This window comes from Lepisma saccharinum, chromosome 12, assembly GCF_977018435.1.
Source record: "Lepisma saccharinum chromosome 12, izLepSacc3.1, whole genome shotgun sequence".
In the NCBI taxonomy this organism is placed as follows: domain Eukaryota; kingdom Metazoa; phylum Arthropoda; class Insecta; order Zygentoma; family Lepismatidae; genus Lepisma; species Lepisma saccharinum.
This window is the reverse complement of record NC_139240.1, coordinates 47,361,526-47,938,241: the sequence shown is the minus strand read 5'-3', so window position 1 is coordinate 47,938,241 and position 576,716 is coordinate 47,361,526. Positions and strand designations below refer to the sequence as shown.

Here is a 576,716-nt window from a genome sequence, read left to right as displayed (position 1 = left end):
TGCATTGTGCGAAAACTGTCAACTTTGCATTATAAGCAGAAAATTAAACCAGTTTGTCCTAGAAATACATTTTAAGAATAGCCCAAAATAGCATGGGTAACAGAAAATTAAGAAAACTTTCTGATGCATAAAAGTACTGACTAGTGCTGAATGAATCAATTACTGTAAAATATTATTCTCTGATTCAAGTAATTTAACTGTATCTTTTGTGTGTAAAATATAATTGTTAGTTGAACTGATAAGTACAAATATTAACTTTATACGCCTTTATGCACTCTAAATAACATAACTTTGATATATAAATTAGTAACAATTTGTTAAAATTAAGTTAAAGTGTAGAATTGTTTTCTTAAATAAATATAAAGTAGTAAAAATACTAAACAAATAATTCCTTCTTTTCCTATTTAAAGGATGCCAAGCAGTGTAAACCAGTTGTTAGTGGCTAAATAACATAAAATTTGAAGGCAGTAACAATATTTTAAAAAAATACTGTTTTTTACCTAACTTTGTGAATTAAATACTAGTACATTTTGTCAAATTATAAATAAAATATAACTATTTCTTTGATATTTGTACTAAAGTGAAGAAAATGTTACTAAAACTTGGCTAGTACAGCAAATCTGAGACTTTTAGCTTTATTTGTCCGTAACTGGATATAATTGTAACTTGTTAATCTCGCCAAACACAATTTTTACCTCAATTTTGGAAGCTAGCTGAACTTTAGCGTTTCGAATTACATATAGTGAAGGCCTCTATAGTGGAAAAATACACCCAGTCTGTAAAAATTTGGAAATATTGTCTCCTTCTCTGTCGAACCAGACCAAGAGTGTTCTCAGGTGTTTCAATATATTTCTTAACATAACTAACTTTTTAAAAATGCAGGTAGGTTAGTTTGTATAGCGCTAGGCTTTTAACCTATCTGTCCAGGGTTCAAGTCCCTGGCAGGGTTGTTACAATTTTTAAATTTTGTCATCGGATCTTGTGCAACAGTAAGTCGTGAGTAAGCTTTTAAGTTTCTCAAATATCAGCATATTTAGTTAACAGTACAGCATAACCAGTATTATTATAATAGAAAAGTTCTGGTGGTAGAACCTACACCTACTGTAATATCTCTGTGGTATTAACTTACATGCAGCCCATATCTTTTGGGACTGTTTCTCCCCCGTTACATTTCCTCGCCATTTACCCTTAGCGTCGCGATTAGCCTCAGAAGCAAAAAAAAGCGAAATCTTATATTTGTTCTTTTTATATCTCTGAAACCACCTATACGATAGACCTACATTTAGTGAATTTTGCCGTCTTTCTGTTTGATCTGTTAAATAAGCCAGTCAATAAAAATATACTTACATAGAAAAATCCTGATATAGTTGGATTCTCAAAAATATGTACAATCAGTGTTCTTGATACATTTAGCACCTGAGATAGTATAAATCAAAATCTAGTTAGTGTTGGCATGTGTGCTTCTGGTTCATGTAGTTACTTGAAAAAGCAAATATTGGTTGTGTAAAAAATAGCCTCCTTGTGAAACAATGAAAAATTAACATTATATCCTCATAGCATTAGTTGCAACTGCTTCTTGCAGATTAACAAAGCTCTGGCGTGTGGTCCTACGTCACCTATAATCCTTTGTAAGGTTCGTGTTGTCCTATAAATTGTCGATATACATAGTAAGTGCCTAGTTACAGCCTAAGCTTTAAGTTTCAATCTGAGGATTTCAGTGTTCAGATAGTGATTGTAGCCTCGTATAATAAACCAAATAGAAATAACCCAAGTGTTGATGCACCCAAAGAAGCCAGTAATACTTCAAAAATACCTTGAAAAAGGCTATAAAGCTAAATAATTCTTCTAGAATAGTAAAAAAGTTTGGAAAGTGGACCTAGGCCCCTAAGCCGTCTGTTAACTTCGTATTGTAATTATATTGTTAAATTGTTATATGTAAGGGGAAAAACAATATTAGTAAGCGTCCAAATATGGACCCTCGGTAAAGGGGTTTCAGACCTCATAGACACATCATAATTTTCGTTACATTAAAAAATTGCCCTCGTATAAAAGCAAATAGTTGAAATGTTAAACATTTCGTGTACTTTATCCAGTAAGCCTTAGCTAGAAATACAATAAATGCGTTACAGACATAAAAATTAAGCAAGCTTTGATATTCTAGTGGCACATAATAAGTATAAAATATCCTTTAAAATACTCAGACAAATAGTTGTGGTTGTCTGAGATCAAAATTTTCAAGTCCTCTCTCCTGCATAAATAGGCTCTAGAATTCACTAAGCCTCAAAATAATATTGGGTACATAAAATAAAAAGCAGATGGAGAGTGGTGCTGATCGCATCATCTCCAAACAGCAAAAACAAAAGTATATGTATGGAGCTCTACCTGATATATTTAGAAAACTTTACCTAGTATAAAAGTAACAAAATACTCAGCAAACTCTAAAATAAACAAACTTTCCTACGTAGCAGGCGTAACCTGACCTAAATAAATACATATAGAAATACAGAACCAAAAATAGCATAGTGGAAATCAGTAAACACTAATAATAATAATAATAATAATAATAATAATAATAATATATATTCTGTGGCTTACATTTTAGCTAAAAGTACTTTTTCTTTAGTGTTTTCGAAAAAATTTAAATAAATACTAAACTCTAAGTTAAAAATTTGTAAATGTATATATAATACAAAACAAAATAAATAAAAATTAATACATACCCTGCAAAAAATCAGTAAAAAAGTTGAAAACATCTCTTTGTGCATCCAAAATATAATAACAAATCCTTCCTGACTGGATTAAATTGTGTTATTTGAGTAATATTGGGCTAAACTTTTGAAATAAACAAATAGAAGTTGAGAACACACACTTAGTGTGTCGAAAATGTAACTACAGGTCTTTCCTGAACAGATTGAATTGTGTTATTTTGGTAATAATAAGCCTAGACTTGTGAAATAAACAGATAGCAGTTGAGAACTAAAAGTCTTTCCTGAACAGATTGAATTGTATTATTTTGGTAATAATAAGCCTAATAAACAGATAGAAGTTGAAAAAACACACTTTGTGTGTCGAAAATATAACTAAAAGTCTTTCCTGAATAGTATAAATAGTGTTATTTTGGTAAAAATAAGCCTAAACTTGTGAAATAAACAGATAGAAGTTGAAAAAACACACTTTGTGTGTCGAAAATATATCTAAAAGTCTTTCCTGAATAGTATAAATAGTGTTATTTTGGTAAAAATAGGTATAAAATTGTAAAATATTAATTTAAAGTTGAAAAAAATGTCTTTGTGAATCCAAAATTTAATAAAAAAATGTTGCTTGAATAGTACAAATAGTGTTATTTTGGTAAAAATTAACATAAAGTTGTAAAATAATAAGTTAAAAGTTGAAAAATGTCTTTGCGAGTCCAAAATTTAATAAAAAATGTTGCCTGAATAGTACAAATAGTGTTATTTTGGTAAAAAATTAACATAAAATTGTAAAATAATAAGTTAAACGTTGAAGAAATGTCTTTGTGAGTCCAAAATTTAATAAAAAATGTTGCCTGATTAGTACAAATAGTGTTGTTTTGGTAAAAAAATTAATATAAAGTTGTAAAATAATAAGTTAAAAGTTGAAAAAATGTCTTTGTGAGTCCAAAATTTAATAAAAAATGTTGCCTGATTAGTATAAATAGTGTTATTTTTGTAAAAATAAGGATAAGCTGTGAAAATGTTTGACATAAAGTCAAAGTTTGGTAAAAAATAAACTCAAAATTAAGTTAAATAGCACACAGTAACATACATTTACTACCTAAATCAATAATCAAAGGGTCCTAGGTTCGTTACCCCGTGATAAAAGCAAATGGTGAAAACTGTAGGCCCCGTCCCTAATAGCTCTCCCTTCTTCATAGTAAAAATAAAAAAAAACCTGCGCTAAAGCGTCCTGTGCCTTGGAGGCAAACCTGAACGGAATATTAATTGACAGCGGAAACCGCATAGCTTCAGAGATTTGACCATTGCTGTGCATTCCAGACATCCTTTGTTGTCTGGTTGAATCCCTCCCCTGCCTTACTACAGTATTGCATAGCTTTCCCCTGTTCTTGCGTACTGGTTAACCTTGAAAAAACCGGTTCTGAAAATCTACCGACGCGTTCTCTGATTGGTGAATCAGGTTCCTTCTTTGTCCTGACGTTGTGACGTCATTTGACCTTGACCGCACATCTCCCAAATTCCTTTCTCGTCTACCCTCAGCGCGGAGCGCGGAGTTCACCGTCTTCTGTCTAGCGTGTTGCACCACCGTGTTTCATAATATAATGCAATTATTACATAGTACTAATTAATAATATTACATATCGCGGGTTCGAGTACCAGAACCGTCCCCAATCGTAATTGGCCCTGAACCTACACCCATTACCACCGTTCATAGCGGTTCATAAACCATAGAAAACTTATTTTCAATACTATAAACATTAATTATTAACATTTTATACATTACATACTTTGCAGTAATGAATATAAAAACATATGCATAGCGTTTAGTACCTCTAATTACCTTCTATATACATATTTTTCATAAAATAAATAAATATATATTCATAAAAAGTTATAAACATGCAAATACATAAATGTAAAGTACTCTAAGTACATGCAAATGGATTCTAAGTACGCGCAAATAAGTTCTAAGTACGTGCAAATTAGTTATAAGTACGTGCAAATAAAAGACCACCCACGAAGAAAACATCCACTGGCGCAGATGGATACTACTGTGCTCTCTACAGAGGCGAACCGTACACCCACGATCCCTCCAAACCCCTAGATTTTCGCCTTACCCCAGTACATCAATCAAGCTCGTAAACATCTTACATCTCTTGTCCTGGGTTATGCATAACAGCTCGGAGCAAAGCTTCAAGTTCCTTCTCTATCACCCAGCATCTGAGAGGAGCAGAGGCGGTTTCCCTGACATCAAGTGATTGATAGAGTAGTATCTATATCGTATAAAGTTTCTGCAGTGTTGCCAACCTTCGTTCCATGTTACCAGCACGCTTGCAAAAATCACCAATTATAATGAGAAAAGGATCATGGGCAGGGAGACGATGTCAAAAAGAAAGAGGAAATGAGAAACTTTTTAAAGCATTCTCCAATCTACTCCACGGTAATACCGGAAATTATAAAACAGTGAAATTTATTAATAAATTAGATACTGCGAGTTTTGAAAATATGAGTCATAGATGGCGCTCTATACTCTTTTCATTCTAAAGTTAAACACCTGATAGTTTCTGTTAAGGAATTACAGAGTAAGCGAAGAGAAGGTATTAGTAGTGTAAAATACAATATAACCAGTGCCAGAAAGTATGAACCCCCCTCATGCAGATTTGCCTACACTTAAAACTAGCTCAACATGCCCATATGAGCTTTTTGCTCAAGTGTGGAACCCCGTCTAATCCAAGATTTTTGTAAAAATGCCCTCGGGAAGTTCCTGAGAAAGTATGACCCCCCTCAGATTGATTTGCCTACACTTATAAAAGGCACTTCTGTGAGATTGTTGTCCATAAACCTGTCAAAAATATGCCCCTCTTGATATTTTTTTTGGCCACACCTAAAACTACGCCAACGTATTAACACACACACACACACACACACATACACACACAAACACACACATTGACCTTGACCTTGACCATGACCTTGACCCTGACCTTGACCTTGACCACACCCACCTACATACACACCCACACCCACCCACACCCACCCACATACACCCACACCCACCCACATACACCCACATACACCCACACCCACCCACACACACACCCACACCCACACACACCCACACACACACACATATATTTACTTCCGGTCCACCTGTGGCCTATTTCTGCTTTATTTCTGTTGCATTATGTCTTGCAACAAATTATTACCCAATATTATGCATTAGACACGTGTTGTTTTCTGATTGGTTGCTTATGACATAATGTGATGACGTGTTAAATTCTGATTGGCTTATTGTTTCAGATGTTTTCAATGCGGTCCGTGCTTAGGGTATATAAAGAGATTTTGCATTGCATATCAGCCAGTATTGAAAAAGTTGTTGAAGAGTACAGATGTGTTGTTGCAGTGCTGCTCATATTTTTTAAACACAAAAATATTGCAGATTTGTATAAATTGAATTACAAATCTATTTGATTTAATATACAGAATTTTTGACAACCTGTCATAGGTTTATTAAGTATAGAGTTTTGATTTGAACCCCAAGAAATTTTATATAAATACCAAAGCCAAAAAATATTAACACACATACACACACACACACACACTAAATATACAAAACACACTGCTGAACCCAACTGATATTTTTTTATTAAGCATAGAATTTTGATTTGAACCCCAAGAAATTTTATATAATAAACAACAACGAAAATGCCAAATCAAAAATATTGTAATCAATGCAAAAAGAATATATCTAGCCCCAGTTGGGCTAAGCATCAAAGGAATTGTAATCCAGACAAATGCAGAACTCCCACAAAAATTTGCCCTAAATGCCATAGAAAATATAATCTGCAATACTTCACATATACACATAAAAATACTTGCTCTGCACAGTTATCAACATTGCCCCCACAACCATCTACATCTGGTCTGAAAAGGAAGCATGAAACACCTGTTAATGCTTCACCGGCAAAGCAGCCACGCTATGAACCCATCCATAGCAGTTTTAAAGGCCAATTAAGGGATTATCGGTTTGTATCAGAGCCAAGATGTGGTATTAAGAATTTTTTGAACAGTATAAATCCAGATGTGCAGGCAATTCTAAATGCACAAAATGGGTCTTATAAGCTGTCCCTAAAATTGTTTGCACAATATAAGAAGCCAAATGGCACAAAATTTACACAGCCCCACATAACAGAAACTGTACCGGTATATTCAAATGCAAATTCAGACAAAATAATAAGCAGTTTGATAGATCAATTAAATATTAAACACTCTGAATTTGCAGCAAAAGAGTCTGGATGGAGCCTATGCGGATCTTCACACAAGTTATATGTTAATATTTCTGAATTCAACCCATTACAAGGTTCCACTTACGTGCCATTACCTGCCAATATCAAAAACAAAACAGCTGTGGTTAATATAAAAAATAATGACCAGAAATGCTTTTTGTGGTGTATTTTAGCTGCTTTGTATCCAGTTTCAAGGAATCCTGAGAGAATAACTTATTATAAACAACATGAGAATGATTTTGATGAGGCAATGGAGGGTTTAGAATATCCAATGTCTGTCCAGAATATTGACAAATTTGAAAAAAAGGCCAGGAATATCAATGGAAAACAATTATCTATTAATATATTTATTTGTTCCACTGGCCGTGACAATTGCTTGATAGATCCTCTCAGAATCAGTACACTTGATGATGAATCTGCTATTCCGATTGATCTGCTCTTAATTAAAGGAGATGGCACAAATCATTACACTCTGATACATAATCTTGAAGCTTTAGTCAGAACACAACTAGACAAATCCAATACAATATTCAAGTTGTGCAGAAGATGTTTGTCTGTATTTGATGGTCAAAAAATAATAAATGGGGTTCGGGAAGTGAATGCAGAAATTGCTAAAAACAAGTTAATTGAGCATCTGAAATACTGTGGCAATTATAAACCTGTTCATATGGTGATGCCTAATCCAAGTGAAAAAGCAAAATTCAAAAAGTTTCAAGACTTGTTGGAACACCCAGCATATATTGTCTGTGATTTTGAATCAAACCTCAAACCTCTTGCATTCTGCAATCCAGATCCTGAAGAATCTTCAATTACACCATACCAGCTACATGAACCTTCCAGTTTTTATTATGTGGTTGTACAGGATGGTGTTGTTAGTGAAGAAAATTTATACATGGGAGCAGATGCCATCAAAGAATTTGCACATAGAATAGAAAATGAGTGCCATGACATAGCATCTAATGTTCTATTAAAATCAAAACCCATGTTGCCTTTAACAGAGAAACAGATTGAAGATTTCAACAATTCAGAAAAATGCCCGGTATGTGATTCTGAATTTTCAGATATAAATATCAAGGTGAAACACCATTCTCATACAGATGGTAAATTCTTAATGGCCCTGTGTAATAGCTGTAATATTAAGATCAAGAGACCAAAATTTATCCCTATATTTTGCCATGGAGCATCCAATTATGATTTCCATCATCTGATCAGGTACGAGGGGTTTGAGAAGCATAATTTAAATATTTTAGCTGAAAATGATGAAAAATATATTGCCATTAACAAAATAATTAAAGTTAATGGTGTTCCTATTCACATAAGATTTCTTGATTCTTACAGAATTTTATCGGCTAGCCTGGCTACACTGGCCACTCAATTATCTGATGATCAATTCAAAATCACATGTGCTTTGTTTCCAAATCAGGACCTGAAATTAATTAGGCGGAAGGGTGTATATCCATATGATTATGTTACAGATTTTTCTAAATTTGATGAGTGTTCTCTGCCACCACAACAAGAGTTTTACAGCAAAATCAGAGCATCTGGAATCACTGATGATGATTATCACCATGCCCAATTGATGTGGAACAATTTAAAATGCAAGACATTTGGTGATTATCACAAGGCTTATTTAAAACTTGATGTGACCCTCTTAGCTGATATACTGCAGGCATTCAGAAAATCTTCCATGCAAAATTATGAACTAGATCCAATATATTTTTACAGTGCCCCGGGCCTAGCATGGTCTGCAATGTTTTTAAACACTAAAAAGCAATTGGATCTGATCCAAGATCAAGATATGTATCTGTTTATGGAACAATGTATAAGAGGAGGCATGGTGCAATGTTCTCAGAAATATGCCAGAGCAAATAACAAATATATTCCTGATTATGATCCAGCACTGCCATCAAATTATATACTGTATGTAGATGCAAGCAGCCTGTATGGTTATGCCATGATGGATAAACTGCCATATTCAGGGCTTGAATGGGTTGAAGATTTCAATATTGAGAATCTTAATGATTTTGATGACAGTAACTATGCCCTCTTCTTAGAGGTTGATCTGACAATTCCAGATAATTTACACAACAAATTTTCTGATCTGCCCCCAATTCCCGAGGTTCAGTGCTCACCTGGCTCTAAACAGAAGAAGCTCATGATGACACTGGAGCCAAAACAGGGTTATGTTATATATTACAAAAACCTCCAGTTCCTGATGCATCATGGTGTTTAAGTGACCAAAGTTGGAAAAGTTTTGAGGTTAAGGCACTTAAAATGGTTGAAGCCATATATTAATACAAATACAGAGCTTCGAACATCTGCAATGAGCCAATTTGATAAGGCCTTGTTTAAATTGATGGTCAATTCTGTATATGGCAAAACTATTGAAAATGTCAGAAAACATACCGATGTTAAAATAATTACTGACCCCAGCCTGAGCAAAAAATTGGTTGCAAAGCCTAATTTCAATTATAGAAGAATTTATGATGAAAATATGGCACTTTTCAACATGAGAAAAACAAAAATTAAGTTTGATAAACCTATTTATGTAGGGGCTGTAATATTGGAATTGGCCAAATTACACATGTTAAAATTGTATTATGATGTGTTGAAACCTTTTTATGGTGATTGTGTAAAATTGATGTACATGGATACAGATAGTTTTGTTCTTGATATTAAAACAGAAGATGTTTATAAAGATATGGCACAGCCTGCATTGCTTGAATATTTTGATACCAGTGAACATACAGAGATTCAACAACACAACAAAAAAGTGCCTGGCAAGTTAAAAGATGAGACACTTGGTGATGTTATTGTGGCATTTGCTGGGTTAAGGGCCAAGATGTACAGTTTTGAAACATGTAGTGGCGCTGTTGCCAAAAAGCCAAGGGCATTGGCAGAGTAACTGTTGAAAAAGAGCTCCAATTTGAAGATTATAAAAATTGTCTCAAATCATGTGGCACAATCAAAACATCAGAATCCAGAATTCAGAGTGTGGATCACTTATTGACTAGCAATATTGTAAGAAAAGTGGCTCTGGACCCACATGATGATAAGAGATGCATTTTATCATGTGGCATACATACTCTACCATGGGGGCATTGTGATTTGAAAAATGGCAATCAATGCCCAAACACAGAGCATGATTTGAAATAAATAAACATGCCTATGAACTTATTTGGGTTTAAAAAACAAGGTATTATGGACCTGCCGACACCACAACCCTCTTCTGATATGATATCTAAACTGAGTGGTTTCTTAATTATTCATCTGAACAGCATACTTACAGATGTTGATGATGAAACGGGCAAAACATTGTACATATTTAACAATAATTTAAATCATTACCAATTACCTGTAGGTGGGCAATTACAATTTATTACAACCCCTGAGGGCAATGTCAAGATTTCAATAGGGAGAAATATTTATAGAATTAAGCATTCAAACATGATATCTGGCACTGTTTATACTGTTTCTGCTGGTGACTGCTTATATATTGAGGTCCCGGGATCATATGACAAGCTTATACCCTTTTTTATAGAATTAAGAATCAGATACTCTATAATAAATAACCACTAAAACAAAAATGCCTAATGATATATTTGGCCATACAAGGCATGAAGATCACAGTGATGAGATTCTGATGCTTGATGTCAGAGTCAAGAAATTAAGAAGTGATTTACAAGCTTTACAAACCACACTCAATGCCAGTCTTCAATTAGAAATTACAAATTTACAATCACAATGCATGGACCCTCTTCTTAAAATTGATTCTGAACTCAAATTGTTGCTTCAAAAATATACTGATCTGGCAACATTAGATAATTTTCAAAGTTTAGAAGAAGCTGTAGCAGCTCTTCAAGCCAAATTTAAGACCCAGGCCACCAATTCTGAGCAATTGAAACAACAATTGGAAGAGCAAATAAATAATGTCCAGGCACAGCTCCAAACAATTGTCAAAAGCATAAAATCACAAGACGATTTTGATCTAGTGATTTCCACTCTAAAAGAACAGATTCAATCACTCCAAATACCTAATCTGGATCCTCTGCACAATGCCATAGCCGAGGTTAAAGAAAAAATTGAGACACTTGAAAATTTTATGAACAATTTGCCATCTTCTGATGCTTTGAGTGCAATAACTCGGAGTGTAGCAAATATTAAGCTGCAACTTGAAACATATGAAGATTTTGGAAAAATTCAAAGTACCATAACCCATCTTGAAGGTACAATAGCAGCAGTGCAAAGTGATTTCGCAAATGTACAAGAAACTCTAGAATCTCGCCTGCCCGGTATTGTAGATACTCTTGTTAGTGTCCAGCACCAAATCACAAAGCTTGAAAACCTCAACACTAAATCTGAACTATCTCATTTTCATCATTTGATTGATGATATTCAAACAAAACTTGAAATTTTACAACAATCCACACCCACTCAGGCAGATATAGCCCTGCTCCAAAATGCTATGCAAAATGTGGCTGATGCTTCTGAATTAAACAATGTAAAATTGGCACTTGAATCTTTGCAAAATACTGTAACAAATCTGCCTACATCACAGGAACTTAAAAATATAAAGAGGGCAGTGAATCGCATATTGAAATCAGAAGATATCAAGAATATCCAGACAGAGATCAAACAACTCACTCAGACAGTGGCCACTCTACCAACCAATCAACATATTAATGAACTGCATGCCCTGTTTGAGGATATCAGAAGACAGGTCCATGGTCTTACTGCTCAAAATTCAAAATTGGCAGCTATTGAAAATTTGCAACAAATTGTAGCTAACATCAAGCAACAGCTAGGAACCATGGAATCCAATCAAGCAAATGCTCTGTCTGTTTTTGCCACCCAGCTTCAAGAGATTGTGCAACAATACAAGAAACTTATTGTGGACATAAAAATCAAGCCAGGCCATGATGATGTTGTTAGGACCATCAATGAGCATCTTGAATCTGTAACAAGCAGATTGCTTACAGCAGAAAAAGAAATAACAGGCATAATCGAAAATCCAAAACATACAGTAATTCTTGAATTGTACAGCATCCCCAACAAAGAATATGATTCACCATTTACACCAGGTGGCAAAATATATATGCTGTCCCCTGCACAATTTTATTACCAGTTTTTTGTTGGGGGCACATTGAGACCAATCAAGATCAAATATTGGCTTCAACCACAGGCACACCACTACCCCACCTTATCAATAACAAATGCTGACAACAAACCAAAAATCACCAGTGTAGAGTTAGAGGATTTTACAGACCCCAATACATTAGAAACAGCCTATGCTGAAGATGATGGCTCTCTGGAATTTAAAATACAAATAGGGGACAAATTATATTTAGAAAATCCTGTAGTATGAGCTGCTGAACACTCCATAGTTGCAATATTCTTGTTTTCATATTATGTCTAGAGAAATTATTGTTGATGAACTACACAGACAAGCCAGACATAATTTTAAGAGACTGCCAGTATTCACAAAAGGCATAGATGATTTATGGCAAGGGGACTTGATTGAAATGGCAAGTGGACAGTTGAAAAACTTAGACAAAATCAACAAGGGCTACAAGTATCTACTCACTGTAATAGACACATTTTCAAAATTTGCCTGGGCTGTGCCACTCAAATCCAAGACTGGAAAATGTGTTACAGAAGCCTTCAGGACAATCATCAATCAGAGTGGAAGATCACCGCGCTATTTGCAAACAGATAATGGCAAAGAATTTTATAATTCTGTGTTCCAACAATTTATTAAAAGCCAGTCAATACAACATTATTCGAGTTACAGTGATCTCAAAGCCTCAATTGTAGAGAGATTCAACAAAACCCTAAAAAATCTTATGTATAAACAATTTACACTTCAAGGTAATTTTGAGGTAAGGTTGATAATTTTTTATTGGCACCCAACTGGTTAGACTGGAAAAACAGGCACTTGTATGTCTTCTCTAAGAGCTTGGAACAATTAAAATATCAGCAGCTGATGAAGCTATATGATGGATTGGATATTGCCACTTTTGAACCAGATGTTAAGCCACTCCATGAATGTCTCGATAATTCTGTTGTTGTGTTTGATGACATTATATTGGATAATCAAAACAAGGTTAGAAATTTTTTTACACAGGGGCGGCACAAAAACATTGATTGTTTCTACCTGGCACAGACTTTTTCTAAAATTCCGAAGCAGCTGATCCGAGACAACAGCAATTTTATATGTGTGTTTCATCAAGATCATACCAACCTCAAACACATACATGATGAATATGTAGGTGGGGACTTGAGCTACAATAATTTTTCCAAGTTTTGCAGTAGGTGCTGGAACCAGGACAGTTATGGGTTTGTCACAATTGATATGACAAGAAACCCCAATAGTGGCAAATACAGAAATAAAATCAACAATTTTCTAGACATTGAAACATATATAAATAACCATGAAAAGGCCAATCATTGATGATCTTAAAATAAGAGATTATCTTGTAAAAAGATTTAAGGGATGGAAATCACAGAACCGAGGAATTTATGAACAACACAATCAAACAGAACAGCCTATCATTGATGCTATTAGTGAATTAGGTAAAAATATCAAAACTGTTACAGAGCAAAATCAAAATTTGATCACAGAGCTTGTACCTGTAGCTGCAAGGAACATATTAGATTATCCAATCACCCCACTTTCCAGTATTCATACACCTAGTCCTGTTGCTCCTCGAAGAATTGAAGCTACACAGGATCCTATTGAATTGGGTCTTCTTGCTCAAAAATATTTAAGCACACCTAAAGACAACAAAGATGAGGTATTTGGCTTATATGCTGACACAGAGCGTGATGGTAGCATCATACATAGAATTGGCAATTTCAGAGTAACATTTATGGGAGATGATATAATTGTTTATTCAGAATCTCATCTTGGACAAAGAGGTGGTTTTGTTAAATATCCCGGCACACCTGGGTTGTGGGAACTGATGACTAGGAAAAGGCCTGGCAGCTATACAGATCAAGATTATGAATATTACAAAGAAATATTAATAAAATCAGATGCTCTATACCAGAACAATGATCCCACACAAAAAAGAGTCAAGTCTAGCAGTGGAGCAAAATACAACAATTTAATCAAGCTCATATGGTCACAGATCAAGACTGGCAGTGGAATCAAACAATACAACACCCTGCCTAAAGAATTTGTGTGGGTTGATGATGTCAGGAAACTTGTAGATAGGTTATTGGTGATAGCTGGGGAGGAAAATGCTGGGAACCACAATTTTTACAATGAAAAGGTTGGAATTATGGACATGATAAGCACCAAATTATCTAATTTTATAGTGAATGACACTAAGGGGATTGGATATCTCATAAAAATTATTAATACTCTACCACCTAAATTTTGGAATATTTCTGAGGGTCGGGGCCTGGTTAATGACATTATAAACAAGCTGCCATTTGAACTACATATTCCAGGCTATCAGTATTGTGGTCCAGGCACAAAATTGGACCATAGATTAAACAGAGGGGATCCTGGTGTTAACCCCCTAGATGCTGCTTGTAGAGACCATGACATAGCATACAACACACATTCTGATCTTGACAAGAGACATGTTGCAGACAAGAAATTAGAAGAGGCTGCATTTGGTAGATTTGTAAGCAAAGATGCTTCTTTAAGTGAAAAAATAGCAGCATTGGGAACCACCATAGCTATGAGCACCAAAAAAAAACTGGGGTGGGGGTTGTGAATATGTATATAATAAACCTACAATGAAGGCCAAGGGTGTTATGTATCAAATACCTTATGCAGGTCTCAAATCTCTTGGGCCTATTGATAGCTTTTTGACCAAAAAGCAGCGCAAGAAAAAAAATTCTTGTATTGCAAAGGGACATGGTATGAAATTGTTGCTTAGTACCCCCCAATTAAAAAATTACAGCAATCAAGAAAAAAATCACATGTGGGGGGTTTCATATTTACTATCCCTGCCATCTTAGCAGCACTTGGGGCTGTTGGGAGCTTGGCTGGGGGATCAGCTGCCATAGCAAAAACAGTAATAGATGCCAAGAAAAATAAGGCAGAATTAGATGAGCAGAGGCGCCATAACCTGGCCATGGAGAAACAGGGCAAACGTGTTAAGAGAGCCATGAATAAGTTTAAAAAAAACAAGTGCCGCTTACAAACCAAGATATTGAAGCTTTAATCAAGCCACTGGGCATCAAAAATTTTAGAGGTGTGTACATGTCTGATTCTTTACCGGAACAACCACTCAACAAAGAGTGTGGCATTGTTAATTTGGATAAGTACAAAAATCAGGGCACTCACTGGATCTGTTATCTTAAATATTTAAAAAATGAGGCATTTGTGTTTGATTCATTTGGAGGTGTTCCTCCTGAAAATTTAATAAAATATCTAAATTCAGCTAATCTTTATTACAATAATGCCCGTGTTCAAAATTTCAAAGATGTTAATTGCGGACATTTGTGTTTATCTGTTCTTAGATATATGTCTCAAATAAATAAACCATCAATTGAAAATTTTCAAAAGGCCCTGTGGTATTTAAAACATCATGGGGGTATTCCATCTCACCAGCCAAAATTCAATATTGAAACTCAAATTACATGATGACATAGTGTATCCCAAAACAATAGCTCTCAGATCATTTTATTGCATGTACTTGATCCCTAATATTACACACCACAACAATACAATTGCAGTAGGGGATCAAAAAATTGTCATCACTCCAGGGCAGTATAATCTGTCCACTCTAAATGCTCAATTACCCAGAGGTGTAGTGTTAAGTCAAAATTCTGTCACTCACAGAGTAGAGATTGTATCTGCTACAGAAACAGTGGATCTGGGTACTATAGGAGAGCTGTTAGGCTTTGAGAACAACACAAAACTTCAACCGGCCATCAAACACACTGCTATTAATATACCTAAATTCTTAGCCATAGAGACTCTAAATATTCACTGTAATGTGGCTGAGGGTATGATCACCAAATCAAATGGTATAGGCACTCACAAACAAACTGGCATCATTGCAACATTCAAACCTAATTCTGAATTTATGGAGCCAATCATCTACACTCCATCCCCAACATTATATTTTCCTGTGTGCCATAATAGAATAGATAATATTGAATTGATGGTCACTAATGAAAAAGAAGAACTAGTTGATTTTGCTGGAGCCACAACAACTGCAATCATAGAGATTAATATTTAAATAAAAATACATACAAAAAAATGGAAAATATTGAGAGTTATGAGCTACAATCATTCCCCCCAAACAGGAGGACATTTGCAAATTTAAATCAACCCAACACAGAAATTGAGGTTGATCTTGATGTAGGGGATGGCTTTATACACCCCCACAGAGCAGATCTATACATCAAATTTGATGTTGTAAAGCTCGATGGAACAGATTATCCGGCAAATTCAAATATAAGATTGGTGGACAATTTTGTGCCACATCTGTTCTCTGAAATTGAGATCAGAAAGCATGGTGTTGTTATAAACAGAGTGGATTATCCCGGCATTACCTCCACAGCTTTGGCCACTCTAAAATTATCCAAAACCGAGGCTTCTTACTACAAAATAGGTGGATTTGAGGCTGGTGATAAAATATTAACCAAGAGCCACACAGTGCTGTTCCCTATGCGCCTGTTGCCAGGATTCTTCTCAGATTACAAAGATATTATGTGGAAGGGTGGTTTAAGAATCACATTTAGAAGAGCTGCCAATGATAATAATGCTTTGATGAGGTACAGCACATTAAACTCTACAGGGGAAGCTATGCCCAATACCCTACCTGATGAAGGCAAATGCATTATTCAGACTATGGAGCTAAGAATCCCAGTTGTTGAATATGAAGCCAGTTATGCTCTTAAATACAAAGCAGATATAATAAAAAATCCACAGATTCCTTTACAATTTTATACATATCAATGTGTACAGAAGCCCGCAACTGGTACTTATTATGAGTTTGATGCTACAAATTCATTCTCCAGTATACAATATGACATGCCGGATTTTGTGGTGGTATTGTTTCAGAATGGAAGACACAATAATCAGGAAAAAAATTCAAGTAGATTTGATAACTGCAACATCAAGAACATATATCTTAAAAATGGCAGAAATGAGGTATTTCCTAGAGAAAATTATAATTTAGACATTTCCAAGGATGATTTCTTAAATTATATGAAGCATTTACAGCATACAAAAGGGTCACTACTGGCAATACTGATATGTATTACACACCAGATGAATTTAAAGCACAGAGACCCATGTTTGTAATCAACACTTCAAAAAGAAAACAAGTTGTTGTGAATGACAGGACAAACATTAAAATTATCTGTGAATTCCATGAGGCATTACCTGATGACACTATATGTAGTGTTATTCTCATAGGTGAAAAATCATATGTTTATGATGTAAGAAATGAGAGAGTCACAGAACAATTCTAGAAAAACTATATTATCTTAATACTAGATATACAAGTTGAGCCTGGTGCCCAATTGAACTTAAACCGGTAGTAAATATGTGTGTGTGTGTGTGTGTGGGTGTGTGTGTGTGTGTGTGTGTGTGTGTGTGTGTGTGGGTGTGTGTGGGTGTGTGTGTGTGTGTGTGTGTGTGTGTGTGTGTGTGGGTGTGTGTGTGTGTGTGTTAATACGTTTGCGTAGTTTTAGGTGTGGGCAAAAAAAATATCAAAAGGGGCATATTTTTGACAGGTTTATGGACAACAATCTCACAGAAGTGCCTTTTATAAGTGTAGGCAAATCAATCTGAGGGGGGTCATACTTTCTCAGGAAATTCCCGAGGGCATTTTTACAAAAATCTTGGATTAGACGGGGTTCCACACTTGAGCAAAAAGCTCATATGGGCATGTTGAGCAAGTTTTAAGTGTAGGCAAATCTGCATGAGGGGGGCTCATACTTTCTGGCACTGGTTATATTGTATTTTACACTACTGGTATTAATGAAAACTGTAAGAAAGCCTGTTTAACAAAGCCTACTAACATCAGCAAGACGTTTGGACAATCAAAATTGGTAACAGTTTCATGCATCGGAGACACATTTAAATCGGATATTTTGTCTTTCTTGTGGTTTGTACTTACCAATTATGTATTGCGGAACATAGTGGAAGGTGCCAATATGCGTTTTGCACGAAAACAAACACTTTTTCTGCTAAAATAAACCATTTTCCTTAATGCTACGGAAAGCACGTCACGGTGCGATATCGCTTGCTTTGCCAATTGTAACGCTTCTTTTGTTTTCGAATATCAATGTTTCCAACTCTATTGTGCATGAAAGTTGTAAAAAACCGGGGATCAAAAACCATGCACGGGTAGCCCCACAAACCATTGACGTTAGCCCCAAAAACCATCCACGGGTAGCCCCACAAACCATTGACGTTAGCCCCAAAAACCATCCACGGGTAGCCGCACAAACCATTGACGTTAGCCCCAAAAACCATCCACGGGTAGCCCCACGAACCATTCACACGAGGTTAGGTTAGGCCTGTTAGGTTAGGTTCCATTAGCACCCATTTCACCCCTAAATTCATCGAAAAACCATTTTCCTTTCTCGAAAAAAAAACGCGCGTTTCTCGAATAAAAAAAAACTCGCGTTTCTAGAAAAAAATCGCGCGTTTGGAAACCCTGATTCCACTAGCGAGATCGCGTGACTTCCGACGCTAGAGCCATCTGCAGGTACATCTTGGAAACAACGGCATGATGTTGTCGATTTTCACAAAATGCGCAATATTATTACATGAAAAGTGATTATTTATTGTTCTGCTGCATTGTAGGATGAAGTTTTAGGAAGAATATATATCGACGGAGGTTGTAAACCTTGGACAAACTCATTTCCGTAAGTAGTTTCTTGTGTAAAATTGAAGAAATGTGTCTCCGATGCATGAAACTGTTACCTCAAAATTTTGTCTCAATAACTTGCATAGCTGTTAGTATATTCCTACTACAAAATGCAGAATGTTTATAAACCTGCATTCTCATACTATCACAAGTTAATAGTGTCGTTTATTGGTATTACATAACATTTTTATAACTAATAGTAGAGGAAACGAACGAAAAAAAAGCCTAACCCAGAAATAATTGCAACATAATTTATTTTGGCCAGATTGTGCTTAATAGTATAGTGAACAATAGGGGCGCCGACTTGTCAAAATTATTGGGGGGGGCTTTGATAACTGAAATAAATTAATGAATGACTCACATAAAAATTACGTCTTCTTATAGCAGTTTTTAAGCAGCTACTATATTCCGCATGCAAATGAAATGTAACATGAAAAACGTTTAAAAAATGTTTCAAAGTCTTTTTATGTATTTTGTGTCTGCTCATTTGTTTTTTAGATAACAATTAACATTTTTATTGAAAAGTATGTATTTACATTAAGAGACCAACCTAATAGTTATACCGGCCTCGGTAGCCGAGCGTATTGGGTGGTCGACTCAACTCGCTTTGATCCAGAGATCTCGGGTTTGAGTCCCGGCGAGTAGATGGGTGTGTTTTAATGTCCGCAACAGACATGTGATGGGTTGCAATAACCCATAAAATAACGAATATTTAACAGTTTTATTTAATTATTTACATAAATGCTAACACAAATCGCAGGAAAATAGTTTTACTTTTTTGTTCTTGCTACAATATTTTACTTTTTAAATTGAATTTTACAATAATAAAAAAAAATAGCATGTACACTGAGATATAAAGTGACATACACAACAAAAACATATGAACATGATTTAAAAATATAGCAAAAGTTGCTCTACGCACTGGTTTATTTTCTTATGAACTCATTAACGACCGGTCTCAGGTCCAAATTATCAAGCACAGTTTGATGTATGTGGAGTACCGCTAAGCTGCTTAGTCTCTTCTGCTCCATTGTAGATCTCAAATATGTCTTTATTCGGCTGTGGCTGTCGTCACTGGCACAGTGCGGAGGAGCATCATGAATCTTGCAACTTCAGGCAGAAGCTCTTGGAGGGTGCTGTCTTCCAAAAGAAACTTCCTTATGTCACGCATGGCAGTTAGAACCACTTTCTTCTGGTTGGCGATATCACCAAGCATGGACATGTGTAAGGAGAGCCTATCGGCATCCAAATATTGGCGAAAGAATTCTCGCGTTTGCTGAAAGTTTGTTGTGCAACTGTTCACAGATGAGATGCATTCTTTCTCTACGGCTGTTACTTATTGTAGTCCTGTAGATTCATGTCCTTGTTTAACACATGATTTTGCTGTGTCACACACATCAGTTTATATTGATTTATAATACTATTTTGGAGTGTAGAACTTGTGATGTTTGGCAGCATCAGGATTTTCAAGTCTCTTAGGGACGTGACATTGCCGGGGCAATTCTGACTCATCAACGAGGCTCGGTTTGCCCTCTGCGCATTTCAGCCAGAACTGCTCAAAACACATTCGCTTTTCTTGATGTCAGTCAAGTATTTTAGTTTTGATTCCACTTCTGTAGCACCAATGCGTGGAGACTGAATCTTACAGTTTACCTCTTCTATTGGACCCATCACATGGCAGTAGAGGGAGAGAAAGAAAAATGTCTTGAAGTGAAGCATTGTCTCCAGGTATCCAGCACATTTTGATGCTGCGTCAGAAGAATCTTCTTCAGAAAATTTCTCAAGAAAACTGAGAAGGTTTTCATAGTTCCTTAAGATCTGTTGCATACTGGCGGTTCTCAACGTCCACCGACGAGGGCAAGGTGGTCCCAGTCCAGTATGGCCAGCCTTCTCATTCACATCAATAATATTCCTAAATATTTGCATTCTTTTAGGGGATTCCCCGACTGTCTTTAACAAGTCGTTGGGTAAATTCATTATGTCTCTGATTAATATATGTATAATAGTAAATAATAATTATATACTTAGTATATAGTAATAAGTCATGTGTTTTGCTGCTCCGGTCCTAGCCCTCCCAAAGTTGACAGTTTAGCGGTCTCAGCCCCCCAAAGTTGATGGTCTAGAACATTTCAAATGTGTATTTAAAGTTAAGTTCATGTGGCACAATTCAGAGTAAACTTTACAAGAGAAGAAAAATAATACATTAGATCTTCTTAAGCAAAATTATTAGGGGGGCTCTGCCCCCACATCATTAACATTGGGAGGCTCGAGCCCCCCTAAGCCCCATGGAGTCGGCGCCTATGGTGAACAATATATTAGAAATCCGCCATCCAAATGTTTGGGGAAAAGTCGCCATCTTGGAAAATGGCGGCAAAAATTCAACTTAAAAATTAAATAAAATTGATATCTCGAAAACGGTGCATTGTACATAAAAAGTAAAGATGACAAAAATGAAAGAACAGAAAATTTGCTAAATGATGTTTTTTTTTGTTTGATAGAGCTGCCATAAATAAATCTTAATTGATTTAGAAACATTCAAGTATTTTCTTTAATTTTTAGAATTGGCGCAAAAGTTTGTTTCTGACACAAAGAACAGCAAATATATAAGAAACTATGTAATTTATGCCCTGAAGTCACTGAACCAAATTCATAGCCTATGATTTCCTCTAGAGATTGGTTTTTGTTTCGTTCTATGGACGGCACAAAATAAGTCCGTCTGTGGTACGTCCTGCTGCAAATAAACGAAAAAGGCGATCATCCAGGAAAACCAGCGATTTCTTTACTTCCAGAAATGCATTCAATTTACATTGCACTGTATTTGTGGGCAATCATCGAGGTAAAACACACAAACATCATTACATTTGATCAACCAAAGCAGAGTGTATTGGGAAGTGGGGTTTACATCTTCAATCAGTTACGCAAATGTTCTCCTTTTCCTGCATCAGGGGCAACACCTGTGCTACAAGTGCAAGTCTGTATGTAGAGGAAATTATCAAATTTAACATGTTATCACCAGGTATCTACGAAACATTCTGCAGTGGAATCTAAGGCAAAGTGACCGATTTAGAACCGTATTTTACCATATTAATTCAATGTATTGACAGTGGCGGTGATTAGGAGTTAGGGGGCATGGGGAGCAGTTTCCCTCTCCCGCTGTACACACTTTTTGTCCTCGCACTATGGTCTCTATCAGTGGATTTGACCTAAAATCATCTGCCCGAATTCCATTTTCAATACGATTCTTTCTAATTGCAGTCAGTAGAAAGTAAACTATCCTTGTCCCTCCCCCCACCCCCTGATCAGTTAAGACACCTAATCGCCGCTACTGTAAAAGGTAAAGTGTTTCCCTGTGCTTACACCACGCCATGAAGGCGTATAGGGGGTGTGGGGGTAACGCCCCACACTTTCTTGATCCGGTCATGAGTGGGGGTGATCAGCATCACGCCCCTGACCGCCTTTATCCCCCCAGGTTTTTCCCCAGGTACCCATGTTATTCGACACTGGGTGGGCGCCGGGGCCGCTTCCAACGTTAGAATAGTTCCCGGATTTGAACCGGCCGGGGATCGAACCCGGGACCTTTAGCATGGTAGTCAGACGCGTTACCGACTGAGCCACCGCTACTGTGTGCATACATTTCTAAACAACGAAAACAACATGTAAATAACAAACGCCACGTGAACGAAACACTGGAGAAGACAATGTATTACGTTCTCACCAATATCATAATCGCGCTACGACGCCAGGGGTCCCTGATTCGAATCCCGGCCTGGCCATGGCTGTTTGTGAGTGTCCATATCATCACTCGTTCCCATCTTCGCAAATTAGCCAAAAGTGGCACAAAAAGCGAAGTAAAATAAAGCAAATCAATCAACCAATATCATATGAAATGGAACATGTAAATTTTGAGAGACACATGACTCTGCATTCAACTCCATATCTCCTCAACCCTTGAATCTAAAGGCACGAAAATAAAACCAATCTCTAGAGGAAATCATAGGCTATGAATTTTGTTCAGTGACTTTAGGGCATAAATTACATTGTTTCTTATATATTTGCTGTTATTTGTGTCAGAAACAAACTTTTGCGCTAATTCTAAAAATTAAAGAAAATACTTGAATCTTTCTAAATCAATTAAGATTTATGGCAGCTCTATCAAACAAAAACCATAATTTAGCAACTTTTCTGTTCTTTCATTTTGGTTATCTTTACTTTTTATGTACAATGCACCGTTTTCGAGATATTAATTTTATTTAATTTTTAAGTTGAATTTTTGCCGCCATTTTCCAAGATGGCGACTTTTCCGCAAACATTTGGATGGTGGATTTTTAATATATTGTTCACTACACCATTGCGCACAATCTGGCACAAAAGACATTTGTGTTGGAATTATTTCCGGGTGAAACCGTATATTTCCTCTACTATAGGTAACAGCTTGCCTAACTATTGCCTATTTTGGTGGAGCAGGAGAAGGTTTTATAAGTCATTGCCTTGACTCATTCTCACCCACAGGTCGGTAGGTGCCGTGGCTTGCCATGAGTTGATAGCTTCCTGGAGAATGATGCCTACTCGAGAAAGGCTTTTAAAGTAAAGCTCATTTTTTCCCTCAGTGCAATGTTTGTACAACCGTAATGTTCCACAATAACCCGAATAGCTTCTCTTTTATATATTGCCTACTTAAATTTTTATTTCTATTCTATAAGACTTTTAAGTTTTGTATTTGAACAAGCATACATTAACACATTTCTTCATGAACAACGGAACAAAATCACAATTAGGCGACCTGAGGTTACTAATCGCATTTCACCCTACATCTTCCATTATAAATGCATCAAATGTGGGAATGCACTGCAGACCACGTCACATAAACCGAATCGTATAAAAAGCTCATCAATACAAACTCGATGCATTTCGTTTCCAGCATCTTTGCAGAGTAATTAATACGTAAAAGTATTAATAAAAAGTTAGCCCTCATGAACAGGAAATGCCGAAAAGGACAGTGAAGTTAAAATTAATTTTCTGCACAGAGACTGGTCGGATAGGTACAGTGGCGTCTCCACAAAGTGTGCAATGGGGCTCTAGCACACCCTTCTGCCTACTCAAATAGCGTATATGAGAAATTTTCATCATTTACAGTAATGAAGGAACCATACTATCACTGAATGTTAAAGAGTAAGAGAGAGAGAGAGAGAGAGAGAGAGAGAGAGAGAAGCTGCAGAGGAACAAAATAAAAATAAGGAAAGAATGAAATAAAGAAGAGAAATAGAAAAAAATATAGAAAACAGAGATAGAAAGAGGTGAAAGAGATGGAGAGATGAAGAAATAGAGGAAAAGGAAAAGGAAATGATGAGATAAACACATGGGATGAGAGAATGGGCAGAAGGTGCGAGATGGAAAGAGAATCTTATCATCTCAATATATTACATCCAACCGAATGAAATTCTCTTGGGTTGCTACTGGTCGCCTGGCCGGTTCGATTGGCAATTTTCTTTTCTTTTGTTCCAATCATAAGATGCTCCCCATTCTATCTTCTCCAGAATTTCATGACTACTTCCCCTTGGGGTACATATTACATACTACAGGGTGGCCCAAAAGTCCCGCACCATAGACTGAATTACAATATTTGTTCAATGTTTTGACCACGATTGACAAAACACAACTGTATTCGATCACCCGTCGCTCGCAGGATGTGAGTTACCAAGTCTGGGAAATAGCACAGCAATCACAAGCAATTCTTTCACAAAGATGCCGTTTGTCCCTGATGCTAACAGTGATGTGCGCTACTGGTTCTCGATCCGGGTGTCCCTCACGCCCTACCCTGTAGGAGTAGCCTTTGCGTCCACGTGACAGAATTACTTCTACCCTCTCTTCAGTAGTCGGCATGGTCCATCTGCAAGAAGAAATCGCAAACATTTCACATTTATCGTCGTAGGCCTATGGTGCGGGACTTTTTGGCCACCCTGTTTATATAACAATGGTATACCATGAGGTTTTCCTAAGGGAATGGAGAAGGTTGCTGATACAATACGTTTCTCCCGCTTGCTTTCTTTTCCTTTCACTACTTCCTCGTTGCACTTTTAACAGTAAAAATAAGCAACATTAAGGGCACCAGTGTCATAAATCGGAGACACATTAAAATCGCATATTTTGTGTTTCGCAAGGTTTGTATTTACCAATTGTGTATTGCGGAACATAGTTCAAGGTGCCATTATGCTTTTTACACGAAAACAAACGCAATTTTTCACATTCTGAGTGCTTTTGTTTTATTCCTTTCTTCGCTTCCGGAAAACACAATATGGCGGGCACATCTTGACTCACGTTGTGGGTTTGTAGTGTTTCAACCTTATTCACCGAAAAACCTACTATCGTGTTCGTCACCGGTGGAAATTATATATTATGCACGGGTAGCTGACGGATAGCCCCACGAACCATACACGGATAGCCCCACGAACCATACGCGGATAGCCCCACGAACCATTCACGGATAGCCCCACTAACCATTATGCACGGTAGTTGACCGATAGCCCCACGAACCATTTCCGATAAGGTTAGGTTAGGTTTGGTTACGTTAGGCAAGCATAGTAAAAAAAGGGGGGGTTGAAACACTGACAGGGGCTTACGTCATCAAACGTACGCAGCATCCGGTTGTCGTAGGGCAAGCAAATGAAAGCAATGGCAATTGTGCGTCGGTGAGATATTTCTCTTGAGTTGGTTTGAGTTGATGTTTTAAGTCCACTTTATGCAAAGTAAGGCTAATCGGGACTGGACCTACAGTTTAAAGTGGGATCCGAACCACTTGTGCCTCCACCGGGTATCGAACCCGGGACCCCTCGATTACAAGGCAATGACGCAACCACTGCGCCATGGGGGAGGCCCGATATTTCTCTTGAAAAATACATGAAAGAAAATACCTCGACGAACGTTGTAAACCTTGGAGAAACTCATTTCCGTAAGTAGTTTCCTGTGTTAAATTGAAGAAATGTGTCTCCGACGTATGAAACTGTTACCACATTAAGTAAACACAAGCACTGAATTATCTGTCATATCATATCGATGAAGTTTGGATATTAGTTATAAAAAAAAGGGTGTAAACATCTGTGAGCACCCTGTATATCCACTGAATCGTATCTTTACAGCTTAGATTTGGATGTCACAGTTCGTACCCTAAAAATTATCTCCTGCCTAGGAAAATCTTCATGCTGGGGGTTGGCAACACTCGCTCCGGGAAGGATGAGAGATTTGATTGTCAAGAAGCTGAAAAGCCGGTGATTATATGCAGTCACAAAAATCGCTAGGCCTCGTTAAGTTTGCGCGGGGACCTTTCATGAAGTGTGGTTCGGAATCAGCAAAGCTCATACAGAGATGGCGTTGAGATCGCCGAAGGGAGTTTTCGACGCTCTAGAAACTGAAATCACATGATCAGCTTTAAGAATGTATCTGGAAGATCTCCAGCCATATCTGGAGCTAGGATGGCCTGGTATTATGATGCAGATGTGCGCTAACTACGCGCATTGTTTCAAGTCCCCAACCGGCTCTGCTTTGGAAAATCAGGCTAAAAATGCGCGGTAAGAATGGAATCGGTATCCATGTCAGTGAACTCCATCTGTGATCGGTGTGATGCACTCACTGCTGAGCTTTCCCCGCGTCGCTTAGTAACAGATGTGCAACGTGGCGGAGTGGTTAGCACAGCGCGCTACGATGCCAGAGGTCTGCGTTCGAATCCCGGGCTGAACACGGGTGTTCTCTGTGAGCGTCACTTCATCAATTTCATCATATAATAACTCATCTTCATCGTCGCGATTAGCCAAAAGTGGCAGAAAAGCGAACTAAAATAAACCAAATCAAACAGTCAATCAATATTTGCTTTTATTGATGGATTTGCTTTATTTTACTTCGCTTTTTGTGCAACGTTTGGCTAATTTGCGAAGATGGGGATGATGAATGGGTACTCACAAACATCCATGCCCAGGCCGGGATTCGTACCCGAAACCCCTGGCGTCGTAGCGCGATGTGCTAATTACTCCGCCACGGGGGGAGGCTCAACCAATCAATAAAAGTATTTGTTTAAGTACAATGTTTGTCCCCATTCCATCGTTGTTATACGTTGTTTATTCTCTGTCCATTACAGTACATTTAAGGAATTTGCTGTTAATACCAAATTCATGGTTATTTGGGGGGGGTGGAGGTATAGAGGCTCTACATATTCTTGATCTCGGTCATAGTTGGGATGACGTGATCAGCATCACGCCCGGCCTCCTTTACCCACCATGGTTTCCCCCAGGTACCCATTTAGGAGGCTAGATGGGCTTCAGAGCCGCGCAGAAACAGGGAAATGACTGGAAAACTTCCTGGTCCAGATCTCCTGCGCCGAGACTCGAACCGGGTCTTCCACGCGGTAGCCAGATGCTCTACCAACTGAGCTACCTCGGTTTTTGTACTTATGGAGTTTTGTTAAGGTATACTCATTAAAATGCAACAGAAAGAATCAAACTCTTATATTCAAAATACTTCAAATTTCATCCAAATCGGACTGTTCATTCATGAGATACGGCAATTTACAGTGTTTCAAGTTATTCGATATGCACATTTGAGAAATCAGTTTAACAATACTTTTGAGTGTCATGCTCAACAATAACTGAACCTCAGAGAATAATCCGAACGGAACCAACAATTCAGCTTAGTGGAAGACTTTTGTCAAATCGACAATGGGGTTACCAAGATACCAAGTGCATCTGCACCGGATACAAAGCCCATTTCCGGATTCTAGAAGTTTCTCACCAGTAATAAAAATGGGAACCTATATCCTGAAGTACTCGCTATGTGTGTTGCCTAACTCAACAGCGAGGAGAGAACTTCAACAGCAAGTTCTTCCATAAGAAGTTCTGAGTTATTGAGTTCAATTATGGCTTGTAAAGAATAATGTCGAGTTAATTACTGCCTTGGAAAGAATAATCCTGAATGTTCCTGAATAATCCTGCCTTCACAATATTACGTCCAGTGAATTATTGCCTTGAAAAGAAAACGTCCAGCGAATTACTGCGTTGGAAAGTTAACGTCCAATGAATTACTGCCTTGAAAATAAATCGTCGAGCGGATTACTGCCTTGAAAAGAAAACGTCGAGTGAATTACTGCCTTGAAAAGAAAATGTTGAATGAATTACCGCCTTGAAAAGAAAACGTCGAATGAATTAAATTCTTTATAAGAAAACGTCGAGTGAATTACTGCCTTGAAAAGAAAACGTTGAATGAATACCGCCTTGAAAAAAAAACGTCGAGTGAATTACTGTCTTGAAAAGAAACGTCGAGTGAATTACTGCCTTCAAAAGAAAACGTAGAGTGAAATAATGCATTGAAAAGAAAACGTTGAGTGAATTATTGCCTTGAAATGAAAATGTCGAGGGAATTACTGTCTTGAAAAGAAAACGTCGAGTGAATTACTGTCTTGAAAAAAAAACGTCGAGTGAATTACTGTCTTGAAAAGAAACGTCGAGTGAATTACTGCCTTGAAAATGAAACGTCGAGTGAATTACTGCCTTGAAAAGAAACGCCGAGTGAAATACTGCCTTGAAAATGAAACGTCGAGTGATTAACTGCCTTGAAAATAAATCGTCGAGTGGATTACTGGCTTGCAAATATAACGCCTGGTGAATTACTGTTTTGACAAACATAATATCGAGTGAAGCACTGCATTAATGAAAATACAAGTCGAGTGAATTACTGCCTTGAAAGTATAAATAATGTCGAGTGAATTTGTGCTCTGAAAATGTAACGTCAAGTGAATTATTACTTTGTGCAGCAATAGTCTGCAAGTGGTTCGTATCCAACTTATCCATGTGGTCTTCTGTTTGCGAAACCAAACTCCAACAAATACACAGTGGTCATTTGGATCACTGCCTTTGTGAGATAGAAGAAAAAAAATATAGTTGAGTTCAGTGGCTGACTTCGAATGAAAAGTGGTCCACATATCCTAGCTGTGCAAATATTTACTTCTCAGTGCAATCAGCCACGAGATATATATATATGAGGGACGTTAAAAGTCCACATTGTTGCAGAATGGTGCCAAAACAGCAAAATAAATTGAAGCACTTACAAAAACAGTACTGCCTCAAAGGCACTAGTAACGTCAAAGATTATATTTTCCTGTGTGTGATTTTTTTTCCGTGCCAGAACTCCATTACCATATATATCCTCTCCCAACCCATGCTAAAAGATTCGATTTCCACGCCCCTTCAAAGCGAAAGAGATAAAAATGAGAGAGAAAAAAAAACATCCATTACGTTATCCTGGAGCTGTTTCAAAGCGCGTTCAACGAAACCTTTCAACTCTCCGGCTTTGAAAGATGGCTTATTCGATTTATCCTCGGTTCACATACCCAATCAAATTGGCACAATATTGTTTTAGGACGGGATTCTTATTGACTTTCATTTCAGGGTTCATATCCGATCGATTTTCGCTTTGGGCTTCACGGGTACGTGAACAGAGCACGAACCTCACTTATAAAAAAAACATTTAGTTAATGTTTTCAAGACGTCGGTCAATTCTAAAGATTTTTCTATTGAGCCGCAGAAAAAGTAACATTGTTCACTCTTGGAAAGTACATACGTTAAACGTTTTTCAGTACTTTCCTACCTATGCGGTGTTGAATTCAGCCACCTTCCCCCGGAGAAATGTAATAAGTAGGGAAGGGATTTTAAGGTGGAAAATTATGGTCGGGAAAGGGAAAAAAAGGCACAGAAAATATTTTGAAAAATGTGCTGATAAAATGTCTTTATTCAATGTTCTCTCTTTCTGCGCCTTCTGTATATAATGCGCGCGGACCGCACAGAGAACTGTGGTTCTGCCGAATAGGTTTTGTTAAGTTTGTGTTTTCTTTCGCGGGTTTTGCTACATTACCTTGGGAACTATTGGAGCTGCAATGCTTGTATTTTATAGCTCTCGTTCTGTTCTACAAAATAAAACTATGGGATTTTAATAATCTATTTTTCTGTCCAATTTTTTAACAAAACATGAAAGAAAAGGAAGGGTAAAAGTTCTGAAGCATCAAAGAGAGGGAAAAAACGGGATAAATGTGAAAGATGCTGCACCTTAAAATCCGTTCCCTAGTCATAAGCAAAAAATTATAATGCCAATAAAAACAATACTAATATTTTAAAATTGCTTCTTATCTCTAATACGTAGTTAAATTAAGCGTAAATTTCTATATGGCTGGACAAGACTATTCCTCAGCAAACTGTTGACTGACTAACCGTTAAAATAGCTGTAAGAAGTTGAAATTTGTTACAACAATAGAAGCTTGTCCATTGTTGAGTTTCAAAATGTAATTTAATTATACTGGGCGTTTTAGTGGAAAGCCCGCTAATTAATTAGCTGTAGCATTCGACATTATAACATTACAATAACGCTCCCGTGTGCAAATTAGAGGAAAACTGTGGGAGCATGACTTACCATCACATCAAATGCTGAAAGTGACCTCCATTCTCTTCAAGACACATTCTTGCACGTTCCTGATATACGCCTCGGAGGGCCGCCCTGCGTCAATATTGTTTATTTCAGCCGTGATGTTTGCCTGGAGATCCTGAATAGTTTTTGGATGTTTGTGATGGTAAGTCATTCTCCCACAGTTTTCCCCTAATTTCCACACAGTAGCGTTATTGAAATGTTATTATGTCAAATGCTATAGTTATTTAAAAAGCGGGACTTCCTATTGAAACACCCGGTATATTACTCGTTAGCAGTTATCAAAACGGACGTTAATTTAAATTCATTCACTTTTTGGACTTTAAATTATAAAGAGGACTGAAATAGTGTTTATTATTACGGAAAAGGCCTGAAAAAGTACGTTTTACGTTAATTAAAGTGATTGATACTTTAATTAAAGTGATTGAGACGTTAATTAAAGTGATTGAGACGTTAATTAAAGTGATTGATACGTTAATTAAAGTGATTGAAAAAAAACAAAGTGAACATGTTTGCCAAATTTCGTTGTTAATGTCAGAATGCTGTGATAGGTTATTGAAATTTTCGGAGGGACTTTTCATTTTCCGGGAAACCTCCAGATTTCATCACTGTTCCCATGCTATGTGGCTTCTGCAAGAACACTTTTAGAAATATATAAACGACTTTTAGTTTTCTTCTTCACATTTGATAAACCCATAAAATTAACTGAAAATTAAACTCATGCTCAACAGTCCACTAAGGGCAAAAGCTGCCAGAGCAGCTTTCTCATTGGGTGACGCGTGGTCAGCGCATCGAGTCCCTTCGCCGCAGTTTTCGGGCTTTCGAGACCTGAGCCGATACTTCTTGTTTTGAAGTATCTCCCGAAATGTCCTCGCGAAGCTTGGTGAACGCCGAAAGTTTGAGGGCTCGCACCGGAAATCGAACCTGGGACCTCTCCGGCCCAAGAGGGGAGCACTTGGAAACTCCCACATCCGGAGTCCAATATGTAGCAGTAAAACATACACCTGGATCTACAGCTTCAATGATTACTGAAACTGCTAGAGTGGAATTTCACAAGGAGGAATGGGTAATCGCAGGGGCGGCTTAAGGGCCGGGCGACTGCCTGGAGCGTGACCCACGAGGGGGCGCCAAACCGGGGCGAAACCCGGTCTGTACATGAGTGTCCTTTGTGAGTGTCCCGTCATCGAATTCATAATTTATTCTATTCGTCGCGATTAGCCAAAAGTGGCAAGAAAGCGATGCTAATTAACAAAAATCAATGAAAGATTCAGCTGTTTCATTTGTTTTTGATTGATTGAGTTGGTGTTTTAAATCCACTTTATGCACAGTAAGGCTAATTGGGACTGGACCTACAGTTTAAAGTGGGATCCGAACCACTATGTGCCTCCACCGGGTATCGAACTCGGGACCCCTTGATTACAAAGCGACGGCGCTACCACTGCGCCATCGGGGAGGCCCTAGTTGTTTCATTTGGAACAGCCATACTGTTATCACCAGAGCCACAGGCATCATGGCAAAAGGACACATAGGGTACGAAATTTTGTGTTCATTTCTCTTGGAATACCGAGACACATCGCGGAGGTGTTCACCAATCCGGAGGGCGACCCTCACCCTCTGAACACTTGTGAGGGTGAGGGAGGTCCGTGAGGGTGAGGGAGGTTGATTTAAAATGAACAGATCTGTTCTCTGCTTCTCCCTGAACTGCGTGTGGCAACACTGCTTTTTGCACTTGGAAACTCCCACATCCGGAGACGAGAAATCTGCGATATATGATGGTGCGAGTGTTCTCCGCAGTGTTACCCTGCCTACGCGGGCATCATATGTGACAAGGTGTATAGTAAAGGCTGTCCCAACAAGGACGCTGGATTTGAATTGCGCCATTCTAGTCATGTTGCTGTTTGAGGATGGAAATGCCACGACAGTGAATGAAAATGGTTGTGGCCTTATTCGAATGGTGTGCATGTTGAACACTTGTTGTTCCAGCAGGATGACACTACCTACCACACCTCCCACGAGACGATTGTCTTGCTGCAAGACAAATTTCCGGACCGAGTCCTTTCGCGTGACGGCGACCAGAACTGGCCAACGAGGTCTTGCGACCTGACACCCTGGGACTTCTTCCGTTGGGGGTAAGTCAAATCGTAGGTTTATGAAAAAATCCTCTAACCGTACCAGAACTTATGGAGGAAACTTAACTTGTCATCGGCCAAATCGAGGAGCAAGTCTGTGTCAGTGGAAAAGTCATCACTCAGTAATTTCATCGATCGAGTGACTACATGCAGAGCAAGTCGTGTGGCACATTGTTTTTCAGACTTAACTGGCAACATGTACCCTTTGTAATGATGTAGCAATACGTGCCATTTCATATTTTTTTCACGGATTTCTTGTTGGAACACCCTTTATACTGAGAACTCGAATCGCCATAATAATGGACCAACATACACCGCTCAGACGCAGTAGGATCGTGGCTAAGATTTCTCTCCATCTCCCCAAACAAGAAATTCCATCTCGGACATGCATATGCAACGAATTCTCCGAGCGAGAGACAAGGAAACCGCAGCATCCCTTCGGACTCTGGACCCAGAAAAGTAATTACCTGCATAGCCCCGGCCGGAAGCGCCTCTGCCGGGCAACAAAATTCTCTCGCGCGGGAGGAAATTAGTACCCATCATGTGGGCACGATCGATCTTGGAAAGGTCCTCCTCTTAAATTTAATGTAGCAAGAGACGGAGAAAATTTGTATCTGCTTTTTTTTTTGGAACGGTCGGTCGGAAGTAAAGTTAGGAAACTTTAACGCGACATACCGCTTTACAATTAGGCATCGTTAGCACGGCGGGTTTAGGTTTCGGACACTTCAGGATGCTCTGGGCAATGTGAAACTCTTCCACAAGATGGAGACAAGTTTATGTCTTCTTACACTAGGCGTTAGTCCCATGATACATACTCATTTGTTCTTGCGAAGAAATAACTTCCAACCTCCAGGCCCAAATATGTCGACCCTTGCTCAACAGGCTCATTTCCCCCTTAATATATGCTTCAAGTTTCCCCATTCGTGAACTTAGACGTTCTTCCTCTGTGACAGAGGGTTGGTTCCTGTTATCTACTCTTTCTGAATGACTGGCGTCGTACATGAGTGCTCGCCATATTGTAGGTCAGGCACTATGCTCGCGGCTTAGAATACACTCATGCGCAGAAATTAAGGATCTTGGCATGTCAGACACAGCTATCTAACGTGCACCAATATGGTTAACATATGTGAGATACAACTGACAACAATAAGAAACCCACAATCATGGCGGAAAGGTACTGTAAAAATGTAAAAAAAAAAGCAAATGTAGAGCCATATGGTGATAGGTACGTCGTCTCACAAATCTGAAAGGGGATTCCGTTTCCCTTCATAATCTCTGGATGAGGACAAGGAGAGGGATTTTGCCCTGGAATGCGTTGCCTGAGCATATTGGGTTCAGATCGGGGGAACTCGCCAGCCAATCCATGCACCGGTCTGATTCTAGAGACTCATTGACAATGTCCACTCCGTGGGCACTTGCATTATCGTTTATAAACAGGAAAGCAAGTCCCATTACACCCTGATTAGACGGACGTGTTGTTAGATAATCACATCCCGGTATAATGACCGAACCACTAGCAAGGACGTGGAGAAGTGTACGACAGCCCATCATAAAGCCAGCCCACACAAGGATCTCAGCACATCCGAAATTATCAAGTTCAATGATGTTCTCCTGGTCATATGGACTTCCACGTAACCATCATATGTACCCCATGCTGTCGCCATGAGGCAGAAAGCAATGACGTCCGTCTTATCTGGCTGGAGCGGCAAGTGCGTTGCTTACATGCGCCTTACTACGGCATCTGTTGACATTATTGAATACCAGATGCAGTAGCATGCATGGAATACTCGAAAATTTCGCATACCATACGACATACTGCGTGCGCTCTTGTGACGTGATCACCACCTTTGTTACCATGCACATTAGCGCCGCCATGTGGCTGAAGTCTGTAAACCTTCACTCACTCGCAACTAACATCTTTTCTGCTTATATTACAACAAGCTGCTCGGAGATGCGTACATTAACCTCTTGTGTATAAAGGTTTACTTTTCTGACATCTCAAACGAATCACTCAGTATATCGCCAGCTTAATACTATTTTGTTGTATGTCCAGTCCATCTGCACTGACTTTCCAGGAGAGTTTATGGATTATATATACAGTCCAAGACTTTCACAAAATATTGATAATTCACACCAGTCGCTTTAAAACGCTTTGCATTAACCTGTAAGGAACACAATAACATCATCAACTCATCTCTGACGAAAAGTGGAGATACGACAAATTAGTATTCAGCCGGCGATATGCTAACAGCATCAAACCTGTCCTGCCTAACCTACTCACGTATGCATCTAATAGCAGAAATACAAATGTGAATAGGTTAGATTTAGTGCTGTTAGCGTAGATTGCACAGCAGACAATAAATGCGTAACGTCATAAGTCAGTATAATTAGAAGTTGCTAAAGCTTTCGCTAGCTGCTCGTACAAGCTAGCCACACTAATTAAAATTTGAATACAGTCAAATTCGCCATATAGGATTACATGCGCATTGTTTATGCTGTTCAACTCCACGTCATAATTATCATAGGCGTGCGCAGACCCTCTGATTAGGGGGCAAAAGCCTTGATGAAAGTTCAGTCAGGAAAGAAAAAATCTCATTTTATACCACTCTTTTAGTTTTATTGCATTCATGGGCATATCTGCGTGTGTGTGTGTATAACATATTATTTAAATACATTACATAATCAATTCATCTGCCCCATAACAAAACAAATGCAAAAATGATATAAATTGTCTCTGAAATGTGCGCGCTCCTTTTCCTCCAAACCAAACTGTTATAACAGCAACTGTCGGAAGTACTTAGTTGTTCTTACTTGTCCCTCTGGTACTTCACAATGCATTACAGAAAAGAGACAAATTGCGAGCCAGGCGAGCAAGAAAATCTTTCGATCCAAATTTATATAAATTCAAAACAGTATTGATTTAATAGCGCGCAAAAAAAATCATGGGATGCTATGGCATTCTCGTTTAGTTTACAATTTTTCTCATTCAGATCGTTCAGCGTAGAGGGACAACTCTCGTAGCCACCTAGCTACTACTGCTCTGAACGTGACAAGACTGCAAGAAAATTTTACCAAATGAATTTTTGTTTGTATAAAATTTGAAGTCGAGGCGGCAATTGCCCCTCTGTGCCCCCCTGAAGGTGCTCCTGGCTGTCTGGAAGAAATAATGCAACAAAGATGTGAAAACTAATTTCATCTTCAGTATTATTTTGTCCTGCTACTCTTAGATTCTGCTAGTTGCATTATTTTACTTCAATGTTTGCCCTCCTAGAATTGATTTACGTCCAAGGTTGGGAAAGGCAATGCCCCCCTGCCCCCTGTAGTTATCCCACTGAATCCCCTTCCCCAGTAGTTGCTTCGAAGTTTCATCGGCTTGAAAATACTTCATTTTCTTTAACAGTATAATATCGTTTAAACAACAATAAGATTCCTCTACACTAAATTTCTAAGTGAAAGTATAATAATATAGGAGCATGGAACGTCTGGAAAGGGGGAAGGAAGGATGGCCACATCTCCCCCTTCGAAAACAAATGTCAACCTATTTTACACATATAATTTGATTTGAGTCATAGTAATTTACATTAATTATTTTGTGATAATTTCAAATTCAAGTGGTGTTTTCTTGAGGGAACGACACTATTATCGGGGTAATATGTCCCATGGAAAAATACCTTGTTTGTCCCTTCTTGGAAAAAACTTTTCGAACGTCCGTGATTAGGGGGCCAACTACCCACCTTGCTCCCCGTGCGCACGGCTATGATAATTATGAAAACATGCATGGATAACAGACACTGTGTAAACATAATCTAAACAGTGCACAGGATGGATGAAAGATGGTTGTCAAAAGAGCAGCTAACTTACGGAAAGAAAAAAACAGATGGCAGCACAGCTACATTGAAAACATCTAGTAAAGATAGTGAACGGTAATGAACTTTAATTCATTGGAAGTGAAAATAATTATTGCATCATATTCATTATACTCAATGTGAATAACAGATGAAAATAAGATAACCGTGACGGGATCAATAATCAGTAAATTGCAAGTTAACATGCACCAAATTAATACTTTCTATAGTATGTACTGTGATGTGAACAAGTCTCGAAAATTCATTGATGTACTTCTGAACTCCTGAGCTGCGTTATGATTTGTTTCACACGTTTAGTAGGGTGGAATTACTAAAGAAATTATCTTTGAAGGTGTTGTTCATCTACTTCAGGGCAACTTATAGCCAGAATGCTAGTACCTTACGTCTTGGGCAAACTAGATATCTAAGGAACAATAATAGAGACTACGCAAGGGGAGCACTATCACCCCAAATGTTCAGGTTTATAAAAATATACACGTCAAGATATTATTGTTAACCTCCTGAATCTGAGAGAGTAAAGTAACAAAATTGTTATGATTTTGCAAATGTAACTATTATTTATCAAAATAGTCCTGAATGATATTTTTATAGGGTTGAAAATTTTTAATTCTGTCCCCCCACCCCCTCCTCCAAGTTAAGCTCCAAGTTAGATTCTGTTCCCCAAAGTTAGGTCCCAAGCTACACCTATAGGGTGAGTCGGGGTAATTTGGGGCAATTTTCACAGATTTTTTTTTTTAAAAAAAATGAAATACCTTTGAGACCGATAGCTAATAGTAACATTTCTCAGTTCTATTTATACATTGGAATGTCAGAGAGTACAGTCTGACTGTTTTTTCCTTGAAAGGTTCCATAGTAAATGTTCTGTACACTGTTCTATACCCTGTCCCAAATTACCCCAGGGTTGGGGGAATTTGAGGCACTTCTCATTTTTGTACTTTTCACCTATGTAGTTCAGTCCCTGCACAAAATTACCCCATCTTGAGGGTATTGTAGGCAAAAAGACAGTAAAAGACATCAATTCATATTATTCAATGTCATTTATGTGCTTACAGCGAGACAATAAAAAATATTTACGTAACAAGGGTTTTCTTCCATGAGATTTGATGACAAAGAAAGGAAATTATTAAGAAGTGTGTCATAACCTAACCTATGAAATAATAATTTCAGAGTTTTAACAACATTGTGGTGTAAACAGCTTACAAACTAGACATCAAACATATTCTTAAATGCTAGAAAAGGATGTTACGCCTACTAGCTATTCATGAACTGATAAACGTATAGGTACTAAGCCATATGAAAAAGAATTTGATTGATTGATTTGGTGTTTTAAGTCCACTTTACGCACAGTAAGGCTAATCGGGACTGGACCTACAGTTTAAAGTGGGATCCGAACCACTATATGCCTCCACGGGGTATCGAGCCCGGGAACCCTATATGGAAAAGGAATGTGGCATAATTTACAGATCTATTTTTCTAACTTTAGAAAATCAAATTAAGCACAAGAGTTCATGTTTTCTCCCAGCGGCTTCCACTTTACACTGCCCCAAATTACCCCAGTTTTTAACTTCTCTTCACTGCAAAAAATGTAATGGGCCTAGCACAGGGAAACAAACACTATCTAGAAGGTTAACCCTCAAATGCAAAAAGGGTGTAAGTTAAACTGTTCTGGGTGTTGTCTGTATGGTTGTGAGCACAGTTAAACAGTGACCCTCGAAACTGCACTGTCCAGTTTTACCTGAAAAACATTTTTTTTAGGTACGATGGGTTAGCCTAGAAAATAGTTTACAAGTGAGGGTCTTCAAAATATTAGAACCAACAAACTGTAAAAATTTCATTACATTCTGCAAAGTAGGTTTTGTATAATTCAAACCTTTTTAAAAATGCCCCAAATTACCCCACTGTCCCAAATTACCCCGACTCACTCTATCTATGAAAGTTACAAAAAAGCAAGAAAATATAGTGATAAAAAGATAATGAGGCGCTAAAATATTACCTAGAGACAGTGTTAAAGTTCCATGCTCAGAAATCTAAAATAATTGGTTGAACATTGTCATCTCCTCCCAACATGGACGATAAGGTGTACACATCTGGGTTGCAACGATTCCACTGAAAAGTGAATGGGTTTCTAACAACCTAGAAGTGTCCGTGACTGTACAATGTCACTCGGAATGAAAATAAATTGGATTACCGCATCCCAGTGACCAGTAACCTAGTTCCAAAGTTTTGGCGCCCTTCCCTTGCAAAGTATAAGCCTTAACGTCCAGATATAGCTTATGAGGGCACTGTGTTTGGCATGGGACAGCCCTGGGTATTGGTTACATGAAAGTTCTCTTATGAGAAAAGTGAAATACTGACCGTAGAGCAGACGGAATGGATATGCCAAAATGGAATCCTTGCATATTAATACAAAAGCATCGATATCGATTTTGGCCACCCGCCACGTGGTCTTCGATAAACTATGGCGACATAGTTCCAGCATGACAATACGCTTCCTCATCCTCAGCACAAAGTTTTGGTTCCCGCGCGATTTTCTTGATAATGGCAATGCTGAGATTTCTCACCATTTTTCGCAAATAAGATCTAGAGTTTTTATTCCAGTCGTAGTCGTGCTGAAATTGTAAAACACGTGTAACTGCTACTAAGATGAAGAGCTGTTGTCTGGAGATTTCGACAGACATCGTCACTGTTTGCTAACGCTATTAAACACGTGAGTTCGGGAGAAGATTCTGAACTTCCTAAACTCTCATGACCAGTTGAGTTCGGGAAAAGATTCCGAGCAAGCTTATGTCATTCTCATGACCAGTTGTATTCTGGAAAAGAATGCGAACGAGATTACATCACTGCCATAACCAGGCGAGTTCTAGAGAAGATTCCAATGACGTTTGTATCACATTTATTACCAGGTGAGTTCTAGAGAATATTTCGAGCAAGTATACATCACTGTCATGACCAGGTGAGTTCTAGAGAAGATTCCAATAAAGTTTATATCACTTTTATTACCAGGTGAGTTCTAGAGAATATTTCGAGCAAGTATACATCACTGTCATGACCAGGTGAGTTCTAGAGAAGATTCCAATGAAGTTTATATCACTTTTATTACCAGGTGAGTTCTAGATAATATTTCGATCAAGTATACATCACTGTCATGACCAGGTGAGTTCTAGAGAAGATTCCAATGAAGTTTCTATCACTTTTATTACCAGGTGAGTTCTAGATAATATTTCGGGCAAGTATACATCACTGTCATGACCAGGCGAGTTCTAGACAAGGTTCCAATGAAGTTTATATCACTTTTATGACCAAGCGAGTTCTAGAGAATATTTTGAGCAAGTATACATCACTGTCATGACCAGACGAGTTCTAGAGAAGATTCCAATGAAGTTTATATCATTTTTAATACTAGGTGAGTTCCAGATAATATTTCGAGCAAGTATACATCACTGTCATGACCAGGCGAGTTCTAGAGAAGATTCCAATAAAGTTTATATCACTTTTATTACCAGGTGAGTTCTAGAGAATATTTCGAGCAAGTATACATCACTGTCATGACCAGGTGAGTTCTAGAGAAGATTCCAATGAAGTTTATATCACTTTCATTACCAGGTGAGTTCTAGATAATATTTCGATCAAGTGTACATCACTGTCATGACCAGGTGAGTTCTAGAGAAGATTCCAATGAAGTTTCTATCACTTTTATTACCAGGTGAGTTCTAGATAATATTTCGGGCAAGTATACATCACTGTCATGACCAGGCGAGTTCTAGACAAGGTTCCAATGAAGTTTATATCACTTTTATGACCAAGCGAGTTCTAGAGAATATTTTGAGCAAGTATACATCACTGTCATGACCAGGCGAGTTCTAGAGAAGATTCCAATGAAGTTTATATCACTTTTATTACCAGGTGAGTTCTAGAGAATATTTCGAGCAAGTATACATCACTGTCATGACCAGACGAGTTCTAGAGAAGATTCCAATGAAGTTTATATCATTTTTAATACTAGGTGAGTTCCAGATAATATTTCGAGCAAGTATACATCACTGTCATGACCAGGCGAGTTCTAGAGAAGATTCCAATAAAGTTTATATCACTTTTATTACCAGGTGAGTTCTAGAGAATATTTCGAGCAAGTATACATCACTGTCATGACCGGGCGAGTTCTAGAGAAGATTCCAATGAAGTTTATATCACTTTTATTACCAGGTGAGTTCTAGAGAATATTTCGAGCAAGTATACATCACTGTCATGACCAGGTGAGTTCTAGAGAAGATTGCAATGAAGTTTATATCACTTTTATTACCATGTTGAGTTCTAGATAATATTTCGGGCAAGTATACATCACTGTCATGACCAGGCGAGTTCTAGACAAGATTCCAATGAAGTTTATATCACTTTTATGACCAGGCGAGTTCTAGAGAAGATTCCGATGAAGTTTATATCACTTTTATTACCAGGTGAGTTCTAGAGAATATTTTGAGCAAGTATACATCACTGTCATGACCAGGCGAGTTCTAGAGAAGATTCCAATAAAGTTTATATCACTTTTATTACCAGGTGAGTTCTAGAGAATATTTCGAGCAAGTATACATCACTGTCATGACCAGGTGAGTTCTAGAGAAGATTCCAATGAAGTTTATATCACTTTCATTACCAGGTGAGTTCTAGATAATATTTCGATCAAGTGTACATCACTGTCATGACCAGGTGAGTTCTAGAGAAGATTCCAATGAAGTTTCTATCACTTTTATTACCAGGTGAGTTCTAGATAATATTTCGGGCAAGTATACATCACTGTCATGACCAGGCGAGTTCTAGACAAGGTTCCAATGAAGTTTATATCACTTTTATGACCAAGCGAGTTCTAGAGAATATTTTGAGCAAGTATACATCACTGTCATGACCAGACGAGTTCTAGAGAAGATTCCAATGAAGTTTATATCATTTTTAATACTAGGTGAGTTCTAGATAATATTTCGATCAAGTATACATCACTGTCATGACCAGGTGAGTTCTAGAGAAGATTCCAATGAAGTTTCTATCACTTTTATTACCAGGTGAGTTCTAGATAATATTTCGGGCAAGTATACATCACTGTCATGACCAGGCGAGTTCTAGACAAGGTTCCAATGAAGTTTATATCACTTTTATGACCAAGCGAGTTCTAGATAATATTTCGATCAAGTATACATCACTGTCATGACCAGGTGAGTTCTAGAGAAGATTCCAATGAAGTTTCTATCACTTTTATTACCAGGTGAGTTCTAGATAATATTTCGGGCAAGTATACATCACTGTCATGACCAGGCGAGTTCTAGACAAGGTTCCAATGAAGTTTATATCACTTTTATGACCAAGCGAGTTCTAGAGAATATTTTGAGCAAGTATACATCACTGTCATGACCAGGCGAGTTCTAGAGAAGATTCCAATGAAGTTTATATCACTTTTATTACCAGGTGAGTTCTAGAGAATATTTCGAGCAAGTATACATCACTGTCATGACCAGACGAGTTCTAGAGAAGATTCCAATGAAGTTTATATCATTTTTAATACTAGGTGAGTTCCAGATAATATTTCGAGCAAGTATACATCACTGTCATGACCAGGCGAGTTCTAGAGAAGATTCCAATAAAGTTTATATCACTTTTATTACCAGGTGAGTTCTAGAGAATATTTCGAGCAAGTATACATCACTGTCATGACCGGGCGAGTTCTAGAGAAGATTCCAATGAAGTTTATATCACTTTTATTACCAGGTGAGTTCTAGAGAATATTTCGAGCAAGTATACATCACTGTCATGACCAGGTGAGTTCTAGAGAAGATTGCAATGAAGTTTATATCACTTTTATTACCATGTTGAGTTCTAGATAATATTTCGGGCAAGTATACATCACTGTCATGACCAGGCGAGTTCTAGACAAGATTCCAATGAAGTTTATATCACTTTTATGACCAGGCGAGTTCTAGAGAAGATTCCGATGAAGTTTATATCACTTTTATTACCAGGTGAGTTCTAGAGAATATTTTGAGCAAGTATACATCACTGTCATGACCAGGCGAGTTCTAGAGAAGATTCCAATGAAGTTTATATCACTTTTATTACCAGGTGAGTTCTAGAGAATATTTCGAGCAAGTATACATCACTGTCATGACCGGGCGAGTTCTAGAGAAGATTCCAATGAAGTTTATATCACTTTTATTACCAGGTGAGTTCTAGAGAATATTTCGAGCAAGTATACATCACTGTCATGACCAGGTGAGTTCTAGAGAAGATTCCAATGAAGTTTATATCACTTTTATTACCAGGTGAGTTCTAGATAATATTTCGATCAAGTATACATCACTGTCATGACCAGGTGAGATTTAGCGAAGATTCCGAGCAACTGTCATGATCAGGTGAGTTCTAGAGAAGATTCCAATAGCATATGACACACTCGTCACAAGGTATGTTTTCATAGGATTCCGAGCTTCAGAGATATTTTATCACTTTCGTGATCAGGTGAGTTGCATTTAAGGTTTTGAACGAGTTCACGTGTAATTGGTTTGATTTTTGTAATTAGGCGTCGCTTTTCTGCCACATTTGGCTAATCGCGACGGTGAGGGTGAATGATGATAGTAGTATAAAAGTATATACAACCAGGACCGGAAAGGAAGAGCCCTCCTCAAGCAGCTTTGGCTATACTTAAAACTTGCTCAACATGCCCATATGAGTTTTTTGCTCTAGTGTGGAACTCTGCCTAACCCAAGGATTTTGGAAAAATGCCCCTTCGGGAATTTTTCAGAAAAGAAGAGCTCTTCTCATGCAGATTTGCTACACTTAAAACTTGCTCAACATGTTCATATGAGTTTTTCGCTCTAGTGTAGCACCCTGCCTAACCCAAGAGTTTTGTAAAAATGCTCTTCGGAAAATATCAACCCCCCTCAAGCAGATTTGTCCATATTTACAAAAATTGCATCAGCCAGATTTTTGTCTATAAACTTGTTAAAAATTGATATTGTTTTGGATTTACTTCAAATTAAGCCAAAAACCCACACACACATACATATTTATACCCACACATACCCCCCCCCCCTTCTCCCACCCTTTTCCTCCCCCTCCTCCTCTCACATACATACATATATACCTACACATACACACATGCAATGCAAGAGCTCTTGCATCATGCTGTGCAACAAATTATTATCCAATATTATGATGCAAGAGCTATTGCATCATGCTGTGCAACAAATTATTATCCAATGCAACAAATTATTAACCATGTATTGTTTTCTAATTGCTTAATTATAACATAATATGATGATGTGTTATATTCTGATTGGTTTATTGTTTCAGAATTTTTAATCTGTGCTTGGGGTATATAAAGAGATTTTGCATTGCATCAGCCAGTATTGTGAGAGTGGCTGAGGAGAGCAGATGTGTTTTTACAGTGCTTCTCATACTTACAGGCCTGTTTGGTTTAATTTCTTATTATTCAATTTCAGATATATTGAACAATATTTTGCCTGACATCCAGCTTGTTTTGTTGCAATCTATTCATATTTAGGGTCAAGCTTATATTTCTCCCAGCCTGTTATACAAAAATCAATACATAGCAAGGCTATTCTAGATACGCATGTCTGTACAGGTATTTGCGGACGGTCAGTGTGAATCAATATTTATTCTTTTTTTCCACTTGTGGGCCATTGGTCTTACAACCTGTCATAAGATAGGCATAGAGTTTTGATTTAAAACCCAAAAAATTATATAATAAAACCGAGGATAAAAATTAATAATAATATTAATAATATTAATATTAAGTATATATACTAAATATACAAATCACACAGCTGAACCTAACTGTTAAGCATAAAGTTTTGAATTGAAGCCCAGATAATCTTATATAATAAACAACAAGAAAAATGCCAAAACAAAAATATTGTGACCAATGCAATAAAAATATATTTAGCTCTAATTGGGCCAGACACCAAAAGATTTGTAACCCAGACAAATGCAGAACTCCCACAAAAATTTGCCCTAAATGCCATAAAAAATATAGCATGCAATACTTCACATATACACATAAAGATACTTGCTCTGCACAGTTATCAACATTGCCCTCACAACCATCTACATCTGGTCTGAAAAGGAAGCATGAAGCACCTGTTAATGCTGGACCAGCAAAGCAGCCACGCTATGCACCTATCCATAGCAGTTTTAATGCCCAACTTAGGGATTATCGCTTTGTATCAGAGCCAAGATGTGGTATTGAGAATTTTTTGAACAATATAAATCCTGATGTGCAGGCAATTCTAAATGCACAAAATGGCTCTTATAAGCTGTCCCTCAAATTGTTTGTACAATATAAGAAGCCAAATGGCACAAAATTTACACAGCCCCACATAACAGAAACTGTACCGGTATATTCAAATGCAAATTCAGACAAAATAATAAGCAGGTTGATAGATCAATTGAATATTAAACACTCTGAATTTGCAGCAAAAGAATCAGGATGGAGCCTATGCGGTTCATCACACAAATTATATGTTAATATTTCTGAATTCAGCTCATTACAAGGATCTACATATGTACCATTACCTGCCAATATCAAAAACAAAACAGCCGTGGTTAATATAAAAAATAATGACCAGAAATGCTTTTTGTGGTGTATTTTAGCTGCTTTGTATCCAGTTTCAAGCCATCCTGAGAGAATAACTTATTACAAACAACATGAGCACGATTTTGACGATGCAATGGAGGGTTTAGAATATCCAATGTCTGTTCAGAATATTGATAAATTTGAAAAAAAGGCCAGGGATATCAATGGCAAACAATTATCTATTAATGTATTTACTTGTTCCACTGGCCGTGGCAATTGCTTAATAGAACCTCTCAGAATCAGTACATTTGATGATGATTCTGCTGTTCCGATTGATCTGCTCTTAATTGAAGGGGATGGCACATATCATTATACTCTGATACACAGTCTTGAAGCTTTAGTGAGAACACAACTAGACAAATCCAATACAATATTCAAGTTGTGCAGAAGATGTTTATCTGTATTTGATGGTAGAAAAATGGTGAATGGTGTTTGTGAAGAGAATGCAGACATTGCTAAAAACAAGTTACTTGAGCATCTGAAATACTGTGGCAACCATAAACCTGTTCATATGGTGATGCCCAATCCAAGTGAAAATTGCAAATTCAAAAAGTTTGAGGCCTTGTTGGAACACCCAGCATATATTGTCTGTGATTTTGAATCAAACCTCAAACCTCTTGCATTCTGCAATCCAGATCCTGAAGAATCTTCAATTACACCATACCAGCTACATGAACCTTCCAGCTTTTGTTATATAGTTATACGGGATGGTGTAGCTAGTGAGCCACACTTATACATGGGACCAGATGCCATCAAAATATTTGCACATAGAATAGAAAATGAGTGCCGTGACATAGCATCTAATATTTTATTAAAATCAAAGCATATGTTGCCTTTAACAGAGAAACAGATTGAAGATTTCAACAATGCAGAAAAATGCCCGGTATGTGATTCTGAATTTTCAGATACAAATATCAAGGTGAAACACCATTCTCATACAGATGGTAAATTCTTAATGGCCCTGTGTAATAGCTGCAATATTAAGATCAAGAGACCAAAATTTGTCCCCATATTTTGCCATGGAGCATCCAATTATGATTTCCATCATCTGATCAGATACGAGGGGTTTGACAAGCAGAATTTAAATATTTTAGCTGAAAATGATGAAAAATATATTGCCATTAGCAAGATAATTAAAGTTAATGGTGTTCCTATTCACATAAGATTTCTTGATTCTTACAGAATTTTATCTGCTAGCCTGGCTACACTGGCAAATCAATTATCTGATGATCAATTCAAAATCACACGTGCCTTGTTTCCAAATCAGGACCTGAAATTAATTAGGCGGAAGGGTGTATATCCATATGACTATGTTACAGATTTTTCTAAATTTGATGAGTGTTCTTTGCCACCACAACAAGAGTTTTACAGCAAAATCAGAGGATCTGGAATCACTGATGAAGATTATCACCATGCTCAGTTGATGTGGAACAATTTAAATTGCCAGACATTTGGTGATTATCACATGGCATATTTAAAACTTGATGTCACCCTCTTAGCTGATATATTGCAGGCATTCAGAAAATCTTCCATGCAAAATTATAAGCTGGATCCAATATATTTTTTCAGTGCCCCAGGTCTAGCATGGTCTGCAACGTTTTTGAATACTAACATGCATTTGGATCTGATCCACGATCAAGATAAGTATCTGTTTATGGAGAAATGTATAAGAGGAGGGATGGTGCAATGTTCCCAGAGATATGCCAGAGCAAATAACAAATATATGCCTGATTATGATCCAGCACGGCCATAAAATTATATAGTGTATGTAGATGCAAACAGCCTCTATGGTCACGCCATGATGGATAAACTGCCATATGCAGGGCTTGAATGGGTTGAAGATTTCAATATTGAAGATCTTAAGGATTTTGATGACAGTGACTATGGCCTCATCTTAGAGGTTGATCTGACAATTCCAGATAATTTACACAACAAATTATCTGATCTGGCCCCAATTCCTGAGGTTCAGTGCTCACCTGGCTCTAAACAGAAGAAGCTCATGATGACACTGGAGCCAAAACAGGCTTATGTCATATATTACAAAAACCTCCAGTTCCTGATGAAACATGGTGTTCAAGTGACCAAAATTGGAAAAGTTTTGAGGTTCAGGCACTCAGAATGGTTGAAACCATACATTGATACAAACACAGAGCTTCGAACATCTGCAAAGAGCCAATTTGATAAGGGCTTGTTTAAATTAATGGTTAATTCTGTGTATGGCAAAACTATTGAAAATGTCAGAAAACATACCGATGTTAAAATAATTACTGACCCCAGCCTGAGCAAAAAATTGGTTGCAAAGCCTAATTTCAATTATAGAAGAATTTATGATGAGCACATGGCACTTTTCAACATGAAGAAAACAAAGATTAAGTTTGATAAACCTATTTATGTAGGGGCTGAGATATTGGATTTGTCCAAATTACACATGTTAACATTGTATTATGATGTGTTGAAACCTTTTTATGGTGATCGTGTAAAATTGATGTACATGGACACGGATAGTTTTATTCTTGATATTCAAACAGAAGATGTTTATCAAGATATGTTACAGCCTGAATTGTTTAAATATTTTGATACCAGTGAACATACAAAGATTCAACACCACCACAACAAAAAGGTGCCTGGCAAGTTAAAAGATGAGACACTTGGTGATGTTATTGTGAAATTTGCTGGGTTAAGTGCCAAGATGTACACTTTTGAAACATGTAGTGGCGCTGTTGCCAAAAAGGCCAAGGGTATTGGCAAAGTAACTGTTGAAAAAGAGCTTGTATTTGAAGATTATAAAAATTGCCTCAAATCCCAGAATTTAATCAAAACATCAGAATCCAGAATTCAGAGTGTGGATCACTTATTGACTTCAAATATTGTAAGAAAAGTGGCTCTGGACCCACATGATGATAAGAGATGCATTTTATCATGTGGCATACATACTTTACCTTGGGGGCATTGTGATTTGAAAAATGGGAATCAATGCCCAATTGCAGAGCATGATTTGAAATAAATAAACATGCCTATGAACTTATTTGGGTTCAAGAAACAGGCTATTATGGAGCTGCCAACACCACAACCCTCTTCTGATATGCTGTCTAAACTGAGTGGCTTGTTAATTATTCATCTGAACAGCATACTTACAGATGTTGATGATGAAACAGGCAAAATATTGTACATATTTAACAATAATTTAAATCATTACCAATTACCTGTAGGTGGGCAATTGCAATTTATTACAACCCCTGAGGGTGATGTCAAGATTTCAATAGGGAGAAATATTTATAGAATTAAGCACTCAAACATGATTTCTGGCACTGTTTATACTGTTTCTGCTGGTGACTGCTTATATATTGAGGTCCCTGGATCATATGACAAGCTTATACCCTTTTTTATAGAATTAAGAATCAGATACTCTATAATAAATAACCACTAAAACAAAAATGCCTAATGATATATTTGGCCATACAAGGCATGAAGATCACAGTGATGAGATTCTTATGCTTGATGTCAGAGTCAAGAAATTAAGAAGTGATTTGCAAGCTTTACAAACCACACTCAATGCCAGTCTTCAATTAGAAATTACAAATTTACAATCACAATGCATGGACCCTCTTCTTAAAATTGATTCTGAACTCAAATTGTTGCTTCAGAAATATACTGATTTGGCAACATTAGATAATTTTCAAAGTTTAGAAGAAGCTGTAGCAGCTCTTCAAGCCAAATTTAAGACCCAGGCCACCAATTCTGAGCAATTGAAACAACAATTGGAAGAGCAAATAAATAATGTCCAGGCACAGCTCCAAACAATTGTCAAAAGCATAAAATCACAAGAAGATTTTGATCTAGTCATTTCCACTCTAAAAGAACAGATTCAATCACTCCAGATACCTAATCTGGATCCTCTGCACAATGCCATAGCCGAGGTTAAAGAAAAAATTGAGACACTTGAAAATTTTATGAACAACTTGCCATCTTCTGATGCTTTGAATGCAATAACTCGGAGTGTAGCAAATATTAAGCTGCAACTTGAAACATATGAAGATTTTGGAAAAATTCAAAGTACCATAACCCATCTTGAAGGTACAATAGCAGCAGTGCAAAATGATTTGGCAAATGTACTAGAATCCCGCCTGCCTGGTATTGTAGACACACTTGTTAGTGTCCAGCAACAAATCACAAAGCTTGAAAACCTCAACACTGAATCTGAGCTATCTCATTTTCATCACTTGATCGATGATATCCAAACAAAACTTGAAATTTTACAACAATCCACACCCTCTCAGGCAGATATAGCCCTGCTCCAAAATGCTATGCAAAATGTGGCTGATGCTTCTGAATTAAACAATGTAAAATTGGCACTTGAATCTTTGCAAAATACAGTATCAAATCTTCCCACATCACAGGAACTTAAAAATATTAAGAGGGCAGTGAATCGCATATTGAAATCAGAAGATATCAAGAATATCCAGGCAGAGATCAAACAACTCACTCAGACAGTGGCCACTCTACCAACTAATCAACATATTAATGAATTGCATGCCCTGTTTGAGGATATCAGAAGACAGGTCCATGATCTTACTGCTCAAAATTCAAAATTGGCAGTTATTGAAAATTTGCAACAAATTGTAGCTAATATCAAGCAACAGCTAGGGACCATGGAATCCAATCAAGCAAATGCTCTGTCTGTTTTTGCCACCCAGCTTCAAGAGATTGTGCAACAATTCAAGAAACTTATTGTGGACATAAAAATCAAGCCAGGCCATGATGATGTTGTTAGGACCATCAATGAGCATCTTGAATCTGTAACAAGTAGATTGCTTACAGCAGAAAAGGAAATAACTGGCCTAATCGAGAATCCAAAACATACAGTAATTCTTGAATTGTACAGCATCCCCAACAAAGAATATGATTCTCCATTTACACCAGGTGGCAAAATATATATGCTGTCCCCTGCACAATTTTATTACCAGTTTTTTGTTGGGGGCACATTGAGACCAATCAAGATCAAATATTGGCTTCAACCACAGGCACACCACTACCCCACCTTATCAATAACAAATGCTGATAACAAACCAAAAATCACCAGTGTAGAGTTAGAGGATTTTACAGATCCCAATACATTAGAAACAGCATATGTTGAAGATGATGGCTCTCTGGAATTTAAAATACAAATAGGAGACAAATTATATTTAGAAAATCCTGCAGTCTCAGCTGCTGAACACCCCATAGTTGCAATATTTTTGTTTACATATTATGTCTAGAAAAATTATTGTTGATGAATTACACAGACAGGCCAGACATAATTTTAAGAGACTCCCAGTAGTCACAAAAGGCATAGATGATTTATGGCAAAGCGACTTGATTGAAATGGCAAGTGGAAAGTTGAAAAACTTAGACAAAATCAACAAGGGCTACAAGTATCTACTCACTATCATAGATACATTTTCAAAATTTGCCTGGGCTGTGCCACTCAAATCCAAAACTGGAAAATGTGTTACAGAAGCCATCAGGACAATCATCAATCAGAGTGGAAGATCACCACGCTATTTGCAAACAGATAATGGCAAAGAATTTTATAATTCTGTGTTCCAACAATTTATTAAAAGCCAGGCAATACAACATTACTCGAGTTACAGTGATCTCAAGGCCTCAATTGTAGAGAGATTCAACAGAACTCTAAAAAATCTTATGTATAAACAATTTACACTTCAAGGTAATTATAAATGGGTTAATATTCTTCCAGAACTTCTACATAAATATAACAACTCGGTCCATTCCACAATCAACATGAAACCCTCTGAAGTAAATTCATCTGATGAGCAAAAATTGATCAGGACTGTTTATTATCCTAGATACCAGCCAACAACAAGAAAGGCCAAATACAGGGTGGGTGATCAAGTAAGAATCAGCAAATATAAGCACTTATTCAAAAGAGGCTTTACAAGAAACTGGAGCACCGAATTATTTACAGTGGTTCAAGTTAAACCCGGGACCCTTAACACATATATAATAAAGGATCACCGAGGAGAAATTCTCAAAGGCAGGTTCTATGAACAAGAGCTCAGCAAAACTAAACAGCCTGACACATATCTCATAGAAAAAATTATCCGCAGAAAAGGCAACAAGTTATTTGTCAAATGGCTAGGACTTCCAGAACACAGCTGGATCGATGCAGACAAAATAATAATATGAGCACCTGGGATGTTATAAAAAGGCTGCCAGAACCTGAACAACAAAATAAGAGAAGTGGAAAATTGCTGCCTGAAAATATTAGGTGTCTTATTGTTGGGCCATCTGCTTGTGGTAAAACTACACTAATGGTTGATAATTTTTTATTGGCACCCAACTGGTTAGACTGGAAAAACAGGCACTTGTATATCTTCTCTAAGAGCTTGGAACAATTAAAATATCAGCAGCTGATGAAGCTATATGATGGACTGGATATTGCCACTTTTGAACCAGATGTTAAGCCACTCCATGAATGTCTCGATAATTCTGTTGTTGTGTTTGATGACATTATATTGGATAATCAAAACAAGGTTAGAAATTTCTTTACACAGGGCCGACACAAAAACATTGATTGCTTCTACCTGGCACAGACTTTTTCTAAAATTCCGAAGCAGCTGATCCGAGACAACAGCAATTTTATATGTGTGTTTCATCAAGATCATACCAACCTCAAACACATACATGATGAATATGTAGGTGGGGACTTGAGCTACAATGATTTTTCCAAGTTTTGCAGTAGGTGCTGGAACCAGGACAGTTATGGGTTTGTCACAATTGATATGACAAGAACACCCAATAGTGGCAAATATAGAAATAAAATCAACAATTTTCTAGACATTGAAACATATATAAATAACCATGAAAAGGCCAATCATTGATGATCTTAAATTAAGAGATTATCTTGTAAAAAGATTTAAGGGATGGAAATCAGAGAACCGAGGAATCTATGAACAACACAAGCAAACAGAACAGCCTATCATTGATGCTATTAGTGAATTAGGTAAAAATATCAAAACTGTTACAGAGCAAAATCAAAATTTGATCACAGAGCTTGTACCTGTAGCTGCTAGGAACATATTAGATTATCCAATCACCCCACTTTCTAGTATTCATACACCTAGTCCTGTTGCTCCTCGAAGAATTGAAGCTACTCAGGATCCTATTGAATTGGGTCCTCTTGCTCAAAAATATTTAAGCACACCTAAAGACAACAAAGATGAGGTCTTTGGCCTATATGCTGACACAGAGCTTGATGGTAGCATCATACATAGAATTGGCAATTTCAGAGTAACATTTATGGGAGATGATATAATTGTTTATTCAGAATCTCATCTTGGACAAAGAGGTGGTTTTGTTAAATATCCCGGCACACCTGGGTTGTGGGAACTGATGACTAGGAAAAGGCCTGGCAGCTATACAGATCAAGATTATGAACATTACAAAGAAATATTAATAAAATCAGATGCTCTATACCAGAACAATGATCCCACACAAAAAAGAGTCAAGTCTAGCAGTGGGGCAAAATACAACAATTTAATCAAGCCCATATGGTCACAGATCAAGACTGGCAGTGGAATCAAACAATACAACACCCTGCCTAAAGAATTTGTGTGGGTTGATGATGTCAGGAAACTTGTAGATAGGTTATTGGTGATAGCTGGGGAGGAAAATGCTGGGAACCACAATTTTTACAATGAAAAGGTTGGAATTATGGACATGATAAGCACCAAATTATCTAATTTTATAGTGAATGACACTAAGGGGATTGGATATCTCATAAAAATTATTAATACTCTACCCCCTAAATTTTGGAATATTTCTGAGGGTCGGGGGTTGGTTAATGACATTATAAACAAGCTGCCATTTGAACTACACATTCCAGGCTATCAGTATTGTGGTCCAGGCACAAAACTGGATCATAGATTAAACAGAGGTGATCCTGGTGTAAATCCCCTAGATGCTGCTTGTAGAGACCATGACATAGCATACAACACACATTCTGATCTTGACAAGAGACATGTTGCAGACAAGAAATTAGAAGAGGCTGCATTTGGTAGATTTGTAAGCAAAGATGCTTCTTTGAGTGAAAAAATAGCAGCATTGGGAACCACCATAGCTATGAGCACCAAACAAAAACTGGGGTGGGGGCTGTGAATATGTATATAATAAACCTACAATGAAGGCCAAGGGTGTTATGTATCAAATACCTTATGCAGGTCTTAAATCTCTTAAAACTATTGATAGTCTTTTGACCAAAAAGCAGCGCAAGAAAAAAAATTCTTGTATTGCAAAGGGACATGGTATGAAATTGTTGCTTAGTACCCCCCAATTAAAAAAATTACAGCAATCAAGAAAAAAATCACATGTGGGGGGATTCATATTTACTATCCCTGCCATCTTAGCAGCTCTCGGGGCTGTTGGGAGCTTGGCTGGGGGATCAGCTGCCATAGCAAAAACAGTAATAGATGCCAAGAAAAATAAGGCAGAATTAGATGAGCAGAGGCGCCATAACCTGGCCATGGAGAAAAAAGGCAAAGGTGTTAAGAGAGCCATGAATAAGTTTAAAAAAAACAAGAGCCGCTTACAAACCAAGATATTGAAGCTTTAATCAAGCCACTGGGCATCAAAAATTTTAGAGGTGTGTACATGTCTGATTCTTTGCCAGAACAACCACTCAACAAAGAGTGTGGCATTGTTAATTTGGATAAGTACAAAAATCAGGGCACTCACTGGATTTGTTATCTTAAATATTTAAACAATGAGGCATTTGTGTTTGATTCATTTGGAGGTGTTCCACCTGAAAATTTAATAAAATATCTGAATTCAGCTAATCTTTATTACAATAATGCCCGTGTTCAAAATTTCAAAGATGTTAATTGCGGACATTTGTGTTTATCAGTTCTTAGATATATGTCTCAAATAAATAAACCATCAATTGAAGATTTTCAAAAAGCCTTGTGGTATCTGAAACATCATGGGGGTATTCCATCTCACCAGCCAAAATTCAATATTGAAACTCAAATTGCATGATGACATAGTGTATCCCAAAACAATAGCTCTCAGAGCATTTTATGGCATGTACTTGATCCCTAATATTACACACCACAACAACAAAATTGCAGTTGGTGATCAAAAAATTGTCATCACTCCAGGGCAGTATAATCTGTCCACTCTAAATGCTCAATTACCCAGAGGTGTAGTGTTAAGTCAAAATTCTGTCACTCACAGAGTAGAGATTGTATCTGCTACAGAAACAGTGAATCTGGGTACTATAGGAGAGCTGTTAGGCTTTGAGAACAACACAAAACTTGAAGCAGGCATCAAACACACTGCTATGAATATACCCAAATTCTTAGCCATAGAGACTCTGAATATTCACTGTAATGTGGCCGAGGGTATGATCACCAAATCAAATGGCATAGGCACTCACAAACAAACCGGCATCATTGCAACATTCAAACCTAATTCCGAATTCATGGAGCCAATCATCTACAATCCATCCCCAACATTATATTTTCCTGTGTGTCATAATAGAATAGATTACATTGAATTGATGGTCACTAATGAAAAAGAAGAATTAGTTGATTTTGCTGGAGCCACAACAACTGCTATCATAGAGATTAACATTTAAATAAAAATACATACAATGGAAAATATTGAGAGTTATGAGCTACAATCATTCCCCCCAAACAGGAGGACATTTGCAAATTTAAATCAACCTAACACAGAAATTGAGGTTGATCTTGATGTAGGGGATGGATTTATACACCCCCACAGAGCAGATCTATACATCAAATTTGATGTTGTAAAGCTCGATGGAACAGATTATCCGGCAAATTCAAATATAAGATTGGTGGACAATTTTGTGCCGCATCTGTTCTCTGAAATTGAGATCAGAAAGCATGGTGTTGTTATAAACAGAGTAGATTATCCCGGCATTAACTCCACAGCTTTGGCCACTCTAAAATTATCCAAAACCGAGGCTTCTTACTACAAAATAGGCGGATTTGAGGCTGGTGATAAGATATTATCTAAGAACCACACAGTGCTGTTCCCTATGCGCCTGTTGCCACGATTCTTCTCAGATTACAAAGATATTATGTGGAAGGGTGGTTTAAGAATTACATTTAGAAGAGCTGCCAATGATAATAATGCTTTGATGAGGTACAGTACATTAAACTCTACAGGAGAAGCTCTGCCTAATACCCTACCTGATGCAGGCAGATGCATTATTCAGACTATGGAGTTAAGAATCCCTGTTGTTGAATATGAGGCCAGTTATGCTCTTAAATACAAAGCAGATATAGTAAAAAATCCACAGATTCTTCTGCAATTTTATACATATCAATGCGTACAGAAGCCCGCAACTGGTACTTATTATGAGTTTGATGCTACAAATTCATTCTCCAGTATACAATATGACATGCCTGATTTTGTAGTGGTACTGTTTCAGACTGGAAGACACAACAATCAGGAAAAAAATTCAAGTAGATTTGATAACTGCAACATCAAGAACATATATCTTAAAAATGGCAGAAATGAGGTCTTTCCTAGAGAAAATTACAATTTAGACATGTCCAAGAATGATTTCCTTAAATTATATGAGGCATTTACATCCTTCAAAAGAGTCACTACTGGCAATACTGACATGTATTACACACCAGATGAATTCAAAGCACAGAGACCCATGTTTGTAATCAACACTTCAAAAAGAAAACAAGTTGTGGTGAATGACAGGACAAACATTAAAATTATCTGTGAATTCCATGAGGCATTACCTGATGACACCATATGTAGTGTTATTCTCATAGGTGAAAAATCATATGTTTATGATGCAAGAAATGAGAGAGTCACGGAGCAATTCTAGAGGCCCGATTCAAACACAGAGGCCCTTTGGATATAAAACAACACTTTACCGTCAGAAAATATATTACCTACCCATTTTATAGCACCTCTGCTCGTGGCAGAAAAGCTTTTATATATATTACCTACCCAAATAACACAGCACATCTGCCAAAAAGCCTAAATAAAGAAATATTGCAATTATTCTGTTGCGACAAGACCAAACCAGTTTGCATGACAATCCGAGAAGGCAATACTAGGAATTTCCTCAATATGATAGATGGTTCCTGAAAAGAGCATAGTGTAGATAAGAATTTCTCTTTGAGTTCCATGACAAATGACATGTAATTTCCCTCGGAAAAGGCACAGTGTAGGTAATAGCAACAGATATAATCTCCCAGGCATTTACTAATGATGATGAATAATATGTTATTCCCCATCTGAAAAGACACAATATAGATTATATCTGCTGGCAAACAACTCCCCGGCATACAATAATTTATTGTTGGCCGAAACATGGGACTGATCAAAATATTATAAAAACATGGAAGCATGTTTGTTCGCTCCTTTCCCATTGTATTGGTCGGGCAATTGTTTATGCACAACTCGGGAAGCAAAAATCAATACATAACAAGGTTATGGCTAGACTAGAGGGGCTCTGCATATAGATAAAAAAATTGAACCTGGTATCCAATTGAACTTAAACCTGAAGTAAATATGTATAGGTGGGTATGGATACAAGTTTATAGACAAAAATCTGGCTGATGCAATTTTTGTAAATATGGACAAATCTGCTTGAGGGGGGTTGATACTTTCCGAAGAGCATTTTTACAAAACTCTTGGGTTAGGCAGGGTGCTACACTAGAGCAAAAAACTCATATGGACATGTTGAGCAAGTTTTAAGTGTAGCAAATCTGCATGAGAAGAGCTCTTCTTTTCTGAAAAATTTCCGAAGGGGCATTTTTCCAAAATCCTTGGGTTAGGCAGAGTTCCACACTAGAGCAAAAAACTCATATGGGCATGTTGAGCAAGTTTTAAGTATAGCCAAAGCTGCTTGAGGAGGGCTCTTCCTTTCCGGTCCTGGTTGTACAGTCAATACCACTACTGATGATGTAATGGAATTCATGAAGGGGGCACTCACAAAGAACACCCATGCCGGAATTCAAAACACGCTGTGCTAACCACTCCGTCACGCCCGGTGTGTCACTTCAGAGGATTCAACAACATACGTCACTGTCATGACATGTCAACTTTTACAGAAGATACCGATATTACATCACTTCTATGGAGAGGTGAGTTTTTTAGGAGATTCCAAAAGAGTTTACGTCACTTTCATGACCAGGTGAGTTCTAGAGAAGATTCCGAGCCTCCGAGAGATTATGTCACTTTCGTGACCAGATGAGTTCAGAAGATTCCAAGCGAGCCTTCGACAACTAACATAACTATTACAAGCGACATCTGGGCAGCTAACCATCCAAGTTCAAGTTCTTTCCTAAACTCACCTGGTCATGAGAGTGGCGTAAGCCTACCGAAGCTCGGTCATTTTACCCAGAATTCACCTTACCTGGCCATGAGACTGACGGAAGGTCAGAACCTTTACCAGAACTCACCTCGTCAACATTATTCGTTAACAGGAAACCTTCACGTTGTAAGCCGCTACGGTTATCTCTCAGTCCAATATCGTTGCCAACTCAGCGCAAATTTAGGGATGGTGATTGGCACGGTAATCAATTGGTCCAATTGAAATGAACGAAGAGCAGGGCGGAACACCAACAACTCAACTGCAATCATCCTGCGCATGGACCATTCTACATAATCATGACGTCATCCAATGCCAGCACACATGTCACGCTATGGTTAGCCACATACAGACCTCGATAAGGCAAATTAACCTCCTCCTTGCCTCCTGAGAGGTTCTTAATATGGTATGACTAGGTGAAGGGAGGTGCATAAGCGAATATTTACGATACGAATGCAGATGGTGCACTCAGTGTACAGTCAGAAGCAAAACTGGATGCACACAAAATAAACAATGTGTGTTATTGACGGGTACGGCAAGTCTGCTTATTAAGCGTCCCCAGTCTACAAGCAGAGATCAGAGATTCTTTTATGGCTACTAATAAACTTATAAATCAATATTGATCGTAACTGCACAAAGATGTTAATAGGTACTGTAGGTGTGGACGGGAAGATGTGTACCGCAATAATCATGAATCAATACAACATATTTTCTTCTGATGAAGCGCCAACTTCCGTGGCGTAGTGGTTAGTATACAGCGCGCTACGAAGCCAGCGGCTCCGGGTTCGAACCGGCCGGAGTGTTCTTTGTAAGTGTCCCATCATATCACCACTTATCCTCACCGTCGCGATTATCCAAAAGTCGCAGTCAAGTTACGCCAAATAAAAATAAAATCAAATTAAAGTGACGTGAACTCGTTCGGAACCTTATTTGTTCGGAACCCGCCTGGTCATGTAAGTGATATAATATCTCTGAAGCTCGGAATTCTCTGCAAAACTTGCCTGGTGCTATTGGAATCTTCTCTAGAACTCACCTGGTCATGACAGTGATGTAATATAGATAGGGATCTCCTATAGAACTCACCTGGTCATGACAGTGATGTAAACTTGCTCAGCACCTTCTCTAAAACTCACCTGGTCATGACAGTAATGTAATATACTCTATGTGATCAAAAGTATCCGGACACACCACGAAACGTGTGTTTATCATATAAGGCGACACAGTACTGCCATCTACCGCATGGAACACATAGTCAGCGAACTCAGTAGTCTGCAGACAGTGTGAGACAGCAGTATGGGATTGTCTGAGGAACTCACAGACTTTCAACGTGATCAGTTGGTTGGGTGCCACTTGTGTAGGAAGTCTGTGTGTGAGATTTCCACCCTCCTAAACATCCTTCTGTCCACTGTTTCCGATGTTATAGTGAAGGGATGTGTACAACCCAAAAGCGTGCAGGCCAACCTCCCATGTTGACCTCCAGAGACCATCGAGTGTTGAAGAGGGTCGTACAGCATTATCGTCAATCATCCATCGCCACCATCACACAGGAATTCCGAACTGCTTCAGGATCTACTCCGAGCACCATTGCTGTTTGGCGCAAGGTGCGGCAACTTGGTTTCCATGGCCGAGCAGCTGCCCATAAGTCAAACATCACACAGACAAATGCCAAACGCCGCCTCGTGTGGTGCAAGGAGCGTCGAAACTGGACCATAGAACAGTGGGAAACCGTTGTGTGTAGTGATGAATCACAGTACACAATGTGGCGATCCGATGGTAGGGTGTGTGTGTGGCAAATGCCTGGTGAACGACATCTACCAGACTGTATAGTGCCGACAGTGAAATTCGGAGGTGGCGGGGTTACAGTGTGGTCATGTTTCTCCTGGAGGGGCTTGGTCCCCTTGTTGCTGTACATGGCAATGTCACGGCACAAGCTTATGTTGACATTTTAACAGCTTTCATGATGCCTACAATCGAAGACCAGTTCGGGGATGACCATTGTGTCTTTCAACACGACCGAGCACCCGTCCATACTGCTGGGATTATGGGGGAGTGGTTTGACGACAACAACCTCCCACTAATGGACTGGCCTGCGCAGAGTCCTGATTTGGATCCCATAGAACATCTCTGGGATGTTTTGAAATACCGACTTCGTGCTAGACCGCACCGATCCAAATCAATACCTCTTCTCATTTTGGCGCTCTGCGAGGAATGGGCTGCCATTCCTCAGGAAAACTTCCGGCACCTGATTGAAAGTATGCCTGTGAGAGTGAACGCTATCATCAAGGCTAAGGGTGGGCCAACACTGTATTGACTGCCAGTGTTCTCGATGGAGGGTTGCCCAAACTTGTACTTTATTTTCAGGTGGGTGTCCGGATACTTTTGATCACATAGAGTAGATAGGGATCTCCTATAGAACTCACCTGGTCATGACAGTGATGTAAACTTGCTCAGCATCTTCTCTGAAACTCACCTGGTCATGACAGTGATGTAATGTAGATAGGGATCTCCTATAGAACTCACCTGGTCATGACAGTGATGTAAACTCGCTCAGGATCTTCTCTGAAACTCACCTGGTCATGACAGTGATGTAATGTAGATAGGATCTCCTATAGAACTCACCTGGTCATGACAGTGATGTAAACTTGCTCAGCATCTTCTCTAAAACTCACCTGGTCATGACAGTAATGTAATATAGCTCATGACAATAATGTAATATAGATCGGCAGCTTCTCTACAACTCACTTGATCATGACAGCGATGTAAACTCGCTCAGGATCTTCTCTCAAACTCACCTCGTCATGGTAGTGATGTAATATAGCTCGGGATCTTCTCTGGAACTCACCTGGTCAAGAAAGTGATGCAAACCCGATCGGAATCCTCTCCAGAACTCGCCTCCTCATGAGAGTTTCGGAAGTTAAGAAAGTGTATCATCAATACGTATATAAAAAGTGTGTGCATTATATATTTTTCTTATTTTACGTCTTTCATCTTCCTCTCCGCCTAATCGCGACGACGTGGATGAATGGATTCCTTACGTGTGTGCACATTCAGTTACATTACTGTAACAAATTGGGGCACAATTCACAGGCTACATTCCAACAGAGGTTAACGACGATCACGTGGTTGTCTTGTGGTTCCCCACATTCACTCGTATATTCCGACTTAGGATAACTTCCTAGTTCATTGGTTTCTATTGTAAAACTGTCATATTTCGAGTAGAAACCTTTTGGATTACAGGGTATAACATTATAGTGAACTGTTTCCCTTGATGTACAGTTACCGGCAAAAAACGGGACACTTAGATCCTGAAATTCTGGCTTCTCTGTAAGGCGTTATATGTGTAACACATAAAACGCCTTGCAGGGAAGCGAGCATTTCAGGATCTAGGTATCCCATTTTTATTGCTGGTGAGTGTACATATCGACGCCTTGATTACGATGCGACAGCTTTAGGCTAACCCAGGATGAGTGATAAATTGACAAATCAGATGAGAGCACAAACATTGATTGATTGATTATTTTGCCTCTTTTGGTTAATCGCGACGATGATAAATTGTAATAAGATGAAACTAATGAGAGTAAAATCACCAACACACATGGACGGGACACAACACATGTTTCAGAGTTATAATGGTTGCGCGTGCAGACGCCAGAGCATTGTTAGTCTACAAAAACGAAGCAGGGTGATGGAATTATTCCCAATTCAGGTTTTCCCAATTCAGGAACTATGGAAATTCCAAAACAGTACCATCTCAGGAACTGGTCTTTACCATTTGGATATTTCAATGAAATGTCTTCCCAGCTCAGGAAGTCCTGCTAATTGCCTCGGGGAGGATGAATTGGCGTTTGAAACATTTGTCATTACGAACACTTATGCAACTGCTAACCTAACCTAACCCACAAACAAAAGGTTTGCAATAAACTAACAGTACTGTATATTAGCGGAAAGAAGAAACTCCCCATAAAGCTCAAAAATCAGTTCCTACCTCTCCCCTTCCCTCCAGAGACAGCGGTTCCTGAGTTGGGGGCATTCCACTTCAAACATTCCACGTTAAAGTACCAATTCCTGAATTGGGAACGATACACTTCAAACCTTCGACGTTAAAAAAAAACAGATCCTGAATTGGGAACATTCCACTTCAAACATTCCACGTAAAAATATCAGTTCCTGAATTGGAAACATTCCACTTCAAACATTCCACGTTAAAATATCAGTTCCTGAATTGAGAACATTCCACTTCAAACATTCCACGTTAAAATATCAGTTCCTGAAGTGAGAACATTCCACTTCAAACATTCCACGTTAAAATATCAGTTCCTGAATTGGGAACATTCCACTTCAAACATTCCACATTAATATATCAGTTCCTGAATTGAGAACCTTCCACTTCAAACATTCCACGTTAAAATATCAGTTCCTGAATTGGGAACATTCCACTTCAAATATTCCACGATAAAATTTCAGTTCCTGAATTGAGAACATTCCACTTCAAACATTCCACGTTAAAATATCAGTTCCTGAATTGGGAACATTCCACTTCAAACATTCCACGTTAAAAAAATCAGTTCCTGAATTGGGAACATTCCACTTCAAACCTTTCACGTTAAAATATCAGTTCCTGAATTGGAAACATTCCACTTCAAACATTCCACGTTAAAATATCAGTTCCTGAATTGAGAACATTCCACTTCAAACATTCCACGTTAAAATATCAGTCTCTGAATTGAGAACATTCCACTTCAAACATTCCACGTAAAAATATCAGTTCCTGCATTGGGAACATTCCACTTCAAACATTCCACGTTAAAATATCAGTTCCTGAATTGAGAACATTCCACTTCAAACATTCCACGTTAAAATATCAGTTCCTGAATTGAGAACATTCCACTTCAAACATTCCACGTTAAAATATCAGTTCCTGAATTGGGAACATTCCACTTCAAACATTCCACGTTAAAAATACCTGTTCCTAAATTGGGAACATTCCACTTCAAACATTCCACGTTAAAATATCAGTTCCTGAATTGGGAACTTTCGTCATAGTTCCTGAATTGGGGGACATCACCCGATCATGAGGCATTCACTGGATTTTCTCCAGGGAGGTGAAAGCAAGGCATTTTCTCCAATAAGGGGAGGCAAACGAGGTATATTCCCCCCATAATAGTGTTATCCATTAAAAAAAAATCCTTCAGTTTGAAGTTATGTTCCTGCAACGCCATTATAATAACTGACGTAAATTCACTTACACGCGCAAAACATATACTTTCGACGTTTATTTTCCAGGGGGGGAGGCCGTGCCCACCTCCCGGGCCCTCTGGACGCTCATGTCTATGGTATTCTATATGGAAGAGAGGTTGACGTTTGGATGCCATCTTCTTACACATAATGACACATCCACGAGGATTCGAACCTGGAACCTCTATCTTCGGAACGTTTCTCTCTACCCACTCCGCCGCAGAAGTAGTTTTCTTATTAAACACTAGAATGGAAAGCGGCACGTACTTTGTAACACGTGCGCAATATTCAGGATTTTTTTTTAAAACGAACATTTCGTTTCAGCTTTTTCGTGGGGGGAAGAAAGGGGCGGAAAGTACTTTTCCCCTCTCCTTCCCGAATATGCATTCTCCCGTTACCCCTGACCCGGTATTTAATTCAGCAACCCCCTGCCTTTTAAATTGCTACCCTAACGAGTCAACTAATAGCCTGTGCGAGAGGAGAGGGCGTTAGAGTAACTATATTATTTAGCTTGCACGGCTTGATTGAAATGTAACAAACTGCAGCCCCCGCCCCTCTCTCTCCATTTTGGGAGCCCCGATTGACTGCTGCCAACACCCTCCCCCACGCCCCGAACTCCCCAATTACGAAGCAATTTCTTCCGCGCCGTGGAGGATATTAAAACACATGATTGCTTAGCGCGTGGCGCAATTCGTTCCAAGTTCAAAGTTCTCTGCACAGAAAAACGACCGAGTTAGCTAGTAACCTTTTCGTTTGGCTTCAGATCCGTCGTGACAGTGATTTTTCTGTGTCCAGTGATACGGTTTCAGTTCCGAATCAAATCACAGTGATTTTTCTGTGTCCCGTGATGAGGTTTCAGTTCCGAATCAAATCACAGTGATTTTTCTGTGTCCAGTGATGCAATTACAGTTCCGGGTTAAAACATGGTGATTTTTTAGGTTGTGAACCTTTAATTACCAGGCTGATCTCAGGTATTTTTCGGAGGTAATGTGATCAGTACTACACTTCGGTGGCCAGGCGACCTACAGTATACCACTGGCGTACGCAGAGGGAGCTGATGGGGCTACAGCCCTTCCCGAAATGTTGAGAAAATCAAAATTTTCAAATGAAAACAGTAAAGAACTCGATGAAAACCAAAGCGTAAATACAGCCCCGCCCGAAATAAGACCTGATTATATTTTTTTGTCTTTGAACAACCTTCAAGACGAAGGTTAAAAAATGTTATTATGAAATATTTTAGAGCGTCCCCCTCCCCCCGTAGAACGCAGCTATCCATCTTTACAATTCGAGCCCCCCTCCGAAAACAAATCCTATGAACGCCTGTGGCGTATACCCCGTGAAAAGTTTGGGACTACCGCTATTATAATCTAGGGTATACGTTTCATGTTCTCTAATCTGGTCATATTATCATGTAAAATTACCTAAATGTTAATATTGCAAACTTTTTATGTGTGCACGGTTAAACGTGTCCCTTCTTCAAACCTAATAATTTAAATTTAATAATGATTTTAGAGCAATAAAAAGTTATGGAATAGATTTTTCTACTTCTCCGATACTTCCTTAAGAAAACAACTCACGCAAGGTAAAAAAGAAACGCACGTAATTGCCTGGAATTTTCAGCAAACGTCTTGGACAATAATTATCAGAATATGTCCGGAAGGCATTTTACCTAGCAACCAACAATAGAGAGGTTGGAAACAATGCCAGAACTCGCCAGCTCATAATAACATTGCCTCGATATATCAGAGAAACAATTTAAGAAGAGTTATAAAAAAGATAAAATTTCCCAGATAAGCGGAAGGAAGGAGAAATGAGCAGAGAATTAAAAGAAATCACTCAAGACATTAAAAAAAAGGGGGAAGTAAATAATGAACGAGATAGAGAAAAGGTGAAGGAAAATTAACGAAGATTATACTAAATATTGTACTATTTCAATACATTCCTGGATGAGGCAGACAGCAACTGAATACAGAAAAAGCGAAAATATAAAGTTGAAACTATAGCAGGGTGTATGCAAAAATATCAAATTAAAAATTCTTGACTTTTTCATGACCTTTTTTCTCGTTTTTCTTAACCTTGATTTATTCGACCCATACTTAGATAAAGTTGGAAATTAGCAATCAAGAAAATAAATATTCTTCATTTAATGAAAAACCGCTACCAAAAGGCCAGTTAAGATGAAAACTGAAGCTGTATTTAACAAGAGAAGCAGACTTGATTTATTTATTAATATACTAGCTGATAGCCCGGCGTTTCCCGGGTATTTATTTATCCCAATCTTCTATTAGCCAGGAAAATAATGAATTCTAACTATAGTGTAAAATGTAACTAATTTTATTTCATCGTGAATGTCACCAATTAGCTTAGACACTCCGAAAACACTAATCTAGGTCATTTGTGGCATTTTATTTTTCACCCCCTCTCACCCCCCTTCAAATAGGTGATGAACTTGAAGTTGAACCGCATTGGGAGTGTCACGAAAACTATGGATTCCATTCGCATCACAGCCTGAATGTTAGACAACCCGAGAAACACTATCGTTGTGCGGGATTGCATAGAGTCACGGATGTCTGTTTGTGCGGAATTTAATATCGGTCGTTTTGGGTTATTTTTACATGTCACCCCTTCCCACCCCACCCCTAGGGGTGTCTTACCCCCAAAATATGCTTTCCAGATTGCAAGTGATACGTGCACCAAGTTTGATTGAAATTGCTCCAGGCGTTCGAGAGTTATGCCGGAACAAACAAACATACACACCCACACACGTACATCCATTTTTATATAGAGAGAGATATAAAAATTAATGCCTCCATTATTATACCCTTACTGCATTTGGGAGACTAGCGAAGCTCTGGCGTCTGGACTCGCAGCCAGTATAATCTGTAGGGCTCGTGTTGTCGTCCCTATATGTTTGTGGTTCATCCATTTTAACACCATTCATCCTCAGCTTCATGATTATCCAAAAGGGGCAGAAAAGTGAAGTAAACTAAATCGAGCAATGAATCATTGTGATAGCAAGAATTCTTAAGCGCAAATGTAATTTCTTGACCTCTTGACCTAGTTGTTGATTTCTTTTCGTTGATTGGTAGACGTTCATTATACGATTGACAGCTATAGCCCACTGGAGTAAAACAATTTTCGATTCCTGTTATGAAGCTTGCTGATTGGATGAACCAGCATGCTTGTTTGTTTAAAAAAAAACACAATAAAAACTCATTAATGAATTCAGAATGCAGACCCACCGTGGACCTTTGGGTATGACGACTGGAAAGAGATCCAGGGTTCGATTCCCACGGTGGTTGATATCAGGAGATATTCCACTGACGCCCCTCCATAAGTGGACCTAGGGTTCAATCAGTCTCTCTTCGATGAGCCCCTGCGAGCGACCTTGCGCTGGGGTGGGAGGCGGTTACGCATATCTATTATGGCAAAACCGATAATGTGTGAAGAATACTTCACACATTGCAGAGTTGTTAGCACAGCGCCAGGGGTCCCGGGTTCGAATCCTGGCCTGGGCATGGGTGTTCTTTACAAGTGTCCCTTCATCAATTTCATCATTCATCTTCATCTTCGCAATTAGCAAAAATGGTAGAAAAACGAAGTGAAATAATCCAAGTCCATCAATCCATCAACCATCTATCGTATTGGCTAATACTTCATTGTGTTTCTTTTTTCTTTATATTCGCATTTGTCCCTCGCGACGATGAAGATGATTGATGATGAAACACGATGATCTTGTCAGGAGTCGCTGCACTTCTTAAACAAACGTATAGGCCTTTGTTTACATAATCCGAGACAATTCCATAACATGTGGCCATGGACTGGTACCTTGAAACTGTATCTAGTTAACCGTCATAATTGGCAATATATTGACGAGAGCTTCTGGTATTGACAGTGGGCTCGGACGAACGTTTCTGCGACATTGACCGATGGCGACCATTACTTGACATCAATCAACTGTGACATGTCGGACTTGACTATGACAACACTTGCAGTTGAATCAATAAGGCGCACATGGTATTAACTGGGCTTCCATTTTTGTGAATTGCATCGTGCATTTCTTAAACTACATTAGCAGTGGATAGCATATTAACCAGGGTTGCTACAATGAAATTCCCGGACATTTCTAGGATTTCCAGTCCAAAAATGAAACTTTTCAAGACATGTTTATTATCGTCAATGTTTTTGCTTTCGATCCTTGTGTTTTTCAATTAAATAATAAGAAAATAAATAAGCAAAATATTTAGCACTGATGTGCAACCAGCGTACGTTTAATTCCTCATACCCCGCATCAGTTTTTCAAAAGCAAATTTCGTTCTACATGCATAAAACATGTGCGTATTCGAAAAACAAGATGTCATAACTAATACAACATAAAATCACAAATTTCTCGGTTATAATGCATCATCGCGAGACAAAAACTTCATATGAGACACAATATTCATAAACCATGCAAAAAAATTTCACTTTCTAGGGGATTTCCTACACAAGAAAAAAATGTTCGTACTTATAAACCGCCACCTATAACAAGTCCTTTATGTTACAGGGATAAGGGAATGGAACAAACTGCCTGCACCATTGACTAACATTATTTGCCATCAAAGTTTTAAGAAACAACCAAAGAACTTACTATTGTCCCAACAACTACATTAACCTTCATATGTTAACAATTGCACCTGCACTTACACATCACACAATGCATACCTAACACCCCCCCCCCGCCCCCGCACACACACAATGAACTACTGAAGACTTATTACTTATCTTTTATACTTATCAATTCAATGTATCATTTTATTATTGTATAATCTTTATATTATCTTTATTGTATTATCATGATCAATGTGTTTTTTTTGTTTTTATTCATTTAGTGTATCTTTGACAAGGGTTGGTTGTAAAAACGGCCCACGAGGTCAAAAGACGACTACTTAAATAAATACCATTCTATTCTATTATATTCTCTATAAACGTAGAAACATAACAAATCCTGCCTATATACCTAGAAAATGTATGTAACATACAATTAATATACCTAGAAAATGTATGTAACATACAATTAATATACCTAGAAAATGTATGTAACATACAATTAATATACCTAGAAAATGTATGTAACATACCATTAATATACTTAGAAAATGTATGTAACATACAATTAATATACTTAGAAAATGTATGTAACATACAATTAATATACCTAGAAAATGTATGTAACATACAATTAATATATATAGAAAATATTTGTAATAAAAACAGAGTTATTGTGTTATTTAACTATTGAGACCTGCTATCGATGCTAGTAACTGGAAAGATGCAGTGGCGTGCGTAACGGGGTAATTTGTCTAAAGGGCGGGGGCATGAGATTTATTTTTGAGTAGTCAGTGCTAACATCCTTTCACGTACATGATGTTCTTGTATTAGGAATATCTGGATCAATGTGGGGTTATAACGTCCCAGCACCACCACCACTCCCCAGCATGCCGCCATGCTTCAGCATTGTTCACAGACTTTTTGCTGGACAACGTCCAATTCCATGCTTTCACAGAAACTTCAACTGAACAATTGCACTCAATCTAAATTGCGTTTATTAACAAATGTCAATAATCATTAGTGCAACAATGTGAATCTCTAAAATAGATAGGCAAGAAAGCACTACTATGTAGGAAAATTTACTTTAGAATGTGCGAGAGAGAGAGAGAGTGTGTGCACGTGCTCGCTATAAACGGAGGTGGTAGTTGTATTGTGAACGGAAATAGTCATTTCAAATGCTATGAAAGTATTAGCTATAGTTTAATAGGAACCTAACCTTCATTCAATTAACACTGCAATCCAGAAAAAGTATAAAGTAAGAACAACTCCCAGACACAGTAGAACCTCAAACCAATAAAACATAAAAAAATATACCAATTATAGTTACTTATCTTCTGGTTAGAAACGAATAATTACAATAGCCACATAAAAACAATGCCGAACAAAATTAGGTACAATTTAATATTCTGCTCTGCTAAACGCTAAATAACTCTTTCATTATTAATCGGCGCATGAAATGAGAGCACAAATAGTTCAAATTATCAACAACTGATTCAATATGTCAAAAAGAATTCAAGTAAAACGTTTAGCAGAATATTTAGATGTTCAAGAGAAAAAAAACAGGAGAATTGACGACTTGTACAGTCACGGACTCTTCCGGGTTGTTGCAATCACATTGACGTTCAATGGGATCATCACAATCCGTGACTGTACGTTGGGTTAAAGAATGCATGGGTCAGTAAGTGATAAGTGAGTTGTTTATAAATGTTAAGGGAACACTTAACCAGTGTTCTGGATCCAAACATACTGAAGAAGCAGCAGAAAAATCGTACATGCGGGAACAATGAGGAAATGATATTTCTTCCTTTAATCAAAATACATTAAAGATTGGTTGATTTGGTTAAATTTACTTAGTTTTCCTGCCACTTTTGGCTAATCACGAAGATGAAGATGATGAAAGTTCAATCACAAACACTTATGAACGGGACACAAGCCCCACAGAGGATCATAATGACCGAGAGTCCAACCGCCAGAGACTGCAGGATGTACTAGTGGGAGAGAGGTTGAATGTCTTCGAAAGGAACATGCTGACAATGATTTATCACAATAGTTTCAATGTTGTATTATGTTGAGTTATGATGACTTAATAATATGAATTTATGAACGTGCATGTCTTACAATGTGACTTAATGAACGTACATGGCCAAAAAGAAACAACTATCAACAGTGGCAGCGAATAGGGGGGCAGTTGCCCCCCACTTTTCGCCACTTTTGCCCCCGCACTATGCTAAATCATATCTACAAACGGAAATATACTGTCTTTGCCCCCCCCTCAGTTTTAGCACCTTGCCTTCCGGTCTTGGAATCCAATCACCGCCACTGACTATCAAATAAAAAAAATTGTAAAAAGTCATGTACAATGCATAAGTGATGAATACAGAAATTCATATTTGCACAGGTGCGAATTACTCACTTTAGTAAACAATAAGTATTTCATAAAATATAAAAAACCGTTTACTTACGTTATGTGAGTATGTTCCGTTTGTAAAAGCAACGTTTCGGGGTTCTACTGCTCCCTTCTTCAGGCTTCTACCTTATTCCTTCTTCAACGTAAATTGACGCGGCATGTAGCAATAATACGTGCTGAAGAAGGGCGCAGTAGACCCCCGAAACGTTGCTTTTACAAACGGAACATACCCACATAACGTAAGTAAACTTTTTTTATATATATATATTTAATGAAATACTTAATGAATACAGAAATGATAATATTGAAATCTAGTTTTATGTCGATAAATTTGTAGGTTTTAATCATTTTAGAATAATGCATTTGGACCTAAAGAGATGAAGAAGAATGTGCGAAAGAATTGGTTCCTTAAGTTCAAAAGCAACGAAGATAGAATGTTTAGGAGAAGCTTTGGACATATAATAAGATAAACAGGTAAATGGACTTTAAGGCTTGAATAACTGAAGATAAAATAATGGACATGTTCAGAGTACAAAACAAAATAATTGGTGAGGTATGGCTCGATTCATTACGTTGTACAGTGACGGACACTTCTGGGTTGTAACGATACCATTAGCTTTCAATGAGATTGTTTCAACCCAGCAGTGTCCATGACTGTACAATGCAGGGGAGAAAATGTTCACACTGATACGACAGAATTCACGAATGGATCTTTGCCATAAAGAGATTGAGGATAAAAACCTTAGGATAATATCTGGACGTAAAACAAGATAAAGGTGGATAAGATGTATAGCTTGGCTCATTATGCCAAATAAATAGAAATAAAATGCAGAGCAGAATATGTGAACCACAAAAAGGAATATGTCAAATAACACTGTGCGACAATGAAAATTGCCGCAGAACAAAAACATGTGATTCCTATGGAGTTCAGTGCCCTGATGACGATAGTGAAAACAGTTTCTCGCCATCACTTAAACTTTTCTCTGGAAATGCAATTTTATCCGCGCACGACTGCATGTTATTGTTGTCGCACCATCCATCTATGCCATTTGTCGTACCACAGCTGTGGAGGGAATCTAGAGACCACATAACAGATTGCTACTTTTCCTTAACGAAAGTAACTGGAATCTCAAGTAAATCAAAACACACAAAGACTGGTTACACAAAATATTGCTTTTTCTAGTGTCACTGGGACAGTAGGGCAAGGAAAGACCATTATGTAGTGAAACAGTGGCCTTCGAGAGAAAGCTTCATTCCGGGTAAAATAAATGTGTCGCATGAACCCCTTGTTGACAAAGACAGTATGCTCTTACCACCACTCCATCTGAAATTGGGCTTCATGAATAATTTTGTGAAACAATGGACAAAGATGCCAGGGGTTTTCAATTTTGACTGTCCAAGTTTCCTGCGATTAGTACTGCAAAATTTAAAGAAGGTATTTTCATTGGGCCTCAGATTTGTGACTTGATGAAAGACATGACCTTTGAAGAGTTGCTGACAGATGCTGAGAAGGCTTGCCTTCAAAGATGTTTGCAACAATTTTTTGAGTATCCTCAGGTCTGACAATTACAGGGACCTAACGGAACACATGCTGGACTGTTACAAGGCTATGGGGTGCAACATGTCTTTGAAAGTACATTTCCTGCATTCTCATTTCGATTTTTCCCGCCTAATCTCGGAGATGTGTGATGAACATGGTGAGCAATTTCACCAAGATATCGCTGCCATGGAAAGACGATATAAAGGAAGATGGTCACCAAACCTTTTGGCAGATTACTGCTGGACACTCCTATAAGAAGTTTCACCATCCGCCCAAAACCGGAAAGTTTCCAGGACACGTTTCTAACTTGTAAGCACATTTCAAGCTTTTTGCAGCTTTCTCATACCTTTTTTTATGTTTTGTAATACAAACAATTAATTTTGTTACATGATCTGTAGTTTATCCAGCTACAGGTTCCTCCTGTACTGTAATGGAGTAGTTTCCAAGTGTCGCGAAAGTTCCTACTTTGTTTTTCATGAATTACAATATATTGTTAAATATATGAAATATAGGCTCAGTGGTACATGTGCGTATCTATTCCAGAAAAAATGGTACGTGATGGAACATTTCTGATGTCATTTTCGTAATCAGCGTATTTGATTTAGTAAAGAACACCTTCTTTCATCTCGCGGCAAGATACAAAGTTCAAATTTGTTGCACTGTGTAATTAGAGATAAAATGCTAAGGAGAATATGTGAACCATATAAAGATATATGTCAAATAATTGGATATAAAATGCTGAGAAGAATATGTGAACCACAAAATGAAATATGTCAAATAATTAGAGATAAAATGCTGAGGAGAATAATTGAACCATATAAAGAAATATATCAAATAATTGGAGATAAAATGCTGAGAAGAATATGTGAACTACGAAAAGAAATATGTCAAATAATTAGAGATAAAATGCTAAGAAGAATATGTGAACCATAAAAACAAATATGTCAAATAATTAGAGATAAAATGCTGAGGAGAATATGTGAACCACAAAAGAAATATGTCAAATAATTAGAGATAAAATGCTGAGGAGAATATGTCATCCACAAAATGAAATATGCCAAATAATTTGAGATAAAAATGCTGAGGGGAATATGTGGAACAAGTAGACGTATAGCTTGCTTCTTTACATTAAAAGAACAATATATGTTTTCATGCTATTGTATTACAAGGACTTACTTATATCTGTCCGGTATGGTGAATTCTTCGGCGGCCACTGCATCCGGAGACCTGCAGTCCGATTGGTCCAAAAGTTCGACTCTGGAATTCTGATTCCGCACGATGGAGTGACCACGATTCTGGGGTTTCTTCTTCTCCTTTCCCCGGAGGCTGATGAGGGTCCGGGATTTGGAACCGGCCCCGGTCGCCGAGTTGGAAGACGGCCCGTTTCCGACCTCCGGTCCCATCCCGGAGTCGTCGCCGATGAGATTCGAACTCTGTACCTCGCTCATTCCATGTCCCCGTGTGGCGCGCAACAGGTGCGGTTTAACTCATCGGTGGGAGAGGAGCGGGGGTTTCTCTCTAAAGCTCAAGGCAAGGGATGTTATTGATCTCTTCTTGGGATGCCGTTTCCCTCGTCGCTCTCCGGCACTTTCCCGACCGCTCGTGAGGAGGCGCTCTCGGTACGATCCGCACGTCACGACAGCCGAGTACGATGTGCACCAGGCGCAAGATCATCCGGATGACTCGTGGAAGAAATCCTGCGCCGTGGAGTCGAGTCTGGTCCAGCACAGCATCCGATCGGCTTGTCACACACGTCGGGACGTGGAGACGGTAGTGCGGATATTCAATTTCTTGTTTCCCCCCCTCATCTTGTCGATGCTTTTGTTTCGGTGTCCATCTGAGCATCCAAAAGTGAGATCGTGACAAGTTTTAACTATCATAGGAACTGATACAGCTAGGGAATAAAATTTGCGGAATCATCTAAATCCTCACAACTCGCGGGGGGCCAGGTTCGAGTCTCAGGATAAGCGATCTTAGGTAGGGGTTTTTAAATCGATATCCCTGCATTAGCGACTCTGGAGCTCCCCCAGCTTCTCATCGCTGAATTCTCTGGGGCGACTCTCGAGAATGTGCGGAGCCCTACATCCAAGAACATATTCTGAGAGGGGTTCATACTCTCTAAGTTCAAAATTCAATGAAGAAAATACTTGTTTATGTGACGTTGATTTATTTCCGCAGAACTTACACAGAGATATGGAGGATACTGTCATTACATAACATTAACAGTGTTCGTTACATGCACGGAAAGTGTGCTTTTTAAAAATATAATAAACTTGAGATCAATGAAAAACAACTATTTTTGATCGACTGAATTAGGGTATTTTACGTTGCTTTCTGTCATTCTTGGCTAATCGCGACGATGGGAATGAATGGTGATAAGATGGATGAATGGACTACGCTGAACCGATAACGATTTATCGGAATCGGTTGGATTTTATTTACCAATATTGGCCGATATATTTTCAGGATTTTTTTCTCGTTCGCGGGGACCGCAAGAATGCCATGCGACACTTTCACGAAGTCTAAGTATCCTGAAAGCTATGCCAAATTCTAAGTTTCCATTGATTTTGTACTATGGGAAAAAAACCACAGTTTGTGATTGCACGAAAGTGGCAAAAAAGGTGGGCGCAGCTGCCTCCCCCCCCAATAATCTCCGACACTGGTGCGATTCAAATTGGTATAGGTTCAGTCCTAGAAGAGACAAATTGGTATAGGTTCAGTCCTAGAAGAGACAAATTGGTATAGGTTCAGTCCTAGAAGAGACAAATTGGTATAGGTTCAGTCCTAGAAGAGACAAATTGGTATAGGTTCAGTCCTAGAAGAGACAAATTGGTATAGGTTCAGTCCTAGAAGAGACAAATTGGTATAGGTTCAGTCCTAGAAGAGACAAATTGGTATAGGTTCAGTCCTAGAAGAGACAAATTGGTATAGGTTCAGTCCTAGAAGAGACAAATTGGTATAGGTTCAGTCCTAGAAGAGACAAATTGGTATAGGTTCAGTCCTAAAAGAGACAAATTGGTATAGGTTCAGTCCTAGAAGAGACAAATTGGTATAGGTTCAGTCCTAGAAGAGGCAAATTGGTATAGGTTCAGTCCTAGAAGAGACAAATTGGTATAGGTTCAGTCCTAGAAGAGACAAATTGGTATAGGTTCAGTCCTAGAAGAGACAAATTGGTATAGATTCAGTTCTAGAAGAGACAAATTGGTATAGGTTCAGTCCTAGAAGAGACAAATTGGTATAGGTTCAGTCCTAGAAGAGACAAATTGGTATAGGTTCAGTCCTAGAAGAGACAAATTGGTATAGGTTCAGTCCTAGAAGAGACAAATTGGTATAGGTTCAGTCCTAGAAGAGACAAATTGGTATAGGTTCAGTCCTAGAAGAGACAAATTGGTATAGGTTCAGTCCTAGAAGAGACAAATTGGTATAGGTTCAGTCCTAGAAGAGACAATCACCAAACACGGTTCTTTACGAGGATAATTATGGCTGCAAACCCAGACGACAGAGCCTCGTTGGCGCACCCCTTAATTTTCTTCACCTCCTACAGCACCCCCTATCCAAAACCTATATTTTACCGAAAACATTACCTCTTACAGTGTCATATTATGCCATGTCGTTGTGATATCGAGAGCCGAATGTTAGGTACTGAAGTGAGACTGCTGTTATTATTTACAACATTTTCCTGTGGTGTTGGATGTCTATGAAGATCAGTTCCCCTTGTCTTTATTTCCTCAGAATTGTTTCTTCTTGTAGTCTGTGTTTTTCGATAAATGTGTGTAGCTCCGTGTCAGTTGTTTTTGCACTGTTGATACACTGTTTTGTTGTCCCCCTACCTGTTCTTTCTCTTTTCTTAAGTGGCATTGGGGGAGAAAAAATCAGTTGCTTCCGAGTATCATCAGGTAGTCCTCGGGCAATTATTTAACGCGAGCAAGTTGTATCGTGACGGTTGTTTCCTTGCTAATTCGTTCTATTTGTTCTAGCAAATGTACCATTTCAGACTTTTTCAACAACTGGTACGAAGATGCCAAAAATTCGCGAAGAAATGTTGTGGTTAGTTGTTGGGAAGAGTGCTGCCCCAAGGGATTTTAACTAAGAAGTTGATATGCACTTAGCGTTTTGGCCTTACATCCCAGCATCTAGCCAGATGGAAGGGAGGCTATGTATAACAAACGCAACAGAACATTTTCAGGAAAGTGAAGGAGTGCAAAGAAATTGAATTGATAATTACATGAAAGTGACTACATAATTTCGTATTTATTGTGTTATTTTCTTTTTCAATTTGCAGAACCTTAGGTTGCCTTTCTCTTACCCAACGAACACAAACTGAACACTCAGCAGTTGTTGTCACCTATACAACGCATTTGACATTCTACCTCAATTGGTTATGCCTTGTAATAAAGGAATTCCGGGTTCGATAAACGGTGGAGGCACATAGTGGTTCTGACCTCACTTTAAACTGTAGGTTCACTACCTCAATTGGCTAAAATCAGGCAAAAATGAAGAAAGTTGATTTAGGGACTAAAACATCCATTCATATTTGAGGACCGAAAGTGGTAAAGGTTGTAAGTGCCAAAAGCGAAAGTGTTGGGAAATCGCATCGTTCAGCACATCAGCCCGTACGAACGTTCGCACTAGTGCCTTTTTACACGCCCTTTGAACTACTTAGAGGGCTACCAGCCAATTTTCACGTTTACCACATTATCAAGCATGGCACATTTCACAGTTTAACGTGGAAAACTGTGTTTAAATTCTTGTGGCACTTACAGCGTTTACCAATTTTAGTCTTCACTTCATGTTTTCTTTATTTTCAACGTCGCACCCCCTAAATTTCATTCCGTACCCCGTCAGCACCCCCACATGATTAATCCTGGCGCCGCCGCTGATCGGATTGTACAGTCAACGGCAGAGATAATGGTAGGCAAATTGTCCACGGCTACTTTCATTACTTTTTCATTTTACATCCTGTGTTGGTTTAAGGAATGAAACCATGTTGGTTCGAAGCACGTATTGCCCTCTGCTTATTGAAGTCTTTATTTCAATACAGACAGACTGAAAATGGTGGTGGACAATTCGCCTACCGTTTCTTTTGCCGTTGGGTGTACTACGTTCGATTGGTTTCTCTTATTTTACTTCGCTTTCCTGCCACTTCTGGCTAATAGCGAAGATGAGGATGAGTGATGATATGATGAAATTGGTAAAGGGACAATCCCGAAGAATAACCGTATCCAGGCTTGGATTCGGACTCGGGAGGACTGGCTGCTAACCACTCCGCCACGGATATCGACTGGGGTGTACTACTTGGAACTGATGCTGATGCAGCGAAAGTCACCACTTACACTTCAAGATGGTTATATACAGTAAAACCTGTCTATCCAGGAACATGATGGTTCCAAGCCAAATTTTCCGTTTTAACAGTTTCCCTTCTTATACAGGGTTGACTTTAAATACAGTATAGAGCGCTGTAGGAAATAATGGAAAGACAGATTTACATTTCGCATTACTTATAATGTAGAGTACTAATGCATCTACGTACATGAATAAAAATGCGATACAGTCGCAATGAGCATAGCAGAGATTACAATTATGTAACTACACAACATGTTGGTACACTTTTTACAGTATTGTAAGAACGTACAGTACGTACTTATGTATCTTTTCGAACCCGGGACCCCTGGCGTCGTAGCGCGATGTCCATAGAGGGAAAGAGAAAGATGGAATAAGAGAGGTGAAGAAAGATTGAGATAAAAGTGAAGAAGAAAAGAAAGAAACAAAGAGAGATAACAAGAAAAATAGAAAGATGACGAAAGAACAGAGGAGAAATAGGCAAACAAAGGTGGAGAAAGAGGGTAAGAGATGAAAGACAGAAACGGAATCGTACCAGCTGTGAGTATTGTAGCGCATTCTTTCATATCGACAATGTTACCGATAAGCGAGTGGCAACAGAGTATTAACACTTACAGTATTGCATTGTTTTCTTGCGACCGAAAAATATAAAGGAAGAAATTTCCGTCTTACTGAGAATAAAAACATCTCGTTGGTCTTTAAATGGTGTTCCGTTTCTCATTTTCAGGTATAAAATCGGTCCGTTCTGGGGACTTCCCCCCATATTTACAGGTTTCCTTCTTATAGAGGTTCCGGGATATGCAGTTTTTACTGTATAAAGAACCTATAAATTCCCTCAACGGTCACACAGTCGCTTTGTAAAATATCGACATGGCGTTCAATGAACTTTCGTATAGCGGATAAGAAGTGAACCTATACGCATTCAAGGCACGGCTTGTTTGCAGGCACTTGGTCCAATTGGATAATTCAAGGTTAAGTTCGTACGCACTCTTAAGGGTCTTCATGTCATGTTACTACACGCCATTCGGTACCAGCTGGGGACAATAAACATGCTTCTTCCGAAACGTCTCCTACCGTGGGGGAAATGCTTGTTCCTCGGGTATCAACTATGATCTATTTAAGGGGACGGTTTAACAAGTTGGTTTAGTAAACATTTTGCACTATTTGGAGTATCTAAAGGGCAAGACGGCAGATTTTATAAATTTTATACCTCCTGGTCAGAGTAATGCAATACGAACCCTGAGAAACCGAAGATAGATTGATTTGGTGTTTTAAGTCAACTTTATGCAGAGTAAGGCTAGTCGGGACTGGACCTACAGTTTAAAGTGGGCTCCGAACCACTATGTGCCTCCATCAGGTATCGAACCCGGGACCCCTTGATTACAAGGCGACGACGCTACCACTGCGCCATCGGGAAGGCCCTCTGAGTAAGAAAAGAACATTTCACTTTTTCTTTATATTCACTTTATGCACAGAAAAGCTAATCAGGACTGGACCTGCGGATTAGAATGGGCTCCGAACCACTATGTTCTTCCACATTGTATCGAACCCGAGACCTCTTGATTACAAGGCGGCGACGTTACGACGGGGAGACCTCAAACTCAGGAATGTATCATTGTGCTTGTCCTATAATTTAATTTATCGATTCATCATTCATCGTAGCCATTAACCCAAAAATGTAGACGAGTGACGAAAAATAAACGAAACGTGGGACCTCTCCGATCATGTAGTGGCAAAGGTCCCTGGGTTCGATACCCGGAAGAGGCACACAGTGGTTCGAATCCCACTTTAAACTATATTCGCGATTAAAATTACCACCTGAGCGCTAGTGTCGCTTCCAATATGGCCGCTCTATGTAGGATAAATCTTTGTTTACATTCAGTTGTAGTACGTAATAGCAGCGTGTTGTTATTGCTGGTATGGAAGAGACGTTTAAAATACGCGATATTTTTAAATATTGCGAATGCGATGTGAATTCCAGGAACTGTAACGAAGGTGAAGCTGATCTGAGAGCGATTCATTTAATTATGATAGGCAAAAATAACACGGAAAACGCAGACGAAACTAATGTATACGCACTGGTTCTTCAAAGCAGTGCTGTATCAGCTGCACCTCGGTTGTAACTGCTAACTGGGACTCTCAGAAATGATTTGAAAATAAAGCAATTCACCTGTATTGCAAATCTTGGGCAGGAGAAAAATGTAAACATATCGTTGCAGTTTTTTCCCCAAAGAGGCAGGCTGGTTTAATAACAACACAGGATAATAATAATAACAACAATTTCATTGAGGCTATTTTCAGTCTTCACTGGAAATTGACTTACTGAATGAAACAGCAACATTAGCATTTCAATTTTCTTTTTCTGACTTAACATTATCACAATTAATCATTAATTAATTCTCAAACACAGCGAAGTGTCCTACTTGGAGTGGTTCCTGAAAATCTCACCAGATGGCATATCGGATAAGTTTAATCGCGAATAGGCTCAGTCGCGATCACCTATCTGTGCATCAAGTGGACTTAAAACTTAAAAATAACAGAAACAGCAAGGAAATATGAAAGAAGGAAAAGAAAGATGTAAGGAGAGAATGAACGTGGGAAAGAAAGAAGGAAATAAAGAACGAGAAAAAGACAAAGAAATAAGTAAAGAAAGACAGACAGAGGAAACGGGAGAAAACAAGAAATAAGGTGAAAAAGAACTTGGAAATGAAAGAGAGTCAAAGAAAGAAGTAAGGAGAAAAGAACAAGTAGAGAGTGAAAGGAAAAGAAAGATAGTGAAAGGAAGAAGTAAGGAGAAAAGAAAAAGGAAAAGAAGAAGTGAAAGATAGAAGTAAGGTTCAAAGAAATTGAAAAAGAAATAGAATGAAAAGAAGGAGAAAAGAACAAAAAAGAGATTGAAAGAAAGATGTAATTCGAAAAGAACAAGGAAAAGAAAGAAGTAAGAAGAAAAAGGACAAAAACGAATCAAAGAAAGACCGAGAAAAAGAACGTGGAAAAGATAGAGTAAAAGAAAGAAGTAAGGATAAAAGAGCAAGGAAATGAAAGTGAAAGAGAGAAGTAAGGAGAAAAGAACATGGAGAAGATAGTGAAAGAAAGAAGTAAGGAGAAAAAGAACTAGAATAAGAATGAGGCAAAAACAGAGAAAAATAAATAAGTAGGGAAAGAAAGAACGCGGAAAAGTGATAGAGAAAGAAAGACATAAGGAGAAAAGAATGACAGAGAAAGAAAAATGAGTATGGAGAGAAAGAACTAAGAAAAGAAAGAGGGAGATTGAAAAATAATGGAAAGGAACAGGGAGAAAGAAAGAATAAATCAAAGGGAGAAATAACGAAAATATAGAAGTGCGAGAAAGAAAGCCGTAAGGATAAAATAAGAAGGAAAAGAAAGAGGTGGAAAGAAATAAGTAAAGATGGAACGAGGAAAGAAAGAGACAGTGAGGAGAGAAAGAAAACTTCTACTTAAAATTACAATTCAATTACATCGACATCGATATTTTTCGATATTTGATATCCAAATGGTATCGAATTCCGATCTTACACAGTCCTTAGCACAGATTCCACCACGAAAATCTTTAGGATGATGGGGAAATACACAAGAAAAACAGGTACAAATTATTTTGAGGAGGGACTCATTGCTGCTACATCTCCACAGAAATTAATTCCCTTTTCGTACAATTGTTTGCGTCGAATTCCAGAAAGCATGCGTCTTCTTTATTGCAGGCAATTTTGCTCTAGCTCAGGCCCCTAAGACGCACCATTGAGTGCAGACCGCGAAGGCAATTCCCGTTCCTTTTTTTTATTATTATTATTCAGCTGCATCCAAAGTGCAGTCTCGGGGTTCGTACACGGTTTCGGCTGATACTGGCAAAGATTAACTGGACCACCCGGGCAGGTTATTTGTCTTCTGGGTTCCCCTGGGAGCAATTTGTATCGTCTCTCACTTTCCCTCCACCCCTCTCCTTCATGCCAGTTGATGTTTTCCAAGGTAGCCGATAAACCACTTCGTCTAGATACTGAGCTGTTTTAGCTAGGACTGGCTGTAAAAAACTGCCTGTGTATGGTTACTTTTTCCTGCAAGGATTTACAACAGTTGTTTGTCTGAAATTTTCTATCTGGGGGATGTAAGTCGGTGATTTATCTACACACCAAGGACGTATGTAGAGGGGGTCCGGACCCTCCTCGAAAGATTTATCAAGTACTTAAATTAAATAATGAAAAATATATTCGGTTATAGTTTGTTGTATAATTTCCTCTGAACTTAATGAAAGACAAGGATTATATTGGGATCATTCGGCTTTGAAGACCGTATTTAGGAGGGTCCAGGGGTCCGGACCCCGCGAAAAGACTTACCAAGTACTAAAATTAAGCAATGAAAATATTAGAATCTGTTGCATAATCATGGTCATTAAATTCCTCTGAACATTTTAGAAGTCAAGGATTATATTGGGAGTCATACGACTTTGAATGACATTGCAGAGAAGATTCATGTACACTACTACTAAAAATAATGCATAAAATATTAATCAGAAACTTACTTTTCTCCAACTACATGTAATATCATTTTTGTTTTTCGATAAATATTCAATTATTCATCTATTTGACATTCATTTCATTGCCAGGACTAACCGATCTTAACTAGGGGTAAGCTACGAATATGCACTGATATATCTATTCTTCTAGAGTTTTTTTTAGCTATTCGTGTAATAATAATATACGTGTTGTAATTAGTATTAATTTGATTTAATATAATTATTTTAATTTACATTATTATTATTATTCCGGAGATACTTGGTTCGGACCCACCCCGAAACATATTTCTAGATACGCGCCTGCTACCCAAAAACTTCCTCTACACCCTTCAAAATTTTCCACAAAGGCCCAACTCATGCCTTTTTTGATTAAACTTACCCTTGAACCCGTTGATTTGATTTATTTTAATACGTCGCTTCCCTGCCACTTTTGGCTAATTGCGAAGATGTATGATTATGATGAAATGCATGAAGGGACACTCACAAATAACACCCATGCCCAGGTCGGGATTCGATCCCGGAACCCCTGACGCCGTAGCGCGATGTGTTAACTAACCACTGCGCCTCAGAGGTCGGCTTACACCCACGCCGGAAATTTTTGTACGTGGGGTCAGGCTATTCCTAAAACTTGACTAGTTGAAATAATAACAATTATAAACTCATAGAAATAGACCAATTTTATTTAAAATTATATCGTTATCAGTGGCGGCGATTAGGGGGAGCAGTTGCCCCCCACCCAACTTTTTGCAACTCTTGCTCCCACACTATGCTATACCTTATATAACAAGGGACAGTAAACTGTCCTTGCCCCCCCCCCCCAGTTTTAGAACCTAATCGCCGCCACTGATCGTTGTCATTGTCATTAGATCCTTGGGAAGACTGTACTACACTTTGTCCCAGCTAACTGTGGAGCAAGCGAACGAAAACAAGTCTCTGCGCAAGTAGTGACGCGAGACAGCTCCAGCAATGAACACGTGAGAGGGAATAGGATTGCGTGGAGGGGGAAAAGCGACTGCCGTTACCAGCCCTCGCAGCACCGTGTACTGCTTCGATCTGCTCACTCGATTCCCTCCTCCCCCTATCTGCCGCTATGCGCGGTCTTGCTCCAAAGATACCAGGGACAGAGTATACTCGATCCAACAGATTGAGTGGATATCCAAACCATCGGTTTTTCATTATATTTTTTTACATTTTTGCATAGTTATTCTATTTTGTTGTTATCTTTTACACACGAAAGTTAAGGGAAAATTTTATTCATAGTGTTTACGGTGTATGACCTCTCACAAAACGTTAATTTTTGTAATTTTGAAAACTGCGGAATCAATTTTGGATTAATCGCAGAATATGAAAACATAACTTTGTTCCTGTAAAGGTAAAGTTCGCCATGCATATAGCACCATGCCATCAAGGCACATTTATGGGATCTGGGGGTAGGGTCATTTTGAAGATGGTCTGATGAGCACCACGCTCCGGCCGCCTTTACAACTCAACAAGCGAACGAGTGAAGTAAACGAGTGCCGCATGTTGTGGGTACTGCACACATTGTCCCGGGAAACTTTGAAGCGAGACGACGAAAACAAATGAAGTCGTGAGTGCAGCCGTTTTAAGCAGCGGCACTGGTTTGCTCCGCCAACTCGCTTTCTTCCCTTCCGCGGCCTTGGTCCAAAGATTCCAAAGGCAGCGTGTGGGTGACGTCACTTCTGACAATACTATATTTGAAGCCTACTTTTCGGACACAGCCTTTCTGTAACATTTTTGCTGGCATAAATGCTATGTAGATGCTTCCAAAAATCTTATAGGAGACAGTACTTTACATGGAAGCATTACATGTAACATTTATGTTAGCGTTTGGGATTACAATGTATAATATATACAGCACGAAAGGCACACCGAGTTACGCGGTGAGAGCACGGCGTTCACAATTGAAACAACTAAAATATTCTTCCATACGTGTACTGTTACGCTATAATGTGTGTATTTAAGCAGTGCCATTCATATGTGGCCAATACCTTTTCAGAGGGAACGTTATTCCTCTCGGTTGAATAGTTATCGGCTTGTAAAAATGTGAAGTGGTGCATTATTTACATCTCACTCGGCCGCCATTACACTCGTGATCTAGAGCTCGCTTCTGATTGGTTATGCCATGAAACATGCTACGGAAATAGGGCGGATCCTATCCTTGAGAAATGCCATAAGATTTTTCACTTTACACGGTAGCATTTGTGGTCGTGGCATGAATGTAAGGAAAATGATTTCGTCTAAAGCGGGCCTTACACTCAAGTTCCATAAAACTGAATTTTTGAGTGTCTTTGAACTAGGCGCGGCAACCGTTTATTTACGATCTGAAGTCCCGCCATCAACCATACTGAATGATTCACGGTTGGCTAAACACGAAAGCGCGATTCTGAGAATAGAAGATGCAGAACTGACGACAATACAGCAGATGAAGCGTTCCTAAGCACCTCCAACCGTTGTCCTGTATGCAGCACTCGCCTTGTGTGTGTGTGCGTGTCTTGGAGCAGCAGTGCGCAACGTCGCCTAACGATTTTACCTGTCAGTTTCAACACGCTATTATACTCCGTTTGAAAGCCACAAGTCTCTCCGGTATGAATGGGTGTGGATTTTTTTCACTATTTGCCACCTTTTGCGGCAAGACACGAGACGGATGTTCAACGGGTGATTCCTCTCCTCTCTGGACTTGGATCAGACACTTCCAGTTCGCTACCGAGGACTTTATGCCCTGAGTGAATCGTTTACCTCTCCTTCCTTTTGTGTTGGTAGGAATAGGAGAACAGTGATCTGACTGAGCCTTTTGTTAACCATATTTATTAGTCTCTTACACAGTATATGTGAGAAAGACAGCTTTAGATTTAACGGCAGACATGTATATGGAAATATACAAGGGTTGGATAAAAAGTAATGGCAACACTGCTGTCCCGTGAAAGGGGTGAGTCACAGCGCCACAAGCGTTTCGTGGCTGATAAAGGAATGTCAGACGAGGAAGCATAGTGAGTGGGAGCGATTGTATGTTATTCAGTCAAAAACAGCAGTGCTCTGAAGCAGAGGACGAGAGTGCAAGCGCCCTAACAATATGTTTAGGCAAGAAGAACAACGTCTCTCAGGCAGACGGTCAACGCAGCCTACTTCTGCACCTTCTTGCAACACCACCTTCGTCTCGCATTAAGAAGGAAGCGACGGCACGGTGTCCCATCATTCTGCTTGACAATGCAAGGTGTCACACTGCGAACAATGTGACGGCGCTCCTGCATAACTGGTAGTGGGAGGTACTGGAACATCCGCCGTATTCACCGGTATGAGACCGTGTGATTACGACCGTTTTGTCAAAATGAAGGAACCACTGGGCGGGAAGCACTACGACACGCGCGAAGCCATCATACGTGCTATAGGGTGGTCAATGCGGGACATCGACAGAGATGGACGCGCTGACGGTGTACGACGTCTTCCATACGTGTGACAGAAGGTCGTAGAGACGAGGAGCGATTACTTTGAAGGAATGTAACACGTACTCCTCTGCCAATACAGTCAAGTACCAATTATACCAGTGTTGCCATTACTTTTTATCCAACCCTTGTATTTCGAGAGCGGTCCGAGTGCCTCATATGTAATACAGTAAAACCTGTCTATCCCGGAACATGATGGTTCCGAGCAAAATTTTCCGTCTTAAGTTTTCCTTCTTATACAGGGTTGACTTTAAATACAGTTTAGAGCGCTGTAGGAAATAATGGAAAGACAGATTTACATTTCGCATTACTTATAATGTAGAGTACTAATGCATGTACGTACATGAATAAAAATGCGATACAGTCGCAATAAGCATAGCAGAGTTTACAATTATGTAACTACACAACATGTTGGTACACTTTTTACAGTATTGTAAGAACGTACAGTACGTACTTATGTATCTTTTCGAACCCGGTACCCCTGGCATCGTAGCGAGATGTGCATAGAGGGAAAGAGAAAGAGGGGTGAAGAAAAAAGAAAGAAACAAAGAGAGATAACAAGAAAAATAGAAAGATGAAGAAAGAACAGAGGAGAAATAGACAAAGAAAGGTGGAGAAAGAGGGTAAGAGATGAAAGAAAGAAACGGAATCGTAACAGCTGTGAGTATTGTAGCGCATTCTTTCATATCGACAATGTTACCGATAAGCGAGTGGCAACAGAGGCGTGTTCCACTTACAGTATTGCATTGTTTTCTTGCGAGCGAATGAAATAAAGGAAGAAATTTCCGTCTTACTGAGAATAAAAACATCTCGTTGGTCTTTAAATGGTGTTCCGTTTCCGCGTTAAGGAGGTTTCCGCCTTAAGCAGGTCATTTTCAGGTATAAAATCGGTACGTTCTGGGGACTTTCTTTTCCCGTATTTACAGGTTTCCTTCTTATAGAGGTTCCGGGATGTGCAGTTTTTACTGTAATAACAACAACTATAATTAATAGCTTAAGACTGCTAATATACTTATTAATCATAATATTAAAACAGGTCAATTAATAATTATTCCGGCGATTATTATTACATGAAGAGGTAGAGATGACGTAAGCAGGGGAATTTATAAAATTTCGGCCCCTAGGCTTTCCTTTGTTTTCTTTAGAATTTACAAAGGATGCTTTTCTTTTTTCACTTTTCATTCATAAGCGCCAATTGACTATGCATTTCGTCACACAACACTAATACGCACCAAAGGAAAGAAACCGACACTACATTACGGTAGCCACACTGGCCACGAACTGAGAAATAAGGATGATTACAACCATCAATATTCCTCCACGTGACTTTCAATTGTTGTCATTCAAAATGTTTACATTCGTTTGTTTGAGGAACAATTGTTTATATTCGAGCAGTGTTACGCGACCTCACGCTGCTTCCTTTGCCATACAGACTTGCACTCCGGTTAAAATACAATATTGAAAATTGGGTTATGACGCTAGAAACTTCTCCCTTGTACCTTTTTTCATGAAACAAGCAAGTAAAAGGACTTGTCATGTCTTATTTTGCTAGTATCTCGATATTGAGGAATCATTGTCACTTTTGCCCCTTCAGCGTCTCATTTTTTGCGGTCCCTTGATTATAGTCTAAGATAGCCTAGTGGCAAATTCCCCCTAGATATAAGAATAGTTCGTATTCATTATCTAGCTTATGTCTAGTTAACATCACTAAAATTTATGTAAACACGGTTGTCCTACTAAATAAATTAATGTAAAAATATTAAATACAAGAGTTGGATAAAAAGTAATGGCAACACTGCTGTCCCGTGAAAGGGGTGAGTCACAGCGCCACAAGCGTTTCGTGGCTGATAAAGGAATGTCAGACGATGAAGTATGGTGAGTGGGAGCGGTTGTATGTTATTCAGTCAAAAACAGCAGTGCTCTGAAGCAGAGGACGAGAGTGCAAGCGCTCTAACAATATGTTTAGGCAAGAAGAACAACGTCTCTCAGGCAGACGGTCAACGCAGCCTACTTCTGCACCTTCTTGCAACACCACCTTCGTCTCGCATTAAGAAGGAAGCGACGGCACGTTCTGGCACGATGTCCCATCATCCTGCTTGACAATGCAAGGTCACTGCGAACACTGTGACGGCACTCCTGCATAGCTGGTAGTGGGAGGTACTGGAACATCCGCCGTATTCACCGGTATGAGACCGTGTGATTACGACCGTTTTGTCAAAATGAAGGAACCACTGGGCGGGAAGCACTACGACACGCACGAAGCCATCATACGTGCTATAGGGTGGTCACTGCGGGACATCGACAGAGATGGACGCGCTGACGGTGTACGACGCCTTCCATACGTGTGACAGAAGGTCGTAGAGATGAGGAGCGATTACTATCAAGGAATGTAACACGTGCTGCTCTGCCAATACAGTCAAGTACCAATTATACCAGTGTTGCCATTACTTTTTATCCAACCCTTGTAGATTACTTAATGAATACAAAAAAGGTTGTTAGGTCCATCTGATGTTATCTTATTTCGCTTTTTGAGCCACTTTTGGCTAATTTGCGAATATGGGGATGGGTGATGATATGAAGAAATTGATGAATGGACACTCACAAACATCCATGCCCAGGCGGGATTCGAACCCGGGACCCCTGGCGTCGTAGCGCGATGTACGTCCATCTGATGAAAAGCCCTTGAACACTTAGGAATCTGAATCGTTTCCGTGACTTCCTCCCTGCGGAATGCAAGCTAAGACTCATCCAAGCATTAATCTACCCATTGTTCGACTATTGTGATAATGTCTACGGCCCTCAACTCTCGCAAAAGCTCAGTAAAAAAATACAAATGGAGCAAAATGCTTGCTTCCGATACATTTTTCAAGCAAAAAGATCCGATCATATTCTTCCATTCTTAAATAATAATCAGGTTCTTACCATGGCAAACAGAAGGAAGTTGCATTATTCTGTTTTATACGCCGCATACTGACAGAAGGCAAACCGCAGTACCTGTTTGAGAAGATGCGTTCCCGTAGGGAAATCCATCAGTATGTTACCCGTAAGCAGAACAACTTCGATTTATCTCATCACTCTACCACGGCCTACAAATCATCTTTCTTCTTTTTCGGCTCCCAAAGCATGGAATGCATTGCCTGCACATATCGCTAGTGTAAACAACCCATTATATTTCAAAGGTAAAATAAAAGATCTGCTGTTAATGGAACAATGGCAGAGTCGGGACACATACTGAAGGTATCAAGTCACTCACTATAAGGAATTGTATTATTATTACTATTGTCTTTTGTATTTCTAGTTACACTTTTTTTTTGTTTTGTATGCAACTAATTCCTATGTATTTTTTTTCTTTCTTCATTTTTTATTTTTTATTATTATTATTATTTATTTTATTTTTATTTTTTTTACGTTTAGCTTACTGGTCCATAAGTTTATAATCATCTCATATGTATTCTCATATTGACAAGGGTTAGGTGGCAGAGCAGCCCTTGGCTGAACCTCTCCCGCTGAATAAAGAAAATTTATTATTTATTATTATTATTATTATTATTCCCAATTAAGGAAAGATGTTAAAAAGGAATATTCTAATTTAAAGGAGCATTACTACTCCTCCTTAGAAAACAATGTTAATGGTGACAAGAATGCTTTTTGGTTTCACTTTAATAGAAAGAAGAGAGAAAATACTATCACTGAAATTATTTATGATAATGATGTACTGTTCAATGAATATGATATTGCTAATGCTTTTAGTGAGCTTTTTCACAAATCTTTCTCAAAAAGAAGTCATGTAAATTTTAAAAATATTAATCTTCATTCATACATTCATACACCAACTTAATTGATGTACCTGTTATCTTGGAAAAGGATGTAAGTGATACAATTAACAAACTAAAAGACAGGTCTTCAATAGGTCCTGATGGCATACCTAATTTTATTTTGAAAGCAAACAATGATGTTTTTGTACCATTGTTAACTAAAATTTACAACATGTCACTTACTTCTGGAATATTTCCAGATATCTGGAAAAATGTGTTTATTGTACCTGTAACTGAAAACAAAGATGGAAAAGCCAATGATATTAATAATTATAGACCAATTACTATATTAAATTCCATGGCAAAGGTTTTTGAACACATAATTGCTGAATATTTGTCTTTTTCGTTTAAACAATATATTGATGGAAATCAGCATGGATTTTTTAGAAAAAGGTCTAATATTACAAATTTATTAGTTTTAATAGACTCTCTTAAATCTAACATTAGGAAGCAATCCCAGACCGATATTTTATTTATTGACTTGGCTAAAGCCTTTGATAGTGTCAGCCATCAGCTATTAATTTACAAACTCGACCAAATGGGATTATCACCACGATTTCTGAAATGGTTTTCCAACTTTTTAGTAAATAGAAGTTTCTCTGTTAAGATTGGTGAAACAACTTCTTCTAAAAAAAAAAAAAGAAATACTTTGTGGAGTGCCTCAAGGGTCGCCACTTGGCCCAATTCTGTTCGCTGCTTTTATCAATGATGTTACATTATGTTTTAAATCTAGCACATGTTTACTATATGCAGATGATATAAAAATTTTTAAGAGTATTTTAACAAATAATGATGTCGCTCAACTTCAGGCTGATCTCGATAGAATGACATATTGGTGCAAGATTAATGAAACGGAAATTAACTTGAAAAAGTGTAAAGTTTTAAGATGTACTAAGAAAGTTCATTATATAGTCTCCAACTATTTTATTTATGAAAATAAAATCCAAGTGTGCGACAGTCATAAAGACTTAGGAATAGTAATAGACTCCTCTCTCATATTTGATGAGCACATTTCAGAAATTTGCAAAAGAGCAAAGAGAATGCTTGGTTATATATTTTTCTCATGGAAAGTTTTTAAAAAGGAAGATACTTAAATATTCCTGTATAAAACGATAGTTCGTCCTATTCTTGAATATGCAAATGAATTATGGTTTCTGACTGCAACCAGTCACCTTCAAAAAGTTGAATCAGTTCAAAAACTTTTTATCAGGTTATTATGCACAAAGTTTAAAAAAAATTACTATGACCAACATTACTCTGAATGGTTATCACAGTTGAATATGTTTTCCTTAGAAGAAAGAAGAAAAATGAAAAGGATAAATTTTGTAGAGAAGATATTAAATTTCCAAGTTGACAGTGAATACTTTTTGAATAATATAGCTTATAAAATTCCCAGATATTCCCATAGGTATATCTCAATTCTCACATGCCTAAACAAGGCAAGAGGTTTAGTAGCTGATCTTGTTGAAACCTACAATTTGAATTTATGTTGATGTATAGGATTGTAGGATCCACCGTTTTATTTTATAATAATGTATTCAATTTTTTAATTTTGTATAACATAGTGGTTGTTTAATCGTTATCATCACTTCAATAAATATGATTATTATTATTATTATTAGAACAATACACAGTTAATTGCACAATATTATATAACAATAAACAATTATTAGTATCAGAGATATAATAGATCTCGTTGAAAACTGTAACTTGAAGTGTAAATATGCTAACTTGTTATGTTATGTTATTCTACAGCTTATGTATTTTATTCGTGTAACTTTGTACTTTTGTATTTGACTTAGTGCTGTATTAGGTTTCATACTGTGCTCAACACTTAAAAAATAAACGATTATTATTTACAAATTGTCACGACAAAACTGTACAAACGGATTAATCTATAGATATATAGATTGATATATCTATAGATATACTCCTTATATTTATGTAAGTTCTGCAAAAATAAAGCAACTCCATATTATACAACATTAAACAAGTATTTTGCATAATTAACTTTGGACTTGTTAAGTCTTTCGGTGCGGTACGGACCCTCCTCTACTATTGGAATAAAATTGGAATAAAAATTATGGATACTCGAGTACAGTATCCAGTACACCTCATCTACATAAACAAATACATCAAAATTTAGCTTATTCAATTCTGTGTTAATCTATGGTAACTTTTTTTTCGAGTATGCCAACAAGTTTCTATCGTCGTGAAAATAAAGTATCGATTTTTTTGTGTTTTCCAAACGATCACTCTTTGAAATTCTATAAATAAAAAAATGTGTGATCCAATCGTGATGAAATTTAGATACGGTGCAGGTGAAAGGTTTTTAACACAATTCTTAATTTTAAGATTATTTTTTTAATTGGCCAAAAAACGATATCAATTTTGTGAAACAACTTTTTCTTAGTGTTGGATAGTCCTACAATCTTTGTCTATCGAAGCTCTTTGCAGTTAGTTTTATAAACCCATTACCACTGTAAACTCACATTGCGAAACCAATTTTATACATATTAATATTCAACGAAGTAGCGATGTGTGTTGCAAGTGGCAATACGGCACGCGCTGTCGCTACTAGATTCAACAGAGATCTACGTTGAACTGTGGAACATGCAGGCTGTCACTACGTGTTAGGTAGTGACAGCGCGTGCAGTGTTGCCACATTCAACGCACTTCTGCATGAGAAAAGGGACCATAATTCTGTATTGTCATACGTTTCTGTGTTACTGATGATTAGCCCCATTGCAATGCACAGAGATTGTTGACAGATATGGAGAGGGAGGAGTAGAAAAATATGTAATGAAGATAGAGGAAGTAATAGGGAAATATAGAATACAGAGAGCATATATAAAAATAAAAATGGAAAAAATCTGAAGAGAAAGAGTAGCAGGAAGAGGTTAAGTACCAAGAAAGAGGGAAAATGTATGAAAGGAGTGAGAGAGTACATTTATGCCTGCCCATTTTAATTTATCAATATATCCCAATCGGTGCCCGAAGTGAGTTTTGCAAAGTACTCATCTCCCCAGCTGCCTCATTGTCACCATGTCAAACCATACAAGCATCCCCCCAACTAACCCCAAGGCTAGACCAAACATCCCTCAGCTAACATTTGCACTTCAAGCTCCATGATCACTAAAGGCCGAATCACACGGAACTGGATATCAAGTTAGTTGGCGCTGAACTGGCTATCTGGTTTTGAGGAATAGGCATGTTCTAATTGCTACTGGCTTTCCTCGACTGAATTCTGTGGAACAGCCAATCAGAGCAAAGTTTGTGAAGGAGAGTTTTTTGTCTGTGGTTTCAGAGTGTTGGCTGTTTTTCTTTCTCGATAAAAAAAAGTAAACTAATGGCGTGGAGTGCATTCATGTTCAGTTCATTCATGTTTAGGTATTTACGCAAAGCGATGAGATGTGTACGTGAAATACGATTAGCCGAAAACGAAAATCCTTATTATTACAAGTAATGATTAAATGTTTGATTTTTTTAATGAGTGTTGCGAATCTCATGTATGAATATGCATACCAGAGTTCATACTTTTTCGAGCCAATCTCTAGTTCAAACTTTTCTTTTTAATTTTTAATAAAAGCACAAAGCAGTAATTCTCCTAAACAGTGGCGCAACCACAGGGGGGGCAGGAGGGGCATTGCGCCCCAACCTTGGACGGAAATGAGTTATGGGGGGCAAGCGGGCGCAAACATTGACGGCCAAGTGTACCTTCCGGGGGCAATTTTCGCCAAAACTTCAAACTTTACATAAATAAAAATACTTTTCGTACGATTTTCTTGTTCGCTTCGCTCGCAGTGACTTTAGTCTTATCAAGTTCAGAACCATAACTTGGGGATGGTGGGAGTCGGCCCTGGGCACCGAACGATCTAAATGAAAATTAGTTGTAAAATTGATTGATTGATTTACGCACAGAAAGGCTAATCGGGACTGGACCTACAGTTTAAGTAGATCCGAACCATTGTGCCATGTGCCTCCACCGGGTATTGAACTCGGGACACCTTGATCACAAGGCGACGATGTTACCACTACACCATAGGAGAGGCACAAAAGTTGTAAGAGAGAGAATGAATTGGCATCCCGTGAAATTATTTGCACCCTATTAAATCAACATTGATTTCAGCCTGCAAAAAAGTTGGATCCAAAAATGTTATTGCTCGCTTCGCTCACAATGTTTCATTGTTATCTGTAATGCATTGTAATTCACGTCGCTCCATGTTGCATATGGGTGAAACATATATCGTGCATCATAGTTATAGCCTACATGTTAATGTAAAAAATAATAATATTTGGAATGCAATTATCAAGCATTTTCTGTCTTTCAAAAATAGTTTGTGTTCTTGTTTTCTATTATTAATGTGAAATTGAACGTGTTGAAAAAATAATTCAAATCGTTTGTTCGAACACAAAAGCTATAGCACCAACTTCTATCCCCATTATGCATAATTTATGATGGTAATAATGGCTTTGATACAAGTACTACTACCACTACTACTAATAATAATGTTGGTCCCGGGGACGAATCCCGGCTTGGGCATGGATGTTTGTGAGTGTCCATTCATCAATTTCGTCATATCATCACTCATCCCCATCGTCGCAAATTATACAAAAGTGGCATAAAAGCGAAGTAAAATATAGCAGATCAATAATAACAATAATAATGTTATAATAATAACATTATTATTATTGTTATGAAAATAATAATAATAATTATTATTATTATTATTATTATTGGTACGTTTATCCTGGTACTTGCCCCCCCCCCAGACAAAAATTTGTGGTTGCGCCTCTGCTCCTAAAACATTCTTCAAATTTCTCGTTCATCTGTACAGATTGTCTGCTCTGCGCAATGTCTTATGGGAACAAACGTCTATCGACAAGTACTTTAACAAGCATCGTGTGAGGCGAAAACTAGCAAATGGGTAGCCAGTCCAACGTACGCCAATTGGGCATTCCTACTAGAAATCCAGTTCCATGTGATTCGGGCTTTAACAGACAATTTCACATTCACATTCAGCCATTGCTACTTAGAATGTAGAAATCCATATTCGACTGAAGACAGTCAATTACTTTTGTAATGATACTGTAAAAATATAATGCAGCAAGTGTATAAAAATACTTAACAGCACCTTTCATGACTTCCCACTATCCGCTACTTCTACTTCGTGGAACCAATTCAACAACTGTGTGTGTAACAGCCAGCGATGTGCGTCTACGCGTAAACAACGATAGCCTACATTCTACACGTAGACTATTTTATACACATAGATTAGGTAATCTATGTAAACAACATGGCGAAAGGTGATAACTTAACAAAGAGCGCTGTGGAATTAAATGAAAACTATACTGCGTATCAGTTGCTGATGTGTGAACAGAACTTTTCATACTCTTTCTTCCAAATTCGAACAATTTATCATCTAGGAAGAAACCTAATATAGGAAATATTCTAGTGTTTTATGGGGAAAAGACCACTCTTGCCTCACGACTGCCATCTGTTGTTGTTTTTTTGCATACTATTTATCTTCTTCCATAGTTGATAGAAGAGAAGAGAAATTTTGTTGTAAATAGGATTCTTTTCATTTCGTTAGGAACCAATACAGTTGGAAATGTCACTTTCCTTTCATGAAACCCTTGAAAATTAATTTTAATGTACTTTAGATTGTCTACGTAGTCTATGTAAACTACAACCCAATGTAATCTACGCGTAGATTACGTGTAGACAAATCATGTAAACGTAAACTTATAGTCTACGGCACATCACTGGTAACAGCACACTAATTTATTAACAAATCATGCCTGCACAATTTGATTTGGGACTGTTCTGTAAAAGACTGAGATTTTGATTTTCTGACATCTTCCTTTTGATGCCAACACTGCTCTATCTTAATCTTCCTACATGTTCACCATTCTTTTATTTTACACTGCTTTTCTGCTCCTTGTGCTAATTACAATGATGGGGTTCAGACTGGAAACATCTATAGGGTGTTTTTTACACTTTCATCTGTAGCTCTTTTTGTACTCAATATTTCACAATTTCAATTACAGCGTCCTTTAACTAAATGCGCAATCCTTCAAACTGCCTTTTGCCTGGTCTCAAAAATTATATTTTTCCTTTTATGCAAATGACAACAAAACCTCACGGGAGACAAAAATTGGGTGCCATGTTTTGTGTAACTAGTTTTCACTATTTAAAAAAAAAAATCAGGATGTTAATTCAATTCTCAAAGACATACTACAGAAAGAACGAAAATACAAATAAAAAAGTTAAAAACAGCCTTGTACTTACCATTAGGGGCTTCTTTGTCGTCTTCAACAGCTGGCAGCATTACAACACACATACACTGTAGAATAAACACGTAGTATAGATTTGCATGCACACGAGAAATTAGTTTTTACACCTGATGTAATTTCTTTCATAACATTTGTTTGTGATGTGTCTGAAACATCATAAAGAATAAATAAATAAGTCATGAAATGTATTATATGGTTGAAACAGGGGCGGCCGCTCATAAGGACGATACGGACGCCGCACTGCCGTGTGTAACCACAGTGAACAAACCTTACATTAACATTTATGTATTAGCTATTACATTGTCTGAATTGCAAATATTCCATTGCTTATAGATCGTTGGTTAGTCGGTTCTGTATTCATTCTTCCGTGACAATTGCGAAGTTTGCTCGCCACCGTGCGGGAGAATACGGAACTTGGAGAGAAATGTGGCGGGGCGCCGTCCTCCCACTTTACGAAACGTAGAGCATACTCAGGCGCGGCCGCGAGGGGTAAGAGGCGAGGGAACTGGAGGAATAACACGCGCGGGATCTGCGCCTGGGAGGACGGAGGGTTTGTCGTCCGAAACCCACCCCCTAGGCGAAACTGGCCCTCTCTCCGGAGAACGGTAAACAATGATGAGTTGCCAGAAGCAATGAAGTTAACAGAAGATAGAAAATTACCAACCGTTGAAAAAAATCATTCTGTATTCCATAATCTTATTCACTTACGACATAAAACTAGAGCAATAAATAACGCAATTTCCAACGAAGAAAGAAAATATCGGTAACGGAAAAAGTACAGACTCTTGCTTGATTTTTGTTATTTACCGTCGCTTTCTACTACTTTTCGGTAATCACGACGATGAGGATGAGCGATGATATAATGAAATTGATGGAGGGGCACTCACAAAGAACACACATACCCATGCCGGGGTTCGAACCCAGGAGTCCTGGCTTTGTAATGCGTTATGCTAGCCACGGAAGTCGGCCATAGATTCTTGTTACTCGCGAAATTATCGCATATATGCGTTGTATATTTTCTGAGTTTAGTGGAAAGTACATTTGGATTACAATGATGTGGAGTACATCATGTAGATTTGATTCCATGTTTCGATTAGCACGTTTGAAAAAAATCCTGATAATGTGACAAAATTGTCCAATTTCTTTTCAAGCCAGTTGTTAAATAAATTAGAAACTCGTCATCTAAACTCACCAAGAGCCGCTACAAGAACCTGTGAACTACAAATTTCTGAAAATTTGGCAAAATTGTATGGCAACCCCGAAGCAATAAAATGACCGAATCGGAAGACGATCGTTGACACTTGTTGTTTCTTAGTTTTCCATGGAAAAGTGAAGCTTTTTCGATAGTTGTGTGCTGTACTTGTGCATTTTTGACGATGAACAGTGCGGAGAAATTGTTGGTGCGAAGTGTTTCTACCAGAAGTCTGGATGGAAAATAAACATAAAAAAACCTAAGCCGAATTTGATTCTAGAACAAGTGTGCAAGAAGGGAGGTCGTGAGTTCACTAGCAAATTTCGCGTTGAACAGAAGAATGAATTTAATTTAGAAGCATGTCTGAAGAAGATTTCTGGTAAGTTTGAAGTTTTTACTGTAGAGCTTCTGGTAACGCAGATATCACCTTTCCAGTGAGATATTTATTTTGGTGTCCTATTTCACATATCAATTAGTCACGTTGGACAGGAAACTTTTTGTGTAACTTTTTTACTATAAATTTTCACGATCAATGCACGTAAATATTCGTCATTGTGCGTGCTTATCAAGTTGTGTAAAAATTAATATCCCTTCTGAATTTTCGCCTCTGTTAAGTTAAAAAATGCTACGACCTGTTAGAAAATTATATTTCTTCTTCCATCTTCTTCGCATTACTGTTAAATAACTATTAATTTATTATACGAGTATGTGCAAACGTGCAGAATATGATATTCTGTAAACACGAACATATATATCAATTTCTTATCACGTTGGCTGTTATACGAAATTCATGATTTAAACTCACATTACAAGTAGAGCAAATTTGTGAGCTTTCGCCCCTCCACTTTGGTTCAGATGACATTTTTATGGACAATTAGTTGTATATTTACTGAACGGAACTTTTTTAAAAATGCTACTATTATACATTACATAAATTATCTTCCTAAGAGAAGTGGCAACAACTTTATTTCTTGAAAAACAAAAAGCAAGCTTGGAACTTATGGAAACAATATACCCGTAAACATACTTAGAAAGTATTTTGTGATGTATGCGAGTTATTCAGAGGAAAAAGTATACTGATATCGTAAATGGCATAATAGCTGAGTGTATTATTAATCCCAAGAGATTCTACTTGTTATTAAATTCATAAAGCAGAACATTTGTTGACCTAAGGAAATTTATATAACTCTGGCACCATTGTTGAAGAAAGCACAAGTTTTTAAAGTTTTTTAAGAAGACTTTCCTTACAGGCAATTTGTGATCTGTCCTTACTTCACTGTCACTATAGCACTCCTGCCCTGGCGGAATTCCTACAATTTTCCTTCGCAAAGTTGCCAAATGAACACCGCCTCCTCCCCTTTCTCTATCACAAAACATATATTTATTAGTGGGTGTAAAAATAATAACCCGTGGCTCTACAACCCATAAGGGCCTTGGCCTATCTCCCAACTGCCAGTTTCCCTCCCACAATCCTACCTACAGATGTGGATATCTTCGACCAGTAATGGGGTGACGTGGGGTCAGAACGTCGAACTCTCAGCCATTGTAGAAGATTTCCTAGACCGGTTTACGCTACTCACTCTTAGCTCCCCAATTACCTCACGATAGTGGGTTGCCACCAGACCTTCACACAGTCTGAAAACCCATGCCATCCTGCAGTCGGAGCGCAAAGCACAGCGCCTCCGACCGCAGGGCCACGTCCATAAATTATTCATGAGCTTTTTTTAAATACCCATTTACTACAAGCAGACACAAAATGTTTGAATAAATTAATCATTGGCAAAATTAGAACTGGGTTCCCACATGAACTCTAAATGTATTTTATCTAAGTTTTCCAGAATCCTCATTTTCCCCCACCGTACTCAATACCTAGTACATTACTATTTTAAATTTATTTTAGAATGACCCTCACAAATTTCCACCCGTCTAGGTAATTGTCAGTACTGGGACAGATAAATTGGTAATTATTATTGGTATTGGTCAGTATAGGCTTATGTTTATGATTAATATTAACAATATGCTACATTTATAAATAGTCTCTTTTGGAATATTCAGTCATCTTTCTGAACATGAACATATAATCTATGTCATGCTTACAATTATCAGCAAAAAATGTAGGCTCAACTAGGACTCGAACCCAGGTCTCTGGCATATCGTGACATTCCTCTACCATTGACCTACAGAGCCAACCTGGCTTCGTATGGTAGAGCAATGGCACGGTATGCCAAAAACCCAGGTTTGAATCCTGGTCGAGCCTGCAATTTTCACTGAAAATTCTATGTATTACATCTCCTGTGTATGTCTAATTTAAGGAATTCATATGTCATGGTTTTGTAAAGTAAATATCTAAATACACAGTTCCTTTTAAAAGGCAAAACTCGATGTAATCTCTTTGTAGTATACATAAATTAAGGAGATCAATGGACCATTTATGTTCTTCGAGGAACATTGGCTATTCTATATTGGATCTGTAAATATATCGATTCACTCACTCACTCTCTAGCCTTCTTAAACCCGAAGGTTTATGGCTGCAGCAACACAGGCCTTCCATGTCTCCCTATCCTGAGCAAGATCTATATACTCTTTTCCATCCCTACCAATTTCCTTTAGGTCCATCTCAACATTATCCCTCAATCTTCGTCCTGGTCTTCCTACTGGTCTCTTACCATCAGGTTTCCCAACAAGAATCCTGTACACTCTTCATTCCTCTCCCATTCGTGCCACATGGCCTGCTCACCTGTCTTCTTGATTTAATCATTCTAATAATATCTGGACATGAATACAAATTATGTAGTTCTAAATTATGTAACCTTCTCCACTCACCTGTCCCCTCATCCCTTTTAGGTCCAAATATTTTCCTAAGGATCTTATTTTCAAATACTCTCAATTTATGTTCCTCTTTCAATGTAAGGGACCAAGTTTTGCATCCATATAATATTACAGGCAAAATTACTGTTTTGTATATTTTAACTTTTAGTTTCTTAGATATTAAACGAGATAACAAAAGTTTATGAAGAGAAAAGTAACATGCATTTCCTGAATTAAGCCTACTTTTTATTCCTTCTTTAATGTCTTTTTAATTTGTTAATATTACTCCTAAGTATTTGAATTTGGAAACTGGTTCAAACGAGTTGTTATCAATAATTAGATTTTGATTATTACTTACCTTGGTTTCGGCCTGTAAACATATATTTAGTCCAGTGGCGTGGTGTGACTTTTTCAAAAGTGTAAACGGCTATCAGTACGACAATTATGCCTGCTAGACGTTATCAACCCCCCCCCCCCCTCTCCGGTAAAGAAAATATGTCTTCGAACTAGATATTTGTTCATTTTGTTCTTGTTTTGCAATCAGCGCAGTGATTTAGCCACAAACACTCCTAGAAAGAACCACCACTCATGAGACAGTTACCACGAAAACCAATGAATAGTGGTAGACCCTTGTCAATTCTTCATCTGCAATGAGGTGCGAAGGGGAAGAAGAAGAACCACACTTTTCTCGGGTCGTTTGTGTGGTGAGCACTAAGCAGACGACAGAATTCTGCTCCTTTGTGGAAGGGAAGACCAGCTGTATGTACTACTGTTGTCAACTTAGTATTTTGGAGCCAGGTTTGTCCAGATCACGAATTACACCAAGGAACTATATTTTCGTCTATTACTTAACTGGTCTCAGTTGTAGTTGAATCCAACCTTGGCTCTGCAGTCTACCTCTAGTTGCTTCACAGAAATGGTATTCCTATATTAGGAGGGATTTAGCTCTTTTTTTGTCAATCCGATGTGACAACACTGGCTGATCCGGTAGGTCTGAACGGCAACAGGGCCCCTTAACAGGCATATGAATAACCCCATAGCACACACTATGCCCCAAAGTCCTTCCCCGCTCTTTCCTTGCATTGGCGCCCTCGTATCCCTTGTTGCCTCTTCAGGGTAGCGGAACAGCCTCCCTCTTCGCTTCTGTTGGCTGCAGAAAAAATGTCCTAGGCAATATCTACTCGACGGCCACGGTGTTCATTAACGTATTTAACAATGTAGTCATTTTATTGGAACAACTTTTTAATTCTTTACATTTTGCTGTTACCTGTGGTAACACCGGCTACATGCTCTTTAGCTTATTTGAAAAAATATTTTATCATTATTCTTAATTGCATTTACATCTGCATATGCTAACAGCTGAGTCACACTGTTTAATTTTAGTCCTTCGTTACTTTCTTTTAGCTTCCTAACAGCATATTCTAAGGCAAAATTAAAGAGCAATGGAGACAGTGGCGGTGATTAGGGTTGCAGTTGCCCCCCTACTATTTGCCACTTTTGCCCCTGCACTATGCTAAACCTTATCTACAAGGGAAAGAAAACTGCCTTTGTCCCCCCCCCCCCCAGTTTTGCCACCTTGCCCCTCTAGTTTTGGAACCCAATTGCCGCCACTGAATGGAGATAATGCATCTCCTTGTTTTAACTCATCATGAGTTGTAAATTTGTCAGAAATATTAATATCCACACAAATTTTACTTTGTTTCACTGGTGCATACTTTTATCATATTAATAATGTATTCCAAACTCGACTAATTTATCTCTTTTGACTGAATCATACGCTTTTTTAAAATCAATGAATAGGTGATGGGACCTTTTGATTATATTCCCACTTTTTTTCAAGTGTCTGTCAATATATCGATTGTTATTGTAAAATAGTTTCTCTTGTAGTCTTCGGTTGTTACAAGCATAAAAAACAGTTTTTTGTTGTGACATTTCAGAACACACGCTTCCATCATGAGACATTTTTTTTCTACAATGCAATGTACATAGAAGAAAAAATTGGCATTGTAAATATTATATCAGTAGTTTATCGCTATTGGTAAAAATTCACTTTCTTATACAATAGCGAAACTAATTCAAGAATAAAATGACATTTTTGTGCACATGGTTACAGTTTTTTGTGGAAGCTTTCAAACAGTATTACAGTGCACAAAATAAGTTTCAAACACAAGGTTACAAATGGACACAATATCAATTAATCTGTATTGCAAAATAAAACACTATAGCAGCTTGCAAACCAAGTTATTGAGGTTGTACCCAAGTAATCACCAACGTTGGGCCAACATCAGTTTTTGCGTGGGAAAGGTTGACTTTACGTTGGGCCAATGGTGGTTTCCAAAGTTTGCCTAACCATGGAAAAGTGAGTCAAAATAATTTTAAAACCACTTTTTCATGCTAAGACAACTTTCAGGAGTATGCTGAAAATTCTAGTGTGTGAAATAAGTGACATGTAACAGTGTTTCTTTTCGTATATTTCAGTCACAGCACATACTGGAAATATAATATATTTTTATTTTAAATGAAAGTAGAAGCTATTTTTAAACTGCAGTCACTCACCAGGCCTTTGTAGCCGCCATGGATGAAAGATGTGTTGGGAATTGCTTATTGGTTTGGTTTGATTTGGTATTTTAAGTCCACTTCGTGTACAGTAAGGCTAATCGGGACTGGACCTATAGTTTATAATGGGATCCGAACCACTATATACCTCCCCGGGACCCCTTGAGGATTGTTTATTGTTTGTCTCTTTAGCTGTAGTAGATCAAGAACATTCTTACAGGTATTGTGAAGGTGGTTAAGCAATGTTATGTGCAGAATAAATTCCATGAAAAGTGAAAAACTAAGCCAACTCTAGAAGGTTTCTGTGCTACCACTTGAAGGTATGGTGCCTTAAAAAGAATGATACCATGTGACTGAGAAAGGGCTGTGTATTTTTTTTATTTTCATAAATAACTTGTACTATTGTTTACATTTGGCCTCACAATAAATTATGTATATATCAGAACACAAACCTATTCATTCTTTAATTTTCAGTACGTTGGCCCAACATAAAAACATGCATTGGCCCAAGGTTGGAATCACGGCCAAAATTACCATTGTCCAACGGTATGTTTTTACGTTGGGCCAACCACTTTCAGTACGGTTGGGCCAACCACTTTTGGTTACTTGGGTAGTTAATAGTACAAATTTGTTGTAATCATTATCAGCAGGCAAGAGCATATTCTAGTCTTTCAAATATGCTTCATTCGGACTCATTGGTCAATATAGATGATTTTACCTGATTTTTTAATATTCACCGAGATTTCTAGGTTATCCTGGTGTGGGAAGCCACTTACTATTAGCAGACGAGAGCCTCTCCTGGATGTATATACTGTTTCAGGAATCTCTGGAGTAAGCGAAAGAAAGCAAGTCTCTGCGCAAGTAGTGACTCGAGAGGGCTCAACCAATGAACAAGTGTGAGGGAACGGGAGTGCATAGAGAGGGGAAAAGCAAGTTACCAGCCTTTGCAGCAGCATGTACTGCTTTGCTCCACCCACTTGTTGTCTCCCCCTTCTCTGTCGTTAGTTCCCGGTATAGCCTCTCTAGACGAGCACTTTCCAAGTGTGCGCTTTGCAAACTTTGCATGAAGTACAAAAAAAAGCTCAAGAACTAATTGCCGTAGATAGATAAAACTCTTTTTTTTTTTTTTTTTTTTTGAATAACAGGGTTTTTAGGTGAAATTTATACCTCCCAAAAACGAAAGATGAAGGAAGAAGAACAAAATCAAAATTTTACAAAACATTTGTTGTAAGGCACGTTCCAGTGACCACCACAATGGGCCAAAATGAATATAAAATGTAGTATGTAGCAGTAGTACATTTCTACAACCATGGAAAGTTGCTCTTAAAATAGGCTGATACGTCTTGGGAAAAATAATTAAAATGTATAAGAGTGGCAGTGTTTTCAGCTTATTAAAAAAAAAAAAATCTGCAATTTCACTTTAACTTTTGTTCTATGGATCCTGCATGGACCAAATCTGAAGGGAAGTACAACAAAAGGCCACTCTTTCAAGACATGTAAAGCCAATTCCCCAAATAATTAAAAAAAAAAAAACCTTTCTGAAAGTCGAAAGGTTTGGCAAATTTTGAAAACTGGACATATTACATGTAAAAATATAATATATCAACAAGGAGCGGTGACTGGAGAGTTTGTAGCCCATTTTGTAAGATCTATCCCATAATACTGTGAGGGAAAAGCAAGACATTTTCAAATTGTGCTTGTAAATAATATTAGCAATTGATATATTGTTTTGTAAATATATTTGAAATATATAACTTTAGATTGACATTCATTTTCCAGGGATGCTGCCCCACTTGTCCTCCTCTTGGACGTCCATGATGATATGTCTTCTGTATGACACATACAGTGTAAACATTCAGACACACGTTGCAGTCTTATTGAACTATGTAGTGAAATACAAAATAAAATCATCCTGCCCTTAAAAACACAATTTTTGAACATTTTCGATGTAACCAATGGAGGTACATAGTACAGTATACCTTCTGTCTGCCACAAGACAAAACGGGAAGAGAACAGCAACTGTGTCATCTTTAAAATTCCTTCTGCCGCACTATCCCCAACAACGAACTGTAAAATTTCTTCTTGAACATTGCGCCTCTTACTAACAGTTTTCGAAAAAGCTTGAAATGGTACGTTTACGTGAAACAAATACATAGAACATATTAAGAAGAAAACTACCCTTCATGTTACAACTCGCATTAAATAATTTCCCAAGCACGACCTGGTGATACCTTAAAAGCCGCTGAAATTTTTGCTCCAGTGTAAGGAAGAACAAGTAGGCGGAAAACAAAATGTTTATCAACAATGCAAAAAGGAAAAACATAACTCACAAAAGCTATAGGCAATTATCAAAAACCACGAACAGACCACTTGAAGAAACAAAAGAAAAAAATCATAACAACAATATTGACGAAAGAAAAAAATGGCCACTGATCTTTACAGAGGCTGCTGCCAGTACAGAAAAGTATCGGCACCTCTTTCAGTGCTTGCCTGTTGTATACAATAAAAACGGTCTTACTTCAGTACCTATCATTCGGCGCTCAATATGACGACATAACATAATATTACATATTAATGTTAGTGTTTTCAGTTGAACGTAGGGGGTGCGGAAGAAAATTAAGGGGCATGCAAGCAACCCCTGGCACTGCCCCTCGTGCCATAGCTTTGTATGTATGGAAATGAACAAAACAAGCAGAACTGAAATATCATGTGTAGTTTTAAAGAAATGGCACGTTAATTACTGCCACCTGGAGGTGATAAAAAACTATCACTTGTCCACAATGTAAAGCTGATCCACGTTTTTCAGCAAGTTCCAAACAGTAGCAATTTTCTCCTCCTTGACGCAATTTCTGCTACAACTTGCACATTTCAGAAATGAAAAATTTCTCTGAAAGCATAAGTACGGTATTTCAACTCTACCATGCCAGACATAAGTTTGAGTCCTAGTCGAGCCTGAATTTTTCGCTTGAATTCCTATGTTGCTAGGAATTTTGTTTATAAACATTCTTACACCCCCTATACGCCTTCATGGCATGGTGCTAAGCACAGGGGAACACTTTACTTTACTTTACTTTTTTAAACATTCTTATATTTATTCATTCAAACAGAAATTGATTCCCCTTGTAATTCCTATTGAAACCAAAGCCCAAAAATTCATATGTAATTCAAATTTTTGCACCTTTAATTTGGATATTTCAAAGGCAGCTATCCAGAGACAGCCATAGGGAAGAGAAAGTTTCTGTTTGCTGGTATGAAGCCTCCACACTCTCCTCAATGAGGTCCGATTGCCTACCCCTTTGTGTACTGGTGTTCATCCTTGAATCTCCACTTGCCAATAATTTCTGAAAATCTTATCAGCCCTCAGTTGTAAGTTGTGACTAGTCAAATTGTTGAAGTGTGACATGTTCAATCTGAAGCAAACATTCGTGATGACTTGTTTCAGGCAAAAAATAAAATTGAAGATTTTGTTAACCACATAAAAATAAACAAACAAAAAGCAATCAAAAATCATGAACTTTACTAAAGTGAGAACATGTTCTTACATGTGTATGTGATTTTGTATGTTAATACAGCGCACTTACTTAAATGTCTTTTCCATTTATGGGTAGCTTAATTACTATTGTGAGAGGAATTGTTTTTGTCTTGCACTACAGGTCGACAAAATATGGAAATTTTTACAGTAAGTTCCACAGCACGTTACGGGACACGAGACAGTTAGTCTCCTGGGGGAAGCGTAACAACTTTTCTCCCGAGATTTCGGCCTGAGGGGCCAGCAACCATCGTGAGGAAATTGGGGAGCTATGAATGAGTAGTGTAACAACGAATGGTCGGAGTGATGCTGGCAGTCGTTTGGTAGGCACTGGCTCTTATGGTCTGTTACACCAGGGGTTACATTATTATTATTATTATTATTACAGTACAGTAGTTTCGTTTTGTTGATTTTATTTAATAATGCATGTTTTTGTTAATTCGAATTCTTTCGGTCGCCTTGAAGTTCGAATTAAAATGAGTCCATGTAAAAAAAAAAAAAAAAAACAACCATTGAAACAAATACGACTACCGCAAACTATTATTTTTACTGACACAGAAGGAAAAGTTCCACATGTCTCAATAACAAGTCTTTATTAAACTTACACTTATTTTTATCCTTTTCATTTCAAAACATTTTATTACCAAACCATGGATACCAAATAAACAATTATTTCATTGAAAATTTTCATAAAAATATACACACACACATTAATGAAAGCAGGTGTATAGCCTCCACACATTTGTAATTTTCTTTATGAGGCTCTATGTCATATGTGCGTGTTTTAGTAAAAGTACACTTAATTTTTTATCTTAAATGCTTCGTTTAATACAAGATGACTAGTTTCCTCTACTACTTAACAACTACAAATTACAGGTGCAAAAAAAGATAAAGTAATACAATAACAAACAAAAAATAACAATACAGTATTTACTTTAGTGCACTGTACTCAACAACCAGTGTACAGTGCTAAAAAAACACTACCTACTAATGCTAAAAATATTGCCCACACAAACTACTCAACAAAAACATCCCTCCAACGTCACACACACAATAACAAACATAACATTAAATACACAGTTGCAGTTGTCAATGAAAAAAATTGCCGATTTCCTATTTGGTTCTATTTCAAGAAATCAATGGGGGGGAAGGAAGGTATATTTGTCAGGCCTGATAATACGGTCAGTAAAATTCTTGTATTCCTTTGTTGGGCAATAATGAATTCAAGGTGACAGTGTTAAGTCTGTATAAACATGTATACAAAATAGTTTCTATTATTGTAAAAACCCGGGACAATATTTTCGAAGAAAGCTGGACTCCAGTTCCACAATAATTATTCCAATGTGAAAACTGTAATTGTTCAACATTAACTTTGGCTATTTACCAGGTTTGTGTGTAAGAACATGAGAAAGGCAGCTTTGATAATTTTTAATTTACTCTCAGACTAATAATTATTTAGACCTAAAATTTGAGCAAATGAGTCTCTTTTCACTGGGAATTGGACTCTTTGTTAGTGTCAAATACTTTTTAATTACTGTGGTTGCACAGATACAGAGGCTCTCTAACCACATGCTTAAACATAAAGGATATTAAGCTGAACGATACTGTCAAATTTTCAGTGTGTAAAAGCCATGAAGGTAGGTAGCTTTCTTTCAATGCTATGAAAATTAGTTGCAAAGTAACACATTGTATACTCAATGTGCGTCCCTCTAGGGATCCAAATTTACCCTAATCCGAACCCAGTATGACACTTCTGTATCAGATAATTAATTATTCATTATCTGATTCCAATATGGATCGATAAGAACCGTGTCCACCCACCCCTAGTTCATTACATTCACAAATCTCAATCAAAAGCTATCCACCCTTAATTCCTGTCTGCAGAGATTGAACAACCAGCTACAACATAAACACTGCAGTAGAATAGCATTCCTGATGAGTATGGTTTTATTAGCTGAATATGTACAAAACTGACAAAAAGAGCATCATTTAGCAACACTTACTTCCTCTTTTAGCAAAGATCAGTTAATCAGGACTGGGCCTACAGTTGAAACTGGGATTGAAACTACTGAAATTAGGGATGAGACCATACCAATGTATCGGCATCGGAAATACTAGCAGATACTTTTCCAGAGTCTGAATGCCTCATACGGTCTGCAAAAATACCACGTGACACTTTCGTGGGGCCTAAATGTCCCTAAAAATTATGCAAAATGCATAATTGTTATTATACACTGCATTTCAAAATGATGTGAACAATTTCAACTCGTTATATATTTTAATCATAAATTGTCAAAATAAGATACAATTTCACACATATGTAATGTAACTATCCAAGTTTAAGTGCCGATGGTTATCGCGAAGTTAACTCTCAAATGCTCAATGTTAGCACCCTTCATTACTCCGCACACGTCGATACAGTGATCTAACTCCATCCAGACACGTATCACCCTGGTTTGCACTGCAGCGCTAATGCAATAAGAGTTCTTTGCTGGTGGATCTTTGTGAAATAGTGTACAAAACTGACGTTGCACACTCACGACTGATCTATTCTCGCAAAATGATTTCTCACCACTGGAAGCCATTTTACAACTGGTCAGCCTGGAACCTGGCAGCAGAATTTATAATTACTGGGATCGTTCCAAAATAAACTTAAGGATGTGTTCGAATGTATTTCACGGGATATTCGATCGGTGATAATGTTGTATTGCTCACAGAATGTGTTTCTATCGTTCAAATCATTTTGAAACAAGCTGTATTTGTAACAATATTGCAGGAAGATAATGGCATTTGAGATTAAATTATTATCTCATGTGAAATGATTAATATTTTAAAGCAAAACAGCTCGATTGCTACAAAATAGTTTCAATAGAAACCTTACATATTAATTGAATTGTTACAATTTTCAAGTACTGGTATCGATGGACAATAGTAAGAATAATGCCTGTGGTCTCAGCCCAGCCCTAATAGAAATTTATTTCCATCGGGAATTGAACACAGACTGCAAATAAGGGAATTTGGACAAAGAATAAATTGAACAGACAGCTCCATTTCCAAAACATTTTCACTGTTCCTTGAAGAAACCACAATACAAAAAGGCTTCCACTACCACCTCACCAATGCTGCGTCTGCCTCCACACACATACTGAAAACATAAATTTGTGTTTGTTAGTTGTATTGTTAAATATATGTGCATAGAATAAATTTATATAGAATTTACTGGTGCAATACCGACAATACATTAAGAAACAACATTAGAAAAACTATTCACATCACCACACCTCCATTATTCTACTGTGACCTCAAAGTTCTATTGCTTTTGCATGATACTACATTAACGTACAAACACTACAGGGTGGGAAATAACCTTTTGCTAGGGGTCCACAGTAAAAAGTAACAACAATTAAGAAATTATGGTAATACCAAATGTTTACTACGACAATTGAGGTTACAAAAACAAAATTAAAAGTTAGTTCACGGCAAAGCACCTTGCTTCAAGGCAAATGCTACCCAAGCAAGACCTTCTTCGGCGAAGTGGCTTTGACTTCTTCAGCAGTTCTGAATGGCCAGGTGCATCACCGGACCTGAATGCAGCAGAGCACTTTGGGGCTATTCTGAGTCCTCGATGATAGTGGAACATGGACCGGACCGCTATTCCCGGGCAACACTCCTTGCACATCTGGAACAAGACCTCCGTGACATGGAATGGAATACGGACTTGTTTGCGAATCTTCTGAGCTCCTACCCTGATCGTCTTCGTGCTGTGAGAGAAGCAAACTGCGGACATACTAACTTAATTTTGTTTTTGTAACCACAATTGTCGTAGTAAACATTTGGTATTACCATAATTTCTTAATTGTTCTTACTTTTTACTGTGGACCCCTAGCAAAAGGTTATTTCCCACCCTGTACATTAAAATAAGGCACGTACAAGTTGTGAAATGTGCACTCCAGATTAGAAAAAAAGTCTACAAAAATTGTATAGGTTATCTTTAGCAAATCAAATATTCAATGTACGTATGAAAGAATTAACCACCATGCTATTAAATTATCCAACACCACCAAAAGACGGAAAGGCTAATGACTAATTCCACATGTTATTTTTGTTCTGACAAAAATAATCTAATTAATATGTTTCTACACAGTGGAGGGGGTAGAAATTTTTTGTTGCTTTGTGCAATCCTTGATTTGTACATTTCATGAATAATAATAATAATAATGGAAGTTAAGTAAGAGAACTCAGAGTAAAAATTGCTATGATCTTTACTGAAATAAAAAATAATAATTCTGCAACTATGCTGAAATATTTTTACATATCCAGTACAGTCTCAAAAATTCAATGTGGGAGGGATAGATGCTACCTTGAGTTTCGAAAAATTTAGACTGCATGAAATAGCCTACAGAAAATTGGAAGTAGTGAAAGAATATACAATGTAACAAAAAACTGCAGAATATGGGAAAAAAGGAATATTATGAACATTGTACATACATTGCTCAGTACAGTAGTAACAATGATGTTAGGTAAAAATACGTACTTTAACAACACTGAACATACACTTTAATCTTCCATGACTGGTATACCTCTCTTACCAGATTTAATTAAGAGATCATTTATTATTGGAGGGGATTATATTAAGACTATGAATTCTGCTCATGATTGGTAACATGCCTGTCATACCACATGCCGTTTCTTCAAAACTACACATGATATTTCAGTTCTGCCTTTTTTGTGAATCACGAAACAACATATACATTGTTACTACTATTAACAAACTGAATTTAAAAATCTTAATTTTTCCCTGCACACCATTGTGAGACAGAATTTATAAATGGGCTATCACTCTTCAACCATCAATTTTTGATAATATATTTTACTTTTATGTGTAATAATGGAAACAAAAGAACTTGATTACAACGTACGACGATTAGAGGACCAGCAGGAAACGTCCAATTTTCAAAATTTCCAGAAAACTATGGTTTTATGAAGTGTTCCATGTTTTCAGTTGTTCATTTTCTCCAAAACTGGGGAACAGTCCTCAAAAAGTACATTTTTATCATGCTTTTCTGAAAATTTCGTCCATCCAGCATCAATGAAGCTGACACTATAATCAATTTTCTAGATATTTTTCCATGAGTTGGCAACGCTGCTTTGCTTATATATTCTTTACATTTTCCACTGGTGGTCACAGGCGTGTGTCATTTCTTCTTCTTCTTCCTTTAACTTTCATTATTGGGAGGTACAAAATATAACTTTCACCTCCGCAAAGAGCCCTGTCATTCCGAAAGAAAACAAAACCGATATAATCTCTTTTTAAAAATCAGTTCTCGAGCTACTACTTTTTTTGGGGAGAGAGTGGTGGCAAATTTGAAAAGCACATGCTTGAGAAGTCCCGTCCAGAGAGGATAACATGTGGGAAAGGATCTTGTGCTCTAAAGGTTAAAGAAGTAGCAAGGTGTCTTTTATTTCAGGAACCATTGTTTCCATTCACAAACCCAAATGTCTGAGCACTTTCCAGACAAAAACTTGATTTTTTTTGTTTCTCTGATTATATGGAACATCGTACTATTGAGAGACTACTGTAATTCTCTTAGGACTAAATTGAAATTTGGACAATGATAAAACTTTGAAGTCAGAAATGACATTATAGCATTATATCCGAAACTTTTCCTGAATTTTCAGATTCTTTATCACTCTATGCCTAATATCTGTGGGATTAAATAATAAAAATGGATTTTTTGTTCAAATAAGGAAAGTCGCAATTAACCTCTTAACTGGGTATGACGTAATACTCCGTTCTGGATCTACTGATTTATAATGGGCATGACGGGATACTACGTTCTCATGTTCTTACTGCTGATATCTGTTGTGTATGATGAGATACTTCGTAAAATTACTTTCTTCTTTGTTTCACCAGATGGCTCTGACTTCCAGACTGTTATAACACCATTAAGCCTTGTTTCCATGATTATGAAAAACTAAATAAGCTGACCAAGGCAGTAATTTATTTTATTGAAAATATAAACTAAAACGTAACGTTTCAACCTTCTAGCAAGGTCTTCATCAGACTCTGTATCAAGTACAAAAGTAACAAGATACACAAAAAGGGCATTATATATACACAAACATTACCTTCTCCAGACTATTAGAAAGGCAAAACATAATTACTTTCATATAGAATGTGAAGAGATATTCATATAGAATATCTCAAGAAAGCAGAGCAGTTAAGAACAGTGAACAAGTAGTAGACCTCATAAAAGGACTTAAGTTAAATGAGATGAAGACGACAATGTTTAGCTTAGACGTGAAAAGTATGTTCCCGAGCATCAAGAGGGGACACGTTTTGGACATTATTAAAAAGAGAATGGGACAAGAAATTATAGGAGAATGGGATAGTGAAAGGGTAGTGAAGGTGCTGGAAACCATTTGGAATAACTGTTACAGTATAATGGGAGATAAAATAATGTTAATGAGTGAAGGACTAAATATAGGTTCTAGCCTAAGCCCAGCATTGGCTGAATTGGTTATGAATGAATGGGAAAAGAAAGTGATAGAAAAAGGAGGTGACAAAATAATTCTGTTTTGCAGATATGTGGACGATTGTTTTGGCATATGGAAGGGAACGAAGAGGCAGCTCGACATTTTTGCCAAAGAAATACAAGATGAAGAAAGAGGGATATTATTGGAACTTGAAATAGAAGAAGAAGACAAATTAAGCTACCTAGATATATTGATGCAAAGGAAGAGAGGACAAGAAATTGAAACCACTTGGCATCAGAAGAAGTGTGCAGCAGGGGTATTCTGCCACAAAAGAAGTGATGTAAGTGAGGTGACAAAAAGAAATTTTATAAAGAATATGGAGGACAGAATCAAGAAAATATGCATGAAAGAATGTGAAAAAGAAGGAAAAATAAATAGCCTATGGAAACAGCTGGAAAAGAATGGCTATGAGAAGCAGGATAGACTGGACATAAACAGAAGAAGTAAGAAAACGGGCAGGGGAGAATTGGAAGAGAAAGAAAAAGAGGAGAGAAGGTTTGGAATAAGGAGTATGGGGAAGACCACAGAAAAGATATGCAAAGTGCTTACGAAAACGGGAATTAAAACTTACAGGAAGGGAGGAAGAAGCATCTTAGGAATAGCGAAGAATGCAAGCAAGAAAAAGGAGAACAGAGAAGAGGAAGAGGAAGGGATTATCTACGAAGTGAAATGTACAGAATGTCAGTGTGTGTACATAGGAGAAATGAAAAAAAAGGCTGAAAGACAGGTTGAAACAACATAGGGATGATGTACGACTTAAGAGAGAGAGAAATGCAATATTTAAACACACGAGAGAAACAGGATATGACATAGAGTGGGATGAGGCTAAGCAGATAGGAAGGGAGAAGAGAATGCTAGTGAGAAAATGGAAGGAAGCCAAGGAAATAGAAGAAAGGTGAAGAAGACATAATGAACTGGAATGGGGGACTGAAGTTAAACAAAGAATGGAAGAAGGTGTTAGAAAGAGTGGAAAGGACAAGAGAGAAAGAGGAGAGGAGAAGGGAGAAAAATGAAGGAAAAAGAACGTGAGATATTCTATATGAATATCTCTTCACATTCTATATGAAAGTAATTATGTTTTGCCTTTTAGGTGAGAGTACAGTTGGAAAGTGAAAGCCACCTGCTAGAAAGTTCCTAACAACTTTCTAATAGTCTGGAGAAAGTAATGTTTGTGTATATATAATGCCCTTTTTGTGTATCTTGTTACTTTTGTACTTGATACAGAGTCTGATGAAGACCTTGCTAGAAGGTTGAAACGTTACGTTTTAGTTTATATTTTCAATAAAATAAATTACTGCCTTGGTCAGCTTATTTAGTTTTCCAGACTGTTGTAACCGTTAGAGTTAGCGGGAAGCAACGAACACAGCCCGACGTTCAGTTCTATCGCGTATGCAATAATGGCTCAGGCAAATCGGAAGCGACGGTGTGTTTTTCCTGCTGAGGAAATCCGAGATATATTGGATTGTGATGACGAATCGGAAGAGTTTTCGGGTGAATCTAGTAATGATGGCTGGTGCAGTTCAGATAACGATTATTCCAGCAGTGAGGCGCATCCTGAAAGTGGGACAGACAATGAAGAAGAGGAAGAATTGGAACCTGCATCAAAGAGTTTCGTAAGTAACGGAGGAGTTAGACCAAAGTTTCCATTTGTTGCAGTAAGTGGTTTGCATGCTCAATTTGATGATGAAAAAGACGTTGTAGAGTACTTTGACACATTTATAGGCAGTGATATGTGTCAGTTGATTGCCGAGCAAACAAATACGTATACGAGTCAGTTTTTGTTGGCGCATCCCAACTTGAAGACTCGGTCTCGAGCAAGAGACTGGGTTGATACAAATAAAGACGAAATAAGAACTCTGATTGGTTTGTTGCTATTGCAAGGAATTGTTCACAAACCAGAGAATGGCATGTATTTTTCTAAACATGTTTCTATTATTACACCATATTTTCTAGAAATTATAAGTGAAAAGAGATTTCATTTGCTTCTGAAGTTCCTCCATTTTGCTGATAATTCTAAATTTGATCCCCTTATGACAACAAAAAGCTGTACAAGATTCATCCTATTCTTGACCATGTAAAGACAAAATTTTCATCTGTATACACTCCTGAACAAAACATATGTGTCGATGAATCGCTTCTTCTCTGGAAAGGGCGACTGGGATGGAAGCAATACATCCCTTCAAAAAGAAGTCGCTTTGGAATGAAAGTGTACAAGCTCTGTGAAAGCAACTCAGGATATGTGTGGAATTTCGTAGTGTACACTGGAAAGGACACTGATTATGGACAAAGACATCCTGGTGAACAAACTTCTTCACGAATTGTGTTGGAACTTGCCAATAACTTGCTTGACAAGGGATATTGCCTGTACCTGGACAACTGGTACACCAGTCCCAAACTAATTGACACATTATGTGCTCGAAACACTGATGTTGTTGGGACAATGACAACCAATAGAAAGGAGTTCCCTCTGTCAGTGAGGAGTGCCAGATTGAAAAAAGGAGAAACAGAGGCAGCATTTCGAGGTAAACAGATGATCATGAAATGGAAAGACAAGCGGGATGTTACATTGGTCAGCACATTTCATGATGACAGCATGGAAAATGTAACATCAAGAAAAGGAATTGTACAGAAACCATCTGTTGTACTTGATTATAACAAAAACATGGGAGGTGTAGATAAAAATGATGGTCAAATTGGCATCTACACAATGACTAGAGAGCGTTTGAAGAAATATTATCAGAAGATGTTCCGCTATTTACTTGATCTTGTGTGCCTGAATGCCTTTATATTATACAAGAAAAATGGTGGACAATTGTGTAGACTTGATTTTCTCATGGTATTAGCTGAAAACTTATCCTCATCTGGTGGGGTACAGAAGTCTGCCAGCAGGGGCCGTCCGTCTAGAAGTCCAGCACCAAGTCGACTCATGCGACGATGTTTTCCAGACACGCTGCCTGCAACTTCTAAAAAGTACCCTACAAGAAGATGTGTTGTATGTTGGAGCAATGGAAAAAGAAAGGAAACATCGTATTGGTGCCCTGACTGTGAAAAAGCTCTGTGCGTTGTGCCATGTTTTCGTGCATATCACACTGACAAAAGTTTAAAACTATGAACTATTTTAGGTGTAACTATTGTATTTGAAAGCATTGTAATTGTAAACATTGTAGTTGTAAACATTGTAACTTTATAATTGCAAAAAAAATATATTTGTGAACATTTCATTTGAAATCTCGACATTGTAAAAACATAGATGATTTTAAACCGAACTAAATATAAACATTCCTTTTGTAACCATTGCAATTGTAAACATTGTAATTGTAATCATTGTAGTTGTAAATCTCGCATATTGTAAAAAGTACAAGGACCAATAAAAGAATAAACAATACCTAAATGGTATGCCATGGAGCACAGAAATATTAACTAAAATATTGGTTTACGAAATTCATCAATTTATCAACAAAAATTCCCAGGGCAGATTGGGCTTTCGACAAGGAAATTACCCAGTTAAGAGGTTAAAATATAAGGTTGGACCGATATGAAATTTTAGCCGATACTGATAAAGTACTGATATGAAATTTACCAATACCGATAAAGTACCGATATAAAATTTACCAATACCGATAGCCAATATTCCATGAGTACAATTATTGGTAATTTTACCGATAAACTGATGCACCAATATGCCTGTATCGGCCGATACTAATTGAGTACTGATAAATTTGTCCCATCCCTAAAACATATAACAAGCCCACATTTACTTACGGTAAGCCATCATTATGATGCTTTAGCATGATCTTCCACTTTCTTCTCTGTAATTCTTGATCTGTACAATCCACAAATAATAATTATATGACACATATGTAATAAGGCACTGCTGATGCTTGTAGAAGGATATGTGTTCCAACACATTTCAATAATACCAAGGATTGCTAATCTGAAAAGATAACGAACAGCTTATTGAAAATGTAGTTTTAGGTCTTTGAGTTAATACATCACAAGCAAAAGAACAAAGACTGTGATTTCTAAGGCTTGTCTACACATTGAATTCTACATTTGATACTTTGCAAACCCCGATATGAAATTTTGACCGAAACCAATAAAGTACAGATACAAAAATTTGTTGATACCGATAACCAATATTCAACTGATGCAACCATTTCAAATGGTCCTTGAAGAAGCTGAAAGGTTTTTGACCTCCTTAATAAATGTGTGTTTCCAGGTGACTGCAATGCAAAAGAAGTTACTCGTATAAACATTTAATTTCTTTAAAATGTACGGCACGGAGATTATCCATAAAAATTATAACAAAATCGAGGAATCTTGCATTAAATTATGACATTTATAGATTTCAATTTTAATTTTCAGTTTTCAAATTCCCTTTATTGAAGGGGCGAGGTTCAGCCTGCGGCTGTTCTGAGACCTAACACCAGTGGATATATATAGTACACCCAACGGGGAAAGAAACAATAGGCGTATTGTCCACCACCATTTTAATTCGGTCTGAATTACACAATGTGATAACAATGAATTGAAATAATGACGTCAATAAGCAGAGAACAATGCCTGCTTTCGAACCAACATAGTTTAATTCCCTTAAAACAACACAGGATGTAGAATAAAAAAAGTTATGAAAATAGTGGTGGACAATTTGCCTACCATTATCTTTGCCGTTGACTGTACATACTAAATATGTACTACACACTAAATGTTTGTACAAATAACAAACAAAAAAAAAAGAGAAAAACATAAAGAAGACACAAACAGAACAAATACAAAAGTGAGAGTAAAGCCTCGTTTACACACTCAAAAAAAAGGGAAAAGATTGAAAACAAGTACACAAAGGATACACAAATTAATAGACACAATTGTGCTTGGTGTCATACAGTTAAGACTAATACAAATGAAGATTATATAACAACGTATATAAATATTCTTAATACATGAGAAAGGACAAAATATGGTCAAGGGTTGTCAACATGTAAGGGGGAAAGTAAAGAAGCAAAATCATGTTGGCCGCTAAAATTCAAGTATTATTCCCAGTTTTCAAGGCGAACTTTCCACATATTCAAGGCTACAAGCAGATGTTTTCTCTATTTTAACCTCTCACCACCCACACGCATACACAAACACATTACAGTATGAATATAAAGGGTCTGTGTGATTCCAATTCAATGTCATTTTTATCTAAAATATTTAATTTGAGGTGCGGAGTTTACGTTTGCAACTTCACATACTCAGGTTCGAAATATATCAATCTACAAACAGAAGTCACATGCACACAATTGTAAATTATATAATAATTTCAAAATGAAATTTAGCTAATCAACTTCACGGTATTTTGCAATAATTTTCCATCTGTCAGATAGATTGTTCTGCAAAGGACACTAACAAGTTAAATGGATTGAGAGAATTATATTTTACTTTCCACGCAGCTTTATTTTCCTTCCTCAATAAAAAGTAAAAGCTAAGCTGTTGATTAATAAAAGTTGTAATTTTTCACGTCTACAGAGAAAATTTCATGCAGAATTCACACACAATTCCCAGAGCCAAAAATGCACGCACAATTCCCGGTGAATAGCCACCCTGAAAATGAGAATACTTGTTTTTAGGAAGTTGGTTCACTAGTGAGAGCTACTACGAGGGTCACTCTGAAAGTTTTGTGAATCAATAAGCTAACGCAACATGCTGCTGGTATTTCTATATTTAGATTGGCATTTCAATAGCAAACTCATCTATCGATTGTTTGCAGAATTTAAGAGAGGCAGGGACTCCCTTGAAGATGAAGATCGTTCAGGGCAGCCTGCAACAGCCACAACAGATGAAAATGTGGCGACAGTTGAACAAATGTTGAGAGAAGATCAACGATGTACATACCATGTACATACCGTATTTATGCGTGTATAATACGCACCCTCGTTTTGGATGGGGAAACGCAACAAAAAAATATATCTCGTATATAATGCGTAGTACAATTCAGGTCCCAGAAATGACTTTCTTGGTGTCGAATTAACATTTACGTATTTCATTTAAAATTAATCAGTAGATCATAAAAACGAGCTTTTCCTTGCTTTTGTAGCTGCTGCATTCACCACGCGACCTTGAACTTCCAGATGTTAGGCTTTTCATAGGAGAGGAGGGAGCAAAGTTATCAACCACCTGTTCAAAGTCGCAGTGCGTGATGCTTACAATAGATGGACGGCATCAAGGCAGCATGAACTCTCACCAAGCGGGAGGGTGAAATGTGCGTCGCTGCCGATTGTTTGTGAATGGGTTTGTGAGGCATGTAACTCCATCACCCTGGAAATGGTGATCAAAAGTTTTAAGGTAACGGGAATATCGAACAAGATGGATGGAAGTGAGGACATTTCAGACAGCTTGTATTAGTAACCGGGAGTGAATGACGAAATTAAGTGTAAACGTTAAGCTGCAATAGTGCAGTAAATATACAGTAGTTATATATATTTGGTAAGTGTTGACGTAATTATTTTACCTTCATATTTGTTACAGTCAACTCTCGATACAGCGACCTTTCACAGTTCCCCAGAAAAAGGCAGTTATTTAGAAGGGGTCGTTATTGGAATTTGCACCAATAATGATTATCGGGAGATAATCGGGCAAAATGAATGTTGTATTTAATACGGGTCTACTGGAGCATTGTCTGTTACAAGATAAACTGGTAAGATAAGATCTCTCGGAAGATCTTACCTTTCTAGGCACTAAAAAAGTGGAGCTGTAAATGTTGTTCTGGTTCGGCTGTGTAAAATACATCGTAAAAAAGTCACATTTTCCTTTCTTCAGCCAACTTCTAATTCACCCCCTCCCCTATTCCAGGGAGCAGTCCATACTGTAAGCCAGCCTGGAAACATGCAACTTGAGATCTGTTTGCACCCAATGCGTATTCTAAGACACATTGAACAGTGTCGCACTCGATAATCATTTTGGTTTGGAATTGGATTTCACTAAAGTAAAACTATATTTAGTCCCGATTAGCCCAAAAGCATAAAATGAACTCAAAACAAGCTTTATGAAACCTGCGCATTTTCAGATATCAAAATGGGAGATCGTTATTTACTCGCACGTTAATCGAGGTTAATCGGCGTCAGCTTATACATTGAGCACTTTTTTTAAAATCTTTCTCAGCTTACACATTGAGAACCCCCCTCCCCATGAATGGTTCTGAAGATAAGCGGCGATTATATTGTGTGCATTTCCTTGCTCTGAGTGTTCAGGAAGTTTATCCTTGTGTCAGATGCAAAATAAAATTTACACTTTTGTTTATCAGAAGGTGCAGAACATGAAGTTGTTTTAACTCTTGTTTTTCTTTCTGAAGATCGAATTTCTTTATCGTCAAATCAAAACAGCTTTGCGAGATTCAAAACAATGACTTTTGCCTCCGCGCTGGATGAGTCATTGCTGTTATCGGCAAGCGCAACTTCGCAGACGCTAGACAAAACAGTGGCGCCAGTTGCAGCCTAAAAACAATGTGACGGGCTGGAAGTTCGAGCAACAGGTGGTCGAAGGGAAAATCCTCCTTATTTCAAAGATAAGGCAACTGTCGACGGCGGAACTTTTATCAGCTATGTGAAGAAGAAAGAAATGACCCTTTCCTTATGTTTTACCTTGCAACAGACAATAATACGGGCAATATTTCAATAGCATTATAAAAAAAAAAAAAAAAAAAGGACCTGAATTCTGCAATTATTACATTGCCGTGCAGACCAGTGGTGGAGAATAAGCTGGGAAGTTGGTTTTTTTTTTTTTTTTTTTTTTTTTTTCAAGAATGCATCAAGAATTGGTTGCCCATTTTAGAAGTCAAAGGAAAGGAAAAGCGGTCCACTTCCACCCTCGCCTGTAATCAGCCTGTGTGCACACACGAGCAAGAAAACAATCGGCATCCTCCCCCTTTAAACGTTTGCTGAGAAGAAAAGAGGGAGAAGTCACTCGGTCAACAGAACACTTTTGGCAAATATTAGGACATCGGCACAGTTATGAAAATGTATGAAGTGGTCAACGAGAGTTATGATGCACGTAAGATTGAAGTGAACTTTTGCGGAAACCTGGATGAAAATGCATTAAGAGGGTTGACGATCTTTAGTTGGCCTATGTGACTTTGATTATCTCTAACAGTTTCGCTTCTTTACAAAGTGTTACAGGGAACAACAAACACATTTTAAATAAAAGCGGTTACCGGAAGTAGTCCGCTACAAAGTCGATTTAAAATAACATCCAAGCAAATTTGATCTCTTCTCGCGTATCCAAGAGCAAACGAAATCACAATGGCAAAACAAGCCTGGTATGTTGGGTAGCAACCGTCGGCTCCAGGGTAACATTGGTGCGCTTGGGAGAGGGGAGGGCAGAGGTCAAGTGCTATCAGATATCACTGAAGCTTGGTCTGGTGTTTATTTTTAGATCAGATCCACTTGCGAGCAGTAGTGTGCTTGTGAAGGGAATGAGTGTGAATAAAATGAGTGCAAAAAACGTGTATTTTTCGCCCGATCTCTGTTCAGGACAGTTTCTAAGGCGAAAGCAATTTTTGTGAAAGTTATTTTTCCCGCGAAAAATACCACTTGATACGCCTCTCGTGTGACGGGAGGCACGTGCTTGAATGCCACCAGAATGGTGCTGCTTTTCTCGATGTAACAAAACTTTTCAATACTAAGTGAAAACTCATGGAAAACGGCCATTTCGCTTTTAAAAGTTATTTTTTTAAATTATTATTGCTAAAGAAAGACAATCTGTAGATATATACATGTTATACGCAGTGACATAGTGAAAAAAAAAAATGCATGATTTCATTTTGGCTGTAACGAATTATTCCGTGCATAATACGCACCACAGTTTTGCGCATTATACACGCGTAAATACGGTATATGCAGATTCAGACAAGCCTAAATATTGGATCGGCAGCAGTTAGACAGATCCTGGATGAAAAACTTCATGTTAGGAAGATTTGCAGTTGCTGGATCCTCCACAACCTAACAAATGAGCATAAAAGGACATGAGTGGATTGGTACCAGGAAATGTTGGACAAATTCAGTGGAGGAAGATCAAAAAACATTTTTAACATCATAACAGGTGACAAAAGCTGGATATACCAATATGATCCTGAAACGAAGTGGCAGTCATCAGTCTGGGTCTTCCCTGGGTAGGATCCTCCAACAAAAGTGAAGAGATCAAGAAGTGTTGGCAAAAAGATGATCTGTTCTTTTTTCTCTGCTAGTGGGCACATTGTGACAGTTCCACTTGAAGAACAAAAAACAGTCACTGCCAGATGGTACACGACAAAATGTCTGCCCAAAGTGTCCGATGCATTGAGGAGGAACCATCCAAAGACAGGCCTGCACGGAATCATGCTGCATCATGACAATGCCTCTGCTCACACCGCAAGGGAGACAACAGATTTTCTGCTGCACCCTGTGGCCAAGTTGTTAGCAAGAAGCACATCGCGCTGCGACGGCAAGGGTCCTGGGTTCGAATCTCGCTAGAGCTTGGTTGTTTGTGAATGTCCATTCATCAATTTCATCATTTCATCACTCATCCCCTTCGCAAATTTGCCAAGAGGCACAAAACGGGAAGTAAAATAAACTAAATCAATAAATCAACAGATCTGGCCCCATGTGATTTTTTTCTTTTTCCTTAAGTGAAAGAAAACATTCGTGGTCGTCGATTTGACTCACCTGAAGCTGCATATGAACAGTGTCTTTGTAGCATGATGCATGGCGTTCAGCATTCAAAAAGTGGTTTGAACGGATGACATGTTGTATAGTGTATGGTGGAGAGTACTTTGAGAAGATGTAATGGAAAGAATATATTTTTTCATTTTAAGACTTCCATTCTCAAAACTTTCAGAGTGAACCTCGTATTTGTGAGTGATGGATCAGTAAAATAATCTGTAATTTTACCGATAAACTGATGTGCCTATATCGGCCGATACCGATATAGATACCGTTCGCCAAAAGTGGCATACAAAGTGAAGTATAATAAACCACATCAATCAATGAATTATCTTCATCCACTGAAAGTAAGGCTATTTATGTACTTCCTTCCATAAAATAGTAATAATAATTCCAAGTTATTTATGAAAAAGTATTTCCTCGGAGTTTAAGTACACTTTTTGCTCAGATATACTAATAAGGATTTGACCTACAGTTTACAGTGGGAACCCAACATCATGACTGAAGCAACACGGTGGATTCTATGAACCCTTGGAGCCTTCAAACTAGCTTCTTCGGAATTTGTAGCATTCACCCTGTCATTTTGAGAGTCGAAAACCTCCTCTACGGTAAACAAAATTCTTCTCTGCACATTTCACGTCGAATGTTCCATTTATTGCCCTCTGATGCTTTAACTCAGCTGTGAAAAAAGTGACCTGCATCTGCTCGTGTACTGCACGTGGAGTCTCAGTCACATGACTGATACGCTGTTGCTGTACTTTGCAACTTCAATGTGGAGACAATGGGAATGCAGAGGGACAAGGTGGCGTAGAGTAGGTGTGTGGCAACACCGTGCGGTGAATGTATTGTTGCAGCAGGTGGGCACGTTCCGTGGAGTTCAAAGCCAGCCGGTCATTAATGTAGCTAGCGTGTCGACTATACATGGCTGTCTCTGCCTGAGTCCGTCATTTGCTATTTCAGTGTCAGAGAAATGACACCACCTTCCGACGGTCTTGAAAATTTCACCTAATGACATCTCTACATTTACAGCTTTCATAATTACACCATTCCATCATGAAAGCTCCACACATACGTTCTATCACTTCTGTAGCTCAACTAGCAATGACTCATATGTTCAATCTCGCCAGGGGAAGCTTTTGACTTTGGATACTAGGTGTGCAGTATTTATGGTAAGATTGGATACAGTATTTTTGTAAGGCAAAACCTATTAGTTGAACACTGGATCAACTGAATAATAGTTAAAAAGTATTGGCAATTCCGAGCAAAAAAAATCAAAAGCACACTCACATACTCACATCTACAGCAACTTACCTCAATGGTACAGAAAAGGGCACTGACCACAGTAAGTATGGCAGTGTGTGGAAATACCACACATAAAATTGATAATGTAGAGATCTACTGCATGCTATACCAATAAAATTGGAAACAAATAATGGCAGAAGCAAGAGTTGTGAACTTGTTCCCATATCTACTGCATCCTCTTTCTTAAGTTTTTTCTTCATTTGAGACTTGGCTGAAGTGAAACTGGCATAACTTCGAAGGTAACTGAAAGTAAAGACGCAAGCGTTAGTGATGTCACATACATGTATAGTTGTGAAAATGTGTATGTCTATGTATTGCACCAAAAATTACAACATATCTCATTCAGGAATGCCAGCTATAACAATAAAATTATCAGTAATTTTACCAGTACAACATATACGAGGGGCATACAATATGTTCATGCCCTGACACACTTCTGATTTTGTCTGATGGAGCATACCGTATTTACTCATGTATAATGCACACTTTCTTCCAAAATTTTGGCTCCCAAAAACTGTGGTGCATATTATGCATGCAATAATTCGGACAGCCAACATGAAACCGTACAAGGTCATTCCACTTGCATGGATTTTTCATGATTACGGAAGCCTATCATGTTATCGTTGTAAAGCTTAAATCCTGTAGTTTCTGAATATGGCAACAGTATTCCATTCAAGATAATGACACTAATGTGAAATGCGGTTGAAATAACTTCATCACAAAATGAAGGAACATTCTGATATTTATCGTAGTTTGGATGGAAGAAAAGTTTTTTTTTAGAAAAAGTAAAAAGGAATGAGTAAAACCTGATATAAAAGTCTGAAGGCGAAGGCAATTTTGAACGAACTTTCACTTTGTAATGTAATGTTCTAAGACACCAAGAAATGCAGCGCTGTTCTGGTGGAATTTGAGCATGCACCTCCCGTCACATGGGATGCGTATCAGCCGTATTTGTTGGGCAAGAAATAATAGAAAATAACTTCCTGAGCACTGCAAATCCATAACATAATTTTGATCTTGCTGTCTAATATTACAGAATAAATAACGCGGTTAAAGGGTGAAAGCTTTGGGATGTTAACACAGTGGAGGGAGAGGGGGAGGTGGTGTGGGTTGGTAACTCATGGCATACACAAGTGATATTCATCTCCTCTTGGTCCACATAGGAACAAGTGATTCATTGAACAGGTATGATGTCATTCACTCTTGATCAGCATAACAATAGCTTTACGACTTACAACTAAGAAAAGCCATTTCTTGAAACTGGATTATATTGCGCATTATATACGAGATATAATTGTTGGCATTTTTCCCTATCAAAACAGGGTGCGCATTATACATGCACGCACAATATACACCCGTAAATACGGTATTCTGTAGTATTACTCATGTATCTTTTTGTTGTATGTGTTGAAAGTTTCAAGCATGTATCTAATAAACTATTGTGTTAGAGGTGTAACCAGGTGAGGTTATATTGGAAAATGGAGCCTTCAGAGTTACGAGCTGTGATCAAGTATCTACGCTTCAAAGGTCTATCACCTCAAGAAGTCCACAATGATATGGAGCAGACATTGGAGGATAAAGCACTTTCATATTCCACGGTAAAGAAGAGGCATAGGGAATTCAGCTGCGGTCGTGAGTCATATGAAGATGAACAATGTACCGGAAAAACTTCAACAGCCATTACGCAGGAAACTATCGTTCATGTGCAACAACTAATCAACACTGATAGGAAATTCACCAGTAGGACACTTGCTGACATTGTTGGCATATCAAACAGTAGCATTCATACCATCTTAACCGGCTACTTGGGGACTGAAAAAAGTAAGTTGTCCTTGGGTGCCTTGTACATGGACAGATGCTCAAAAACACAGCAGGTGTAGCCACAGCAGCTATCCAATCCTGTGGCTTCAAAAGCTTGCAATATCCACCATATTTTCTGGATATGGTCCCGATGGACTACTACCTGTTTTCTAAACTAAGGGAAGAGGTGTGTGCTAAGAAATTTCACAATGGTTCTTATGCCATGGATGCTGTGGAGGGGTGGTTACAGGAGCAGGACAGAGCATTTCATTCAACTGCAATTGCAGAGTTAGAAAAATTATGGTGTAAGTCTCTGACTCGGAGGGGACTGCGTTACGTACCCAATAGGGCCAAGTAATGTAAATAGTTTGCCAAAGAAGAATAGAGATGGCAGCACCAGGCGTGCAAGGTTAAGAATTGGCATAATATATGTGAATAATTTTATAAATAAGAACAAAGCAAATTGGAAAGATGAAAAACAATAGAATATATTATAAGAAGACAAAGAATAAATATGAAAGAAGTAAATTAATATATATATTTTATAAATCAAATCAGTGATCACATGTAAGTTAATATGAAAATTAAGGAAGTCAAAGCACTGATACAAGTTTGTGTCTTTGAACAGATATTGCATCTGTATGATTAATTTACCATTCCTATAGGGGAAATTTTGTTTACATCAGTGGCGAGTGCATTCTGATCGACGCCCCACAGCACTTTTTGGTTGCGCGGTTTAACCGTAGCACCTACTTGGATGCACATGTCAATCGGCTGCACCAAGTATACACTCTGTTGTACCTAGTTAGTGGTGGCACGTTCCAATTGCAGCCCCAAGGGAGGATATTAGTATTATTCCCAAAGCTTGGAGGAAAAAGTTGGAAAACGATAAAGGAATTGAAATCCAGAGGGAAGTCCAGATCCAGAGCATCCATTAAGAGGGAAGTCCAGATCCAGACCGTCCATTGAGAAGGAAGTCCAGATCCAGACCGTCCATTGAGAAGGAAGTTCCGATCCAGACCGCCCACTGAGAAGGAAGTCCCGATCCAGATCTGCCCATTACGAAGGAAGAATATTGAGATGAAAATTGACTGTAAACGAGAAAATGATAGAAGAATGTAGCTTATCATGTAAATATTTTTACTCCATGTATCCTGTTTTTAAATAATATATTCGTTTAAACGTCTCCATTGGAAGGCATCCTGTCTGGTTTCGTTGTCTACAAAGAACCCTACCCTGTAGATAAGCTAGTTGAGCTGTAAGATTAAGGTTTATGTACCTTTGCACCAAATGAAGGTAGCATAAATAAATGGCGACCAACTTTTGGGGCTAGAGAATTAGGAACCAGACAGCGAAGAGAGAAAGAATAATTGAAAATGGAGGAAAAGGATAAAGATGGTAATGAGAATGGAGAAGCTACAATGAAGGAAGACGGAGAAAAAAGGGAAACTTTCATTTGTTGCAGAGAGGAAGGAAACAAAGAAGAAATTATTGTTTGTACCACATGTAAGGAAATGAGACACTGGATGTGCGAAGGAATAAGAAAGGAAAAATATATATCAATAAGCGAAAGGGAAGAAGGATACGTATGTAAGAACTGCAAGAAAGAAAAGTTGAAAGAAAAACAAAAGAAGACAGAAGAAATAAACTTAATAGAATTGTTTCAAAAGATGTCAATGCAAATGGAAGTTAATGCACAGAGAATGGAAGAAAATAGCAGAAGATTAGAAGAGAAATTTGAAGAGAAGTTTGAAGAGAACAACAGAGAAGTGAAAGAAAAGCTAGAAGAAAATAACAGAGAAGTAAAAGAAAAGTTTTAAGAAAATAACAAGGAAGTGAAAGAAAGGCTCGATGAAAATAGTAGAAAATTAGAAGCAGTAAGAAATGAAAGCAAGAAAATGTACGAGAAAATAACCGAGACATGTGAAGAAAATAGAAGATCATTGGAAAAGAAGATAGCAGAAACAACACTGCTAATTGAAAACAAAAGCATGTATATAAATAGGACGATCGAGGAAGAAGTTTCAAAACTTAGAGAGGAGAATATACACAGAACCAACAGTATGGAAAGAAAAATGGTTGAAAATAAATCGCAAATAGAAGCAGTATCTTCTAGAGTAGATGAAAATGAAAGCAAGATAGAGGAAGCAAAGGTCCTAATGGAAGAGAGAAGCTGGGAAACAAGCAATACAATGGAAAAGGAAGTTCTAAAACTGAGAGAAGTAAGCACGCGGGAACTGCAAGAAGTTCAAGAAAAAACTAGCAGTATGGAGAAGGACATTGCGGAAAATCAAAATAAAATTAATGCAGCAGATAAGAAAGGAAAGGAATTAGACAGAAAATTAAATGGGGCAGTGTCAAAGATAGAGAAGACAGAAAAGAAAGTAGAAGAAGTGGAAAGAAAGTTAGGAAAGCTATTCATCAAAGAAGGAAACATAAATCCTAGGTTTCAAGAAAGTGAAGAAACGAAGGTTAAGAAAGAGCTGAGAGAAGAGTTCAAGCGATGAATCGACGACGGAGGAAGAAGAGAAGCATAAGAGATATAGAATAGCGGGAGGTCACAAGAAAAGGAAATGGAAGAATAGCGAAGATGGAAGTAATAATGAAAGGCTCTTAGACATATTGGAAAATGAATTCCCGAGAGACGAGAACTATAGGACAAGGATACCTAGGCCACAAGAATTGCAGCATCTTCCAAAATTCAATGGGAATATATCTGATAAATGTCCCAGAAAGTTTTTAAGGGAACTAACAACAAATGTCAGACTTATGAGGATCCCCAAAGGAATGATTTTGAACGTCATAGAGACATGTTTTGAACAGTCGGCAGCAGGATGGTATAAACTAAATGAGCACAAATTTAGAAATTTTAAGGAGTTCAGCCGAAAATTCCTGAATTACTACTGCAGTGAAGACATAAAGGAAAGGCAGCTAGAAGCATTAAAAAGAAGATATGTAGATTGGTCAAAAGTCAACAGCCTGGAAGAACATACATGGGAGACTCTTAGAAGCTTCAAAAACCTAAAGGAAGGATGCAGTGAAGAGGAGCTGGTTAAACAAGTTGTCTAAACATTGCCATTAAGAATACAGAGAGCTATAGCAGCGGTTAAGATAAAAGCAGTTGACGATTTGATTGAATATCTAAGAACCGAAGATGTGCTAACAAAAACTCAGAATTCCTGGAATGATAAGGTAGGAAGATTCTATGGAAAGAGGCAACATTCAGAAGAAGAAGGGCGCTCAAAACCAAAGTTCCGGAGACAGGAATTTGATGTAAGAAGAATAGAAGTTAGAAACCAGAGACCAAGTGCAGAAAGAAGAGACGTAGGAAGAAACAATTGAAGATATGAAAGAAACATAGACTCGGTGGAAGAAAGAGAGAGAAACAATGATAGATATCGAGGAAATTGGAGAAACTTGAGAGGCCGAAATAATTTCCGAAGATACGGAAGAGGAGGAAATCAGCGATGGAGGAACATATATGAACAAAACGAAAGAGAATACCGAGTAAGTGTGCCCAATGAAGAAATGGAAAGAAGAAATGCACTTTCGGATGTAGAAAAAGACGAAGCCATAGAATTAGCCAGAAATTATTGTAATAACGGAAGAAGATTACAAGACATTTTAAAAAAACATTGTTAATTTGCTGAAGACATCTGAGAACTAATTTTCAATAATAAATTCCAACTCTTAAGCAATTTGTGCGATCATTTGTTGGTGTTTGGTTGTAAAACAGTTGCTTTGTGAGATAGCTACAGCAGAAGCAGGGAGGGCATTTTTATTGGAATCACTGCTCCAATGAATATGTCATGATGAATCAATTAATAACACAGGCACAGTAGCGGCGAAAGTGAGTGAAGAGAATTCAATGTAACCAGGGGCAGCCTAGGATTCTGTCAAAGAGTCCAATTTCGGCACAAAATCTTGATTTACGATTTTTCACGTAAATGTATAGCCAATACATAGACACATGTTTGCGACTGTTGGCCATATTTCGACCTGCTAGTGTTGCCATATACAAAGATGTCCCAAAAATGGCACTTTTCACTCAACCCATAAAACTGCCAGTCAAAAATTCATCAAATGTTGCACATGACCAATATTGGTTGTAAATAACAGACTGGCATGGCATCAGTCATCAAATGTCTGATTATGACCCTTTCATAATTTCTTACATATTTTTCTTACTCAGAAGTTCATTTCTGGAAACATTTGAATGGTGCTTTCCGTCAGTTATTAATTTATATAATTTTCTGTATGGAGTGAACTGATAATTTTAAGCATTGAAAAATATCTCGATGGATGAGGCTTTATAATGCAGAAAATCCGGTGTAAATCTCTCTTACGATTTTCATGATATACCACATTTCCAAAGTTTGGGTTGTGCGACTTTTGAAACATTCTGTATAAGATGCTGAGCATCACGGTATTCAAAACATCGCTACATTATTTGAGAAAGCAGGAAATGGGGTGTTGGGGGACAAAGGGTAAGAAATTGTTATGGACTCTATGGAATGCTCACAACGTTGATAAAAAAAAATAATATGCTAACTTACCCTGTACTGCAATTTGAACTTAGAATCATCAAAATATTGTACATATAACAGCAAAAGATCACAGTCGCCAGGCTGAAATTTTTAAGCGCCATGGCGACCGGGATTTTTCGAGTCCTGATGCTTAGAATTCCTTCTAAAGCATTCTCATGAAACTTCGTGTGATTTCATCATTGTCTAGTTAGACTCATGTAGGGACAAAAGTATTGAGAATATCTAGGCAACAGAGAAAGCACACTTCATGAAAATTTGAAATTAACTTTGTTGCAAGTATTTGAGAAGCAAAAATAGACTCCTTTGCACAGGAATAAACTTAATACTCGAATAACTACATAAATGTTCTATTTGAAGTTTTTTTTTAATAAGTGTAGTTTTTAAATAAAACTTAGGGTTTTATTCACCATTTTAACACCGAAGTGCCATTTTATATTCCACTTTTGATCCCAAAATGTACCTAATTTTTGCACCAAAAATCTTCATATTTTATTCACCATAAATACGTGGCTCTATAAATCAAAAGTCAATTTTTTTATATAATAACAGTTTTGCAGTTCGTAGGCTGACTCATAGATGGCGTTACTAGAATTAAATCCATGTGATTTTTACTTAGTACTAACCTTCAAAAGATACGTGTATAAATTTCACAGCTGCCGGATAATTAGTTCGTGAGATATAGCATTGTGAGTGAAGCAGCATTTGTTATTGTGAAAAAATGGATAAAAAAGAATTTCGTGTGTTAATAAAGCATTGCTTTTTGGCGAAAAAAAATACTGTTCAAGCCAAGGCTTGGCTTGATAAACATTATTCGGACTCTGCACCAGGAAAATCAACCGTTGAGAAGTGGTTTGCTAAATTTAAACGAGGCGAGATGAGCATCGAAGACGATGCATGCAGTGGACGCCCCAAAGAGGCTGTTACCGACGAAAACATCAAAAAAGTCCATAAAATAATTTTAAATGATCGCAAAGTGAAGTTGATCGAGATAGCTGAGATTATTACATAGCGTTGTTGGAGCGTTTAAAGGATGAAATCACGAAAAAACGGCCCCATTTGAAGAAGAAAAAAGTGCTGTTTCATCAAGACAATGCACCGTGTCACAAATCAATGAAAACGATGGCAAAATTATATGAATTAGACTACGAATTGCTTCCCCATTCACCATATTCTCCAGATCTAGCCCCCAGTGACTTTTTCCTGTTTGCAGACCTTAAAAGAATGCTAGCTGGAAAGAAATTTAGCACTGATGAAGAGGTAATTGCCGAAACTGAGGCCTATTTTGAGGCTAAAGAGAAATCGTACTATAAAAATGGCAATGAAAAATTGTATGACCACTATAATCGTTGTATCGCCCTCAAAGGCAACTATGTTGAATAATAAAATCGAATTTTGTCAAAAAAATATTTTTTACTATGTTAGCCTACGAACTTTTCAGCCCAACTGTTACTGATGCAAACAAAGTGAAGGAAAACTTTCAATTTTACGTAATTTCTAGGGTAATTAAACACTGCGAAAAAATGTTATGTTGCATTTTTGCAGCCCTTGCACAATACAAATTCCGGTGATATTGGTGCAAAAATTCAAACTGATAGAGTTCCATATGGGCTACCATGACACAAACTAAATGAACAGCATGATAAAAAACACATTACCAATCTGTCCAAGGTTTCGGCTCCATCTCGGAGTCTTCACCAGTGCTGGTCAAGACACTGGGAGAGCCTGATGATGACTCTGAGACAGAGCCGAAAACTGGGAAACACTGGTAATGTATTATTTATCATGCTGTTCATTTTTTCATTTTGTGATGCACTGAAATGTCCTTGTCTATATGTAGCGTAAGAAGTTTTTACTGTCGCATGGTATAGTATCGATTTAGCCCTAGAACAAACAATAAGAAAAGGATGATAAAGATACTCACATAAACCACGATTCGAAAAACAGCAAAAGTATAAGAGCATGGAGAGAAAGAAGTGCAATGTGGAAGTAACTGTTGACGAATATTTCCTCAGGAAGAAACCTCCAGTTGACCGTCCACTGGAAAAGGAAGACTCTTCCCAAGTTAAAGGCACGGACTACATAACCAACTGGGTTCACCAGTAAGAATGGCACAGCCAAGACAACCTGCAAAAAAAGAAATCACAGTATAACAAACACACTGAATAATTATCAATACATACATATTTACTAAATTCCATCCAGAATCCAAATTACAGAACACACATGCAGAATCCTTTTAAAATTACTGTCGCTGAAGTGATGTTTTTCTGTATCTAATTACTATTGATAATGTAAAAAATGTACTTCAAAAAAAAAAAAATAAACAACACAAATGATTTATGTTTAAATTCATAGCACAAACACAGATCAAATTCTTCCCCTAAACACAAATATATATGCCGTATTTACGTATGCTTAATGCACATTCTGTTTCTTGATGGGGGAGAGTGACAAACAATTATATCTTGTATATAATGAGCAGTGCAATCTAGGTTTAAGAAATGCCTCTCTTAGTTGTAGGTCATAAAGCTATTGCTATACCGATTCAGAGTGAATGGCATCATATGTATTCAATGTTCTGCCTGTTGCTATGTGGACCAAGAGAATTGATTGATTTAGTTTATTTTACTTCGCGTTTTGTGCCTCTTGGCTAATTTGTGAAGATGAGGATGAGTGATGAAATTGATGAATGGACATTCACAAACAATCAAGCCCGAGTAGGATTTGAACTCGGCGACCTTTGGCGTCGCATTGCAGCCAGATGTGCTAACCACTCGGCCACAGGGTCCGGCCAAGGGGACTAAGAGAAGAATATTGTCTTGTATATACAATGTATCACCAAACCATGTCACCTACACACTCTCCCTCCACTGTGTGGTCTACCAAAGCTTCCACTTTTGTTACCACTTTGTTTATTCTGTAGTAGAAGAAAGCGAGATCAAAACTATGGTATGGATTTGCAGCGCACAGGAAGTTATTTTCTATTATTTCTTGCCTAACACATACAGTTGATACACATCCCGTGTGATGGGAGGTGCATGCTCAAATTCTGCCAGAAGGGCATAACACCGCTTTTCTCAGTGTCGCAAAATGTTCCGTTACAAAGTGATTAATCATGGGAAATGGCCATTTCATTTTGATTGTACTTTTTTTAAAATTATTTCTGAAGAAATCCAACCTGCAAATTTGTATTTGCGCCTGTTGACATACATGTTATACATACTGAAAACATGCGTAGTTTTAATGTTGGCTGTCCGAATTATTCCGTGCATAATATGCACCACAGTTTTTAGGTGCAAAAATTTTGGGAAAAAGTGTGTACGTATTATACACGAGTCAATACGGTAATCATTCCAAGTAACTTTTAATGAAAAAAAAAATTTACTTATCAATTTCAGGGACTCGCTGTCCCTTTTCACAGACGGCTGCTAGTTGGTAATTCTAATAAACTTCATAATAGTTGAAGTACAACAAAGTACATGACCAATTTTGCCATAGCCGTGCTTCTTGATTTATGACTGGTTCAGCAGATGTCAACTCTAAGTGTACTGAAAATTCTTTTGATATTTGCCTATTTAGATTTTACAGTGAATTTTAAGTGTCTACCTAATAACTACATGTATAACCTGTAATATCTAGCACCTTATCTCGTTCCCCAAACATAAGATGACATCTAGACATTGTTGCAGTATTCATCCATCATCATTAGACCTTGATTTCTCCCAAATACAATAACATGAAAAAATGTTAATTGTTGCAACAAAAAAAAATGTTTATACAGGGTGAACAGAAACTATAGGGACTAACTTCAGGAGGTGACAGGAAAAGGAACAAAAAAGTTCATATCAACATATGTCCGGAAACGCATATTTGCCAAGTTAGATGGCACTGAAGAACAACTTCATCCTCTCATAACAACACTCACAGTGTGCTTTGTGTTGTAGATTGTGTGATTAGAGCTATGTTGAAGCACCATTGTCCGTTATTCATACCAGGAACAAGCCGAGATGGTCTTCGTATGTGGTCAAGTAGATGGAAACGGTCGAGAGGCTGCATGGATTTATCGAGCCACCATCACTGGGGTCTTTCATACAGGCGAACATGGAGGGTTGCTGCGGCAAGTGCGTACACCACATCTGGAGGAACATGTGACACACGATATTGAGAACAACTTCCAGGCCAGTGGCCCGCCAGCATGGTGTAAGCCAAGCGACGGTGTTGTGTATCCTACATGAAAACCGCTACTATGCCTATCACCTGCAACGTGTGCAGGGATTATCATCAGCGGACTTTCCTCCAAGGGAACGGTCTTGTCGCTGGTTTTTGCAACAGGCCACCACCATTTTGGGATTTCTGTCGTCAGTCCTCTTCACCGATGAAGCGACCTTTGGTAGAGATGGCATCGTCAATCTACACAATCGTCATCTGTGGGCTACAGCTAATCCTCGGGCAATGGTTGAATTGGATTATTGGCGACAACCTACTTGGACCATTTGTTCTTCCACAATGCCTTAACGGACAGACGTATCTGGAATTCCTGCAGAACACTCTGCCTTTATTGCTTCAGAATGTGCCTTTGGCAATACGACAGGTAATGTGGCTGATGCATGATGGAGCGCCAGCCCACTTTCGCATTATTCTTCGTCAACACCTCAACATCATCTTCCCCAGAAGATGGATCGGATGAGGAGGCCCTGTGGCATGGACCGCTCTATCGCCGGACTAAAAACCCCTTCATTTTCACTTGTGGGGGCATCTGAAAAGTCTTGTGTATGATGAGCCAGTTCCTGATGTGCAGGCCCTTGAAGAGCGTGTCAGTGTAGCCTGTGACGCTATTCGGGTACAGGCTGGAACATTCGAATGAGTGAGGCAATCCATAATGCGACACGTGGACGCTTGCACTGGAACCCATGGAGGACACTTTGAACGCCTGTTGTAACATGGAAGAAAGTCATGCCATGTAATGTGTACCGGTACTAATTGCTTTATTGCAGGCTCACCGTCCATTTCCGGACATATGTTGATATGAACTTTTTTGTTCCTTTACCTGTCAGGAATCACCTCCTTAAGTTTGTCCCTATAGTTTCTATTCACCCTGTATATGTGTAGTGACATATTTTTGATCCATTCAAAATTGCAAAATAACATGAATTTGGCATAAAATATGGATTGTGGTCTTTTTCATGAATTTCAACACATTTTGTGACTTAAAAAAAAAGTATGTCAAAAATGTAACATTCTTTATTTTGCAAACATTTACCCCCCCTTAAAAATAAGGTGCATGTTAATGATTTTTCACCTCCTATCTGAACGTTTTGCATCACTGAGCAAAGTAGTGGGGTGGTTCTGACAGATTGAGGGACACCAAATGTTAGACGGAAGCTGTAACATTAGCATATGTCACACAATAAACTTTTTACATCATTGAGAAAAGTGGCATGGTTATGGCAGGGACAGACTGGTCAACCACTGTCACACATTAGCCATAACATCAGCATTTGGAAATAATGGAAATGGAATAACTTCTGCAATCATTTGAACGGTATGAAGCTATTATGGGTAGGCATAGGCCATGTGACTGACAATTTAAGCTTTAGCAGAGGGAGCCTCGCACATATTGAAAGCCTCTGTGGCACATATTCAAGCACGCTCTTCTCAAACTTGCCATGAAGTAGAAAAAATAAATCATAGTTTGAGAACTAAATGTCGCAGAGAGATGAAATCAAGTTTTGTTTTCAGTCTTAAAGACACCGCTTTTAGCAGAAGTAAAATATATGCATTACGCCTCCCAATAATTAGTTTTAAAATAAGAAAATTGGAACTTTAAAAAACAAGTCATATGGCAGGCCCCTGTGCCCTCCCCCCTACTTCTTGACTAAAAAAAAATAACAATGTATAAGAGAGGCAATGTTGCCAGCTTATGGAACAATATCCAGAATTTCGCCTGTAGCGTCGGCCCCATGGATGGACCAAATTTGGAGGGAAGCATGACAAAAGATCACTCTTTGTAGATATGTAATGTCCATGCTCCAACTTCGAAAAAAAAAAGGAAAAAAAATGGAAATTAAGGTACTTGGAAATTTTGCGTAATTTCAGAAAATTTCGAACTTTGGGCTCTTGTCCCTGCATCCTCTCTGGTCCCTTAATCGTCATATGTTGCTTAAAGTGTTGCTTTTTACCCATTGCTACATGTAAAAATTAAAGTTTTCAAAATAATGCAGTGGTTGAAGAGTTATAGCCCTTTTTCTAAAATGTATCCTGTAGTAATAAAAGGGAAACAAAATATTTTTTTTAAATGCTGTTTGTTAATAATATTAACAATGGGTATATTGTCTTGTAATTAGAGTATCTTCAGTACATTAGAGGTATACTAATGATTAATGAACCAAGAGACAGAACTGAAATATTGGGTGTAGTTTTCAAGAAATGGCATGTTAATTGCTGTCTTGCGATGCTGGTACACATGTGTACCACTTAGCAGCTAAAGGTTTAATGGAAGCATAATTTATGTATATCTGGCAGAAAAGCATGAGGTAAGCTATCCCTGTGCATGTGTACACATGCCATAGTTGGGATGATGTGATCAGTATCATGCCCGGCCACCTATACCACCCAGGGTTAACATTGATAGAAGGCTGGGTGGACCTCAGAGCCATGCAGAAAATGACTGGAAAATGTCCTGCCCTGGGGCTCAAACCCAGGTCTTCCGTGTAGTAACCAGATGCTCTACCAACTGAGCTACTGTGACCAGAAAAACATGAAAAAGAAGAAGAAAAAGCAATACTCTGGGGAAAGAAAAATGTTTAAAAATATAGCACCAATTTTGAAAAAAAAAACACCAAAAAAATCAAGGTTACTACTTACCATACACTAGTCCCTGTCCTGACAACATGTACGGTATTGCTTGTAAAGTGTTTCATACATGTACGTTTGTAACATGTTGATATATTAAAATATGTAAGAGTCTTGTAGTGAAAGCATCAACCTGTATCAATATATCACACATATCTTAACCTTTAGTCACCCGAGCCTCTTTCGCATGTAACCCCCTTGCTGCCCGAGCCGAATTTCAGCAAAATGCAGTTTTATAAAAATGACTGTAGATCGGACGCTAATTGCCGTAGACAGACAAATGATATATTGTTTTACTCAGAATGAACCATAGATTCGGACTATATAAAATTTATGCACATTCGGAGTATATATGGAGGGAGGGGGAGGAAACTGAAAATTCCAAAATTTTTGAAGAAATGAGTGGGGGTTTCGGCCCCCACCCCGACAAAAAGTACAAGACATTGTAACAATACACATGGAAATAATCGCTGGAGTGTTAGGAACAAGAAAATAATTGCACTATTATCATACAAGCAATAGAACACAACTTTTACCCCCAAAACGACATGTCTGTATGCCACTGAGCCATTCAGCAAAATGCGCAGTTACCTTGAAACAACTGTAGGTCCGAAGCTAATTGCCCTACATGGACGAGTCAAGTACCGTTATACGCGGAATGAAACATAGATTCGGACTATATACAATTTATGCACATTGAGTGTATATATTGATGCGGGGGGAGGGGAGGAACTGGAAAATTACAAAATTTCTGAAGAAAAATGCTCCTTCCCCTCTCAGCCCCTGAACAACAAAGTACAGGACATTGTCAAAATACACATGGAAATGATCGCGGCATGTCTGGAACAAGAAAATAATTGCACTATCATCATATGCAGCAATAGAACACGACTTGTACCCCGAAACGACATGTCCATGCGGCACTGACTCAGTTTCAAAAGCCGCTGCCATTGTCCTGCCATTTCCCCTCCTTTTTATGGAAGAACAAGACGTGCAAGGGTCTTTACGGTGGAGAATATGTGTTAACAAAAATGTAAAAGAAGAAAATCACAAATCCAGCCAAAAATAGCGACATTATAATGTAAAAACTACGAGCATGCCAGAGGATCTCGATCGAGATGCAAAAGGTTAATCAAATGCTAATCACAAATCTTGCTTAATTAACTCCTCGAGGCAGTATAACGTGTAGGTATGCATTCGATGCATGGTTAGCATACAAATGCTGTTAGACGTCAACTGTTGCCAGTAGATAAACTGCTTCAACCAGTTGACTGTAAAAGGGCTGAACTATATGTTCATCTAAAAGGAAAGAAAAACGGTTTGTTCCATGATGTTTATATTAGTTAAACATGAACAATGAATGACTTGTAGTGTGTGGTAAATGGTCGCAGAAGAAACAAAATCATCTTTGGAGACAGTACTCAGGGTGGCTACAATTTTGTAACAATAAAATTCCCTGACTTTTCCAGGTTTTCCAGACCAAGTCTGGGGCAGTTCATGTATTTAAACGTGTGTGTAAGAAGGTCACTACATTATCACTTCACACGTGGTGCAGTGGCTGACTTACAGGGGTGTCACGAAATGTTCCAATATTTCAAATGAAATGACACTAATTCCTTGGAATCATGTTTTAAATCCTGGCTTGAGAGGTTAATCAAATTCCCAGGAATATACTGGATTTCACCTCATAATCATCACACATTCTATGCCAATTTTTTTTTTTTTTTGCAAAACAGTAGGGTGTGACCATTACGATATTTTTTTTTTTTTAAAAAAAATGCCATTATTACCAGTACTTACTACTAAACTGTCCTTGATGCAAGATTAGGATACATGGAACACTTGTGAATATATATTAAAATTGGAAAGTCTAAATCGATACACACCATTTCTTCGTGACAGTTTATGGAACATTTTTCTGGTCTGAAAAAAGTTCACATTAGCTGTTAATAATTTGTGCATTACAGTTGAAATATTATGATTGAGAAAATTTACTACAGTGTTGCAAAGTAGACTTATAAAATTTAATCTTCTGTGCTTGAAGATTTTAAATATTAGAAGAGTTTTGAATACCTAAGAATCTCATTAATATGATAAAAGTATGCAACAGTGAAACAGGAAGTAAGATTTGTGTAGGTCTTACTGTGTCTGACAAATTTACAATTCATAATGGGTTAAAACAAGGAGATGCGATATCTCCATTGCTCTTTAATTTTGCCTTAGAATATGCTGTTAGGAAGGTAAAAGAAACTAACGAAGGACTAAAATTAAACTCAGTTGTTAGCATATGCAGATGATGTAGGCTTACTAGGGAATGATGTAAATACAATCAAGAATAATGCTTAAGTATTTTTCAAAGCAGCTAAAGAGGTAGGTTTGAGTTAGCACAGAGATAACTAAATATATTCTTACAGGCTGAAACCAAGTGTTAGGTAATAATCAAAATCTAATTATTGATAACAACTTAATATCACTTACTTCATCATTTATCCTATCATCGCAATTAATCAACGAGGTAGAAAAGCAATGTAAAATAACTGAAATAGAAAGAAAGATTACCTGCACAGCTGCACATATTGCAAGCTGCAATGCAGTGCCCTTGTAGCCTAGGGAGGTGAGATACACAAGAAGCAAGGCAGGAGCAAACAGGAGAATGTTCATCTTTATTGAGACTGCCACACTGAGAGAAAAGAAAGACAATAGTTTTCAAAATCACAGTCACCAAAGTACTGAAACATTGATTCATCCAAACATGACAGAACTGTGCATATTTCAGATAACAAAATTTAGGATAATGCCGAATATACTGAATTAAGCATGTACTGTACGTTAAAACTACTTTGATTTTCGTGATGTAAAATAGTTTGTGTATTTATGAAATTTACTACAAATCACAAACACGTGCTGTTGGGATATCGTTCAGTCAAGTTCTAGAAAAAATTCTACAGTTTCACCTCACACAGCATTGTAAAAGAACAAAATGCTGGAAAAAATTTTGGCTGGTATTGGTAAATTAATCCCAACCAATACTTTCCGATACTGACACCACTGGTATCAGCTGATACCGATACATCAGCATCTGTATCAGCTCAGCCCTAAACACAATTCATTGGCTCTTGAAAAACATATGTGCTGTAAATTGGAACATTGAGCAAATTAAAGAATTTCAGCTACTGAAGGAACAAAAGATTAGCAGAGATGTGAATAAACTAGGGATGGCTAAATCTGGATAAAATTTTCCCCAAATATTGGATAATTTTCTATCCGGATTTCAAATATCCAGATATTGGATATTCTGATATACAGATATCCAAATATGTGCATTATCCAGACACTTTTATAGTCTATCCGTTTCACGGGCTACCTATATATTCTTTTATTGCTAATTTTCATATTTCACTGTACAGATTTTCAACAAATCCTGCATCAAATCTGTTCTATCTGGATATCCATACCATCTGGATATTAGGATTATCCAGTTATCCAAATTCTGCAGATATTCAGATATGCAGATTATCCGTTGCATCCAAAATGGTTATTGGATAATATGAAATCCAGATATTCATTATCAGTACTTTTGTGGCCATCCCTAAAATAAGCACCACACTCTCAGAAAAAAAAAATATATGCAGCTTATGAGAAAATATGCACAGAATTGTCAAAAAAATAAAAATAAAATAAAATAAACACACCTGTACATTAAGCTTCCAAGATTCCACCTGTTGTCAAGAAACAAATTGATAGCAGCGTAGAGGAAGAGCATGGCTACTGGGTCATTGAACATCCTTAGTATAAAGATGGAGTGCACGCGGTATGATGTGCAGCACAGAAAAATCAAGACATAAGGCGGAATCTGGAAAAAAGACAGAATAACAATTAATAAACAACAACCAAAAAAACAGGGCATTCCAGCATTATATGTGTGACATTTAAGGTTCTAGACATGAGATTGGATTGCAAATATTCATAATGAAGGGATTTCATGGAATTATGAAGTCTGCTAACAATTGAAAAAAAAAAAAAAAAAAACATTGACTATGATGACATAGGCTGAATGCATGAAAGGAGATTAGCAAAAGTGCATTACGTGTGTGACATTTTAAAAATGTAGCAAATTTTGACTTAATTTATCAGTGAAGCACAAAGGCTGCACATACGAGTAACATACCGGGATATTGGTGAAATGTGTAAATTATATTCATTCACAAACCATGATGCAATTAAAAACAATAATAATTTACATATTAATTCATTTATTTACATGGAGTAGGACCACTTTTCGTGGAATGGACTTGTACAATCTGCTGGTAATTTTCCTAAAGTATTGCAAAAGTCAATATTTAATAGTATGTTCACTACATATTTTTTCAATTATTCAACATGAGGAGCCAGCTCGGTGGCAGAGTGCATTAAGTGGTCAACTTTAAGTTTTTCACTGAATTTCTTATGTTCTAGTCCATGCCTAGACATTGCTGTTCTTTGTTGATTTGGCTAATTTTACTTCGCTTTTCTGCCACTTTTGGCTAATCGTGAAGACTGGGTGATGCTATAGTGAAATTGATGAAGGGACACACTCAAAGAATATCCAGGGTGGGAATCAAACATGGGACCCCTGGCATTATAGTGTGCTGTGCTAACCACTCCACCACGGAGGTTGGCTGGGTTTCTTTGTGTCCGTACGTCAATTTTATCTAATCATCACTCATCCACATCATCACAAATAGATAACGCTGGCAAAAAAAAAAAGCTTTAAATAACAAAAACACAAATACAGCATAAGAAAAATTAAAGAACTTAACTGAATCACATACAGTAGAACACCAACTACACATTACTGGATTTTACATTTTTCTCAGTTTCAAGTTCAGATTGGTCCCTTGAAAAACGTAAAATCGAGATTCCACTGTAAATGGATAATATTTGTAGCAGACCACTAACCAAAAATTAAATATGTAGCAATGTGAAATGATTTCAGGTGCCAATAAAGTACTGGAAAATTATAAATATAAATAAATATTAAAATTATAAATATTGAAATACTAGAATGATTGATTTCATTTATACCTAAATATGAATGTGTAATCCATACAGTGATGAATTTAGCCTTAAAAAAAATTTATTTCTCAAAACTTATTTTGCAATGACAACAAAATTACACAAATTATGCCCTTATATTCAGAACTAGCCCGTTCAGAAAAAAATTAAAAAATTTCCATGAAATTCCATCTTTGAAAATAGGCCTACTAAGAAATATTCTACACTCTTAAAACTGCAGTGATCGCATGGAAAAATACTCTTTTATTGATCGCGTGGATCACACAGCATATTGTTACATTTTACCCATTATTCATCAAAATTTCTCTGTTTATAGCAAGAATGTCCATTTTGAAGTATTCAGTTTCACTTAACGCTTAACTGGTATCATCTCATAATGTAACGTAACTGGTATCATGGTGTCCAACAGACACCTAATATAATTCATTACGTGAAACTTTATTTTCACTGATTTTAAATAATTTATTTGTTTCATGTCCTTCTTACGTATATTTCAAAGTACTTGAAAGAAGAAACAGTTCAAAATAAATGAGGAGAAGAAATGTAACGGGTGGGCTAAGTCAGTTGGCTACTCAAACAAGCATCTCATAACTGCTAGTGACAACTGAGTTATGGGACACCCTGTATAATACAAATTCGAAGACTATTCATATAAAATGCAGCATTTTTAATATATATGTATATACAGCGTGAGCACAAAAACACTCCCTGGTTTCAAGATGTCATAAAATTAATAGTTACTTGAATATTTTGATAAAATTGATATCCAAAGCTCAGTTAACTCAAAATATTTCAATACCTTTCTTTTCAGAATTGCTAGTTGTGAATGTAGAAGGCAGTAACATCGAAAATGACATTCACTCCGCAGCAAAGAAGCTGGTGCGTGTTAGAATGTGCCAAAACAAGCAGTGTTGTGAGAGTGCAGCGTGCATTTAAACGGAAGTTTAATGTTGATCCACCTACACACAAATCCATTCTGCAGTGGCATAAAACATTTGTTGAGAGAGGATGCATTTGTGATCAAAGAAAAGAACATTCTGGCCGACCGTCCATCTCTGAGGAAATTGTGGAGCGTGTGCGAGAAGCCTTTGTACGCAGTCCCAGAAAATCAACACGTCAAGCCAGCAGCCATTGCAGGTGACACAAACTACCGTAAGCAAGATTTTACGGAAGCGTTTGCGTTTTTACCCGTACCAGCTGCAATTGGTTCAAAAGTTATATCCACAAGACAAGGTAAAGCGACGTGAGTTTTGCGAGACTATCCACACTTTAATGGAGGACGATGAAACCTTTCTGACAAAGATCATTTTTAGTGATGAGGCGACCTTCCACTTGAGTGGAAAAGTGAACAGGGATAATGTTAGGATCTGGGGAAGCGAGCATCCGCATGCCACTCTTGATGTGGAACGTGACTCACCCAAGGTGGATGTTTTTTGTGCAGTGTCAGAGCGTCGAGTGTAAGGTCCGTTCTTCTTTGAGGGGCCAATGATCACAGGTGAAAGCTACTTAACAATGCTACGTGACTGGTTAATTCCTCAACTTGCTGCAGAGAGAGGTGACTACATTTTACAACAAGATGGAGCGCCCCCACACTGGCATCAATCTGTACGCAGCTTTCTGAATGACAATCTCCCACACCGTTGGATAGGACGAGCTGGACCCAATGATCAAAATCTATGCAAGTGGCCCCCACGATCACCAGACATGACAGTTTGTGACTTTTTCCTTTGGGGGTTCGTGAAGGACCAGGTCTATGTACCTCCACTACCCACAACCTTGAATCATGTTCAGGAATGCATCAGTACAGCTGTCAACTTCATCACACCGGATACGCTTGAGAAGGTGTGGTTGGAGCTGGATTATCGTCTCGATGTTTCCCGCGTAACAGGTGGCACGCACATTGAGCATTTGTAATTCCAATGAACACCACAAAAACTTTATGAGTTTTTACAACTACCGTGAACATTTCTGTAGAATACTACTTTTGGTATTAAAGTTATACCCTTTCAAAACCAGGGAGTGTTTTTGTGCTCACGCTCTATAATCCTGTCTATTATATATTTTTTTAAATTTTATTTTTATGATTAATTTTTATAGCGTACACAATTTAAAATAAAATTCAAAATTACGAAAGAACATAAGTTTATAAACTAACATTTGGAGTTAAAATGCTTTTCTTTTTTGGAGCGCACAGTTTTTCCTATTAGGAAGGAATATTAATAACTGTTTTCTTTTCATGCTAACATGTAGTGAAAATTATCGTTTGTATTAACATACAATATATACTTATATCACAAGAATCTGCGAAGAATAGAAAACTGTTTTTAACAAATGCAGGTACAATTTTAATCACTTATTTTCACAAAACAATCCTGACAGATTTTTCTGGTTCATGTCAGGCAGATTGGCCTGCTATGCTTCTGGCAAGGGCATTTTGTTCTTTTAAGTTTTGGATCACAATAAGTGCAGGTTTTTCTAACATCAAAGAATTCAGAAACATCATGTGGCATGGAACGCCATGTTTACCCAAAATAATCACAGCGAACACAAAAATGCGAACACAAGGTTTACTGGTAAAAGTTCCGTAACTGGTATCATACGTTTCCGAGACGGACCAACAACTTTGCCACAATAAAACTCAAGGTCAGATAACAATACATGTGAGAGATTTTCACTGCAAGTAGAAAACAATCAAACTCAAAAGTACAGGGGGAAAGAGGGATGGGTGCGAGAAAAAGACAAAATGTTTCTCAGACGTATCATACCAGTAGAGGGTTAACAAAAAATCATAAGTTATTTCACCCAACACATTACAGTAGGGAGGAAAATTCTAACTCTAGTGTATTACATTTGCATATGATGAAACCAAACAAAAATACATTTCTTAGAATTTTGCTTTTGTTGGGTCCCCCCCAATTTCAAAAATAGGTTTTTTGTGGTATCTATATTTATAACAGATTCTAGAAACACATACTTGTAGAAATACTATGTACCCGAAAACAGTCCCACCAATGGTTGTGTTGATCACTAATGGGTACCCTTGACCCTCTGTACCCCCTGGAGAAAGTGAAATATTTTGAATGGTTTATGAAGATTTTGTTGTTTATGAACGTTTTCAGTTGATTTTAGCAGAAATGTCTTATTGTGAAGTAAAGTATGTCTGTTACCTTAGCATGTTAATTTACCGTGTAGCCCGGTTTCGTGCAAGTGAATATAGCACCCAAAACGACTTTCCACAACAGCAGCTATAATTTTATGTAGTTAGGTTAGGTACTGATAGTTACTTTCGACATGTTCTTTCACCATTTTAGTGTGCATGCAAACAGTTTTACTAACAAAAAGCAGCGAAAATACTCTGAAATTGCAAGTTTTAACTTACATGGGCCATTCTTTGTGATCAAATATCTCCGTTATTTGTGCTTTCCTAAAGCTGGAACCACTTTTATTATATTACGTAAAACATTGAAATCTGTCAATTAAAAATAAATTGACAAAATTCTCGAGGGGGTACAGTGGGTAAACGGCCCCCACTAATGTGCTCCACTGAAATATGAGCTCTAATAAAAACTCAACAATGGATATATTTAAAATAACGGCTGCACGAACATAGTTCCTGGACTGTTCCAGGAAGGTTTATTGGGATCCAAGTTCAAAGGGTTGTCAAACAGCAGTAACATGTGAAAAAATATGAGTGGATCACAATACAAATATGAGCAAAACGTACCTTTTTACTCCTACCGTATATACGAAACACAAGGAATAGCACTATTAAGTACAATCCAGCAAATATGTACTGAGCAAGATGAATATTCTGACCATGGCCCGTCAGGTAATAGAGCGCCATGAAAAAGTACACAAATCCAGCCGGGTAGACTAGTGGTCCGGTATCACCTTTCAGCTTGGTGTAATCCCATGTTCCATTTACGACTCCTTCAACTTCCTGCATATAAGCAACCCAGTCAATCTCTGTATCTGAAAAGTTAAGAAAAATTCCTCAGAAAAAGGTAACATTTCTATACATAACTACAGAAATATATATCTGAGGTGTGGAGGATCTTTAAACATTATTAATTGTGTCAGAAAAAAAAAATCTTTCCTGGATCTAGACTATGGGAAATGATTTCGTGATTTTTCAAGATACCATAATGCTTCGAAAATCAGAAATCAGGAAAAGGTTAATTGCACAAGTATTACAAACTTAGGTCTAGTACTTTCATGGCAAAAATCCTAAATCAGTTGTGTCATGCATGCAGAAGTTGAGAATTCCAGAGGAGCCAGGATATCAGAAAAATCATGAACAATTTCTTTCCCACACACAACTGGTAGACACATACTTCCAATCTATATTGAAACATTGTTTACCAGGGCATAAATACATGATTTGTCACTACTTAATGTAAGTTATCTGTAATTTTCATTTTGAGTAAGATTTCTATGATTTTCCTGTGCTTTTAATACATTAATCTTTATAAAAGTAGCAATTACGAACTACTCTGGGACTTTAATTAAAAACACATGTTACAAATTATATTCTGTTCTTTACCATTTTAAAATGTTATAAATCAAAATTGTTGCACAATAAATTCAATTTATGAGTCACTCATTTTGACAACTACAAACTTTCACGGTCGAAAATGAGAAATTGATTGTTGTAACCATCGCATGATACATCTGTCCATCCTCAAATTTTACCCGCTCCATGTTTTTATGGCATTCCGTGCCATTGCTCTACCACTGAGTTACCGAGCCGGCCTGGCTTCACCTGATTTTTCACTTCCGCTGTTTTACCTGTGTGGAATCGTCTCTGCCAGTACTACTGCAACGGGATCTTTTTCGCTGAAAGTTCTACGTAGTACATCTATTGTGTGTGCTTAATTTAATGAAGTAACATCTCTATGCTGGGAAAAAAGAGACAACGTAGACGTCTACTGTATTTCAAAGACAACAGATCCCGTTGCAGTAGCACTTGCAGAGATGATTCCACACAGGTAAAACAGCGGAAGCGAAAAATCAGGCGAAGCCAAGCCAGCTCGGTAACTCAGTGGTAGAGCAATGGCACGGAATACCCGAGACCCGGGTTTGAGTCCTGGTCGAGCCTACACTACTACGTAAATAATTACATGTTTTAAGTGAAGGTTTTATCTCATTCAGACTGCTTTATGACCGCTACTCTGTCCTTCATTTTTTATTTTGGTAGCGACTTAAATGCAATATATCAGGTTAATTGATTGATATTCAGTAAATAACTTCCACCACAATTCATTGCACCATATTTCGGGCTCCACACATGCAATATAACTTTCATTACTGCTGGAGATCTCAATATAGTGCAAAATAAGACTAGTAAAATAATAAATATATGTATTCAATGGTTATATGAAAATTAACTTGTACTTATAAAACTCAAACCATACATTTTTTCTTAAATAAAATTGGTGAAAATATAAATAAAAAGCTATCCGTCAAATAATCATCTTGATGCCAAACTTACATGGAATGTTCATACCAAACAACTATTGTGTAATATTCCTACTCCGTAAACTGATATCGTGTGTTAGTGAGAGCCAGATTATTGATGCAAACTATGCTGTCTTTCATTCGGTAAGGGTTCCGATTGTTTTATGATTTCTCCTATCACAAAGACTAGTTGTCGTAGAATTTTGGAAATCATTGTCACACGAAATTTGAACCTTCCTTAAAGTAATGAGCACTGTTTGGACTGGAAAAAGTTATTTATGTTGCAAAAAACAACTTGAAAATCACCTTACGCACTTCTCATGGATAGGATATTTTCCGTCGACAAGCGACAGTAAATATCGTAGAAGCGTGGGAATGAAAGTAGAAGTAAATCGGAACCTTAGTAGAATGCATTTAGGGACTTTATTTTAATGCTAAGGGAACCAAACCTAACCTGCCTAACCTAGCCACGAAAGCATATATTGAACAAAACCTTAAGTAATGGCTAGAACTCCGCAGTATGTGTTAACAGACGTACATCAAAATCGAACCATGTAAATTTTGCATTCGTAGCATGATGAAATTGCAATAAAACAAAAGGAACTTGGGTCGAAAAGATATCTGTTCACAGAACGTAAGAGAATACATAATTATAATACTAGAAGAAGACATGATCTTGACTGTGAATTTCTTAGCCTATGCAAATCCCAACATAGCTATACAGGTATGAAATCGTATAACAAACTACCTCAGGATATAAGGTCACTGACACTAAATAGTTTTCGTAAATGCATAACGAAATGGCTAATAAATAATTGTATTTATAGCATGGAAGAATTTGAAGAGACAGTTTGTAATACAACTTTACTCACTGTACAATTTATATTGTTAAGCTATGGTGTAAATTTATTTTGTAATAACAATGTATGCTATACTTCATTATATTTGTATGACACTGTCTATTGCAACTTGAGGTTGCTTAATGACAATAAAGCATTCTATTCTATTCTAAACATGTCAAATGCTCTGTTCGCATGGGTAAAGATTGTGTGTGTGTGTGTGTGTGTGTGTGGTCTTTGCCAAAGTGATTCAAGGTATGATTATCATGATCGTATCAGGAATGTGTTATTTTTACCTTTTTCGAAGTCCTACAGAAACCATGAAAAGTGTGTACAGTGGTGAAATGTAAATATTCTCGCTATGAGAAGTTTTGGTACCAGTTTCATAGATCGGAGACACATTAAAATCGGATATTTTGTGTTTCGCATGGTTCGTACTTATCAATTGTATATTGCGGAACATAGTTCAAGGTGCCATTATGCTTTTTACATGAAAACAAACACTTTTTCTACTAAAATAACGCATTTTTCTAAGTGCTACCGAACACATGTAACGGTGCGATATCACTTCTTTTGTTTTCGAATATCAGTGTTTCCAACCTTCTTCACCGAAAAATACCTACTATCGTGTTCGTTACGTGTGCAAATTGTACATTATGCACGACTAGCTGACGGATAGCCCCACGAACCATTCCGATAAGGTTAGGTTATGCAAGCATAGTTAAAAAAAAGGGGGGGTTCGAAACACTTGACATGATTTTCCGGTCAAATAGATACCACAATGAAAGAAAATACCTCGACTAACGTTGGAAACCTTAGAGAAACTCATTTCTGTAAGTAGTTACTTCTGTAAAAATGAAGTAAGAAATGTGTCTCCAATGTATAAAATTTCATGCACTTTTCCTAACACATGCGCACCTCTTTGCCGGATTTCTCCCCAACATACACTGTGTACTGTGAAGCATTCAGTTAGTGCAAGGGAGAATTACTGAAGTATATTGTCTGCTTTCAATGTTATGTTGGTTTTTCTTTCTGTGAGAAATACTTTGGGAGAAGGCGGCACAATTGAAGGTGACGAGAGTGTTCTCCGATTTATTTACTAGAGAATATATTAACCAAATAAGTTTTCCGGATGAAGTATCAGAGGTTCTGATGTCCCGGTCACTGTTTGAAATTTGGATATTACGTGTGTAAGGTGTAATATATTGCTTTTCATAATGGCGATATTTCTCCGAAAAGAAGTGAGGAAGCCCATGTTTTGTGGAATGTAGCCACTAAGTTGCACGGTCTACAGTGTTGCCACACAGTGTGTCTTCCTTAAAAGGTGCCTGCAATTGGGATCAGACCACAGAATAGAATTTTTCCGGCTTGCAGGACAGCTGTACGATCCGTTAAAAAAATGCGATGAGCAGAATGACAGTGACAGTGATAGCGACAACCAGGAAGGAGAGGGACATGTTGAGTGTGGCAACACTGTATCCACCGTTGGATTGTAAACATTACAGACTTTGAAGATAAGCTTAGTGTTATTTGAAGTATGTTTGTCAAACCTAACCTAACTTAACCTAACCTTACGTGAATGGTTCGTGCAGACTTTGAAGGTAAGCTTAGTGGTTTTTTTTTTTAACTATGTTTGCCAAACGTAACCTAACCTAACGTTATGTGAACTTTTCGGTTATATCTCAAGTTACAGACGTGACCGGGAAATCCTAATGTCAGATTCGTGTTCAGGGGGCCTCATGTAGATAGTGTACAAAATTTCAAAGAAATCGCGGAACACTCCCGTCATCTTCAATTAAGCCTAGAACACTACCGTACGTAAAATTTATGTATGCTTCGCGCTCAATTCCCTCCCCTACCTCCCACATCGAACCAACCTACTCCTCCTCCTATGGTATTCCTCTATCATTCTGTCAGGTGCGTGGCAGCACTGTGGTAAGGAGGGCAGAAGCAGTGAACGTCTTTAGTTTGTGCGTTATGTGGGACTCTGTACGTCAATAATAGGTAGTGATAGTAACAGAAGAAAAATCTTGCACGTAATTTTGACGTGCATGTAGTAATAACGCCATTTGTATTCACATAAGATTTGCGTGAATTTGTCTATAATATCTCATTTTTCTATAATATGGTCAACATCGCAGCGATCAATGGATACATTTTTCACACTCACAACTTCTACAACAATCAGGGCAACTCAAAAAAGAGACCATTCTCACGAATTCAGTTCATGCTTCACCTCCATGAGAACTTGACCAAGATCTGGCAGGAGCAAAGGCTAATAAATCCGGGACTGTCACAGGAGTTAAAGTCAATTTTGAAGGTACTGGGGAAGGAAGAGACAAGTACAGTAGCAGCCACATTACAAGGGAACCGAAAGTATTGCAGTTTCTGCAACTACAAGAAAAGGAGGATGACAACTATGTACTGCTCCTGTGGGAAGCCAATTTGTGGAACACTACCGTACGTAAAATTTACGTATGCTTTGCTCTCAAATTTCTCCCCTACCTCCCACCTCGCACCCCTCTGCCTAGCAGTGCCTCAAGTTGTCTGTCAGACATAAGGCAGCACTGTGGTAAGGAGGGTGCAAGCGCTGATCGTCTTGATTTCGTTTGTTATGTACGTCAATTTTACGTAGCTGTGTAAAACTAGAAGTATCTTCCACGTAATTTTGACATTTGTAAATTCGATTTGGATACTTAGATTTTGAAAACAAAAGTTTAGAAGCATGCACTATTTTCTTGCAAGACTAAAATTACATTTGTTCCTTATTTACAGCGTTATGAATATTATTATTGTTTGCTTTTCATTGTTCGAACTTTTCGCCTTCATTCTTAATGTACGAACGGGCTTGTCACGCAAGACCTTCTCTTAAAATATTCTATGTTTAATAAAACCATGCTTATACATTTTAAAATGAAGAATAACATTCCAATATAAGGAAAAATGGTACTACTTTACCATACCGGAGACACCTATCAATGATTTATTTTGCAATTTTTTATATTGCTAATGTACTATTCTGCATTGCGGAACATTTCTTTAGGTGAAATAATGAATTTCTAACGAAAATAATGTATATTTCTTACATTAACGAGTACTTACTGTTGTTCCTTATTTCCCACAAACCATCCACGGGTAGCTCCAAAAATTCACGATAGCCCCACGAACCATCACGGGGACGAGGTATGCCTACTAGGTTAGGTTAGGCCTGTTAGGTTAGGTTCCATTAGCACTCCTTTCGTTCAATTTAGCATATACGGACAATACGAGAGCGTATTGTGCTCTCGTTCAGAAAGCAAATGGCGGCAGCAGCAATAGCGCGTCGGAAATAGATTACCGCAGAAAACCACATGCATTCGCATTAAAATGGATCAAAACTACATTCCCGAACATCACAAACGCTACCGAAAATGATTTGCGCAAGTACTTTCTCCTGTAAATTTGAAGAAATCCGTCTCCGGTATAGTAAAGTGTTACCGGAAAAATAAACAAAATAATGTTCACAATGAATAGAAATTTGGGCATGAGTTTACAATACCGAACCACTCTCCAATTTCTATAAAATTTCGCCTACTTACTAATTTCGGTGTCCTGATGACGTAACTGTAGTTCATATTTGGCGGTCGCTTGTTAAAATTGTACATTTACGTCTAGAAATTGTAAAATAACCTTGCGATTTACCACGCTGATTGTCCCTACACAGCAATTCGGAACCATCTTTCTTTCGCAATTCGTTAATGGTCTTCCTTTATGCACAACAATCTTGCTGACGTAAGACGAGGAATGCCTACGAGGTTAGGTTAGGCCTGTTAGGTTAGGTTCCATTAGCATAAATACAAAGAAAAATTAATATTTTAGCTACGAGAACTATACCTTGTCTTGCCTGTTGATTTCTTCACGTTGGGAAAATGGCGTCTTCCGTGGAGCTATTGTTCTCATGGCAGGGTTACGTTACGTTAAGAAAACATAGTTTATTTCGTTTTTTTCTCGATTTCCATACTTGACCGCCAATTATTAAATGCAGATTCGTGTTTAGGAGTTCACAATTAATGAGTAGGTGACATTTCATAGAAATTGGAGAGTGGTCCGGTATTGTAAACTCGTTCCGAAATTTGTTTTCATGATGTAGAGATTGTGGTAACACTTTACTATACCTGAGACAGATTTACCAGGTGTCTCAGGTATAGTAAAGTAGTACCGAGATTGTTTTAAAAATAGATTTCATCATGTACGTAAAATTTACGTAGCGGTAGTTATACTGTAATATTGGAACACGGTAGTGTTCTAGGGTTAAGCCCGTTGAAAAATAGTGCAAGGAACCCAGTAAATGTCAAAATGGAATTACGCACTATGAAGAACGTCACATAAAAAAATATGTATTCTTCGGTTTATTTCCACTTCTGAATATTACTAAAAAGAAAGATGTTACATGTTCATGAAACACGGAAAACTGAGAATTAATAACACGTAGCACTTACACTTTACACGTTCGATAACAAGAATGCTAACAAATACTTCTGCTATGAAGAGTACACTGGCTGCAATCCATATTAAACTTGGATCAAATATTATCCTCGAAATATATTCTCGTGTCAAGAACTTATCTCGGTAATTAATAAGCAATTTGTATATTTTTCGTGCACGAGATACTTGTACACGTTTCGCGGTTGAAGCCATTTTATCATTTAAAAAATATATGTACTAAGTAAGTCAAAATAATTCTCGTAGATTTTACTAGAATTTGCAGTGGTACAATTTCAAAATGTTGTCAGTCAAAATAGAAAAAATCGAATAATTTATTTAAGATGAAACGTTAATTAAATCAATCAATAAATCGTGCAATACAGTAATCGAATTGGATTGCTTTGATGGACGCCTCCAGCCTCAATCAACATGGTAGCCATGTTGAGGAGTAGCAAGTTGAGATGAGGTACATCAGTCTAAATCATACTTGTGGTCAACATCACGAATGGGATTAAGCGCGAAAGTGAAATTTTCGCGGTTAATCCGTTTCGCTCTTATTCCTTCGCTCTCGTTTTGTTCGCTCTAATTCCTTTCACGCTTAATCCGTTTCGCGGTTCTTCCTTTCGCACTTATTCAATTTTCGTTTCACGATTAATCCGATATTCGCTTATTCCGGTGCCAAATTTTGATTTCTCGCTTAATCCGTTTCGCACTTTTTCCTGTGTTCAATTTTGGTTTCGGAATTAATCCGTTTCGCTGTAATTCCTTTCGCGCTTAAACTTTTGTGGTTATTCCGCCACCCCTCTCTTTGGGCATAGAATATGCTTTGGGTCGTACATTAATAGATCTCCTGATACTTCTGTACATTGGCGTATATAGCGGGGGTCACAGGGGCACGTGTCCTCAAAACATGCTCAAAAGCCATGGCTAAGTATTTTGAAAGAAAGATGACATTCTTAAGTATCCTACAGACAGATGAAAGAAATAGTTTGAACAACGTGTAAAATAAAATCCTTCAATTATCATTTCCAAACTGTCAAAGAATAGGAAGAAAAAGTTCAGCACTATTAGGCTAATCGATACTGAATCTATTTGACAATGAAATGTGTCACCACTGAAAATCGAATCCGGGACATCTTTACTACAAGTCGATAATGTTTACATACAAATAAAGTTAATACACACTAGCCAAAGCAATGGTGGCGATACCAGTTTTGTGACACCAGCTCTCCAGTATGAATAAGGGAGCCCTATATAAATCGAGATTCATAACTTTTCCCTGAAGTTTCCAGTACACTATATGTTTTACAGATAAGAAAATAACGAAAGTTTCAACACCACCATTGATATGCAAGAAAAATCGAATAAGCGAAGTAACAATAATAATATTTTAACATGTTACCTAAGTAAGGTAGACTTTTTTGTACTTCACTAAAACATCATATCAGAGTCTGCCTCGGACCTTATTTGCTATGAATGAATAGAGTATGTTGTACCACTCTCTGCATAGTACTGGCACAGACAAATAAGTACTTCTTTGTTTGTGGTACTGGTTACGTTAGGGTGACCAGATATTTGTTGACCAAAAAGAGTATACTCTATAGGTTGAAGGTGCGCATGAATTTTGCTCTTTCACGGGATCCGCAAAAATTCCGCGCGACTTCTTGACAGTCTAATTATCCTGGAAATTATGCAAAATTAAAACTTTCTTTTTATTTTACACAAAAAACTATATTTTGTGACTACATAATATCTATTGTGATATTCTGATGCAATTCTTGAATATTCTAAAGCAAATTTCTTGGTATGTTGATGCATATAATTGTAGGAGAGTATTTACATACCAATATTGATCAATATTTGGAACAAATTTTAATGATTGCAATTCTCAAGTATCGGGTATCGGTATCGGTGGGAATCGGTAAGAGTATCGGCATCGGTATCGGTTCAAAGTGGTATCGGCTCAGCCCTAATCATTATCATTAAATTCCAATGAATTTGAAATATGTTTTGCTTGTTGATGGAATATGAAAATGACACTTGAAATTGTTCATAGGAAATTCTTGAGTCAAGGAGTTAATACTTCAGTTTGTTGACATCTTGACGTTTTCCGTTCTGTGGATTTTAAGGTATTTTTAAGCGTAAAATAATGAATGAAATTAAATAGCAAGGAAAAGAGTATATTTGGGGATTTTTGAAAATTGAAAAGAGTATAGAGTATATGAACCTCTAAAATAGTATAATACTCTTAAAAAGAGTATGTCTGGTCACCCTAGTTACGTAGATAGTTTTGCAAAATATTATGTGCATTGTTGTAATTGTATTAGACCCTATTATCATTTTATTGCTCATAAACAATTGTTTGACACTCGATAAACAAATAGGGACCCTTTAAGTAATGAATGATTTCTTCGAATACTGAGCAATTTCCATATTAAGTTTGAGAGGGGAATTTTGAATATTCTTTTCATTAAGGAACCTTTGTTTCATAATGACAAGTGGTACGAAATCATTGACGTACTCATTGTAATGTTTTCTCATAAATTATTTTTTTTATTTAAAAAATAATCAGTCGTAAAAATCCATTTGCCGAACTGTTTGTCATCCCCGTACTGCCGGTTCTGCGGGGTTGTTATCGCTACCACTGAACAGAAGCCTACAAAACCTCGTCTTCTTTTTCAAATAAGATTTCTTCTCTAACTGATGTTGATTCTGCCAGTCCATCATAGAGCGCACGTAGTTACCACTTTGGCCGCAGATGTCTCTTTCCTCTGCTGCTGTACGTTTGAGCCCTCTGACGTGAATTTTGAAAACTTCGTACCCAAACCGTGCTGATTGGTTTGAAAGGTACTTATTTCATTGCATCTTTCATATACATTTTCTAAGTAGTTTTTTGCATCCTGAATTCCAAATCAGTTTTAGTTTATTTCACATCATATTCTTATTATTTTTTTTAATAAATTGGTGATACAAGTTTGATAGACAAATTCAGATTCGCTTATGATGCCACTAGTATGTGGAATCGACAGCTTCCTCGCTGATTTCAAATCTAATTTCCGATTTTCCAAACCAGATTTTGGAAGTATTGTGAATGCTGATCACAGAAATGACATCCATTTTTTCCATCAAGTCAGAGGATTTTTTACAATTTTTCAATAAAGACAGTGTTTGCTTTCTCTTGGTATGCAAGGCTTAACATTAAGAGGCCATGGTGCGGAGCCAAATATGGCAAAGAGTGGGGGCAACTGCCTCCACATACCTCTAATCGCCACCACTGGGTCTTGTAATTTTATTAACTTTACGTGGTTTTGCTCCGAATTTAGGTTAATTGTGACGACGACGATGATTACATGGAACTGATTAATACAAACTGTATAGTGTATAGTGTGGGAACAGCCACACGTGTGACTGGACTCGAACTTGGAACCGCCGGTGTTGAGATCGGGAGCCCAGCACTAAACGCCCTCGACCACTGACTCAGTAAGTAACAGCGCGGTAGATTAGCAACGTAAGCTCTGATTTCTCGTCAGTACAAGACCTTCGATCACTGCGCATGCGCAAGCATAATCCATTCATTCACTTCAAAATCACTCACTTAATAATAGATTATTATTCATGTAATTCGATATAGCTCTGAATTACCAGAAATATATTTCGTTCTGTAATCATCGCACAGCTTTTATTTTAAACATTTTGTAAAAAAAAAAAGATTATGAGATATTTGGTAAATATAACGTACGTAACCAAAGTCAAAACAATTTTTATACCAATTTATCACGTGAAAGGTGGATTAAATTTTCACAATTTTGTGTTTATCCATAGTTCAAAATTATAAAATTTATAATGCAAAAATCAATATTTTTGTTTCTATCTACGCAGAGCCATCTTTTGAGGAAGTAATGGAACTACACATTTTATTGAGATATTAAGGCAGTTAATATATTGCTGTTTTGTGAATAAAGTTTGATGTGATGTATAAACGGATTTCATATTTATAAACAGCATGACGAAATTATTCAGACAACAACCATCTGCGAGACAACCAAATAGTGCAGGGGTGCCCGCCCATAACTCCCAAGGCCAATGGCGTATCCCCCCCAAATCATGTCATGCCTTCCCTGCCATGTGTCTCCCTCAAATCATGTCATTCGTTCCCCCTCGTCCCCTCAAACTATATCATAATGGATGTCAATCACGAGCAAGCTAAACGACTGCAGCGAATTCAAAATGCCTGCATTCGTTTCGTTTTCGATCTAAAATATTCAGAGCATTTGACACCGTACTTTGCGAAGGCCGAGTGGCTTAAATTAAGCGATAAACGTAATTTTCATAAGTTAATTTTACTTTACAAAATCCTCCAATTAAAAGACCCGCAATATCTCTATAACCGATTTCAACATCTTTCCGACTTTCACAGCCGCAACACCAGATCGCGCGAAAGGTCTTTTCTCTCCATTGCACTTCACAAATCCAACTTTTATGCAAATTCTTTTACTGTTACCTCAGCAGGCCTTTGGAACAAGTTGCCACCTGAAATTCATGTCTCTTCCTCAATTGTGACGTTCAAAAAATTGTTAAAGTTACACATATTATACAATGAAAATTAAATGTTTGATTTCCCTAATAATATGGCGGGTGCAGAGAATGATAGAAGGACGTAAGGCACAAAAATGATTTAACGTAATAGTTAAGATGAATTATCGTCGTGTACACCGTTTTGGACTGTGTTTAAGTATGTGTAATGTTGGACTGTGCTTAAGTAAGTGTAGTGTTATGTATTTGCCTGTACGTGTGTAAGGGCAAAAATATGTGTGTGTGAGTGTGTGTGCCCATATCTATAGGTTAGATTACCTTTCTTATATGTAATTTTTCTTTCTTTGTATTTTTTATTTCTCTGAGTAGTGCAGGTTGGGGAGTTCTGCAACCGAAAATGGGGCTCGGTGGGGCTCGCCTTAATGGATTTCTCTCGTAAGGCATGAGCCCCATTTTCTGGCAGTGTTGCCAGCTCCTTACTCGAAAAAATCACCAAGGTTTTTTTTGGGTCTAACCTAGCCTAAAGCAAGGAGCTGGCAATCTTGCTTGAGGCTCGCCTTAATGGTTTGCTCTTGTAAGGCATAAGCTCTATTTTCTTGCAGTGTTGCCAATATTTTACTCGAAAAAATCACCAAGGTTTTTTTTGGGTCTAACCTAGCCTAAAGCAAGGAGCTGGCAACCTTGCTTGAGGCTTGCCTTACAGTGCATAAAGCAAGGAGCTGGCAACCTTGCTTGAGGCTTGCCTTACAGTGCATAAAGCAAGAAGCTGGCAACCTTGCTTGAGGCTTGCTTTACAGTGCATAAAGCAAAGTTGCCAACCTACTGGTACTTTTGCCATAGCCTTTTACAAAAAAAAGAGAGGAGAGAGAGAGGGAAGAGTTAAACAACCGACAGCTGCCAACACCCACCTACAGCCTTTTTTTTTTCTTGGTCTAACCTAGCCTAAAGCAAGGAGCTGGCAACCTTACTTAAGACTTGCCTTACAGTGCATAAAGCAAGGTTGCCAACCTACTGGTATTTTTGCCATAACCTTTTACAAAAAAGAGAGAGAAGAGAGAGAGGGAAGAGTTAAACAACCGACAGCTGCCAACACTCACCTACAGCTTTTTTTTTCTTGGTCTAACCTAGCCTCAAGCAAGGAGCTGGCAACTTTGCTTGAGGCTTGCCTTACAGTGCATAAAGCAATTTTTGCCAACCTACACACACTAAACAAGGAGAGCCGGCAACAAACACGCACTGTCGTAAAAGAGAGAGAGATGGGTGGATGGTAATATAGTATGTGTGTGCGTGTGTGCGTATAATATGTAGCATTATTAACTAGAGTGTGTTGGCAATTTACTTACAACTAAAAAAAAATAGAGATGCCAACTTTGCTGTAAGATGAAAAGAGAGAGAGAGAGAGATTTATGGCTGGCAACAGTGGTGAGCGATGTCCTCTTATTGTAAATTTTTTCCAAGTCCCAAAAAAAAAAGAGAGAGGCCAATGTTTATATATTGTGACTTTTGTAAACCTCTCTCGGGGGAACAATGTGCCACACACGCGCGCGCGCGTATGTATTGTGACGCAAACAAACAAACAAAATAATAATTGTTGTTTTTTAGGATACCTGGCCCCTATAACCTCGCCAGGGTGCGTGGTGCCCAGCCAAAAAAGTAAAAGTTTTCTAATGGCTGCGGTTATCTACAACCGCACCTCTGTAGAGTTTCACGTGTTTTTTTTTCTCAAACTTCCATGAAACTCTACAGAGGACCTCCGTAATGCATGCAACGTGTACTAACGACTCTAGTGTTATTTGATGTTGTGATATTTTTGGATATAGAGTTTTATTGTGAGATATAGATAAAAATAATTATGTTTATTATAATATTTTCTTGGTGAAGATGGAGAATATGTGTGTGTTACAAATAAAATTGCATGCTTTTTTTTCTAGTGTGTGTATGTGTTTTTGATGTTTCGACAGCATCTGAAACGATAAAAAAAGAAATTTTATTGTTAATTTTCACGTGTAAAAACAACAACAAATTTTGTGCAAATTTTCTGATTGTCTCGTGCTATAGTGCAAAAAAAGATATTGTAACTGATAACTAATGAAATTGACATTTGTAACTGATCTGAACTAGTGAAATTCGTATTGTGCTATTGTAACTGATTGTGCTAGTACAAAAAATTTCTTATTTGTGCAAGAAAAGATGTTAAAAACTTGTTAAAACTGCTCTGTGACCCTCTCGTTCTTCACGTCGTAGGCGAAGGACTTCTCTGCAATCAGGATGACACTGCATAGGGTATCCTCGGGCAAGGCATCGTGGAACTCGCAGACGACCTTTATGTTGGTTCGATCGTTGACCACAACCTTCTTTCTCTTAGATGTGTTGATGACGGTCATGGGTCTCCGTGCTTTGAACTCGCTGGGCGTGTAGTACATGTCCACGCTTCCCTCGGTCACGCGTTTGTAAGCCGAGAACGCTTCGTAAAGTTTGAGGTAATCGTTTTTGGTCACGTCGAGGTTGTAATTCTCGCGCGGGAACACTTCGTTCCTACCGTTCTTCAGATAAACGTTCTTGATCTTGCAGTCGTCGAACTTGCTGGAATCTTTTTCCTGATTCTTGTCCCTCCCGGTCTGAAAAAGCACTACGACGAAATCTGGCATGTCGAACTGTATGTTGTTGAACTGCGTCGTCACGTCGAATTCCATGTGACTTCCCGACGCCATTTTCTGTACGCACTGGTAACCGTGAAAGTGAATCGGCACCTGCGGACTTTTCAAGATCTCCGCTTTGTACTTGAGGGCGTAATTCGTTTCGTATTCCACCACAGGCATTCTCAATTCCATGCTCCGGATGACGCATTTTGCTGCTTCGGGTAAAGTGTTGGCTATCGGCGTGGTGCCGTCCGGACCCAAAGTAGCGTATCGCATCAGTGCGTCGTTGTCGTTGGCCGCTCTTCGAAACGTGACCCTCAGTCCTCCCTTCCACATGATCTCCTTGTAGTCGGAGAAGAAACCAGGCAGCAGACGCATGGGAAAGAGCACCGTGTGACTTCTCGTCGATATTTTGGTCCCGGCTTCGAATCCCCCGGCCTGGTAGTACGCTGCGTCCGTTTTGGATAATTTCAACGTTCCCACTGCCGTCGACGTGATGCCTGGATAATCTATTCTGTCGATGACGGTGTTGTGTTTCCTCACCTCCACCTGCGAGAACAGGTGAGGCACGAAGTTGTCCACGAGTATCAAGTTTGCTGCTGCGGGAAACGCGTCTTCGCTTTCTTTCTTCACCACGTCGAATTGAAGGTAGAGGTCTGCTCTGTGAGGATGAATGAACCCGTCGCCTACGTCCACGTCGTATTCGATCTCCCTGTTCGCCTCGTTGAGATTGGCGAACGTGCGACGGTTGGGAGGGAAAGATTGCAATTCGTAACTTTCGATTTGCTCCATTTTACATGTATGGTTATTTATTATACGTTGATCTCCACGATGGCCGTCGTAGTGGCACCTGCGAAATCCACCACGTCTCCTTTCTCGTTCGTCACCACCAACTCTATGTCGTCTATGCGGTTGCGACATACTGGAAAATAGATCGGCGAAGAGGGCGTGTAGATGATCGGTTCCATGAACTCGGAACTTGGTTTGAAAGTGGCTATGATTCCCGTCTGCTTGTGACTTCCTAACAATCCGTCCGAAGATTTCGTGATCATACCTTCGGCCACGTTACAGTGTACGTTCAGAGTCTCTATGGCCAAGAATTTAGGAATGTTGGTTGCTACGTGCTTGATGCCAGCTTCGAGTTTGGTGTCGTTCTCGAAACCTAAAAGTTCTCCCATGGTGCCCAGGTCCACGGTCTCCGTCGCGGATAGGATTTCCACTCTGTGCGTGACCGAATTTTGAGAAAGGTATGTGCCTTTGGGTAATTGAGCTTGCAAAGTGGAAAGATTGTATTGTCCTGGCGTGACGACGATGTGTTCGCTTCCGACGCTAATTTTGTTGTTGTGCTGCGTGACGTTAGGTATGAGGTACATGCTGTAGAATGCACGCAGAGCCACGGATTTAGGATAGACGATGTCGTCGTGCAGCGTGAGTTTCAAGATTGAAGATTCGCTCGTGAGATGGAACACGCCCATCCTAGTGATGCTGTTTAAGGTTCCACAATGCTTTCTGGAAATCCTCGATCGTAGGGTTATTTATTTTAGAGAGAAACGCGAGCACGGAGAGGCAGAGATGACCGCAGTTCACGTCTCCGAAATTTTGAATGCGTTCGTCGTTGTAGTATATAGAGGTTTTGTTCGTTTTCAGATAATGAATTAAATTTGTAGGTGGAACACCTCCGAAAGAATCGAAAACGAATGCTTTATCATCATTTTTGTGGTAACATATCCAATGCGTGCCTGGATTTTTTTGATTGTCCAAGTTGACTACTCCGCATTCTCTTCTTTTAACGCTTGAAGGTAACGAGTCGGACATGAAAACTCCTCTGAAGTGCTTGATTTGTAACGGTTCGATCAGAGATTCAATGTCTCGGTTGGTGAGTGCTGTTGTTTCTTTTTTTTAAACTTCTTCATCACGCCCTTCCCCCCTTTCTTCTCCATGGCCAGGTTGTGACGTTTCTGTTCTTCCAACTCGGCCTTGTTCTTCTTCGAGTCGATGACGGTTTTCGCGATGGCGGCACTTCCGCCGGCCAAACTTCCAACAGCCCCCAATGCTGCCAGGATGGCCGGGATGCTGAATATGAAACCTCCGATCTTTTGCTGTTTCCGCGAACGCTGCAATCTTTTCAATTGAGGTGTGCTGAGCAGCAATTTCATTCCGTGTCCTTTGCTCAAGCAAGAACGTTTCTTCTCACGTTGTTTCTTGGTGAGTAACCCATCGAGGGCACCTAGATTTTTTAGATTCGAATATGGTATCTGGTATACGACACCCTTGGGCTTCATGTTGATGCTTTATGTGTTATTTTCACGGTATGTTATTTATATATATATTCTGAGATTTTTTCTTGTGTAGTTTTTTTACGGTATGTTATTTATATACCCCACCCCAATTTTTGTTTTGTGTTCATGGCGATGGTGGTACCCAGTGCGGCAACCCGTTCACCCAACGATGCGTCTCTGCTCACAAACCTTTCGAAAGCTGCATGTTCCAATTTTTTGTCTGCTTCGTGACGTGCGTCCAGATCCGTCTGCGTGGTGTTGTAGGCGATGTCGTGATCTTTGCATGCCGCGTCCAACGGATTCACACCCTTGTCTCCTCTCTTCAATCTTTTCTCGAGTTTGGTACCCGGTCCGCAGTACTGGTAGCCAGGTAAATGCATCTCAAAAGGTAACTTGTTGATGATGTCGTTCACGAGTCCCTTTCCTTCGGCCACGTTCCAGAATCTCGGAGGCAGCGTGTTGATGATTTTGATCAGGTAACCTATGCCCTTGTCGTCGTTCACGATGAAGTTGGAAAGTTTCGTGCTGATCATGTCCACGATGCCAACCTTCTCGTTGTAGAAATTACGGTTGCCTGCATTCTCTTCGCCGGCTATCACCAACAATCGGTCCACGAGTTTCCTAACGTCGTCCACCCAAACGAATTCTTTGGGTAACGTGTTGTAGCGTTTGACGCCGCTGCCTGTTTTGACCTGGTTCCAAATCGGTTTGATGAGATTCCTGTACTTCTCGCCGCTGCTCGATTTCACCCTATTCTGCGAGGCGTCGTTGTTCTGGTACAAGGCATCCGTCATGATCAGAATTTCCTTGTAACTTTGGTAATCTTCCCACAGTCCCACCGTACCCGGATACCTGTTCCAACTATCCTTGTCGCCTAAATTGACTTTAATGTCGTTGCCTTCGAAGGTCACCTTTGATTTCCCAATCTTCCACACCACACCGCCGCCTTCGTTGGTTTCCATGCTGGGATACAATCCGAACACTTCATCCTTGTCGAATTTCCCCGTACTCAGGTAGTCTCGTGCCAAAGGCCCCAACTCGATTTTATCCGAAGACGACGTGCTACCAATGGCTCGACGTCGTGCCGGTGCATCCTTCAGTTCGAACGGCGTCGAAGGAATGCTCGAAATGGGCGTGGGTACGGCGTAACTTTTAGCTGCGAGCTGTACGAGTTCGTTGATCAAATTTTTATTTTGTTCCGTGACACTTTTAATTTCTTTACCTAGACCGCTGATGGCATCGATCACAGGTTGATCCTGACGTTTCTTCTCTTCGTAGAATCCGCGATTCTCGGATTTCCAACCTTTGAAGCGTTTCGCGAGGTAATCGCGAAGCTTGAGATTTTCGTCTTCGATTTTTCGTTTCGTCATGACGTTATTTATACACGTCGTTTCTCACAACGTTGCAACGTTTAGAAAGTCGTTGATTTTGTTTCTGTATTTTCCGTCGTTGGGTTTCCTCGTCATGTCGATCGTTGCGAATCCGAAATCGTCACCGTTCCAGCAAGTAGAGCAGCAGCGTTCCGAAAATTGATTGTAGTTCATGTCTCCGCCTACGTAGTCATCGTACGCGTGCTTGAGGTTGGTGTGATCTTGACGAAACAAACATATGAAATTAGCGTTGTCGCGTACTAACTGTTTTGGAATTTTGGAAAACGTTTGAGCAAGGTAGAAGCAATCCATTCCTTTGTGACGACCTTGCGTGAAAAAGTTGCGAATTTCATTTTGATTTTCCAGGATGGCGTCGTCGAACACAACGACTGAATTTTCACGACAATCGTCAAGTGGTTTTATTTCCGAGGCGAACGTTGCAATATCCAGACCATCGTACAGTTTCATCAGTTGCTGGTATTTGGATTGCTCCAAACTTTTCGAGAACACGTACAGGTGCCTGTTCTTCCAATCTAGCCAATTCGGTGCGAGGAGAAAATTGTCCACGAGCAGTGTCGTTTTCCCACACCCCGAAGGACCTACGATCAGACAGCGGATGCTGTAGGGAAGCAACTCACCGTTCTTTTTTTTTTCTCGTTTGACTTTCCGGATCCGGTAGACGCTTCACCACGTTCCACGTACTTACAAGATCACTTCGTTCGCGTCGATCCAACTCTTTTCCGGAAGTCCCAGCCATTTGACAAACAGTTTGTCACCTTTCCTACGCAATACTTTCTCGATGAGGTACGTGTCGGGGTGTTTCGTTTTAGAGAGTTCCTCTTCGTAAAATCTTCCTTTCAAAATCTCGCCGCTACTATCTTTTATTATATACGTGTGTCGGTTTCCGGGTAGAACTCGAACCACCGTAAAGAGTTCCGTGCTCCAATTTTTTGTGAATCCCTTCTCGAAGGCGCGTTTGAATTTGCTGATCCTCACCTGGTCTCCAATTTTGTATTTAGCTTTTTTTGTCGTGGGTGTGTACTTTGGACAGTAAACGGTAGAAATTAAACGCTGCTCGTCAGATTTCGTAACGTCAGCTGGCTTCATGCCTATCGTTCTGTGTACCGTATCATTATAGGTGTCGACGAGTTCCGGTAGGATGTCGACCCATTTGTAATTTCCCCGAAGCGTGAATCGTTTCCACATGTGTGTTTTCAAGGTTCGATTGAATCTTTCCACGATGCCGGCTTTGATGTGACTGAAGGTCGAATAATGTCGAATGTCATGTTTTTGAATAAACTTTTGGAATACGGCGTTGTAAAATTCTTTACCGTTGTCCGTTTGCAGAAACCGTGGTCGTCTGCCGCCGCTTTCGCGAAAAATTAATTTAAATGCTTCCGTGACGCATGTTCCCGTTTTCGCCTTCAAAGGTAGAGCCCATGCGAATTTCGAAAACGTGTCTATGACGGTGAGGAGGTACTTGTTGCCCTTGTTTAATTTATGTACGTTTTTCAAATTGCCGCTACTCATCTCCACGAGGTCGCTTTGCCAGAGGTCGTCGATGCCCTTGGTTACCACAGCCAAACGTTCGTAGTTACGGCGTGCAGGTTTATGTAATTCTTCGACGATGGCTTGCCTAGACATTTTTTTAGAGATTACGTTTCAAGAGAAGCACAAGCGTGATGGGATTCAAAGAGGGTGGCACTTCGCTCGTGTTTTGAATGATCAGCTTATCGCCGGCACTCACGTCGAAAACGGTAAGATCTTCGTCTTCGTGTATTTCATATATGTTGCGCGTTTCGTTCCAACGTGCCAGAGGAATGTTTCCCGCTTTCTGGACACCACGATTCGATATTAAGGTCATGGTGGGAACGCTAGCTTTTCTGCCGTGAGACCAGTACGAAAATTCGTTTATCTGAATTGTGCCATCGAGGAGAAACTTGTAGTACGGATGATAAGGATGCAACATGTACAGTTTGTTACCTTCGACGAACGTGGAGATTCTCTGTTGATTGGGAACGCTGTTGATTTCGATGGCTTGCAGAGAATGCAGTTTAGCGAATTTAGTGTCGACGCCGAGCAGATTACTGTGAACTTGTCCGAGTTTATTTTCGATGGGCAGCAAATGCTCGACTATGGTATCCGTTACGGCAGAAAACGACGGTTTGATTTTCACTTCCACGTTCAACTGCTTGTAGTTTTCGTTGAGTTCTTGCAACTTGGCACCGAAAGAGGCCAGCGTCGATTCCTGCGTGGATTCCAACACTCCAACTTGATCTCTGATGTTGACGACAATGTTCTGAAGGTTCTCGACTTGATTCAATTTCGAGCTCTTCTCGGTAAGATCGTTCACGATGCTTCGCATCTCTGTAAACTGCGTGTGAAGGTCGGCTACGCTCTGCGAAGTGGGCAGCGTCGACACCAGCGAACTAATTTCGTCTCGAATCTGTTCCATGTTCGCCGTTTCCGTTTCCAGTCGTTTCAGCATTCGAGATATGTTCCTTTTCAAAGCGTGCAATTCTTTGGAGGTGGGGAGATTGGCCACCCTACTCTCGAGATCGCTCAATGAACTTTTGATGTCGCTCGATTCGGATAGTGCCGTCACCGCCGTTTTCAATTTTTCCAAATCTTCGCTCGAAGGCACGCTCATCCGTAACGATTCCAAGTCACCCTGTATGTTGTCCAGTACGTGATGAAAATGAGCGAGATTCGTTTCGACGTTCAAATTTTCTAAATATTCGATCTTCTGCTGAACCGTGCTCAACGTGTCTTGAATGCTCGTCAACGCTCTCGCTTCAGCGTGAATATTTTTAATTTCTTCGTTGATCAATTCCAAGGACGCCTGAAGCGTAGCGATGGTGGTTTGAATGTGTTCGAAATCTTGATAGGCCTCCAATTGAATTTTTATGTTCGCGACGCTTTTACCGATGACCTGCAGTTCGTCCGACGATGGTAGGTTCGTCATGGTATCTTCCAAAGTCTGTAACTTGGATTTAATTTCTTCCAACGTGCCGGTGAATTCTTCTTGTAATTTGGAAACGACGACGTGCAAGCGTTCTACATCAATATCGTTCACCACGGTTTGAAGTTCGGAGAAATTCTTTTCGATTGCGGAAGTTCGTTCTTCGATTTCGAGTTTCAATTTTTCCAAATCTTCATTTTTCGATTGAAATTGCTGTAATTTGGCCAAATCATTTTGAAGCGAATCCACGCTCAACTGTATATTTTGAACGTTGTCGTAAGAAGGTACATCGTCATAATTTTTTATCAGCGCCTTCAGTTCGGAATCGATTTTCAGAATGGGGTCGAGACATTGCGTTTGGAGCGTAGCGATTTCGGACTCTAAACTTTTGTTTAAGGTCTCCTGCAAAGCGATCAAATCGGTCCTCAACTTCTTAACTCGAATGTCCAACATGAGAATCTCTTCTGCGTGGTCTACACGCTTGGTGTTGCCGAAAATGTCGTTAGGCATTTTTGGTTAACGGTTATTTATAATAGGATAGACGATTCGTAATTCTACGAAGAGAGGAATAAGTTTGTCGTAATCTCCGAGGAGTTCCATGTAAAGATAATCTCCTGCAGACACATCGTACGTAATGTTAGAAAGCATTTTGTCGTGCTTGATTCGAAAAATGTTCTTGCCGGTAGATATTTTGATTTCGCCTATCTTCTCCGGATTCACGGTGATCCGAAGTTTCCCGTCGATCGGAATTTCGTAGAAATGTAAATTGTTATTAAAAACATAAAACATCTTGCCGACGTCTTCATCCAATTTCGTCCAAATGCTGTTGAGGTGAATGATCAACAGACCGTTGAGTTTAGGTAACACGGAAGGTAAGACTTCATGATCTGGTATGGTTTCCATAATGATCTGTTTTTTGAAACCGAACAAATTCATAGGCATGCTGGTTATTTAAGAATACGGTCAAAGTTTTTTTTGTAATGACAGTCAAAGTGTTTTTTTTGTTTTGTTTTGTTTTTATGAATCTTCTGTTGAAGATGGACATATGTTGCAGGTTTTGCTTTCTGCTAAGCGATAGTGCCCCCACGGCAATGTGTGAATACCACACTCGAGGACGCACCTCTTATCGTCGTTGGGATCCAGCGCAATTTTTCTAACTTTATTTGTGGTCAACACATGGTCGACGCTCTGGATGCGCTGTTCTGCTCTTAGAACCGACGACCTGGTCTTGAGGCAATCGACGAAGTCCTCGAATGTGAGATGCTCCCGAACCACCTGTCTGCCGACACCCTTGGCCTTCTTGGTAACGCTGCCCTCGGCTTTGATGGCATAGGCCTTGGCGCGAGGACCTGCAAACTCGAGAATTACATCACCGTCCTTCTCGTCTTTGAGTTTGCCAGGCACCTTCTTGTTGCGGGGCAGGATACCGTACTTGTTTTGCTGGGCATAGCCCGAGGTGTCGAAAAGGTTAACCAAAGATGAAACTGTGGCTATATCCCCGTACGCGTCGTCCGTGCGAACGTGGTACACCAAGCTGTCCGTGTCCGTGTAGAGTAGGCTAATATTGTCGTTATAGTGCTGGCGTAGTTTCCCATAATATATTTGAAACATGTGCAGCTTGCTCAGGTCTAATACTGAGGCGCCAACATAAATTGGCTTGTTGAGCTTCACCTCGCTCTTCCTCATATGCACCAGAGCAAGCTATTCGTTATAAATGGTCCTCGATTTGAATAACGGGTTTGCTACGAGCCTGCGACATTGTGCTTTGTTTGATATTAGCCTCACATCTACACGATTCCGTATATTCTCCATGGTTTTCCCGAACACCGCATTGTTCATAAGCTTGAAGAAATCCTTATCAAGCTCGGACGTGGCTGCGGTGCGGTGTTTGGTGTTGACTTCAATATATGGACGCAACCACGGAGAATGCTCGAACTTGAGGATGCGGTGAACTGCGTGGACCACGACCCCTCGCTGCATCAACCACCGGAGATTCTGGTAGTGCAGGACGTAACGCTCTTTGGGCTCGAAGTCCATGACGAGCTTCTTCTGGTTGGAATCGGGTGGACACTTGAACTCGGGTGCAGGGGGAAGATCGCTGAACAAATCCTGCAGCTTCTCGGAGAATTGCAGATCAACCTCGGCAAAGAACCCATGTTCTGAATCGTCGAAGTTTTCGATGTCGAAGTTGGAGGGGTCAGCCCACTCGAAGCCTCTAAAGGGGAGTGGCTGCATCATGGAGTATCCGTAGAGGTTATTGACGTCCGTGTACATGATGTAGCTGGACGGTTGTGAGGGGTCGTAGCCGGTGGCCATGTGGTGATTGTTGGCGTGCGAGTGTCGCTGCGACACCTGGACCATTCCACCCCGCACGGCACGTTCCACAAACAGCACCATGTCCACGTCCGAAAGAAGCTCCAGCTCGATCTTCGTCACCAGAAACATGGCTGACCACGCCAGTCCGGGGAGACTGTAGAAGTAGGCAGGGTCCAGCTGGTAGATCTTCATTGCGGTCGCACGGAACGTCTGGAACACGTCGGCGAGGAGCGTCACATCAAGTCTGAGGTAGGCGTCGTGGTAGTCCCCGAGAGTTCGACAGCCCAGCTCGCGCCACATGGACTGGGCGTGGTGATATTCCTCGTCGGTGATGTTCGAGCCTCGCAGCTTGCTATAGAAGTTTGCTCGAGGAGGTAGCGACGTCTCTGTGAACTTGGAAGGGTCTGTGATGTATTCGTAGGGATAGACCCCCTTACGCTTGAAGAGGCTGGCGTCCAAGTTCGGAAAGTTTCCGGAGGTAATGAGCATTTGCTCGTCGCTAAGCTTCCCTGCGAGAGCATCGAGGCTGGCCGGGAGGAACCTCAGGGAGTCGAGGAAGCGAAGCTCGACGGTAGAGTGTGATCCTGAGATTCGCACCCACTTGCTCAAGCTAATGTAACGCTCCTCGTTCTGCGCCAGGACGTTGATTCGCATGTCGTCGTACCCAAGATGCTTGACGAGGTGGTGGAAGTCGTATCCCGAGCCATTATGAAAAAACACAGGGATGAAGTGCGGGTCCCGAGCCATGAGGTTGCATCCGTTGCACCATGGACCAACATACCTACCGTTAAAGTGATCGTGGTGTTGGACTTTACGGTTGTTGGCGGTGTACTCCTTGACGCAGACAGGGCAAGCGATGGCCTCGTCGTGTCTACGTTGATCGTCGGGAGACAGTGGGAGCATAGACTTGGGGGCCAACAGTACCTTCCCTATCTCGTTGGCCTCGACAACCATCCTCTCGAGGAAGTGTTTGGCTGCGTCGGGGCCACGGTACACGTAGGGCTCGGGGGCGATGTGCTGGTCACGTCGCACCACAACGTATGCGAAACTGGATGCCTCGTGGAGTTGGTAAGGGGTGGTGGAGGAAACTTCGGGATCGGGATCGCAAGTGGACAGGGGTTTGAGGAAGGCCTCGAAATCCGCGATGATGATAGCGGGGTGCTCCACCATGGCACCGTGCATGCGGAAACGCTCCACGGCACCAGGTTCGGGCAAGACTGCCACACCCGGCTCGTTGTTACTACAGTAGAACTTGTGGCGAGCGAGCTTCTCGACAGCGATGTTGGGACCTCTGATGTGCTGATAATCCTGCTGTTCTCGATTGTCAAAAGTTGACAAGCACCTGCAACAAACTTCTATGCTACCATGATGCTTGCTTTTTTGGCTCGACGCCAACCGGGAGAGAGAACGGATAAGGGTGTAGTGGTGATGGGTCTCGTTCTTGATAAGTAGGAGATGGATTTCTCGAGCATCATTGTTGTCTACGTCGCTCACGCGAATAGGGTACACTGCATTTTTGTCAGTGAGACCGTAAACGTTGATAGCCAACCGCGCACGAGCCTCGAACTTTTGAATGTCCGGGACCTCTACGGGATAGTCGATCCCAACCATCGCATCTTCCAGCTCTGACTCGTAGGGTAGGTAGTGGTTAACTCGGTGTGGTTGGTTTTTCCGGTTGACAGGGTGTAATGCTGCCAGAACACACCATACGAAGCACTTGGCGTCACTGTTCTGAATGTTCAGGACGGCGTTCTTTACCGCAATAGTAGGTGGTAAGGGGACGTAGCTGGAGGCGGAGAGAGGCACGAACTTACAAAGTTTGACGCACAGTTCGTGAGGCTCGCCACACAGCGAACCCCCCGAGCCTTTAGCTTGATGTTCTTCTTGTTTTGCCACCAGCTCCTCTGCAAACTGGTTGTAGATGACCTCGAGGTTGTCGACATCCGCCAGATGCAGCGTCTTCGCCTTGGTGTTGTGGCAGAAGCTGTAAATTTCATCAGACGGCTTCTTGTACTGGCAACGTAGCGATGCGTAGAATTTGGTGGAGTGCGTTGCAAGCGCATCACCGAGGATGGAAATGATTTTGGCTTGCACGTTCTCCAAAAAGCTACGCACGTCGCATGAGCCCTCCGAAGTGAGGACAAAGTCCTCTAACAACCGCTCGAAAGCAGTCTGGTTCGCTTTCGCCACAGGCTTGACACGTTTCGTGGGTGGTGCATTGATGGAGGCTGCTTCTGCCTTCCTCTTGGTGGAGGTCAAAGGCTGGGCCCCAGATGTATTTTTGCTTAGACAATTAAGCTTATGCTTCTTGGCATACGCAATTGTGAACTGTTTATTGCATCCGGAACATAGTTCAGTGGCAGCCAAATGCTTGCCTGGCACGCAGGTACGACAATGTCTTGCAAAATGTTTGCTTGATTTGGTTCTCTTGCACACAGGACAACTTTTCATGGAGCGCATTTTTTTTTTGGGGGGGTATGTTTATTTATATGTGATCTGTTGGTGGTAGAGTGTTTACAAAAAATGCCTTACGAGAAAAATTTTGTAGGCTAATTCTAATTAGTGTTAGTTTGAGGGGTTTATTTATATATGGGTGGCGTTGTTTTCCTCAAATATGTGTTTTAATTAACCCTGTAAAAAAATTTAAAAAAATATATAAGAAAAATATGATTGTAGATAGAAAAAAAGCACAATAAATATTGTATGCATGTGTAATTCTATTTAGCTTATTTTTGCTAGACACGAATCTTCTTCAGATTTTATTGCCCATTAGTATATTTTTCTACCAATCTAGTAGAGGTATGAAACTATGAAAATGTACTTGTTTATATATATTCTATTGTTTCGGCTGATATAATAGCAAATATATATATATAGCTATTTTGAAATTCTAAAATTTTCAGGTATACTTATTTTTACATGCAAACATACATCATAAAAAATTACACAATCGTATTTTTTTTCCATACACACATTTTTTATTTTCAGAAAACAAAGTTATTTTCGATTTTTTTAAAATCAAACAATAAACATTATTTGTGTTTATAGTATTTGTCGGGCAATAGCAGATAAAACAAGAATGGGTTTTCTACGACCCCCAGTTTACGAGTTACAAAACAACTTAGAAATCACATCTTGAAATTTAAATTTAAAATAACTCGAAAACAGTAAGCACTAATCATTATGTTTCCAATAGGTTGTAGAGTACATTCAATTTTTTATCAAATATCATTAAAATTTTCGAAATAGGGTAAAAACTAAGCCAGCAAATCAAGTTTCTCAAAAAATAAAAAAAAATTGTCTATATTTTCGAAACTTGAGGGGGTGGAATCGATTTTATTTGCTAGTCGTATAGTTTTCGTCAAATCCTATCCAACAAACCTAAAATCATCATCCTAGGCCCCATAGGAACCAAGAAAATCAATGTCTTGGAAAACATCTTAAGACAAATATCTTAAGAAAATTTTCTTGACAGACCGGAAGTAACATCTTGACAGACCGGAAGTCGACTTTCTTAAAGATTAAGACAAATATCTTAAGATGTTTTTCCAAGATATTGATTTTCTTGGTTCCTATGGGGCCTAGAACCACGCAACTTTGGATTATGTATATACCGTTGTTTTTTCCTACATATTCACTAGGGCTCGAAAATGCGGTGGTTGTGTTGTTGCCTTGTAATCAAGAGGTCCTAGGTTCGAACCCGATAAAAGTACATAGTGGTTCGGATCCTACTTTAGAAACTGTAGGCCTAGTCCCGATTAGCCTTACTGTGCATATGTGAATATAGGAAAGTACAATGCAAAGTCAGCAATGTGTGATGTGGTCAGCACCAAATATTTTAATTTTATATGTATATTTAAGTTTCATGCATAAACATGGCAGTTTTCCTATATGCTTTTATGGTATGGTGCTATGCACGGAGGAGCATTTTATTTAAGCATATTTAACTTCTCTTTCCATCTCTCAATCTATTCATATTTGACACGGTCATTGCAAGTCGGCCATTTTGTTTACGTAGCAATTAGGCTTAAAAAAACTTTGACACACTCATTGCAAGTCGGCCATTTTGTTTACGTAGCAATTACGTTAAAAAACTTTAAACCACATTATTGTTATTTTTTTGTGAATGCTTGTTGTGATAAAAAAACATAATTAGATATATTTTATTTAATTTTATGTTTAATATCTTTTCTGTGTATAAAACTAAATAATAATAAAATTCGAAACACTATATACCTCCACTAAATATCAAACGCACAAAAAAAAACAGGCTAACACACGCAAAATTATACTGGTCTGCCAGACGCCAGAGCCTCGTTACTCTACAGTCCAGGGTGTACTACGTGGAAGTGAGGTTAACTGTTGGGCGTCTTACCAGAAAGTCGTCCTCTTACACCCCGCATATTGCTATTTTGCATATGCCTGATGTATATAGTAATATGTAATAAATATATATATATAAAAAAGCAAGAAAAAAAGAAGAGAGATACATGCAACACACTTAAAATTTGTATACTTTCTCTCTCTTCTTTTTGCGTGCTTTGCGAGTATATATTCCTTCCACAATATGCTTAAGAATTGTTTGGCTTTTGTAGAGAGTTTTACCTTTTATCTACAATTCCTTTACATTTGTTTGGCTATTACAGAATCAACTCACAGAAGCAACACTACCTATTTATATAACACAAAGCCAACTCATGCAAGCTAACAAACAAATTTACTCACGTTAGTTAATTTCAATCACAATCACAATGTTCTTCTTGCAGCTCACAATGTTCTCCTTGCAGCTCACAGAGTAGAATGATGCTTTATTAGTCAGAATAGAGGAAGCTCGCTTGTGTGATCTCCCGTTACATGTCCGCCTCCCGCCCCACTTCCCCTAGTTGTTATAAAATGGCGACGGAAGCATGTACATGTCTCTCTTCTCCCCGTCTTTTTTTTTTTTTTTTTTGGTTTATGAATAGAAGCAGGAAACTTGGTTCTGGCGGCATCAGTGATGGGTAATGTGAAAGTCTGTGACGGTCTAATGTTAATGCCCTCGAGCTTCTAGTTTTATTAGTCGAGGAGTAATATGTAGGTTAACAACGTGGACTAGTAGAAATCCGCTCTGTCAGCATGAAATTCCATCATTATTGTTAGTTTTTAAAAAAACAGGAAGTACATCCGCCACTGTGAATAGCCAGAAATGCTGCCCCTCCCAGTCATCCATCTCTCTTACAATAGCGTGTGTGTGTTGCCAACTCTCTCTAGTTGCAGTTTTTTTTTAGTTAACTCGTAATCCCCGTCAAAAACTACAGTAACATCATAATATCATATTGCACAGAAGAGGGAGGACATCGCTCACCACTGTTGCCAGCCATAAATCTCTCTCTCTCTCTCTTTTCATCTTACAGCAAAGTTGGCATCTCTATTTTTTTTAGTTGTAAGTAAATTGCCAACACACTCTAGTTAATAATGCTACATATTATACGCACACACGCACACACATACTATATTACCATCCACCCATCTCTCTCTCTTTTACGACAGTGCGTGTTTGTTGCCGGCTCTCCTTGTTTAGTGTGTGTAGGTTGGCAAAAATTGCTTTATGCACTGTAAGGCAAGCCTCAAGCAAAGTTGCCAGCTCCTTGCTTGAGGCTAGGTTAGACCAAGAAAAAAAAAAGCTGTAGGTGAGTGTTGGCAGCTGTCGGTTGTTTAACTCTTCCCTCTCTCTCTTCTCTCTCTTTTTTGTAAAAGGTTATGGCAAAAATACCAGTAGGTTGGCAACCTTGCTTTATGCACTGTAAGGCAAGTCTTAAGTAAGGTTGCCAGCTCCTTGCTTTAGGCTAGGTTAGACCAAGAAAAAAAAAAGGCTGTAGGTGGGTGTTGGCAGCTGTCGGTTGTTTAACTCTTCCCTCTCTCTCTCCTCTCTTTTTTTTTTGTAAAAGGCTATGGCAAAAGTACCAGTAGGTTGGCAACTTTGCTTTATGCACTGTAAAGCAAGCCTCAAGCAAGGTTGCCAGCTTCTTGCTTTATGCACTGTAAGGCAAGCCTCAAGCAAGGTTGCCAGCTCCTTGCTTTATGCACTGTAAGGCGAGCCTCAAGCAAGATTGCCAGCTCCTTGCTTTAGGCTAGGTTAGACCCAAAAAAAACCTTGGTGATTTTTTCGAGTAAGCAGCTGGCAACACTGCCAGAAAATAGGGCTCATGCCTTACGAGAGAAATCCATTAGGGCGAGCCTCAAGCAAGATTGCCAGCTCCTTGCTTTAGGCTAGGTTAGACCCAAAAAAAAACCTTGGTGATTTTTTCGAGTAAGGAGCTGGCAACACTGCCAGAAAATGGGGCTCATGCCTTACGAGAGAAATCCATTAAGGCGAGCCCCACCGAGCCCCATTTTCGGTTGCAGAACTCCCCAACCTGCACTACTTCTCTGTAATTTTTATATATTTTTTCTTTCTGTTTTTTCTCAATATTTTAATTATTTCATATTCAATTTTTTTTGTAAACATGGTCAAGTGGAAGAAAAGGCTCCACAGCCTTAACTTCGCCATGTAAAAGAAGACGAAATAAATAAATAAATAAATAAATAATACCCATAAAGTATTTAATTACCACAGCCTGTCTACTGAAAATAACTTTTTCTTAGCTTTACTGAACACTATACTTGATCTGCCCCTCCTTCCTAAACAGTGTGCCCATCACCCCAAGACGATGGATGCATTACCCTCTCCCCCCGAAATAGTTTGGATGAATCAATTTTCAAAATAACGGAAAGCTAACACATGGATCGATTAGATGTAATTAAATTACGCAGTATACCAACACTAATCGTCATATCTCAAGAAGTGTTGTTATTAATCAGACTATCGTTCATGTCTTGTAATGCAGCTATAGTATATAACTTGACATTCACCTGAGTAAAACGCCGAAGATGCATTTTGGTGAATATCGTGAGCGAAGCGAGCAAGAAAATTTCTACATTCATTTCTTTTCAGGCTTTCAAGAATATTAATTTAATGGGGTATCAATACTTTCTTAGGATTCCACGATATTTACTCTCTTCCAGCTTCTCATTTCGCAGGTGCAGCTCCGAAAACGTGTGGAGAAATGCCTTGACAATCTAAGATGCAACATATTATCAAGTGCTTCAGATCTCCCCTCTTAAATTTAATACTCAATCCTCCCACCTAAATGTCTATGCCAATTTTAGACTTATATTGAATTGAGGACTAAAAGTGGTAAACGTTGGCAGTGCAAAAAGCGAAAGTGTTGGGAAATCGCATCGTTCCGCACATCAGCCTGTAAGAACGTGCACACTAGTGACCTCTTTACACGCTTTGAACTACTTAGAGAGCTACCAGACACATTTCACGTTTACCACATTATAAAGCATGGCACATTTCACAGTTTAACGTGGAAAACGGTGTTTGAATTCTTGTGGCACTTACAGCGTTTACCAGTTTTAGTCTTCAATTGTGGATATTGCCTCCTCCAAAACAAATATATCTCAGTCCCCACACCAGAATTTCCGCAACAGTCTAAGACAATAGTAATACACAAGAATTGGATACCCTCCTAAATTTAATGCTCAATCCCCTCAAATAAAATAACCACCATAATATATGACTTAACACTGATATTCAAGAGTTGGGTATTGTCCCCCACAACGTTTAATTCCAAATTCCCCCACCCAGAATCCACGTGTCATTTAAGGTCTAATATGAAAAAGTTGGATAGCCCCTCCCCCCCCCCCCCCGCTGATAATACATATTACTCGTTACAATTCCCTTGGTAGTCTAGAAATTGCTATAGCAGAAATGGTAAATTGATAACGTAATTCAAATTGTGTCCAATGCTATATTGTTCGTCAAATTCCCATCATAACCCCCCCCCCTTTAAAGTTGGATGGACGCAATGTTCGTCCACAAATAAATCCACAGACCCACCCTGCCCCTAAATACTTCCTTTTCTTCATCTAATGAATGAAATATGGTGCATTTATGGTGTAACGTTTTTACATATTTTTAAATGATATACAGAGCATTCCCTGACATTCGCTACGAGACTCGGCGGCAAGCGGCCCGGCATCAGCGCTTGTCTTTCCCGGTGAACGGGTCCGCGACAGTCGCTAGAGTCGGCTATTATAATTACAGTTTTCATATTGTGTACTAACCTTGACTACAGAAGGTGTTGAAAATGATGCCCCTCTGCTGGAACACATTCCTGGCATCTCCGAAGGAAATTGGCATTTACACGTACAAGTTCGTTTACTGTCATTCTCCCGATTTCTCGTACAATATTATCTTTTAACTCACGGATGGTGTGCGGATTGTCTTTGTATACTTTATTTTTTAGATTTCCCCATTTTTCTTTCCACTTCTATTCAGAACCGACCCTGTTCCTCTAAACTTTTTTACGAGGTTTAATATAGTGGTCCTATGTGGAACGGTAACACCAGGAAATTTCGTTGCAAAACGTCGTCGCACTTCTCCACAATTCCTCTTTCCGAAGTAACACTCGACAAGATAAATCCTTTGTTGTAATGTAAACTTTTGTGGTGCCATATTAACACACGGACACGACACAACACAACTTCCGAGGGAGGATTATACTGGCGTCAGTCTGCAATGTCAACAGAAAGGGAAAGAGAGCGAAGGCAGGTAGAGCGAAAAAACCAGACTGTAGCGTACGACTGTCGCGGACCCGTTCACCGGGAAAGACAAACGCTGACGCCGGGCCGCTAGCTGCCGAGTCTCGTAGCGAATGTCAGGGAAACCCCCCCCCCCCAAATCTCCTGCAGTGCAATGAAATACTGATTGATTGATTGATTTGTTTTGTTTTACTTCGCCCTCCTGTGCCACTTTTGGCTAATTTGCAAAGATGGGGATGAGGGATGATATGATGAAAATGACGAATGGACACTCACAAACACCCATGCCCAGTCAGAGATTCGAACCAGGGTACCCCTGGCATCGTAGCGCGATGTGCTAACCACTCAGCCACTGGAGCCGGCACAATGAAATACTGCTCACTATGTCTAACAGAACAGCATTGTATTCATATATAGTTTCTTTCCATTTTGCAAACCCGACGTGATGCAGAAAAACTGACTTCAGTTTTGGATTCAGCACACCTGAAATATATAGAAAGGGATCTATTCAACTTTATGCAATGATCCGAAAGTTAAAATTCGCAGGCTATTTTTCATATAATCAGGGGTGCCTACAGGGGGGTATTATGGCGCAGACTGCGCCATCGAGATTTTTTGTGGAGACTTTTTTTTTACCTTCAAATAATATAAAATTCAACATTTATATATTTTTCTAAAATATATGTAAAAAGTTTTCACCTTAAATCCACCATATTAAATCCATTAGGCTAGATGAAGAAAATATAGTATACAGGGATAGGGGTGCACACAGGTGGGTTTCTGGACGCATGTTGTGTCCACTCAACTTTGGAGCTTTGGGGGGGGGGAGTATTTTTATAATTGAAATTTCAATGGTAATTCAAACTTGTGTCCAACGCTACATTGTTCACGTCAATTAACCATTGCTGCTATACATAAAGTGCGTATGGCGATAGCCAATAGCAGCGTACTGCAGCGGTGCCATGTCGAAATCTCACACGGAAAAGAGACAGCGTGGTTGAGCGAAACGCCTTGTCAAGGAGAGAACGGCAACGCCGCACGTCTGTGATTCGCTGGTGCTGTTCAGCCGTTCAAGGCCATATGCAGGTGATTTGACGCGCACTGTAGGTATAGATATCAATTTGCAGACTTCCAAGGGAATTGTAACGGGTAATATGTGTTGGGGGAGGTGCAATATCAAACTCTTACATATTAGGCATTGACACTTGGATTCTCGGGGGGGTTGAGAATTAAATGTTGGGGGGGTGGGACAATACATCCAACTCTTCAATATCAGCGTTAAGTCTTCCATTATGGCGGGTATTTCAGTTATACCCTGGAGCAGGCTAACGAGAAAAAGTCTCTGCGCAAGTAGTGTCCCGAGACGGCTCCACCAATGAACACGTGAGAGGGAATGGGATTGCATGGAGGGGGAGAAGCGACTGCAGTTACCAGCCTTCCCAGCAGCGTGTACTGCTTCGCTCTGCCCAGTCGATTTCTCTCACTTCTCTGACGCTTTGCGCGACCTTGCTCCACAGATTTCCGGGACAGAGTATAGGGGCAATTGAGCATTCAATTGGCATCAAATTCTTGTATTTCACTCTTGTCTTAGACTGTTGCGCAAATTTTGGTGCGGGGACTGAGAATTATTTGTTATTTGTTTACTCGGGTGAATATGAAGTTTTATACTAACGCTGCATTACAAGACATTGACGACATTCTCGATATTGATTATAACATCACTTCTTAAAATATAATGCTTAGTGTTGGTATACTGCTTAATATAAAGAAGGTGCATCAGTTGGATGGTGTACTTCTATTAGCAATATTACTGTATTATTGATTTCCTGTATGCTGTAATAGTTGTACTAAGTTTACTTCATATGTTAACACCTTGCACGTTACCCGATAAAAGAGAAAAATAAATATTTTCAAATTCACATTCACAGGACAATGTTACGTTAACAAGTGAAATTTGCATTGAAGATACAATTCACGTAATTATTGCTATAGATTACCAAAATAATTACATTTATCTCAAGCAGAGGGAGCTAGTTCTTTGAAGGAGGAACCGTATTATATTCTCGCCTGGAGCTTAGAAATTTCAATCTAAACCTCGTGACAGGTTAAGTTTGCAGCAAGTTTTATGTATTAATCCACGCGAGATGGCGCTCAGCATCTCCAGTGCCAATCTTGCTTCAACCGTCGAGCTGTTCATGTCACAGGCAGCGAGAAAATCGGCAGTATTGCAGCGGAACTATATTCTGCGCCCACGTTTGGGTCTACATGTGTGAAATGTTACTGCAAACTTAACTTGTCTCGGGGCTGCAGCAAGTTATTTGTTTGGCCAGGTTGAATTTTCTATCTTATGTTGTGTAACAATTTGTGTTAAATGTGTGGATTTTATAAATCTTATTCTCCAATTCGCAAACATTGTTTAAATGCATATTTATATAATTTAATTTATTACATTTAAGCAATCCGTTATTTCGAAAAGTGAACAATTAATACAAAATGGACAGTTCAACATATTATTGCATTCAAATAAACATAAACTATTATGTATTCATCCAACTATTGTGGGGGATTTTGATGAATGAATTAAAGTGGGGAGAGGTAATGCATTCATGATCTTGGGGGTGATGGACATCCCTGTTTAGAGAGGAGGGACAGATAAATTATAGTGTTCAGTAAAACTAAAAAAAATTGTTACTGTCAGTAGACACGCTGTTGTAATTAAATTCTTTATACAGATTATAACATGGTTTGAGGGGACGAATGACATGATTCGGGGCCCGGGGGGACTCATTATGTGATTTGAGGGGGCACATGACATAATTGGGGGGGGGGGGCACATGAAAAGATTTGGGGGGGATTGCGCCATTGGCCTTGGGGGGGGGTAGATGGGCACCCCTGCATATAATTGAAGGATAAACAGAAATAATTGTATAGAGAAACATGACACCTTTACTAAGAACTGGCTTGGAACCATCTAAAGTAACTAACAAACTCTCTAGCCTTCTTAAACCCGAAGGTTTATGGCTCCAGCAACACAGGCCTTCCATCTGTCCCTATCCTGAGCAAGATCTATATACTCTTCACCATCCTTACCGATTTCCTTTAGGTCCATCTTAACGTTATCTCTCCACTTTCGTCTTGGCCTTCCTACTGGTCTCTTACCATCAGGCCTCCCAACAAGAGTCCTGTACACTCCTCTTTCCTCTCCCATTCGTACAAATTATGCATATCTACATTATGTAACTTTCTCCACACACCTGTCTTCTCATCCCTTTTAGGTCCAAATATTTTTGTAAGGATTTTATTTTCAAACACTCTCAATTTATGTTCCTCTTTCAATGCAAGGGACCAAGTTTCGCATCCATATAATACTACAGGCAAAATTTCTGTTTTGTATATTTTAACTTTTAGTTTCTTAGATATGGAACGAGAAGATATAAGTTTATGAAGAGAAAAGTAACATGCATTTCCTGAATTAAGCCTGTTTCTTATTTCCTCTTCTTCTTCTTCATAAGCCTTCGCAAGTGAGGGTGAGGTCTCACCTTCTCACCACACTTCTGCTCCAAACAAGTTTCCCAACACGCTGAGTCGAAAAATCGCGGCTACGCCCCTGCAGATGCGAAAAAACGTGTCAGAAATTTGATAACACTCCAACAATAGGTTTCCACGAAAAGTAATCTTGTTCAATTTTTCTCTCGAATTGTCTGCGGGAGGTTTATTGATTTTTTTTTAGAGTACTTTCGTTTCGTGAACGAAAATTGTTCATTCTGCAACCCCACTCTATTAGGTTTGTGCTTAATTGGGTTAGTGTGAGTTTTCAATAATTCTATAGGAAATAGAGGTTAAAGAAATCTTCATTTCAGAGTAAACGATCCAATGTGTCGTCCAGACTTGAATTTTTTTGGCTTCACGTGTCTATTGTTCGACCTACGGGCAGGAAATTCAATTTAGTAGCTCCTTTCGAACTGGATATATATGGCCGCCATTACATTGCTTGTTGATTTCGAGGAGGGAAATGGACTACGTTGAAATGGTTTCCAATACAGTCTGTTCTTTACACGAAAGGTCAATGTCTAATGCTGTCCCTAACATTCTGACTCTGCAAACACAAGTGTTGCCACCCCATTGCTTCAAAATCAAGAATTGCAACTTCGTTTGTTTGCATGCATAACCTTTTTAAGTTACGTGACGATGTTTACACCAAATAGACGACAGAGCAATGAAACAACCATGTCGTCGGTCGGGACTCGAACCCAGAAATCTTCGGCGGCGAGGCTGTCAACAACACAACTACCGTTGTGAGAAAAGCATCCAGACTGATGTACAGTGGTGGAAAAAAGGTCTTCCCCATAAAACTTTAATGGCAGTAAATAATGCCTGAAGGGTAGGCAACACACATTGCACCATTAGGTGATCGGGTGATTCTGTCTGTCTCAAGAGCAACTCGTCTTTCATGCAAACAGGCACAGGAAATGTAGGAAAGTCACGCGACTTGTCAGGTTGAATGTTGTTCGTCAGAAAATCGCTTGTTCTCAAGCCAGGTCGCAGAACCGACAAGAGCTACACTTTATATGCCCGAAAATGATTCGCCTAAAAGCGTTCAACGAAACGTTAAAATAATTCTTGCCTTAACTACAAAGGCTACTATACTATATGTGCCGCGGTAGCTCGGTCGTTAGGGAGTTTGATTACCATGCGAGAGATCTGGGTTCGATCCCCGACGTGGGAGAATCGGGATTTTGTCCACCTGTTCAAGCATCTCAGGCGCCCACCCAGCGTCGTATAAAGTGGGTAACTGGAGGAAACATAGGATACCCTCCTAGCGGCGTGGTGCTGATCGCATCACTTCCACCTTCGGCAGTGATCAAGAAAATGTGGAGCCCTACACGTCTTCATGGCTTGGTGCAAAAGCAAAATGCTTTTTAATTTACTATATACATCCCAATTTTGTCGGAATAGAACTTCCCAATCTCTACGTGGGCTTTCTTCCAAGTTCCGTATAGATGTGAATAGGCTCCAATTTTTCTTGACACAATTCATACATGTTGTATTTCGTTATAAGAACCACGGCCGATATCCTCTGTGTGTGTGTGTGTATGGGGGGGTATAATTCAAACATATGAGGTGATCCCCTTCGCTTTTCCCACTACTCCATTCTCCTATTCTTCGTATCCGATATAACTCTCAAATCCAAGCACTTCCCGATGGCGCAGTGGTAGTGGCGTCAAGGAGTCCCGGATTCGATACCCGATGGAGGCACGTAGTGGTTCGGATTAGGGATGGCCAGATCCGGATCCGTTTGGCCATCCCACATGAGCGCTTCTTTGGAAAGTAAGAATGTGTTTATAACATATTGTTACCTGCTAATGTACATATATATATAATATACATAGTGTATATACCGCGTGAGGCACCTAAAAGTACCACCTGAAATAGCGAAGAAAGCAGAAACAATAGCGATGTGAGGTTTGCGGGAAACAATAATATCAAATGGGGCTCGTAAATCGGAGGTATGGGGTGGGTCGAAAAATATCGACAAATGGGGCATCTGGAGCAAAGTCATATTTTTTTTAATGGAACGATATACAATAACATGCATAATATAAAAGAGCACACGCAGAGAAACACAACGCCGTTGGTCTCATGCATCTACTGCACATAGGAACGAAGATATGGCCATGTGAAAATATGTAAACAAACTAAGAAGTGGCCCACTTGACCGTCAGTACCACGGCATGTAAGACTTCTCAGGTGCCTGACAGAACTGCCTTTACGCAGAGCAAGTTTTGATAGCAGGTCCACGAGATCGTGTTAGTTCATAGCAAGCAGTCGTAGTGGTAAGAGCGAAGATTATGGTGTTCACAAACATAGAAAAAGCGGACATGATCCTGATTTATGGGAATGCCGAAAGAATGCCTCAGAAGCCTACCGTGTGTACGCAGAGAGATATCCTTCGCTATTTCAGGTGGTACTTTTAGGTGTCTCACGCGGTATATATATATATATATATATATATATATATATATATATATATATATATATATATATAGTGTGTGTGTGCGCGATTTGTAATTAATACACTTACAAGGGAGGTTATTTAAGTGTCCCCCTCCGATTTCCATGAAACGTGGCAGGTGTATAGAGGGACCCAAAGGAAGAAACACGTGTTCTTTTTTTGTTTCGGCTAAAAAAACTATTTTAGGGGGCAACCCCCATCAAATGTCAAGATGAAGATAAATTGACGCGGGGATCTGACCCCTGTGTCCCACTCCGATTTCCATCAAATTTGGCAGGTGTATAGAGGGGACCAAAGGAAGAAGTACATGTTTTTGTGTTTCAGCTAAAAATCGTTTTGGGGGGCAGCCCCCCCCACTCAAATGTCAAGATGAGGAGAAATTGAAGTGGGGATCTGACCCCGAAACCACGTAAATATTGCATAGGAAGGAACAGGGGGCATAGGTTGGGTCCCTCTATACACCTGCCAAATTTCATGGAAATCGGAGTGGGACAAAGGGGTCAGATACCCACTTCAATTTGTCCTCATCTTAACATTTGAGGGGGGGTTGCCCCCTAGAACAGTTTTTTTAGCCGAAACCAAAACAAACACGTATTTCTTCCTTTGGGCCCCTCTATACACCTGCCAAGTTTCATGGAAATCGGAGGGGGACACTTTTAAAACCTCCCTTGTTAGTCTTACACTTTGTAATTATATAACACTGCATATATTACTCGTATAATGTTTTATTTTAATTTTTAAAACTGTAACTGTAGAACAATTGTATAATTTTTGTATAACATTTCTATCTTGTTAAATGTGTTAAAGGTTTCATCCTGGAATGGAATGTCTCATATTTATGTGTGTTTCCATTTCTAATACATTTGAATGGATACATATTCGTTTGAATGGAATTTACAAAATCACCTCTGACATTTTATGTTAAACAAATAAGATTATTTTTGTGCACGAGTGTGTTAGCCGATGAGTAGGAAATTATTTTAGGAACAACACTTGAAGAAATTCTTGTAGGACTAACTAATGAAAAATTTCTTTGTAATCGAAGATCATAATACCTTTTAAGGTGTGGTAGTATTATAATGCGATTGAGATACGAAACTATCGGATCCGGATCCGTTTGGCCATCCCTAGTTCGGATCCCACTTTAAACTGTAGGCGGTCCCGATTAGCCTTACTGTGCATAAAATGAACTTAAAACACCAAATGAAAATAAAAATAAAAATGACGTAACTCTCTACAAAGCCAGAGGATTCAGGTTCGAAACCTGTTGAGGCTTAGATGTAACATTGCATTCGTATCATTACCCATCATCCTCATCGTCACAATTATCGCAAGAGGTAAAATATGACGCAAAATAACCCAAACGGAAGCTTGAAATCAATCTGAATTTTGGTTACGTTGGATAAGTGGTAGACTTGTCTTAAAAATTACTTCCTGTGATGTAATAGGTTTTTTGATTAGATACCATTTGTATATCTGATAAATACGTCTTCTGCGATGTATATCTGTAATAACTATAATTCATATCGTTGTTGCGAACAATAAGAAGTTTCACGTTCAGCACACGGTTGTTTGGAAATCGTTAGGGAGAAGAATATCTAAATTTCTTCTTTCACATGTCAATGAAACTTTAACATATGTTCAGTGTAGGTCACAAAAGAGATTTACATATTGTTATGATATATTCTAAACATCACTAAATCTAATTCCAATGGAATACCATACTACTTCTTACGTTCCTGTAAAGGTTCACCATTAGTCGGGTTAAAAAGAAACGTAACGAAGATTTCTGTGTTTCCTTGAGCAGAGATAAGGCGCGTGCATGTAGCAAGCAAGCACCAACTGCTTCGATCAGTGACCTTCACTGGCAGAGTGACTCACAGCAAGCCTGCTCTCTTTCCAGTGTGCATATAAAACAGGTATTTTTTTCGTTTTCTGATGCTATTGTTCCAATCCAGAATTATATCAAGCTAACATTCTAATATTTTCGTAAAATATGTTGTGAACAAGTTGTATACATTATGGTTCTTTCTCCATAATGATGTTGCTGGCTATTTACACGCGGGAGATGGGGCTGTTGGAAACATTTCTGGACCCAAAGGTCGAGCAAGAAGAAAAAAGTCGTGTAAGAATTGGAGGCAATAACAAGGAGATATAAGTTGAATGAAATACTGGAATAAATTATATTAGGAATTGAGTAAAAACAGTGCACCACCATAGCACATCACACATAGGGCTATCAGATCACTCTTGAGCGAAAAGTAGTGCATATTGTCTCAAAATGTTGGACACGAATGCATTTGCAGTAAATATAATAGGTTACTAGGGTATATTAGAATATCACGAGAATATAACACATCTTCAGCTCAAAAATTAATGTTCAAGTGAACTGTTGAGTTCAAAATTCCCCAACTGCTAATTAATAGCACGGCCGTGTGTGATTTCAACTTGTGTATGCAAGACGGAACGTTTTTCATCGAGACGGGGTAAGGATGGGAAAACAATCCATTCACTCGGAACGGAAATTGTTCACAATTTCGTAAACGAAGTTGGGAAGTTCGTGGTTATTGAAATGTAAAATACTTCTATACACTGGGAAAAAACAGAATTGGGTGCCCTATTTCTCTAAGGACTGTTTAGGTAATTTCTGGAATGAAATTTGTTACTTCGAACAAATTACCGACATTTATGGTATCGATAAAACTTCACAAAGTAAGCATTTTTTTTTTTACTAATACCCGGACTTTTCGGAATCTGGAAAATCGGTAAGTAATTTCTGAGTTGGGATTGGATTTTGTTTTTCAAACATCCAATAGCAACCGTGCACACTCTTTGTTTTAAGCATATTTCTCGAAGAAACCACTTTATCTCAGACGTCCCTCAGATTTTCTGTTTCTCTATCTAATTTGAAGTTACGTGATGCCCAAAATATAAGTCACTTGTGATTTCTTTCAGATTCCTTCCGAAAGCCAGACACAACTCTAAAATGTAGGACACGTCCGGAAATGAGAATGCTTCTTATAGCCCCTTTTTATTTTCTTATTTAGCTTCGTTTTTCTGTCACGTTTTGCTAATCGCGACGATGAGGATCAGCGATATGATCAAATTGATGAAGGGGCACTCATAAAGAACCCCACGGCGGGATTCGAACCGAGGACATCAGACATCGTAGCGCACTGTGCTAACCAGTCCGTCACGGTCGGAATTCTTATTGCCCTAATCATTCCACAATAATTTTTCCTATCTTGAACTATAGACGAGACACAAAGAACAATGTAATTAAAACAGGTTCACACTCTAACCGTCAAAAACATATTTCTAGGTAGTTGTGATTTATTGTCGTATATTACAGAAAATAGTGATAAAATGACGGAACTACAGCAACAACTCCAATGAAACACTCATGCCTTATCGAGAATTTGTACATATCGGCGAACAAGGTTCGAGTTCGAGTCCCAACCAAAATGGTTCATTGTGTATGTTCATTCATGTGTTTAATGTAATCATAAATCGTCGTCATGAATTATTAACCTACAGAAGAAGAAAATTGAGGTAATTACTAATAAAAACAATAACAAACCAAATTTGATCTTTAACATCAAAGCATAGCCCTGGCTCTTGGTTCACGCCCTTAGTTTGCCCCCGTTGCATATATGCAACAAAAAAAGTATGTCCCTTGTAGCCGCTGTTGCAGATATGCAACTAATAGCTTTAGATACAATTATCGAGGGTTTGCCACAGTTATAATTGTATATTGAGGTTGAAACACTGGCAGTTCGTTCGGGAACATGTTTTGCAATCGTGTTTACGAAAATTCCAAATCCCCCCCTCCTTTCTCGGAATATGTCACGTGTTTGGGCTTTGGGCTCACGTATTCGCTCGGCAGACAGACACAATAAATGCTTGGTATTTACGATGCTGTTTTCCTCCAAGCTTCCAACGCTGTGATTTAATACTGATAAGGCACACATTCTTATTTGTGTTTAGACCTGGTGATCCAGCTGAAGTAGTGGCCGGGGATGAGGGGCTCAAGCAGAGAGGGGATTGGATGAGGTTTGGCGGTGTCAGCTTTCTGTCGCCTCTATGTTAGAAATGCAATGAAGCTTGACGATAGCCAGCTAGAGGCCAGAAGCGTGAGTCTATCCAGAAGTATAGACAAAACAAACGATTGCAAAGGCTCCCTTCCCTCCTCTGTTAGGAAAGGCCTCACCATAAACAGTTCGTATCATATAACAGCTCATCGATTTCCCTAACGCACATTCGTTGCACAATCGTTTCCTAATCGTTTCCTTCCGGACATATTTCCACAAAAAGCCGAGTCAACAGGGAAGAAATAGATTCACAGTAGCTACACAAGATGCAAGTGCGAACGAAAAAAAGCAAAAGTTCGGGTTTTCTCCCCAAAGTAGCTGGAGAAGAGGGGGCAAACTCCACATTTTTATGATTTTTTCATTGAAATTCGGGGGATGCAGCCCCCGCCCGTAACCCCTTCCACGCTTGGGTCATCCAAATTTTACATTGTTGCATGCACTGATGTTCTACCTGCAAAAAAAAAGTTATCCGAAGTAGATTGGTCCCATAGTGTCAGAGTTATAACAATTTTATGAATAATATGCAAATTGGCTAAAATTCGCAAGAGTTTTATCTTTTGCCTTGTTATTCAAATTGTATTGCACCCACGAACATAAATCAAGTTTTATTCTGTTGCGGAAGGTCCATTCTTTTAAAAAAATAGCAAAAGTTCCGGTTTTCTCCGCAAAGTAGCTGGAGAAGAGGGGGAAAACTCCACATTTTCATGCTTTTTTCATTGAAATTCGGGGGATGCAGCCCCCGCCCGTAAGCTCCCTGCGGTTGGGGCATCCAAATTTTACTTGGTTGCATGCACTGATGTTCTACCTGAAAAACAAAAGTTATCCGAAGGAGATTGGTCCCATAGTGTCAGTTATATAACAATTTTATGAATAATATGCAAATTGGCTAAAATTCGCTGTTTTGAGGAAAAAAACAGAGTTTTACGGTTTGCCTTATTATTCAAATTGTATTGCACCCACAAACATGAATCAAGTTTCATTCTGTCGCGGAAGGTCCATTCTTTGAAAAAAAAAAGCAAAAGTTCCGGTTTTCTCTCCAAAGTAGCTGTAGAAGAGGGGGCAAACTCCACATTTTTATGTTTCTTTCAATGAAATTCGGGGGATGCAGCCCCGCCCGTAACCCTCCCGCGGTTGGGGCATCCAAATTTTCCATGGTTCCATGCACCGATGTATTACCTACAAAACAAAAGTTATCCGAAGTAGATTGGTCCCATAGTGCCAGAGTTATTACGATTTTTCTCCATTATGTATAGGAATTCAAATTTCGCGCTCAAAGCCTCTGCGACACTGGGCTTACTTTCGTCAGACTGCGCGGCGTCTTAGTCGCTACGTAAAATCGCTGAAAGTATCATTTATTTATTTCTTAATTTTGCTTATTTTATATTGCTTTTCTAGCACTTGCGTCAACAAAGGCGATGAGGATGATTAATGAAGTTATGAAATGGACGATAGGACATGGTCCATGCCTTACACAAAATTCTAAGTTGGGACTAATGAATATCGATTCGTCTTATCATTTGTCAAGTAGTTGTTTCTCACTCTAATCTTTTTCAAGGGCTTCTGGGTTGACAGCATGTGTGTTGCGTGATGATGATTCGATGAAATCCACCACTTGAGTGAACTTTCTTTACAATGACTCTACTATCAGTAAAGAGAACATTTCCTTACGAGTAGCTGTAGTTAAGAAACCAATTCCTGAAACTTTTTCCTGGAGGTCTCACGGCACCCAGCTGTTGTTTGTTATGGCTGGGCCTGGGGGTATGACTTGCTGCTGTCAATACTCAATCGTTCCCGAGAAGACAGGTTCACCAGGCAAACCTAAGTGACAATTTTGTTATTTGGGTTGCATAGACAACAGGCTTTAAGATGTTACGATATCGTAGGTCACCTGGCCCACGAACTACTTTCTCTGACTGTACCATATAAGGGTCAGATATGTAAATGTATATTTAATTATTTCAATCAAAGTATGAAATTAAATATGGAATTACAATTATGAAAACCGGCGATTTTCATTAAGTGGCTTACCTAAATAGAGTCCAAATAGAGCGAGAGAGAAGGAGAAAGAGGCAGGAAGGAAGAAATAAAAATCGAGAGAGGTGGAGAGGAGAGAGAGAAAGAAGGAAGTAGGAATTGGGAAAGGAATAAGAAAGAGGCAGATAGATGGAATAGTGTATAGAGAGAAAGAAAGGGAGAGAGATTACCGAGAGGGAGAGAGAGAGAGAGAGAAAGTGAGAGAAGGAAGGCAACAGAGAGTAAAGAGAAAAGAGAGAGAGAAATGAAAGAGTGAGAGAAATAAATATAGAAAAGCAAGACAGAGAAAGAGAGAGAAGAGGAGAAGAGTAATAGCAGATCAATAGATAGAATAAAGAAGAAATAGAAAACTGTAGGGAAAACACAGAAATGATCAAGTAGAGTGGGGAGAGAGAGAATCACGAGCAAATAGATTATACCGAGAGATGGAAAGATAATACAAGGAAAGAAATAGAGAATAGAATTTCAAATGAAAGACAAGGAGGAAGGAGAATTAGGCAATTTTTTCTTATCCAAAGAGGGGCAAGTGACCCCCCCCCCTAACGCTATCTGCGGGCATCCACGATTCCTACGTTTTCTAGTTGTTGCTTTCATGGAAATATTATAAGGAGAATAACATCAATATTTCGTTGCAGCGGATGCAAAACTGTATTCTGGCCCCGTGCATTGAAATCTCTAGCTCATTTTCTATGCTTTTGTAAAACCCACACAATACAGTTCAACATTGCAGTTTTGTAAAAGTTAGACAAGACAATCCCTGTTATTATAATTCAATATAATACATTGCTATGGCAATATATATTAGCACAACAACAAAGGATACCATGATGAACCTCATTTGCTCAATTTAGGGGATTTGAAATAATTATACTCGACGGTCTGTTATAATCTTGTCATTGTTTTGGATACCATTTAAAACTACAGATGCAGTCCCAACTAGCTTGTGCGCGTAAAAAATACTTACATTTTTGTAATTCATTTTTCTCCGTGAACTTTTCCCTACCCAATAATTTGAGTAAAAAAATTAGCACAAAGGGGGAGGGGTGTAACTTTTAGTGGGGGGTATCAAGGCTTTGGTTGCGACAGCACTCCTAAGCAAAATTTATGTGCATTTTAGGACCAAGACGATAAGGATGAATGGTGATGAATTTGATGAAAGACAATCACGAACACACATGGAAGAACACAAGGATTTATGCTGGTTGCGAGTCCAGACACCAGAGCCTCGTTAGTCTGCAACGATGGAGATGTACAGTCGCCTCACGTAATACCTTTTATAATAATACATAAAAAGCAAATTACAGCACTACTAAAAAAAAGTAAAAGTGTTCCCCTGTGCATAGCACCACGCCATGAAGGCGTATAGGGGGTGCGGGGGTAACGCCCCACACTTTCTTGATCCGGTCGTGAGTGGGGGTGATGTGATCAGCATCACGCCCCTGACCGCCTTTACCCCCCAGGGTTTCCCCCAGGTACCCATGTTATTCGACGCTGGGTAGGCGCCGGGGCCGCTTCCACCGTTAGAAAAGTTCCCGGATTTGAACCGGCCGGGGATCGAACCCGGGACCTTGAGCATGGTAGTCAGACGCGTTACCGACTGAGCCACCGCGGCCTATTCTAACTCAAAGAAGAATGTAGAAAACTAATTTGAACACTGTTGTGTTAAAATAAGTAAATAATGTAAATAGTGAGGTTGACACTTCTCATACCCCAGTAACCTAGTTATAAAGAGGATAACAAGAATTATGTAACACGTGTATGCATACCAAAAATAGTTTTATTTTATACATGAACCGATAAGACACAAACAGACGAAATATCATAAATATAATTCAATTTGTATGAGACAAAACCTGAATATAATTTTTGATCACATACAAACCTTACAATACACAAACTTCAATAAAAATAAGCTAAATTCCCAAGATTATTTCCAACAACTGGAAATATTATATACAAAGGGTTATGCACGAAGAGTATACGACTGTCAGCTAGGCAACACGAATAAGAACGTGATTATTATTAGCAAGCATAACATATGTATGAAATGTACACATGTGAACTGTAATGAAGGTCTGATTATAACAGAATGTAGATAACTAACTACTTGTAATAGTATATATTGAATAAAATTAACGTCATATAATGTATAGTACAACATGTATAACGAACTCTAAATCATCCGCATACTACTTCAAAATATATTACAAATAGAACAGTTTACTAGTTCAACTTTTCAACTAGTTTATCACAACAATTGACACCAGTTCAGTCATAAAATTTTGTGCCGTTTCATTGTTTACAATGTAACATTCTTATGGACAGTTCTGTTTTAGAAACACTTCTTCGTTGAAAGTCTATTCTTGTCTTGTTTCTTTAAATAAGGCTCAAACATTGAATAACTCAGTCAAATTTATTTCAAAATACACTACGTATATAGAGTATTTAACTTTATATAATTTAAAACGTTAATGATTAAACATTTAGCATGTAATTTAACACACTTATGCAACTTTAGGCATTATCCACATCTAACTTTATATAACATTGCCTTCCCAGGTTGAACTTTCTCTCTCGTCTTGAGCTTTTAGTTTATTTTAGCTTGAGTCACTTCGGTCCCCTCTCAATCTTGCTACTGAGGGATTCATGCTGGAAGTGGCGGCGACTAGGGGGGGCAGTTGCCCCCCACTTTTCGCCACTTTTATCACCCACTATGCTAAATCTTATCTACAAATGGAAATGTATTTGCCCCCCAATTTTGGCACCTTGCCCCCCAGTTTTGTGACCCAATCGCCGCCACTGGTTGGCTTTGGCATGGTGTTCGTTTATGAGTGTCCATTGATCAATTTCATGTAATCATCCTCATCGTCGCGATTAGCCAAACGTGGTAGAAAGCGACATTCTTAAAAATGCAAATATGTTGGCAGTAATCTAATGGTGCGATGACCAATTCTCCATTAGGGACTTGCCTTAAGGCAAGGTAAAAGACACTGTCTCTAAAACCTCAAGATAACAAGGAAATGGATAATATCTTTATAAAGTCTGAATGGCAAACACTACAATTGATACTAACATTTACAAGTAATTAACAATGGCATATAAATTGTTGAAGCACAAAATATTTCAAAATTAAATAAACTGATTTTCCTAATTTTACTGTTGTTTGATTAAAAATTAATACTTTTTGTATTAAATGAGCAAATTGATTTCATACATTACTTAACATTAAGTTGTGTAAGATACGTAACTACACATTCAGAAAAACTGGGCTTATCAATGGAATGCATCACTCACCCCTTACATAAAATAATATTTTAATCCTTAACAAATTTTTACCTTAATAATGAATACATCTTTAATGTTTTACAATTCAGTCTTATTATAATTAACAAGAAATAGATATAAAACACTGAAGCAGAATTATCATGTATTTATGTGTTATCTGAATCATTAACAAATAAACAAATTGTCACAAATATAAATTAAGTATACTTAGAGTTGTATACAAACTTAATATATTAATGATTGATTGATTGACTTGGTGTTTTAAGTCCACTTTATGCACAGTAAGGCTAATTGGAACTGGACCTACAGTTTAAAGTGAAATCCAAACCACTATGTGCCTCCACCGGGTATCGAACCCAGGACACCTTGATTAAAAGGCGACGGCGCATTAATATATTAAATGGACCTTAATATTACGTTCTATTATGTCATACTCAACGTAAACTTGCCAACAGGATATAAATCATTTTTGTTAATGAACTCGTAGTAAACAACATAAATATTAGTGCAGTCACCTTAGACGATTTTTGCGAAATAAAGGAACTAATTCATAAACTGAAATTTGGCATGTAGCGTCTTCATAGAATTAATAACAACATACCAAAAGTCCCAGGCGATCAACCGTACACTAAGTCCGCATGTAAGCAGGTTTAAGATGTTTCAGATTGTGTCCCTTGCAAAGGTGTTTCCTGTACGAATTTCATTCTTGTTTTCAGTGTTACCAATTACGACAATGGTGAAGAATTGTGAAAGCGACGAACTCTTTGATTCAGATGTGTCTTTTGTGGTGTGTTACCTACAGGTGTGCATTACCATAGTGACAATCTGATTTAGTTTGTGAACAGAACGAGACACGTGAAAACAATAGCCTGCCTGATGAGACGGCAAATATTACAGAATGTTGTCATACCTTACATACCAAACACATTTGCCAAATTCCATTATGTTGTCAATTCCATTCTCATGCGAAATATTGAAATTATCCACCGTGCTTTCAATATGGCGCCGTTACCTACCCTGTCAATGATCTGAAGAAAACTTAACATTATATCAAACACCAAGCTATTGTCAATTAGTTTTTTATTTAGTGAAAACTTGATTTTATCCGCCATTTTCCAATATGGAGTACTTGGCGGCAGAGTGATCACCGGGGACTTATGATATGTTATATTTATGTTATGAGGAAGCTATGAATCAAATTTCAGCTTGTTATGAATTATTGTTCCCTTACTTCGTGAAAACTTTAATTGCCCATCATTTTTTAATATGGCAGACTTAGGGTACGGGTGATCGCTAGGGACTTTTGGTATGTTGTTATTAATGTCACTAAGATGTTATATTCCAAATTTCAGCTTATGAGTTAGTTCCTTTATTTTCCTATTTTGACTGCACTATATAGTATAAAGTTATGGTTATTTTGTTTTAAACACTCATAAGTTTATATATTTCTAACCATATTTTAAATGCATACCAGCAAAATTATAAACTTCTAAGCTACATAATGAAGTTTTTACTGATAAACTCAAATAATTTAATTCACATGTGATTACCTTATTAGTGAAGTTCCTTTAAAACTCAAATAATTTTATTTTTAGATTTTGCACTAAAAAACCTCAATCTTAAACACAATTTCTTTCTAAAGAAAGTATATTTTAGAAAACACATGTAACTAGTGATTTACTTATGAAAGTTAATATATGGTTTCACAATTATGCAAAAGTTTAATGTAATGCTTAATGATAATATAAAAACAAGGAAAAATGATACTTGTAACAAGTAGGCCTACTGAACGTTAAGTCAGACAGCTCAATATACTGGAAGAAGTTCAAACATTTGGTAAGAAAATGTTTAATTATGCATGGTATTGTAGATATATTGGTGAAATATAAATATAAAATTCATTTTAGAAACAAACAATTGAAAAACAACAGGTAGATTCATTTTCTTTGTTGAATTAGTGATGAATTTGAGATTTACTTGCAAATTCTTCTATTACTAATATAACAGAGTTTTAATATAACCTTTTACCAAACGTTAAACTACTAATGTAACCTTCTTGACTTCACATGTATGGTGTTCGAAATCTCTCAATTTTTAAACTAGAATCACTTAATGTGATCAATTCCAAGTCTTTGGTTTCCATTACTCTTTCAAGCAGACGTTTTGAAGCAATTTTGAAATTAAAAATCCGAGATTTTTAGTCTTGGTTTTAATTTATAAACTTAAATTTTTCTTCATCTCGCTCGGCTAGTTACTGCATTTGGAATTTAATCAATAAAAGATCCAAACTACGATATTATTACATGAATATATTTTTTAAACACGAAATGTTACTTTACAGTAAGGTTGTTCGCTTTATATCCGACCATTTTCGATTCGGTGCTGCCACCTGGCGTATCATGCTGGAACTATGGGTCTGCTGGCGGGAGCAGTGTTGTGTCTGACCTTGTAGGTGCGTGAGTGTTGGTAGTGAATGTTATCAAATGGCGCAGAAAATAAACCGGTATTGGGAGGGTTACGTAATGGCCCTTTCCATGCTAAGTTTTTATACGTACGCATTGTGAAACAGTGTCGGGAGAATGGGTTATCACTCGGGGTGACTACTGCGAAAGCTATTGTGGCCCGTTACACACAACAGGCTCTCCTTGCGAAATATTCACCCACGAAATCCACCAGGAGAAGGGCTGCAAGCAAAGTGTCACCCGTAGTGCTAAGGGGCGCAGCAACTTTGTTGGTCAGTGCAGGGAAAGTTTCCCTCGTGGCTTTATGGTTGTGACGAGATTGTGATATGAGGGTAAGTTGATGATACGTAAGGTGGACAAAAACGTGAAGGTGAATGCCAGATACTTCCAAGACTCCATTCTGACACCTATCTATCGGAGAGACATCCCACAATTGTATGGAATGGACGCGAACCAGGTGATGATCCATATGGACAAGGCTTCGAGTCATACCGCCAGAACATCACTACGTTTTTATCAGGAAATGGCAGAGGAATTAGGAATCCGTGTCATTCCGTTTGAAGACATTCCTGTGAAAAGCCCAGATGCCAGTCGAATGGATTTTTGCGCATTTGGACTGTTGAAACGACGTCTTCAACATCTCCGCCCGCGCACTCTGGATGGTCTATGGAAAGCTTGCAGGCAGGAGTGGGACAGAATTCCCATGCCTGTCCTGCGCCGGAGCTTGCTGCAATGGAAACTGCGATGCCGGGCGATAGTCCACAATGCTGGGGGCCCAATAGAACATGATCTGTGGAGGCGGCGCGGTATCTCTTAAGGTGAGTACTCGTCAAAAATGGTCGGATATAAAGCGAACAACCTCTGTATTATATAAGTTCAGTCTCAGAAACTACAAGGTTGATTTTGTCCTGGGATTGCCATTATAACTAAATAGGATGGAATAAAATAATATTTATTTTAAAAATTCACTAGAAATAATTAAAACTGGAATATTCTGATAATTTAGCTTTCAAATGTTTGAATCAAAACTCTTAACCACTAACGTACGCAGGATTATTTTTCCGGATGGCGCTGGAATTTAAAGGGACGTTAATGTGTCCCTTCATCAGTTTCATCATATCATCACATATTGGCGATTAGCCAAAAATGGCAGAAATGCGAAGTAAAATAAACCCAATCAACTAAACACTATAATGCTTTCATTTGAAACATGTTGATGTTCTCAAAATTTTAGGAGGACTGTAGCCCCATCAGGTCCAGCGTACGCCAGTGCCTCTTAGTGTTTGAATCCAAACGAGAGTTTTGAAACACCCTGTATTTTCCAAGTTGTTATACTTTCAGATCTTTTTTCTACTTAAGTATTAACATTATTGTCTTTCAGTTTCTTGTAATATCTTGGTTGTACATTGAATGGATTAAACCGCCTCCTGAGCCAAATAACCATTCAAGTGCGTGGCCTTGACATGTCCGTTGGCTACAACCAGAGCGTGGTTCATTCCAGGCTTCGCGTCCCCGTTCGCACACTCCTTCTGCTCAGGGACAACTGGCAGCTCCCGGATCGCCTGCGCCTGCAGGCAACGGGCCTTAGGCTGCCGCAGGCTGAAGGAGGCGATGCGTCCCTGTCTGCACTTGGAGCTGGGAGATTTGAAGAGCGTCCCCTGCTCCAGGGCGGAGTTGGATCTGGGGGGAGGAGGGGCTGACCCCAAGGTCACCTTCAGGCGCCAGTAGTTGTGCAGTGTGTTCTTCACCTGTGGAAGACATCCATGAAAGTGTCACACTCCACTCTATCACCTAAGCACTAACCGTGCCAATGAATTAGATTAAACATATATATAAAGGTCTGCAGGTATAAGCGTAGCGCACGCAGTAACTAACTCTCTAGCCTTCTTAAACCCGAAGGTTTATGGCCGCAGCAACACAAGCCCTATCCTGGGCAAGATCAATTCAATCTTATCCATCCTTACCTATTTCCTTTAGGTTAATCTCAACGTTATCCTTTCATCTTCGTAATGGCTTTCCTACCATGAGGCTTCTCAAGAAGAATCCTGTAAACTCTTCTTTCCTCTCCCATTGTATGCGCACGCAGCTTCAAATAGCATCCTTTCCCCTCATTGTCGTCGGTAAACGTGTGTAGATCGAGCTGGTACCTTCATTCAATCCCATTGGACAGCCGCTGTGAAATAGGCAAAACTTCGCATTCTATTCCAACAAAGGACGATCGATTTTAGATTTTCCGCCTCTCTACCGGGTCATCTAACTTCTTGATGCCAATATTTCTCTAATTCTTCCTCCTACATTATCGTGCATCTTCCCAACCCGAACCACGTCCAAGCATTCTTTGGGATAACTAGAGCCACCTATCAAATAGTTCCGAACTAATCTATGGTCGCAAAATATCCTTATAAGAACCCACCAACCAATCACATTTAACCTCAATTTATCAAGTAACCTAATATTTTACACTTAACTACAAACTTTTATAATTCGACATAGCTTATCTTGAGTTCCATTTCAAAACATTACTGGATTTTGGGATTAATATTGTGAATCTTTTGACAAATGAGAAACATTTTGTGCAGCCAAGGACATGGGCTTCTTTTATCCGTAGACTACATGCTAACCCGCAACATTCCATCTGCCATTCAGGACAAATACTAAACAGCTAGATAAATTTATGAACAAATTCATGAAAAGTGGGAACCATTGGGAAACATTTCTTATTGTTATTAACCAGAATTTTTTAGTTTAACACCTTTAAAAGATATCAAATTATATGGATCCAACGAATTTATTGTCTCACTTTTGCTTTTAGTATATCAATTTGGTATTGAACTTAAATTTGAAATTAAAATATTTTATCATTGAATTAAGGTAAATCGGGGTATTAAGGACCATGGGGCATTAAGGACCGTGTACTAGAATTTCGTAAAAAGCGCAAACAAATGCGAAGCAGCAGGCGCACCAGCCGTGTGCACAGTCTGTGATCCTCTTTTGTTTGTGTAAATAGTACTCTGTACACAAATGGCGTGCAAGCTGCGTAGTTAAGACCGAGAAACGGAACCAGCCAAAAGGCAGACGTGCGAAAACGCCATTAGGAACTGCTGAGCGGCTGTATGAAGTTAAAAGCGCATCCTGGAACGTCTACTGCACTAACAGCTGCAGAAGAATCACAATTAGAGGAGTGCTTCATTCTATTTGCTCAGTGGGGTTTTGGAATGAACACAAGACTTGTGTGACGTAGTTCAAGATTATTGTGTTTCGAAAAAGAAGGACGTACCATTCAAAAGTGGACCGGACCTTGATACCCCTTTGGCTGGTCCTAATTGCCCCAGCAAAGGGGCAATTGGGACCGTACAACCTACCTTTCAATGCATTGTTGTTTTTGCCTTTGCATTATATTCCTCCTAGTTTGTGTTGTCATTAATGTAAACTAGAAAATATACATCCAGAATGTATCCTGTTTGTGTTTTCTTGAACAGCTCCTGATGAATTTCTTCAATGAAATAGCAATTTGCTGGTCCTTAATACTCCGGTTTAGCTTAATATTTTGAAAAGTTAAAGAAAGTTGATTTACTTTGTTCTTTATCCATAACACAGTATACATTTCAATGCACAAGGTTCATTCAGGTACTAGAGTTTATTATCTCAAGCTTTCTATTTGCAAAGACAGTTCACAAATTTGGTAACAACCGTGACAGCATATTTCCTTCAATTTCTCTAACAAGGTTTTTTCTTAGTTCATATGACTTTGGATGCAGAAAACTATTGACGTACTACTTCTGTTTCTGTTACAATCGGAAAAGAAAACAGACTTAAGTAACAAAAATCAATCAAATCAAATAAGCTTCATTTTAACGGTATCATTCCCACTTAAATTGTAGAATTTTTTTGTGCATGGAAAATAAATACATTTTAGACAGAACTAACCACAATGGTTGGAACGTGGAATTTATTGTTTCGTGTGTAACTGAAAGTAGAAAGTTTTTATTATTATGAAGAATTCTGCAATTATTGTTAGTGTCAGAACTAAGATTTAAATTACTATGTTTTTATTGTATGCTTATATTTTGTGCGTGTACGAAACTAAAAGTTAAAATGTACAAAACAGTAATTTTGCCTGTAGTATTATATGGATGTGAAACTTGGTCCCTTACATTGAAAGAGGAACATAAATTGAGAGTATTTGAAAATAAGATCCTTAGGAAAATCTTTCGACCTAAAAGGGATGAGGAGACAAGTGAGTGGAGAAGGTTACATAATTTAGAACTACATAATTTGTATTCATGTCCAGATATTATTAGAATGATTAAATCAAAAGTAATTAGGTGGGCAGGCCATGTGGCACGAATGGGAGAGGAAAGAGGAGTTTACAGGATTCTTGTTGGGAAACCTGATGATAAGAGACCTGTAGGAAGGCCAAGACGAAGATGGAGGGACAACGTTGAGATGGACCTAAGGGAAATCGGTAGGGATGGAAAAGAGTATATAGAACTTGCTCAAGATAGGGAAAGATGGAAGGCCTGTGTTGCTGCAGCCATGAACCTTCGGGTTTAAGAAGGCTAGGGAGTTAGTTAGTTAGTACAAAACATTTCTTCTATGAGAATTCTAAGAATGTCTCGTATATGTATTGTATTTGTGTCGAATTTCAATGTTATACAAACTTTGAAAGCTGTGTTCAACACAGAAATAAATAAACTCAGCTAATAATACAGAGCGCACGAATTGTTTCCTCTTGTCCCAGAAATCTGTGCTAATTGATATGCATAAAGTTTCTTTCCTGCGTTTTAACAATGGTTAAAACAATGCTCCATTGTTGCTTCTCCGCATCATGTTACCGTGGATATCCTAATTAATTTGCCTGTCTCTGTCGTAAAGTTTCGAAACCACATCATTAGAGTTCACCTACACATTGTTTCAAGGCTGAATCATAATTCAACGTTCAACAGTAACAATGGCAATAATCAAACATCTAAGGTTCGTAGCAGCGGTAAAAAATGTAAGTAGACAGTGTCGGCGATTGGGGACCAAACCTGGGGGACCAAGGTGCCACATCTGGGGAGGAGGACACTTTACTTTCCCTTTGTAGATAATGTTTAGCATAGTGCTGGAGCAAAAGTGGCAAAAAGTGGGGGCAACTGTCCCCCTAGCCCCCCAATCACCGCCACTGGCTAAGTAGATAAGTGATTAAGGAAGTAAGTAGGCAAATGTTTGTTTTTGAAGATTGATTAATTTAATTTAATAATTACAAGTGACAATATATCTGTAATGAAGCAAAATATCTATGACTTAGAAAATATGTTACTATTATTATTTTCATCAATTGCAGTGGTAGAATTATTTCATTTGTTTCAACCGAATCGGAAATATTAGGATTGGCTGAATGGGTGAAAATTAGAAAATAATGAAGATTATTGATAGCAAATGAAGAAAATATATGAAATGTCAAAATTTTTACTACGCCACTTACAATAAATTTAATAGTTGACATGATAATTGGAAAATAATGAATTTTCACAAGTCACAAATGTAAAATATCTAATTATATTTGGGGTATAAACAATTCGAAAAAAAAAACAAATAGCCTATTTATTTTACACTTCATTTAGCTATCCTCAAATTTCCCTGCACCCGGTTGAAGAGGAAGGACGTGTTTTCTAGCCGCTCCGTTCTAAGCTCGTGGTAAACAATGGGGGTTTCGACCGAGACCTGGCGTTGCCGGATTGGAATGTTCGTGGTGAAATCAGGCCTGAAATGTCAGGTGTCTGCGGAATGTAGCTCTGAATCGAAGCAATGTTATTGTGCATATGGTTTAGTGATTTTAGTGCTACTAGTGATAGGTGGTGTGGAACAAAATCCTGGGCCCAGTGATGAAATGGGAGAGATCAAAGCAATGCTGCAAGAACTCAAGGCTTCGAACGACTCCTTAGTTTCCGAAGTTCGGCAATTCGGTACCTCACTCAAAACCCTCGTCACTAGAGTGGACGTTCTGCAGAGAGATGTTGGCTCCCTTACGAAACGTGTGGAGGAACTGTCTCAACAAAATAACTGGCTGGAACAAAGACTGGACGACCAAGAAGACAGAAGCCGACGCGATAACTTGGTGTTATACGGTGTTGAAGAAGGGGACTCGGGAGAAGACTGGAGCCAGACGGAGACGAAAGTGCGAACGATAATTAAGGACAAATTAAACATCGATCTGCAAGAGGATTCCATCCAGAGAGCGCATCGGATCAACACAAACAGTAACCGAGGTCCTCGTCCCATCGTCTGTCGCTTTTTGCGATACAAGGAAAAAGAAAAAGTTATTGGATGCCGCAACAAACTGAAGGGAACGAAGATATTTCTGGACCAAGACTTCTGTTATTCCACTCGCAAAGAACGCCAAGGATTACTCGAGCATATGCACCGAGCCCGGAACGCTGGTCACCGTGCGTACATTAGTTATCGCCATCTTGTGGTCGACAACATAAGATATTCCCTGCGCGATCTGCAAGCTGACCCTGGCAACCCTTCTGATGCCCAAAGTGTTGGTCCCAGCCGGGAGCAAAGTGAAAGCGGAGGTCAAGAGCCCTCACCCCTCGTTCGTCCAGGAAATCTAGGAATGCAGGATGGAAGGGGGAGCAAGTGGGCAAGAGGTAGCGGTCTCCGAGTTCTTTGAGGATGTCAAGGTAGCCACGCCCAGCGCAACTTGTCAGGTAAGAAGTTTACTTCACCTGTTCTTGTCCCTGCTTTTGTGGAGACGTCAATCAATCTCGCTAGAACTGACCCTTCCAAAACTCTGTGCGACAATGAAAAGAACATAATTAGCATGAACATAATTTATCAGAATCTGAGAGGAGTTCGATCAAAAACCAAACAGTTCTTTTTAAGTGTATTGAGTAACAATTACGACGTGGTCTTGTGCACGGAAACGTGGCTAAATTCTTCAGTTTCAGATTCCGAACTACTCGACGATAGATATAGCGTGTTCAGGTCAGATCGCAACACGTTAGAAACTGGCAAAACACTAGGTGGCGGTGTCCTCATCGCCATAAAGAGAAAATTTAATCCTGTAATGGTCGATGCTCTTTTACACGAACAAAGCATTGGCAGTTTAATTACAAAGTTTAAAACAGAATCTGGTCGCGATTGTTACATGTGTGTAGTGTATATTCAACCTGCATCTCCCGTGGACGTATACGAGACCTTCTTTAGTCATATAACTGCACATTATCCTCTGGGGAGCCCGTTGGTCATTGCAGGTGATTTCAACATCCCTGAAATTAAAAATTCCAACACTGAGTTGCTCACGTTAAGCGCACAATGTCGGGAACTGAAATATTTCCTCGATTTCAACGACCTCAGAAGCAAAAATTCCATCCAGAACGCCAATAGTAGAACTCTCGACCTAGTCTTAACAAATATTGAAAATACTAAAATATTTCGCCAAGAGCCTCTGGTAAGCGAAGATAAACACCATCCGGCTCTAGGAATAACTTTAACACAAACCATGCCTAAACAAAGAGCTTTAAATCCAAACATCCAACGATATAATTTCAAGAAAGCAGATTTCATTAATTTGTATCGGAAACTCGAATTAGCTGACTGGGACCAAATAAAAGAATGCGAAGACGTAGATAAATTTTATGAAATAATCGAAAGCATTTTTAATGAATGTGTTCCACGCTCTCGCTCCTCTGTAAAAAAATCTTACCCATGTTGGTTCACGCGGGAAATTATTAAAAATCTGAAAGCAAAATCACGTCACCACAAAAAATGGAAACAAAGAATGGGAAATGTAACACATCACGAAATTAAGTATAAAACTTTAAGAACGAAATTAAAATGGGAGATCAGTAAAGCTTACCAAAACTATATTGAAACTTCAGAAATCAATCTTGCTCACGATACTAACCAGTTTTGGTCCTTCATTAAAAATCAAAGAAAAAATCCACCCGTGCAGCCAACTAAGTATAATGATAAAACCATTGACGATAATGAAAGTATCCAAGATCTCTTTGCAAAGTATTTTGAATCCGTATATTCCAAAGAACCATCTATCTACAAAGATCCGCATCCTAATGTAAACATGAACTCACTTCCTAGTATCTTAAATATCTCTGAAATATCACTAAATGAAATTGAGGAAGCCATTAAAAAACTGAAACCTAAAAAATCCGCCGGCCCTGATTCAATCCCCCCTTATGTAATTAAAGGATGTTCGGAAATTCTTAAGTACCCTCTTCACACCCTTTTCAACTTGGCTGTCAGAACTTCGAGATTTCCAGCAATGTGGAAAACAACAGAAATATGTCCGATTCCCAAAGCCGCTGATAAGGCTGACATATGTAACTATAGGCCTATTGCAAAATTGTCAGTACCAGCAAAACTCTTCGAGCAGATAATATACAAACATATATATTTTCATATTAAACCCATTCTTTCCCCCAAACAGCACGGATTTGTCCAAAAACGCTCAACCGTAACCAATCTTGTCGAACTGACAAACTACATTGCACCCAGTATAGCTAATAAAGGGCAAGTTGACGTTTTATATACAGACTTTTCAAAGGCATTTGATACAGTTCACCACGATATATTAATACAGAAATTTGCCAACAATAGCCTTTCTCCTCCACTTATTACCCTTCTTTCTTCCTATCTGCAGAACCGCCGACAATATGTCGTGTATCAAGGCTGCAGATCAACCGAATTCGTGGCCAGTTCGGGAGTTCCACAGGGGTCGAACCTTGGTCCCTTGCTATATTTAATTTTTATAAACGATTTGCCAGAACTACTCACAAAATGTGAGACATTAATCTTTGCTGATGATGTTAAAATATACAAAAATATCGAAAACGCTGATGACTGTACAATATTACATGAAGAGCTGAATAATTTGCTTCAGTGGTGTGAAATTAATAAAGTCAGCCTGAACCTAAAGAAATGTAAACTTGTATCATTCACCCACAACACACACCCTATTCAACATTCATACACTATTTCTAATGTGTTAGTACAAAGTGAGAATATAGTTACCGACCTAGGGGTCACTTTTGACCAAAAGTTAACATTCCAATCACATATTGCCCGCATTTTAAGCGAAGCTCACAGAAATTTGGGATTTATAATGAGAATGGGTCATCAATTTAGAAAAAAGGAAACATTTCTCTTGCTATATTATACGCTCGTCAGATCTAAACTCGAATATGCTTCTCTTGTTTGGAACCCGCAATTCAAGAAAGATATCGAAAAATTAGAAAAGCTTCAAAATAAATTTCTCAGATATCTACTATTTAAACTTGATGGTAAGTAGTTATGTACCCCCGTTGAAGTCGATAAATCAATTGATTGGAAAAGATCGATCAAAGATCAATTGATGACCAAGCCGTGTGGGCAAGCAAGGGTGGGGGTTTTGAGCGTTTTGATTGGTTGATGAGGGAAAAGGGGCGTGGCTTAATGATATGGACTTCCTGTTGTTAATGAGGAGATTGATAAGTGGGGTTTTCGGGGCGTTGATAAGATTGCGGGTTTCCTGTTGTTATTGAGGACTTGATAAGGGTTTCCGGTGTTGATGAGATAGGTGGCTATTTTTGGGGGGCGTTTCCCGTTTGAGACCGTTGATAAGTCTGAGATTCCTGGAAATGGGTGTAACGGTTTTTCTGTCTGAATAGAACATGTCCGAACATGTTTTGGGCGTAGGTTTGAATGAATTTGCAATTTCTGAGAGTCACGTGACTGTGACGTCACAAAATGGAAGTCACGTGACCAGATTATATTATTAAATTATTATTAATTTAAATATTATTATATTATTATTATGAATTGTTTTAATTTCTGTGACGCCATTTTGTTTTTTGTTACGCTATTTTGGCGTGTGACGTCATATATAAATTAGAGTACGTGTTTCCGGTGTTATAAATTGGAGTACGTGTTTCCGGTGTTCGAAAACAGATGGCGTTGATGAGTCTGAAATTCTCGGATTATTATTATTATTATTATTATGAATTGTTTTAATTTCTGTGACGCCATTCTGTTTTTGTTATGTTATTTTGGTGTGTGATGTTATATATAAATTGGAGTACGTGTTTCCGGTGTTTGAAAACAGATGGCGTTGATGAGTGAAATTCTCGGATTATTATTATTATTATGAAATGTTTTAATTTCTGTGACGCCATTTTGTTTTTGTTACGTTATTTTGGCGTGTGACGTCATATATAAATTGGAGTACGTGTTTCCGGTGTTTGAAAACAGATGGCGTTGTTGAGTCTGAAATTCTGGGAAATGGGTACGTGTATCCGGTGTTTGAGGAGAGATGGCATTGATGAGTCATTCTGGGAAATTCGACAGTTTTCGTCCTGTAGTCAAAATGTAAGAATTAAAACGCTTTTCAGGCTCTGAAAAGCATAATAATTCAACATTTTCCTGAAGATCATTTTTGGTTTGGGGAGAAAATGAGTTTCAAAAGAATATTAGCATTGAACGTGATTTGTTGCAACACCGATATTATATAATTACTTCCCTGTAGAGGTTCATTACGTGTAAGAATTTCTGTGTATATATGTTGTAAACTGATGATCGACACCAATAAATGTTGCGATGTGTAAATATGAACTTATTATTTGACAAAATGAAATGAATATAAGGTACTTACATCGTCCCCGTTCTCCATTCTGATCCTTTGTTAACAATTTCAAAGTGTGAAATGATCGTAGAGAAACATATGCAGCGGAAATGATAAGATAAGGGGTATGCGTTTTCTGAGTTAATGAAAGATAAGAGCGGAAATGCTAAGATAAGGGGTAGGCGTTTTCTGCGTTAATTAGTGTGTTTCGAGCCGTCTCTGCCCGGAAGTGATAAGATAAGAGGTGGGCGTTAACTGTTTTTCTTGGAACTCTGGAGATAAAGGGGAACAGAAGGAAACATGTTTGGGAGATTGTTAGTAATGAGATAATATGTTCGGAATGAAGTCCTCTTTCCGGTGAACCAGGTTTCATTGTTCTAGGACCAGCGGTTTCCTAGTTTTTTATTTTCAATCGTAGACCCCCCTTCCGACCACTCTAATGAAAGGTCTCGACGTGCAGATTACGAATATGTAATCAGATTCGCTCTACGTCAATTAGGGGAGGAGCTAGAGCCTTTTGAACAATTCCGTTTTTTTTTTTTTTTTTTTTTTTTTTTTTTTTTTTTATCACGTACGCCTATATATGGGTAAAATGTAAATAGAACCTATGCTCGGAAATCCAAAATGGCGACCGGAAGTGGGGTTATCTTGGAAACGGTAAGACTTAGGAAAAATCTGTTTGCGGATTCATCATGTACACCTATACGTGAGTAAAATGTAAATAGAACCTATGCTCGGAAATCCAAAATGGCGACCGGAAGTGGGGTTATCTTGGAAACGGTAAGACTTAGCAAAAATCTGTTTGCGGATTCATCATGTACACCTATATGTGAGTAAAATGTAAATAGAACCTATGCTCGGAAATCCAAAATGGCGACCGGAAGTGGGGTTATTTTGGAAACGGTAAGACTTATGAAAAATCTGTTTGCGGATTCATCATGTACACCTATACGTGAGTAAAATGTAAATAGAACCTATGCTCGGAAATCCAAAATGGCGACCGGAAGTGGGGTTATTTTGGAAACGGTAAGACTTATGAAAAATCTGTTTGCGGATTCATCATGTACGCCTATATGTGAGTAAAATGTAAATAGAACCTATGCTCGGAAAGCCAAAATGGCGACCGGAAGTGGGGTTATCTTGGAAACGGTAAGACTTAGGAAAAATCTGTTTGCGGATTCATCACGTATGCCTATATGTGAGTAAAATGTGAATAGCACCTATGCTCGGAAATCCAAAATGGCGACCGGAAGTGGGGTTATCTTGGAAACGGTAAGACTTAGGAAAAATCTGTTTGCGGATTCATCACGTACGCCTATATGTGAGTAAAATGTAAATAGAACCTATGCTCGGAAATCCAAAATGGCGACCGGAAGTGGGGTTATCTTGGAAACGGTAAGACTTAGGAAAAATCTGTTTGCGGATTCATCATGTACGCCTATATGTGAGTAAAATGTAAATAGAACCTATGTTCGGAAATCCAAAATGGCAATATAAGATAAGAGGTGGGCGTTAACTGTTTTTCTTGGAACTCTGGAGATAAAGGGGAACAGAAGGAAACATGTTTGGGAGATTGTTAGTAATGAGATAATATGTTCGGAATGAAGTCCTCTTTCCGGTGAACCAGGTTTCATTGTTCTAGGACCAGCGGTTTCCTAGTTTTTTATTTTCAATCGTAGACCCCCCTTCCGACCACTCTAATGAAAGGTTTCGACGTGCAGATTACGAATATGTAATCAGATTCGCTCTACGTCAATTAGGGGAGGAGCTAGAGCCTTTTGAAAAATTCCGTTTTTTTTTTTTTTTTTTTTTTTTTTTTTTTTTTTTTTTTTCACGTACGCCTATATATGGGTAAAATGTAAATAGAACCTATGCTCGGAAATCCAAAATGGCGACCGGAAGTGGGGTTATCTTGGAAACGGTAAGACTTAGGAAAAATCTGTTTGCGGATTCATCATGTACACCTATACGTGAGTAAAATGTAAATAGAACCTATGCTCGGAAATCCAAAATGGCGACCGGAAGTGGGGTTATCTTGGAAACGGTAAGACTTAGCAAAAATCTGTTTGCGGATTCATCATGTACACCTATATGTGAGTAAAATGTAAATAGAACCTATGCTCGGAAATCCAAAATGGCGACCGGAAGTGGGGTTATTTTGGAAACGGTAAGACTTATGAAAAATCTGTTTGCGGATTCATCATGTACACCTATACGTGAGTAAAATGTAAATAGAACCTATGCTCGGAAATCCAAAATGGCGACCGGAAGTGGGGTTATTTTGGAAACGGTAAGACTTATGAAAAATCTGTTTGCGGATTCATCATGTACGCCTATATGTGAGTAAAATGTAAATAGAACCTATGCTCGGAAAGCCAAAATGGCGACCGGAAGTGGGGTTATCTTGGAAACGGTAAGACTTAGGAAAAATCTGTTTGCCGATTCATCACGTATGCCTATATGTGAGTAAAATGTGAATAGCACCTATGCTCGGAAATCCAAAATGGCGACCGGAAGTGGGGTTATCTTGGAAACGGTAAAACTTAGGAAAAATCTGTTTGCGGATTCATCACGTACGCCTATATGTGAGTAAAATGTAAATAGAACCTATGCTCGGAAATCCAAAATGGCGACCGGAAGTGGGGTTATCTTGGAAACGGTAAGACTTAGGAAAAATCTGTTTGCGGATTCATCATGTACGCCTATATGTGAGTAAAATGTAAATAGAACCTATGTTCGGAAATCCAAAATGGCAACCGGAAGTGGGGTTATCTTGGAAACGGTAAGACTTATGAAAAATCTGTTTGCGGATTCATCATGTACACCTATACGTGAGTAAAATGTAGATAGAACCTATGCTCGGAAATCCAAAATGGCGACCGGAAGTGGGGTTATTTTGGAAACGGTAAGACTTAGGAAAAATCTGTTTGCGGATTCATCATGTACGCCTATATGTGAGTAAAATGTAAATAGAACCTATGCTCGGAAAGCCAAAATGGCGACCGGAAGTGGGGTTATCTTGGAAACGGTAAAACTTAGGAAAAATGTTTTTGCGGATTCATCACATATGCCTATATGTGAGTAAAATGTAAATAGAACCTATGCTCGGAAATCCAAAATGGCGACCGGAAGTGGGGTTATCTTGGAAACGGTAAGACTTAGAAAAAATCTGTTTGCGGATTCATCACGTACGCCTATATGTGAGTTAAATGTAAATAGAACCTATGCTCGGAAATCCAAAATGGCGACCGGAAGTGGGGTTATCTTGGAAACGGTAAGACTTAGGAAAAATCTGTTTGCGGATTCATCACGTACGCCTATATGTGAGTTAAATGTAAATAGAACCTATGCTCGGAAATCCAAAATGGCGACCGGAAGTGGGGTTATCTTGGAAACGGTAAAACTTAGAAAAAATCTGTTTGCGGATTCATCACGTACGCCTATATGTGAGTAAAATGTGAATAGAACCTATGCTTATAATACTGACGTGTGCATAAATAACAGTTTTTCTTTTATTTTCAGATGGCATTGTTACCTTTTGATTTCGACCTTTTGTATGCTGACCTTAAGAACGAGAATCAGAAGGGAGAAAAAACGCCTGGACAGCTCGTTAAAGGGTTCCGGACAGGTTTTTCAATTTTTCAAATTTATCTACAACAACGAACTGAGCCCCCTGTACATGGTGTTTTTAAAAATGAAAATAACTGTTGGTAGTATGAATTGTAAATAAAGTAAAGTGTGTAAAATGTTCTGAATTTTGAATCTCTTATTTCACCGAATAAAATACATCATAATACTTATGGAGCCCACTGTACAAGATGTTTTTAAAATGGAAAAAAATATTGGTAGTATGTATTGTAAATTGAGTAAAATGTGTAAGTTTTTCTGAATTTTGAAGCTCTTATTCCGTCGAATAAAATACATCAAAATACTTATGGAGTCCACTGTACATGGTGTTCTTAAAATGAAAACAAATATTGGTAGTAGGTATTGTCAATAGAGTAAAATGTGTTAGCCGTGGCCCAGTAATAAATAGAGCGGTGTTTACATACAAAAGTAATGTTATTATTGCGTTGCACTCGGGTGTGGTTCTTTTAGCGTACAGTGAGAACCATGAGTATTACTCTTCAAATTGTCTATGAATATTGTAAAAATAATGTTGATTTAGAAGCCGCTTTTAATTTTGGAGTTTTTATTTGGTCGAATAAAATGTAGCATAATACTGATGGACCCCACTGTACATGATGTTTTTAAAATGAAAATAACTGTTGGTAGTATGAATTGTAAATAAAGTAAAATGTGTAAAATGTTTTGAATTTTGAATCTCTTATTTCACCGAATAAAATACAGCATAATATTTATGGAGCCCACTGTACAAGATGTTTTTAAAATGGAAAAAAATATTGGTAGTATGTATTGTAAATTGAGTAAAATGTGTAAGTTTTTCTGAATTGTGAAGCTCTTATTCCGTCGAATAAAATACATCAAAATACTTATGGAGCCCCCTGTACATGGTTTTCTTAAAATGAAAACAAATATTGGTAGTATATTTGTGTGAGCCGTGGCCAAGTAATGTTATTATTGCGTTGCACTTGGGTGTGGTTCTTTTAGCGTACAGTGAGAACCGTGAGTATTACTCTTCAAATTGTCTATGAATATTGTAAAAATAATGTTGATTTAGAAGCCGCTTTTAATTTTGGAGTTTTTATTTGGTCGAATAAAATGTAGCATAATACTGATGGACCCCACTGTACATGATGTTTTTAAAATGAAAATAACTGTTGGTAGTATGAATTGTAAATAAAGTAAAATGTGTAAAATGTTTTGAATTTTGAATCTCTTATTTCACCGAATAAAATACAGCATAATATTTATGGAGCCCACTGTACAAGATGTTCTTAAAATTGAAACAAATGTTGGTAGTATGTATTGTAAATTGAGTAAAATGTGTAAGTTTTTCTGAATTTTGAAACTCTTATCGACTTATGCACAGATAGGTTATTCAGGACAGAATCAATTTTAAACACTGAGGTTATTCGCGAGCAGAATGTATCGAAGTAGATTCCGCTTTATGCACTGATAGATTAATCGGGACAGAATTCACTTTATGCAATTAGACTGATTGTGATACAAATATACGAGGCCATGGTAGAAATCAGGTTGTATAATAATAGCAATGGGTTAGGGCCTACATTCTTCAATTAGGATATCGATCAAACTTGGTGCATAAAACGGGTTACAAACATCAGTTCAATCAATCGATCAGCCATATTTTCTACCATGCCGTCGTATATTTCTGTACCGATTACCCTCGGTGCATAATCACGTATATTTCTGTATCGATCAGCTTCATTGCATAAAACTGCCGCGACGGTTGGTCGGGAGTTTCCGGTTTCTTAAAAAACAGATGACGTCGATGAGTCAGAAATTGAATGAGTGATTCTGGTGAGGAGCTGTTTTTTGCGGGTGGTTGTTGATGAGTTTGAAATTCCAGGAATTGGGTGCGGTCCTTTCAGCGTACAGTGAGAACCATGAGTATTACTCTTCAAATTGTCTATGAATATTGTAAGAAATAATGCTGATTTAGAAGCTGCTTTAATTTTGGAGTTTTTATTTGGTCGAATAAAATGCAACATAATACTGATGGGCCCCCTGTACATGGTGTTTTTAAAAATGAAAATAACTGTTGGTAGTATGAATTGTAAATAAAGTAAAGTGTGTAAAATGTTCTGAATTTTGAATCTCTTATTTCACCGAATAAAATACATCATAATACTTATGGAGCCCACTGTACAAGATGTTTTTAAAATTGAATAATAAATAGAGTGGTGTTTACATACAAAAGTAATGTTATTATTATTGCGTTGCCCTATACTTAGGAAATTTTCCCTCCATCTTTTCACTGTACTAATAAAGACATTACAGAAGAATAAAAACTCTGCAGTGATAGTCGGAACATATGCACATATTAGATACGTGTAGGGTTGAGTCATTAACGATACGGATGTAACTTCCTTGTAGGGTCTGCATGCCTGAGATAACAAAACTTCCTCTCAGAGTTTCCTGCTACAGCAGGCATCAGAAAATTGAACAGTTGCAGCCGAAAGAATGGAGAAGGTGCCAGTGGAAATCTGGGTGCGGATTTTATCCATGGTTCCCCTGCAGGATATTATTCCTTTAGCAGCAGTGAATAAAATTTTGAAAACTGCTGTGCAGATAGTGGTAGGCGATTACACTCATACCACGTATGGGTGTAGAGTAATGAAGATAACAGATATTGCTAATTTTAGGCCCATGCTTAACGACGAGTTGGATGTTCTGGAAGAAAATCGCTTCCCTGGTATGTACCGGTGGAGTGATTCATGGCGCGAACATAATAGAAAAGTAGATGATGTGATAGACAAAATAATTCGCTCCACCGAACTGGAAACGGCATGCCGTAAATATGGAGTGTTCGATGTGTGAATGTGTGTATTTTGTATAGTAAGTAAAAAAAGTGAATTAACTTTATGCACTGAGGCTATTAGGAAGTAGGATATAGGTAGTAATAGGTAGGTAGGTAATAGGTTAATCGGGAGCAGAATGTATCTATGCGGATTGAACCGATGTTTAAAGTCCGCTTTATGCACAGATAGGTTAATCAGGACAGAATCAACTATATACACTCAGGTTATTCGCGAGCAGAATGTATCGAAGCGGATTCCGCTTTATGCACGGATAGATTAATCGGGACAGAATTTACTTTATGCAATTAGGCTGATCGAGACAGAAATATACGAGGCCATGGTAGAAATCAGGTTGTATAATAATAGCTATGGGATAGACCCTACATTCTTCAATTAAGATATCGATCAAACTTGGTGCATAAAACGGATTACAAACATCAGTTCAATCAATCGATCAGCCCCTAAGAGGATTCTACATTTAAATACCATGCCGTCGTATATTTCTGTACCGATTACCCTCGGTGCATAACCACTTTATGCACTGAGGCTATTAGGAAGTAGGATATAGGTAGTAATAGGTAGGTAGGTAATAGGTTAATCGGGAGCAGAATGTATCTATGCGGATTGAACCGATGTTTAAAGTCCGCTTTATGCACAGATAGGTTAATCAGGACAGAATCAACTATATACACTCAGGTTATTCGCGAGCAGAATGTATCGAAGCGGATTCCGCTTTATGCACGGATAGATTAATCGGGACAGAATTTACTTTATGCAATTAGGCTGATCGAGACAGAAATATACGAGGCCATGGTAGAAATCAGGTTGTATAATAATAGCTATGGGATAGACCCTACATTCTTCAATTAAGATATCGATCAAACTTGGTGCATAAAACGGATTACAAACATCAGTTCAATCAATCGATCAGCCCCTAAGAGGATTCTACATTTAAATACCATGCCGTCGTATATTTCTGTACCGATTACCCTCGGTGCATAACCACGTATATTTCTGTATCGATCAGCTTCGGTGCATAAAACGGTTCACTCTTGGTGCATAAAACAGGTTTCAAACATCATTTCAATCCATCACTCAATCACTACATAGGACAAATTATACCAAGCCCTCATATATTTCTGTATCGATCACCCTTGGTGCATAAAACGGATTACAAACATCAGTTCAATCAATCGATCAGCCCTTAAGAGGATTCCCACATTTTCTACCATGCCGTCGTATATTTCTGTACCGATTACCCTCGGTGCATAACCACGTATATTTCTGTATCGATCAGCTTCGGTGCATAAAACGGTTCACTCTTGGTGCATAAAACAGGTTTCAAACATCATTTCGATCCATCACTCAATCACTACATAGGACAAATTATACCAAGCCCTCATATATTTCTGTATCGATCACCCTTGGTGCATAAAACGGATTACAAACATCAGTTCAATCAATCGATCAGCCCTTAAGAGGATTCCCATATTTTCTACCATGCCGTCGTATATTTCTGTACCGATTACCCTCGGTGCATAACCACGTATATTTCTGTATCGACCAGCTTCGGTGCATAAAACGGTTCACTCTTGGTGCATAAAACAGGTTTCAAACATCATTTCAATCCGTCACTCAATCACTACATTTGACAACTTATACCTAACTCTTGTATATTTCTGTATTGATCACCCTTGGTGCATAAAATGGATTACAAACATCAGTTCAATCAATCGATCAGCCCTTAAGAGGATTCCCATTTTTGATGTATTTTATTCGACGGAATAAGAGCTTCAAAATTCAGAAAAACTTACACATTTTACTCAATTTACGATACATACTACCAATATTTGTTTCCATTTTAAGAACATCTTGTACAGTGGGCTCCATAAATATTATGCTGTATTTTATTCGGTGAAATAAGAGATTCAAAATTCAGAACATTTTACACCCTTTACTTTATTTACAATTCATACTACCGATAGTTATTTTTTATTTTTAAAAAACACCATGTACAGTGGGCGCCATCAGTATTATGCTGCATTTTATTCCACCAAATAAGAACTCCAAAATTAAAAGCATTCGGTATGTACTTCTTCTTATCCTCGTCGTTCTGACACCGTGAAGGCCAGCCGTTCGCTTCCTGTTTTATTTTCAAGAAGGTGTTGACACAACCAGCAAAAAGTCCTCCAGTTTTATGACAGGGTCGTATATGGATGTTTTATACTTTCACACATCCGACAACACTTTGTAGCCTAAACTGCAAGCTTTACGCACTTCGGCGATGACCCAAGTCGCCGAAAGTGCACGTTGTTCATCGGAATGCTGGAACGTCCCATCACATTTTAATCGGATAGCACATTCCTTACGCAATATAAACATTTAAAAGTTGAAAACAACCGCCTACGCGCCTTAAAAATTCGTCTCTTATGCCTCGAACGCGTTCGAGGCAATAAGAGAAAGCGAATTTTTAAGGCGCGTAGGCGGTTGTTTTCAACTTTTAAATGTTTATATTGCGTAAGGAATGTGCTATCCGATTAAAATGTGATGGGACGTTCCAGCATTCCGATGAACAACGTGCACTTTCGGCGACTTGGGTCATCGCCGAAGTGCGTAAAGCTTGCAGTTTAGGCTACAAAGTGTTGTCGGATGTGTGAAAGTATAAAACATCCATATACGACCCTGTCATAAAACTGGAGGACTTTTTGCTGGTTGTGTCAACACCTTCTTGAAAATAAAACAGGAAGCGAACGGCTGGCCTTCACGGTGTCAGAACGACGAGGATAAGAAGAAGTACATACCGAATGCTTTTAATTTTGGAGTTCTTATTTGGTGGAATAAAATGCAGCATAATACTGATGGCGCCCACTGTACATGGTGTTTTTTAAAAATAAAAAATAACTATCGGTAGTATGAATTGTAAATAAAGTAAAGGGTGTAAAATGTTCTGAATTTTGAATCTCTTATTTCACCGAATAAAATACAGCATAATATTTATGGAGCCCACTGTACAAGATGTTCTTAAAATGGAAACAAATATTGGTAGTATGTATCGTAAATTGAGTAAAATGTGTAAGTTTTTCTGAATTTTGAAGCTCTTATTCCGTCGAATAAAATACATCAAAAATGGGAATCCTCTTAAGGGCTGATCGATTGATTGAACTGATGTTTGTAATCCATTTTATGCACCAAGGGTGATCAATACAGAAATATACAAGAGTTAGGTATAAGTTGTCAAATGTAGTGATTGAGTGACGGATTGAAATGATGTTTGAAACCTGTTTTATGCACCAAGAGTGAACCGTTTTATGCACCGAAGCTGGTCGATACAGAAATATACGTGGTTATGCACCGAGGGTAATCGGTACAGAAATATACGACGGCATGGTAGAAAATATGGGAATCCTCTTAAGGGCTGATCGATTGATTGAACTGATGTTTGTAATCCGTTTTATGCACCAAGGGTGATCGATACAGAAATATATGAGGGCTTGGTATAATTTGTCCTATGTAGTGATTGAGTGATGGATCGAAATGATGTTTGAAACCTGTTTTATGCACCAAGAGTGAACCGTTTTATGCACCGAAGCTGATCGATACAGAAATATACGTGGTTATGCACCGAGGGTAATCGGTACAGAAATATACGACGGCATGGTAGAAAATGTGGGAATCCTCTTAAGGGCTGATCGATTGATTGAACTGATGTTTGTAATCCGTTTTATGCACCAAGGGTGATCGATACAGAAATATATGAGGGCTTGGTATAATTTGTCCTATGTAGTGATTGAGTGATGGATTGAAATGATGTTTGAAACCTGTTTTATGCACCAAGAGTGAACCGTTTTATGCACCGAAGCTGATCGATACAGAAATATACGTGGTTATGCACCGAGGGTAATCGGTACAGAAATATACGACGGCATGGTATTTAAATGTAGAATCCTCTTAGGGGCTGATCGATTGATTGAACTGATGTTTGTAATCCGTTTTATGCACCAAGTTTGATCGATATCTTAATTGAAGAATGTAGGGTCTATCCCATAGCTATTATTATACAACCTGATTTCTACCATGGCCTCGTATATTTCTGTCTCGATCAGCCTAATTGCATAAAGTAAATTCTGTCCCGATTAATCTATCCGTGCATAAAGCGGAATCCGCTTCGATACATTCTGCTCGCGAATAACCTGAGTGTATATAGTTGATTCTGTCCTGATTAACCTATCTGTGCATAAAGCGGACTTTAAACATCGGTTCAATCCGCATAGATACATTCTGCTCCCGATTAACCTATTACCTACCTACCTATTACTACCTATATCCTACTTCCTAATAGCCTCAGTGCATAAAGTGGTTATGCACCGAGGGTAATCGGTACAGAAATATACGACGGCATGGTATTTAAATGTAGAATCCTCTTAGGGGCTGATCGATTGATTGAACTGATGTTTGTAATCCGTTTTATGCACCAAGTTTGATCGATATCTTAATTGAAGAATGTAGGGTCTATCCCATAGCTATTATTATACAACCTGATTTCTACCATGGCCTCGTATATTTCTGTCTCGATCAGCCTAATTGCATAAAGTAAATTCTGTCCCGATTAATCTATCCGTGCATAAAGCGGAATCCGCTTCGATACATTCTGCTCGCGAATAACCTGAGTGTATATAGTTGATTCTGTCCTGATTAACCTATCTGTGCATAAAGCGGACTTTAAACATCGGTTCAATCCGCATAGATACATTCTGCTCCCGATTAACCTATTACCTACCTACCTATTACTACCTATATCCTACTTCCTAATAGCCTCAGTGCATAAAGTTAATTCACTTTTTTTACTTACTATACAAAATACACACATTCACACATCGAACACTCCATATTTACGGCATGCCGTTTCCAGTTCGGTGGAGCGAATTATTTTGTCTATCACATCATCTACTTTTCTATTATGTTCGCGCCATGAATCACTCCACCGGTACATACCAGGGAAGCGATTTTCTTCCAGAACATCCAACTCGTCGTTAAGCATGGGCCTAAAATTAGCAATATCTGTTATCTTCATTACTCTACACCCATACGTGGTATGAGTGTAATCGCCTACCACTATCTGCACAGCAGTTTTCAAAATTTTATTCACTGCTGCTAAAGGAATAATATCCTGCAGGGGAACCATGGATAAAATCCGCACCCAGATTTCCACTGGCACCTTCTCCATTCTTTCGGCTGCAACTGTTCAATTTTCTGATGCCTGCTGTAGCAGGAAACTCTGAGAGGAAGTTTTGTTATCTCAGGCATGCAGACCCTACAAGGAAGTTACATCCGTATCGTTAATGACTCAACCCTACACGTATCTAATATGTGCATATGTTCCGACTATCACTGCAGAGTTTTTATTCTTCTGTAATGTCTTTATTAGTACAGTGAAAAGATGGAGGGAAAATTTCCTAAGTATAGGGCAACGCAATAATAATAACATTACTTTTGTATGTAAACACCACTCTATTTATTATTCAATTTTAAAAACATCTTGTACAGTGGGCTCCATAAGTATTATGATGTATTTTATTCGGTGAAATAAGAGATTCAAAATTCAGAACATTTTACACACTTTACTTTATTTACAATTCATACTACCAACAGTTATTTTCATTTTTAAAAACACCATGTACAGGGGGCCCATCAGTATTATGTTGCATTTTATTCGACCAAATAAAAACTCCAAAATTAAAGCAGCTTCTAAATCAGCATTATTTCTTACAATATTCATAGACAATTTGAAGAGTAATACTCATGGTTCTCACTGTACGCTGAAAGGACCGCACCCAATTCCTGGAATTTCAAACTCATCAACAACCACCCGCAAAAAACAGCTCCTCACCAGAATCACTCATTCAATTTCTGACTCATCGACGTCATCTGTTTTTTAAGAAACCGGAAACTCCCGACCAACCGTCGCGGCAGTTTTATGCAATGAAGCTGATCGATACAGAAATATACGTGATTATGCACCGAGGGTAATCGGTACAGAAATATACGACGGCATGGTAGAAAATATGGCTGATCGATTGATTGAACTGATGTTTGTAACCCGTTTTATGCACCAAGTTTGATCGATATCCTAATTGAAGAATGTAGGCCCTAACCCATTGCTATTATTATACAACCTGATTTCTACCATGGCCTCGTATATTTGTATCACAATCAGTCTAATTGCATAAAGTGAATTCTGTCCCGATTAATCTATCAGTGCATAAAGCGGAATCTACTTCGATACATTCTGCTCGCGAATAACCTCAGTGTTTAAAATTGATTCTGTCCTGAATAACCTATCTGTGCATAAGTCGATAAGAGTTTCAAAATTCAGAAAAACTTACACATTTTACTCAATTTACAATACATACTACCAACATTTGTTTCAATTTTAAGAACATCTTGTACAGTGGGCTCCATAAATATTATGCTGTATTTTATTCGGTGAAATAAGAGATTCAAAATTCAAAACATTTTACACATTTTACTTTATTTACAATTCATACTACCAACAGTTATTTTCATTTTAAAAACATCATGTACAGTGGGGTCCATCAGTATTATGCTACATTTTATTCGACCAAATAAAAACTCCAAAATTAAAAGCGGCTTCTAAATCAACATTATTTTTACAATATTCATAGACAATTTGAAGAGTAATACTCACGGTTCTCACTGTACGCTAAAAGAACCACACCCAAGTGCAACGCAATAATAACATTACTTGGCCACGGCTCACACAAATATACTACCAATATTTGTTTTCATTTTAAGAAAACCATGTACAGGGGGCTCCATAAGTATTTTGATGTATTTTATTCGACGGAATAAGAGCTTCACAATTCAGAAAAACTTACACATTTTACTCAATTTACAATACATACTACCAATATTTTTTTCCATTTTAAAAACATCTTGTACAGTGGGCTCCATAAATATTATGCTGTATTTTATTCGGTGAAATAAGAGATTCAAAATTCAAAACATTTTACACATTTTACTTTATTTACAATTCATACTACCAACAGTTATTTTCATTTTAAAAACATCATGTACAGTGGGGTCCATCAGTATTATGCTACATTTTATTCGACCAAATAAAAACTCCAAAATTAAAAGCGGCTTCTAAATCAACATTATTTTTACAATATTCATAGACAATTTGAAGAGTAATACTCATGGTTCTCACTGTACGCTAAAAGAACCACACCCGAGTGCAACGCAATAATAACATTACTTTTGTATGTAAACACCGCTCTATTTATTACTGGGCCACGGCTAACACATTTTACTCTATTGACAATACCTACTACCAATATTTGTTTTCATTTTAAGAACACCATGTACAGTGGACTCCATAAGTATTTTGATGTATTTTATTCGACGGAATAAGAGCTTCAAAATTCAGAAAAACTTACACATTTTACTCAATTTACAATACATACTACCAATATTTTTTTCCATTTTAAAAACATCTTGTACAGTGGGCTCCATAAGTATTATGATGTATTTTATTCGGTGAAATAAGAGATTCAAAATTCAGAACATTTTACACACTTTACTTTATTTACAATTCATACTACCAACAGTTATTTTCATTTTTAAAAACACCATGTACAGGGGGCTCAGTTCGTTGTTGTAGATAAATTTGAAAAATTGAAAAACCTGTCCGGAACCCTTTAACGAGCTGTCCAGGCGTTTTTTCTCCCTTCTGATTCTCGTTCTTAAGGTCAGCATACAAAAGGTCGAAATCAAAAGGTAACAATGCCATCTGAAAATAAAAGAAAAACTGTTATTTATGCACACGTCAGTATTATAAGCATAGGTTCTATTCACATTTTACTCACATATAGGCGTACGTGATGAATCCGCAAACAGATTTTTTCTAAGTTTTACCGTTTCCAAGATAACCCCACTTCCGGTCGCCATTTTGGATTTCCGAGCATAGGTTCTATTTACATTTAACTCACATATAGGCGTACGTGATGAATCCGCAAACAGATTTTTCCTAAGTCTTACCGTTTCCAAGATAACCCCACTTCCGGTCGCCATTTTGGATTTCCGAGCATAGGTTCTATTTACATTTAACTCACATATAGGCGTACGTGATGAATCCGCAAACAGATTTTTTCTAAGTCTTACCGTTTCCAAGATAACCCCACTTCCGGTCGCCATTTTGGATTTCCGAGCATAGGTTCTATTTACATTTTACTCACATATAGGCATATGTGATGAATCCGCAAAAACATTTTTCCTAAGTTTTACCGTTTCCAAGATAACCCCACTTCCGGTCGCCATTTTGGCTTTCCGAGCATAGGTTCTATTTACATTTTACTCACATATAGGCGTACATGATGAATCCGCAAACAGATTTTTCCTAAGTCTTACCGTTTCCAAAATAACCCCACTTCCGGTCGCCATTTTGGATTTCCGAGCATAGGTTCTATCTACATTTTACTCACGTATAGGTGTACATGATGAATCCGCAAACAGATTTTTCATAAGTCTTACCGTTTCCAAGATAACCCCACTTCCGGTTGCCATTTTGGATTTCCGAACATAGGTTCTATTTACATTTTACTCACATATAGGCGTACATGATGAATCCGCAAACAGATTTTTCCTAAGTCTTACCGTTTCCAAGATAACCCCACTTCCGGTCGCCATTTTGGATTTCCGAGCATAGGTTCTATTTACATTTTACTCACATATAGGCGTACGTGATGAATCCGCAAACAGATTTTTCCTAAGTTTTACCGTTTCCAAGATAACCCCACTTCCGGTCGCCATTTTGGATTTCCGAGCATAGGTGCTATTCACATTTTACTCACATATAGGCATACGTGATGAATCGGCAAACAGATTTTTCCTAAGTCTTACCGTTTCCAAGATAACCCCACTTCCGGTCGCCATTTTGGCTTTCCGAGCATAGGTTCTATTTACATTTTACTCACATATAGGCGTACATGATGAATCCGCAAACAGATTTTTCATAAGTCTTACCGTTTCCAAAATAACCCCACTTCCGGTCGCCATTTTGGATTTCCGAGCATAGGTTCTATTTACATTTTACTCACGTATAGGTGTACATGATGAATCCGCAAACAGATTTTTCATAAGTCTTACCGTTTCCAAAATAACCCCACTTCCGGTCGCCATTTTGGATTTCCGAGCATAGGTTCTATTTACATTTTACTCACATATAGGTGTACATGATGAATCCGCAAACAGATTTTTGCTAAGTCTTACCGTTTCCAAGATAACCCCACTTCCGGTCGCCATTTTGGATTTCCGAGCATAGGTTCTATTTACATTTTACTCACGTATAGGTGTACATGATGAATCCGCAAACAGATTTTTCCTAAGTCTTACCGTTTCCAAGATAACCCCACTTCCGGTCGCCATTTTGGATTTCCGAGCATAGGTTCTATTTACATTTTACCCATATATAGGCGTACGTGAAAAAAAAAAAAAAAAAAAAAAAAAAAAAAAAAAAAAAAAACGGAATTTTTCAAAAGGCTCTAGCTCCTCCCCTAATTGACGTAGAGCGAATCTGATTACATATTCGTAATCTGCACGTCGAAACCTTTCATTAGAGTGGTCGGAAGGGGGGTCTACGATTGAAAATAAAAAACTAGGAAACCGCTGGTCCTAGAACAATGAAACCTGGTTCACCGGAAAGAGGACTTCATTCCGAACATATTATCTCATTACTAACAATCTCCCAAACATGTTTCCTTCTGTTCCCCTTTATCTCCAGAGTTCCAAGAAAAACAGTTAACGCCCACCTCTTATCTTATATTGCCATTTTGGATTTCCGAACATAGGTTCTATTTACATTTTACTCACATATAGGCGTACATGATGAATCCGCAAACAGATTTTTCCTAAGTCTTACCGTTTCCAAGATAACCCCACTTCCGGTCGCCATTTTGGATTTCCGAGCATAGGTTCTATTTACATTTTACTCACATATAGGCGTACGTGATGAATCCGCAAACAGATTTTTCCTAAGTCTTACCGTTTCCAAGATAACCCCACTTCCGGTCGCCATTTTGGATTTCCGAGCATAGGTGCTATTCACATTTTACTCACATATAGGCATACGTGATGAATCCGCAAACAGATTTTTCCTAAGTCTTACCGTTTCCAAGATAACCCCACTTCCGGTCGCCATTTTGGCTTTCCGAGCATAGGTTCTATTTACATTTTACTCACATATAGGCGTACATGATGAATCCGCAAACAGATTTTTCATAAGTCTTACCGTTTCCAAAATAACCCCACTTCCGGTCGCCATTTTGGATTTCCGAGCATAGGTTCTATTTACATTTTACTCACGTATAGGTGTACATGATGAATCCGCAAACAGATTTTTCATAAGTCTTACCGTTTCCAAAATAACCCCACTTCCGGTCGCCATTTTGGATTTCCGAGCATAGGTTCTATTTACATTTTACTCACATATAGGTGTACATGATGAATCCGCAAACAGATTTTTGCTAAGTCTTACCGTTTCCAAGATAACCCCACTTCCGGTCGCCATTTTGGATTTCCGAGCATAGGTTCTATTTACATTTTACTCACGTATAGGTGTACATGATGAATCCGCAAACAGATTTTTCCTAAGTCTTACCGTTTCCAAGATAACCCCACTTCCGGTCGCCATTTTGGATTTCCGAGCATAGGTTCTATTTACATTTTACCCATATATAGGCGTACGTGATAAAAAAAAAAAAAAAAAAAAAAAAAAAAACGGAATTGTTCAAAAGGCTCTAGCTCCTCCCCTAATTGACGTAGAGCGAATCTGATTACATATTCGTAATCTGCACGTCGAGACCTTTCATTAGAGTGGTCGGAAGGGGGGTCTACGATTGAAAATAAAAAACTAGGAAACCGCTGGTCCTAGAACAATGAAACCTGGTTCACCGGAAAGAGGACTTCATTCCGAACATATTATCTCATTACTAACAATCTCCCAAACATGTTTCCTTCTGTTCCCCTTTATCTCCAGAGTTCCAAGAAAAACAGTTAACGCCCACCTCTTATCTTATCACTTCCGGGCAGAGACGGCTCGAAACACACTAATTAACGCAGAAAACGCCTACCCCTTATCTTAGCATTTCCGCTCTTATCTTTCATTAACTCAGAAAACGCATACCCCTTATCTTATCATTTCCGCTGCATATGTTTCTCTACGATCATTTCACACTTTGAAATTGTTAACAAAGGATCAGAATGGAGAACGGGGACGATGTAAGTACCTTATATTCATTTCATTTTGTCAAATAATAAGTTCATATTTACACATCGCAACATTTATTGGTGTCGATCATCAGTTTACAACATATATACACAGAAATTCTTACACGTAATGAACCTCTACAGGGAAGTAATTATATAATATCGGTGTTGCAACAAATCACGTTCAATGCTAATATTCTTTTGAAACTCATTTTCTCCCCAAACCAAAAATGATCTTCAGGAAAATGTTGAATTATTATGCTTTTCAGAGCCTGAAAAGCGTTTTAATTCTTACATTTTGACTACAGGACGAAAACTGTCGAATTTCCCAGAATGACTCATCAATGCCATCTCTCCTCAAACACCGGATACACGTACCCATTTCCCAGAATTTCAGACTCAACAACGCCATCTGTTTTCAAACACCGGAAACACGTACTCCAATTTATATATGACGTCACACGCCAAAATAACGTAACAAAAACAAAATGGCGTCACAGAAATTAAAACATTTCATAATAATAATAATAATCCGAGAATTTCACTCATCAACGCCATCTGTTTTCAAACACCGGAAACACGTACTCCAATTTATATATAACATCACACACCAAAATAACATAACAAAAACAGAATGGCGTCACAGAAATTAAAACAATTCATAATAATAATAATAATAATAATCCGAGAATTTCAGACTCATCAACGCCATCTGTTTTCGAACACCGGAAACACGTACTCCAATTTATAACACCGGAAACACGTACTCTAATTTATATATGACGTCACACGCCAAAATAGCGTAACAAAAAACAAAATGGCGTCACAGAAATTAAAACAATTCATAATAATAATATAATAATATTTAAATTAATAATAATTTAATAATATAATCTGGTCACGTGACTTCCATTTTGTGACGTCACAGTCACGTGACTCTCAGAAATTGCAAATTCATTCAAACCTACGCCCAAAACATGTTCGGACATGTTCTATTCAGACAGAAAAACCGTTACACCCATTTCCAGGAATCTCAGACTTATCAACGGTCTCAAACGGGAAACGCCCCCCAAAAATAGCCACCTATCTCATCAACACCGGAAACCCTTATCAAGTCCTCAATAACAACAGGAAACCCGCAATCTTATCAACGCCCCGAAAACCCCACTTATCAATCTTCTCATTAACAACAGGAAGTCCATATCATTAAGCCCCGCCCCTTTTCCCTCATCAACCAATCAAAACGCTCAAAACCCCCACCCTTGCTTGCCCACACGGCTTGGTCATCAATTGATCTTTGATCGATCTTTTCCAATCAATTGATTTATCGACTTCAACGGGGGTACATAACTACTTGGTACATATCCAAAACTCACTCCTAGCAACATATTACGCAAAATCTTTAATATTCCGTCACTCGACGAAAGGAGGCAAACAAGTCAAATAACTTTTCTCTCCAAGCTTATCAATGGTAAAATAGATTCTTTTAATCTGTTGTCGAATTTAAATTTTTATGTGCCAAACTGTATGTTAAGGCCCAGAACTGATCTCTTTCAAATCCCCCTTGGAAGAACCAAAATGACCGAAGCTGAACCCATGAGGAGAATGTGCAAGTTATTTAATTTAGTTTCTAAGAATAATCCAAGCGTAGACCTATTTAAATGTAATTGTAACATAAGATCTAATCGCTGAATTTCTGTGTGTTTTGTTTTGTTTTGTTCATTGAATTTTGGTTTTCATTCAGCTTGTAAGGTTATATACAATAGTTTAGCGTCATTTATTGTTGTTTTGTCTCTGTGTTCCCTTTGCTTCTATAATCTAATAGTTAATTTCTCACAATTATTCTTAAAAGTAAAATGTATATTGCATCATTCATATTTCTTGTTAATTTTCTTAGTTATGTTCTTGTTTATGTAATGGTGTCATCCCATATTGAACACTGTAATTGGGCATGCGCCTGTTGTGTTTCAATTAAATAAATAAATAAATAAATAAATAAAATGGAATATCTCATCATGTTGCAACACTAGCTTCTATCCTACGTTAAAAAAAAATACTCTCACAAGAATGCATTGTATTTGGTATTTGTATAATTTTAAATGACATGAAAATGACATTTTATTGCTTACAAAAATGTTAAAAATCATGCAACAATTAACGAAACGATAGATTTTTGTAATCCTTAAGGTGAATAAACCAATCGTTGTCCACAGCTCATATTCCTGTGGTACGTTACCCGGGTTCGGGGTATTTACTTTCAAATGGGCGGAAATGTTGAAAACAGCACGCTCCTGCCATCTAGGGGTAAAAAAACTGAACCTTGTTCATTGTGTATCTTCATAACAACTCATTTTACTGGAATGCTTTTTGAAAACAATATGGGAAAGAGCTTTATCAGCTATTTACGTGAATTTCTATCCTCACTATTCTCTCTCATTGCCAATATTTTTAAACAGAGAAATGTGGCGATACGTCTACTGATCAATGAACAGGACATGTCCGTTCATTTGAGGACTGTCTTTGTTCGAAAAAATAGTTTGTTTATTCCATCTGGTTAAAAAAACATAATCCCTTCCACCTTGTCATTACCGTATGTTCATTTAGAAACACATGAATGCCTGACTATTTATCTTACGAGTGTCGATTAACAGGAGGTGCTTTCTTTATCATTACAAAAAAAAAACAGAAAAAAACAAGCAGCTCAAAATGATGATGTCCGTTAACAATGAAAAACAACAATGAGTTCTGTCCTAAAGAGTTTAATTAATCTGTTTCTGACATTAACCAGGTAATGCAGTAAACATTATTTTAAAAATTGAAAAGTGTTCTGTAGAGTACATTTGAGCTGATATAGAAATTAATAACAAAGTGTTATTATTTTCTTGTCACGTTATGCTTTGTTAAAGTTATCGTTACGAAACCTTGAGAGTTTTTTGAAAAAATACTCAAGAGAAATAGGTGTTACTAACCCTTGAATAAATGTACGTATGATATAGCTTATAACAAGAGCGTCTCGAGAGTGGTTTTGTGATTTAACCCCGTAAATTATTCGGAATAATAATAGCAATAAGAAATGCATGTACTTTGTTTATTCCATAAAGCAATATTTAAGTTCCTTTGATGCCAGCAGATGGGGTAGATATCCAACAGTTCGATTCCGCTGAGAAGTTCGGTAATTGCGAAGTATTATTTGAAATAGTCTCTTGTAAGTATCTAGAAAATATTGAGTTTGTGTTTGTTTTTGAGTCCACTGTATGCACAGAAAGACTAATCGGGACTGGACCTACAGTTTAAAGTGGGATCGGAACCATATTTAATAAATGTAGCCTCATTTATAACAAGGGCAATTTTTATTCTGTGAAAATAATTTTTTTTAATCTGAAGGATTCTGTGATATGTGGGAACCAAATTTCCGTAGTCGTACAAAGGGAATTCGAGAATTTAAAAAGATACATTTTATCATTGTAGTATTTTTCCATTCAAGCAACCAGATGGTCAATAAAATTTAAATTTAAATTACTCCTCTTTCTTCTAAGTTGATAGCTTCTGCGTTGTCAAGTTGTAATGAGGGAAGAACAACTCCAGCTTCACACATCTCCCACTGTGTGGCGCTATCTTCCTTTTTAGTTTTGTGTGTTTCAGAACACACTTCCTCGGAATGTTGTTACTTTCATAAGCGGCAAAAATGCACAGATTTGATCCATGTTCAGGCAAAGTGAGAACGTAGAAAAGTAAATATGGAATTTCTCTGTAGCCAAAGCAGCTTGCAACAGGTCGACTAAAACAAGTGTGTTACTGCGTTGACAAATTGGCTGAACTTCCAAAGGTACAAGAGAGGGGGAAGCGAGAAGAGAAAACAAATGACTGTGCACCTTAGTTCGCGAGTTTGCCGTGGGCAGTCTTAGGCAATTTGTTGTTTCGAAACAAAAGTTTGAAAAATAAGTAGAGGCAGTTTCCTGTATACGAATCTTCCAAATGACTATAATTCATGATCACCTGTCTCGAGATTAGCAAGAAGTGGTAGAAAAGTGAAGTAAAATAAACTAATGTTAAACCAAACGATCGAAAGTTGATATCAAACATGGCCAATGTAATGGATCATCCGAGTTCTCTAGTTTGAAACTTGTCCCGATGTTTTACAGAAAATTCTGTCTTCTCACATCTGCTATCGACCACACCACAGTCTCCTTTCAGGGTACAATTGTTAACTGTAATGTGAGGCAATGGTTTACTGCAGTTTGTTGAAGCGACAAAAAACAACGCGTGGAAGAAGTTTGAACTAGCATGTTCCATTAGTTCAGTCTTAAAATTTAAATGATCCCTTGCCAAAGATTCAGACTATCTTTTAACAGCTGTTCAAAGCAATATGTGTAGACGGTCCTCGTCAGCGTGGGACGGCATCCGTTCGTATCAGCTTGGGCGACGATACAAGGAAGCCTGAGGAAACTGTTGAAGGCAGCTTGGGACAACTGTTCAAGAAAGCTCGGAACAAAAGTTCAAGAAAGCCTGGGACAACTGTTCTGTGCAGCCTGTGACAACTGTTGAAGGAAGCTTGGGACAACTATTCTGTGCAGCTTGGGGCAATTGTTCTGTGCAGCTATGGAAAACTGTTGAATGAAGCTTGGGACTGTTCAGTGCAGCTTGGGACAGCTGTTGAAGGAAGATTGGGACAACTGTTTTGTGCAGCTTGTGACAACTGTTCAAGGAAGCTTGGGACAACTGTTCTAAGCAGCTATGGAAAACTGTTGAAGGAAGCTTGGGACTGTTCGGTGCAGCTTGCGACTGAGCTTGGGACAACTGTTCGGTGCAGCTAGGGAAAACTGTTCATGGAAAAATGTTCAAGGAAACTTGGTACCACTATTGTGTATGGCTTGGAACAACTGTTCAAGGAGACTTGGGAAACTGTTCGGAGCAGATAGAGAAAACTGTTCAAAGAATTTTGAGACTGTTCAGTGCAGCTTGGGACAACTGCCAAGAAAACTTGGTCCAACTTCTAAATACATATCGGGACAACTATTCAAGGCAGCTTGAGACAACTGTACAAGGAAGATTGGAACAACAGTTCAAGAAAGCCTGGAACAACTGTTCTGTGCAGCATGTGGCAACTGTTGAAGGAAGCTTGGAACAACTATTCTGTGCAGCTTGGGACAATTGTTCTGTGCAGATATGGAAAACTGTTGAAGGAAGCTTGGGACTGTTCAGTGCAGCTTGGGACAGCTGTTCAAGGAAGCTTGGGACAACGGTTTTGTGCAGCTTGTGACAACTGTTCAAGGAAGCTTGGGACAACTTTTCTAAACAGCTATGGAAAACTGTTGAAGGAAGCTTGGGACTGTTCGGTGCAGCTTGCGACTGAGCTTGGGACAACTGTTCAATGAAGCTTCGGACAACTGTTCGGTGCAGCTAGGGAAAACTGTTCATGGGTAACTGTTCAAGGAAACTTGGTACCACTATTGTGTATAGCTTGGGACAATTGTTCAAGGAGGCTTGGGAAAACTGTTCGGTGCAGATAGGGAAAACTGTTCAAAGAATTTGGGACTGTTCAGTGCAGCTTGGGACAACTGCCAAGGAAACTTGGTCCAACTTCTAAATACATATTGGGACAACTATTCAAGGCAGCTTGAGACAACTGTACAAGGAAGATTGGAACAACAGTTCAAGAAAGCCTGGAACAACTGTTCTGTGCAGCATGTGTCAACTGTTGAAGGAAGCTTGGGACTGTTCAGTGCAGCTTGCGACTGAGCTTGGGAGAACTGTTCAATGAAGCTTCGGACAACTGTTTGGTGCAACTAGGGAAAACTGTTCAGGGAAAACTGTTCAAGGAAACTTGGTACAACTATTGTGTATAGCTTGGGACAACTGCTCAAGGATGCTTGGGAAAACTGTTGAGTGCAGATAGCAAAAACTGTTCAAAGAATTTTGGGACTGTTCAGTGCAGCTTGGGACAACTGCCAAGGAAACTTGAGCCAACTGCTAAAGAAATATTGGGACAACTATTCAAGGCAGCTTGAGACTACTGTACAAGGAAGCTTGGGACAACTGTTCAAGATAGCTTGGGACAACTGTTCAAGACAACTTGGGACAACTGTTCAAGACAACATGGGACAACTGTTCAAGGCAGCTCCGGAATGACTGTAAAATGCAACTGTTCAAGGCATTTCAGGACAACTGTTAATTGCAACTCGGGACAACTGTTCAAGCCAGTTCTGGACAACTGTTCAAGGCAGCTTGGGATAATTGTTCAAGGCAGCTCGGGACAATTTTCAAGGCAGCTTTTAACAACTTCTCAAGGAAGCTTGAGCCGACGGTTCACGACAGGTCTGGACAATTGTTCAATGCAGCTCTGGGCGACTATTCAAGGAAGCTTGAGCCGCCGTTCCACGACAGCTCGGGACAATTGTTCAAAGCAGTTCTAGGTGAATGTTCTACGTAGCTTGAGGCAACGTTCCACGACAGCTCTGGTCAATTGTTCAATGCAGTTCTGGTCGACTGTTCAAGGAAGCTTGAGCCGACGATCCACAACAGGTCGGGGCAATTGTTCAATGTAGTTCTGGACGAATGTTCTATGCAGCTTAAGACGACGGTCCGCGACAGCTTGCGTCAACGATTCAAGGCAAATTGCGGCAACGATTCAAAGTAGATTGCCACAACGATTTGCAACACCTTGTGGTAATAGTTTATGCGACTCTATGGCAAAGTTTAAAGACATCTCCTAGAGTATGGATTGATTCACAGAAACTACAATTGTAGTAGAGATACAATGAAAAACAATTTGGAGAAGCTTGTTCACCATTCTACCTACCGCATTACACTATAAAAAAGACCATGTATTTGTTATTTTTTCTACCATCACCGTGTCATTCTGTATCCCAAGAATAAAACATACTTTAGGAAAACTCACATTGCTGTTGACAAAGCAGTAGAGGATGGCAACTATGGCTCCCTGGAAGGTGTTGAGGAAGTTGATGCAGTAGGACCAGAGTCCGTACTCCAGGGCGCTCCTGTGCAGGGGCGACGGGATGTGGGAGAAGAAGCTGGTGATCCCCAGGAAGGGGACCAGGACCAGGGAGGCTCTCACAGACACCCTGCGGAGAGAAACAAAAATATTTGTAAAATTAAATTTTTTGTGCATTTTTTTTTTACAAAAGTCGTAGCTCTGAACTTGCATCGGCTTGAAAATACTTCATTTATTAAAGACTAAGTCTGTGACATTGTTATTAACGGTGATAGAAATTAGGGGATCAAATGCCCCTCTTGCACCCTGTGCGCACGCCCATAGTGACGGCGCTAGGTAAAAGTAAGTGGGGAGGCAGGGGCGATAGGAATATTTTCTGACGGCCAGTCACATTGTACATTGGGATCCATGAGTATTACAAATTGTCCATGACTATTTTCATTAATTTTTCTCTTACATTCTGTGTGCTTTTAGCGATGGATTTTTATGTATGCTGGTGCAGAAGTTGTCAACAGCTTGTTTTCAGTTTTCTTTTAATTCTTGAAGCTCTTATTGGGTCAAATAAAGTGCACGAAACATGGTGATGGACCATTTGCACGGTAACACTGATGAATCCCACTGTACAGGGATTTTTTTCAGTTAACTTGTGAATGCGGGTTCATTTCTTGCTCTCTGATTGGCTGTTGGAAAGTTACGGTGCTCTGATTGTGAGAATATCTTACTTGCGCTGTACGTTAGGTTAGGTTAGGTTAGATTAGAAAACACAAATTTTCGCTGAAAAGTAGGAAATAAGATATTCTCACAATCAGAGCACCGTAACTTTCCGACAGCCAATCAGAGAGAAAGAAATGAATGCATAAAACAAAAGCGTTTCACTAGAGCATATTATGTAAATGGAATAAATTATCTTGGAAATTAATTTCAGAAACAGAAGCAATTAATCTGTACATTTGTTGGAGGTTAATTCACACAACACAAACCGATGCTAACCAAAAATAATGTCTTTCAATTGGTCACCTTGTGGTGTTACACACGTTTCAACACATCCTTTCCTATTCTATGGCGCTTCAGAGGGTGTAGTGTTGGTGTCATCGCCTTGTAAACAAGGGGTCCAGGATTCAATACCCGTTGGAGGCACAAAGTGGTTCGGATCCCACCTTTAACTGTTGTCCCGATTAACTTATCTCTGCATAAAGTGGACATGAAACACAATTTCCTGCTCCTTCCAAATACTCTCAACAGCTCGCTCGATAAGACTCCCACACTGTGTAACATCACAAGGTGACCTTGAAATACATTATTTTTTGTTAGTATCAGCTTGTGTGTTTGAATTAATGTCCAACAAGTGTAAGAGCTTATATTGTACATGTAATGAACTTAAAATGAGAAAATCTGTACCAGATGTAGAAACCACAGGAATATGTAATATAAGTTGTTCATGTTCAAAGGATTATGTAGGACAAACATGAAGGAAAATGACAATAACATGGCACAAACACGATTTTTACATAATAAACATACAAGAACGTGTTTGTCAACTCACATAATTGAGGAGAAGCATATGATTAAAGAGAGAGGGGATTTAAAAAGTGTGATTGGAAACAGATTTGAATGTCAGGGAAGCTTCGCTCATTGCAGAAGAACACTGGAATAAATTAAATAATGAAAATGGTAACATAGAGAGACCCACTATGGAGTTTTCTTCTCCACATGTGGAGTAAGCCACCATTTTTAAAATTCAATGTAACTGAAGACATCAAGAATCTCTGTAAAAGGGATGATGATTTTAAATTGCTTGATGATATTTGGGATTCATAATTTAAAAAAAAAGTGATAACATTTTTTTAAATAATAATAAAACAGACTGCTTGTGTTACGGTTAAGTTGCTATGTTACAACAATGTATCACTGATACGATCCATTGTATTCTATTTTGTTAAAATTTTTTAACTATTGTTATAACTGTATCTTTAATTAATCTAAAAATAAATGTCTGAAACGTCATAACAAATTGTGTTTTATGTTTGTAATAACCGTAGACTACAAGAGAAATAAGTGTAGATTTATTCCATTTACATAATATGATCTAGTGAATCGTGATCGTTTTATTTATGGTATTCTAGTACCGTCAACTAATTATGCTTGTCCCTGTATATACAATTAAAGAACATCAAAAGTCATACTTGGGATAAATGAGCATTTTCATTTAGTTCTGTTTAATTTCTAGGGTTGAGGACGGTGGCGCCGCCACTGGTTGGATACAAAGTTCTCCATTTAGTTTTATGATTTACCAATAGATGGCACTGCATCTTCTGCCAAAGAAATGTTCGTTACTTTACACCCACCTACATTTACAAATCGTTATATCTAATGTAAATACATACCATATCTCATACAGCTGTCCATTGCTGCTATCTTTAAGTTTTGTCATCAGGACTCGAGTAATGTTGAGCAAGAGTAGGAGGTTGGCCTATAAGAGAAAGAAAGAAGTTGCTATACATAGTTGGAGTGGAGTTGATTCAAAATCAGAATGTCCAGCAATCACATCCATTAATCTAAATCAATGGTAAAATCCCATAGAATGTCTTAAAGAAAAAAATGATTTTATTCAGTGTAGAATCCCAACTTGAGCGTGGATGTTGTTTCAATGACTACTGAAGTACAGCTCACGCAAATGTTTCAGTTGGTACCACGCCGAAGACCCGGGTTCGAATCCCGGGGCATGTAATCTGGACCAACCTTTTTTCCAGTCATTTCCCTGTTTCTCCGCGGCTCCGAGGCTCACCCAGCCTTGTAAATGGGTATCTGGGGGGATAAAGGCGGCCGGGCGTGATGCTGATCACATCATCCAAAGTATGGTCGAGATTAAGAATATGTGGAGCTCTATCTATACCTCCACATTACCCCATATGCCTTCATGGCACACGCATAGGGGTACCTTTACCATTATGCATACACAATTATAATTTTGCGTCTACGTTTTTTTTCAGGCTGGCTCACTAGATGGCACTTTGTGTATGTGCTGATATTCTTTTGTTGCTAGTTTGTAATTTTCTTATTACATTTTTGCAAGAAGAGAATTCAATTCAAACTAACACTAGTTCAAGAAGGACCCGAGCAGATGGCGATTAAAATAATTTACTAAGTGCAGTAAAAGAATCAAAGAACATGATAAGGTTCAAAAACACAAAAATCTGTTAATAAAGCAGGAATATTATATCATAAGTGAATACTTAGACTGTAAATTATAGAAATTTTACTTAATTATATTTTTGACTTGTAATGACAAAAGTGCCCTCCAACAGCCCCGTAGCTAGATATTTTGGAGATATTGTGGTTTGCCGCCCCCTCCCCTCCCTCCCGCACTACAAAGCACTGAAATTTTGTCTCTCAATATTATCTTATTTGTGATATTTACATCCTGTAAATTTTGAAATGAGGAATCAAAGAAAAACTCATTAAAATATTTGAGTTACCCCTCGCTACGGGCCTGCCCTCCTAATACCAATGTATATGGCCTCCCCGATGGCGCAGCACCCCCATTCACGACCGGATCAAGAAAGTGTGGGGCGTTACCCCCACACCCCCTATACGCCTTCATGGCGTGGTGCTATGCACAGGGGAATACTTTACCTTTTTTGATGGCGCAGTGGTAGCGTCGTCGTCTTGTAATCAAGGGGTCCCCGATTCGATTCCAAGTGGAGGCACATAGGGTTCGGATTCCACTTTAAACTGTAGGTCCAGTCCTAATTAGCCTTACTGTGCATAAAGTGAACTTAAAACAGCAAACCAATCAATCAACTAAACCAATGTATATGGTTTACATGGAGTAATAAATTCAAATTCAAATTGGTTATGCTATGAATTTAAAGGACAGTTTGTCTTGTAGATAAAACTACAGTAAACGTTTGGATTCTAAATACAGGGTTATTCAAAAAGAAAGAGTAGATTTCAAATGTTTATTTCTCATGAACTATAAAAGATAGAAACACGTGCCATACATCAATGGATAGAGGAAGGTTCAAAGTTTTATTGTCGAAAGTTTTAATGTATGCACTCAACATAAGCATCATGTGTTGCCCGACAAACATCAAAACGGTACTGCATTTCTTGCCACACACGAATGAATTAACTGGTCCCTAGTTATTCAATTAATAGCTACAACAATTCGATGGGTATTGAATGGAATTAATAGGCAGGATTATAAAACTTTGAATATTGCTCTATCCTTTGATGTATGGCACGTGTTTCTATATTTTATAGTTCGTGAGAAATAAACATTTGAAATCTTCTCTTTCCTTTTGAATGACCCTGTACATGTGATTTAATTTATCGTAGATTGAGAAGGAACAACGCCACTTTATTTTGTAGATACACTGTACAGTTTAGACTCTAGGTACAGTCAACGGTAAATATAACATTAGTCAAACTGTCCATCACTATGTTCATTCCTTCTATTCTACATTCTACAGAGCATTCCCTGACATTCGCTACGAGACTCGGCGGCAAGCGGCCCGGCGTCAGAGCTTGTCTTTCCCGGTGAACGGGTCCGCGACAGTCAGTAGAGTCGGCTATTAAAACTCGTATAAACGTCGTCGCACATCTCCACAATTCCTCTTTGCGAAGTAACACTTGGCAAAATAAATCCCTTGTTGTAATGTAAACTTTTGTGGTGCCATATTAAGCCACAATCTTCAACACAATCTTCTTTTGATTCGAGGCATATATTGTCCTCTGCTTACTGACGTATTTTTCAATTCATAATGATTACGTTCTGGAAAACAGACCGAGCGAAAATGGTGATGGACAATTCGCCTACTCTTTCTTTTGCCGTTGGGTGTACATATGATTTAATTGATTGTATACCGAGAAGAAACAAGGTCGCTTATCAGCGCAAAGCACTCGTTGACAAAGGAAGAATGTGGAATGGCACTGAAGAAGAAAGAAATGACCATTCAGGAGCGTAGTTGTTATTGATTCGAGTCCCGTCACCTGAGGTCATTTGGCTGACAAAGGAGAAGTGATCAACGTTCCATTCTTGGCACGTAAACGCTCCAGCGAACAAGACCTTGGGAACTTCAGAGTAACGACTGCAAAGTGAATTTCCAGTCAATGATTGCACCCCACGCGCCCACTTACTTGAACAAAACACTCAATATCACTGAGGGACTTTGCCTCCTGAGATCTAATCTCTCCCCCCCCCCTCTCTCTCTTTCTGGAATTGCCGACTAGTTAACTCTCTGCACGTCAAAGAGACGTGAGGATGAAAGCACCAGACTCAAAAAGAAAGGATCAAAATAACTCATTCAGACTCGGGCTATTATACTGGAAATCGATGAAACGACTCAACACTCCTGCCTGATAATCAAAGGGTTTTGGGTTCGATTCTTCATTCTGGCACTTTCGCACGATCTTGAGATGTACTTGTATATCAGTTCTGTGTGCCGTGACTGTCTTCTACACTGACAAATAACAAGTACTTGTTTCTTTTCTATTGCACATATGTTTATAAACAGAGAACAGGTAGCAAAATGTGTTACATATGTAAATATATATTTACTTATTTTAATCAAAATATGGACATACGACTGTGACAAATGCAATTTTCATTAAACAAGAAGCTCACCTAGGTAAATAAAACACATTAAGCTTCCATGAAATTAATTGTAATGCAAAATTTAAATACAAAATGTTCTTTGTTGCCTAAATAATGAATTTCCAAACTTTGTCTTAAGTGCTAAAACGTGAATCTCTTTTTGTTGGCCCTAAGACATATTTATATTTTGTGACGTTCACTAGTCAATCATTTGCACGATTACATTTCGTTCATAAATATTTCGAATTATAACGCGAAGGTGAAGGTACAACTTCAATGGGTCTAAGTATTATTAAAATAACTGAGCCATATGCAGTTCACTATTACCTATATTTACATTTTGTCACAAACATTACCACATAATGACTATTGATTTTAGTTGCTATAGCAACGTTAGAATTCCAAATATCTCGTTTATACAGCGTATAGCGCAATAAATAACATGAAACATAAGAAACGTTGTACAAAGTAATTATTATACATTTTTTAAAACGTTAATATAAAGTGATTTGTATAATATGAAAGTAACAATTTCATTAAACATATAATTATATTGTGCGGATTCACAGGACCGTCACAACTTACTGAAAGTGCATTCAATATCGTATGAAGTAATGGGAGTATATTTAAAATATGCAATGTATTTGACCACGAAATCTTAGGCCTGCAGTCTCTTTGTTACAATAATGTTGCCTATTACCAAGATTTAAATCTCTATTTAAAATAAACAGAGAGTGGCAAATGAACGGATGACAGTTGAACGGAACACCTTTGGTATTTAATACAAGGAGGGAAACCATAGAAATAGCATGAATATTGAATATATATGTCAGAAATATTTGAAAATATTGAAAGTATATGCAAAAATAACCAAAATATGTAATATATGTGCTTAAAGATTATATATATGAAAAAATATGGAAAATGAAAATAGCATTTTTCGAGCTTACATGCTACAATTCGTAAAGATAATACAAAATAACACTGATTTTATCATCATATGAAGATATGTATCTACATATAAATCAGTTTCCTATTTGTAGATTAACAGGGACTCGCCGAGTTTAAGAACGCTGTATCAATGTCAATGTTTCAAAATTGTTGATTTCGATTCGCTTTTGTTTGGCAGGAAGATTGATTTCAAGTAACATGTTGTGTTACAAATGTAACCTGAATTTGTAACGAATTATTTCAAGCGATAATAGCTTCAGAAGTATAAACTATGCTTTTAATTTTTGCAATGGAACATCATGAAAACCAAATTGAGTGCTAAGGACTTGAAATTCAACTTATGAATTGTAAATCTGGGGAAAACCTGGGGGGTAAAGGCGGTCAGGGGCGTGGTGCTGATCACATCAACCCCACTCACGACCGGATCAAGAAAGTGAAGGGGCGTTACCCCCACACCCCCTATACGCCTTCATGGCGTGGTGCTAAGCACAGGGGAACACTTTACCTTTTTTATTGCTCATTATTCGGTATCGTTTGAACTAGTAAGTCAGTGTATTGTACAGTTACAGAATGTGTAATAGCGTAAAGAGATGATAATGAAGTATATAAAGAAAGGATGGATAATAATTGAAAATCAGGAAGAGGAAATTTACTAACATGAAATATGTCATTATTCCCAGACAGTTAGCAATCAGCCCAGCCAGGAAATATTAATGGAATGCTTATGACTGTTATTGCCGAGTTGGATTTACTAAGGAGGATAAGCAGGAAGTGTGCGAGTAGGAAGGATGACACTTGAATTACTGGGGATTGTTATGTGGAAAGAGGGGAGAATACATAGTTGTGGGAAATGAGTGAAGGGGGTCAATCAGGAGTCGTTGGTGAAGCAAGAATGGTGCATTAGCTCCCCAGTTCCAAGGAGATACATTTCTATCACCGACACGGGGAAGAATATTTACTTTCCGGGTCGCGAATTTTTTTTCCAGTCAACTTGTGAATGTGGGTTCATTTCTTACTCTCTGATAGGCTGTTGGAAAGTTACGGTGCTCTGATTGTGAGAATATCTTATTTCCTATTTTCAGCGCAAATTTGCTGCTTTCTAATCCAATCTAATCTAACCTAACCTAACCTAACGTACAGCGCAAATAAGATATTCTCACAATCAGAGCACCGTAACTTTCCAACGGCCAATCAGAGAGCAAGAAATGAACCCGCATCCACAAGTTGACTGGAAAAAGAAAAAAGTGCCACCGCGGCCCAACCTTGACGATGTAAAACGGATTTGAGTGTGCGAGTTCTTTAAAGTCCTTTTAAAGTTGTGTTTTCGCCTCTCGCAGCTTAGGCTATCGAGGCTTACCATTATTTTTTATTAATGTGTAAATACGATCTAGATTTGATTTATTTATTTCGTGTTTTAAGTACACTTTATGCACAGTAAGGCTATTCGGGACTGGACCTACAGCATAAAGTGGGATCCGAACCATTATGTGCCTCCACCGGGTATCGAACCCGGGACCCCTTGATTACAAGGCGACGAGATTACCCCAGGAAATCGATCCCAGTACCGAGAGTATGTTACCCTAGGAGGCGAGCCTGCCATTACAGTTTTCAGGTAACTGAAGGTACGATACGATAGATTTAAACAACCTTGAAACGCCATGGGAATCGGGAAGGGGGGAATTTAGCATTGCTCACTTGAAGATACAAAAAAGCAGAAAGTTTGTGTAACAGAAATACGGTTAAGTTAGAATTTGAAGAGAGTCACGAATGTAAAAACTACATTAAATCCCAAGAATAGAGTGTAAAATACAGAATATGGTTTTATACTGTATCATTTTATCCAAGATAAAATGATTCCACTGATTTCAAAATTCCAAACATTATAGTTGTATGTGAGGTGGCATACGACATAAACTTTATGACAAATTTCCACCTAACTTTTAAAGCTTTTTCGTAGAATGAGGCGTGTAAAGTTACTAACAAAATAGAATAACTAGTATGCATTTCAGTACACTAAGCGTATGAAATATAAAAAAAATAATAAAGAACAGTTATGCTAGATATTCACTCATCTGCTTAATCCAGTTGATGGCTTTCCCCAAATTTTAGTATCAAATTAGTTTCTTTTTATTAGTTTATACAAGTTATCGTTGTATAATAACAATCATAGCCATGATAATTATTATTTTCAAGAATAACAAGGTTCATTTAAGAAGGAACAGATTTCTGACAGTTTTTGCTACTTTTTATGCTTTGTTATACTTTTGAAGAGGTTTAACACCAAAATTTCCCATTCAGCAACACGCCCTTGGAAAATATAGCGAACTTACTTTTAAACTAAATATCCTTGAATAAGTCAAGCAACGCAGTAAGACGTATCTATCACCTCAAATAATCCAGTTGACATTTCATTTTTAAAATAACGATTTCTTACAACTATATAACATGTACACCATGGTGCTTCACAATTCATATCAACAACAAAGTGGAGCGGCGATTAGCGAGGATAACAAGGGCAGTTCCCCCACCCTTTGTCCCCGCACTATGGCCTCTTAATGCTAATCATTGTCTACCAAAAGTAAGTGAACTGTCTTTTGCCTACCAGTTTTCGCACCGATCACCACCACTGATCCCAGAATCTAAGCCTATTTTCTGAAATCTGGCTCGTTTTCTAGAACATTTATAGAAATCTGCACGAAATTAGACCAGTCAAGGTCACGCGCCTTCACAGCTTCACCTTGTCTCCTATGTATTCATTTTAAAAAAAAACATTTTTGAAACTGTTGCTAACTGGCAACACTGTAGGTAGCTAACATGACCTTGACTGGTCTAATTCAGTGTCGTTCACTCATTTTTAATCCTAATTCAAGTGGATATTGCTGAGGAGAATATTTATGAACAACTTACAATGAAAGTGTGTGGTAATAGATTGTCACTAATTCTTATCTTCGAGAAGTAAACCCAATTGTTACAGAAACTAATACTCACCCCGATGATGGTAACTCGAGAAGCTTCAATTACCCAGAAGTACGGGGTGAAGCTATATCCCCACCAACACTGGGTTCCCGTGTGGAAAACTGACGTCACTACAACCCACGATGCGGTCACGAACACTGGGACACCTGTTGGTAAAAATAAGTATCAGGTAAGCAATATGGACGAGCGGCCAGCGACAGCTATAGGGACTTGGGAGATATATGCTAATCGTACCAAACCTGACTGACCTGCCTAACCTACTCATCTACGCATCTAAGAGCTGTTACAAATGCATGAATAGGTTAGGTTTAGTGCTGTTAGCACAGCTTGCACACCAGACAAAAACGTGACGCCATAACTTCACTGCTGAGAGTATGTATTTTCCAAGTTGCTAAAACCTTCGCTAACCTAACGTAACAGTCAAACTTTAACCGAAAGTAACGGAATATTCGTGATTTTGCTGGACATGGCTGTAGAGAAGGAATGAGTCGGTTCACAAAATCAAACTCCTCATTCTAGTATCTCTGTTTTCCTGCTTTTAGAACTTTTTAGAGTGTTTAGTTTAGAGGTTATAGTGCGTATACTTTCATCCATTAGCTGTTAGAAAAATCTCACTGCCTCTATTTCAGGATTACATTTAACCTTTAAACAGCCAATGGGTCATATATGACCCATAGAAAGTATAGGCGAAAACAGCCAATGGGTCATATATGACTCATGGTGCCGATTACAACATTCACGTGCTTTTAGGACCTTCATACTTGTATCTGAGGTTGTAAACGCTGACAGATGTTGAGATAAGACTTTGAAACGTCATGTGGAAGAAACTCTCCTCCCTTTCTCTAATGTGCAAATTAGCCATTTTTAGCCAAAATGCAGGATTGTACATATTACGTCAAATTTCAGCCTGTATGAGGACTAGAGACTTGAAAGAAGTTTCACTTTGTTGCAAAAGGTCTATTCTTTGAAAACGATGCAAAAGTTTGCGCTCTTTTTCCAAAATTACGGGAGAAGAGGGGGCGAACGCCAGATTTTTCATTGAAATTTGGGGACTTGGCCCCTCCCAACCCCGTTTTTCTCACTTGGGGTTTCTAAATTGTACACGGTCGAGTGCTCCGATCTTTTTGCTTTCAAACAAAAGTTATCCGAAGTAGATTGCTGAAATAGTCTCAGAGGAGTCATTCCATGCGAAATCAACACAGCTCCCAACCTGACCACCTCCGATTTTCATGAAATTTGAGGAGTTGAAACTATGCATGGAACTTAGTAACTGTGAACATTTTTAGTTTCGGTTGTCTTGTAATTGTTAAATTATTCAAGGTCAAAGTTAGCAGAAATTGCCCTTTTTGAGCCCGCTTAGCTATGCTAAATGTGCTGTAACTCCGCCCCTATTTAGCCTAGGAAGCTCAAATAAAACTTATTGTACAGGGAATAGAACAAGCTTTCCAGTGGTATATAGCAAGCCCACCTTTCGATAAAAATATAATTTTGTCACGTGACCTTGGCATTTGACCTTGAATATCTCAAAACATGTCATCACCAAAAATCATGAAAAAATATATTTGGTCCCTCATACCATACTCTAAAACATATCAAAAAATCATTCTGGGACTGCAATGGGATCAGAAGATACAAAATAATATGTGTAACTATGTGACTGATAAAAGCCTCATTACATGAACTATGACAAGTCAAAAGTCCTTTAACACCCCTACAAAATGAAAAGGAGTTATCCTGGTCATGAAAGAAATAGGTTAGGCACAGGGAGATCTCTAGCTGTGTGTGTCAAGCGCAGATCCGGCATATTGTTGACCGCCATATTGAATTCAACGCAAAAATTTCAAAGGAAAGGGGGTAATGTGATATATCAAATCAGGCTAGAATTTCACGAGAAATGAAGCAGCGAAGGTTTTTCCCAACTTATTTTTAGGCAGCAAAACGTTATACGCATATATTTCACTTACGATATATGCACATTATAGTGTTGTCAATATTCCTGTGAGCACACTCGTTGACGTCTCTCACACTCACATATAACATGTGGCAATGTAGCAGGTGCAACATCATCGCAAGCAGCAACTATGCCTTCTCTCAGATGGTCAATATCAGGGACTTTTAGTGCATGCACCATTCTCTTCAAATGTTTCTGAAGGTAAAAGTCCTCCTAAGATGTTAGATCTGGGGAATGCGCAGGCTTTTTAATAGATCCGCGTCTGCCCATCAATCTACCTAGAAATTTACTGTTACGAAATTGCCAAAATGTTCACATAGTGTGGTCACACACTGTCCTGGTTCAAAACTCTGGTGCCATATCCCGTAAGCAAGGATGAGAAACCTGTATACTTAACAAATCCAAGAAGCCCTCACCATTTAAGGCTCCATTGTTGAATATGGACCAACCATTCCCGTTCTCCATACACTATACCACATCATTAGCTTACCAGCAACAACCGTTCGGCTTAATACTTTGTTTTTAACACCTCGAAAAGGAGAAAATGGTTACAAGCATGCAGTAATAACTTTTTGCTGGTTAAAGATAGTTTGGAAAAACCTTCGCCGTTTCATTTCGCGTGAAGTTCTAGCCTGATTTGATATATCACATCACCCCCTTTCCTTTGAAATTTTTGCGTTGAATTCAATATGGCGGTCAACAATATGCCGGATCTGCGCTTGACACACACAGCTAGAGATCTCCCTGTGCCTAACGTATTTTTTCATGACCAGGATAACTCCTTTTCATTTTGTAGGGGTGTTAAAGGACTTTTGACTTGTCATAGTTCATGTAATGAGGCTTTTATCAGTTACATTGTTACACATATTACTTTGTATCTCCTGATCCCATTGCAGTCCCAAAATGATTTTTTGATATGTTTTATAGTATTGCATGAGGGACCAAATATATTTTTTTCATGATTTTTGGTGATGACATGTTTTGAGATATTCAAGGTCAAATGCCAAGGTCACGTGACAAAATTATATTTTTATCGAAAGGTGGGCTTGCTATATACCACTGGAAAGCTTGTTCTATTCCTTGTACAATAAATTTTATTTGAGCTTCCTAGGCTAAATAGGGGCGGAGTTACAGCACATTTAGTATAGCTAAGCGGGCTCACAAAGGGCAATTTATGCGAATTTGACCTTGAATAATTTAACAATTAAAAGACGCACGAGACTAAAAATGTTCACAGTTACTAAGTTCCATGTATAGTTTCAACTCCCCAAATTTTATGAAAATCGGAGATGGTCAGGTTAGAAATTGCACATATCTGTGTTGATTTGGCATGGAATGACTCAGAGATATAACGTTTTTTTCTTAAATAAGTGTAAAAATTTAAAAATCGCGCGCAAAGGGCGCGGCGAGAGAGGGGTTACTTTCGAAAATCGGCTCAGCTGTTTAAAGGTTAAAGGATAAGTTTTGACTCGCACTCTATGTACTAACTGAAAGTCAGGTTACACAAGCAACTTTTTGCATTACGAAATATATTTTTCTTTAGGCGTCTTGAGGCAGCGGCGTGCCAATGGAGGGGTGGTGTTGGTCATAACCTCCGATATTCCTAAAAAAAAAAAAAAAAATGAACGTCAATGATAGGAACAGATGGCAAAATGAGGACGAAAATCCTGGGCACAGCATTGTTTTGTAGAGACAGTACCGTATATACACCTCGTACCTTAAAAAATTGATACATTCGGCATGAACATGAAAAATTGAGAACGATATGCAGATTAACCTATAGTGTCAGACATTATGAACAAGAGGATAAAATAACTGAGCCACACCGTATCCTTCTACATAATGGCTTTGGTCATGTGTGTGTTATATTAACAGGGTGTCTACCAAAATAACAAATCCAAAATTCTTGAATTTCTCATAACTTTTGTTTACCCTTTCTTTCCCTTTTCGTGGCCTTTTCCCCCTTTTTTCCTTAACATTTTCTTATAGCTATAGTTGGAAATTAAGAAAATATATACAGGGTGCGCTCTGAAACACCCTGTATTTTTATTCCATGCAAAACTCTTACCACAAGGCCGTTTAAGAAGAAAACTTAAGCTGTACTTTATTTCTTGCTGTAATAATTAATGCATTTAAAAATTAATGCTTCAGATCTTCATCCTGGATGGGTAATGGACACATTACTTTCTTTCATATTTTTACAAAACTTCTTGCAGACAAGAATGTAATTTTTCTTAAGAAGCAATTGAACAAATCCTTATCACAACTCAATGTAACTTTAGATTTCCAAATATTCAATTTTATCAAATCCCAGTACAGGTATACAACAATGTAAATTCATATACTGTAAAAAAAATAGTAAAAATTCTTGACCAAAAGCATAATTTATTGACTTTTCTTAACTGGTAGACACCGTAATTAAGAATCGAGGAGGATAATTTACAAGGAGATTTTTTATCTAGGCAAAACAAAATGCAAAGTTTTAAGATAATGAATTCAGTGAAAGAATAACAAGAGACTGTGATCTTTGGATATAATTGTTCAAACTTGTGTTCTGGAGATTACTCTTAATACGTTATATAACTCGGTTTCCTTATTTATATTTAAAACGAAGTTAATCATACCCGTTTACGTGTATATTTTTACCTTTTGATCAAAATATTCTCTGTTATATTTCTAGTTTCTACTATCTTGTGCAACACAATTATTATGCGTATTAATTTTAATAGTACTGAATTCTTGCAATTTTCCTTTACTTTTTTTTGGCTAAGGCTTACTACTTGTGTCTTACTGCCATCTACCGATCAAAATTGTAACTTTATACATTATACAGTGCCTTTCATGGTCGTCTTCCGCGGATCGGAGCTATTACACGGGGCAGCGAGAGCACGTCTGCCTACAAACTGGATGCAACATCCTCGTAAATGGAACAGCTAGCTAAGTTATGTAATAGAATAAGCTCGTACAATTACACGGACAGCTTCAATTAAAATGAGCACGTACCTTGCTACAAGAGGTATTGGAAATGTCTTGTGCAAGGTGCCGGAGGGGTTTTTGAAAAGTGTGTACCAATTGTGCTCCAACGTCGTCTACTTTCTCCCCAGTAAGCACACGACATTTACCCTTCGCTTCTTATCAAGAACAGACCCTGTTTCCTTAAATTTGTTCACAAGTATCCGAACACTGTCTCTGTGTGGAACATTAACATCCGGGAATTCTGCAAAATGCCTTGTAACTTCCCTACAAGAATTTGTAATGATGTAAGAGTCGTACATAAAAATTAGTTGCTTTAAATTGTACAGTCACGGACACTTCTGGGTTGTAATTGATTGATTGATTGATTTAGTTTATTTTACTTCGCGTTTTGTGCCTCTTGGCTAATTTGCGAAGATGGGGATCAGTGATGAAATGATGAAATTGATGAATGGACATTTACAAACAACCAAACCCGACCGGGATTCGAACCCGGGACCCTTGGCGTCGCTCTGGGTTGTAATGATTGAATTGAAAGTCAATGGCGCTAGTGTTCCGCTATTATAAAAATCGGAAGAATAGACCTGTTTTATGTTTAAATTAAAGCTAAGTTTTAAATGGTAATTATGAAATGTATTCCGCCCGTAGAACCCAACTATGTGATATGCACTTTTACAATACCGGCGTACGCTAGTGGCTGAAGTAGATTTGTGGCACATAAATATAAGTGCCGTTCAAAATTTTATATACGAGGGATGATCGAAAAAAAGAATACAAAACCTGTAAATTCCAGTAGGTATTTATTAGAGGATCACAAACGAACTCACGTGAAATAATACCTCATGCACTACTTAACATAGTCTCCTCCCCGGTTCAGGTATTTATCTCAGTAGTGTATGAAGTATCCTTTAACGTGAGTCCGTTTGTATTCGTCTAATAAATACCTACTGGAATTTACAGGCTTTGTATTCTCTTTCTCCTATCATCCCTCGTATAATTTCCAACTTCTCTCCTTTTTCAAAGTTTCAATACTCTGTAGACTACATTTTTGAGCTTATGGTACGAAACTCATAGTGGTTTTTACGTCATCTGTTACCTTACACGTTAAAAATAAAACTTTACACGCGTGTAGTATATGACGTAGAGACGGCCAACAACGGAGATTAAATAACTTAAAGCTTGTGATTTCAAATACTGATATCAGCTCGATACTTTGGAGGTTAGATTTCGTTTTTCACTTGAGAGAAAAAGAACAACAGCAGTTCTTCAGGCTACTGTAACCACCATTAAATATTGGATTTATTCTGTATCTACCTACCATGTTTAAATAAATATACCACCTCAAATACCAATACTTAACTAATATTATTATATCTCATCTAATTTTGTTTCACTCCATGTCACCCCTATCTTCTCAAACGTATTAACGACATAAATACGTATGTACTGTAATAAGAAATTGCTCCGATCTGCGTGGCGGAGTACTTAGAATAACGTACTAATAGGCCAGGGGTTCGAGTCCCGGCCTGGACATGGATGTTCTCTGCGAGTGTCTCTCAAGCAATTCCATCACTCATCCTCATCGTCGCGCTTAGCCAAAGTGGTGAAATTGGAAGTTCAGAGCGGACAGGTCTGTACACGTTTAAGACCACTGCTCACAAACTGTCTCCAGATGCTCGTTTGCATTTCGACCCAGAATTTCCTTGGTAAATTCAAAATGAATTTTATTTAACTTGTGAGAATCTGGATAACTCTTTTACACGTCGAATTTTGTTTGAAGATGTTGTTGGGAATATTACTGAAAGTTGTATTAATGTTAAACTTGATTGTAATAAGAAATCCTAATTTTATACATGATTTATAACTGTGGGTAGAGTAAATTGTTCATCAGATGTTTTGTTCTGATATTATGTAATTAGAACCTACAGTACTTGATGGAACGTTGAATTGAACGCCAAAAAGATCCAAAAAAACATTCCCGAAGTCGAGCCATTAAAGTTGAAAGTGATTAGATATGGCAACCCTGCTTCACTACCTGGCGCTGCGATCGCATCGATTGCTCAGTCTTGAAGAAGCAGCTGTGGAGAGAGGACGTGTCGAGTGTGTGTGGTGACATTGCGTGCAGATTGAATTCTAATGCTAATCACGATGGAATTTTATGATTTACGATAAATCATTAGGCAACTATACGTTATACAAACAGATATATAATAACAGTTCTCTCAGTCGAATCACTTACCCCACCCAATGCTGTAGTATATGCTGTAGGAGAGGGGTCTCTGGAAGAAGGCAACGGTGATGAGGTTGTTCAGGTAGAGACCTTCCACAAACAACCACATGAACATAGCTGTGCGTCCGTACTCCAGCAGCACGTAGAAGGACTCGCACACGATCGGCTGTTGGATGAAAAAAGAATCATAACTTGAGGTGTGTAAATATTGCAAACAGAAACAGATGCAGAACAAACTTCTTGGATTCATTGTTATATAACTAGTAATTGTAGAACATAACGAAGGAGCTTATTGTTAAAAGAACACATTATTATCAACCATGACCCCAAATGAGTTTATATAGGCTACGGTAATCATTATTCATCAACGTATACATTTTCAGAGAGAGGAAAAATGTTCATCATAACATTCAAATTGGAATATTAAGTGGTTTTGGGAAAATAAAATTATATATTTTCTGTTACACGTTTTTTCTGAGAAGGGAAATGATACAAGGTGACTGCCAATTTATAGATATGGTGTCCGAATTGTGTGAAAGACATGCTTGTAATTTATCACAGCATATTATCATTGTTCTTTCCCAATGTTACAGATAACCCAGCTATACAGCCGGCGTTCAAATTCCGTCTTTTGTTTGTTGTGTTCGGTTTTTTCATCAGGTTACCGTCATTAATCACCATTGCGGCTGCAACATGCAAGAAAAATACAGACACTAATTCCTGTGATATCAATTTTCTCTCTGAAATCATAAAATATCTCTTCCGCACAAGATATGTCACGAACCAGGATCTACTACTTGAAAAAAAACCACGATTTTATTCGACTACGATAACATGTCAGCTATTCGATGTATTTAATTTGGTACGTTCTTTCTTAAACAAAAGGAACACAATTTTTGTCAAGCACAAGAAAACATTAACCTGAGACTACATAGCATACACCAGATGCCACTATGGGTTTCAATAATCCTTCGTTCAATCATAAATAAAATCAATCCAAGTTTGAAGGAATTTAAATGAGCACATTTTACTTCTTAACTCGCACTATACTTATTGCTACAAAGCGGATGTTTTATATGCTAAAACATCTTTTTTATAATTAAATTTCTAAAGTTTCTACAACATCCAATCATGTTCCATACTTTATACTTTCAACAAACAAAAACCTATTTAGAAATCCAAGTCTCAAGCTGAATACACTCGGGCACATCGACATTATCAGAAGCAGGCAATTTTTTTGAAAATAATAGAAAATTAATGAAAGCAAAAGAGAAAGATAGAGGGGAGAGAGAAAGTAAATGAGAAGAGATACGACAGAGATAAATAAAGAGTAGAAAGGAAGGTGAAAGTACGAGAGAGGAAGAAAAGTGAGAAAAGAGGGAAGGGAGAAGAGAAAGGAGAGAAGAAAAGAAAGGGAGACGGAGAAAGAAAGGAAAACAGAGTAGGAAGAGACAGAAGGGAAGAGAGGACAGATAGAAGAAGAGAGAGGGAGGAAAGGAGATCAAAAAAGGAAGGCGAAAGGAAACAACGAGGGGGAGGAAAACAGGGAAGATAAGAGAAAGGAAGAAATAGAAGAGAGGGGCAAGGGAAAAGAGAAGGAAGCAGAAAGAAAGAACAAGAGAAGGGAAAGAAAGGGAGAAGAGAAAGAGCAAAAAAAGAGAGGTGTTGTATATTTCAAGATGCTTGAGATAGAAAGAAAGCTTGACAAGAAGAAAAAGAAAAAGAGAGAGGGAGAAAAAGTGAGAAATCAGAGAAAGAACAAGAGAGGGAGAAAGTGAGAGTGAGGAAAGAGAAGGGAAGAAAGGAAAGATAGGAGACAATAGAGCTTGAGGGAAAGAGATTAAGAGAGGAAGAAAAAATAGAAAAAGATAGGGAGAAAAAGAGAGAAGGTAATGGAGAGGAAGAAAATGAAAAGAGAAGGAAGGAGAAAGAGAAATATCAAGAGAAGATGAAAGAGAGAAGAAGATAGAAAGAAAAAAAATGTGTTCTACATTTATAGATGCATAGAGATATTCAGGTTTCATATTCCACAACGAGGGTTTCCGTAATAGTTTGAAGTATGCATCAGAGTCAAGGGCCACATTTCCCTCACAGCGCGAGATGAACAAGTGCTACACTCAATTACTCTCCATTTGACATCATTCATCACGAAAACAAAAGAAGCTTACATTTACCGCAAACCAAATGAATGTCAAAACAAATAGGCATCATGAAGTTTGTCGAGAGCTGCAAGTTATACGCCGCTAGCAAAAACAACCAGCATAAAACACTGGCGAGCATTTGCAAAATTTTCGCAGGTACCTTGGCATTCTCGCAAAACCATTCCCCATCTGCGGTTGCAAGATGAAACCGCACAGCCTGGAGCTGTAGGCAATGCGGCGAAATGCAGAAGTGGACTAGATAGGTGTAATTTTCATTTCCCTGTTGCAAACGCACTATCTCTCTCTCTCGCGCACGCGGGTGTTTGTTTACAAAACCCGATTGTAAACAGTTCGTGGATGCTTACGCAAGGACCTGCGCAACGTTGTGTTCTTCAGAGTTGGAAAATTGATGGATAGAAACTATGCCAAGAAGATTGGAATGCTTTGTTGGTAGAATTGCATCCGAATGTTGCTTACATGATAGTCACAATGGTGTTATCTGACGAAGAAGGCGTGCTTGTACTGTAGAATCTGAAGCAAACATGTGTTCTGTACGGTATGTAATTAATACGTTAGAACAGTGGTGGCTCTTGTTAGGAATGTTCGTCGTTACAGCGAAAGGAGAACTCAAATTGAACATGCACACACACACATACAACTGCGCACATACATACAAAGGAGAGTCAAATGATAACCTTAATTTCCTTGTTTCTTTTCATTGTGACTTTTCATTCCAAAGGAAGCGCCACACTGTAATTGTTCGAGGCAACCATTCAACTTTTCGGGCATGTATTCGATTAAAATCATGTTCAGTGGCACCCTAGACGTCAGTGTGATCTCGATCCGCTACCGAAGCCTTAGAACCAGTTTAATGCTTTTTATTACACATCGGAAAGGAAGAAATGGTACAAGTATTCATTAATAACTTTTTACTTGTTAAAGATACGTCGAAAAACTTTTAACATTGCATTTCGCGTGAAATTCTAGCCTGATTTGATATTTCACATCACCCCTTTCCCATTTAATTTTACCCAGCCTAACTCCATTACATTTTATAGGGTGTTTTAAGGGACTTTCGTTCACCCTGTACAAAGAACCTGAATAATTTTAATTTGATATGGATGCTGTTTATATTTCGTTTCGTTTATTTTCATACCTTTTTATGTAAATTACTCTAAGTTCATCTTGTCTTCAGGTTTTCTCCCATTTTTCCCTCATGAAGATATCTAATCCAGACGTCCTCATGAACATCACATCCACGAATATTGCTTCATCTGCATCTTATCTTCTGTCTTTCATCTTCCATTCGCCTAAAGTTCTCTATCACCCTTTTCCACGAACGCTAATCATGACAGTGCAAACACACTATCAGGCGATGTCTGAGGTGAAATCGTCTCTCTTTTCAAGTGCAAATGAAAATAACTTTATTACTAAGCTAGAAACGTTATTTTATGCAGTGAATATTATCAGAATCCCCTGAACGTTTTGGATAAACATATCGCTTCTACTTGAACTAACCTTCTTTATTTTTGCATTTTGCATTTGGAATGATTTCTTCAATCATTTTGAATAATACTCCACACAAACTGGGCGTATCTTGAGAGGGCACTCAAAAGTCAATCTCGCATTCACGTAGTACATCACGGTAGCTGCAACGGACCAACGAGGCTCTGCGGCCAGACTTACGGTCAGTATGATCCTCTGTAGGACCACAGATCTCTGGTACGACTGTGTGTTTTGCCCTTATGTATGCTGAGTTGAGTGTCCATTTACAGCCTTAGCTTTAAACCTTGGTAAGGAGATTAGACAGGGGCTGGGCACTGCAAAATAGTCTAAGTGGTGACGTCAATTTTTTTAAAAATTTCAACAAATCAATGAAACTACACTAACTGAATATTGTGGTTCTCTGGACCACACGGTAGTCATGTGCTTGGCAAAGAACTGAACGTCTTTCATTTATGCAACCCAAACAACATGATTGACCAACGGGTTGCATGGCCTGCAGGATATTTACTGGGGCATGCGAACATCGACTTTTTCTTCCATGAATGAATTACGCAGACAATTTGGGTGCCGACAATGGGCCGGACGTCATTCGGATGGCAATATTATCGCGCCTGCTGACGACAGATCGGAATTTCCACAAATTAACTTTTGTGTCTGCGCGCCCGGTACTTTTGAGAGTACAACCAACAATTCTAACAAAGCTTACAATCGAAACTAGACCGAACGGGAATCTGGTTAACCTAAGTATGATTGATTTATTTTGAAACGCTCTGTGCTTGTACAAAAGTTGTAGACCATTTAAATGTTTTGGAAGCAAGGAGTCTACGTGAACTCTTTCAGTGTTTTCCGCTTTTATATCTCGGTAGTAAATGCAGTGTGGCATCGTTCAGGTAACATACTAGGGATTTAATATGTGTATAAATTGAACCCACAAATCAAAATTCTACTACGCAGAACATTATAATTATTGGGAATTTTGATGACAGTATATTGCGACATCTTTGATTCTCTTCTGAAAATTGTTACCCTTTGTTCCAGCATCTGTGGTTGAATTTTAACCATTTGGGTCCTAGGTTCTAATTCTTCGTAAAGCCTGACCATTTCATTATGTTTGTTCATAGAATCATTAATTCATCATCTACCCTCAACTAGACATGATTAATTTAGAGAATTAGAAAAATGAAATAAGAAAAGAAAAATGAAAATATATCCGTCCTTCCTTGATTCATACAAGCACCATTTAAAATAACACAGATTACAACTAAATTTTCACGAGTATCCATGATATTGTAGTGATAACGCTCTCGACTTGCAATCAAAGGGTTCCAGAGTTCGATCCCCAGTGGAGACATGAACAGCGGTTCGGATCCCATTCTAAACTGTGTGTCCAGTCCCGATTAGCTTATTTGAGCATAGAGTGGAATTACAATAAACAAACCAACAATCTTCATTTAGGTTTCATGCAAAAAGTTATTAAATATTCGATACTCGCACGTTAATTAGTCCATAATTAATAGTCTAACACCTGAAAAAGCCTCATTCTTGATCTTTGTACAGTAAAACACATATTTACCTTCTAATTTTATGCACAGATTTCTAATAACCATGGCTACATGTAATTGTCCAAATGACAATACTGTTTGTACAGCCAATAATAAGAATGCGCTCCACTGTCGAATTTCCTAATTAACAGTTAGACTACTAAAAAAATTTAAACGTAACAAATAAAAACTTTCAACAAAGGGAAAATAATTTCACATAATCAAAATATATCACAGCTAACCAAACATTTTTTAAATATTTAATAACCAATAACTTTACATAGTAACCATCGGGTTTGATGAACAATTACTTTTAAATCACATGGAATCTGTGATATTTTTTATGCGCATTTAAAACTAATTGATATCCACGGAATATGTTAGTATTGTGCACCTACTTCCGTAATCGTATCTCCAATTGACATTCTTATATGTAGAGATACATAATATGCCTATGTTGCTGTTACGTTCATACACCTAAGAAAAGTAAGAAATGAAATCTATGAAATACATTTCATTTTCTCCGATTTCTATGACCGATTGTTGAGTTTCCAGATTTCCTGTTAATGTGCGGCAAGCACAAAAGGCATTTCTGGGGTAAACATAGCTCCGGTGCCTTCATAATACGCACTTGCATGAAAATAAGCTCAACTTATCAATTTCTTTCATTCTGCCTTAAACTAGTGGTCACGAAAATCACAGAACTGTGATTTAATCACTGTGATTCGTAAATCACAATCAAAACTGTGATTTAATCACTGTGATTCGTAAATCACAATCAAAACTGTGATTTAATCACTGTGATTCGTAAATCACAATCAAAAATGTGATTCAAATTGTGATTAACTGCTACTTCTCCTATAACATATAAGATTCACGTGCTCATAATACGTGAAGTAATCGCAATCACAAAACTCGTAAGAACCTGCTCTTGCTACGATTAAAGTGATCAGATTTTTAAAGAAATATCACATTTTCTTGAAGAAACGGGACAGCATAATGTATACAATTTTATTTAAAAAATGTTTCTTGTTTGAAAACTTATTAATTAAATAAATATTTATTTTAAACAAATTTATATGAAAGATTAAAGGTAATGAAAGATTTAAGATAACTTCCCACTGCAAAGCACTACACGTTAACTGTGTTTTAATAACAGACATGTCCACCGGATTCTTACCAAAGCACAGAGTAGCGAAAGTAGGTACATCAATTGCTTTTATGTTCCTACATAACTGCCACAGTGCTGACCTCTGTAGTCAGATGTGAATGACTGAACGTTACTACACATAGTTCATACTAATAGGGGGGAAGGTGTATTATCGCAACAATTCTATGCCGATAGTCACTGTCACAAAAATGGACATTTTGGCGTACCGTTTCACGTTTAAAGAAACAGGGCAGACTCAAAGAAGGGACTGTCCCAGCAAATACGAGACGCCTGGTTACCTTAGCTACGATAGAAAATAGCAGTGACACAAAATCACAGTTAAAATTAACTGTAATTAACAAGTGACAATCATTGTTTAACTTGTGATTACAAAATCACAATTTTTCGTTCACTTATAAGCAGTAAAACACTACTTAATTTAGCGTATGGACTTGAAAATGTCGAGCAATATATGGAAAAAAACCAAATGACAATATATCTGTGCCTATTCAAGGATATTTTATCTCAATCCTTTTACGGATATTGGCTCTCGTAGTTATTTAATGCTACTTTCCACTTGAAAATACCATGAATATCTTGAGTTCACGATCAATGGTTAGAGGTTTTCTCAAGCGGAACCAAATCATCTACGAACAACGAGGCTTAGGCTCATGGGAGCAAAGATATTGACCAGACTGGCGTTCTATGTTTATTCAAATAACAGAATCAAGCCCCATAGTGTCATTGGGAATTTACTCTCTTTAGAAAAGTTAGGTTGATTGCCTTAAGCAATTGTGAATTGGTAAACACGATAATTTGAATCGAATCGTGCAGACCGGAAGCTCGTTTTCGAGAACTGAACTCTCAGTTTGCATTGTGAAATGAGACAATGTTGAAGTATAAGCCACTTTTGGCTAATCGCGAAGATGAGGATGAGTGATGATAATATTAAATTGATGAAGGGACGCACACAAAGAACACCATGACAAGACGTAGACATGGCGGAGTAGTCAGCGTAGCACGCTACCACTCCAGGTATCCCTGGTTCGAATCTCGGACTACGAATGGGTGAGTGTCCTTCGTCAATTACATCATATCATCGCGATTATCCAAAAGTGTTATAAAAAGGCGAAGCAAAATTGAACAAATCAATCAAATCAACCATGCCAAGGCCGGGATTCGAAACCGGGACCCCTGGAAGTATGAGAGTGAAATAAATGTTAGAAATCTCCAAGAATGCGCTGGCTTCGGAAGCAGTAGAAGATAGAAGGTCGCGTCTGTAATAATTCAAAGTTTGTTCAAACATAAAGCGGGCATAAGTTTTGTCTTGAGCTAATCGGGACTGGGCCTACAGATTAAAATGTCGATCTGCTAGGATCGAATCCACAACCGCTTGATTATAACGCGCCTAATATTCTACAGAATTGATTGATTGATTTGGTGTTTTAAGTCCACTTTATGCACAGAATGGCTAATCGGGTCTGGACGTACAGTTTAAAATGGGATCCGGACCACCATGTGCCTGCACCGGGTATCGAACCCGGGACCACTTGATTACAAGGTGGCGACGCTACCACTGCGCCATCGGGGAGGCCCAATATTCTACAGAAGAAAGATATGATATTCGTGCAACATGCACTATATCCCTTGTATATGTAGAAGGCAACAACGCGCATGGCATTAAGATTGAAGATGTAAAGAAACACAGTTCAAATAAATGTCACAATAAAGTATACCAATGTCTTTTAGAAGCATTTTCTAAACAAATCACATCCTTCTCTTTACTTCTGCTTTCATGTGTACTTTTGTTTCTCTTTCTGGCTTCGGTAATTTGCTTCTTTCTATGCTTGCTCTGTTTATTCGTTCACAGAAGAGTTAAGTCTTCTAGCGTTCAATTGTCGACTTTCGAAAGTCCCGTGTTCGAGTTCCGGCCTGGGAATGGGTGTTCTTTGTGAGTGTTCACTCATCAATTTCATTATGATCATTACTCATCTTCATCGTAGCGATTAGCCAAGAGTGGTAGAAGTGCGACACACAATCACAAAAATGAAAATACACAAGAGGTTCTTTATTTTCTCTTCTTTAAACACTATGATGTGTGACCTGATTATAACATATTTGGGCCTCTCCGATGGCACAGTGGTAGCGTCGTCGCCTTGTAATAAAGGGGCCTCGGGTTCGATACCCGGTGGAGGCACATAGTGGTTCGGATCCCACTTTAAACTGTAGATCCAGTCCCGATTAGCCGTACTGTGCATAAAGTGGACTAAAAACAACAATTCAAACAAATCAAAAACGAACTATAACATACTAATGTGTTGTATGTACATTTCATCTTATCTTTAACTAATTACACTGTTTTTATGGTAACTGTTTATCATCTTAAGGTTTTTCCTGTTTTTCGAAGCCATTTATTTCAACGAGCATATTCCGATGTACATATCCACAAAGTGTTGCAGTTAATACATTATGACCTTTTTAAATCGTGGACTAGGTGTGATTTTTTGGCCATATACGTATATAACATCCTTATAATCGTCATGTATTCCAAGGCAAGGAGAGAGCCTAAAGGTTATAATAATAATAGGTGAACAGAAATCACTAAGTTTAGGGATTTTTAAAATTGACATGAATTTACTAAAGGGACGGACTGAACGGAAGATGAAAACGCGTGGGTGTTCAGAAATTAAATAGTTTCGGTAACTTGGTAACATGCGCTGTATATTTCTTGAAATACTGGATTCCCGAACAGGTCAATAGTCGAAGTAGTGACCAGCAACGGGTAGCATAAATAATATTAACACCCAATGCGCCATCATGTGTGCAATGTAGATACTAGACACTCCCTATTGTCCGAAAAATGAGAACGAAAATCCTCTGCGCCTTTAATTAGATTATAAACATTGGAAGTCGTTCTTTAATAGTTTGTTGTAGGATTAATGAATCATGTTCTGATGATATTTCTTCGAAGCGTTTATAGTCATAGCCGCCGCCACATAAGAGTAGTATAAAAGTATATACAACCAGGACCACTTATAAGTGTAGAAAAGAAGAGGTCATTTGATTAAACAGTCCGATTTGCCCACACTTAAAATTATGCCAAGATCCTCTTATTCCCCATTTCTTCAAGTGTGATATGCTCTTAATCCTCAAGAATTTTGAATCCTAGTGTAGAAAAGAAGAGTTCATATGCCCCGATTTGCCCACACTTAAAACAATGTCAAGGGGGGGCATATAGCCCAATCGGCCATGTGTGTACATATTTAAATCTAAAGAATTTTGAATTCTAGTGTAGAACTCCCCTCAGACAGATTTGCCCATGTGTGTAAAAGCTACATCTCTCAGTTTGTTGTCCATAAACTTGTCAAAAATATGCCCCCCCTTGATATTGTTTTGGCTACACTTAAAAACTAAGGCAAAAAGTCACTCTCACCCACCCACACCCATTTATATTTACTTCCGGTCCGGTAATAAGCAGAGCTCTTCCAGAATTGCTCTGTGACTCTCTCATTTCTTACATCATAAACATATGATTTTTCACCTATGAGAATAACACTACATATGGTGTCATCGGGGAGTGTATCGTGGAATTCACAGATAATTTTAATGTTTGTCCTGTCATTAACCACAACTTGTTTCCTTTTTGAAGTGTTGATGACAAACATGGGCCTCTGTGCTTTGAATTCATCTGGTGTGTAATACATGTCAGTATTGCCAGTAGTGACCCTTTTGTATGCCGTAAATGCTTCATATAATTTAAGGATATCATCCTTGGACATGTCTAAATTATAATTTTCTCTAGGAAATACCTCATTTCTGCCATTTTTAAGATATATGTTCTTGATGTTGCAGTTATCAAATCTACTTGAATTTTTTTCCTGATTATTGTGTCTTCCAGTCTGAAACAGAACCACCACAAAATCCGGCATGTCATATTGTATACTGGAGAATGAATTTGTAGCATCAAACTCATAATAAGTACCAGTTGCAGGCTTCTGTACACATTGATATGTATAAAATTGTAAAGGTACTTGTGGATTTTTTATTATATCTGCTTTGTATTTAAGAGCATAACTGGCTTCATATTCAACAACTGGGATTCTTAGCTCCATAGTCTGAATAATGCATTTGCCTTCATCAGGTAGGGTATTGGGCAAAGCTTCCCCTGTAGAGTTTAATGTGCTGTACCTCATCAAAGCATTATTATCATTGGCAGCTCTTCTAAATGTGATTCTTAAACCACCCTTCCACATAATATCTTTGTAATCTGAGAAGAATCCTGGCAAAAGGCGCATTGGAAACAGCACTGTGTGGCTCTTAGATATAATTTTATCACCAGCCTCAAATCCACGTATTTTGTAGTAAGAAGCCTCGGTTTTGGATAATTTTAGTGTGGCCAAAGCTGTGGAGGTAATGCCGGGATAATCCACTCTGTTTATAACAACACCATGCTTTCTGATCTCAATTTCAGAGAACAGATGCGGCACAAAATTATCTACCAATCTTATATTTGAATTTGCCGGATAATCTGTTCCATCGAGCTTTACAACATCAAATTTGATGTATAGATCTGCTCTGTGGGGGTGTATAAAGCCATCCCCTACATCAAGATCAACCTCAATTTCTGTGTTGGGTTGATTTAAATTTGCAAATGTCCTCCTGTTTGGGGGGAATGATTCTAGCTCATAACTCTCAATATTATCCATTTTTTTTGTATGTATTTTTATTTAAATATTAATCTCTATGATTGCAGTTGTTGTGGCTCCAGCAAAATCAACTAATTCTTCTTTTTCATTAGTGACCATCAATTCAATATTATCTATTCTATTATGGCACACAGGAAAATATAATGTTGGGGATGGAGTGTAGATGATTGGCTCCATAAATTCAGAATTAGGTTTAAATGTTGCAATGATGCCAGTTTGTTTGTGAGTGCCTATGCCATTTGATTTGGTGATCATACCCTCAGCCACATTACAGTGAATATTTAGAGTCTCTATGGCTAAGAATTTAGGTATATTAATAGCAGTATGTTTGATGGCTGGTTCAAGTTTTGTGTTGTTCTCAAAGCCTAACAGCTCTCCTATAGTACCCAGATCCACTGTTTCTGTAGCAGATACAATCTCTACTCTGTGAGTGACTGAATTTTGAGTTAATACTATACCTCTGGGTAATTGAGCATTTAGAGTGGACAGATTATATTGCCCTGGAGTGATGACAATTTTTTGATCCCCTACTGCAATTTTGTTGTTGTGGTGTGTAATATTAGGGATCAAGTACATGCCATAAAATGCTCTGAGAGCTATTGTTTTGGGATACACTATATCATCATGTAATCTAAGTTTCAATATTGAATTTTGGCTGGTGAGATGGAATACCCCCATGATGTTTTAAATACCACAGGGCTTTTTGAAAATTTTCAATTGATGGTTTATTTATTTGAGACATATATCTAAGAACAGATAAACACAAATGTCCACAATTAACATCTTTGAAGTTTTGAACACGGGCATTATTGTAATAAAGATTAACTGATTTTAAATATTTTACTAAATTTTCAGGTGGAACACCTCCAAATGAATCAAACACAAATGCCTCATCTTTTAAATATTTAAGATAACAAATCCAGTGATTGCCCTGATTTTTGTACTTATTCAAATTAACAATGCCACACTCATTGTTGAGTGGTTGTTCTGGTAAAGAATCAGACATGTACACACCTCTAAAATTTTTGATGCCCAGTGGCTTGATTAAAGCTTCAATATCTTGGTTTGTAAGCGGCTCTTGTTTTTTTTAAACTTATTCATGGCTCTCTTAACACCTTTGCCTTGTTTCTCCATGGCCAGGTTATGGCGCTTCAATTCATCTAATTCTGCCCTATTTTTCTTGGCATCTATTACTGTTTTTGCTATGGCAGCTGATCCCCCAGCCAAGCTCCCAACAGCCCCAAGTGCTGCTAAGATGGCCGGGATAGTAAATATGAAACCCCCCACATGTGATTTTTTCCTGGATTGCTGTAATTTTTTAAACTGGGGGGTACTAAGCAACAATTTCATACCATGGCCCTTTGCAAGACAAGAATTTTTTTTCTTGCGCTGCTTTTTGGTTAAAAGGCTATCAATAGTTTTAAGAGATTTAAGACCTGCATAAGGTATTTGATACATAACACCCTTGGCCTTCATTCTAGGTTTATTATATATATATTCACAGCCCCCACCCCAGTTTTTGTTTGGTGTTCATAGCTATGGTGGTCCCCAATGCTGCTATTTTTTCACTCAAAGAAGCATCCTTGCTTACAAATCTACCAAATGCAGCCTCTTCTAATTTCTTGTCTGCAACATGTCTCTTGTCAAGATCAGAATGTGTGTTGTATGCTATGTCATGGTCTCTACAAGCAGCATCTAGGGGATTAACACCAGGATCACCTCTGTTTAATCTATGGTCCAATTTTGTGCCTGGACCACAATACTGATAGCCTGGAATATGTAGTTCAAATGGCAGCTTGTTTATAATGTCATTAACCAACCCCTGGCCCTCAGAAATATTCCAAAATTTAGGTGGTAGAGTATTAATAATTTTTATAAGATATCCAATCCCCTTAGTGTCATTCACTATAAAATTAGACAATTTGGTGCTTATCATGTCCATAATTCCAACCTTTTCATTGTAAAAATTGTGGTTGCCAGCATTTTCCTCCCCAGCTATCACCAATAACCTATCTACAAGTTTCCTGACATCATCAACCCAGACAAATTCTTTAGGCAGGGTGTTGTATTGTTTGATTCCACTGCCAGTCTTGATCTGTGTCCATATGGGCTTGATTAAATTGTTGTATTTTGCTCCACTGCTAGACTTGACTCTTTTTTGTGTGGGATCATTGTTCTGGTATAGAGCATCTGATTTTATTAATATTTCTTTGTAGTGCTCATAATCTTGATCTGTATAGCTGCCAGGTCTCTTCCTAGTCATCAGTTCCCACAACCCAGGTGTGCCGGGATATTTAACAAAACCACCTCTTTCTCCAAGATGAGATTCTGAATATACAATTATATCATCTCCCATAAATGTTACTCTGAAATTGCCAATTCTATGTATGATGCTACCATCACGCTCTGTGTCAGCATATAAGCCAAAAACCTCATCTTTGTTGTCTTTAGGTGTGCTTAAATATTTTTGAGCAAGAAGACCCAATTCAATAGGATCCTGAGTAGCTTCAATTCTTCGAGGAGCAACAGGACTAGGTGTATGAATACTGGAAAGTGGGGTGATTGGATAATCTAATATGTTCCTTGCAGCTACAGGTACAAGCTCTGTGATCAAATTTTGATTTTGCTCTGTAACAGTTTTGATATTTTTACCTAATTCACTAATAGCATCAATAATAGGCTGTTCTGTTTGTTTGTGTTGTTCATAAATTCCTCGGTTCTGTGATTTCCATCCCTTAAATCTTTTTACAAGATAATCTCTTAATTTAAGATCATCAATGATTGGCCTTTTCATGGTTATTTATATATGTTTCAATGTCTAGAAAATTGTTGATTTTATTTCTGTATTTGCCACTATTGGGTTTTCTTGTCATATCAATTGTGACAAACCCATAACTGTCCTGGTTCCAGCACCTACTGCAAAACTTGGAAAAATCATTGTAGCTCAAGTCCCCACCTACATATTCATCATGTATGTGTTTGAGGTTGGTATGATCTTGATGAAACACACATATAAAATTGCTGTTGTCTCGGATCAGCTGCTTCGGTATTTTAGAAAAAGTCTGTGCCAGGTAGAAACAATCAATGTTTTTGTGTCGGCCCTGTGTAAAGAAATTTCTAACCTTGTTTTGATTATCCAGTATAATGTCATCAAACACAACAACAGAATTATCGAGACATTCATGAAGTGGCTTAACATCTGATTCAAAAGTGGCAATATCCAATCCATCATATAGCTTCATCAACTGCTGATATTTTAATTGTTCCAAGCTCTTAGAGAAAACATACAAGTGCCTGTTTTTCCAGTCTAACCAGTTGGGTGCCAATAAAAAATTATCAATCATTAGTGTAGTTTTACCACAAGCCGATGGCCCAACAATAAGACATCTAATATTTTCAGGCAGCAACTTGCCATTTCTCTTAATCTGCTGTTCAGGTTCTGGCAGCCTTTTTATAACATCCCAGGTGCTCATATTATCACTTTGTCTGCATCGATCCAGCTGTGTTCTGGGAGTCCTACCCATTTGACAAGTAACTTGTTGCCTTTTCTGCGGATGATTTTTTCTATGAGATATGTGTCAGGCTGTTTAGTTTTGCTGAGTTCTTCTTCATAGAATCTGCCTTTGAGAATTTCTCCTCGGTGGTCTTTTATTATATATGTGTTAAGGGTCCCAGGTTTAATTTGAACCACTGTAAATAATTCAGTGCTCCAGTTTCTTGTAAAGCCTCTTTTGAATAAGTGCTTATATTTGCTGATTCTTACTTGATCACCCACCTTGTATTTGGCCTTTCTTGTTGTTGGCTGGTATCTAGGATAATAAACAGTCCTGATCAATTTTTGCTCATCAGATGAAGTTACTTCAGAGGGTTTCATGTTGATTGTGGAATGGACAGAGTTGTTATATTTATGTAGAAGTTCTGGAAGAATATTAATCCATTTATAATTACCTTGAAGTGTAAATTGTTTATACATAAGATTTTTTAGGGTTTTGTTGAATCTCTCTACAATTGAGGCTTTGAGATCACTGTAACTCGAATAATGTTGTATTGACTGGCTTTTAATAAATTGTTGGAACACAGAATTATAAAATTCTTTGCCATTATCTGTTTGCAAATAGCGCGGTGATCTTCCACTCTGATTGATGATTGTCCTGAAGGCTTCTGTAACACATTTTCCAGTCTTGGATTTGAGTGGCACAGCCCAGCCAAATTTTGAAAATGTGTCTATTACAGTGAGTAGATACTTGTAGCCTTGTTGATTTTGTCTGAGTTTTTCACCTGTCCACTTGCCATCTCAATCAAGTCTCTCTGCCATAAATCATCTATGCCTTTTGTGACTACTGGCAGTCTCTTATAATTATGTCTGGCTTGTCTGTGTAATTCATCAACAATAATTTGTCTAGACATAATATGAAAACAAGAATATTGCAACTATGGGGTGTTCAGCAGCTGATACTACAGGATTTTCTAAATATAATTTGTCTCCTATTTGTATATGAAATTCCAGAGAGCCATCATCTTCAGCAAAAGATGTTTCTAATGTATTGGGATCTGTAAAATCCTCTAACTCTACACTGGTGATTTTTGGTTTGTTGTCAGCATTTGTTATTGATAAGGTGGGGTAGTGGTGGGCCTGTGGTTGAAGCCAATATTTGATCTTGATTGGTCTCAGTGTGCCCCCAACAAAAAACTGGTAATAAAATTGTGCAGGGGACAGCATATATATTTTGCCACCTGGTGTAAATGGTGAATCATATTCTTTGTTGGGGATGCTGTACAATTCAAGAATTACTGTATGTTTTGGATTCTCAATTATGCCTGTTATTTCTTTTTCTGCTGTAAGCAATCTGCTTGTTACAGATTCAAGGTGCTCATTGATGGTTTTAACAATCTCATCGTGCCCAGGCTTGATTCTTATGTCCACAGCAAGTTTCTTGTATTGTTGCACAATCTCTTGAAGCTGGGTGGCAAAAACAGACAGAGCATTTGCTTGATTGGATTCCATGGTCCCTAGCTGTTGCTTGATATTAGCTACAATTTGTTGCAAATTTTCAATAACTGCCAATTTTGAATTTTGAGCAGTAAGATCATGGACCTGTCTTCTCATATCCTCAAACAGGGCATGCAGTTCATTAATATGTTGATTAGTTGGTAGAGTGGCCACTGTCTGAGTAAGTTGTTTGATCTCTGTCTGGATATTCTTGATATCTTCTGATTTCAATATGCGATTCACAGCTCTCTTAATATTTTTAAGTTCCTGTGATGTAGGCAGATTTTTTACAGTATTTTGCAAAGATTCAAGTGCCAATTTCACATTATTTAATTCAGAAGCATCAGCCACATTTTGCATAGCATTTTGGAGCAGGGCTATATCTGCCTGAGTGGGTGTTGATTGTTGTAAAATTTCAAGTTTTGTTTGGATATCATCGATCAAGTGATGAAAATGAGATAGCTCAGATTCAGTGTTGAGGTTTTCAAGCTTTGTGATTTGTTGCTCGACACTGACAAGTGTGTCTACAATACCAGGCAGGCGAGATTCTTGTACATTTGTCAAATCACTTTGCACTGCTGCTATTGTACCCTCAAGATGGGTTATGGTACTTTGAATTTTTCCAAAATCTTCATATGTTTCAAGTTGCAGCTTAATGTTGGCAACACTCCGAGTTATTGCACTCAAAGCATCAGAAGATGGCAAGTTGTTCATAAAATTTTCAAGTATCTCAATTTTTTCTTTAACCTCGGCTATGGCATTGTTCAAGGGGTCCAGATTATGTATCTGGAGTGATTGAATCTGTTCCTTTAGAGTGGAAATCACTAGATCAAAATCTTCTTGTGATTTTATGCTTTTGACAATTGTTTGGAGCTGTGCCTGGACATTATTTATCTGCTCTTCCAATTGCTGTTTCAATTGCTCAGAGTTGGTGGCCTGGGTCTTAAATTTGGCTTGAAGAGCTGCTACAGCTTCTTCTAAACTTTGAAAATTATCTAATGTGGCCAAGTCAGTGTATTTCTGAAGCAATAATTTGAGTTCAGAATCAATTTTAAGAAAAGGGTCCATGCATTGTGATTGTAAATTTGTAATTTCTAGTTGAAGACTGGCATTGAGTGTGGTTTGTAAAGCTTGTAAATCACTTCTTAATTTCTTGACTCTGATATCAAGCATCAGAATCTCATCACTGTGATCTTCATGTCTTGTATGGCCAAATATATCATTAGGCATTTTGTTTTAGTGGTTATTTATTATTGAATATCTAATTCTTAATTCTATAAAAAAAGGTATAAGCTTGTCATAGGATCCAGGGACCTCAATATATAAGCAGTCACCAGCAGAAACAGTATATACAGTGCCAGAAATCATGTTTGAGTGCTTAATTCTATAAATATTTCTACCTATTGAAATCTTGACATTACCCTCAGGGGTTGTAATAAATTGTAATTGCCCACCTACAGGTAATTGGTAATGATTTATATTATTGTTAAATATGTACAATATTTTACCTGTTTCATCATCAACATCTGTAAGTATGCTGTTCAGATGAATAATTAACAAAGCACTTAGTTTAGATATTATATCAGAAGAGGGTTGTGCTGTTGGCAGGTCCATAATAGCCTGTTTTTTGAACCGAAATAAGTTCATAGGCATGTTTATTTATTTCAAATCATGCTCTGTAATTGGGCATTGTTTGCCACTTTTCAAATCACAATGACCCCATGGTAAAGTATGTATGCCACATGACAAAATGCATCTCTTATCATCATGTGGATCCAGAGCCACTTTTCTTACAATATTGCTAGTCAACAAGTGATCCAAACTCTGAATTCTATTTTCTGATGTTCTGATTGTGCTACATGATTTGAGGCAATTTTTGTAATCTTCAAATTCAAGCTCTTTGTCTACAGTCACTCTGCCAATGCCCTTGGCCTTTTTGGCAACAGCGCCACTACATGTTTCAAAACTGTACATCTTGGCCCTTAACCCAGCAAATGCCACAATAACATCACCAAGTGTCTCATCTTTTAACTTGCCAGGCACCTTTTTGTTGTGGGGTTTAATTTTTGAATGTTCAGTGGTATCAAAATATTTAAACAATTCAGGCTGTGCTATATCTTGATAAACATCTTCTGTTTGAATATCAAGAACAAAACTATCTGTGTCCATGTACATCAGTTTTACACGATCCTTATAAAAAGGCTTCAACACATCATAATACAATTTTAACATGTGTAATTTGGCCAATTCCAATATCACAGCCCCTACATAAATAGGCTTATCAAACTTAATTTTTGTTTTTTTCATGTTGAAAAGTGCCATATTCTCATCATAAATTCTTCTGTAATTGAAGTTGGGCTTTGCAATCAATTTTTTGCTCCGGCTGGGGTCAGTAATTATTTTAACATCAATATGTTTTCTGACATTTTCAATTGTTTTGCCATACACTGAATTGACCATCAATTTAAACAAGGTCTTATCAAATTGGCTCATTGCAGATGTTCGAAGCTCTGTGTTTGTATCAATATATGGTTTCAACCATCTTGAGTGCCTGAACCTCAAAACTTTTCCAACTTTGGTCACTTGAACACCATGATTCATCAGGAACTGGAGGTTTTTGTAATATATGACATAATCCTGTTTCGGCTCCAGTCATCATCAATTTCTTCTGTTTAGAGGCAGGTGAACACTTAACCTCAGGAATTGGGGGCAGATCAGAAAATGTGTTGTGTAAATCATCAGGAATTGTCAGATCAACCTCTAAGAACAGGCCATAGTTACTGTCATCAAAATCCTTAAGATCCTCAATATTGAAATCTTCAACCCACTCAAGCCCTGCATATGGCAGTTTTTTCATCATAGCATAACCATAGAGGCTATTGGCATCTACATACAGTATATAATTTGATGGCAGTGCTGGATCATAATCAGGAATATATTTGTTATTTGCTCTGGCATATCTCTGAGAACATTGCACCATGCCTCCTCTTATACATTGTTCCATAAACAGATACATATCTTGATCCTGGATCAGATCCAACTGCATTTTATTGTTCAAAAACATTGCTGACCATGCTAGGCCCGGAGCACTGTAAAAATACATTGGATCCAGCTTATAATTTTGCATGGAAGATTTTCTGAATGCCTGCAGTATATCAGCTAAGAGGGTCACATCAAGTTTTAAATAAGCCTTGTGATAATCACCAAATGTCTGGCATTTTAAATTGTTCCACATCAACTGGGCATGGTGATAATCTTCATCAGTGATTCCAAATCCTCTGATTTGGCTGTAAAACTCTTGTTGTGGTGGCAGAGAACACTCATCAAATTTAGAAAAATCTGTAACATAATCATATGGATATACACCCTTCCGCCTAATTAATTTCAGGTCCTGATTTGGAAACAAAGCACATGTGATTTTGAATTGATCATCAGATAATTGAGTGGCCAGTGTAGCCAGGCTAGCCGATAAAATTCTGTATGAATCAAGAAATCTTAAGTGAATAGCAACACCATTAACTTTAATTATTTTGCTAATAGCAATATATTTCTCATTATTTTCAGCTAAAATATTTAAATTCTGCTTGTCAAACCCCTCGTACCTGATCAGATGATGAAAATCATAATTGGATGCACCATGGCAAAATATGGGGACAAATTCTGGTCTCTGGATCTTAATATTACAGCTATTACACAGGGCCATTAAGAATTTACCATCTGTATGAGAATGGTGATGAATCTTGATATTTGCATCTGAAAATTCAGAATCACATACCGGGCATTTTTCAGTATTGTTGAAATCTTCAATCTGTTTCTTTGTTAAAGGCAACATAGGTTTTGATTTTAATAAGACATTAGATGCTATGTCATGGCACTCATTTTCTATTCTTTGTGCAAATTCTTTGATGGCATCTGCTCCCATGTATATATCTTCTTTACTAACAACCCCATCCTGTACAACCACATAATAAAAACTAGAAGGTTCATGTAACTGGTATGATGTAATTGAAGGTTCATCAGGATCTGGGCTACAGAATGCAAGAGGTTTGAGATTTGATTCAAAATCACAGACTATATATGCTGGGTGTTCCAACAGGGCTTCAAATTTTTTGAATTTGGCATTTTCACTTGGGTTAGGCATAAGCATATGAACAGGTTTATGGTTGCCACAGTATTTCAGATGCTCAATTAACTTGTTTTTAGCAATTTCTGCATTCACTTCCCGAACCCCATTTATTATTTTTTTACCATCAAATACAGACAAACATCTTCTGCACAACTTGAATATTCTATGAGTTTTGTCTAGTTGTGTTCTGACTAAAGCTTCAAGATTATGTATCAAATTGTAATGATATGTGCCATCCTTTTCAATTAAGAGCAGATCAATCGGAACAGCAGAATCATCATCAAGTGTACTGATTCTGAGAGGATCTATCAAACAATTGCCACGGCCAGTAGAACAAATAAATACATTAATAGATAATTGTTTGCCATTGATATCCCGGGCCTTTTTTTCAAATTTATCAATATTCTGAACAGACATTGGATATTCTAAACCCTCCATTGCTTCATCAAAATCATTTTCATGCTGTTTATAATAACTTATTCGCTCAGGATGCCTTGAAACTGGATACAAAGCAGCTAAAATACACCACAAAAAGCATTTTTCATCATTATTTTTTATATTAACCACGGCTGTTTTGTTTTTGATATTGGCAGGTAATGGCAGATATGTAGATCCTTGTAATGGGCTGAATTCAGAAATGTTAACATATAACTTGTGTGGAGATCCGCATAGGCTCCATCCAGACTCTTTTGCTGCAAATTCAGAGTGTTTAATATTCAATTGATCTATCAAACTGCTTATTATTTTGTCTGAATTTGCATTTGAATATACCGGTACAGTTTCTGTTATGTGGGGCTGTGTAAATTTTGTGCCATTTGGCTTCTTATATTGTGTAAACAATTTGAGGGACAGCTTATAAGAGCCATTTTGTGCATTTAGAATTGCCTGCACATCTGGATTTATACTGTTCAAAAAATTCTTAATATCACATTTTGGCTCTGATACAAACCGGTGATCTCTAAGTTGGCCGTTAAAACTGCTATGGATGGGTTCATAGCGTGGCTGCTTTGCTGGTCCAGATTTAACAGGTGTTTCATGCTTCCTTTTCAGACCAGATGTAGATGGTTGTGGGGGCAATGTTGATGACTGTTCATAACAAATACACTTATGGCATTTGTAATAAGCCTTGCTTAATATTTTATGGCATCTTGGACACATATTTGTGGCCTTTCTGCATTTCTTAGAGTCACAAATATGCCGGTGTCTAGACCAATTAGAAGTAGATATATTTTTTTGCATTGATTGCAATATTTTTGTTTTGGCATTTTTGTTGTTTGTTTATATAAAATTTCCTGGTCCAAAAAAAAACAGAACTATGGACAATATGCCAAAACAATTATAACAGCAATTAGTGGCTGAGCTGATGCTTTTATACCCAAACAACAGCAATAACTAGGCTCTGGTGATCCCCAATATAAAATAGTTTTTCTCTTTTATGCTGTTGTACAACACACTTTACCAGGTTTCAAACCTCAGCTGTATATCAGCTAGCAGTAAATATTCTCAAAATATCACATGTGGGGATATTATTCTGCCACATGTATTTCAATCTTACACATTTTATCAGGACTCAAACCCAGAGCCTCTTGATTACAAGGCAATAATACCAACACTTTGCCATCAGGGGAGGCCCACACACTCTACCAGGTTTCAGACCTGGGGGCCTCTTGATTACAAGGCAACAAGACTAGCACTTCTCCATAGAGAGGTCTTAAACCGAGAAGCCTTTGATTATAAAGCATATAAGCCATGGGACTATGTCCACATGCAATACACATTGAATATCAGAACCCAGAAGTTATGAGCTGTATATCAGCTAAATACAATTCAAAGTTGGACTTTGAAACTGTGCAATGAATAATCTGTAAGTCCCACTCGTGTATATATTAACAGAACGAGACAAAACCTGAATCCAATTCAGGCTTATATGACAACATGCAAGAGGCCAATGTTCTTTTTACTAGGAATTTCTCTTGGAGTCAATAACATAATGGAATGTATGGGGAATTTTCTCTGAAAGAGCACAGTGTAGATTTTATCTCATGCATGCAAGCATATTAAATCTCCTAGGCGTGCATAATTTATTGCTGGCCGGGACATGACTGATCAAAGATTAGAAAAACATGCAAGCAATTTGCAGCCTGATCTTGTCCTATTGTATTGATCTGTAAGTTGAAGAGTATGAGAATATAAGCATTTTTGCCTTAGTTTTTAAGTGTAGCCAAAACAATATCAAGGGGGGGCATATTTTTGACAAGTTTATGGACAACAAACTGAGAGATGTAGCTTTTACACACATGGGCAAATCTGTCTGAGGGGAGTTCTACACTAGAATTCAAAATTCTTTAGATTTAAATATGTACACACATGGCCGATTGGGCTATATGCCCCCTCTTGACATAGTTTTAAGTGTGGGCAAATCGGGGCATATGAACTCTTCTTTTCTACACTAGGATTCAAAATTCTTGAGGATTAAGAGCATATCACACTTGAAGAAATGGGGAATAAGAGGATCTTGGCATAATTTTAAGTGTGGGCAAATCGGGCTGTTTAATCATTTGAGCTCTTCTTTTCTACACTTATAAGTGGTCCTGGTTGTATATACTTTTATACTACTCATAAGAGCAAGGGGGACATTTGCCCCTCCCTGACAGTTTCCTGAATGTTCGTTTTTGATTCTGCGAGACGGAAAATGCCTACAGCAAAATTTGCAGAGATGTACGTTCCAGTTCAACAAATGTGTGAGGTGGTACCACAACGACCTTGCTGCTCTTCACGGCAACAGTATCGTGAAAATTACCCATGGAAAAGTGTAGGAGAGTACTTTTGTCGACAAATATTTGCGCCATATCTCGATTCACTTATTGTTGTCTTGGATCTATGATTATCACCAGAGAACCAGCATTGTCGGGAACTGTTCATATTCATCTCCAAATTATCTCAGACTATTGTCATTCGACGACTAGGAGCAAGTTGGTAACAAAGCTGACAACTGTGTGTTCCTGTATACTCGATAACCTGGAGGCTGAGGCTACAAGCAGCTTTTATAATTGTACCAATGCAAACAAAGATTGCCTCGTGTATCCTTCTGTAGGAACTGCCGCAAGGATTGCAGTGAATTTACCGGATACAGCGTACTCTATCGACAGATCTTTCAGCACAATGCGACATATGAAGACATGGTTAAGATGAACCATGTCGGATGATCGATTTTTAGGATTGTGTATGTTAAGCGTTCACCGACTAAAAGTGCAAAGTGATCAAAACTTCAATTCTAGACCCAATGACCTTTTTGGCAGAGACCGCAGGCGTCTCCAATTTTCTTTTCTTCCAGAAATATCTCTGCTGTGTCGCCTTCTAAATGTGAAGGAAGTGGTATGTGCTCATGTTTTATAATGCGTTCACACATTTAGCTTTGTGTTTAATGTTTCATAAATGAAACGTACCTACTTTTGCCTGTGTTTGCCCCCTCCTGCCAAAATTACTGGCGACGTCCATTTTTACAGTCATCGGCAAACAGAAGTACGAGGGTAAATAAAAAACTAAAGACAATTTTTGGTTTTCGCAGGAATAAACGAAGACTGGGTTGTGCGCTCTCTGTGGTGGGTGGGTGTTAAGCCGGCAGACATCAACCTTCGGCTGTTAGTGCAGTATGGAGCAAGCACCATGACTCAACGAAAGGTGTATGAGTGGGTGGACAGCTTTGAAGCTGCGTGGTCATCGGTTCAAGTCAGATGACGAGGTCGAGCAGGCGGTGCAGACGTGGTTTCGTGACCAACCAAAAACCTTCTTCGCGGACGGGATGCAGAAGCTGATTGCACGATACCAAAAGTATTGCGTTACGGTGCATTGCCGTGCAGGGGGCATATGCGGACAAGTTATATGTGTAGTTCTTCTTCTTGTGTCAAAATGAATATGTTATGTGAAAATTGCCTTTACTTTTTGATTTACCCTCGTATATTTATAGTGTGAGAATGCAATCTGTTAGACAAAACAAGTAGAAAGCTGGAAGAGGTGCCATAAAATACAATACGCTGCTCTCGTGCACGCTGGTAGTCTTCTAGCAATGGTAAAACATTTCCATGGATATGAAATCTGGATTGTAATTTATGAAGGATATTGTGGTTCATTTTATCGAAGGCTTTGGAAATGTCCAAATATACAGGGTGGCCCGAAGAAATGGTAACCGAAACATAATACAATGGTTCTAAATTTCGGTTACCTTTTTTGGACCACCCTGTATAACGTCAATCTGGGAATTATTTATATTGATTGAGTAGCATGTGAAATTAATACTGAAATATTGGTCAAGCAATAGCTGCCTGGAAGAAAACTATTCTGAGCAGTATTTATAAGAGGGGATGCGAACTTCAGCAATTTGTCTTTGACTGTTTCCTCACACACAATAGAGAGAGGCGACAGAAGGATTGGTCTACAAGACTTTACTCGATTCTCGTCTCCATATTTGTAGATCGGTATAATATTGGCACGCTTGAACAGTTCAGGAACCAGACACACAAAAACACATATTTAGTAAGACGCATACAGGGTGAGATAATGAGTCAGAAGTTTGGCGAAGGAAAATTATTGTAAGAAACTACAAAAGAGGTGAGAAGAGATTTTTAACATCATTTGGGAAGGTTTCAATTAAAGAGAGTGCGTGTGCGAACTAACAAACTTTACATGAGGAAGAGGTTCAAAAGCTGTCCGTAGAGAACTTTTCATGAAAAGTGTTATTGTTGTTCAAAAGGTTGTGCTCTCTCATCTCTAACAGCGATATCAGAATTATACACTATTTTCATGTTCACACGAGGGTTCCGCTTTGTTGAATGTAATAACAAGTAGATTAGTAAATACACTCTGCTGTTATGCTATTTACATGATAAATATACTTCTTTGTCAGTAACATATCCTCAAATGTCACAAAAAAGTCGTTCAATGGGGTTGTGTTTCCACAAGTTCCAAGCTTGCTTCTTGTTTTTCAAAATGAGAATAAGTTCGTTGTCGAACCAAAGTGAAAATATTTCGCAGAGAGCGCTTTCCTGGTAGGCACAAAGTTATTTATGAGAGTGCATCACACATATCTTTGCCGTTGCGCACATAACAATTTTCGTTTTGTCTCCCTCTCTTTTAGCATCACGTGTTCTACGCTGCTCGCCAACCTTCGCCATTGTTGCCATATTGTCATTCAATTCCTGGACACACCCGCGCAAACATCATTGATAACAATTGAATAGCACTCCAGCTCGCGGTTCACACCGATCGGTAGGGACGGTAATGTAGCAATATAGCATGACGAAGTGGTTGCTTCTTTTATGCAGTGCATGTTCATTGGCTAGCTAGTAATTGGTGTTGCCAACTAATAATGAAGCACTATTTCTGTCATGGAAGGAGAAAGGCAGTTAAAGTGACGGTGAGTTTTGTTGGATTCGAAGCACCATATGTTTATTTCATACTAAGTATTTTACCGGTTTGACGTGTGTGCGTGTATTGCGTGTGTGTATGTGAAAGTGTGTGTTTGTTAATGAACGTTAAATTCCATAATGCCTCCAGTTCTGTCAAAGTTGAAATCAAAAGCTTTGCATAGCCAAACTCAGGAAATTCACAAATTGTTCATATTTCATAATTTTGGAATTGTTCAAAAGAAATCAATTATGTGGCTCCATGAGCATTTCAATTCTTGGCTCCGGCACGTGTTCTTGTAGAATTTGCATATAGGAGGCTGTCATTTTTCTCCTTAATGCGATGCATATTGTTTTCTGTGTTAAAATTACCATGCTTTGATGGGTGACAAGTTCATAGCAAAAAAAAAAAAGACTCGCAGCTTATCGTCTAGTGGCAGTATAGGTACTTGTTATTGTTGTGGAAGCCGGCATCGTTTGTAAATGTACAACAAAGGCAACCGACTGTCGCCGAACACAGAGAGGCAATAATACTGCCTGAGGAGGAGTGTTGTGGTCCAATTGTCGCGGTTTAACACGTTCGCATGTTATTAGTTCTCAAAGCAGTGGTTGTGTCGGTCGTGTATTATCTGTCCTTGCAGTTCCGTACCAGGGTAGACAGGTTTTGGGAGTGAACCGTTAGAACGCCACCAATGCATTAATGCAATGGAAAATAATAAAGTGTTTATTTTGTTTAAAATCACTCAAATAAGGAATCACTATGAAAAAGTCTTTCTTGCAGCATTTTTGGTAATTTTACGTATGTGTTAGTCCATATTTTGCGAATTTTTAGTCCATATGTATGTAGCTACATACAAAGCCACTTGTTAGTACATATTAATTCTAGTCCTGGTATAATGCATGACGTTTAAAACTCAACGTTAGATAGACCTGAATTCTCTAATTTTCTTGTTGTACGTAACAGCTGTGCATCGGCGCACCGCAGCGATTTTTCTATCTGCTCCATTAGCAACACTGCTTCTATAGTTGTTTCGCGCATCGCACGGCAGAAATATACGTGTTGGGCTCTACAGCACCCAGTGCTACGAGCGGCTAGCGACGGCTATAGCAGCTTTGAGATATATTGCTAAAGGCACCAAATCTGACTTAACTAAACTACTCACGTATGCATCTAACAGCAGAAATAAACATTGTGAGTATATTAACCAGATTAAGGTGGGTTTGGTTTATTTCTGCTATTGCATACATCGTGAGCAGGTTATTTAGGTTAGGTTTGGTGCTTTTAGCATTATATCTCCCAGTTGCTATAGCTCTCGCTATCCGTTTCTCACAGTGCTACCACAAACACATCTACGGCTATTCGAAGCTAAACACTGATAAGAATTTTCCTCTATCACACAACCACATGCTTACACTGTTTTCTCTTCATTACAAAATAGAAACAAATAGTATTCTGTGCCTCGATTATGTTTTTAGGAAATTAATTCCCGAACAGCCCTCGTATATTTGAAAATTTATCATGAGCGTTAAATATACACTTCGGGTAACTTTAGGAAGAAAATACTGTGAAGTTTGGCCACGTCGGACGACTCACGAAACGCAAGAATAGTGTAGCAGAAGTTTGTTTTTTACAGATTGTAACGGTCTATCGATTGTTGGCCAGACTCAATAATGAGCAGCCTCAGGCTATCTCCTCGGATTATTCCGATGCGCTTGCCCGATAACAATACCTCTTGCCCTCAGGCATATCAGCGCGAACCAATTAAAAATGCATTCTGCTGTTTCATCTACACGTCACCATATAAATAACGACCACAGAGGGAGCAATATCAGAATATATCAAAGTAATATACAACGTATAACATAACGATTATACGTTAATCATGGGAGATTTTTTGTAATGTAATTTTTCAGCTTGATTTGTTTTAATGTAGTGAACAATGCTCTTCAGAAGCAGCATTAATGGTTGGTCGCGATGATTCATTTTTGTCTAATTATTACTATATTATATACACGAGGTGCAGTAAAAAAGTAATGTTCGTACGTATCTACCTATACAAATAGAAAATTAATTTCCTTGAAAAAGGAATTTAGTTGAGGTTTACTGTAATCCTAATGCACGGTAGTCTTTACTAAATTTAGAAATTCTGACTAAATTATTAATTAACTGTAAACACATGGCGCTGATATGGTCAGAATTACAAATGAAAATGTCGGTGGCAAACTATTAGTTGTTTTTTGTCTATTTAAACTCGTGTTTTTTTTAAACACCTATTTTGGGTGGGGTGTTATTTCATACAAACATTTCATCTGTACTTTTCAATTCATGAAGGTCACGTGCTGCAGCTTCTACTCACTGTTGCCAGCTCTCCTCCTCTCATTGTTGCCACCATTAATTAGATTTTATTTTCAAGGTTTAGTAGTAGTCATTACTGCCGTGCAAATTGCAAGGTACATTGAAAACATACCACTTCACATTCGTGATAATATAGTGGAAACTATTGGTTAATATTGTATGACATATTACATTATGGCGTCCTCTGAACATTTGCACGAATTCGCTAATGAACTTGGACAATATACACAAATATATAATTAGTAAATTGAAAACTTACCGTATTATCTACGCCTCGACGGGATTGTTGTAAGCTTGTGCTGAGTCCTGTGTTATCTCCTCTGAGCACTACTTGATTCAAATAAAGCACTAGGCGAACTACTACTTGAATCAAAATGGCTACAAACAGGTTCAGGTGAATCTTTGTGCGGTATGTCTTCAGTTTTCTGGGAAGAGAAAAAATCGAGAAATTAAATATATAAATATTAGGCACGCTCCGATTAATTAAAAACAATAAAATACTCCTTAAAAATCTTACTGAAGAATGACATGTAAATGCTGCTTGGATGCTAACAATGTGACTTCATTTTTCCCAACTTTAAAATCTTGGACGTGCTTTAACGTGCCAGAGCTCATTGTCATATAATTGTGGCATATTAACAATTGAGATAAATATCCTTGCGTCGCTTTCCTGCCACTCGTGGCTAATCGCGTAGATAATGAATGATGATTAAATTGAAGTAAGTGATGAATAGACACATACATGACTATGCCAGGACTCGAACTTGGAATCTCCGCTGTTGAGATGGTGAGTCGAACACTCAACACACTCTGCCAATGAGATAGCAAGTAATTCTGCAAAATTCAGTTCGTAAAAATATTGTCTTGAACCGTAGGTGGATATTTCTACGAATATTCAGGAAAATCTGCTCACAGCCTTTTGAGGAAAACTTCTGGACAAATGAACATCGAGAATATAATCTTCTCGTTGTAGGAGGAGGCTTTTATGTTCAAGTCAGAGAGTGCTATTTTTATAGTGCCCGATTCATATTTCTTGGTACTACACAATGCGGCTGTTCAGGGAATGCTTGTACCAGCTTGTAAGGAATAGTACAGTTGCTGTTTCCAGACACTAACCCTGTTGCCATGGCAACAAAATAAGGTTTCTCTGCGCCAAGTAGAAGAGAAAAAGCTGCACGTAAATGGATCAGTTTACGCTTGAACGAAGTTATCTCTCGAGTTGTCTGGATGCAAGTTGGAAACCTTGACAATGCGAACGGAAGCCGTAGTTGGATGAGAATACCTTTTTTCGGGAAGTGAGAATAAAGAGTATTGAATGCGCTGCACTATGCTTTTTCCCCCAATTTTACTGAGTCTGCAGAGGAAGCCATGTGACTGGAAGTAAACTACGGCAATCAATTGAAGTAGTTGCAAACATTCTAGATCTAATCAAAGATTTACAAGACTTTTTAACAATAATATTGTGGGTTGGTAACACTGGTTAGCAAACAATCGGTGATATATGCTGAATCTTGACAGAGTGACGCGAAGAAGATGGACGAGAAGCAGGAAATAGTCTGTGTTAAGAATTTAATGTGACAAGATGTAGTTGGTTTAGCTATGTAATATTTTGCTGCTATAACGTGTGCGCAAAATAAAACCAATAACAAGACATACTCAACATATAACCAGAATGTTGCAATAAAATCTCCAGAAATGTTTCTATGAAGACGAAACTTTACATGCTTGTTCTACTTGAGATCCTGTATGAACACTAGAAGCCCCGTAGCACAGGACACGAAATCCCTGCTTTAACGAACAAAACCCCGTAGAACAGAAAGCAAATCCCTGTGTTAACAGTGGAAGCGAAATCCCTGCGGTCACTTTGGAAGCCCCGTAGTATAGCAAAATGGCAGCATTTACTGTGTGCACGGAACTGGAGATTCAATCAGTGATTCGTTTCCTGTATGCGGACGACATTAAACCGGCTGAAATTCACCGATGAAATGTCTGCAAATTACGGAGAGAAGTGCTTGACCAAATGTCACGTCTTATGAAGAAGTTCAGTCAACAATAGAGATTTTTCTTTCAAAACGCTTTCGGCCCACCTGTGCTGCGTTAGCAGTAAACAAATTATATCAGTGAATCAGTTATGTACAACTCTGAGTAACGCTATTCTGGTTATATATTGAACTTGCCTTATAATCATGCTCACAATATTTGTCTTTACAGAGGAAACTTATTCACGAAATACTTACAGTACATATCCTAATGAATTGTGCATGTAACAGCTATGAAGACAAGTTCAAAATAAGGATATACCTTACAAATATAGCTCAATTGTACCTTCAAGGCCACAGATTTACTCTTCAAGAACAGGCAATAACTTTCTATATTCTCCATATGTGTGCTATAGAAAACAGAACATTAGGAACATGCGAAGCAAAAACAACAAACAACCAATGTATTGTTTATCTCTGTTCAATCTCCGAGCTTGTTCGATTCCATGTATAACAAGAATAACTCGGCAGAGGAGAAGGATATAGAGATGTCTCTTATCTCGATTTTTCTTTGTTTACATTCTTCTTGAACTGTTGATCTTTTGCCTAGTCCAAACAGCTGATCCGAAGACGAGGACAAGCATATGCATTTGTAATATTTGTCCCGCGAATCCCCAGTAATGGAACGCGGAATATGGATCACGGATGAATGGAAGACAAAACAGAGACTAATAGAGGAACACGTGTGCAGAGAATTTTGCTCTTTCCTTGAGCACGTGATTGATTACGAGCTTGTGCTTCATTTTCGTAGTCTTCTCTTTTTACTTATTTACGTCGCTTTTCTTTTTTTCTGGATTAGTTGCAGCGAAATAATGAATGAATGATTATTTTACTTGGTGATTCTGCCACTTTTGGCTAATTTCAATTTATAAGTACATTGAATCTATGCAATACAATGCATTCAGATTCAGAATGTTGCAATAAAATCTCCGTAAGATTAATGTAAAGAAGACAAAGGCAATGGTCATAGGACGGAAACCAAGGAATATTAATGTGAGAGCGAACAGTGAAAGAATCCAGCAAGTGGATAGCTTCAAGTACCTCGGATGCACTATAAACAGTGACATTAGCTGCAACCAGTGAAAATGAGAATCTCAATAGCAAAATAAGCTTTCAATACAAGAAAAAATGTTTTTTGTGGACCCATGGACATAGGTCTAAGGAAGAGATTAGTGAAATGTTTTGTCTGGAGTGTAGCACTATGTGGTGCAGAAACCTGGACGTTGATAAGAAATGAAGAAAAACTACTCGAAGCTTTTGAAATGTGGACATGGCGAAAAATGGAGCATGTAAAATGGAAGGACAAGGTAAGAAACGAAGCCGTACTGAAAACAGTTGGTGAAAAAGATCTATACTGGAGACCATCAAGAAGAGGAAAATAAACTGGTTAGGACACTGTCTAAGAAGGAACTGCCTGCTAAGGGATGCCTTGGAGGGAATGGTTGAAGGAGGAAAAGTCCGTGGAAGAAAGAGATATCAGCTTATGGATGATATTAAATTAACTGGGTCGTATGCTATTACGAAGCGCAAGGCAGAGAATAGGGAAAGCTGGAGATTGCAGTGAAAAACCTGCCAATTAGGCTAGGCAGAAAACAATTAATGAAAAAAATATCCAAAGATGAAGATGAATGATGACAAGATATTATAGATGAAGGGGCAATCACAAGCACACAAGCCCCACAAAAGATTATACTGGGCATTGGTCCAGGCGCCAGCGCCTGTATTATACTCTGTCTCAGTTTTCTCTGGAGCAAACGAACGAAAACAAGTCTCTGCGCAAGTAGCGACGCGAGACGGCTTCACCAATGAATACGTGAGAGGGAATGGGATTGCGTGGAGGTTGGAAAGCGATGCAGTTGCCAGCCTTCGCAGCAGCTTGTAAGGCTTCGGTCTGTCCACTCGATCCTCTTCTTTGCTGCTATGCGCGGCCTTGCTCCAGATATATACGGGAGAGAGTATAGTCGCAACGATGTGAATGAATATTCAGTTGGTGGAATGGAGTAAGAGAGAAACGAAATGGGACTTCCATGCCTAAACCAGGAATGTACCTTAGGATCTTGTATGTTTAATGTATGTGTGTACGTGAATGAATGCATGCATTTTTGGGGAAGGGAGTGTGTCGGCACCTATGGCCATTTTCCACTCTTCAAACTACACGAGGAGAAATCTCCTCATCTAAAATACCGGGGAGCAGTGATGTGCGCCTACGCGTAAACAACAATAGTCTACATTCTACACATAGACTATTTTATACACGTAGATTACGTAATCTATGTAAACATGGCGAAAGGTGATGACTTAGCAAAGGGTGCCGTGGAATTAAGAGAAAATTATACTGCGTATCAGTTGCTGATGTGTGAAGAAAATTTTTGATACTCTTTCTTCCAAATTCGAACAATCTCTCACCTAGGAAGGAACCTAATATAGGAAATATTATAGTGTTTTATGGGAAAAAGACCACTCTTGTCTCACGACTGCCATCTGTTGTTGTTTTTTGCATACTATTTATCTTCTTCCATAGTTGATAATAGAAGAGAACAGAAATGTTGTAAATAGTATTCTTTTAATTTCGTTAGAAACCAATATAGTTGAAAATGTCACTTTCCCTTCATGAAACCCTTGAAAATTAATTTTAATGCACTTTAGATTGTCTACGTAGTCTATGTAAACTACAACCCAATGTAATCTACGTTTAGATTACGTGTAGACAATGCATGTAGACTTGAACTTATAGTCTACTGCACATCACTGCCGGGGAGTTAAAAAAGGGGTAAAAGAATTCCATTAAGAAAGGTCAAAAGTGTGAAGTTCTAATGGAACCTCCACAGAATATACGCAACCGTTGAAAAGTTAAGATAACACTAATAACTCACTCAGCAACAGTGTCAAAGGCCCTTGCTTCTCTAAAAGCTAAAAAGCACTTGTTAAAACAGTGTCATCATCTCTCAACATGGAGTATAAGGGGTAGGAAAGTTAAAAGTTTGCCCGCGGATGAAATCCCTGTTTTCAAGCACGAAGCCCCGTAGCACAGAAAGCCAATCCCTGTGTTAACGGTGGAAGACCCGTAGCACAGGAAACGAAATCCCTGCTTTAACGCCCAAAGCCCCGTAGCACAGAAAGCCAATCCTTGTGTTAACGGTGGAAGACCCATAGCACAGGAAACGAAATCCCTGCTTTAACGCCCAAAGCCCCGTAGCACAGAAAGCCAATCCCTGTGTTAACAGTGGAGGACCCGTAGCACAGGAAACGAAATCCCTGCTTTAACGCCCAAAGCCACGTAGCACAGAAAGCCAATCCCTGTGTTAACGGTGGAAGACCCGTAGCACAGGAAACGAAATCCCTGCTTTAACGCCCAAAGCCCCGTAGCACAGAAAGCCAATCCCTGTGTTAACGGTGGAAGAACCGTAGCACAGGAAACGAAATACCTGCTTCAACGCCCAAAGCCCCGTAGCACAGAAAGCCAATCCCTGTGTTAACGGTGGAAGACCCGTAGCACAGGAAGCGAAATTACAGTGAAATAGTTTGGTTAGACTCATTTCCGAGTGAGTACGTAAGCATTACTAAGAATTATTTTATTTCCATTTATGTGCCGGACCCTGTGGCCGAGTGGTTAGCACATCGCGCTGCGACGCCAAGAGTACCAGGTTCGACTCCCGCTCGGGCTTGGTTGTTTGTGAATGTCCATTCTTCAATTTCATTATTTCATTACTCATCCCCGTCTTCGCAAATTAGCCAAGAGGCACAAAACGCGAAGTGAAACAAACTAAATCGATAAATAAACAATAATATTTCCACTTATGTGCACACGTATCGACATTGTAATGTACTTGAGCATTAAACTACCGTTTAAATATTATATTCTTTAATTATTAAGTCAACGTTTATTACTTCGAAAAATATTATGTCATAGGCAACTTTATTTAGAAAGAGGAATCATTTAAAATAGTTGGACTTCATTTTTTAAAATGCGTCATAACCTCCTTCCTACCCATGACGTCACACTCTTAACTCTATAGGCCAAATGAATTGTCCAGCCTGTATTCACCTAACACGTTTCACTATAAAATAAGGGAGAGCTTGTGACTGATCCAAAGATATTCATTTATTTATTGTTTAATAAGCATGATGTACGATAGATTTTTCTTGTTATTAATTGCTCTTTTGTTTTTCGCGAGAATGTTGTGTTGAATTAATATGATTCATAATTTACCGTTATTACAAAATTACGCTGTATAAATGTATATAAATTGTGGGCATTAAACAGAATGTAGATCAATAACTGATTATTATGTGGAGATTTTCAATAGTGACTTCCGAGTTTTCATTGAACTTATCAAGGTGTAAGAAGCATTTTGTTAAAAGAAAATACTATAATGATCCTACGTAGTGTGAGCGAAATGGCTTGCTTCAATCTCGACAATATGGAGATCTGGCGGAGGAGATTTTTTGGCGGTACGCGCTTACACGGAAGTGATTTCGTCTGGAATTTTTAGTGTTATATGTATAACGTAGGCTATATGGTAACTGTACTTGCGTTTTTGGTAATTGTGATATAAGAATTGCCTTTTTCATCTTCTTAGTTGTTAACTGATAAAACCAACATTGGAGATTAGATGAACAGAATGCTAAAATTAAACAACCGTTCCCTACGATAATAGGATAAGAAATGAACTCTCGTGGGCCACAGCTCACAAAAGGGTCATGAAATCCTCCACCTCCACGGAAGTCCATTAATCCGCCACTGATTGAAATGAGGGCAAGCTTTTGTTAATAAAAGCTACAGGATTTTACGTTTTCCCATGCGGGGTAAATGGACGTTGTCCCTTGTTAAAGCCTGTAACTTTCACCAGTGGTGGAGATTAGAGGGCCGAGGGGGGCAGATGCCCCCCCATTTTTTGCTACTTTTGCCCCCGCACTATGCTAAACCTTATGTACCAAGGGAAAGTAAACTATCTTTGCCCCCATCTCGCCCTCTACTTTTGAATCCCGATCGCCGCCACTGAATTTCACTGATTCCAATAATACATATCAGAAAATACAGTAGAGGAGTGCGTTAAGTGATTTTCCAACTCGCTACCGAAGTTTCCGGATTCGAATCTCGACTTAGGCATAAGTGTTCCTTGTGAGTGTTCCCTTCATCGTCGCGATTAGCCAAAAGTGGCAGAAGAGTGACCCCAAATTACGGAATTACAATTATAACAATATATGTCTAGAGAGCGTCTCTTCTCCCATCTTCAGGTTAACGTGTCGACGATGGTAATCGACCATGGAATGGACCGAAGCGACGTGAAGTTTGATTAGCATACTGGATTCGTAGCAAATCACAGATCCGTCATAGGTTCACTTGATTGATTGATATGGTTTATTATACAGTAAAACCTCGTTAATTCGGACTCGATAAGCCGGACTTCGATTAATACGGACAGGCAAAAGGCCAAAAAAAGCAGAAAGCAAGGATTTAAATATGGCTAGAAGTCAACAAGAGAACTCCCCCCCCCAAAAAAAACAGTGAACCACTGATGAAATTCTGTTTCCCGCAGACATTGTACTGTACTGTATAGTGAATTTAGGCCTATGCCCTTTAACGTGTTTTGTTGCTATAAACGGAGTTTCAATGCACTTTCTACTGTTTTTTTTAGGATATTTCAGTTAATATGGACTTTCGTTAAACCGGTCCCCACTCATTTGTCCGAATTAACGAGGTTTTACTGTACTTCGCTTTTCTGCCACTGTTGTCTATTGGCAAAGATGATGACGAGAAATTATATATGACATGACACTCTCATTACGGGATTCGAATCCAGAACTCATGTGCTAACCACTCCGCCAGAAAGGTTGGCTGTAGGTTCACTTGAAGACCAGAGAAGAGGAGCTCTATCTGAACGTAGTGCTATAATATGTAAATATATTTAAAAATGTAAAGAAAAAGGGTACCTTTCAATGAACTATGTTCAAATAGAATTAGTGTAAAAGAAGGGATGTTCGCCATGCTGGGAATTTCGCCGTACTTGTGGTTTTTGTAATCGTAGATAGAAACCATAGGTTGGAAACACTCACTGATGCCTGTAAAAAATCAAGCAACATGTGCCTTGTTTCCACTGAAAACTACAGTGTGGTGAGCGAACTAGCAAGCAAGCAGTACAGTTTGGAATGCGCAGTTGCGTCTGCACAGAAGACAAAGAAAGGTGCCGAATTTCAATACTACGTTGAAAATTGTCATTTCGTGGCAGATAAGAATTATTTTTCTTCCATTTAATTATTGATATCGTAACCTCAAACTGTAAGAATGTCGTGAAAAGAGTTGCTTTGGAAAGCTTGCATATATAAGTAAACATAAGTTGTTTTCTTTCGACCATGCACTTGCTGGTAAATTCGCCAGAGTAACAGAAAATGTGTGGAATTTTCCTTCTTACAGGCGATCTTTCACACACAACTTGTTCACAATGTATATGAATATGAACATTTAGGCCTATGTTTATTAAACATGTTTGTATTGTATCTTTTTAAGCAGTTTTGTATTGTCATTTGTGGATCTTTTACACTTTGTTGTCTGACTTACTGGCAACAACTTGGTATTTCATAAACTTAAACTGACGATAAAATGATAAATAAGTCATATGGCGAATTTCCCAGCATGTGGCGGGAATTTCGCTACTTTTCTCATTTTAGTATTTTTAATATTACGTCATAAATATAAGTAACACAGTATTTATGTTATATTCCTCATAATACACAATGACTACTTTTTGTATGGTATAAATTTTGTCCTCCTCTTCCAATTCGTTTAGAAGGAAAAAAAATTAAAAGCATTTTGGTGGCGAACTTCCCTTCCTTTACCCTACATGTTAGCATAGAAGATTTTGACTATGAAATACAAATCTCTTCAAATGCCCTCTTCCAGGAATCGAATCCTAGTCTGAACATGAGTGTTCTTTGTGTGTGTGTTCCTTCATCAAATCATTATTCATCCTCAACTTTGCAATTAGCCAAAAGTGTCAGAAAAGCGAAGTAAAATAAACAAAATCAATCAGCCAATCAAATCTCTTCTTCGATTAACATGGGATTTATGAATCATCTCGAAATTGAAGGTGACGCTGGAAACCTTGACCATGTACAGGGTTATTACACGGTCAATGTGACCTTAGAAATTAATGGATGTTGCTATGCAGTTCGCCACCGAGATGGCAGTAGTTGTTCAATCACAAGGAACGTAATAACAAGTCGACCGCCGGAGCCTGCAATTTGGAGCCGTTTTCGAACTTTCTGATTGGTTACGAACGAAACCGTTGGCTTGAATTGCGCAAATTGCATTAGTTCTGGGAAATGCGTGGCGAAAATTACTTAATTTCGTCAGCGACGTGATGAAAACATCAATCGAGTCAGTGTCGATCCCCCGGCGCCTGTGAAAAAAAATGTCCAATTTCGATGCAAAAGTTGCAAATGTCCCTCAAGGAAGAAATCGACGGTATAACCCGAGGTTAAAATATAACTGTTTGCCTAACGTGGGCTGCATATACAGGATGTAACGAAAGTGATAGCGCAAACTGAAAGGGTGAAAAGAACACGCGTATGCTTGTCTCCTTGCGCACTCCGAGGTCTCTGTTTAAAACTGAGCACTGACGAACAAGGAACATACTGTACAGTCCTTGGAAATAAAAGCAACAGTAATGTCTAGCGAGGTGAACCTTTTAATTCTGTTGTTACTAACTAGGACTATGGCACCTAACACGTGAAAACCATACGATGTGTACAAACAATCAAGTCAGTGGCGCATTGTAGCCACACATTCGCAATTATCTCGAAATCGATTCGTTTGCAACTCAATGTTTACTGAGACTTTATTGCTTTTCAGTGGCGTAGCGTTATAGTACGCCCGGCGTTCCCAGATTTAAAATTTCAAAAATGCTAAAATGCTGTGATTATAAAGTAAAACGTGACTAATTTCAAATATGTTTGACCTTCATGGCATTATAATAGCTATTTTTCGCGATCCGCTTGCAACGCTCCACTCTCAACATTCGTTCTAGCATCTCTTTTCAATGCCTTTCCCGGCCGGACGCCGAGCAGGTTCGGCGTACAGAACTCCTATATTCCTTGCTGCCTTTATGGAGGGAAAGCTTCCATTTCTACAGCACGCGCGTAAATGGGCTCTCTTACGCTGGCGTACGAGAGGTCTACCGTGATTGGTTCATGTGACCGACCCTTCCTGCCTTCTGAAGCAGACGACAGCGGTAGCATTCCTACCCGGTTCTTCGCTCTCATGCAACTCGTGCTATGTGATGCTACAATACGCAATATTCACTGACGTAAGTTTACCAATCTCAAATATACTGCTTCTTAATGGCCACTGCATTGTATGATTTATCGCACGAACAGCGATGTGCATTAGAAACTAAAAGATCAACACAGTTTTTGTGAAGTAAGTTGGTGAAGTCCTCGTGGAAGAAATTCAGCGTGTTGCTGCTCTGCCACTTAACCCGCAACACTATTAATTTTTTTTATTGTATTTTTTCGTTATTATCTAACTGCTTAATATTGTGTCAATGGAAATGTTTAGCATTCATTTGAAAACTCTTAACATCGAATGGTCTCTGGACAAAATTATTTTAAAATGTTTATCAACATTCTCAAGACGTAATAAACAGTGATCTGAATTACTAATCGGCACTGTTACGTTAGTAGAGTGTACGATATTTGGATCATCCACTCTGCTTTGCACTGTGCGCCAGGACGACAGAGGTCCCTGGTTCAAATCCCGGCGTGAGCACGGCTGTTCTTTGTCAGTGTCCCTTCATCAATATCATCATCACTCATATTCATATTCGCGATTAACCAAAAGTGGTAGAAAAGCGAAGTAAAATAAACCAAATCAATGAGTAGTTGGATCAACCACAACAATGACGTCTGTTGTTGTTCAAAGGCGCTTGTGATTCAGGTAGGTTTTCTAATGACTTGCGTCATGCAGAAAGGTATAAAACACCAGAGTTCAAAACATTTGTGGCATAGTGAGACATCTAATTTTCTAGCTAAAACATGCATGGATGATGTTTTATTGAAAACCCAGCTGACTTCAGGCAAATAAACAATACCTGTGGCGACTAATACCATAAGTAAATTATTAAGCAAGAAAGGGCCGACCCTTCCTTCGGACTTGGCGTTCCCACCCGAAATGTCCATGCTACGCCACTGTTGCTTTTACTATCGTGCACTTTTCACCGTTGTGAGTTATCACTTTTGGTTCACCCTGTATAAGCTTCGTTTATACTTTAACGGAGGAATAATGACCTTGTACGGTCCTCAGGAAAAATTATGGTAACATTCTTTTGCAAGATTTTCGCCGTGTGTGTCCGCAACCTGGACCTACAGGACAGTTAAGTGTGTTGCCGAGTTTTAAGGATACTCTATCTTTCCTTGTCATTCCTGTACTGTAACCTTGTGCATCAGATCGATACATAAGATGCGGTGCCGTTATTCACATTGGATCATGAATGTTCTCGTAATAGTGTATTCACAAAAGGAAAATACACTAAAACGTTGAAAACAGAACATTTGGCTCTATGTTTACTGTACAGAGTTCTGAATAACAAGAAACGTATATATGGACTCGCGCACTTTCGACGTAGCCTTTGACCACGTCTTGAACGCTCCACGTCGCGACCTTCGGTCACATTTTATTATCTTCAATCCTCTAAATGCCTTTGAAATAATCTGAGTGTGTCATTGTAGGAAGTGAAACGAGTAAGTGCCTTTGCTTATTTGAAAAGTTTAGAACGTGACGTTATGTTTGTAAGGGCTCTAATATTGTACAAATATTCCAAATATAATTGTCTATTTGTCAACAATAAATTGGGTAAGTGATATCCGTTTTAAGATAATTAGTTGGATGTTTTCCATAAACGAATTCAATAGCGACTAAATTGAAAATGCAATATTTACGTCTTTTATAATTTTCACATTTTTGAACGTAATTTGATAACTGTTTTCCGTCATTCCCCTAAAATTCTTACCTTGCCTCTGTAATAAATTCTGATGCTCCTATTTTGAAGTTTTCGAAAAGTCTAGCATAATTCCATCAGAGTAGCTTTCGGGGTGAAAAAACTTTCTTTAAGTTCCCTAGCAACGATCGTTTCCATTGACAACAACAAGCACGGCAAGCTCTAAAGAATTGTTTGCTATCATGCCTCTAAACATTTAGTTAAAACAAGCACGATGTAGATATTTTCGCATTGAGTGTAACAATATATACGTAATTGTATCGGCTGAATCTTCTTATGTAGATGTCACCCTTGTTTCAGGCACCTTTTCAAAACCAGGAGTTATTTCCTCTGTGTGTGATCTGTAAGAAATGTAATGTAGCTAGACAATTAAGAATTGAAGGAAACAATGTGTGCTGCAAAAAATGCCCGTGGCAACGGGTTGCTAAGGACATGAGAAATGGCACTTTTATCCTTAAAAAAGGGCAAAGTGAGCGACTTTTTAAGTTTCTCGGTCTTTTGGGACAATTTCATGGGGGGGTTGTAATCGGGCATTTTTTTGGCTCCGGGGCTTCATGGAGAAATATTTATGTCAGTGAGTGAGTGAGTGAGTGGTGGGATATGATAAAGTTGCATCATACATGAAAACAATCTCTGTCAGAAAACTAAGTACACGATTCGTGTACCACCGCAACCAAATATGGAAATTGTTTCACAATCACAGCAATCATAAAGTCAAATAAACTAACCACATCATTGTCCTCTAGGGACTTCCACCGATTAGTCGACAAATATAGCAGGAAGCAGCATTTACATTTTAAAGTGCGTTTGTAGCAATGAACATTCTGAGCACATATTACACAGTAATTACATAAGTATGTTCATAACTATATTGAAGCACTAACTTGAAACACATACGAACCGTGAAACACTAATAAAACATGCGGATGCAAAAAAGGGTGGAAAAACCGGATAGGGTATGCGACCAATATGGTGGCCATCTTGAAGTCCGCCATCTTGGATTCAATTTAATTTTTGTTAAACGGAACGGTGGGCATGCGATATATGAAAAATGGGCTGGGATTTCAATAGAAACACGGTGGTATGATACATTTTCCTTCCCGTCCACACACGTGTTGTTCTCCAGGCGCTTTTGCAGCTTTCAACCAATGCGAGATAGCATTTTCATAGGACGAGTAATCGATTACATTGGAACTGAATTTTCTGTCTCTCTCCTTCTCTTGCACAAATGCACACAAAGAAATAGAAAAATGGCACTACCGAAAAGAGAAAGAAGTGTGAAATGAGTGCATACATGAGGGAAACGTAACGCAATAGGAGGAAAAAGGAATTGAAAGGAAAGAAAAGAAAAAGAGAGACAAAGAGAAAATGGAAAATCGGAGAGACGAAGAATAAGAGTGTAAGTGAGAGAAAGATGGAAATTGAGAGAAAGAGAGAAAAATAACAGGAGGAAAGTGACATACGCAGGAAAGAAGTAGGACAGAATGGGAAAGAAAGAAATTAAGAAATAGATAAAAATAAAGTGAAAGTAGGGTCAAAAATAATTTCTCCCTCTCTTAAGCCAATTGCAACTCTTGTGACATCAATGCTACAGTTTCCTTATTTAAATCCTGAAATGTATTTTTTTTAAATATTTTTGTGTGTTCTTCCTCCCTTTTTAATTTTGTGAGACATTCAACGATATACATCATGGATTTGGTTCAGTAAGTTATGACATCAATCCAATCATACATGTTAAATCCGAAAAGGGTGACATATCTTTTTTCACAGATTCAGTACTATAGTTTCTTTTCCTCTTTTATTTGCTCGATTGGTTCAGGTATGTTCGCATTAATCCACCTTTCTCAATATGATATAATTAGAAACTACCAATCAGTTCCCACGAATCATCCACGACCAGCGTCATCAAAACTTCACACACTTTTTTTCCTCTTGGTCAATTTGCATAAACCGTTCCCCTGAACATGTGTTAAATTCCGGTAGATGGAAATCTCCAGAGCTCTCATATTTCCAAGGGTTTATTTATTTTGCGCTTCGTTATCATGCAAATACACACAGACGAATCTGCACCGTCATTGCTTTCTTCCTTCACCTGGATATCCTGTATCAACACACACACAATGTAATATCTCGCAACGAAAACAGCAACCTTGCATGATATCAGTGGCGGCTCGTGGTCTGTGTCTATGGGTGTGCACCTTGGCCTCGCGTCCAGAAGAAGTGTTATTCCCACTCAATTATTCTTGCCCGTTTCTGCTAATCGCATTTGCAATCCAAGTTATGACGCACCTTTCCCTGATGATGGGACGATAGAAGGGTTATATTTCATGAACATTAAAAAAAATAAGGTTCATTAGAAAATCGAAATACCCTAGTGATTTTTTTAATCGATCACGAGAGAAGATGTGTTGTTTGGTCTCCTTCGTGTCCTGTAGAAAATTCAGCATTCGACGACGACAAAATCACTCACAACGCAATGGTTTGTAAAGGATAATAATATTGCCAGAATTTTGTGTAATTGCCATGTTTTAATAATGTATATTAGCTTTCTTCAATGTAAATATGTAGCATGAGAAACCCAAGTTTAATGCCACATAAACATTTCATCGTACACTTAAGTTATTTACCATTTTTAATGTACTTATTCACTTTAGTCATTGTAATGAGGATCCTTGAGACCCTAATCAAATGCAACTAGTTGTTTCCAGCACCTCTACAAAAATTATCTCAAATCAGTGACATAATAGTACAATTTACAGATTCTCGTATGCACTGAATAAAGAATTGGATTGACTGTTTTGTAAAAAATGCAAGATTAAATGATTATTTGAAATTTTCGTTGAACTTCCAAATACAAGACAGAGCGTCTAGATGCACCATTTCCTACGACAATTTGAATGTTTTTCATTCAAACCGCTGATATTTTATAAAAATAACGTATTCCACTGATTGCATTTGGCCTTGCATGGTTGTATAGTACGCTCGTCACTACACGCCACGCCCTTTTCCCTTCCTTTCCCGCCCTTCCCTAATTCGGATTTCAATGCGTTGCTCAGAACCGCGTGAGGTGAGAGAGATCAAATTTCCCTTGCTGAGGGAAAAAATCCCTCAATTTGCAATGATGCATATGTTGTTCTCGACTCCGTCATACGGCAAGGAGTGGAAAGATTGCAACACTACATGACGAAGAGGGAACAGCGCATGTCTGTTGCTACTATGTCACAATTCTTGGTGCGAAGCGAGTCCGAAAGCCCTTGATCCAAGCCATAGGAGCCTTTCTGCTTCCTCTACCCGCCGTCGAACACAGCGCCATTTCGATGTGCAGCTGTGTGCACTCCCTAATTGTGTTCATGCCGCCCATCCGACGCGAGTTACTCAGATAGAAAAACTGACGTAAGGAAGGTAATGTGGCCCGGGAACATTGCACATTTATTTGGGTGTGCACTTGCGAGTGCGCGAATAGGCAGCAGCCGCTACTGCTTGATATGATTTGCTAACATTCATGTTGCAAAATATAAACACTATAATCAATAAGCAAGAAGTACAAACAGAATTGGTGATGCACATGCCGAAATGTACGCATTCCATTTTCCATATATTCTTGTCCAAGTGGTTGGAATAAAATCAGATTGATAAAAAAAACCATTAATTTATATCACATTAAAGAAATAATTTATATAATAATGTACGTTTTGTAGATATCAAAATCACTTTGGTGAAAGTACATTGACCTCGTAATCATTGAATGGCGTTTATTAGGCTCTAAGGAAGGAAACATAATATTTGTATTAATGGTGTGAAGCTCATACGAAAGAAAATGTAATGTGCAAACTCTAAACACACTTAAATTTATCTTGAAATAAAATTCAATATCTTTATAGAAAAGATTAGCATCAATTTTGTGTAGAATATTTTAAAAAGTACTAATCATGTTAAACCCTTAGTAGTGTCATTATCATTAAGCTGTAAATCAACATAGCCGTTGATATTTTGTAAACTGTCACTTAAAAGTCCCCAAAGTACAACTAGAAATACCACAAAATATTTTAAGTTGTAATTATGCAGTACATACAGAATGTTTTATTTTCACTGGAAGAATTTGCTTGAATTAAACTTTTCAATATTTTACTGTGACGTTTACCAGAAAAAAGTCTCTCTACAAAGATATATATATATATATATATATATATATATATATATATATATATGTATTTGTATGTACGGTGCCAAAGAATATACAGGAAATTTTAAGCGTGTCTTTTCGAAATAAAAAAATCGATTTAAATAAAAAAAATTAAATTAGAAAATCATCAAAAATTATTTTTAAATAAAAATCTTGATTTTCATCCACCTGAGTCTTGTACAGTGGGATGCAGAAATATTGCTCGGTAAATTGTCTATGATCATTTTCATGAATTTTTCGCTTGCATCCTACATCTTTAAGGAATGCTTTCTTACATATGTTGGTACAGAGGTTATTGATAACTTGATTGTCGTTTTGTACAATTCTTCAAGCTCATTGCATAAAACATACAGAATTAACATGGAAATGGACAATGTGCTTCACAATACTTGTGTATCCTATTGTAGAGCTTAGCAAATTAATTGAGTGATTGATTCAATTAAAATTGTTGGGTACGTCGGCACATTCCCTTCAATTTACACTGGGAAATATCCCTTTATTTAAAATTATCTTTAAAAATGTTAAAACAAGGGGTGTAAAATGCACCTTGGGAAAATGAAAAGTGCTAAAGCAAGAATTTTCTAAAAAAACTTCCTGACGGACAGTGGAAGAGACCAGCTTTACGCAAAAAGCTAAAAATTCATTAATCCCCCCCCTCTCTCTCTCTACGCGTGTAAGTGTGTGAGGTCAGACTTTTAATCTTGTGAATAATTCTTTTCTTTATTATAATTTTTAAATATTTCCCTTATTCTCGTACAAGGGATTATACATTCATCTAACTTTATGTACAAAAGTTATGGTTAAGTTGCAAAAAAGTTGAATAAATAGCTTCCGGAAATGAAAGCATATATAAGCCATTAGATAGTGTTGCCAATGGCAAAAGGTGATAATGAAACGCACTGACAACAAGGCGTTACATTTCATCTGAACGCACCGCTTAACATGTTTTCCAGTGGTTTAGCAACGTCTGTTAGGGTGTCACAAAAAGTGATATTCTCGCATCACTGGATTGCAACCTGCTCTCGTTCATATCCTCTCATCTTTTCGCTCAATGTCAACATTCTGTTCTTCAAATCACAAGCTATTCCATTATGTGTCTACGGCAGGTTTTTCAGCCGAGAGGTAGCCTGTACTTTATTTATTTATTTATTTATTTACGACTTTGTTTACATGGCGAAGTTAAGGCATTAATGCCATCTCTTCCACTTAACCATTAATTACAGGGATTATTTTTTTCTTTACAGTTAATTGTATACAATTAAAAAATTAAAAAAGATAAATGAAAAATAAAATAATAAAAGAAAAGTAAAGTAGTGAAAGTAAAATGAAACTAAAAATGAAAGCAATACAGTTTGAATACGAGCAGTCAAGCCCTGGATTAACCATTAATTACGTACATTGCTCATTATTTTTACTAACACAATGAAAAAAAGTAGCTTAGAAGAAATTAAAAATAAAAGCAATACAGCTTCTACATGCACACACACACACACACAAACACACATTCACACACAAGTACCTACATAGAAAGCATATTTCGTGGGCTAAATGTATAACGTATTTCTTTCTGGGAATTTAATCTAGGTCCAATTGTTTAGCATGTATAATTTTAATTGTCTTTTGAATGTTACATTTGAGGGGGAGGCTTGGATTTCGGGGGGCAGTCTGTTCCAGTGTCCTGCAGAGGTAAGGGTAAACGAATTGGCGTAGAAGTTAGATCTGTGGATAGGGATGGATAACAGAGATTTTTCACGTGATCTGGTGTTGCGGGAGTGAAAGTCCGAAAGATATTGAAACCGCCCGGAAAGGTATTTTGGATCTTTTATTTCTAGGGCTTTGTACAGTAGGACAAGGTTGTGGTAAATCCGTTTGTCACTTAATTTCAGCCACTCGACCTTCGCATAATACGGTGTCAAATGTTCTGAATATTTTATGTCGAAAACGAAGCGGACGCAGGCGTTCTGGATTCGCTGAAGGCGTTTAGCTTGCTCACAATTTACGTCCGAGTAAACAATGTCACAGTAATCAATAATAGGGAAAACAAGAGATTGAACAAGTTTGGTTTTTATACGTTCGGGGAGGAAGTTTTTAAGCCGGTAAAGAGAGTGTAGTGCACCGAAAGCTCTTTTACACACGGAGTTTACGTGTTCTCTCCAGGTAAGATTATTGTTTAGTGTGATTCCCAGATTTTTAACCGTGGTAGTGAGAGGCAAGTGTTTATCGTTGACCGTAAGATTAGGGAGATTTAATTCGTCAATTCTGTTCAGAATCTTTGGGGAGCCTGCGAGCATACACTGGGTTTTGGTCGGGTTGACGTGCAAGCCGTGGTCTACAGACCACTTGTTGATTTTTTTCAGGTCGTTGTTTATACGTTCGGTTGCATTCAATATTTCTTGAGGAGGGAAAGAAAAGTATAATTGAAAGTCGTCGGCATAGATGTGATACCTACAGTGATTAAGCACCGACGGGAGGTCGTTGATATACAGTGTAAACAGGAGGGGGCCCAGTACGGTGCCTTGAGGGACGCCACAGGGGATGCTTTTCCAGGATGATCTTCGATGTGGGTCGACGACACATTGTTGACGTCCAGACAGGTAGGAACGGAACCAGTTAACCGTAGAGTTCGAGAAGCTGAATAGGGATGATAGTTTTGTGAGTAAAATTTCGTGATCAATGGTTTGGAAAGCTTTGGTAAAATCGAGAAGAACAAGGATTGTAAGTTGTCGATTGTCCATGGCTAACCTAATGTCGTCGGTTACGTTGACGAGAGCCGTGCATGTGCTGTGGTTGCTACGGAACCCAGATTGAAAGTGGTTTATTAGGTTATTTCGTGCTAGGAAGTCACGGGTTTGACCACTAATAAGATGTTCTAGAGCCTTAGACAGAGCTGGGAGGATGCTGATTGGTCTAAAATTGTTTAAATTGATTTCGTTGCTTGTTTTAGGTATAGGGCGTACCTGGGCGAGTTTCCAAAGCGACGGAAATGTGTCAGAAAGCAAGGAGAAATTGAATATGTCCGTGATGGGAATAAGGACATGGTGGAGGATTTTTTTGATCATGAGAATGGAAACTTCATCTACTCCTACGGCCGACGATTTTATCTTAAGTAAAGATATTCTAACGTCTTCCGGTGAAATCCAGGAAAAGCAAAATTTTGAAGCGTTTGTGGAGTGCGTTGCGATGTTCCGAATAGTTTCAATTTTAACATTATTTTCAATAGTCGGGAGGTCACAAAAATGATTATTCAGTACATCTGGTGCAAACTTAGGAATGTAGTCGTCCTTTTTCTGTTTCCCAACACCTAGAATTTTCAACTTTTTCCATAGAACGTCCGGTTTATTTTGGTGGTTGAGCAATTCGTATGCGAATCGGCGCTTGGCTTTTCTTACCTCCTGATTGCAGCGGTTTCTCAGGGTTCTATAATTTTCGAAGCTGCATGTGCTAGAGTCACCTTTTTTTACGTCATTTCTGTATTTGGTGTAAGCTCTGTCTCTCATGACCATAAGTCGGCGTACGTTGTCCGTCAGCCAGGGGGCGGGGGGACGTGAGACCCGTTTCTTTCTGACGGGAGCATGTTTATTGAACAGCTCAAGAATAAATGTATTTAACAGGTGAACTTGCTCGTCCACTGTTGGTAACGTGCTAATTACGTGCCACGGAACGAGTGCAGCGTCTTCGTTCAAGCGGGTTTCGTCAACGTTCTTTATGTCCCTGTAAGATACTTGTTTAGGCTTAAATTTTGGAACGCGGATGTTATATGATACGTGAATTAAATCATGATAGGAAATCCCAGGTACCGGAATTTGGCCATGGCTCGTTACGCGATTTTTGTCCGAGACCAGAATGACGTCAAGCCAGGAGTCTGAAGTGGCCGTGTGGTGGGTTGGGTTTAGGTGACAGATTGTAAGATTTAAGGCCGAGAACTTATCGCGGAATTGCATAGCCTCCTCTTTGGTGGTACACAGGTAGACATTCATGTCTCCCAAAACAATTGCGTGAGAATATTTTGGTAGAAATGTTGCGATATCGTTTTCGAAGTTTTCGAGGCGAGTGGTAGGTGGTCGATAGACTACGGCAAGGAGGAGTTTCTGTTGACAGACGGTAGTTTCCATAATTATATATTCGGAAGATCGGTCGTAGTCGCCGGGTGATTCCGAAAGGATTTTGGCAGGAATATCTTCGCGTAGATAAATTGCCACTCCCCCGCCCCTCTTCCCGATCCTGTCTCTTCTGAACAGACGAAAACCTGGAAGGTGCACCAGTTCACTCGAAAGGCTCTCCTTCAGCCACGTTTCCGACACGAGCAGAGCATGCACGTGTTTGTTTATTTGGGCAATATTTTGGACTTCAAGGAGATGCGCGAGAATGCTTTGTGCATTGACGTGGATGACGTTGAGACTGCCCGAGGGGAGGTTCAGCTGCGGTCCAGGAGGTGGGTCGCCCATTTGTGACACCGGGGTTGGGGAGCGAAGGTCGTTGTCGCTTGCTGGGGAAATGCAGATATTTCTTAATTGACTGAAAAAAGCAGACGTCGGTGTTGCCGGGAGGTTGCCGGCGGGCAAACAGTTTGAGGGGTTGGGAAGCGAGTTTACGGTCTGCCGCTGGAAGGGGGTTCTGGCAAATGAAGAGGAGGGGGGCAGGTTTTCAAGTTCTACAGAAGCACCGGGTGGAGGCGTTGCCAGATTTACGTCCACCAGAATATCAGTTTGAGCCATAGGGAATGAGAAGATAATAAATAAATAAAATTAACATTTGTCGCTACGTCTACCGAACACAAATTATTGGAAATTGGAGATTCACTTACCAAGCCAGCAGAAGTGATGTATTTAGAACCTGCAGGGCACCGAAAACTGGATTCTATATACTTACGCACACATACGCACACGCACACACAAACACAAACACAAACAGACACGAGCATAACGGTTAACGTAGTAACATAAATACCAATAACTAACATAATGTAGTCACAAACACTAATACACAAAAATAACTGAGTTTACGCAATAACGTGGCGGAATTTGATGCGCCCTCAGTAGGCAAAAATAAACGTTCTGAGTGGCTGCTTATTCCCTGCACGTCCTCTTTTTCCCCTCGCGTTCACTCCACTTTGTGTAGTTCCTCCAGCGTGGTGACGGAGATCTTCCGATTGTTCTTTAGTATGACAATTCTGCCATCCTGAGTCCACACGTTCCTGGGGCCATGCTGCTCCTTGGCCTTCTGCAGCACTTGCTGCCTGGCTGCAGTCAGGGATTCGGTGATGAGAACTCTCGTTCCTTTCAGCGCCTTCTTGTTCTTCCAGATGGCGTCCCTGGTTCGGTAGCTGCAAAGCCGAAAGATGATGGGCCTCTTCCCAGTTTTGACCGCATCCGCCGCTGTTCTCCTCCGGGGGCCGATGCGGTGAGAGCGCTCGATGTGGTCCAGGGTTACGTGCTGCAGGTGGAGGTGTTTGTGTATCGTCTGGAGGACAAGCTCGTCCGTGTCCTCGTTGGCCGTCTCAGGAATGCCGTGTAACAGCAGGCAGTTCCTCCTGGAATACATTTCCATGTCGTCGATCAATGTCAAGTTTCTTTCTGTGGATTTCTGGAGATCCTGGATGTCCAGTCTGACAGACTTCAGCGTGTCCACCGCCTCCCGTTTAAATTCTAGGAAGGCCGCGCTGAGATCCTGCAACGCCGCCTGGAATTCCTTCTCCTTGCTTTCAGCGGGTGGTTGCTGACCGGCGACGTCCCGAAGTTGGCTCTCGAAGGCCCGAAGCCTCTCCTCCACGCTTTCCACGCGGCTGGCAACTACGGTGATCGAAGCTTTAGGCATAATTATGCGATTTAGTAAGATTCCTTAGCTGTTAGATCACCACCGAGGTGCTGGAAGTGATGCTTTCCTATGCTGACACTAGTTTGTTCTGGTAGTAATGTATGAGTAATGTATGTGCCAGCGAGACTGGGTGGGGGGGGGGATTCGGGAGCTCTTGCTACACGTCCGCTACTCGTCCGCCATTTTCCCTTTCTTACCAAGCTTCGTGTATGTTTCGCAACTTGTGTAAATGTTTCTTCGTGGTGTACCCAGAATGTATATAACGTCAGAAATTTAGCAGTCGACCCACTCGATGTCCATTAGTGTCCCTAAATGAGCACGCACATTTATTGTTCAGTTGGAACTCCATAAAATAAATAACTTTACATCAGTGTTCGGAAAGTTACTTTTTAAAAGTAACAGAGTTAGAGTTACTTCGTTGAATAAGTAACTGATTTAGAGTTACTTGGTTGAATAAGTAACTGAGTTATAGTTACTTGGTTGAAAAGGTAACTGAGTTACAGTTGTTTGGTTGCATAAGGTAACTGAGTTACAGTAGCGTGGTTGAAAAAGTAACTGAGTTATCGTTGAAAAAGTAACTGAGTTACAGTTGCTTGGTTGAAAAAGTAACTGACTTAGGGTTACTTGGTTGAAAGAGTAACTGAGTTAGAGTTACTTGGTAGAAAAAGTAACTGATGAGTTATAGTTACGTGTTTGAAAAAGTAACTGAGTTATAGTTACTTCTTTGAAAAAGAAACTGATGAGTTATAGTTACTTGGTTGAAAAAGAAACTGAGTTACAGTTGCTTGGTTGAAAAAGTAACTGAGTTACAGTTGCTTGGTTGAAAAAGTAACTGACTTAGAGTTACTTGGTTGAAAAAGTAACTGATGAGTTATAGTTACGTGTTTGAAAAGTAACTGAGTTAAAGTTGCTTGGTTGAAAAGGTAACTGAGTTATAGTTGCTTGGTTGAAAAAGTAACTGAGTTATCGTTAAAAAAGAAACTGAGTTACAGTTGCGTGGTTGAAAAAGTAACAGTTACAGTTGCTTGGTTGAAAAAGTAACTGAGTTAGAATTACTTGGTTGAAAGAGTAACTGAGTTAGAGTTACTTGGTTGAAAGAGTAACTGAGTTAGAGTTACTTGGTTGAAAAAGTAACTGAGTTACAGTTGCTTGGTTCAAAAAGTAACTTAGATATAGAGTTACTTGGTTGAAAAGGTAACTGAGTTATAGTTGCTTGCTTGAAAAAGTAACCGAGTTATAGTTACTTCGTTGAAAATATAACTGAGTTACAGTTGTTTTGTTGAAAAAGTAACCGAGTTATAGTTACTTGTTTGCAAAAGTAATTGAGTTATAGTTACTTGGTTGATTTTGGTTGATTTTGTGTTTTTTAAGTCCATTTTATGCACAGTAAGGCTAATCGGGACTGAACCTAAAGTTTAAAGTGGAATCCGAACCAGTATGTGCCTCCACCGGGTATCGAGCCCGGGAACTCTTAATTACAAGGCAACGACGAGTTACTTGGTTGAAAAAGTAACTGAGTTATAGTTACTTGGTTGACAAAGTAACTGAGTTATAATTACCTGGTTGACAAAGTAATTGAATTATAATTACAGTTACTTACTTTAAAGTAAATCAGTTACAGTTACTACTCATGAACAGATTACCTCGGGCACATTTCCACAACTCACCTGGTCGATGGTCCGAGAGAATCTGTTCATCATTCGTCGCCAGGAAAGCTTCAAGTCTTACTTCAGTTACTATTCATTTTGGTACTTACAAAATAACTCCGTTACAGTTACTGGTACTAAAAAATTATTCGGTGACAGTCACTCACACTTAAAAAGTAACTAACTTACAGTCACGTTCTTAAAAATAATTGAGTTACAGACACTGGCACATAAAAAGTAACTCAGTTACAGTCATTTTCACTTAAAAAGTAACTTTCAGCTATGTTGAAAAAGTAACTGCTGAATATGTTAATGCAAACAAATTAAATATTATCATTAATTGTAATAAAATAAATGATTGACGACTACCATGTTCTTATGTTTCAGGTACGTAATATAAATCTTCATTAAATTGTATTATTATAGCAAGTAAATGATGGGAACAATTAACAATGATTATAATCGACATGAATGCACGCCAGTCCTGTAACAATAAAAACAACGCTACAGGTTAAAAATTAAAGATCCCCTGACATAATGTTCTTAAATTATAAAGCCGATGAAGAATTTCTAACTAAAAATAGCATGCATCATAAAATATAAACTTTTCCATTTACTGTAAAGGCAGAACAATATTTTTCAAACATATGTATTATTTAGGATGTACATATTCAAATATTTCGTAATGCTACATCTGTTATCTTTTAAAGGAAATACCATTATGTACGAGTGCTTCTGGAAGTTGTTGAAAATACATAAGATGGCACTGCAATGAAATGAAAATAGAGATTCATCTTTGGTTCTGGTTTTCATTTAGAACGCCATTATTTTCTGGGTTGTTTATTGCAAGATTGTGTAGCAGTACATAGAACGCTCCAATCCAACATGATAAGAGATATTTCAGAAGCATCATCTATTTTTTGCCAAAAGTCTTTCTGAAAGACCGGTCACTTTCTACAATTTTCAAGCACATGTTATGCTAAGACTTGATTGTGGAAAATAGAATTTAAAAAAACAGCAAAAATTCATGTAAGGTATAGCCGAACCCTGTGTCCGAGTGGTGTGGTGGGATGAATATCTAAAGCCAGCTATCACACGATTTTGTAGACAATATAGTAGAGAACGGAACCAGGATTGGAATAATAAATACAATTTTTACTATAAAGTGTTGCGAGAGCTAACTGATGAAGGGGTAAGAGGGGGAAAAGTGCAACAGAACATTAAACAAGTACAGGCAATATTGTTGCAATTACACGCGCAAAAAAGAAGTGGGTGCAAAATACGTAGTAAACTTTTACCTTTTGATACTCTTGAAATGGTCAACATTAGTCATGTTTTACATGAACGTAATCGTGGAAAACGCCAAACGATTCATAAGATAATAGACGAAGATAATTCTGAACATAGTAGCTTAATGCGACTTAAATAAAGGAAATCTTTTACCGCTCTTATTACTTTAGATTTCAAGGAACGAGTTGTGATACAGCTCACGACCAAATATTTTTACAAGTTCCGGAAATTGTTTCTGTTAATGATAACTTGCGTATTGAAAAGACCTTTACAGCTGGTGAGGTGTACGAAGCGATTCTAGGAATGAAGAATAACTCATCGCCAGGAATAGATGGTATTCCCATAGAATTCTATAAAAGATTTTGGTCACTTGTAGGTAATATTGTGACAGACTGGATAAATCCAGTATATAATCAACACTGCTTTGGAAGGACGAGCAATGCAGGTGTAATCGTCCTGGTTCCCAAAGTTCCTAACCCTACGATAGTAAAACACTATAGACCTATATCCTTGTTGTGCACGGATTATAAAATTTTTGCACGATGTTTACTTCGTCGTCTTTTTCCCTATATGGAAAAAATGATCGGTGTCCATCAATACTGTTATGGTAATAATAGATCGATCTTTACTGTTTTACAACAATTCGTGATGTCATAACTAGTTATAGACATACGACCATACAAGGTCACCATGGTATAGTGGCATTGGATTTTCAAAATGCTTTTGATACTATACAGCACGAGTTTTTATATCCTGTATTCTTAAGGATGGGTTGTAGTCAAAAATTTGTAAATGCGATTAAGAGTTTATATACTGATGCCAAATCGTGTGTAAAAATCAATGTTTTTTTGACTAAGACATTTCCTATACAAAGGGGTGTAAGACAAGGTGATCCCATGTCTATGATAAGTTTTTGTGTAGCGTTAATGCCATTTTTAAAGGTACTTGAAATGCAATTGCACGGGTTAAATATTCACTCAACAACGATAAAATTATTAGGTTATGCTGATGATGTCACTGTGTTTGTGAAATTGCCGACAGATATGGAAATACTTGAAAATGTGATAGAAAAATACAGCTCTGTGGCTGGCCTAAAGCTTAACTATAATAAAACTCATTGGATGCACTTAGATGCTACAAACCACTCGTATCAAAACGATAAAATTCAAAAAGTAAATGCACTGAAAATACTTGGAATACATTTTACCCACTCTTCACAAGAAATGATTGCTCAAAATTATTCAACATGTATTTCTGGCCTGAAAAGTGTGCTTAAACAAAACAAACTGCGTGCCCTTAGCTTGGTTGCCAGGGTAGCCTTTGTAAATATTTATGCGAGTTCAAAGCTCTGGTTTGTGGCACGAGTGCTTCCGATGAGGAAATTGGATTTTGCTCAGATAAAGAGTGCGATAAACTGGTTTGTTTGGGCACACGAAATGCTGCGGGTGAGTCACGAGAATGTGTGTGTACCGGTACGGTGCGGGGGACTTGGCCTGACTCACGAGGAGTTAAAAAGCCAAGTTCTCCGCGTACAAGCAGATATGTCAATGTTAGTAAACTTCCCAGACAGTTTAACGGGTGTGATACTTAAGCAGATTTTGGACACCATACCATTGCAGTCTTCGTTCGCTATGACCACAGTGACACCGCATTATAAATATTTACAAGAATCAGTGCTAGACATTCGTTATATACTACTTTCAGCGAAAACTCTTGAAATACCAAAAGTATCTCAATTATACAAGTCACGTTGTTTGGCAACACTGCCTAGCTGCAAGATAATGATTAAACAACCAACCTATCCCTGGCATAAGATATGGAGCAATGTTCAAGCACTACATTTATTGCCCTTGGTAAAATCTGCGTGGTACTGTGTGGTACAGGATATAGTGGTGACGGAAGAGAAATTACATAAATTAAAACTGTTACAAGACCCACTATGTGGTAGGTGTAAACAAAATGGTTCGATTTCACACTGGCTAAGTGAATGCATACGGACACGTGAAACATGGATATATCTGTGTGTGTTATTAGGAAAAATTTGTCGCACCCATCCCAATGCATTTACTGTGCATAACATAATGTTACCTACGTTTTAGTATTTTCCATGTACCAAATTGCGTAACGTGCAATGGATGATTGGACATTATATATTGTTTGTCTGCATATATAAAGGTATAGATTTTCATGATCAATTTTTAATACATATTAAACAGGAATATTATAAAGTGTCTCAAGATAAAATAAAAATATTATTGGCACATTTTTTAAAGGTTCTGATTGAATGTTAAAGTAGAAAGAACTATTGTTATACAAAAACTGTAAAAGTACTGTATGAAAGAAAAATTGTAAATAAAAAAAAGTGGTTAAAAAAACTGGTTAGCACATCGCGCTGCGACGCCAAGGGTCCCGGGTTCGAATCCCACTAGGGCTTGGTTGTTTGTGAATGTCCATCATCAATTTCATCATTTCATCACTCATCCCCATCTTCGCAAATTAGCCAAGAGGCACAAAACGCGAAGTAAAATAAACTCAATCAATCAATAGTGTAAGGTATTGGTTGGCACGTTGTATCAACACTGTATTAACCATGTTTTTGTTTTCCACATACTGCGAGGTGGCCCTGAACGATTTTTCCATACTATATATAGAGACAACGTGGTACTGCACGATTAATTTCTCATCTCCCATTCGAATGTTTATTTTCTTAAAGCCAAGCGACATTGAAACAGTCACGCACTTCTCGAAAACATGCGTAGGGGTAGTGCTGTGTAATATTGCGTCTGAATGTAGCGAGTGGCATCTTTCAAAGGAGTATATTTTATTGATTAAGTATAATCACCTGAGTTAGAATTGAAACTTTGATTTGGTTTGCAAAGATTAAACAATTTCTCTGCACAAATATAGTCACGGGCAACAAAATTCTGCAATACTTGATTCTCTACGATGCGTCATGTGCGATGAGTGAAATTCAATAGCACTTTTCCAATAGCAAGTTCTTCTTAGGCAACACACGTGATGTTGAATTTACTGACGTACTTTATATTCTAACGCCATTTAAGCAAATGATGCATTTATGGTGGTTATGTACCAACCTGTGTGTTCCAATCTGTACTATAATCGTTACATTTTCTTTGCTTTGCCTGTGCTTCCTAAGGGAAGCGAATTAATACTATTTTCACAAATTGAATAATAATATTTATTTATTTATTACTAAACACAACAGGCGAATGCCCAATTACAGTGTTCTACATTTCTTGCTTTGCGTTTGTAAATTTACAGTTTGCTAAGAAATATTATTGTGCAGAAATGTAAATAAACATAAAACATGTCAACGCTAAATTATATGTGTATACAACAGTTAACAGTTTTTGTATAACAATAGTTCTTTCTACTTTAACAAACCGAGTTATAATAATACATGTTAATTGAAGAGAGTGGAATGAAATATCTAACTATTATCTACAAAAGTAGCCTACATGAATACAAGATTTCATTTATTAAGTACAATGCACAACGTATTTTTCTTTACACTCGGTATTTCAGATCTTTGCCACCATGTACAATATATATATATATAAGATACTGATATAATATATTATAAATTACATAAAATATGGAAATAAAATAAACAAGGATAAATCAAGGATAGAAGTTATTTACATTAAAGAAATATATATTAATTATGTGTGTAATAAATGACCTGTAGGTTGGTTAGTTAATACTAGTGTATTGTCATGTTATTGTGTCTCTTTAATAACTGATCTTTTAATATGGAGAAATGTTTTAGAAGAGTTAGGTTGTAATTGTGATATCTGCCTCTGGCTATTGTTCTACTTGCCGCCTCCAACAAGTATTTTTCTTTCACTCGGATTATGTGGAACATCAGACTATCGGGATACGAATTATGGAGACTTTACTGTATACGATTCGAGCTCAGGTACCCACAACGCCTTACCCTAAGCACTGCGAGCGGAAACTCTTGTTGTTATACTCTCCTTTGTTTTCACGTGCCTATGCTTAATCCCCGTCACTTGCGGTCCATGTTAATAGGATGCAGTCCGTAACAATCTCCCTGGAGACGGGATGTGCTCAGACGCGCTGGAAGCCTTTGAGTCGAGTCTTCCTTGCGGCTGAGTGAACACCAAAAAAAGTCACGACGCTCAAACCAACGGTTGTGTCTGAAGAACCGCAGACACCAAGTGAAACTAAGCCATTACAAGATCTAGGTCCGAGCGGTAATATTTCCACTGAGTGAAGCGCAGTGGTAGCGTCGCCGCCTTGTAATCAAGGTGTCCCGGGTTCGATACGCGGTGGAGGCACAAGTGGTTCGGATCCCACTTTAAACTGTAGGTCCAGTCCCGATTAGCCTTACTGTGCATAAAGTGGACTTAAAACACCAACTCAACAACAACTCCACTGAGTGAAGCGTGGTCAATCGTAGCTGTTTCTTGGCAGAAGAAGAATACTTACTTTTTAATGTCTTCCTCAGGAATTTGAGCCAAACACCGACATTGCAATAGCCTTAATGGGGCATTCCAGCATTACGTATGTGACATTTTACACACAAAATTCGTGTAAAACCCCAACGGGTTTTTGGGATCGAACTTAGGCTGTGCCAGCCTAAAGCAACTCGCTTATACGAGGGGTACGTTTTACATGCAAGGGGACTCGGCCCCTGATAAATAAGGAAAACACGAATATCATTCACTGTTTAATATTTCTATGGACTGGACATGGCAGGATCTTGGTAATAATAGAAATGATGTTAGTTTACCTGTAGATTCCTGTTTGGAAGATCGTCTCCGCTGATTTGGATGATAAGGCACGGTCGTGAAATAAAATGTCTTTAAGGAGTGCAACTCCCCACCAGAGGTGGTCACCCTTCGGAGGTCGACCCTCATGAGGGCATCCAAAGACGTGTGAGAGTAAGGGTGTGTGAGGGTGTGTGAGGGTGAGGGCGAATGGCGAGACGGGAGGGTGAAGGTGGGTGTGGGTGAGGGCGAAAGGCGAGTCGTGAGGGCGTGTGAGGGTGAGGGCGAAGCCGAAGGTTGAACGAAAATTACCACCTGCCCACTTCTAACTCTAGCGTAGCACCGATATTCAATTTATAACTTTGAGACCACAACTGTATACTCTATAACTTTCGGATTACAACTGAGGGGGAGCTCTGTTAATGCGATCTATTTATAGGGGATTCAAATTTACGATCGTTAAAGCCGTTGGCGAGTTCCATCCTGTTCTTAACCGTGATTCTTGCATAAGGCTGACGTTACGTTATTTCAACTGATTTCCTGTCGATTCTCGTGTCACCGGAGTTTTAAAGATTCAGTGAAGGTCGCCGGTGTAATAAGCTTGCAAAGAGTTACTTCCAGCGCCTCAGCTGGAACCCTTCGCAAAATGATTAGTCTATTGTGATATGACGCCAGGGGTTCCGGATTCGAGTCACGCCTCTGGCGTGATACGGATTTAAGGTTCTGGACATGAGATTGGATGAAAATATTGATAATTAACTGATTTCATTGATTTTTGAAGTACTTTATGGTATTTTCTAACAAATGAAAACTTAAGTACGATGGCATGGGTTGAATTGAATACATGAAAAGCATAACAAAAGTGCGTTACGTGTGTGACGCATTAAAAATGTAGCAAATTTTGACTTGATTTGTCGGTGAAGCACATAGGTTGCAGATGCTAGTAACTGTTATTGGTAAAATGTGCAAATTCACAAAATTCTAAACCTTTATGCAATTAAAAACAACAATAATTTTCATATTAATTCACTTTTGTTATTAACATGTAGTAGGACCACTTTTCTGGAATGGCCCTTATCCAATCCTACGTCTTGGGTATACACCCTGTCCCAGCTAACTATGGAGCAAGGCCGTGCAAAGCTTCAGAGAAGCGAGGGAAATGTATTGGCCAGAGCGTAACAGTACACGCTGATGTACAGGCTGGTAACTTCAGTCGCTTCCCCCAACTCCACGCAATTCCCTTCCTCTCACGTTTTCATTGGCGGAGTCGTCTCGCGTCACTTCGTTTGCCTGCTCCACAGTTAGCTGGGACGGAGTATAGGTGGGTTTCATGTGACGTCAGGATGCGCACGCCCGCCATATTTGCGGACAATTTTATTTGTCGTTTGCAAAGGAAATATCGACCACGTAGCGTTCGTTGCGCCATCTGTTTAGTCACGAATGTCTGTGCTTGTATCTCCCTCCCGCCTGCTTGAATTCCGTAAGCTTACAAGAATTGGCCTCGATCATGGCTGCATGAAGCCACAATTCAACAGTTTGCGACGAAAGTGGAACACACATATGGTAATTGTTATTTCGATTCTCAACAGGGTGGATCAAAAGTCATGTTATACAACCGAATGACCACAACGTTCGACAGACATAACTCCCCTGGTTCTTTACTTGTGGGGACACGTAAAAGGCATCGTGTATGCTAAGAAAATTAAGAGCCTGGACCTCCTCAAAGAGAGAATCAAAAATATCCAAAATACAACTGGGAGCATCGAATTGATTAATATTGTCTGATTGATTTATTTTACTTTGCCTTTCTGCCACTTTTAATCGCGAAGATGAGGATGAGTGGTGATCATGATGGGACACTCACAAAGAACACCCATGCGGAGGCCGGGATTCGAAACAAGAAACTCTACGATGCCAGACTGGTCGGCTGGAGTGTCGAATTGAAGCATATATTCAAGAAGATAGAGCACATATTGTACATGGACTGTAACTGTAACCATTACATATGAATCGTGTGCATGTTTGTATCCATATACAGTAAAACCTCGTTAATTCGGACCCCGATAAGCCGGACTTAGCTTAATCCGGACAGGCAAAAAAAGCAGAGTGCAAGGTTTTAAATATAGCTAGAAGTCAACAAGAGAACTTCCCAAAGAAAAGGCAGTCAACCACTGATGAAATTCTGTTTACCACAGACTTTGTACTGTACTGTATAGTGTATTTAGGCCTATAACCTTCAAATACCATAATAAACGTGTTTTGTTGCTAAATGCACGTTTTACTGTTCTTTTAGGTTATTTCAGTTAATCCGGACTTTCGATAAACAGGTTAACTTACCCCCCATTAGTTGGGATTAACGAGGTTTTACTGTATTTGTTTTGCTATGTAACCTGACTTTTGCTTCACACTGTAGAATAAACAGCAAAGTCAACAAGCCAAAAACCATCCCTGCCACTTACTAGATCAAAGCTCACGGCACATGACAGGAGCAGTTTGAATAACGATATTAACTGCAGGGATAATTAATTAATTCCGCCAACAAAGCAAACTGGTACTAATTATAGACATCTCCACAATTTTAACCATCATTGAACTACAGTATGACAAGATATTTCACAAGAAGGAACCTACAAAGGACTGCACGCTAATCAAAATATAATTGAATTACCATGAGGCTTAAGTCTATCATCTCAGAAGTATTTTTCTACAAATCATTCTTCAGAGCCTTCTTCCACAGCAGACTCTCTCTCCTACTATTGAGTTGGGGATTCTGTACCCGCCTTATAGGAATTCCTCAGTTTTAATGGATTGGATTTGTTAATTAGCGTTGCTTTTCTGGCTAATCGCGACGATGAGGATGATTGACGATATTATGGGCACTCACAAATGCCATGTAGCAGCTCCAGGACTCGCCCATCCTCTCTTAAGTTACCAGGTAGCCGAAACGCGGTGTTGATCACGTCCTGAGTGGCCACTCCCCTATCCTCCTATGGCACCGTGCATTGCACAGGGTAGAACTTTATCTATTACCTTACTGCATGAATGTAGCAAAGAAAAGTCTGGAAGATTTTTTTTAAGTTTAAAATGTCACTCCACGAACGGGCACAACTATCACGATGATAAATTTTGTCTTTTTGAATTTTGTAACAAGTTTTTAGTTATCTTAAAAGCTACTTAATAATTTATGTAACATTAACGAAGTTTTTTAACTTACCTGAAGTAGTAGAACAAGGATATAACCAGAAGAAGACAGAAGAGGGAGAAGGAGAGACCGATTAGTTCCATTGTCCTTGACCCTTGTGCAATGAGGAACTTGTGCTGAAAGAAAGAGCGAAAGAAACATTAATTCTATTTGCTCATGAATTAACAATTCACATACTATATACGTGTAAGTTGAGCTACTGTACCAAATGTATATTATCCTACTTCTGGTCAATATATTCTTGGTTTTGATTCTCTTTGGTTAATCGCGACGATGAATGATGAAATGACGAAATCGACGATGGTCAAAGAATGACTTGACCATGACTTGTAGTGAACTTTGTCTTCGTAACTCTTTACGCTGACCAATCCAAGAGAAAGTTGGTTGAATTACTAAGGATCATATGCAGCAGTCAATAGGCACATGGCATTTGCTGATTGGGCCAAAATACCAAAGGTGTTGAGAGAGGCGCTACGAGGCGCTACGAGGCCAGAGGTCCAAGGTTTGAACCCTGGTCACAGCATGGAAGTCTCATTATTATTGTCCCATCGCAAATACATCATCATTTATTCCCATCGTCGCGATTAACCCTGGAGCTAGAAAAGCGACGTGAAATAAAATAGAAATAGTTGTCTTTCTTTCTTCCTATCATTCTACTTCTCTCATTACTTATACTATTTCTCTTTCTTGCTTTCCCTCTCTCTTCTATATTCCTGGTTGTGCGATTTCTATTTCCTTGGGCCAAGACACCAGTGCAATGCTCTGTTATGTACTTACTCATACTACCGGGTGTTTCATAAATACTTGAGGCGTTACATAAATTTATTTCAAGTAAAGTATTGAAGTCCAGTCCAGAACGAGAAACTCAGTTTAGTTTACACCTAGAAATGTTCAATGTGTGCAGCACGGGTGACACGGTACACATCGCACTCGCATCGCATCGTTGCGATGATACGCTTCCTTAGGGCTGCAATATCACGCCACATTATTGAGACGAAACCCCTCAAAAAGGAGTCGCACGGTGTAAGGTCCGGTGATCTTGAGGACCAAAACTTTGCACAAAACACTGAGTGATGTGGATGATTTGAGTGTCGCCTAGCTGCAGGGATATGAACTCTCAGCTTAACAAAACATGCAAGCACAAACTGTGTGCGTTCCACGATCGCTCTGGTCTGGTTTCATTAACGTAAGTTCAATAGTTTACTTGCCATAAATTTTAAAATCCCTAAATTATTTATGAAACACCCGGTATTGTTAGTATTGTTAGTTAGTTTAACTGTAGCATATCTATGCAAATCTTAGCACAAAACTCGAAAAACTTATTGCAATAAATAGTATTACTACCTTTTAATTTTCTCATTCTTTATCACAGCACACATTCATTTCTCTTAAATTCGTTGAAAATGTAAAATTTCTAATTGAGGACTAAAGTGGTAAACGTTGTAAGTGCCAAAAGCGAAAGTGTTGGGAAATCGCATCGTTCCGCACATCAGCCCGTAAGAACGTGCACACTAGTGACCTCTTTACACGCCCTTTGAACTACTTAGAGGGCTACCAGCCACTTTTCACGTTTACCACATTATAAAGCATGGCACATTTCACAGTTTAACGTGGAAAACGGTGTTTGAATTATTGTGGCACTTACAGCGTTTACCAATTTTAGTCTTCAATTGTTATGTAATTTAAACTTCAAATATACATGCTTAAGTTCATGTTTAATAACGATTATCTCCTGTCTATGTAAAACTGTTTAACGTTTATGTGCTTGGCAACACTGACGTTGCCACACTAATGAGAAATAACAGTTTGAGACATGGTGATAAAAACATTGTATCAAAACGTGATTTGCTGCGTTTTCTTTTCTTAAAATATCCAGGTAACTGCAAAGTCAGGTATGTAATAGCTTCACCTTCGTAAACATTAGAAAATATTCTTGCAGTGTAATAACAATACATGCATAATTAATCATAGAATTCAAAATACAATTACGTACCTTGTAAATGCTCAATTCTTTGAGATGATATAAATTGCCAACACTGTGTAGTGAAAAAATAACTTTTTAGAAATGACTTCAGGAGAGATTAACATAGGTTGTAAATGCAAACAAATACGTACTAGAACATAGTATCTATTGAGAAACCATCGTTCAACTTAATTTCATTCAATTCACTAGTCCGCGTGACCGTTCCTTTATTGTTTACTTACCAGAGTGAAAAATGCACACTGAGAACTGAATATAGCGCCCTCTCTGAACTTTCAAGGCAAGCATTCTGTTTTTCAAAAAATATAAAAGTAAACGTATAGTAAGTACCCACAACCAGGGTTCTGCAATTACGTGTAAAAAAAACGTTTTTCTACATGAAACGTAAAGAATGAAACATAAAAATACAAAGAAAACGTGTTTTCTGCGATGGTTATTGTTATGTATGGCAGTTGACAGTGGTAGAAAGCGAAACAAAGGCTTTAAAAAACTTTCCTTCTGAATTTGTGCGTGCTCTTACAATGAAATTTCACAAACCGCCACATTCACATCATAATTAGCTTAAGCAAGCGTATAATACGCATGAAAAATGAATTTAAATCTGCTGCTAAAAACTTTGAAACCCAATCCAAATAAATTGTTGTGAATCGTAATGTTATGTTATAAATACAAGTACTATACCCTGTCCCAGCTAACTGTGGAGCAAGGCTGCGCATAACGTCAGAGAAGCGAGGGAAATCTATTGGCCAGAGCGAAGCAGAACACGCTCCTGGGAAGGCAGTCGCTTTCCCCAACTCCACGCAAATCCGTTTCTCTCACGTGTTCATTGGTGGAGCCGTCTCGCGTCCCTACTTGCGCAGAGACTTGATTTCGTTTGCCTGCTCTACAGTTAGCTGGGACAGAGTATAGTGCAAAACGTATACATCAACAGGTTTCTCAATATTTTAAAAAAATATATATGTGAAAGAACAGTTCTATTTTTAAAAATATGTTAGTGAGGGTGAGGGCGTGAAGTGGCTGCATAACAATCTTCAGGAAATAATGATTTTGTGCTGAAATATGTAAGAAAAATAAAGTTCAAAACATATAGTTTTTACGTTGCTAATTTTCGAGGGAAATTAGTTTTTACATCGACGTAAAAACTGTTTCTTTACGCGAGTTAATTAATAGTAAATTACGCGTAATTTACGTAAAAAATGTAACGAGTAAATTACCTTGCCAACCCTACCCTCAAAGAAACCAATATCTCTTTTTTCCTTTCACTTGCAAATAAAATACATCCTGGCCATGTTAGCATACATTTCGCGTATTGCGAACTCCTCCTGTTTGCAGTTTCTGAGTGTTGCGTGAGCATGTTCTCTTGAAACCACAAGATGAACGTCATAGGCACAAAAAAATTAAACCTTGTTTTCTCGTTCGGTTGTTTTTCATTGCCCGTCGCGAACATCAATGTACGAAGCGGGACGATGTCGCTAATTGAAAATTAAAGCAAATAATTGTAATTATCCGTTTCTGTTTCCAGAGGTTCGCCCCAGTTCGGTTTGAGCTAACATACATGTTAGTCAACTGACATGCTTCGTTAAGCAGAAATAGTCATATTTCATGGTGGGCAAATCAGTTTCCAGAAATTAGGTGGTATTTTTGCTTTCAGGCTTTGAGTTACAATAATGCGAGGGCTATTTCTTTCAACCTCCGATAGGGCATGAAATCAAAACCACAGTGACTAGCAAAATGGAGTTATTGACCAAAGTTACGTTCAAGTAAAATCTACTTATCAACGTAATCACCAAGAAGATTCAGATATTTATCGTACCGATGCACCATCTTTCCAGTACCTTCTGCCTGTCTATTGAGCCAGGTCTGCACGGTGTTCCGAAGCTGCTTATTGGTGTGGAAGCGCCGTCCTCTCAACCACTTCTTGCCCGACCCTGTGGCCGAGTGGTTAGCACATCGCGCTGCGACGCCAAGGGTCCCGGGTTCGAATCCCGGTCGGGCTTGGTTGTTTGTGAATGTCCATTCATCAATTTCATCATTTCATCACTCATCCCCATCTTCGCAAATTAGCCAAGAGGCACAAAACGCGAAGTAAAATAAACTAAATCAAATAAAAAAAAAAATCAACCACTTCTTCATCGCCAGGAAAAGGTGGAAGTAACTTGGCGCCAGGTCTGGACTGTAGGGAAAGTCTTCGGACAGTTCCGAAACCATGAACCGACGCCTCGTCCGAAACACTTGATCCACACGCTGCACGAGTTCATCTGAGCTAGCCGCAGACTTCCGTTCCTGACCACCTTCATCATGAACGTCCGTTCGGCCATTTCGAAATTTCCTGCACCATTCGCAAACCACGCCGTTACACCGAAAGTTTTCACCGTACACACGGCTCATTCGACGGTGAGTTTCCGCTGCATTGTGCCCCTCTTCCTGTAGAAATCGTATTACACTACGCACCTCGCACTTGGCGGGAGAGTCGATTGTAGCGGACGTCTGTAAGCGCCTGACGCTCAGCTTCAACTGAAGCGTTGGCCTTGGCAGTGATGGTGGTGATGTCAGGGTAGAGGCCAAAAATGCTGCGTGACGCCCCGCCTCCTAGCGCTTCACAGGCCACCTGGCGGCGCCATCCGAGGTTGAAAAAAACTAGCCCTCGTATATGAAGAGAGGGCGGGAGAGACAAGCAGATAGACAGATACACACACACACAAGCACACTCTTTTAAAGACTAGAAACTTAAATTGATGGATTGATTTGGTTTATTTTATTGTTTGATTGATTTTCATTGGTTTTCTTTACTTCGCTTTTGTGCCACATTTGGTTAATTTGCGAAAATGAGGATGAGTGATGATATGATAAAATTGATGAATGAACACTCACAAAGAACACCCATGCCCAGACAGGGATTCGAACCCGGATGTCCATGGCTTCGTTGCGCGATGTGCTAAGCATTTCTCCACGGAGGTAGTCGCTTTCTAGGATCCTAAATTGTATAGTTACAGGTATAAATATAATACAAAATGACAAAGAATTTAATGTGTAGATCTTGGAGATGGTTACAGAGTCTTGACTACACACACTGTTATCCCTTCCAGGGGCACTATGCTATTTTAAGGTTTTAATAATATCCATTACAAATACGAGTATAAATAGAAGTTCGCATTGGTATTTTATTTTACTGAAGGTATTTTAATAATTTTTTTTCTTGTAAGATAACATAATATAAACGCGACGTTTCAACCTTATGGCACGGTCTTCCTCAAACTCTGAACCAAATTAAAATGCATTTTTAATTTGCGTCAGATTCTGAGCAAGATCTTGTTGAAAGTTGAAACGTCACGTTTATACAGTAAAACGTCTCCTAACGGACACCTCTAAATTACGGACATTTTCAAATTCCCCGGCAGAAATACATGGGGTTTAATGGCAATATAACTTCTCAATAACGGACATTCTTAATAACGGACGCGGACACTGAAAACTACCTCCCCAACGCAAATAAAACTTCTCAATAACGAACAGCCTGAAAGAAAACGGTCGCAATTCCTGGAATTCGACACAACAATGGCCAGTATTTCGAACTAGCGCGCATTGTTTCATGTTACACCGAACGTATTTCTTTTTAAAAGTGCAGACAGTAGACAGTATTCTTTGTGGTTGTCTTGAGAAATGTGTGTCACTTCTGCTACGATGTCGCAGAAACGCAAACGACTGACTTTAAAGGAAAATGTTGAAGTCATCAACATTATGTTCGTAAAGTACGTACTGTAATATGCTTATCCTATTGTGTAACATCCTACACTTTTTTCTGAATAGCGGACACTTCTTAATAACGGCCATTAATTTTTTTCCCCAGGCGTGTCCGTTATTGAGAAGTTTTACTGTATTATGCTATTTTACAAGAAATTGTGCCCCGGTCAGCATTTTGAGCTTTTTATTTAACATAGAAACAAGGTTTAATAGTGTTATTATTAAACATTTCAAAAGCTTTCGATATTGGCATAAGATCAGTGTATGTTAAGACGAAAATCCTTCATTGTATCAAGTCTGGAAGCTGGATTTGTTCCTTTTAAGTTCATTTTATGAACGAAGATGCTACTTGGGACTAGACCTACACACCACAGTGGGAACAGAACAACAGGCATAAGCCCCCATCAAGAACAGAACTGAAATGAAATTTCCTTGATGTAAGGCTGAGCCGATACTGATATACCGGTATCGCAAAGTATTGGTTGAATATAATTTACCGAGTCGTTTCCGGGTTCGCAAGCATGCTGGGCGACACTATCGCGGAATCGAGTTATCCTGTAAGTAAAAACAAATCGAAGTTTCCATTGATTTTGTAAGAAAAATATTCGAAAAACCTGTATTTTGTGATTCCATAACAGGTATTTTAATATTCTAATATAATGTTTGAATATTTTAAAGCAAGACTCTGTTAAATTAATGTTTATAATTGGATTGGTATGGATTGGATAAACTAATATTATCACATGAGTGAAATGAAAACCTTAGTTTGTTTTTATTTTTTAAATGCAGTAGTAAACTCCGTACCAGCTGACTGTAGACCGGGCGAACGAGAACAAGTCTCTGCGCAAGTAGTGACGCGAGACGGCTCCACCAATGAACAGTGAGAGAAACGGGATTGTGTAATGGGCGACGGGAGTTACTCAATTTCCTCCTTTGCTATGCAGCGTTGCAAACCTTTGAAAGGGCTCTCCAGATCCGTACGATTGGTTTAAGAATTTCTGAGGGAAATATTAGGGATAAAACTGCAAGAGCAAATTTTGAAAGGCCGTGCATTAAGGTCTGGACCGTACGTCCGTACATGTACAGTTAGGACCGTACAGTTGACAACGCTGCGCTTTCACCACACGATTTTCCTCTTCCTACTCTGTCGATATGCGAGGACCTGCTCTACAGTTAGCTGGGACAGGGTATAGGTTTCTGCATGTAGGTTTGCACAAGTTTGCTACAATTTAGGATAGACCCTTTGCTCATCCACATATATTTTCAAGTCCCAGTTAGTACCTGTACACCTCAAGAAGATTAACATTTGGAATCTAGGTGCAGTCACTTATGAGCCACTGCGAAGACATTTCCACACATCTGCATGCGGACTGAGACCATTGTCGAACTTCCTCCTGTATTTGAATAAGCTTGCTGGTGCGGTAAGCATACGTAGATACAACGAATTTTCATTTGCAGTAGAATGTCTACAAGTTTTAAGCTTCCAGAGGGCACGAAACCACAGCTCTTATGTGGTGCATGTGTATTCAGGAAGCGCCATCTTTACAATGACAAAATTAGTGTTGTGAAGCTCACATGATCAGCGATGTTTCGTCAAAAACAGTCCACTTTATGTAAATTTGAGCTGTTTACAGTCTGTCCTGTAATTTTTTTTCGTAGTTTTTAGATTTTCATTTGACTCTCCCCTGTATTAAATATTTTGAACAACTATTAAATGTTACCATTTTCAGACTCGGTACGGGCAGGAATCGTCAAGGGTGTCTGCTCAAACTGATAACGGCAGCCCTAAATTAATGGTTTGCCATCTAGGGTCTGGGACATTATGTCATATTAAACTGTAAAATATGTATGTAATTATGTCATAAAAATTTAAAAATATGTCAGAAAAATGCAGAAATATTCCAAGTAAACCAAAAATATGCACAACTGAACTTTCGATTTTTTTATTGTACGACTGTAAAATATGTATGTAATTATGTTATAAAAAATTAAAAATATGTCCCAAGAATTAAAAATATGTCAGAAAAATATTCCCAGTAAAGCCCAAAATATGCATAACTGAACTTTCAAATTTCTTAAAAAAGCTTAGTACTTTTATATCTGATAAGAAGGATACAGTTCAAATGAGACATGTTTCGGTTTAAAGCAAATTACTGATATTAAAGCCGCAACACTTGTTTATTTTGAAATATGATACAATAAGCAATGCCCATTTATAGTGACCTGCATGTTACATAAAATATTACACAATATACGCGGGTTGGAGATTTATATGTATATGTAAAATATGTATGTAATTATGTCATAAAAATGTAAAAATATGTCATAAAAATTAAAAACATGTCAGAAAAATGCAGATATATTCCCAGTAAAGCCAAAAATATGCACAACTGTACTATCGAATTTCTTACTGATTGATTGATTTGGTGTTTAAGTCCACTTTATGCACAGTAAGGCTAATCGGGACTGGACATACAGTTTAAAGTGGGATCCGAACCACTTGTGCCTCCATCGAGTATCGAACCCGGGACCCCTTGATTGCAAGGTGACAACGCTACCACTGCACCATCGTGGAGACCCTCGAATTTCTTATTCGACGGGAAGTCAGTATCTTACAGGGAGGATCGACTAGGGTGGGAGAGGGGTATTAAATGAAGTCAGAATTCATTTAAGCGAAGAATGTAGTGGGAAAGATACTAAAAATATAGTGAGGCTCACTGCAAGTACCGTAAGTTTCATTTGCTATTACATCAGGTTTACACCTTTGTGAAAACTATAGCATAATTGGCAGCTCTCTGCAGCTATGGTAAATCTAGGCAATTATTATTATTATTTATTATTTCCATAGGATTATAATTAAGCCATACAACATTTCATTTTGAACAAAATTAATACAAATAATGACTTGATGCCCTATATAGTAAAAAAAGATTATGCAAAAGCTACATCTAAGGAAAATGTGATGAATTCACATTAGTATAACTATATAGTGTTCTATAGTAACAATGAAATAAAGAAAGTTTGAGAGTTATACACATTTAGAAGAAAATAAAGTGTAAAGGTGTGTGGGTTTGGATATGAGTGTGTACGGAATTGCTGTTCGAAGTACAGGGATGAAAATTTTAAAATGGGTGGGGAGGGGGGGAGGTAAGCACTGAAAATAATATTACTGGAGTTAGAATTTATAGACATGTGAACGTAGATGACGACAGAACTGCGCTTTGCTGGTACTGAGTTTGATCTTCGTCGGGAGTGAATTCCAGGTTACCGCTGCTAAGTACGAGAAAAACTTCTGACCAAATCTGCTTTTGTTGGGTTTGGGGATTACTACGTCTATATGTAAGGACGATCTGGTGTTTCGGGTGCTGAACTCTGAGCGGAGCTTAATCCTATGATGCAATGGAGATGATTTGTTATGTATGCTATGGAATACCTTATTCAAGTAGATGTAATGTATTCTCGAAGTGACTGTAGGTATATTGTAAATCTTGCGCAATTGTTGGGAATTATATTCTTGGGGGTGCATGTGTATGATTCTTAAGCAATTGTTTTGGATAGTTTCAAGTTTCCTCAGATGAGTTATGTTACCGCCAAAAATAAGACTAGCACCATACTCGAATACGGGACGAATAAATGAAAGGTACAAATGTCTACTCAGATTTCTATTGATCTAACTTTTTTAGGCAGATTCTAAGTATATAGAATTTGAAATACAGCCTAAAATGTTTTTGTCAGGTCAAGGTACACTAAATTATTTCGTCTGCAATTTCCTTGTCCTGCCATCGATAATACAAACTATCCGTTGAGCTACAGGTACGAAGAAGAAATTATCAAATAACTGATTATTATATGCAAGACAATTACGAAATTATACAGAAATATACCTCATTACGAGGAAATTGAAGAAATATGTTGTAAAAGTGCCAAATTTGTAGAATATGTCAAAATATGCCTTATCAAGTTCGTCTATTTTGGCTGATTTTCATCAGATACGTAAAGAACTCACCCCAGTATTCGATCCAATGCCAAAATATGTTACGTATATCATAAAGTCCCAGGCTCTAGCCATAACAACCAATAAAATACAAAGTTTGTAGATAAGTTGGTATCTGCAAAGTGAAAATTGAACATCCCCTTGAATATATAATGCCCGTTGTATTCACCATCTGGCATAGGAATACCAGCGTTTCGTTCGTCCCCGACAAGTCACCGCCCCCTGAACCAACCCCAAAGTCATCACAGAGCAATAAATCTAACCTGTAGACAGGAGCAACACAATGTATGTTCAACCGGTGGTGTGCATTGCAAGATAAAAACTCCGGTGTGATGTAATCAACTCTCATTTACAAACCCTAGAGGGCAGTGATGTGTGTGGAAGCTTATTTATACGGAAGAGAGGTTCTAGTATGGGACTTTGCCAGATATCTCCTGGCACAATTTCTACTTATAAATGTGCTCATGCTACGTCCCGGAGAGGGTAGCACCAGTCCGGCTTAGGTCAGGGTAAAGCATGAGACACTCAGGGTAACTGAAAGTGAATGATAACCTTAAGGAAACAAAAAGAAACAACTTATTTAACCCACTACAGAAGGTACAATAGTAGTAGGATTGGCTATAGGATAAGCACCACTTATAAGTGTAGAAAAGGAGAGGCTATTTGATTGAACAATCCGATTTGCCCATACTTAAAACAATGGCAAGAGGGGCTTATACCCCAATTCTTCAGGTGTGATATGCTCTGAAGTTTTAAGAATTTTGAATTCTAGTGTAGAAAAGGTGAAGCCTCTCAGACAGATTTGCCTATACTTAAAATTATGTCAAGTACCCATATCATCTTATTGTTTATAGTGTGTTTTTTCTGTCAAAATCCCAGGAGACCCAGTAGAGTGTGGTGCATAGCCCCATGGTTTTTATTGCCTTGCAATCAGGAGGCCTCTGGGTTTGAGTCCTCATAAAATATGAAGCCTCCCCTGATGGCAAAATGTTAATATTGTTGCCTTGTAAACAAAAGGCTCGGGTTTGAGTCCTGATAAAATGTGTAAGATTGAAATACATGTTGCAAAATAATATCTCCATACGTGAGATTTTGAGAATAATTATTGCTAGTTGATATACAACTCCCAGATCTGAAAACCTGGTAAAAAGTGTTTTACAACAGCAATAATAGAGCAGAAACTACTCTATATTGAGAATTACCAAGAGCCTAGTTACTGCTATTGTCCTGCCCGATCAATACAATAAAAGAAGAGCGGGCAAGCAATTAATTATGCTTCCATGTTTTTTCCAATCTTTTGATCAGTCCCATGTCCCGGGCAAGCAATTAATCATGCTTGCCTGGGAAATTATATTTCTTGTATGGCAGCAGATAAAATCTACACTGTGTCTTTTCAGAGAGAAATAACATATCATCCATCATATTATTTACTCAAAGAGAAAATTCCTAGTAAAGGGAATATTGCCCTTTTTCTGTAGGCCTGGGAGATTTTATCTGCTGCCATACAAGAAATATAGCCTGTACTCTACCTTTTCAGGGGAAATTACATGTCATCCATCATATTATTTTCTCAAAGAGAAATTCTTATCTATACTGTACCCCTTCAGAGAAAATTACATGTTATCCGTCATATTAATAACTCAAAGAGGAAATTCTTAGTAATGATAATATTGGCTTCTTGGATATTGTCTGAACTGCATTTAGGTTTGGTCTTGTCGCAATAATATAAGCCCGAGTCTGTAACTTACAGAATATTCATTGCATATTATTTGAATTTTCCTGCCACGAGCAGATGTGATATATTTAAGCTTTCCTACAATACACAGGGGCTGTTTATGAGCTCCTGTTGTAATGTAGAGGTGCTGTTTGATATGAATTTTCCTGCAAAATACAGATGTGATATATTTAAGCTTTCCTGCCACGAGCAGAGGTGCTATATTTGAGTTTTTCCTGCAAAATGCAGATGTGATATATTTAAGCTTTCCTGCCACGAGCAGAGGTGCTATAAAATTTTGCGTAAGTAATATATAAAAAAGTTTTCCTGCAAAATGCAGATGTGATATATTTGAGTTTTTCCTGCAAAATGCAGATGTGATATATTTAAGCTTTCCTGCCACGAGCAGAGGTGCTATATTTGAGTTTTTCCTGCAAAATGCAGATGTGATATATTTAAGCTTTCCTGCCACGAGCAGAGGTGCTATAAAATTTTGGGTAAGTAATACATAAAAAAGTTTTCCTGCAAAATGCAGATGTGATATATTTGAGTTTTTCCTGCAAAATACAGATGTGATATATTTAAGCTTTCCTGCCACGAGCAGAGGTGCTATATTTGAGTTTTTCCTGCAAAATGAGAATGTGATATATTTAAGCTTTCCTGCCACGAGCAGAGGTGCTATATTTGAGTTTTTCCTGCAAAATGCAGATGTGATATATTTAAGCTTTCCTGCCACGAGCAGAGGTGCTATAAAATTTTGGGTAAGTAATACATAAAAAAGTTTTCCTGCAAAATGCAGATGTGATATATTTGAGTTTTTCCTGCAAAATGCAGATGTGATATATTTAAGCTTTCCTGCCACGAGCAGAGGTGCTATATTTGAGTTTTTCCTGCAAAATGCAGATGTGATATATTTAAGCTTTCCTGCCACGAGCAGAGGTGCTATAAAATTTTGGGTAAGTAATATATAAAAAAGTTTTCCTGCAAAATGCAGATGTGATATATTTGAGTTTTTCCTGCAAAATGCAGATGTGATATATTTAAGCTTTCCTGCCACGAGCAGAGGTGCTATAAAATTTGGGTAAGTAATATATAAAAAAGTTTTCCTGACAGCAAAATGTTGGTATTATTGTTTTGTAATCAAGGGGATTCTGTTTTTGAGTCGGCCCTCTAGAATTGCTCTGTGACTCTCTCATTTCTTACATCATAAACATATGATTTTTCCCCTATGAGAATAACACTACATATGGTGTCATCAGGTAATGCCTCATGGAATTCACAGATAATTTTAATGTTTGTCCTGTCATTAACCACAACTTGTTTCCATTTTGAAGTGTTGATGACAAACATGGGCCTCTGTGCTTTGAATTCATCTGGTGTGTAATACATGTCAGTATTGCCAGTAGTGACCCTTTTGTATGCTGTAAATGCCTCATATAATTTGAGGAAATCATTCTTGGACATGTCTAAATTATAATCTTCTCTAGGAAATACCTCATTTCTGCCATTTTTAAGATATATGTTCTTGATGTTGCAGCTATCAAATTTACTTGAATTTTTTTCCTGATTATTGTGTCTTCCAGTCTGAAACAATACCACCACAAAATCCGGCATGTCATATTGTATACTGGAGAATGAATTTGTAGCATCAAACTCATAATATGTGCCAGTTGCGGGCTTCTGTACACATTGATATGTATAAAATTGTAGAGGAATCTGTGGATTTTTTATTATATCAGCTTTGTATTTAAGAGCATAACTGGCCTCATATTCAACAACTGGGATTCTTAACTCCATAGTCTGAATAATGCATTTGCCCTCATCAGGTAAGGTATTGGGCAGAGCTTCCCCTGTAGAGTTTATTGCACTGTACCTCATCAAAGCATTGTTATCATTTGCAGCTCTTCTAAATGTGATTCTTAAACCACCCTTCCACATAATATCTTTGCAATCTGAGAAGAATCCTGGCAATAGGCGCATGGGGAAGAGCACTGTGTGGTTTTTAGATAATATTTTTTCACCAGCCTCAAATCCACCTATTTTGTAGTAAGAAGCCTCGGTTTTGGATAATTTTAATGTGGCCAAAGCTGTGGAGGTAATGCCGGGATAATCCACTCTGTTTATAACAACGCCATGCTTTCTGACCTCAATTTCAGAGAATAGATGTGGCACAAAATTATCTACAAGTCTTATATTTGAATTTGCCGGATAATCTGTTCCATCGAGCTTTACAACATCAAATTTGATGTATAGATCTGCTCTGTGGGGGTGTATAAATCCATCCCCTACATCAAGATCAACCTCAATCTCTGTGTTGGGTTGATTTAAATTTGGAAATGTCCTCCTGTTTGGAGGGAATGATTGTAGCTCATAACTCTCAATATTTTCCATTTTCTTCTTGTATGTATTTTTATTTAAATATTAATCTCTATGATTGCAGTTGTTGTGGCTCCAGCAAAATCAACTAATTCTTCTTTTTCATTAGTGACCATCAATTCAATATAATCTATTCTATTATGACACACAGGAAAATATAATGTTGGGGATGGATTGTAGATGATGGGCTCCATAAATTCAGAATTAGGTTTGAATGTTGCAATGATGCCGGTTTGTTTGTGAGTGCCTATGCCATTTGATTTGGTGATCATACCCTCAGCCACATTACAGTGAATATTCAGAGTCTCTATGGCTAAGAATTTAGGTATATTAATAGCAGTGTGTTTGATGGCTGGTTCAAGTTTTGTGTTGTTCTCAAATCCTAACAGCTCTCCTATAGTACCCAGATCCACTGCTTCTGTAGCAGATACAATCTCTACTCTGTGAGTGACAGAATTTTGACTTAACACTACACCTCTGGGTAATTGAGCATTTAGAGTGGATAGATTATACTGCCCTGGAGTAATGACAATTTTTTGATCCCCAACTGCAATTTTGTTGTTGTGGTGTGTAATATTAGGAATCAAGTACATGCCATAAAATGCTCTGAGAACTATTGTTTTGGGATACACTATGTCATCATGTAATTTGAGTTTCAATATTGAATTTTGGCTGGTGAGATGGAATACCCCCATGATGTTTTAGATACCACAAGGCTTTTTGAAAATTTTCAATTGATGGTTTATTTATTTGAGACATATATCTGAGAACAGATAAACACAAATGTACACAATTAACATCTTTGAAATTTTGAACACGGGCATTATTGTAATAAAGATTAGGTGATTTTAAATATTTTATTAAATTTTCAGGTGGAACACCTCCAAATGAATCAAACACAAATGCCTCATTGTTTAAATATTTAAGATAACAGATCCAGTGAGTGCCCTGATTTTTGTACTTATCCAAATTAACAATGCCACACTCTTTGTTGAGTGGTTGTTCCGGTAAAGAATCAGACATGTACACACCTCTAAAATTTTTGATGCCCAGTGGCTTGATTAAAGCTTCAATATCTTGGTTTGTAAGCGGCTCTTGTTTTTTTTAAACTTATTCATGGCTCTCTTAACATCTTTGCCTTGTTTCTCAATGGCCAGGTTATGGCGCTTCAAATCATCTAATTCTGCCCTATTCTTCTTGGCATCTATTACTGTTTTTGCTATGGCAGCTGATCCCCCAGCCAAGCTCCCAACAGCCCCAAGTGCTGCTAAGATGGCAGGGATAGTAAATATGAAACCCCCCACATGTGATTTTTACCTGGATTGCTGTAATTTTTTTAATTGGGGGGTACTAAGCAACAATTTCATACCATGTCCCTTCGCAAGACAAGAATTTTTTTTCTTGCGCTGCTTTTTGGTTAAAAGACTATCAATAGTTTTAAGAGATTTAAGACCTGCATAAGGTATTTGATACATAACATCCTTGGCCTTCATTGTAGGTTTATTATATACATATTCACAACCCCCACCCCAAATTTTTGTTTGGTGTTCATAGCAATGGTGGTCCCCAATGCTGCTATTTTTTCACTCAAAGAAGCATCTTTGCTTACAAATCTACCAAATGCAGCCTCTTCTAATTTCTTGTCTGCAACATGTCTCTTGTCAAGATCAGAATGTGTGTTGTATGCTATGTCATGGTCTCTACAAGCAGCATCTAAAGGATTAACACCAGGATCACCTCTGTTTAATCTATGGTCCAATTTTGTGCCTGGACCACAATACTGATAGCCTGGAATGTGTAGTTCAAATGGCAGCTTGTTTATAATGTCATTAACAAGGCCCCGACCCTCAGAAATATTCCAAAATTTAGGTGGTAGAGTATTAATAATTTTTATAAGATATCCAATCCCCTTAGTGTCATTCACTATAAAATTAGACAATTTGGTGCTTATCATGTCCATAATTCCAACTTTTTCATTGTAAAAATTGTGGTTCCCTGCATTTTCCTCCCCAGCTATCACCAATAACCTATCTACAAGTTTCCTGACATCATCAACCCACCCAAATTCTTTAGGCAGGGTGTTGTATTGTTTGATCCCACTGCCTGTCTTAATTTGTGACCATATGGGCTTGATTAAATTATTGTATTTTGCCCCACTGCTAGACTTGACTCTTTTTTGTGTGGGATCATTGTTCTGGTATAGAGCATCTGATTTTATTAATATTTCTTTGTAATATTCATAATCTTGATCTGTATAGCTGCCAGGCCTTTTCCTAGTCATCAGTTCCCACAATCCAGGTGTGCCGGGGTACTTAACAAAAGCACCTTTTTCTCCGAGACGAGATTCTGAATAAACAATCAGATCATCCCCCATAAATGTTACTCTGAAATTGCCAATTCTATGTATGATGCTACCATGAAGCTCTGTGTCAGCATATAAGCCAAACACCTCATCTTTATTGTCTTTAGGTGTGGTTAAATATTTTTGAGCAAGAAGACCCAATTCAATAGGATCCTGAGTAGCTTCAATTCTTCTAGGAGCAATAGGACTAGGTGTATGAATACTGGAAAGTGGGGTGAATGGATAATCTAATATGTTTCTTGCAGCTACAGGTACAAGCTCTGTGATCAAATTTTGATTTTGCTCTGTAACAGTTTTGATATTTTTACCTAATTCACTAATAGCATCAATTATAGGCTGTTCTGTTTGTTTGTGTTTTTCATAAATTCCCCGGTTCTCTGATTTCCATCCCTTAAATCTTTTTACAAGATATTCTCTTAATTTAGGATCATCAATGATTGGCCTTTTCATGTTTATTTATATATGTTTCAATGTCTAGAAAATTGTTGATTTTATTTCTGTATTTGCCACTATTGGGTGTTCTTGTCATATCAATTGTGACAAACCCATAACTGTCCTGGTTCCAGCACCTGCTGCAAAACTTAGAAAAATCATTGTAGCTCAAGTCCCCACCTACATATTCATCATGTATGTGTTTGAGGTTGGTATGGTCTTGAGGAAACACACATATAAAATTGCTGTTGTCTCGGATCAGCTGCTTGGGTATTTTTGAAAAAGTCTGTGCCAGGTAGAAGCAATCAATGTTTTTGTGCCGGCCCTGTGTAAAGAAATTTCTAACCTTGTTTTGATTATCCAGTATAATGTCATCAAACACAACAACAGAATTATCGAGACATTCATGAAGTGGCTTAACATCTGGTTCAAAAGTGGCTATATCCAATCCATCATATAGCTTCATCAGCTCCTGATATTTTAATTGTTCCAAGCTCTTAGAGAAGATATACAAGTGCCTGTTTTTCCAGTCTAACCAGTTGGGTGCCAATAAAAAATTATCAACCATTAGTGTAGTTTTACCACAAGCAGATGGCCCAACAATAAGACATCTAATATTTTCAGGCAGCAACTTGCCATTTCTCTTAATCTGCTGTTCAGGTTCTGGCAGCCTCTTTATAACATCCCAGGTGCTTATATTATCACTTTGTGTGCATCGATCCAGCTGTGTTCTGGAAGTCCTAGCCATTTGTCAAATAACTTGTTGCCTTTTCTGCGGATAATTTTTTCTATGAGATATGTGTCAGGCTGTTTAGTTTTGCTGAGCTCTTGTTCATAGAACCTGCCTTTGAGAATTTCTCCTCGGTGATCTTTTATTATATATGTGTTAAGGGTCCCAGGTTTAATTTGAACTACTATAAATAATTCAGTGCTCCAGTTTCTTGTAAAGCCTCTTTTGAATAAGTGCTTATATTTGCTGATTCTTACTTGATCACCTACCCTGTATTTGGCCTTTCTTGTTGTTGGCTGGTATCTAGGATAATAAACAGTCCTGATCAATTTTTGCTCATCAGATGAAGTTACTTCAGAGGGTTTCATGTTGATTGTGGAATGGACCGAGTTGTTATATTTATGTAGAAGTTCTGGAAGAATATTAATCCATTTATAATTACCTTGAAGTGTAAATTGTTTATACATAAGATTTTTTAAGGTTCTGTTGAATCTCTCTACAATTGAGGCCTTGAGATCACTGTAACTCGAATAATGTTTTATTGACTGGCTTTTAATAAATTGTTGAAACACAGAATTATAAAATTCTTTGCCATTATCTGTTTGCGAATAGCACGAGGATCTTCCACTCTGATTGATGATTGTCCTGAGGGCTTCTGTAACACATTTTCCAGTCTTGGATTTGAGTGGCACAGCCCAGCCAAATTTTGAAAATGTGTCTATTACAGTGAGTAGATACTTGTAGCCCTTGTTGATTTTGTCTAAGTTTTTCAACTGTCCACTTGCCATTTCAATCAAGTCGCTCTGCCATAAATCATCTATGCCCTTTGTGACTACTGGCAATCTCTTAAAATTATGTCTGGGCTGTCTGTGTAATTCATCAACAATAATTTGTCTAGACATAATATGTAAACAAGAATATTGCAACTATGGGGTGTTCAGCACCTGATACTGCAGGATTTTCTAAATATAATTTGTCCCCTATTTGTATTTTAAATTCCAGAGAGCCATCATCTTCAACATATGTTGTTTCTAATGTATTGGGATCTGTAAAATCCTCTAACTCTACACTGGTGATTTTCACTTTGTTATCAGCATTTGTTATTGATAAGGTAGGGTAGTGGTGTGCCTGTGGTTGAAGCCAATATTTGATCTTGATTGGTCCCAATGTGCCCCCAACAAAAAACTGGTAATAAAATTGTGCAGGGGACAGCATATATATTTTGCCACCTGGTGTAAATGGAGAATCATATTCTTTGTTGGGGATGCTGTACAATTCAAGAATTACTGTATGCTTTGGATTCTCAATTATGCCTGTTATTTCCTTTTCTGCTGTGAGCAATCTGCTTGTTACAGATTCAAGATGCTCATTGATAGTCCTAACAACATCATCATGGCCTGGCTTGATTTTTATGTCCACAACAAGTTTCTTGTATTGTTGCACAATCTCTTGTAGCTGGGTGGCAAAAACAGACAGAGCATTTGCTTGATTGGATTCCATGGTCCCTAGCTGTTGCTTGATATTAGCTACAATTTGTTGCAAATTTTCAACAACTGCCAATTTTGAATTTTGAGCAGTAAGATCATGGCCCTGTCTTCTGATATCCTCAAACAGGGCATGCAATTCATTAATATGTTGATTAGTTGGAAGAGTGGCCACTGTCTGAGTAAGTTGTTTGATCTCTGCCTGGATATTCTTGATATCTTCTGATTTCAATATGCGATTCACTGCTCTCTTAATATTTTTAAGTTCCTGTGATGTAGGCAGATTTGATACTGTATTTTGCAAAGATTCAAGTGCATATTTTACATTGTTTAATTCAGAAGCATCAGCCACATTTTGCATAGCATTTTGGAGCAGGGCTATATCTGCCTGAGAGGGTGTTGATTGTTGTAAAATTTCAAGCTTTGTTTGGATATCATCTATCAAGTGATGAAAATGAGATAGTTCAGATTCAGTGTTGAGGTTTTCAAGCTTTGTGATTTGTTGCTGGACACTAACAAGGGTATCTACAATCCCAGGCAATCGGGATTCTAGTACATTTGCCAAATCACTTTGCACTGCTGCTATTGTACCTTCAAGATGGGTTATTGTACTTTGAATTTTTCCAAAATCTTCATATGTTTCAAGTTGCAGCTTAATATTTGCTACACTCCGAGTTATTGCATTCAAAGCATCAGAAGATGGCAAATTGTTCATAAAATTTTCAAGTGTCTCAATTTTTTCTTTAACCTCGGCTATGGCATTGTTCAGAGGGTCCAGATTAGGTATTTGGAGTGACTGAATCTGTTCCTTTAGAGTGGAAATCACTAGATCAAAATCTTCTTGTGATTTTATGCTTTTGACAATTGTTTGGAGTTGTGTCTGGACATTATTTATTTGCTCTTCTAATTGTTGTTTCAATTGCTCAGAGTTGGTGGCCTGGCTCTTAAATTTGGCTTGAAGAGCTGCTACAGCTTCTTCTAAATTTTGAAAATTATCTAATGTGGCCAGGTCAGTATATTTCTGAAGCAATAATTTAAGTTCTGAGTCAATTTTAAGAAGAGGGTCCATGCATTGTGATTGTAAATTTGTAATTTCTAATTGAAGACTGGCATTGAGTGTGGTTTGTAAAGCTTGTAAATCACTTCTTAATTTCTTGACTCTGACATCAAGCATCAGAATCTCATCACTGTGATCTTCATGCCTTGTATGGCCAAATATATCATTAGGCATTTTTCTTTTAGCGGTTATTTATTATTGAATATCTAATTCTTAATTCTATAAAAAAGGGTATAAGCTTGTCATAGGATCCCGGGACCTCAATATATAAGCAGTCACCAGCAGAAACAGTATATACAGTGCCAGAAATCATGTTTGAGTGCTTAATTCTATAAATATTTCTCCCTACTGAAATTTTAACATCACCCTCAGGGGTTGTAATAAATTGCAATTGCCCACCTACAGGTAATTGGTAATGATTTAAATTATTGTTAAATATGTACAATGTTTTGCCTGTTTCATCATCAATATCTGTAAGTATGCTGTTTAGATGAATAATTAACAAGCCACTTAGTTTAGATATCATATCAGAAGAGGGTTGTGGTGTTGGCAGCTCCATAATAGCCTGTTTTTTGAACCCAAATAAGTTCATAGGCATGTTTATTTATTTCAAATCATGCTCTGTAATTGGGCATTGATTCCCACTTTTCAAATCACAATGACCCCATGGTAGAGTATGTATGCCACATGATAAAATGCATCTCTTATCATCATGTGGGTCCAGAGCCACTTTTCTTACAATATTTGTAGTCAACAAGTGATCCATACTCTGAATTCTGGATTCTGATGTTCTGATTGTGCTACATGATTTGAGGCAATTTTTGTAATCCTCAAATTCAAGCTCTTTGTCAACAGTCACTCTGCCAATGCCCTTGGCTTTTTTGGCAACAACACCACTACATGTTTCAAAACTGTACATCTTGGCTCTTAACCCAGCAAATGCCACAATAACATCACCAAGTGTCTCATCTTTTAACTTGCCAGGCACCTTTTTGTTGTGGGGTTGAATCCTTGTATGTTCACTGGTATCAAAATATTCAAGCAATGCAGGCTGTGACATATCTTTATAAACATCTTCTGTGTGAATATCAAGAACAAAACTATCCGTGTCCATGTACATCAATTTTACACTATCACCATAAAAAGGTTTCAGCACATCATAATACAATTTTAACATATGTAATTTGGCCAATTCCAATATCACAGCCCCTACATAAATAGGTTTATCAAACTTAATCTTTGTTTTTTTCATGTTGAAAAGAGCCATATTTTCATCATAAGTTCTTCTATAATTGAAATTAGGCTTTGCAACCAATTTTTTGCTCAGGCTGGGGTCAGTAATTATTTTAACATCGGTATGTTTTCTGACATTTTCAATAGTTTTGCCATACACAGAATTGACCATCAATTTAAACAAGGCCTTATCAAATTGGCTCTTTGCAGATGTTCGAAGCTCTGTGTTTGTATTAATATATGGCTTCAACCATTTTAAGTGCCTGAACCTCAAAACTTTGCCAACTTTGCTCACTTGAACACCATGTTTCATCAGGAACTGGAGGTTTTTGTAATATATGACATAGCCCTGTTTTGGCTCCAGTGTCATCATCAATTTCTTCTGTTTAGAGCCAGGTGAGCACTTAACCTCAGGAATTGGGGGCAGATCAGAAAATTTGTTGTGTAAATTATCTGGAATTGTCAGATCAACCTCTAAGAAGAGGCCATAGTTACTGTCATCAAAATCCTGAAGATTCTCAATATTAAAATATTCAACCCATTCAAGCCCTGCATATGGCAATTTATCCATCATAGCATAACCATAGAGGCTGTTTGCATCTACATACAGTATATAATTTGATGGCAGTGCTGGATCATAATCAGAAATATATTTGTTATTTGCTCTGGCATATCTCTGAGAACATTGCACCATGCCTCCTCTTATACATTGTTCCATAAACAGATACATATCTTGATCCTGGATCAGATCCAATTGCATTTTAGTGTTTAAAAACATTGCAGACCATGCTAGGCCCGGGGCACTGTAAAAATACATTGGATCCAGTTCATAATTTTGCATGGAAGATTTTCTGAATGCCTGCAGTATATCAGCTAAGAGGGTCACATCAAGTTTTAAATATGCCATGTGATAATCACCAAATGTCTGGCATTTTAAATTGTTCCACATCAATTGGGCATGGTGATAATCTTCATCAGGTCCTTATTTGGAAACATGGCACATGTGATTTTGAATTGATCATCAGATAATTGAGTGGCCAGTGTAGCCAGGCTAGCAGATAAAATTCTGTAGGAATCAAGAAATCTTATGTGAATAGGAACACCATTAACTTTAATTATTTTGCTAATAGCAATATATTTCTCATCATTTTCAGCTAAAATATTTAAATTCTGCTTGTCAATCCCCTCATATCTGATCAGATGATGAAAATCATAATTGGATGCTCCATGGCAAAATATAGGGATAAATTTTGGTCTCTGGATCTTAATATTACAGCTATTACACAGGGCCATTTTGAATTTACCATCTGTATGAGAATGGTGTTTCACCTTGATTTTTGTATCTGAAAATTCAGAATCACATACCGGGCATTTTTCTGCATTGTTGAAATCTTCAATCTGTTTCTCTGTTAAAGGCAACATAGGTTTTGATTTTAATAAGATATTAGATGCTATGTCATAGCACTCATTTTCTATTCTATGTGCAAATTTTTTGATGGCATCTGCTCCCATGTATGAATCTCTTTTACTAACAACACCATCCTGTACAACAACATAATAAAAACTAGAAGGTTCATGTAGCTGGTATGGTGTAATTGAAGATTCTTCAGGATCTGGATTGCAGAATGCAAGAGGTTTGAGATTTGATTCAAAATCACAAACTATATATGCTGGGTGTTCCGACAAGGCTTCAAACTTTTTGAATTCTGCATTTTCACTTGGCATTGGCATCACCATATGAACAGGTTTATAGTTGCCACAGTATTTTAAATGTTCAATTAACTTGTTTTTAGCAATTTCTGCATTCACTTCCCGAACCCCATTCGCCATTTTCCTGCCATCAAATACACTTAAACATCTTCTGCACAACTTGAATATTGTATTGGATTTGTCTATTTGCTTTCTCACTAAAGCTTCAAGATTATGTATCAGAGTGTAATGATATGTGCCATCCCCTTCAATTAAGAGCAAATCAATCGGAACAGCAGATTCATCATTAAATATACTGATTCTGAGAGGTTCTATCAAGCAATTGCCACGGCCAGTGGAACAAATAAATACATTAATAGATAATTGTTTGCCATTAATATCCCTGGCCTTTTTTTCAAATTTATCAATATTCTGAACAGACATTGGATATTCTAAACCCTCCATTGCTTCATCAAAATCATGTTCATGTTGTTTATAATAACTTATTCTCTGAGGATTTCTTGAAACTGGAAACAAAGCAGCTAAAATACACCACAAAAAGCATTTCTGGTCGGTATTTTCAATATTGACCACGGCTTTTTTGTTTTTAATATTGGCAGGTAATGGCAAATATGTAGATCCTTGTAATGGGCTGAATTCAGAAATATTAACATATAACTTGTGTGGAGATCCGCATAGGCTCCATCCAGACTCTTTTGCTGCAAATTCAGAGTGTTTAATGTTCAGTTGATCTATCAAACTGCTTATTATTTTGTCTGAATTTGCATTTGAATATACAGGTACAGTTTCTGTTATGTGGGGCTGTGTAAATTTTGTGCCATTTGGTTTCTTATATTGTGTAAACAATTTGAGGGACAGCTTATAAGACCCATTTTGTGCATTTAGAATTGCCTGCACATCAGAATTTATAATGTTCAAAAAATTCTTAATGTCACATTTTGGCTCTGATACAAACCGGTGATCTCTTAATTGACCATTAAAACTGCTAAGGATGGGTTCATAGCGTGGCTGCTTTGCTGGTCCAGCATTAAGAGGTGTTTCATGCTTTCTTTTCAGACCAGATGTAGATGGTTGTGGGGGCAATGTTGATGACTGTACATAAGAATTACACTTATGCCATTTGTAATATGCCTTGCTTAATATTTTGTGGCATCTTGGACACATATTCATGGCCTTTCTGCATTTCTTACGGTCGCAAATATGCCGGTGCCTGGCCCAATGAGAACTAGATATATTTTTATTACACTGATTGCAATATTTTTGTTTTGGCATTTTTGTTGTTTATTTATATAAAATTTCTTGGTCCAAAAAAACAGAACTATGCCAAAACAATTATAACAGCAATAACTAGGCTCTGGTAATCCCCAATATAAAATAATTTTGCTCTTTTTATGCTGTTGTAAAACACTTTTTACCAGGTTTTCAGATCTGGGAGTTGTATATCAACTAGCAATAATTATTCTCAAAATCTCACGTATGGAGATATTATTTTGCAACATGTATTTCAATCTTACACATTTTATCAGGACTCAAACCCGAGCCTTTTGTTTACAAGGCAACAATATTAACATTTTGCCATCAGGGGAGGCTTCATATTTTATGAGGACTCAAACCCAGAGGCCTCCTGATTGCAAGGCAATAAAAACCATGGGGCTATGCACCACACTCTACTGGGTCTCCTGGGATTTTGACAGAAAAAACACACTATAAACAATAAGATGATATGGGTACTTGACATAATTTTAAGTATAGGCAAATCTGTCTGAGAGGCTTCACCTTTTCTACACTAGAATTCAAAATTCTTAAAACTTCAGAGCATATCACACCTGAAGAATTGGGGTATAAGCCCCTCTTGCCATTGTTTTAAGTATGGGCAAATCGGATTGTTCAATCAAATAGCCTCTCCTTTTCTACACTTATAAGTGGTGCTTATCCTATAGCCAATCCTACTACTTACAATGCACCGTATATTCTTACCTCTTCAGATTACATTCATACATAATCGTATTTCGAGTAGGGATGGCCAGATCCGGATCCTGGCGGATCCGAAATCCGGATCCGCTTGGTTCCGGATCCTTAGGATCCGGATCCTAAAATTTTTCGGATCCGGATCCGCGGATCAGGAATTTCCAGATCCGGATCCGGTACTTTCGGATCCGGATCCAGAACTTTCGGAACCGGATCCAGAACTTTCGGAACCGGATCCGGTACTTTTGGATCCGGATCCGGAATTTTCGGATCCGGATCCGTTTTGCCATCCCATGCGCTTCTTTGGAAAGTAAGAATGTGCTTATAACATATTGTTACCTGCTAATATACATATATATATATAATATACATACATACACATATATATATAGTGTGTGTGTGTGCGCGTGCGCGATTTGTAATTAATTAATACACTTACAAGGGAGGTCTAAGTCTCCCCTTCCGATTTCCATGAAACTTGGCAGGTGTATAGAGCCCCCCCCCCTCAAATGTCAAGATGAGGAGAAATTGAAGTGGGGATCTGATCCCGAAACCACGTAAATATTGCATAGGAAGAAACAGGGGGCATAGGGCCTCTCTATACACCTGTCAAATTCCATGGGAATCAGAGGGGGACACAGGGGTCCGATGATCCTCACGTCAATTTGTCCTCATCTTGACATTTGAAGCGGGTTTTGCCCCCTAAAACAGTTTTTTAGCCGAAACAAAAAAAAAACACGAATTTCTTCCTTTGGATCCCTCTATACACCTGCCAAATTTCATGGAAATCGAAGTGGAGGACAGGGGTCAAATGCCCACTTCAATTTGTCTTCATCAAAACAAGTATTTCTTCCTTTGGGCCCCTCTATACACCTGCCACATTTCATGGAAATCGGAGGGGAACACAGGGGTCAGATCCCCACTTCAATTTGTCCTCATCTTGACATTTGAGGGCCGGACCCTGTGGCTGAGTGGTTAGCACATCGCGCTGCAACGTCAGGGGCCCCGGGTTCGAATCCCGCTCGGGCACGGTTGATTGTGAATGTCCATTCATCACTTTCATCATATCATCACTCATCCCCATCTTAGCAAATTAGCCAAGAGGCACAAAACGCGAAATAAAATAAAAAAATAAATAAATCAATTGACATTTGAGGGGATTTTGCCCCCTAAAACAGTTTTTAGCTGAATCAAAAAGAAACACGTATTTCTTCCTTTGGGCCCCTCTATACACCTACCACGTTTCATGGAAATCGAAGGGGAACACAGGGGTCAGATCCCCACCTCAATTTGTCCTCATCTTGACATTTCAGGGGAGGTTGCCCCCTAGAACAGATTTTTAGCCGAAACAAAAAAACACGTATTTCTTCATTTGGGCCCGTTTATACACACACCTGCCAAGTATCATGGAAATCGGAGCGGGACACAGGGGTCAGATCCTCACTTCAATTTGTCCTCATCTTGACAATTGAGTGGGTTTTGCCCTGTAAAACCGGTTTTTAGCTGAAACAAAAAAACACGTATTTCTTCCAATGTGCCCCACTATACACCTGCCAAGTTTCATGGAAATCGGAGGGACACAGGGGTCAGATCCTCACTTCAATTTGTCCTCATCTTGACATTTGAGGGGTTTTTGGCCCCTAAAACAGTTTTTTTACCTGAAACAATAAAACACGTATTTCTTCCAATGGGTCCCACAGTACACCTGCCAAGTTTCATGGAAATCGGAGGGACACACGGGTCAGATCCTCACTTCAATTTGTCCTCATCTTGACATTTGAGGGGGTTTTGCCCCCTGAAACCATTTTTTAGCTGAAACAAAAAGACATGTATTTCTTCCATTGGGCCCCACTATACACCTGCCAAGTTTCATGGAAATCGGAGGGACACAGGGGTCAGATCCTCACTTCAATTTGTTCTCTTCTTGACATTTGAGGGAGTTTTGCCGCCTAAAACCATTTTTTAGCTGAAACAAAAAGACACGTATTTCTTCCATTGGGCCCCACTATACACCTGCCAAGTATCATGAAAATCGGAGTGGGACACAGGGGTCATATCCTCACTTCACTTCAATTTGTCCTCATCTTGACATTTGAGGGAGTTTTGCCCCCTAAAACAGTTTTTTAGCTGAAACAAAAAAAACACGTATTTCTTCCAATGGGCCCCACTATACACCTGCCAAGTTTCATGGAAATCAGAGGGACACAGGGGTCAGATCCTCACTTCAATTTGTCCTCATCTTGACATTTCAGGGGGTTTTGCCCCCTAAAACAATTTTTTAGCTGAAACAAAAAGACACGTATTTCTTCCATTGGGCCCCACTATACACCTGCCAAGTATCATGGAAATCGGAGGGACACAGGGGTCAGATCCTCACTTCAATTTGTCCTCATCTTGACATTTGAGGGAGTTTTGCCCCCTAAAACAGTTTTTTAGCTGAAACAAAAAAAAACACGTATTTCTTCCAATGGGCCCCACTATACACCTGCCAAGTTTCATGGAAATCGGAGGGACACAGGGGTCAGATCCTCACTTCAATTTGTCCTCATCTTGACATTTCAGGGGGTTTTGCCCCCTAAAACCATTTTTTAGCTGAAACAAAAAGACACGTATTTCTTCCATTGGGCCCCACTATACACCTGCCAAGTATCATGGAAATCGGAGGGACACAGGGGTCAGATCCTCACTTCCATTTGTCCTCATCTTGACATTTGAGGGGGGTTTTCCCCCTAAAACCATTTTTTAGCTGAAACAAAAAGACACGTATTTCTTCCATTGGGCCCCACTATACGCCTGCCAAGTTTCATGGAAATCGGAGGGGGACACTTAGATAACCTCCCTTGTTAGTCTTACACTTTGTAATTATATAACACTGCAGATATTATAATGTTTTATTTTAATTTGTAAAACTGTAACTGTAGAAGAATTGTATAATTTTTGTATAAACATTTCTATCTTGTTAAATATGTTAAAGGTTTCATCCTGGAATGGATGTGTGTTTTCATTTCCAATACATTCGAATGAATACATATTTGTTTCAATGGCATTTACAAAATCACCTCTGACATTTTATGTTAAACAAGTAAGATTATTTTTGTGCACGAGTGTGTTAGCCGATGCGTAGCAAAGTATTTTAGGAACAACACTTGAAAAAAATTCTTGTAGCACTAACTAATGAAAAATTTCTTTGTAATCGAAGATCATAATACCTTTTAAGGTGTGGTAATATTATAATGGGATTGAGATACGAAACTCTCGGATCCGGATCCAGATCCGAAACTTTCGGACCCGGATCCGGATCCGGAATTTTCGGACAAGGATCCGGATCCAGATCCGGAACCCTCGGATCCGGATCCAGATCCGGAACTTTCAGACCCGGATCCGAATCTTTCGGATCCGGATCCGGGTCCGAAAGTTTCGGATCTGGATCCGGATCCGAGAGTTTCGTATCTCAATTAGGCCATCCCTAATTTCGAGCTGTCTATTTGTTTATCTACATATATATCCTTGTGGGTATATTAAAATATATCTACGGGATGGACTTCTTCTTCTTATCATCTAATAATCAGTATGGAAAGACTACTACTTCTTCCAACGGAATCTTCAATATGAGTAGGACTTCTTCTTATCATCTAATAACCAATATGGGAAGGCTTCTTCTTCATCCAATATAATCTTCAATATGGTAAGACGTCTTCTTCTTGTGTTTCAATAATCTATACTAGAAGGCTTCTTCTTCTCCCAATTCAATATTTAAAACAAGAAGGACTTTTTCTTCTTACAAAGTATAGGAAGGACTTCTTATCATCTAATAATCAATATGGGAAGACTACTTCTTCTTCTTCTAACGGAATCGTCAATATAAGAAGGACTTCTTCTTCTTACAAGTTATAGGAAGGACTTCTTCGTCTTCTTACAATTGTCACATCTGCTGAGAACTGATTGACTATTTACAGAGACATCCTTCTATTTATCAGGGTCCACATCTGGGATATCTTGCGGCCAGCGCTTCCCACGCTTCTTGGCATCTATATATATATATCAATATGCCGACAGACTCTACTTGACGACCTAGAAATGACAGTTAAGGTTCACGATCTTATCCGCGCTCCTTAACCCGGTGCCACATATGAAATGCGCAAATACGTCATGCTTCGGTGCGGCCTACAACTTAACGCAACCAGGGTAAAACAGCCCAAAGGAACAGTCAGAGTTCGGGATCTTATCCGCGCTTCTTGACCCGGTGCCGTATATGATGCGCAACTCGTGTGCTTTGGTGCAGCCTAGGACTTGGCGCAACCTGGGGAAAATACAAACAAAATTCGATTGAGAAATCTCGTTCCCAACCGGATTGTAATAGCGATATACAAAATTGGAAAAGTTTCCCAACTTCTTGACTCTTCGGGTCGTAATGTATATGGTGAATACTGTTATCCTCTCTTCTTATATCCTTTTTGAAAGTTAGTTATTGTTATAATACCATAGATCAATCTTCGATTATATACTAACAATACACATATATAATTTTATCTTCCTTTTATCCTATATACAATATTTAAGCGGAGCGAGATCAACGCCGTACAGAGTGCTGCCATCTATGAGTCGCCGTTTCAAACATCCAACATATGCTTTACCAGTGCGGGCACGTGACACTCATTACGATATTGTGTGATTATATGATGCACTCCACTCCAATATATACATAGCAACAACATTTGTACATGTCGTGTTATTTCATATGCAACTTAGTACTTTTATATCTGATAAGAAGGGTACAGTTTAAATGAGACATGTTTTGGTTTAAGCCAATTACTGATATTAAATCTGCAACATTTGTTTATTTTAAAATATGATACAATAAGCAAATTCCCATTTATAGCGACCTGCATGTTACACAAAATATTACACAATATACGCGGGTTGGAGCTTTAATAGTGGCAACACTGCTGTAAATACGCCATGAAACGGAATTGGTGCTTCTCACTTTTACCGCATGTTAGTTTCATACCTAAGCTACCTCCCAGTAAATGGACTTTTCCTTTCAAACACTAGGCGCATGCGCAGTGACGAGAGGAATAGAGAGAGTACCGTTGGAGTTGGCGGTCTCAAGTTGAGTAGTCAGAACCCCACTAATGTGAAAATTCTGGTGATTCTCGCCGTACATCCAGGACAGACACTAAATGTGCAGTATTACTGTTCATTTTTGGAACACACCCTGCGTTATGAAAGAAGAGGGGACACTTTCTGCTGAATCCTTCATCATTTTGCAGGATAATGTTCGGGCGCATGTAGGAAAATGAAGTTTCTAGTTTAATAATGACATTAATTTTCACCAGAAATTCATTACACCCGTGCCTCAGATGTTTGTGTTACGTTGTAACATCCGTGACACAAGATTACTAAATTTGCAACGTCGCTATCAAATACAAAGTGTGGTTATTGGAAGATAATATGTTAAGACTACTTTCCGTAGTTGGTTTCAGCCGAATATGTGTCATTTGAAAGTTTTTCTAACTAAAAAGAGCAAACTGTAATATCCGCGACAGCAAAATAGACTCATAACTAAAGTGCTGTGGCTGATTTGTTACCTCGATGGCGATGACAGATACTCAACCATCCCCCATAGGTCCCAGACCTAAACCCTTGTGACTTTGATTTGATACCGAAGATGAAGGGCATTCGCTTCCGAACTGTTCCGGATTATAATGGACATTTCCACTCAATTTTTTTTACAACAATTTTAAAAAGTACACCTTGGAAAAATGACCTCTGCAAGTTCTCGCGTTTCTCTGCGTCCAGTTTAAGCAGAAACGAGTCTTCCAAAGTTGCGAGGCTAGCGTTGCGCTGAAAACACGCCGCCGCCATGTTACTACGTCACTCCTTAGGGAGAGCTCGTTTGTCGTCTGCTTCGAGCGTCCAGTTCCGGATGGGTAGCCCACGGTGAGCGAACACGTGCAGCTGTTTTACAAATTTGTACCGATTTAAATAATGGAAGAAGGAGCTGTAGGAGAAAGGAAAGCTATGCTTTGTAATGATCATTCTTCTATGAAATATCCGTGCTGCTCACGTGCAAGATAAATGAAAGGGTTCAGCTGCGTGTGTGTTCTCAGGCCATGCGAAAAATATTGCTTATAAAATTGGTTGCTGACCAGACACTCAAAAATATTTTTTAAACTTATATTTATCGATATTTACCGTAACCTATGTAGTGCAAAATAGGAATTTTCACATTCTTCACTTTATTTATAAAGCCTATTTAACTTTCTTTTCCATAAAGCAATTTCAGTTTGTGTTCCATTTCTGTTGCGCAAATTATGATCAAATATTTTTGTGCAGATAAGAGAAAATACACTGAGAAGATTACATTAATTGCACAGTACATATCTATACTTAGTTTATGTATAATCAATACAAGGAAATAATGTGTATAACCATGGGCGTATTTAAGGGGGATTCAATGGGTCCAACCCCCTCTTTTTTTGGTTCACTAAAATTACCAGTTTCCTTGTTCTATCCGCTTGTTCATAAAAAAAATCCTTCGGACTTATTTCATTCTCTTAAATTAGAGACGTATAGGACGTTATACGGATGGGAAGGAAATTTCATAATTCCACACACCAGATGGGACTGCAGACCAATATCTGCAATTTCCTGATAGTTTCGGAATTTCTGCGATAAGAAACTGCATTGAGACTGTCAAATCAGTTATTTTTTCCCCCTCGAATCATGTTAAAGAAATTTGGTTCTTAAAAACGTAGTGACACAAGATGAACAGAAAAGTATCAATACTAAGTAGCGTGACTACAAACACACAACTTTGTCGGGTCCAACATCCCCTCCCCACATGCTCCCCAACAAGCTTCCGACCAGCAGTGTCCTGGATTTTCACTTACGAAATAAAGCAACCCTAATCATGCCAAAAGTTGATCCCCCCCCCCCCCAACCCGTGAACTATATATACGCCCATGTGTATAACAATATCCCATACTGAAATGGTACGATATAATTATTTTGAATTTTGTACTGCGAAAAAAGCCGCCTCATCTCGTTACCCCGAACTCATTAATTTTTTGGTTCACAACTTCACCACTAAGGATCTTATCGAGACGAGACATGGCAGCCTTGGTCTCGTTCTCGTTGAGAGTTGTAAAGTCTGTCTCGTGTTTATTTGTAAATGTCTCATTGACAGTCTCGTCTCAATTTATAAACATCCGTCTCGGTTTGGGAGGGCAATTCTCGTTCTCGTCTCAAGTCTAGAAAAATATAGAATTAACAACGTATGCAAAAGCTTATCATTATAAATACAAAAAAAAAACTTTCTTAATATTTTTTTTTATTATTTTTGTTTTGACTCCTCGTTTCGACGGTACAGCCCTCGAAAACTAAATATTATCCTGCTTATATATGCAAACCAAACTGCAGATTCAGAATTACCAGGAATGAACTGGCATTGTAATTATTATATAGAAAATTCATGATGTATCTGAGGAAGTCGCATGTTCCAGGTTTGACTCTCGACCTGGGCATGACTGTTTCCTTGTGAGTGACATTTCATTGAACTGGAAATTGTTACATGGGAGGATGTTTGCTCGAGACTTTGGGGACAGCTAGGGGGATGCTTCTATTGTTAATGTTAGTGTTGCTCACGAGACGAGGCATGTTCCGTCTCGTCTCATAAAAGGAGATGAGACAAGTGAATGTTTTCGAAATGAGATGGGACAGAAGAAAAAGTTCGTCTCTTATCACAGCTTGGGTGATACTTAGATTGTGCAGTTGGTGGTAGTGTGTGTGTGGGGGGGGGGGGCTGTACTCCTGCACCCCGACTTTGAATACTGCTTGTAGTTATTCATCTTCATTGTAGCGATTAGCCAAAAGTGGGAAGAAATGTGATGTTACATAATAAATTAACCATGCGTTCTCATCGTTGCGGTTAAACAAAGTGAACGGAAAAGCGACGTAAAAGTAGGCTAAATACAAAAATTTGCAATATATATATATATTAACTGAAGAAAACTGTCACTTCCTACAGGAAATGTAAAAGCTCACCGTACCTTTTTATACCGTATCACCTCTTATATTGCAGAAATTGGCGTGTAAACCAGTGTGTTCTAAAAGTATTATCTTAAAATTTGTGAAGAAAATATTATGACGAAAATAATTGTAATTCCAGAAAAGGCATTCCTATAACATTAAGTTCTTGCCAGTCAGAACTAACCTATGTATTCGCAATGAACAAGGCTGTTCACGTGTTCAGCCATTGACTGTTACAAGGTTTGCTTTGTCACCCTAATGGAAAAACTCTCTACCGAGTGGCTGAATTATAGTAAATACTACTATACTGCTAGGGCATAATTCATCTCCAAGAAATGGAGCACAGATTTTTGCACTGGAATTTGTAAGATACTTGTTTACACAGTAACAAGGGAATTTTCCGTCGCTTCCGTGGCTCATGCTAAGTTGACGGGACGAGCAGAAGCCCCGCCTGCACGCATTTCTAAGTGATGACGTCAGAGGACCTCCTGTCTGTGGAGAGGACGTTTTCAAATCCGTGACGTAGGAGGTGAATTTCAGCGGTGTTTGAAGGCGTGTTTCTCGAGAACCGAAACAAATATCGCCGAGATATTTTGCACGTCTCATGTTTGTGTCATTATCTGTAAAATGAATGGATTTAAAACGTTTTTCATGTCAAAGTGGAAATGTCCATTCAGGCAATATACCGCTCTATTCAAGCAATCAACAGAACAGGTATTGCTATAGGTATACTACAACCTCCACATCGCTGGCAATGGGTTGTACACAATGCTGGTGACTACATCAAAGCGCTGTAAAAGTTTCACAGAAGTATCTCTTTCTTATCATCTGTAAATTAATAGTTCCCACTATTAAATTTCCAACCCACGTATAAGGGGAGTGAAAAACAGAAAATCTGATAATAAAAGTACGTAGAAAGAGTACAAAAATTGAAAACAGCAAAAGTGACAAATAACATCAAATGTTACACCAGATATGAAAGGAATTAAATGTCAATAATACAACAAAACAAAATAGTATCACGGTATCTAGTGACATGTGAAACGCAGTTCGATATAAATTATTTTTTGTTTATTGATTCATTTTATGCACAAACATGAAAGTGTGAGGTTTGATCTTATTTTGTGAATAAACTTGTATCCGAGCCAGACGTCGGAAGCTGGGGACGGGTTTTTCTTGAGTGACAGCCGCCGCTTAGAACATGACATATTTGCACCAACGCGGAGATAAGGGAAGATTATTTTCGCCGCTACCGGGCTCGAGTCGCAGCAGGCGTTCGAACCCATGTTCACGGATGACCAGAGATATCAGCTGGACCCCACGCCTGCAAGTATCGAAGACGCCTCGGTGACCGAGTTTCAAGACAATGGACACAGGTCATTCGCATCTCCTCCAAAAGCGAAGCCAAGCTACCTGAGCGTGGGTTTCAACGGACGAATTTGATTCTCTTATAAATATACGGTGCTACCATCCCAGACACAGTTTTGACCCGGATTTCACAGAGAGAGCATCTCCGCGCTACACTCTCGCGTGATCATTGCTTTGTGTCCGTGAACTTTGTTTCCTTACGTACTGTGAGCGACTTGCGGATAGGGAGTTACCAGTGTGCGCCTTATTTTGGTGAAGATTACGCGGTGATTTGTTTTTGCCAAGCGTGGACTACATAAGGATGGAGGGCTAAAGAAGATAGAGAAGGGGGGCGTCGCTTCCCTGACGCCTGCAACGACGCCGAAGCCAGTCAGACGACGCCAAATCCAAACGCTGCCCAAAGCCCGAAGGACGCTTTCAGATCGACGTCCCAACCAAAGCCCGAAGGACGTTTCCAGATCGACGTTCCAACCGAAGCTAGTTACCAGAGAAAGAGAGGGAAGGATGATACCAGAACGACGCCCAAACGAAGCCCGGCACCAGAGAGAGATGATTGCAGATCGACGTCCAATTGATCCCCGACACTAGAGATATTCCGAACCGGCGCGTGACCACGTACACCCGACGCTAGTGACAAGAGGAACGCCCGAAGTACTGAGGAGGTGCAAGTACACCATATCGTCGCAATTATTCCTCGTCGCGATCGACCTCGGAGGACAATTTCGCCACAAAGGAACCGTGTGCAAGTCCCGCGTCCAGGAGAGATGAATGACCACGCCATGTAGCAGAGTCTGGTACAGTATACGTCAGAGGGTCTCATGTACATGTAAACGTGCGTCGTCAGTATCAACACCGTACAGTTAACGCCGACGTCCCACTTATTTGCAAAGTTACTCAGGAAAACCCAAACCTAACTTCCGCGTCTAAAAATTGTTTTTGGTATTGTTATAAAAAGGGTAATTTCATGTTCAGATGTTCTAATTTAATTGTCTGCATTCAGGGTTAGAAGCTCCATTCCATTTCTTTAATATTTAGTATAAATTGTCAAAGTGTGCTCCATTTTTTGTGTAACCGACCGCCCCGTCGCGCCATTTAATTTGTCAATACTTGACTGGTGAGTCCTTTTTAATTGTGGAAAGCGTAGTTGTTTTTATTGCGAGGTCGTGCGCATGAAGTAGTATTATTTGTTGCATAGTGGTTTTTGATGTAAATTTTGCTCGCGCCGACGATTGATTAGTGTATTTCCGGCTGCTGGAGCCAATTAAGTTTTTGCATCACTATGTAATTGAGTAGTTGTTCTCATTGGACGAGAGAGGCTTATAGGTAATACCCCCGTCCGAGAAACTTGTATAATGTCGTTCTTACGAGTCAACGCATACGTTCATTCGAACGAAAGATTTAACCACGCCGACCCAATTGTCTTAGTTAACCGCTTTCCGAGGGCTGGCACTTAAGTTAATTTAAAAGAGCACAGGAGCTGGCAGACAAATGCCCTAAATTCACATAAAGGTTTAAAAATTAAAAGGAATGGTATGTTAATGAGATCCATGATTTGTATCCATACTTCACATGTAAAAATACCTCATGTGTGTGAAAGAGAGAAAGAATGAATGAGAGAGCGTTTGAGGAGGCTTTGTAAACAGTTGTTGATTGCAATATTTTTTTTGTTGTTACAATATATATTCACTTTTTTACCGTTCGTCAGTGTTGTTATTTGACGTTTTTCAGGTACCAGATATTATGCTATTAGTGTTTTTATGACTGTTCGAATCTACATATCAAAGGTAAACAAAACAGTGTAACTTTTCAAGGTATTAATCTCCGCCTCGCAATAGTATGACAATAAACGACCGTCTCAGTACCGAACTTGATAACTGGACCGTGAGTCACGACCGGTTTCCCGTACACATAACGACGTTTGGCCCCGTGCCGGGGTATGATTGACACGTCATTTCGGGTACCGTGAGTGCACTCGTTACAATAGCAAATAGCAAACACTGACAAATTAACCAAACATCTTACACAATATTTGATAGGAATAAATAATAAAGAAATGACAATAAAATAGAAATAATGGAAAAGTACAAAAATGGAAAATAGTGTTTACGTAGACTTCATATAAGTTTCGAGTTTAGTAATGAGATTAATTTTCACCAGAAATTCATTACACCCGTGCATCAGATGTTTGTGTTACGTTGTAACATCCGCGACACAAGATTACTAAATTTGCAACGTCGCTATCAAATACAAAGTGTGGTTATTGGAAGATAATATGTTAAGACTTTACTTTCCGTAGTTGATTTCAGCCGAACATTTGTCATTTGAAAGTTATTCTAACTAAAAAGAGCAAACTGTAATATCCGCGACAGCAAAATAGACTCATAATTAAAGTCGTTGTACTCCTTACGTGCATACATCCTAGAACTACTGAAGTTAAACAACAGACAACTATAGCTCAGTTGGTATAGCATTGGCACGATATGCAAGAGACCCGGGTTCGAGTGATGGTCGAGCCTATACCATTAACTTCTATTGCATATTTTCAATTTAGTAGAATCAACATTGTACGGAATTTACAGGAAATTTCTGGGTAGTTTAATTCGTTGTGGCTCAGATGTTATGTAATAGTTTTCGCGTCTTTAACCTGATATTTTGCCGACCTCCGCGGCGGAGTGGTTACCACAGTGCACTATGACGCCATTGCTCCCACGTTTGAATCCCGCCGCGATTAGATAAGAGTAGCAGAACAGCGACGCCATATAGCAAAAATCAAATCAAATTAAACATGATTTATAACTGTTTTCAAAACAATATTATTAATATTGTCTTGCACGTTACATGAGAAATTCAAAACAATTCTAATTTTTGAAAATTTGGAACGTCGGTGTGTTCTTCTTCGAAAAAAATGCCTATATAAAAAAAAGTTGTTGTTGCCAGAAGCCCTTTTTCAATTGGCTCTAGGCAAGAGCGAGAATAGATATTTTAATCCCTGATCAAGTCACATCGCACAGTGTTCCGTTCTCACTTTATTCTGTAAGTCCAGTCCCGATTTTTCTATCCTGTAATAAACTTTTTGGAATGCATATTCACGTAATGAAATACGAAGGCTTAGCTAAAATGGAAACTTGTTCTGCAACTAATCATCCTGCGGAATATGCAACCCCTCTGCCATCGAGTCCTTTGGGTTGCATAAGTAACAGGCGTTCACATTTCGAACTTGCGAGCCACGGACCATGTTTTATGCATAGAAACAGGCGTATTTCGGCCTCACGGGCCTTTCTGACAACCAACCCTTGTCAAAGATACAATAAATGAATCAAAACAAAAGGAAAAAAACACAAAAAACACATAATGATCATGATAATACAATGAAGATAATATAAAGATTATACAATGATAAAGTAATACATTGAATAGATTAACATAACACTTATATACTGTGGAGTAAAGATAAGTAATAAGTCTTCGGTAGTTCATTGTGTGTGCAGGGGGGGTTATGTATGCATTATATGATGTATAAGTGCAGGTGCAATTGTTAACATATGAAGGTTAATGTAGTTGTTGGGACAATAGTAAGTTCTTAAGATTTTTCTTGAAACTTTGATGGCAAATATTGTTAGTCAATGGTGCAGGCAGTTTGTTCCATTCCCTGATCCCTGTAACAATGAAGGACTTGTTATATGTGGCGGTTTTATGTTTGGGGATTTTTAGATTGTGCTTCTTGGGGATATTATGTTCGGCTGATGTTCTAGGAGAACAGATCTTATCGGATAAATATTTTGGGGAGCCACTCTTAAGAATTTTTTGCATCAAGGTGAGTGTTAAGTATTTTCTTCTATTGTTAATGTTTAACCCGGTGGAGACACAAGTGGTTCGGATCCCACTTTAAACTGTAGGTCCAGTCCCGATTAGCCTTACTGTGCATAAAGTGGACTTAAAACAACATATCAATCAATCAATCAATATTGTTAATGTTTAGCCAAGAAAGTTTCTTTAAATAGGGGGATACATGTTCCTTTCTGTTTAGGTTAAATATGAAACGTATACAACAATTCTGAATTATATTAAGTTTATAGTTTAGGCCCTGGGAGATATTACTGTACACTGGAGCGCAATAGTCTAGTGTGGATAGGACGAGTGCTTGCAGAAGGCGATCGTTAACATTAGCGTCCAGAGTATGTTTTAAATGATACAATGGTTTTAGTATCCCCATAGAGTTTTTCACAATAAATTCGACTTGTGCTTCCCAATTTAAGTGTCTATCGAACACAATCCCCAAGTTTTTGCTTGTATCGACTTCGCTTAGCAGTATACTGCCGAGAGTTGGAGGAGAAGGCGCGTTTTTATGAAGATTTTTAAGGGTACCATGATTTCCTATGATCATGAAGCAAGATTTTGAAGGATTTAATTGAAGGGAGTTTCTGCGTGACCAATTTGTTATAGCATCAAGATCAAATTGAAGTTTGGTCATCGCATTATCGTAGTTTTATATATTACACTGAATACAGATTTGCGAATCGTCAGCATACTGATGGTAGTGGCAATATTGGACAGTGAGGTTGAAATCAGCTACGTAAATCATGTATACTAGTGGACCCAATATACTTCTTGATGGACGCCTTGTTGAACCACTAACCACTTAGTGTATGTGACTTCCGGTTCCAGATATTTCACTCGTTGTTTTCTGTTGCCGAGACATGATCGAAACCAATTTAACGCGTTTCCGGTAAAAGTGTGGCCAATAGCAATTCATGATTGATCGAGTCGAAACGCTCTTGAATAGTCCAACAAGAGTAACTTTATTTTCGTCTATTCCTTTACTTACATTGTCTACGATATCTACCAGCGCAGTGCAAGTACTATTCATTTTTCTGAAACCAGATTGAAAGTGTGGTAGGAAACCTTGAAAATGTGGAAGTATTTGTTCATAAATTACTTTTTCAGGTATTTTGGACATTGTGGATAGATTACGAGATGCCATTTTGAATGTTCTCAATAATGTACATTACCTTCTTGTCCATTGTTGACATTCTCTAAACTTGTAGCAGCCGACTTGTCGGCCGTCCGCGGAACGTTATGACTAGCGACCTTCCCATGAAAGATCGTGGATTTGAGGCCTGACCTGGACATGCTCCCCGTGAGCGTCAAATTGCATATAATCATTATTCGTACTCTTCACGAAAGAAACACAAATATTAAGCTGGAAGTAATTTCAGGGCCGATAAAAGAAATAAAACGGATGTTACTGCATATTACATACCTGCGCCTCCAATTCCGTCGTGCTGTACATCTTCTTGAGGAGCTCCGTGACGTCATGGGAAAAGCAGGCCGTGTAATTGGTCCAGCCCAGAGGCTTCGAGGTGTCGTCTTCAGTCTTCCCCTGCCACCGACCGCTCTTCCCACAGGTTCTAGAGGCATGTTCTGCAATGAAAGATACAAAACATTACAGAAACACTTACGAACACTAGTGACCATTCTATGGGCTGACTTTGTCAAGGCAATTGAGGGAATGAAACGTTTAAAACAATACCAACAATATAATTAACCCATTGTATGGGCTGTCCTACAGGTAATGGAGGAAATGAAACATTAAGGAAATATCAACAGTAGTTGTGACTGTCTTCTACATCCACAAATAACAGTATTTACTTTATTTCTATTGCGTACAAGTATATACAATTAACAGGGAACCATTGAGATTAAGAACGCTGTATCAATGTCAATATTATTGATTTCGATTCGTTTTTGTTATATGTAAGAAGATTGACTTAAATGTCTTGTGTTAAAAGTTGCAAATGAGTTTGTATAGGATTCTTTGAGATGAAATAATAGTTTGAGGAAGATAAATTGTGCTCTTTTAATTCTTCCAATGTATATTATGTGAACCCAGCTGAGCGCTGAGGACATGAAATGCAATTTTTAAATTGCGTAATAGTCTTCTCATCCTTCGCGTACTGTATGGACTATACAGGGTGGGAAATAACCTTTTGCTAGGGGTCTGAAGGAAAAAGTAACAACAATTAAGAAATTATGGTAATACCAAATGTTTACTACGACAATTGTGGTTACAAAAACAAAATTAAAAGTTAGTTCACGACAAAGCACCTTGCTTCAAGGCAAATGCTACCCAAGACCTTCTTCGGTGAAGTGGCATTGACTTCTTCAGCAGTTCTGAATGGCCGGGTGCATCACCGGACCTGAATGCAGCGGAGCACTTTGGGGCTATTCTGAAGGACGCAGTTGAGTCCTTGATGATAGTGGAACGCGGACCGGACCGCTATTCCCGTCCAACACTCCTTGCACATCTGGAACAAGTCCTCCGTGACATGGAATGGAATACGGACTGTTTGCGAATCTTCTGAGCTCCTACCCTGATCGTCTTCGTGCTGTGAGAGAAGCAAACGGCCGACATACTAACTTTTAATTTTGTTTTTGTAACCACAATTGTCGTAGTAAACATTTGGTATTACCATAATTTCTTAATTGTTGTTACTTTTTACTGTGGACCCCTAGCAAAAGGTTATTTCCCACCCTGTATTCAGTGTAATGGATAGCTGCATAGTTGACCAATTCTATGAGCTTTCCTAGAGCCAATGCAGTGAATGATATGCAATTGATGAAATGAAACATACCAAAAATAGTTGTCCTTCGCAGTGTCTGCCCTAAATGCATGATATGTAAAGGAGAAAATTAAAAGTTAAAGAAATAACAGCAACGTGATTCATTCCTTGGACTGCCATAGAGGCAATGGAAAAAATTAAATATTAAAGAAATGCCAACAAAATTTCACTCACACAGGTTTCATTGATTTGGTGTTTTAAGTTCACTATATGCACAGTAAGGCTAATCGGGACTGGACCTACAGCTTAAAGTGGGATCCGAACCACTATGAGCCTCCACCGGGTATCGAATCTGAGGCCCCTTGATTACAAGGCGACGACGCAACCACTGCGCCATCGGGGAGGCCAACTCACTGAGGGACTGCACTGAATGCATGGTATGGAATAGGGGATAAAACATTAAAGAAATACCAACCATAGTTGACACAATCAAGAGTTCTCATAAAGACTTACTTGCAATGGAGGAAATGAAACATTACTTCTGCCATCCAGATAGAAGGACTACGTCATAATTGGAAGAGAGAGTTTATATATCAATCTTGTCTGGAAATCTCAAAGTTGCAATGAATATATCTAATATTTCCAAATTTTTAAAAATCTCTCGACAAAACTAGGAACGAATGTCTGCTAATTATATAATTACCAATTAGTTTGGGTAACTAAAACAGGACTTCGTTAATATGTTCTCAAGCAGGACTCTTTCTCCGAGAAGACACCAATACACCAATACTGCACATGTTCCTATTGACCCGCTGGGGGATATAAAGGCATGGGAATGACTTAATCCTTGCCTACTCGCCCCAAAATATGCAATAACACCAATTTATCTTCATAGGTTAATAATTAACCGACTCTCTAGTCATCACTTTACAGAGCCGGGATGGAAAATTCTCAACTTATATTGCATAAAGTTGACACTGACATAAGGCTCAGTGTTTCCAAATCTGTTTTCTAAACCTTGTTTTCTCACATTTTAATTTACATTGCCCTCTACACGTCACAATAATAATATTTTTTCCAATATTTGAAAATTTGTTTGACATACAATACTACGTTCTAAAATTGACGACAGATGGCAGTATTGAGCTGAGCATAGAATTTTATCTTCTAGTGATATTTCCTTCAACTGAAGTAACACTTAGAAATGGTTTTCGGTTAGAGTTTCAGTTTCATTTCATTTAGATATTTTAATGTGAGTTTTCTTTACGGGGAAATAATGACTAGTATAACCTGAAAATCGTTACCTTATAATATTTATTGTTAAACAATGTAATAAGTTTTAAATACATTATTTTAGTAACAAACTCCTGATCATCTTTGTCATTTCTGCCGATGATGAAATTGAAGATGGTACAGGCAAACTACATAAACGATCACAATGTCGATACGAGAAAATTATTTACGTGTGGATTGCTGGTTACACATGGTCCAGTGCAATATGACAGATTCACTTTAACAATTGTGTTGTCTAATGACGTTTGTAGATACTTTGTAGAAATTTAATATAGTTAATTGGTGTAAAGTCAAACTAAATGTTCCATTAATCTATTGCAATAGGGTAAAAAATGTCAACCTATGAGAATTCGTTCCTTGTTCCATACATTTGTTTTCCCATAGTGAGTACTAAATTGCAAAAGTCTAAAACGTGCTGCATATAAAAGCAGCCATTCCATAGGTTTTGCTTCCCTAAAGTAAACAATCACTATTTTTGTGTTCTCCATAATGATCTTAAAGCAATGCATAGGCTTGCCAATACTGAATTTAATGGATACTACATAAATATAAGATGGCGGACATTATGTCCGCTTGAAATTGGCCCTTGTAGTTAATTATGATGTCAACGTATGGAGTCGTAGGAAAACCTTAAATAACACAAGGAACAATGGCAGATAATCACGGAACGCGAGTCAATGCATTTTGTATTTCTATTTTTGTCATTTAACGTCGCCTTTCTGCCACTCTTGGCTAATCGCGACGATGAGGAAGAATGATGATTAAATGAAATTAATGAAGGGACACTCTCAAAGAACATCGTTGTCCAAGCCGGGACTAGAACCCAGTGGCGAGATGAAAAGTCGACCACTTAACGCACCCGGGCACAGAGCTGGCTACGAGATATTCAAAATGATGGACTAATATGTTTTTCAGAAAGCTGAGGACTTTCCTAGCAGTACAACCTAAGTTTCTAAGACTGCACGTTGAATAAGAAATTGTTACGTTGCGTAAGGTTAGTGTCTGCTTTAATAAAACTTCATTTATTTTTTTGAATTTGATCTTCAGGCCATCAAACAGCAATTTAATGTTATTTATTTCAAACTATCTTTACTAGGTATTTATATTTTGAACTCGGTATAGTTGTTAGATAAGAGCTGCTCATACACTACTCAAAAGAAAAAATAATAATTTTCAAGGCAAAGAGAATGAAAAAATGACCGGGAGATGTCACTGCTGTGAAAGGCTTGTTTTCCTGTGTTGTTTGCAAGACCCAGAGAGTATTCATCTTTTGTTCGCACTCTTGTTCCTTTCATTACTTTTAATATTTAAAATGGAATTTTCACTGACAGTTCATTACCATAGTGACTACGTTCATCTTTTGAGTTTTCAAAAATCATATTTCTAAATTATTACTATGCTCCTCTATAAAACTCCGTCTAACAATGACATGCACAGTCAAGTTTTTGTTGTTCGACATTGATTAAACCTAACACATAGAGTTGAATTACTTTCGGAACATTTCCAGCGGACTACGCGGGTCTGTCTAGCGAACCTATTGGGTGTGTGGAGCCTGAGCAGGGGGCTTAGCGATAGGTTCTGGGTTGAGATGACGTCAGCGGCTCGCTTCGTTGATTCGCTGCTTCGGGAGTTGTGACTCGTTCCGAAGCTTCTAATGCATACCAGCCAAAGATGTTATGGAAATAATCTCCCTCTAACAGAAAATTACATTCCTCTTATGCAATATTTAAATAAAAGCACATCAGCACAACACGCGTTGTGGAGTTTGTAAATCCGTAGAATGCAGAACTTTTTTGTGGGCCAAGCTTCAGAGTTTGCTACGAAGCCAGAATCGAATCCTGGATATGGCATGGACGTTCAATTTGGTTTGTTCCTTCACAACGGGAGGTAGAACAACTACGCGAAATGACATAAAAATAAAAACACAATGATTTTATTTGTGGGTCAAAGTTTCCCAGCCGACTTTTCACTGAGTACCGTGTTGTAAGTACATCGAGTCTCAACCCGGTTGTTCCCTGTGGCGTTACTAGTACTTGCGGTCGCTCTTGAACTGTCGTCGCATTCGAAATGTTAATATTTGTAGTTTTTCTATCGCTTTATAGGATATCCGCGAAGGTGAGGATTGAACGAATGCGAGATTAACCAGAAGGCAGCATCCATACCTTAAAATGGGTACTTCTGGCTTCATCACGAGTCTGTTTTGAAATAAAATAGGCTAGTTCTCATCATCTTGTGATTTGTCACAGGAAGGAACAGTCCTCCCCGTAAAAAGAACCCATTTTCCGTCCACCCCTTATATATAATTGATTTGGCTTTAATCCGAAAATAAATTCGGCCACTTTTTGTCATTACTTCTCAACCATACCGCCCACGTTCGTCTGTTCTAGAAATCAACTAAAGATACACTGCCAGTCAGTCTCCGACTTCAACACGGTTTGGCATCGTCTTCAATCCTGGACGGAAGGTCGCCCTGCCGCCATGGCTGTAGCATCAGCAGCAAAGTGCTACCGCAAGGTAGTCAGTCATTCGTCTCACCAAACGTGAAATCTACCACGCTTTACAGGCAATTGGTTTTGCCATGGACACAGTTCGATGTCTCCCTGGGAAAGACTTCACTCCAAATTCGTCCTCCCCGACTGATTGAGGTCTCAAGAAGGGTCCACTCCCATTGGTCGTTGTTACTTTATAACGTGCAGAATTGTCGTACGAGGGGGTTCGACCCTCCTCGGACATTTATAATCTCGCCACGATCGCTGGATTCAAAATCCAGGTGGAAAAATTACGGCCACACCAACTTCTACAATGCCATCGCTGTCAGAACTTTGGCCACGGACAGAGATTTTGCTATTTGTCACCTAGATGTGTCAAATATGCAAGGGGGCACACCATTGCAGATTGCCCAACAAAATCAACGGACTACCCAGCTAAGTGTATTAACTGTGCTGGGGCACATACAGCAAATTACAAGGGTTGTCCCGTGTATTTACGTTTATTACAGGCTTCCCGTGCTTACGGCTCCAAGCAGAACACCAGGGCCCCCACCATCAAGGAGAAGAAGAAACTGCCCATTCCATCGACTCAAACTGCTCCAATTCAACCATTATCGATGTCGCCGTCAAGCTCCATTCAACTATCTCCGATTTCGCAGCCGAGGAGCATTCAACAGCAGAAGCCAGATACCATTCCCACGTTGGCCGCAACTTCTCCCAGCCAATCACAAGTCTCCATTCCAAGACCGTCACTGCAGAGAGCAGACAACCAAGAAGTACTACGAAGGTTGTTATATACATTGCTGGATCCCGTTCTTCTCCAGCCACTACGGATATTGGTCGAGGGACTTCAAGCTCTTCGCCGTACTAGGAATCCAGATACCAGGCTACAACTCCTCCGGAAGCTACTGACTGCCATCTGATCTGCTTTACGTTTTGTGTTTGTGAATGTTTTTGTAATTGTTGTAGTGAGTAGAAATTACGGTTTTTCTGGGAACACTGTCTATTGTACTGGCGCGACAGTTGCGTTAGTCCGTATGTACCCTCGATGTTAGAAAGTAATCATTGTATTGCCGACTCCAGTTAATGTTAATAAAACAATATGCCGGGATACTCAAATCCTGACTCCAAACCTAAAAAAAAAAAGCGTTCGTGTAAACACCCACTGCTCAACCATAACACTGAATTACCAAGTTATTTCCTACAGGAAAAAGACCCTCTTGCTCATATTATTTTCAAACTACTCTTTTTCATGTCACATCTCTGCACACCCCACCTTCACACATCACTTTTTAAGTCATATCTCCATCAGCCAAGACTTGATACCAGTCATGATGCAAGGCATGGGGCGATTGGAAGTCCTACCAGAATTCCTATTCTTTCCAAGATTTCCTCCTCTGTCCTAAACCGGTGATCATGTGGACATAGGGTCTCCCAGATGGCGCAGTGATAGCGTCGTCGTCTTGTAATGAAGTGGTCTCGGGTTCGATACCAAATGGGAGCACATAGTGGTTCGGATCCTACTTTAAACTGTACGTCTAGTCCTGATTAGCCTTAATGTGCATAAGTGGACTTAAAACACCAAATCAGCCAACAAATCATATGGACAGTAATAAGTCATTGTTAGGGATCTAGAATTTTGGGTGTCGTTGTTCTACTTTTAGATATTATTTTTACCAAAATTTGCTTCTTTATTTTATCATACTCTTCTTTCAAATATACCTTAAATTATATCGTCATTCTGTTTTTAAATTAGTATTTAAATTTGTAGGTAACATGGCCTACGCATGTTTTTGACGGTTTCATATGTTCCGGGAAAAAAATAATTGAGGAAATTATTATCCATTATTTCTCGCGCGACAAATACCGATGTTATGGCTTCAATATAACATCAGGAGGCCACTCGATCACGGCCATTTCAATCGGCAAAGCGGAAAGATTCTCGTAACGACAAATATTGATGTTACGACTCCCGTTTAACGGAAGGCACGCATTCTATCTACCGTCAGAAACCCGCCACTTTCCTCGGTGATGCAAAAATGTTCCAATCGGAGGTGAAAAATCGCGACAAACGTTCATTTTCAAGTGGTTTCATGTACCTATCAAGATTATATCGTGTATAACAGGTGCCATAGTTTTCTTTTGTATAAACCCTTGGAAAACGTGAGCATTTTATGTGCGAAAATATGGTATATTTTATTTTTGAAACCTATAACTCAAGAATAATGGATTTCCAGGTATTTTTCGTTTTTTTTACAGCAGAAAATGTATTGCAATTCGCGAAAAAAGGCCACTTGTGCCAAATTCGCGTTACTTCGCTATTTATAATGAATGGTAAAATGCGTTCAGAGCATATAAATCCACAGACACATATAAACATATTTCTTTTTACAGCAATTATTGCTTTTCGTCTTAACGCATTTGCTAGTTATTGCAGGTCTTAGAGCACCTGAGAAATTGAGCAGATGTCATCAGAAATACTTTCTCAGCCCATGAAGTTAGTTTTTGCCCTGTAGGTTTGTGGAGGTGATCAAAATATGAGCGTAGAACTAGAGAAATAGGCGCTAATGTGGTTAATTCCTAGTAGCTTTTCATTTCGTCCACAACCAAATGTATGTTTCTAACATGCTCGACAGGAGGCAGTGGGGACGGAAATTTGGTCTGGAACTTTCCATCCTTCTACCCTCGTTAACACTGGTGCAATTTTTTTCCTTTCAACCGGTTCGTTCACCAGACTGGGACCAGGTGGGTAGAGAGAGACGTGGTTGAGGCTGTACAGGAAATAGGGGTTCGGTTGGGAATATGGTAGTAATTGGCAGGTTCCTGTAGCTGTGATGCAAATTAATGCTGGTATCGAGCCTTGTCAGCGTCATGCTGGTATCGAGACTAGATTAGACGAGACTTGTCAGGGTTAGGCTTGTGTCAAGACTAGACGAGACGAGACTTGTCATAGCCAATGTCAGTTGGTTTCGAGAGTAGACTACATGAGACTTGTCAATGTCAGACTAGTGTCGGGAATAGACTAGACGATACTTGAGAGTGTCAGTTGGTATCGAGAATAGACTAGATGAGACTTGCCAGTGTCAAGCTGGTATCGAGACTAGACTAGGCGAGACTTGAGAGTATCAGTTGGTTTCGAGAATAGACTAGATGAGACTTGACTTGTCAGACTAGTATTGAGAATAGACTAGACGAGACTTGAGAGTGTCAGTTGGTATCGTCGAGAATAGACTAGACTAGGCGAGACTTGAGAGTATTAGTTGGTTTCGAGAGTAGACTAGACGAGACTTGTTAGTGTCGCGATGCTAGACTAGACGAGACTTGCTGGGCTAGGCTGAAATCGAGACTGGACTAGACGAGACTTGTCTGAATCAGGTTGGCATCGAGAGAAGGCTAGACGAGACTTGACAGTGTAAGTCTGGTTTCGAGAGTACACTAGACGCGATTAGTCAGGGCTAGGCTGGTATCGAGAGTAGACTAGACAAGACATGTCAGTGGTATGGCTGGTAACTAGACTAGACGAAACTAGTAAGTGCGTTTGAGGAGGTCTATGAGACAAGTCGCAGTCTCGTCTCGTGTCACGAAATACGAACACCATTTAAAGGCCATTAAGGCAGCCTTTTCTGATTGACGTCTCGTTTTGACGCCACGAATCCTCTAAGGACAGCTATTTCATTCTGAATATACACAACAATATTTCAACATACAAGTGTAGTTATGCATTTGTTGGTATGGTTTGAATCAAGGTTGAAAACAAATATTAGCAAGTGTACCAGGCTCGAAATATTATAAACTTTACAGCAAAGAAACATTAGGGAAAAATAATATTGTGACAGAAAGGTCCATGTTAAATCCAACTGTGAAACCGCATTCCTCCCCACTTCTTCGGTTAAATGGTAACCGCTTAAGAGGGTGTGGCGAAAAAACGAGCGCTTTGAATTCGCTGATGTCCAGCTGGACGAAAAATGTGGACATATCACAGAGTCCCCTTATCTGTTGTTTCTGTTCATGATGCGATTTCTCGCTTCGAAACGATGTGACGCAAATCCGACCTCTGTGTGGGAAACTGGGACAAAAAGAGAAACTTGAGACGAGTTTGGAAAGAGCTGACAGCAAATCCATTTCTCCCACCAACACAAACAATCCTGTTTGAACCGAAGAGAGCAGGAAAGTCTGTCCCTTTTCCAAAGAGGCAAGAGCAACTGATATTCAAATCAGCAACGAATCATGACGGACTAGAAGATACGTTAAAAGCTTACTTCGCACTACTATTGCATAGTCTGTGAGGTGTAATTTATTCACTTCCCGCCAAAACTTGTAACGTATCAGCGCACACGTGAGTCGAGCAGCCAATCAGGTTCAATTACCTGTTGCTAACGTCGCAATCTTATTGGTCAGCGCTTGGCATTGGAGGAAATTTTTGGCGGGAAAGGAAACTGTTACATCTCACACACAATAATACAGAACATTAGAATTTAGCTTCAAGCTGGCAATACACAGACTCAGTGAAAATGAAAGTCTAGATGTACCCGTTTAACTATTAAATGATATGTTTATGATTAGTTGTCTTTAAGTAGAACACTTTCGTGACGGAATGAACAACGTAATTCGCTACGAAACTAAAGTTTCCAGGTTCAAATCCTGTCAGGCATAGCTCTTTAATTGTGTTTGCTCCTTCTCCATTTCATTACATCATCAATCATCATCATTCTAAAGATTAATCCAAGAAGTAGAAGAGCGACATAAAATAACCAAAATAGAATAGAATAAGAATATAAATAACAGATGGCGCTAATTTCATTAATAATATATGCCCTCAATTAATAAGTTCATATTCAGTAAGTGAAAAGTGAAAACATTGGAAATTTAGTAAAGTTTAATACCTACAAATATTTAAGAATAGTAACATTTACTCAATCTCTCTGCGTCATTCTGTCTAGAGGATTAGAAGTACTGTCCGTTTCAAAATAGTTAGATGTTTTGTTTTATATAAAGGAATTCATGTATCAGTTCGATATATCGGAGACACTTCAAAATTTAATATTTTGTGTTTCGTATGGTTCGTACTTACCAATTGTGTACTGCGGAACATATTTGAAGGTGCAATTAAGGTTTTCACACGATTAGAAACATTTTTTACACTAAAATAAGCCATTTCTCGAAGTGTGCGAGCCCCACAAACCATTCACGGATAGCCCCAAAAACCATTCCCGGATAGCCCCACGGATCATTCACAGAAGGTTAGGTTAGGTTCAGTTAGGTTAGGCAAACAGTTAAAAAACGGCGTTTTTACGTTTTCGCTTAAATTGAAGCAACGGGAATTGATTTCCGGCTGAAATAGATTGAAACATGAAAGAAAATACATCGAAGAACTTCGGCAATGCTACAGAATCTGATTTCCGTAAGTAGTTTCACCTGTAAATTTGAAGAAAAGTGTCTCCGATATAACGAACTGTTACCGGAATTCAAAAGCGAAACAAAATTGGAAATGCATTTTTACATTAGCAAGTATAGTTGAAAAATAATTGTTTTCTGTAATTCTCCATAAATTATAACTTTGCATCCGTAATAAATTCTGACGCTCATGTTTTGAAATAAGACAATTAAAGAATAACTCACCGTAGTTTTCGGGCAAAAATTATCTATCTATAAGTTCCCTAGCAACGTCCGTTACAATGGTCAACAACAATCATGGCAAACATGAAAGTGATGTTACATCACTAAACATTTCATAAAAATAGACATGATCTAGCTATTGAGTACTAAGTTGTATATATACAGGGTGATTGGTAATTCGACCTATTCCTGGAAAGAGGTAATACTAGAACACATTTTCAACAAATTTGACCCTATGCACCGGGGGTCGGAAATCAATGGGTTTCGAGTTATTGCAGTTTGTAGATTTTCGTGACATATTCCGACTTGCGACCAAGAAACTACTACACCCTGGGCACTTAATCGACACGTTGCTAACAGCTGACGAATGAGTGACTACTGGGGAAAAAATCATGCCCAAAATTCCCATACCCACAGAAAGAAACAGTCATTGGTGCACACATCATGAAGAAATTTGGAAATTATCGTTTAAATCGAAGAGGATTACTCAAAAAATTGGTAACGCACTTAGCGTAAAAATTACGGAAAAAACTTCCTCGTTTCATAAGCTCTCCAAAAAGATACAAATGTTGTCAACTGGCACACGGGTTGGGGGGGAAATCTGAATTCTGCGGCTGGGAAGAATTGCGCTGGTGCCACATATGGTAGAAGCAAAGCAAGAGCTGGACAAAAGTTGCTGGTTCCCGCGCACTGTGTGGCAACGTCAACCGGGCTGCGTTGCCTAGTTCGAGCGTCAGACCAACCTCTCTCCGGGGCACTTTTGTGTCATCTCTGATCTTTGGAGCAAATACACTTTTTGCCCTAATCAACCTGATCTCAAAGACCAACTCTATAACGAGATATTTCCAAAATTGTCAACAGATGGCAGAATTGACCTTAGTATAGGTTTTTATCTTGCACTGATAACATTTCCTTTAACTGAGGGATCAAATACATTTTTTTAAACTTAATATTTCAATTTCATTTAATGTTGATATTTTAATGGGAATTTTCTTTATGGCAAAGTAATGATGGGTATGTAAATTGAAAATTGTTACTTTATAACATTTGTGGTTAATTCATGTTATAAATTTTAAATACATTCTTTTTTAGTAATTCAACCATTCAAGCATTATTGTCATTGCTCTTAAGTATTTCTACCTTGTTTTACGTTGCTTTCTGCCGGTGATTAAACTGACAAAGGTACAAGCAAGGAAATAGACACACAAAGGAACTTGAATGTCGATTCGAGAAAATTATTAACGCGTGGATTGCTGGTTACACAATTCCAGTGCAACGTGATTGTTTCATTTTAACAATTGTGTTGTCTAATGGCGTTTGAAGCTACTTTTGTGAAATTTAAGGGGGAGTGGGACAATTTCCCCTAGCTCCTTCTCTCCGAGACAGCTGGAAGCACTGTTGCCAACTTAATTCTTTTGAGGCCAGATCTGGCTCTTTCATGCACTCGCTTGGCTATGAACTGTGGCACCCGCCCCACTATGCATCACTAGCCCCGAACATAGACCAACTTTTGCCATGCGTATACATTTTGCACGTGACGTGATATTATTATATTGGCTGCGTCGTCTCACCCCCCCCCTCTTACCTCCCCAGCTATTTTTATATAGCACCTTGACTGAGGTGAAGATGACAATATTGTTATACGGTAATCCTTTATTTTCGATTCATATAACCATCGGTCGATTTTTGAGATGGGTGATGCCGTCAGATCTAGAAGGTGAAAACTAAGAATAGATTGTCATCACTTTAAAGTTACCGGTAATAGCAGCGCCCCCTCCCCACCCTCTTGACAACTAAAATTACCATGGGAGGCACTTTATCCAGCTTTCGTAAATCTAGCTCCTTGAAAGTCAACTTAGCTCAATTGAAGGTGAAATTTAGCTCTTTTATGCACATCAGGTTTGGCAACACTGCCAGGATGGCTGTAGGAGGCAAGGAGAAATGCATTACGCTTATAGGAGAATTATTTTACTCGTTTTCTTGGAGATATCAAACTTCCGATGGCGGAAAAAAATATATGATCGGGTAAAGGATCCATCGAAGATGATATTTGCGCTAGAAATAGTCGAAACTCCCATTTGTTTAGCCGTAACTTCAATTTGAAGTTGTCTCTCCATAAGGAATACATGAGATTCTGTAAATATGTATTCATCACATTTTTCAAACATGGTATCTAGCTTAATAATCAACTTTAAAAACCGCTTCCACTTGCAACATAGGAGAAATTCATACTCTCAAATTATGCGTGGATTTTCTTTAGTAGCAGTGCCAATTCCGACGATATTTTAAAAAATGCATGCCTGGTGCGAAATTGTCCCTCCTCACCTTAATACAGAATGCAGATCATGAGAAGTCAGCAGGAGCAAGTGGTAAGCAAAATGCATGTAATGTTATCAGTACACCTTGCCCTTCAACGTCTAAGAAAAAATCTGATTCAGCAAATTCAATTAAACAAATATAATCTTTAAAAAGTCAATTTAAAAACGTTAATCGCAAATTAAAGCGATGTGAAATAAATCTTTCCTCAGTCAAATCTAGGATTTATTTATTAGAAAGGCAAGTGAAATCTATGGCATGACAATGCAAAGGATATAATAATAAATTCCTCAACAAAAAGCAGAAGATGGTTATTGTATGCTAAAAAAAAGTGCCAGATGAAGTCCTCGAAAGGTATGAGGTATAGTGCCGAGTTTGTTTTAGAGGTTTTATTATTAAAAATAAAATCCCCTAAGGGTTACAAGCATTGTTTAAAGCATGATTTATTGCCTCTTCCATCGCAGCAGCATTTAAGAAAACTTATTAAAGGGTTGAAGTGTACATACGGAATAAATCCACGTGCCATAAATGCAATTAGTGACTGTTACAAAAATGAAACAGACGATGACAAGAGGTATGGTTTTTGATGAAGTCAAACTTAGGGAGGAAATTCGTTTCTCCTCGAACATCTAAATTGAAAAAGTCTAAAATAACTACTAGATCCATGCATCATGTAAAAAAAAAAAGTCACTCAGTACGTAGGCCTACTGCTCTCCTACAAATACAACCCATATTTTGATTTCCTCAATGATGCCCTTAAATCAACACATAGTCTTCTCAATGCACACTCCATAAATATAAGATGGCGGACCGTATGGCCGCTCAACTTATATTTGAAGGGTGACGGACGTAGAGAGCCTTAAAATAACATGAGGAACAGTACCAGATAATCACGGCACCATGTGTTGAGTATTTTTATTTTCGTTATTTGGCGTCGATTATTTGCCACTCTTGGCTAATCGCGACGATGATAACGAATGACGATTAGATGAAATTAATGAAGGGACACTCGCAAAGAACATCCATGCCCAGGTCGGGACTCGAACCCGGTGGCAGCAAAGTTGACCACTTCTTCATTCGGTCACAGAGCTACGAGATTTTCAAAATGGTGCTCTAATATGCTTTCAGAAATCTGAGGACTTTCCTAACAGTACAAGCTAAGTTTCTAAGACTTCAGTTTGAATAAGAAGTTGTTATGTTGAGTAGGGTTGGTGTCTGTTTTAATTAAACTTTATATATTTCTTTCAATTTCATCTTCTGGTTATCAAACAGCAATTTAATTATTTTTTTACGATCTTTATTAGGTATCTCTATTTGAACTCGGTATAGTTATTAGATAAGAGCTGCTTATACACTGCTGAAAAGAAAAAAATATTAATATTCCAGGCAAAGAGAAGAAAAAATGTCCGAGAGATGTCACCACAGTGAAAACTTTGTTTTTCTGTATGATTAGTAAGACTCAGAAAGGATTCATCTCTATTTGCACTCTTATTCCATTCCTTATTTTAAATACTTAAAACGAAATTTTCACTAATAGTTTATTACTATGATGACTACTTTTATCTTTTAAAACTTGACAAATCGTATTCGTAAACTTGTCCTTGTGCTCATATATAAAACCCGTCTAACAATGGAAAAAACGTAGCTTTTTGCGATATATCTACATTGTCACTACTGTGCAGCAACCCTGTGAGTAAGTTCGCTGTGTTCGACATTGATTGAAGGTGACACGTAACAGGAAATTACATTTCTCTTAAGCACATCACATCATGTGTTGTGGAGTTGTAAAACCGTACAGCGAAGAACTTCTTTGTGGGCCAGGGTGAAGAGAAGAGCCAGAGATCCCATGATCGAATACTGGATGTGGCATGGACGTTCAATTTGATTCGTCTCTTCACTCGTTTACTATTCATTTTCATGGGATGTAGAACAATTACGTGAAGTGCCATAAAATCACAACTGAATATTTCTTTGTGGGTCAAAGTTTGTCAGCAGACTTTTCACTGAGTGCCGTGTGGTAAGTACATCGGGTAGTTTCCTGGGGCGGTTACGTCCTGTGTCTTTGCAACTATTCTCGCAATGCAGGGTCAAAATTAACTTACGAACGATCCGAAATGTTAATATTTTAGTTTTTTCTATCGCTTCATAGGTTTTCCGCGAAGGTATGAATTGAACGAATGAGCGATTAACCAGAAGACAGCATCCATACCTTAAAGTGGATTTCATCCCGGAACTCTGACTTCGAAAAAAAATATGGTAATTATCATGAGGTTGTCTTGAAAAAAAAATGGCTAGACCTTATCGTTTTGTCATTTGCCACCCGAAGGAACATTCCTCCCCGAAAAAAGAACTTATTTTCGGACCGTCATACATAATTCTTCTTGGCTTTCAGCGTTTGTGTAAATATCCACGCACTGATCAACCATAACACTGAATTACCATGAATCATCATACTCATCTTATTTTCAAATCACTCTTTTTCATGTCACATCTATGCACTCACCACCTAAAACCAGCTCTCCGAAAACGAATCTTTCCTCCCAGCCAATATGCAAGAATTTCATGATGCAATTGTAAATCCAACACCATACTTATTCTTTCCAAGATATCATTCATTCTCCGCCATAAACAACCTATCATATGGACAGTAATAAGTCAATTGTTCGGTGTTTTTTGTTTCAAAATTGGTGTTTTTCCTCTACTTTTAGGTATTATTTTCCAGAATTTGCATTTTTAGCATACCTTCAAATGTATCTAAAATTATTCATTCATTCTTCTCTTAAATTAGTATTTTAAATTGTAGATCACATGGTTTAAGCGTGTTCGTGACAGTTGCACATGTTGGAAAATATCGCGACAAATACCGATGTTATGACTGCAATATAACGGCAGAATCGCGCCATATCGATCGGGAACACAAAACGTTTCTCGTACGACAAATACCGATGTTACAGTTCCAGTTTGACGGAAGATGCGCACTCGATCACCCGTAAGAACCCAACCACTTAGTTCGGTAACGCACAAAAGGTAAAAAAATCGTGGCAAAGGTTAATTTGCAAGTGGTTTCATATAGATGTTGAACTTACTTCATGTATAACACGCACTATAGTTGGAAAACGTGCGCGTTTTATGCTCGAAAATATGGTAAATTTTATTTTTGAAACTTAAAACACAAGTATAATGTATTCTCGCTGTATTTTTCGTTCTTTAAAAGCACAAAGTGTGTTGGAAATTCGCGAGAAAGGCATAAGTTGCATTTATGCCAAATTCCAGTTATTTCGCTATTTCCAATGTATAAAAAACTGTGTTTAGAGCATGGCAATCCACATACATAAACACCTTTTCTGCAGCAATTAACATCTCTTCGGTGTTAACGCAAAAAAAAAAAAAAAACCAAAGCCCTTATTTATTGCAGGTCTTACAGCACCTGACAATTTGAGCAGACATCATCAGAAACACTTTCTCAGCCCATAAAGCGTACCAGTCGAGAAATAGGCGCTAATGTGGTGTGTTCCTATTCGCTTTCAATGTCGCATACAACCCAGTGCATGTTTCTGACATGCTCGACAGGAGGCAGTGCGGGACGGAAATTTGTTCTGAAACTTTCCGCCCTTCTACCCTCGGTAACTCAGGTGGAGTTTCCCTTTTCAACCGGGTCCTTCGTCAGACTGGTTGAGGCAGTGTAGGAAATTGCAATTAGGTTGGGAATATGATGATAAAAGGCACGTTTCTATAGCTGAGCTGCAAAATGAGGCTGGTATCGAGACTAGATTAGACGAGACTTGTCGGTATCAGGCTGGTATCGGGACTAGACTTGTCGGTGCCAAGCTGGTATCGGGACTAGACTAGACGAGACTTGTTAGTGTAAAGCTTATATGGAGGCTAGACTAGACGAGACTTGACAGTGTTTCGTCTCTTTTCGCGGATGAAGAGGTATCTGAAGCAAGACGCAGTCACGTCTCCAATCTCGAAATATAAAGACCATTTAGATGTTATGAGGCAAATAACTTTTTATAACGTTTTTCTGTTAGATGCCTCGTTACGACGCTACGAATACTCCAGAAACAGCTATTTCATCCTGAATGTATGCAACCACGCTGCACATGTTCACAATTACATAACAGATCGATATTATTATACAATAACAAAATAAACTACTTAGTTCTGAATAATCAGGTAGATGTCTCTGATATTTCTGAATGAGATACATGGAGATTTTCAACATAGGCGTAGGTACGGGGTGTGCCGGGTGTGCCTAGGCACACCCTAATGGGCTGCTTCATTAAAGAGAATTAAAGACAGATATTTCAATAAGAGAGAAAATATGCGACAGTTTGTAAGAAGTTGAAAATGTCATTACTTGGTACAAACGTGTGCATTATCGCTGACGAAATGGGTGTCTATAGATTTTCGATTTTTTGATGTCATTGGAGAAAGAAGATATTTACTGCATTCTACTCTGTACTACAGCGCCTTTCTTCTGTACCTGTCACAAGCTGCACGTGTGAGAGAGCTTTCTCCAAGCTTACCCAAGTTAAAACTAAATTAAGAGCAACTCAGAAGCAGGGTAGATTGGAAGCCCTGCTCTTGCTATTTGTGGAACAGGAAAAAGCTTAGTCTATGGATGTAAATGAAGCTATTGATGGGTTTAAGAACATTGTACCTTTTGACAGACGTCTCTTGTTATAGATGACGTGTATTTTGATGTATTTGTTTGTAACATTTATGAACATTTTGTGTGTGTGTAATTTCTATGCAATTTGATTTTTTCTACTACATATATTCAGAAATTTTCAACACTGTCATTTAGTGAATTTATATTCCTTTACAAACATCAGTGCAGTTAAAGAGCCAAGCGATTGTGTTGCAAAATATCCTATTAAAAAGGTACAAGACCTCATTTTTTTTCTTTGTGCACACCCAAATATAAAGTTCTAGCTACGCCTATGATTTTCAAATATTATACGAAAGTGAATAAAAAATTAACGACAATTTATTTTAGTTACTTGTTACCTGAACGTACAGTAACTGTTTCAATGCTACACGCTTTTAAATGACTTATTCGTCAGTGCATCGTGCAGCATTAGGCCATTCGTCGAGTGGTAGCTACAAGGGAATGCAAGCATGAATGTTTTTATTTTATAAGGGACTGCATCATCACTAGAGGCGGATTTGTATGTAATTACATATTCTATTCCTTTCTAGATACATACCTTGAACACGAAAATATCAACGAATTATATGACTGGCATGATTGTGTATAACTTTTATGTTACATGTGTTTATATATTTGCCAGGGTATTACATATTTTACATATTTGCTAATTTACTTTACATAAAACAACATATTTCGCTATTTTCCCCTGATTCTTTACTCTATATTTTCGAACTATGAAACATGATTAAGAAAATTTGTAGCTCATGTGATGTCATTTTCAAATCAATGAGATGCATAGTTCTTACTGTCACCTAAAATTGACTGCCAAGTCGAAAGACAGGTCTAAAAATACGGGAACTGTTACTTACCGAAAGATTGAGTTCCTCGGCCCCCCTCTCTGTTTACATATTTTCGTTTCGCTTTTAGGTATAGGCAAAGCACCTAGAATCTTGACATAGGTGGTCAAGAAAGCTACTTATGTTGAATATGTTCAAATAAAATAGATATCTAGCAGAATTCTTGAAATTGCTTGGATACTCCATTATTAACATATTTTTTTGATATTACATATTTAGCTACATATTGTCTTTATAATACATATTTATGTACATATATTGTACATTGATATTACATAAATATCCGGGTCTAATCATCGCATAACAATGAAAGCATGGACATAACCATTTCAAGTGTATTTAGAGTAAAAAACTTGACTTATCTTCAGATGAACAAATATCTTTTTGCCAGTGGTGGGATAAAACATACGACAGGCCCGTGATTTTACTACAAACTCGCTGCACTAATCAGCTACTCCACATTTGGGTGTAAAAAACCCTAATTATATCTCTAAATGTTCAGAAATTTACAGCACTTTATAATCCGTCCTTGTAATATATAAGATACCAAGAAAAGTGTCGACACCTACTGGAAAGATCGGAAATTACAACCGTACAAAATTCTTTAAATACGAAAAGCATCAACTCAATTCACCTATCACAGAATAATCTTCATTATCTGCAGCTTCTTCTCTTCTAGGGTTAATTCTCTGGAACAAACAGATTGGGAGAAATTAAACTCCACATTGCCAAATCGCAAATGCATTCGCTCACCGCACGCCACTTGGAATTACTGTGAGATGATTGGAGCTTGCACTACGCAACACTGCATGACCAGTGTTGCCATATGGTATGCAGGGAATTACAATTCATGTGGTCTCTGCTCGCTTCACCTATTACATATGTGGCACCACTGCATTTCCGTCCAGCCTCATACTTTTTCGGTAGCTAGCACTGGCGGCGATTGGGTTCCAAAACCGGGGGAGGGGGGGGGCAAGGTGCCAGAACTGGGGGGCAAAGATATTTTCCTTTGTAGATAAGGGATTGATTGATTTATTTAGTTTATTTTACTTCGCGTTTTGTGCCTCTTGGCTAATTTGCGAAGATGGGGATGAGTGATGAAATGATGGAATTGATGAATGGACATTCACAAACAACCAAGCCCGAGCGGGATTCGAACCCGGGACCCTTGACGTCTAACCACTCGGCCACAGGGTTTAGCATAGTGCAGGGGAAAAAGTGGCGAAAAGTGAGGGAGGATTGCCCCCCTCGCCCCCTCTAATCGCCGCCACTGGTAGCTGGTATACATATTTGAGAAACGAGATTGAAGGTTTCGACTGATTAACGTGGTAGTGTATTCAGAAAATCACAGGATGCAATATAAATGAATCAAATTTGCGTATGTACTTGTTGGATGTGGTTGCAAGCAGTGTCATATTGGCAAGCGCATAGTGTCTCAATCCAAATTCGAAATATTATAGAAACTATATACAGGGTGTCTACAAAAATAAGAAATCCAAAATTCTTGACTTTTTCATGACTTTTTCTTAACCATTTTTTCCTTTTTTGAAATTTTTCACTTTTTCTTAACATTTTTTTAATCACCCGCCTACTTAGGTTTAGATATAGCTGGAAATTAAGAAAATATACATTTTTAGACAATGAAAAACCCTTCCACAAGGGAGGTTAAGATGAAAATCGAAGCTGTACTTTAACATATTAATGCATGTAAAAATTAATGCTTCAGATCTCATCCTGGATGGGGAATGGCCAGATTACTTTACTTAATATTTTTACAATAAATTCACGCATACGAGAATGTAATCCTCAAGAAACAAACTGATCAAATCTTAAACACAAGTCAAGTGCTCCCCTGTGGGTTTATGAAGACGTATAAGGGGTGTGGAGTTAGGGCCCCACACTCTCTTGATCACGGCCGAAGATGGGGGTGATGTGATCAGCACCACGTCCCTGACCGCCTCTACCCCCCATAGTTTCTTCCAGGTATCCACTTTATACGACGCTGAGCGGGCGCCGAAACCGCTTGAACAGGTGGAAACAAATCTCCGCTACCGGGGATCGAACCTGGGTCTCTCGCATGGTAGTCAGACGCTTTAACGACTGAGCTACCGCTGCTCTCAACTCAATACAATTTTATATTACCACATATTCATGCAATCTCAGAATAGTGTATATAACAATGTAAATTCACTATACTGTAAAACAAAGGAAAAATTCTTGACCACAAGCATAATTTCTTCCACTTAACTGTCGATACCTGATTTTTCTTGACTGGTAGACATCCTGTTATAGAAAGAAACAAAAACGTAGGATGAATGAACTACTGTAAAATAATGGTTCATGCACATCCCAACTGTAAAATTGCATTCTTCCTCTTTTCTGTTAAATGGGTAACAGCTTAAGAGGGTTTGGCGAAAAAACGAGCGCTTTAATTCCTTGATGTCCAGCGAGACGGAAAAACGTGGGCATATCACAGAGTTCCCTTATCTGTTGTTTCTCTTCATGATGCGATTTCTCACATCGAAACGATGTGACGCAAATCCGGCCTCTGTGTGGGAAACTGGGACAAAAAGAGAAACTGGAGACGTGTTTGGAAAGAGCTGACAGAGCAAAGCCATTTCCCCCACCAACACAAACAATCCTGTTTGAACCGAAGAGAGCAGGAAAGTCTGTCCCTTTTCCAAAGAGGCAAGGGCAAGTGATATTCAAATCAGCAACGAATCATGACGGACTAGAGCATACGTTAAAAGCTTACTTCGCACTACTATTGCATAGTTTGTGAGGTGTCATTTATTCACTTCCCGCCAAAACTTGTGACGTATCAGCGCACATGTGAGTCGAGAAGCCAATCAGGTTCAATTACCTGTTGCTAACGTCGCATATTATTGGTCGGCGCTTGGCATTGGAGGAAATTTTTGGCGGGAAAGGAATCTGTTACATCTCACACAGAATACAGAACAGTAGTAATTTAGCTTCAAGCTGGCAATACACAGACTCAGTGAAAATGAAATGATTGAATGGTATGTCTAGGATAAGTCGTCTTTATTAAAAATTCTGTTGTCAATCGTCGTGACGAAATAATCAACGTAACGCGCTACGAAACCGAAGGTTCCAGGTTCGAACCCTGTTCAGGCATGGGTCTATTATTGAGTTTTCCCCTTCTCCATTTCATTAGATCGTCATTCATCCTCATTGTCTTAATTAATCTAAAAAGTAGAAAAGCAACATAAAATAACCAAAATAGAATATAATAATTCTGTTGCAAATTACAGATGACGCCAATTTGATTAAAAATAATTCATCTCACTTCTTGAGTACAAACCCAGAAAGTAAGAAGTGAAGACATTGGGAATTAGTAAAGTTTAATACATGGAAATATTTAAGAATAGTAACATTTACTGAATCTTTCTCTCATTCTGTCTGGAGAATTTTCCACCGTAAGATCTGCATGACATTATAAAAATAAAAATGTAGAATAAGAATTTCATAGCAGATATATGTATTCAAGTGCGTAGTTCGAGATCGATTGGTTCATTGAACTCTCCAGCCTAATTATTGCCTATTTATGTGGGAGCAGGAAAAGGTTTATTATCCATAAAGTTATTCACTTCTTAAGTGAGCATTACTTTATTTTTAATATACTTGAAACGTTCCTGATTTATTTATAATTACATGCGCTAGCAAACATTGTATTCTTGGGGAAAGCAAGGAAGAATTAGGCTTGATTCACAATTAGCGCTCATGTCACTATGAGATGTACGACCATCGTCAGTCTGGTGTTGGATGCTTGGATTTTTTCTGGTAGCGCCTGCCGAATGTGCTAAATATAGAATGGTCGCAAAGTGGGCGTAGTTGCCTTTATTTTCGACACTAGGATGGTTGTGATTGAATGCTTGATATGGACACGTACCTGATGGTTTAAGAGTCCAGGACATTGGTATGGAGACCGTCATTTTCGTAGCGCAGCCGAATTCTTTGCCATGTTCTGTCATCGGAGCTAATACGGGGTCACGTGCGTGAAGTCATCTCCCACAGCTGCTCGTAACTCTTGCGTTGTTCGATGCAGGTTATTTCTGACTCAGTCATTGATGAACCCCCAGAGGTGAGATCAGGACTTCTTGGAGGCCAGGCTAAGGGAGCTAAGTAATCTTCAGAACCTCTTCTAATCCATCACCTGGGAAAGGTCTTATTCAGGTTATGACTAGACCTTGGATTTTTAGGTTCTAAAAAGTGTGCTTTTAGGTTCCTAAAATAGGCTCCAAAAACCCTAAAATAGGTTCTAAAAATTCTAAAATAGGTTCTAAAAATATTAAATTAGGCTCGAAAAATCCTGAAGAAGGTTCCAAAAAACTTAAAATGGAACAAAATTCCTGAAAAATGCTGATTAGTAGAGCCCGGAAGTTCAGGCATTTATTTTCGTTAAAATAGGCAGGCAAAAAGGCATTTATAATGTGGAAAATAGGCACTAAAAATGAAAAAAGGCAAAATAAACAAAAAAGGGCACATTTGGAAGTCGCTTACTTTTATCTATAATTTATGGCAAAATGTTAAAATCTACATTGGGAAGAGCATTTCAATTTTCACCAAATTCACGCACGTAACCATGTAACTTACCACTTAATGGCACACTAAATTTCGGCATGATGACAAATACACGATCGTTTCCCTTCAGAGTGCAGAACTAAACTAAAGATAGAGAACTTGATTTTGGAATGCATGCAAAGGCCCTTGGGCATTAGTGCTCTTTCTTGTCAATAACGTCCTGACACGGACGCTGGACGTGATGACTTAATTATGCAGGTGTTCTGCAACAGGTTTTCAGCAGTCAATCATGAACAAGTAAATGTTAACCGAAAACCAATATCCTAACTCAGCATGAAATACTTTTCTCACACACTTTTCTCCTTCAGTAATGTTGAAACATGCGTGAGTTCAATATTACTTAAATAAAGCGAAAATTATTCACATAATAAACGGAAGAAAAATAAATGCCAACAACGTTTTTTGGGAGAAAAATAATTTATATACACACAGGTTTTTTTTTAAAAAAAAATGGTCCAATTTCATTGAAAAAGGCAAGAAAAGGCATTATAATTAAAAATAGGCAGTGGGGTCCCAAATAGGCAAAATAGGCAAAATGAAAAGGCTTCTAAAACATTCGAAACAACATAAAAAACGTATATCCGGAAAAATTTTATCAATATATCCAGTAGATAAAAAGAGGCATTTTGCCAAACTTCCGGGCTCTACTGATTAGATATAATCGTTGAAAAACATTCACAAGAACCGCAAGAAATTTTCGTAGGTACATGTAACAACGAAATATGAATTTCCTAACCACATTTTCATTTGTACAGTTTACAGGACAGTTTACTTTCGATTAGTAGACAAGGCTTAAGAGTTCATAGTGCGGGGGAAACTGCCCCCTCTAATCGCCGCCACTGTGCAGGTAACAGTGTTGTCAGACATTTTGTTTTGTTTAGAGCATTGAAAAACATCATAGATTTCAAGGGGAAGAATCTCCAGAAAATATGTTTCAAACATACCACTCATTGAATTGTTTCGTCACAAAACCGAGTAAATACCTCCGCGAGATTCCAAAATCCTGTATAACCTAAAACAAATATATAAAAACCTAAAAAAGGGTTCAATTTAGGCACATAAACCTAAAATAGGTTCTAACAAGCAAAATAGGTTGTTTTAGTCACTATAAAACTTCGTCAGTTGTTGCGTTTTTTAAGGAAACGTTGACATAACTTATTATTTCTTATTTTCACGCAAAGGAAAACAAATAGGTTAAAAACTTAAAACCTGAGGTCTAGTAATGACATACTTGCAACGCGAAGTGTGCCAGATTATGGCGAGGAATACGGTTGTACTAGGGAAATGAGTATCTCCATACCGATGTTCTGGGCTCTTAAGCCATCAGGTATGAGTCAATATCAAGGATTCAACCATAACCATCGTAGTGTCGAAAATAAAGAGAGGTACGACCACTTTGTGACATTCTGTATAATGGTACAATGAGATACTCAATATGCTGACAATGGCATACATTTATTTTATTATGAAACATAAACTAAACGTAACGTTTCAACCTTCTAGCAAGGTCTTCTTCAGACTCTGCACCAAGTACAAATGTAACAAGGTACAAAACGGGACGATATATATACACAAACATTACTCCCCTCCAGACTATTAGAAAGTTGTTCTGGAACATTCTAGCAAGTAGCTTTCCTTTGTCAACTGTACTTTCACCTGAAAGGCTAAACATTTTCTTCCATATGGAATGTGGCTGTACTCTTTATCTCACGCTCCTTTTCCTTCATTCTTCTCTCCTCTTTCTCTCTTGTCCTTTCCACTCTCACCTTCTTCCATTCTTTGTTTATCTTCAGTCCCCCATTCCTGTTCATTGTGTCTTCTTCACCTTTCTTCTCTATTTCCTTGGCCTCCTTCCATTTTCTCTCTAGTATTCTCTTCTCCCTTCACTCTATGTCATGTCCTGGTTCTCTCGTAAATTTCTGCCTTGGTCAGCATATTGAGTTTTTCATATCATGGAAACAAGGCTTAATGGTGTTATAAATGGTACAATGTTTATCAGTTTATAAGGGACGGATGAGGTTGTTATAGTATCGACGCCTAGAAGAACATGACACATAAGAAAATAGAATTACGAAAATAGAAACGGGTTTGGATTCATCCAATTAGTGCAAGGCGCAAAAGAGAAGGCGAGTTTTACACTGTACTCTAGCCTAGTGGGCGACGACAGCAAGTTATTCAAGAATTTTCGAATAGCACTTGCAACTTTTAAAAGCATACCGAAACAATTTAGCCTTGAATGAAGAAAAATACAGGAAATTCCTTACTGGCAGTTCTTTTATGGAAAATCTCGAGTATGTCTAAGGTAAGAAAAATTGCTAACAGTTCCGTATATCGGAAACACATGAAAATCGGATATTTTGTGTTTCGCATGGTTCGTACTTGCCAATTGTGTATTGCGGAAAATAGTTCAAGGTACCATTATGCTTCTTACACGAAAACAAACGCAATTTTTCACATTCTGAGTGCTTTTTTTTATTCCTTTCTTCGCTTGCGGAACACACAACATGGCGGGCACATCTTGACTCACGTTGTGGGTATGCAGTGTTTCAACCTTCTTCACCGAAAAATACCTACTTTCGTGTTCGTCACCGGTGGAAATTATACATTATGCACGGGTAGCTGACGATAGCCCGGGTATCTGACGGATAGCCCCACGAACCATTATGCACGGTAGCTGACAGATAGCCCCACGAACCATTATGCACGGTAGCTGACAGATAGCCCCAAGAACCATTCACGGATAGCCCCACGAACAATTTCCATAAGGTTAGGTTAGGTTTGGTTGGGTTAGGCAAGCATAGTAAAAAAAAGGAGTTTGAAACACTGACAGTGGGTTACGTCATCGAACGTGCGGAGCATGCAGTTCACGTAGCGAAAGCAATGGCAATTGTGCGTCGGTGAGTTATTTCTCTTGAAAAATACATGATTTCCCGGTCAAATAGATTCCACGATGAAAGAAAATACCTCGACGAACGTTGGAAAGCTTGCAGAAACTCATTTCCGTAAGGAGTTTCTTCTGTAAAAATGAAGAAGTGTGTTTCCGATATACGGAACTGTTACCGAAAAATTTAATTACAGTGGTCCCTCTATAATCCGCCACTTCGGCCCCTCCAGTAGTCCGGCGTTGAGCGAGTGGGGAGCGTGAAAGGGAAAAGAAGTGGCTGCATGTGGGTGTCAGAGACGTTGGCACGAGGTGAACACTAGGCTCAGTATAGCGATCTGTACGAGTCATTGGTGCACACGCAAACCCACGTGCATCGTTTTTTGTCTCTGTGTTAATTACGTGTATTGCTGTGAGTGCTTGCCATTACATGGGCAGAAGAAAATGGTGTCTCCGCGAGTGATATCTTTTGGTGTTCAAACGACTTCAAGAAAAAGTGTCATTTCAAGCGAAGAAACAAAATAAAACTGACACTTTTTTTAGACCTGTTCCCTCAAAGGAATAATACAAATACTGTACTACAGTGCAAAAATGTAAGTTTTTATTTTATTTTTGTTATAACGTAAACCTAAGGCAAGCCTAGTTAAGGTTATGAAAAATACAGGAAAATGCAATATGTACTGTCTGGATGCCTTAGCCGAGACCATGGACGGAAGTGCGCATGCGCCAACCGGACGCGTTCAGTGGCTAAATAGGGGTGACGATAGTTTGGACAGGAAGCGGGTTCGTTGAAAATCGTCTGCTGTAGAAATAGCAATGAAGTTTCAACGTAGTAACATGACCGCCAAAATACATATAGAGATGTTTACGAATTATGTAAGGGTTCGGAACGAAAATAAAGCCATCAGCAAATATAACATATGCAGATCGCATCTCCTATGTTAAATTACTAAATGAATTCTCATGTGATACACTTCAACGAAGACGCGAAACGGCTGACCATATATTCCTATACAAACTTATCAATGGTATACTTGAGTGTGAAAATCTTTTACAGTTGATAAACTTTAACGTCAATTATAAGGTATTAAGAGTAAGACAACCATTTTACTGCAATAAATCAAACACAAAATTCCATCAAAATTCTCCAATCATTAGATTATTAAGTAAACATAATAATATTGTCCCGAATGGAATTGATTTGGATTTTGCTTTTAATATTAAAAACTATCTATATAGTTTAAACAACATATTGGATATAATATACAAATAAAACAGATCTAATTCTAGAGTGATTTATTTATAGTCTCAAATACAATTTATAGCTTTCTAAATTTTGTATACATATAAACGAATTCAAATTTGAACTTTTGCTTTGTATTGATTAATCCTGTTTCCTATTTAAATAGTGGTATTTCTATAATTTCTTTATTCTTCTCAAGCTTTTATAGTTTGTTACTTGTTTATGTTTTGTTTCTTCTGTTCTTTAGTTTTCTCCTCTGTTCAAAATTTGTAATATGTATATGTATGTAATTTTTTGTATTTGTGTAACTTTTGTATTTGTATAACTTTTTGTATTCATATTTATCTAATGTTTTGTGTAATAATTACTATGTGTTTGTATCATGTATTATATATTTATGTAAATTATATTGTATATAGCAAATTGTAATGCCTATTGTAATTGGAGCATTCGCTCTGTTATAGGCGATTGGTTAATAAATAAATAAATAAATATCAGGAAAGTATTCATCACTTCACATTAGTAGATAAACTTGTTTGTAAACCAGTAACTTTATTTTAGACCATTCAATTAAATTGTTCTCCTTAGTAAATATTATAAAGCATTAATCAGGAGAGTGTTCACTAATAATAGTATTATTGTATATAGTATTATAATTATAAATGTAGTAACTGAAAGCTTGTGACATTTCTTAGTATAACGAGGGTGTTTTGTAGAATGAGCAACAGGGGCCAAAACGTCCCAATTTTCTTATTCCACTTCGAAACGGTTTCTTACGAATTGTAAGAGCCATCACAAACACAACACAGCAAGCGAAATACCACAGCGTATTTTGGCTTCTCCCTGCTTCCCCTCTCGCGTTTGGAACCGTCCTTTCCAGGTAGTTTCATCTTCCTTGGCCGGACTGTATCTTGTTTCGTAATTTTTTTTACAAAAATAATAACCATTTTAATATATGTACGTAGGTACATATTTGTGCAATAAACGTAGGTTTTGCTATTAAAATGCGTTTTTTTTTAAATGAACCTCCACTACTCCGGCGTTTTCGTTAATCCGGCAGTCCTCTGGTCTGATATCTGCCGGATTACTAAGGAATTACTGTATATTGTTCATTACTATCCTTCACACATACAAAGTAATAACAGAAATAACTTGAAAGTGTTCAAATTATCAAAGATAAGGTATAAAATAGCGAATAATATGATACGGGACTCGTGCATTTTCGACGTGGCCTTTAGTCACGTTTTAGGTTCCTCAACGCTCTGTCTTTGAAAATGTCAGCATTTATTATTGGAGGAAGAGAAACGAGTGACTATGTTCGCTTATTTGAAAAGTTTAGAACGTAACGTTAAATGTGTACGCGCTCTAATATTGTGCAAATGCTTAAAATATTATTGTCTATATTCTTAATAGTAAACTGGGTAAGTATTATCCGTTTCAAAATAGTTAGTTAGACGTTTTTATAAAAAGGAATGCAATACCGGAACCAAATTGGAAAAGCTATATCGTAGCGTTCCTCTGAACGCGGGGATCTTAAATAGGGATGTACTATTAGAACTAGTTGATGGTAGAGACAGCCCTGAACGGGCAGGTACAAATATCTAACTATTCATTCAAATAGACTCATGATTCGTTTCTAGACTGAAGTGAGCAATGCAAATGGCAGAATGGGTGTAGACTAGCTTACCCTGTAAGACCAGTAGCTCCTGCTTCTCCGATGATTCCAGATTAAAAGACCTCGTGTCGCTCTCATGCGCACGTATTTAAACACTCGCTTGGCCTCTCGTCACCTCTTGCCAAAGGCCAGTGTTCTTACCATTTCCTGTAGAATGCTTATTCTACACATTCTGAGCAGGAGCTGACAAGGTCTGCCAGGGTCAATATTTCTTAATCGAACGGGGTATGGTACGACACCCCCTCTTGCAAGACAATTTCTAAAATTGAAATTGTAGTCATGAAAAGTTTAAATTGAACCTTCTGCCATTCACCAAAATTTAAAAGGTTTTTGTTTATTACATGAAAAAAAGGTTACATAAAATAAAATAATAAAAAAAAATGTCGGAGACCCTTCACCGAAAATTAAATGAAACAGAATTAAGCTCAAGCTTGAATGCTGAAATAAAGTCCTACGTTTACATTAGCCACACGCTGGAAGAGTCTTTCGTAATCAATAATGCTGACGGTTGGTCAACATGCGATATAAAGTGTTGTTTGCAGGTCCGTGGAGTCAGCGGAAAGTTCAACACACTGCATCGTAACGCGATACATGCGAATGTCTTCAGAACAAGTGCTATCTAAGCACCGAACTTAATCCGTGAGAAACCTTAAGGCCGCATGCTCGCAATCTTCCGCCTCATCAGGATGACAGTTCGAGGCGAGAGCAAAGGACCGTGGTAAACACCAAACTCCACTGGACTGCGCACAACCACACGAAGATTAAAAAATGGATGAAGGTTATGTTTGCACTTGCCACTGACGTTCTTAGCACACTATGTGTGCACACTATGACCTGAGAAATGAGACGGCAGGGCAGTCCAAATACATTCCAACCCCGGAGTCCTGGGGTACAAAGCACTGTTCCGTGACATACACGGTCCTTGACCGATCATTTTCACTGGGGGACCGGATTCGGATCCCGGTGTGGAAAGTTCCGGAATACTGGTCAGCAAAGGTCAGATGAAAAGACGTGGGCCGTGGGGCGGGCGAACACAGGGTAGTCCATGGGAAGCCACTCCAAGTAGCGGTTCCAAGCCCCAAAAATATGCCTTGTCCAATGGCGAACACTGGGGGGATGTTAGGATAGGCCCCCGAAAGTTCACAGCAGACGCCATTGCATACAGTAATTATGGCCACTGGTAGGATGAAACGTCACAGGTGGCCTGGCAGGTTGCTGATCCACAGGGCTGGGTCTCAACACATTTGGGTCGTTGACTGTACCCGGAAAGTTCCAATATGTGGTGAAGGACATTGCCTGGCCTTACAGAGCAAAAGGGGACGATGTACATGAAAGATGTTCATGCTTCTTCTTAAGGGGGTTAGAGTCGTGGGGGGGGGGATTTGCTCTGTAAGATGACATTTCTTCTGATGTTTCTGACGCTGTTCCTGTCCTGGGATGTCACTTGGAATAGGATTTTCGGTGCTGCTACGTGACATACACCGCTGAAAACCAAAGGAGGCTGGTGAGCTCCAAAGCCTTCAGGAATGCGTTCTTCTTCCGGCCTCAAAAAAAATCGCTGGACTACTCTCGAGATTCCTTGAACTCGTGGAATTCCCGAACAGGGTAGGAAACAGGTTGGACATGGTAAAAACTACATTGCTCTCAGTCATTCAATATTTAAAAATATATAAAAAATGTGTAAAGTAATCGTCTTTTATAGGCAAGTGAAAATCATGAGTAAAGATAAGGAAACTAAAATAAAATAAACTGCCCAATAAGTGATATAAATGATAAAACAAAGGTTGAATGAAGGCTAAATAAAATAAAAGGCGGAAAATGTCATTTGACGCCTTAACACTGGAACACCATTAAAATGAAAATATGACTTCAAAAGTAATATATGTATATATTGACTAAATTATATATATATATATATATATATATATATATATATATATAGCCCCTGGCTTCTCCCAAAATATAAAATAATGTGCAATATAAACTAAAGTTATGACATGGCACTAAATGCCCTTTGTTGGGACATGATCAATATACAATAAAATAAACGAAAATATCTAGGTTTAAATATTGATAAATATATAAAAGTAATATGTAGATGGTATAAAATATATCCCCTGGTATCAGAAAATTAACTCGACGAAATCCATTAATATCATGTCAAAAGTGTCAAAGCATTGTAAAAAATGAGGAACTGACGAAAAAAAAATAATTACCCCAAAATTTGGTAACGTCACAGCTGTTAAAACGGACCTAGCCACAAGTAAAATAAAAGAGTAAATAACATGGCTCCAATGACCTTAAGATCATTAATTACGAAAGGTACATAATAGAATGGATGAATAAATCAAGGCGACATAGTGACGCACTGTTAGCGTTCACTAGTCAAGGTTTGTTTGCGCTTGCATACGCCTGACGTATAGCATAAATAAACAGTTAAAATGAAGTTCCAAATTAGTAATAGGATAACAGTGAATTCAAAACTGAAATTAAACTGGGTTATTGATTTAGAAAACATTTCTTGGCTATCTGTGAAGTAAATTTACGGTTCTGAGAATAAAGGGGAAAAATATATATATAAGGCATTGCGTTAAACAGAAAAGAGGAATAATAATAATGCTATAACCCGCCGTGGATTTTCTTCGTCACTTAGCATAAATGCTCGTCGCGTAAGAGATTACACTTGACCCATGACAACTGTGGGCGTCTAAATCCACTCTTTTGAGTTTTTAGCCTAATAAGGTAAACAAAACTACTTTTTATGGTCGCCTTAGGAAAAAAAATTGAAACGGAACCGTAAATGAACATCATGACGCCGGGCCGGGAGAAAATTATAGGATTTCGTATGATATTACTTCAACTAAAGTCTATGACGTGTGGGAGATTAAAATATAAGCACAATTACTCGCTATTACCTACTTTACGAAGATTAACATGAAATTAATCTGTAAGAAGTAATTAAATTTCATTTGGGAAACTTTTGAAAATTCTGAAGGAACGAGAAAACGCCGCATAAATAAGCGCCCTTGAAGAGGCTATTATTCACACCTCGTTTGGAGACTAGGAATTTCATTGCCGAAGCCAGCTGAGTGTAAAGTTCATCCACAACAAAAAAAAGGTGTCATCAAATTCTCTCTCTCCGAGACTGAAATAAGATATGTTTCATCCGCTAACTCGAATGTGAAAATTTCCGCACGGAAATCTGGCGACTTACATGGGAGGAAAATCCTGGACTTGAGTCTTGCGACTGCACATATCCTGAGTTCGAAGGAACAAAAGGAAAACAACGAATGAATCGTGCTTTCGGTGCAGAGATTAAACTTGCGTGTTTAAACCTATCGTAAGCTGACGGAATGTAAACGTGATTATACCTAAGGGGAGGGCTTGATTGATTACACTATTCGCAATACTTCATCGTTATTTAATGAAAAAAATGACAACCAGTTTTGCCTTAATTTAAACAACCTTTTTAACTTTTATCGCTATTTAGTGATTTAGTGATTTGCGATGCGATTAAATAACTACACGAAATCTGTTGAATAATGCTGAAGAGTGTTTATTTAAACATTAAGGAATGCCGTAACTTGAAATATAAATGTCATAATATAAATACACATGAAATTTAAGGTATTTAAAATTCAAAGCTAGAAAACGCAAAAGGAGGAATATTAAGCTATCCTTTAATAAATAGCTGAAGGAGACAATAAATATATGGATAATAACAAAAAAATCTCGTTAATATGTGAAATACTCCACGCCTTGAATACCGCTTACGTCTCGTTCTACTTTTCATTACAAGTTGGCTTACGCCTAACTATGGTGTTTTAACAAACTAAAAGTCATGCAGACTAAGTCATTCTTATGTCATTGCGCTACAATGACAGTGTCATTCCTCTTGCTACGGGTACCTCTGTGTACACAATTAATTCGTAGGGGAAGACATAATTAACCTTAAAACTAATGGAAGGGAGCGTCACACTTACTACCTTTAGTAGCGGACATCATTGCTCCTCTATTCCTTAAAACATATATATAAACACTTGCGCACTCTTTTATATTTCACTACCGGTATTTCTGCGCGTACAACTAAAAACACCTATTATTATCCCTTAGCTAGAACATTGAATCAACGAGCGGGTTATACTCTAGCCGAATGGTAGCGTCACTCTTACTACTTACGCCAGCGTATAGTAGCGGACATATAATTGCTCCTCTATTCCTAGAAATATAATTAGCGTTTCGTTTTTTCACATATTAACTTTACTTTAGTAAAAAAAATATTCCTTAAACAAGGTAAAAATAAAAATGCTCTGCGACTGACTCGTGTATTCTCTCGACTATCTCCTTATCAATTTGCACTACAATTATTAGTACCAAGGCTCCCATCTTCGGGGCGAGGAGATTTCAGTCATTTTAAATTACGAGTGAGTCGACCACTGATCCTTGTGCATTTCAAAACTATACGTGATAAAATTAAATACCCTCCTTGCGATAATCTTTAACAGTTTAACTTAAAACACATAAACACAAACGGCGTTACTTTTCGGATCATTAACAAGTTACGGTCTGTTTTAAAAATATATATGAAATTGAAACTTTAAAGGACTTTAATTAATTAAAACACAATTAACTTCAGCAATACTCTCTGCTGTGACCCACTAAGTACACACATCATGGTGTGATTGAGTCGTATCGTTTATAGCCGAAATATCATAAGTCACGCACCAAATTTACGTTTAAAAAAATACCAAATTGTATTTCAAGAGACTACTGCAAGGACAAGGGTCATCAAAATCAAATGCCACTTTCAAAATTTTGATAAAATCCTGGGAATTGATGATAATTTCCCAGGTGGTAGTTTTGTCATAGCCATCAGGCCCTGACCGAAGGTACCGGGTTCGAGCGAACCACGGCGTTACTAGGAGCGGAATGACAAGGGCTTGTCGGTAGACGTGCCCGGGCTGGCCAAATTCTGGGCGGAATATGACACTCGAATGTCCGACATCGAACCTTCCGGCGCGCGGAATGACGGACGTACCTTATGCCACATCGCATCGACGCGGAAAACCGCGACGAAGCAAAAGCGCCCGTGGCTACCAAAGGAAACATTCTATTTTCGTTTCCTCCGCATTGTAATGTGCTTTAATGCAGCGGGTGATTAGCCTATTGGGTGGGTGTGGTGGGTAAGGACTGAATTAAAGCTGATTATCGACATTAACCATCATTAACATTAAAACTGCGTGCTACGCAGCTTTCCCCAAAAATAAAGATTCCCGGAGAAAAAAACAATTCTGACATGTCACTATCTAACAAATTTCAATTTTCATTTATTTCAGAGTGAAATAAATGAAAAAATTCCGCAACTCCACTACGTAGCTCTAATTTTCATCACAATTCCGTAAAATGGATGAAAAGCCCAAGCATCTCACCACGTAACGATGCCTATCCTGACAATTTTCATGTCTGTTTAAGAAAACAAGTCTTTGACGCTTTTCATTTCCAAAAGAAAATGAAAAGGCCCGCATCAATCCACCACGTAGCGTTCCTCTGAACGCGGGGATCTTAAATAGGGATGTACTATTAGAACTAGTTGATGGTAGAGACAGCCCTGAACGGGCAGGTACAAATATCTAACTATTCATTCAAATAGACTCATGATTCGTTTCTAGACTGAAGTGAGCAATGCAAATGGCAGAATGGGTGTAGACTAGCTTACCCTGTAAGACCAGTAGCTCCTGCTTCTCCGATGATTCCAGATTAAAAGACCTCGTGTCGCTCTCATGCGCACGTATTTAAACACTCGCTTGGCCTCTCGTCACCTCTTGCCAAAGGCCAGTGTTCTTACCATTTCCTGTAGAATGCTTATTCTACACATTCTGAGCAGGAGCTGACAAGGTCTGCCAGGGTCAATATTTCTTAATCGAACGGGGTATGGTACGATATATTGTTGGACATTTTTACATTTAAAAAAAAAATGAAAAATAATTGTTTTCTGTCTTTCACCGCAAATTCCAAGCTTGAATCTGTAACAAATTCTAACGCTCATAATTTGAAATAAGAAAATTCAAGTATAACTCACTTACGTAGTTTTCTTGGGGAAAATTACCTTTCCGTAAGTTCCCTAGCAACGTCCGTTTCCATGATCAACAACAAACATGGAAAACACGGAAGTATTGTTACGTCTCTAAACATTTCATTAAAACAGACATTATGTAGCTACTTTCGTATTGAGTACTAAGTTGTATAAAACACTTTATGTAATCTCTGGACTCAATCTTCTTATGTAGATGTCACTCTTGTCTGATGGACGTTTTCTAACTTGAAATTGAATCATCTGCATCATTATTGACCTCGAGCATAAAATACTAAAATGTTTGATTTCGCCCATGGAAACGGACGTCAAAAAAGGACATTTTCACCCTAGAAAAAGGTCATTTTTGAATTTTACCGGCCTTTTCAGACAATTTTCACACAATGTCAGTGAGTGAGTGGTAGAATCTGGGCTTTATATATGTTGGATGTTGGCACAAACATGCACAATGAGTAAGTGCATTTCTTGAGGAGGTTGGGATGTGTCAGTGAGAGCAACCTTAACATGAGGACAAATGCATCATGCTCGGTTCCCGATATTGTCACCACTGTGCAACGATATGATACGGCTAGTTGAAAGTCTTGATGACATTCTCGCGGATTTGTATTACGGATTCATAATCGCTGTTTTACCTTAGTGAACATGTCTTAGGGCAGTACACAAAATGGTGTTCATTTCAACCTCCTACATACACAACAGTACTCGCTGCATCGACCACTTTTGGTACTCCACACATCGACAGGGGCCCCAACTGACAATCCTCACTGCCTGCCTCTTCCTGACAGTGTTGCCACTTTTAAATTTACAGCCCACTTATATATCCGTTTAGAAGACACGAGGTGTGGCAGAAAAGTAATGAGACTGATTTTTTTTAACCATGAATATTATTCTTTTTACAAATCAAGGTTATTCCCCTTCAAAATAGTTCCCTTTGGCAGCTACACAGCGACGGAGCTTAGTTGCTATTGTCCGTTGCAGTGCTGGAAAGCTTCTGCTGGAATACCCTTCAGCTCGTCGGTTACGCTCTTCTGGATATTATACAAGGTACCAAACTGGCACCCTTTCAAGTGATTTTTGAGCCAGAGGAATAGAAAGAAGTCCCAGAGACTGAGATGCGGCGAACACGGGGTCTGAGGAACCACAGGAATGCTTTTTTTCTGTCAAAATTCATTGATGGAGACTGTCGTGTGACATGGTGCATTGTCGTGGTGCAGCATCCAAGTGCTAAAATTTGATGGACGGTAAACTGGTTCAAGTTTAACTCACTACTGATCATTCTCAACGTCAATCGATGATCTGACCTAACAAGAGATCTCACCCTTTCCACATTGCCGTCTTTTGAGACTGAAGGTCTTCCCGCACGAGGGTCGTCTTCCACTTGTTCTCGGCCTTCTAAAAAGGACTTGTGCCATCTGAACACTTGTACCCTAGATAGGGAATGTTCTCCATAAGCCCTTTGTAACTTTTTGTAAGTCACAGTAGCGAATTCGCCAAGCTTTACACAAAATCTGATGGCAAAACGTTGCTCAAACTTGTCCATTTTCGTAACGCACCTCACAAACAACTTCACTTGAGACGCTCTCAACAATCGCGTAGCAAATGTATCAAGTTCAAACTTGTACTGAGTCAAGGGCAGGGACTAACCTAACTGGAAGGGGAAGGGAGCAGCGTCGTCGATTCGTGCGCAGTGTTGCCAGTCTCATTACTTTTCTGCCACACCTCGTCAACTACTAGTATCCCCCTCTCTGGAAAGTTATTTCTGTCTACAGCCATGCTTCAGATCTCTATTGATCCCATCCGTGAAGCATAATTTCTTGTTTGGTTACTTCAACATAGTTGCCCACATCTTGGAAACTACCAGAGATCCAAATATTTAAACTAATCGTAATGAAAATGGACTTACTAATTAAGAATTTCAAATGTCAATAGTTGGTTATTAAATGTGTACCGCATGGATGCAAATATTCAGAACAGAAAATGGTGTTTGCAGAGGGTTCCTGGCGTCAAAGAGAGGCCTCCACGAGCAAAACTTTAAGAAACTTCGCTTGTACGCCCTGTACAATTTTGTTAGTCATTACGGCAATCCCAGTATTGTGAGTTTCCGTTCGTAATTTACCACGATGCAATCTACACACGAGACTCCTAACGCGCGTATGTAGGGAATATGTGTGTGTATGAAGATGAGAATGAAATGCTTTGAGGTTCAGAGCGAGTTTGATCTTAGAGCTCTGAAGGCCACGCTCTTTGAAGCGTTTCCTCTCTTGCCAGCGAGCCCTTTGTGGCTAAGGAAGGGCCCGTCGAGTGAAAGGGCCTGCAATTTATCCTCATATCGGAGGCCTTGGCGGGATCTTTCCGTCCACAAAGGTTGGAAGCGTGCACGCACACTGGGTCACGAAGCAGAGGTTTATCTTGTATTGTTGGAAGTTTTACGGAAAAGCAAGATTGGCGTTTATTAGCATAAGCTGATTGTCGTGAGGCTTCAAAGGGAATAGAATAAGTTCAAGAATATTAATGATTGCCAACCTTGCTTCGTGACAAAATCCGATAGCTACGTCCTACATAACGTCTGCAACGACGTCAGAAAAAGGGAACAGATTAGGTTCTGGGAGCATACACACATTTAATATATCCCTACGTAACATAAAAGTCCCGCAGCGTGGCCGTGCGGTACAAGGTGTCATTCTTTGAGTTCCGGCTACGAGATGCGCGCAGATTCGAGTCTCCTGGGGGAAGCGCAACAACTTTTCTCCTGAGATTTCAGGACATTGGACGAGAAAATTGGGAAGCTACAAACGAGTGGTGCAACACGGTCATGGAAACCTACAACAACGACTGGGGGTTCGTCGTGCTGGCCACAGAACACCCCGTAACTGGTTGGATGAACTTCCACCACAGCAGGTGGGAGTGAGGCCGGCAGGCGGTATGTAGGCCCTGGCCTTACATAACATAACATGTATGTAGGAGACATACTTGTGTGCAGAAAGACAGACCAGTCCACACCCACTCTGGCACTATAGTTCCTATCGAACTAAAATAATATAGGTTTTCAGTTTTCCTATGGTTTTACGTGGGGATTCCCTATTTATTTCGTTGTTTTTTTTTTCAGTCGAAATGTTCCCGAGATCAATATTTTACAGAAACACTAAAGTTATTCACATGGACACCACAGTAACAAACAACACAATGCCAGAATGGTAGCAAGGAGATAAAACAGTGTCCCTTTGTGTCAACTTACAATTGGGGAGCTACTTGAAATGAAGAAGTAGCGGCTCCGGTCACGAAAGCCAGAAAACAGCGGCAATGGGATCCGATGCGCTGACCACGCGTCACCCAATGAAAAAGCCTCTCTGGCAAGTCTTGGCCCTGCTAGGCCTGTTGTAGTTTCTCAGTTATACTTTTTTTTTAAAAAAATAGTGTACTTTTGTTACTAAAAAAAATACCCACACAGTATTACAGTTGTGACACACGACTGATATAACATAAGGGTGGTGTTTGCGGAACTTTTAAATTACAAATTATGAGAACATGTAGCATATACATTTTTTCGCTTCTGGATACTTCAGGAATTCAAGCCCGATAGCTCTCCTTAAACACGCCGATGGTGACAAATGTGGAAATTTCAATTTCAATGGTCTTTATTCTTGGGCGAGGTTCAGCAAATGTTGATCTACCACCTAACCCGACAAAGAAAGATGAAGCAGAGTACCTATAGGTACATTATTATACATGAAGATTACAAGTAGACCTCGGATTTTAGGATTTTAACCTACTTTTTCCTTTACAGGTATGTAAGAAATAATAAGTTATGTCAGCGTTTCGTTACAAAACGCAACAATTGATGAAGTTTTATTGCCTGTTAGAACCTATTTTAGGTTTATGCGCCTAAATCAAGCCTTTTTAAATGTTTTTATATATTTTTAAAGGTTTTACACGATTTTTGTGTCACGAAAAAATTAAATGACGAACGTGTTTGAAATGTACTCTCTGTCGATTTCCCTTCGTCCAAGTCCATGGTGATTTTTCAAAGCTCTAAACAAAGCAAAATGTCTGGTGCCACTGTTACCTGTACAATCAAAAGTGGTCTGATCTGTGTGGTCTTGCTCACTTTCGCGTCACTTCGGTGCTTTGTGGCATTCACGCCTTGCAAACTAACATTCGAGCATTGAAGTTTGCACCACTGACTATGTTTTTGTTGAAAGATTATTTTCAGCAAATAAGATGATCCTCATAGAAAAAATTGCGGAGTTTGACTGTGGATAACATGAGAAAAGATTGTTGTCTATAGCAAATTTCCAATGGTAAGTTCTGCCATCGCCGTAGGGTTAGGCAACACACATATCGTTATGCAAGATAGTGCGTATTTTTAGGATATAGGTGACTATACCTAATCAGCATTTTTCAGGAATTGTGAACTATTTTAAGTTTTCTGTTAACCTACTTCAAGATTTTTCGGACCTATTTTAGGATTTATAGAACCTATTTTAGGATTTTTAGATCCTATTTTAGGATTTTAGGATTTTTAGAGCCTATTTTAGGATTTTCGAACCTATTTTAGGATTTTTAGATCCTATTTTAGGATTTTTAGAGCCTATTTTAGGATTTTCGAACCTATTTTAGGATTTTTAGATCCTATTTTAGGATTTTTAGAGCCTATTTTAGGATTTTTAGAACCTATTTTAGGATTTTTAGATCCTATTTTAGGATTTTTAGAGCCTGTTTTAGGATTTTTAGAACCTATTTTAGGATTTTTAGATCCTATTTTAGGATTTTTAGAACCTATTTTAGGATTTTTAGAACCTATTTTAGGATTTTTAGAACCTATTTTAGGATTTTCGAACCTATTTTAGTATTTTCAGAACCTATTTTAGGATTTTCAGAACCTATTTTAGGATTTTTAGAACCTATTTTAGGATTTTCGAACCTATTTTAGGATTTTTAGAACCTATTTTAGGATTTTTAGAACCTATTTTAGGATTTTTACATCCTATTTTAGGATTTTTAGAACCTATTTTAGGATTTTTAGAACCTATTTTAGGATTTTTAGATCCTATTTTAGGATTTTTAGAACCTATTAGGATTTTTAGAACCTATTTTAGGATTTTTGAACCTATTTTAGGATTTTCAGAACCTATTTTAGGATTTTTAGAACCTATTTTAGGATTTTTAGAACCTATTTTAGGAACCTAAAACACACTTTTAGAACCTAAATATCAGAGGTCTAATTATAAGACACTACATAAATAAAATAACATAAAATAAACTATAAAAAACTACTACTGCACAAAGAAAATCACAAAAAGAAAACAGATGACGAAATACATACAGTGCGCGTGTGCAAATAAATGAGATTAACACAAGAGGAACGAACCTTTCTGTAAAAGCGCTGGTAGCAGTGTTTTGAGACGTATGGATGACTAAGCAAGCAACCATTTCCCCAGATTAAGATCATACTTTCGCTGCAGACTAGTGACAAATATTATTTTTTGCGCATTGCACAGTACTTTGCAAGGCATTATTGAACATATTTCACCTAAACTATTCGTAATAATATCTCCATGTATTTAGACTTGATAGCTATTACCTCCAGGTGGATGACTACCAAGTGCAGTGTTTCCAACTTCACAAAAAACATCCCCGATTCTAATTTCAACATGCAGAATCGCAATTTTCCCTAACATTATCCTTACGTTTGTTATTCAAATTTTCTGTTTTCTTCTCTTTTTATATGTTGGAATATAGTTTCTTCCTTAATGTTATAAGCAAGACTGCCACTGTGCCTTTGTCTAGTAAAGGGACCAGTAGTAAAGTTGGCTACTCTGCCAGATAACGGTACCCTTGACCCTCAGTACCCCCTGGAGAATGTGAAATATTTTGCATGATTTATGAAGATTTTGTTGTTCATGAACGTGTTCAGTTGATTTTAGCTCTCGGAAATGTGTTCTTGTGGAGTAAAGTACGTCTGCTACCTTAGCGTGTTACTTTACCGTGTAGCAGAACAGCCAGAAGGCTTTTGCGCAAGTGAATATAGCACCCGAAACGACTTTCCACAACAGCAGCTATAATTTTACGTACTTACGTTAGGATTGTTAGGTTTGGTATTGATAGCTATTTTCGACGTGTTCTCTCGTTATTTTAGTGTGCATAGAAATAGTTTTTACTAACAAAAAGTGGCGAAAATACTTCGAAATTGCAGGTTTTAACTTACGTGGGCCATTCTTTGGCATCAAATATCTCCGTTACTTGTGCTTTTCTAAAGCTGGAACCACTTTTATTATATTACGTAAAACATTGAAATCTGTAGATTAAAAGATAATTCGACGTAATTCTCGAGAGGGCCCCCAGATAACTTTTGGATAAGTGTACAGAATACCAGAACTCCATGCAAAAAATCAGGATATTGTAGTCTTTCCTACTCATATAAAATAAACCTTCATTATCACAACATAAATGAACTTTGAAACCCTGAGTACCACGTATTAGGTCCCCAAGCACGCCATGAAACCTGATTCCAAAAGACAAAATATTGGATAGACCAATACCTATAAATGGATGAGATAATACCTTACAATATGCGAAGAAATTAATGAAAGAAGGTCTGAAAGTTTCGAATGGCAAGAGTTACGTACAGTCACCGGCAAAAAATGTACATGAAGTGCTGCCTTCTCTGCAATGTGTTATGTGTGTTGCATAACTCCACGGCAATGAGCGAACTTCAATACCAACTTTTCAATAGCACTGCTAAAATCGTAGGCTTAGGCAACACGCCTTGCAGTGAAGCCAGTATTTCAGGAGTATTTCTTACGTCGTGGTAATATTTGGGCATCGTTTATACACACTTAATTTCAAATTACTTTTCTCTTTATGCATTAGTTCTCTTCGTTACAGATATTGAAGTCAGCCCGTAATCGAATAATGAAGACATACAATGCTATGAACAACAGGCAAAGACAAGCTCCTTTTTAATATTCTCTTCATTCCCTTCGATTCCAGATTTCCAGCAACTTCAACTGAAAAGGCTTCCGGAATCGGTCCCTTCTGTTTGTTTGAACGGATTTTTCCAAGAAACTCCAGGCTGAAATTATGCCCCAGCGAACTTGCGCTCCGTACAGCATCGCGAATAAATTAACTCCTTAATCTGCCCTGTGGGCCCTTTCTAATGGATGGACTGGTTTCAGCTGGCGAAAGAACCTCTGCATAATCAAGAGTGAACGAGGAGGGAGTTTTCGTTCATGGAAGATCCAAAACCTGAGTTCAGTCAATATAGCGGTTACTGTCCATTTAACTGGATAGGGCAAAGTAAGTAAATTTACTAACCAATGAAAATGCATTGCTTTTGCAACTTATACCAGCAGAAGCATTAGTGTTTTTGTTAAAGTTTTCAAGTCTACGTTATGCACAGATAGGATAATCGGGACTGGACCTACACTTAAAGTCGAATCCGAACTATTGTGTGTCTCAACCGTGTATCGAACCCGGGATCCCTTGATTGCAAAGCGACAACGTACGCCATCGGGGAAGCTAATGCTGACCTCTGTGGCGAAGTGGTTAGCAAAGCGCATTACGATCCCAGCGTTTCTGGTTTCGAATCCTCGTTTGAGCATGTGTGTCCTCTGTGAGTTTCCCTTCATCAATTTGATCATTTCGTCACTCATCCTCATCTTCGCGATTAGCTAAACGTGGCACAGAGCGAAGTAAATTTAACAAAATCAACCAGTACAAAAATTCTTCCTGACAAAATCGATCTATAGTCACTGAAGCAGACTCCTTCACATATGTATAGCAATTAAGGAATTAGTGGACTAGATACATTATGTACTAGCACCGGTAACACAATATAGATCTCATGTTTGACGCTTCTATCGACGAGTACTATTCTACATTCACTGTAATGAAGTTAATGTAAACAAAACCACGTGACTTGTGAGAAAAAATATACAGGGTGAAAAGTATGGAGACATCAGAATAAAAGTTGAATGACATACTGTTCCGCAAAACTAACACTGTAAGTTTGTAACAGAGACTGATCACATCATGTCAACAAATGGCCGAGATTGAGTGCGTGTGGGGGGTTGGGGTGGGGGGGCTAACCAAATAAGTTAGAGCTACCGCAGGTGCACAATTGCTGTTTTACCACGGTATGTTCAGAAAGAAAGGTGTTTTTGTATAAAATTTATAAATGTCTAATTCCTAAACTGAATTTTACTAAGGTCCCTGATGCAAATATGGCCAAGCTGGTAATATGGCCAACTGGCTCTCCTGCATGTAATTCCTAATTATAACTACAGATGGTGCTGGTGTGTTGTTTGGGCATGTCCCATGAGGGGCTTGACAAGAGCTGATGACGTGGTGTCTGTTACAACGGCTTGGAGATTCCATTATTGTCGAGTTGTTGAGAAGAAAACACGCTTGTTAATTCGCTGCGGTAAGTTCGCATTTGTTTCTACGTCTATTGTACTGATAATTTAAATTTCGTAATTGTATAGTGAGTAGTATTCTGTGCTTAAACAAGTAAATTGCCATAATTAAATTTATCTTAACCTTTAGTTTACTATTTACAATTTGAGTAATATTACGTTGAGGTTGTTGATATGACCATACTTGGCATTTTCACTTGTCGAAAATGCACCCAATAATAAAATAAATGAGGTAACTTATTGTTTTATTGTAATTTTATGTTCTTCTTTTCATTTGTAGTAAGCTTAAATGTTTCTATCTAACATTTGAATGCACAAAAACTAACAAAAGTTATAAAACGCAAACAACTAAGAAAGGTGCTAAAATGTTCCAAACGTTTTAACTTGCTTATTAGTCTTTACATGTTTAACTGTAATGATTATTAAAACCATGTAATTGTATAAAATAAAATTTAAAAGTTGTAAAAACTAATTTTACATTGTATTTTCATTGACGTATACCATTTCAAAACAGAAACATATAACTTATGTTTATATTATATTAACTTCATGTGCTTTTAATATGGCCCAATGTCAGACTTACGTTCATGTGCTTGTTTTTTATATTCATATTCACGAACGAAACTTGTAATTTTATTATGCAACATAATACTTTATACATAACTTTTGATTGAGAATTTGATTATCATATGCTGTTTATATACTGTATTTTTTCGCACAATACTTCATGGGAGTTTAATATCTGCACACATGCTCACCCATATAGGTACACACAAAGGTATTTTTTTTAAAAGTTGGTTACACATTGTATAAAATGTAACACTAGCCACAGTAATGCAGTATGAAGTAGCACACATATGTTTACAGGTATAAGTAAAAATATTAAATATATATAATATACTAATACTGATTAAATAAAACGGTGGCAAGTACCAGGATTAATGTGCCACTATTATTATTATCATTATTATTATTATTATTATTATTATTATTATTATTACTGTTAGTAGTAGTAGTAAAGACGTTATTATCCTCGTAAATGACTCAAAAAAGTGGGTAGAAGTAGGTGCTAAAGCATTTGTATTGCAACAAGTTATTTTAAATATTTTTTTCAATACGTTGAATTTCACATTAGCTAATAATAGAAAACAAGTACAAAAATTGTGTTTTTAAAAGACAGAAAATGCATGGTAAATGCATTCCGATTATAATAATTTTTGTACATATGACACGTATAATTTTCATGTTCTACATATGTTTTACACATATGCAACATGGATCGACGTAAAATAAGAAAATACAAATCCAACATGTCAACACTAAATTGTGTACATGTTCAAAGTTTCTTTAATACACATAATATGTACGGCATTCTACATAATCAATCCATCTACCTCATAACAAACGAACAGCAAAAATGATATAAATTGTCTCTTAAATGTGCGCGCTCTTTTTCCTCCAAACAAGTGTTCATGCATTTAAGACAAAACTGTTTAACAGCAACAATCTGAAGTACATGTTTGGTCTTACTTCTCCCTCTAGTAATTTACAATGCATTACAGAAAGAATAGCATTGCGAGCGAAGCTAGAAAGAAAACTTTTAGATCCAAATGATTGCAAACTAAAAAACAAGTAATGATTTAATAGGCCGCCATGGCATTATCTCTTTAACAACCTTTATCATCTAGCTGCGGCTCTGAACTTGATGAGGCAAAAAAAATAATAAGACAATTATGTACAGCTCACCACTCACGAGAAGATCCCCAAACGAGGGGAGACGGGGAGTGAAGGGAAGGACCGGTCCATTTGCACATTTTAGGGGTAGCAGAAAGCCTTCCGCTACGGCTTTTCGAAGTGCGTGGGAGTTGATTTGCGTCAATAACGCAGAGCGTGTGTCCTCAGCAACAGTTTGCTGCTTTTCCTTCAGTGGCCAGAATACTTTTGTATTGCTTATCCTGTGAATTATTTGGACTGTATTTCAAAGAATTTTAAAAAGTATGTACGGCAACGATTTTAGGGTTACCAGATGACAAACTTTAAAAAAGAAGTCATTTTTAGATTGCAAAATGTTGTTAACATTAAACGAAGATACACGTTTTGTGCTTACTGGTGTTTTGGTGGGTTTATAGATCACAAAATAATTTTACGCCGTTTCCATATAACTAATAATAGGCCTCATTGTAGGCAAATGTCTGAATATTCTAATATTTATTCACTATGCTCCTAATATAATATTATACTCTAGTGAAGCTTTGTTTCTTACTTTAAAAGAATAACATAAATTGACATTCTGCCTCGGAGTTTTTTTCTTCCAGGCCTAAAGTCAGGAAACCGTTTTTGTAAGACGTCACTAAAAACACATTTGCATTTTGGCATGGTTCAGATCGCTGATCGACAGAATTTCACTTCTCCACTGCCATGTAACAACTAAGAGTACGGCAGTTAAAAAATACTGTTTATTTCTTAATTCTGTCATGAAACTCAAATCAAAGTAAGCCGCGGCGAATTGCATATTCTTACTTATTGTCAGAAACTTGCTGCTCACCAAGAGTCGCGGTAGATGTCACAAATGCTTTGGAATCAAAACCTCACGCGGCTCGGCGGTGACAACAGAAGAGACGCAAAGGTCCAACAATTTTTCTTTTTTGCAAGAAAAGTTTATTTTCTTTGCGCTTGCAACTGAGAGTGTTGTGTTTCTTTACTTTCAAATTGAAAACGGAAACAATATTATTATATTATATTATTGTTTACAAATAACATTTTGTTACTAATCTTGAAGTTAAGCAGCTGTCTATACCAAAAAAATAGGATATTTCCAATTTTTTCTAAAAACCCGCCCAGAGCATTTTTAGTACCCGAAAAACAGGATTTGTCCGGGTAAAAGTGAACTTCTGGTAACCCTAAACGACTTGCGTCGCTGCACCGGTTACAGCGAGCCCACATGTGTTTTTCACTCAGGGTGCAAACCCCCAACCCTAATAGTGGAGTCGCCTGCTGCTACGACACTTCACTTCCGTCAGGGATCTTCTCCTGAGCGGTCAGCTGTACTGCGAACGAAGCGAGCAAGAAAGTTTTACGAAATGTATTTACGTATTAACGTAAATGTGGTTACGCCACTGGGTAACCGATACATGAACAACAGACGCCGACAATGGAAGTTAAAAAGTTGTTTACATTCGCGTGGAAAACAAAGACACGTACCTAATTTTTCGATGGATTGATTCACTCAAGAACTACGAAGACTACAGTACCTCCATCCTTCATCTTCTATACTCGCACATAATCATAATATACCATGCGTTTTCATTACTAACTGTGTGTTTGGAAAAAGAAATACTGTGGTAGACAAAAATGCCTATTTCAGAGTAGAATCCTGCGTAATTTCCCACAGAGCCCTTGAATAATTTATGAAATTTCCATCACACAAACAATATTTTGTTACAAAATGAAATCGTGTTGAAAGTTATACATTGGGCCCGTTATGGGGGGGGGGGGAGCAAACGATAATTGGGTGGGCCCGGGACCCTCTGACCTCCCCGGTTTCGGCGCTCCTGGTTGTTCGCAGTTAATCGTAGATTCAGTCCTAAATTAGCCTATCTGAACGCAAAGCTAACCCGTGCTCTCAACTTTAAACGTTTCTATTTTAAGTTTGAAAAAATGATTCAACCAAATTTGTTACACTTTTCCACAACGCTGACAGCGATCCAGCAATTGGAACATGTTAATTGTGCATTACTTTAGACATGAAATGTGGTTTCGACCGTTTGACATCAAATTATAACAGCACCGGCACACGCATAGTAACAACAAACGTGCCGAAATATCTGCATGTCACTAATTGGTAGGAATTTGTCTCGAGAGAGTAAACAAGAATTTTTAATTACGACAATTACACAAATTGCATTGGAAAGCGAGAGGGAGGTTGTGGACGTGCAAAAAAAGGGTAATTGTTATAAATTCCGGCGCCTGTCGCGCCGTAGGGAACTGTTATTGATTTCATTTGTCCTTGCTTTAAAACTGGAACTCAGTTGTACAGGTTCTACCAAAGCTGTACACAGAGTTCAATTGGATGTGAGAGATGTTGGGCATGTGAGGTTTTAAACAATATTCTGGAACTGATAACGATGATTGGGTGCTAAAACGTAGGGGGGGGGGGGCAAGTTCAGTTTACTTTCTCTTGGTAGAGAAGACTTAGCAATAAGATGCCATAGTCGCGATGCAAAGGTGGCAAAATATTGCTCGCCCCCCACCCTCTAAATCACCGCCCCTGTCTGAAACATATACAGAGCATTCTATGACATTCGCTACGAGACTCTGCGGCAAGCTGCCCGGCATCAGCGCTTGTCTTTCCCGGTGAACGGGTCAGCGACAGTCGCTAGACTCGGCTATTAAAATTACAGTTTTCATATCGTGTACTAACCTTGGCTACAGAAGGTGTTGAAAATGATGTCCCTCTGCTGCAACACATTCCTGGCATATCCAAAGGAAATTGGCATTTACACGTGCAAGTTCGTCTACTGTAATTATCCCGATTTCTCGTACAATACCCTCTTTTAACTCACGGATGGTGTGCGGATTGTCTTTGTATACTTTATTTCCCCATTTTTCTTTCCACTTTTATTCAGAACTGACCCTGTTACTCTAAACTTTTTTACGAGGTTCAATATAGTGGTCCTATGTGGAACGGGAACACCAGGAAATTTCGTTGCAAAACGGCGTCGCACTTCTCCACAATTCCTCTTTCCGAAGTAACACTTGACAAGATAAATCCTTTGTTGTAATGTAAACTTTTGTGGTGCCATATTAAGCCACAATCTTCAACACAGGGACACGACACAACACAACTTCCGAGGGAGGATTATACTGGCGTCAGTCTGCAACGTCAACAGGAGGGGAAAGAGAACGAAGGCAGGGAGAGCGAAAAAAACAGACTAGCAAGCGACTGCCGGGGATCCGTTCACCGGGAAAGACAAGCGCTGATGCCGGGCCGCTTGCGGCCGAGTCTCGTAGAGAAAGTCAGGGAATGCTCTGTAGTATTCACATTTATAAAATATTTAATCCTGTTGATTATGCTTTGTCGTATATTGTGCCAAGTCAAAGATGAGTTCTGAAAGAGAAATTCTCTCACTAAACTCACGGTCATGAAAATAGGCGCCTGGCCAGAATTGCGCTGTTGCCACATATAAGACAAGCAAAGCGAGAGCGGGACAAAAGTCGCTGGTTCCCGCGCACTGTGTGGCAACATCAACCGGGCTGCGTTGCCTAGTTCGAGCGTCAGACAGACCTCTCTCCGGGGTACTTTTGTGTTATTCCTGACCTTTCGAGCAAATACTGTCAGTTTGTATCGCATTAATTACAAAGACCAACTCTAGAATGAGATCTGTCTTTCTCTTAAACCTCCTACACAAGGGGTTGTGCTTCGACGTGGCAACAGCGCGAACTTCTGCCACCTGCCTAATTTCATTCATGTCGGTGCGTTTATACGGGGTGAGCATAAAGTCTTTCTCTGATTATGAATATTTATGTCTCAACTTCCACGGTAGATAGGCAAATAAAACCTATGGCAATAAGTAGTGCAATACATCAAGTTTTTTTTCCATTTCTTTGTTTTTTCTGATTTCTTCTTCTCTTGTGTTTTAGATAGCGTAATTTAGATGAAGCGACGTTTCACATATCCGGAAAAGTAACAGACATAATGTCCGGATATGAGGGTCGGAGAATCCACGTGTCGTGTTACAGCACATAAGGGACAGCCCGAAAGTGAATGTTTGGTGTGGCTTAATGCACAACAAAATTATTGACCCGTTCTTTTTCATTGAGCCTACCATTACGTCAACAGTTTACCTGGACATGTTGAAACTTTACGTTGCGCCTCAGTTACAGGAATTTCAACCATGGGTAGTGTTTCAACAAGATGGTGCACCGCCACACTGGGAGTTAACTGTTCACCAGTCCTTGCATGACACCTTTCCAGACAGATGAATAGGTAGAGACGGTCCCATATCATGGCCAACGCGTTCGCCGGACATAACCCCTCTTGACATTTTTTTATGGGGTTACGTTAAGGACACAGTGTTTAGTTCACCAGTTCCTGGTATGCAAACTCTTCAGACAGGAATATGGGATGCTATAGAGACGGTGACGGAAGAAATGTTGACAAAGACATGGAGAGAAATTATGTATCGCCTACACGTTCTAAGGGCAACAAAGGGAGCACATGTCGAAGTGGACTTATAACAAAACATTATGAGTTAAGCTACCATTTCCAACAAACCGCATATCTGTATCTAGCATAGTTCTTTAGCAATAAAAGTTTGTAATCAGGGAAAGACTTTATGCTCACCCTGTATATCTCTCTAGCGGGTTGGCATGGTGGCCACACTTCTCAGTTAACTTTGTCTTTTGGAGATATTTACGGTACAGTAACTAGTAGTTTTCTAGAAGTAGTTTACGACTGATTTACACAAATATTCATCCCTCTATGGGACAATAGGGCGTGTAAGGGTTATTCTGAAAAGTCAACCTCATTTCCATGTAGTACACCACGGTAACTGAAATGTTTCAGGCCAACGAGGCTCTGGCGGCTTGTCCCACGGCCATTATAATCCTCCCTTACGTGTGCTGAGTACCACTTTTACAAGTAGTCAGAACGTTTGTGCGACCTGTCATGCCGCTACGGTGTGAAACGTTGCTTTTGATTTGGTTGGTCCCAAAGAGACATGTGTCGCTTCGGTTTGAAAGCTGTCTAAGCATTACTCTGACTCTAAAGGAGATTTCACACTGAAGCTACAAGCGGCAGTTGAGGCTCAGACCGAAGCGACAAGCGGCATAGGCTCTTTCGGTCCGTAAGCATTCACCGCGCATGCTCGAGCAACAGATCAAAGCAACACCCTGCCCCAGGCCTGTATCCAAAGGTTATGCGTTTTTTGTGTGCAATGACGTGTTAGCGTTAAAGTGAATGCATCGCTTGAATGTGAAGCCACGTGAAACGACGGAACGACAGTGTTGCAATGTACAACACTGTCAGGCTGCATTGACTACCGAGAGTTCGCTTTCAAGCGCACGTGTCACTTGTCGCGTGTCGCTTCGTTATGAAAACTCCATTAGTGTATGTTTTCATGTGAGCCACACTTTTTATCGTCTTATTTCTTTTAGCCTGACCTAAATGAATTATTTTTACTAAAATCTTCCAACTATTCTCTGTTATTTAATTCATGCCATCTTCTTACCTGACATTGCATCTTCCACAATTTTCTCCCGCCAAAAACCTTCCTCAACCTTGCAAATTCAAAATTCCACTGTCCTGGATTATTAAGAATAATTTAAGCTACATATTTCCAGCCCAATAATGATACAAATATGGAGATGAAAACAATTATATGTGTGTTTACATATTTCAGGTAAATGTCTTTGTAAAGAAAAGAATAGGGTTTACTTACGTGTTAGTTCAAGGCCTCCTACTAGAGGGCAGGACAGTTCTACTGTGCTTCCCGCTTCAGTTGGTGGCCAGCAAAGAAAGTCATCCCACGTGGCGTTACAGTAAACACCTGCAAAAATATGCAATAATACATTACAGTACACATGCAACAATAGCCTAGATAATACATGTTACATAAATACACTCACTTATATTTCTAATATGTTCCTATCTATAAACAGAACAAAATCATGTCTATTTCATGGAATTTAAGTATGTTATTTGCACGGTAACTATAAACTTTCCCATCTTTTGTCTTAGTCACCTTTCAGTAGCAGAAGAGCCTAAACATAATGAAAAATCACATTTAGTGATAAAAACGGGGATGGCTAAAGGGCGGGGGGGGGGGGGGCTCCAAACCAGGGTCCTGATTAGCGCCAGAAACTTATTTCTGATTACATAAGCGTGTCTATTTGTTTGAGGAAGCTGCCCCGGCGCCCACCCAGCGTCGAATAACATGGGTACCTGGGGGAAACCCTGCGGGGGGGGGGTAAAGGCTGTCAGGGGCGTGATGCTGATCACATCACCCCCACTCACGACCGGATCAAGAAAGTGTGGGGCGTTACCCCCACACCCCCTGTACGCCTTCATGGCGTGGTGCTATGCGCAGGGGAGCACTTTACCTTTTTTATTTTTGAGTCCACTTGATGCACAGGCTGGATCTACAGTTTAAAGTGGTATCCGAAATATTATGTGCCTCCACCGGTCTAATTGTTTTAAAAACAGTTGTATTTATTGTTGACAAGCAGTGGCGGCTATTAGAGGGCGTGACTCTTTCGCCCCCACCCAGTTTTGGAAATTTATCTGCAGAGGGAAAGTAAACTGTCCTTTCCCCCAGTTTTCACACCTTGACCCACCCCTCCAGTTTTGTAGACAATAATTAATTGAAGTTACTGCTACTTAACATAATAGGTATATTGCAAAATCATGTATCAATTTAAGCTAGGATATTACTTTCGAGTCATATATGAAGGTATTAAATAAACAAACATACCTGTTTTTTTTTAAGAGGAGCATTTAAAGTATTGTAAAAATAAGGGTATTATTTTTCATCATTAAAACAGTAATTAGTCAGGTTTTTCTTTGTATTGGAGGAAGATTGAAACTAGGACGACTAGGGCAAAAATATAGGGAAGGAGCAGGGTGGAGAGTAAGGGCCGCCAGACATCCATCTCGCCCTGGTGATTTTTTTTTCTTGAACCGTCCCTGAAAGGAAGAACAAAACTTTTCGCCTTTGAGGGTTGCAAGACAAACTATCAGGTGAAGAATTTCACTTCGTTCCCGCCCTAGTAGGGCTCTGTCCTTAATTAACGAAAATTAGCCCACACTAATATGAATTTACGGTGGACTCTTGAACTAACAACCCTTCCAAATATCAATTTCAATTTTGCAAAGTAAAGACTGCAACGTTCGTAAGGACACGAAACAACGGCAACCAAAGGTGCAGGGCGAACTGTGCGCCAATGGCCGCCGCTGTTGCATTACCCATTATTGCTACTCACATTTGTCGGGAGTATGAGAACTCTTATACACTCAGGGCTTGCGGGGTGAAAACATGGGAAACTCGATTACTAAACATTGCATAACTATTTATTTAAATAAAGGCCCGTTGAACATACTTTAGTCAAAACTTGCTTACAATTATCGTAATTTACAAAGTCCAAATTACAATAAAAATTCCTTTGCGTAAAACTACACTCGTTTACAACGGCAGAATGAGAAAAACTTGCATATACCAAAATTAATACAATTCTTAAACAATTTAATATTATTAAAATGTGCCCCTTATTAATCCTAAAGTTCCTTTACCTTGGTGCTATTAACTTTTAATCGGGTGCCAATGACATTGACACTAAAATTTACTTATCCTGATTATAGTCATGGCCTTCGTTAAAGAATATATCTCTCTCAGAGCGAGGAGTAGGGGTGGGCATATATATATATATAAACCAAAAGAGAAACGTTCTGGCACTTTCACTTTCAGTATATACATACTGGTACGAACTTACGTTCGGGTGCCTTCCCACGGTACGCGATGACAACACCGGGGGTCGAACCAGTCGGTATGACAAGAGACTCCTCACAGCACGAAGCCGGGATCGAATCTGGTTCGATTACCTACCGCTCAGTTAAAGACTTAGGGACGAGCCAACTAAGGCTCGGGTACCTTGTTCCTCAGCACGAGGCTGGGGTCGAACCAAGGTTCGGATACCTCTCCTCAGTCTTAACCGGGTTCAGACCGGGCTGTAGGGGCTGGAGGTGGACCTCTCAGCCTAAGCTGAGGAGCCAGCCCTCGATGTGCTCCAGTCAGTGTCCACAAACCAACTGATACTAGGGTCACAATCAGGCTTCTTTTATAGCATTGGGAGCCCCGATCGCAGCGTAAGCATGTGGCGATTCTAGGAACTACTTAGATTTACTATGGTTGCGCTGAACAGCTGCGCACAGTAATAACTATTAGCGAGGCGTCTCTAGTGGCATACATATGAACTCGGTGCTTAAGATATATTGAATACAGCCAAAATTACCAACTTAGGGTATTAATTAACATACAGATCAGAAGTCCCATTACTAAATCAACTAATGAAAATACAACCTTAATAATTTATAAAGATACAATCCAGGCTGACAGCCGGGGACGTTACAAGACGTAATGCTTGAACTTCAGTAAAAATTCATTTTCATTAGTCAACATGCATTTGAAGTTTCTTGTCGGTCGTAAATAAATCCCTAACTGAAAACACACTTTCTCTATTCATATTTCGCAAACTTGTGGTTGCTAGAGCTCTCGCCACGAAAACACCTACAGTGTTGTCAATAAGTAGTGTAGTTACAGTATCCGAGAGCCATAATTCTTTAATCGCGTAGCATCAATTACGACTATCAATATGACTTATTTTCCAGTGATAATGATCTTGTTGCACGCGTTCATCACCATAGTTTATAGTTTCTGTAATCTCGTCTTGCAAGAAGTCTTTACGTCTAAATTCCATTTCTTTGCTTATACCTTCTTCCTGTCCTTAAGTTGTGACGTTCCCTTTGGTGTGGGACACAGAATTACTACGTCACGGTAGTTACCCAATCTCCCTGTGCGGCAGAGTTATGAGACTCTCCTTAATGTTATTGCTCCACCGAGCATTCTTAAGGCTTGCAATTAGTTGCTCCAGATATCAGAATTGGGTTGCTTTTTTTTTTTTTTTTTTTTTTAGAAAAGCTGATTGTATTTAAGAGCGTTTTTGAACTTTGTGTGTAAAATGTATATTAAAAATTTATATTATGTTTTTATAATGTATGCTGGGCATAAACAGCAACTTGTAAAGTTGTAAGTCAAATAAAACTTTGTTGAGTTGAGTTGAGATTGCAAATAGAAAAAAAAACTAGATTATTGACATTGAACAAGTTCAATAAAATCATATTAGTTTAAACATTCACTGCAAAATAACAAGTATACTCACAAATGCAATCACATTACAATAAGGTCCGACTTTTCTTTGATAACAGTGTTTTTCACAAAATTCACATCTCGCGCAACTCAACTTACTTTTCGTCTTTTCACGCACTATTGTCCTGGCAACTGATTCAATAAAAGATTATACACTTCTAGAAACGTCTAGAAACCGGAAATGATTTCCACTCCGTTATCACTTTTAATCACACATAAATTCAAAAAACCTATAAATTTGATAACACCAAAGAGCGTATATAACAAGAGGCCTCAATTATCGAAAACCCCATATATCGAAGCGTATCACGTGCGCAGTCCTGCCCCTTTCGGTAAAGTGCCAAACTACTTCCAGTAGTACGCGGGAGGCTGCTATTGATTGACTCGAAACTTTTAAATGTGATTGGCTGATACCTTTTCTTTTTCAAAATGGCGCCTACAGGAGAGTCAGGTCACGATCAGCGGCCACTGGTGGTTCTGAATTAGGGAAAGGGCTAATAGAAAGATGGAGTAATAGAGAAAATTAGATCAATAGTTATACATAGTACTTATTAGAAAATGGCTTTAGTGTGTTTTTGTTAGAAATAAAATTTTCTAATATACGTATGTGTAACTATTGATCTAAATATCTATATTATCCCATTTTCTTCCTTCCAGCCCTTCACCTAATTTAGAGTCACCAGCCGCCGCTGGTCACGATGTAGCTACTGCAAAAGGACAGCTGTAATTACGTCGATTATTAACAGGTGCGTCAGTTTGACAATTTACGCTTTATGTTTTGGTGCTCAAAACCTGTTTCAAAAAATATCTCGAAACGTACATCGTACACCCGACGACAAAGAAAACAGTAGGCAAATTCAATCTTTATTTTTATTCAGTTTGTTTTCCACACCACAACGATAATGAAATGAAAACAAAATATCAACATTTAGAGGTTGCCACCTGCTTCGAATCAACAGAATCACATTCCTTTAAACAACACAGGACGTGGAAGCATACTATTATCTTTGCCGTTGGCTCTTCAATAAATAGAAGCTCCGGGCGGGAGCGAGGTTAAGAACATTTTAAATTTTATGTAACATTAGAAAGTGAAATCTACCTTAATTTTTGAAATTACGAATTGATGAAAGGCGATATAGATACAATTTTATCCTGCATTCGAAATTTACTGCAAGTTCGTAAAGAATTATCATAGTTCGTATGTAATTGCTACTTAATTGCTGTATAATAACAACTTACTGTCCATATGCAAGACAATTTTGTAAAAGTTTACGTACAGGAGGAGGGGCCTCCCCGATGGCGCAGTGGTAGCGTCGCCGCCTTGTAATCAAGGGGGCCCCGGGTTCGATACCCGGTGGAGGCACATAGTGGTTCGGATCCCACTTTAAACTGTAGGTCCACTCCCGATTAGCCTTACTGTGCATAAAGTGGACTTAAAACACTAATACAATCAATCAACGTACAGGAGGATGAGGAAAGAGCTGTAACATGGCCATATACAGGGTCGTGCAAACTTCAGTTTACAACGCCGGGGAGGTGAATCGCCAAGTGAAATGAAGACGAAAATGTAAATGGAATTTTGTCGAATGACGCACCGTGTCAGAGCTAGAGGATGCCGAAATCGTGTTAAAATGGACTTCACACCTCCATATGCCGACAAATACATAATACTCATAAAGAAGATGCGGAACGATATCCCCAAAGAAAACACACCTGGGCTAGGGAATGATGCACAAATTGCGTGTCGAAAATGAATGCGGCAGGGATTCCCCAGAAGAAGTGAGGGATTCCCAGGAATATGTCCGACATGGAACGCAGGTATCGAATGGGGGTACAAAGAGAAATGACGGAGGTCACAGCACATGAAGAACATTTCGCCAGGACGTGTCCGAAAAGCAGTAAACTTGCTGGTGTGGTAAGCATGCACAGATATATTGAATTTTCATTTGCCGAGAAATTTCTGTAAGATTGAGGCTGACAGAGGACAAGAAACCACTTCTCCTCACTGGTGCAAGTGTGTGTGGAGGAGGCGTCATCTTTAAAATGTCAAAAATGGCGTTTTGAAGCTTACTTGATTAGTGTTGCAACCTTGAGATCGTTTTGTAAAGAACAGTTGATACCTCATGTAAATTTGAGCTGTATACAGTCTGCCCTACAATTTTTATTGGAGTATTGAGGTTTTTCATTTGACTCTTGTAACACATACCACAAAATTTATAACTCCTATGAACAATAAGCATAGGAGCTTTGGGCGTCGAAATACAGGGTGCTCGGAAATTCCCCTTACAAACTCCTAGGGCTAGTAGAGGGGACTGAGTAGACAATATTTGGAATAGGAACCCATGTCCGGAAACGTCCAGTTTCCGTGCTACAACCATCACAATGTGTCGGATGTGCCTCTGTTGGTATGCAACCGGGTAGGCAGTACATGACGTCAGAAGATCACCTGATGGAACATGACGTCTACCCTGCCGCGGTATCCTGCCTGGAGCCCCATTCACGTGCCTGTTTGTGAATAACCCGAGGTGGTCCAACCGCGTGGCCCACACGATCGCCAGATTTAACGCCATTGGACTATTTCTTGTGGCGTCGTATGAAGAGTATGGTGTACAAGACTCCTGTAGAGACAGAGGGGTCGCTGCACAAGAGATTGACGGGGCACCAGGTGTGATGGAGCGAGTGCACCGGAACATAATTCGTCAGTACTATGTGTGCAACGACGTTGGTGGTCTTCACATCGAGCCACTGTTGTAGTTGAGCAGTGCCGTATGTGACATATCCAATGCAGAAGACAGAAACAAATTGTTCCGTTCCACTGTCGACACAAGTGTTATTGTGATCAATGAATAGTACGTTTCTTTTTTGTTCCCTTGACATTGTTAACAAATAAATTTGTTTGTATTATGTACTGAGTCACACGTCATTCAATTCTGTACCTTACGTAACACCTCATTTGACATGGTTGTAATAAATGATTACACTTTATTTTATCAGGTGATCTTCTGACGTCATGTACTGACTACCCGGTTGCATACCAACACAGGCACATCCGACACATTGTCTTGGTTGTAGCACGGAAACTGTACTTTTCCGGACATGGGTTCCTATTCCAAATATTGTCTACTCAGTCCCCTCTATTAGCCCTAGGAGTTTGTAAGGGGAATTTCCGAGCACCCTGTATAAACTCTGTGGATAGTGACAATGAAGGAATCCTCCTGATGAGACTGTCGTCTGTATGTTTAGTCATATACACAAATGACTACAGATGTGACATGCATCGGTCACTTACTCATTTGGGGATTTTGTTCCCTCCCGTATAGGTGAAGCATAGGAAGACTATCAACTAATGATTGATTTCGTTCTGATGTCTCTGTTCCTATTTGTAAAGCTAGATCATTGCCAAAATCTATATTAATTTTCTCAACATCAATGCCACCATCTTCGATTATCACAAGTGTGTTAAACCCTTCAACACCAACCTCTTCTCCACCCCCCCCCCCCAACCCCGAAATACCGAATAAATCCGTCAACTGCACGACCACACCTTATTTCATTGTGTAACAGCTCGCACTCGCGTCTAATGTGTAAATAACAGACCCGGTTCCGTATCTCGGCTTCTCTTCCTGCGATAATCGTGATCTTCCTACGTGCACATCTCTCCCCTCTCCATCCTATGGTCCATAGCATATCAAATTGTGCCACACGTCTTTTCAAATGTTCGACGCAACTGGCCTTCTTCAAATATCACCGACAACCATATACCCTTCGTAGTAAATTTGTGTGTGTGTCTTTAGTTGTATTGTCTAATATGTTTGTGTTCGTCTTGTGTAGTAAATGTGCTGTCTAATGTGTTTGTGTTTGTCTTATGTAGTAGTTCCTCCATTCATATTGGGGGTTAGGCGTACAGCTGACAACTCTACACTGTAAAAAAAAATGTCAAGAAACAGCAATATAAGACCATGGATGTTCCCAAGGTAAAATATTCCGGAGGTAAAATAGTCCCCCGTTCGGATCTCCGGGTGGGGACTACTTTGGGAGGTCCCTGGACTAAGGATAAGATCTACTTTAGGAATAAGGATATTAAATTAGGCACCTGGAATGTTCTGAGCCTTTACCGGCCTGGGGCATTTCAGTGTACAGTTAATGAGATAGTTAGGTATAAATTAGATGTAGTAGCTGTCCAGGAAGTTAGGTGGCCAGGAGAAGGGAATTGTAAAAATAAAAATTATACTTTTTTCTATGGTGGTACTGAAAATCATAATTTTGGAACAGGCTTTTTCATAAATAATAGAATTATCTCGTCTCTTAAAACAGTAGAATTTATTAATGATAGGATATCATATGCAGTTTTAGAGGGTAGGTGGTGTAAAATTATTTTAATAAATATACATGCACCAACGGAAGATAAAGATGTTAATACTAAAGATATTTTTATACAGAGTTAGAACAGGTCTTTGATAAATTTTCTCAGTATGATATGAAAATTCTGTTAGGTGACTGTAATGCACAGATTGGCAAAGAAGAGACATTTAAACCCACGATTGGAAAAGGAAGTCTTCATGAATTAAGAAATGATAATGATATAAGATTGATTACTTTTGCAACCTCAAAGAATTTAATTGTGAAAAGTACCACTTTTAAACATAAAGATATCCATAAATATACCTGGTCTTCCCCAGATGGTAAAACTCATAATCAGATAAATCATATTCTCATTGATAAGAGAAGGCATACTAGTATAATTGACGTTCGTACACATAGAGGTGCTGACTGTGCCAGTGACCATTATTTAGTAATTGCTAAATTAAGAGAAAGACTCTCAGTGATAAATCATAAGCAACAAAATCTAAAAGTTCTAAAATTTGATACAGGAAAGTTTCCTGATGAAAGAATTAAGAAAGATTACCTAATTAAACTGTCAAATAGATTTGATGTTTTGCAGGATTTAAATGATGATGAAAATATAAATGAGACAGACGTAAATAAGAATTGGGAGCACATACGTAATGCAATAGAATCAGCAGCTAAAGAAAGTATAGGATACCATAAACCGAGAAAAAGTAAGCCATGGTTTGATAATGAATATCATAATCTAATAGAAATAAGAAATCAGGCTAGACTTAGGTGGTTAAATAACTCTGATGATACAAATCTAAGCAATTATAATAGAATAAAGCGAGAAGTTAACCGTACGTTTAGAAGTAAAAAAAGAGATTACTTGAAGAGCAAAATTAACGAAATTGAAACAAACAGCAAAAATAAAAATATCAGAGATTTATATAAAGGTGTAAATGAGTTTAGAAAGGGGTGGCAACCTAAAGTAAACTTGATAAAAGATAAAGACTGTGATTTTCTAGCTGACCCAAACGATATTCTAAATAGATGGAAGAACTACTTTAATGACCTTTTAAATGTCCATGTAGGAGATAAATCAGAAGTAAATGAAGTCCACACAGCAGAACCTTTAGTTCCGGAACCTAACTTGACTGAAGTTAAAGATGCTATTAAAAGGCTAAAGAATAACAAAGCACCTGGCATTGATTTAATACCAGCTGAGTTAATTAAATATGGTGGAAATTCATTAATATGTCAAATTCATAAATTAATTTGTTTAATATGGAATAAAGAAGAAATCCCTCAACAGTGGAAAGAATCCATAATTGTTCCTGTGTTTAAAAAAGGTGATAAAATGAACTGCAATAATTAATGGAATTTCTCTACTCTCAACAACATATAAAATATTATCTAACATTCTTTTAACAAGACTAACCCCATATGCTAATGAAATTATAGGTGATTATCAATGTGAATTTAAACGTAACAGATCAACTACAGATCAAATTTTTCACATCAGACAGACACTTGAAAAAAGTGAGAATATAATCAAAATGTCCATCAGCTATTCATTGATTTCAAAAAAACATATGATTCGGTCAAAAGAGATAAATTATATAATATATTAGTAGAGTTTGGAATACCTAAGAAGCTTGTTAGTATGATAAAAATATGCACCAGTGAAACAGAAAGTAAAATTCGTGTGGGTATTAATATGTCTGACAAATTTACAATTCATGATGGGTTAAAATAAGGAGATGCATTATCTCCATTGCTCTTTAATTTTGCCGTAGAATATGCTGTTAGGAAGGTAAAAGAAACTAAAGAAGGACTAAAATTAAATGGTGTGACTCAGTTGTTAGCATATGCAGATGATGTAGACTTACTGCAAGATGATGTGAATACAATTAAGAATAATGCTAAAATATTTTTCAAAACTGCTAAAGAGATAGGTTTGGAAGTTAACAAAGAGAAAACTAAATATATGCTTACAGGCCGAAACCAAGTGTTAGGTAATAATCAAAATCTAATTATTGATAACAACTCGTTTGAACCAGTTTCCAAATTCAAATACTTAGGAGTAATATTAACAAATGAAAATTATATTAAAGAGGAAATAAAAAGTAGGCTTAATTCAGGAAATGCATGTTACTTCTCTCTTCATAAACTTTTGTCTTCTCGTTTAATATCTAAGAAACTAAAAGTTAAAATATACAAAACCGTAATTTTGCCTGTAGTATTATATGGGTGTGAAACTTGGTCCCTTACATTGAAAGAGGAACATAAATTGAGAGTATTTGAAAATAAGATCCTTAGGAAAATCTTTGGACCTAAAAGGGATGAGGAGACAGGTGAGTGGAGAAGGTTACATAATTTAGAACTACATAATTTGTATTCATGTCCAGATATTATTAGAATGATTAAATCAAGAAGACTTAGGTGGGCAGGTCATGTGGCACGAATGGGAGAGGAAAGAAGAGTTTACAGGATTCTTGTTGGGAAACCAGATGATAAGAGACCTGTAGGAAGACCAAGACGAAAATGGAGGGACAACGTTGAGATGGACCTAAAGGAAATCTGTAGGGATGGAAAAGAGTATATAGAACTTGCTCAAGATAGGGACAGATGGAAGACCTGTGTTGCTGCAGCCATGAACCTTCGGCTTTAAGAAGGCTAGGGAGTTAGTTAGTTAGTAAATTTCAACTGTTCTCTTACAAGGAAGAAGATTAGGCTTTTATATTCTCTTCACGTATATGAAATAATGGCAACTATATATATATTCCAGTATATTCTCATGCACCTCTGAGTGATTAAAATTAACTACAAGGCACAATGTTATAATAGGGAATGATTCTCCACAACCGAATGTTTTATAACTTTGTTCAAACGTTGTTTAAAACCTCCTGTGCACCAAAACACACGATTTTAACTCGGCAAGCCATAACATGCACTGAGCTTTTTCCTGCACCGACGCCATCTTGTGATCACATGATCATCTGCACACACGTCATTCAGCAGTGTGGGCAGAACAAAATTTTAATTTTTTCCTGTGTGTGAAAAAAACAATATTTCGTTGTAATAAACGCATTACTTTGAAGTTATAGCTTTTTAGAATCCTGCACGACTTTTAATACATGCTGTATTTGTTGTTATTTAATATTGACGTGCCTGTTAAGGTTAGTAGCGGAGATAACGATGAGAATGGAGAAATAACAGAATGTCAATGTCTTGAGCGGTACTGTAATGATGTTGATGGCCACCTATTCTCGCTAGTGGGCGTGTCCTATGGTGGTATGAGGAATGTGGACCGTCCTAGGCCAACGTTGCCAAGTATAATTATGCCTATGAGGGCTTCGGTGTTCAGTGTTACTTATCCAAGAACTATTCATTTTTCCCCATGTATGTTTTTCGAGCTATATTTCCTTACCTTGGTTACTTTTAATTCGCTCTGTAGTGAAAAGTGTGGACTGACAGTAGGTTTGGCATCAGTGGTGCCTCTGACACCCATTTGTTCCTCCGGCGAGCAGCGTTTGGATCCTTGAGACACGAAAGTAAACGATGTCAGCCGAGCACAACCGAAGCGAGTCGTTACTTCCCAACCGTCCGTATAGAACTGAGAATCTACTGTGACAAGTTATTGATCTCAATGCGGGCAGCAGTAGAAAAAAAAGGATACATGAATGAAGATTGGGGGGAAGGGGTAGATCCTTGTGAAATTATTGCGTTGTCATCACCAATATTTTCCGATGAGAATGGTATTGGTTATTGGAATGTAGCGCTCACGATGGGGGGAGGGGGGATTCGGATATTGTTCCGTAACCGCAGCTCCAATAAAATCGGAAAACTCAAGATGTTTCATCTTCTCTCCATCCCATATTGGAGAACGCCGCCCGCACTCCTCTCTCCCGGTATTCAATTTTGTGCAAAGTGAGCCTCATTTACAGCTGAATACATTAACACAAGGGTTCCCCAGTGGAGTTCCTACGAAATTAAATCCCAAGGAAAAAAAAAGGTATCACGTCTCGCTGAACCGGAATATTTGTCACGCGTGTTAAGAGAAACATCTTCGAAATTGCTTCTGGGATTTTGAAGCCTCAGTTGCACTTTTATCCTGACACACGCGCCGTGGTAGCGTTGTTGCCTTGTAATCAAGGGGTCCCGGGTTCGATACCCGGTGGAGGCACAAGTGGTTCGGATCCCACTTTAATCTGTAGGTCCAGTCCCGATTAGTCTTACTGTGCATTAAGTGGACTTAAAACAACAAATCAATCAATTATCCTGACACACGTTGTGAATCAGGCTTCAGTGCATGAAGAGACTAACTTCTGATCGCAAGCCCAACTGCTGGCTGACCTACATAGCTCCATCTGCCAACGAATCGTCTTCACGTGTGTGTGGCTCTATGAGTGTCAACAACATCAGTTGCGAAGTAAAAGCTGTAGGTGCAACATCGCTCTCCCGTTGCAGCGTTGCCAAGCGGGCGTCTATTTTTGTCAGTATCGTATCAGACCTCAAAAGAATGTAAGGAACCTTACAGGTTCGGGATCTTACCACTGAGGTGAAGCGGTAGATCATAAGCACTCGCTCTGCTGCAGCCTTCATCTGCGAAGGTACCTAGATTAACTTAACCTACACGACCTTTCAAATGAATGACAACTCACACATTTTCAGGTTAAAAAATGGCCTAAGACGGCATTGGCAATGTTGGCATATGAGAGAAAAGCATATTACCTGTCTCGTTCTCGAAGAGATGATCAATAAGAGTTTCAAAGTTAACTCTCACACACACACACTGTTGTTAGTCTCTTAAAACTGTCTCTTAACTTCTCTCCCGAACAAACCTTTGAACTGACGTTAACTTTCCATCAGGGGCGGCGCCAGGAGGGCGCGAGAGGGTCTTCCGCACCCCCTTCAGCACCCCCTACGTTCAATTGAAGACACTAACCCTTCGAATCATAGTATGTCATGTCGTCATATCGAGCATCGAATGTTAGGTACTGAAGTAAGACCGTTATTATTGTATGCAACAGGCAAGAAGCACTGAAAGAGGTGCCGATATGCATACTTTCATCTTTCGTCAGCATTGTTGCTATGAATTTTTTCTTCCTTTGTTTCTTCAAGTTGTCTGCTTGTGGTTTCGATAATTACCTACAGATTAATGTGAGTTATATATTTCCTTTATTTTCTTTTGCATTGTTGATAGACGGTTTATTTTCCGCATATTTGTTCTTCCTCACACTGGAGCGAAAATTTCAGCTGCTTTCAAGATATCACCAAGTTACTGACCAAGTCGTGCTCGGGAAATTATTTGAAGGGCTTGGGTGTAAAACATGATAAGTGATATTTTGGTTATCTTTGTGTTACAAAGTAAAATGTTCCATCCTTCAATTTTCGAGTGAAATTGTCATGTCATACAATTTGCATTGGACTCAGTGAAGCCTTCAGAAATTGGTGAACACAACACGAAAACAATTTTATCTACAGTATAGCTTCTAATAACCTTTTCAAATTGTCACTTACCATGTTTTACACCCGAGCTTTTCATTTAACGCGAGTTGTAAAGTGAAGGGTAGTTTTCTTGTTAATAAGTTCTGTGTATTTTTTTTCAAAAACCGTTAGAAAGAGGCCCATTGTTCACGAAGAAATTTTACAGTTGGTTGTTGGGATAGTGCGGCATAAGGGATTTTAACGAAGACGAAGTTGCTGTGCACTTCGCGTTTTGTCCTGAAGTGGCAGACGGAATGTACAATGTACTATATACCTCCATTGATTATATTGAAAAGGTTAAAAAATTGTGTTGACAAGGAGAATTTCATTCTTATTTCACTACATAGTTCAATAAGACTGCAACGTTTATCTGAATGTTTACACTGTACGACCACTTTCTTGGAGTATAAGACTTAATACATACGATCATGTAAGTCCAGGGGGAAGGCAAGGGGGTCACAGCCTGCTTGGAAAATGTATGTCAATATAAAGTTATTATATTTCACGCTTACAATTTTATTTAAGTCAGTAATTTTTGTAAATCAGTACCGACGATTAGGGGTGCAGTTGCCCCCGCACTATGCTAAACTGTCCTTGCCCCCCCCACCCGTTGTCACCTTGCTTCCTAGTTTTGAAAGGTTGCATGCGTGTTTCAGGGTTTTCCTTATTTTCAGCATCGCACCCCCTAAATTTCATTCCGCACCCCCTCAGCACACCTTGATGATTAATCCTGGCGCCGCCGTTGCTTTCCATAATAAAGATCGACTGTCTTCCAAACAAAACCTGTCTGGTTCTCTTTCAGACCCCCGCTCGACTCTCTTTTAGAGATCACAAACGCCATCCCAAATCCAAAATCCACAACTATCGTCTCAAACTCCAAAAACCCAGACTGTGTTCCCCAAACCAAATCAAAAATGCACAACTATCGTCTCAAACACCTAAGCCCCGACTGTGTTCCCCAAACCAAACCGACTGTCTTCCCAAATCCAAAATCCACAACTATCGTCTCAAACTCCAAAACCCCGACTGTGTTCCCCAAACCAAACCGACTGTCTTCCCAAATCCAAAATCCACAACCATCGTCTCAAACTCCAAAAACCCCGACTATTTTCCCCAAACCAAACCGACTGTCTTCCAAATCCAAAATCCACAGCTATCGTCTCAAACTCCAAAAACCCCGACTGTGTTACCCAAAACAAACCGACTGTCTTCCCAAATCCAAAATCCACAACTATCGTCTCAAACTTCAAAAACCCGACTGTGTTCCCCAAACCAAACCGACTGTCTTCCCAAATCCAAAATCCACAACTATCGTCTCAAACTCCAAAAATCCCGACTGTGTTCCCCAAACCAAACAGACTGTCTTCCCAAATCCAAGAGCCACAACCATCGTCTCAAACTCCAAAAACCCCGACTATTTTCCCCAAACCAAACCGACTGTCTTCCCAAATCCAAAATCCACAACCATTGTCTCAAACTCCAAAACATCCGACTGTGTTCCTCAAACCAAACCGACTGTCATCCCAAATCCAAATGCCACAACTATCGTCTCAAACTCCAAAAACCCCGACTGTTTTCCCCAAACCAAACCGCCTGTCTTCCCAAATCCAAAATCCACAACTATCGTCTCAAACTCCAAAACCCCGACTGTGTTCCCCAAACCAAACCGACTGTCTTCCCAAATCCAAAATCCACAACTATCGTCTGAAACTCCAAAAACCCCGACTGTGTTCCCCAAACCAAATCGACTGTCTTCCCAAATCCAAAATCCACAACTATCGTCTCAAACTCCAAAAACCCCGACTGTGTTCCCCAAACCAAACCGACTGTCTTCCCAAATCCAAGAGCCACAACCATCGTCTCAAACTCCAAAAACCCCGACTGTGTTCCCCAAATCCAAAATCCACAACTATCGTCTCAAACTCCAAAAACCCCGACTGTGTTCCCCAAACCAAACCGACTATCTTCCCAAATCCAAGAGCCACAACCATTGTCTCAAACTCCAAAACCTCCGACTGTGTTCCCCAAACCAAACCGACTGTCTTCCCAAATCCAAAATCCACAACTATCGTCTCAAACTCCAAAACCCCGACTGTGTTCCCCAAACCAAACCGACTGTCTTCCCAAATCCAAAATCCACAACTATCGTCTCAAACTCCAAAAATCCCGACTGTGTTCCACAAATCCAAAATCCACAACCATCGTCTCAAACTCCAAAAACCCCGACTGTGTTCCCCAAATCCAAAATCCACAACTATCGTCTCAAACTCCAAAAACCCCGACTGTTTTCCCCAAACCAAACCGACTGTCTTCCCAAATCCAAAATCCACAACCATTGTCTCAAACTCCAAAACCTCCGACTGTGTTCCCCAAACCAAACCGACTGTCTTCCCAAATCCAAAATCCACAACTATCGTCTCAAACTCCAAAACCCCGACTGTGTTCCCCAAACCAAACCGACTGTCTTCCCAAATCCAAAATCCACAACTATCGTCTCAAACTCCAAAAATCCCGACTGTGTTCCACAAACCAAACCGACTGTCTTCCCAAATCCAAAATCTACAACTATCGTCTCAAACTCCAAAATCCCGACTGTGTTCCCCAAACCAAACTGACTGTCTTCCCAAATCCAAAATCCGCAACTATAGTCTCAAACTCCAAAAAACCAGACTGTATTCCCCAAACCAAACCGACTGTCTTCCCAAATCCAAGAGCCACAACCATCGTCTCAAACTCCAAAAACCCCGACTGTTTTCCCCAAACCAAACCGACTGTCTTCCCAAATCCAAAATCCACAACCATTGTCTCAAACTCCAAAACCTCCGACTGTGTTCCCCAAACCAAACCGACTGTCTTCCCAAATCCAAAATCCACAACTATCGTCTCAAACTCCAAAAACCCCGACTGTGTTCCCCAAACCAAACCGACTGTCTTCCCAAATCCAAAATCCACAACCATTGTCTCAAACTCCAAAACATCCGACTGTGTTCCTCAAACCAAACCGACTGTCATCCCAAATCCAAATGCCACAACTATCGTCTCAAACTCCAAAAACCCCGACTGTTTTCCCCAAACCAAACCGCCTGTCTTCCCAAATCCAAAATCCACAACTATCGTCTCAAACTCCAAAACCCCGACTGTGTTCCCCAAACCAAACCGACTGTCTTCCCAAATCCAAAATCCACAACTATCGTCTCAAACTCCAAAAACCCCGACTGTGTTCCCCAAACCAAATCGACTGTCTTCCCAAATCCAAAATCCACAACTATCGTCTCAAACTCCAAATACCCCGACTGTGTTCCCCAAACCAAACCGACTGTCTTCCCAAATCCAAGAGCCACAACCATCGTTTCAAACTCCAAAAACCCCGACTGTGTTCCCCAAATCCAAAATCCACAACTATCGTCTCAAACTCCAAAAACCCCGACTGTGTTCCCCAAACCAAACCGACTGTCTTCCCAAATCCAAGAGCCACAACCATTGTCTCAAACTCCAAAACCTCCGACTGTGTTCCCCAAACCAAACCGACTGTCTTCCCAAATCCAAAATCCACAACTATCGTCTCAAACTCCAAAACCCCGACTGTGTTCCCCAAACCAAACCGACTGTCTTCCCAAATCCAAAATCCACAACTATCGTCTCAAACTCCAAAAATCCCGACTGTGTTCCACAAATCCAAAATCCACAACCATCGTCTCAAACTCCAAAAACCCCGACTGTGTTCCCCAAATCCAAAATCCACAACTATCGTCTCAAACTCCAAAAACCCCGACTGTTTTCCCCAAACCAAACCGACTGTCTTCCCAAATCCAAAATCCACAACCATTGTCTCAAACTCCAAAACCTCCGACTGTGTTCCCCAAACCAAACCGACTGTCTTCCCAAATCCAAAATCCACAACTATCGTCTCAAACTCCAAAACCCCGACTGTGTTCCCCAAACCAAACCGACTGTCTTCCCAAATCCAAAATCCACAACTATCGTCTCAAACTCCAAAAATCCCGACTGTGTTCCACAAACCAAACCGACTGTCTTCCCAAATCCAAAATCTACAACTATCGTCTCAAACTCCAAAATCCCGACTGTGTTCCCCAAACCAAACTGACTGTCTTCCCAAATCCAAAATCCGCAACTATAGTCTCAAACTCCAAAAAACCAGACTGTATTCCCCAAACCAAACCGACTGTCTTCCCAAATCCAAGAGCCACAACCATCGTCTCAAACTCCAAAAACCCCGACTGTTTTCCCCAAACCAAACCGACTGTCTTCCCAAATCCAAAATCCACAACCATTGTCTCAAACTCCAAAACCTCCGACTGTGTTCCCCAAACCAAACCGACTGTCTTCCCAAATCCAAAATCCACAACTATCGTCTCAAACTCCAAAACCTCCGACTGTGTTCCCCAAACCAAACCGACTGTCTTCCCAAATCCAAAATCCACAACTGTCCAAGATTCAACTTGCATCCTCTCCACCTAAGCTCCTGCTACTTTTCTCCGTCTCACCCCACTTTGCCTCTGCAATAACTGGAAAATGCTTTATGCTGAAGTTTACACATTCATTAATGTTTCCTGCCTGCTGCATGGTTAAGTGTAACTCGAAAATGAGAGGAACGCTAGTGTATTAGCTCGTTTCTACAGTGTTTGGGTGTTTTGTGTACTAATTTTCCGTGCTTTGTGTACTATTGTACAACTTTTATCCAGTAGCGGCGCTGATCAACTCTCTACCTCTCTCAGTATATTGCGAAACGTAACGCCACTCGCTTATCATAAACCCCCTGAGAGGTGCATAGGGATACTAAACCTGACTTAGAGAAATGACACGAGAGATTACATTATACCAATACCTTATGACTGAGAATGGCAGACTTCATGAGGGTAAGGTAGAGCTTACCTAATCTCGGCCGAAGATGTAGCGTCTCCTGTAACTATCTATCCATCTCCATCTCTCTCCAATTCCTCCGTCTAAAAAGTCCCGTCTCTTTTGCTCTCCCTCATTTTATCCCCCCCCCCCTCCTCGTAAAACATTCACTTCAGTCGCGGAAGCCATCGGACGTTTAGCTAGCAAATGACTGAGCCACCATCTACCAGATTGCAAGTTTTCATACGTGTTCTTACAGATCCTCTGCGATTGAAGGAAAATGTTTTATAGTGGAGGTTGAAACATACCTGTAACAGTGGAGTTTGCAAAGAACTTGGCACAATCGTCTCCCTTGTGGACCCAGGGGTCCACTTGCTCTGCTCCCATGATCACTCACAAGATCCTGGAAACAAGATACAACTTCAAAGAATAAAACAAGAAAAATAGCAAACTACAAAGGAGTAACTATTTTCAGCAACACATATCATGTTAGTTATAAAAGACAACTTATAGGATAATAAAAGAATAATTCCAAAAAAAAAACTCTGGATAATATTGGAAACTAACATTTGCACAAGAAGAGAAAGGAAAACGGGTAACGTATGCAGAAGGCAAACGAGGTCCAGTAACAGAACACATGAAAAGAAACAAGATTCAGTAATGTGGGCATATGAAGGGAAACAAAATCTAGTAATGTGAGCACATGAAGGGAAACAAGATCCGGCAATATGGGTACATGAAGGGAAACAATATCCAGTAATGTGGACACATGAAGGGAAATAAGATCCAGTAACATGGAGACATGAAGGTAGACAAGATCAAGTAACGTGGGCATATGAAGGGAAACAAGATTCGGTTGGCCTCCCCGATGGCGCAGTGGTAGCGTTGTCGCCTTGTAATCAAGAGGTCCCGGGTTCGATACGCGGTGAAGGCACATAGTGGCTCGGATCTCACTGTAAACTGTAGGTCCAGTCCCGATTAGCCTTAGTGTGCATAAAGTGGACTTAAAACACCATCTCAAGAAGATCCTGTAACATGGACACATGAAGGGGAAGAAGAATATTCAGTAACGTGGCACATTAAAGGAAATAAGATACGCATGAGCACATGAAGTGAAGAAAGTTCCAGTAACACTAGTACAAGAAGGGAAACTAAATCTAGTAACACATTACTGGAAGAGAGGCAAGATCCAAGACAACGCAAACAGGAAGCTGTTGCTGTTCCCGTTGTTCCTGTGGATTATGCAAATAAGAATTAAAACAAGATTTCCTTGAGACATCAAAGAAAGGGCAGAAATAAGACCCATAAGTTAAAAATGACATTATGACAATTTCTTTATAGCGTTTCTTTCCGGGAAAGTGTCTCTTTGATAGTAACTAACCTTGATGGTCGTTTATAGGAAACGGAAAAGAAAAATTCTTGCTTAATGAGGTTACATTATACTCTGAGTTTTTCTTTTCCTCAAGAGAGATTTTCTTCCTTATGTACGAACGACATATTACGGTGCTAATTACTCAAAACGAATAAAAGAGACGTTCAGAGAGAGAAATAATCTCTCGCATAATTAGACCTTTCCTGATATTTTTGTGCGTAGGAATGGCAATTAGCAGAATTAAGAAACTAGAAAGTCTCAAATACTTTTTTTTCTGTGAGGAGATTAATGAACAAAATGCAAGAAGAAAATCATCTTCGACTGGACGTCCATTTTATTACACATCAATCTGGCGCCGAACTGTCGTGTGCTACATTGTTTTTGCGGAGGGACCAGTCAATATAGCGCCCCTCAGTTTAGCAGCATTTGTACTTTGTACAGATACCTCTAAAAGAATGTCGGAAGTGCACGAAGTCCGCCGGAATGACACGAGAGCGCATTCTGAGGGCCTAGAACGGATTCCTCTCTAGAAACCTTAACTTATGTCATGGAAATTCCGCAAGCCGTATTTTCATATTTCTTAAAAAGCTGACAATTGAGATTTTACAGTGGCGTGAAACGCCTTAGTGGGCGATAAAGTGTGAATTTCCAGGAATGGTTGTGCTCGGACCGATAGAGTAACTTATTTGTTCAATTGGTTACTCATGTGCTGTACTGTGAAATAGTCTAGGGCCTTCTTAATCTTTACTTTAAAGTACTTGCCTAACAAAGTCCATAAATATCTCAGCTCTGCAAATGCTAAAACCACCCAATTCAGACACTTACGATCGAAAATACATGCACCTTTTTATCTTCCCCATTACACTCAAACTACACCCGGCACAGACAGCATATGGACTGACAACAATGGTGGTCACGAACAATATCTACCTACACTCTTGTTTGTTCTTACGGTGGGCGGCCTACAAGCTGGCAAGGGAAATCGAGAGTGGGGAAGCGACCAATCCAGAGTGATGAGAAACAGCAGCTTGCAGCACATCCTCCCGTGACGTTCTAACTCTCTGAGCCACCGCTGTTACCTGGTTGGTCTGCGGTGTTCCCCGCTCCCCACTTCCCTTGACAGCATGTAGGCCGGCCGCTGCAAGATCAGACAAGCCATAGCTGCTGGTACATGTTGCTGCCCATACACTGGGAGAGGGGACGGCAAGTGTAACGCCCGAATTATTACGATGTAAACTTCTACTTCCGTGATTTTAGTGTTATATTAGCAGGCCGTATAATTTTACAGAAAGCTGTTTTCTTCAAAAAAACAGGCATTGAGTAAGTTTTTCATATATAAAAAGGTGGCTTTGTAAAATGTCGAACAAGGGAAAGAAAATAATCTTTTGAAAATCAACTTGTCTGATAAATTGACCGGTGAAGCCAGAATTTTTTACTTTTGAAAGTTTTAATTCAGTCACCCACGTTCAAGCTTTGAAAATGATTTCTATAGCTTTTATGTTCGGCGTTTCAGCCAAGTTGACCTTGTGGAGAAAATCAAGTTTTTAACCCTTTCTTCCTCTCTCTCTCTCTCTCTCTCTCTCTCTCTCTCCGCGCACGCGTGTGTGTGGAGTTCAGCTTTTTAATGCTAATAAATAAGAGTGACTTCGTTTGTGAAACCAGCAGAAGGAAATGACTTTGCCTATGAGCCAAGTGTCGCCTGCGAAAACGAAATCGTAACACTGACAAAGCACATAGAATTCTTGATTTTGTCGAAAAGCAACGTGCACAAGATATTCCTACACAAGTGGGATAAACTTACTTTAACATTTTCCGAGTAGGAGTCGCTATGCGGAAATGTGTAATTTCTGTGATTTAAATATGTCCTTGCTTTTTTATAAAATTGAAAAGCCATCCACCGTGCCGGAGTGGTTATCAAAGCGCTCCGACACCAGAGGACCGGGTTGGAATCCCGACCTGGACATTGGTGTTACTTGCAAATGTCCCTTCACCAATTTCATCACATCTTCATTCATTCTCATCGTCGCGATTAGACAAAGGTTGAATAAAAGCGACGCTAAATAACAACTCAAATATAATACAAATTAGATTAAAATCTAAAGTGTTAAGTAATTTTCCACCTATGTTTCCATGACATGATACTGATATATTTCATGCAGTAAAGTGTTCTCAGCTCGGTGAGGTGTCTTGTTTGCTGGGGATATTTTTTTTCGTGGGGGGATGCCTGGTGTTCCTCCGTTAATTCGCACACTGCGAATGGATAATATCCAAGAGATGTATTTAACGTACGGGGTACAGTTAAAAAGTTCTTTTGATGGCTGCAGAACTATGTAATGATTATTTTGTAACTTGACTTCCATGTCTAATAATTTATAACAGATGTCTCTGAACCAAAAATATATAATTTTTCTTCTGTGTGGATATTTTACAATAATAACCTCACACTATTGAATTTAAAAATGCAATAATAATTCAGTGCATTATCTATATTTAAAAATATCTATTTTACAATAAGGCCACAACTGTCGACTCAAGACATTTTAGACGTCTACATGTCACAATATAAATTATTCTTTAGGTCTTTTAAAGAAACGAAGGATACTTAATTTTCAACTACCCTGATAAAACCACTTGCAGCTCATGTGATATCACAATCCTAAAACTGGAATTTTCTTGTGTTGTAGTTGTGCTGTCTAGTATGTTTGTGTAGTAGTTGTGCTGTCTAGTATGTTTGTTTTGTCTTGTGTAGCTAGTAGTTGTGGTGTGTAGTTTGTTTATGTTTATATTGTGTAGTAGTTGTGGTGTGTTTGTGTTTATTTTGTGTTATAGTTGTGATGTGTTTGTGTGTGTCTTGGGTAGTAGTTGTGCTGTCTAATGTGTTTGTGTTCGTCTTGTGTAGTAGTTCCTCCATTCATATTGGGGGTTAGGCGTAGAGCTGACAACTCTGCACTGTAAAAACAAATGTCAAGAAACAGCAATATAAGGCCATGGATGTTCCCAAGGTAAAATATTCCGGAGGTAAAATAGTCCCCCGTTCGGATCTCCGGGTGGGGACTACTTTGGGAGGTCTCTGGACTAAGGATAAGATCTACGTTAGGAATAAGAAAAATATTAAATTAGGCACCTGGAATGTTCTGAGCCTTTACCGACCTGGGGGATTTCAGTGTACAGTTAATGAGATAGTTAAGTATAAATTAGATGTAGTAGCTGTCCAGGAAGTTAGGTGGCCAGGAGAAGGGAATTGTAAAAATAAAAATTATACTTTTTTCTATGGTGGTACTGAAAATCATAATTTTGGAACAGGCTTTTTCATAAATAATAGAATTATCTCGGCTCTTATAACAGTAGAATTTATTAATGATAGGATATCATATGCAGTTTTAGAGGGTAGGTGGTGTAAAATTATTTTAATAAACATACATGCACCAACGGAAGATAAAGATGATAATACTAAAGATGATTTTTATACAGAGTTAGAACAGGTCTTTGATAAATTTTCTCAGTATGATATGAAAATTCTGTTAGGTGACTGTAATGTAACAGATTGGCAAAGAAGAGACATTTACATTTAAACCCACGATTGGTAAAGAAAATCTTCATGAATTAAGTAATGATAATGGTATAAGATTGATTACTTTTGCAACCTCAAAGAATTTAATTGTGAAAAGTACCACTTTTAAACATAAAGATATCCATAAATATACCTGGTCTTCCCCAGATGGTAAAACTCATAATCAGATAGATCATATTCTCATTGATAAGAGACGGCATACTAGTATAATTGACGTTCGTACACATAGAGGTGCTGACTGTCCCAGTGACCATTATTTAGTAATTGCTAAATTAAGAGAAAGGCTCTCAGTGATAAATCATAAGCAACAAAATCTAAAAGTTCTAAAATTTGATACAGGAAAGTTTCCTGATGAGAGAATTAAGAAAGATTACCAAATTAAACTGTCAAATAGATTTGATGTTTTGCAGGATTTAAATGATGATGAAAATATAAATGAGACAGACGTAAATAAGAATTGGGAGCACATACGTAATGCAATAGAATCAGCAGCTAAAGAAAGTATAGGATACCATAAACCGAGAAAAAGTAAGCCATAGTTTGATAATGAATGTCATAATCTAATAGAAATAAGAAATCAGGCTAGACTTAGGTGGTTAAACAACTCTGATGATACAAATCTAAGCAATTATAATAGAATAAAGCGAGAAGTTAACCGCACGTTTAGAAGTAAAAAAAGAGATTACTTGAAAAGCAAAATTAACGAAATTGAAACAAACAGCAAAAATAAAAATATCAGAGATTTATATAAAGGTGTAAATGAGTTTAGAAAGGGGTGGCAACCTAAAGTAAACTTGATAAAAGATAAAGACGGTGATTTTCTAGCTGACCCAAACGATATTCTAAATAGATGGAAGAACTACTTTAATGACCTTTTAAATGTCCATGTAGGAGATAAATCGGAAGTAAATGAAATCCACACAGCAGAACCTTTAGTTCCAGAACCTAACTTGACTGAAGTTAAAGATGCTATTAAAAGGCTAAAGAATAACAAAGCACCTGGCATTGATTTAATACCAGCTGAGTTAATTAAATATGGTGGAAATTCCTTAATATGTCAAATTCATAAATTAATTTGTTTAATATGGAATAAAGAAGAAATCCCTCAACAGTGGAAAGAATCCATAATTGTTCCTGTGTTTAAAAAAAGTGATAAAATGAACTGCAATAATTACCGTGGAATTTCTCTACTCTCAACAACATATAAAATATTATCTAACATTCTTTTAACAAGACTAACCCCATATGCTAATGAAATTATAGGTGATTATCAATGTGGATTTAAACGTAACAGATCAACTACAGATCAAATTTTTCACATCAGACAGACACTTGAAAAAAAGTGAGAATATAATCAAAATGTCCATCAGCTATTCATGGATTTCAAAAAAGCATATGATTCGGTCAAAAGAGAGAAATTATATAATATATTAGTAGAGTTTGGAATACCTAAGAAGCTTGTTAATATGATAAAAATATGCACTAGTGAAACAGAAAGTAAAATTCGTGTGGGTATTAATATGTCTGACAAATTGACAATTCATGATGGGTTAAAACAAGAAGATGCATTATCTCCATTGGTCTTTAATTTTGCCTTAGAATATGCTGTTAGGAAGGTAAAAGAAACTAAAGAAGGACTAAAATTAAATGGTGTGACTCTGTTGTTAGCATATGCAGATGATGTAGACTTACTGGGGGATGATGTGAATACAATTAAGAATAATGCTAAAATATTTTTCAAAACTGCTAAAGAGATAGGTTTGGAAGTTAACAAAGAGAAAACTAAATATATGCTTACAGGCCGAAACCAAGTGTTAGGTAATAATTAAAATCTAATTATTGATAACAACTCGTTTGAACCAGTTTCCAAATTCAAATACTTAGGAGTAATATTAACAAATGAAAATTATATTAAAGAGGAAATAAAAAGTAGGCTTAATTCAGGAAATGCATGTTACTTCTCTCTTCATAAAATTTTGTCTTCTCGTTTAATATCTAAGAAACTAAAAGTTAAAATATACAAAACAGTAATTTTGCCTGTAGTATTATATGGATGTGAAACTTGGTCCCTTACATTGAAAGAGGAACATAAATTGAGAGTATTTGAAAATAAGATCCTTAGGAAAATCTTTGGACCTAAAAGGGATGAGGAGACAGGTGAGGGGAGAAGGTTACATAATTTAGAACTACATAATTTGTATTCATGTACAGATATTATTAGAATGATTAAATCAAGAAGACTTAGGTGGGCAGGCCATGTGGCACGAATGGGAGAGGAAAGAGGAGTTTACAGGATTCTTGTTGGGAAACCTGATGGTAAGAGACCTGCAGGAAGGCCAAGACGAAGATGGAGGGACAACGTTGAGATGGACCTAAGGGAAATCGGTAGGGATGGAAAAGAGTATATAGATCTTGCTCAAGATAGGGAAAGATGGAAGGCCTGTGTTGCTGCAGCCATGGACCTTCGGGTTTAAGAAGGCTAGAGAGTTAGTTAGTAGTTAGTTAAGACGTAACATATCTTAACTCATTACTACCCAACTCTTGCAATTCGAGTACCTTATCGTCTTCTTTCTTTTGAAAAGTGTATGTTAAAAAGTTATTTCAAAACATCATTAGTAATTTTTTATCGAACTATAATATTTCAAGTGGATTATTGACTTATTTGATTTCAAGGATATTGAAAATCTTGTAACCTCACACTGCACAGATATTATTGCACAATTCACAGATATTATTTTCCATTGATACAGAATATTTTAAGAACGGATATTGCATGACATCATGGACGTCCGCAGGAGTTTTTCCAGGGAGGGGCAAGGAAAGTATTTTTTTCCAGGGGGGCCAACATGGCATATTTTCCCCAATAATAGTGTTCATCCCTCAAAAAAAATGCTTAAATTTGAATTTATCATGTTCGTGCAATAATTAACCCACATTATTGTGGGTAAAATTAAATTATATGTGTGAAATATGTAATTTTTGGTTGACTTTCGTTTTCCAGGGGGGTCACAGCCCCCTTGACCCCCTTCCGGACGCCCATGCATGACACCCGTAAATATAGATGCATCGGAGTAAATTGTCTATCGCTATTGTGATCCACTTCATGTTTATATCGTATCTGCAAATAACAGATGGAGCTGCAGTATTGCAAGGGCAGGGCAGGTCATGTTTTTACTCGTCAAACCATTCAATCTTAATTTCGAGATAAAACGCCATGGTCATCCTATACTTGGATGACTTCCATGAATCTCCACAAAATATCTACCATTCTTTCTTTTATGTTAATAATACATTCCGAATAATGATAGTAAGATGAAACAGAACCGCACGCTAATTTGCCAGCTGAGTCTTGTAATGTACTAGGTGGGTAGATTATTTAAGCAAAGGGGAAGACGTGCTTAAGGTCAATTACTAAAGTCTCTGCTTTGGAAGTATGTGACGCGTTGTTACGCGTCGCTTCAGTCTCACAAGAGAACCACGCCAGGAAATAAATATCAGGCAAATTGAACACGTACACCGTAAGATAGTCCACCAAACAATTTCGTTAACACCAATAAATTATAACATTTATCAGACGAAACATATCTCTTCATAAAGAGAATAGTTCAATTTTCCGCCACCGGGTTGAAATGTGGCGCTGTACTTCCATGATGGGTTCTACTAATGACGTCAACTGCTCCAATTGGTTATGGATTTGCCTTTAGCTTGCAATCTTGCAATAAACGAGATTACTTTCTCGCAACTTCCAGCCACTAACAAATGTCTTTCTAATTAATAACTCGGCTAAATCGCTTAACGTGAGTGCTGAACAAATGTTCGGAAGTGATCACCATGCCATTAAATAAGAAAGAACGTGCATTGCTGGTGAAGTTGTTTTATCAGAACGGCAGTAGTGCGAGGTTATCGTCATGCGAAAGGACTTCGAAAGGGTCCCATGACTACGCATGGATTAAGAAAGATGAAGAAATTTGAAGAGACTGGAGATCTGGGTGTTGCAGCAGGAAGGGGCCGCCAGCCGATTGCAGAAGAACTTGTCACCGAAGTGGCTGTTGCAGTGGCGGATAGAACCTCTTGTTCCTGATTTAAAGATTTGTACACTCGACTTATGTTTTTCAATATTCATTATTACAGCGCCACATTTCAACCTGGTGGCGGAAAATTGAACCTTTTTTATCGCCATCCTCTTCTCCATGGTCTGTCTAGTGGATTCACCAAATTTCAGAGTTCTACGATGCCTCAAACAGGCTACACAGGGCTCTGAGTTGGGTAATTTAATTCTGGCTACCCGGTATATGCAGAAGAATTCTTCCAGGATCAAACAACGACAAATTCGCAAAATCATTTTTTTAATGTAACAGCTTTATTGTAATAACTGTCGTAAAAGGTTTTAACAAGATAACAATTGGTTAACAATTCGTTGACGACCCAGCGTCAAATTAGCAATTTTAAAAAAGAGGTGCTCAGTAAACTAATTATATCAACAAGAGCCCGCAATGGACAATACGTAAAAATATAACTGCTATTTGCCTACAACTTACATTTAGATAGTTCTTACTTAATTGTATTTAATGCTTTGTAACAGCCAACGTAAAGTTACTCGAAATTAGGGTAAAAATTTACTATTCTTCGGACACCTATAACTTCTTCGTTTCGTCAACTTTTGACATTCGTACTTACCTATCTGCTTCGCGGAACATTCCTGAAGGTGTATTGACGTTTTTTTGTCTGAACACTGGCGATAGAGAAAGAGTTCCTTCGTCGCCTTTGGGTGCAAGAGAGAGCGAGTGTGCGTGTAGCTTGACGATGAATATGCTGGCTGTAGAAGCGGAAAATGCTGATAGCCCACTATGTCCCCCTATCGGACAATTCAGCAATTATTACCAAAACAAAAACAAAGACGCAATGCGTGCCGAATTGAGGTGAGGCGGACTTGTGGTGTACTTGCGGTAGTAGAATGATACTTTTATAATTTTTTTTAATCGCCGCAGAGAAATTCGTTACAGTCTGCAAGGAAAATAATCCCATTCCGAGAATTTATTGATCTACCCTTCAACTTGAGTTTTAGAATTGTAATCGTGGGAGTGTGAAGGTTAACCGAGTTCAGGATACGTATTTGTGCTGTTTAACAGCGAAATCTATTCACATCGACTGACAACACCATCTGCCATTCAGTCCAGAAAGCACACGCTAGTTCGTTGATGTGGGTTTGACAATTCTGACACGACAAATTGAACTGTCAACAATATAACGTAATTAATATTTCGAGCCAGGATTCAACATGCTTGGCAATTTGGTACTAAATATATGGGTGGATTGAGTGCATTAAAATGCATATTGATAATTTCCCTTTGACTTCACTTAAATGCATTTTCGAGTCTGTCGAAATCCTATGCTATACGATTCTCCCATTACTTAGCTTTTGTATTTCTGCTGATCGCATGGTCTTCGTGCTGTGTGTGGATGTTAAAGCTTAGTTATGTTGCCTTGTATGAATATGAGGTATGTTCTCACGGATCTGTTCACCTACATAATACATACACACTTTGATCATACAATTTATAACATTCCAGCCACTTCACATAGTGTGGTAAATACGGATTTGGGCTTTGTGAATGGACTTTGTGCGTTTCCAGTCTCATTTCGAGCGTTTAACGGGACAAAACTTGCAAATGTCTGTTGCTATGGCAATCTACTCGCCTGGCTCGATGCATATTACACGTGTATTTTTTCATAGGAGAGGTCGTGGGGGGAATTCAGGCCTTGGATCGCCTTTCTATGCATTGATCTCAAGATGAGAAACGTCGTCGCCTTGTAATCAAGGGGTCCAGGGTTCGATACCCGGTGGAGGCACATAGTGGTTCGGATCCCACTTTAAACTGTAGGCACAGTCCCGATTAGCCTTACTGTGCATAAACTAAACTTAATACAAGAATTCAATCAATCAATATATTATATGTAGGTGCGTGTGTGTGCCGGTATACCGTCTGACTACCATGCGGGAGACTCTGGTTTGATTCCCGGGGTGGGTGATTTGAGAAAAAAATATTATCCATGCATGGAGCTATTCTGGGGTTCACCTAGCTCCCCCTCCACGCATATCCATTCCCTCTCACGTTCGCCTGCTCCAGAGATAGTTGGAACAGGGTTAGGCTTGCCAACCTTCCCGGAATCGAACTCACTCTTCCGGTCTCCCGGACAAACTTTGTTTTCTCCCGGAATGACGAGATTTAGTATTATTATATTCCTTATCTTCTATTTGCTTTTGCTAAGAGTTTGATGAGCGTAGAAATTTGTTATCGCAAAGCAAACAATTACACTTCACCATATTATTTTGTTCGTGTAAAGTGAATTTCTGTGGAAGATGGAGAAATAGGAAGCTTAAGTACATTGTTGTGTCAAAGCGTCTACACAAGACCTGTAGAAAACGAAAACAAAGGCATTGTTGCGGGTAAGTCTCAAGATCTCTTTACTTCCCTCCAGCCAATATTGCTTCATTGATTGATTGATTGATTGATTTGGTTTATTTTACTTCCCATTTTTGTCACTTTTGGCTAATTGCGAAGATAAGGACTGGTGATGAATTGATGAAGCGACACTCGCAAAGAACAACCATGCCGGGATTCGAACCCAGGACGCCTGACGTCGTAGCGAGGTTTGCTAACAACTCCGGTACGGAAGCCGACGCTTAATTATATAGATTTAGTTAGTAATATGCTACATTGGAAATAAGTGCATTGTTTTTTGTGTAAATAAATGTATGGTACTTCATTTTGATTGTTATAGTATTACGCCTTCACAAGAGTCTGTCAATCAATGTACTGATTTTGTTCTGTTTACTTAAGAATTGTTGTTGACAGGTTGTTTTGATCAAGTTGATTCGCTCTTTTATTCAGCAAGACAACAGGAAATTAACAGTTGATAACAACAACTTTGATACTCAATGTTGAAGGGTAGTTCAATAAGTTCTCGGAATGGGTTTATTTTCTTTGCAGACTGAGCTGGTTCTTGTTACTATCATTATTCAGGATTTGTTATTGACATGACAGACAATGGTAGAGGTTTTGTGGACTTGTGGTATCCCAATCCCATAGATTCATGGAAAGCATCCAGTATAGGATAACCATGACGTTTTGTCTGGAAAGAAATCTTCCAGAACATTTAAATCTAACGGTTCAGAACCTTTACATTGCAAGGAAATATCCCGCAATTTTATTCCTTAAAGTTGGCAAGCCTACAGAAAACCCAAATATTTATTGCCACAAAAGAGCTCAAGACCGAAAACACCTGCAGTAGCAAACACAGAAAACTCCGTAGCACTTCATGAAAATCATGTGCAAGCAGTGGCGGCGATTAGGGGGCGTGAGCGCAGTTGCCCCCCCCCCCCCCGTCCACAGTTTTGGAATCCAATCGCCGCTAATCTAATCTGTTTCTTGATTTCATATCCTCAAACGCAACTAAACCCATGAAAACTCCTGAAATTTAACATTCTGTCTGTAGCATGCGTTTATGTATACAATCTTTAGAAAGAAATTGTTTTGAGAGCTACCAGGTAACATATGTATGGGTATAATAGCAAACAGCACGCGGCTTTACCTGCATTTTATTATATTTGTGTGTTTAATATTCACCATTAACATGTGTCTTTTAGCCAATTCATATAAATCTCCGCAAAATACAACCACATCTAACGTATATTGCATGCAGCACCATCTGTTGAGGAGTTTTGTTTATAACGTAACTCCAGGTTTTGGGCAGGGGTTTACCTAACTTGAACTGACCTAACATAACGTAAATGGAAGAGAGCCACACAAAAGGGTTAACACCCCTTTACGTTACGTCTTCTCCAGGGCATGTGCGGTGGATTCTTCCCCCTTTCTTCTATGGTTTCCTCCGCGTTGTGCATGGTTGCCTGCCCTTCGGTTTTGATTTGTAAATTTTGACTGGGGCATTTCCGGACCAGGGTTCCCTATCTCATTTTGTTGCGTTTGTTCCCTTGCATCATACCTGAAAGTCTGTAACACGATCACAGAAGCACCCTGTATATGAAGATAAGGAGGCATAAGCGTCGGCTTAGGGGGGACAAGACACTTCCTGTCCCCTCAAATTCCTCACGAAGTATATACATTGTACATGAAAATTATACAGTAATTTGACTTCTGTTTTTTGCACCGTGCTATGAAGGCACTTTGTCAAAGTTTAAGTCCACTTTACACTCAGGTCCTGATATAAAGTTTAAAGTATACTTTGTCCCAGCTAACTATGGAGCAGGCGAACGATTTGATTTGATTTGATTTGATTTAGTTTATTTTACTTCGCGTTTTGTGCCTCTTGGCTAATTTGCGAAGATGGGGATGAGTGATGAAATGATGAAATTGATGAATGGACATTCACAAACAACCAAGCCCGACCGGGATTCGAACCCGGGACCCTTGGCGTCGCAGCGCGATGTGCTAACCACTCGGCCACAGGGTCGGGCGAGCAGGCGAACGAAAACAAGTATCTGCGCAAGTAGTGACGCGAGACGACTCCACCAATGAACACGTGTGAGGAACAGAATTGCGTGGAGTGGGGGAAAGCGACTGGAGTTACCAGCCTTCGAGCAGCGTGCACTGCTTCGCTCTGCCCACTCGATCCCTCCCCTTCTCTACTGCTATGCGCAGCCTTGCTCCACAGTTAGCTGGGACAGGGTATAGGTTCCGCACTGTACAATCGTGAAGTCTCACACATAAGGGTGCATGAATTTAGGGCTTCACACGTAATCGATTTCGTGCACAGAGGATTTCCCCCTACACCAGGTGTTCACCGACGAGAAGCCGGATAGTTCCCAGAGCTGCTAATGAATTCCAATCGACGGAAGAATCCCTCTCTACACTCTGTCCAGGGAATCTCTGGAACAAGCGAATCAAAACAAGTCCCTTGCGCAAGTAGGACTCGACCAATGAACGCGTCAGAGCGAAAAACTGGACCCCAGCTACAAGCCGTTTGCATGAGCGCCCACTCGCTTTCACCTCTTTTCTACCGTTATACGCGGCCTTGTTCCACCGATACTCGAGGCGAGGGTGTCCTATCGTGTACTATCGCAGCTCTATAACTAAAGTCCTTTTCCAGTCTTACGGCGGACGCTCTATATACTGGCAAGGAGAGTGGGGAGCGGGGAAGGGACCAATCCAGCGCGATAAGAAACACAGCAGCCTGCAGAACGAGGTTCACGTATTAGTTCCTTCCCTCTACGTCGTAACTCTCGGCGCCACCGCTGTTGTCTGGTTGATCTGCTGCGTATACCCCGCTCCCCACTTCCCTTGCCAGCATATAGAGCGCCCGCCTTAACAGTAGAAAATACTTTTAATACCAAAATGAGATCAACTTAACGATGATTTATTATATAGTCGTAAGTAGTGTAATATTTACATCTACTTTCTTACAGAATAATTCATGCCTCCTCATAAAGCTGATGAAGACATGGTCAGAGATTTAAGTTACTGTGTAATTTTATTGTAATATTTCATTAACAAACACTACTAAAGCTCTCGGCACGAAAACAGTCCACCCAAGGTCACCCACCTACAGTGTTGCCAATAAGCAACATTTTCAACCGTCGAAACCAACCGCATATGTACAACGCGCAATGTATCGACTGAGCAGCTTACAGGAAGTGTGGCAACCCTGGAGGACCAGGGGTGTGGAGGAGGCAAGAGCAAACTCCGACCTTGACTGGGCTGTTTTCGTGGCGAGAGCTATTTAACCATACAAATACTTGGTTACGGGTTATTTTCCGGAAGGGATAGGGGAAACTTGGTGGTGAACGAACAACTTGAACGAACTCTGGTCTAGATACCTTGATATCAGAGTCGATGTCAGTGTTGTCAAAATATAAGAGGAAAGTATCCCTTTACAAGGAGTAAAATTTCCCGTTTTCGTCAATTTTTCCCTTCATGTAAGAAATTTTTTTCCCGCTTCAACAAAACTTCGTATCTTAAGCTATTATCATTATTATTTAATCCAAGAAAGACTCATAGAAATGCTTGGGTGATTGAAGCAATGAAAGTAACAGAAAATAAAGATCATTGATATCACTTCGTCAAAAATATACAATATATATATAAAAAAAGAACAGGACAACAGTTACAATTAGGATTATACTTAGTTGTGTTATTTTAATTTTACAAGTTGGACAAGTAGAAAATACAAATTTTATCTAAGTCAAATTAAAATTATTATGTTCGATGTCTAACGAAGGGAAAATATATTTTACGCCTGAAATAGCTTGAATCTAATATGTGAGAATATTATCTTCAAACTTCCCTGTAATTTTTATATTTTTCGTATTTTTTCCCTTTCGACCTAAAATTTTACCAAAATTTCCCTTCAGTAAAGTATATTTCCTTTTATGTGGCAACACTGGTTTTCGATGGACTGATCACAAGATGGCACTCCTTGAAAACAATGGTTAACCCACATTGCTTGTGTTGAATGTGCAGTTGTACATTAACAATAGTGTGTATTTACGAAGAAGTTATTGTTGGATTGTTAGCACAATACTCTGTATCTAAATATTAACGTAGTGTGTTGAATGCATTCCATGTATATGTAATCAACTGTTAATAGTTGTTCATCCCTTATATATTATCAGTTTGTTTACAGACAATTCGAAGTAAGGAAAATATATTTCCAGAGTCCTGCGATTATATAATAATAAATATTTCAATATTCTATCACAAAACACTAATTACTTGAAGGATGATAAACATTGAGCATGTAACGTTTGTAGCGTGTGCTAGAGAATTTGCGTCTTTTGGTGTACTTTTAATTATAGGCGTGCGCAGACCCTCTGATTAAGGGCCAAAAGCGTTAATGAAAGTTCAGTCGGAGAAGGAAAAACGTCATTCCATATCACTGTTTTATTTCATTGATGGACACTAAACAGGGGCGTATATAGTGTGTGTCCCACCCCCCGAAAATCACTCTGTTAAGCCCCGTTTCCATTACCACAAATTTGCAGCGCAACATGACGCGCGGCATGTGCCAAGCATTTGTTGAAATGGAAACTGTCTGCAACATGCTGCGGCGGAAGTGCCAGGGACAAAATTTCCCCAAACGATTTTGACGCACAACATGCGCCGCGGACAATGGAAACAGCCTGCATCAAGTTCCTGGGGCACGGGCATACGCACTAGAGTAGAAACAGACGACGCGACGACAACCACGTGCTCGCTGTTCGGACTGAAACGGCGTCACGGCACAACGTCCTGTTATTTGAGTGTAGTCGTTGTAGTTGGTTGTGTAGTTGTACGCGAGTGTTAGTTTTGTGGACAATATGGATTAGTCGAGAGATAAAGTAGTAAAACTTATAGAGCAATATGAAGAGGAGTCAGTGTTGTGGAATGTCACCAGTTCGACCAAAACCACAAAACCCGCCATAGCTGTATGTTCATCTTTACACAAGTTAAATTACCATCAAATTATTACAATACAAGAGTAGAAACACTGAACTACTACAAAGCACTGCACACGCTACTCTGTGGTCCTGCACTCCAGTGTTGTTGCGGGCGTATTTTGCAGATGTGGTTTTGATTTGGAAACGGTGCACTAAATGACGCGCAACGTGCGTCGGCGCATGTTGCGCGTCATGAGCCTGGAACTTGTCAGAATGGAAACTAGGTTTTAGAGGAATTTCAGCTCCCGTGGCACAAAAGTTATCTGTACCGTCCCTCTTTACTTTTCTTTTATACAGTTCAGACTAATTTACATGTAAACACGATTTTGTACAGCAGATTCATAACAAGTACACCTAATTTATTCATTTTCAATGTGTGACTAATTCATTCTGCGACCACATAGGTGTAACACCACTAGGGTAACGAATAAAATGTGTGCGCCTTAATAACAGTAATTTGCTGGTGAACGAAGTGAGATAGTCCAATTACATAGGAAATAAATCCTCCGTAGTGCTTTGAACTTTCGTCGGCTTGAAAATATTTTAATTTTTAAAGATAATAATATTGTTTAATGACTGTAATAAGATTTCTGTACACTAAATTTCTAAGTGAGGGTATATGGAGGGGCAAATGCCCCCCTTGCCCCCCTCGTGCGCACCCTGTGCTTTTAGTATGTTGTGTATATATGTAATTTTGAATGCTTCTGTAGTCCGTATGTTGTAAGTAAACTGCTGTATTAGGCTCTTATTATTCGACAGTAGTAGAAACTAACTACATAATTGGCCTTCTCGATAGCATAGTGTTTGTATTCAAGAGGTCCCGTGTTCCACAAACATCCATGTCTTACCCAGGATTCGAACAAGGGACCCCTGGCGTCGTAGTGCTCTGTGCTGACCACTCCGCCATATCGAGCCGCCTGCCCATGATGAGAAGTAGGTCTTTTTAATTTTAAAAATTACAGTCGACCGCGTAAAATAATTACCGTTACCACAGGCGAAGTTCTTCACGATGCATTATGCATAAGCCTGATTCATGACCAGCAAATACCACGATACTTTGGAAACATATTAAATTCGTTCGTTCGAAGCTACTGCAGAGCCACAATAATATTCACAGCCATCACCGAGAATGAAACCATACCCCTGTGGAAAGAGCGTCCCTCATCACGTGACACTAATGGCTGCGGCCTCCCCACCCTCCGTCGCCCAATGAGATTCAAGAACACGCACGGCCTCCTTTCGTTCACACATCACCAGTCATTAAAGTGAAATTAATTATCTCACTTTTTTCAAAGATGGAAAAGACCAGGCGAAGCGAAGATGGCGGTCAATGACATACTAAAGCGGATAGGCTATATCAGTGGACATTGTTCCAAGGTCCGCTAAAGAGGAACACATATTTCTTAACATTTATGCCAGGACCAAAATGCTACCGTGTAAAGTGAAAAATCTTATGCCATTTCAGACGCAATGTTACATTTCATGGCATTTCTCAAGGATAGAACCGGTCTTATTTCCGATTTCCGTAGATAGCCAATCACAAGCGACCTGTAGGTCACGAGTGCAGTAGTAATGGCGGACGAGTGAGATGTAAACAACGTACCACTTCACGCTTTTAAAAGCCGATAACTATTCAACTAAGAAGAATAACGTTTCTTATAAAAAGGTACTAGGTACTAATCAATGGCACTGCTCAAATACATACTTTACAGCGTATACAATACACGCATGGAAGAATAAATTAGTTGTGTCAATTGTAAACACCGGACACTGGCTCATCTACAGGGTGTCTCACGAACGGCGCAACTGGGAATTAAGAGTGGCGTTACTTTGTAACCGAAACCTGTACATACATAAGTCATACACCAAATGTTAGCACTGTCCAAGTAGATATTTTTAAACATAGAAACAACAAACGGGGTGCAGTGTTGTTCATGCAGTGTTGCCAAATGTAAGTGAAAGTGTAAATTTATTTTTCCACAAAGCATGGAAAATTGCATGTCAAACATTCGTACGGAAATTTGGACGTCAATTTCCACCTTGGGTAGGTGGACTATTTCGCCATCTATAGTTCAGAGAAGAAAACCGATCGTTTTCGCGTATAGCCAATCCTAAAATGCCTCGTAAAGGCGTACCGGTCCAAATGGGTGTTTTAAAAAAATTATGAGGTACAATGGCAACACTGTTGATGTTTGAAGGCAACAAAAGGTGTGTTTAGTGATGGTCTATGACATGGAAATACTGGAAACAGGAAACAAAGAAAATGAAAATTATGGTGAAAAAAGTGTTACTTACCTACTCCTGACAACCATGCAATGCGCGTAACAGGCAGTGTAGCTTTACAAAAGATGTTGAAAATGACAACCATTTTCCCTGAGGCATTCATCAACACGTTTTATCATGTTGGAAGCAACTTTATGCAAGGTTGATTGGTTTATATTGTTAATGGCTTGCAAATGTTTATTTTTAGATCATCAAGTGTTCTTGGGTTATTAATGTAAACTGTTTGTTTCAAATAACCCCACAGAAAAAATCTGGAGACGTCAGATCCGGGGAGCGACTGGGCCATAAGTTTTTGCTTATAATGTGATCGCCAAAAAACTCTGCCAACATGTCTAAAGTTTCATAAGACGTGTGACATGTTGCGGAGTCTTGTTGAAACCAACAATCACGTTCATCACGTTCCAACAGAGAAATAAACTGTGTGATAAGGTCACGATAAACTATTCCGTCAACTGTTGTGTTGAAAAAGAATGGACCGATTATTTTTCTCCGCGAAATCGCGCACCACACACCGATCTTTTGTGGATGAAGTGATTGTTCATGTAACAAATGGGGATTGTTACTTGACCAGTGTCGAGAATTTTTACTGTTGACATATCCATTTAAGTGGAACCATGCTTCATCCGTGAAAAAAACCTTATCCAAAATATTCACACCATTGTCTCTAATAAAATTTCTAAACCACTGGCAGTATCTTACACGTGCACCTTTGTCTGCTTCCTTCAGTTCTTGCACAGCCTGTACCTTATATGCACGTAGGTGCAATTGTTTTAACGCTCGGTGAGTTGTTGTTTTTGATACACCTGACTGTGCAGCAAGTTTACGATCAGATTTCCTGGGAGATTGTGATATTCTCTGTTCCACATCCTGCAGCACACCTTGTGTCAAAACTGGTGGTTGTCTGTGGTAGGGTTTGTCATTAACTGATCCTGTTTCACGAAATCTGGAAACAAGTCGATATATCGTAGAATTTTCTGGAACACTGTTATTCGGATATTTCTCGCGAAACACAGTTTTTACACTAGCGTACGATTTTGAACAAAAATAATGTTCCACAATGAACACCCTCTCTTCCAAAGAGTACTTCATTTCACAGAACAATTCTAATCTTCCCCTACGAACAATGCGAAATGCACGGCTCAAACAGTTCTGAGTACACAACTAACTGATTCTTTTGTTCTCGTTCGGTGGGCGCTCTTATCGCATTGCATGGTTGCCAGGAGTAGGTAAGTAACACTTTTTTCACCATAATTTTCATTTTCTTTTTTTCCTGTTTCCAGTATTTCCATGTCATAGACCATCACTAAACACACCTTTTGTTGCCTTCAAACATCAACAGTGTTGCCATTGTACCTCATAATTTTTTTAAAACACCCATTTGGACCGGTACGCCTTTACGAGGCATTTTAGGATTGGCTATACGCGAAAACGATCGGTTTTCTTCTCTGAACTATAGATGGCGAAATAGTCCACCTACCCAAGGTGGAAATTGACGTCCAAATTTCCGTACGAATGTTTGACATGCAATTTTCCATGCTTTGTGGAAAAATAAATTTACACGTTCACTTACATTTGGCAACACTGCATGAACAACACTGCACTCCGTTTGTTGTTTCTATGTTTAAAAATATCTACTTGGACAGTGCTAACATTTGGTGTATGACTTATGTATGTACAGGTCTCGGTTACAAAGTAACGCCACTCTTAATTCCCAGTTGCGCCGTTCGTGGCACACCCTGTAGTATGCTTTATCTAACGTTCTCTGCGCGCTTTGCATGGCAATCACAAATGCTAACAGGAATGTTACAGGAAATGCTACCGTGTAAATTATTACCAGTTTTAAAAATGCTATAAGTTGGAAGCATTTATGCTAGCAAAAATGCTAAGGGAAATGCTTCCATCTACAGCGTGCATGGACATCTGAAGGGGTTGGAGGGGGATCAACCCCCATGTCCACCCCTACTGGGAATTGGCATCGTTCATCTCAAGTTACAAAGAAAATAGAATAGAGCTTGTTATTTGTATTGTTAACAACAGAAATAAGGTATCATTAGTATCTCGGCCATTTTGGAGGTGATTTAAACAGTACCACGCTCCGGCTGCCTTTGCCCCCAGGAATCCATTAATTTGAGGCTGGGTGAACCCCAGAACCGCTTGTGCGGGGACAAGGCCGAAAAAATTCCGACCTTATATCACCCACACCGAGAATCGAACCGGGGTCTCCAGTGTGGCAGTCAGACGCTCTACCGACTAGACCACCGCAGCTCTTTGTAAATAGTGGAGCGCCAAGAAATCAAGCGGGTGATGGATTGTACCATGCAGTGTCATATATCACTGTTTTCATGCATTTCTTAGAGGGATATGACGCTACGTTTTGTAAGTGACGTCATAGCTCATAAATCTTTAACAAGAGTTCTACCTAGTGGAAAGTTTTGGGAAGGAAGTATTCACAATGAGCATTTTGGAGTTACTCAACACTCAACGGAACATAATAATCGCTTTCTTAGCTGAATTTTATTCCGCGGCTTTTCTTTGAAAAGTTGGAGGTACTTTCTTAGTAGGTGAAGAAATTCGTCTTGGATGGAATATCATTCGTCTTCATCTTCTTTGGCATCACCTTGATATCCTCGCTTCCCTATCTACATACAAGAAGTTTCTTCACGGAGTTCTAATGTTGCATGCTTCAAAAGTTATTTTCTTCCAGATTTGTTTTTCGCATTCTCCTCGAACTTTCTTAGACGAAAGACAGTGAAATGTGGAGCCAATAAAAAGCTGTAAGACTGTTGGGAAAGTCTTTGTGAAGAATCATATTAATTTATCTAGCCTCGAGGAAGAAAAAATATTTTTCAAGGGGAGGACTCCTATGTTTTTTCTTTCCCTCTTTGTTCTACATCTTTCTCTATTATCTACAGAAAGAGAGAGAGAGAGAGATAGTAAAGAATGGAAAGAAAATGAGAAAGAGAGGGTAAAGAGATAGAAAGAGTAAAGGGAAGGAGAAAGAGGAAGAGAGGAGAGAGAAAAAGTTGAAAAGGGAAATAAAAAGAGAAATAGAGAGAGAGAGAGCTAGATAGAGAGTAAAGAAACGAAAGAAAAATATAAAGAGAAAGAGAGAGAGATAAAGTGTGTGTATGAAGAAGGGAAAGAAAATGAGATAGAGAGGGGAGAGACACAGAAAGAGTAAAGAAGGGAAATAAAAAGAGGAAAAGAGGGGAGAGAGAAAGTTGAAAAGGGAAAGAAAAGAGAGAGAAAGAGAGAGAGAGAGAGAGAGAGAGAGAGGGGAAAGAAAAGCAGAAAGAGAGGAAAAAGAGATACAAAGACAGTAAAGGAAAGAAAAAAAATATATATATATAGAGAAAGAGAGAGTGAAGAAGGGAAAGAAAAAGAGAAATAGATAGAGCTAGAGAGAAAGAGAGAGCTCGATAGAGAGTGCATTATGCTTCGGTTAAAAATGATTCAACAATATATTTTTTTATTTCTTCATATGTTTTTCTAGCAACAAAATCTGGGTTAACTAAATTCCTCAAAACATCATACAAATTTGCTCCACAGAATGCAATGAAATTACTGATTTACTTTTCCTTTGGAATACGTACTATTAGCGACACAAATCTGTTCAAACCGTTCCAAATACGAATCAATATTACCTTTATCCACATCGAAAGGTTCCAAAATGCAAAGCGAGCAAGAACATTCTTATCTCTACTTCTCTAGTTTCCTGCTTCCCCACTTTTATATATCTCTCTATTGCTCGTTCGGTGCCCTCTGAGGCCTCCGCCCACCTGAACCCAGTACGATTCTGCATACACGTGACATCAATTGTTCATTCGCACCGACAACACACAAACGAACTAATCCGGTGAGTTTGAAATGTCAAGCGGAATTAATCAACGTCCAGAAATGGCCAGCACCAAATGTAAATCATCTCCACCATTGAGACTAGCTTGGTTAGAATCATGTTTTGACAGATGGGAAACTCATGAGCATCTGGCAACAATACCCCCCTGAGGGATGTGATAAATACAGGAACAAGCCAATCAAAATCATAAAAATTATGCCTAGCGAGAGAAGTGAAGTGCGGAGAGATGGTGTAGGTAGCAGCTCCTGGGTACTGTCATATAATATAGTGTACTGCTTTGTATCAGCGCACAAAACTGAGATACACGAATGGCATTTGCTAGGAGGAACAGTAGATAACGTGTCAGTCAAACTGAAACTAGAAAATTAAAATCGTTGAGGATTCATTGTGAACTGAATACGATATGTAGCATACTACAGGAGAATCGCAATTTCTCTTAGCAGAATATAATCTAATATTCATGAATGGATATTTCTTGACGCTTCTTAAGATATTATCAAGGAGCGAGAAGCGGGAAAAGAAAAGTGAGAGCCAGAAAGATAGACATGGAAGAAGAGAAAGAGAAGATGGGACTATGAAAAAAGAAAGAGAAGGAAGAGGAGAGATAGATTTGGAAGATGAAAAAGAGTGAAGGTGGGGAGCGGGGAAAGATAGACAATAGAAGGAACATGGGAGATTGAGATGAAAGAAGAAAAAAGAGAGGTGGGAATAGCTTAAAAAAAGGAAAGAGAAGGGGAAAGAGTTCGAGGTGGAAGAAGGAAAGGAGAGAAGGTGGGAATAGGAAAATAAATGCAAGAGAATTTAAAAGAGGTAGAGATGGAAGAAGGAAAAGAAAGAAGATGAGAAAGGGAAAATAATGGAATGGGAAGGGAAAAGAGAGAGAGATGAAAGAAGGAAATGAGAGAAGTGGGAAGAGGAAAAAGAACGTAGAGAGAATGAAAAAGAGATGGAGATAGAAGAGAGAATGGAGAGAGAAGTTGGAAAGATGAAAAAGAAAAGAGAAAATGGAAAATATATGTAAAAGGAAATGGGAGTTGGAAGATAAGTGGAAATAAAAAGAAAAGAGATAGTTACAGAAAAAGTAAAAAGGAGAAGGATCGAGGAGGGAGAGAAAAGAAGGGAAGAGAGAAATTTAGAAATAAGAGTAAAGAGAGAAAAAGAACAAAATATGCTGACAAAGAGGATAAAGTATGAAAAGTAAATGACATAGTAAAATGCATGTGAAAATCAAAAGAGAAAGGAAGAGACGATTAGAAAAATAAAGAATGAAATAGAAGACTGTGACGATCACTTGTCAATCATTTGCACGATTTCAATTCTTTCATAAATATTTCGAACTAAACGCGAAGGTGAAGATACAACTTCTATGGGTATATATATTAGCAATATGCAATTCACTATTATCTGTATTTCCAATTACATTACATCCATTGCTATATATAACTATTGATTTTCGTTGCCATAGCAACGTTAGAATTCTAAACATTACCTCGTTTAGCTCAATAAATAACATAAAACATAATTAACATTGTACAAAGTAATTATTGTACATTTTTTGAACCGTTAATATAAAGTGACTGTATAATATGAAATTAATAATTTCAACAAACATATAATTATATTGTGCGGATCCACAGGACCGTCACAAGACAGAGAGAAAGAATATATAAGCAGTTAGGACATCTCATGAAAATTTAGATTACACCTACCACCGATTTCCTTCCTCGGACCTTACAACTAACCAGCCAAGAAAAGGAAATAATTACACTCTTCTATAGGCCTATATATAAAAATGGATGTATGTACGGTATATATGTTTGTTCCGGCATAACTCTCGCACACCTGAAGCACTTTCAACCAAACTTGGTACACATATAAATTACAATCTGGAAATAAATACTGTGGGGGTAAGACACCCCTGGCATCCCTAGGGGCGGGGGTGGGAAAGGGGTGACATGTAAAAATAATCGAAAACGAGCTATATTAGTGTGGAATCCATAGTTTTCGGGATCGCTAAGATGAATAGTGACATTTCCAATGCCGTTCAACTCCAAGCTCATCACCTATCGGCAAAGGGGGGTGAGAGGGGGTGAAAAATAAAATGTCAAAAATGATCTAACTCTCGAACGCTTGGAGCAATTTCAACCAAACTTTGTACACATATGACTTACAATCTGGAAAGAAATACTGTGGGGGGGGGGAAGACACCCGTGGCACCCCTAGGGGTGCGGGTGGGAAGGTGTGACATGTAAAAATAATCGAAAACGAGCTATATTAGTGTGGAATCCATAGCTTTCGGGGTCGCAAAGATGAATAGTGACACTCCCAATGCCGTTCAATTTTTCTTGCTCCTGGAGGTGAAACTAAAAATGTTGTTTATAATCAAGTTTTGAGTTCAACTAATTATAGTGAATTTGTAAAAGATTTCACTTTATAATTTGTATACTGTAGTTTTACTTTTAAATGCCTGTAAATAAAATTAGTAAAAAAGTACACCCATTTCTCATAGTGGCCGTTTCAGAATCTTGTGCCACTGAAGACTTGCTATACGCTGTTCCAAGGTGGGCGTTATTTCCTCCATGTAATGAAACTAATGGATTCTACAGCTGTAGGCGTGCACACCACACTTTCTTCTTGCAAGCCAGTCAAATCAAATATCAAGGAACATCACCGCGACTTCCTGAAGAGGACTCCCGTGCTTATCGGATTTCTAGGAGGACCTTCGTCAACAAGCAAAGTCAACAACATTTGAGGAAAATTGTGGTCTTCTCACCCTCAGGCAGGGTAATCGTTACTGATCCTCCCCCGCCCACGCGGATTGCATCTAGAGGTCAAGCAAGACATCCAAGAGGGTACAGAGATGAACTGGCAGCTGCTTTAACAGTAGCTGATCTCTTGCCCACAGGGCTGTTTCAAGTTTCACAGTGTGGGTTCACGGACTCTTCATTGATTCGTAGGATTTTTAGAAGTTTCGCTTTCGTCAGCGCTGGACAAAACAGATTTTAATGTTGTTTCAAGCCAGATCATACACTTCTTGATTGATTGATTTTAAGTTGGTGTTTTAAGTCCACTTTATGCAGAGTAAGGCTAATCGGGAATGGACCTACAGTTTAAGGTGGGATCCGAACCACTATGTGCCTCCAGATCACATATTATTATGCTGTCCAAATGCCTAGATTGAAGTTTACTTTGAATCCAGGGTATCACTGTAGCGAGCGAACGAAAGTAAGTCTCTGCGCAAGTAGTTACTCGAGAGACCTCGGCCAATGAACTCGTACGAGGGGAAGTGAGTGCGGCTACCAGCCATTTGTAGAAACACGCACTGCTTCGCTCCGCCAACTCGCAGCCTCCCCTTCTCTACCGATATGCGCTGCCTTGGCCCACAGAGTATAGTGCTTATTTTATATAGTCGCGCCTACAAATACTTTTTTGGGTGTCTTCACTGGCGGCGATTGGGTGCCAAAACTGGGGGGCAAGGACAGTTTACTTAATCCTGATATACAAGGTTATTATTAAGAGGGCATAGTACGGAGACAAAATAAGGTAAATGCCCCCCCACCCTCAATCGCCACCAGTGGGTATTTTCTTATTATTCTTTTGCAACTGTTGCTGCAACAATTTCATCCAACGACCACTCATCATCATCGTCGCGATTAGTCCAAAGTAAAAAAAAGCGAAGCAAAAATACAAAAGAACACAAACATATTCAAGTTGAGAAATATGCAAGTAAAAGAATGTTGACTACCTCTTTTGGTGCATTTTCATTTCATAGTGCCTTTTTAAGTGCCTATTTTCGTTATTTTTGGTGCCTATTCGCCTGCCAATTTTGCAGGGTTTTAATTACTACAAATCCACAGGAAATCGTAACCAGGCTCGTACCTAGGGAAGGGGTCATGGGTCCAAGGCTCCCCTTGAAATATTTGAATGTGAAGCTATAGAAAGCTAAGAAAATAACTACGACAATTTTTTAAATTTCTAAAAATTTCAATTTTGTCCTTGCGCAAATGAATGGGTTTGTTGTAGAGAGAGTGGCAGACTCCAGAAGTCCGCAATATCGGGTAATTTTAGTTTTTTTGATGCAAGGCTACCAGACATTCAGAATAAGTCGCGACAGTCAATTCCAAAATGTATCTTCTTTTTTGTTAACTCACATTTAGACATGTTATTTATTATCATTCTGTGACACTGAGCTACCAGTCCAAACTGCTACATCGAATTAAAAGCAACCTATTTGAAGGAAAGTGAATTTTGAAAATAATTGAAAATTCCTGAAAAAGCCAGGAAATATCAAGTGTTTTGTACCTGTCAGGATTTGGAAGTGGAAATAAATTTGACTTTTTTCTTGAACAAGCTTCTTTATGGGAAACATTTCATATAAAAATATTAGTTCATTTATTTTCAGCAGCATTTAGTAAACTGTAAGAATGCATTTTAATACTTAAAACTTAGCTATTAGTAGCAGGGATGGCGCTAGGAAGGGGGATTTTTATAGTACTGTAGACAAATTTCGACTGAAAAATAAGAAAAATAGAAGTTTACATACATAATGTTTACCATTATAAAACTTGGAGAATTTCAGTCTTTCTGAGGTATTTCATAGCCCATGAATAATATTCCCTCAATCAAATTACACACAATTTATTCAAAACAGCACACCTTACAACTATGGTATGGTGGGGTATGGTTGGTAGACTACAATGTGATTCTCCCAGCTAGATCCGAGGGATCCGCTGACCAACGACAGGTGCGGTCTTCCATTCATATTGGGGGTTAGGCGTAGAGCTGACAACTCTGCACTGTAAAAAGACATGTCAAGAAACAGCAATATAAGGCCATGGATGTTCCCAAGGTAAAATATTCCGGAGGTAAAATAGTCCCCCATTCGGATCTCCGGGTGGGGACTACTTTGGGAAGTCCCTGGACTAAGGATAAGATCTACTTTAGGAATAAGGATATTAAATTAGGCACCTGGAATGTTCTGAGCCTTTACCGACCTGGGGGATTTCAGTGTACAGTTAATGAGATAGTTAAGTATAAATTAGATGTAGTAGCTGTCCAGGAAGTTAGGTGGCCAGAAGAAGGGAATTGTAAAACTAAAAATTATACTTTTTTCTATGGTGGTACTGAAAATCATAATTTTGGAACAGGCTTTTGCATAAATAATAGAATTATCTCGGTTCTTAAAACAGTAGAATTTATTAATGATAGGATAGCATATGCAGTTTTACAGGGTAGGTGGTGTAAATTTATTTTAATACACATACATACACCAACGGGAGATAAAGATGATGATACTAAAGATGATTTTTATGCAGAGTTAGAACAGGTCTTTGATATGAAAATTCTGTTAGGTGACTGTAATGCACAGATTGGCAAAGAAGAGACATTTAAACCCACGATTGGTAAAGAAAGTCTTCATGAATTAAGTAATGATAATGGTATAAGATTGATTACTTTTGCAACCTCAAAGAATTTAATTGTGAAAAGTACCACTTTTAAACATAAAGATATCCATAAATATACCTGGTCTTCTCCAGATGGTAAAACTCATAATCAGATAGATCATATTCTCATTGATAAGAGAAGGCATACTAGTATAATTGACGTTCGTACTCATAGATCTAGACTGTGCCAGTGACCATTATTTAGTAATTCCTAAATTAAGAGAAAGACTCGAAGTGATAAATCATAAGCAACAAAATCTAAAAGTTATAAAATTTAATACAGGAAAATTTGCTGATGAAAGAATTAAGAAAGATTACCAAATTAAACTGTCAAATAGATTTGATGTTTTGCAGGATTTAAATGATGATGAAAATATAAATGAAACAGATGTAAATAAGAATTGGGAGCACATACGTAATGCAATAGAATCAGCAGCTAAATAAAGTATAGGATACCATAAACCAAGAAAACGTAAGCCATGGTTTGATAATGAATGTCATAATCTAATAGAAATAAGGAATCAGGCTAGACTTAGGTGGTTAAATAACTCTGATGATACAAATCTAAGGAATTATAATAGAATAAAGCGAGAAGTTAATCGCACGTTTCGAAGTAAAAAAAGAGATTACTTGAAAAGCAAAATTAACGAAATTGAAACAAACAGCAAAAACAAAAATATCAGAGATTTATATAAAGGTGTAAATGAGTTTAGAAAGGGGTGGCAACCTAAAGTAAACTTGATAAAAGATAAAGACGGTGATTTTCTAGCTGACCAAGTGATATTCTAAATAGATGGAAGAACTACTTTAATGACCTTTTAAATGTTCATGTAGGAGATAAATCAGAAGTAAATGAAGTGCACACAGCAGAACCTTTAGTTCCAGAACCTAACTTGACTGAAGTTAAAGATGCTATTAAAAGGCTAAAGAATAACAAAGCACCTGGCATTGATTTAATACCAGCTGAGTTAATTAAATATGGTGGAAATTCGTTAATACTCGTATGTCAAATTCATAAATTAACTTGTTTAATATGGAATAAAGAAGAAATACCTCAACAGTGGACAGAATCCATAATTGTTCCTGTGTTTAAAAAAGGTGTTAAAATGAACTGAAATAATTACCGTGGAATTTCTCTACTCTCAACAACATATAAAATATTATCTAACATTCTGTTAACAAGACTTATAGCGGCGGCATAATCAGAGAAACGGAACAAAATTCGATCTTGTCGAACACCTGTCAGTGAATTAAGTACTCAAGGAAACAATCTGCTCGCGAGCTTCCGCTAAAGATTTACAAATGCGGGTGAATTTGTTGGTGTTTCGAATAATCTTGTGTTACAGTACAACTAAAAAGTAGTAAGAAAAGAAAACGGCATTGGATTTGGTTAGGACTTTCTCCTGGTTTTGCTTCCAAGCTACCAGCACATATTATGAAACAGTGCTGCCACATAGTGGGATTAATTGCAATTAACACAACAGTGATTGTGCGTTCATGTACACCGGCAAAGAAAACAGTAGGTGAATTGTGCATCACCATTTCGACTTATTCTGTTTTCCACAATGCGATGATAATTAAATAAAAGCTTTGATATGTATAAGGACACCATCTGCTTCGAATGAACACAATTCACCAATGTCATTTAATCATTCGCCGGCCCCCGTGGCGGACTGGTTAGCACATCGCCCTACGACGCAATGCGTCCCGGCCTGGGCATGGATGTATGTGTGTGTCCTTTCATCAATTTCATCATGTCATCACTCATCCATATCTTCGCAAATTAGCCAAAAGTGGCACAAAAAATGATGTAAAATAAATCAACGAATCAACACAATTCAATTCTTTAAAACAACTCACGATGTAGAACAAAAAAGTATGAAAAAAGCAATGGACAATTTGACTACTAGTATCTCTGCCGTTGGCTGTACAACGTGCAACCATATTCCTCGCTTGAAAAATCTAATCAGATTGTTTGCAACTTTGTAGGCATTTGTTTTGAAAAGTGTGACGTCACCAATCATGTGAGTTATGAAGAGTAGCCTCGGGTATGCGGAAAACGACCTGCTTTCTCTCACTTCGTCTCTTGCTTCCTGGGCAAGTGGTCAGAGTAATAACGAATCAAGTCGTCTGCGTACTGGCAGTTATTACGCTTTAATTATAATAAATAACCAGTGGCATAAAAGCCCATTGAGGGGCCGGACCTTCCTTCTGAATGCCGGCCTCATTCACACCTGATTCTCCTCACTCACTCACTCACCCGAGGTTGGAGATCATCCAACAAGTTACGGGGTGTCGTGTGGTCAGCACGACGAACCCCGAGTCGTCGTTTTAGGTTACCATGTGTTACACTACTCATCAGTGGCGACGATTGGTTCCCAAAACTTGGGGGGGGGAAGACAGTACATTTCACTTTGTAGATGAGATTTACCTAGCATAGTGCGGGGGCAAGAGTGGCAAAAAGTGTGGGGGCAACTGCTCCCCTCTGCCGCCACTGCTACTCATTCGTAACTCTCCAATTTCCTGACGATTGTGCGTGTCCACGGGTCCGCTACAGAGGCCGAAATCTCAGGAGAAAAGTTGTTGCGCTTCCCCAGGAGACTCCAACCTGCGCGCGTCCCGTAGCTGGAGCCCGAAGCATGACGCCTTAGACCGCACGATCACGATGAAGGACTACGCATTTAGTTCATAAAATTGCACAAATACATTTATTAATATTATTACAGTAAATCCTCGTTAATTCGGACTAATGGGGGAATAAGTTGACCGGTTTAACGAAAGACCGGATTAACTGAAATAACCTAAGAGAACAGTAGGAAGTCTATTAAGACTCCGTTTATAGCAACAAAACATGTTTCTTATTGTGTATTTAAAGTACATAGGCCTAAATACACTATACAGTTCAGTACAAAGTCTGCGGTAAACAGAATTTCATCAGTGGTTGACTGCCTTTTCTTTGGGAAGTTCTCTTGTTGACTTCTAGCCACATTTAAAACCTTGCATTCAGCTTTGTTATCCTTTTTGCCTGTCCGGATTAAGCGAAGTCCGGCTTATCGGGATTCGGATTAACGAGGTTTTACTGTATTTACTAATTATAAATACTATCATGACTCAGACGATGATTCCTGATTTTGAAGATGTCTCCTTGTTATGGGTTAGTGTAGGGCGGCGATTGGGGGGACGTGGGTGGCAGTTACCCCCTCCCCCTACTCTTCGTAACTTTTACCTCTGAAAAAGTAGCCATATCGCCCTATGTTTGGACTCTTTGTTTGAAAGAATTAAAATAGTGTCATCAAAACGTGATGCAGGAGTTTCTGTCAGTGGAATATCCGAATTTTCGAAATAGGCGGTTACGAATACTTGATTTGATAGTCATTTTGATATCTTTTCCTGTCTCTAGCGTTCTTTTTAAAAACACTGGCCAAAGGGAGAGGGGTTATGACTTCGACCAACCGTCCCTTTTATACACGACTGCTTTCTATGTGCTAGTATCTTGAAAAAACGTGTCCTTTTCAAGAGCAAAGAACTCGGTAAACTCCGGCTTCCGCACGAAGAGTGCCGAACGAGTTCATTCCATTGTGTATCGGAACTCTTTGTAGTGGAAGGGCTCTGCGTGCGTCCTTTGTTGTCCGTTGATTACACAGCTCCACCCACTGGAAACTTCATCAAACTATCCACCGGCTCGATGAAGCAGGAAGTCTCTCATCGCATTTTAAAAAGAGCGTTTGTTTTTTCAAAACACGAGAGCAGGAAAGTGGAAGTTATTTCGGATGTGATAGCTTCGTCTTGTTTTTCTTTTAATTTATCTATTTTTAATTGCCAGCCATACTGTAAATTACTAAGTGTTTTATTACATACACACAAAAACACCAAGGACATATTTAGGGGGGTCCAGGGGGTCCGGACCCCCCCTTAAACTAACTAATTACAAAAATTAAATAATAAATATAATGAAATAATAACAAAATTAAAATTAAATAATGAACATATACTTCTTCTTTAATCGATGTTTATTTATGTATTTATTAATTGGAAGGAAAGCATTATATTGTAATCATACTATTTTGAATGATCAGTGGCAAAGTAGATTTATGCAAGATTTGTTACTACTTTCATCGTAAAATGCATTAAATATCACCCAGAACTTAACTTGTCGTCAACGTATATAACAACTTTCTTTCTACGTGTATATGTGTTTTTTGTACACATTTTGCCGACCTTAACTACACGTAAGGTAGATAATGAATACGTGCTGATATATTACTATTCTTGTACCGCCCTTTTACCTATTCATGTAAAAAAATATATATTTATTTGAATATTTTAATTAATACTATTTAAATTAATTTAATATAATTATTATTTTTGCGTAAACATTATTATTATAATTTTGAGACATTTGGTTCGGACCCCCCTTCCGGAACTTATTTCTAGATACGTGCCTGAAACACACACGCAGGGGCGTATACACCGTGGGCTCACCTTTTTGCGCACTCAAATAGCCCATACTCTGTCCCTGCAATTTATGGAGCAAGATGGCACGTAGCGAGAGAGAAGGGAAGAAAGCGAGTGGTCGGAGCAAAGCAGTGCGCGCTGCTGAAAACGGCTGCTATTGCACTACTGGCGCAGAGGAGTTGCTTTCGTTCGCTCACTCTAGAGATTGCCGAGACAGAGTGTACATGGGAAATTTTCAGAGCACACACACACATGCGAAGGGAAAAAGAAACAAAGATATCGCACTATGAGAGGCACATAAACAGGACAAGAGACAGAAATGTAAAAGGAAATCAGGAAAAAGAAGAAAGAGAAACAGGAAAAGAGAAATGAATGCGCAGAGTGATAAATATTGGATGAAAATAGAAAGAGACCCAAGTATATAGAAACTGAAGAAGAAAAGAAAAGTTTACTGAGAGTAAGAAAGAAACGGAGGTTTGAGAAACATAGGTAAAAAGAGGAAGATATAAAGAGATGTACAGAGGAAAAGAGAGAAAGAGAAATATAGAAAAAATGGAAGTTTGAAGAACATAGGTACAAAGAGAGAAGGATGGAGAAGCAGATAACGAAAGAAGTTTGAGAAACTTAAGTAGAAAGACAGAAAACATATAGGAAGCAGATGACGAAATCAATAGAGAGAAAGATAAAGAAGGAGGAAGAAGAGGGAGAAAGACAAAGACCGGAAGTTTGAGAAACTTAAGTAGAAAGAAAAGAGGGGGAAGAGATAGAATGCAAAGGAGGAAGAGAGAAAGAAAGAACGAACGGAAGTCTCAGAAACAGCACACAGAGAGAGACAAAGGGTAGAGAAGCAGATGAGGAAAGAGAGAAAAGGTGCGAGAGGGAGAGAAACATAAGAAAGAAGAAACATTTGAGAAAGATAGGTAGAAAGAAAGAAAACGAAATAAGATGATGAATGAGAAATGGGAAGAAAAGGAGAAGAGAGAAACGGAAAAGGAGGAAGATGGAGAAACGTGAGGAAAAGGAAGACAGAAAGAAAGTAAGTTCCACTATAGGAAGTTGCCTAGCTTTGGTAGCCTGATAAAGAACTCACAATACTAGCGCAAATGGGCAACTTTAAAAGGCGCAACCCCCTTCCTTAAAGTGATGGATCTTGGGACCACTTTGCTTAATGGATTCCAGACTTCTGGAAGTTTTCTTGCTCAACACTTCCCTTTCCCCCAACTCAACAATCCGTGCCGACATCTTTATTGTTACTCTCGTGGCCCAATGTCCAATTAGCCCCGCTGCAAGTGCAAGGGAACGACGGGGAAAAAGGGGGAAAAAACAGCAGGAGGTCAAATTAAGTGATTTGTTAAGTGTCAGTTTTCCCTTAGGTTTCTCCATTCTCTTTTTTATCGCACTTCGGTTCCTGGACACAATGACAAGGCACTTCTGGAGAAATATTGGAGAAACTAGGGATTTTGAGCAGAAACATGCTCCAGAGAGGGAGGGGGACGGGTGGAGGGGGAAGAAAAGTATCTGGAGCCACTCTGGAAACTTAATCTGTTTTAATCGAGGCGCCGTGTTCCGCCAAAATTGCTTCTTCTCTTTCATTACCGGCCTTGTTCTCTTCGGTCTGTCTTCCACATCTTTCTTCTTGTAGGTGAACATTTCCAGTGCTGATAGGCATTATTATTTAATTAAGGGTCGTTCTGTCTGCGTCCAAGTAAAAGTTGTACATTTTTGGCAAAGAGTTTTGGCGTCAAAGTGACACGTCTACACGCAAGGTCCGTTCCGAAAGTTACGGGACTGGTATTTATCTACTTTAGGTTGGCAACGCTGGTTCATTCACAAGTGGATCAAAGTTTATGTGAGCATCAGACAATAAATGTTATACTAAGGGACAGCAAATAGTTTTAAGAAATCACAAAAAGTGAAAAAATGACATCAAGGATGCAACCTTTAACTACAGCTTCCTCTTTCATAATTTATTTATTCAAAGTTTCAGATAGAGCATTTATAATAGCCATTTTACACTGAAACTGTAATTGAAATTTTTTCACGAACTTATTAACAAGTGACCTACATCATACCTGGTCAACCCGCTGTTTTTGTGAAAGAGCGCTCCAGTATACACATATGGATTGCAGGGCAAGCAGCAGAACTGTGGCTTTGAAAGAGGAACAGAAAGAAGCAAGTGAGCGAAGCAGGAGGCTTCGTCGCTCGCGTTCATGCAGTGACCGTACGTTTAGAAAATTAGTCAAGAGCGTAAGTGGCTGTCATGATTCGTTTGTTGAGGATCAAAAATGTTTTGGCTACTCAGATTCAAAGCGAACTGTTGAAAGTTTATGGTGAAGGTGTGAAGCGAAATGTGTCGTGCCTTTGAAGCGATGCAATAGGAAGTTCAAAGTGACCCTATCAGCCAGATCAGTACTGGATACTGTTTTCCTGGACGCGTCTGACGTCTTGCTGGTGGAATATCTTTAATATTGACACATTGTTAATACCGATGCCTACATCTAGTCACTTCAGCATTTGCGGTAGGCCATCAGAATGAAACAGGCAGGTCTTCTATGCAGTGGAGCGATCACTCTTCATGATAATGCACGTCCTCATACCGTACGTCAAACAGTTGCTTGTTCCGAAGATTTCAAACCTTGGAACCCTCCCCCCCCCGTACAGTCTCGATTTGTCACCAAATGGTTTCCATCTTTTCTACGCTCTAAAAGAACACATGTCTGGACACTACTCTCAGAGCAATGAATATGAGAAAACCGCTGCCTCCAGATGGTGCTGAAATCTTGACGCAAAATATTGATCAACCGACATGAACAACTTAATCTCACTTTGTGTTAAGTAGTTCAGTAGGAACGGTGATTATGTGGTGCAGTAGTGCCATGTACCCACCTTCACACCACACTTTCATTTCCAGACTAAAAAGAGTACCCTGTCATTTAGAGGCTTTGATACATTTATTTCTGATCACCCCTCGTAGAGTAGAGCCCCCAAAATCGGATCGGCCTGCAAACCGAACCGCCCTAATGTTTACGGTCTCCAGCCCTGAACATATGGCGTGGTAATGTAATTTACTATTCTCACTGAGTGACCCCATGCCTCGTGCAGACTGTAGCGGACGGGTACAGTGTTCACTCTGTATTCGTAGTGACAAAGCGATTCGAAACATACCGTTGACGTGAGCCATTGTGTGTGTTGACTGCTGTGACTATTTCTTCAGTACTTGGTTAAGCTCATAAGGTACACTGTTGTAATAGGTGTTGATGTTTGTGTTTTATAAATAGGAGGAATACTACACAAATACGATGTCATTGACTTTTTCGTGATCATTGTTGCTGTTTTTGCTCGTGTAGGCGGTACTTTGCAGTTCGTATTCTAATCCTTTAAATCGGATCATAAAAAATAGTGCAAATCGGATCACCACAAAATAGCACAATATGTAAACAGAATGTATGATTAGATGTTAGAAAACAGGAAAACGCGGATATATAACACACACACACACATACAGGGTGTTACTAAAGTTCGTTTCCAACGCTTAGGAGGTGATTCTACGACTGAAAATAAACACAAAAAAGTTCATGTGACGAAATGCCGAAAACGGCACCCATTCGGAGTTATTGAAGTGGGGAAAAAGTGTGAAAAAAGGTATTTTTATTTTGTTGAGTTTCTTTGTTTGGTAGATAAAGCGCGTAGGTATTTTTATTTGTTGAGTCTTTATTGCCCTATTTTGTTAGGTATAAGTTGTATTTATATTTTTACTTATCACCGAGTGGACTTTAGAAAACAGCAAACAGAATTTGATAAGCGACAACAGGAGAGCCATCTATGTACGAATGTCTGAACTCGGTGAATGCTTGAGGGGAACAAGTTATTTTATTTTTCAGTACGTCAACATTTTAAACTCTTTTTGCTAGTGAATGGGTTAGGTGACTTGCAACGACGAAGGCCTTCTAGCAATACGAACTTAGCTTAAGCCGGCGTAATTCGCTAAAATATCTTGAAATTTGCATATTTCTCATACCGCAGTATCTTGTTCTATTAGACCTCTTCAAGAAAATTGCCAATTAGTGGCAAAAGAGGATCCTAATAGGGGGCAAGCATACAGTGATATGGGGATATGTGAATTGTGATTGGATCGAATTGAAACTGGGATATTTTGCATTTTTTTTAATATGATAGCTAAAAAAAACAGAGATTTTGATTGGCTACGTGGTGTTTTTCTGATTGGTTTAAGTAAGCAAGATTTTTATTGGCTCTATAAATTTATATAAGTCAGAGCACAGTGCTGATTTCTTACCTCTGTCCGAAGGGACCTGGAGTGGAAACCTCACGGTGCCCAACGAAGCTCCAGATCATCGAACGTCGAGATCGTCGCGCCATAGACACGCGTTCGCGCGATGTCAGTGAAGAACCTCAACCTACCTGACCCCGTCCAGGGAAATAATGGAAGACGTCCAACAACCCAATCATCCGATAGGCCAACGAGCTCAACCATTCAGGGGGGACAATTCGTGTTCCCAATTCCTCCCTCTGATAGGATATCGAGGCAACCAATGATAGATACAGAACGTCTTAGCGATTCTGAAATGCACAATATCGACAACCGGGAACCTCAGGGCACTGCATCGGAGTACGGTTACACATCAGATTCTGTTGTAAATGAAGAGAGAAGAGTATCCGCTCACACGGGAGCCATCTCCAAATCGCAAGGAGGGAAAATGCGCCCACCACGACGAGTATATTCCAGATCTTCCGAAAAGTTATTTATGAAGCCAACGGATAGAAGAGAACGTTATATGCAATCCACACAAAACAAGACCGTTGATCCCGATGGGTTTCAACTCGTACCTCCAAGAAAGACAGTTCCGGCCAGTACTGTGACTGCTGATCCAACATCAACAATTGAAACATCAAATAGATATGATGCGTTCACATCAGACCAACCGGAATTACCACCTGAAAATATGCAGATTCAAACAGAGGGAGAAAACGAAATACCTTCCGTTTCCACACCAAAACCTACCAGAGAGCCGTTGATCTATGTCTATCATCAACCGGCACCTCATAATTTTGTCATGAAAACTATCGAAGCTACCAAGATTAACCCAAGGGTGCGTTACACAATGGATAGTATACGTTTCCAATGTACTTCATCAAATGATTTCAACAAATTGAAAACATATCTTCAAACAAACAGAGAAAGATTCGCCATAGCTCCGAATCGTCAAAATCGTCCACTTCGGGTTGTCATTCGACATCTTCCTATAGATCTAGATACGAAGTTCATCATGTCGGAGCTCATTGATTATGGATTTGAAGTTATGACTGTTCACGAAATGAGCCAGCGTAACGCAAAAGGTCCCGGAAGGAAGAACATACCACTATTCCTGATTACTCTCAAGAGATCACCAGCAGCATCAACGATCTACGATTTGGAAAGTATTAACATCTATTGGATTGAGGTCGTAGACTATCTGCCCCCAACAGTCATACAATGCCATAAATGCCAACGTCTAGGCCACACCCAGCAACAATGTTTTACCATACCACGCTGTGTTAAATGTGGTAAACCACATGAAGCATATAAATGTCAGAAGAAGAGGGAAGATCCCCCTACATGTGCGAACTGTGGGGGAGAACATCCCGCAAACTTTAGAGGCTGTCGGATCTTCACTGTAATAGATCAAAAACAGAGAAAACCTCAGATGATAACTGCCAGTCAACCTGTCAGAAACACCACTACAGCTCCAGCAGTTTCAGCTCCAGCTCCAGCTTCAACATCTATCAGGCCCACTGAAGCAGCACGTTATACATCTTATGCCTACAGAGCTGACCCACATTCTCGAATGGGACAACGTCACCAACCTACAACAAATACTGGACAAGCTGGCCAAGGTCTGCAAATACTCCTGGATCTGGCTAATACATGGAACTTTACCAAGATATGGCAACATGTATCCCGAGGACTACAAAAGATCTCCCAAGCAACCTCGGGAATGTCTATAATACCAATCATAATACAAATACTGATGGAAATGCAATCTGATGGCTGTTTTTAGTCGACATAATTTGCTTCAACATATCAATTTGCTGATATACAATGCCGATGGCATAGCAAATCAGACACCTGAACTCACTCATCTACTTTGCAAAAGAAATATAGATATTGCACTAATTAACGAGACTCACCTCAAACCACATATGAAATGGACCATCTCTCGTTATAGAATTTTCCTTGAAGACCGACTCCAACAAAGAAAAGGCGGACTTCTCATATTAACAAGACAAGGAATCAACGCGGCAAGAATAGCACTACCCACATTTACATCAATTGAGGCAATTGCAATTAAGGTGCATACTACTTCAGACGATCTGATATTAGTTGCAGCGTATCGGTCTCCAGCTACAGTGCTGGATTATCAAGACGTACTACAATTGGACACACTGGGATCCAACGTTATTGTTGGAGGCGATCTTAATGCCAAGCATCCTATATGGCATTCCAGAATATCTAACCCGTCTGGAAATGTTCTACTGCAAGCGCTGCCAGATACTGAATTTTCTATATCTGCTCCACTGGACCCTACTTTCTACCCTAGGGGTAGAGGAACACCTGATGTCTTAGACGTACTATTGAACAAAGGAGTAGGCATTAGTACTGCACCACATGTTGAAGACGCTCTTACCTCGGATCATCTCCCTGTTATCGCAGCTATTGCCCAGGGCATCTACTATCATAGGTTCCAGGCACTACAGGAACCCAAAACAGATTGGAATGCTTTTCGCCGGCAATCACATATGAGACTGAACCTCCATCAATCAATGAATACGGCTGAGGAGATCGATGAATCAGTAAACAACTTTACAGAGGTTATTAAAACATCTTGGAGCCGAACAACGATTACCATGTCTACTTTACCTACGCCAAACACTTCTCCAGTACTGGAAATTTTACTTTGTTTGACACGATGGGCCCGACGTCGCTGGTACAGAACTCAATGACCCCACCATCTTTACGAATGGAGGTTGATTGCCAAAGAATTACATAATTTCCTAGTAAGAGAGCGGACCTCCCAATGGGATGAACGTCTACGAAAACTGGAACCACAAGATAGGCAATTTTGGAAGTTAGCGCGCACTCTCAATGCAAGAGATAAGCCAACGTTGAATTCCTTAAATTCTCCAGAAGGACCTATAGTGAATCCTCAGGAAATAGCGGAAACTCTTGCAGACCAATTCCAAACGCATTTCAAACTTAATGCAGAACTTAATGATCAAGAAACAGAGCAAGAGGTTCAAAATATATCTGACCAACTTCTACAACTTCCATCGATTCTTGATGCTCCACACGTAACACCTCGTGAAGTCCAAAGGCTGACAAAAAAACTAAAACCGAAAGCAGCACCTGGTCTAGATGGTATTCCACCTGCGGCACTTCAGAATCTCACAAGAAAGGGGTTTGTGTATCTTGCCAAACTTTTTACTAACATTATACGACTGGGCTATTTTCCAACACAATGGAAAATGGCAAAGATCATAGCTATTCCAAAAATGGGAAAGAATCCGCACGAGAAGACAAACTATAGGCCTATAAGTCTATTATCACATGTTAGTAAGCTTTTCGAAAGGGTGTTGTGCCAGCGTCTCACAGTTATTATAGACGAACATCAGCTAATACCAAACCACCAATTTGGCTTTCGGAAAAATCACGGTACTACCGAACAACTTGTCAGAGTCGTTGACTATATTGGTGTTCATAACAACAGAAAGCATCGTGTCGCTGGTCTATTTCTGGACGTGCAGCAAGCATTTGATAGACTATGGCATGGTGGACTAATGCTCAAATTACAACAATTTCCGCTACCTCAGTGCTACTTAAAAGTTATGATGAATTATCTGCAAAACAGAAAGTTTATAGTAACTGTGCAAGGGCAGAAATCTACTTCCAGATCTATTGAAGCAGGGGTGCCTCAAGGCTCTGTCCTTTCCCCTACGTTATACTCATTATATATGGCAGATATTCCATATCCGAAAGAAGGATTACTAGCAACATATGCAGATGATACTGCATTGTTAGTACATGCAAAATTATTGTCCACTTGCGAAAAACGAATTAACAAGTATGTGCCAGAATTAATAAAATGGACTCAGAAATGGAAAATAAAAATAAATCCAACAAAAAGCAACACCATAGTTTTTGCATCGAGTGGAGCTAGGGAGAAAATCAATCTCCAAATATTCCAGACGCCAGTCCCTACGGTCAATAAGATAAAGCACCTAGGAATAAGCCTTGATACAAGACTGACTTTTAGCCCACATCTAGATGAGGTGGCAAGAAGGGCAAAACAAAGAACAGGATACCTCATGCCTCTACTAAGATCACCAGCGTTGTCAATTGAATCTTATTGAATTTTAATTTGATTGTGTGTTTTGTATTTTTCCCCGAGAAAATTTATACCGAGAAACTTCTGTTTAAATAACACCTCGTGAAAATGACAACTTGTATAACCGACTTACTACTTGAACTGCTGTACAAGATTTTTGAGTACTCAGTCGATGGAGGTGAGGATGTTGCGAGGCTCGTTGAGTTAAGCAAAATAGTGCCTGAATTACGTCCACCGTGCGAGATGATTTTTATGGACAATCTTCGCAAAATAAGCGGTATTAAAAACTTGCAGAATCCTGATTCTCTTTTTCGGGCTTCAAGCAAAAAATTGGCAGATAGGATAGACGAGCTTCATGAGGCGAGGGAAGGAAGGAGACGATATACGTACGATTGGTATGAGTCAAACGCGGAAACAGACAACATTATTACACAACTTATCGCATTGACTGAGGCGCGAACTTTTTTCCTAACCTGACATGATATATAAATAAAATACTATTACTAACAAGGAGATAAACGGATTAACTTTTGCAGGCAACCAAATCTCATGAAATATTGATAAAATATATGCTTTCTATTAAAAATGTAATTACTTATAAACATGGAATGCGTGATATTCTCGAAAAAACGTAACTCCTCTTCCTTTTCTCCAAGAAGTCGAATTCTTTTAAAACAAACAAAGAAAAAATATCAACACGGACAACAAACATGTATCACAAGAAATAATATCATATTAACAAACAACCTATTTCGTTTAATTAAAAAGAAAATCTAAATTTAATATCTACTGAAAGCACATGATAACAACTTATTTGAACTAGTTTCCAAATTCAAATATTTAGGAGTAATATTAACAAATGAAAATTATATTAAAGAGGAAATAAAATAAAAAGTAGGCTTAATTCAGGAAATGCATGTTACTTCTCTCTAAGAAACTAAAAGTTAAAATATACAAAACAGTAATTCTGCCTGTAGTATTATATGGATGTGAAACTTGGTCGAACATAAATTGAGAGTATTTGAAAATAAGATTGTTAGGAAAATATTTGGACCTAAAAAGGATGAGAAGACAGGTTAGTGGAGAAGGTTACATAATTTAGAACTACATAATTTATATTTATGTCCAGATATTATTAGAACAATTAAATAAAGAAGACTTAGGTGGACAGGCTATGTCGTACAAAGCCCGAATGGGAGAGGAAAGAGTAGTTTACAGGATTCTTGTTGGGAGACCTGATGGTAAGAGACCTGTAGGAAGACCAAGACGAAGATGGAGGGACAATGTTGAGATAGACATAAAGGAAATTGCTAGGGATGGTTAAGAATATATAGATGGATAGATGGAAGGCCTGTGTTGCTGCAGCTACGAACCTTTGGGTTTAAGAAGGCTAGAGAGTTAGTTAGTTAGTTATGAAAGCACATGTTACTATAAAAAAATACAATCCCTGGCATAGAATGAATTTTTAAAAGATGAAATTTATTTCCACATAATGAACCTCAACCTATACAATTGTAAATTTTTTTTATCTGCAGTATTTAAATGCAACAGACTTAAATAAGAATTGGGAGTACGTACATAATAGAATAGAATCAACAATTAAATAATGTGTGTTTATTTACGATACAACAGATCGCAGTGATTAGGCGATACAACCAGAAGCATTTCCTCTTTTTGGAAACCGTTACGTCTTTCCATTGGGAAAGGGTTTCTACAAAATGTGCGAATCCTTATTGTTTTGATTGCACGATAAGCTGCATATTCTATTCTTGTGTAAAATTATTTTCTTTCACCTAAATGCTTCTCTTGAATAATTTCACAAATGATAGTTTACGTATTCTCACGAAATCCGTACTGCTTATGTACGGTATCCTACAAAAATAATTGTAGACAAAGGAGATACGAAATAGACTGACTGCAAGCATAGGTGGATGCATAAAATTTTCCTGGGAGGGTCACAAAATATGCCGTAAAGATACGACAGGATGTAATATTGAGAAGATTATGGGTAGACACAAGATTCCAAGACAAATGCAAGGATGAAACAACTGTTTCTCTTTTACATCCACTTTTACATCTCACCAAATGCGAACCCGGGACCCGTTGATTATACCGGAAAAGAAAGGCGCCAGCGTTAGAAGCATTTGATGAAGTAGAAGTTGTTCCACAATTACTTGTATTGACAGTGATTAAAAAAGAAATACTTTTGAGAATTTTCTTATTCAGACGAAACTTTATTTTTTCTTATTTAACGTCGCTTTTACGCCACTTTTGACTAATCGCGACAACGAGGATGAATGATAACACTGGTCGACAGTGAAAATTTTTTTCGGGCTGCTGAAGACGAATCTGAACTTGGTTTTTGCCCTGTACCCTCAGATTTAGAAATAATGCCAGTTATAGTATCAACCTTTAGAGCCAGGCCAAAATTTGAAGGAAACTTCATGTTGGCGGCCTTTGTACCCCTCTACTAATTAGCCCCGTCTACTTGGCTGCACTTTTTAACACTCGGTGTAGTGCAGGTGTATCCAGTGTCAGGGTGGTGCAAGGAAATGATGTTCAACCAACTAGACGGAAAGCGGTGTTCGAGTTCAAAAGATTCAACAAATGCCTGTCTGCTTCTTTAAACGGTCATTTGATTAGTTAGCACGCACCACGTCACCATACATCACACTTACACCGGTCCGGAAGGTAGTGTAGACGGTGCAGACACCAAATACACTACTTGACTCGAAATCAACGAACTAGAGGACTCGGTGTTGCACCGTACAAACAACTAGATGCTTCGGTGCAAAGAGAGTCAAAGCGAGTCAAAAAGTGCAGCCAACTAGACGGGGCTATCATCCCAGAATCACAAATGATACCTCGTTGGAAAGCTTATGGAACTCAGATTCCAATGAAGTAGATTTAGGTTCCATCACGCGCAATTTGTAGAAGAAGAAGAAGAAGATGAAAATAAGAAAATTTTGGGAAAAGTTAATTTTTGGAGAACTTGAGGTAAGTTTTGCAACACTTACAGTTGCGCTACGCAAACATAAACTCAGTAAGACACACCCTATATGTTAAGTTGGCTAACTGAAGTTGTCTTGTAGGACGAATTTCAATGAAGAAACATATGTAAAGTATACACATTGCAATATACAGGGTGAGTCAAAAGTCCGTGACCACCCCTTATAAAATGGAAGGGAGTGTAGATTGCAACAATTCAACACTTTTTCCAGTTCTTAAAACTGGTTAAAACCGAGATTAATTGCGAAAATTACAGGACATAAATGAATGAGAACACCTATGCCCAGGTCGGCGCTGGAATCTTGAACGAAAGACACACACACACACACATATATATACTAAAACAAAATTGCTTTTGTTATAGTCGTGTTGGTATTATAAGCAGGAAAAGTGATAGCATACAGAATACACCACTTAGAAAACTGTGAAAATTGTCATACTCTTAGAAATGAACTCTCTTATTATTCGATATTTTCATTGACTTCAGTTGGGGGTTAGGGGGCGAGGTGTCTGACTAGGGGAAACATGTCCCCTGGCGTCGTCACTGAACCCCTGTCGCCGTAGCGCGCTGTTCTAACCACTCCGCCACGGAGGTTGACTCTCAAGCGAAACTATCAGAAACATTGGAAAGATCAGAGTTCCTATTCGCGAACCGTCTTCTAAACAAAAGGTAGGAAAGTAGCTACTCGTTACGTAAACGACAGAATGAGTGAATCAGTGAAGTCAGATATATTCCACTTTCTGAGGTTGTATTATTTAATATTAGGCCTATTGGTATTATTTTACTGTTCTTGGTTCTTGAAATACTGTAATTTATTCTGTTGTTCGCAAAAAGAACAGTATTTCCTGGTGAGATATTTTGCTTTTGCCTTGACGTTGTATTTATGTGGGCCTTTAATATACAGTGTTAGCACAAAAACACTCCCTGGTTTCAAGATGTCATAAAATTAATAGTTACTTGAATATTTTGATAAAATTGATATCCAAAGCTCAGTTAACTCAAAATATTAATACCTTTCTTTTCAGAATCGCTAGTTGTGAATTCGGTAGCTAGAGGGCAGTAACATCGAGAATGGCGTTCACTCCGCAGCAAAGAAGCTGGTGCGTGTTAGAATTTGCCAAAACAAGCAGTGTTGTGAGAGTGCAGCGTGCATTTAAACGGAAGTTTAATGTTGATCCACCTACACACAAATCCATTCTGCAGTGGCATAAAAAATTTGTTGAGAAAGGATGCATTTGTGATCAAAGAAAAGAACATTCTGCCCGACCGTCCATCTCTGAGGAAATTGTGGACCTTGTGCGAGAAGCCTTTGTACGCAGTCCCAGAAAATCAACACGTCAAGCCAGAAGGGAGTTGCAGGTGCCACAAACTACCGTAAGCAAGATTTTACGGAAGCGTTTGCGTTTTCACCCGTACCGGCTGCAATTGGTTCAAAAGTTATATCCACAAGACAAGGTAAAGCGACGTGAGTTTTGCGAGACTATCCACACTTTAATGGAGGACGATGAAACCTTTCTGACAAAGATCATTTTTAGTGATGAGGCGAACTTCCACTTGAGTGGAAAAGTGAACAGGCATAATGTTAGGATCTGGGGGAAGCGAGCATCCGCATGCCACTCTTCATTGATTTGATTGATTGATTTAGTTTGTTTTACTTCGCGTTTTGTGCCTCTTGGCTAATTTGCGAAGATGGGGATGAATGATGAAATTGATGAATGGGCATTCCCAAACAACCAAGCCCGAGCGGGATTCGAACCCGGGACCCTTGGCGTCGGAGCGCAATCTGCTAACCACTCGGTCACAGAGTCCGGCGCCACTCTTGATGTGGAACGTGACTCACCCAAGGTGAATGTATTTTGTGCAGTGTCAGAGAGTCGAGTGTACGGTCCGTTCTTCTTTGAGGGGCCAACAATCACAGGTGAAAGCTACTTAACAATGCTACGTGACTGGTTAATTCCTCAACTTGCTGCAGAGAGAGGTGACTACATTCTACAACAAGATGGAGCGCCCCCACACTGGCATCAATCTGTACGCAGCTTTCTTAATGACAACCTCCCACACCGTTGGATAGGACGAGCTGGACCCAATGATCAAAATCTATGCAAGTGGCCCCCACGATCACCGGACATGCCAGTTTGTGACTTTTTCTTTTGGAGGTTCGTGAAGGACCAGGTCTATGTACCTCCACTACCCACAACCTTGAATCATCTTCAGGAACGCATCAGTACAGCTGTCAACTTCATCACACCGGATACGCTTGAGAAGGTGTGGTTGCGGAGCTGGATTATCGTCTCGATGTTTCCCGCGTAACAGGTGGCGCGCACATTGAGCATTTGTAATTCCAATGAACACCACGAAAACTTGATGAGTTTTTACAACTACTATGAACATTTCTGTAGAATACTACTTTTGGTATTAAAGTTATACCCTTTCAAAACCAGGGAGTGTTTTTGTGCTCACGCTGTATTTTTGTCAATTTTTTTCAGATTGAAACATAATTTTAATTATGATTTTTAATAGCGATCTTTTATGTGTGAGCGAATTTATAATATTCATACCAATATTACGAAATTAATTATTAATTCATATGCAGTCCCAGGTAGCCAAATGTTGCTTTCGGTGTGAACTGTCTGGCCTTCGATATGTCGGTGTTGGCCAAGCATCGTGAGGATAATGGCGAGTTCACTGAAAAGGAAACAGCAACAATTGGTTTGATTGACTGATTTATTTGGTTTATATTTCTTCGTTTTTCTGCCACTTTCGGCTAATCTCGAAGATGAGAACGAGTGATATGATATTATGAAATTGATGAAACGACGCTCACATGGAAGCCCATAACCAAGCCTGGATTCGAACCCGAGAACCCCGTCGTCGTAGCGTGCTGTGCCAACCATTCGGCGACGAAGGTCGGCACGATAAAAACAATTGGACTCTTTGCGCTGAGCAGGTGTACTCCAAAGATAAGCCATTCGGTTTTCACCATGGAGTTTATTATTCCAAAGCTGCTACCTCGGTGGCGCAGAACAAACTAGGTTCGAATTATGGCCATGGTTTGCATATTTTAGTGCATTTGTTCTATTCCCTGTTTCATCGGATCACCATTTATCCTTGCCGTGGAAAGTGACGAAGTTTTTGGTTCACTAGTTGCTCATATAGGCAAATCGGAACTGGAGTAGTGGGGTTTACGAGCCACTGTGTAAAGTGTTCCCACCGGGAATCGAACCCGGTCCCCTTTATCGCAATCCCACAACGTTATCCCCTACGCTATGGAGGCGGCCTGAAAAGTGGCGTAGACGAGTGGAGGACCTAAGAACTATAAGAGTGTATTCGATCCTGAATATTAACTATAATACAAAAATTAAATTTTCAATACTTAGATTCTTGGAAAGCTTATTCATATAAAGGTGGATCCCATGAAATTTGTAACGAGACTGGTTAGTTACAATAAATAAGTCAGTAAGTGGTCAGTAATTTGTCAGTATTTGGTCAGTTTTTTTGTTACTTTCTTCAGTTAAATCAGTAATTTTGACCACTTGAATAGTTTCCACCCCTGCTATCACCAAAACCAAAACAATCGCACATAGGAAATTTCAACCCAACCTGAGTCGCTGGCTAAGGGCTATTCAGTTCAGTGGTCAACCTTGCCTTGGGGACAGACTAAATCAAAACAAAAGCAGTCGGAGGCAGTGTTGCCACAATATGAGGACACAATTTCCCTTTCCAAGGGGCAAAATTTCCCTTTTTGGACCAATTTTTCCCTTCACCTAAGCAAAATATATAATAATAATAATAATAATAATAATAATAATAATAATAATAATAATAATTAGTAGTAGTAGCAGCATTATTAGTGGTGGTTGTGGAATTATTCGTTAGAATAATATATATATATATATTAACAAATTCCCAAACGTAACTGTTTTTACTATTGAACACGCCCGTTTCGTTGAACATTGCTTCATCGGTCCACAACACCCTGTTTACAAAATTCTGGATAGTTTCCATGTGATGCCACAACCATTGGCAAAACACCACACGTGGGTCAAAGTCCTGGGGTAAAAGGTCTTGTACCTTTTGGAGTTTGAAAGGGTACATCACCTCTTCGGATAGGACGCCCCACACATTAACATGGGAGGTGGCTATAGCGCGCGTACTGGTGTCAGGACGATCCCTGACATCATTTAACACCATAAACTCACATATCTGCCATGTGATTTTTTGAATAGAGCATGCTGCATTTCTTTGTGGAACGCTCTTCGCCAGCAAGGTCGCCGGACATCACTCCCCTGGACTTCTTTCTGTGGGAAGAGATGAAACGCCTCGTATACGAAACACCTGTCTTGTCGGCCGAGGATCTCGTTGCACGCATTAATGTCGCCGCAGCGACGATAGCAGACACCGCGGGGTTTTTTGGTAGCACTAGACAATAGTTGATTCGGCTTGTCATCTCTGCGTGGAAGTTAATGGCAGACAGTTTGAACATCGTCTGTGATGTGGTTCCCTCGGCACCTCCACTCTGCACACAGTGAACATGTCGACACATATGCAACCTAGCGCAGCACCACCACCATCTTTGTTTTTCTACGTAATGGTGATGTCCACTACGGATATTCGCTTTCTACTTAGTTGTCAGTCTCCACATATCACTTTCCGTGGATAACACATCTCGCTAAACCCTTCCCTATCCCCATGACTTCAACAGACCCATTCGCTTCCTTTGGGGTTTCCCTTGCGCATCAACTACAGACATCTGACATGTGTTTTTTTTAATAGAGCATGCCGCATGTGGAACACCCTTCGCCGCGGTCATATGTTTGGCCGTTGTGCCAATATTTGCTTGTAAACATAATTTTCACACTTTTTCCCACTTCAATAACTCTGAATAAGTGCCGTTTTCGGCATTTCGTCACATGAACTTTTGTGTTTATTTTCAGTCGTAGAATCACCTCCTAAGCGTTGGAAACGAACTTTAGTAACACCCTGTATATATAAACATCGTACCCTCACCATGAAGCTGGTGTTGACCAGCACGAAAGAGAAAACAACAAGAGAAGAAAGACGCCCATGTCTCATCGTCCAATAATGTGAGAGAATTACGAGATCTTGCAGCAGCATCTAAACGTCTAGAAGTTCTGCTAAAATCTAAGCGGCGACAAAACATCATATTATAGAAAAAGAGAGACGGCATTTCTTCAACTGATAGCTCCACCAGTCCTGATGACGAATCGTTAGAGGAATGTCAAGGTATGAGACGTATTCGCCAGTGGAGGGGTCTTCCCTACATTCCACCGCGTGACAAGAACCACCAACTAATATTTCAACCTTGCCCGAAACTCCCAACTAAATTCCTAAACCATTCAATGTGTTCTCGTACGTCTCGCCAGTAGCGCTAGAAGCTATGACTGGAGGGCCACAAGTTAAACTTATGTTCGTATAATGTGATTCCAAATAAATTTAATAAACTTCCCACGGAAACCACCTTTCGTTGTCGAATAAACGCTCGCTATAGGTAATGTGGAGCCTAACTTCCACAATAAATCACAAAGTCTTTCATTTATTTATTAACAAACTATACCTTTCCTTTAGATACACCCTGTACGTTAAGTTAAGCCAAACCTGATTAAGTCTTCAAGTTGTTAGTTATCAAATTTCATAACACTATCTGACTTTCTCATTTAACTAAATGTACCCCTTTTTTAGGCACACCCTATATGCTGAATTAGACCAAACTCAAATAATCCCTCTGATTATTCCTACGGAATCGCATGCCTTTGAAATTTCATTCCTCAAAGTGACAGGTTATACTATACTGGTATGCCACCTGGGATCAAGACCACTGACAATTCCCGCGAGAGATGAAACTAGAACTTTACTTAAGGCCTATGCTACCATACTAGATTCCCTTGAAATTACCATGGAACTATCATTCCGATGATTGAGAACACCAATTCGAGGTAGTACTGGTTAACTACTTAACAGTAATGTATGCCCCTAGATATCATCATATTAAAATTATTACTGACAAATCTCAGGATGAAAAGTGGGAGGTGGGCTTCCCCCCTTCTGGAAAGAAACTGGTATTAGTACACAAAATGCTAATATGTTTTACACACTGAGGTACCCTTTGGGTTAAATTGCAACACCGCGTGTTAACAATAGGAACTTTATTTATTAATTAACATGAAAAGAATTCGTATGTTAGTTTCACAATCATTAATCAACGCTGAAAAAAGGCCATATGTTAATAACAACTACTTACATTTCACTCGTGTCTGTATAAACAATTAAATCGTCACTGCTCAAAACTTTCTGGAAGTACACCGATCTGTGACAGACAACACTTTAATGACACTCAAAAGGATGGCGGTGTACCTTTGATTCAATCTTTCCCGACTTTATGCATCTCTTACAGATATGGATGCGTAATAAAATAATAAACATCAGCCGGAATTCAAAATGAACATATCATAAGACTTTTGTTTTTAAATGAGACGTTGGTTACATAAACAACGAATTTTACTGAGATTTCAACATCTACTTTGATAAGAGCTAAATCATATGATATCATGCGTCACGTGACCTTGACCTAATTACGCCTTTGCGCTACATACAAGCCAATGAATGAGAAATCAATACTCTTTTACAGACAATATGAATAGATTACCTATGTTGTTCATAAATGTTTATTATGACTAGTCAACGATATTCTTTCACGTAGCTAATCTTAGAATCCTTTGTTACCGACCACGTTTTGCGGTATTGCGTTAACGCTAATATGTTATGGCCATAACTCGTTGCACACGAATGCTAGCATAATACAGAATGCGATGAATGGTGGTTTTCTCAATTATCCTTACATCAGCATCTGGTAGTCACTTAGATAAAAGAATTTTACGTACTTACATAGTCACTGTGCATATCAATCATCAATTCCTGTAAGCCGAAAAGAAATTCACTTATCCTTCGTAATAGCGTCCATCGGCTTCATCTTTTCATCAAATCGTCAAACATCAACTTTCGTGCTCAAATCGTGCTATTTATATCAACTCGTACGTCCATGATTGAGCGGATATCCCTCGATTTCCATCATCATGTCCAATTTACTCGTCCATTATTTCTCCTTCTCTCTCCAGAATTCGTTTTCGTTCCGTCCTTTCTTCCGAGTTTTCCAAACACTCCGATCCTGCCGTACTCTCTACCTCAGATCTTATGCACATTCCTTCTTCCCAAGATGAATGCATAAATCCCAGATGATTTCGTATTAATAGTACAATTTGCATAATGTCATTACTTAATTAAATTATAATTCACAGAAGTATTTTTATAACCAGCGACTAAAAAAAAAATAAGAAAGAAGACTATTTCTTTACAAAGTGTCAACCGAGGACATCTATTGAGTACCATTGGTATTACAAAAGAACTTCAAATGTATTACCGCCTACTGCTGCCATCTCACGTGCAAACAACTAGGTAACTTGTTACGCTAAATAAGCAATTTGAGGTTGGCAGTCCTGAATCAAATATCTTACAAATACTCACTTGAGTATATAGAAAATTAATTCACAGCAGAATGTCGCTTATGACAAAGTTTGTCATAAATGGCGCCCAACAAGGGCTGAACCCATTACACTAACATCTCTTCTTGAAATTCAACACCTTACAAACATCTCACTTCAAAATACACACATAGACATTAGACATACTGCACAAGATTTACATAATAGCTAATTATGAATTATAATATACATTATTTACACGAATCTGATCTTGCTACAAGATAAAGTTGCATGCCTTCTACCAAAGAGTAAGAAGCCCAAGCTCGCACTTGTCACCCTTTCCTGAAGTACCTCAATATAGATACTGACTCCTGAATACCCCTTCAGTCATATGTTGACCTGCCGTGAGATTATGCCCACTTGACAAGACTGTCCGCCGTTGGCATAAACTCATGTGGCCGTCGCAATCACGAACCTTCCTTCGCCACTAACCCTTACAACTGAACTACATCTTTATTAGAATGAACAGTTTTGCACAAGTCTAAAAGATTAGGCTTAATATCTGTAATAATATCCAATCCCATAGCCATAACCTTCTGCAACCAATATCTTAATTTCTCCTCAGTGCAACTCCACACTTTACAATTTTCAATGGAATGATTTTCCAATATTTCTCCAGTTAAGCAATCTACCAAATTTAACATAGAATCATGGGTATTTTTTATACATAAGTACGGTCCTAAGTAAAGTTTACAATACTTTTTTATAACCTTGTCACTCAAGTTGCCAAGTTGATGGTTTTTAACAAAGACTAAATCCCCCATTTTAATAGCTGGTCTGTTGAATCTTCTCTCATTGATTTGATTCAGCTTATTTCGTCTTTTAGAAGAACTCGACCAACTTGCCATCAGCAATTTTGAATCCCAAGTGCCATTCCCAAGTGCCATCGTTAAGTATAGAATGAAAGTCTACAAGCTTTCTACTCACATTCAGTCTCAGTTCAGCAGGAGTGAAACCTGTTTGTGACGATACTGAATTATTCAAAAGGAAGAGAGCTTGCTCAATCCTCTCAGGCCATTTTGCATGATTATCGAAACATAAGACCCTCATAAGCCTGTTTAGTTCACTATGGTAACGTTCTACCATATTTGAGGAAGGATGATATGTTGGAGTATATGCAACCTTTACTCCCCGCTTCTCCATCGCCTCCTGAAACAACTTTGACCTAAATTGTGGTCCGTTATCTGTAAATACCTGCATAGGTATGCTAAGATGAACAAAATAAATTTTTATCAATTTCGCGATGACCGTTTCAGCATTACTATTTACAACTGGATAAGCAACTAAATATCTGGATGCGGCATCCAAAACCGTGAACAAGAATCTTTCCTTTTTAGGCCCCGACGCGAACGGTCCTTGTAAGTCCAAAAACAAAGTATGGCCTGGTCTATTAATTACGTGAGACCTTGAAACAAATTTTGATGGATGCTTATTGGGTTTCGTTCTTTCGCAAACCTCACAGTCCCTGACAAAATCTTTGATGTCATTCTTCATGTTCTTCCAATGAAAACTTTTGAAAATCAGAGCGAGAGTTTTAGCTACGCCGAAATGTCCCGAGTTATCATGACAATGTATTAAGATCCTACCGATCAACTTTATTGGTACACAAATCCTCAATTTACTCGGATCATGAAAATCCTTGATATATAAAATTTCGTCCTCTACAACATAAGTTTGGCCCCAAGACCTTGAGCGAGACACACTGGACTGTACCTCTCCCAATACGTGAGAGATAATTTCTTTCAGGTAGGGATCTTCCCTTTGCGCTGAAACCAATTCCTCCTTGGTTAAGTTTAAGCTACCTAAGGACTGAGCACCTGAACAATTAACGTTAAACTCTGAGAGGGTCACACCAGGAAAACTACGACTAAGAGTATCAGCCACAACGTTTTCTGATCCCTTACAGTACTGCACCACAAAAGAATATTCTTGTATCTGTATAAACCATCGGGTGAGTCTGGCGTTCCAGGTATGAGCGGTCTCGAGCCAGGTAAGTGCCTTGTGGTCAGTGATTACTATAAACTGCCTTCCTTTGAGAAAGGAGGAGAATTTTGATATCGTAAAGAGTATGGCCAAAACTTCTATCTCAGTCGAAGTATAAGATTTTTCGTACGATTTCAGCAACCTGCTTACAAACCCCAAGGGTCTGATGTGATCGTCTACCATCTGATAACAGAATCCTCCTATCCCCACCAAATATGCATCGGTCTGAATGTAAAATTTTTTCTCAAAGTCCGGATAAAACAAAGTAACCTCCCTTTTGACTACCTCTTTTAATTCTTTAAAAGCATCATCCGCTTCTACACTCCATTTCCACTTACTTTTCTGTTTGAGAAGTTCATAAAGGGGGTGTGCCAACATTGAATAGTTACGAATGTACTTGCTTAACCAATTGAAGCAACCCAGAACCCTCTGTAGTTGTTTTAGGTTCTCCGGCTTTGGTAATTGTTCTATGCTTACCACATAGGCTGGATCTTTATGATAGCCCTGAGTGGATATGACATGGCCAAGAAACTTTAACTCTTGCACCACAAATTTGCACTTTTCCACTTTCAATGTAAATCCTGCACGTTTCAATCTGGACAGCACTAACCTTACATGTTCAAGATGGGACTCGAAATCTAGGGATTTAATGATTATGTCATCGACATATACAACAGTGAAGTCGCTAAAGGATCCCAGAACACGGTTCATCACATCGACAAACACTGAAGTACCATTAACTGACCCAAATACCACTCTCTTGAACTGGTATAATATCCCATCAAACGAAAAGGCCGTAAATTTTCTACTGTCTGGATCGAGAGGAACCTGCCAATAGGCATTTCCCAAATCAAGGGATGTGAAGTATTTGCACCCCTGGAATGATGTCAGTAACTCATTAATCTTCAGCGGTGCAAGTTGCTTGAGTTTGACATGCTGATTGATCTTTTTTAGATCAACACATAACCTGATAGCACCATCGGGTTTTGGAACAACCAGCAAAGGTGAATGGTATTCTGAATCAGAAAGTTCTATTACGTTCCATTCAAGCATCTGATTCAGCTGTTCCTTTACCTTTGCACGATACGCATATGGAATGGGATAGTTTTTTCGTACAATGGGTTCGTTCGTGTCTAGCTCCATCCTATGCACATATTCCTTGCATAAACCCGGTACTTCGGTAAACATTTCTTGAAACTCTTGTAACATTGCAATTAATTGCGAAGAATGAGATTCGTCTAGAACTAAGGATCGTTTAATTTGGTCGCCGAATTCAGAAAAACATTTGCTCGAGGAGTCTTGTGAACAACAAACTTCTCTTATACTTAAATCTTGAGGACTTGGATCGACCTGTTCTAGTGGAGTAAACCTCAGGAAAACCTTACCATTGGGTGTATTATAAAAAAAGGCATTTAAATCAAAATTTAGCTCACCGTGAATTTTGTAGATAACATCTAAACCCAACAACAAAGGTACACTTAAACTCCTTACCACCACTAATTGAACAAATACGTCATGCCCACCTAAACTAATCATTAACTTAGTGATTCCATCTACTGCTTTTGATTTAGTTCCAGTATAATCAAACAGCCTGATGTATGAAGCAGGTTCCAATCTTGGCCTAGAAATAATGGAAGACAATTCTTTCCACGCATCATAGGACAGTAAGCACAGTTCAGCCCCACTATCACAGAGCGCGTTAAATTCCCTATCAAGAATTTTTACTTTTATCAGGGCAGAACCTTTATCATGAAAATCTACATTAATCGGTATTTTAGAACTAATCTGATCACAAAAATCTGAATCAGAATCATTATTGTACATATTTACAAATCGAATGGCAGGAATGGTTACTGTACTCCCGCCCCCTGCGCATGGACGAAAGTTCCCCTGACGTTTTCCGAACCTCTACTAACAACTGACTCCCGGGATTGCACACCCTCATACTGGACCCCTGACTCCACTACACGTTGAGTTTCACGATTAGGTTGACTCCTACCTAAATTCTGTAAGACCTCTACTTGTCTCAAATACTCCAGCGCTAGTAACATGCCATATCGGTTCCAGTGCACTTTATCTATTCTCCTATGAGAAGGATTGCCTAAGAAACTTTCGAACAGCTCCTCACGAATATTAGCATTATCTATCAGAAACAACGAACTCAGGTCATGTACCTTGACAATATCACCCTCCTTAAGAGAGCGAATGAACTCGTTAATTTCGTGCCATTTACGCCAGACAACACTATCTTTGGATTTCATAACTTTCGGAATGGGTGGAAGGCAAAGAAGTGTAATATCCTTAACTCTTTCCTTTAAAAGATCAACAATCTCCTTCAAATTTCTTTTAATTTCATCACCAGGCCTAAATTTTAAAATATCATTTGTGCCTACCATGACCACAACAGAATCAGCCAATTTAGGAGCAGACCTTATACGTGCTTTTAATTGTTCTGAGGTTTGACCACTTACTGACAAACCGATTCGACGGTTACCGTCCTCATCAATACTGACTTGATGGTCACCAAACTTTTGTGCTAATCTGACAAACATGCTGTCACCAATGAACTGTTTGTCTTCCAACATGGGTCCAGACAAGTCAATCCCAGAACCCCTCGCACCCCTATTTACGGACGAGCTGGTATTTACAGGAGGATTACTTTTATGATCACCCACATCACCCCCTACGATGTGAGATCTGCTTCGTTTCCCTGCCACGAGTTCTCAGGAATGAAGGTGGTACTAGATCGAAACATTCTTGACTTTGGACTAGTCCTCCCATCTTTCCTGACCACCAACGGTGACCCTTTCTGACTTTGAGATTCACACTTAAGAGAAGCATCAGCATCCTGAGAATTTATAGACACCTTATTTACCCCTACCTTGTTGCTCTTTGGCTTGGAGAAAGGATTCGGCTCCCTTTTCAAATTTACCTCTTTTAAGGATTCGAAATTCTCGATTGCATGGATCGCATCTGAGAACGAAGAAAGATCAGCCATTACAAAGTGTTCTCTCAATTTGTACGGTAACAACGTACTGAACTGAGCAATGATTTGTGTCTCCTCTGCATTAGGTTGGATTGATCTAAGTAATTTATAGTTCTTAGAGAAGAATTGCAAGACACTCTCCTCTGAAGAACGAACATAAGGGGAATTCAAGATCTTAGCTAGGCAAGAGCTACGCCATCTCGAACTTTCATAATGGCCAATAAACTCCTCCTTAAAGTGCTTGTATGAAAGAAGGTCAGCCTTTCTTCCATTGTACCATACTTTAGCACTATCTAGCAATAATTTTGGGACATAATTAAGATACTCATTTTCGTCTAAATTGTACAAACTCAAAAGTTCCTCGACCTTTTCTAAGAACTCGGTTGGAGTGACATCTGTGATAATACCATTGAATTTAGGAAACTTCAGTAAGTCATGCGGTTTAACCTGAACTACATTCCTGGGTGACGAACGACGAACCTCTCGAACACCTGAATTATCCTGATCACCACCCTCTCCTAGGTCTACCTTATCTTTATGCTTCAAAGATTTTCTGTAGCGGGATTTCATGGATCTCCTTTTACTACAAGAAGAAGCCCCTTCCCCTATTTCCACGTTACTACTCGAAGAATCTCTACTTGTTGGCCCCCTCACTTGGTGAGAGCCAAGTTTGAACATAACATGGTTAACCTCAGCATCCGAATCCTCCGTCGAAGTTGCCTTATCAACCCCACGTTTTCGGGAGATCAAACCCCCTTTCAAAAGAAGGCTTTCATTTTCCACTGTATCATGATTCGTCCCCAAAGAACGTCTATCTTCTAAACAAGTGATCATGTGACTGAATTTTCCCATCGACATATCTAATGATTTAAGGGTAGAAAGTATTTCTGTTGACACCATGTCACCACCCAGATTACTTTTCACCCCATACTGGGTTGCAGCTTCCTGAACAAGCAATTGAGATGAAGAAGATTCAATCTTCTCAGACTTCACGCGATCTACTAGCCTTTCAACCTCTTCCCGCGTTCGCAGCGCCACCTGTACCATTTCCCCTTTACTATCCTGTACTCTATCTCTGATCTTCTCATCTATCTGACCCTTAAAGATCTCAAACTGTTCCATCTGCCCTATTTTCATTCGATCCAAAACTTCATGAACACCCTGTACCTCATCATCTAGTCTGCTAGATAATGCATCATATTTTTTCTCTACCGCCTCTGCCCTGGTCATACACTCCACACGATACTGGGATACGCAACGCCGAAGTTCTTCTGTTTCAGATTTCAGCTTTGAAATATGATCCGCGGTATCTCTTTGCATTTGAGCCAGGTCAGATCTGAGTAGCTCTGTAGTCTTTTCATGACTCGCTTGTAACTCAGACCTGAGCGATTCGTTTGATTTTTCAAAGTTCTCTTGAGCCTCTTTCTTGCTCTGCATAACTAGAGCAAAGTAGTGTCAATATGTACTTCTGAAAACAACTCTGATTTCTTGACTAAACGACCACAAAAAGTTGAAAAACTCGCTTTCTCTCCCCGTTCCGCGCCTCATTTATTACGCTGACGACGTTTCACGGGTGCAAAAAGGCAGTGATGAGTGAAAGAGGAGCTCTCCTCTTCTCCTCCTCTCCTCTTCTCATTTTCTCCTCTTCTCATTTTCTTATTTTCTCATTTTCTCATCTTCTCATTTTCTCATTTTCTGATTTTCTCATCTTCTTATTTTCTCATCTTCTCATCTTCTTATTTTCTTATTTTCTCATCTTCTCATCTTCTTATTTTTTAAGGACCAAATGTTTGTAGATCGTGATCTTCGTAAACCTCTCTTCTTATCCTCTTATTTTCTCATCCTCTCATTCTCTCATTTTCTTATTCTCTCTACTTTTAGAACATTGTCGTCAACATTAGAGATGAAGTTGGAGTGCTGGAATCAAGGGGGCCAAATGTTTATATATAGTGATCTTCGTAAACTTTTCTCTCGGGGGGGAAAGATGTGGCATATACACACGCGCGCGCTTTTATCTTCTTATTTTCTTATTCTCTTATTCTCTTATTTTGAAAGATGAGTGTATTTTATCGTAATTTTCCAAGTCCGGGACCAAATGTTTATATATTGCGACCTACGTAAACCTCTCCTCTCATCTTCTCATCTTCTCATTTTTGAAAAATGAGTGCACCTTATCGTAATTTTCCAAGTCCGGAGCCAAATGTTTATATATATCGTGATTTTCGTAAACCTCTCCTCTTATTTTCTTATTTTTGAAAGATGAGTGTATTTTATCGTAATTTTCCAAGTCCGGGACCAAATGTTTATATATTGCGACCTACGTAAACCTCTCTTCTTATTCTCTTATTCTCTCATCCTCTCATTCTCTCATTTTCTTATTTTCTCATTCTCTCTACCTTTAGAATATTGTCGTCAACATTAGAGATGAAGTTGGAGTGCTGGAATCAACGGGGCTAAAATGTTTATATATTGCGACCTACGTAAACCTCTCTCTCGGGGAGGGAACGATGTGCCACACACATACGTGCGCGCGCTTATGTATTGTAACACAAACAAACAAACAAATAATAATTGTTGTTTTTTTTAGAATACCTGGCCCCTAACCTCGCCGGGGGTGCATGGTGGCGACGAAATCATCACGAGTTTAGATTTGTACTGTGAATGTTGTCAAAAATTTAATCAATATTGTTTATTCTCGATGCTAGAATCTTACATAAATTATTCTCTAAAAACAAAAATCGATAATCCTATGCCAAGCCCCCAAGGCATTCAGGCAATTTCTAATGTTCGCGTGGATAGCGACGCTCGGTAGAATTTTTCCTGTCCCACTGTGGAGCAATTGTGTTTTGTCGCCCAATGTAACATTTTCATCACGGACCAAACTATCCACAGCAACCCCTCCCCGAACCCATTCACCTTGCATCCTCTTTCGCCCGAAGAGATTCTATTTTTTTTTCAGCTTTCCCACGGTTCTGAATAAAGAATCCATCACATCCCCGATAACAATAAAATCAGAGGGGGATGCGGCGGAAGCAAACACAGCAGCATCTTCCGCTTTTTGAGTTTTATACTAGGAATCGTTTGTTTCACACACCACACCCTGAGGGGGCGTGGAATACAGGCCGAGGGGGAAATGATCGACAATACATACATGGGTGGAACTATCAACGTCCCGTTTATTGTTATTTGTCCCCAGAGGATATTGTGCGCATCACAAAATCTTTTGTTGAAAAAAATATAACATGAGTAAATCAGTCAACAAGGGTTTTTATTTGCTAGGACATTGACTATAGCGCTCATTGTGTTTTCACCAAAGAGAGTTGCGTGGAGTAGGAAGGAGAGAAGGAGAAAAAAGGAGAGGAGTTCCTATATAACCTACCAGTTTTTTTGTACGTCATTATCATAGTGAACGTCAATCGTGGCAGTTTAGTATTCTTAATTGTTTATCTGGTAGTATACATATATATCATCGTGGAAGTTTTAGTGAGCTACAAGTTTTATTTTGAAGTTTCTCTATCTCTCTTGAAAAGTGAACGTCAATCGTGGCAGTTCAGTATTCTTAATTGTTTATCTGGCAGTATACATATATATCATCGTGGAAGTTTTAGTGAGCTACAAGTTTTTATTTTTAAGTCTCTCTCTATCTCTGTTGAAAGGTAAGTTTTTATTTTCATGATATATTAATATTTTTTGTTTTTGCGTCTGACACACACATATTTAGAGGAGTCATAAAAATTGACACACACTTACATGTCGTATATTTTTAACCTCCTACAACAGTGCACGCACACATACATACATACATACATACATACATACATACATACATACATACTGTTTGCGTCTAATATATATATGTGGAAGGAAAAAATATCTAGCATTTTTTCAACTTTTTTTCCTTCTGTTTCAGTGCGCTTTCCACTACCATCACCACAACCCCCCAAAAAATTTCTCTGTGTATATATATATAAATAACAGAAGGAAAAAATGGAATCGCAACCAGGTCCCTCCGGTCTTTGCGTTAAAGTGGCATGTCGCAACTGCGGAATATTAATTTCTAAACGTAATATTGCTAGGCATTTGAAAAAATGTCGTCGACCGGATCATGATGTCGTAGTCCCGCCGGCAAAGAAATCTCGCACTGATGGGCATGAATGCGGTGCTTTGAATAAAAGTGCACGCATCATGACCTATAAATCTGGAAGCGATGAAAAGTATGACTCGAGCATCTTCCTCGACAACGTGAAATCTCTGGTAGTCGATAAATTACGTGATTGCCTCGTCAATGTTGCAATTAAAATTCATCTCGTCTTGACCTTGCTGTATGAGAAAGTTGTCTCGTCCGAGTCAAGTACTTTTAGCTTTTACGTAGGGTGTGAAAGCTTACACGATGACAATAACGAGAATCTTGACGAGATAGTGACACGGCTATTTGAGCGCCTGACACAAAAACAAGAAGAGTTTGAAGGTAGAGGAAGTGGGTGGAGTCTTTGCGGTCACAACCACATGTTAGAACTTCGAGTCTGCAATTTCAAACCATTACGCAGCGCTCAAAAAAAAACAAAAAAACAAAAAAAACAAAATGCAGTGTTGAACATACAAAGTAATGATCAGAAGAGTTTCCTATGGTCTGTCATCGCTGCATTACACCCAGCAAATAATAACCCCCAACGTCTGTCCAATTACAGAGGATACGAGGGAAGATACGAGAATATAATGAGAGGAATTTCCTATCCTGTGCCCCTGAATAAGATCAATCAATTTTTAAAAAACTATAGGGAGGAAAAAGGAGAAGATATCGATATTTCTGTGTTTGGGGTTGACGATTCCGACAATATTCGTGTGTTAAGACCTGCTAGAACCCAGAATAATGTAATTCGACTCTTGCTTGTAGATGGGCGTTACAGTTTAATTCGGAACTTCTCAGGATTAGTAGGAAGACAGATCACCAAGCATCACGATAAGATCGAAATTTGCGATCGATGCTTGAGAACTTTTCGCGGGGGTAAGAAGATGAAAGAACAGCACAAGTGTTTTGGCTCCGTGAATGCAGAACCCGAAGATGTCATGCCGGAACCCGGAACCAAGATGAAATTTCAGAAACACCAGGCTCTTCTCCACCACCCCGCTGTCCTTTATGCCGACTTTGAAAGCTTCCAAGTTCCCATGACGTCTTGCGACCCTGATCCCTCTACCTCAAGCACGACCCAAATTTTTCACCACGAGCCTTGCAGTTTCTCCATCTACGGAGAAAAATTGAATGATGTCATCTTGTATTGCGGACCCGATGCGGCAAAACATTTTGTTGAGAAGATAGCGGAATGCGCGAGAGAACTTGCACCCAGCCTGAAAGGCTCTTACGTTTCTCCACCTGCCCTCACAACAGAACAACAACAGAGACATGACACGGCGACAAGATGCGAGGAGTGTAACCAGACTTTCACCGCCGAAAATTACAAGGTCGTCCACCATAACCACCAGAATGGATTATTTCTAAGCACCATCTGTAATTCGTGCAATCTCAAGATTAAGGAGTCGTATTTTGTTGCCGTGTTTCTGCACTACACGGAGAAGTACGACACGCATCTCTTCGTCAAAGAGCTCCACAACATAACTTCTCGAATCAGCATCATTCCGAGAACGAGCGAGAAGTATATTACAGTGAGAGTGTGGATCCCTCTCGAAGAAGAAAAAAGTGTGGAAGTGCGAATCCTGGACTCTTACAATTTCCTGTCCTCCAGCCTCGCAAGCCTTGCATCTCAACTTGGCGACGAAGATCTTGTGGCCACCAAGCAAAAATGTTTTTCGGGGAGAGATGAGAATTTGAATCTGTTGCGTCGCAAGGGCGTCTACCCCTACGAGTACGTCAACAATTTCGACAAATTTGACGAGACGGAACTTCCACCCCGGGAGGTATTTTATTCTTCTCTCACGGAGGACGTCTGTTCCGAAGAGGACTACGAACACGCTCGTAGTGTGTGGACGGCATTCAATTGCCAAACTTTTCGCGATTATCACGATCTTTATCTGAAATTGGACGTGACACTTCTGATGGATATTTTCGAATCGTTTCGTAAGAGATGCATCACGATATACAAGTTGGATCCTGCGTATTTCTTCACCACGCCGGGATTGACTTGGGAATCGATGATGAAATACACCAACGTGGAACTAGGACTCATCGCAGAGAAGGAACAGTATGCCTTCATGGAGAGTGCGATACGCGGTGGCATCGTCCAATGTCCCCGACGCCATGCTCAGGCAAACAATCCTCATACGCCTGGTTACGATGCATCGAAGCCCAACACCTACATTGTCTACTGGGATGTCAACAACCTGTACGGCCACTCCATGTCCCAGTGTCTTCCCATCAGCGACTACGCATGGATGACCGAAGAGGAACTCTCCTGCGAGGATTTTCTCAACTGGAGCGAAGATAATGAATGGGGTTGTTTCTTGGAAGTGGATCTCGATTATCCCGAAACACTTCACGAGAAACATCATGGATTGGCCCTGGCCCCCTCCAAAAAGAAGCCACCTGGAGGATCGGAGCCAAAACTCATACTAAGCATGGAGAACAAGCGGAATTACGTTCTGCACTACCGGCTCCTCCAATTTTACATAAGTCACGGCTTGCAGTTGAAGAAAGTTCATAGAGGATTGAAGTTCCGACAGAGCAAGTGGCTGGAACCCTACATAACCGAGAACACGCGCCGCAGAGCGCAATCGACATCGCCTGCAGACAAGGATCTGTACAAACTGTTCAATAACGCCATCTACGGCAAGACGATGGAGAACGTGCGTAATTACATCGATGCAACGTTGGTCACGGACGAAAAGAAATTTGAAAAGATCGTCGCGTCCCCCTACTTCAAAAACTTCACCATTTTCGACGAGAATCTAGTATTCGTCGAGAGGAACAAGAAGCAAGTGATGCTCAACAAGCCGATTGCCATAGGTGCCACCGTCCTTGAACTATCAAAATTGCACATGTACCAATCGTACTACGATCAGTTTCAACCTTTTTATGGAGATAACATCCAAATATGTTACATTGACACGGATAGCTTCATTTTTCTAATCCAAACACCAAGCCTCGAACATGATCTGACTAAGATGAAGCATCTGTTTGATTTTAGCAACTTACCATCAGCCCATCACTTACATTCGGCAGAAAACAAAATGACGATTGGAAAGTTCAAAGATGAAGTTGGCGGGGAGTACATCAGCGAATTTGCGGGGCTTCGTGCCAAAATGTACTGTGTAAAGATTACAGAAGAAAAAGAGATCAAGAAGGCGAAGGGGGTGGGAAAAATAAGTACCAGCAAATTTAGCATGCAGGACTACAAAGAATGCCTTTTTCATGGTAAAAGGCAACTCAGCACCGATCATCGCATTGCAAGTAAATTGCATGATTTGTACACGACGCGCGTAACCAAAGTAGCATTGGATGCAACAGACAATAAGTTACGTGTTCTCCATTGTAAAATCCACACGCGAGAGTGGGGGCACTACAATGGAAGCGATAAATGTGACGTGTGTTAACTGTAACCCCATAGCCATGAAGTCCGCTGTGTCTTTTCCTCTTCAAAATATACGGAGGAAAAGAATGAAAGAGGGAGCCCTCGGGCGATGAAAAATAAGAGTTGAATTTAATGAGCCTCAGTTTGAAGCGGGCTTAACAACATAATAACAGGTTGCAACTTTTCATCGCCCGAGGGCTCCCTTTTTCATTCTTTTCCTCTGTCTGGTTTTGAAGAATAGCAAAAGCACGTGTTAAATACCTAACAAGGACAATGAATCTCTTTGGTTTTCGCAAACAAAGCAACATGGAGACTGCATTACCAAATTCCAATAACCTCTTACCTTCCGTGTTATCTAAACTCAATGGTCTACTAATTGTACATCTTAATAGTATATGGACGGAAATAAATAACGATGTGGGCAAGACGTTTTATGTTTTTAATAACAATTTACATTTCTATGAAATTCCGATCGACGGGAAACTTCAAATCACCGTGAATCCGGAGAACACAGGCGAAATCAAAATTTCTACCGGCAAGAATATTTTTCGAATGAAGCACGACAAGATACTTTCTAACATGTCGTACGATGTGTCTGCAGGAGATTATCTTTATGTGGAACTCCTAGGAGATTACGACAAACTTATTCCTCTCTTCGTAGAATTACGAATCGTCTATCCTATTATAAATAACCGTTAACCAAAAATGCCTAACGACATTTTCGGCAACACCAAGCGTGTAGACCATGCAGAAGAGATTCTCATGCTGGACGTTCGAGTTAAGAAGTTGAGGACCGATTTGATCGCTTTGCAGGAGACCTTAAACAAAAGTTTAGAGTCTGAGATCGCTACGCTCCAAACGCAATGTCTCGATCCCATTCTGAAAATCGATTCCGAACTGAAAACACTGATAAAAAATTATGTCGACGTACCTTCTTACGACAACATTCAAAATATACAGTTGAGCATGGATTCGCTTCAAAATGATTTGGCCAAATTACAGCAATTTCAATCGAAAAATGAAGATTTGGAAAAATTGAAACTCGAAATCGAAGAGCGAACTTCCGCAATAGAAAAGAATTTCTCTGAACTTCAAACCGTGGTGAATGATATTGATATAGAACGCTTGCAGGTCGTTGTTTCTAAATTACAAGAAGAATTCACCGGCACGTTGGAAGAAATCAAATCCAAGTTGCAGACTTTGGAAGATACCATGACGAACCTACCATCGTCGGACGAACTGCAGGTCATCGGTAAAAGCGTCGCGAACATAAAAATTCAATTGGAGGCCTATCAAGATTTCGAACACATTCAAACCACCATCGCTACGCTTCAGGCGTCCTTGGAATTGATCAACGAAGAAATTAAAAATATTCACGCTGAAGCAAGTGTGTTGACGAGTATTCAGGACACGTTGAGCACGGTTCAGCAGAAGATCCAATATTTGGAAAATTTGAACGTCGAATCCAATCTTACTCATTTTCATCACGTACTGGACAACATACAGGGTGACTTGGAATCGTTACGAACGAGCGTGCCTTCGAGCGAAGATTTGGAAAAATTGAAAACGGCGGTGACGGCCCTATCAGATTCGAGTTACATCAAAAGTTCGTTGAGCGATCTCGAGAGTAAAGTGGCCAATCTCCCCACCTCCAAAGAATTACATGGCTTGAAAAGGAACATATCACGTATGCTGAAACGACTGGAAACAGAAACGGCGAACGTGGAACAGATTCGAGACGAACTTGCTTCGCTGGTGTCGACGCTGCCCACTTCGCAGAGCGTCGCCGACCTTCACACGCAGTTTACAGAGATGCGAAGCATCGTGAACGATCTTACCGAGAAGAGCTCGAAATTGAATCAAGTCGAGAACCTTCAGAACATTGTCGTCAACATCAGAGATCAAGTTGGAGTGCTGGAATCAACGCAGGAATCAACGCTGACCTCTTTCGGTGCCAAGTTGCAAGAACTCAACGAAAGCTACAAGCAGTTGAAGGTGGAAGTGAAAATCAAACCGTCATTTTCTACCGTAACGGATACCATAGTCGAACATTTGTTGCCCGTACAAAACACACTGGGTCAGCTTCACAGTAACCTCGTTAGCGTCGACACTAAATTCGCTAAACTGCATTCTCTGCAAGCCATCGAAATCAACAGCGTACCCAATCAACAGAGAATCTCCACGTTCGTCGAAGGTAACAAACTGTACATGCTCCATCCTTATCATCCGTACTACAAGTTCCTCCTCGATGGCACGATTCAGATAAACGAATTTTCGTACTGGTCTCACGGTAGAAAAGCTAGCGTTCCCACCATGACTTTGATATCGAATCGTGGTGTCCAGAAAGCAGGAAACATTCCTCTGGCACGTTGGAACGAAACGCGCAACATATATGAAATACACGAAGACGAAGATCTCACCGTTTTCGACGTGAGTGCCGGCGATAAGCTGATCATTCAAAACACGAGCGAAGTGCCACCCTCTTTGAATCCCATCACGCTGGTGCTTCTCTTCAAACGTAATCTCTAAAAATAATAAAAATGTCTAGGCAAGCCATCGTCCAAGAATTGCATAAACCTGCACGCCGCAACTACAAACGTTTGGCTGTGGTAACCAAGGGAATCGACGACCTCTGGGAAAGCGACCTCGTCGAAATGAGTAGCGGCAAGTTAAAAAACGTGCATAAATTGAACAAGGGCAACAAGTACCTCCTCACCGTCATAGACACATTTTCGAAATTCGCATGGGCTCTACCTTTGAAGGCAAAAACAGGAACGTGCCTCACGGAAGCATTCAAGACAATTTTTCGCGAAAGCGGCGGCAGACGACCTCGGTTTCTACACACGGACAAAGGGAAGGAATTTTACAATGTCGTATTCCAAAAGTTTATTCGGAAACACAACGTTCAACATTACTCGACCTTCAGTGACGTCAAGGCCAGCATCGTGGAAAGATTCAATCGCACTCTGAAATCGCGCATGTGGTCACGCTTCACGCTTCAGGGAAGCTACAAGTGGGTCACTATTCTCCCGGAACTTGTTAACGACTATAATCACACACGGCACGCAACGATAGGCATGAAGCCAGCTGACGTTACCAAGTCCGACGAGCAGCGTTTAATTTCTAGCGTTTACTGTCCAAAGTACACGCCCACGACAAAAAAAGCTAAATACAAAATTGGAGAACAGGTGAGGGTTAGTAAATTGAAGCGAACGTTTGACAGGGGTTTCACACGAAACTGGAGTACTGAACTTTTTACCGTGGTTCGAGTTCTACCCGGGAACCGTCACACGTATATAATAAAGGACAGTGGCGGTGAAATTTTATTGGGGCGCTTCTATGAAGAGGAACTCTCTAAAACTAAATACCCCGACACGTACCTTATCGAAAAAGTTTTGCGCAAGAGAGGCAACAAACTTTTGGTGAAATGGCTGGGACTTCCGGAAACAAGTTGGATCGATTCAAACGAAGTGATTCTATGAGTACGTGGAATGTTGTGAAACGTTTACCTAATTCGGAAAGTCAAACGAAGAAAAAGAACGGCGAATTGCTTCCCGACAGCATCCGCTGTCTGATCGTAGGTCCTTCGGGGTGTGGGAAAACGACACTGCTCGTGGACAATTTTCTCCTCGCACCGAATTGGTTAGATTGGAAGAACAGGCACCTGTACGTGTTCTCGAAAAGTTTGGAGCAATCCAAATACCAGCAACTGATGAAACTGTACGATGGTCTGGACATTGCAACGTTCGCCTCGGAAATAAAACCTCTCGACGATTGTCGTGAAAATTCAGTCGTTGTGTTCGACGACGCCATCCTGGAAAATCAAAATGAAATTCGCAACTTTTTCACGCAAGGTCGTCACAAAGGAATGGATTGCTTCTACCTAGCTCAAATATTTTCCAAAATTCCAAAACAGTTAGTACGTGACAATGCTAATTTCATATGTTTGTTTCGTCAAGATCACACCAACCTCAAGCATGCATACGATGACTACGTAGGGGGGGACATGAACTACAATCAATTTTCGGAAGGCTGCTGCTCTACTTGCTGGAACGGTGACGATTTCGGATTTGTGACGATCGACATGACGAGGAAACCCAACAACGGAAAATACAGAAACAAAATCAACGACTTTCTAAACGTTGCAACGTTGTGAGAAATGACGTATATAAATAACGTCATGACGAAACGAAAAATTGAAGACGAAAATCTCAAGCTTCGCGATTACCTCGCGAAACGCTTCAAAGGTTGGAAATCCGAAAATCGCGGATTCTACGAAGAAAAGAAACGTCAGGATCAACCTGTGATCGATGCTATCAGCGGTCTAGGTAAAGAAATTAAAAGTGTCACGGAACAAAATAAAAATTTGATCAACGAACTCGTACCGCTCGCAGCTAAAAGTTACGCCGTACCCACGCCCATTTCGAGCATTCCTTCGACGCCGTTCGAACTGAAGGATGCACCGGCACGACGTCGAGCCATAGGCAGCACGTCGTCGTCTTCGGATAAGATCGAGTTGGGACCTTTGGCACGAGACTACCTGAGCACGGGGAAATTCGACAAGGATGAAGTGTTCGGATTGTATCCCAGCATGGAAACCAGCGAAGGCGGCGGTGTGGTGTGGAAGATTGGGAAATCAAAGGTGACCTTCGAAGGCAACGACATTAAAGTCAATTTAGGCGACAAGGATAGTTGGAACAGGTATCCGGGTACGGTGGGACTGTGGGAACTTGTTGCCAAAAAGCAGCCGAAAGATTACACCGACGAAGATTACCAAAGTTACAAGGAAATTCTGATCATGACGGATGCCTTGTACCAGAACAACGACGCCTCGCAGAATAGGGTGAAATCAAGCAGCGGCGAGAAGTACAGGAATCTCATCAAACCGATTTGGAACCAGGTCAAAACAGGCAGCGGCGTCAAACGCTACAACACCTTACCCAAAGAATTCGTTTGGGTGGACGACGTGAGAAAACTCGTGGACCGATTGTTGGTGATAGCCGGCGAGGAGAATGCAGGCAACCGTAATTTCTACAACGAGAAGGTTGGCATCGTGGACATGATCAGCACGAAACTTTCCAACTTCATCGTGAACGACGACAAGGGCATAGGTTACCTGATCAAAATCATCAACACGCTGCCTCCGAAATTTTGGAACGTGGCCGAAGGAAAGGGACTTGTAAACGACATCATCAACAAGTTACCTTTCGAGATGCATCTACCTGGCTACCAGTACTGCGGACCGGGTACCAAACTTGAGAAAAGATTGGAGAGAGGAGACAAGGGTGTGAATCCGTTGGACGCCGCATGCAAAGATCACGACATTGCTTACAACACCACACAGACGGATCTGGATGCACGTCACAAAGCAGACAGAAAGTTAGAGCACGCAGCTTTCGAAAGATTCGTGAGCAGAGACGCATCGTTGGGTGAACGGGTCGCCGCACTGGGTACCACCATTGCCATGAACACAAAACAAAAATTGGGGTGGGGTATATAAATAACATACAGTAAAAAAAAACAACATGGCTTGCATAACTGATTTGCCGCACGAACTACTATCTAAAATATTCAAAAAGGTAGTTAACGGAGATGTTAATAAACTTGTGATCATAGCAAAAACAACGCCGGAATTTCGCATCCCTTGTGAAATGGTTCTCAAGAACCTTCTTCGGAAGATCAGCGGCCTGAGGTGCGATGATCTCAACATTCTGCTTTCGGCTGCAGGGGAAAAATTAAACGATAGGTCGGATGAACTGTACGAGGCAAGGCAGGGAAGAAGACGGTATACTGATGATTGGTACAAGTCTATGCAGGAGACGGAAGATATCACTACGCACATCATCGCGTTCTCCGAAGTACGAATTTTCTTCCTCTGTTAAAAAAATCTTCGATACAAATCGCAAAAAAAAAACTTGATATATAAATAACGCACATCGTGAAAAAATAAACTTTGGTATATATAAATAACACACATCGTGAAAAACAATTAAATTTCCCTAACACATACACTGAAAATTTCTCTTCTTTGATATGACAACTGAAAAAATAAGTGATCTCCAAGCATTAAAACAAATGCTAAATTTGTCAGTCGAGTATGTAAAAATTCGGGAATTGGAAGTCGACAAATCTTACACGATAACTTCCGGTTCAATCGTTTCTACCCAGTATGGTCCCAAGGTACGCCTGTTGCTCAACGCACAATACAGTCTATTTTTACCAGATCGATACGCTAACATGTTATCCGACGAGAAGCTATCTATTTTAATCGAGAACAAAACTCGAATCGTGTACAAGGGGACAAAGGAACTTCTTGGCAAGAAAACAAAGCACGTAATAGAATTTGTGTAACGACTGGGAGGCCTTGAAAATATATAAATAACATACCGTAAAAAACTACACAAGAAAAAATCTCAGAATATATATATAAATAACATACCGTGAAAATAACACATAGAGCATCAACATGAAGCCCAAGGGTGTCGTGTACCAGATACCATACTCCAATCTAAAAAATCTAGGTACCCTCGATGGGTTACTCACCAAGAAACAACGCGAGAAGAAACGTTCTTGCTTGTCGAAAGGACATGGAATGAAATTACTTCTCAGCACACCTCAATTGAAAAGATTGCAGCGTTCGCGGAAACAGCAAAAGATCGGAGGTTTCATATTCAGCATCCCGGCCATCCTGGCAGTATTGGGGGCCGTTGGAAGTTTGGCCGGCGGAAGTGCCGCCATTGCGAAAACCGTCATCGACTCGAAGAAGAACAAAGCGGAATTGGAAGAACAGAAACGTCACAACCTGGCCATGGAGAAGAAGGGGAAAGGTATAACCAAAAAACAAAAAAGCAACCTCGATGCTTTGAAGAAATATAAAAAAAAGAAACAGAAGCACTCACCAACCGAGACATTGAATCTCTGATCGAACCGTTACAAATCAAACACTTCAGAGGAGTTTTTATGTCCGACTCGTTACCTTCAAGCGTGAAAAGAAGAGAATGTGGAGTAGTCAACTTGGACGGTCAAGAAAATCCAGGCACACATTGGATATGTTACCACAAAAACGATGATAAAGCATTCGTTTTCGATTCTTTCGGAGGTGTTCCACCTACAAATTTAGTTCATTATCTGAAAACGAACAAAACCTCCATATACTACAACGACGAACGCATTCAAGATTTCGGAGACGTGAACTGCGGTCATCTCTGCCTCTCCGTGCTCGCGTTTCTCTCTAAAATAAATAACCCTACGATCGAGGATTTCCAGAAAATACTGTGGAACCTGAAACAGCATCACTAGGATGGGCGTGTTCCATCTCACGAGCGAATCTTCAATCTTGAAACTCACGCTGCACGATGACATTGTCTATCCTAAATCCGTGGCTCTGCGTGCATTCTACAGCATGTACCTCATACCTAATGTTACGCAGCACAACAACAAAATTAGCGTCGGAAGCGAACACATTGTCGTCACGCCAGGACAATACAATCTTTCCACTTTGCAAGCTCAGTTACCCAAAGGCACGTACTTTTCTCAAAATTCGGTTACGCACAGAGTGGAAATCCTGTCGGCGACGGAGACCGTGGACCTGGGCACCATAGGAGAACTTTTAGGTTTCGAGAACAACACAAAACTCGAGGCTGGCATCAAGCACGTGGCAACAAACATTCCTAAATTTTTGGCCATAGAGACTCTGAACGTACACTGCAACGTGGCCGAAGGTATGATCACGAAATCCTCGGACGGATTGTTAGGAAGTCACAAGCAGACGGGAATCATAGCCACTTTCAAACCAAGTTCCGAATTCATGGAACCGATCATCTACACGCCCTCTTCGCCGATCTATTTTCCAGTATGTCGCAACCGCATAGACGACATAGAGTTGGTGGTGACGAACGAGAAAGGAGACGTGGTGGATTACGCAGGTGCAACAACTACTGCCATCGTGGAGATCAACGTATAATAAATAACCATACATGTAAAATGGAGCAAATCGAAAGTTACGAATTGCAATCTTTCCCTCCCAACCGTCGCACGTTCGCCAATCTCAACGAGGCGAACAGGGAGATCGAATACGATGTGGACGTAGGCGACGGGTTCATTCATCCTCACAGAGCGGACCTCTACCTTCAATTCGACGTGGTGAAGAAAGAAAGCGGAGACGCGTTTCCTGCAGCAGCAAACTTGATACTCGTGGACAACTTCGTGCCTCACCTGTTCTCGCAGGTAGAGGTGAGGAAACACAACACCGTCATCGACAGAATAGACTATCCAGGCATCACGTCGACGGCAGTGGGAACGTTGAAATTATCCAAAACGGACGCAGCATACTATCAAGCAGGAGGATTCGAAGCCGGGACCAAAATATCGACGAGAAGTCACACGGTGCTCTTTCCCATGCGTCTGCTTCCGGGATTCTTCTCCGATTACAAGGAGATCATGTGGAAGGGAGGACTGAGAGTAACGTTTCGAAGAGCGGCCAACGACAACGACGCACTGATGCGATACGCTACTTTGGGTCCGGACGGCACCACGCCGATAGCCAACACTTTACCCGAAGCAGCGAAATGCGTCATCCAAAGCATGGAATTGAGAATGCCGGTGGTGGAATACGAAACGAACTACGCCCTCAAGTACAAAGCGGAGATCTTGAAAAGTCCGCAGGTACCGATTCACTTTCACGGTTACCAGTGCGTGCAAAAGATGGCGTCCGGAAGTCACATGGAATTCGACGTGACAACGCAGTTCAACAACATACAGTTCGACATGCCAGATTTCGTCGTAGTGCTCTTTCAGACCGGGAGGGACAAGAATCAGGAAAAAGATTCCAGCAAATTCGACGACTGCAAGATCAAGAACGTTTATCTGAAGAATGGACGCAATGAAGTGTTCCCGCGCGAGAATTACAATCTTGACGTGACCAAAAACAATTACCTCAAACTTTACGAAGCGTTTTCGGCTTACAAACGCGTGACCGAGGGAAGTGTGGACATGTACTACACGCCTAGCGAATTCAAAGCACGGAGACCCATGACCGTCATCAACACATCTAAGAGAAAGAAGGTTGTGGTCAACGATCGAACCAACATCAAGGTCGTCTGCGAGTTCCACGATGCCTTGCCTGAGGATACCCTATGCAGCGTCATCCTGATTGCAGAGAAGTCCTTCGCCTACGACGTGAAGAACGAGAGGGTCACAGAGCAGTTTTAACAAGTTTTTAACATCTATTTTCTTGCACAATAAGTAATTTTTTGTACTAGCACAATCAGTTATAATGGCACAATACGAATTTCACTAGTTCAGATCAGTTACAAATGTCAATTTCATTAGCTATCAGCTACAATATCTTTTTGCACTATAGCACGAGACAATCAGAAAATTTGCACAAAAAAATTTGTTGTTGTTTTTACACGTGAAAATTAACAATAAAATTTCTTTTTTATCGTTTCAGATGCTGTCGAAACATCAAAAACATATACACACACACTAGAAAATAAGCATGCAACTTTATTTGTAACACACACATACATTCTCCATCTTCATCAAGAAAATATTATAATAAACATAATCATTTTTATCTATCTTATAATAAAACTCTATATCCAAAAAATATCACAACATCAAATAACACTAGAGTCGTTAGTACACGTTGCATGCATTACGGAGGTCCTCTGTAGGGTTTCATGGAAGTTTGGGGGAAAAAAAAAACACGTGAAACTCTACAGAGGTGCGGTAATCTATAACCGCAGCCATTAGAAAACTTTTACATTTTTGGTTGGGCACCACGCATCCTGGCGAGGTTAGGGGCCAGGCATTCTAAAAAACAACAATTATTATTTTGTTTGTTTGTTTGTGTTACAATACATAAGCGCGCGCACGTATGTGTGTGGCACATCATTCCCTCCCCGAGAGAGAGGTTTACGTAGGTCGCAATATATAAACATTTTAGCCCCGTTGATTCCAGCACTCCAACTTCATCTCTAATGTTGACGACAATATTCTAAAGGTAGAGAGAATGAGAAAATAAGAAAATGAGAGAATGAGAGGATGAGAGAATAAGAGAATAAGAAGAGAGGTTTACGTAGGTCGCAATATATAAACATTTGGTCCCGGACTTGGAAAATTACGATAAAATACACTCATCTTTCAAAAATAAGAAGATGAGAGGAGAGGTTTACGAAAATCACGATATATATAAACATTTGGCTCCGGACTTGGAAAATTACGATAAGGTGCACTCATTTTTCAAAAATGAGAAGATGAGAAGATGAGAGGAGAGGTTTACGTAGGTCGCAATATATAAACATTTGGTCCCGGACTTGGAAAATTACGATAAAATACACTCATCTTTCAAAATAAGAGAATAAGAGAATAAGAAAATGAGAAGATGAGAGCGCGCGCGTGTGTATATGCCACATCTTTCCCCCCCGAGAGAAAAGTTTACGAAGATCACTATATATAAACATTTGGCCCCCTTGATTCCAGCACTCCAACTTCATCTCTAATGTTGACGACAATGTTCTAAAAGTAGAGAGAATAAGAAAATGAGAGAATGAGAGGATGAGAAAATAAGAGGATAAGAAGAGAGGTTTACGAAGATCACGATCTACAAACATTTGGTCCTTAAAAAATAAGAAGATGAGAAGATGAGAAAATAAGAAAATAAGAAGATGAGAAGATGAGAAAATCAGAAAATGAGAAAATGAGAAGATGAGAAAATGAGAAAATGAGAAGAGGAGAAAATGAGAAGAGGAGAGGAGGAGAAGAGGAGAGCTCCTCTTTCACTCATCACTGCCTTTTTGCACCCGTGAAACGTCGTCAGCGTAATAAATGAGGCGCGGAACGGGGAGAGAAAGCGAGTTTTTCAACTTTTTGTGGTCGTTTAGTCAAGAAATCAGAGTTGTTTTCAGAAGTACATATTGACACTACTGAGCAAAGAGGGCTTCAAGAGTTACTGGTTCCTTCTCAGTACCCATTTTACTAGTGAAACAAAATTATAAAAAAAAAAAATCATTTTTTTTTTGTTTTTTTGTAAAGTTACAACTGTAGCCACTCAGCCACTAAGTCTCATAATCTTATATGAGACGTATTCGCCAGTGGAGGGGTCTTCCCTACATTCCACCGCGTGACAAGAACCACCAACTAATATTTCAACCTTGCCCGAAACTCCCAACTAAATTCCTAAACCATTCAATGTGTTCTCGTACGTCTCGCCAGTAGCGCTAGAAGCTATGACTGGAGGGCCACAAGTTAAACTTATGTTCGTATAATGTGATTCCAAATAAATTTAATAAACTTCCCACGGAAACCACCTTTCGTTGTCGAATAAACGCTCGCTATAGGTAATGTGGAGCCTAACTTCCACAATAAATCACAAAGTCTTTCATTTATTTATTAACAAACTATACCTTTCCTTTAGATACACCCTGTACGTTAAGTTAAGCCAAACCTGATTAAGTCTTCAAGTTGTTAGTTATCAAATTTCATAACACTATCTGACTTTTTCATTTAACTAAATGTACCCCTTTTTTAGGCACACCCTATATGCTGAATTAGACCAAACTCAAATAATCCCTCTGATTATTCCTACGGAATCGCATGCCTTTGAAATTTCATTCCTCAAAGTGACAGGTTATACCAGTGGTTTCCAACTTCAAAAGGTCCGAGGGCCAAAATTATACCTAACCGCATTTTTTTTGGGGGGGGGGGATTAAAAATTTCAAAAATTGTAAGTGCTTAACTGAAAATGTAATACTTTCGCATGACCTAAATTTCTAAAATGAGGCAATAAAACAATTGAATTACAAATCAAAATTGTATAATTACAATTTATTTCACAAAAACCCAATACTTATTGATGAATTGAAAGAAATTAAAGGCACACCATACAAATAAGAATCCTTCATAGTAAGTGTTCAATGTGAAAATTGAGCCCGATCTGCTTCTTTTATTAAAGTTGTATTTCAATTTCTGTATTTGAAAGCCTCAGAAGGTGAAGCAGTGAAGAATCTGCCAGTCTGCTTCTGTAGCGGTTCTTGATAAACTTCATTGAAGAAAAAACACTTTCACACGTGTATGTGCTACCGAACATCGATGTCATTCTCTTCCCAAAACTACGAAGGTTTGGAAAGCGTTCTTTTGAAAGGTATTTGAAAAACTCTGGCCCCTTTTCTTGCCTAGTTTGAAGGAACACATCGCTTTGCAAATCACGCAATTCAAGTTGGAGAGAAGCTATTTTAATTTTCAATCTTACGTTTTTTGGAGATATTGATCATTTCGATCCGAGTTGGGACACTGGAAATCTCTTCGTACTTCGTGCGTAATAAAACAGATCTCTATAGCGCCGCTCTGCAGTTTGTTTCTGAACACAAAGAGTGAAGCCTTCGCGGAAGCAGGCGAGTTCATTCCACATAGCGAAGGAATGGAACGCATGGTGTGAAGAGAAAGTTACGTCACTTTAGATTCTTCTGATTATCATTATTGACTGCAAAATCAATTCTACCTGTGATATTGTCTTTCTTCACAGATCATCCGTTCCTTCAGTAAAAAAAGAACGTGTTTTAATAAAAATAAATAAAATTAATGTATTTTGCAAACTGGCTTCGCGGGCCGCAGAAAAAGGCAACGGGGGCCGCATGCGGCCCGCGGGCCGCCAGTTGGAAACCCCTGGGTTATACTATACTGGTATGCCACCTGGGATCAAGACCACTGACAATTCCCGCGAGAGATGAAACTAGAACTTTACTTAAGGCCTATGCTACCATACTAGATTCCCTTGAAATTACCATGGAACTATCATTCCGATGATTGAGAACACCAATTCGAGGTAGTACTGGTTAACTACTTAACAGTAATGTATGCCCCTAGATATCATCATATTAAAATTATTACTGACAAATCTCAGCATGAAAAGTGGGAGGTGGGCTTCCCCCCTTCTGGAAAGAAACTGGTATTAGTACACAAAATGCTAATATGTTCTACACACTGAGGTACCCTTTGGGTTAAATTGCAACACCGCGTGTTAACAATAGGAACTTTATTTATTAATTAACATGAAAAGAATTCGTATGTTAGTTTCACAATCATTAATCAACGCTGAAAAAAGGCCATATGTTAATAACAACTACTTACATTTCACTCGTGTCTGTATAAACAATTAAATCGTCACTGCTCAAAACTTTCTGGAAGTACACCGATCTGTGACAGACAACACTTTAATGACACTCAAAAGGATGGCGGTGTACCTTTGATTCAATCTTTCCCGACTTTATGCATCTCTTACAGATATGGATGCGTAATAAAATAATAAACATCAGCCGGAATTCAAAATGAACATATCATAAGACTTTTGTTTTTAAATGAGACGTTGGTTACATAAACAACGAATTTTACTGAGATTTCAACATCTACTTTGATAAGAGCTAAATCATATGATATCATGCGTCACGTGACCTTGACCTAATTACGCCTTTGCGCTACATACAAGCCAATGAATGAGAAATCAATACTCTTTTACAGACAATATGAATAGATTACCTATGTTGTTCATAAATGTTTATTATGACTAGTCAACGATATTCTTTCACGTAGCTAATCTTAGAATCCTTTGTTACCGACCACGTTTTGCGGTATTGCGTTAACGCTAATATGTTATGGCCATAACTCGTTGCACACGAATGCTAGCATAATACAGAATGCGATGAATGGTGGTTTTCTCAATTATCCTTACATCAGCATCTGGTAGTCACTTAGATAAAAGAATTTTACGTACTTACATAGTCACTGTGCATATCAATCATCAATTCCTGTAAGCCGAAAAGAAATTCACTTATCCTTCGTAATAGCGTCCATCGGCTTCATCTTTTCATCAAATCGTCAAACATCAACTTTCGTGCTCAAATCGTGCTATTTATATCAACTCGTACGTCCATGATTGAGCGGATATCCCTCGATTTCCATCATCATGTCCAATTTACTCGTCCATTATTTCTCCTTCTCTCTCCAGAATTCGTTTTCGTTCCGTCCTTTCTTCCGAGTTTTCCAAACACTCCGATCCTGCCGTACTCTCTACCTCAGATCTTATGCACATTCCTTCTTCCCAAGATGAATGCATAAATCCCAGATGATTTCGTATTAATAGTACAATTTGCATAATGTCATTACTTAATTAAATTATAATTCACAGAAGTATTTTTATAACCAGCGACTAAAAAAAAAATAAGAAAGAAGACTATTTCTTTACAAAGTGTCAACCGAGGACATCTATTGAGTACCATTGGTATTACAAAAGAACTTCAAATGTATTACCGCCTACTGCTGCCATCTCACGTGCAAACAACTAGGTAACTTGTTACGCTAAATAAGCAATTTGAGGTTGGCAGTCCTGAATCAAATATCTTACAAATACTCACTTGAGTATATAGCAAATTAATTCACAGCAGAATGTCGCTTATGACAAAGTTTGTCATAAAGGTAACGACAAGTGCGGATTTAAATTACAGTTTTATCGGCGATTGGACTTCTTGCATGCGGTGCTCAGCGTGGTACGTACCGTGAACAATGTCTTGGAGCACAAGGTAAATATGCATTCATTTGTGTGTTGTGTAGGGAAAAGTGTTTTGCGTAGTGAATAGCGTATTCAGTAGTGCAAGGTGTTTGTGTTGTGAAAGGTGTTAGTGAAATTTTGGACAAATATGTTTGTCACTGCAGTTATATTTCCGCTAATACCTTACGATCCGCTTTCAAGGACACACGATCCGATTTGCAGGACATTTTTACCAAAAAAAAAAATGTAGTTCCTTTAGCTTTCAATATGTAACTTTATTAATATGCAAATGTAAAAAACAGCGTTTCGGGAATATATGTACCAATGATGTACCTGTAGGATGCTGTTCAGTTCGTGCCGAAAAAAATGACTACTTTCGATTTTGTGTGTGTTTCATTTGAAAGTGATCCGATTTTGAGGACTCCACTCTATATATAGAAAGATATATATAAATATGTAGCCACAGTTGCTGCAGCCTTGGTATGATTTTGAACGCTAGATAGCTCCACAACATTAATTTCTGTTGTTACAATTTCTAGTCTATGTATTACTACGCCGCACTACAAAATGTATGAAATGTTAATATTGCCCACACCCTTTTTGGCAAATGTTTATTTTCTCTGTTCAGCTGACGCAACGAGCAATTTAGTAAATTACTTGTCACTTAGTTAGGGCCTTACCCTGCAGTGGTACATTTCATTAGCTTTTCGTGGTAACGAACGAGAAATTTCCTACAAAACAGATTTTCTTCCTTCACTTTTCTCTGTAAAAATTGACATATTTTTAGCGCTTCGAGATTCAAATTAAAACTTTTTTGCAAACTTTCTCCCCTTTCATGAATATGCGAATTATTCGTAGTTTCCTCCTGCAAGGCATTTTGCAAACTTTCTCCATTGATTCGCGCATGCTATTAGAGTTAGAGAATATAAGGCTCCTATCGAACCGAAAAGTAGCGAAAATTAAAGACTATCTTACGTGGCTCTTAGGAAGATTTAACTCAGATATTGGTTTTTGAAAGTTTTTAATGATATATTAACCCGTAGATAATTTTACTAATAACTAACCCCTCTAATGAAACCACAGCAACAAGGTCGAGTTGATTGATGTTGAAACAACCATGCATTAAGTAGGATACAAACCCAGGAGGGTCTCCCCGATGACGCAGCGGTGGCGTCGTCGGCTTGTAATCAAGGGGTCCCGGGTTCGATACCCAATGGAGGCACATAGTGGTTCGGATCCCACATTAAAGTGTAGGTCGAGTCCCGGATAGCCTTACTGTTAATAAAGTGGACTTAAAACACCAAATCAAACAACCAACCAACAAACCCAGGACGCCTTGGTGTCGCGCTGAGGTACGCTAACCACTCCGCCACTAACGTTCTGCCATTCAAATCCCGAAAAGCTTTTGTTGCAGCAGTAGTAAAGCTGTTGCCTTGTAATCAAAGGGTCCTGGGTTCGATACTCACTTAAGGTGCATGTGCAGTAGTACAGATCTCACAAGTGGACTTAAACTATAACAAATACAGGGTGTCCAAAAATTAAGTATCTATTTCGTTGAAATAGTGATTTTGCTCGCAAGCTTCATTCATCGTATATGTTCTTTACACACTACTTTCAAAATGTTCATCATCTACATCACAACACGCTTCCCACCTGTCGGCAGTGGCGCTGGTGTTATGACGGCAGTAGCTTGTGTAATGCGGTTTCAGAACTCCTGCAATGCTGTAATGCAGTGGCGGCGATTGGATTCCAAAACGGGGGTCAAGGTGCCAAAACTGGGAGGGGGGGGCAAAGACAGTATATTTCCCTTTTTAGATAAGATTTAGCATAGTGAGGGGGCAAAAGTGGAGAAAAGTGGGGCAACTAACCCCCTAGCCACCCTAATTGCCGCCACTGCGGATGGATGCCATTGAAAGTAAAAGAGCTTGTTACAACAAAGAAATGTTCTTGACTGTACAAAGCTGTTTTTGAATGGTTGGAACGTAGCATGGCGTGCAATCGCGGCTATTTCTCATGTTGATCGATCAAAACCGAAACTTTGCATTTCGAACCCGGAACCAATCAAAGGAACATTACTCCTAGGTACTTGACTGTGCAAACCGATTCAAATGAGTTATTAGTAATTAACTTTGGATTACTATTACTAACACCTGGAAAAGTGTGTATGTACATAAACATGTATAAACAAATTACAACGAAATAATAACTCCTAGAGTATCATAGATTTCACACCTTACTACTTCCATGTCTGTTGCATCGCTTCGTTTTATCACTGAGAACCATTATGTCTAATTTCATTATATTACTTCAATGAATGGTTGTGATTCTGCCACAAAAATACAACACTTATCTGTTCCGATTACGTCATTTCGCGTTAACCAATGACGGTTCACTATGAGTTGTTGATCCACCTGCACGTATACGCCTTGAGTAGTATTTGAAAGTGTCTCAGCCACGGAGAATGAAACATTGAACATGAATGGGAAGCATTCGAAGTTCTCCTGTATACATTACGATAAAATACACTATTGTCTGCTTTCAGAGACGTTCATTGATTAACTTTCGCGTTCAATTTCCGCTCACTAATTATCTTTCCCTTTCTCTATCACGTGACGCCTTCCGCAGACAATTTGATTTCCGCAGACCCAACGCACCCTCAGCTAATTGTCATCCAGCGTTTGCAGAGAATGCACAAACTTGGTTTTTGGGAAAGCTTTCGATAATTTCTTGTATACCTGTCTAATTACAGGACTTTTGATGTAATTAAAAGCTAGCCTCCTCTGCTTTAATGTGGTTATGGGTTCACTTATCATTACTGAACTTTACTATAAATAGAGGAGTTTGTGTAATTAACAGTTGGATATAAAAATTACACTGTCATTTTCTGGATGTAGCAAAACCGACAAAGTCACTCGAAACAAATTTTATAACAAATTGTATTGTCATATTCTTTATCTATGATCAGAAGATTGACGGTTTAACTGACATTGAGACATACTAAATATGATAGGAACTTATCCTTATATTCAGGCAACCATAGACAAACAGACATTAACTGTGTCATATTGGTAATGAAGAAATGGGTTGTAAGTTACCATTCAGCGTGACACTCAGGTGTCCTGAAATTTTTATACATTTGTGCGACTATGTACCAAACATTGCACTGTCATTCTTGGGACATGTGACTACAAAATTGAAGTTTTTAAAAGTATATAAATCTTTGCTCCTGAAAATCATTCTGGATCCATGATCAGAAAACTGAGTTTTCTTTAAAGTAAGAAACCAAACTTCTAAAAATGTCTTTGTTACTTTCTGGATCTGTGATCAGAAACTGATTCACTTCGTTTAAAATTGATGACAATTGCATATTTTTTTAAAAAATGCACTGTCATACTTCATCGGAAAACTGACATTATTTCAAGTGACATTGCCTATACAAATGCACAATCATACGCTTTATCTATGAACACAAGATTGACGTTGTTTAAAGTAACAGAAAACATATACCACAAAATATATAGTGTACGTTTTGATGGATTGATTGATATGGTTTATTTTACTTTGCATTTCTGCCTCTTTGGGCTAATCGGAAAGTCGAGGATGAGTAATGATACGATGAAATTGATGAAGGGACAGTCACAAACACACATGTCCAGGCCAGGATTCGAACCCGACATCCCTGATGTCGTAGCGGGCTGTGACCACTTCGCCACGGAGGTCAGCTAGTATACGTTTCGGTAAAAATACATACAGGGTGGTCTCTTCCCCCTTCCCATTTAAAAAAATGGACGGCAATTCAAAATGGCGGCCATTGTTGTTTTATGCCCCAAAAGGTGGGCCCTCATACCCAATTTTGATTGGTGTATTCAAATGTTTCATTTTCCTTACAACTTCTGATATAATAGGCTGTACTGCGACTTTTGGACCACCCTGTAGATAACTTTAAAGACACTGTATACTCTTTCCCAGTTATCTCTGGAGCAGGCGAACGAAATCTAGTATCTGGGCAAGTAACGATGCGAGACGGCTCCACCAATGAACACGTGGGAGGTAATGGGATTGCGTGGAAGGGGGAAAGCGACTGCAGTAGCCAGAATTCGCAGCAGTGCTTCGCTCTGGCCATTCTATTTCCCCTCTCCCTTCTCTGCAGCTATGCGCGGTCATACTTCAGAGATAGCCAGGATAGAGTATAGGTGTGGAATTAGGATACATCCGTATGTAATAAAACTTCCTCTTTCTGAGAGGAACATCATTTGCGGAAAATGTAGTTTTCAAGGCGGGTTTTTGGCGTCGTGAAAGGGTGGAAGAACTGGAAAGTGAAGGAAGAAATTGCGAGGCCTTTCCGTAGACGTTTACCAAGAGACGAGATAAGAGTCTCAGAGTCAACTGACGTCTCTCTCAAACATCCACTCCTGGAGAACTGTCCTTTCCGAAGCAGTCCCTGTCTGTTTCCTCAGGGATTTTCCGGACTCCTTCCTCGTCCACTCTGTATACCACCGTTCCTAACTGGCTGTAGAGTCCCTCGTAGAGACAAAGGGAAATCCTATGACTTGTTTGCGTTTGAGGCAGTGGTCAAATTGGGCCGGTATGACATACCGGAAGTAGATTAAAATGCCAAAAAGGCACTCCGGCAGTAAAATTTAAAAATTGGCATTATTGGAGCTAATCGCACAATTATCTATGCAAAGGCCAACAATGTACTCACTCATCCCTCCCTATTTCTTGCACTTTTGAGTTGTACAGTGATCCATAAGTATTACCAAGCAAATTGTCCACCACCACGTTTACTCCCTTTGTTTTATGCAATGAGAGCTTCAAGAACTGACGCAAAACACCAAAACAATCTGGTTACAACTTCTGAACCAGTAGACGTAAAAATACAGTCATTAAAAATACGTAGTCATGGACAATTTGCTGAGCAATACTTATGGATTCCACTGTACCATACAGCACTCTGCGCTCTTCCCCAACCCTGCCGTCCACGGCCTAGCGCTCCTTGCGGTTCATTAAAGTAAACTTCGCTAATAAAAATTATAGCATTAACTGTTTGTCCCATTAACAAGTATTTGGTTTGATTGATCAAAATTATTAAAAATGTTATACGTAAGTCACGTGGTTTATCTGTTTACTTATCGTAACTGCTCACACAACAGTTCTGATTTCGATTCTTGTAGTCGTGGATTGAGGTGTAAACACAAACTCTTTCGGTTCTTACTGTACTGTATAAATATTTGTTTACCGTCCAGTTGGTATCACGGGATGACTTGTGCGACATATTCATTTTGCGTGTAAGTGTCGTAAGTGAAAAATGAGTTTAGATTTGCGGCTAAGACGGACAACAAACGCGATACAACTGAAGTTGAACTTCAAAACGTTAACAACTTAAATACTGAAAAAAGAAAAAGGTTGTATCAAAAGACAGGTCTGTGCGTACGAGCACAGTAATTTATATCCAAGTCGGCCTCTGATTTGAGGTCCGTCTATTGTAAGTTGGATTTTCATTGTTGCTTTCGCCGAATCCTTATGGTGACAATGGAAAAGTCTTGAACCATAATTAAATGGTGGAAGTCAGACTACAAGTTTGCTTTGATTTTTACGTTTTTTAAGAAGTAACTGAATTGCTACTAGCTATGACAACGACGAGACCGCCATTCTCTTTCAAGACTTTTCGATACCCGGTGGAAGCACATAGTGGTTCGGATCCCACTTTGAACTGTAGGCCCAGTCCCGTTTAGCCTTACTGTGCATAAAGTGGACTTAAAACACCAAATCAACCAACCAATCTTTCAAGACTTGTCCAGACGACACCTAGTCTTCTAATCAAGTCAGTATTTATACTGAAAAAATGGTGTTCAAGCAACACACCAGTTATCTGTGGTATAATATCTCAGTGGCGGCGATTGGGTTCCAAAACTAGGGGGGTAAAGTGCCAAAACTAGGGAGAGGCAAGGACAATTTACTTTCCGTTGGTAGATAAACTTTAGCATAGTGCGGGGGCAAAAAGTGGGGGGCCACTACCACCCCTCGCCCTTCCCCTAATCGCAGCCACTGTCAATAAGGTTAAACGTTGACAAAAAAGTGGTGTGAACCTTCTGGAACAACTGTTTGTGTCGCTTTAACGCTATTTTTTTACACGTAAAGAATTGTTATTACACTCATTAGCAATTAATAAGAACAATCTGCGATAAGTAATAAGTCGAGAATAAGGAACCGAGATTATATTTCAGAGTAAATTAATATATTTTAGCATATGGGAGTCTCTCCCGCCTTTAAAGCATCGTAGAAGTAGATTTAATTGTCGTCGAGAGATGGGGTTTGCTTTTTTTTTCTGAAACACAACATTCTTACGGGGAGTGAAATTAATACATTACCTTACAACTAGCCCATTTGAATTTAAAATCAAAATGGTAAATATGCGATAACGCCCGGACACTTTTAACTCATTTATTTCCTTAATTTTACCACTGGTACTTACCTATTTTGCCTTGCGGAACATTCTTTAAGGTGAAGTTATGCCTTTTTCCATAAAATGCTGTCAACTTTTCATATTACGATTGATTATTTGTCTTACTTGTTCCGCTTCTGTAATAGACAATATGGCGTTCACTCGTCACGGATCATCACGCGTCGTGCTTGTGTTTTGTCGTTTCGGAGTGGGTATGCAGTGTTTCAACCTTCTTCACCGAAAAATACCTAATTTCGTGTTTATTATGTCATCATAAACCATTGACGGATAGCCCCAAAAAAACATTCACGATAGCCCCACAAACCATTCACGATAGCCCCAAAAACCATTCACGATAGCCCCACGGACCATTTCCGGCAGGGTTAGGTTAGGCTGGGTTGGGTTAGGTAAGCATAGTTAAAAAAAATCTCGTAAGGAAATTGCACGTTTGGAAACACTGCAGATATCGCGTGACTTTCAACACTCTCGCCATCTGCACGCACACAATGGAAACAACGGCATAATGTGGCAGGTAATGCCAATTTCTTACGTAAAGAGTGATTAATTCTTGTTCGGCAGCATTCAAAAACGAAGTTTTTACTTTCCGTGAAAGAAAATACCTCCAAGAACGTCCACAATGCTAAAGAAACTCATTTCAGTAAGTACTTTCTCCTGTAAATTTGAAGAAATCCGTCCGGGCGATATCGTACATTTACCTTTAAAATAATAAAATTTTGACATTTTACACATTATTGGCAGAGGGAAAAGGCCGCTAAAATAAACTAAAGAGAATTAAAAGAATCATAGGTGTAGCTCTATTATGTTACTATAATTATGCGAAGTCGCGTTGTACATAGGTGAATACTGCTTGCCTTTTATAGCTATACTTTGATTGCTTGAGGTAGAATTTTAAAAAATGCACCTAGGAAAGCAATGTATCCATAATGCTGAAAGTTTTCAGAAATTCGATTTTAGTGTCAGTCATGTGAACGCTGATTGATTCATTCATTGATTTATGATTTGATTTATTTTACCTCGCTTTTCTGCTACTTTCGGCTGATCTCAAAAATGAGGACGAGTGATGGAATTGATAAAGGCATACTCGTATGAACACCCATGCACGAGCTGGGATTCGTACTCGGGACCCCTGGCGTAGTAGCGTGCGGTGCTAACCACTCCTGTGAACGCTGAACACTTGAGATTAGCAGGGAAGCATAACGAACTACACTGTTGGATATTTAAACTTTCCAGTAATTCAACTCTGGTGACATATCTTTCCGCGACGATGAGGATGTTATTGATGAAGAGAGACTCGCAAGGAAAAGCCCATTCACACGGGAGGGCTCGAAACTGGGACCTTCAGTATCTAGATCGTCAATCCAGTACTAGATTGAGACAACCCGACGTTTAGACTTCCATAGTGCAAATAACTTTTGATTCCGACCGTACAATGGTCCCCAAAGATTGGTCATGAAAGCTGAGGTATAGCATTCCCTAGGGATACACTACAGACCCAAGACTGGGAAATTATGATTCATAATGTCTTGCTCTACAAGGATTACAAATCCAGGAGACGCTACGTCCTCCTAACGCAGTTAGCTGCAACCAGCATTGAGGAATTCCCAAGCGAGATTTCGTTACCACAGAGATCGTAGATTCTGTTCTCCTTCCGGATCTGTAAGAAGGTCTTAATTTCATTTCCAGAGGACGCGGGACTCCAGTGTCTAAGCTTCTACAGCCTTGAACCTCGGGGTTAAGTCCTTCCTCTGCTTCAGCGAATTATTCAGCAAGATTCGTCAATTATCTCAATATGGCGGGCAACACCATCTTCAGCTTTCAATAAGATCTCTCTTGGGTCGCCTTAAGCCTTCTGTAACCTGATTATTTTATCCAGCACGTTTCGCTTAGTCGCGTCTGGTTTGTTGAAATAAAAGGTTAATTCTTGGGAATTAGGTTTAGAGTCTTTTGTTGTTGGATTGCTACACTGCCAGAAACGTTTCTTAATTCGTTTGTTCATATACGTCGTGTCGCCCCAGTCGAATCTGATCATGTCCACATTGTAAACCAGCAATGCAGCATCTGCGCATACATTAATCTGTGCCATACATATAATTCCAACAATCTGGAAGAAATTTGCTGTTGTAATTATGAAAATTAATTATTTTGTTACTACTTTCGGCATTTTAAAAATATTTATAAAAGGTACGTTGTATCAGTCAACTCAATACAGGATTGCCAGTGATAAAATTTCATTGTATTTGTGTGAAGAACAATAAATACAATTTTATTGGAAGCAATTTCTATAACATTTCATTTCAAATTAGAGAAAAGTATAAATCCCACAACAGTGACCAGTCAGGACCTGGTCATTTGTTACCCTGTTAACCTAACTGAGAAGTCCGATTTGTGGTAATCCAGCTCTGACCAGTCAGAGGCCCTAGAGGACCAGTTGAGGTGCGTTTCAAAGTTTGTATTGTGCAATAAGATTTCAAAAGGCAGTATTCGAACAATTACGGTTAACACGAGGATATAACACCCAGTGACACCCAGTGACTATTTCATTTAGTTGGTGACTAGCCAAGTGTCACCAGTTACAAGCATGCAATACATTTGAAACAATTTGATTCAATACGATACAAAGCCGATGACGAAATTTGCAGAGAGGCATCCTTCAAAGGATCCCCCGACCAGAACATCATTTCAAGAAGTCTAACTTCTGTCATTCATGAAGGCTTAATAGAGATTAGTGCTGGTCAGTGTCGGCGATTAGGGGGAGGGGCAAAGAGGGGCAGTTCCCCCGTCCCCATACTTTTTGCCCCTGCAAAAATTCTGTCAAACACCTTGTGTGGTCATTGCTACCCAAAACAAAACTTCTCGGTTGAAAGTCTAAAGAAAATCAAACCTATTTTTCATACGGATTAATTTTTGAGTCTCTTGCTAGTCAGTGGCTAGAATGAACTGATAAGAGAAGCAGAGAAAAAAATAGATTGATTTGGTCTATTTTATATCCGTTTTCTGCCACTTTTGGCAAATCGCGAAGATAAGGATGAGTGATATGATGAATACTCATAAAGAAAAACCCATTGCCAGGCCGGGATTCGAACCCGGGACTCCTGACGTCTTAGCGAGCTGTGATAACGATTCCACGGTGGAGGTCGGCAGATAAAAGGAGGATAATCGGATAGAAAGAAGATGAACAAATAGAGACAAGAGAAGAGAAACATAGAAAAGAAAAGAGAAGCGAAGAGAAACACAGAAAATAGAAATAGAGACAAAAGAAGCCGAGGAAAGAAAGAGAATAGAAGCGAAGAGAAACAATGAGACTAGAAAGAGACAAGTGAAGCCGAGGGAAAAAAAACGAGAAAAAGGACCGAAGAGAAACAGTGAGAATAGAGCCGAGAGAAGAAAATTGAAGAGAGGTGAAGATAAAAAAGAAGGAGAGGGAATAAAAATAGTGTCAAGAGATGCCGAGATCAGAAAATGTGTAGAGAAGCGAAAAATAGAAACAAACATTTTAGAAATACAGTTAAAAGAAGCTGAGAGAAGAAAAGTTAAGAGAAGCGAAAATAATAAAAATATAAACAGAATAGAAATAGACTCGGTAACTAGAAAAAACTGATAAAAGAGAGAGGGAAATGCCTTTCTTTCCTTATGCTTCATTCTGAAGTGAAACGTTAGAGGAAACCTTCAAAATACAAAGCGCTGAATATAGAAGAAACGAACGGAAATCTAAACGCATGGAGGAAGGCCCACAATATTCCTGTAATAGACCCGAATTACCAAGAGCTCTAGTGGTAACGTCTACTTTGAACCATCGGTACGCCTGTGCCAGTGGAAGAATTAATTAGGGGAAAGTTTCAGAGTCGAGCCTTATTCAGCTTGAGAGATGGGAAGAAGAGAGATTTTGTTCCTTTCCCGGTTCAGAACTTTCACGAGGAAAGCAAATATTCTAATTTTAGTTGTATTATCCATTAGTACAGTAGTATTAATTCCCGAAATAGACAGGTAAAAGGCATTTAAAACAAGAAAAATTAAAAACTAACATATACCACAGACACACACAAAACATACGGTCACATTCAAAATGCTAGAAATACATTCTTTTGCAAAAATACACTATGTGTGCTAAAATAGACGAAGTATACAAATTAGATAAAAAAACAACTTAAGAAGTGAAAAGAAAAGAGAAGATAAATTGGGAGATAGAAGATAAGCGGAGATACAAAAAAGTCGGAAGAGAAGAGAAAAGAAGACAAGAGAAATTGACACAAGAGAAGAGAAGCCAAGATAAGTGAAGTGGAGATCAGAGCACAGAAAAGAAATAGAGAAAAGATAAGAGAAGCGGAGAGAAGAAAAGAGAAAATGGGGAGATAGAAGAAGAGAACAGTGACAAGAGGGAATCATGTAAATTAAAAGAAGTGATGATGAAAAAAGAGAAATAGATAAAAAACCGAGAGAAGAAAAGGAAGAAAGAAGGCAAGAGAAAAAAAGAGAAAATGGGGAGAGGGAGGAAGAATCGGGTAGAGAAAGAAACAGAATTAGATGGAAAAGATGATAAAAGAAGCAAAGATGATAAATAGAAATAGAGACAAGAGAAGAAAAACACAGAGAAAGGAAACAGAACCGAAAGAAGAACAGAAAGGAGAATGAAAGGGTTCAAGAGAGAAGAGAGATGAGGCAACGAGTAGACAAGAAAACGTTTATTCTAGATTTGACACTGCTCCAGAAAGTGCGGGGGGGGATTATAGGGGGCGATTCTGGCCCCCAATAATCCAGAAATATATTTTTTGTGCCCATGATGATCTTATTTAACATAGTTGCAAATAGCCGAAAGTGGAAGAAATACAAAATTAACCAAGTTAATACAACAATCTTATACACTTCAGTCAAAACCTCAAAGTTACGTGAGCTGATCGGAATTGGACCTACAGTTTATGGTGGGATTCGAACCCTAGACAGCTAGACAGGCTATCAATTCAATGTAATCCTCTCTGGTGGTGTTTGAAGCAATATGCTAATATTATAGTCTCCGTGTGAAAGCTTGGAGTGCATAAATAATACAAACGCCTCTTGCAAATCAATTCTCTCCAAGGGAAAGCAGATACGCCATTCAAGAGATGAGTTCCTTGTCAACGCCATCCAGCATTCCCTTGGATGCTGAGGTATTCCTCTCAAACTTGCGAAGTTTCGCATACCTCGTCCTTAGCTGACTCTCCATGAATTTCGTTGAGGTATAATAGAGTCGTGGAAGAACAGGGAGATGGGGGTGGATCGTCTTGCCGTCAAGTCTCGAAATCCGAAAAGCAGCGGAGGGTGGGGAAGATTGACGTTGAAATTGTCTTTGTTGTCGGTGACGTCATTCCAGGCACGTCTGAGAAAGGCAAGGGCCGTTTAGAGAGACGCATGTACAAGAATAGAGAATAGGACATTCTTCGTCTCCAGAATGAAGATGCGCGAAGATATCTTCAGTGCAGATTTTGATGGACCGTTTGGACTATTTTCAGTTTTCTCCTTCTTGTCACGGTGGACCTGCTTGTGAGGAATGCCCCTGTTTCTCCATGACTCCAAGGTTCACCTGTGCAGGCAAGAAATCCACATATGTATAAACATGAACGAGTGTGATATTACAGCTTCTGTTTTTTACATTTAATGTATAAAATCTTAACCTCTCCTAATTGGCCACTTTAGTTACTTTTTACGACACTAAGGGAAATATAGAGTGAGATATCAGCACGCCTAACTCCAAATTATGCGCAAGGAGAAGAGATAAATAGGAGAGAAGCGGAGGGGAGAAAAGAGGAATGAAGGAAGAGAAGATAATAAAAGAGATATGGAGACGATAGAAGACAAATGAAAGATGGGAAACAAAGAAGTAAAACTGAAGATACGAAAAGAAACAAGAGAACAGTAAGAAGTAAAATGGAAGGGGAGTTGAGAGAAGAGATATAGACAAAATAACAGCAAGGGAAAGAGAAACGAAGTAAAACAGAAGGGAAGATAAAAAAGAGACAGACACAAGCGAACAGAAAGGAAAGAAGGGAAACAGAAAAAAATGAAACGGAAGGAAAAAGACAAGAGAACAGAGGAAAGAATGGAAACAGATAAAGAGTAAAATGGAAGGGAAGATAAGAAAAAACGACAAGAGAACAGAAAGAAGTAAAGCGGAATGGAAGATAAGAAAAGATACAGAGATAAGAGAACAAAATAAAGGAAAGAAGGGAAACGGAAATAACTAATACTGAAGGAAAGAAAAGAGAATGAAATGGTTAAGCGTTGCTTCGCAAGGCAAGCAAATTCCGAGCAACTTCGACTTCCGATGCAGAGCGCACCACGACGCCAGGGGTCCCGTGTTCAGTCCCGACCTGGCCATGAGTGTTCTTTGCGGGTGACCCTTCGTCAATGTCATCACTTCGCGATTAGCCAAAAGTGGCAGAAAAGCGAAGTACTAACTTGTCAAAGCTCTTGAGTAGTCTTACGACGGGCGGCCTACACGCTGGCAATGGGAGCGGGGAATACGCCGCAGATCAACCAGACAACAGCGGTGGCACACAGAGTTATGACGTCGCGGGAGGAGGTGCTGCTCGCACCCCGTTTTAAAGGCTGCTGTCTTTCTTATCGCGCTTCCCCGCTCCTCACTTTCCTTGCCAGCATGTAGGCCGCAAGCCGTAAGACTGAACAAGAGCTGCAGCAAAGATGTATTAGCTATATAACTTTAGTCAATAGTACAGTCCATGCATTAGGAGTGGAGTTAATTTACGGATTTCGATATCACGCGTCTCGCTTTACTCAGTTCTCGGGAACAAAGGTGGCAATTGGATTCAGCTCAATCGTCTCCCTGAAGACCTAGCAAACGGGCTTTCACAATTTGCTTCAGTTGTTCGGGGATCCATTCACCGACAATATAGGGGTTTAAGCGGACGTATGTTATCTGCTGTGAACACATACTTTGAGCAGGCAATTACAAGATAAGGCAGCCGCTGCAGGTGGTCATCAGGCGAAACAGAAGAGGCACGTACTCCTGATTCCTGACTGTGGCTTCTGGTAGTCTGCAGTGTTGCCACATGAAGAAAAATTTCGCTTTTGAGGCCAAATTTTGAGCCAAAAGGGAAAATGGAAATGAAGAGAAATTTGAAGACATTACACTTAATAGCCCTATCTCCTTCGCTGCTGATGCAAGGAAATGACGTTCAACCTAGACGAATAGCGGTGTTCAAGTTCAGAAGGTTCACCAAATGCCTATCTGCTGCCTTAAACGTTCATTTGATTAGTTACACCATAATAAGTACCTAAATGAAATATTCTACTTAAGTCCAAATTTTAATTGTTTCAAGGCATGTAATTAGTAATAGCTTCATCGATTAATATAATGTTATTAATTTTAAGCATTAAATTGAATCACACATTTGATAAAAACGAGAAAGAAAAAACATGTTGGAATATCAAACTGAAACGTATCGACCGCTCGTTGGGTGAAATTTACCCAGGCACTTTCTACAGCCCTGCGAGTGGAACTAAGGGACTGACTGACTATTTGTGGGGAACCCTAATAAATAGAGTCTACAGAAACAATTCCCATATTATAGACGAACCAATAGACATTATACGAACAGAACTTACAAAAATTACGGAAGAGGAACTTTTGCGTGTCAATCAAAATTTCATCAAAAGATGCCAATAATGTGTGAATGCAGTTGGCCACAACTTCGAACAACTCTCATAACACGGGTTAGAACTCGTTATGCAATAAATATAATTGTCTGCATGCTAAAGATATGTGCGTAAAGATAAGCGGGACGTCACGGGTGGAAAATGCCGACATCCGCGCCATGCAGCGACCTCTGCAGTCACTCGCTACCTCGGCCCAGAGCCAAGATGAACGAACACACTGTATAAGAATAGCTGACTTCAATGTTAAAGTAACACAATTCTCACGGAATATAAAGTATTAGTGCTTTATCACTTGAAAACATGTCGCTTTTAATAGAACTAGTGAAAAATGAAGCGTTCTCTAACAAAAACAGAAGAGAATAACAGGGATGATATTAAAAAAAAATGAGACGAGAAGAGGAGAAAAAGATTAAAATTGACGAAGAATAATAAAAATCCCAATAGGGAACAAGATTGAAATTTATGAAATGAAAACTGAATAAGCAAATAATAAGAAAGAAAAAAGTGATGATATGACCACCTCATCACCACCTCCAGAAATCAAACCAGTTCTCCCGCTACTAAATGGAATAAAGTGACTCGTGTTAAAAAGCATTTATCATTTTTAAAAAAAATATCTTGACCTACTAATGTAGATGCTGCTTTGTACATAGTGAAACATGAAAAAAAAAAAACAGGAACAAATGAAGAGCGCCATCTCTTGCTTCTTGATGGAAGCAAAATCAATTAAGATCCCCTTTCACCAGTTGTTTACCACTGCTGGAACTGATCAGTCTAATTAAACGCGACCCTTATCCATAATTAAAACACCTCCACGTCATTCATGAAACGAAATAAGTCTGTGGAAACTTAAATCAATCGGAATTCTCACTTCCAGCTTGTTTTAGTATTGACTTAATCACAAGACCATTGCTCTCATGGTGTCCGAGTTAACATCGTGCTTCGAAGAAAGAAAATGAGAATTCATAGTGTTTTCGAAGTTACAGATATCGTTGTGGTACAATACTGTTGAAGAAAATTTTGCCTCAGTGTCAGTTAAACTCAAAGAACATATACAATAGCCTAGTGTCCTAATTGTCTTCATATATAGACATTACAAACTTTTCCAGCCATGTAACTACAATAGTAGTCCAAAGATGTCATTAGTAAGCTTATGATTCTATTTTTCTTCACTGATGCACCAATAGTATATTATTTTGTAAGCTGGAAAAATTAAGTGGAAGAAATATTATGCTCAAAAGTGGGTATTATCTATTTAATAATAGTTGTCATATGTCTCACCTTGACACATATAATTAAATATTTCGTAATAATCAATACTTTTCTTGTTAATAAAGTATATTATTACTCATGTGATACAATTTTAAGTTCTTGTATTTTGTGGTATTAATGAATCATAAGTTTTCAAAGTGGAGAACACTATTTCACTATATACGTAAATTGATTTTTCTTTGTTTTTTCGAGTTATTGATTTTTGTAAAAAAACAAAAAACAATAAAATAACGTCTTTCAAAAAAAATACCTATTGATAAGAACAAGAGAAGTACTTTTTCTCAATTAACCTTTTGTTGGAATAAAAAGGTTTGTTAAAAATGTCGCGATACATAACCTACAAATGATGACGTTGCACTTAAGAAGTTGTTGGTCTAGCACATTTAGCTATAATTTTTTTTACCTCAAGTGTGGTCACATATTAGTTCAGCCCTTTAAACGTTTTTGCGAATTATCACAGTGGAATTAAATTAATATTTGACCTTATTTGATTTTTGTTATTTAACGTTTCTTTTATTACTCTTTTTATAATCGCGACGGTAAGGATGAGTAGTTGGTGACATAATGAAATTGATTACTGGACACTCACAAAGTGTATGATTCGAACCCGGGATCCCTTTTCCACAATGAATAAAACGGTCTGAAATACTTAAGATTAGCTTAAAAATAAATAATGTATGAGTAAATACGAATTCATATGCAATTAAGTAGAGATGAAACATTTCCTTATGAATATTTGAAGAATCTGTTACACATAAAAGCGCTTGAAAGAAATTGGCAATTACACTGAGATAACCACAGCTGTCTGTTCATGAACTAAGCAGAAAGATATGCGAGTGTTGTTCTCACTGCTCTTCCTGTCTCGCATATACCTGAAGTTTTACATGCGCAATCTTTACATAAATGTGCTACACAGTTTAAGTTTTGATGCAACATGTCCCGCCAAGAATCGAACTCAAAATAGATTGATTGATTTGGTTTATTTTAATTCGCTTTTATTTGGCTAATCGCGACGAATAACATGAGTGATGGTTAGGGAACGGATTTTAGGACATGAAATCAAGTAAAATGAACACACTTTGTTGCATCTTATCCTGAGATTAGCACTTTTATACCCTTTTTACCTCCTCTCTGATGCTTCAGCACGTTTTCATTTTTCTTCTTTCATGTTTCGTTAAAAAATTGCACAAAAAATAAAAGTTTTTCACTCTTCTTGAGCAGCTACATAAAATCCTATAGTCTCATTTTGTAGAGCAGAACGAGAGCTGTAAAATGGTATAATATAATCATTGCAGCCCCAACAATTCCCAAGATAATGTAGCAAAACCCAAGAGGAAAAACACAAACTTCAACGAAACCTATTCAGCAGAACCACAGTTCTCTCTGCGGTCCGCGCGAATTATATACAGAAGGCGCAGAAAAAGCGAGCATTGAATAAAGGCATTTTATCAGCCCTTCTTTTCCACATTTTTGAACCTTTTTCCCCCTTTCCTGATCATAATCTTGCACCTTTAAATCCAAATCCTTTCCCTAGTGATTATTTAATGAAATCGATGAAGGGACGTTCCCAAACAACACCCATCCCATGCCCAGGCTGTGCTAACGACTCCACAAGAGAAATCTAACTCAGGAATCACAGATCGACAAGCGGATAGTGTTAACCATTTCACTATCAACGGGGCATGTTTGGTTTAGTGTATGAATACTTTTTTCGAAATTTTCTGTTTCCAAATATTTTTTTACAAGAAAAACAGGAGCAGAAAATAAAACATACATTTTCCTCACGCAAACAGTTTTAAATTCGCTCATGAAATGACTCTCTTGGCATCAAACGCTTCATTAATTTTGTAAACACAACGAACTGTTTTCAAACGGACGTGTTTCTTCAGTTCGATAGTCAACAACAACCGCGTGGATGGTTACGCGCGATTCTAATTTGGAAGTGGATACTCTGTTTTATTATAACGAGATTGGTATAGTTATCAATGGGTCTTGCCTCATAGAGGATTCAACGAACAAAAGTCTCTCTATACGCAGCATGTATGTGGTTTAACATTCTAAGCTTAAGTTCTTCTTGCATACAGAGGTCATAAACCTGAAACCCTTTGACATGTCTAGTCTGAGCAAGCCGCACAGTAGGAAAAGAAATGATTCAGATATTTCCACACACTTTACGCACTGGTCTAGTCGTTAGAGCCACGCGAAGGACACGGATTGGAGTCTCTCAGGTGGAGATTTCCCCTAATAATACTCCAGCATAAAGCGTCTCTGAGCTTCATCCAGCTTCCAATATACACACCTTTGGAGTAAAGGCGAGCGGAGCGTGGTGCCGATCACAGAAACCTCCACACATCCAATGTGTCTTTATGGCACGGTGCATTGCACAAATGTATTTGCTCGATAAAATATACTGCGTAGTTTAGGAGGGGCTGGGGGAAAGTAGAAAATATTTGGACTTCTTTAACTATCGTCATCCTATGAAGACATAACACTTGTGTCATGTACACACTGCTAGAGCATATACTGGGACTAAAGCTTGAAAACAATATATATTGCGTAATATAAGAGCAGAGTGTGGACGATGTCCATAATATTGTTAAAACAAAATGCTTGATACTACTCTAAAACTTTTGTAATCATTTTTTAACCGTTTTTAAAGCTGTGCCTAAGATTTTGGTTTGCATTGAGATATTTTAAAGAGAAAACTGGCCATGATCCCTCAGCCCCTTGAAACTGAGAATGCGAACTTATAAAATCCTACATTGACGGTTTTTCAGATTTTGAAAGAATTTCAATTTCGTGCTTTCATGCCATACTTCACCACATAATCATCGAACACAGACTTTTCATTCAAAACATTAGGTTTATAACCTTTTATCACGTAAGTATATCAGTGAGTTTAATTCTTTCCCGTTACGTTGTGCCATATATTGCAATTCTACAATTGTACATTTAACTCTAGTTGCAATACCACCATTGATATTACCACACCAACACTACTACCACCGTGACGCAATGGTTATTAAAACACGCTACGACGGTAGTAATCCCGGGTTCGAATCTCGACAAGGGATATCATTACCCACCCTCATCGTCGCGATTGGCCAAAAGTGACAGAAAAGTGACGTAAAATAACCCAACTCAATCACTCCAACTGCATCTTGGATGTTCTCCTTGTTCCAGATTTTCCGACCTGCCCACCCTAAAAAAAAATTCTGGGCACGGACCGGGCCTGATTGCAGATTCTGTTCCGAGCCGCGGTAGCTCAGTCGTTATGGCGTCTGACTACAATGCGAGAGACCCGGATTCGATCTCCGACGGGGGAGAATCGTGATTTTTGTCCACTTGTTCCGGCTCTAGCGCCCACCCAGCGTCGTATAAGTGGGTACCTGGAGGAAACTCCGAGGAGTAAAGGCAGTCAGGATCATGGTGCTTATCACAGCACCCCCACCTTCGGCCGTGATGGTCCTACACGCCATCTTTTACTTTACTTTTGCTTAAAGAGAATTCATTTGCAGTTCCTGGAACTTTAACAACCTTTCCAGAACACGATTTGTTTTAAGGGCATGAGTAAAAGTCAGGAAATAAAACAGTCAATTAAGAGTTCAAGTTATATTAAACAAACTATATTCAAATCCGGTATAGAGAAGCATGACCATGAATAACAGTCTACTTGAAACCTAACGCCATCTTGTTAGTGGTTGGCTGTACTTGACAAGAATTTCAATCCGGAATTAATATCCGATGTGCTATGGACTGTGGAAAGCACACAAGGGATGTTATCCACGAGAAATGGGTTCATTTCCCGCTAAACGTAATCCGTCGCAGAGTAAATTAGTAGAGTCTAACATTCTGCAATGGTGTGGAGTTAACTCGCATATAACCCCTATTCCTGTGCACTCAGTACTAGATCATACGCAACATATTTATGAAGGTATCAAGTCAGAATCCCTAGACAAGTGTAAATATTACTTTATTCTTTCGATTGTCGTTGGTTTCAGGTTCCTACGTTTAATGATAATGATTTTATTGCATGTAATATGTATGACAGTGATCACAATTGGCTGGCCGCCATATTGAAATTCAATATGGCGCCCGACAGAGGGCTGGCTAGACGGCCAGGATTTTAAGGGAAAGTCTCTCATGTAAGTAATATGTCCCACGTTCCGTAATGTTAATTGTCCCATATTTTAAAAGTAATATAAGGAGTGACGTTCGCTGAATGCACCTAAAAGTCAATCTTTCTTCCACATAGTACACCACAATTTTGCAGACTAACGAGGTTTTGGCGCCTCCTTGCCCTGCAATCAGGATAATCCTCTGTAGGAATTGTGTCATCCATATGTCTTTGTGACTGTTCGTTCATCAATCTCATCGTATCACAATCAGTGGCGTAGCGTTATAGTACGCCCGGCGTTCCCAGATTTAAAATTTCAAAAATGCTTAAATGCTGTGAATATAAAGTAAAACGTGACTAATTTCATATATGTTTGACCTTCATGGCATTATAATAGCTATTTTTCGCGATCCGCTTGCAACGCTCCACTCTCAACACTCGTTCTAGCATCTCTTCTCAATGCCTTTCCCGGCCGGACGCCGAGCAGGTTCGGCGTACAGGACTCCTATATTCCTTGCTGCCTTTATGGAGGGAAAGCTTCCATTTCTACAGCACGCGCGTAAATAGGCTCTCTTACGCCAGCGTACGATAGGTCTACCGTGATTGGTTCATGTGACCCTTCCTGCATTCTGAAGCAGACGACAGCGGCAGAATTCCTACCCGGTTCTTCGCTCTTCGCGCTCATGCAACTCGTGCTGTGTGATGCTACAAATCGCAATATTGACTGACGTGACTTTACCAATCTCAAATATACTGCTTCTTAATGGCCACTGCATTGTGTAATTTATCGCACGAACAGCGATTGTGTATTAGAAACTAAAAGATCAATACAGTTTTTGTCAAATAAGTTGGTGAAGTCCTCGTGATAGAAATTCAGCATGTGGCTGCTCTACCACTTAACCCGCAAAGCTATTATTTTTTTATTGTATTTTTTCGTTATTATCTAACTACTTAATATTGTGTGAATGGAAATGTTTAGCATTCATTTGAAAACTCTTAACATCGAATGGTCTCTGGAGAAAATTATTTTAAAATGTTTATCAGCATTCTCAAGATGTAATAAACAGTGGTCTGAATTACTAATCGGCACTGTTACGTCAGTAGAGTGTACGATATTTGGATCATCTCCTCTGCTTTTCACAGTGCGCCAAGACGACAGAGGTCCCTGGTTCGAATCCCGGCGTGAGCACGGGTGTTCTTTGTCAGTGTCCCTTCATCAATATCATCACTCATATTCATATTCGCAATTAACCAAAAGTGGTAGAAAAGCGAAGTAAAATAAACCAAATCAATCAGTAGTTGGATCGCCCACAACAATGACGTCTACTGTTGTGCAGAGGCACTTGTGATTCAGGTAGGTTTTTAATGACTTGCGTCATGCAGAAAGATATAAAAAAAGGTATAGAACACCAGAGTTCAAAACATCTGTGGCATAGTGAGGTATCTAATGTTCTAGCTAAAACATGCAATGATGATGTTTTATTGAAAACCCAGCTTACTTCAGGTAAATAATACCTGTGGCGACTAATACCATGGCCGACTCTTCCTTCGGACTTGGCGTTCCCACCCGAAATGTCCATGCTACGCCACTGATCACAATTCATCCCCCATCGTAAAGATTAGCCAAAAGTGGTAAAATGACGTAATTCAATGATTCAATCATCAATACACAAAAATTTATTTTATCCGCCCGTATACGTGTATCTGAATGCCTAGCATCAACAATTTTTATTTTACCGGCGGGGTATATTGTGGAAGCAGTTTGTGACCCCAACGCTTCTCTAACATCCTCTCAAAATGTCAACACCATCAAAAATTTTCACGAAGATCCAATTTATTGCCATTTTAGAGCTAAATTCACCCTTACGCCCATGAATACGAATTCACCTTCCCACAGATGGAAAATTATGGATAAGCCCGTCTTCTTCACTCTTTCCAGTTAAAAGTGTTATCCGAACCACTGTGCGTCCAGCGATAATCGAACCCGGGACCCCTTTATTACAGGGCAACGACGCACTAACTTCGTGCATCAATATTATACACTAATGTTTAGGGTTCGGATAGTTATGTATTTAAAATACCTAAAATATGCATGCAAATATGCACTAAAAAGTACAAAATATGCCAATTAATATGCACTTAAAAAACACCTCTCAGTCGCCGCAAAAAAAAAAAAACTACATGTTGTAACGTGCATTTAATGCATACTACAATTTTGGGTGTTGGTTTGGCAGGAAGTAACAGCCAGTAAAATGAAATGAATCTTGCCAGTTATTCAGCACTGGGAGTTAAGATTAGAAACCTTCCTCCACATCTGAAGGCTAAACTCTGAGATGGCAGTAGCTTAGTATATCACACATCCCGGGCAGATATAACTAGAAGGTTATGCATCTGTGACTGACAAGGCCTTCCTCCTAGAATTAGAACTGTTTGCGAAGATAGCCACCAAAACCGGAAAGAGCATACTTCTGACTGACAGGCTGAGTAATTAGGCAAGGTCCACAATAAATTATAAATACTGAAGATTTGAGAGATAGTTATGTTGTGTGTGTCGAAACGCTGCCCTAGCTGTTATAATGTTGGAATTTCAAAGGTAAGGTTACAAACTAAGTTTAGTGTTTGCTGCAGACTTAGATGCTCTCTTTTGTTATACAACTCAACTGATATGATTGGGTTAGAACATAGCTTAGGATTAGGATACTAACAGCTAAATGTTGACGAATTACATGTTAATAAAACAATATTGTTTCGAATTGTGAGTGTCTCTAATGTTACCCCGATCTACTGCCCTCAAGAAATGTCCCTCTCTAGAAGAGCGGCGTTTCAATGTAAACAGATATTTGTTCTTTTCCAGCTTCCACAATTTAACATGTAATAAATATAAAAATTAAAGTTCTAAGTTCTTCCACACACTCTTATTTACTTTACACTGCCGTTTTATAAATTAAGAAAAAATTGTATTTCTTACAGATCATGATTGCACTTGATCACATGTCATCTCAAATTTTCAACTTTGAAACTCCTGTATTCGGTAAGAATATTTATATACTTAGAAATAAACTCTCTCTACTTCACAAGATACAATTGGGTAATCTTTTAAGGCAACAAAATCTGACACGTAAAGTTCAAGATCATCTGTGGCTATCCGAACTAAAGCGACGAATTTAATATGCTTAATAGAACACTTTTTTTAAAAAAAAAAATGAATGAAAAATATTTTAAAATCATTACAAATGTTCCGATTTAAGAATGCCAAGTTTGATTTACGCAACACTTCTTGCGATTGGGTTGGTAACACTGTTCTTACAAGTTCCTTTATCAGTGATTGTTGCAGCTTAGTTGACATGGAGCCTTACACGCAGGAACAACGAGTTTTGATAGTGAAAACTCCTTACGCGAATGGCGAGTGTTTGCAGGTATCTTCGTGCAATCCTTGGACGTAAAAGTGCACCTAATGAGAATACAGTTCGCAAGTTGATCAAGAAATTAGATCAAACAGGTTAGACAGCCAGACATTAAAACACAGCGCTCTCGATCTAGCCGATAATAATGTTCGGGTCAGTTATCTTTCATTCTTAAATCGGTACATTTACCAGTTATAATCATGTAAAACTATTTGCCATTTTGTAAATATACAGTATTTTGTTAAGCATATTAAATCCGTCGCTTTTATTGGGACACCCTATATATACTGTCCATGTTGTAGGTTTTCTCTCAAAAAGAGAAATTGTCTACCTCGTTCTCTTGTAAAACGAAGTGGAGAATGAACAGAAGTGACGGAAGGAAATAGTTATTTATTTTAGTAAGAAGACCACACACCTGAAACAGACGAAAATACAATTTTAGTAGTGGTTCTTGGCTCTAAATATTCAAGAATTTTATGTAGGTATAGGATTTAAATTATAACACCATTAAGCCTTGTTTCCATGATAGGAAAAACTCAATGTGCTGACCAAGGCAGAAATTTATTTTATTTCAAAACATAAATTAAACGTAACGTTTCACCCTTCTAGAAAGGTTTTCTTCAGACTCTGTACCAAGTACATATGAAACAAGGTACAAAACGGGAAGATATATATACACAAAAAAATCACTCCCCTCCAGACACAAGATTATTAGAAAGTTGTTACTGAAACATTCCAGCAGGTGGCCTTCCCTTGTAAACTGTACTTTCACCTGACAGGCGAATTGCCTAAACATTTCCTTTCATCTGGAAAGTGGTTGGACTCTTTATCTCACTCTCTTTTTCCTTTCTTCCTTCATTCCTCTTCCTTCTTCTCTCCTCTTTCACTCTTGTCCTTTCCACTCTTTCTAACATCTTCTTCCATTCTTTGTTTATCTTCAGTCCCCCATTCCAGTTCATTGTGTCTTCTTCTTCTTTCTTCTCTATTTCCTTGGCCTCCTTCCATTTTTCTCACTAGTATTCTCTTCTCCCTTCCTATCTGCTTAGCCTCATCCCACTCTATGTCATGTCCTGTTTCTCTCGTGTGCTTAAATATCGCATTTCTCTCTCTCTTAAGTCGTACATCATCCCTATGTTGTTTCAATCTATCTTTCAGCCTCTTTTTCGTTTCTACTATGTACACACTCTGACATTTTTTACACTTCACTTCGTAGATAATCCCTTCCTCTTCCTCTTCTCTGTTTTCCTTTTTCATGTTTGCATTCTTCGCTTGTTTCATATGTACTTGGTACAGAGTCTGAAGAAGACCTTGCTAGAAGGTTGAAACGTTACGTTTAGTTTATGTTTTAAAATATAATAAATTTCTGCCTTGGTCAGCATTTAGGTTTTTCATGATTTAAATATGAATTTATCACAAAACGTGTAAAATGTGCATCCAGACCCTAGTAATATTTGTCTAAAATAAAACAAAAGGTACACTTGTCTAAAATAGCAACTGGCCCGTACAATAGTGAAATATGGTCTGGCGCTTGTATTAAACAGCGAAGTCCGTTTCGCATTCGTCTCTCTATGGTAGAGTTGGAATTCCCGTCTCATCTCTCCTGTCTCATCGCCTTTAATCAGGAAGCAATGTTCCGGGTTTCCGGAACACGTTCTCTGGAGCAAGCACCATCGCGTCAATGATCAATAAGGATTCCTAACCCTTTTTCTGTAAACTAACACCGGCGTTTTTTACGGAGGGAATAGCAATAACTTCAGAACAAGCCATGTCAAAGCACAGTGGAAATACGATGTGAATTCCAATAGTCAAAACATCCACGGGACGAAGTGGATTTCCAATTTCATGCCTTATGAATAGGGCAAGGTATTTGATAATCTTCCGTCCTTTTGTTAAAAGATGGTTGAAAGATTGCTCGAATATGTAAAAAAAAGTGTCTCATGAAACAATTTATTCAACTTCTCTCGCCAAAGAGAAGGTATTTTGTGCGGCACAAAATATAAAGCAAGGAAACTGTGGTGCAATGTTGTTACTTATGACATGAATCCCTTCTTTGAATTTAATCCACTTTATGCTCCGAGGCTAATCGGTACTGAACCTAGGATTTAAAGTAGGATTCGAGTCACTCCACAGGGAATCTAACCCTTAACGCCTTTATTACAAAGCAACAGCTACAACAACACTACTGATGAGGATTACATAAAAATACGATTATCCTCTGACAGTGTCGGCGATTAGCGGGGACGGGGGGCAACTGTCCGTCTCCCTTTTTGCCACTTTTGCTAAACCTTACTACCAAGGGAAACTAAACTATTCTTGCCTCCAAGTTTTGGCACCATGACCCCCCCCCCCAATTTGGAACCTAATCGCCGCTACTGTCCCCCTCAAGTGGGTGTTTCGATTTTATAAATTGAGTTACAAGCGGGTTACCCGAACTGTGTTCGGGGTTGCAATGTGTAACGTTAAGCGGGTTGCCCGAGCTAGGTTCGGGCAGGAAAGTTTATTCCAACTTCAGATCGGGTAACGCGAATTGTTGTCGGGTATTGTTGTGTACACTATGCGGAATCCGATGCGCAGTTGTTTTTGAGATAGAGAGAGAGGGAGGGAGAGAGTGCGAGAGAGAGAAAGAGAGAGAGTGAGAGAGAGAGGGAGAGAGAGTGAGTGAGAGAGTGAGTGAGAGAGTGATCGTGTGTGTGTGTGTGTGTGACTTAAACCTAAATTTGAATTGAGACTACTGCACACATAATTTAAAGTAAATCGTATGTTGAATCTTAGACCCCAGTTCAGCGAGGCCCCAGTCCGCCCCTGTCCCAGAAGGCACATGGCTCTGGACAACATTATAACATTAACATTACATGTCTTGTAAATGAACACACAAACATTCAAGCGAACTGTACAAAACTGTACAAAACGAAATGTATCTATGTATGTACTACTGTATATCCATTTAAAGAAAATAATTCCCCGGATCTGAAATGGATCTGAAATGCACAAAAAGCCGCCAAATTCAAATGCCCAAGCACAACTCGGGCTCCCCGCTTAAGGGGTTAAGCAGTGCCTTGAAAGCACATATAGGGCCTCCTCGATGGAGTACTGGTTACGTCGTCGTCTTGTAATCAAGGGATCCCAGGGTCGATACCCGGTGTGGTTCTTGTTACTCTTTAAGCTGTAGGTCCAGTCCCGATTAGCCTATCTGTGCATAAAATGGACGAAAAACAAACTTGAAACTTCAATGAAGGCACATCAAGATTGTGTAAGTAAACCCCCTTCCCCTTAAAACATTCTCGTTCTGGCCTGTAGTTGAGATGATGTGACCAGCACCACTCTCCTCAGCAGTATCCACTGATTAGGGGCTGATTGCGTTCCAGAGCGCAGAGGTATTGTGGGGAAAATTCCCACCTGAGATTACCCAGCCCGGGAATCGAACTCGGATCTCCCGCATGGACACGCCTTCGAAACTGAGCCACCGCGGCTCCGCAGGCTTAAAGGTGGCTGATTTTCAATGTGGCAAAATATGTATTTTGTATGTTACGTAACTTCTCTGTGGTGGCCGAACGCTACTCGCGATCTCGCTATCGGGTTGGAGTCAGGAGTCAAAGGTGTTGATGTGTGAGCGTTCTTGCATCAATTTTCATCTAAGTAGGTATTGCATCCAGATGCAAGGACGACACTTTGAACACCTCCTTTAACAGGTACGAGTGTACAATAATTGTAACGTAGAACATACTAACGTTTGTTAAAGTAAGTAGAATGTTCAACGTCTCTATTTGAAAGTCTTAATACTGGTCGGAAAGGAAGATTCTTATGGACTTTCTCACGAAGTAGTTTCTTACTATAAATGCAATCAGTTCTGGTTGATTTAATTTCTATCTGCGAGCAATAAGGCACTAAAATCGCGCCCACGCTAGAAGAAAGAGAAATATAGAAGAGAGAGAAAGAGAGAGAGGCAGGAAGGGAGGAAAATATGAGGTAAACGGTGCATAACAACTTGAAAATTCAATTAGATTGAAACAAACATTTTGGCAACAACTTTCCCTCCTTTTTATTTCTTTGCTACCTAGGTACGTGTAATAATAGCGAAATTGTCCTATGGGACTGGATTTTTGATTCACCCTGTATATTAAAGTTACTACTTTATTAATAAAAATCAACACAGCACCCACAATATTAACTTATTATGTAAAACATATTAATTCCATATAGAAAATATGGAACTGCACACACACACACACACACACACACACACACACACACACACACACACACACACACACACACACACACACACACACACACACACACACACACACACACATATATATATATATATATATATATATATATATATATATATATATATATATATATATATATAGGGTGTACCATAAGTAATAGCGCAAACTGACACAGTTGAAAGTACACGATAATAGAAGCAAAAAAGTCTCAGAAAATAAGAGTAGATGAAAATTGATGCAAGAACACTCACACATCAACACCTCTGGCCACGAGTCCTGACTCGAACCCGATAGCGAGATCGCGAGTAGCGTTCGGCCATCACAGAGAAGTGACATACATCCAAATATAACTATAGTCAAATGCAAGGACAGGATTAGGCAACTTACCCCTTGCTACTTTAACTATCTTGTACACTGAACGGCTGAAGGAAACTACCTTCATCCAGTCTGTTTTCGACAATGTAATTAATTGATTTGATTTGGGGTTTTAAGCCCACTTCTTGCACACGAAGGCTAATCGTGACTGGACCTACAGTTTAAAGTGGGATCCGAACCATTATGTGCTTCTACCTGGTATCGAAGCCGGGACCCTCCACAATGTATTTAAATAATTAATATTAATAGATATAACGGGTGTCCCAGAAGTCTTTTCCTGATTCCAAACTTTATTCATATCCACTATATGCAATGTAGAGATGTGAAAGTGCTGCCAAAATGTTGAAAAACTAACCAAGTTTATTTGTTGCAGGTGAGTGTAGTGTAGTGTAGCAGTGTCAGTGCCAAGGAATGCGGAATTAATGCTCTCGACATCGGGTGACATCTTTCCATACAATGTTTCTTGGACTTGACAGGATTTGGGAATGAAGATAAATTCCATTTTTTTAAATACCAACTTATTGATGGCAGATATTCAAGACGAAAGAATTCTGTACATTTGAAAGTTCCTCTGCACTGTTATTGGTGACCGGGTCTCGAGATACCAGAGGACATGCTGAGCTTTTTCCTGATTTGTGAACATTTTCGGTTTTCTTGGCACTGACACTGCTACACTACAGCCACGTTACTGAAAGCTGCAACAAAAAAAACTTGGTTAGTTTTCCAACATTTTGGCACCAGTTTCACATCTCTACCTTGCATATAGCGGATATGAATAAAGTTTGTAATCAGGGAAAGACTTCTGGGACACCCGGTGTATATATATATCATGAATCGAAACAAAAACATCCTTATGCTTCGTGCCAACATAATTCCATTCCTTAAAACAATGCAGGCTGTAGAACAAAAGTGATTGAAAGTGGTGGCCAATTTGCCTACTAATTATCTTTGCCGTTGACTGTACGTACTACACATTGCCCTCTGTTTATTGTTATTTTGAGTTTTTAAGTCCAGTTTATGCACATACAGGCTAATCGGGACTGAACCTACAGTATAAAGTGGGATCCGAATAACTAAGCAATGTAGTCACTGGCAATAAGAAATGGACACCTAGATCCTGAAATACTAGGCAACACACACAACGCACAGCATTGCAGGAAGGCTAGTATTTTAGGATCAAGATGTCACACTTTTATTTCCGGTGACTGTGCCTCCACCGGGTATCGAACCCGGGACCCCTTGATTACTAGGCGACGACTAATCAACCTCACATTGCGTAAAACGAAGCCAACATATGGCACTGTACAAGTTGCCTAGTATTATCTATGCATGCGACTATACAGACAATTATGTAAACTGGCTTACCTTTCACTCAACAGTCCAAACTCTATCATCCATAGAAGATTCAGTCGTGTCACATCAGTACAAGAAATGTCAGTAAACTCACACACTCTAACACTAAAAATCTCGAAATTGTGATAACGTTCACAGAACAAGTGACTCCAGTTACATATTCAAGGTAACGGCAGTACAAAACGTTACTCTTTTCAACTAGAGAAAATGTTTCGCGTCTACATCTCACGCGGAGCGACTCATAACTGGGCAGGCTTGCTGCTCGTGGAGATTCAACAGGCTCTACGACGGTAGCGACACCTGTCCGGAGAATTCCGAACTTTAGCGAATGAGGTAAACTAAAGCTCTAGAAAGGACTAGACGAACGCAAGTTATGGTAAGGTGGGTACGGATTGGGTATTGTTTACGTACAGAGCAGTGGCGGAGGCAGAGGGGGCAGAAAGGCAAACGCCCTGTTCCCCATTAACCTTTTGACTTCTATCGCACATTAGCGAACAAGAGGAATGAGACAAAAATATGCTCTTTTACCAAAAATATGCATTTTTTGTGTTGTATATACGTGAATACTAAATGTGACACTCCCAGAAAATATTCATGCCTCTTCATTCTACAGGGTAGAACACACACACACATATTTGCTTTGGCTTTCGTTATTTAGCGTCGCTGTTCTGACACTCTTGGCTAATCTCGACGATGAGGATAAATGATGATATGACAAAATTAATGAAGGACACTCACAGAGACACCAGTCCGGGATTCGAACTCGGGATCCTTTGCGCTCTGTGCTAACCACTCCGCCACATAATTTATGCATTTATTTACACATACACAAAGTAAATAGAGGGATATATGTACACCTTGTTTATTGACATTAAAAATAATTGAGAAGGTATAAGAATGTGACACGGTTTATTTTCACAATGTAACATATTTTAGTAACAAGAACAGGAAAGCTTTCGTAAACTCAGCCTCCTGGTGAATGGAACCACCTGTTGACGGCAATTGATTTTCAATAACTTGATTGAGTTGAGTCTTCCACGAAGCATGATTAATCTAAATTTTGACCGTAACAGTGTTAGCAAAACATCATACTGTGGGAGCACAGAAATGACTTGAAATATTGTTCTGCGTCTTAGAAATACAGAAGTGTCGAAAGATTACAAGAGACACTTCTGCAGTTATAATAGAGCCTCGCCGAAGAAGAAGCAAGAGAGAGAGAAAAAGTGAGATGAAGAACGATAAATAGACAGAGATATAGTATGAGAGAAGGAAATAGAAAGTTAGAAGCGATATACATAGAGAAAGGGATAGACAGCTGCAGAGTGAGAGAAGTAGTAGTATAGAGCGAAGGAGAGAAATGGAGACAAGAAGAGATAGAAATAAGAGAAATAAAAATAAGAAAGTGAGAGAGAGGATGAAAGAGAAAACAACAAGAGAAATAAAGATGCAAAAGACACAGAGAGAGAGAGAGAGAGAGAGAGAGAGAGAAATAAAGAAGAGAGAGAAAGAAATAAAGAAGAGAGAGAGAGAAAGTATGCGAGAAACAATAATATAGAAGCGACGGAAAGAGAAACAGAGGAAAATAAAGAAGAGCGACAGAGTTTGAGAGAAAGACTGATTGATTGAGTTGGTGTTTTAAGTCCACTTTATGCACAGAAAGGCTAATCGGGACTGGAACTACAGTTTAAAGTGGGATCCGAACCACGATGAACCTCCACAGGGTATCGAACCTGGTACACCTTGATTACAAGGCGACGACGCTACCACTGCGGCATATAGAAGAGAAATAGAGAGAACCAGAAAACAAGACAGAAAACTGGAAGACATGCAATAAAAAAATATTAAACAAGAGAGCGAACAATCATCAATTTCATCTAGTTATCACTCATATTTATCGTCGCAGTTAGCCAGAAATGGAAGAAAAGTGACGTAAAATAACAAAAGTACCAAACATGGAACTTAATACAACCACCTAGGTGAAAATCAACCTTCAACCAATCAGGTTATTGAAAAAGAAAGAGAATGCTAACGTTCGAGACGAACCAAAGAAGTTTAACGATCAGTTAAATTCTTAACTGAAGCGTTAACATTTTAACAAGGGTTTTAACAAAGCGTGGTGAAATAAACTGGCCATTAAGTGTCCCCATTCAGTATTTACACTCGAGTTAAACCTAAAGCAACTCTGAGATCATTAAATTATTTACATTTCTAGGAAAGAGTACGCTTGCAGTTTGCTTTCCCTAAGCTAATTCAAGGAATCACATTCCACATCCTTGCACTTCAATTTCCACTCAGAAACTGGTATTCTCGAAGCTGCTACTAATTGCCGTTGCTTGTTTGATCGTGAGTTTATGATGCATACGGTTGAGAACTTCAGCGGCGTGGAATTATTCCTCATAACAAGTTCGAACAAACAACCATGTTTTGAGTATCGGTTGTTAACGTAATTGAAACATACAGCAATGATTATCAATTTAGTAAAAGCTATTATCGAATACACAGATTATAATGTTCTGTAACGGAACAGATATGATTGATACAAAAAGTTTTCTTAAAGAACATCAGATGGCGCTCAAATTAAAAATAGATCATTTCCTTCTTAGGAATAAACTAATTGCGGTAAATGTCTGCTATATCCGAGAAACATTTCTTCATTTTTACAGAAGAAACTACTTATGGAAAAGAGTTTCTGTAGTATTTTGAAAGTTCGTGGAAGTATTTTCTCACCATAGAATGCTGCAGAACAAGAAATAAGCACTTTTGATATAATAAACTTGCATTTTGTGCATAGCAATATTATGCGGTTGTTTCCATTATGTACCTGCAGATGGCGCGAGCGTCGAAAGTCACGCGGTCTCGCCAGTGTTTCCAAACGTGCCTTCTTTTAACCAGAATATTTATATTTTTATTTTTTTAACTATGCTTACCTAACCTAACCTTGCCGGAAATGGTTCGTGGAGCTATCGTGAATGGTTTTTGGGGCTATCGTGAATGGTTTTTGGGGCTATCGGAAATGGTTTTTGGGGCTATCGGAAATGGTTTTTGGGGCTATCCGTCAATGGTTTTTGGGGCTATCGTGAATGGTTTTTGGGGCTATCGGGAATGGTTTTTGGGGCTATCCGTCAATGGTTTGTGATGACATAATGAACACGAAAGTAGGTATTTTTCGGTTAAGAAGATTGGAACACTGCATACCCACTCCAAATCGACAAAACACAAGCACGACGCGCGATGATCCACAGCTGTGCGCGCCATATTGTATGTTCTGCAACGGAAGAAAGGACCCAAAAGAATTACTCGTAATGTGAAAAATCGAAGTTATATTCGTGTAAAAAGCATAATGGCACCTTCAACTATGTTCCGCAATACACAATTGGTAAGTACGAACCATTTAAAACAGAAAATATCCGATAGAAATGTGTCTCCGATATAACATACATTTACCCTAATTGCAACTGCATGTCTTAAGGTAATTGATAATATCAGAGATTATTGAAGACCAATTAGCGACACACATCCTTTAAAAAAGTACTAGATTTAATTAAACTGCACGGAAATGTTATTTGTAAAGCCCAGTATTAATATATGATGTGTGCCATTCATCATAATTATCAACTAAGATAACAAATAGGAAATCGTGTATATATTCGAGTCCGTACTGTTCGTTCTTCTGTAGCAAGTTCTAGAGTTTATGGGGGGTGGAAATACGATAAAGAGGGCTGAGAGAAGTGAGAGATAAAGGAGCGAGAAATAGACAGAAAGAGAGAATGGAATGGGAGAGATAAAGAGTAATATATATAGACAAAGTTAAAGAGAGCGAAAGAGAGGAAAAAGAGATAGAAATAGAGTGAAGGAGAGCGAGAGAAAAAAATTAAAAAGTGAATGAAATAAGAGAGAAAGAAAGTAATAAATAGAGTGAAGGACAGCGAGAGAAAAGAGAAAGAAATAAGAGAGAGAAAAGAGGAAAAGGAGAATGAAATGGGAGAGAGAAAGAAAGAGTTAGAAATAGAGAAAAAAAAGAGAGAAAAGAGAAAACAGAGAGAATGTAATCGGAGGGAGAAAGAATGAGTAAGAACTAGAGAGTGAAAGAGAACGAGAGAGATAGATAAAAGAGGAGAGATGAAGAAAGAGTAAGAAAACAGTGAAAGAGAGCGAGAGAAAGGGAGAGAGGAAAAGAGGAAAGAGAGAGTGAAACGGAAAATGGAAAGAAAGAGTAAGAAATGGACAGATTGAAAAAGAGAGAGGGAAAGAGAGGAAAAAGAAATCATGGAATGAGAGAGAGAGAGAGAGAGAGAAAGAAAGAGTAAGAAATACACAGAGTGAAGGAGAGCGAGAAAGAAATAAAGAGTAAGAGAAACAAGAAGAAAGAGGAGGAAAGTAAGAGGGAAAGAAAGACACATACATTGAGACACAGACACACACACAAAGAGAGAGAGAGGGAGAGAATCCATCATTCATTCAACATTCAAAATACATGCCTTGAATTTTTCAATGAGGCATAACGAAATAAAAGTTTGGTATGACTCTTTTTCCTTGAAGCTTCCTACGTTCCAAGCTCTTTCTTTTCCAATATTTTTAACATCAATTACAGAGAAATTCCCCTTCATCTTTGGACTCTGAGAAGGGTGAAGGCTGAAGGGACGAGTATTTAATTCATGTTCCTCAAAGCTATATTCAACTCCATTTGAATAGAAAGTCGGATCTAAAATTGAATTTTATACGAAACAGAGGTAATTGAGAGATTTCTTTGATTCAGATTCAAAATTTCAATACCATTACCATCCTTAAGATTTTTTCTAACGCTTTATATATAAAACTGAACGTTAATAATACTGGAAATATTTGATCTAAATCATGTAATTGGAATATATAGAAACAGGATCTTCTAAAAATTAATGATTTTAATTAGATTTTAAGACAAGATGATAAAAGAAAATATATGTATAGGTCGGCAAGACAAACAATTGTTCATTGAGATCTCATTTCGAAACTACGGGTATAGAAGTTTTCTTTCCAAAGGTATTTGCACTACAGAGGGGCTGCTCTTGCTTTGATTGGTTACACAGTTTGTCCGTTGTGTACTAAAGAGAATTGTCGTTTCCCGACATAAAATATAAATGTCAGTGGCAACCTTGAATATGTACCACACGGCTGTATACGTACACGGTAGAAAATCTTGCTTTTGGACATTTCGTAGCGTCGATTTAGGTGGAAATTGGCAACATCGCACACAGCGATGTCCGCCGAACCGTGGGAACTTCGTGCTGTCACTTCAACTCAATGGGTGCGGTATTGTCAAGTTTCACGCATTACTCCGTTGTATAAAAATCTGCATAATTTCGGTTTCACAATGTGAATTGACAATGATAATGGATTTTAAGGTAAGAATTTACAATACCGGACCCTTCCGTAATTTCTATCCTAGTTCTTTTACTCACGAAATACATATTTCCGATGAATTATCTGAGGTTAACATCTGGGGATGACGTGTAGAAAGTGTTCATTACCGTGTGAAATAAGCTTCACAATTTTCGCAATCATTCTCCGTATACAAGCATGGGAACTATGTTTTGTGATATGAACAATTTACGTTCGCAGAGCGTTCAATTCCAGGTTACGAAAATGGCGTCTTCAGTGAGGAAATTTTGCCGGTTATAGTGCTGCGAAACTAATATTTTTTTCGGTCCGTGATCGCAATTGACCCACAAACTATTCCCGGATAGCCCCACGAACCATTCTCGGTAAGGTTTGGTTAGGTTAGGTTAGGCAAACATAGTTAAAATTTGGGGTCGTAGATCCATGCACTGGTAGCCCACAACCACTCACGGATAGCCCCAAACCATTCACGGTAAGGTTAGGTTAGGTTAGGTTAAGGAAGCATAGTTAAAATATAGGGTCGTTGTAAAACGTAAAATATTGCAATAAACATTGATTGATTGAGTTTATTTTACTTCGCGTTTTGTGCCTCTTGGCTAATTTGCGAAGATGGGGATAAGTGATGAAATGATGAAATTGATGAATGGACATTCACAAACAACCAAGCCCGAGCGGGATTCGAACCCCGGACCCTTGGCGTCGCAGCCGGATGTGCTAACCACTTTTTTTTTATTTGACAAACAATTACAGAGTTACATATATTTGTTGTTCACAATCCACAATTTTTCATAAATACCTCTATTTTTGCTTACATTTTTACCTAACTTTCTATGTTTTAGATTCCTATGAATAATACATGCCTTAAATAGTTTGCATATAAATATGTACGGGCATCAGCCTCAATTTGTAAGTAAACTGATTGGAAGTATTCGCACAATGTTTGTTTACGCATGATGCCTTTTGGTGTACAGGCATAATAGATGTAGTGTGCTAATAGCCACTGTATTGCTTGCAATTTTCTTAACGGGAAAAGCATAAAATCTGGGAAGAGGAGATGTTCCACTGTAAAATGTGCAGGAGGTTTCCTACATATACTGCCGAGACAGCGGCAGAGGAATTTCCAATTGTCTGTCATTTTAGTACAAGTTGTTAATCTATGTCTGAGGGTATCTTCTTGATCACAACTTATGCAATTAGGTTCTGCCTCTAGATTAATCCGATATGCTCTTTCTTTAGTTAATATTGTATCATGAATCACCAAGTACCATATCGAGCGCACGGAGGTTGGAATATGTTTTGCTGTTAAGTTGCGCCATACATTCGACCAGTTAATACTAGGTTGCTGCTTCACTATTCTGGGTTTGACCTTGAGCCTCTCGCACTGTTGACGATACAATACTTGCACTGTAATTGCTTCGGTCTGTATTTGTGGACTAGTTATCAAAAGATACACAAATTCTAATGCTGTTGATCGGAAGTAACTTGTATCACTGTCAAATTTTGGCAGTAATACAGGTGCTGTAAGTTCGATGCCTCTTAAGTAGGCATGGAGTATATATCCAGTCAAGTTCGGCGTATCTTTTAGCGGTAGTTGAATATTTCTATGATTCAGGAGAGTCTGTGCTTGTATTTCAATATTCATTAGATTTAGTCCACCTGTTCTTAATGGTAAACACAAAGTGGTATAGGCCATGGGACTGCCATATAAACTGTGTGACCAGCCGTCGTATTTCTGCTGCACTTGCTGGTGGTAGTGGTAATACTTGAGCCACATACCATACTTTTGAAAGAAGAAACACGTTGCAATAAGTCAGTCTAGAGATTATGGATATATTCCTTCGCTTATCGCAAAACACTGCATATCTTAGTTTTGGTATCACCACACTATATGTTCTATTTTTCATTTCTTGTATCGTTGAACAAAACACTACCCCCAAGATTGTCACTTCATTCGCAATATCATAAGGTGAATCTTGATAGCAGTTTATTGTTGTTTTTTTTCCTAGCGGCAAACATTTTGGATTTTTTATCATTTACTTTTAACCCTGTTAATTCTTGCGTTGTTTTTAACCTAGCCTGCAACTTCTGCAAGTCGTTGTCATCATTTATCAGAACAGTTACGTCATCTGCATACGCGAATGTTCTAAACGATTTTGTGTAGACTTCCACTCCCCGCACCTGTTCTTGCATCCACCGTACAATGGGTGTAATTGCTAAGCCAAATGCAAAGAGTGATAATGGACACCCTTGTCTTAATGATCGTTTCGATGGGAAAGACGTTCACAGAGTCCCGTTAACATTAAGGCGTACTCTTGCATTTGTGTAAAGCAACTGAATGGCTGATACAACTTTTTCTCCTAATCCTACTTTTCTTAACAACGTAAAGAAATAATCGTGCTTGATTGTGTCGAACGCGTTCGCAAAGTCCAAGGCCAAGATTGCTGCTTTTGATCCAACTTTTTGTTGTTGAAGTACCACTACATCCCTTAATGTATTTAACAGTTCAAAGATTGCACCATGCGCTCGAAAGATGAATTGTTGTGGTCCTATTAATTTCTCCGCCAATTGTTGCAGTCGTTTTGTGATTATTCGTTTGTATATTTTATAATCCACACACAAGAGTGTTATCGGGCGAAAATTCTTTGCCGAGATGAGTCGTCCTGGTTTCGGCACGAGTACCATCACTCCTAACAGGCTCTTTGGACCCATGCGCTGTTGTGGGAAAACTTCATTTACCCATCGCGTCAGCATGGTCTGTGCCACTGGCCAAAATGTTTGGAATAATTCAATAAGTAAGTCATCGATGCCCCCAGCTCGATTGCGTTTGCCAGCCATTACAGTTAGTTCCACTTCCTCTCTTGTAAAAGGCTGCTGGAGGAACTCCCTTTCTTCCTCTGTTACTCTTGGTATATAGTTTTCAATAACGGAATAATCTTGTTGCTTATCAGCACTTGTGTCACTGAATTTATTGGAAAAGTAATCTACTAAATGTCTTTGAATCTATTTCGTATTTGTAAGTTTTACTCCTTCTTCATCGTCGATCTCTGTTATCACCTTCCGTTGTTCTTTGCGTCTTTCTCCTAGGTTGATCTTCGCCAGCGAAGGTTGTTCTTTACGATCGAACATTACTAATTTGCTTCGCTCGTATCCCTGCATTTTTTGGTTGTACATTCTCAGAACGACCGCTTGTATTTTATTCACTCAGAACCGTTTGATCTGTTTTGAGTTTGTTTGCTAATTCTCTCAGAACTGCATGGTAAAAGTTATACTTCTTATAAAAATCCGCCATTTTTTCTTTACTGTATTGCATGCAAAAGTTGAGGGTTTTAGATAGGAGTCCCACCATTGTCTGAAGTCCGTCTGTCTATGACTCATGGCTTCCCATTTTCCCCATTGTTCCTCAAATTCCTTACTAAAGGCTTCATCTTGAAGTAGTTGAAGGTTTAATCGGCAATAACCTCTTCCTTTCCGAACGTGTGGGACATGTAATGCTATATCTAAATGGACACCTAAATGATCACTGAAACAGCTTGGAAGTACCTCTATTTTTGTGGAATGCGAGAACAGTTCTTTTGTTACATAAAACCTATCTAGTCTACTAGCCGTATTTGTTCTAACGTATGTATATCCTTTTTCGCTAGGATGTTTTCTTTGCCACACATCTATTAGGTCAACCCCAGACATTAAAGTCTTTAAATTTAGTGAAGTATTAAACCCAGGGGTTTGATCCTCTCGCCTTAACGTACAGTTAAAGTCTCCCGTGCACAATATATGTAGCTACTTGAGTATTGAAAAATTCCTCTCTCTCTTTTCGTGCGAGTCATTCCATGCCAAATCAACACAGATATGTGCAATTTCCAACCTGACCATCTCCGATTGTCATGAAATTTGGGGAGTTGAAACTATGCATGGAGCTTAGTAACTATGAAAATTTTTAGTCTCGTGCGTCTTGTGATTGTTAAATTATTCAAGGTCAAAGTTCGCGTAAATTGCTCTTTTTGAGCTCGCTTAGCTGTACTAAATGCGCTGTAACTCCGCCCCTATTTCGCATAGGAAGCTCAAATAAAGCTTATTGTACAGGGAATTCAACAAGCTTTCCAGTGATATATAACAAGTCTACCTTTGGATAAAAATGTAATTTTGTCACCTGACCTTGGCCTTTGACCTTGAATATCTCTAAACATATCATCACCAATAATCATAAAAAAAGGTAAAGTGTTCCCCTGTGCATAGCACCACGCCATGAAGGCGTATAGGGGGTGTGGGGGTAACGCCCCACACCTTCTTGATCCGGTCGTGAGTGGGGGTGATGTGATCAGCATCACGCCCCTGACCGCCTTTACCCCCCAGGGTTTCCCCCAGGTACCCATGTTATTCGACGCTGGGTGGGCGCCGGGGCCGCTTCCACCGTTAGAAAAGTTCTCGGATTTGAACCGGCCGGGGATCGAACCCGGGACCTTGAGCATGGTAGTCAGACGCGTTACCGACTGAGCCACCGCGGCCACATAATCATGAAAAAATATATTTGGTCCCTCATACCATACTCTAAAACATATCAAAAAATAATTTTGGGACTTCAATGGGATCAGAAGATACAAAATAATATGTGTAACTATGTGACTGATAAAAGCCTCATTACATGAACTATGACGAGTCAAATTTTCCTTAACACCCCCTACAAAATGTAAAGGAGTTATCCTGGGTATAATTGGTCATGAAAGAAATAGGTTAGGCCCAGGGAGATCCCTAGCCGTGTGTGTCAAGCGCAGATCCGGCATATTGTTGACCGCCATATTGAATTCAACGAAAAATTTCAAAGCAAAGGGGGTGATGTGATACATCAAATGAGGCTAGAATTTCACGAGATTTCAATCTCGATAATTTTGCAATTTCTACACGTCACCTCCACATTTTAACTTCAAATTCGTGATTATGACGCCTCAATTAGTGAGTATGTGAAATAATACAAAAATCGGGGAGGGATCCGGTATTGTAAATTCGCTCCGATTTTAAAAACGGGTACAAATACCTTCAAAACATGACCAATATTGAATTTGTAGGCCTAACCAAAACTAAGAAAAAGCTGTTTCGCAAAATTGATAATGACGGTTTTTTTGACAAATTTTAAAAATCTGAAAATTGAGAGTTGTGTTTAAAACTGTTTGTTTCATACTAAAATTTCATCACGACCGGAGAACCTAATTTTTATTTATATGTTTGCAAAAAAAATATTTCGTTAACATAGATTAACGGAGAATTGAAAAATCTAAATTTTGATGTAACCATATTTTATCTAGGTCTACTGGTTAATTTTTAATTGGAGTCCAATTAGCTATTTTGAGCTATTTAAATTATTTATATTAACATAATAAGAACACTTCTTTCTCCCGAAACCAACGTTTCCAAAAGTAACGCTGAAGAAAATCTTTCACCGTGGCTGGACGTATGTTTACGTCACCTACCCCCTTCGCATCGTTCTCACCCTCTACTCTGACGCCGAGTATTTACGACCACGCACGAAGGTAAACGATCCCCACGGTCCCACCACGGAAGCTGAAAGTAGTGTAATTGGACCTATAACCAGCGCGAGAAATGATGACCCCCCCCCTCAGGCAGATTTGCCTACACTTAAAACTTGCTCAACATGCCCATATGAGCTTTTTGCTCAAGTGTGGAACCCTGTCTAATCCAAGATTTTTGTAAAAATGCCCTCGGGAAGTTCCTGTGAAATGATGAGCCCACTCAGATTGATTTGTCCACACTTACAAAAGGCACTTCTGTCAGATTGTTGTCCATAAACTTGTTAAAAATATGCCCCTCTTGATATTTTTCTTGCCCACACCTAAAACTAAGCCAAACGTATTAACACACACACACCCACCCACACCCACCCACACCCACACATATTTACTTCCGGTCCATTTCCGGTCCACTTCCGATCAACTTCCGGTTCACTTCCGGTCCACTTCCGGTCCACTTCCGGTTTGCCTACTTCCGGTCCACTTCCGGTCCACTTGTGGCCTTTTTCTGGTTTATTTATATTGCATCATGTTTTGCAACAAATTATTACCTAATATTATGCAAAAAATTATTAGACATGTGTTGTTTTCTGATTGGTTGGTTATGACATAATGTGATGATGTGTTATATTCTGATTGGTTTATTGTTTCAGATGTTTTCAATGCGGTCCGTGCTTAGGGTATATAAAGAGATTTTGCATTGCATATCAGCCAGTATTGTGAGACTTGTTGAAGAGTAAGGGTGTGTTGTTGCAGTGCTGCTCATATTTTTTTAAACACAAAAATATTGCAGATTTGTATAAATTGAATTACAAATCTATTTGATTTAATAGACAGAATTTGACAACCTGTCATAGGTTTATTAAGTATAAAGTTTTGATTTGAACCCCAAGAAATTTTATATAAATACCAAAGCCAAAAAATATTCACACACATACACACACACACACACACACACACACAAACACACACACACACACACACACACACACAAATCACACTACTGAACCCAACTGATATTTTTTATTAAGCATAGAATTTTGATTTGGACCCCAGGAAATCTTATATAATAAACAACAACAAACATGCCAAATCAAAAATATTGTAATCAATGCAAAAAGAATATAACCAGCCCCAATTGGGCCAGGCATCAAAGGAATTGTAATCCAGACAAATGCAGAACTCCCACGAAAATATGCCCTAAATGCCATAGAAAATATAATCTGGAATATTTCACATATAAACATAAAGGTACTTGTTCTGCACAGTCATCAACATTGCCCCCACAACCATCTACATCTGGTCTGAAAAGGAAGCATGAAACACCTGTTAATGCTGGACCAGCAAAGCAGCCACGCTATGCACCACCTATCCATAGCAGTTTTAATGGCCAACTTAGGGATCACCGGTTTGTATCAGAGCCAAGATGTGACATTAAGAATTTTTTGAACAGTATAAATTCTGATGTGCAGGCAATTCTAAATGCACAAAATGGCTCTTATAAGCTGTCCCTCAAATTGTTTACACAATATAAGAAGCCAAATGGCACAAAATTTACACAGCACCACATAACAGAAACTGTACCGGTATATTCAAATGCAAATTCAGACAAAATAATAAGCAGTTTGATAGATCAATTGAATATTAAACACTCTGAATTTGCTGGAAAAGAGTCTGGATGGAGCCTATGCGGATCTTCACACAAGTTATATATTAATATTTCTGAATTCAGCCCATTGCAAGGATCTACATATCTGACATTACCTGCCAATATTAAAAACAAAAGAGCCGTGGTTAACATAGAAAATAATGATGAGAAATGCTTTTTGTGGTGTATTTTAGCTGCTTTGTATCCAGTTTCAAGGAATCCTGAGAGAATAACTTATTATAAACAACATGAAAATGATTTTGATGAGGCAATGGAGGGTTTAGAATATCCAATGTCTGTTCAGAATATTGATAAATTTGAAAAAAAGGCCAGGGATATTAATGGTAAACAATTATCTATTAATGTATTTATTTGTTCTACTGGCCGTGGCAATTGCTTGATAGATCCTCTCAGAATCAGTACACTTGATGATGATTCTGCTGTTCCGATTGATCTGCTCTTAATTGAAGAGGATGGCACATATCATTACACTCTGATACAAAATCTTGAAGCTTTAGTCAGAACACAACTAGACAAATCCAATACAATATTCAAGTTGTGCAGAAGATGTTTGTCTATATTTGATGGTAGAAAAATGGTGAATGGGGTTCGTGAAAAAAATGCAGAAATTGCTAAAAACAAGTTACTTGAGCATCTGAAATACTGTGGCAACCATAAACCTGTTCATATGGTGATGCCAATGCCAAGTGAAAATGCAAAATTCAAAAAGTTTGAAACCTTGTTGGAACACCCAGCATATATAGTCTGTGATTTTGAATCAAATCTCAAACCCCTTGCATTCTGCAATCCAGATCCTGAGGAATCTTCAATTACACCATATCAGCTACATGAATCTTCTAGTTTTTATTATGTGGTTGTACAGGATGGGGTTGTTAGTAAAGAAGATTTATACATGGGAGCAGATGCCATCAAAGAATTTGCACATAGAATAGAAAATGAGTGCCATGACATAGCATCTAATATCTTATTAAAATCAAAGCCCATGTTGCCTTTAACAGAAAAACAGATTGAAGATTTCAACAATGCAGAAAAATGCCCGGTATGTGATTCTGAATTTTCAGATGCAAATATCAAGGTGAAACACCATTCTCATACAGATGGTAAATTCTAAATGGCCCTGTGTAATAGCTGTAATATTAAGATCCAGAGACCAAAATTCGTCCCCATATTTTGCCATGGTGCATCCAATTATGATTTTCATCATTTGATCAGGTACGAGGGGTTTGACAAGCAGAATTTAAATATTTTAGCTGAAAATAATGAGAAATATATTGCCATTAGCAAAATAATTAAAGTTAATGGTGTTCCTTATCACTTAAGATTTCTTGATTCATACAGAATTTTATCGGCTAGCCTGGCTACACTGGCCACTCAATTATCTGATGATCAATTCAAAATTACATGTGCTTTGTTTCCAAATCAGGACCTGAAATTAATTAGGCGAAAGGGTGTATATCCATATGATTATGTTACAGATTTTTCTAAATTTGATGAGTGTTCTCTGCCACCACAACAAGAGTTTTACAGCAAAATCAGAGCATCTGGAATCACTGATGATGATTATCACCATGCCCAGTTGATGTGGAACAATTTAAAATGCCAGACATTTGGTGATTATCACAAGGCATATTTAAAACTTGATGTGACCCTCTTAGCTAATATACTGCAGACATTCAGAAAATCTTCCATGCAAAATTATAAGCTGGATCCAATGTATTTTTACAGTGCTCCGGGCCTAGCATGGTCTGCAATGTTTTTAAACACTAAAATGCAATTGGATCTGATCCACGATCAAGATATGTATCTGTTTATGGAACAATGTATAAGAGGAGGCATGGTGCAATGTTCTCAGAGATATGCCAGAGCAAATAACAAATATATTCCTGATTATCATCCAGCACTGCCATCAAATTATATACTGTATGTTGAAGCCAACAGCCTCTATGGTTATGCCATGATGAAAAAACTGCCATATGCAGGGCTTGAGTGGGTTGAAGATTTCAATATTGAAGATCTTAAGGATTTTGATGACAGTAATTATGGCCTCTTCTTAGAGGTTGATCTGACAATTCCAGATAATTTACACAATAACTTTTCTGATCTGCCCCCAATTCCCGAGGTTGAGTGCTCACCTGGCTCTAAACACAAGAAATTGATGATGACTCTAGAGCCGAAACAGGATTATGTCATATATTACAAAAACCTCCAGTTCCTGATGAAACATGGTGTTCAAGTGACCAAAGTTGGAAAGGTTTTGAGGTTCAGGCACTCAAGATGGTTGAAGCCATATATTGATACAAACACAGAGCTTCGAACATCTGCAATGAGCCAATTTGATAAGACCTTGTTTAAATTGATGGTCAATTCAGTGTATGGCAAAACAATTGAAAATGTCAGAAAACATATTGATGTTAAAATAATTACTGACCCCAGCCTGAGCAAAAAATTGATTGCAAAGCCTAACTTCAATTACAGAAGAATTTATGATGAGAATATGGCACTTTTCAACATGAAAAAAACAAAGATCAAGTTTGATAAGCCTATTTATGTAGGGGCTGTGGTATTGGAATTGGCCAAATTACACATGTTAAAATTGTATTATGATGTGTTGAAGCCTTTTTATAAGGATCGTGTAAAACTGATGTACATGGACACAGATAGTTTTGTTCTTGATATTCAAACAGAAGATGTTTATAAAGATATGTCACAGCCTGAATTGTTTGAATATTTTGATACCACTGAACATACAAGGATTCAACACCACAACAAAAAGGTGCCTGGCAAGTTAAAAGATGAGACACTTGGTGATGTTATTGTGGCATTTGCTGGGTTAAGGGCCAAGATGTACAGTTTTGAAACATGTAGTGGTGTTGTTGCCAAAAAGGCCAAGGGCATTGGCAGAGTGACTGTGGACAAAGAGCTTGAATTTGAGGATTACAAAAATTGTCTCAAATCATGAAGCACAATCAGAACATCAGAAAATAGAATTCAGAGTGTGGATCACTTATTGACTAGCAATATTGTAAGAAAAGTGGCTCTGGACCCACATGATGATAAGAGATGCATTTTGTCATGTGGCATACATACTCTACCATGGGGTCATTGTGATTTGAAAAGTGGTAATCAATGCCCAATTACAGAGCATGATTTGAAATAAATAAACATGCCTATGAACTTATTTGGGTTCAAAAAACAGGCTATTATGGACCTGCCAACACCACAACCCTCTTCTGATATAATATCTAAACTAAGTGCTTTGTTAATTATTCATCTGAACAGCATACTTACAGATGTTGATGATGAAACAGGAAAATTTTTTTTACATATTTAACAATAATTTAAATCATTACCAATTACCTGTAGGTGGGCAATTGCAATTTATTACAACCCCTGAGGGTAATGTCAAGATTTCAGTGGGGAGAAATATTTATAGAATTAAGCACTCAAACATGATTTCTGGCACTGTATATACTGTTTCTGCTGGTGACTGCTTATATATTGAGGTCCCTGGATCATATGACAAGCTTATACCTTTTTTTATAGAATTAAGAATCAGATATTCAATAATAAATAACCACTAAAACAAAATGCCTAATGATATATTTGGCCATACAAGGCATGAAGATCACAGTGATGAGATTCTGATGCTTGATGTCAGAGTCAAGAAATTAAGAAGTGATTTACAAGCTTTACAAACCACACTCAATGCCAGTCTTCAACTAGAAATTACAAATTTACAATCACAATGCATGGACCCTCTTCTTAAAATTGATTCTGAACTCAAGTTATTGCTTCAGAAATATACTGATTTGGCCACATTGGATAATTTTCAAAGTTTAGAAGAAGCTGTAGCAGCTCTTCAAGCCAAATTTAAGACCCAGGACACCAACTCTGAGCAATTGAAACAGCAATTGGAAGAGCAGATAAATAATGTCCAGACACAGCTCCAAACAATTGTGAAAAGCATAAAATCACAAAAAGATTTTGATCTAGTGATTTCCACTCTAAAAGAACAGATTCAATCACTCCAAATACCTAATCTGGACCGTCTGAACAATGCCATAGCCGAGGTTAAAGAAAAAATTGAGACAGTTGAAAATTTTATGAACAACTTGCCATCTTCTGATGCTTTGAGTGCAATAACTCGGAGTGTTGCAAACATCAAGCTGCAACTTGAAACATATGAAGATTTTGGAAAAATTCAAAGTACCATAACCCATATTGAGGGTACAATAGCAGCAGTGCAAAGTGATTTGACAAATGTACAAGAATCCCGCCTGCCTGGTATTGTAGACACACTTGTCAGTGTCCAGCAACAGATCACAAAGCTTGAAAACCTCAACACTGAATCTGAGCTATCTCATTCTCATCACTTGATCGATGATATCCAAACAAAACTTGAAATTTTACAACAATGAACACCCACTCAGGCAGATATAGCCCTGCTCCAAAATGCTATGCAAAATGTGGCTGATGCTTCTGAATTAAATAATGTGAAATTGGCACTTGAATCTTTGCAAAATACTGTAATAAATCTGCCTACATCACAGGAACTTAAAAATATTAAGAGAGCTGTGAATCGCATATTGAAATCAGAAGATATCAAGAATATCCAGACAGAGATCAAACAACTCACTCAGACAGTGGCCACTCTACCAACCAATCAACATATTAATGAACTGCATGCCCTGTTTGAGGATATCAGAAGACAAGTCCATGATCTTACTGCTCAAAATTCAAAATTGGCAGTTATTGAAAATTTGCAACAAATTGTAGCTAATATCAAGCAACAGCTAGGGACCATGGAATCCAATCAAGCAAATGCTTTGTCTGTTTTTGCCACCCAGCTTCAAGAGATTGTGCAACAATACAAGAAACTTGTTGTGGACATAAAAATCAAGCCAGGCCATGATGATGTTGTTAGGACCATCAATGAGCATCTTGAATCTGTAACAAGCAGATTGCTTACAGCAGAAAAAGAAATAACCGGCATAATCGAGAATCCTAAACATACAGTAATTCTTGAATTGTACAGCATCCCCAACAAAGAATATGATTCACCATTTACACCAGGTGGCAAAATATATATGCTGTCCCCTGCACAATTTTATTACCAGTTTTTTGTTGGGGGCACACTTAGACCAATCAAGATCAAATATTGGCTTCAACCACAGGCACACCACTACCCCACCTTATCAATAACAAATGCTGACAACAAACAAAAAATCACCAGTGTAGAGTTAGAGGATTTTACAGATCCCAATACATTAGAAACATCTTTTGCTGAAGATGATGGCTCTCTGGAATTTCATATACAAATAGGAGACAAATTATATTTAGAAAATCCTGTAGTATCAGCTGCTGAACACCCCATAGTTGCAATATTCTTGTTTTCATATTATGTCTAGACAAATTATTGTTGATGAATTACACAGACAAGCCAGACATAATTATAAGAGACTGCCAGTAGTTACAAAAGGCATAGATGATTTATGGCAGAGCGACTTGATTGAGATGGCAAGTGGACAGCTAAAAAACTTAGACAAAATCAACAAGGGCTACAAATATCTACTCACTGTAATAGACACATTTTCAAAATTTGCCTGGGCTGTGCCACTCAAATCCAAGACTGGAAAATGTGTTACAGAAGCCTTCAGGACAATGATCAATCAGAGTGTAAGATCACCGCGCTATTTGCAAACAGATAATGGCAAAGAATTTTATAATTCAGTGTTCCAACAATTTATTAAAAGCCAGTCAATAAAACATTATTCGGGTTACAGTGACCTCAAGGCCTCAATTGTAGAGAGATTCAACAAAACCCTAAAAAATCTTATGTATAAACAATTTACACTTCAAGGTAATTATAAATGGCTTAATATTATTCCAGAACTTCTACATAAATATAACAACTCGGTCCATTCCACAATCAACATGAAACCCTCTGAAGTAACTTCATCTGATGAGCAAAAATTGATCAGGACTGTTTATTATCCTAGATACCAGCCAACAACAAGAAAGGCCAAATACAAGGTGGGTGATCAAGTAAGAATCAGCAAATATAAGCACTTATTCAAAAGAGGCTTTACAAGAAACTGGAGCACTGAATTATTTACAGTGGTTCAAGTTAAACCTGGGACCCTTAACACATATATAATAAAAGACCACCGAGGAGAAATTCTCAAAGGCCGGTTCTATGAAGAAGAACTCAACAAAACTAAACAGCCTGACACATATCTCATAGAAAAAATCATTCGCAGAAAAGGCAACAAGTTATTTGTCAAATGGCTAGGACTTCCAGAACACAGCTGGATCGATGCAGACAAAGTGATAATATGAGCACCTGGGATGTTATAAAGAGGCTGCCAGAACCTGAACAGCAGATTAAGAGAAATGGCAAGTTGCTGCCTGAAAATATTAGATGTCTTATTGTTGGGCCATCGGCTTGTGGTAAAACTACACTAATGATTGATAATTTTTTATTGGCACCCAACTGGTTAGACTGGAAAAACAGGCACTTGTATGTCTTCTCTAAGAGCTTAGAACAATTAAAATATCAGCAGCTGATGAAGCTATATGATGGATTGGATATTGCCACTTTTGAACCAGATGTTAAGCCACTCCATGAATGTCTCGATAATTCTGTTGTTGTGTTTGATGACATTATACTGGATAATCAAAACAAGGTTAGAAATTTCTTTACACAGGGCCGACACAAAAACATTGATTGCTTCTAACAGGCACAGACTTTTTCAAAAATACCAAAGCAGCTGATCCGAGACAACAGCAATTTTATATGTGTGTTTCATCAAGATCATACCAACCTCAAACACATACATGATGAATATGTAGGTGGGGACTTGAGCTACAATGATTTTTCCAAGTTTTGCAGTAGGTGCTGGAACCAGGACAGTTATGGGTTTGTCACAATTGATATGACAAGAAAACCCAATAGTGGCAAATACAGAAATAAAATCAACAATTTTCTAGACATTGAAACATATATAAATAACCATGAAAAGGCCAATCATTGATGATCTTAAATTAAGAGATTATCTTGTAAAAAGATTTAAGGGATGGAAATCAGAGAACCGAGGAATTTATGAACAACACAAACAAACAGAACAGCCTATTATTGATGCTATTAGTGAATTAGGTAAAAATATCAAAACTGTTACAGAGCAAAATCAAAATTTGATCACAGAGCTTGTACCTGTAGCTGCAAGGAACATATTAGATTATCCAATCACCCCCACTTTCCAGTATTCATACACCTAGTCCTGTTGCTCCTAGAAGAATTGAAGCTACTCACGATCCTATTGAATTGGGTCTTCTTGCTCAAAAATATTTAAGCACACCTAAAGACAACAAAGATGAGGTCTTTGGCTTATATGCTGACACAGAGCGTGATGGTAGCATCATACATAGAATTGGCAATTTCAGAGTTACATTTATGGGAGATGATCTGATTGTATATTCAGAATCTCATCTTGGAGAAAAATGTAGTTTTGTTAAATATCCCGGCACACCTGGATTGTGGGAACTGATGACTAGGAAAAGGCCTGGCAGCTATACAGATCAAGATTATGAGCACTACAAAGAAATATTAATAAAATCAGATGCTCTATACCAGGACAATGATCCCACACAAAAAAGAGTCAAGTCTAGCCGTGGAGCAAAATACAACAATTTAATCAAGCCCATATGGTCACAAATCAAGACAGGCAGTGGAATCAAACAATACAACACCCTGCCTAAAGAATTTGTGTGGGTTGATGATGTCAGGAAACTTGTAGATAGGTTATTGGTGATAGCTGGGGAGGAAAATGCTGGCAACCACAATTCTTACAATGAAAAGGTTGGAATTATGGACATGATAAGCACAAAATTGTCTAATTTTATAGTGAATGACACTAAGGGGATTGGATATCTTATAAAAATTATTAATACTCTACCACCTAAATTTTGGAATATTTCTGAGGGTCGGGGGTTGGTTAATGACATTATAAACAAGCTGCCATTTGAACTACACATTCCAGGCTATCAGTATTGTGGTCCCGGTACAAAATTGGACCATAGATTAAACATAGGTGATCCTGGTGTTAATCCCCTAGATGCTGCTTGTAGAGACCATGACATAGCATACAACACACATTCTGATCTTGACAAGAGACATGTTGCAGACAAAAAATTAGAAGAGGCTGCATTTGGTAGATTTGTAAGCAAAGATGCTTCTTTAAGTGAAAAAATAGCAGCATTGGGGACCACCATAGCTATGAACACCAAACAAAAACTGGGGTGGGGGCTGTGAATATGTATATAATTATCCTAGAATGAAGGCCGAGGGTGTTAAGTATCAAATACCTTATGCAGGTCTTAAATCTCTTAAAACTATTGATAGTCTTTTAACCAAAAAGCAGCGCAAGAAAAAAAGCTCTTGTCTTGCAAAGGGCCATGGTATGAAATTGTTGCTTAGTACCCCCCAATTAAAAAAATTACAACAATCCAGGAAAAAATCACATGTGTGGGGTTTCATATTTACTATCCCGGCCATCTTAGCAGCACTTGGGGCTGTTGGGAGTTTGGCTGGGGGATCAGCTGCCATAGCAAAAACAGTAATAGATGCCAAAAAAAATAAAGCCGAATTAGATGAATTGAAGCGCCACAACCTGGCCATGGAGAAACAAGGCAAAGGTGTTAAGAGAGCCATGAATAAGTTTAAAAATAACAAGAGCCGCTTACAAACCAAGATATTGAAGCTTTAATCAAGCCACTGGGCATCAAAAATTTTAGAGGTGTGTACATGTCTGATTCTTTACCAGAACAACCACTCAACAAAGAGTGTGGCATTGTTAATTTGGATAAGTACAAAAATCAGGGCACTCACTGGATCTGTTATCTTAAATATTTAAAAGATGAGGCTTTTGTGTTTGATTCATTTGGAGGTATTCCACCTGAAAATTTAGTAAAATATCGAAAATCAGCTAATCTTTATTACAATAATGCCCGTGTTCAAAATTTCAAAGATGTTAATTGTGGACATTTGTGTTTATCTGTTCTCAGATATATGTCTCAAATAAATAAACCAACAATTGAAAATTTTCAAAAGACCCTGTGGTATCTGAAACATCATGGGGGTATTCCATCTCACCAGCCAAAATTCAATATTGAAACTCAAATTGCATGACGACATAGTGTATCCCAAAACAATAGCTCTCAGAGCATTTTATGGCATGTACTTGATCCCTAATATTACACACCACAACAACAAAATTGCAGTTGGTGATCAAAATATTGTCATCTCTCCAGGGCAGTATAATCTGTCCACTCTAAATGCTCAATTACCCAGAGGTATAGTCTTAACTCAAAATTCTGTCACTCACAGAGTAGAGATTGTATCTGCTACAGAAACAGTGGATCTGGGTACTATAGGAGAGCTGTTAGGCTTTGAGAACAACACAAAACTTGAACCAGCCATCAAACACACTGCTATTAATATACCTAAATTCTTAGCCATAGAGACTCTGAATATTCACTGTAATGTGGCCGAGGGTATGATCACCAAATCAAATGGCATAGGCACTCACAAACAAACTGGCATCATTGCAACATTTAAACCTAATTCTGAATTTATGGAGCCCATCATCTACACTCCATCCCCAACATTATATTTTCCTGTGTGCCATAATAGAATAGATAACATTGAATTGATGGTCACTAATGAAAAAGAAGAATTAGTTGATTTTGCTGGAGCCACAACAACTGCAATCATAGAGATTAATATTTAAATAAAAATACATACAAAAAAATGGAAAATATTGATAGTTATGAGCTACAATCATTCCCCCCAAACAGGAGTACATTTGCAAATTTAAATCAACCCAACACAGAAATTGAGGTTGATCTTGATGTAGGGGATGGCTTTATACACCCCCACAGAGCAGATCTATACATCAAATTTGATGTTGTAAAGCTCGATGGTACAGATTATCCGGCAAATTCAAACATAAGATTGGTAGATAATTTTGTGCCACATCTGTTCTCTGAAATTGAGATCAGAAAACATGGTGTTGTTATAAACAGAGTGGATTATCCCGGCATTACCTCCACAGCTTTCGCCACACTAAAATTATCCAAAACCGAGGCTTCTTACTACAAAATAGGTGGATTTGAGACTGGTGATAAAATTACATCTAAGAGCCACACAGTGCTGTTCCCTATGCGCCTGTTGCCAGGATTCTTTTCAGATTACAAAGATATTATGTGGAAGGGTGGTTTAAGAATCACATTTAGAAGAGCTGCAAATGATAATAATGCTTTGATGAGGTACAGTGCATTAAACTCTACAGGGGAAGCTCTGCCCAATACCCTACCTGATGAAGGCAAGTGCCTTATTCAGACTATGGAGCTAAGAATCCCGGTTGTTGAATATGAAGCCAGTTATGCTCTTAAATACAAAGCAGATATAATAAAAAATCCACAGATTCCTTTACAATTTTATACATATCAATGTGTACAGAAGCCTGCCACTGGTACTTATTATGAGTTTGATGCTACAAATTCATTCTCCAGTATACAATATGACATGCCAGATTTTGTGGTGGTACTGTTTCAGACTGGAAGACACAATAATCAGGAAAAAAATTCAAGTAGATTTGATAACTGCAACATCAAGAACATATATCTTAAAAATGGCAGAAATGAGGTATTTCCTAGAGAAAATTATAATTTAGACATGTCCAAGGATGATTTTCTTAAATTATATGAAGCATTTACAGCATACAAAAGGGTCACTACTGGCAATACTGACATGTATTACACACCAGATGAATTCAAAGCACAGAGACCCATGTTTGTCATCAACACTTCAAAAAGGAAACAAGTTGTGGTTAATGACAGGACAAACATTAAAATAACTGTGAATTCCACAATACACTCCCTGATGACACTATATGTAGTTTTATTCTCATAGGTGAAAAATCATATGTTTGTGATGTAAGAAATGAGAGAGTCACAGAGCAATTCTAGAAGATTTCTGCACAATGCATTGTTTTAATATTAGATAAACAAATTGAACCTGGTATCCAATTGAACTTAAACCGGAAGTAAATATGTGTGTGTGTGTGTGTGGGTGTGGGTGTGTGTGGCTTAGTTTTAGGTGTGGGCAAAAAAAATATCAAGAGGGGCATATTTTTAACAAATTGATGGACAACAATCTGACAGAAGTGCCTTTTGTAAGTGTGGACAAATCAATCTGAGAGGGCTCATCATTTCACAGGAACTTCTCGAGGGCATTTTTACAAAAATCTTGGATTAGACAGGGTTCCACACTTGAGCAAAAAGCTCATATGGGCATGTTGAGCAAGTTTTAAGTGTAGGCAAATCTGCCTGAGGGGGGGTCATCATTTCTCGCGCTGGTTATAGGTCCAATTACACTACTGCTGAACTCCCTAGCTTTTCCCTCCGACATATAGTGGATTCGCTTTTTTCTTGGAGTTTTTGCTATGTGCTGAAGTTTAATTGCGTCATAGTGATACTTTTGAGTGTAGTAAGTCTATAATTTCCTAATCTCGTTTCGAACTTGCGTCTGACATTCATAACGAACTGGAATAATCTTCTCCAGTCTAAGCGTCTGTTAAATGCCTTAAGTTACCTTGGCTAAACGTTACGAAATAGCTTCCGAGGTAACAGCTCCCATCCATCTGTACCACCAACCCCAAGACCGAAGTTTCAAGGCACGCAGCGGCAGGACAAGAAAGCGAATGTTGCGAGTGTTGTATGATCGACCGGCTGAAGACGAAAGTCTTTAGTTCATTGAATTTTGCAGAAAATACAATAAACCAACACCTATCCTAACTGAATTAACAACTAAAACGAAATCATACACAAGGCATTTTCAAACGAGTTACTACAACTCTGTAAAATTATTAACTGGATATTCTTCCAGTGGCAAATTATATTGTTGTCCTTGTCTGATCCTGAGAAGGGAGTCTGGAACAGTTCGGCTTCTGCCACATTAACAACTTCTACTAATCTAGCGGACGTCATGAAAAAACTCAGCCATCTGTGTGCCATTATTGCATTCATGACGTTTGAATTACAAGAATACTCAACTCTATGACAAAACCTTAACCTAATTTACGAATAAATAGATGAAACAGGTTTCGGAAAAACATTATTTTTTCCTCTGATCACTCATAAATTGTTATTATTAAATTTTTCTTTGTTGCGCATCAAAAATTCTATTTTTAATGTTTTCTTTATATTTTATCATATTTGCTTTAAAATTATTATTGACATATAATTTTAACGTGTCTTATGTTTCTCACTTCTGACAATTTGTAATATATGTATCGTATATTTATTTGGTTCATTTCAATAAGGGTTGAATTTTACTTGATCTACTGTATTATATTGACACACCCATGGGGGGGGAGGGGGAGCAAGTGCAGATGACCTGTTCCCCTGCCTGATTTAGCACCGCACGCCACTGGTTCCTGCTATAGTGATTTACTCGTTAAAGTAGACTGTTAATAGAATCGGAACCGAAACTTCTTAAGCGTTTTTACATATTGAAAATCTTGCGAATGATATCAAATGCTTCGTTTACAGTGGAGGGTCAGTCAATGCTCGAACAGCAGCCAATTCAAGGTTGTGGAGGAGTTTGAAAGCTTCTTCCCTCTCTCCCAGGAGAAGCAACAAGTGCAGCAAACAGGGAAAGTGACTGAACGTTAGGTTTAGGTGTGGTGTGTGCACGAATGTAGCACAATCAGAACAGTACACTGTATAATACGCGATAAGAGATACTTCTACAATAATTCACACACGCAATTCAACACAACTTGTAACGACCGCCATGTTAGGCAGATTTCAGTTGTATATTGGCATTTATTTTATTCGTATACTTTCAAGTTAAGAACTTGGATTAAATTATTTATACTTAATTGTTTTCATAATTCATATATATATTTACGTTTTATCATATGTTATAATATTATTCGCGTATTTTTGCAATATTTATTCAGAATTTATAGGCTAATAATTATCCCAAATAATATATGCAACGTTTTCATTGTTCAAGCACAAGTTAAATACATCTCTTCTTAATATCGATTTTTGTTCAACAATGTACAAGATTGAAGTAATTTGTCTTCGTTATAAACTAAATCTTTATTTAATCATTTTTATGTGCAAGGGCAAATATGATTTATTTGATAAAATCAGAATAGTTATTTCTATATAGTTTAACATTGTAATATTATAGCAAAGTATATCTCCCTCGTTTTCAATAAAATATCGTATTCCTACTGGCTGTTTATGTTAGGAGTGGGGGAACCACGCTTCGTGTTCTTGGCGATGTAAAAACTTCCACGTTGGCATTTTTAATTGTTGCCAACCTGAACTTTAGCTTACTATCGCTAATTACATTGCTGTGTTATATAAATTATCAGTTTTTCTTATGTTATTTTATGTTATGAGTTTGTATTATTGTAAGATAGAACAATCTGTTATGCTGCGCCTCGCGCTTGAGGTAGGCAGTTGAGGTCTTGCTATTAACTGTGAAGGCGGTGCGCGGACTCTCGTGTTAAATAAATTGCTTATCACTGCCTGCGAGCGTGCGTGATCCAACAAATTATAACTTTTAACTTGTGCGAATCAGTATGTACGCGCGCGATTCGTGATTAAAGATTTTGCACATTTTAATTATAAAGTATTTGAATTTTATTTACTGTCACGTGTCGCAATTCGGTGGTTTCCTTCCTGGAGGAAGGGTGGATCGTCTTAATCCCGATCCCTGGGTGAGAACTGGTGCTCCCAACTGACCAGTCGGAGCAAGGAGTGGTGTGTTGCCAATTCGGATCTCCATACCCTGGAGTTACGAGTGGTGGCACGTTGCATTGCATTTGTGGTGCTGCAACGTGGGGCATTGCAAACTCGAGCAGCAAACTGACAAATATTCAAGTTAAAACAAGTTACGTAATACTCGTACTTACGTTCTAAACTCTGGTAATTTTCCACTCCAATTCTAGGCGTTAAACTAACGATTCTTCGCGCTAACAATAGATAACGACACAACAGAATATATGTATATGTCAATGCATATATTTAACCTTAATACTGTACTAGAAGCCCCAGAAACATACATATTGCACAAACAGCATTCAATCACAACGCAAACATGAACTGCACATTCGAACCACGTTACAACTGCTAAGTTCACAAAACTGCCACTAGAGGGTGGTGCAGTACCCTTCTATTAAAATGTTGAGATTTAGCTTATTATACACACAAAATAGGGCGAGAAGAAATAGTTATTAAAATGTATATTTCTATGTAACAAGAATCATACTTTGGAAGCGAGATTGCTGATAAATCTTATATCTCTTTGTAAATCTGTAGACTTAGTTAATATGACTTAAAATATATCCATTTTGTTTGATTTCATTGCTCATTAGATTGTATCTGTTCATTTTGAATTTCAGAACTCTCATGTCAATCGCATTTTGTTGTGCACGTCTGATAAGTTCTTGCAGTACTTGGCGAAAGCAATTTCACCGAATCTATAAAACTTGCAGAATTTTTCTGGTGCTCCTGCTATGGATAAAATTTCTTTGTGCACTCGAACCGCCAAGTTATGAGAAGCCAAATATTGTGTCAACCTTTCTAAGAGAAAGTGCGTCGACCTCCATAGCGAAATGGCTATCACAACGTGCTACGATGCCAGGGGTATCGGGTTCGAATCCCCGGGCTGCGCATGTGTGTTCTTTGTAAGTGTACCCTCATCAATTCCATTACTCCTCATCTTCGCGATTAGTCAAAAGTGGCAGAAAAGCGAAGTGAAATCAATCAATCAATGAGACAGTGCCCAGCCTTTTGTCCTAAAATCAGATGGCTCATCTTGGTTTATTTAAATTACTAAATATCTGATGTAGTGATTCAAATCGTAACGTTTAACTAGAATTTAAAGCCGGAAAAAAACAATGTTTTAGTTTTTTTGCCTACAAACATTATACTTTTCCATTTAGTTTTCTCAATTCAATTTATTACATTAAAAAAAAAACATGGGACGCAAGGGCCCCTTCATGATCACGGCTATTGTACATTATTCATAGCATACATGCCATGCTGGTTATTTAATTTCGCGTTTCTATGTTAATCGCGGCGATACGGATGAATGAGAAAATAATAAAGGCTAAGGTGACCAGGTATTTCAAACAAAACGGGACAAAACTGGACGGCAAAATGTACGCGTTTTAATATAAAAACTATTTCGTCATAAATACTTATGTCTGAAAACTAATTAAATTAATTAATTAATAAATACTGTGTAAATAACTGATGCAGTGTGATTATAAAGTCCCATGACATTTTTGGGAAATCGACGACTATTAACAAAATAAATGGTACTACAGTACAGAAAAGACACCAAAACACAAAATTAACGCTTTTCCACATTAGAATTAGAATTATAATTTCTTTATTCATGGGCGAAGTTCAGCCTGTGGCTGCTCTACCACTTAACATGACTTCCACAAAAGTAACACTTTTCCATATCTTCGATCTCTGTGAGGCTGCACATCAGGAACAGTTAATGGACAACATCCTTTTCAGCGACGAGGCTACATTCCAAGTTTGTGGACATGTGAACCGTCATAATTGTCGAATATGAAGCAATGAGCCGCCCAATGATACCATCGAATGGCAAAGGGACACTACGAAAGTGAATGTCTGGCTCGGCATGAACAAACAAAAAGTCTATGGGCCATTCATGTTTATGGAACAAACAATCAATGGAGGCACTTACCTCGACATGTTCCTAGAGCCGCAGTTGTTGGATGACGATATCCTTGGCACAGTGGTCTTCCAACAAGACGGTGCACCGCCCCACTTCGCAGGTCATGTGGAAAAGCATTACTTTTGTGGAGGTCATATGGGAAGGTGTACTTTTCTGGAGATCGTGTGGAAAAGCGTTAATTTTGTGTTTTGGTGTCTCTTCTGTACTGTAGTACCATTTATTTTGTTATTAGTCGCCGATTTCCCAAAAATGTCATGGGACTTTATAATCACCCTGTATAATATGGTGATATGCACTGAACTCCAACCAAATTTCGTTTAGAAGCAAGAGTCATAAATTGATAATTTTCCCATGAATGGATTTCTTCAGTGTATCTTGCTTTTCAAATAACATTTTGTTCCAATATATGAAGGAAAATTGGAATATGGCACATTGTTGACATTCAAATATAAAATAATTTCTATCCAACAATGAAATAGTTCATAGTAATGGTAGAGAAAATGTATTGCTGCAGTAATTCTGTCGATAAGTCATTGTCACAAAAAAAGGGATTTAAAAAATCGGGACAGAGAATCAAAAAACCGACTGTCCGTTAATAAAGGAATATCCATCACCTTTCGAAATTCGAACTATGGACCCCTGACTTCACTGTGAGTTAGGATAACCAAAATACTAAGGGAATGATGATTTGATAATGCTTTAGTAGCACGTCAAGTCATAGATGGCACTGCTATAGTTTAATTCATTATAGGTCCAAGAAGTTCATTACAACTGAAAATAAAGAACATAGTTACTATATAATTTTTGGCACTAATTTCTAGATATATTAATAACCTTAATTTGTTTCATTTCTGAGGTAAATAATATGGTATAATTTAGGAAAGGCCATAGGCTCTTCAGTAGTGTGTTTTGTGGTATTATAAACTCGAGAAATGATGAACCCCCCCCCAGGCAGATTTGGCTACACTTAAAACTTGATCAACATGCCCATATGAGCTTTTTGCTCAAGTGTGGTACTCCGTCTAATCCAAGATTTTTGTAAAAATGCCCTCGGGAAGTTCCTGTGAAATGATGAGCCCCCTCAGATTGATTTGTCCACACTTACAAAAGGCACTTCTGTCAGATTGTTGTCCATAAATTTGTTAAAAATATGCCCCTCTTGATATTTTTGTGCCCACACCTAAAACTAAGCCACACACACCCACACCCACACACACACACACATATTTACTTCCGGTTTAAGTTCAATTGGATACCAGGTTCAATTTGTTTATCTAATATTAAAACAATGCATTGTGCAGAAATCTTCTAGAATTGCTCTGTGACTCTCTCATTTCTTACATCACAAACATATGATTTTTCACCTATGAGAATAACACTACATATAGTGTCATCAGGGAGTGTATTGTGGAATTCACAGTTATTTTAATGTTTGTCCTGTCATTAACCACAACTTGTTTCCTTTTTGAAGTGTTGATGACAAACATGGGTCTCTGTGCTTTGAATTCATCTGGTGTGTAATACATGTCAGTATTGCCAGTAGTGACCCTTTTGTATGCTGTAAATGCTTCATATAATTTAAGGAAATCATCCTTGGACATGTCTAAATTATAATTTTCTCTGGGGAACACCTCATTTCTGCCATTTTTAAGATATATGTTCTTGATGTTGCAGTTATCAAATCTACTTGAATTTTTTTCCTGATTATTGTGTCTTCCAGTTTGAAACAGTACCACCACAAAATCCGGCATGTCATATTGTATACTGGAGAATGAATTTGTAGCATCAAACTCATAATAAGTACCAGTGGCAGGCTTCTGTACACATTGATATGTATAAAATTGTAAAGGAATCTGTGGATTTTTTATTATATCTGCTTTGTATTTAAGAGCATAACTGGCTTCATATTCAACAACTGGGATTCTTAGCTCCATAGTCTGAATAATGCATTTGCCTTCATCAGGTAGGGTATTGGGCAGAGCTTCCCCTGTAGAGTTTAATGTGCTGTACCTCATCAAAGCATTATTATCATTTGCAGCTCTTCTAAATGTGATTCTTAAACCACCCTTCCACATAATATCTTTGTAATCTGAGAAGAATCCTGGCAACAGGCGCATAGGGAACAGCACTGTGTGGCTCTTAGATATAATTTTATCACCAGCCTCAAATCCTCCTATTTTGTAGTAAGAAGCCTCGGTTTTGAATAATTTTAGTGTGGCCAAAGCTGTGGAGGTAATGCCGGGATAATCCACTCTGTTTATAACAACACCATGTTTTCTGATCTCAATTTCAGAGAACAGATGCGGCACAAAATTGTCTACCAATCTTATATTTGAATTTGCCGGATAATCTGCACCATCGAGCTCTACAACATCAAATTTGATGTATAGATCTGCTCTGTGGGGGTGTATAAAGCCATCCCCTACATCAAGATCAACCTCAATTTCTGTGTTGGGTTGATTTAAATTTGCAAATGTTCTCCTGTTTGGGGGGAATGATTGTAGCTCATAACTCTCAATATTTTCCATTTTTTTTGTATGTATTTTTATTTAAATATTAATCTCTATGATTGCAGTTGTTGTGGCTCCAGCAAAATCAAGTAATTCTTCTTTTTCATTAGTGACCATCAATTCAATGTTATCTATTCTATTATGGCACACTGGAAAATATAATGTTGGGGATGGAGTGTAGATGATGGGCTCCATAAATTCAGAATTAGGTTTAAATGTTGCAATGATGCCAGTTTGTTTGTGAGTGCCTATGCCATTTGATTTGGTGATCATACCCTCGGCCACATTACAGTGAATATTCAGAGTCTCTATGGCTAAGAATTTAGGTCTATTAATAGCAGTGTGTTTGATGGCCGGTTCAAGTTTTGTATTGTTCTCAAAGCCTAACAGCTCTCCTATAGTACCCAGATCCACTGTTTCTGTAGCAGATACAATCTCTACTCTGTGAGTGACAGAATTTTGAGTTAATACTATACCTCTGGGTAATTGAGCATTTAGAATGGACAGATTATATTGCCCTGGAGTGATGACAATTTTTTGATCCCCTACTGCAATTTTGTTGTTGTGGTGTGTAATATTAGGGATCAAGTACATGCCATAAAATGCTCTGAGAGCTATTGTTTTGGGATACACTATATCATCATGTAATCTAAGTTTCAATATTGAATTTTGGCTGGTGAGATGGAATACCACCATGATGTTTTAAATACCACAAGGCTTTTTGAAAATTTTCAATTGATGGTTTATTTATTTGAGACATACATCTAAGAACAGATAAACACAAATGTCCACAATTAACATCTTTGAAGTTTTGAACACGGGCATTATTGTAATAAAGATTAGCTGATTTTAGATATTTTACTAAATTTTCAGGTGGAACACCTCCAAATGAATCAAACACAAAAGCCTCATCTTTTAAATATTTAAGATAACAGATCCAGTGAGTGCCCTGATTTTTGTACTTATCCAAATTAACAATGCCACACTCTTTGTTGAGTGGTTGTTCTGGTAAAGAATCAGACATGTACACACCTCTAAAATTTTTGATGCCCAGTGGCTTGATTAAAGCTTCAATATCTTGGTTTGTAAGCGACTCTTGTTTTTTTTAAACTTATTCATGGCTCTCTTAACACCTTTGCCTTGTTTCTCCATGGCCAGGTTATGGCGCTTCAATTCATCTAATTCTGCCCTATTTTTCTTGGCATCTAGTACTGTTTTTGCTATGATGGCAGCTGATCCCCCAGCCAAGCTCCCAACAGCCCCAAGTGCTGCTAAGATGGCCGGGATAGTAAATATGAAACCACCCACATGTGATTTTTTTCTAGATTGTTGTAATTTTTTTAATTGGGGGGTACTAAGCAACAATTTCATACCATGGCCCTTTGCAAGACAAGAGCTTTTTTTCTTGCGCTGATTTTTGGTTAAAAGACTATCAATAGTTTTAAGAGATTTAAGACCTGCATAAGGTATTTGATACATAACACCCTTGGCCTTCATTCTAGGTTTATTATATATATATTCACAGCCCCCACCCCAGTTTTTGTTTGGTGTTCATAGCTATGGTGGTCCCCAATGCTGCTATTTTTTCACTTAAAGAAGCATCTTTGCTTACAAATCTACTAAATGCAGCCTCTTCTAATTTTTTGTCTGCAACATGTCTCTTGTCAAGATCAGAATGTGTGTTGTATGCTATGTCATGGTCTCTGCAAGCAGCATCTAGGGGATTAACACCAGGATCACCTCTGTTTAATCTATGGTCCAATTTTGTACCGGGACCACAATACTGATAGCCTGGAATGTGTAGTTCAAATGGCAGCTTGTTTATAATGTTTATAATATTCCAAAATTTAGGTGGTAGAGTATTAATAATTTTTATAAGATATCCAATCCCCTTAGTGTCATTCACTATAAAATTAGACAATTTTGTGCTTATCATGTCCATAATTCCAACCTTTTCATTGTAAAAATTGTGGTTGCCAGCATTTTCCTCCCCAGCTATCACCAATAACCTATCTACAAGTTTCCTGACATCATCAACCCAGACAAATTCTTTAGGCAGGGTGTTGTATTGTTTGATTCCACTGCCTATCTTGATTTGTGACCATATGGGCTTGATTAAATTGTTGTATTTTGCTCCACTGCTAGACTTGACCCTTTTTTGTGTGGGATCATTGTTCTGGTATAGAGCATCTGATTTTATTAATATTTCTTTGTAGTGCTCATAATCTTGATCTGTATAGCTGCCAGGTCTCCTCCTAGTCATCAGTTCCCACAACCCAGGTGTGCCGGGATATTTAACAAAACCACCTTTTTCTCCAAGATGAGATTCTGAATATACAATCAGATCATCTCCCATAAATGTTACTCTGAAATTGCCAATTCTATGTATGATGCTACCATCACGCTCTGTGTCATCATATAAGCCAAAGACCTCATCTTTGTTGTCTTTAGGTGTGCTTAAATATTTTTGAGCAACAAGACCCAATTCAATAGGATCCAGAGTAGCTTCAATTCTTCGAGGAGCAACAGGACTAGGTGTATGAATACTAGAAAGTGGGGTGATTGGATAATCTAATATGTTCCTAGCAGCTACAGGTACAAGCTCTGTGATCAAATTTTGATTTTGCTCTGTAACAGTTTTGATATTTTTACCTAATTCACTAATAGCATCAATAATAGGCTGTTCTGTTTGTTTGTGTTGTTCATAAATTCCTCGGTTCTCTGATTTCCATCCCTTAAATCTTTTTACAAGATAATCTCTTAATTTAAGATCATCAATGATTGGCCTTTTCATGGTTATTTATATATGTTTCAATGTCTAGAAAATTGTTGATTTTATTTCTGTATTTGCCACTATTGGGTTTTATTGTCATATCAATTGTGATAAACCCATAACTGTTTTGATTCCAGCACCTACTGCAAAACTTGGAAAAATCATTGTAGCTCAAGTCCCCACCTACATATTCATCATGTATGTGTTTGAGGTTGGTATGATCTTCATGAAACACACATATAAAATTGCTGTTGTCTCGGATCAGCTGCTTCGGAATTTTAGAAAAAGTCTGTGCCAGGTAGAAACAATCAATGTTTTTGTGTCGGCCCTGTGTAAAGAAATTTCTAACCTTGTTTTGATTATCCAGTATAATATCATCAAACACAACAACAGAATTATCGAGACATTCATGAAGTGGCTTAACATCTGGTTCAAAAGTGGCAATATCCAATCCATCATATAGCTTCATCAGCTGCTGATATTTTAATTGTTCCAAGCTCTTAGAGAAGACATACAAGTGCCTGTTTTTCCAGTCTAACCAGTTGGGTGCCAATAAAAAATTATCAATCATTAGTGTAGTTTTACCACAAGCTGATGGCCCAACAATAAGACATCTAATATTATCAGGCAGCAACTTGCCATTTCTCTTAATCTGCTGTTCAGGTTCTGGCAGCCTTTTTATAACATCCCAGGTGCTTATATTATCACTTTGTCTGCATCGATCCAGCTGTGTTCTGGAAGTCCTAGCCATTTGACAAATAACTTGTTGCCTTTTCTGCGGATGATTTTTTCTATGAGATATGTATCAGGCTGTTTAGTTTTGTTGAGTTCTTCTTCATAGAACCGGCCTTTGAGAATTTCTCCTCGGTGGTCTTTTATTATATGTGTTAAGGGTCCCAGGTTTAACTTGAACCACTGTAAATAATTCAGTGCTCCAGTTTCTTGTAAAGCCTCTTTTGAATAAGTGCTTATATTTGCTGATTCTTACTTGATCACCCACCTTGTATTTGGCTTTTCTTGTTGTTGGCTGGTATCTAGGATAATAAACAGTCCTGATCAACTTTTGCTCATCAGATGAAGTTACTTCAGAGGGTTTCATGTTGATTGTGGAATGGACCGAGTTGTTATATTTATGTAGAAGTTCTGGAAGAATATTAAGCCATTTATAATTTCCTTGAAGTGTAAATTGTTTATACATAAGATTTTTTAGGGTTTTGTTGAATCTCTCTACAATCGAGGCTTTGAGATCACTGTAACTCGAGTAATGTTTTATTGACTGGCTTTTAATAAATTGTTGGAACACAGAATTATAAAATTCTTTGCCATTATCTGTTTGCAAATAGCGCGGTGATCTTCCACTCTGATTGATGATTGTCCTGATGGCTTCTGTAACACATTTTCCAGTCTTGGATTTGAGTGGCACAGCCCAGGCAAATTTTGAAAATGTGTCTATTACAGTAAGTAGATACTTGTAGCCCTTGTTGATTTTGTCTAAGTTTTTCAGCTGTCCACTTGCCATCTCAATCAAGTCGCTCTGCCATAAATCATCTATGCCTTTTGTAACTACTGGCAGTCTCTTATAATTATGTCTCGCTTGTCTGTGTATTTCATCAACAATAATTTGTCTAGACATAATATGAAAACAAGAATATTGCAACTATGGGGTGTTCAGCAGCTGATACTACAGGATTTTCTAAATATAATTTGTCTCCTATTTGTATATGAAATTCCAGAGAGCCATCATCTTCAGCATAAGATGTTTCTAATGTATTGGGATCTGTAAAATCCTCTAACTCTACACTGGTGATTTTTTGTTTGTTGTCAGCATTTGTTATTGATAAGGTAGGGTAGTGGTGTGCCTGTGGTTGTAGCCAATATTTGATCTTGATTGGTCTAAGTGTGTCCCCAACAAAAAACTGGTAATAAAATTGTGCAGGGGACAGCATATATATTTTGCCACCTGGTGTAAAGGGTGAATCATATTCTTTGTTGGGGATGCTGTACAATTCAAGAATTACTTTATGTTTAGGATTCTCGATTATGCCGGTTATTTCTTTTTCTGCTGTAAGCAATCTGCTTGTTACAGATTCAAGGTGCTCATTGATGGTCCTAACAACATCATCATGGCCTGGCTTGATTTTTATGTCCACAACAAGTTTCTTGTATTGTTGCACAATCTCTTGTAGCTGGGTGGTAAAAACAGACAGAGCATTTGCTTGATTGGATTCCATGGTCCCTAGCTGTTGCTTGATATTAGCTAGAATTTGTTGCAAATTTTCAATAACTGCCAATTTTGAATTTTGAGCAGTAAGATCATGGACCTGTCTTCTGATATCCTCAAAGAGGGCATGCAGTTCATTAATATGTTGATTAGTTGGTAGAGTGGCCACTGTTTGAGTAAGTTGTTTGATCTCTCTCTGGATATTCTTGATATCTTCTGATTTCAATATGCGATTCACAGCTCTCTTAATATTTTTAAGTTCCTGTGATGTAGGCAGATTTATTACAGTATTTTGCAAAGATTCAAGTGCCAATTTCACATTATTTAATTCAGAAGCATCAGCCACATTTTGCATAGCATTTTGGAGCAGGGCTATATCTGCCTGAGTGGGTGTTGATTGTTGTAAAATTTCAAGTTTTGTTTGGATATCATCGATCAAGTGATGAAAATGAGATAGCTCAGATTCAGTGTTGAGGTTTTCAAGCTTTGTGATCTGTTGCTGGACACTGACAAGTGTGTCTACAATACCAGGCAGGCGGGATTCTAGAGATTCTTGTACATTTGTCAAATCACTTTGCACTGCTGCTATTGTACCCTCAAGATGGGTTATGGTACTTTGAATTTTTCCAAAATCTTCATATGTTTCAAGTTGCAGCTTAATGTTGGCAACACTCCGAGTTATTGCACTCAAAGCATCAGAAGATGGCAAGTTGTTCATAAAATTTTCAAGTGTCTCAATTTTTTCTTTAACCTCGGCTATGGCATTGTTCAAGGGGTCCAGATTAGGTATTTGGAGTGATTGAATCTGTTCCTTTAGAGTGGAAATCACTAGATCAAAATCTTCTTGTGATTTCATGCTTTTGACAATTGTTTGGAGCTGTGTCTGGACATTATTAATCTGCTCTTCCAATTGCTGTTTCAATTGCTCAGAGTTGGTGGCCTGGGTCTTAAATTTGGCTTGAAGAGCTGCTACAGCTTCATCTAAATTTTGAAATTATCCAATGTGGCCAAATCAGTATATTTCTGAAGCAGCAATTTGAGTTCAGAATCAATTTTAAGAAGAGGGTCCATGCATTGTGATTGTAAATTTGTAATTTCTAGTTGAAGACTGGCATTGAGTGTGGTTTGTAAAGCTTGTAAATCACTTCTTAATTTATTGACTCTGACATCAAGCATCAGAATCTCATCACTGTGATCTTCATGCCTTGTATGGCCAAATATATCATTAGGCATTTTGTTTTAGAGGTTATTTATTATTGAATATCTGATTCTTAATTCTATAAAAAAAAGGTATAAGCTTGTCATATGATCCAGGGACCTCAATATATAAGCAGTCACCAGCAGAAACAGTATATACAGTGCCAGAAATCATGTTTGAGTGCTTAATTCTATAAATATATCTCCCCACTGAAATCTTGACATTACCCTCAGGGGTTGTAATAAATTGCAATTGACCACCTACAGGTAATTGGTAATGATTTAAATTATTGTTAAATATGTACAATATTTTACCTGTTTCATCATCAACATCTGTAAGTATGCTGTTCAGATGAATAATTAACAAAGCACTTAGTTTAGATATTATATCAGAAGAGGGTTGTGGTGTTGGCAGGTCCATAATAGCCTGTTTTTTGAACCCAAATAAGTTCATAGGCATGTTTATTTATTTCAAATCATGCTCTGTAATTGGGCATTGTTTGCCACTTTTCAAATCACAATGACCCCATGGTAAAGTATGTATGCCACATGACAAAATGCATCTAATATCATCATGTGGGTCCAGAGCCACTTTTCTTACAACATTTGTAGTCAACAAGTGATCCACACTTTGAATTCTGCATTCTGATGTTCTGATTGTACTACATGATTTGAGGCAATTTTTGTAATCTTCAAATTCAAGCTCTTTGTCAACAGTTACTCTGCCAATGCCCTTGGCCTTTTTTGCAACAACACCACTACATGTTTCAAAGCTGTACATCTTGGCCCTTAACCCAGCAAATGCCACAATAACATCACCAAGTGTCTCATCTTTTAACTTACCAGGCACCTTTTTGTTGTGGGGTTTAATTTTTGAATGTTCAGTGGTATCAAAATATTTAAACAATTCAGGCTGTATTATATATTGATAAACATCTTCTGTTTGAATATCAAGAACAAAACTATCTGTGTCCATGTACATCAGTTTTACACGATCCTTATAAAAAGGCTTCAACACATCATAATACAATTTTAACATGTGTAATTTGGCCAATTCCAATACCACAGCCCCTACATAAATAGGCTTTTCAAACTTGATCGTTGTTTTTTTCATGTTGAAAAGTGCCATATTCTCATCATAAATTCTTCTGTAATTGAAGTTAGGCTTTGCAATCAATTTTTTGCTCCGGCTGGGGTCAGTAATTATTTTAACATCAATATGTTTTCTGACATTTTCAATTGTTTTGCCATACACTGAATTGACCATCAATTTAAACAAAGTTTTATCAAATTGGCTTTTTGCAGATGTTCGAAGCTCCGTGTTTGTATCAATATATGGTTTCAACCATTCTGAGTGCCTGAACCTTAAGACTTTTCCAACTTTGGTCACTTGAACACCATGTTTCATCAGGAACTGGAGGTTTTTGTAATATATGACATAGCCTTCTTTCGGCTCCAGTGTCATCATGAGCTTCTTCTGTTTAGAGCCAGGTGAGCACTGAACCTCGGGAATTGGGGGCAGATCAGAAAATTTCTTGTGCAAATCATCTGGAATTGTCAGATCAACCTCTAAGAAGAGGCCATATTCACTGTCATCAAAATTCTTAAGATCTTCAATATTGACATCTTCAACCCACTCAAGCCCTGCATATGGCAGTTTTTTCATCATAGCGTGACCATAGAGGCTGTTTGCATCTAAATACGTTATATAATTTGATGGCCGTGCTGGATCATAATCAATCATATATTTGTTATTTGCTCTGGCATATCTCTGGGAACATTGCACCATCCCTCCTCTTATACCTTTCTCCATAAACAAATACATATCTTGATCGTGGATCAGATCCAATTGCATTTTAGTGTTTAAAAACATTGCAGACCATGCTAGGCCCGGAGCACTGTAAAAATACATTGGATCCAGCTTATAATTTTGCATGGAAGATTTTCTGAATGTCTGCAGTATATCAGCTAAGAGGGTCACATCAAGTTTTAAATAAGCCTTGTGATAATCACCAAATGTCTGGCATTTTAAATTGTTCCACATCAACTGGGCATGGTGATAATCTTCATCAGTGATTCCAGATCCTCTGATTTTGCTGTAAAACTCTTGTTGTGGTGGCAGAGAACACTCATCAAATTTAGAAAAATCTGTAACATAATCATATGGATATACACCCTTTCGCCTAATTAATTTCAGCTCCTGATTTGGAAACAAAGCACATGTGATTTTGAATTGATCATCAGATAATTGAGTGGCCAGTGTAGCCAGGCTAGCCGATAAAATTCTGTAGGAATCAAGAAATCTTAAGTGAATAGGAACACCATTAACTTTAATTATTTTGCTAATGGCAATATATTTTTCATTATTTTCAGCTAAAATATTTAAATTCTGCTTGTCAAACCCCTCGTACCTGATCAGATGATGAAAATCATAATTGGATGCACCATGGCAAAATATGGGGACAAATTTTGGTCTCTGGATCTTAATATTACAGCTATTACACAGGGCTATTAAGAATTTACCATCTGTATGGGAATGGTGATGAACCTTGATATTTGCATCTGAAAATTCAGAATCACATACCGGGCATTTTTCTGCATTGTTGAAATCTTCAATCTGTTCCTCTGTTAAAGGCATCATAGGTTTTGATTTTAATAAGACATTAGATGCTATGTTATGGCACTCATTTTCTATTCTATGTGCAAATTCTTTGATGGCATCTGCTCCCATGTATAAATCTTCTTTACTAACAACCCCATCCTGTACAACCACATAATAAAAACTAGAAGGTTCATGTAGCTGGTATGATGTAATTGAAGGTTCATCAGGATCTGGGCTACAGAATGCAAGAGGTTTGAGGTTTGATTCAAAATCACAGACTATATATGCTGGGTGTTCCAACAAGGCTTCAAATGTTTTGAATTTGACATTTTCATTTGGGTTAGGCATAAGCATATGAACAGGTTTATGGTTGCCACAGTATTTCAGATGCTCAATTAACTTGTTTTTAGCAATTTCTGCTTTCTCTTCACAAACACCATTCACCTTTTTTCTACCATCAAATACAATTAAACATCTTCTGCACAACTTGAATATTGTATTGGATTTGTCTAGTTGTTTTCTGACTAAAGCTTCAAGATTATGTATCAGAGTGTAATGATATGTGCCATCCTCTTCAATTAAGAGCAGATCAATCGGAACAGCAGAATCATCATCAAGTGTACTGATTCTGAGAGGATCTATCAAGCAATTGCCACGGCCAGTAGAACAAATAAATACATTAATAGATAATTGTTTACCATTAATATCCCTGGCCTTTTTTTCAAATTTATCAATATTCTGAACAGACATTGGATATTCTAAACCCTCCATTGCCTCATCAAAATCATTTTCATGTTGTTTATAATAAGTTATTCTCTCAGGATTCCTTGAAACTGGATACAAAGCAGCTAAAATACACCACAAAAAGCATTTCTCATCATTATTTTCTATGTTAACCACGGCTCTTTTGTTTTTAATATTGGCAGGTAATGGCAGATATGTAGATCCTTGCAATGGGCTGAATTCAGAAATATTAATATATAACTTGTGTGAAGATCCGCATAGGCTCCATCCAGACTCTTTTCCAGCAAATTCAGAGTGTTTAATATTCAATTGATCTATCAAACTGCTTATTATTTTGTCTGAATTTGCATTTGAATATACCGGTACAGTTTCTGTTATGTGGGGCTGTGTAAATTTTGTGCCATTTGGCTTCTTATATTGTGTAAACAATTTGAGGGACAGCTTATAAGAGCCATTTTGTGCATTTAGAATTGCCTGCACATCAGAATTTATACTGTTCAAAAAATTCTTAATGTCACATCTTAGCTCTGATACAAACCGGTGAACCCTAAGTTGGCCATTAAAACTGCTATGGATAGGTGGTGCATAGCGTGGCTGCTTTGCTGGTCCAGCATTAACAGGTGTTTCATGCTTCCTTTTCAGACCAGATGTAGATGGTTGTGGGGGCAATGTTGATGACTGTGCAGAACAAGTACCTTTATGTTTATATGTGAAATATTCCAGATTATATTTTCTATGGCATTTAGGGCATATTTTCGTGGGAGTTCTGCATTTGTCTGGATTACAATTCCTTTGATGCCTGGCCCAATTGGGGCTGGTTATATTCTTATTGCATTGATTACAATATTTTTGATCTGGCATTTTTGTTGTTGTTTATTATATAAGATTTCCTGGGGTCCAAATCAAAATTCTATGCTTAATAAAAAATATCAGTTGGGTTCAGCAGTGCGTTTTGTATACCTAGTGTGTGTGTGTATGTGTGTATGTGTGTGAATATTTTTGGCTTAGGTATTTATATAAAATTTCTTGGGGTTCAAATCAAAACTCTATACTTAATAAACCTATGACAGGTTGTACAGGAAGCACTGAAGCACTGACCTTTCTCAATTGCATGTCTGCACAGGCATGTCGTGATGTGCATGGAAAGGCATTGACCTAATACCATGTGTCATGTATTGATCTTGTATAACAAACTAGGGCAAATATAAACCCTTTGTTCAATATATTAGAAAATTCTATATATTGAATCAAACAAACCTATAATTCAATTTATACAAATCTGCGATATTTAAAAAAAATAAGAGGAGCAATGCAACAACACATCTGTACTCCTCAGCCACTCTCACAATACTAACTGATGTGTAATGCAAAAGCTCTTGCATCATAATTTGTTGCACAATGCAAAAGCTCTTGCATCATAATTTGTTGCATAATACAAAAGCTCTTGCATCATAATTTGATGCATAACATGATGCAAGAGCTTAGTTTTAGGTGTGGGCAAAAAAAATATCAAGAGGGGCATATTTTTAACAAGCTTATGGACAACAATCTGACAGAAGTGCCTTTTGTAAGTGTGGACAAATCAATCTGAGGGGGCTCATCATTTCACAGGAACTTCCCGAGGGCATTTTTACAAAAATCTTGGATTAGACGGAGTACCACACTTGAGCAAAAAGCTCATATGGGCATGTTGAGCAAGTTTTAAGTGTAGCCAAATCTGCCTGAGGGGGGTTCATCATTTCTCGAGTTTATAATACCACAAAACACACTACTCGCTTCTTTATGTTTGCGTGTCTCTTTATTTCAATTACGATTAATCCAAAATTAGGACGAAGAAGAATTTCTACTGATCTTGTAAGTCGTCCTCGTGTTATATACTTCGAAAGGAAAGATGAAAGATTAAAAAAAGGTAGAGGGTGATTATTTTCATAACATCTTTGGCTGGTATGCATTTGAAGCTTCGGAACGAGTCACAACTCTCGAAGCAGCCAATCAACTAAGCGAGCCGCTGACGTCATCTCAACCCAGAACATATCGCTAAGCCCCTTTCTCAGGCTGCACACGCCCACTAGGCTCGCTAGACAGACTCGCTCGGTGCGCTGGAGATGTTCCGAAAGTAATTCGACTATACAAACAGATGTTTCATTTTATCTTTATCTTTTAATTATCTTTCAACTAAAACACAGTCAGTGGTGAAAATTTGAATGTTGAAACGTTACTTCGCAAGGCGTGAATGCCACAAAAGGGCCGAACTGACGCGAAAATGAGCAACACAAAACGGATCAGAAGTTTGCTCTTTGTACTGTGCAGGCAGTAGAGGCTATTGGGTGCCGAAACTGGGATGGGGAGGGGAGCGGCACAAGCACAGTTTACTTCCTCTTAGTAGACAAGGCTTAGCATTAAGAGTGCATAGTGCGGGGGCAAAAAAGTAGGAGGCAACTGCCCCTCTCTAATCGCCGCCACAGTGGTATCAGACATTTTATTTTGTTTAGAGCTTTAAACAAAATAAAATGTCTGATATCACTGTTACCTGCACACAGGGGTGTATCTAAATTAAACCTTTTTTTTGGGTTTGTATGTAAAAATATACATAAAAACCTAAAAAAGGTTTAATTTAGATACATAAACCTAAAATAGGTTCTAACAAGCAAAATAGGTTATTTTAGGGACCATAAAACTTTGTCAGTTTTTGCTTTTTGTAATGATAAGCTGACATAACTTGTTATTTCTTATTTACCTGCAAAGGAAAGGAAAGGTTAAAAAACTAAAATCCGACTAGTCATCATTCACTCGTATCGTTATAGTTAATCTAAATAGGCAGAAAAACAACGTAAAATACAAATAGCTGTAGGCAGTAGCGTAACTAACACGCTCTGCGCTCCATCTACTCGTTAAAAAAAAGCTGTCTTTTCTAGAATATTAATTCACGTCTACATTTATATTAGGTATATACAAAACTGGTACGAAAGGTTTAGACAACAGAAAAACTCTAAAAAAATATATTCATGAAAAACTAAATATGCTGACCAAGGCAGTAATTTATTTTATTAAAAACATAAACTAAACGTAACGTTTCAACCTTCTAGCAAGGTCTTCTTCAGACTGTGTATCAAGTACAAAAGTAACAAGATACAAAAACAGGGTATTATGTATACACAAACATTACTCCCTCCAGACTATTTAGAAAAGTAGTATTGCCAGAAAAATATTATTTTGTTTGTCAACAGGTGCCGATGTTCCAATTCGTAAATTATTTGAGTTACGTGAAGAGGAACAGCTGAAATGTGTTGTCATAGGAACCTTGTTTAAACACCAGGAGCTAAAACCCAGTATTCTGAAGGAGATTAGTGAAGAGGTAGCATACTGTTGTTCTTTGAATGTTTCTCTTTTAAGCTTTGGACTTTTCTGAAGGAACAGTGATTTTTCATGGAAATGCATGAACCCAAACTTAATTGTAGTTTTTATAGTTTACAGTTACAGAAAGATCGGTTCCATTAATTATATATTACATGTGACATTCGTTATCTTAAGAAACTTACAAATAAATATTGTGAAATTCAAACTTTTATGTTCATAATTGTTCATGAAGAGCTCCCACGTAACCAAACGTTTAGTGCTCTCACCTTTAGTGCAAGTGGTCCCAAGTTCGGTTTGTCCCCAAAATTTCAGCGTTGGCCATGTCTTGAGGACAATTGGGGAGCTACTTGAATATGAGAAGTAGTGGGCTCCTGTGTCGAGAGCCAGAAAACAGCGGCGATGGGACTTGATGCGCTCACTATGCGTCACCCAATGAGGAAGCTGCTTGCCAGGTCTTGGCCCTTAGAGGGCTGTTGACAATGGAGTTTATTTTTTTAGTTTTAGTTGTGCATGGAAAATACAAGTTAAAGTCAAGTATGTCATTGCACAAAATAAATTGATAAAATTTATAAAAATCTTAGGCAGGAAATTTTTAAAGGCTGTAAATTTCAAACACAAGTCAATATTCCAAAAATAGAAAAAAAATATATATTTGTCTAAAGATGCCAAATTTTAACACCCTACCCACCCCTGATGGCACAGTGGTAAGGCCGTTGCCTTGTAATCAAGGGGTTGATTCCTGGTGGAGGCACATAGTGGTTCGGATCCCACTTTAAACTATTGGTTCAGTCCTGATTAGCCTTACTGTGCACAAGGTGGACTTAAAACACTAGCTCAATCAATCAAAATCACCAAATTTTATCGAAATCTAGGGTAGTGGAGTATCTATATGAAGACGTTCAATAAGTGAGAGCGTTGATTTGCATGTGACAAAGTGGCATCTTGCGTAAAGGTGGAAAACATGCTTGCCTCACGAACCATTCGTGGTTATGTTAGACAAGCATAGTTAAAATTGAGGGTAACATTATAGTTTAAAAAGGTGTTAATAATGATTTGTGTGTGTGTGTGTGTGTGTGTGTGTGTGTGTGTGTGTTTGTTTGTTTATATTGTGTAGTAGTTGTGGTGTGTTTGTTTATATTGTGTAGTAGTTGTGGTGTGTTTGTGTTTATATTGTGTTATAGTTGTGATGTGTTTGTGTGTGTCTTGTGTAGTAGTTATGCTGTCTAATGTGTTTGTGTTCGTTTTGTGTAGTAATTGTGCTGTCTAATATGTTTGTGCTTGTCTTGTGTAGTAGTTCCTCCATTCATATTGGGGGTTAGGCGTAGAGCTGACAACTCTGCACTGTAAAAAGACATGTCAAGAAACAGAAATATAAGGCCATGGATGTTCCCAAGGTAAAATATTCCGGAGGTAAAATAGTCCCCCGTTCGGATCTCCGGGTGGGGACTACTTTGGGAGGTCCCTGGACTAAGGATAAGATCTACGTTAGGAATAAGGATATTAAATTAGGCACCTGGAATGTTCTGAGCCTTTACCGGCCTGGGGCATTTCAGTGTACAGTTAAAGAGATAGTTAAGTATACCGGTAAATTAGATGTAGTAGCTGTCCAGGAAGTTAGGTGGCCAGGAGAAGGGAATTGTAAAACTAAAAATTATACTTTTTTCTATGGTGGTACTGAAAATCATAATTTTGGAACAGGCTTTTTCATAAATAATAGAATTATCTCGGCTCTTAAAACAGTAGAATTTATTAATGATAGGATATCATATGCAGTTTTACAGGGTAGGTGGTGTAAAATTATTTTAATAAACATACATGCACCAACGGAAGCTAAAGATGATAATACTAAAGATGATTTTTATACAGAGTTAGAACAGGTCTTTGATAAATTTTCTCAGTATGATATGAAAATTCTGTTAGGTGACTGTAATGCACAGATTGGCAAAGAAGAGACATTTAAACCCACGATTGGTAAAGAAAGTCTTCATGAATTAAGTAATGATAATGGTATAAGATTGATTACTTTTGCAACCTCAAAGAATTTAATTGTGAAAAGTACCACTTTTAAACATAAAGATATCCATAAATATACCTGGTCTTCTCCAGATGGTAAAACTCATAATCAGATAGATCATATTCTCATTCATAAGAGAAGGCATACTAGTATAATTGACGTTCGTACACATAGAGGTGCTGACTGTGCCAGTGACCATTATTTAGTAATTGCTAAATTAAGATAAAGACTCTCAGTGATAAATCATAAGCAACAAAATCTAAAAGTTATAAAATTTGATACAGGAAAGTTTGCTGATGAAAGAATTAAGAAAGATTACCAAATAAAACTGTCAAATAGATTTGATGTTTTGCAGGATTTAAATGATGATGAAAATATAAATGAAACAGACGTAAATAAGAATTGGGAGCACATACGTAATGCAATAGAATCAGCAGCTAAAGAAAGTATGGGATACCATAAACCGAGAAAAAGTAAGCCATGGTTTGATAATGAATGTTATAATCTAATAGAAATAAGAAATCAGGCTAGACTTAGGTGGTTAAATAACTCTGATGATACAAATCTAAGCAATTATAATAGAATAAAGCGAGAAGTTAACCGCACGTTTAGAAGTAAAAAAATAGATTACTTGAAAAGCAAAATTAACGAAATTGAAATAAACAGCAAAAATAAAAATATCAGAGATTTATATAAAGGTGTAAATGAATTTAGAAAGGGGTGGCAACCTAAAGTAAACTTGATAAAAGATAAAGACGGTGATTTTCTAGCTGACCCAAGCGATATTCTAAATAGATGGAAGAACTACTTTAATGACCTTTTAAATGTCCATGTAGGAGATAAATCAGAAGTAAATGAAGTACACACAGCAGAACCTTTAGTTCCAGAACCTAACTTGACTGAAGTTAAAGATGTTATTAAAAGGCTAAAGAATAACAAAGCACCTGGCATTGATTTAATACCAGCTGAGTTAATTAAATATGGTGGAAATTCATTAATATGTCAAATTCATAAATTAATTTGTTTAATATGGAATAAAGAAGAAATCCCTCAACAGTGGAAAGAATCCATAATTGTTCCTGTGTTTAAAAAAGGTGATAAAATGAACTGCAGTAATTAACGTGGAATTTCTCTACTCTCAACAACATACAAAATATTGTCTAACATTCTTTTAACAAGACTAACCCCATATGCTAATGAAATTATAGGTGATTATCAATGTGGATTTAAACGTAACAGATCAACTACAGATCAAATTTTTCACATCAGACTGACACTTGAAAAAAAGTGGGAATATAATCAAAATGTCCATCAGCTATTCATTGATTTCAAAAAAGCATATGATTCGGTCAAAAGAGATAAATTATATAATATATTAGTAGAGTTTGGAATACCTAAGAAGCTTGTTAGTATGATAAAAATATGCACCAGTGAAACAGAAAGCAAAATTCGTGTGGGTAATAATGTGTCTGACAAATTTACAATTCATGATGGGTTAAAACAAGGAGATGCATTATCTCCATTGCTTTTTAATTTTGCCTTAGAATATGCTGTAAGGAAGGTAAGAGAAACTAAAGAAGGACTAAAATTAAATGGTGTGACTCAGTTGTTAGCATATGCAGATGATGTAGACTTACTGGGGGATGATGTGAATACAATTAAGAATAATGCTAAAATATTTTTCAAAACTGCTAAAGAGATAGGTTTGGATGTTAACAAAGAGAAAACTAAATATATGCTTACAGGGCGAAACCAAGTGTTAGGTAATAATCAAAATCTAATTATTGATAACAACTCGTTTGAACCAGTTTCCAAATTCAAATACTTAGGAGTAATATTAACAAATGAAAATTCTATTAAAGAGGAAATAAAAAGTAGGCTCAATTCAGGAAATGCATGTTACTTCTCTCTTCATAAACTTTTATGTTCTCGTTTAATATCTAAGAAACTAAAGGTTAAAATATACAAAACAGTAATTTTGCCTGTAGTATTATATGGGTGTGAAACTTGGTCCCTTACATTGAAAGAGGAACATAAATTGAGAGTATTTGAAAATAAGATCCTTAGGAAAATCTTTGGACCTAAAAGGGATGAGGAGACAGGTGAGTGGAGAAGGTTACATAATTTAGAACTACATAATTTGTATTCATGTCCAGATATTATTAGAATAATTAAATCAAGAAGACTTAGGTGGGCAGGCCATGTGGCACGAATGGGAGAGGAAAGAGGAATTTACAGGATTCTTGTTGGGAAACCTGATGGTAAGAGACCTGTAGGAAGGCCAAGACGAAGATGGAGGGAAAACGTTGAGATGGACCTAAAGGAAATCGGTAGGGATGGGAAAGAGTATATAGATCTTGCTCAAGATAGGGAAAGATGGAAGGCCTGTGTTGCTGCAGCCATGGACCTTCGGGTTTAAGAAGGCTAGAGAGTTAGTTAGTTAGTTAGTTAGACTATTTAGAAAGTTGTTAGGAACTTTCTAGCAGGTGACTTTCACTTGCCAACTTTACTTTCACCTAAAAGGCTAAACACAATTCCTTCCATATAGAATGTGGTTGGACTTTTAATCTCACGCTCTTTTCCCTTCATTTTTCTTCCTTCACCTCTCCTCTTTCTCTCTTGTCCTTTCCACTCTTTCTAACATCTTCTTCCATTCCTTGTTTAACTTCAGTCCCCCATTCCAGTTCATTGTGTCTTCTTCACTTTTCTTCTCTATTTCCTTGGCTTCCTTCCATTTTCTCACATTCTATATGGAAGTAATTGTGTTTAGCCTTTTAGGTGAAAGTAAAGTTGGCAAGTGAGAGTCACCTGCTAGAAAGTTCCTAACAACTTTCTAAATAGTCTGGAGGGAGTAATGTTTGTGTATACATAATACCCTGTTTTTGTATCTTGTTACTTTTGTACTTGATACAGAGTCTGAAGAAGACCTTGCTAGAAGGTCGAAATGTTACGTTTAGTTTATGTTTTTAATAAAATAAATTACTGCCTTGGTCAGCATATTTAGTTTTTCATAATCATGGAAACAAGGCTTAATGGTGTTATAAATATATTCAGTATAATGATACGAGTATATGGAAATACACTGTTACAAAAAAGAATTACGATATTGTTAAATGCCTATTACAATATTACAAATCCTCTGCGTTGTTGATGCAAGCAAACTCTTGTGCTAGTTTAGTCAAGTCCAGTTTTCTAGCCCGATCGACAGTCCACTCAAACTTACTTAACATTTGCAGTTGTAGAGGCATAAAAATATAATATGGTGCTTTAAAATGTATTTTAACGCCGAAAGCTAAACTTTGGTGAACTATCAGTTTTTCTTAATTTATCAATCTTTCTGTGAGCCCCCTCCCCCCGCAGCGCAGGGGTTGAGGGGGTGTTTTGCGACCCTTGCTGTGGGTTATCATACTGAAATAGATCAGTGAATATTTTCATAACTAAATATGTCAAATATCCCAACCATGAACCTGGCCTCCACGATGTCGCAGTGGTAACGTCGTTGCCTTGTAATCAAAGAGTCCCGGGCTCGATTCCCGATGGAGGCATAGTGGTTTCGGATCCAAACTGTAGGTCCAGTCCCGATTAGCTTTAATGTGCAAAACACCAAATCAATCAAACCAACTACGTTTAGCAAACATCTTGACAAAATCCTAGAGTTTTTTTTTTATGAGTACGTCAAAACGAGTCAAATGTGAAATCTTCCCAGGAATCGAACCCAAAGTCATTTGGTTACAAAAGCGAGTACCGCAACCACAATGTAGGATACCCAATTGTTCAGGATATCATCTTAAAGCGTTTCCCAGTTCGATGAAAGGATTAACGTGTTTCTATGGTTATCGCTTACGAGGCAAATGCAGGGTTGTTAAAGGCCCAGGAATCCATACACATTCTAATGGGTTCTATTGGGTTCCGCTGCAGGACGGGAAACTTTTCTTATCACATAATTTAAATTCTGTTCAAGTAGCGTATTGTTTCACTGAAAAAAGGTTCCTGGACCGTATTTTAATTATTTCTGAGAGAAGTTCCTGGACCGAATTGAAATTCATTCGGGAAAAAAGGTTTCTGGACCGAATTGAAATTCATTCGGGGAAAAAGGTTCCTGGACCGAATTGAAATTCATTCGGGAAAAAAGGTTCCTGGACCGAATTGAAATTCATTCGGGAAAAAAGGTTCCTGGACCGAATTGAAATTCATTCGGGGAAAAAGGTTCCTGGACCGAATTGAAATTCATTCGGGGAAAAAGGTTCCTGGACCGAATTGAAATTCATTCGGGAAAAAAGGTTCCTGGACCGAATTGAAATTCATTCGGGGAAAAAGGTTCCTGGACCGAATTGAAATTCATTCGGGAAAAAAGGTTCCTGGACCGAATTAAAATTCATTCGGGGGAAAAGGTTCCTGGACCGAATTGAAATTCATTCGGGGGAAAAGGTTCCTGGACCGAATTGAAATTCATTCGGGAAAAAAGGTTCCTGGACCGAATTGAAATTCATTCGGGGAAAAAGGTTCCTGGACCGAATTGAAATTCATTCAGGAAAAAAGGTTCCTGGACCGAATTGAAATTCATTCGGGGAAAAAGGTTCCTGGACCGAATTGAAATTCATTCGGGGAAAAAGGTTCCTGGACCGAATTGAAATTCATTCGGGGAAAAAGGTTCCTGGACCGAATTGAAATTCATTCGGGGAAAAAGGTTCCTGGACCGAATTGAAATTCATTCGGGGAAAAAGGTTCCTGGACCGAATTGAAATTCATTCGGGGAAAAAGGTTCCTGGACCGAATTGAAATTCATTCGGGGAAAAAGGTTCCTGGATCGAATTGAAATTCATTCGGGGAAAAAGGTTCCTGGACCGAATTGAAATTCATTCGGGGAAAAAGGTTCCTGGACCGAATTGAAATTCATTCGGGGAAAAAGGTTCCTGGACCGAATTGAAATTCATTCGGGAAAAAAGGTTCCTGGACCGAATTGAAATTCATTCGGGGAAAAAGGTTCCTGGACCGAATTGAAATTCATTCGGGGAAAAAGGTTCCTGGACCGAATTGAAATTCATTCGGGAAAAAAGGTTCCTGGACCGAATTGAAATTCATTCGGGGAAAAAGGTTCCTGGACCGAATTGAAATTCATTCGGGAAAAAAGGTTCCTGGATCGAATTGAAATTCATTCGGGAAAAAAGGTTCCTGGATCGAATTGAAATTCATTCGGGAAAAAAGGTTCCTGGATCGAATTGAAATTCATTCGGGAAAAAAGGTTCCTGGACCGAATTGAAATTCATTCGGGGAAAAAGGTTCCTGGACCGAATTGAAATTCATTCGGGAAAAAAGGTTCCTGGACCGAATTGAAATTCATTCGGGGAAAAAGGTTCCTGGACCGAATTGAAATTCATTCGGGGAAAAAGGTTCCTGGACCGAATTGAAATTCATTCAGGAAAAAAGGTTCCTGGACCGAATTGAAATTCATTCGGGAAAAAAGGTTCCTGGACCGAATTGAAATTCATTCGGGGAAAAAGGTTCCTGGACCGAATTGAAATTCATTCGGGAAAAAAGGTTCCTGGACCGAATTGAAATTCATTCGGGGAAAAGGGTTCCTGGATCGAATTCAAATTCATTCGGGGAAAAAGGTTCCTGGACCGAATTGAAATTCATTCGGGGAAAAAGTTTCCTGCACAGAATTGAAATTCATTCGGGGAAAAAGGTTCCTGGACCGAATTGAAATTCATTCGGGGAAAAAGGTTCCTGGACCGAATTGAAATTCATTCGGGAAAAAAGGTTCCTGGACCGAATTGAAATTCATTCGGGAAAAAGGTTCCTGGACCGAATTGAAATTCATTCTGGAAAAAAGGTTCCTGGACCGAATTGAAATTCATTCGGGGAAAAAGGTTCCTGGACCGAATTGAAATTTATTCGGGGAAAAAGTTTCCTGGACCGAATTGAAATTCATTCGGGAAAAAAGGTTCCTGGACCGAATTGAAATTCATTCGGGGAAAAAGGTTCCTGGACCGAACTGAAATTCATTCGGGGAAAAAAGGTTCCTGTACCGAATTGAAATTCATTCGGGAAAAAAGGTTCCTGGACCGAATTGAAATTCATTCGGGGAAAAAGGTTCCTGGACCGAATTGAAATTCATTCGGGGAAAAAGGTTCCTGGACCGAATTGAAATTCATTCGGGAAAAAAGGTTCCTGGATCGAATTGAAATTCATTCGGGGAAAAAGGTTCCTGGACCGAATTGAAATTCATTCGGGAAAAAAGGTTCCTGGACCGAATTGAAATTCATTCGGGGAAAAAGGTTCCTGGACCGAATTGAAATTCATTTGGGGAAAAAGGTTCCTGGACCGAATTGAAATTCATTCGGGGAAAAAGGTTCCTGGACCGAATTGAAATTCATTCGGGGAAAAAGGTTCCTGGACCGAATTGAAATTCATTCAGGAAAAAAGGTTCCTGGACCGAATTGAAATTCATTCGGGAAAAAAGGTTCCTGGACCGAATTGAAATTCATTCGGGAAAAAGGTTCCTGGACGGAATTGAAATTCATTCTGGAAAAAAGGTTCCTGGACCGAATTGAAATTCATTCGGGGAAAAAGGTTCCTGGACCGAATTGAAATTCATTCGGGGAAAAAGGTTCCTGGACCGAATTGAAATTCATTCGGGAAAAAAGGTTCCTGGATCGAATTGAAATTCATTCGGGGAAAAAGGTTCCTGGATCGAATTGAAATTCATTCGGGGAAAAAAGGTTCCTGGACCGAATTGAAATTCATTCGGGAAAAAAGGTTCCTGGACCGAATTGAAATTCATTTCTTGGAAAAAGGTTCCTGGACCGAATTGAAATTCATTCGGGGAAAAAGGTTCCTGGACCGAATTGAAATTCATTCGGGGAAAAAGGTTCCTGGACCGAATTGAAATTCATTCCGGAAAAAAGGTTCCTGGATCGAATTGAAATTCATTCGGGGAAAAAGGTTCCTGGACCGAATTGAAATTCATTCGGGAAAAAAGGTTCCTGGACCGAATTGAAATTCATTCGGGGAAAAAGGTTCCTGGACCGAATTGAAATTCATTCGGGGAAAAAGGTTCCTGGACCGAATTGAAATTCATTCGGGGAAAAAGGTTCCTGGACCGAATTGAAATTCATTCGAGAAAAAAGGTTCCTGGACCGAATTGAAATTCATTCGAGAAAAAAGGTTCCTGGACCGAATTGAAATTCATTCTGGAAAAAAGGTTCCTGGACCGAATTGAAATTCATTCGGGGAAAAACGGTTCCTGGACCGAATTGAAATTCATTCGGGGAAAAAGGTTCCTGGTCCGAATTGAAATTCATTCGGGGAAAAAGGTTCCTGGACCGAATTGAAATTCATTCTGGAAAAAAGGTTCCTGGACCGAATTGAAATGCTTTAAATATGAAAAGGCTATACACTGTCTAGAACTAAAGGGCTCGGTGCAATAAGGATCTAACCCCCACTTCTGTCAAAATTGAGATACACCGTGCAGTACGTGCGGCATGAACGTCTGCTGCATCACCAAGAGATTGTGCTGGTGCTGTGTCACATTCGCGCGCAATCACATGGTACCCTTCTTCGAAAGGAACGTACGAACGGAAAGTTCTGTGCAACAAGGTGTCAAGCCACAGGAAAATGTCGGAGCACCTCCTCATATATTTATGATTCTGATGAGGAAAATGGCCCTCTGTGCGGCGACAACAGCTTTGATGACCCAGACTATGTGTGTGGAGTGTCGAGCAGCGAAAGCACCGACTCTGAGGTAAGAAAGAAGTTTATATTTTTGGTATTTTTTGAAAATGTTGGTTAACGCCTTATTGTCTCAGACTTGGGCACGGTGAAAACGGTTGGTAAGTGTGCGTCGTGATGTGCATGTTAATGCGCAAATCAGCTCACTATGCATTCGTCAGGCCTCTTGCAAGTTGGTAGAGTAAAATCATGAACTTATTCTGATGACAACTTCTGCTAACATAATGAATGTAGGTTAGCACCATATTGCTGAAATGATTAATCACGAAGAAATCGACATGACGCACGTACATGGTTCCCTAATAATGACAAATTCTGACAACGTACCATCAAGGACATTGCGATATATCGTATAGAATAGGATGGCGCAGTGGTAGCGTCGTCGCCTTGTTATCAAGGGGTCCCGGGTGCAATTCCCGGTGGAGGCACACAGTGGTTCGGATTCCACTTTAAACTGTAGGTCCAGTCCCGATTAGCCTTACTGTGCATAAAGTAGACTTAAAACAACAAATTAATAAGTCAATCAACAGGAAAGGTATTGTAGAAATAATGTAAAGATAAATAATCAGAATTTTTTTGTCATTTGCAAAAATGATGTGTTTCGGAAATTTCTGTTTGTCGAGTGGATTGGACTGTTATTGCTTAGTGCTAGTTTACATTTTGAAATAAATTTGTTAGTCTGATCCATTTGAGAATGACCTTCACATCACAAGGACGACAGAGCGATCTCCTGTGAAACATCCCCCAGCCAGAAAGAGACGATGCGACCAAGATAACTGGGAGAGAGTGAAACGTAAGAGAAGAAGAAATAAAGGGGAGCAGTACACATCTGGGCACACAAAGGATGTTGTTCCAGCCAGGAAGATAGGTAAGCCATGTACTTGTCCAAAGAAATGCTGGAACAAAATTAAGGGGGATGCAGAGTTCATTTTTCACACATTCTAGGAT

The 576,716-nt window shown here is 38.6% G+C and overlaps 2 protein-coding genes across 3 annotated transcripts; both read right to left on the bottom strand.

Moving 5' to 3' along the window:
- Nucleotides 1–105,155: 105,155 nt before the first annotated feature.
- Alg3 (Alg3, alpha-1,3- mannosyltransferase) lies at nt 105,156–151,317 on the bottom strand. 2 transcript variants are annotated; one of them, XM_083132252.1, is made up of 8 exons: nt 151,119–151,317; nt 144,069–144,316; nt 138,982–139,142; nt 137,849–137,969; nt 130,359–130,561; nt 122,100–122,333; nt 114,877–115,048; nt 105,156–107,722 (listed from the first exon to the last, which is right to left on the bottom strand). In XM_083132252.1, exons 1-7 carry the CDS (start codon nt 151,315–151,317, stop codon nt 114,889–114,891), a joined length of 1,326 nt encoding a protein of 441 aa, XP_082988378.1. In that variant the 3' UTR covers nt 105,156–107,722; nt 114,877–114,888. The 2 variants fall into 2 exon arrangements, with proteins under 2 accessions (XP_082988378.1, XP_082988379.1); XM_083132253.1 differs by lacking the exon at nt 151,119–151,317 and adding an exon at nt 150,514–150,654.
- Nucleotides 151,318–194,581: 43,264 nt separating this feature from the next.
- LOC145996465 (PDF receptor-like) lies at nt 194,582–522,440 on the bottom strand. The gene is made up of 11 exons (XM_083132955.1): nt 522,272–522,440; nt 415,303–415,397; nt 396,833–396,940; nt 345,960–346,120; nt 306,531–306,634; nt 273,855–274,020; nt 245,687–245,843; nt 238,536–238,669; nt 231,385–231,470; nt 228,947–229,130; nt 194,582–195,464 (listed from the first exon to the last, which is right to left on the bottom strand). Exons 2-11 carry the CDS (start codon nt 415,379–415,381, stop codon nt 195,132–195,134), a joined length of 1,512 nt encoding a protein of 503 aa, XP_082989081.1. The 5' UTR covers nt 415,382–415,397; nt 522,272–522,440; the 3' UTR covers nt 194,582–195,131.
- Between the last annotated feature and the right edge of the window lie 54,276 nt (nt 522,441–576,716).

Coding starts and splice junctions, on each gene's coding strand:
- Alg3 (XM_083132252.1), bottom strand. CDS start 151,317: ATGGCTTCAACCGCGAAACGTGTACAAGTATCTCGTGCACGAAAAATA. Junction 130,562..137,848: donor CAATATGTGCAGCTGTGCAG/GTAATCTTTCTT, acceptor CTTTTTTTGCAG/GTTGTCTTGGCTGTGCCATT. Junction 122,334..130,358: donor TTTTTCGAATCGTGGTTTAT/GTGAGTATCTTT, acceptor CTTTACTTTCAG/TTACCTTCGAAGTTATGCCA.
- LOC145996465 (XM_083132955.1), bottom strand. CDS start 415,381: ATGGGAGCAGAGCAAGTGGACCCCTGGGTCCACAAGGGAGACGATTGT. Junction 238,670..245,686: donor ATACTACAGCATTGGGTGGG/GTAAGTGATTCG, acceptor TTTTACCAACAG/GTGTCCCAGTGTTCGTGACC. Junction 229,131..231,384: donor GGACAGCTGTATGAGATATG/GTATGTATTTAC, acceptor TTCTCTCCGCAG/GGTGTCTGTGAGAGCCTCCC.